Below are 576716 nucleotides of genomic sequence, written 5' to 3'. Positions count from 1 at the left end.
CAGCCTCTAGCATTTCTGCAACCATACGTTCAATTTCACTTTTTTGGACATAGGGATATCTGTACGGCCTGATGTTTGGAGGAACACTTCCTGGAATCAGATGAATAGCATGATCATGATCACGCATAGGTGGGAGACCTTTGGGAGTCTCAAATACCTTGGAATGATTGTCCAGGACTTTTTGGAGATCTGGAGAAATAGATGATTCCAATGTGGAAACATCTAGCGAACATAATTGTGCAATTACACCTCTTTGCTCCTTTTTTAGAAGCTTTGTCATGCCATTAGAGCTGATTATCTTTCCTGGTTTCCCTGCAATACCCCTTAATTCAACTTCCTTTCCTTCCGTAGAAAATTTGATGAAAAGTTCTTGAAAATTAAAAGCTATTGTACCCAAGGATTGTAGCCATTGGACTCCTAGTACAACATCAGCACCTCCCATTGGAATGGAAAGCATTGGGCTAGTCAATACATATTCTCCCATGGATAGCTTGATATTATGGCACTTTCCAGAGAAATTTATTGTTCCTCCATTTGCAATCATCACTTGACACTCTGGTGCTGGATATAGGAAGCAATTCAATTCTTTTGCTACCCTACAATGAATAAAATTGTGGGTGCTTCCTGAATCAATCAACACTATTACCTTTTTCTTCTTGATTTGTCCTTCTATCTTGATGGTTTGAGGAGTGGTAATTCCCGCCAATGCATTACAAGATATGGTCGGATTTATTTGTTCTTCATCTAGGCTTTGTTCCTGGAGTATATCCTCTTCTTTTGACCTTTCTTGCTCCTTTTCTTCTTCCTCTTCACAATCTATGTAGAATAATTTCTTCTCAGCACACTTATGACCTTTTGTGTATTTGCTATCACAACTGTAACAAAGCCCTTTTGCTCTTTTTTCTTCCAATTGTTGTGGTGTCAACCTTGTAGGTTGTGGAAGACTAGGGCAACAACACTTCCGTCTTTATAGTTGTGAGTGGTATGCTTCCTAGTTGCCATAATTTTGCTTTCCATTTTTCTTGCTAACCTGAATGCCTTCTCTAATGAATCAGGTTCCCAAAGGCGAACATCATGTTGGATATTATCCTTTAAAGACCCTATGAACACATCAATCCTATGCTCCTCTGGAATATCTTTTACCCTTATGTTCAATTTTTGGAACTCCTCAATGTGCTCCATTATTGAACCCTTTTGTTTGAGACTTATCAATTGGCTAAAAAAAGTGTTGCTTTTTGTATCCTCATAATGTGCTATCAATTCTTCCGTAAAAATTGCCCAAGTGATAAATTGTTTACGAGAACAAAGCCATTGATACCATACAAACTGATTTGGTTCCAAATATACAGTTGCCATACGTACCTTTTGTGTGTTTTGCACATTATTGAGATCGAAGAATTGCTCCATCTGTAATATCCATGTGGCGGGATCCTTGCCATCAAACTTCCTCATATCGATTTTTGGAATATGGTGATTCTTCGATCCAACATTAGATCTATGGAATCATGATTAACATTTCTTTTGTTCTCATCATGAGTTTCCTTTACTACCTTTTCACCATTAGTAAGTATTTCTTGTAGAAAAATTGTCAAATCTGTCTTCAAATCTGCCATGCCTGTCTTCAAATTTGTGTTCAAATCTATCTTCAAATCGTCCATCTTAGCTTCCATGCTATTCATCTTAGCTTCCACGCCATTTATCTTAGCTTCTGTTAACTTTTGTGAGCGTGACATTTGTTGCACTTGTTCTTGTAATTTTGATATATCATGTAGCATTTCTTCCTCTTCTTCATGAGTCATGCTAGAGCTTTCAGGTTCCTTACTAGGTGTTTGCATTTTCTTTCCTCGGGGCATCAGTTACCGATAATAATGCTCTACTATGCCCTTTGAATTCCTTCAAAATAAATTTTCAAACCAAGCTTAAGCAAAAATTTAAAAAAATCTACACACCTTTTTTCACTTTGTAGGAGCTCGATATTGCCTCTGATGTATCTCTGTACTTTCCAATCATCTAGTTCTGAATTTGTGACCTGTAGTAGCTCTCTGTGTCCTCTTTTCAATGCCACCAGTCTGATCCAAATTGGATTCTCCAAGGAAGAGTTATGCACAATCTCCCAAGATGACCTGATTATAGACTTTCAGTAGAGCGAACTTGTATGAAGTGCCACGTGTACAATTTTCAATATTTGGTTCTGAAAAAGATATACAAGAAACTACAGTCCGTCTTCTTTCTGTACCTTCTTACGAAATTTCAATCTGATTCCCAGAGAGAAAGTTATGACGATTTTCCCTAGGTCACCTGTTTTGAATGTAATTCAGGAGTCTGCAAAAAGACCAACTTCCTCAGATCATATCTCCGCAAATATCGCGCGAAAAGCTCTGAAATTTGGACCCAAGGTTCAGCGCGATTTCTTCTCAAATGGGTTTTTTTTGCGACTTCTGAAACGTCACAGAAAAAAAAGTTATAGCGAAAATGCCACGATGACCTGTTTGGAGCAGCGAAACCCTAGAATCCAAAGCTCTGATACCAAATGTTATGAAACCAGCTCAAGAAAAGATAGAAAAGATAGATCAACGCCTTAGAATTCAGCCTCTTCGAGGGGGCAACCTCCTTTACATTACATAAATGAACAATTCTGGATGATTCAAATGAAAAAACCTCCTTTCTATATATAGGAGTCTAAGGAGTCACAATATAATCCAGCCGACCTAACAATAATAATATAAAGCCACAAAAATAACAATAGAGGGATTCTATGGGGCACAGAAATAACAATATGGGGGTAATAGGGGCACAACAATATAAATAAGGGGTATAACTACAATAGTAATGGGGTAATCACTAGTATTATAGGGACCCAATAGAATATGTTTCCAGCATTAGAATATATCAAAGAAAACTTTTTTTGTCTATGGTCAACTGTGGTCAACTTTGGTCAACGGTCAAATTTCAGTCAAACTTCCCAGTCACATGGAGGAGGATTTATGCAAGCGACTGAAGGATTCCAATCGCTCCCTTGAGCATACAAGCTAGCAACTATGGTCAAATTTGTCCTGTGACGAGCCAACAACTGTAACCCAAAACCCTAAAAACATATGTAAGCCTCAGACCCTGTAATTTTAGACCTTTGCAAACTTATTTTTTCATCCTAGCCTCAGACTTGTGCGAACCAATCAATGAGGAAGAGAAGAATAATATGCTTGGTGATTTCGAAAGGTGCTTGAGGTCACTTGTATTTTTAGGCTTCCAAGGGTGACCAATTTACCATTAGGGTTTACCTATCCAAATGTGCATATGTGGGCTTTTCTTCATAAGTACACCTTCCCTTGTTCAAATTTGATGATATTTAGGTTGATTTTGGTCCTCTTGGAAAGAGGAATTCAATGCAATCATAATATCTATCAAATGAGTTGTCCAACATGGAGTTTAACCCTAGTCTCATAATTTAACACTCATAACAATGCTTTAACTTTCCAATGACTTCTTCAAGTGACTGAGGCTCATCATACTCAATCCAATCCTTAATTTCTAAGGGTAATCCACTAAAAAATCTTTGAACTTTACAATTCTCATCCTAATATGGTACATACCTCAATAAATTCGAGAAATTGGTCATATACTCCTCATATATCATCAATCCCATCTTCAACTCATAGAACTCCTTAGCTTTATTGTCATAGTACCTTGCTGACAAGTACTTCTTCCTGAAAAGTATCTTGAATTCATGCCAAATAAACTCCTCTATCCTAATGTCTCCAACCCGCTTCACATCTTCCCACCAGATTTCTACTTTCCCTTTGAGGCTAAAGGTAGCTATTTTGGCCTTCATATTCTCTATGTAATCTTGCAGCTCAAATAACTTCTTTATCCCGAGTAACCATGCCTCTACATATTCCGACTTCTTCAACTCTCCATAAAATGTGGGTGGCTTGGCTTTCTTGAACTCATATGTAAAATATCCACTGTCACTCCTCTTGTAAGGATGATAACGATGATGACCATGGTACTTGTTAGAACCAAAACTAGAATAGAACATGTGTCCATCACCTCTCCTATCCAGCATATCCAAGAACCTACCATCCTTGATCGTATCATCTCTATCCGACTTGTGACCACCATGAGACTTGTTTCCATATTCCCCATTATTTTTGTCCTCCTAATATTAAATGATCTCTGGTTGTCCATGTCTCTCCTATGACTGAATGATCTTATCATTATCTTCTTTGCAACTCCTTATCTTTGCCTTCAGACTTCTCAATGTGTCTACTATATGAGGGGAATAATCATCACCATGTTGCTCATATGATTTATAGAGAGAGTCTCAAGAACTGTAATCCACCATTATACTATTCATATTTTCCTTCTACCTCTTGCAAACATACCATGTCAGATAAACCAAGTATAAACAAAATCAACATACCTCAATATAGTTCAAGGGAGGCTATCTCATCTACAAAATCAGTCCATATTAGCATGATACATGTATAATCATAATCTCATCAACATACCAACATCATGAATGACAACACCAACTGCATACCATGACCTTATGCATGACAATCATAACCATAACACTACATGCATAATCATCCATATAGACACTGACATATATATATATATATATATATATATATATATATATATATATAACAAGAATTCATGACAAACACATTCAAATAACAACATCATCAACTTCCACATGGAAACACAGTTGTAACAATGACCACCACCATGCATAAATAAAAAGCATACATACAACCTTCATGCATGCATGATAAACACATTTCGCTCATCCAATCCAAGAGTTGAACCATGTTCTGATACCACTCTATGGTATCAGATATTACCCAAAGAGAGCGCAACCTGCTCTGATACCACTCTGTAACACCCTCCTCCCACATTTACCCAAGTTAACTGACCTCTTAGGGTAAACATGTGACGAAGAGTTACTATGATATGATTGGACCTCCTAGATCACCTTAAGGAAGTGGAATAGACAAAACCAAAACCTTATTGACCTCCCTCAAGTGCTACAGGGCACGCAAGGGCTAAACCACACTTCAAGGTGCCCAAACCCTGAGTTAAACCTTTGTTTTTGTGTCCTGGACCCCCAGACGCTGGCACAACACTGCTAGAATTTGACTGTAACCCTCTAGTCGCATGCACAAACCTGTAAGGGAGAAACTATAGTCTTTTTCACTCAGTTATATGCTTGCGACTGCAAGATTTAAGGCACATTTTCAGGGCTAGTCTCATACCATTATTTAGAACTTAATGAAACTCTTAGAAATTATAAATGACATAGGGACAAAACCTTTCATACAAAAATTAGACAAGAACTTGACCTAACCAAGCCTAACCTTGACATAAATTCCATCAAACACATGTTGAACATGAAATCTATAGGTCATAAACACACATCTAAACATATGGGTCCCGTACTTATCTGAGAATCATCGAGAAGGTATGATGCCTTCTCACCATAAATATCTAAAATATTAATATTTATTGTCAAAACATATCATCAACTTTTCAATAATATGTATGGAATATCTATTTATGTTTTAAATAATTTAAATTTGATATTTCTATTTTAATGAGTTGTTTTAAAGTGAGTTTTATAGATTAAATATTATTTATCAAGTAAGAGAATTTTTTTTTGCCACTTAAAAATAATTTAGGTGACATATAAATTCAAGTTTTTTTGTACACTTAAAATTAATGATTAAATTTAATGTGAAAACCTATCATTAACTTTTCAATAATGTGTATGGAATATCTACTTATGTTTTAAATAATTTAAATTTGATATTTTTACTTTAATGAATTGTTTTAAAGTGATATATAAGAGGTTGTTTTTGGTACACTTATTATAAGTGATATATTGTATTTTTAAGGAATATTAAACTAGAAACATGAAGAATCTCATTTACTTTAAATAATATTTTTTAAATAAAAATTTATTAATAAATTTTTCATATATATAAATATAATACTAAAAAAATAAGGTAATGAAAATAAAGATTAGTTGCTTTTTTGAGTGGAGGAATTGTAGTATGCTACGCATAGAGGAAGTCATTTTTTTTTTAACTAGAACATTTAATGTATTCTGGATCAACAGTTGGGCCTTGGCCTAATCAACCGAAATTACAAAGATTTCCATATCTATATGTCCTTCTGCTCCTAACAACCCTTTAAGGTTTTGGAACTTAATGGCGCATCACATCGACGCTTTAAGAATACAAAGAGATGCCATTTAACACAAAATGGAGCGATACACAATCCCCGAGCAATTACATCGGAGGAAAGTTGTCGGCGGTGTTAGATCATTGACTTGGGCTTTTTGCAATGTGAAGGGTCCCCAAGAGATAAGGTCCCTTTATACTCGAGCCTTTTAAAATTGCATATATATTAATCTCCCATATATATTTTCCGCCATGGGACAGTCTTTGCTGGAAACTCGATATATCACCTTTATCAGCATCAGGGATTGGCTATGCCTCTGGTCCCTTTGCAACCCTCCACCTCTGTGGCTGATATGCGATGTCAGACTTTAGATTTTTTGGGCTCTTATGTATAGTTTTTCGGGTCCGCATCCATCAGCCCTTTGTAAAGCTCTTGGGAACCGTTATGAAGAGATTTCCCGAAAAGTGTTCCTTTCCACCAGATTTATGTCTTGGCTCTTTTACCAAGGTTCTACCTTTATTTGCATCAGGGTTCAACATGTTCCTCGGTTCTATTTGCAACACTCCACCGTCGTTGCCGATATGTGATTTTAACTGGTGGACTTCAAAAATTTTGGGCTCCTGCGCATAACCATTTCGGGTCTGCGCTCGTCGGTCCTTCGTAAAGCTCTTGGCTCTGTCCAGCCCCGATCCCGATTGTTCACCTTTTGTAATAAACTTCCACCGTTGGTCTATTTTGATTTGATCTGGTGGTTCTCTCCCTTTTCGGGCTTCATGTTTTATAGGCTCGGGCTCAATACCACATCGGGTCCGCACCCATCGACCCATCGCAGAAGCTCTTGTCTCTGCCGATCTCTAAACTCCGATCTGCCGACCTGCGTGTTGGATATCCATCGTTGATCTGTTTTGGATAGATCCGACGGTTCCCATGTGATTCGGGTTAATGCCGCACCCGTGGGTTTGCTGCCCAGTAAAGCAGTTTCCCTTCCATCCGCCACTGCTACTTGTCCTCCTTTTGTTGGGTTTGGAGCCAAGCCCACAATATAATTTGCGACTACTAATGCTGCCCGAAAACTTGCTCTTTGCTAGAAACCCACCCCTCCACTGCATTAGTTTCTGTGCTCTTTCCCTAACAATGACCCTTGATTTGTTCCAATGATTGGTGCCAGAAGTTCTATTTGGTTCAGTTGTTGCTGGATCTAGACCTTTGTTTGCTAGGATCCAACAGATGCTTGAGACTTGTTTTGCTTGGCTCATTGTTGTTAAGCTATGAAATGGTAGTCCACTCAGGTTCATCTGCATTTATTTTTAGAACCCCTGAGTCATATAGCATCCCTCATTGGCTTTGATGTCTGCCTCTTTATTTGAGGTGCGGAGAATGTGAAAGAAAGAGGAAGAGGTGAAGGAACTTAGCAAGCCCCGCAGCCTCTGAAGAACATTTTTGAGAGCCGAGTTGCTTAGATGCTCATCTAAGTTTATCGTCTTTATCAAGAGCTCTAATTCTCTGAAGACTTGGACGGCTATGCGATCATGTTCTTGGGCAATCTGGCAGCCTTTAAGAAGCCCTAGGATTTCGACCTGGTTGTTGGTACTCTTTCCTAGACCCCAGCTGTATCTATCTATACAGGAGCCATCCTGGGAGTAGACCACACCACCAGCCCCAGAGATCCCTGGGTTGCCTTTAGAGGCACCATCGAAGAAAACGGTTACCTTTCCCTGTTTCCTCCACCAGGATTGGAACTCTGCATCTTGTGTTCTGATGCGCCAAGTAGGATTGTATGTGGGCCGAGCAGGAACTTCTTTGTTAACTCGGGCCAGAAGGGTGCCCAGCCAGCTTCGCTCTTCGGTTATAAGAGTGTCATCTAGCTTACTGGGGTAGTTCCCTAGAGCTTCCATCAGGGCCGCCTTTGCTTTGGCTACCACCGACAGGGGAGAGGACGATACATTGTTGAAATTCCAATTATTTTGGGCTAGCCAGAGCTTCCAACAAATGAACTTGGGAATGGAGTGCCAGATCCAATTCCACAGAGAATTTGCTCTAAGGGCCCTAGGGTACCTTTCGGTCCAAGTGGAGAAGAGTTCCACTACTGTGCACTAGATGGGGGTAGGTGCATTTAGACCTTGAAGGGCGAGGGCCCATACCAATTGTGCAAAGGCGCAGTTTACAAAGAGATGGTCTATGTTTTCGGAAGCCGATCTGCAAAGAATGCACCAGTGCAGCCCTATAATGCCTCTGTGGGCTAGATTTTCACCTGTCAGCACTTTTCGGTGAATAAGTAACCAAGTGAAGAAATTCACTTTGGGTATACCATAAGTGTCCCATGTGTGTTGCCAAATGGAGGGGTTGGGGACTTGATTTTGCGTGGGTTGCAAGGCTGCATAGCCAAGCACAGAGGTGTAGACCCCTATCTTCCCCCATCTCCAGAGATCTGGTGCGCGGAGGTTGATTGGTGCCGAGCCCTTCAACTTGTCCAAGAGGAGGTGCTTTTGTTGTAGTAAATGTGCTGGCAGATTGTGGAAGATCCAATCTTCCTAGTTCCCATGGTTGTCCCAGACAGAAATGTGAGCTAGACTGTGCAATCCTTATTGAGAGAGCCAGCCACTAAGATCAGCGAATTCCGCTGTGTGTTCAAGGGGGGGATTGTCCATGATTTTATCTTTCCACATCATGATATTTTCTCCATTTCCAAGCACCCTGTAAATCTAATTTTGGAAGGTGGCAAGCCCTTTTCTGCAGAGATTCCAAAGCGGTGTGCCTTTGGGAACTTTATCTGCATGGAGGTTTCTCAATGAGATTCCTTTAACATATTTATTTTATAGGAGTTGAGTGACTGGGTGGTGTTTATTGGAGTAGAGCTACCAAAGGATTTTGCCACCTAGAGCAATGTTTGCCATTCTAGGATCTCTAATCTGGGGACCAACTTCTAGCTTTGGCCTTTTCACTTTGTCCCAACTTACTAAGTGAAATTTCTTTTCATTTCCTTTGCCTCCCTGCTATAGGAAGTTTCTGAGAAGCTGTGATATCTAATCCATGATTGTCTTTGGTGCTAGGAGGAAAGAGGCCTGATAGATAGGGAGAGAGGAAAGGACTGACTTTATGAGGATTAACTTACCTGCGTAGTTAAGCCACTGCCCACCCCAAGTAACTATCTTGCTTTTAATCTTGCTAATGGCTTCGTTCCGTAGTGAGGCTCTGTTTGCTCCCAAAGTTAAAGGCAGTCCTAGGTATTGAATTTTCTCCCAGGAGGCATAGCTCGGAAAGTCCAGGATTCTAGCGATTTGAAGTGTGGTTTGCTCCTCTATGTTCCAGCTGTACACTGCACTTTTTCTTTTATTAATAAGCACTCCTGAAATGGTGCAGAAGCTCTGCAGGGTCCCATTGAATTCCTTTGCTATTCTAGTGGAAGCTCCTCCCAGGAGAAGAGAATCATCTGCAAACAAGGCATGGTTGATTGGTTCTAGTCCAATCGTCGGTCGGATGCCTGGGAGAGTACCTTTGTTACTTTCCGCTTTCAGTTTCCTGCTCAGAGTGTCTGCCATTATTATGTACAAAAAGGGAGATAGCGGGCATCCTTGCCTTATCCCTCTTGAAGCTTGGAAATATGAGGTAGGTCGGCCATTGACCAGCGGGGCAATCCATGGTTTGTCAGTGCAAGCCTTGATCAGATTCACAAAAGCTGGGTTGAATCTGAAGGAAAGAAGAACTTTGTAGAGGAATGTAAGTTTTACCCGATCAAAGGCGTTGGTCATATCCAACTTGATCAACATCCCTTGCTCCTTCCTCTGATGACTGGAATGCATGGATTCTTGAACAAGTATCACATTATCTAAAATATGTCTTCCTGCTACAAATCCTCCTTGATTAGGAAAAATGAGCTTAGATAGCAGAGGTTTTATTCTATTTGTAAGCAATTTAGCAAGAATTTTGTATGCGATATTACATAGAGAAATGGGTCTAAATCTGTCAAAGGTAGATAGATTCACTTCTTTAGGTATTAGGGCAAGAAAGGTGGATTTGGTACTGCCTCCGACTTTAGCCTTTTTCTGGAAGACCTTTGCCATTCTTAGTAGGTCAGATTTGATGATTATCCAGCAAGCTCTGTAAAAGTGTGTCGAGAACCCATATGGGCCTGGGGCTTTTTCAGGATCCATATCCCAAATTACATTGCTGATTTCTTCCTTAGTGAAGGGCTTCATAAGATTTGTATTATTTTCCTCATTAACCAAGGAAGGAATCTTGGAGAGAAAGTCATTGGAAATCACCACATCTTCTGTTGCATCCTCTGTGTATAACCGCTGAAAGTGAGTTTCAGCAGCTTCTTTAACTTGGGCAAAACCTTTGGCAACTGCCCCATCTACTGTAATGATTTCTAAGATATGATTCCAGGATAGTATTTCTCTAAACTGCCTGCGGAAGAATGATGTGTTTCTATCCCCTGCTTTCACCCATAGGCTTCTGGACTTAAGCCTCCAAAATTCTTCTTCTTTTCTGAAGGTGCTAAAAGTGGCCAGTTGGGCTACTTGTTCTTTCTCCAAATCCTGTGTGGTTACATCTTTGTCCTCCATATCCAACTGAAGATCTACTAATTGTTGGACAGTTTCTTTTCAATGTGTGGTGTGGGTGTTGGGAGGTGTTTTGGCCCACTCTTTTAGAGCGTCTTTGGTTGCTTTTAGTTTTTTCTCCCAAACATAACTAGGTGACCCAGTAACCATGGTAGACCAGGCCTTATCAATGATTTCCATGAACCCTTCCTGCTCTATCCACAAGGGGCTGAAGCGAAACGGTATGGGCCCCAGGTTTTCTTCCTCGTCCAGTTGTAAGAGGATGGGTTTATGGTCCGAGGTGAGCTTTGGTAGTATTCTCGTTGAGACTATTCTCTTATCCATCAAAAGAGTTCTCTGCACTAGGAATCTGTCAAGCCTGGCTGAGATGTGAGTTGCCCCTGTTCTGTTGTTGGTCCAGGTGTATCTCCCCTTTTTGGCACGTTTGAGATCTAGAAGGTCCCATTGTTGTATTATGTCATCCACAAGGGGTAGCAATGGATCTTTGCTATTGTTACCCCCTCTTTTTTCTTTTGGGACAATAACGATATTTAGGTCTCCTGCTATTACAATATTCATGGGGGAATAACATTCTACAAAATCAGTAAGAGTTTGCCAACACTCTTTTTTCTCTAGATAATGCACTGGAACATAAAGATTAAACATGGTGATAGTGAGCTTGCTTGCTTTATGTTTGAGTTTTGTGTAAATCCAGTGTTGAGTCTCGAATGAGTTCTCCAACTGGAACAGATCCTCCATCCAGACTGTGGCAAGTCCTCCTGAGGTTCCCCTTGCGCTTACTGCCATCCCAACTTTAGTCTTCCAGGTTGTTCTGCTTAACTCAAGAAGGGCTTCCCCTTCTATTTTTGTCTCTTGGAGCATGAGGATCTCTGGGGTTTCTATTTTCATGAGATCTTTAACTACTGTGGGCTTCATATGGTTCCCCAAGCCTCTACAGTTCCAAGAGACTATACACATTATTTATTTGGGGTGGTGGAGGAGAGGCCTCCCTTTGGTGGTCGTGCTTTAGTGTTTCAACTTATGGACGTTTATAGAGTGGACTGGCTTCCTTCCATTTTTTGCCTCTCTGCTTCTTCTTCTCTTGCTTCCTTGAGGGATTTCCTCCCTGCCCTCTTCGAGGGTCTTTCATTTGTCTCTTCTTCCGATGAGCCTGTTAGTTCCAGAGGCTTTTTTCTTATCATGTCTGCATATGAGGATGGCAGGTTTTCTCTTTCTGGGGAGTCATTTTGGACCGGGGAGGCCCCTGCGTTTCCTTCCTCAATTAGTGAGGGGTTTGCCTGTTGTTCTGTATCACTTTCCATGACTTGGGTTTCCTCCTGCGTGCTAAGAGCTGCGAAGGAATTTGAGGGAAGGTCTGCTCATGGGAGTGTTGTCCCTTCCGGCTGCAATTCTGTGGATGGCTCACTGTTCCCAGCTTGTGCCCCTTTCCCTCTCTATTTATTGTGCTACTTTGATGAGGTTGTTTTCTGCACCGTTGTCCATTGGTCTCTTTTTGTTTTCTCTGATTCTTCTTCAATTTTCTTTTTACAGTTTCGTGCAAAGTGCCTGTATCCATGGCAGTGCTTGCACCTGAAGGGCAGTTGTTCATAGTCCAGTTCTTGCACATGTGACCAACCTGCCACTATTAGTTTTATAGCTTCTGGAAGCCCAACTTCCAGATCTACCTCGACACAGATTCTGGCACAGGAGTATTGTCCCTTCCTGTCTGCTCTGTCAATGTACTTTCCAAGGGTGTTTCTAATGGTTTCTAGAGTCTTCGGACTCCAACAGTGCAAGGGTAAATGGGGGAGGCGCACCCAGACAGGAATAGTCGAGGGCACATCTTGGGCTGGATCAAAGTCCAGGGTCCATTTGTTCAGGTAAAGGCCCTGGGGTCCCATGAAATATGGCCCATTCCTAAAAATAAGGTTTCTGTCTTCGATGCAGTAAAAAATGGAAACGAAGTAACCCTTATCGACAAAGTGACATTTTATTCCTTCTGATACCATTGGTCTTCAGTTGCATTGCACCCACGATTCGATGGCTCTTGGTGATGGCCATAGCCCAGTGAACTGGCTGATGAGTCCTCTTTTTGCAATATTCAGGGCAGCTTGACAAGGCTCTTCAACTGGGAGTGCGACGGTCGGGATTGTTTCCATTTTCTTGACAATTTTTTGTTGGGAGGCTGAGATTGAGCGCTTGCTGCAGTTGCCCACCAACTGTTTGAAGGCTAGTAGCTCAGGGGGGAGGGAGGAAGGAGGCTCAGAGCCTCCCTCTGGAGCCATGGCTGAGAGCAGGGGTTGCAAGGGGGCGGTCACAGAGAGAGCAGTGACACGCATTCCAAATTCGAAGTCATTTTTCACAATAGGGATCGGTCACAATTAATCTCTTTATATTCTCATAATATAGTTGCATCTATGTTTTCAATTTATATGGTATCTAGTTTCTGTATCTCTTATTTTTAGTTTCTGTAAGTTTCATGGTTTTTAGACTAAATTTTTACAATATAAACACTTGTTATGTCTAACACAACTTACTTTTTTGAAAAACTCAATTTTTTGTTTGTTGGTTGAAAAACTCACTCTTTAGCCTCAATTATCACCTTTAACTTTATTTTAAAACTAAAACAAATTTAAATATTTTTTCAAAATATATATTATAAATATTTTTTAATATATATAACAAATATCATATTAAAAAAATGGATATGTAATATAATGATCCTCCCACACCTTCTTATTATCTTTGCCTTACGCATGTAGATTAATAGATATGGAATATAATGATCTTCTCATGTAGAGATAATGTAATCCATTATTTTTTTATTATTAATTTAGACTATATTTTATAAAGTTAATATTAGAAAAAATATTAATTTATTTTTTAAAATAATTTTATTTTATTTTTCATATATTTAATTATCTATTATTTGATTAAAAATAAAATAACCATTTATAAAGTTAACATTATAAAGCGAATTAATTTATTTTAAAAAATATAATTTAATTTGTTTTTACATTCTAATAATTGTGTCTGTGTCAGTTAGTTTCAATCTTATTTCACAATGATGATTCACTATGTAGTGGTCAGTTCTGCAAGATGCAATGACTTCATTGTAGGAAGGAACTGAAATGTGAGCTTGTTTAAGTAGGTCAATAGATTTAGAAAAACTAAAATCAGTTCACTACAAAATGTAATGGCTTAACTGTACGAAAGAATGAAATGCTAGCTCTTGCAGGGAGCTGATTAGATTTGGGAGAACTGAAATACTAGCTCTGAGAGCTTTCAAATTATGGAAAAACTTAAATAATATATTTGATAAAGACGCGGTTCCAATTTCAAAGTAAGAGAACTGGAATTCAATCTGCATATTCTGTCTTCGATCAATATTCATAGTCCTCGCCAATTTTCTTAGGGTGCAGCGAATAAAGCATTAAATTGACCATGAAACCAAGTAATTTCAAAGTATTTTTTATTAAAAGGAGACACACTGATCAAACAGATTGAATCTACATGTCCGTACTGTAGGGACTTCACCAGACTTTGAATTAAAATTAAATTCATTGTTCAAAGTAAATGTGTATCTATATCACAGTGACCTTGAAAAACTTTTAAATTAAATTCATTGTTCAGAATAAATGTGCGGAGGGTGAATAAATTTTCCATCACCAATTTACTATGTGGGTTGAATTTTAATTTGAATTATTATTTGCAGGTGGCCATGAAACTGTCGACTGGCAACCCCCCTCCTGGCGCTAACATCTCTTAAATTGTTGTAAGGTCATTATTTACAGGGGTATGTTCATGTGTGCTTTTCTTTAGGGTTTCAACTCTGCTAACGGTGCTGTATCTTACAAACTTCTGGGATATTTTTCGGTGAGGTTTTGGTGAGGAGGCTTTAGTCTCTCGGGCTTCTATATTTTATCTCTGTGAATTTACACTCGCAGTAGTTTTTCCTCACAGCTGATAATCTTTCTCAGATGGATTGCCATGTTTAGATATCTTTTAGATGCGGGTGCTCTATCTCCTACCAGATATATTCCTGTTTTGGGAGGGAGGGTTATGATCTTCTCCTATAGACTTCTATAAAATGTTCTCAGCCTTCCTGAACAGGATAAAATCATCTTTTTACGTATACCGTCCTTGCCAAGACGTTCGTTTCCGGGTTGGAAACTGGTGGTGCATCCTCCCCATTTACTGTTGCTGTTTTGATTGCAGCAACATTTCTCAAGAGCAATTGTAGAACCTCACATGGTCTAGCTTTCGAATCCTCCCCAGGCCCTCTGATTTTTCCGGCATTTGCCTCCCGGATTCGATTTCAAATTCCTTTTTTTCCGGTGCTCTACTAATCCATTAATGCACCCCCACAACGTTCTGATTTCTCTCTCTGCCACTGTCATTCGCTCACTCAAAGTCTCTGACCTTTCGACCTCCCGACTTTCCCTTTTTGCGGCAGGCTCCCGTCATCTCTTCTCGAGATCCCTTCCACCCTTATGGTCTCCTCCCTTCACTACTCCAGAGTGCGTCCTATCATCTGACGAAATCTTCTGAGAATGATCTAACCTGTACTTCCCCAGAAGAACTATTTATTCTCCAGGTCTTTCTCTCTGTCGGTCTTCATTTTTGGGCTTCCATTCAGGTACTTGGAAGTACCTGTCGATCTATTTAGAGATTTCTCTTTCTGGCAGCGATGGCAGATGAAAGCGACTCTCCTGCCACAAAGGCTTTATTTGCCGCTGCCATCTTGGCTGAATCATCACGTGATCCCGCCTCCCGGAATCCCAGCTGGCACGCCACGGTGTCCGACATGATTCCACAAGATTTAAGAGCCCCCCCTCTTCAAGGGAATCTTGCCTCTCATTTTATAAGGAAGGGCCCGCCTCCACAGAAGGATCATCACTCCCAAGCACGGTTCCGTCACAGGAATAAGGCCCCTGTCAAAACGGTTGCTCCTCCAAAGGCCGTTTCGGTCTCTGGATCATCATTATCAGATCGTATTTCGAGCCTTCAAAAGCATGCTCTTGTGGGCAAGTGGTATTTTCCCGAAATGAAGGAGGACATTATGAGACAATGGATCACATCCTCCTGGACCCCTCTCATTGGCTACACGCCAATCATCTCTCGACTAATGAAGGATTGGTTCTCTTTCCACTTTCAGAAGGAATCGGACCTGGAGTTGGTCCTCAACAAACCTTGGGTCTCCGGCAGAAGTTTCCTCTCTCTGTCAAAATGGTATTTGGGCTTTGATCCGCTCAAAAGCACTCCGTCCCACAGCATGATTTGGGTCAAGCTCCCCAATTTGCCTTTGGAGCTTTGGACCCCTGAGTCTCTGACCTTGATTGGAAGCGCTATTGGAAAGTTCATATATGTGGATCCATGGGTCCGCGGCGAAAAGGATAAAAGAATCGCTTGGGTTCTCATTGAAAGACCTTATAAGGGAGGCTACCCTGATCAGATTGAAATTACATGGGAGGGATCTCTGATCCGCCAACGCCTTGATTTCTGGGGCATCCCGTTTCGATGCTCCTCTTGTCATCGGACGGGTCACCTCGTCGAAAACTGCAGGTACCGTCGTCACAAGACTGTCATTCCCCCTCCTCGGATGGGCAGGCTTACAAACTCCGATTCTCATTCTGAAGATGTCAGCTTATCAAGGAATCTCTTTTTCACTAATTCATATGAGGCCCGAAGCTCACAGGTTTATTCTCAAAAGTGTCCGGAGTCTCCTAACATGGCGGATCACAAGAGCCCTCGCTCTCCCAAGGCGCATAATGTATCTGCTGCTCTCTCCCCTCCGCTCTTGAATATGTCAGACTTCTATAGTCCCCCCATCCTTGATTAGCATGAGGAGGCGCCTGTGCCATCTCCGCCAGCCTTGAACAAAGTCGATTTCGTTGTGGGATTGCACCCTATTCAGATCTCTTCATCATCCCCCTCCTCTGCAAATCCAAAAGGCAAAGAGATCCTCACGACGCCGACCCCTTACAACTCTCCATCAAATTCGCCGGTCAACAGACATGACAGTGACATAGATCTTCTCCTACAGTGCCACCCACCCATTCTTGAGCCCCTGACGATCCATAAGCCTTCTTTCCCCTCTATCAGTCCTAACTGCTAAAAATATTACTGTTAGAAAGAAGCAAAAAGGGGGCAGCCGCCACTTCAGAGGTCGAAAGACTGTCTCTGAACTGGGGATCTCAAACATGCCTTTGGTCGACGTCCCGATCCAGGAACTTCCCTCCCCACAGCCTCTTAGAGCATGCTCGGCTGGTCAACCCTCTAAATGACCTTTTTAATCTCTTACAACATCAGGGGTATTGGTGCCGCCCCCAAATTTCTGGCGCTGAGGGAGACTCTTGTCTCCGCCCACTCTCACATCATTTTCATTCAAGAAACAATGCATTCCTCCACAGCCTCCCTGGCTTTCTTCAGGAAGATGTTTCCCTCTTGGCACATGGTGGCCACAGACGCAGAGGGCTTATCAGGCGGTTTGGTGACTCTTTGGGACCCGCTAAGGGTCAAAGCAAAAGCTTTCAAGTGCTCTGCCGGCATCCTCATCTCGGCCTCCATCAGAGGACGTCCACACATCCTTAATATGCTCAATATATATGCGCCCTACCGGAACCGAGCTCTCTTCTGGGAATCTTTATTTGATTCTGGAATTCTTGATGTTGAATCTCTTTTAATTGCAGGCGATCTAAATCTCACCCTCAACACAAATGAGTGCTGGGGTCAATACAGGAAAAAGGACAGTATGGCCGACACAATGAGACAGGAACTCCTAAATAGGGACCTGGTTGATATTTCTCCCGATTTATTGTCCCCAACATGGGACAATGGCAGGCTTGGCTCGGCTTTTATCGCCAAAAGAATCGATAGATTCATTGTAAACTCCAGTATCATTGATCAGTGGGGGATTCCGACGGCATCGACGGGAAGTGTATCCACATCAGATCATAAGCCCATCTTTTTGGAATGGAGGTTTATGGCAAGCACGACAGGCTACGCCTTCAAGTTTAATAGAGCGCATCTGCTGGACATCTCTTTCAACGAGTTCATTAAATGTTTCTGGGCGAATCTTCAACAATCTCAGGAGGCAATATGGCTCACCTTTCGGGAAAAAATTCAGTCTCTTAGAAGTGCTACAAAAGATTGGCAGATAAAAAAGCACAAGCAAGATAAAAAGGATCTTCATCACATAAACAAGGAAATTGATATCCTCTCCTCCTCTGTCCAATATAGCGGTCTATCGATGGACAAAAAAACTCTCCTCTGGTCTCTGGGGAAAAAAAAACAAGCCCTTTTGCAAAAAGAGGAAGTCCTTTGGAGGCTCAAGAGCAGAGCCACCTGGTTGAAGGAGGGCGACCGTAACACGCGGTTTTTTCACAATTTTGCAAATGGGCGCAGAGCTAAAAATTCTATATGGAAGATCGAGGACGGAAATGGAGGTTTTCTTTTCTCACAGCAGGACATCTCAGCTGAGGCCACTAGGTTTTTCAAAGAACAATACACAAGACAGGGGAGTGATATCTCAGACATGATGTGGGCAGTCGACCACCTGCCGATCATGTTTGATGAAAACAAAAATGAGGAGTTCTTCAGACCTGTTACGGAAGGTGAGCTTTGGGACACCATCAAGAGCTTCAAAAAAGATAAAAGCCCAGGGCCCGATGGCTGGCCCATTGAATTTTTTTCCCATTTCTATGATCTTTTCAAAACAGGTTTGTTGGGCATGGTAGAGGCTTCCCGCTCCTCGGGTCACATTAATGGAGCCCTCTCGGCCACCTTCATCGCCCTTATCCCCAAGAAGGCCAAATCGACTTCTTTTGGGGACTACAGGCCGATTGCTCTATGCAATTCCCTCTACAAGATTACCTCCAAAATCATCGCTGAGCGCATGAAGAAAGTTCTAAACTCTTTTATCACCAAGGAGCAACATGCTTTCCTCAAGGGCAGACTTATCCTGGACGCTGTAGCCATGGCTCAAGAATGTCTTTTCTCCATCTGCTCCAAAAACACGGATGCCGCTGCTCTTAAAATTGACTTGAAAAAGGCTTTCGATTGCGTGGACTGGGGCTTCCTCAGAATTCTCCTCGCAAAAATTGGTTTACAGCCACAGGGTATTAACTGGATTATGGCTTGCGTTGAGAGTGTCAATTTCTCTGTTATCATAAATGGTTCTCCTTCAACTTTCTTCAAAGCAGAGAGGGGGCTCCGCCAGGGATGCCCCCTCTCCCCCCTTCTCTTCATTTTGGTCATGGACTGCCTCAGCACCCACATCAATTCAGCTGTCTCTGAAGGAAGATGCAAGCCTGTAAAATTGTGTAAGGACATCACTCTCTCACACAATCTCTTCGTAGATGATATCTTGATTTTCGCTTTTCTCTGCAAATCCACCTGGGCCTGCTTATTTGTAATTCTTCAGAAGTTCCATTCGGCCACGGGATTGGCCATAAATAAATCTAAGACTATTCTATTTCATAATGGAACAAACCTACAAATTGCTCATTGGATAGCTGATCGATTTGGTATAAATCTAGCGCCGCTTAGTGAGGGTTTCACCTATCTGGGCTTCCGATTAAAAGCAAAGGGGTATGGCGTTCGTGACTGGAACTGGATTATCGACCGTTTCTACAACAAAATATCAAGCTGGGAAATGCGCTTTCTCTCCCTCGCTGGTAGATTCATATTGGTTCAATCAGTGCTCTCCCAACTGGCTGTATTTTGGAGTCATCTCTTTCTTCTGCCCGCATCTGTTACAAACAAAATGAAGTCTTTGGCTGCTAACTTTATGTGGGGCGGCCGCACATATCAATCTAAATTCCACCTCGTCAAAATGGATTCCATTACGAGACCAAGGAAAACAGGTGGTTGGGGCCTCTTGCACATGAGATTTTTTGGAAAAGCGCTCCTTTGCAAATCTCTTCACCGAGGCATATATGGCAACAATCCATGGAGCTCCTTCATCAGACAGAAATATCTCAAAGGTCGGAATATATCTTACTGGCACAGGAGATCCTCTCTTGGCATCAGGCATGGTTCCACTATTTGGCTGAACTTCAGGAAGATACAATCTTTTTTCTTGCAGAATCTGAGATGGTCTATCGTTACAGGCGAGAATGTCCTCATTGCCATTGATCCCACCCAGCACAGACTTGAATCCTCCATCCCCCCAGCTCTTCTTGCCTTTTTCCACTCAAAGGGCCTTTTCACCTGGAACAAGCTCATTGAGACGTGGTCCTCACATCAGCCAATCTGGAAAAATGAATACCAACTAGCCCTACCCCCTCCCCTCTGCCCCCTTTGGCTTTCCGTCATAAACAGTTTCTCTCACAAAGGTATCTCCCAATCTGGTACAAAGGACGAGCTGGTATGGTCATTTGAGAAGCCCTCCCTCCCTCTCACTGTCAAAAACCTCTACTCTCTCCTCTTATCCACCCTCCCGCCATCTCTTCCGACCTTCCCCTCCAAGCTCTGGAAAGCTCCCTGCCCTCTAAAAGCGATCCTCTTCTCATGGCTTCTCTTCTCCAACAAGAACCTCACTTGGGAGGTCCTCCAAAAAAAAGGATGGTTCGGTCCGAGCAGGTGTCACCTATGCTCAGCACAACAAGAAACAAACTTCCACATGTTTTTCGAGTGTGCTGCCTCTTCTACAATCTGGTACGAGCTCTCTCTCACTTATGGTTTCTCTCATCGGTCTTTTCCTTCTGTACAGGATGGCTTCTTCTGGTGGAGCTCACAATGCCCAACCTGGCGTGCTCTCTTCATCCTTACTTGCTGGTTCATCTGGAAATGGAGGAACCAACGTGTCTTCCAGAACTCCTGCCAACCTCTACACTCCATTTTGATCTCTATTGCGGGCTCCTTGCCCCCATCGGATTAGTTTCGATTCACTCTACAGGCGGTTTCTCTCCTGATCTGATCCTATGTTCCTGTATTTTTGCGCCCTACAGGGCCCATCTCATATCTTTTTTTGTCAATTGCTGGACTCATATATGGTTATTTATCGGGTTATATCTACACTTTTGATAAGAACAATGATATCCCAAGATACATGTCTTTTTGCGGCCTCTGGGGCCCTTCATTACAGGTTCTCTCCGTCCTCCTCACACGGGGGCTATAACATGTCTTACAATGCTCCTCTCCATTTGCAAAATGTCTCCTCTGAGACATCTGTAATGCTGTCTGTTATATTATCTTAATATAATCTATATTGATTTTTTCCTCTGAAAAAAAAAACCTGTTTCATCCAATGGGCACTTCTCAGTTGATATTAAAAAATCGCTGAGTTTTTTTGGAATTCGTTCAAATGACTAGAATTATTTTTCACTAAATTTTAAACCAAAACGATAAAAAAAAGACAAAATAATTTAATTAATTTATATATAAATTTACTAAAACAATAAAAAAATCAAATTAATTTATATATAAATAAATTTGTGAAAAAAATTGGTTTAATTAATAGATAAATTTACTAACACAATGAAAAAAATAATAATTTAATTAATTTATGATTTAATTAATTTATATATAAATTTATTAAAACAATTAAAAAAACAAATTAATTTTATAAATAAATTTGTGAAAGAAAAATTTTGATTTAATTAATTTATATTAAATTTATTAAAACAATAAAAAACAAAATAATTCAATTAATTTAGATATAAATAAAGTTGTGAAAGAAATTTTTTATAAATCATTATTTTTTATTTTAGTCTAATACCTATATAAAAATACAAAATCCACATTAAAGAATATAAATACTAATATGTACCGTATCCACAATAACTATGTGGCCAAAAGATTCATTTAAGTCCAGAGAATAGTGTAAGGTATTTATGATCTAAAGTAATCACTGTTAATTTTGCTGCAAAATATTGTCCCACTCTTTCAAGGTATTTATGATCTAAAGTAATCACTGTTAATTTTGTTGCAAAATATTGTCCCACTCTTTCCAGTTGAAACAGTTGATAATTTCCAAAAACAATTATTAAATATACTTGTATTTGATAATTTTCGAAAACATTTATTAAATACACTTATTTTCTAACTTTTAACACATCAATTTTACTATTTTTTAGTGAGCAGTAAAGACAATTTTATTATTATTTTAGTATTCAATTTTATTATTATTTTACTATCTTTTTACTAAGTTGCAGTAGTTACTGCTTGTTATTATCCCACTTATTAAATACACTTGTATTTGGTAATTTCCAAAAACACTTACTAAATATACTTATTCTCTAACTGTGAACACATCAATTTTACTATTTTTTAGTGAGGGGTAGGGACAATTTTATTATTATTTTAGTATTTAATTTTATTATTATTTTGCCATCCTTTTACTAAGCTGTGGTAGCTACTAGTTGTTATTATCCATGTTTCAGCAATGGGTGTTTGATCGATATGATATTAATTTAGTCAAACTATGAAATATTTCTCAATAACTTTAACTCTTTAATTTTATATTTTTTACTAATTATTTTATTTAGATTTATCTGTCATACAATTGGCTGTTTATTTGGAGATCTAAATGCAAACGTTTGGTTAGATTTATCTCTCATACAATTAGTTGTTTATTTGGAAATTTTATTAGCAAATATTTGATTTGGCACACTTTTGGAGTAATGATAATATACTTATTATATATCACTACATTTTCAAACATGACATGTTATAAACTGTGAAGATGTAATATGGTGTTATAAACTGTGAAGATGTAATATACCATAGCTTCGTCCATAAATAAAAGATGTAATATACTATGACATGCTATAAACTGTGAAGATGTAATATGGTGTTATAAACTGTGAAGATGTAATATACCATAGCTTCGTCCATAAATAAAAGATGTAATATACTATAACCTATCATTTATAAATGGAGGCAGGATGCAGATCTCAAAAACAAAATTTAATGCGTCAATATACACACAGTCATCATTAAATGTTATTCTTTGTGAATTGATACTAACAACCAAACTACCATGTCACAGGCTGCGTCCAGTCCAACCCAAATCCCATAGCTGCCATATAAACTCAACCAGAGTAGAGACTGCCAACGAACTAAACCGATAAGATTTATAAAAGACAAAAAAAATATTCGTGTTGAGTGGTTTACAATGCAGAGGATGTCAAATTTATAGAAGTTGATTGCTTTTTCAATGCAACCTAAAAATCAAAGTAATTAAGTTCACTGCAAAGTTCAAGGATTATGTATACTGAAAGGAAGTCTGCATCGTGATCCAGGACTTACACGACAAGGACTGAGCACCAACTACCACTGATGTCATGGATGATATCATGTTACCTTTATGGTTAAAGCTTATTAGTTTCACCAAGTGCAAGAGTAGTACAATGGGAAAACATCCTTTAAGAACCCAAGAAAAACGTAACATGGCACATTGAATTCTACTGAAGTATGTTGTCCAAATCCATCATTCTCGTTGTCCAAGTCAAGTGCCTATCTTGAATTGTTGTCCAAGTCAATTGCCTATCTTGGACTTGATTCACCATTCGAAGAAACCATCTAAAATAGAACAAGTCAAGTGGTTATTTATTAACTCTTGGACTTGATTCGCCATGGGAAGAAACCATCTAAAATAGAACAAGTCAAGTGGCTATTTATTAAAATAGAACAAGTCAAGTGGCTATTTATTAACTCTGAACCTGAAAGTTGTGCTAATAATTTTGTACTAATAATTAAGGGCAGGTAACAAAGAAAACTTGGACTTATTTGCTATGGGAAGAAATCATCAAATAAAATTATGTATTATGCGGTTAAGCGCAGGTGACAAAGAAAACTTGGTCTTATTCACGATTGGAAGAAACCATCAAATAAAATTTTGTATTATGTGCTAATAATTAAGCGCAAGACTTAAGACTTATTCACGATGGGAAGAAACCATCCAATAAAATTATGTAAATTTTTTATTTCAGACGTTTGTGATCTATATTGTATTTTTGGGATTTGGAATAATCACATCATCAATATTAGATTGGAAGAAACCATTCAAAAGACTGTTAATTTAACATAGTTTGTAAGAAGTTGTTTAGTCATTCGATGTTTTAATTTTTTTAGTCAAAATTGACTATACAATTTTGGTAGAGATTATGATTTTTTATTGTTTCAAATACATTTATAAATACATAAATATACTCAATATCCTAAGACACTTTTGAAGCACTCTACTAGTGCAGAGGGTGCAGAGGATGCAATTAAAACTTACAATTCCAACAATTACTTATCAAATTTGAACAAATTTAATAAAAGAATATACCAAAAAAATAAAAATAAAAATCTTTAATAATTACATTATACTAATTTCCAATTTCAAATATTTTTTTCCATATATATAGTATTATACTTATAAGGTATCGAAAAGTTAGAGATACATTAGATTAAGATAATCGCATATATTTAATTAATCTAATATCATTCTTTTTGTTATAGTCAATATAAGCTCAATAATTAATGTATAAGAAATAGTAAAGTCTTAAATAAGTAGGTACTTATTGAATTTGGAATCCAATACCAACATAGATCCATTTATGTACATATCTACCATGAGGGGAGAGGGATTAAATTTGTTCAAGTGTAAACTTTTTTTAGAGTTTAAAATACAATGTGTTTTTACTTCTAATTACTTTACAACATATTCACAATTTTTTTACTTCTAATTACCTTACAACATATTCATTTTTTTTTAATTTCTTCATGTGTAAACTATTTTAGAGTGCAAAATACAATGTGCTTTAAATTCTAATTAGTTTATAACATATTCACACATTTTTTTACTTCTAATTACTTTAGAGCATATTCATACATTTTTTTACTTCTAATTACTTTAGAGCATAATCATTTTTTTTAATTATAGCCGATATTAGTTTTCTATTTAGAACATAGTTTTTAATTTTATTTGTATTTAAAATGAGCAAGACGAACGAACAAACATACACATCCCCTCATATTGGCTTTTAGGATGAGCCTCTATGCTCAATAATATAATACCTCTCTACTAGTTAGGCATGCATCTGCCGAGGCAGGTATTACACATCCTCATATTAGGCTATAGGATGAGCCTCTAGGCTCAATAATATAATACTTCTCTACTAGTTAGGCATGCATCGGCCCAAGCAGGTATTAAGCATAGGGTATCAAGTTGATTACCTATTAATTTAGTCAAACGTGCCAATTTTTTTTTTAATTTGGAAAAGCACAACTTTAAAAAATATTTTCTAATTTTTTGAATTATTTTATTTTTATTTATCTATCATCCGATTGGTGGTTCATTTTAACATATTATTGCCAAATGCCTTGGAAAACCTGTAGGTGGACTAGGAGTGTTGAACCATAACAACAGTAAATGTATGTTATATTTCATTCAACCTGGCTTCTTAAGCAAGCATGGCTCCATCTATTGTTTAACTTGCCTAAGCTCAGCTTAGGAAAGTACAAAGCCTTGCAGAATGTAGTCCACACATTTTAATGTATCACATTTGATAAGTCATATATAAAATTCATAAATATGTTTGATAATCTAATTTCAACAATTAAATAATTCAAATTTTACAAAACATTTTTTAATATAATTCTAATATTATATTTTTTATTATAAATATATTTTTAATAATCATAATGTTATAATAATTTAATAATGATCTTGAAGAAAAGACATAATAATAATTAATGTAATTATTTTTATAACTGTAATAACTTATTTTATTAATATATTTTTAATATAATATAATATTATTTATTTGATTGTGTTAAAGCTCTATTAATATAAAATTTGATATTATTAAATTCTAAATTTAATATAATTAAAAATAAAGTTTTATTGACAAAATGCTCAGCCGAGCCTTTTCTTTTAGGGAGTCTGAAAAGGATCAAAAGTGACTACTCTGGAGAACTAGGCAAAGGGTTTACCAGACAATCTGTAAAACTGCATATACACCTTGGCAATCATATGAAAACCAAGGACTTTCCGTACGGCAGTCAATCTTCCCGAATGCTGTGTTCAGTGCGTTACGACTTGTAAGGCGGCAGACACGGCTTCCTGTGGATAAAGGATGATAACCTAGTGGGGTCTCCCCATATACTCGACGGTACGTGGGAGCACAAATCCGTGCTAGAACACTATTGAGTCACAAAAGGAGGAATCACCCAACCTTAATGTGAAACAACAGTGACTAGGTTTAATGACGCCAGAACACGTCTCTAGCCTAGACCTCTAGATGTATGCATTAAGTTCCAATGCGTTTTTAGATTCATTCAGTTCATTTTACGATTGATCTTTGATTAGGTTTCAGTTTCCAGGTCCTACCGTATGTAATCTCTCACAATTTCCTAAATGCAAGCTATATGCCAAAATATATCATTTCATTCGATGAACGCTAGCTACGAGAGAGTTGAGATCTTTCAATCAAACAAAATGATCATAAAACAATCAACAATGACTCTAATGCAGCTAATGGCAATAAACGAAACTTTTCTTTAAAGTCACTAATCGCTAATAACAATGAAAAGCTCTAATTTCCATTAACTACTGCAACACAAAAGAGATTGTTCGTTTTCTTTTCGATGGCAAAATGCACTAAACAAATTTTGAGAGATAATAACAAAGAGTAAAAGAAACAAATTTCACTCAATGAAAACACAATCAAGTCCCTGAAACACCAAGACAATCTTTCAAACCAAGAAAAATCACAAAGACCTCAATGAGCTATGTGATCTAAGCCCAAAACGAAGCCAAGCGGAATCCAAGTGAAAAAGAAGCGAATCACTAGAATAATGCAATAAAAAGCTTAACAATCATTGAACAAGTGCAAGAGAGTAACCAAAAAGTTGACTGGACCAACAGAAAACCAAAACTCCTAAGGAAGACTCGATTGCACAAAGCCACTAGATGCCCTAGGGCTAAAACGTGAAATCGGTAGAAAAAAGCAAACACCCAAAGGGTAAAGGCCAAGAACCAGTCAAACAAGACTCTAACACACTCAAGTGATTGAGAGGAAGTATCCAGACACAAAAACCAAGCTTGGAAGGCTCAAAACAAGCAAACTCTAAAAGGTTCCCTGGGCTGGTGCGACTTTCAGGCTAAAAGTAGCGCCAATTGAGGATTGGCGCGGGCTGTACATTGACAAGCGGCGCCAATGGCGCGACTGTCATGCAAAAAAGAGCGCCAATTGAGTTTGCTATGCTAAAATAAAAAACAAGCAATCCAAGACTAGGCCAGCAGTACCCAGACAGACCAAGAAGCAAGAGACAACCAAAGAATCAACCCAGAAAGCTGACCAAGCAAGCAAAACAAGAAAAACCAAAGAGGCAAGACAAACTCCAAGCTGTTTAGTTCGTAAACCAAACCGGAGATTGACTGAAGTGGCATTGATCTACTTCGCTAATGCAAAGCAATAGCGTTTCGAAGGCTATCTAGCCGTACTTCAGGCTCCGTCCAAAGTTTACAAATCAAACAACAAATAGTATCCCTAGCGGAGTTGCCAAATTGTTGACGAGGTAAATCCCTTCTGCGGACAAAGGCGATCCCTACTAACCCAGAATGGGTCTAGAAACAATCAAACAATGCTAACATGCAGGTTCCTAATTACAAATTAAAGGTAAATGATGAGAGCCTACTTGGATTCCAACACTAGTGTTGTAGAAGAGTCGACACTCCCGTTCCTTTGCTCTGGCCGGTCACGATCCTCACGATCTCCGTGAATGGACACCTGCACATGCAAAGAACGACACAAATACAAGCATAAAATCCAATAAATGCAATTATATATCGATCAGAAAAGATATAAGTCAAACATCATTACAATGAACAACAAGAGTGGAACCATAATGATAGTCATCTATTATTGATAAACAACAAAGGAGAATACAACCATAGTTTTGACGTCAAATCCTCCTTTGGTTGGGTGATCAGCTACATATGCCTTGCAAAGCTTGTCGGGATTGGGAACAAGCCTCTCTCTCTTTGATTATGAATGCAAAGAAGACTCTTACAACAATCTCTTAGACTTCTGAAAGTATAATTCTCCCTATGCTCGAACTAGCTTGTCAAATGCAACAGAACAAGCTTTTATAGATGGAGGAGGAGGAGATAAGATCAATCACACCATCTATGGGATTGGGTTTATCCTCAAAAAGCCATTATGGATAGAGGAAAGGGAGATACGATGAATTAGGACATCCATGGGATTGGAATTATCCTTAAAAAGCTTCATGAGTCGAAAGGAAAAAACCTTCGCGCGTGCGTTTGTTAAAAAGCTTTTCCAAACTCGGTTGGCGCGGGTATAGTTCTGAGACAGAGCGCCAACTGGTGCACCCTCTTTGGAGGATTTCCCCCATTGGCGCGGGTAATACACTGTGGATCCGCGCTAATGGAAAAAGGGGACTTTTTAAGGATATTATGCAGGAGATGTCTTCAGGGCATATGAAGTCCATACTTAGGGGAACATAATGCAAGTGTTTTCAAGTTATGTCACTTCTCACAGGTCCCGGAATGAGTCCTCCAAAGTGCGGGAAAGGGGTAACAGGGACGGTGACAAATGGTGACAAATTACTGTGTAACAGTGATTTCCATTTTGTGTCGACCCAACGCCGCATATCAGCGTCGCTCAAATTAGCAAAATGCCACTTTCTAGCGAGAGCCCACTTTTGAAGGCTAGTAACGTGGTCGATTAGCACGTCATGGCCAAAAACCAGAGCAGGTATTGGGGATGTAATTTTGATGGATCGATGTTGCCGCTGGGATCTCCATCCATTAACCACGTGGGGATGACCATGCAAAACATGTTCCGCATGTATGCTATCTAGCAAGTGCATCGACAGTTGAGTTGAGTGCCAAGTGTCCTAGACATTTGGGCCCCACCGCTGCGCCGACCCAGGAAGAAGCCCATAATTTGACTCAACATCGAGTGTGGCACGAATGAAGGCCTCGTGTGCAGAGGTGTCATATTCTAGCAATTCCATGACCTCATAAGCAAGAATAAGGACCAATGACCTCATAAGCAAGAATAAGGACTAATGCAAGTGAGAAGATGAGGGAAGGAATGTAAATGCAGACTTAATATCCGTCAAGTGGTAGGTCAAATTTTAATAGATCACTTCAGAAGATCACTACCAAGAATATCTAGGGATCCACAGATCTCAGGTCACGATGTACTGAACCCACGAAACATATCACCCACATAACGCCAAAAGAGGTGAATCACCATCGAAAATCAATCCAAAAGGGTAAAGTACCCATACTTATGGAATAAAATAAAAGAATTTTCGATCATGACTAAGAGAGCTAGGATCCCAATCCAATATGTGAGGAGGCGTATGACAGTGAAGAATGTGTGATGCAGACCTGACTCAACTTAAAGCGAGAATACCATACCGCCCCACTCGAAAATTCAAAAACCGCCAGAAAATTGTAGAGGTTTGTCATTACACAAAAACCCGCAGGTGTTGGTAAACGTTACAACCCAGTAACTAGGATCCCTACGGTGGAAATTACGGATTCCATAGAGGTGTGGTGATTCTTCCAACACCTCCCCTCAAACGCAGCTCGGGGGAATCGAACCTGGGTCCAAGCTCTGATACCATGTGGAGGTTTGCCATTACACCAAATCCCATAGGTGTTGGTAAACGTTACAACCCATTAACTAGGATCTCCAGGGTGGAAATTACGGATTCCATAAAGGTGTGGTGATTCTTCCAACAAAAATATACAGGCCCCGATGCCGGAAAAATCAAGCCATTCTGGATAACCAGAGCAGAAGCACAGTCAAAGGAAGAACATCCAACCAGAGCCACAATGGAAGAGAGAGTGTTAAATGCCTTCACAACAGTAGCAACAACAACAACCGAGACATGTCCACCACCTATTGCAAACCCGAAATCCAAATGCCTTGCAACGCTGAGAGATGATGAAAGAATTTACCCACCGATTCGAGAGAGGAAGAAAATTATTAGTACATAGGCAAGTTCCTTCCCCCGGGAAAATTGTGGAAAAATGAGATTAAAAATCTTAGTCCAGAGAGGCATATGGGCGTCGAATGGGAGAGAAGATGCAGGTTCCAAATATACAAATAAGAAAGTATATTGCGAGCCTGAGAAGCATCAGAATATGAAAGACTTTCAAATGGAGAAAAGAGTAGAGATCATTGAAAAGCAAAAATGGCATGCTATATATATCTGTGAAGAGGATATAGCACGAGAACCCCCAAAGTCGCCACTTTCAAATGGAGAAAAGAGTGAAGATCATTGAGAAGCAAAAATGGCATGCTATATATATATATATATTTTTGTGAAGAGGATATAGCACGATAACCCCCAAAGGTGCCACAAGAACCGAGGATAAAAACACAGAGCAGGTTTACCTAGAGGAATCAACCAGGAAAATGAACCACAGACCCGACAATGAGATAGCTAGTAAAGGAGAATGAGCCAGTGACAAACGATACCACCACCTCAGGATAATGGTCAAATACTGAGAGTACGCCCCACAAATCTCAGATACTGACTAATGTGGACATTCTTAGACAATGACAGAATCAAAACAAGACAACACAGAAGTCAGAGGGAAGACGGGCAAGTTCTCATCAAACCTGACAACATATGGCTGCAAGTCTTCAAATCAGAGTTGCAGCTAATTTTCCCGTCCCATTGCAGGAATGACTAGCATACAAGAAGTTCAATGCATTGTAGGAATAACCAGCGTTGTATTAAAACAAAAACCGTTATGGGCTTGAAGTCGCCATCCTGCAATACGCCCACTTTGTTGCCTCTGCCTGTGGGACGGTGGTGCTCTCCACATTCATGGTCTCACAAGATATAAATATTTAAGAAGATAGGATTTGCACATTCAGACTCACACGGAATTCATTGAATTTTTGAGAGTCGTCCAATTCGCGGAGAAGGCGATTATTGATTGGAAGCCTCCTAGAGCTCTTTCACATGGTTGTAGGGTTGGAGTTCTTCAAGAAATTCTCAACACTGTAGGAGAATCCTGTGACGAAACTTACCAGAAACTTGATATCTGGTATGAATGTCGCAAATGCAAATGTTTTACAATTTGGACAAAAGGAATAGAGACAACGTGTAAACGAGCATTTAATTGTTAAGATAGACTACATCTTAAAATAAGAGAGACAACGTGTGAACGTGTTAATCTCTATGAAATTTAGAGAGTTGGATTAGATTATTCTGATTATTCCGGAAGCATTTCCATTTTAATATACACCACAAAATTCATATAATTGGATTCTCTTATTCCCTTGTTTCTTCTGCAAGCTTGTTACAATTATTATTATTATATAAATTTTACACAAAAAGTGAGTTGTGAGTTGTTTTTAGTAATATTTTTTTGGAAGTTTTTTTTTTGGGATTTTCTAGTTTAGTTTCTCTAAAATCCGGCAGGAATTTATTGAAATCATAAGTTTGATGGGTAATCCTATACAATCGAAGTAGCCCTTTTCAAGGTGTTGAATCCATATATACAAAAAAAAAAAAAACTAGTTTAAATAACACAAATATAGATTTCACTTCTAATTTTTCCGCTGGATTCCACCACCATAAATTCCAAAAAACCACATTAAAAACAACTCCCATAAAAAAAATAAAAACCATGTCGAATTTATTTTAATAAAAATGAAAAATATATATGATAAAGGAAAAATGTGTGTACATGTCTCATGAAAAATCCTATAATATAACTACTTATGTCATTATTTTGACTCTTCACTGTAACTTCCTCCACTGACCCACACTATCTCTTTCGTTATGGTCATCCTACAATTATGTTTGTAATTAAATTTAACATTACGGTTTAGAAATCTAAATTAGAAAAATGACAAACTACATAAAATTGTGAATGCTATCTGGAAGCTCGTCCAAAAGCTCTAGCAGGATACTACGTGGTTGGTGACGTTAGATCAAGCTTATAGTTAGAACCACCAAGTGAAAATGCTAATATCCCCTCCCATCTCAACGTGCTAATATCCCCTCCTATCTCACGTTGATCCACTCTGAAGAACCCACCAGTATCAGATCTATCTTCTGAATGATAGGGATAAGCCTCTGACCTTCCTCCCTACCTACTTTACCTAGCTAGTGAGTGTCTAAGTACAATCCAAATTATGAGAGGACAGGAACTATGAATTGGGTGTAGTTTTATTAGGTAATAATTTGGTTTAATTAATATAGTGTATTATTAAATATTTATAGAATTTTGATATTTTTTTTATTTTATATTTTAATTCGGTTATATTTAAATTAAGTGACTTGTTTATTGATGATGGTATAAAATTACTACATATTTTGAAAATTATTTCTGAAAAAAGAAAGTTATTTTAAGGATGTTGAAAAAGGAAATATAGGTTAATAATAGAGTAGAAAATTTATAGAAATCAAGGAGAAAATGATGAAATATTTTGTAAAAAATTAAAAAATTATTTCTGAAAAAAGAAAGTTATTTTAAGGATGTTGAAAAAGGAAATATAGGTTAATAATAGAGTAGAAAATTTATAGAAATCAAGGAGAAAATGATGAAATATTTTGTAAAAAATTAAAAGTATATTGTTTTTATTATCATATAATTTATATAATAAAAAAATTATATCAATCAAAAAAATGTTTATATTATTATGTTGTATTTAAATATTAGGATAACACATTTGTATAGTGTTAGATTGATTTTTGTTATGAACAAAAGTATTGAAATATAAGTTTTAATATGTAATTATAAATTTGATTTTTCAATAATAAATAAAATATTGAGTATATTATTGTGTAATAATTATAGAAAATGGATTTGATATATTATTTGTAAATTGAATTAGTATTTTCATAAAGGTAAAAGAGTTCATACACATTCATTTTGTTTAATAAGTTTAGTTAAAAATTGTATATTTAGAAAATCTTATCAACAAATATACAAGTTCATTTAATGTTTATAGTAGAAGTTGTAGAAATAGCTCGAAATTTGCAGTTGCTAATGAATTCAGACTGGAAACAATAGACACACATTTCTTCTACTCAATTTGTGGAAAGGAAAACATATAATAGAGACACATGTAATAGCATACAACCATTAAATCACAATGAACACAATATTTTTCCTCGAGAACCCAACTGGGAAAAACTCCTATGTTGTTTTGTATTAAATGAGATGAGAATATGTATCTATTACAATGACAGCTTCAATCCTTGAAGCTCCACCTACACTGCAATACTGATATCTTTCTCTCTGACCTGCTCTGACCAACACTTAGCCAAAATAGGCCTCAACCTTCCTCCTATTTCCTTGCGCAATCCTTGAGGAAATTAACTCCTAAAAAATAGGAAAATTTCATATATCTTTGCACAAATTCAACAGGAATTGATCACCTGCTCCAATACAAAACTTGTACACTCAACTAGTATACAATTGACAATTACAATGTGCCTTTTCCTCCACCTCAACTAGGAAATTCGAATTCCATGCATGAGTATGGCTATTTTTAGTAAACTAACCAGTTAACTGAGAGATCATTGAGTTAACAACAATTACTACTATTCAAATGAACTCCTATTAACTCTATTCTAGACTAGAGCTTAGATAAATGCATTTAACTAATTATAACTCCAATAGAATGTTAGATCTTAGCAATCAACTCATGCACAACTCTACTTCTTCCCCACAAACTCAAATTGACTGACTTAATTGTGTGACTTGGCCATGCCACTCCTGCTAACTACAACTCAAGTCATCTTGTTGATGTGGAAATTCGAATTTGACCATTTGACTAAGGCACAAGTCAAATGAAGTCTTTTCTTGCTACAATTTAACACTCCCTCTTAGCAAGAAAAGGGTTTTGAACCATCCCAATCCGGCTACTCCTGAGGAATGTATTGTAACACAACTAACAATCCCTCTCACTGTTGTTATTGTTACTGCAACAATTGCAACCGGGAAGCATCCAAAATACTAAATCAAATATGTCTCTGAGTTGCAACTATCTCTTGAGTCTCTGACTGCTACTAGCCTCTGCACTGTTGCTCAAGATCTGACTGCATCAACTGACATTGATCCTTATGCTACTGAATACTATGGGCCCATGTAGCAATGGTAATGATCCATGAGAAGAGTATAATGCAACTACTACTGCTCTCCTATGGACCTTGCCCAAGTCTTTGCAAACTTGAGACTAAGGCTCTACATTGCCCCACCTCACTCCTGGAGGTATAATTGCATAAATGGAAAAATCTACCTCTAGCTTGTAGAGATTTTTAACTCAAACACCATTTTTTTTTACTTGTCCAGTAGCAACATGATTCAAATAAGTTTTCCCCTTACTAAACAACACATCATATTCACGATCTTCCAGTACAGCTACATAAACTAGATTTTTCATGAGACCATGCATATACATTACATCCTTTAGGTGAAGATGGGATCCTAACTACCTATTAAAGGTGATAGTGTCAATCCCTTTGGTATTATACCTTCCATCATCTCCAAGCTCTATGTATAATTGTAGGTCCTTCTCCTATAGGTTGTTGAAGAACTCCTTATTTCTTGTTATATGATATGAAGTATCAAAGTCTAGGTACCATTCACTGCCTGTTACTGTGCTCGCCATACAAGAAATGAGGGGTAAATCCAACTCGAATTGTGATGCAAGAGCATATCCTCCTGCTCTTGTTGCAGGCTCCTTATTAGATTTATTATGTGGACACTTGGTTACATAGTGTCCATACTCATGGCAGTGAAAGCATTTAATTTTACTAAGGTATTTATTCTTGCCATGGTTTTGGCTCGATTCTGCCTCACCTCGAGCCTTCTTTCCTTTGGCACTATTTCCTTTGCCAACTAGAGCACAATCTTCTTCCTCATTAGATTTGAATGTGAACCATCTCTAGTGTCTCTTCTAATCTCCTCCTGCACCAAATCAGACCAAAGTCTCTCCCAGTTTGGAAGATTGTCTCTTCCATTAATTGAATCCTAATAATTGTGCTAGGACTTCGGAAGACCAAGGAGTGTTAAGCTCACAAGCTTAGATGGTGCCACATTTTCTCCTACTTGTCCAATTTCATCTCAAACCTCAGTGAATCTGGATAGGTATTGAACAACATCTTCATTTTTACCCATGTGAATGTTCTAAATCTTATCTCTCAATGCCAATTTCCTAGCATTAGTGTTGCTCTAGAATAGATATGTGAGAGTTTTACACATTGCAAAAGGAGTCTCCTTTCCATGCAAGTTTGAAACCGTGTGATCTCTGACTCCCTACAGAATATTCCTCCTCGCTTTTGTTGTGTCTTTCTTCCACTAAGAAAGTCGTTGTGCATTTGATGCTGTTGGTTTTGGAATATAAGTTTGTGTGTACTCCAATACTCCATTGCCATCTAGTACAAATTCCATTCTATTTTTCCAAGCTATGAAATTTGAAGTTCCCTCCAATGCATATTCAAGCCTCTATCCATAGACGGATATTGTTCCCGCACTAGAAAATTCCTGCACCATAAATTTGTTATTCGAAATTTCTTTGAGAGAAGATCATAATATGGTTTCTATACAGTCTTCAATAGCTCTGATACCATGTAGAAATAGCTCAAAATTTGTAGCTGCTAATGAATTCAGACTGAAAACAATAGACACAAATTTCTTCTACTCAATCTACGGAAAGGAAAACATACAATAGAAACACATGCAATAACATGCAACCATTAAATCACAATGAACACAATATTTTTCCTAGGGAACCCAACTAGGAAAAACCCCTCCTCTGTTTTGCATTAAATTAGATGAGAATATGGATCTATTACAATGACAACTTCAATCCTTGAAGCTACACCTGCACTGCAATATTGATCTCCTGCTCTTACCAACACTTAGCCAAAATAGGCCTCAACCTTCCTCCTATTTCCTTGCGCAATCCTTGAGGAAATTAGCTCCTAAAAAATAGGATAATTTCCTATTTTCTTGTGCAAATCCAAGAGGAATTGATCACCTGCTCCAATACAAAACCTGTACACTCAACTAGTATATAATTGACAATTTCAATGTGCCTTTTCCTCCACCTCAACTAGGTAATTTGAATTCCATGCATGACTAGGGCTATTTTTAGTAAATTGATCAATTAACTGAGAGATTAGTGAGTTAACAACATTTACTACTACTCAATCGACTCCTACTAACTCTATTCTAGACTAGAGCTCAGATAATTGAGTTTAACTAACTATAACTCCACTAGATTGCTAGATCTTAACAATCAACTCATGCACGACTCTATGTATTGCCCACAAACTTGAATTGACTAACTTAACTAGGTGACTTAGCCATGTCACTCATGCTAAGTGAAACTCAAGTCATCTTGCTAATGTGGACATTATAATTTCTCCATTTGACTAAGACATAAGTCAAATGGTCCACGGGGTCTTGGATAGACGTGACCGGGTGCCCTGTTAAGGCACTCATTGATGTGAAGTCACCAATTCAATTCCCCACCTCGACTGGGGTGATATATTAGACATGATGAAGATGTAGTCTTGCTAAGCTTAAAAAAAAGGACACAAGTCAAATGAAGCATTTTATTGCTATAATTTAACAAAAGTATTACCTGTTGTCGTGGATATTCCTGATATGACTCTCTTTAATCATATTTTTCAATAGACATAAATTTAAATGTGATTGTTTGAGATAATGAATTGTCACAGAATAGTAGAATAAGTTTTAACAATATTTATATCATTATGTGTATCTCTCAAACCATTTACATTAAACTTAATTTAGGATGTTTAAGTCAATTTACAACAACCTTTCTATTTAAGCCAATTTTCAAAATCCCCCAATCGGAGTGGCTGCCCGAGGAAATAGGCCAGATATGGTTGTCAGGCAAATACAGGATGGGTACAACCCACCGCATCCCACACGCTCATGGCGATGGGTGTGGTGGCGTCCTGCATGAGGAAGTATAAGATGGAAGGGATAAGTGGCAGCCAGTGTGAGGGTAGTGACGAAGGTCGGAAGGATAGGATAGGAGGATGGATGGGACAGAGGAGGAAGAAGGGGGAGTATGAAGGAATGAAGGGTGATGGGAAGAGTATTGTTGCGAAGGAGAGACGAGGGACTAACGAGGAAGATCAACTCATCAACCTGCAACGGCACCTTCGAAGCGGCATTGGGTATGTAATCTAGCCATATTCGTTAATTGAAATGTTGCCTGTGTGTTTACAAGGAAGGGGAATGAGAGGTCTGAACAGAAAGGAGGGAATGCAGGGAGGGAAGGGGAGTGAGGTCGTACCTATAAATGGTATCACGAGGGACCACCAGAGACTAGAATATGAGGAAGGCCAGGCTAGTAATTTAGCTAGCCAAACTTGTAAGGTGGAAGGAGAGAAGGGAGATAAGAAAATGAGAGACGAGGCAATTGCAAGGGACAAAGAAGAGCGAAAGGCACTCAGGCCAGAGGGGAGGGAGAAGGGAAAGGAATTGAGGGTAGTAATAGTAATTGTATGGTTCGAGGGACGGGAGGGTAAGGTTGTAAGCATCATGCGAATTGAGCACCAGGACTCTATCCCTGGGAACAAAGCATAGAGAGGCAATTTCCAAAAAGGCAGAGGGTATAGTGCATGGCAGGGGAGTGGCGATGTTAGCTCTGGCAGAGAGGTTATTGCATGGTAGGGTAGTGGTGTTGTTAGCTCCGACAGAGAGGCTATTGCATGGTAGGGGAGTGGCACTGTTAGCTCTGGCAGAGAGGCTATTGCATGGTAGGGGAGAGGTGTTGTTACTTCGAATAGAATTGAGGCTGCAAAGTAGTGGGCAGAGGAGCATCAGGGCAAAGACAGGGATGGTAGGAGATGCAAGGAAAGGGGCAGTGATAGAATGGTGGAAATGTTGGCAAATGTAATTTGTAAGCTAACTAGAATGTTTTGTGAACAGGTGAGCACAACAGGTGACATGGCTAGACCAGCCCGTGGTAGAGGACGTGGCAAAAGGGGAAGGGAGGAGCCTTGGGGTGCTGACCCAGGTACCTCGGAACCCATACGGGGAAGAAAGCCAGTAGAAAGACTAATCCATGAAGCAACGAAAACGTATAGAGTAGGGACGGATGCAGGCATCAGGAAGATCTTAGAAGACTGGGAGGAATAGATAAAAGAGGAGGCAGACTCAGAAGAGGAAATGGAGGCCTGGCGAGAGGTAATCCCGGACCCAAGAAATACGAGGGGAAGACTAACACAATTTAAGTAGACTCTATACCTATACTGGCTCATGAAGAGCTTGATGGGGAAGGCCATGGAGAAACTATCAATGGGGATGGAAATGACCCTCCAGGACATGCCAAACTACAAGAAGGACCTGAAGACCATACAGTTTCAGTTGTACAAGTAGGACATCTGCCTAGACTGTATCCAAAGGCATATCCCTTGTATCATCAAGCTGGAAGATGCACCAGGAGACTTCGCTGATGACCCAACCTCGGTCGACTCAGCCTCAGAGGACCAAAAGGAATAGTCAAGTTCCTGACTGTTTTCAAGTTTTTAGTAGATAACATTTACTTTTATAATGTATGTTTATGATAGACAAAAACTCAGACTCGTATTATGATATAGATGTATATATAGCTTGGGTAGATCGCCTTAAACTATATTATTTTTGGATGGCATATAATGCGGATAGGTGGTCAACAGACTTGGTTTTCCACTAGGCAAGTTGAGGCCACCTATCTCATCTATGTGGTGTAAACTTGTTTTTCATAAATAGAAAATAGAAGGTCCTACCAAGCATTACAAAAAAAAAAGTCAATTTTCAAAATCCAATCCCATTTTAATCCATTTGCAATAACCCTCTCTTATTTAATTCAATACACAACAAATCACTCTCATTTAAGTGAATTCACAACAACCCACTCCCACTAAATCAATTACAACAATCCACTTATATTTAAGTCAATTTCCAACAACCTTTTCATTTAAAAAAAAAAAAACTATTTGCATTTAAGTGATTTGCAACAACCCTTTTATTTAAGTAAATTTTCAAGAATCCACTTCCTTTTAAATCTATTTGCAATAACTCTCTCTTATTTAAGTCAATGCATAACAAGTTATTTAAGTCAATGCATAGCAACCCATTTCCATTTAAGTCAATTCACAATAAGCCAATGTCAATTATAACAAGCCAACAATGCATAACAACAAGTTATTTAAATCAATGCATAACAACCCATTTTCATTTAAGTCAATTCACAACAAGCCACTGTAAATTATAACAAGCCAACAATGCATAACAAGAAGTTATTTAAGTCAATGCATAACAACCCATTTCCATTTAAGTCAATTCAACAACCCATTTCCATTTAAGTCAATTCACAACAAGCAACTGTCAATTATAACAAGCCACTTATTTTAAATTAATTTGCAACAGCCTTTTTATTTAAGTCAATTTCCAGTTAGCCACTTATATTTATGTCAGTTTGCAACAACTTTTCTATTTAAATCAATATCCAAAAAGCCACTCCCATTTAATTCAATCACAACAAAACCACTTATAAGTAAATCAATTTAGGACATTTACATATGTCAAGGTGTATCAAGTTAGTATTTTTTTTCTTAAATTGTGTCATTCAACATGTAGGCTAAGTTGGAAGTGGCATTCTACAATGTTATCTTTTAACATGTCGAACATAATGAAACTTAGGCTAAGTTGGAAGTGGTATTCTACCATGTTCGATTCGAACATGTTTACCATAATAAAACTTAGGATTAAGTTTATCATGAAACACACATATGGTGTGTTTTCTTTAAAAATTTGTCTAACTTTTTTACATAACTTTGGAATTACAAGTTTAGATTACTAATATAGTGTTGTTGTGACAAAAATAGGGCTTATATCTCCATATTCATAGGGCTTATAACAATGGATATGGAATATAATGATCCTCCCATGTAGAGATAATATAATCGATCATTTTTTTATATGGAATATAATGATCCTCCCATGTAGAGATAAAGTAATCGATCATTTTTTTATATGGAATATAATGATCCTCTCATATAGAAATAATTTAATCAATCATTTTTATTATTATTAATTTAGATTACATTTTATAGAGTTAATATTAGGAAAAAAATATTAATTTATTTTCTTAAATAATTTTATTTTATTAAATTATTTTATTTTCATATATTTAATTATCTATTATTTGACTAAAAATAAAATAACCATTTATTATTTAACTAAAAATAAAATAACCATTTATAAAGTTAATTATAAAATGAATTAATTTATTTAAAAAAAAACATAATTTTATTTATTTTTACATTCTAATGGTGTCAGTGTTAGTTAGTTTCTATCTTACTTCAAAATGATGATGTACTATCTAGTGGTCAGTTCTGTAAGATGCAAGATGCAATGACTTCATTGTAGGAAGGAATTGAAATGTGAGCTGTTTAAGTAGGTTAATATATTTAGAAAAACTGAAATCAGTTCACTACAAAATGTAATGGCTTAACTGTACGAAAGAACAAAATGCTTATCCTTCATAAACTGTGAAGATGTAATATACCATAGCTTATCATTCATAAATAGAAGATATAATATTTTTTTTCAAAAAGGGGGGGGCTAAGTCCCCTGGAAGAAGCTTTATTATAAGGCCCGTATGTACAATATTTTACATATAATTTTACATCAATCACGTCACATCAATCATATATTGATTCGGAAATAGCTGCACTGTGAACCGCGCAGCGCCACATCAACGGGGATCGATCGCGGGTGGGGCGCGAAGGAGCCGACAGCCCCCACCGTGCGAGCCATGCACTCATGTGCAAATAGAAGATATAATATACCATAACCTATCATTTATAAATGGGGCAAGATGCACATCTCAAAAACAAAGTTTGATACGTCAATATACACAGGCAACATTAAATGTTATTCTTTGTGGATTAATGCTAACAACCAAACTACGATGCCACATGCTACAGTCCAATCCAAATCCCATAGCTGCCATATAAACTCAACCAGAGTAGAGGCTGCGAATGAACTAAGCCCATAAGATCCATAAAAGACAAAAAGGAATTCGTGTTGAGTGGTTTGCAATGCACAGGATGCCAAATTTATAGAAGTTCATCGCTTTTTCAATGCAACCTAAAAATCAAAGTAATTAAGTTCACTGCAAAGTTCAAGGATTATGTATATTGAAAATGATGATTTGAGGAACTCTGCATCATGATTGATCACTGCCAGGACTTACACGACAAGGACTGAGCATCAACGTCCATTCCAACCAGTCAGTGAAGGATCTTCATATTACCACTGATGTCATGGATGATATCATGTTGCCTTTATGGTTAAAGCTTATTAGTTTCACCAAGTGCAAGAGTAGTACAACGGGAAAACATCTTTTAAGAACGCAAGAAAAAGTTAACATGGCAAATTGAATTCTACTAAATTATGTTGTCCAAATCCATCATTCTCCTTGTCCAAGTCCAAGTGCTTATCTTGGACTTCTTGTCCAAGTCAATTGCCTATCTTGGACTTGATTCACCATTGGAAGAAACTATCCAAAATAGAAAAAGTCAAGTGGCTATTTATTAACTCTTGGATTTGATTCACCATTGGAAGAAACCATCCAAAATAGAACAAGTCAAGTGCCTATTTATTAACTCTTAACCTGAAAGTTGTGCTAATAATTAAGGGCAGGTGAGAAAGAAAACTTGGAATTATTTACCATTAGAAGAAACCATCAAATAAAATTTTGTATTATGTGCTAATAATTAAGCGCAGGTGACAAAGAAAACTTGGACTTATTCACGATGGGAAGAAACCATCCAATAAAATTATGTTAATTTTTAATTTCAGACTTTTGTGATCTATATTGTTTTTTTGGCTTTTGGAATAATCACATCATCAATATTAGATTGGAAGAAACCATCCAATAAGACTGTTAATTTAACATAATTTTTAAGAAGTTGTTTAATTATTCAATGTTTTGATTTTTTTAGTCAAAATTGGTGATACAATTTTGGTAGAGATTATGATTTTTTATTGTTTGAAATACATTTATAAATACATAAATATACTCAATACCCTAAGACACTTTTGAAGCACTCTACTAGTGTAGATGATGCAATTAAAACTTACAATTCCAACAATTATTTATCAAATTTGAACAAATTTAATAAAAAAATATACCAAAAAAAATAAAAATAAAAACCTTTAATAATTACATTATACTAATTTCAAATTTATATTTTTCCATATATATAGTATTAATACTAATAAGTAAGGTATCGAAAAGTTAGAGATACATTAGATTAAGATAATCACATATATTTAATTAATCTAATATAATTCTTTTTGTTATAGTCAATATAAGCTCAATAATTAATGTATAAGAAATAATAAAGTCTTAAATAATTAGGTACGCATTGGATTTGGAATCCAATACCAACATAGATCCATTTAAGTACAGATCTAACATGAGCGGAGAGAGATGTGTAAACTTTTTTTAGAGTTCAAAATACAATGTGTTTTTACTTCTAATTACTTTACAACATATTCACAATTTTTTGACTTCTAATTACTTTACAGCATATTCAAATTTGTTTTTTTATTTCTTCATGTGTAAACTTTTTTAGAGTGCAAAATACAATGTGTTTTTACTTCTAATTACTTAAATTAGAATGTATTCACACATTTTTTTCACTTCTAATTACTTTAGAGCATAATCAATTTTTTTTAATTATAGTCGATATTAGTTTTCTATTTAGAACATAATTTTTAATTTTATTTTATTTAAAATGAGCAACATCCCCTCATATTGGCCTGTAGGATGAGCCTCTCTGCTCAATAATATAATACTTCTCTACTAGTTAGGCATGCATCCGCCAAGGCAGGTATTACACATCCTCATATTAGGCTGTAGGATGAGCCTCAAGACTCAATAATATAATACTTCTCTACTAGTTAGGCATGCATCCACCCAAGCAGGTATTAAGCATAAGGTATCAAGTTGATTACCTATTAATTCAGTCAAAAGTGCCATTTTTTTTTTTTAATTTGGCAAAGCACAACTTTAAAAAATATTTTCTATTTTTTTTGAATTATTTTATTTTTTATTTATCTATATCATCGGATTGGTGGTTCATTTTAACATATTATTGAAAAATGCCTTGGAAAACCCGTAGGTGGACTAAAAGTGTTGAACCATAACATCAGTGCATGTATGTTATATTTCATTCAATCTGGCTTCTTAAGCAAGCATGGCTCCATTTATTGTTTAACTTGCCCAAGCTTAGCTTAGGAAAGTACAAAACCTTGTAGATTGTAGTCCCCACATCTTAATGTATCACATTTGATAAATCATATATAAAATTCATAAATATGTTTGATAATCTAGTGCAATAATTAAATAATTCAAATTTTACAAAATAATTTTTAATATAATTTTAATATTATATTTTTTTATTATAAAATATATTTTTAATAACCATAATGCTATAATAATTTAATAATGATCTTTTCATGAATAAAAAACATAATAATAGGAATTAATGTAATTATTTTTATAACTGTAATAACTTATTTTACTAATATATTTTTAATATAATATAATATTATTTATTTGATTGTGTTAAAGCTCTATTAATATAAATTTTGATATTATTAAATTTTAAATTTAATATAATTAAATTTAAAGTTTTATTAGGTTTTATTTTGCATGAAAATAAAGTTTTTTTCAAAATCCCAACATAATCAATTCTACTTCTATTGATGAGATTTATGTAGCGTATATCAAGGGTGTCATAATTATAATATAACATGGTTAACAAGTTCAATCATATTCAACCATGGTTATTCATGGTTGACATGGGAAACACAATCAACTATAGTCAACATGGTCAACCATATACATCTATAGCTACATGTTGGCAACCATGGTCAAACAAGCCCATCCATGATCATCCATGTTCATCCATAATCAACCATAGTTGACCATAATTAACCATGGTCAAATAAACTCAATCATGGGCAACAACACAACCATATTCATCCATCCTTAAACCACATTAACAATGGTTAACCATAGACACAATGCTCCTCCATGGTTATCATGGACAACCATATTCACATATAATTAAATATTTACAACCATGAATAAATGAGGGGTTTTTACATAATAAATGACTAATCTACATCTAATTTTTATAAATAGTTGACAAATTTTTAAACAACTTCTCAAAATCATTATAAAGGATATACATATTATAAGTTTATCAATATGTCACATACTCATACTCAAACTGAATCTTGTTTTTTACTTTATTGAGCCATGTTTAAATTAATTTGTTTTGAGGTGTTTCCTTCAACGGATTAAACCCGATATACCAAGAATGCAACGCCAAAAAGCTCCGCTCATTGATCGACGAGATTGCTTTGATTTTCGTAAGGTCCTCCTGGCTGAGAAAGTGAAAGTTGTACCAACCACTTCACAATCACACCACTGTAGGCATATAACCTAACAGTGATTTCCATTTTGTGTCGACCCAACGTCGCATATCAGCGTCGCTCAAATCAGCGAAATGCCACTTTCCAACAAGAGCCCGCTTTTGAAGGCTAGTAACGCGGTCCATCAACACGTCATGGCCAAAAACTAGAGCAGGTGTTGGGGATGTAATTTTGATGGATCGATGTTGTTGCTGGGATCGCCATCCATTAACCACGTGGGGATGACCATGCAAACCATGTTCCACATGTATGCCATTTGGCAAGTGCATCGACGGTTGAGTCGAGTGCCAAGTGTCCTGGACATTTGGGCCCCGCCACCGCGCCGACCTAGGAAGAAGCCCATAATTTGACTCAACATCGAGCGTGGCAAGAATGAAGGCCTCGTGTGATGAGGTGTCATATTCTAGCAAGTCCATGAACTCATAAGCAAGAATAAGGACCAATGCAAGTGAGAAGATGAGGGAAGGAATGTAATTGTAGACTTAATATCCATCAAGTGGTAGGTCAAATTTTAATAGATCACTTCAGAATATCACTACCAAGAATACTTAGGGATCCACAGGGCTCAAGGCACGACGTACTAAACCCATGGAACATATCACCCACATAACGCCAAAAGAGGTGAATCACCATCGAAAATCAATCCAAAAGGGGAAAGTACCCAGAGTGATGGAATAAAATAAAAGAATTTCTGATCATGACTGAGAGAGTGGGGATCCCAATCCAATATGTGAGGAGTTGTATGACAGTGAAAAATGTGTGATGTAGACTCAACTCACCTCAAAGCGAGAATACCATACCACCCCACTCGAAAATTCAAAAACCTCCAGAAAATATACAAGCCCCAGTGCCGGAAAAATCAAGCCATTCCGAATTAGGAACCAGAGCAGAAGCACAGTGAGAGGAAGAACATCCAACCAGAGCCACAATGGAAGAGAGAGTGTTAAAACCCTTCACAATAGTAGCAACAACAAAAACCCAGACATGTCCACCACCTATTGCAAACTCGAAATCCAAATGCCTTGCAAGGCTGAGAGATGATGGAAGAATTTACCCACTGATTCCAGAGAGGAAGAAAATTGTTAGTACATAGGCAAGTTCCTTCCTCGGGAAAACTGTAGACAAATGAGATTAAAAATCTCAGTCCAGATAGGCATATGGGCATCGAATGGGAGGGAAGATATGGGTTTGAAATATACAAATAAGAAAGTATATTTCGAGACCGAGAAGCATCAAAATATGAAAGACTTCCTAATGGAGAAAAGAGTGGATATCATTGAGAAGCAGAAATGGCATGCTATATATATCTGTGAAGAGGATATAGCACGAGAACCCCCAAAGGTGCCACAAGAACCAAGGATAAAAACACAGAGCAGGTTGACCCAGAGGAATCAACTAAGAAAATGAACCATAGACCCGACAATGAGATAGCTAGTAAAGGAGAATGAGCCAGTGACAAACAGTACCACCACCTCAGGATAGTGGTCAAATACGGAGAATACGCCCTACATATCTCAGATAGTGACTAATGTGGACATTCTTAGACAATGACAGAATCAAAGCAAGACAACACAGAAGTCAAAGGGAAGACGGGCAAGTTCTCATCAAACCCATAGTTACCAAGTTCGAATTCGAATTCGATTCGATACAAAAAAAAAATTGACTCTCTAAAATTCAATACGGAAAAAATTTGCCAATATACATCTTACACTATTTGTCAATATACATCTTACACCATTATTAATAACATTTTTTCTTAAATTTTGAATAATCTAAATTAACAATTTAATTATATTATAGAAGTTGCAAATAAAATTAGACATTGAAATTAGTAGAAACAATTATTCTTGAATGGAAGTGAATGAGATATGGAAATTAGTAGAAACAACTCCTCTTCAATGGAAGTGAATAAGATACAATGGGGGGAACAAACTCTTTAACATTAAAAAAAAGGAACCCTTAAAATTGTAAGTTGGTCAATCAAAAGATAGTAATTAATGTTGTAGTTTTTAATGATAAATATTTAGGCAATTTCTTAATTACTAAAGTAAAATATAAATTAAAAATCATCAAATTAGAACTATCAAGAATCATCAAATTAGAATTCTTGTTTTTTTCCTAATTGTTCAAATAGAAGTGAATGAGATATTGGAATTAGTAGAAACAATTCCTCTTTGTCAATCAAAATATAGTAACTAACGCTGTAATTTTTAATGATCAACATTTAGACAATTTCCTAATTACTAACTAAATAAAATATAGATAAAAAATCATTAAATTAGAACTATCAAGAATCATCAAATTAGAAATATTTTGCTATTTTCCTAATTGTACCAAAAAATAGTAACTAATGCTTTAATTTTTAATGACGAATATTTAGACAATTTCCTAATTAGAATTATCAAGAATCATCAAATTAGAACTATCTTACTTCTTTCCTAATTGTTTAAAAGATTTAGAAACCATACTATATTTTCTTTACAAATTTCTTAAAAGAAAAAAACTAAATTACAACCAATTTAAAAAACTAAATTACAACCAATTTTATTATGAATAAATAATTCCAATTACGCTACTCATTGATCAAAAAACTATAAGAAAGAGATTAAAACTTAAAAAGAAGAGAAAAAAATATTTTATTGTGAAAATAAGAAATAAAATATATATATATATATATATATATATATATATTTGTGAAAATAAAAATTTAATATAAAAACTATTTATTTAATTTTTATACATATTTTTAGAGAACTTTATTATTTTTAATATAAAAATTAAAAACAATGTAAAAATTAATAACAAGTCAAACATCAAAATAACTTTGATATAAATAGAACTCTGAATTTTTTAATCATTAATCACAAGAGTATTGCAGAACAAACAGGGAAAATTAAGTTTTTAACGGCTCAATAGTTTTAAACATCTATATAAACGGAGAATTACGTTCAACCGTTCAATATCTACAACTGCATGACGAAACTAAGGCACGGAAAATGGAAAATGGAGTAGGAACGACTTCTTGAAGAACACAAATCAAAGAAAATTTTAAAAATAAATTTGGGAGACTATGTGTCCGAACCGAATTTCAGCGTATTAATGGCCTAATCGGACCGAATTGCCGAATTTTCGAATTCTTCAGCCCGATTCGGCCGAATTTGGTAACTATGATCAAACCTGAAAACATATGGTTGCAAGTCTTCAAATTAGAGTTGCAGCGAATTTTCCCGTCCCATTGCAGGAATGATTAACATACAAGAAGTTCAATGCATTGCAGGAATAACCAACATTGTATTAAAACAAAAACCGTTATGGGCTTGTGTTGGAAGGAACTAGAACTAATTCCAACTACCCACAATTAGAATTCAACAGAAGGTTTAAATGCAATTTCTAGAAATTATTGACAATGGGGAAAGCTTCCTGAAGAAGCCACCGCCCCAATCAATCTCCAGAACTTTCTCTTTCATGTGTAAAAACCTGTTTAATCAGCGAATGAAAGCAAGGTGTGTTTTCTGTGTTCAGTCTTTGAGTCCCTGCTCTCTTTGATATGGTATCAGAGCAATATCCAATTTGGTATCAGAGCTGAGGGTGTGAGCTCAGTGAGTATTGGTGAGCCATGAGCGAGGGCGACTGAGCCGTGAGCTTGTAGTGAGGGTTGTATGAGCAGTGGTCACTGATTTCCGAGTTGTGGAGTGTAGTGAACCTGAAGTGGACTTGAGGACGCGTTGAGTCCTATGTTGCTGCGCTATTAGAGCGCTGAGGTGAGTGCCAAGAAAACGAGCGTGAGAGTTGAGAGTCGTGAGGAAGACTTTTGTGTGGAGTCTTTAATTCTGTTAGTCTTCAATTTTGTTCTCTAAAGAAAAGAGCTCCGCTCTTATCTTGGTAATGGAAAGCAAGCAGATCATTGTTTGATCTGGAAAGCCGCGGACTAGTGCAAAATGAGGTGCACTTGTAACTGATATAGAGCCTGCATACTGTAATGCAGTGAGCGGCCAACATCTATGATTGAGTTGTACGGTATTAGAGTGTGATGTTGTGGGTGTTGCTGATCTGATCATTGCTGTGATGAGTGTGTTATTGTGGCCGTGGGGACCTTGGCTAGTGAATCTATGTGCCTTTTGGAGAAGTTGTATGTTGTTGTCATGAAGTAAAGCCGAGTAGAGAGTTGATATGTCACCGGAGGGAAACTGTGTGCTATTTTTGTTGCTGTAGTGCCAGAGGGCCAATATCTGTGGGTAGAATTTTTCTTTCGAGCGCGGTGAGGAGTCTCTTGCGGCCTGGACGTTTGAACACTGGTGTGTTGCCTGCTAAGAAGCTAGCCGTGAGAAGGAGTGCGTGTAAAGACCTGGAGTCTTGCTGCGGATTGAAGGGCGTTGATGTTGAAAGAGTGTGAGCGCTGCGTGGAGATGATTCTTTGCAAAAATCGTGCAAGTGGGTCTTGTTCAAGAGAGTGTTGTTAGTGAGCACTGTTTGTGACAGCCAGCAGAAGGTCACTGGTCTGATTGGAGGAGCCTGGAGGGCCAAGGAGAGCCGAGAGAGGCAGTAGAAGAGGCGTTTTGTTTGAAGTGTGGATGTTGAAGGAGCTTAAAGGCCGAGGAGTGGAGACAGCTGCGAAAGTCTCGGGGAGTGAGATCCGATTTGTGTGTGAATAGTGGTGGACTGTGCACCACCTGGTAGTGTTATGAATTTGTTTGTTGCAGTGCGTTGCATGGAGGGTGTTGTTTGCTGTCTGATCCCTTGAAGAAATTGTTGGAGAGAGCAGTTCCAAAGGCATATTAGTGTTGGAACGTTGAGCCTAGAGAAGCATCCAAAGTAGATTGTGTGGTGTGAGAATTTGCATAAGGGAACACTGGGAAGCTACGTGGAGCTGGAGTGGCTTTAGCGGCGTGGAGTTTCGAACCCATGGCATTCTTAGGAGCTATGCTACGTAGCAGTTGTTCTACTGCTTATTGAAGATTAAGATGAGGCTTTACGTCTAATTTGTGTGGTTAATTGTTGTTGAAAGAGGCGTGAAAGCCTAGGAGTTTTCATTTGAACTGTTGTAGCGCAAAGGAGACAGTCTCGGAGAGAATTGAAACAAACGAAGAGAAAGAATGAAATGGCAATAGTTGCAGAAGAATATGAAATGCTTCAACCAAAAGTAGATTTGAATCAAATAGAAGAATTGGAAGACACTGATGCAATATTGAAACGATTAATGCCAGTTCTGCCAATTTTCTCAGGTAAAAATTTTAAACTTTGGGCAAATAAAATCGAAGGATTGCTTGGTTCAGTAGATTTATGGAAATTTGTCCAAGAAGCTTCTATAAATTTTGATGATAAGCGTAGAAATGCAATAGCATTGTTTCTCATCATATCAACTTTAGATGAAAATATTTTGTCTAGTATTTTGTATGAATTTGGTGAAATATGTGATGCAAAAATATTTTGGGATATTCTTGAAATGAAATACAGTATGGAGGGTAGTGAGAAAGCTGAAGTTGATGAAGGTGTTGTTGCTAAAAGTGATTGTGTTGAAAGCATCATAGTTGGGATTAAGGCTGAAAGTATGTCTTTAGCGGACAATAAAGTAGTATGTGATATTAAGGAAACTCCCTATGATGCAGAAATTTATGAAGTCAAATTTGATGACAATTATGTATCCCATGATGAGTGGTTAAATATGATGCATGAAAAGCATCTTATTGATGAGTTGTTGTTTGGTGAAAAGAGTTGCCTACCTTCATACACAAATCAAATGCAGGACAACATGTTTGCAACAACAGAATTCGCGAAAGAGGTTGAAGACATGAATCAACCAACTATGTCAGCAAAGAAAAATGAAGGAAGCAAAGCTCTTTCCAAAGAGCACGATGACAAAAATCAATATGGTTTTGTTTATGAATCTAACGTTGATTTTGAGTGTGCAGATATTGACAATCAGGAAGAAGCAACAAAACTGGAAGAAATTGCAAGCATTAAGGACAAGTATAAGTCCCAAGAACATGAATTAGATTAACTTGTTCGGGATCTTGCATTGCATCCCAATCCAAAAGAGGTTGTTGACGATAAGTATGTAAGCAAAGAGCAAAGGAATTTCATAAGGAAACCCAGAAATGTAAAGATGAAACTGCACCAGCAAAGGAAAAGGAACAAGCATGGACCCTTTAATAAGAAGGCAAAAATGAAATGTTTTGTTGTAAGCCTAGCTAAGACCTAGACCAGTAGGCATATCAGTTAAGAGTATGTTTGTTATATAGTTGGAATTAAGGGGGAGTGTTGGAAGGAACTAGAACTAATTCCAACTACCCGCAATTAGAATTCAACAGAAGGTTTAAATGCAGTTTCTAGAAATTATTGACAATGGGAAAAGCTTCCTGAAGAAGCCACCACCCCAATCAATTTCCAGAACTTTCTCTTTCATGTATAAAAACCTGTTTAATCAGCGAATAAAAGCAAGGTGTGTTTTCTGTGTGTTCAGTCTTTGAGTCCCTGCGCTCTCTGATATGGTATCGGAGCAATATCCAATTGCTTGAAGTCGTCGTCCTGCAATACGCCCACTTTGTTGCCTCTGCCTTCCGGGACGCTGGTGCTCTCCACATTCACAGTCTCACAAGATATAAATATTTAAGAAGATAGGATTTGCACGTTTAGACTCACACGGAATTATTGAATTTTTGACAATCGTCCAATTCACGAAAAAGGCGATTATTGATTGGAAGCCTCATAGAGCTCTTTCACATGGTTGGAGTTCTTCAGGAAATTCTCAACATTGTAGGAGAATCTTGTGACGAAACTTACCAAAAACTTGATAGCTCGTATGTATGAATGTCGCAAATGCAAATGTTTTGCAATTTGGACAAAAGGGATAGAGACAACGTGTAAACGAGCATTTAATTGTTAAGATAGAGACTACATGTTAAGATAAGAGAGACAACGTGGAAACGTGTTAATCTCTACGAAACTTAGACAGTTGGATTAGATTATTCTAATTATTCCGGAAGCATTTCCATTTTAATATGCACACAAAATTCATATAATTGGATTATATTATTCCCTTGTTTCTTCTGCAAGCTTGTTACCATTATTATTATTATATAAATTTTACATAAAAAGTGAGTTGTTTTTAGTGATATTTATTTGGAAGTTTTTTAAGTGGGATTTGCTAGTTTAATTTTTCTAAAATCTGGTAGGAATTTATTGAAATCATAAGTGTGATGAGTAACCCTGCACAATCGAAGTGCCCTTTTTTAGAGTGTTGAATCCATATATACAATAAAAAAAATAGTTTAAATAACACAAATCTAGATTTCACCTCTAATTTTTCCGCAAGATTCCGCCACCATAAATTCCAAAAAACCGTATTAGAAACAACTCCTATAAAAAATAAAAACCATGTCGAATTTATTTTAATGAAAATGGAAAATATATATGATAAAGCGAAAATGTGTGTACATGTATCATGAGAGATGAGCAATCCTATAGTATAACTACTTAGGTCATTATTTTGACTCTTCATTGTAACTTCTTCCACTTACCCACAACAAAGTAACTATCTCTTTCGTTATTGTCATCCTACAATTATGTTTGTAGTTAAATTTAACATTACGGTTTAGAAATCTAAGTTAGAAAGATGACAAACTACATAAAATTGTGAATGCTATCTCGAAGCTCGTCCAAAAGCTCTAGCAGGATACTAGCTGGTTGGTGACCTTAGATCAAGCTTGTAGATAGAACCTCCAAGTGAAAATGCTAATATCCCCTCCCATCTCACGTTGATCCACTCTGAAGAACCCACCCACCAGTATCGGATCTATCTTCTAAATGATAGGGATAAGCTTCTCACCTTCCTACCTACTTTACCTAGCTAGTGAGTGTCTAAGTACATTCCAAATTATGAGAGGATAGGAACAATGAATTGGGTGTAGTTTTATTATGTAATAATTTGGTTTAATTAATATAGTGTATTATTAAATATTCATAAATATTTATGAAATTTTGATATTTTTATTATTTTATATTTTAATTTGGATATATTTAAACTAAGTGATAAGGATTAGCTACTCTCTAGTTACTATATAGCACTTGTTTATTGACGATTATATAAAATTACTATATATTTTGAAAATTATTTCTGAAAAAAAAGAAAGTTATTTTAAGGATGTTGAAAAAGGAAATATGTGTTAATAATAGAGTAGAAAATTTATAGAAATCAAAGAGAAACTGATGAAATATTTTGTAAAAAATTAAAAGTATATTGTTTTTATTATCATATAATTTATATAATAAAAAAATTATATCAATCAAAAAAATGTTTATATTATTATGTTGTATTTAAATATTAGGATAATACATTTGGTACGGTGTTAGATTGATTTTTGTTATTAACAAAAGTATTGAAATATAAGTTTTAATATGTAATTATAAATTTGATTTTTCAATAATAAATAAAATATTGAGTATATTATTGTGCAATAATTATAGCAAATGGACTTGATATATTATATGTAAATTGAATTAGTATTTTCATAAAGGTAAAAAGTTCATACACATTCATTTTGTTTAATAAGTTTGGTTAAAAATTGTATATTTAGAAAATCTTATCAACAAATATATAAGTTCATTTAATGTTTATAGTAGAAGTTGTAGAAATAGCTCGAAATTTGCAGTTGCTAATGAATTCAAAGTGGAAACAATAGACACACATTTCTTCTACTCAATTTGTGGAAAGGAAAACATATAATAGAAACACATGTAACAGCATACAACCATTAAATCACAATGAACACAATATTTTTCCTCAGGAACCCAACTAGGAAAAAATCCTATGTTGTTTTGTATTAAATGAGATGAGAATATGTATCTATTACAATGACAGCTTCAATCCTTGAAGCTCCACTTGCACTGCAACACTGATATCTTTCTCTATGACCTGCTCTGACCAACACTTAGCCAAAATAGGCCTCAACCTTCCTCCTATTTCCTTGCGCAATCCTTGAGGAAAAAAATTAGGAAAATTCCATATTTCTTGGTGCAAATTCAACAGGAATTGATCACCTGCTCCAATACAAAACCTGTACACTCAACTAGTATACAATTGACAATTACAATGTGTCTTTTCCTCCACCTCAACTAGGAAATTCGAATTCCGTGCATGACTATGGCTATTTTTAGTAAACTAACCAGTTAACTGAGAGATCATTGAGTTAACAACAATTACTACTATTCAACTGAACTCCTATTAACTCTATTCTAGATCAGAGCTTAGATAAATGCATTTAACTAACTATAAATCCAATAGAATGTTAGATCTTAGCAATCAACTTGTGCACAACTCTACTTCTTCCCCACAAACTCAAATTGACTGACTTAATTGTGTGACTTGGCCATGCCACTCCTGCTAACTACAACTCAAGTCATCTTGCTGATGTGGAAATTCGAATTTCTCCATTTGACTAAGGCACAAGTCAAATGAAGTCTTTTCTTGCTACGATTTAACACTCCCTCGGCAGGAAAAGGGTTTTGAACCATCCCAATTTGACTACTCCTGAGGAATGTATTGTAACACAACTAACAATCCCTCTCACTGTTGTTATTGTTACTGCAACAACTGCAACTGGGAAGCATCCAAAATACTGAATCAACTGTGTCTCTGAGTTGCAACTATCTCCTGAGTCTCTGACTGCTACTAGCCTCTGCATTGTTGCTCAAGATATGACTGCATCAACTGACATTGATCCTTATGCTACTGAATACTATGGGCCCATGTAGCAATGGTAATGATCCATGAGAAGAGTATAATGCAACTGCTACTTCTCTCCTATGGACCTTGCCCAAGTCTTTGCAAACTTGAGACTAAGGCTCTACATTGCCCCACCTCACTCCTAGAGGTATAACTGCATAAATGGAAATATATACCTCTAGCTTGTAGAGATTTTTAACTTAAACACCATTTTTTTAACTTGTCATGTAGCAACATGCTTCAAATAAGCTTTCCCCCTACTAAACAACACATCATATTCATGGTCTTCCAGTATAGCTACAAAAACTAGATTTTTCATGAGACCATGCATATACATTATCCTTTAGGTGAACATGGGATCCTAGCTCCCTATTAAAGGTGATAGTGTCAATCCCTTTGGTATTATAACTTCCATCATCTCCAAACTCTATGTATAATTGTAGGTCCTTCTCCTATAGGTTGTTGAAGAACTCCTTATTTCTTGTCATATGTTATGAAGTGTCAAAGTCTAGGTACCATTCACTCCCTCTTACTGTGCTTGCCATACAAGTAATGAAGGTGAAATCCAACTCGAATTGTGATGCAAGAGCATATCCTCCTGCTCTTGTTGTAGGCTCCTTATTGGATTTCTTATGTGGACACTTGGTTACATAGTGTCCATACTCATGGTAGTAAAATCATTTAATTTTACTAAGGTATTTATTCTTGCCATGGTTTTCGTTGTATTCTGCCTCACCTTGGGCCTTCTTTCCTTTGGCATTATTTCCTTTGCCAACTAGAGCACAATCTTCTTCCTCATTAGATTTGAATGTGAACCATCTCTAGTGTCTCTTCTAATCTCCTCCTGCACCAAATCAGACCAAAGTCTCTCCCAATTTGGAAGATTGTCTCTTCCATTAATTGAATCCTAATAATTGTGCTAGGACTTCGGAAGACCAAGAAGTGTTAAGCTCACAAGCTCAGATGGTGCCACATTTTCTCCTACTCGTCCAATTTCATCTCGAACCTCAATGAATCTAGACAGGTATTGAACAACATTTTCATTTTTACCCATGTGAATGTTCCAAAGCTTGTCTCTCAATGCCAATTTCCTAGCATCAGTGTTTCCCTGAAATAGATATGTGAGAGTTTTCCACATTGCAAAAGGAGTCTCCTTTCCATGCAAGTTCGAAATCGCATAATCTCTAGCACCCTCCAGAATATTCCTCCTGGCTTTTGTTGTGTCTTTCTTCCACTAAGAAAGTGATTGTGCATTTGATGTTGCTGGTTTTGGAATATGAGATTGTGTGTACTCCAATACTCCATTGCCATCTAGTACAAATTCCATTCTATTTTTCCAAGCTATGAAATTTGAAGTTCCCTCGAATGCATATTCAAGCCTCAATCCATAGAAGGATATTGTTCCTGCACTAAAGAAAATTCCTGCGCCATAAATTTGTTATTCGAAATTTCTTTGAGAGAAGATCATAATATGGTTTCTATGCAGTCTTCAATAGCTCTGATACCATGTAGAAATAGCTCAAAATTTTTCGATGCTAATGAATTTAGACTGAAAATAATAGACACGAATTTCTTCTACTTAGTCTACGGAAAGGAAAACATACAATAGAAACACATGCAATAACATGCAACCATTAAATCACAATGAACACAATATTTTTCCTAGGGAACCCAACTAGGGAAAACCCCTCCTTTGTTTTGTATTAAATTAGATGAGAATATGGATCTATTACAATGAAAACTTCAATCCTTGAAGCTCCACCTGCACTGCAATACTGATCTCCTGCTCTTACCAACACTTAGCCAAAATAGACCTCAACCTTCCTCCTATTTCCTTGTGCAATCCCTGAGGAAATTAGCTCCTAAAAAATAGGATAATTTCCTATTTCCTTGTGCAAATCCAAGAGGAATTGATCACCTGCTCCAATACAAAACCTGTACACTCAACTAGTATATAATTGACAATTTCAATGTGCTTTTTCCTCCACCTCAACTAGGCAATTCGAATTCCATGCATGACTAGGGCTATTTTTAGTAAATTGATCAGTTAACTGAGAGATCAGTTAGTTAACAACATTTACTACTACTCAATCGACTCCCACTGACTCTATTCTAGAATAGAGCTTAGATAATTGAGTTTAACTAACTATAACTCCACTAGATTGCTAGATCTTAACAATCAACTCATGCATGACTCTACGTATTGCCCACCAACTTGAATTGACTAACTTAACTAGGTGACTTAGCCCTGTCACTCCTACTAAGTGAAACTCAAGTCATCTTTCTAATGTGGACATTATAATTTCTCCATTTGACTAAGACATAAGTCAAATGGTCCACGGAGTCTTGGATAGACGTGACTGGGTGCCCTATTAAGGCACTCATTGATGTGAAGTCACCAATTCAATTCCCCACCTCGATCGGGGTGATATATTAGACATGATGAAGATGTAGTCTTGCCAATCTTAAAAAAAAGGACACAAGTCAAATGAAGCATTTTATTGCTATAATTTAACAAAAGTATTACCTATTGTCATGGATATTCCTGATATGACTCTCTTTAATCATATTTTTCGATAGATATAAATTTAAATGTGATTGTCTGAGATAATGAATTGTCGCATAATAGTAGAATAAGTTTTAACAATATTTATATCATTGTGTGTATCTCTCAAACCATTTACATTAAACTTAATTTAGGATGTTTAAGTCAATTTATAGCAACCTTTCTATTTAAGTCAATTTTCAAAATCCCCCAATCGGGGTGGCTGCCCGAGGAAATAGGCCAAATATGGTTGTCAGGCAAATACCAGGACAGGTACAACCCACCGCATCCCACACGCTCATGGCGATGAGTGCGGTGGCGTCCTGCATGAGGAAGTATAGGTTGGAAGGGAGAAGTGGTAGCCAGTGCCAGGGTAGTGACGGAGGTGGGAAGGACAAGATAGGAGGATGGATGGGACAGAGGAGGAAGAAGGGAGAGTATGAAGGAAAGAAGGGTGATGGGAGGAGTATTGTTGCAAAGGAGAGACGAGGGACTAACGAGGAAGATCAACTCATCAACCTGCAACGACACCTTCGAAGCGGCACCGGGTATGTAATCTGGGCATATTCGTTAATTGAAATGTTGCTTGTGTGTTTACATGGAAGGGGAATGAGAGGTCTGAACAGAGAGGAGGGAATGCAGGGAGGGAAGGGGAGTGAGTTCATGCCTGTAAATGGTACCACGAGGGACCACCAAGGACCAGAATATGATGGAGGCCAGGCTAGTAATTTAGCTAGCCAAACTTGTAAGGTGGAAGGAGAGAAGGGAGAAAAGAAAATGAGAGGTGGGGCAATTGTGAGGGACAGAGAAGAGCGAAAGGCACTCAGGCTAGAGGGGAGGGAGAAGGGAAAGGAATTGAGGGTAGTAATATTAATTGTATGGTTTGAGGGACGAGAGGCTAAGTTTATAAGTGTCATGCGAATTGAGCACCAGGACTCTCTCCCCAAGAACAGAGCAAAGAGAGGCAATTTCCAAAAACGTAGAGGGTATAGTGCATGGCAAGGGAGTGGCGATGTTAGCTCTGGTAGAGAGGTTATTACATGGTAGGGGAGTGACATTGTTAGCTCTGGCAGAGAGGCTATTACATGGCAGGGGAGTGGCACTGTTAGCTTTGGCAGAGAGGCTATTGCATGGCAGGGGAGAGGTGTTGTTACTTCGAATAGAATTGAGGCTGCAAAGCAGTGGGCAGAGGGGAATTGGGGCAGAGATGGGGATGGTAGGAGATGCAAGGAGAGGGGCAACGATAGAATGGTGGAAATGCTGGCAAATGTAATTTGTAAGCTAACTGGAATGTTTTTTGAACAGGTGAGCACAACAGGTGACATGGCTAGACTAGCTCGTGGCAGAGGACGCGGAAAAAGGGGAAGGGAGGAGCCTCGGGGTGCTGACCTAAGTACCTCGAAACCCAGACGAGGAAGAAAGCCACTAGAAAGACTGATCCATGAAGCAACGAAAGCGTATAGAGTAGGGATGGATGCAGGCATCAAGAAGATCTTAGAAGACTGGGAGGAACAGATAAAAGAGGAGGCAAACTTAGAAGAGGAAATGGAGGTCTGGCGAGAGGTAATCCAGGACCCAAGAAATACGAGGGGAAGACTAACACAATTTAAGTAGACTATATACCTATACTGGCTCATGAAGAGCCTGATGGGGAAGGCCATGGAGAAACTATCAATGGGGATGGCAATGACCCTCCAAGACATATCAAACTACAAGAAGGACCAGCAGACCATACAATTTCAGTTGTTCAAGTAGGACATTCACCTAGACCGTATCCAAAGGCATATCCATTGTATCATTGAGCTGGCAGATGCACCAGGAAACTCCGCTGACGACCCAGACTCGGTCGACTTAGCCTCAGAGAACCAAAAGGAATAGTCAGGTTCTCGACTGTTTTTAAGTTTTTAGCGGATAACATTTACTTTTATAATGTATGTTTATGATAGACAAAAACTCATACTCGTATTATGATATAGATGTATATATAGCTTGGTAGATCACCTTAAACTATATGATTTTTGGATGGCATATAACGCGGATAGGTGGTCAACAGACTTGGTTTCCCACTAGGCAAGTTGAGGCCACCTATCTCATCTATGTGGTGTAAACTTGTTTTTCATAAATAGAAAATAGAAGGTCCTACCAAGCATTACAAAAAAAAAAAAATCAATTTTCAAAATTCAATCCCATTTTAATCCATTTGCAATAACCCTCTCTTATTTAATTCAATACACAACAAATCACTCTCATTTAAGTGAATTCACAACAACCCACTCCCACTAAATCAATTACAACAATCTACTTATATTTAAGTCAATTTCCAACAACCTTTTCATTTAAAAAAAAAAAAAAACTTTTTGCATTTAAGTGATTTGCAACAACCCTTTTATTTAAGTAAATTTTCAAGAATCCACTTCCTTTTAAATATATTTGCAATAACTCTCTCTTATTTAAGTCAATGCATAACAAGAAGTTATTTAAGTCAATGCATAGCAACCCATTTCCATTTAAGTCAATTCACAACAAGCCACTGTCAATTATAACAAGCCAACAATGCATAACAACAAGTTATTTAAGTCAATGCATAACAACCCATTTCCATTTAAGTCAATTCAACAACCCATTTCCATTTAGGTCAATTCACAACAAGCCACTGTCAATTATAACAAACCAACAATGCATAACAACAAGTTATTTAAGTCAATGCATAACAACCCATTTCCATTTAAGTCAATTCACAACAAGCCACTGTCAATTATAACAAGCCACTTATTTTAAATTAATTTGCAACAACCTTTTTATTTAAGTCAATTTCCAATTAGCCACTTATATTTATGTCAATTTGCAACAACTTTTCTATTTAAATCAATATCCAAAAAGCCACTCCCATTTAATTCAATCACAACAAAACCACTTATAAGTAAATCAATTTAGGACATTTACAGATGTCAAGGTGTATCAAGTTAGTATTTTTTTTTCTTAAATTGTGTCATTCAACATTTAGGCTAAGTTGGAAGTAGCATTCTACAATGTTATCTTTTAACATGTCCAACATAATGAAACTTAGGCTAGGTTGGAAGTGGTATTCTACAATGTTATTTTCAAACATATTTACCATAATAAAACTTAGGATTAAGTTTATCATGAAACACACATATGGTGTGTTTTCCTTAAAAAATTGTCTAACTTTTTTACATAACTTTGGAATTACAAGTTTAGATTACTAATATAGTGTTGTTGTGACAAAAATAGGGCTTATATCTCCATATTCATAAGGCTTATATCTCCTTGTTATCTTTGCCTTATGCATGTAGATTAATGGATACATGTAAATTAATGGATATGGAATATAATGTAGATTAATGAATATGGAATATAATGATTCTCTCATGTAGAGATACTGTAATCAATCATTTTTTATATGGAATATAATGATCCTCCCATGTCGAGATAATGTAATCGATCATTTTTTTATTATTAATTAAGATTACATTTTATGGAGTTAATATTAGAAAAAAAAATATTAAATTATTTTATTAAATAATTTTATTTTATTAAATAATTTTATTTTTCATATATTTAATTATATATTATTTGACTAAAAATAAAATAACCATTTATTATTTAACTAAAAATAAAATAACTATTTATAAAATTAATATTATAAAACGAATTAATTTATTTTCAAAAAAACATAATTTTATTTATTTTTACATTCTAATGGTGTCAGTGTCAGTTAGTTTCAATCTTATTTCACAATGATGATGTACTAGCTAGTGGTCAGTTCTGCAAGATGCAATGACTTCATTGCAGGAAGGAACTGAAATGTGAGCCGTTTTAAGTAGGTCAATAGATTTAGAAACACTGAAATCAGTTCACTACAAAATGTAATGGCTTAACTGTACGAAAGAACGAAGTGCTAGCTCTTGCAGGAACTGATTATATTTGGAGAATTGAAATACTAGCTTTGAGAGCTTTGAAATTATGGCAAAACTTAAATAATATATTTGATAAAGACGCGGTTCCAATTTCAAAGTAAGAGAACTAGAATTCAATCTGCATATTCTGTCTTCGATCAATATTCACAGTCCTCGCCAATTTTCTTACAGTGCCAGCGAATAAAGCATTAAATTGACCATGACACCAAGTAATTTCAGAATACTTTTTATTAAAAAGAGACACACTGATCAAACAGATTGAATCTGCATGTCCGTACTGTAGGGACTTCAGTACTTTGAATTAAAATTAAATTCATTGTTCAAAGTAAATGTGTATCTGTATCACAGTGACCTTGAAAAACTTTTAAATTAAATTCATTCTTCAGAATAATGTGCGGAGGGTGAATAAATTTTCCATCACCAATTTACTATGTGGGTTGAATTTTTATTTGAATTATTATCCAGAGCCAACCTGTTTCATCCAATGGGCACTTCTCAGTTGATATTAATAAATCGCTGAGTTTTTTTGGAATTAGTTCAAATGGCTAGAACTAGCAATTGTCTCAAAAGGTACAAAGAGAGGCCAATAGACTTATGAAGTTGGAATTGTTGAATTTCTATGAATGATTAAAAAGTACAAGTATTTTTCAAAAAAATATTAAAAATTGAAAATAATGAATATTGGAAACCAAATAACATCTACAGTCTAAATTATATATATATATATATATATATATATATATATAAATTAATTAAAATCTCAATTGTATTGTCAATTTGGGTATTGGTTAACTTTTACACAAACATATGCTTCCACAATTGTAACTCTTCTCCAACATTGATTCATATTCTTCGTGAAACCTGCCACATTAGTGCAGTGCAATAAGAAATATTGTAAAGAAAGGTTGAGAAATCTTTCTTTATATATAAATATATATTTTTAATATGTTTTGAATTTATTTAAAAATGAGCAGTTTGTATCAAATCTACTGTGCTTGTCCCAAGTAAGATACAATTTTGATATTTCATTTACTTAATTATTCATAAATCTTTTTAATATTTCTACTCATTATTTGTTCACAATGGACAGTGCAGACCATTGTCATTATGAAGCTTTGACAAACTGTATAATTCATACAGCTGGGCAGTACTTCTTAAGCAAATGCTGTGAACTTTGCATGGTCTTTCCATAAAATTGACTGCACCAAAAATGGGATCCATAGATTTAGAGAAGCCTACTCTTGAATAAACTCCATTTCTAATTTTTCATTTTTCAATTCTGGTAGTGACATGTAGCATATTTCCTTCAGGTTGGCATCTCCTCACATATCACCTTAAGAGGGGATTGAGAGAGTCTGAAGTTCAACAATTGTTTTTGTGGAATTCTGAATTAGGCTCTTAAATATATTAAAGTAATTTTTATAAACCACTGCCATTGTACATAATTGAATTAAATGTAAACTTTATAAACCACATACATGTTATTAGTAAGTAATCTTAAAAGTAACATGTTAAGAGTGACATGGTTCATAAAATGACTTAATGTAATGTAAAAACAAATTATTAATGTTTAAAATACTGGTGGATCCATATCCAAATTTAAATTTGAAATCTGGTAACTTATACACACACACATCAACCGGATTTAGCTCAGGTGGTTGGCATAAATGTTGTTAACTTGTTATCGCCCCCAAACAGGTTCAATCCCTGCATGTGATGTATTGAGTTCATAATGAGTATTTCTTGTAATGGCTTCTAGCCTTAATGTATGAGCAGTCCCTCAAGGACCGAAACATTTATATTCCTCATATGGAATATAAAGATATTTCTTATGGAAAAAAATATTTTCCTGTTCACTCTTCAACCAACAAACAAGCAATTCAAAATTAAGATATTTTTTTGCCACTTAAAAATAATTTAGGTGATATATAAGAGTTTTTTTGTACACTTAAAAATAATTATTATAAATGATATATTGTATTTTTAAAGAATATTAAACTAGAAACATGAAGAATCTCATTTACTTTAAATAATATTTTTTAAATAAAAACTTATTAATAAATTTTTCATATATATAAATATAATATTAAAAAAATAAGGTAATGAAAATAAAGATTACTTGCTTTTTTGAGCCGAGGAATTGCAGTATGCCAAGCATAGAGGAAGTCATTTTTCACAATAGGGATTGGTCACAATTAATTTCTTTTTATTCTCATAATATAGTTGCGTCTATGTTTTCAGTTTATATGATATCTAGTTTATGTATCTCTTGTTTTTAGTTTCTGTAATTTTCATGATTTTTAGACTAAATTTTTACAATATAAGCACTTGTTATGTCTAACACAACTTACTTTTTTGAAAAACTCATTCTTTAGCCTCAATTATCACCTTTAACCTTATTTTAAAACTAAGACAAATTTAAATATTTATTCAAAATATATACTATAAATATTTTTTAATATATATAACAAATATCACATTAAAAAAATAAATATGGAATATAATGATCTTCCCACACCCTCTTATTATCTTTGCCTTATGCATGTAGATTAATGGATATGGAATATAATGATCTTCCCCGGTAGGAATAATATAATTGATTATTTTTTTATTATTAATTTAGATTATATTTTATAGAGTTAATATTAAAAAAATATTAATTTATTTTTTTAAATAATTTTATTTTTATTTTTCATATATTTAATTATCTAGACTAAAAATAAAATAACCATTTATAAAGTTAACATCATAAAACGAATTAATTTATTAAAAGAAAAACATAATTTTATTTGTTTTTTACATTCTAATTGTGTCAGTTACAGTTAGTTTCAATCTTATTTCACAATGATGATGTACTATCTAGTGGTCAGTTCTGCAAGATGCAATGACTTCATTGTAGCCAGGAACTGAAATGTGAGCTGTTTAAAGTAGAGACACTGATCAAACACATTGAATCTATATGTCCGTACTGTAGGGACTTTACCAGACTTTGAATTAAAATTAAATTCATTGTTCAACGTAAATGTGTATCTGTATCACAGTGACCTTGAAAAACTTCTAAATTAAATTCATTGTTCATAATAAATGTGCGGAGGGTGAATAAATTTTCCATCACCAATTTACTATGTGTGTTGAATTTTTATTTGAATTATTATCCAGAGCCAACCTGTTTCATCCAATGGGCACTTCTCATTTGACATTAATAAATCGCTGAGTTTTTTTGGAATTCGTTCAAATGACTAGAATTATTTTTCACCAAATTTTAAACCAAAACGGTTCAAACTTTTTTTATATATAAATAGATTTAATTAATTTATATATAAATTTGCTAAAACAATTAAAAAACAAAAAAAATAATTAATTTATGATTTAATTAATTTATATTTAAATAATTTTAATTAATTTATATATAAATTTACTAAAACAATAAAAAAAACAAATTAATTTTGTATAAATAAATTTGTGAAAGAAAAATTTTGATTTAATTAATTTATATATAAATTTATTAAAACAAGTAAAAAACAAAATAATTCAATTAATTTATATATAAATAAAGTTGTGAATTTATTTTTATAAATCATTATGTTTTATTTTAGTCTAATACCTATATAAAAATACAAAATCCACATTAAAAAATACAAATACTAATAGTTGGAGGCTTGTTCTATATATGAGAGATGATGAAACCTTCCCTAGTGTCTTCATAAGTAACAACAATAGCATCAGTGCATTATGTACGGTATCCACGATAACTATGCGGCCAAAAGATGCATTTGGATTACTTTAGGTTAATTTTGTTGTAAAATATAATAGTGTAAGGTATTTATGATCTAACATGGAAATACTTCCGGAGAATATCACACATAACATGGAAGATTTTATCCTCCTAGGGACATAATTCTATTTTTTTTTCCTATTCTCTCCCTGTTGGTTTACTTTCTTTCGCTTAGCCACTGGGCTTGCTTTTCACAGTCTCCTCTGCGAAATGAGTTTCTCCTTTGCAGATGGTGTGTAATACAACAGGGACTTATTTTTTTTGATACTAGTATGAGGCTGTTTCTATCTATAAAGATAGAACCAGACACAAAAAAGAAACCCATTATGGGTTTATACTCTCGACCCTTTCTTATATTGTATATAGGGGGAGATGTCTTCATGATGAAACACTTTGAACATATTTTAAATGTTAATGTTGACACGTGATTGCCAGACTATTTGTGATTATTGTAAATTTTTATGATATTAATATAAAATAGCATTTTTTGGTGAAGAAGAAAAAAAAGTATTTATGATCTAAAGTAATAGCTATTAATTTAGGTTAATTTTGTTGTAAAATATTGTCTTACTCTTTCTAGTTGAAACAATTGATAATTTCCAAAAACACTTATTAAATATACTTGTATTCGGATAATTTCCGAAAACACTTATTAAATACACTTATTCTCTAATTTTAACACATCAATTTTACTATTTTTTAATAAGCGGTAAAGACAATTTTATTATTATTTTACTATCTTTTTACTAAGTTTCATTAGTTACTGTTTGTTATTATCCCACTTGTTAAATACATTTGCATTTGATAATTTCCAAAAACACTTATTAAATACACTTATTCTCTAACTTTTAAAACGTCAATTTTACTATTTTTTAGTGAGAGATAGGAACAATTTTATTATTATTTTAGTATTCAATTTTTTTATTATTTTACTATCTTTTTACTAAGCTGTCTTAGTTTTTACCAAGTTGTGGTAGCTACTACTTGTTATCGGTGTTTGTCTGATTTGATATTAATTTAGTCAAACTATGAAATATTTCTCAATAACTTTAACTCTTTAATTTTATATTTTTTACTAATTATTTTATTTAGATTTATCTGTCATACAATTGGTAGATCTTATTAGCAAATATTTAGTCAGATTTATGTGTCATACAATTGGTTGTTTATTTGGAGATTTTATTAGCAAATGTTTCGTTTGGCACACCCTTGCAGCGATGATAATATACTTGTTATATATCAATACATTTTCAAACATGACATGTTATAAATTGTAAAAATGTAATATACAATAGCTTATCATTCATAAATAAAAAAATGTGACATACCATACCCTATAATTTATAAATGGGACAAGATCATAGATTATATTAAGAGAATATAAAGTTCTGTTACATAACATGGCCGTCCCATCCTGGAGATAAGACAGATAGGTCTGATACTGCAAATTAGAGAAAAAGATCACAAGAGAAAAAAAAATCCACATAAACCGAGAAAGAAAGATAAAGGAAAAATTGACAAAAACCATGACTGGAAGTTAACCAGTAAAAATGAGACAAGATGCACATCTCAAAAACAAAGTTTGATGCGTCAATAAACACACAGACAACATTAAATGTTATTCTTTGTGAATCGATGCTAACAACCAAACTACTATGCCACAGGCTGCTTCCAGTCGAATCCAAATGCCATAGCTCCCATATAAACTCAATCAGAGTAGCGACTGCCAACGAACTAAGACGATAAGATTTATAAAAGACAAAAAAACGAATTCGTGTTGAGTGGTTTGCAATGCCCAGAATGTCAAATTTATAGAAGTTGATCGCTTTTTCAATGCAACCTAAAAATCAAAATAATTAAGTTCAAGGATTATGTATATAGAAAATGATTTCAGGAAGTCTGCATTCTGATTAATCACTGTCGGGACTTACACGACAAGGACTGAGCACCAACCTCCATTCCAACTCGTCAGTGAAGGATCTTCATATTAGCACTGATGTCATGGATGATATCATGTTGTCTTTATGGTTAAAGCGTATTAGTTTCACCAAGTGCAAGAGTAGTACAATGGGAAAATATCTTTTAAGAATTCAAGAAAAACGTAATTGTACTAATAATTAAGGGCAGGTGAGAAAGAAAACTTGGACTTATTTATGATGGGAAGCAACCATCAAATCAAATAAAATTATGTATTATGTACTAATAATTAAGTGTAGGTGACAAAGAAAACTTGGACTGATTTATGATTGGAAGAAACTATTCAATAAAATTTTGTATTATGTGTTAATAATTAAGCGCAAAATTTGGACATATTCACGATTAGAAGAAACTATCCAATAAAATTATGTTAATTTTTTATTTCAGACTTTTGTGATCTATATTGTATTTTTGGCATTTGGAATAATTACATCATCAATATTATATTGGAAGAAACCATCCAAAAGACTGTTAATTTAATATAATTTCTAAGAAGTTGTTTAATTATTCAATGTTTTGAATTTTTTAAGTCAAAACTGGCGATACAATTTTGGTAGAGATTATGCTTTTTTATTATTTGAAATACATTTATAAATACATAAATGTACTCAATACCCTAAGACACTTTTGAAGCACTCTACTAGTATAGAGAGTGCAGAGGATGCAATTAAAACTTACAATGCCAACAATTACTTATTAAATTTGAACAAATTTAATAAAAACATATACCAAAAAAATAAAAATAAAAAGCTTTGATAATTACATTATACTAATTTCAAATTTCAAATATATTTTTCCATATATATAGTATTATACTAATAAGTAAAGTATTGAAAATTTAGAGATACATTAGATTAAGATAATGGCATATATTTAATTAATTTAATATCCTTTTTTTTGTTATAGTCAATATAAGCTCACTAATTAATGTATAAAGAAATAATAAAGTCTTAAATAATTAGGTATGTATTGGATTTGGAATCCAATACCAACATAGATCCATTTAAGTACAGATCTAACATGAGCGGAGAGGGATTAAATTTCTTCAACTTTTTTTAGAGTTCAAAATACAATGTGTTTTTACTTCTAATTACTTTACAACATTTTTTCATTTTTTTTTTTTTATGTGTAAACTTTTTAGAGTGCAAAATACAACTTGTTTTTACTTCTAATTACTTTAAAACATATTCACACATTTTTTTACTTCTAATTACTTTAGAGCATAGTCATTTTTTTTAATTATAGCAGATATTAGTTTCCTATTTAGAACATAATTTTTAATTTTATTTGCAGGGATGAACGAACAAACATACACATCTCCTCATATTGGCCTATAGGACGAGCCTCTCTTCTCAATAATATAATACTTCTCTACTAGTTAGGCATGCATCCGCCCAAGCAGGTATTAAGCATAGGGTATCAAGTTGATTACCTATTAATTCAGTCAACCATGCCATTTTTTTTTTTTTTTAATTTGGCAAAGCACAACTTTAAAAAATAATTTCTAACTTTTGTGAATTATTTTATTTTTATTTATCTATCATCGGATTGGTGGTTCATTTTAACATATTATTGCCAAATGCCTTGAAAAACCCCTAGGTGGACTAGGAGTGTTGAACCATAACATCAGTAAATGTATGTTATATTTCATTCAATTTGGCTTCTTAAGCAAGCATGGCTCCATTTATTGTTTAACTTGTCCAAACACAGGTTAGGAAAGTACAAAGCCTACTAAACCTGGGAGAATGTAGTCCGCACATTTTTAATGTATCACATTGGATAAATCATATATAAAATTCATAAATATGTCTAATAATCTAGTTTCAACAATTAAATAATTCAAATTTTACAAAATAATTTTTAATATAATTCTAATATTATATATTTTTTAAAAAAATTGTTAGTACATAGGCAAGTTCCTTCCCGCGAGAAAACTGTGGAGAAATGAGATTAAAAATCTCAGTACAAAGAGGCATATGGGCATCGAATGGGAAGGAAGATATGGGTTCGAAATAAACAAATAAGAAAGTATATTGCGAGATCAAGAAGCATTCTAATATGAAAAACTTCCGAATGGAGAAAAGAGTGGAGATCATTGAGAAGCAGAAATGGCATGCTATATATATTTGTGAAAAGGATATAGCACGAGAACCACCAAAGGCGCCACAAGAACCGAGCATCAAAACATAGAGCAGGTTGACCTAGAGGAATCAACCAGGAAAATGTACCACAGACCCGACCAAGCTTTAAAATTGACGCCTGTATACCCATTTTTCCTTATTTTAGCTGTAAAATACAGTTCGTTTTAAAATAAACACGTCACAATGAACTTGCAAATAATCTTGAAAAATGTCAAAATGACGGGCGTATAAAAAAATTAGAAGTTTCAAATCTTTATACATATTTTATATATTTATTTATACCAAGCTGGCACTGGCACTGGGATATGGGATATGTCGAGTCCAATGTGATATTTTTTAAAATAAATTTTATCCAAATGCTTTCATGGGCACTTATGTTACCAGAAACGAGAAACAGGAAATGAAACGAGAAACGACAACCGGGGAGAAACGAAGTTCGGAGGTGTTGATGCCCCGAAATTCGTTGCAACAACATCGGGGAAACCACCCGGTCCGGAACTTAGTGCAGCTCCTTTTCCGTTTGGAATAGTGGCTCCGACTGGGGATAATGGAACCAGTTTCCCAAAGATTATAAGTAAACGGGATGGATGAATGATTTACGATGTAAGGTGATAATAAATAAATAACTAAACTACAAAAGAAATATAATAACTATAAGCTAATCCCGGGACTTATCGATTCATTTGAATACAGCGTTTGATAATTTAGGCTTACTGGCAGGCATATAGATGACACTAACAATAAGCATAAATGTTTAAATCATTTAAGATTGCTCTGCATAAGTAGTTATGCAGAGCGATAATAGCGAATTACTGTACTCAGTCATTTATATCATTGTTACGCGCATGATTAAAAGAGATAACAAATCACAAAACATTCAATAGTGATATGAAATGCAGACTTGCTGTTATATTGCATACATGTAATCAACAATAGCAAAAGTAATAACACAGCAATTCATATAATAGAAAAGAGAACAGATACAGATAATAGTACCATGCAAGCTGTTTGATCAATCCAATATATTAATCGCTATGTCGCGGTTCTTCCTTCAGACCAGAAAAGCATTCCAAGCAAACGACAATAGTGCACAATTTACTTAAAACAGCCTTCCAAGTAAAATTAAGAACCAGTGGTCGAGTTTCAAAAAGAATATAGACTGAAGCACAATAGTGCAAACTTCAGCCTTTAAGTCTTTTACAAAATTTTACGACCCTCTCCAAAACAATGAAAGGGTCTATAAATACTATGCTAATCTAAAATATCTAAATATCTAAAACTGAAAAAACAACTAAATCGGCATTAACAAATATCATTTTGTATTTTGGTGATTCGGCAGTCGGCGGCGATGTTTCAGTCAGAGGTCTCTTTGCCTTTACTCCTTTGCTGACATATCGCCAGCATTGGCTCTACTTCTGGTGGAGTATTGAGGCGTGAAGTCAGCTGTGCATCATATGTGGCATCTCGAATATCGGCAATCAGGTATCGGAGAGCATCTGTTAGACAATTAAGAGCCGACCTTTGAGAATGTGGTTTAATCAGGAAAAGCCAGTATGCATCGGCGGTCAAGGTATTTACTCCAGTAATTAACCGCCCTTGTTTCTCCAGATCAGGGTAATTCCTGAGCTCCAGCATATTTGCCGTTGTTATGTTTCCAGGTGTGCATTGTGAAATCATGTTTGCCAGATACAATGTATCATTGACTAGATTGATCATGTTACTGGCAATCATTTTGCATCTGGAGGCTGCTCTTTCTGCTTTCATCATCTGTGTGTTCCATTCCATGAAGAGTATGTCCTTGTATGTTACACAGATTCGGGATAAATTTGCGGCTTGCCCTTCTGGAGTGTCTTGCCATTCAATATACTCTGTTATATCGTCTTCAGCCTGATCCAACTTACTTCTGGCTTTCTCGATTTGTTCACACACTGCTGTAGATGTTTCACACAGTGATTCAGCTTCAACAAGTTGTTGGCATAAGATCCTGATTTGAGATATCAGTGTGCTGTTTATTCGAGTTGCCTCTGCTCTGAAATCATTGATACTCTTGGCGCCCTTAATACCTTCAAGCTGAGCTGATAGCTGAATTATTTGCTCGTCTTTAGCTTGTATCATCAGCTCATTCGATGCCTTCAACTGGGATAATGCCTCTGACAATTCTTTTGCTTTCTGAATGTCACTTTGGTCTATCCTCAGTTGTTCAATTTGCTGGGTTAACAAATGATTCTCTTGTTGTTGGGCCAGCAATTGTTCCTCTGCATGTGCTGCCTTATTCCTTGCCTCTATCACTTCTGCTTGTAATGCGTATATCTCATGCTCTTTAGTCTTCAAAAGAAGACTTACTTCGGATGCTTTGTCAATAGTTGCCGCTGAATAAGCTCCCGCAAATTGCGATAGCTTTGTCAGATCTTCAGAGGGATCCAATTCTCCCTTCCAGACCACATTGCCCGTGATTGTTTGCTCAGGCAAAATAGAAGGTTGATCAAGCCTTCGCCTTTTCCTCGAGCGCCTTACAACGGCTCTATGCTTTGGGCTGTAGAAAATGTCTAGAGGAGGAATTTCCTCCACCTGAAGATCAATTTGATCGGATGGGTCTTGAGTGATTACCTCTACATTCTGTACCATGGGTGAGCCGCTGGTTCCCTCTAGAACCGGAGAAGAAGTAATATTGGGAGTCTTAGAGACGTCTGAGTCTTTGGAGGCTTCCTTACCACTTATGATGGAATCGAATTGGTTCCATTCTTTAATTAATTCAGGATCAGTAGAGACTTGCTCACTTTGTTCTGTTTGAGCTTTACTTTGTTCTTTCTCCTGTTCAATCCTCTGCTGTTCCTCCAATGCCTTCCGCTGTTGCTCCTCCTGTGCTCTTTGCTGCTGTTCCTCCAATTCCCTTTTCTGCCTATCTTCCAGTTCTTTCTTTGCTTTCTCTTCTTCTTCTCTTTTCCTCTGTTCTTCTAACTCCTTTTGCTTTCTTTGCTCTTGTTCAATTTGTGCTTTTTGCTGCCTTTCCTCTTGTTGTCTATCATATTCTTTAGTTGTAACAAGAGATAGGTGTATTTGCTGCTGACCAGACTCGCTTGAGGAAGATGTTGTGGTTGTAGATAATAAATCTAGAGGCAAAATTTGCAACCTTTGCTTTCTAAGTTTATTAAATTCAGTTAACTCTACATCTTCATATCTTAGTGAAGCGAGTTGTCTGACTTGGCTTATTGAATCGGCACTCATGAACAGGTCGTCAAACTGGTCTTCTTGATGAACAACCTTTGACAGCTTGGCCTGTTCCAAGGCAATGAAAGCAGTCTTTTTTGGATCATAAAGTCTGTTTGGAATAGAAGCCAGGGATATCAATTGGAGTTTTGCTGCTTCCTTTTCTGCATGTTTATAATTCAGCAGCGTATAAACTCCAATTCTTAAAGGAAAAGAGGGCCATCCTCTCTTCTTCTCCTCCTTGAGAGTTTGTGTGACACTCTCAGACATAATCTGGTAGGAGATTTCCCGGGCTAACAGTTTATCTGGGACGTACAGGGGGAGGACATGTGGCCTAGCCTTGCTTCCAAAAACTCTAATATAGGTAAAATGCTCTTCGCTGAACCAATGGGCTACAGCTGGGAGATCAAAAGAAGCTTCATAGGAAATTCTAGGGATAGGTCTGTCAAAAATAGAATAGTGAACGGGAACCATAAAACCATTGCAAATTTGATACAGATGGTCTTTGTGGGAGGGTTTCCACAATTTTCGATGGTACAAGTGAATGGGTGTTGGGTCATGGGTTGTCCATCTCCAACCAAGGACAGGAAACTCAGAATTAAAACAAAGGGTATCCATAATGTAAGCAGAGTAATAGAAGGGTGGGATTTTTCTCTCAGTGACTCTGGTTTTGGCCCTAAACTCACGAATAGCTATGACCAATTTATCAGACAAAATAGTGGCCCAATCCATGATTATACTATTGACGGCCGCTTCCATTAAAGGAACCATATCAATATGAATATTTGCAGAGTCATGAAATCCCCACAATCTACACATCATAATCCCGGCGTAGCAATAAGGTGAAGCCAAAGAAGCATTGGAGTACTTACCCGACATATCATGCTTGTGTTTAGTTGGATTCTGCCTCCACTCTCGGAGAGGTTCGGATGGCGATTCATTCTCCTTCGCGAATTTCTCCAAAAAGGCTCTATTATAGACTAGCTCGGGTTGAGGCAAATGATACATCCGTCTCAAGTCATCAGGCTTGAAGGAACCGAAAATCCTTCCATCCTTAGTATGGAAGGTTCTATCAGTGAGAGTAATTTCTTCAATTGCCCAACGTACCACATCAGTATAAGGCAAGACTTGTTCTCTGGCTGCTATTCTGTGCAGAAAGGAGTCAGCCAAATCTTTAAGAGTTGCCTCAGACTTTCTTAGTTCATCCACACTAGCCTCCGTTACTGTCTTTTCTGGTTGTTCTGCTTCTAGCAAATTGTATGTACCTTGCCATGTAGTACCAGGAAGACCAGTGCATGTAGTATCTGAGATTAAGCCTTTCTTTGAAACCATAGCAGCTTGGCCTGAGACAGGTGTCGGAGTAGAACCTGCCACCTTTTTGAACTTCTTTCCCATCATATTCAGACTTCTCTCGGTTGAATTCTACACAAATGCAAGAGAAATCGTAACAAAGAAATAACAATGACGATCCATAACGGGATAGATATATAACTTGAAGCGTGGTGAGATTAATTCTAAAAGTGGCTACGGATCTAATGATTTGAGAGGGCACCGCAGATGCAATGATGGTGATTTTACGGCCTGCAGCTCCATAAATGACCATTACTTAAGTTATTAAACCGAATGACCCCTTAAAGCGTGCAATAGATTTCTTCAAAGGTCTAATCGTAATTGCTCGTTAATTCGAAGGGGCAAAGCTTTAAATACGCATGCATTACCTTATCCCTTTACTTAACGGCATTTTGAAATTTGTGCTTTTGTCAAATCGGATTTAAATATAACTTTAATGCTTTGTAATAATCACCCTTTTTTTAGGAGTTCTGGTCATCATTAAGCGTCATCGCATCGCATCGGGAGTGTGAGTGACATTATCATTTGGGAGAGATCTTGGCGAATGCCGATTGCGACATTGTATCATATTAGCGCGCGGACATAATCCCTAAATGCATATCAATTGATTTACCGACTACCGATAGCGATATCACATCGCATCGGGAAAAAGATCTGAACGTCTTATGAAGATGTATGGGATTCTGCCGACTACCGATAGCGATATCGCATCGGGGAAAAGATGTGTGCCTTTTTCTGTGTGTGCATTGGCTATCGCCGATGGCCGATAGCGATATCGCATCGGAAAGAACCAAGGTAGCAAATGGTCTTGCGATTGCTTTTTCGGACTTAACCAAAAATTGCTTATTATTTGTTCAAAAAGGCTTTTGTTAACAAATTCATTTGATTATCATACCTTTTTCGAACAAATTCATTAATGCCAATTAAAATTTTTAAAAGGGACCCATTTCATATGTTAATTGTTTGTGATAAAAATGTTATGAAATGGGGGGTTGTTGTAGGGCACAACAATTGGCGATTCGCTGGTAGAACCAGTTATCTCTGGACTAATAAATATACTTACACCTTTTCAAATAGAATCTTTATAAAGAAAGGAAACTTCTAATATAACTAGATGTCTATTGATTCTGAATAAAACAGGTTTCTTCATTTGACTTCCTCTTTTTATAAACACACTTTGAGTTTTGAAACACGTCCTTATTGGTTCATAAAAGTAAAATAGAAAACTTCTCCATATCAGCTTTTTAAAATAAACTCCTCTGTCACAGGTAGAGCCTCTGCTGCCAGCAAACGTTCATAGTCTCGGCAGGGTTACCTTTTAACCATGTCATTGTCCATTGTTCCATTCACTTAAGAGTGTGACTAAACAGAATGAATTCAAAAGATATTTTTGTATTTTTTGAATTTCACTTTCTTCTTTGCTTAAGATAAAAGCCATTGTCCTGGTTTGGTGGCCAGATAACGACAATGCCATTCACGGGTAGTAATCAAACTGAACAAGCTGGCTCGTGATGAGACCCCTTGTCTTGAAATTTCAAGCCATTACCCTGTTTGGTATGCAGTTTTGGTAATGTCAGTTAAATTATTTTCCTATGAACATGGTAAGCAGGCTTGTAATAAGACCTCTTATCTTTGATCTTTTATATTTTAGAATTACACTCTGAGAAATCATAAACTTTTAGTGAATGGGATGAACAACTATCTTCTTAAGAGTAAACGGATGACAGGTTTAAGAGTTAAAGATGCTGAAGATGGATTAGCCCCTCTTTTAATATAGATAACCTTTGGAGACTTATTTTGAAAACTCAAGATGACTCATAGAACTTCGTTCAGAGTGAAGTTTACAAAAGTTAGACTGTGATGTTCAGAATAAAAAGATGTCTAATTTCCTAGAAATGATCTTCCTTGGTTTAAGACGCTATTATCTAAAAGTAAATATTAATAGTGTAGTGGCGAGACAACTTTTAATTACAGCGAAAGGTCAATGTAAGATGTCCCACGTCCTTATTTCTACAAATCCTACAAACTATATAAAAACTATCAAACTACATAGAGAAGGGGTTACCTCCTCAATTAAAGAATTTCTTCAAGATCAGACCATTGACAGGGAGAGAATCCCTCACCCCTGATAGATTTTGCAGTATAAAAGTGGAATGGCCTACTTTTTCACAGATCTGAAATGGTCCGAGCCACATTTTTTGAAATTTGGAATGTTTACCTTTGTCTTCATGGGCTTTGTCCCATTTCAGGACTAGATCTCCGACTTGGAATTGTTTAGGACTAGATGAGGCCAGATCAAAAGCTGCTTTAATGACTTGCTGATGTTTAGCGTGTGTAACCTTGGCTTTTTCCCTTTCTTCTTCAAGTTTAAGAATTTGATCATATCTAAACTGGATAGAGGAAGAAGGAGTTTCGTCAATAAATTGCACTAGGGCTAGAGATGGAAAAAGAAGATTGGTTGGTACGATTGCTTCTTTTCCATAGACAAGATTAAACGGAGAGGTCCCTATGGAAGCTTTCTGTGTTATCCTATCAGCCCATAATGCAAATACCAAGGATTTATGCCAATTCTTATGATTCTCTTCGATTGTTCGCTTAATGATTTTGATTAGGTTTTTATTAGTTGATTCTGCTAGGCCATTACCCTGAGGATAGTAATTAGCAGAATACTTTAATTTAAATCCCCTTTTGATAGCGAAATCAATCATTGCATTACCTGAGAAGTAAGAAGCATTATCAAAGATGAGAGCGTTTGGAACACCAAACCTGGTAATGATGAACTGATCTATAAATTCAATGATCGCCTCAGAGTTTGTTGTTTTTAACGGAACTGCTTCTACCCACTTTGTAAAGTAATCAGTTGCTGTAAGAATATATTTGTGCTGCTTGGAAGAAGAAGGATGAATTTCTCCAATGATGTTCAATCCCCATTGTTCAAAAGGCTGTTCAATGTTGATTGGTTGCAAAGGGAAAGCTGGTTTTTGTTGTCTTCCACTGGCAGTTTGGCATTTGATGCATTTCCTTACATATTCGTGAGCGTCCTTAAACAAAGTAGGCCAATAGTATCCAGCATGAATGATTTTATGAGCTGTTGTATCAGCTCCGAAATGTCCTCCTGCTGGTCCGTCGTGTAGCTCCTGCAAAACCTTTTGAGCTTCAGGTTTCTCAAGGCATCTTAATAGGACAGAATCATAGTTTCTTCTGAAGAGCACATCGCCAATAATTGAAAAACTCTTAGCTTTCAATCTAATGGCTCTTTTGTTTTTGTAGGACAAATTGGTAGGTGCATAACCATTCTTTAAATAGAAGATCAGATCTGCATATTGAGATTCGGAATCAGGAATACTTAGCTGATTAACTTCTTGGGTTTGCTCTGTATCACTTGATTCCGGAATGTTTGATGCTCCTGCTAATATCCTGCAAAAACCTTGACCTTTAACAAACTTTGCTGGCTTTATTTCTAGATCATATTCTTGGAGAGCTGCGACCCAATTTGCCCTCTTTTCTCCCAATTCCTTTTGGATTAATAGTTGCCTAACTGCTGAGAAAGGAACTATCACTTTAGTATGGGTTTTTAAAAGAAAGGGTCGATAATGTTTGACTGCTTTAAAGACAGCAAAAGCTTGTTTCTCAATATCGGAATAGTTTAATTCGGCGCCTTGAAAGTTTGAACTGAAGAACGAGATGGGCGCTTCCAAATTGTCATCATTCAACTGGGTGAGCACTGCTACGTAAGATAAGTCGGATGCAATGGTGTATAATATAAAATGATTAGAAAGATTTGGAGTATTCAGAGCTGGGACATTAATTATTGATTGCTTAATACCATTAAAAGCTTGCTTTTCCTCTATTCCCCATCTGAAGGTTGAATTCTTTTTAATCATCGTTTGTAGTGGTAGTACAATCTGTGAAAAATCTGGAACGAATCGTTTAACGAAATTAATCTGCCCTAGAAACGACTGCATCGATTTTTTGTTGTGCGGAAAAGGAATTTCAGAAATTTCCTTAATTCGATCAGGATCTACATAAATGCCATCTTTAGATACAATAAACCCTAGAAGCTTACCCTGGTTGAGAGCAAAGAAAGACTTTTTCGGGTTGAGAGAGATACCATATGTTTTGCATCGTTGAAAAATCTGTTTTAAATCATGCAAATGGTTATATCTCTTTTTAGAATACACAGTAATATCATCGAGGTAGACGACTACTGTCCGATTAATTAACCCTCTAAAGGCTGTATCCATGGCTCTTTGGAATGTCGCTCCTGCATTTATGAGTCCAAAAGGCATCTTTTGATATGCATAAGTGTTGGCATTATGATTCAAGTGTTGTCCTTGATGGCAACTCACTCAGAGGATGGTACAGGTGCTCAGAGGTTGGTACAGGTGATGGCATCTTAATCAGAAGACAGATCTCAGTACAGCATGCCAAGGAAGCTCATACACGCCGTTTCGTTAAGCCCAAGTCGCGTGTACACGCTAGTTCGATTCATAAAAAGCGCGTGTATGTGGAAAGGTTCCTTTGGTCCATGGTGGTTAGTCCTTGGAAGTTGTGCCTATGATTTCGGACCATTGTGTCTCGACGGGCGTGTCGATCCCTAGTTTTGAAGTTGATGGTATTGTGTTACTATGGTTTTGGCTCTTGGTATTGAGCTAGGCCTAAGACTATATAAGGAGAAGAAGATCATTAGGCAAAATCATCTTTCGACAAGGCTTGAATATCTAAGAGAGAAAGAGATCTGATATGCAGGTTCTGGGTTGCTTGATCTAAGCCAAGGAGAGATCACATCAGTTGATGGAAGACTAGATCTAAGGATAGATCGGGATCTAATGGTTTGAAATGCACTATCATGATATGGTTGATTATGCGTATTTCTAGATCTGCATATTGTCGCAATGTTACGTTTTGGATCTAACTAATGTCTGGTACAGCTGCAAATTGAGAAAGGTTATTTTTAGATCTGTACGCAGGTTGGCTTCGGTAAAAGCGCGTGTATACGCGGGTTTTGCTCATTGAAGTAGCGTATATCTTTTGAAGCTTGATTTTGGGTTTACAGTGGGGTCTGACTGTTATTGCAGAGTTCTGCAGTCTGCTCTGTGTTCTGGTAACTGGTGATTGACAGGGTTCAGTGGTTCAGTGATTCAAAGTTTGGTTGTTTTATGCTTCAATGATCTGTTGTGGAAATTGAATGATTTGTGGTCTTCAGATTGTAATATCCAAGTCTGAAAATGTATGAAAAGTGATATCTGAAAGAAGGAAGATTGTAGGTCAGCACCTACGTACTAGTATCTTGGCTAGTACAAGAGCAAAGGGGGTTGGAGCTCCCTTCCAAGGAAGTTTGGAGAACGAGAGAAGGTTGTAGCCTTCTGCAGGTTGTAGCCTGCGTACTGGTATAAGGCTGCACCAGTACAAAAGATTGTAAACTGAAGTTTCATATTAAAGAAAGATAGAGACAACTTGCAGCAGGTGGTTTTCACCCACATTGGGTTTCCACCTTATATCTTGGTGTTCATGTGTGTGGCTTTTTATCTGTTCTGTTATACTGCACATGTTTACTGTTAATGTGGTGAATAATGTCCTGATGCACTTAATTGAAGAATAAGCTAACTAAATTGTGAGTTTTCTTCTTATACGCTGTTTTACTTCGTCACAGTAGCGTGTACACGCTGGTTCACTTAACTGAAGTAGCGTATATGTTTCTGAGCATTTAAAAAGTTTGATTAATCTGATAATACTGATTCACCCCCCCTCTCAGTATTATTTCCAACAATAAGTTCCCCATTTTGTCCTGAATGTAGCCTTTAGTTGGTCATCAGGATGGACCAACACTTGATTATATCCTGAGAAACTGTCGAGAAAGGACATTAATTCAGATCCTGCTACCGATTGGAGGATTTGTTCCATGGTAGGCAGTGGGAAATTATCTTTCAAGCTTGCCTTATTCAAGTTTCTGAAATCAATACAGATTCGAATGTCGCCGTTTTTCTTCCTGACTGGGACCATATTGGAGACCCAATTTGAGTGTCGGACAGGGAAGATAATCTTAGCTTTTAGGAGCTTATTAAGTTCCGACTTTATTTGGCCCTCCAAATTCGGGTGTATTTTTCTTAACTTCTGCTGGATAGGTTTTTGATCGGGAAGCATAGGAATAGTATGTTGTATGATAGATGTATCATATGTCTTGAGGTCGTCATTCTTCCAAGCAAAAACTTGCTTGTTTTTCCTTAAGAGTTTGATGAATGCTTCCTTTTCTTCTATAGAAAGTCCTAGTCCTAAGTTGATATTTTGAGGAGCTTGATCTGTTCCCAAATTGATTGATTCAAACCTAAGAGTAGAGCTTTGGAGTTTTGCATTAATTACAGGTTTGAACCTATCTTTAATGTCATAAAGGTCTTCGAGCTTTACTACAGGCTTAGGAATCGCGTTATCTTGAGATGTTTCTTTCATTTGTGAATCATGGTCATGTCATGCTCTTCAATGATTTGATTGTCATAAGACTTTTCAGAGGTTAAGAATTGCAAGATGTCCTCGTCATGGTTGAAAACCCTCCAGTTAGTGATGTTATCGGGAACTGAAGGTCTAAAAATTAATTCTATAGAAAATCTATCAAGGCTATAGTCTTCGGAAGGGAGGAGTTTGGAAGCTACGTTGGCTAGTAAATCAGCTGCCAAGTTTTGTGATCTTGGAATTGAAGAAATGTTGAATGCTGAGAAATGCAAAGTAAGATCTTGCACTAGCGATTGATAATGCTTAAGGTGGCTTGAAAGGCAATGAATTGTATTTCTTACCTGTTTAACAATGATCTCACTATCACCGAATACTTTTATATATTGGACTTTAAGGTCAATCGCCTTATATAGTCCCTGCACTAGAGCTTCGTATTCGGCCGTGTTATTGGTGCATTCAAATTCTAATCGACAGGATAGCATTGTTTTTTCGCCTTGCGGACTAACCAAGATGCAACCTGCTCCTGATCCCTCACTGGACTTAGAGCCATCAAAATACAAAGACCAAAAAAAGGAGAATCAACAAAAATATTTACATCCTTTTGATTTTCGTTGAAGCATTTGGATAAATTGGTTTGTGAAAAATTTTCTACTTGAGATGTACAATGGTTAACTAAAAAAGGGGAAGGTTGGGCAACAAAGCTGCCAAAGAATGATTCTGAGGAATAATTTCCCAAAATGTTGTTGTTGAAGGCCACAGGCTGGTTTTCTTGTTCGAAATCGGTTACTGTGTGAGTCATGTGTTTCTCACGGTCGATCCTTATTTGATTTGGCTTACCCTTATAGGGGAGCCACATATGTGACCAATCCGTGGAAATGTATCCATGCAGTTTCTCAGACCAATCTCTGCTCAAAATTAAACCATAGAATTCAGGTATGTCAGCAATCAAAATATCTATTCTCTGTACTATTCTGGGATCAGCAGACAACCTGATAGTCACGGAATTAATTTCTCCTATAACCTGCACTTTGGTTCTGTCTAACTGTACAATATGAATTGCGGACTTCTGGGGTTCTATGTTCAGTTTAGAACAAACTGAAGCTGGCATAATATTAGATGAAGCCCCTGAATCAATTAAACAGTTATGCAGATTTCGATTATAGATTTCATAGGTGAGCAAGAAAGGTGGGGTATGAGAATTGGATCTATCTCCGATCAGAACCGAATCGGTAGCTTCGACCATATCTGGAGGGGGTTGTCCTGAATCATTAGCAGCTTTTGAACTGGGAAGAGGAGAAGAGGGGACAGCGTTAAATTCTCTTAGGAGCAATTTCTGCTGATGTTTTAACTTACTTAGTTCAAACATGGTAATGTTTGCCTTAGTCTTTTTCATATCATCAACAATATTATACTCCATGGAGTCAGATACCACTAGTGTCTTGGATGTTGAAGGAGAGTTAGAAATTGGAGGCTGGTTTTGAGGGGCTGCTACCGGAGACTTCTTTGGAAGAACTTTTTCTTTTGGTGTGGCAGCACCTGCACTCCTCTTTTTTGTAGTTGTTTGAGTAGGTTCAGAAGCGATTTTACTTCTTGTAGTAACAGGAAAAGCTTCTTCTTGATTCTCGGTGTCAGAATTTGGGAGTATGAAATCCCACATGCCGTGACACTCAACTACTTCTTCTTCATCATCCGTTTGAGAGGTTGATTCCTCTTCTTCTTCTTCCTGTTCAGAGTCTGCATTAGATATAACATTGGGTGGCTTTGTTTCAGTTTTCTTGAAAGTTCTAAATGGTCTTTTGTTCGAAGTTTCGGCCACCTGTTTTTTAATTTCAACCATTTCATTAGACAATGTTTTAAGGACCTTTTGTAAACCTTCCATGTCGTATGGGTCCTTTGGGGTCTTTTTCTTAGAATCTTCTTTAAATGAAACTTTTTTGGATTTTCTATCCTCCAAGGCAGCTTTCTTCTCTAGAGCATTAATACGCTTTTCAACTGCAAGTGCTTCCTTCATGTTTTCAGCTAAGGTAGGTTTGCCAGCCCTGTCAACAAAAATAGCTATATTGGAAGGGAGGGCAGTAATGTACCATTCGCTCCTAATTTGTTCACTCGGTTTCGAAGCGGTGGGGATTTTATTTAGGAGTTTGTTGAATCGAGCATTAAACTCCTTTATTGGTTCCCTATGCTCTATTCTCAAATTGGAGAGGTCGTTTATTAAAGTCGCCAGAGACCTGTCATCTCCATATTTGGTAAGGAACTGCTCTTGGCATGTGGTCCAGCTGGTAATAGAACCAGAAGGTAAAGAGAAGTACCAGGATCCTGCCGATCCTTGCAGGGTATAAGGGAAAAGTCTGACAACAACATCTTGTTCTGTCACTCCTTTTAAGTTAACTGCTAACATGAAATTGTTAATATGCTCTTCAGCTTGTGTTCCGTTATCTGGATTAAATTTAGGCAACCATTTTTCGGGAGCATCAGGTAGATCATGTAATGGTCCGGGCATATTGACTACACCTGGCGTAGTCCATGGATCTGCCATTATGCTGGCGATAATAGTTGTTACTACTATTGGTATTCCAGATGACTGAGGAGAAGAAGTTGTTGGAGAGAGAGTAGCTTGAGATGCTGTAGTACTTATTCCCTGATGAACAACAATGTATAACGGAGGAGTGGATGGTTGACTTCGCAGAGGAGGAATTGAGATGGAAGATATGGAAGAAAGATCTTTACTATCAGATACTTCAGTAATCTTCTTAGCCTTTTTCCTTTTCGGTAAAGGGAACTCAGTAGGTTCGATACCGAGTTTTTCGCTCTGAAGTCTGGTAAGTGGATGGGATAAGTTTAACTGCGAGGTCACACTGCTTTGTGATACTTCAGATTTCTGAGGTGAAATCGAGAAGCTCTGAAGTTTATGGATAAGAGACTGAACTTCAGGGGATTCAAGACTTAAATGTTCTGAAATATGATGGGTATGAGCAGTGGTGGTTGATTCCTCTTTTTCTCGATTGTGTGCCGGAGAACCAGCATGTGATTGAGAAGGGGAAGAGGATTTGGAGGGAGAATTACTCTTAGAATGGTTTGCAGATTTGGACCTACTTGCCATTCACAGTCGATGGCCCTCCTTCTAGCGCCAAAAATGTTGATGCCCCGAAATTCGTTGCAACAACATCGGGGAAACCACCCGGTCCGGAACTTAGTGCAGCTCCTTTTCCGTTTGGAATAGTGGCTCCGACTGGGGATAATGGGACCAGTTTCCCAAAGATTATAAGTAAACGGGATGGATGAATGATTTACGATGTAAGGTGATAATAAATAAATAACTAAACTACAAAAGAAATATAATAACTATAAGCTAATCCCGGGACTTATCGATTCATTTGAATACAGCGTTTGATAATTTAGGCTTACTGGCAGGCATATAGATGACACTAACAATAAGCATAAATGTTTAAATCATTTAAGATTGTTCTGCATAAGTAGTTATGCAGAGCGATAATAGCGAATTACTGTACTCAGTCATTTATATCATTGTTACGCGCATGATTAAAAGAGATAACAAATCACAAAACATTCAATAGTGATATGAAATGCAGACTTGCTGTTATATTGAATACATGTAATCAACAATAGCAAAAGTAATAACACAGCAATTCATATAATAGAAAAGAGAACAGATACAGATAATAGTACCATGCAAGCTGTTTGATCAATCCAATATATTAATCGCTATGTCGCGGTTCTTCCTTCAGACCAGAAAAGCATTCCAAGCAAACGACAATAGTGCACAATTTACTTAAAACAGCCTTCCAAGTAAAATTAAGAACCAGTGGTCGAGTTTCAAAAAGAATATAGACTGAAGCACAATAGTGCAAACTTCAGCCTTTAAGTCTTTTACAAAATTTTACGACCCTCTCCAAAACAATGAAAGGGTCTATAAATACTATGCTAATCTAAAATATCTAAATATCTAAAACTGAAAAACAACTAAATCGGCATTAACAAATATCATTTTGTATTTTGGTGATTCGGCAGTCGGCGGCGATGTTTCAGTCAGAGGTCTCTTTGCCTTTACTCCTTTGCTGACATATCGCCAGCATTGGCTCTACTTCTGGTGGAGTATTGAGGCGTGAAGTCAGCTGTGCATCATATGTGGCATCTCGAATATCGGCAATCAGGTATCGGAGAGCATCTGTTAGACAATTAAGAGCCGACCTTTGAGAATGTGGTTTAATCAGGAAAAGCCAGTATGTATCGGCGGTCAAGGTATTTACTCCAGTAATTAACCGCCCTTGTTTCTCCAGATCAGGGTAATTCCTGAGCTCCAGCATATTTGCCGTTGTTATGTTTCCAGGTGTGCATTGTGAAATCATGTTTGCCAGATACAATGTATCATTGACTAGATTGATCATGTTACTGGCAATCATTTTTCATCTGGAGGCTGCTCTTTCTGCTTTCATCATCTGTGTGTTCCATTCCATGAAGAGTATGTCCTTGTATGTTACACAGATTCGGGAGAAATTTGCGGCTTGCCCTTCTGGAGTGTCTTGCCATTCAATATACTCTGTTATATCGTCTTCAGCCTGATCCAACTTACTTCTGGCTTTCTCGATTTGTTCACACACTGCTGTAGATGTTTCACACAGTGATTCAGCTTCAACAAGTTGTTGGCATAAGATCCTGATTTGAGATATCAGTGCGCTGTTTATTCGAGTTGCCTCTGCTCTGAAATCATTGATACTCTTGGCGCCCTTAATACCTTCAAGCTGAGCTGATAGCTGAATTATTTGCTCGTCTTTAGCTTGTATCATCAGCTCATTCGATGCCTTCAACTGGGATAATGCCTCTGACAATTCTTTTGCTTTCTGAATGTCACTTTGGTCTATCCTCAGTTGTTCAATTTGCTGGGTTAACAAATGATTCTCTTGTTGTTGGGCCAGCAATTGTTCCTCTGCCTGTGCTGCCTTATTCCTTGCCTCTATCACTTTTGCTTGTAATGCGTATATCTCATGCTCTTTAGTCTTCAAAAGAAGACTTACTTCGAATGCTTTGTCAATAGTTGCCGCTGAATAAGCTCCCACAAATTGCGATAGCTTTGTCAGATCTTCAGAGGGATCCAATTCTCCCTTCCAGACCACATTGCCCGTGATTGTTTGCTCAGGCAAAATAGAAGGTTGATCAAGCCTTCGCCTTTTCCTCGAGCGCCTTACAATGGCTCTATGCTTTGGGCTGTAGAAAATGTCTAGAGGAGGAATTTCCTCCACCTGAAGATCAATTTGATCGGATGGGTCTTGAGTGATTACCTCTACATTCTGTACCATGGGTGAGCCGCTGGTTCCCTCTAGAACCGGAGAAGAAGTAATATTGGGAGTCTTAGAGACGTCTGAGTCTTTGGAGGCTTCCTTACCACTTATGATGGAATCAAATTGGTTCCATTCTTTAATTAATTCAGGATCAGTAGAGACTTGCTCACTTTGTTCTGTTTGAGCTTTACTTTGTTCTTTCTCCCGTTCAATCCTCTGCTGTTCCTCCAATGCCTTCCGCTGTTGCTCCTCCTGTGCTCTTTGCTGTTGTTCCTCCAATTCCCTTTTCTACCTATCTTCCAGTTCTTTCTTTGCTTTCTCTTCTTCTTCTCTTTTCCTCTGTTCTTCTAACTCCTTTTGCTTTCTTTGCTCTTGTTCAATTTGTGCTTTTTGCTGCCTTTCCTCTTGTTGTCTATCATATTCTTTAGTTGTAACAGGAGATAGGTGTATTTGCTGCTGACCAGACTCGCTTGAGGAAGATGTTGGGGTTGTAGATAATAAATCTAGAGGCAAAGTTTGCAACCTTTGCTTTCTAAGTTTATTAAATTCAGTTAACTCTACATCTTCATATCTTAGTGAAGCGAGTTGTCTGACTTGGCTTATTGAATCGGCACTCATGAACAGGTCGTCAAACTGGTCTTCTTGATGAACAACCTTTGACAGCTTGGCCTGTTCCAAGGCAATGAAAGCAGTCTTTTTTGGATCATAAAGTCTGTTTGGAATAGAAGCCAGGGATATCAATTGGAGTTTTGCTGCTTCCTTTTCTGCATGTTTATAATTCAGCAGCATATAAACTCCAATTCTTAAAGGAAAAGAGGGCCATCCTCTCTTCTTCTCCTCCTTGAGAGTTTGTGTGACACTCTCAGACATAATCTGGTAGGAGATTTCCCGGGCTAACAGTTTATCTGGGACGTACAGGGGGAGGACATGTGGCCTAGCCTTGCTTCCAAAAACTCTAATATAGGTAAAATGCTCTTCGCCGAACCAATGGGCTACAGCTGGGAGATCAAAAGAAGCTTCATAGGAAATTCTAGGGATAGGTCTGTCAAAAATAGAATAGTGAACGGGAACCATAAAACCATTGCAAATTTGATACAGATGGTCTTTGTGGGAGGGTTTCCACAATTTCCGATGGTACAAGTGAATGGGTGTTGGGTCATGGGTTGTCCATCTCCAACCAAGGACAGGAAACTCAGAATTAAAACAAAGGGTATCCATAATGTAAGCAGAGTAATAGAAGGGTGGGATTTTTCTCTCAGTGACTCTGGTTTTGGCCCTAAACTCACGAATAGCTATGACCAATTTATCAGACAAAATAGTGGCCCAATCCATGATTATACTATTGACGGCCGCTTCCATTAAAGGAACCATATCAATATGAATATTTGCAGAGTCATGAAATCCCCACAATCTACACATCATAATCCCGGCGTAGCAATAAGGTGAAGCCAAAGAAGCATTGGAGTACTTACCCGACATATCATGCTTGTGTTTAGTTGGATTCTGCCTCCACTCTCGGAGAGGTTCGGATGGCGATTCATTCTCCTTCGCGAATTTCTCCAAAAAAGCTCTATTATAGACTAGCTCGGGTTGAGGCAAATGATACATCCGTCTCAAGTCATCAGGCTTGAAGGAACCGAAAATCCTTCCATCCTTAGTATGGAAGGTTCTATCAGTGAGAGTAATTTCTTCAATTGCCCAACGTACCACATCAGTATAAGGCAAGACTTGTTCTCTGGCTGCTATTCTGTGCAGAAAGGAGTCAGCCAAATCTTTAAGAGTTGCCTCAGACTTTCTTAGTTCATCCACACTAGCCTCCGTTACTGTCTTTTCTGGTTGTTCTGCTTCTAGCAAATTGTATGTACCTTGCCATGTAGTACCAGGAAGACCAGTGCATGTAGTATCTGAGATTAAGCCTTTCTTTGAAACCATAGCAGCTTGGCCTGAGACAGGTGTCGGAGTAGAACCTGCCACCTTTTTGAACTTCTTTCCCATCATATTCAGACTTCTCTCGGTTGAATTCTACACAAATGCAAGAGAAATCGTAACAAAGAAATAACAATGACGATCCATAACGGGATAGATATATAACTTGAAGCGTGGTGAGATTAATTCTAAAAGTGGCTACGGATCTAATGATTTGAGAGGGCACCGCAGATACAATGATGGTGATTTTACGGCCTGCAGCTCCATAAATGACCATTACTTAAGTTATTAAACCGAATGACCCCTTAAAGCGTGCAATAGATTTCTTCAAAGGTCTAATCGTAATTGCTCGTTAATTCGAAGGGGCAAAGCTTTAAATACGCATGCATTACCTTATCCCTTTACTTAATGGCATTTTGAAATTTGTGCTTTTGTCAAATCGGATTTAAATATAACTTTAATGCTTTGTAATAATCACCCTTTTTTTAGGAGTTCTGGTCATCATTAAGCGTCATCGCATCGCATCGGGAGTGTGAGTGACATTATCATTTGGGAGAGATCTTGGTGAATGCCGATTGCGACATTGTATCATATTAGCGCGCGGACATAATCCCTAAATGCATATCAATTGATTTACCGACTACCGATAGCGATATCACATCGCATCGGGAAAAAGATCTGAACGTCTTATGAAGATGTATGGGATTCTGCCGACTACCGATAGCGATATCGCATCGGGAAAAGATGTGTGCCTTTTTCTGTGTGTGCATTGGCTATCGCCGATGGCCGATAGCGATATCGCATCGGAAAGAACCAAGGTAGCAAATGGTCTTGCGATTGCTTTTTCGGACTTAACCAAAAATTGCTTATTATTTGTTCAAAAAGGCTTTTGTTAACAAATTCATTTGATTATCATACCTTTTTCGAACAAATTCATTAATGCCAATTAAAATTTTTAAAAGGGACCCATTTCATATGTTAATTGTTTGTGATAAAAATGTTATGAAATGGGGGGTTGTTGTAGGGCACAACAGGAGGTTTCCCATTCAAGAAACGAGGAGAGAGAAAAAAACAAGAAAAATGTGAAAAACATAAAACAAAGCATACATCATCCACATTCTCCAATAATGCGCATTCAAGAAACGAGGAGAGAGAAAAAACAAGAAAAATGTGAAAAACATAAAACAAAGCATACATCATCCACATTCTCCAATAATGTGGTTCATACGTAGTTGCTCATAGGCTTTTGTTGCTCACATAGACCATTCTCGAATATTCATAGTGAGAAACAAAGCTTGTGTTGTTTACATAGGTCATTATCAAATACCCATGTTTGATCCTCTAATAGTGAAGAAACCTTTGGTATTGAACTCAAGTTTGATTTGACCTTTCAATTTCCACTTGATTTGGACCTAGTGAGAGTGGGAACATGGTCCTCTAATAATGAAGAAACCTTTGGCATTGAACTCAAGTTTGATTTGACCTTTCAATTTCCACTTGATTTGGACCTAGTGAGAGTGGGATTTTTTTGAAGGCCATATCCCTAGAAATTTCCTAATGAGTACATGATCTCGCATATCATGTGTATATTCTCCCATATTATTTGAGCGGACCTCAAATTTGGGCTATATTGTAGTATTTGGTAAGCAATTACTAGGATGTAGTTTCCCTAGTTGGGTAATAGGATGGTGAAGATTGAATTGAGCTCCATTGGGATTGGGGAATTGAGCCAAAAGTAGAGGGTTGTTTAGAACTACTACTACCTTCAACTATTTTGCTATAGGAAGAAGTGTTGCTCTCTCCACTAACATTTTGCATAGAAAAGGCGGAAGAGTTGAAAACCAAAAATGCTACAACTAGACAAAACGTAAAAAAAAATTACCATCAAACTTTCAAAACTTTATCGTTAATCCATTATAATAGTAATTAATCTTTATAATAATAAAAATAATATATAATTTAACCCTGTGCATATATATAAAGCCCCAAGGGTTAGCCCAACTGGTCAAGTCGTGCCTCGCCAAAACGAAAGGTCACAGGGTCGATTCTACCCGAAGCCCTTGGGGTTAGGTCTGTGATGGCCGAGGGGTGTGATCCTAGAGATCAGCCCTAGTTATTTCGTGGACGTAGCCTGCACCCCCTGACCACGGGTGTACGTGAACCACCGGGGAAAAAAAAAAAAAAAACCCTGTGCATATAAATTTATAGTTTTGTATAAAAAGACAATTTTTAAATATTAAATACAATAAAACTATATAAAAATCTCTACACTAAACACACTTTTAAATAAAACCAACACAAAAATTAAGAAAAAATAATTAAAACATTAAAAAAATAACAATACGCAACACATCCCAATAATATAATTTTAACAAACAAAATTCCTAAATAGACAATGTTAAAAAAAAATTAAGCTAAGTACAGCAGACCATGAAACGTCCTCTAAAAACTATCCATAAAACCAGCCTTCATTTTTTAAAATTGGATTCAACCTTACAATGAAACCAACATTACAAACGAACTAGAGCGAGGTTTCTTGGAAAACCAACCTTTGCCTTTTTTATTCTGCTCAACGTCCAATTGGAATGAGACCAGCATTACAAATAAATCAGAACAACGTTTCTCAGAAAACCATGTCAAAAAACCGTTCGTTTATAGAAAAACCAGTTTCATGTATTGAAAAACGAAAACGACCGTACAAAACGGCGTTTTCCGTACGGTTCCGTTTTCTTTGCATTTTTTTGGGGAAATGAATGCTCCTGTACCGTTTCTGGTAACATAGATGGGCACCACCAGGGATGGAATTTGACGGGAATTTTGCCCGTCATAAGGCTTTTTGAACGTATTTGACGGCTGGAATTTGTCCATGCTCATTTTGAGTGACGTGCCCTGAAGAATAAAAAACGTATTTTTGACGTTTGGAACTTTTTCCAAAACGTTCTTACGCCTAGGTTAGAATTTTTCGCTATTATTGGCTATTCGAATGATGTCGGCGGGTAATTGCACATGCAGAGCATCAGAAACTTCAGAAACTTTTAAAAATAAAATAAAATAACGTTTATAATGATTTAAAATTTTACGACTTAATATTTAAGTCAGAAAGGTTATCGACATATGTAAATAAGTTATGTTGAAATAGACAGCTAGGCATTATAAATCACAGTGACAACCAATGGCATCGTAACAACCAATCTGAAAAGATCAGAGGAAAATTGCCTTTTCCTATGTACTCGCTAAGCACGACCAAGATGATGTTTTAACCTACCTTGTATAGACTCTCAGCTGCAGCGTGAAACTCTTGGCTGCATGAGGCAAGTAACTCATTGAATTGTGAATCTTGCCCAAATGTTGGAATCTTTCCCTGGACGATTTCGGGGATCTTGCATGCAATTTCCAAGTTCCCAAACCCAACGCATTGCGCATTGCCCATTCCTGTTTTCTTTGTACAATCGAGTTCATGATTCACACTCTCTCTCAACGCATTGCCCATTCAAACTTACACCTGTTCCCCAGGCTCCAGCTCAAGATTGGCTCCAAGGCCCATTCAAACTTACGCCCGTCGCCCAGCTCAAGATTGGCTCCAAGAAAACTGGGAGGAAATTACAAATTGGTGCTTCAGGTTAGTGATTGATTTTTTATTTTTCAAACACTGTGGGTTTACCCTCTAATTGTTGCTAGCTTTTAATTTTTTATTTCATAAATTTCACAATAGATTTGGATATGTGTAATTACTCACCGCTCTTTAAACATGGGTTTATCATTATGGAGAATATGGTTTTTTGGAGATTTAAATTCTTTTATGAAATGATTGTCGATTGTTTCATTGTCTACAAGTCTCTCCCAAAATTTACTTAATACACATTATTAATTTACTTTCTTTTTTTTTCCGAAGAAAAAGCGAACTTTTATTGAAGAAATAAAAAATTACTTTGCATATGCTTCAGCATCTCTGTTTGGACTGTAAGACTGCTTTTGCTATCCAACAAAAACGTCCTACCTTCAACAAAAAAACCAGCTGTTCTTTGAATGAACTGCTGTAGACTGTTTTTTCCTTCTAATCTGTTCAGCGATAAACCGTGACATCCCTTTCAAAAAAAGGCAACAGAACCATCATAAAAGACGGGTCCATCAAAGACATAAGCTTGGATCTGCTCCCTTGTATTGCTAAGCTTGTAAAAATAATCCATTACTTTCTGTAAAATGGCATGGTATTGCACAAATGCAATTACAGTAACAAATACATCATCCTACGACAGTAAAAGTTATTGATGCAAATATCATTTTAAGTAAAAGTAAAAGAAAGATATTAGCTTCACTCTAGACACTGAAAATGTCTTCTGTGCCTAGTACCTACGAATCACGATCTTTGCATTTTAAGGTATAGTAGTTGTTCACATCATGCAGGTAAGTTAACAATGTGATGCAGCTCCGCCTCCAAGTATTTAGTATCTTGCATGCAAGTTAAGAATGTGATATAGCTCCAAGCATTTACTATTTTAGCTGTATAATAAGCGTAATGTAAACGGGAAAAGAAAATTAACTATCACCGAGATATAAATGATTTCAGGCATGGATTGAAGAAATGGCCGGCGGCCGCTTATGTGAAATCTATTGATTCCAAGCATGTGTTGGAGATAGAAATGGCCACTTATTGCTAAGCTTGTATAAATATCGATTTCGCCTCCGTACATATTTATACGGTTGGCTGGTACGTAATTAATAACTTCTTCGATCACCAGTTTGGAAATCAAAATTTAGATGCCCAGGTTGCAATTGAAAATAATTCCTTCATAAGTGCAGCCTTTTCAAAATTTCGATTTTTTCCATGAAAATCATATAAAGACATGAAAATGGAGTTGTCTATAATGCAACTTTTTAGAGATTCCGGTGATGGAATCCGGCGGAAGAAATTGAGGTTAAATCTTGATTTGTTGCAGTTAAAATGGTTTTTTAACTGCATATTTGGATTCAGCACCTTGAAAAACCCCTGAGACGCTTTCATTGTGCAGAAACTAGCTATCAAACTTGCGATTCCAATAAATTCCTGCCGGATTTCGACCGGAAAAACCCACGGGAAAGGCTTTCAAAAAGTCGCGTTATAGACAACTGCCATGAGAATCATATAAAGCATAAGATAAAGAATAGAATCATGACAATAAATTAAATAAAGATGTAAATAATTCTAACAGCTATATTGAAACAATTACATTTGTCTAAATTTAAAATCGAATAAAAAAATATTTATATGGTAATACAATTAATCAAATAAGATATATTTAATATATTATTTTAATAAATAATTATGTTTGACTTAGAGTAAAAGATAGGAAAAAACTAATAATAAAGAATAATAATAAGATATAATAAAAATAAATATATTTAAAATATTATTCTAATATATCAATTACGTTTGACTTAGATTAAAGGGTTAATTTATTATGAGAACATCATTCTTGAAGGGCAAAATTTTTAATATAACGTTTCTTGACGGGAAACATAAGGACCCAAAACGTCAAAAAAAAAATTGTATGACGGGTAAAGAGAAATCCAAATTCCAACCCTGGGCACCACAGTCCATGTGAATGGTTGGTTCACAGTTATTGACTTTGTACGTCGTCTACATGATGACTAATTCATAGGCTATTCACTCCCACGCTAGAATACTTTTATCTGTTCTTCCTTGGGTTTGACATGTCGTTGAGTTCTACGCGACTTCCTTTTACCATTGTACCACAAAAACAATGTTATCTTCGAGCTTTTACAAGTCTAAAAGGCCCTTAGAATAAGGGGATCTAGTGCCATAGATCTGGTTTTCTTTCATCAATCCACATAGAGATCTGGGTTCATCCAGATAGATTGAGGATGAGGGCTCACAATGAAGTGCTTCGGAGGAATTTCAGAGGAATAGAGCTCTTACGCCTCTGCTAGTTTCAGTGTTTTTTGTGGGTTTTTTGTTTGTTTACTATGGATCTTTCTTCGAGCCCAGATTGCAGAGGACTTCAAGGGGCATGAAAATGGAATTGATGATGCAGCAATGGGGAGATATTCGAGGAAGCTTCAATCCAATGGAGAAAATGAGGATGAGGAACAGAACAAGGGATTTTCAATAACAAATGATGATGTGAATGATGGCAATGTATAGGATGATATCAGACTCGTCATTGTAGATTTTTTCGTAGGAGAAATCAATGAATCGATACCCAAATCATTTCCGGTAATAATTTCAAGTGCATAGGATAATACGCAAAACCTATACTCTGATAATTTCCAATGTATGGCATATATTGCATTTCATATGAATAATTTGATATATGTGGTATTATAGATTGTTCTAAGGATTTGACCTGTCTGGGTCCTCTGTTTCTTTATTTTGATATGCATAGATTGATAGATTTCTATTACATCACTGTTTGCAAAGGCTCTTTCTACATAGCCCTTGGACTTCATGTTTTGCTGGACGATTACATTTTTGTTATGGCTTTTTGAAGTGCTCACACAACAATGGCATTTTTTTCTTCTACTTTCTCATTAGCACCAAAAGTTTATGCCCAGGTTTCCTGTGGACTGGTTGTTTAATATAATCGAGCTCGTGAATTTTGGTGATATAAGGTAATATATGTACATTCTCTTCCATTATCAATAGAATGTGTTTTTCTGTTTAAAAAAAACCGGGGTTTTATAGTAAACAACCTATTTTAGATAGTTTTATGGAAATTTATTTATCGGTGGTCACTAGTAGGTGTAGGGGCTATTACAACAATATCCAATAAGCAATGGGTGCTCACGCAATAACATGTATTATGTACACATATATGTGATTATAGCAGTGTGAATTAGGCACATATGCACAATAATCCAATGGTAGCTTAGTGCAGATAATCACTACCACTCTGAAGTATGAGATCCAAATGCATAATAAGTATTCAATGCATTTCTTAGCATGAGATCCAAATGATTTCCAGACCATAGTAGTATCTAATAGACACTCTGGTGGGATTATAGTAGAATCCACTAGGTACTGGATGGGATCACAATAGTATCCAATATGCATCACCAAAGTGTGTAGTTTTACTTCACAAGCTCTAGGTTTTCTCTTTAGTTTTCTTGCTCATCAGTTTAATGGTTCTCTCCTTGATATCTAGCATTGGGATGTTTTTTTTTTATCTTATTGCAATTTTTTTTTTTAATGTTTTGGTTGTATTATGAGCCAAAAAGACTTTGGCTAATGTAATCTTGTTTGTTTTGACTAACTATCAAAATAGGTAGTTTTTTCTTATTGAAAAATAAATCGAAAAACTGAACATTGAAAATTTAATTTTGGCATTGCCTTGATCTTTTCAAAAATCAATTGCATTCACTTCACTATTTGCAGGGCACTTTTAAGACCCATTATGAATCTAATTTGAAAAAAATAGATGAAACTAGTAAAATTAAATTTTAACAGTCATATGAAGGACAGTTAAAAAATGAAATCTTCATTTAAAAAAAAATAATTGTGATGGGTAAGGGTACCCGTCAAATTTAACTCCTGGACCCGACAATGAGATAGCTAGTAAAGGAGAATGAGCCAGTGACAAACAGTACCACCACCTCAGGACAGTGGTCAAATACCAAGAATACGCCCCACAGATTCAGATAGTGACTAATGTGAACATTCTTAGACAATGACAGAATCAAAACAAGACAACACAGAAGTCAAAGGGAAGACGGGCAAGTTCTCATCAAACCTGAAAACATATGGCTGCAAGTCTTCAAATCAGAGTTGCAGCTAATTTTCCCGGCCCATTGCAGGAATGACTAGCATACAAGAAGTTCAATGCATTGCAGGAATAACCAGCATTGTATTAAAACAAAAACCGTCATGGGCTTGAAGTCGTCGTCCTGCAATACGCCCACTTTGTTGCCTCTGCCTGCGGGACGGTGGTGCTCTCCACATTCACGGTCTCACAAGATATATATATTTAAGAAGATAGGATTTGCACATTCAGACTCACACGGAATTCAGGAAATTCTCAACATTGTAGGAGAATCTTGTGACGAAACTCACCAAAAACTTGATATCTCGTTTGTATGAATGTCGCAAATGCAAATGTTTTACGAGTTGGACAAAAGGGATAGAGACAACGTGTAAACGAGCATTTAATTGTTAAGATACAGAGACTACATGTTAAGATAAGAGAGACAACGTGTGAACGTGTTAATCTCTACGAAATTTAGACAGTTGGATTAGATTATTTTAATTATTCCGGAAGCATTTCCATTTTAATATACATGACAATCTATTATTATTATTATATAATTATTATTATTATATAAACTTTACATAAAAAGTGAGTGTGAGTTGTTTTTAGTGATATTTATTTGGAAGTTTTTTATGTGGGTTTTCTAGTTTAATTTTTCTAAAATTCTGTAGGAATTTATTGAAATCACAAGCTTGATGGATAACCCTGCACAATCGAAGTACCCTTTTTCAGGGTGTTGAATCCATATATACAATAAAAAAAAACTAGTTTAAATAACACAAATCTATATTTCACTTCTAATTTTTCCACAGGATTTTGCCACCATAAATTCAAAAAACCACATTAAAAACAACTCCCATAAAAAAATAAAAACCATGTCGAATTTATTTTAATGAAAATGGAAAATATATATGATAAAGGAAAAATGTGTGTACATGTATCATGAGAAATGAGCAATCCTATAGTATAACTACTTATGTCATTATTTTGACTCTTCATTGTAACTTCTTCCACTGACCCACAACAAAGTAACTATCTCTTTCGTTATTGTCATCCTACAATTATGTTTGTGGTTAAATTTAACATTACGGTTTAGAAATCTAAATTAGAAAGATGACAAACTACATAAAATTGTGAATGCTATTTGGAAGCTCGTCCAAAAGCTCTCGCAGGATACTAGGTGGTTGGTGACCTTAGATCAAGCTTCAGTTAGAACCTCCAAGTGAAAATGCTAATATCCTCTCCCATCTCACGTTGATCCACTCTGAAGAACCCACCAGTATCGGATCTATCTTCTGAATACAGGGATAAGCTTCTGACCTTCCTACCTACTTTACCTAGCTAGTGAGTGTCTAAGTACATTCCAAATTATGAGAGGATAGGAACAATGAATTGGGTGTAGTTTTATTATGTAATAATTTGGTTTAATTAATATGGTGTATTATTAAATATTTATAAAATATTTATGAAATTTTGATATTTTTATTATTTTATTTTTTAATTTGGCTATATTTAAACTAAGTGATAAGAATTAGCTACTCTCTAGTTACTATATAGCACTTGTTTATTGATGATTATATAAAATTACTATATATTTTGAAAATTATTTCTGAGAAATGAAAGTTATTTTAAGGATGTTGAAAAAGGAAATATGTGTTAACAATAGAGTAGAAAATTTATAGAAATCAAAGAGAAAATGATGAAATATTTTGTAAAAAATTAAAAGTATATTGTTTTTGTTACCATATAATTTATATAATAAAAAATTTATATCAATCAAAAAAATGTTTATATTATTATGTTGTATTTAAGTATTAGGATAATACATTTGGTACGGTGTTAGATTGATTTTTGTTATTAACAAAAGTATTGAAATATAAGTTTTAATATGTAATTATAAATTTGATTTTTCAATAATAAATTAAATATTGAGTATATTATTGTGCAATAATTATAGAAAATGGACTTGATATATTATTTGTAAATTGAATTAGTATTTTCATAAAGGTAAAAGAGTTCATACACATTCATTTTGTTTAATAAGTTTAGTTAAAAATTGTATATTTAGAAAATCTTATCAACAAATATACAAATTCATTTAATGTTTATATTAGAAGTTGTAGAAATAGCTCGAAATTTGCACTTGCTAATGAATTCAGAGTGGAAACAATAGACACACATTTCTTCTACTCAATTTGTGGAAAGGAAAACATATAATAGAGACACATGTAATAGCATACAACCATTAAATCACAATGAACACAATATTTTTCCTCGAGAACCCAACGGGGAAAAACTCCTATGTTGTTTTGTATTAAATGAGATGAGAATATGTATCTATTACAATGACATCTTCAATCCTTGAAGCTCCACCTACACTGCAATACTGATATCTTTCTCTATGACCTGCTCTGACCATCACTTACCCAAAATAGGCCTCAACCTTCCTCCTATTTCCTTACGCAATCCTTGAGGAAATTAGCTCCTAAAAAATAGGAAAATTTCATATATCTTTGCGCAAATTCAACAGGAATTGATCACCTGCTCCAATACAAAACCTGTACACTCAACTAGTATACAATTGACAATTACAATGTGCCTTTTCCTCCACCTCAACTAGGAAATTCGAATTCCATGCATGAGTATGGCTATTTTTAGTAAACTAACCAGTTAACTGAGAGATCATTGAGTTAACAATAATTACTACTATTCAAATGAACTCCTATTAACTCTATTCTAGACTAGAGCTTAGATAAATGCATTTAACTAACTATAACTCCAATAGAATGTTAGATCTTAGCAATCAACTCATGCACAACTCTACTTCTTCCCCACAAACTCAAATTGACTGACTTAATTGTGTGACTTGGCCATGCCACTCCTGCTAACTACAACTCAAGTCATCTTGTTGATGTGGAAATTCGAATTTGACAATTTGACTAAGGCACAAGTCAAATGAAGTCTTTTCTTGCTACAATTTAACATTCCCTCTTGGCAAGAAAAGGGTTTTGAACCATCCCAATCCGGCTACTCCTGAGGAATGTATTGTAACACAACTAACAATCCCTCTCACTGTTGTTATTGTTACTGCAACAACTGCAACTGGGAAGCATCCAAAATACTGAATCAACTGTGTCTCTGAGTTGCAACTATCTCTTGAGTCTCTGACTGCTACTAGCCTCTGCACTGTTGCTCAAGATCTGACTGCATCAATTGACATTGATCCTTATGCTACTGAATACTATGGGCCCATGTAGCAATGGTAATGATCCATGAGAAGAGTATAATGCAACTGCTACTGCTCTCCTATGGACCTTGCCCAAGTCTTTGCAAACTTGGGACTAAGGCTCTACATTGCCCCACCTCACTCCTGGAGGTATAACTGCATAAATGGTAAAATCTACCTCTAGCTTGTAGAGATTTTTAACTCAAACACCATTTTTTTTTACTTGTCCAGTAGCAACATGATTCAAATAAGCTTTCCCCTTACTAAACAACACATCATATTCACGATCTTCCAGTACAGCTACATAAACTAGATTTTTCATGAGACCATGCATATACATTACATCCTTTAGGTGAAGATGGGATCCTAACTACCTATTAAAGGTGATAGTGTCATTCCCTTTGGTATTATACCTTCCATCATCTCCAAGCTCTATGTATAATTGTAGGTCCTTCTCCTATAGGTTGTTGAAGAACTCCTTATTTCTTGTTATATGATATGAAGTATCAAAGTCTAGGTACCATTCACTCCCTCTTACTGTGCTTGCCATACAAGAAATGAGGGGGAAATCCAACTCGAATTGTGATGCAAGAGCATATCCTCCTGCTCTTGTTGTAGGCTCCTTATTAGATTTATTATGTGGACACTTGATTACATAGTGTCCATACTCATGGCAGTGAAAGCATTTAATTTTACTAAGGTATTTATTCTTGCCATGGTTTTGGCTGGATTCTGCCTCACCTCGAGCCTTCTTTCCTTTGGCACTATTTCCTTTGCCAACTAGAGCACAATCTTCTTCCTCATTAGATTTGAATGTGAACCATCTCTAGTGTCTCTTCTAATCTCCTCCTGCACCAAATCAGACCAAAGTCTCTCCTAGTTTGGAAGATTGTCTCTTCCATTAACTGAATCCTAATAATTGTGCTAGGACTTCGGAAGACCAAGGAGTGTTAAGCTCACAAGCTTAGATGGTGCCACATTTTCTCCTACTTGTCCAATTTCATCTCGAACCTCAGTGAATCTGGATAGGTATTGAACAACATTTTCATTTTTACCCATGTGAATGTTCTAAATCTTGTCTCTCAATGCCAATTTCCTAGCATCAGTGTTGCTCTAGAATAGATATGTGAGAGTTTTACACATTGCAAAAGGAGTCTCCTTTCCATGCAAGTTCGAAACCGCATGATCTCTGACACCCTACAGAATATTCCTCCTGGCTTTTTTTGTGTCTTTCTTCCACTAAGAAAGTGGTTGTGCATTTGATGCCATTGGTTTTGGAATATAAGTTTGTGTGTACTCCAATACTCCATTGCCATCTAGTACAAATTCCATTCTATTTTTCCAAGCTATGAAATTTGAAGTTCCCTCCAATGCATATTCAAGCCTCTATCCATAGACGGATATTGTTCCCGCACTAAAGAAAATTCCTGTACCATAAATTTGTTATTCGAAATTTCTTTGAGAGAAGATCATAATATGGTTTCTATGTAGTCTTCAATAGCTCTGATACCATGTAGAAATAGCTCAAAAATTTGTCGATGCTAATGAATTGAGACTGAAAACAATAGACACAAATTTCTTCTACTCAATCTGCGGAAAGGAAAACATACAATAGAAACACATGCAATAACATGCAACCATTAAATCACAATGAACACAGTATTTTTCCTAGGGAACCCATCTAGGAAAAACCCCTCCTCTGTTTTGCATCAAATTAGATGAGAATATGGATCTATTACAATGACAACTTCAATCCTTGAAGCTTCACCTGCACTGCAATACTAATCTCCTGCTCTTACCAACACTTAGCCAAAATAGGCCTCAACCTTCCTCCTACTTCCTTGCGCAATCCTTGAGGAAATTAGCTCCTAAAAAATAGGATAATTTCCTATTTTCTTGTGCAAATCCAATAGAAATTGATCACCTGCTCCAATACAAAACCTCTACACTCAACTAGTATATAATTGACAATTTCAATGTGCCTTTTCCTCCACCTCAACTAGGTAATTTGAATTCCATGCATGACTAGGGCTACTTTTAGTAAATTGATCAGTTAACTGAGAGATCAGTGAGTTAACAACATTTACTACTACTCAATCGACTCCTACTGGCTCTATTCTAGACTAGAGCTCAGATAATTGAGTTTAACTAACTATAACTCCACTAGATTGCTAGATCTTAACAATCAACTCATGCACGACTCTATGTATTGCCCACAAACTTGAATTGACTAAATTAACTAGGTGACTTAGCCATGTCACTCATGCTAAGTGAAACTCAAGTCATCTTGCTAATGTGGACATTATAATTTCTCCATTTGACTAAGACATAAGTCAAATGGTCCACGGGGTCTTAGATAGACGTGACTGGGTGCCCTGTTAAGGCACTCATTGATGTGAAGTCACCAATTCAATTCCCCACCTCGACCGGGGTGATATATTAGACATGATGAAGATGTAGTCTTGCCAAGCTTAAAAAAAAAAGGACACAAGTCAAATGAAGCATTTTATTGCTATAATTTAACAAAAGTATTACCTGTTGTCATGGATATTCCTGATATGACTCTCTTTAATCATATTTTTCAATAGATATAAATTTAAATGTGATTGTTTGAGATAATGAATTGTCGCATAATAGTAGAATAAGTTTTAACAATATTTATATCATTGTGTGTATCTCTCAAACCATTTACATTAAACGTAATTTAGGATGTTTAAGTCAATTTACAACAACCTTTCTATTTAAGCCAATTTTCAAAATCCCCCAGTCAGAGTGGCTACCCAAGTAAATAGGCCAGATATGGTTGTCAGGCAAATACAGGACGGGTACAACCCACCGCATCCCACACGCTCATGGCGATGGGTGCGGTGGCATCTCGCATGAGGAAGTACAAGATGGAAGGGATAAGTGGCAGCCAGTGCGAGGGTAGTGACAGAGGTGGGAAGGATAGGATAGGAGGATGGATGGGACAGAGGAGGAAGAAGGGAGAGTATGAAGGAATGAAGGGTGATGGGAAGAGTATTGTTGCGAAGGAGAGACGGGGGACTAACGAGGAAGATCAGCTCATCAACCTGCAACGACACCTTTGAAGCGGCACTGGGTATGTAATCTGGCCATATTCGTTAATTGAAATGTTGCCTGTGTGTTTACAAGGAAGGGGAATGACAGGTCTGAACAGAAAGGAGGGAATGCAGGGAGGGAAGGGGAGTGAGGTCGTACCTGTAAATGGTATCATGAGGGACCACCAGGGACCAGAATATGAGGGAGGCCAGGCTAGTAATTTAGCTAGCCAAACCTGTAAGGTGGAAGGAGAGAAGGGAGATAAGCAAATGAGAGGCGAGGCAATTGTGAGGGACAAAGAAGAGTGAAAGGCACTCAGGCCAGAGGGGAGGGAGAAGGGAAAGGAATTGAGGGTAGTAATAGTATTTGTATGGTTCGAGGGACGGGAGGGTAAGGTTGTAAGCGTCATGCGAATTGAGCACCAGGACTCTATCCCTGGGAACAGAGCAGAGAGAGGCAATTTCCAAAAAGGCAGAGGGTATAGTGCATGGCAGGGGAGTGGCGATGTTAGCTCTGGCAGAGAGGCTATTGCATGGTAGGGGAGTGGCGTTGTTAGCTCTGGCAGAGAGGCTATTGCATGGTAGGGGAGTGGCACTGTTAGCTCTGGCAGAGAGGCTATTGCATGGCAGGGGAGAGGTGTTGTTACTTCGAATATAATTGAGGCTGCAAAGCAGTGGGCAGAGGAGCATCGGGGCAGAGATAGGGATGGTAGGAGATGCAAGGAGAGGGGCAGTGATAGAATGGTGGAAAGGCTGGAAAATGTAATTTGTAAGCTAACTGGAATGTTTTGTGAATAGGTGAGCACAACAGGTGACATGGCTAGACCAACTCGTGGCAGAGGACGTGGCAAAAGGGGAAGGGAGGAGCCTCGGGGTGCTGACCCAGGTACCTCGGAACCCAGACGGGGAAGAAAGCCAGTAGAAAGACTAATCCATGAAGCAACGACAACGTATAGAGTAGGGATGGATGCAGGCATCAGGAAGATCTTAGAAGACTGGGAGGAATAGATAAAAGAGGAGGCAGACTCAGAAGAGGAAATGGAGGCCTGGCGAGAGGTAATCCCGGACCCAGGAAATATGAGGGGAAGACTAACACAATTTAAGAAGACTCTATACCTATACTGGCTCATGAAGAGCTTGATGGGGAAGGCCATGGAGAAACTATCAATGGGGATGGCAATGACCCTCCAGGACATGCCAAACTACAAGAAGGACCTGCAGACCATACAGTTTCAGTTGTGCAAGTAGGACATCCGCCTAGACTGAATCCAAAGGCATATCCCTTGTATCATCAAGCTGGCAGATGCACCAGGAGACTCCGCTGATGACCCAACCTCGGTCGACTCAGCCTCAGAGGACCAAAAGGAATAGTCATGTTCCTGACTGTTTTTAAGTTTTTAGCAGATAACATTTACTTTTATAATGTATGCTTATGATAGACAAAAACTCAGACTCGTATTATGATATAGATGTATATATAGCTTGGGTAGATCGCCTTAAACTATATTATTTTTGGATGGCATATAATGCGGATAGGTGGTCAATAGACTTGGTTTTCCACTAGGCATGTTGAGGCCACCTATCTCATCTATGTGGTGTAAACTTGTTTTTCATAAATAGAAAATAGAAGGTCCTACCAAGCATTACAAAAAAAGGTCAATTTTCAAAATCCAATCCCATTTTAATCCATTTGCAATAACCCTCTCTTATTTAATTCAATACACAACAAATCACTCTCATTTAAGTGAATTCACAACAACCCACTCCCACTAAATCAATTACAACAATCCACTTATATTTAAGTCAATTTCCAACAACCTTTTCATTTAAAAAAAAAAACTATTTGCATTTAAGTGATTTGCAACAACCCTTTTATTTAAGTAAATTTTCAAGAATCCACTTCCTTTTAAATCTATTTGCAATAACTCTCTCTTATTTAAGTCAATGCATAACAAGTTATTTAAGTCAATGCATAGCAACCCATTTCCATTTAAGTCAATTCACAACAAGCCAATGTCAATTATAACAAGCCAACAATGCATAACAACAAGTTATTTAAATCAATGCATAACAACCCATTTCCATTTAAGTCAATTCACAACAAGCTGTCAATTATAACAAGCCACTTATTTTAAATTAATTTGCAACAACCTTTTTATTTAAGTCAATTTCCAGTTAGCCACTTATATTTATGTCAGTTTGCAACAACTTTTCTATTTAAATCAATATCCAAAAATCCACTCCCATTTAATTCAATCACAACAAAACCACTTATAAGTAAATCAATTTAGGACATTTACATATGTCAAGGTGTATCAAGTTAGTATTTTTTTTTCTTAAATTGTGTCATTCAACATGTAGGCTAAGTTGGAAGTGGTATTCTACAATGTTATATTTTAACATGTCAAACATAATGAAACTTAGGCTAAGTTGGAAGTGGTATTCTACAATATTCGATTCGAACATGTTTACCATAATAAAACTTAGGATTAAGTTTATCATGAAACACACATATGGTGTGTTTTCTTTAAAAATTTGTCTAATTTTTTTACATAACTTTGGAATTACAAGTTTAGATTACTAATATAGGGTTGTTGTGACAAAAATAGGGCTTATATCTCCATATTCATAGGGCTTATATCTCCTTGTTATCTTTGCCTTATGCATGTAGATTAATGGATACATGTAGATTAATGGATATGGAATATAATGATCCTCCCATGTAGAAATAATATAATCGATCATTTTTTTATATGGAATATAATGATCCTCCCATGTAGAGATAAAGTAATCGATCATTTTTTTATATGGAATATAATGATCCTCTCATATAGAAATAATGTAATCAATCATTTTTTATTATTATTAATTTAGATTACATTTTATAGAGTTAATATTAGAAAAAAAATATTAATTTATTTTCTTAAATAATTTTATTTTATTAAATAATTTTATTTTTCATATATTTAATTATCTATTATTTGACTAAAAATAAAATAACCATTTATAAAGTTAATATTATAAAATGAATTAATTTATTTTTAAAAAAACATAATTTTATTTATTTTTACATTCTAATGGTGTCAGTGTCAGTTAGTTTCTATCTTATTTCAAAATGATGATGTACTATCTAGTGGTCAGTTCTATAAGATGCAAGATGTACTGACTTCATTGTAGGAAGGCACTGAAATGTGAGCTGTTTAAGTAGGTCAATAGATTTAGAAAAACTGAAATCAATTCACTACAAAATGTAATGGCTTAATTGTACGAAAGAACGAAATGCTTATCATTCATAAACTGTGAATATGTAATATACCATAGCTTATCATTCATAAATAGAAGATATTTAATATACCATAACCTATCATTTATAAATGGGGCAAGATGCACATCTCAAAAACAAAGTTTGATGCGTCAATATACACAGGCAACATTAAATGTTATTCTTTGTGGATTGATGCTAACAACAACGATGCCACAGGCTACTTCCAGTCCAATCCAAATCCCATAGCTGCCATATAAACTCAACCAGAGTAGAGGTTGCGAATGAACTAAGCCCATAAGATCTATAAAAGACAAAAAGGAATTTGTGTTGAGTGGTTTGCAATGCACAGGATGCCAAATTTATAGAAGTTCATCGCTTTTTCAATGCAACCTAAAAATCAAAGTAATTAAGTTCACTGCAAAGTTCAAGGATTATGTATACTGAAAATGATGATTTGAGGAACTCTGCATCATGATTGATCACTGCGAGGACTTACACGACAAGGACTGAGCACCAACCTCCATTCCAACCAGTCAGTGAAGGATCTTCATATTACCATTGATGTCATGGATGATATCATGTTGCCTTTATGGTTAAAGCTTATTAGTTTCACCAAGTGCAAGAGTAGTACAACGGGAAAACATCTTTTAAGAACGCAAGAAAAAGGTAACATGGCAAATTGAATTCTACTAAAGTATGTTGTCCAAATCCATCATTCTCCTTGTCCAAGTCCAAGTGCTTATCTTGGACTTCTTGTCCAAGTCAATTGCCTATCTTGGACTTGATTCACCATTGGAAGAAACTATCCAAAATAGAACAAGTCAAGTGGCTATTTATTAACTCTTGGATTTGATTCACCATTGGAAGAAACCATCCAAAATAGAACAAGTCAAGTGGGTATTTATTAACTCTTAACCTGAAAGTTGTGCTAATAATTAAGGGCAGGTGAGAAAGAAAACTTGGACTTATTTACCATTAGAAGAAACCATCAAATAAAATTATGTATTATGTGCTAATAATTAAGCGCAGGTGACCAAGAAAACTGGGACTTATTCACGATGGGAAGAAACCATCCAATAAAATTATGTTAATTTTTTATTTCAGACTTTCGTGATCTATATTGTATTTTTGGCATTTGGAATAATCACATCATCAATATTAGATTGGAAGAAACCATCCAAAAGGCTGTTAATTTAATATAATTTCTAAGAAGTTGTTTAATTATTCAATGTTTTGATTTTTTAAAGTCAAAATTGGCGATACAATTTTGATAGAGATTATGATTTTTTATTATTTGAAATACATTTATAAAGACATTAATGTACTCAATACCCTAAGACACTTTTGAAGCACTCTACTAGTGCAGAGGGGGCAGAGGATGCAATTAAAACTTACAATTCCAACAATTAATTATCAAATTTGAACAAATTTAATAAAAAAAATACTAAAAAAAATAAAAATAAAAACCTTTAATAATTACATTATACTAATTTCAAATTTATATTTTTCCATATATATAGTATTATACTAATAAGTAAGATATCAAAAGTTAGAGATACATTAGATTAAGATAATCACATATTTTTAATTTATCTAATATCATTCTTTTTGTTATAGTCAATATAAGCTCAATAATTAATGTATAAGAAATAATAAAGTCTTAAATAATTAGGTACGCATTGGATTTGGAATCCAATACCAACATAGATCCATTTAAGTACAGATCTAACATGAGTTGAGAGGGATGTGTAAACTTTTTTTAGAGTTCAAAATACAATGTGTTTTTACTTCTAATTACTTTACAACATATTCACAATTTTTTTACTTCTAATTACTTTACAGCATATTCAATTTTTATTTATTTATTTTTTTTTTATTTTTTTTTCTTCATGTGTAAACTTTTTTAGAGTGCAAAATACAATGTGTTTTTACTTCTAATTACTTAAATTAAAACATATTCACACATTTTTTTTACTTCTAATTACTTTAGAGCATAATATTTTTTTTTAATTATAGCCCATATTAGTTTTCTATTTAGAACAATTTTTAATTTTAATTTTACTTTAAAATGAGTAGGGACGAATGAACAAACATACACATCCCCTCATATTGGCTTGTAGGATGAGCCTCTCTGCTCAATAATATAATACTGCTCTACTAGTTAGGCATGCATCCGCCAAGGCAGGTATTACACATCCTCATATTAGGTTGTAGGATGAGCCTCGAGACTCAATAATATAATACTTCTCTACTAGTTAGGGATGCATCCACCCAAGCAGGTATTAAGCATAAGGTATCAAGTTGATTACCTATTAATTCAGTCAAAAGTGCCAATTTTTTTTTATTTTTTATTTTTTAATTTGGCAAAGCACAACTTTAAAAAATATTTCTAATTTTTGTGAATTATTTTATTTTTTATTTATCTATATCATCGGATTGGTGGTTCATTTTAACATATTATTGCCAAATGCCCTGGAAAACCTGTAGGTGGACTAAAAGTGTTGAACCATAACATCAGTGCATGTATGTTATATTTCATTCAATCTGGCTTCTTAAGCAAGCATGGCTCCATTTATTATTTAACTTGCCCAAGCTTAGCTTAGGAAAGTACAAAACCTTGTAGATTGTAGTCCCCACATTTTACTGTATCACATTTGATAAATCATATATAAAATTCATAAATATGTTTGATAATCTAGTTTCAACAATTAAATAATTCAAATTTTACAAAATAATTTTTAATATAATTTTAATATTATATTTTTTAATTATAAAATATATTTTTAATAACCATAATGCTATAATAATTTAATAATGATCATAACAATAATAATTAATGTAATTATTTTTATAACTGTAATAGCTTATTTTATTAATATATTTTTAATATAATATAATATTATTTATTTGATTGTGTTAAAGCTATATTAATATAAAATTTGTAAATTTAAAGTTTTATTAGTTTTATTTTGCACAAAAATAAAGATTTTTTCAAAATCCCAACATAATCAATTCTACTTCTTTTGATCAGATTTATGTAGCATATATCAAGGGGGTCATAACTATAATATAACATGGTTAACAAGTTCAATCATATTCAACCATGGTTATTTATGGTTGACATGGGAAACACAATCAACATAGTCAACATGGTCAACCATATACATCTATAGCTACATGTTGGCAACCATGGTCAAACAAGCCCATCCATGATCATCCATGTTCATCCATAATCAACCATAGTTGACCATAATTAACTATGGTCAAATAAACTCAATCATGGTCAATCATGGGCAACAACACAACCATATTCATCCATCATTAAACCACATTAACAATGGTTAACCATAGACACAATGCTCCTCCATGGTTATCATGGACAACCATATCCACATATAATTAAATATTTACAACCATGAATAAATGAGGGGTTTTGACATAATAAATGACTAATTTACATCTAATTTTTATAAATAGTTGACAAATTTTTAAACAACTTCTCAAAATCATTATAAAGGATATACATATTATAAGTTTATCAATATGTCACATACTCATACTCAAACTGAATCTTGTTTTTTACTTTATTGAGCTATGTTTAAATTAATTTGTTTTGAGGTGTTTCCTTCAACGGATTAAACCCGATATACCAAGAATGCAATGCCAAAAAGCTCCACTCGTTGATCGACGAAATTGCTTTGATTTTCATAAGGTCCTCCTGGTTGAGAAAATGAAAGTTGTACCAACCACTTAACAATCGCACCATTGTAGGCATATAACCTAACAGTGATTTCCATTTTGTAGGCATATAACCTAACAGTGATTTCCATTTTGTGTCTACCTAACGCCGCATATTCAGCGTCGCTCAAATCAGCAAAATGCCACTTTCCAACAAGAGCCCGCTTCTGAAGGCTAGTAACGCGGTCCATCAGCACGTCATGGCCAAAAACCAGAGCAGGTGTTGGGGATGTAATTTTGATGGATCGATGTTGTTGCTGGGATCGCCATCCATTAACCATGTGGGGATGACCATGCAAACCATGTTCCACATGTATGCCATCTGGCAAGTGCATCGACAGTTGAGTCGAGTGCCAAGTGTCCTGGACATTTGGGCCCCGCCGCCGCGCCGACCCAGGAAGAAGCCCATAATTTGACTCAACATCGAGCGTGGCAAGAATGAAGGCCTCGTGTGCTAAGGTGTCATATTCTAGCAAGTCCATGAACTCATAAGCAAGAATAAGGACCAATGCAAGTGAGAAGATGAGGGAAGGAATGTAATTGCAGACTTAATATCCATCAAGTGGTAGGTCAAATTTTAATAGATCACTTCAGAATATCACTACCAAGAATACTTAGGGATCCACAGGGCTCAAGGCACGATGTACTAAACCCACGGAACATATCACCCACATAACGCCAAAAGAGGTGAATCACCATTGAAAATCAATCCAAAAGGGGAAAGTACCCAGAGTGATGGAATAAAATAAAAGAATTTCTGATCATGACTGAGAGAGTGGGGATCCCAATCCAATATGTGAGGAGGTGTATGACAGTGAAGAATGTGTGATGCAGAACCAACTCACCTCAAAGCGAGAATACCATACCGCCCCACTCGAAAATTCAAAAACCTCCGGAAAATATACAAGCCCCAGTGCCAGAAAAATCAAGCCATTCCAAATTAGGAACTAGAGCAGAAGCACAGTGAGAGGAAGAACATCCAACCAGAGCCACAATGGAAGAGTGTTAAACCCCTTCACAACAGTAGCAACAACAACAACCCAGACATGTCCACCACCTATTGCAAACTCGAAATTCAAATGCCTTGCAAGGCTGAGAGATGATGAAAGAATTTACCCACCGATTCCAAAGAGGAAGAAAATTGTTAGTACATAGGCAAGTTCCTTCCCCGGGAAAACTGTGGACAAATGAGATTAAAAATATCAGTCCAGAGAGGCATATGGGCGTCGAATGGGAGGGAAGATATGGGTTTGAAATATACAAATAAGAAAATATATTGCGAGACCGAGAAGCATCAGAATATGAAAGACTTCCGAGTGGAGAAAAGAGTGGATATCATTGAGAAGCAGAAATGGCATGCTATATATATCTGTGAAGAAGATATAGCACGAGAACGCCCAAAGGTGCCACAAGAACCGAGGATAAAAACATAGAGCAGGTTGACCCAGAGGAATCAACTAGGAAAATGAACCACAAACCCGACAATGAGATAGCTAGTAAAGGAGAATGAGCCAGAGACAAACAGTACCACCACCTCAGGATTGTGGTCAAATACGGAGAATACGCCCCACATATCTCAGATAGTGACTAATGTGGACATTCTTAGACAATGACAGAATCAAAACAAGACAACACAAAAGTCAAAGGGAAGACGGGCAAGTTCTCATCAAACCCATAGTTACCAAGTTCGAATTTGAATTTGAATACGAATTCTATTCGATACGAAAAAAATTCGACTCTCTAAAATTCAATATGGAAAAAATTCGCCAATATACATCTTACACTATTCGTCAATATACATCTTACACCATTATTAATAACATTTTTTCTTAATTTTTTAATAATCTAAATTAACAATTTAATTATATTATAGAAGTTGCAAATAAAATTAGACATTGAAATTAGTAGAAACTATTCTTGAATGGAAGTGAATGAGATATGGAAATTAGTAGAAACAACGCCTCTTCAATGGAAGTGAATAAGATACAATGGGGGAACAAACTCTTAAACATTAAAAAAAATGAACCTTAAAATTGTAAGTTGGTCAATCAAAAGATAGTAATTAATGTTGTAGTTTTTAATGATAAATATTTAGGCAATTTCTTAATTACTAAAGTAAAATATAAATTAAAAATCATCAAATTAGAACTATCAAGAATCATCAAATTAGAATTCTTGTTTTTTTCCTAATTGTTCAAATAGAAGTGAATGAGATATTGGAATTAGTAGAAACAATTCCTCTTTGTCAATCAAAAGATAGTAACTAATGCTGTAATTTTTAATGATCAATATTTAGACAATTTCCTAATTACTAACTAAATAAAATATAGATAAAAAATCATTAAATTAGAACTATCAAGAATCATCAAATTAGAAATATTTTGCTATTTTCCTAATTGTACCAAAAGATAGTAACTAATGCTTTAATTTTTAATAATGAATATTTAGACAATTTCCTAATTACTAACTGAATAAAATATAGATAAAAAATCATTAAATTAGAATTATCAAGAATCATCAAATTAGAACTATCTTGCTGTTTTCCTAATTGTTTAAAAGATTTAGAAACCATACTATATTTTCTTTACAAATTTCTTAAAAGAAAAAAACTAAATTACAACCAATTTAAAAAACTAAATTACAACCAATTTTATTATGAATAAATAATTCCAATTACATTACTCACTCATCAAAGAATTATAAGAAAGAGATTAAAATTAAAAAAGAAGAGAAAAAAATATTTTATTGTGAAAATAAGAAATAAATAAATATATATATATATATATATATATATATATATATAGTTTATTGTGAAAATAAAAATTTAATATCACCATTAAATGTTTTAAGAAAGATAAAAGCCCTGGCCCAGATGGATGGACCATCGAATTTTACATTGCTTTCCTTGATATTCTGGGCAATGATCTTCTCAATATTATTGAGCATTGCAGAAGAAATGGCAGAATATCATCTGCTATCAAATCCACATTCATAGCTCTTATCCCAAAAGCCAACCATCCGGTCTCATTCAATGACTTCAAACCCATATCCCTCTGCAATTGCCTATACAAAATTATTGCCAAGATAATCGCCAATCGTCTGAAGCCTATATTATCTCACCACATATACCCTGAACAATTCACTTTCCTTAATCACAGGCAGATACATGAAGCCATCGCTACCGCTCAGGAGCTCATACACTCTCTTCATATCAAAAAACAAAAGGGTATGATACTAAAGGTGGATCTTTCCAAAGCCTTCGATAGAGCCAACTGGCTTTATATCAGGTTGCTTCTAACTCACCTTGGCTTTCCTTATAGCTACATTAAATGGATAATGAGCTGCATTACAGACGTATCATACAGTGTTCTACTCAATGGTGAAGCCACATCTTTCTTTACCTCGGAAAGAGGACTCAGGCAAGGATGCCCCCTATCTCCACTTCTATTCCTACTCATTATGGAAGGCTTAAGTAGACTCATCACATCTGCCCGGGATAGGAATCAGATCACCGGCATCAATATCTCTGATAATTTTTATCTTACTCACCTATTATTTGTGGATGATATTCTCATATTTCTAAATGGATGCATAGGTGATGCCACTACTCTCCAGCATATATTTGTACTCTTCCAACAGGCCACAGGCATGATGATAAACGAAAGCAAATCTACAATCGCGGCTGTTGGTTGCACTCGTCATGAATCTACATATGCATCCCATCGATTCCCCTTCACCTCATTAAATCTAGCCGACAGCATCAAATATCTGGGATACAGACTAAAACCCCTCGGTTACAGGATTGCAGATTGGACTTAGTTAATAGCAAAGGTGGAGAAAAGATTGCAGGTGTGGTATCATAAATATCTTTCAAGAGCTGGGAGATTGATCCTCATTAAAGTTGTTATTGAAGCCACACCAGTTTACTGGATGACTTTGGCTTGGATACCTCGAGGCATCCTGTGCAGACTACAAAGTATTTGTGCTAGATTTTTATGGAAAGGTCACCACACAGGGAAGCTTTTTGCCTGGGTTAAATGGGACACCATTGCTAGACCCAAACGTTGGGGAGGTTGGGGCATTAAGAAACTTGATTTCTTTGCCAAAGCTTTGGCAGCCAAACTTGGTTGGCATCTCCTGACTACAGACAGCCTATGGTCTCATGTCGCTCACACCTTATGGATTGGTTTCGTCAACAGCATGAACCTGGACACAATATATCCAATATTTGGAAAGTTGTTCTCCACTCACTACCTCTATTGCGGGAAGGCATTACTTGGCGCATTAAGGAAGGAAATAACGTACGGATAGGGGTGGATTCATGGGTGGGGTGCGGCAATATTCACAGATTATCTGAAGGACTGATAAGGCACCTTCACAGCAGAGGTATTACGCATATTAAACAAATTGGCGATAGTGACAATTCTACCTTTCTTCAACAGGCTTGGGCAACTTCTCGTACTTTAGAGATCCCTGAACAGTGGCAGCAAGAATGGCGGGACTTTACAGATGCTCTCACACAGGCTCATATCAGACTCACTGAAGGCCCTGATGAGATTATCTGGGCCATTGCAAAACACGGTATATACTCCCCTAGATTGGGATACTTAAAGCTCATGGAACCATTCAAGCCCCCGAATATCCTCCCCATCTGGAAAGATCTCTGGAAGCTTGGAGTTGCCCCACGCACTCGCCTTTTAATGTGGAATATACTCTTAGACAAAATCCCTACTGGAACCAATCTTATGAAGCGATCATTTCATGGACCATTCAAATTCCATCTCTGTTGTATAGAAGAGGAAAGCACTGAACATCTTTTTTTAAAATGCAATGTTACTAAAGACTTTTGGCAAAATATTTCTGCTCACTATCCTTCCCTCAAAGACTGGCAGGGTCCGAATATTATGGAGGCTTGGAGCTGTTGGTGCCGAGATCATACTGGAAAATCCATCAACATGCCATTGCTTGTTTGTTGGGCAATATGGATAGCTCGGAACCAAATTATTTTTCATAACAAGGCACCTCATTGGCCTGTAATACTGAGTCACACTATTGCTGATTATGACTTACTACCTGAGGTAGTTTCTATTACCCCCTCCCCCCCCCCCCCCCCCCCCCCCCCGCACTAACAAGCCTATAAGTATTAACAAATCGAAGCCTTGGGCTTTTTTTGATGGCTCTGCTCAAGAAGCAGGCTGTGGTGGAGGAGCGATATTATACCTCAACGATGCACATTCTTATAAGATCCAGATTAAGCTTGGCAGAGGCACCAACAATTTTGCTGAATTAAGCACAGCAAAACATATCATACACTTTGCATTACAAAAACATTGCAGCCACCTACAACTATTTGGTGATTCACAAATTGTTTGCAACTGGCTGAACGATGCATCTCATTGCTATGCATTCTCTTTGAGACATATTCTTGATGAGGCAAAAAGACTGGTCACATCTTTTGAATCCTTTGTCTGTCGCCATATCTACAGGGAACAGAACACCGATGCGGACCAGCTATCCAAAGAAGCAGCGCACAGACAACGAGACGACTGGCTGATCCAGGAGGAGATTGATGGAACCTTCCATCAGCCCTACCACAGACCTTTTGATGACCTTAGTAGGAATGGGTCTCAGACCCTCATATAATCAGTTTCTGTTTTATGTGGATTTTGACATATGTATTTACATGTATATACATCATTATATATGAACCAGTTATAACAGTGCTCTCTGCGTAGAGCCGAAATGTAATGTGTTTACATCATGTTTCTTCTAAGTTTTGGACATATCTAGTTACAGTTACAAGGACTCCCTGCGTGGAGGTCAAGACATACATGGTTTTTTTGTACAAGGCAAGCCTCTGGACCACAATATGAATATGCATCAGCATCTGCAAAATGTAATTTCTCCATATTAATAGAAATTACGACTTTTTCCTTATGGGAAAAAAAAAAAATTAATATAAAAACTATTTATTTAATTTTTATACATATTTTTAGAGAACTTTATTATTTTTAATATAAAAATTAAACAAACAATGTAAAAATTAATAACAAGTCAAATTTACTAACGCATCAAAATAACTTTGATATAAATAGAACTCTAAATTTTTTAATCATTAATCACAAGAGTATTGCAGAACAAACAGGGAAAATTAAGTTTTTAACGGCTCAATAGTTTTAAACATCTATAAAAACGGAGAATTGCGTTCAACCGTTCAATATCTACAACTGCATGACGAAACTAAGGCACGGACAATGGAAAATGGAGCAAGAACGACTTCTTGAAGAACACATATCAAAGAAAATTTTAAAAATAAAATTGGGAGACTATGTGTCTAAACCGAATTTCAGCGTATTAATGGCCGAATTGGACCGAATTTCCAAATTTTTGAATTCTTCAGCCCGATTCGACCGAATTTGGTAACCATGATCAAACCTGAAAACATATGGCTGCAAGTCTTCAAATTAAAGTTGCAGCTAATTTTCCCGTCCCATTGCAGGAATGATTAACATACAAGAAGTTCAATGCATTACAGGAATAACCAGCATTGTATTAAAACAAAAACCGTTGTTGGCTTGTGTTGGAAGGAACTAGAACTAATTCCAACTACCTGCAATTAGAATTCAACAGAAGGTTTAAATGCAGTTTCTAGAAATTATTGACAACGGGGAAAGCTTCCTGAAGAAGCCACCGCCCCAATCAATCTCCAGAACTTTCTCTTTCATGTATAAAAACCTGTTTAATCAACGAATGAAAGCAAGGTGTGTTTTCTGTGTTCAGTCTTTGAGTCCCTGCTCTCTCTGATATGGTATCGGAGCAATATCCAATTTGGTATCAGAGATGAGGGTGTGAGCTCAGTGAGTATTGGTGAGCTGTGAGCGAGGGCGACTAAGCCGTGAGTTTGTAGTGAGGGTTGTATGAGCGGTGGTCACTGATTTCGAGTTGTGGAGTGTAGTGAACCTGAAGTGGACCTGAGGACGCGTTGAGTCCTATGTTGCTGGGCTGTTAGAGCGCTGAGGTGAGTGCCAAGAAAACGAGCGTGAGAGTCAAGAGTCATGAGGAAGACTTTTGTGTGGAGTCTTTAATTCTGTTCTCTAAAGAAAAGAGCTCCGCTCTTATCTTGGTAATGGAAAGCAAGCAGATTGTTGGTTGATCTGGAAAGCCACGGACTAACGCAAAATGAGGTGCACTTGTAACTAATATAGAGCCTGCATACAGTGATGCAGTGAGCGGCCAACGTCTATGATCGAGTTGTATGGTATTAGAGTGTGATGTTGTGGATGTTGTCGATCTGATCGTTGTTGTGATGAGCGTGTTATTGTAGCCGTGGGGACCTTGGCTAGTGAATCTATGTGCCTTTTGGAGAAGTTGTATGTTGCTGTCATGAAGTAAAGCTGAGTAGAGAGTTGATATGTCATCCGAGGGAAACTGTGTGCTATTTTTGTTGTTGTAGTGCCAGAGGGCCGATATCTGTGGGTAGAATTTTTCTTTCGAGCGCGGTGAGGAGTCTCTTGCGGCCGGGACGTTTGAACATTGGTGTGTTGCCTAGCCGTGAGAAGGAGTGCGTGTAAAGACGTGGAGTCTTGCTGCGGATTGAAGGGCGTTGATGTTGAAAGAGTGTGAGCGCTGCGTGGAGATGATTCTTTGCAAAAATCGTGCAAGTGAGTCATGTTCAAGAGAGTGCTGTTAGTGAGAATTGTTTGTGACAACCAGCAGAAGGTCACTGGTCTGATTGGAGGAGCTTGGAGGGCCAAGGAGAGCCGAGAGAGGTAGTAGAAGAGGCGTTTTGTTTGAAGTGTGGATGTTGAAGGAGCTTAAAGGCCGAGGAGTGGAGACAGCTGTGAAAGTCTCGGGGAGCGAGATTCGATTTGTGTGTGAATAGTGGTGGATTGTGTGCCACCTGGGAGTGTTATGAATTTGTTTGTTGCAGTGCGTTGCATGGAGGGCGTTGTTTGCTGTCTGATCCCTTGAAGAAATTGTTGGAGAGAGCAGTTCCAAAGGCATATTAGTGTTGGAACATTGAGCCTAGAGAAGCATCCAAAGTAGATTGTGTGGTGTGAGAATTTGTATAAGGGAACACTGGGAAGCTACGTGGAGCTGGAGTGGCTTTAGCGGTGTGGAGTTTCAAGCCCATGGCATTCTTAGGAGCTGTGCTGCGTAGCAGCTGTTCTACTACTTATTGAAGATTAAGATGAGGGTTTACGTCTGATTTGTGTGGTTAATTGTTGTTGAAAGAGGCGTGAAAGCCTAGGAGTTTTCATTTGAACTGTTGTAGCGCAGAGGAGGCAGTCTTGGAAAGAATTGAAACAAATGAAGAGAAAGAATGAAATGGAAATAGTTGCAGAAGAATATGAAATGCTTCAACCAAAAGTAGATCTGAATCAAATAGAAGAATTTGAAGACGCTGATGCAATACTGAAACGATTAATGCCAGTTCTGCCAATTTTCTCAGGTAAAAATTTTAAACTTTGGGCAATTAAAATCGAAGGATTGCTTGGTTCAGTAGATTTATGGAAATTTGTCCAAGAAGCTTCTATAAATTTTGATGATAAGCGTAGAAATGCAATAGCATTTTTTCTCATCATATCAGCTTTAGATGAAAATATTTTGTCTAGTATTTTGTATGAATTTGGTGAAATATGTGATGCAAAAATATTTTGGGATATTCTTGAAATGAAATACAGTATGGAGGGTAGTGAGAAAGCTGAAGTTGATGAAGGTGTTGTTGCTAAAAGTGATTGTGTTGAAAGCATCATAGCTGGGATTAAGGCTGAAAGTATGTCTTTAGCTGACAATAAAGTAGTATGTGATATTAAGGAAACTCCCTGTGATGCAGAAATTTATGAAGTCAAATTTGATGACAATTATGTATCCCATGATGAGTGGTTAAATATGATGCATGAAAAGCATATTATTGATGAGTTGTTGTTTGGTGAGAAGAGTTGCCTACCTCCATACACAAATCAAATGCAGGACAACATGTTTGCAGCAACAGAATTGGTGAAAGAGGTTGAAGACATGAATCAACCAACTATGTCAGCAAAGAAAAATGAAGGAAGCAAAGCTCTTTCCAAAGAGCACGATGAAAAAAATCAATATGGTTTTGTTTATGAATCTAATGTTGATTTTGAGTGTGCAGATATTGACAATCAGGAAGAAGCAACAAAACTGGAAGAAATTGCAAGCATTAAGGACAAGTATAAGTCCCAAGAACATGAATTAGATTACCTTGTTCGGGATCTTGCATTGCATCCCAATCCAGAAGAGGTTGTTGACGATAAGTATGTAAGCAAGGAGCAAAGGAATTTCATAAGGAAACCCAGAAAGGTGAAGATGAAACTGCACCAGCAAAGGAAAATAAACAAGCATGGACCCTTTAATAAGAAGGCAAAAATGAAATGTTTTGTTGTAAGCCTAGCTGAGACCTAGACCAGCAGGCATATCAGTTAAGAGTATGTTTGTTATATAGTTGGAATTAAGGGGGAGTGTTGGAAGGAACTAGAACTAATTCCAACTACCCGCAATTAGAATTCAACGCAGTTTCTAGAAATTATTGACAATGGGGAAAGCTTCCTGAAGAAGCCACCGCCCCAATCAATCTCCAGAACTTTCTCTTTCATGTATAAAACCCTGTTTAATCAACGAATGAAAGCAAGGTGTGTTTTCTGTGTTCAGTCTTTGAGTCCTTGCTCTCTCTGATATGGTATCGGAGAAATATCCAATTGCTTGAAGTCGTCGTCCTGCAATGCGCCCACTTTGTTGCCTCTGCCTGCGGGACGCTAGTGCTCTCCACATTCAAAGTCTCACAAGATATAAATATTTAAGAAGATAGGATTTTCACATTCAGACTCACACGGAATTCATTGAATTTTTGATAGTTGTCCAATTCACGAAAAAGGCGATTATTGATTGGAAGCCTCATAGAGCTCTTTCACATGGTTGTAGGGTTGGAGCTCTTCAGGAAATTCTCAACATTGTAGGAGAATCTTGTGACGAAACTTACCAAAAACTTGATATCTCGTATGTATGAATGTTGCAAATGCAAATGTTTTACAATTTGGACAAAAGGGATAGAGACAACGTGTAAACGAGCATTTAATTGTTAAGATAGAGAGACTACATGTTAAGATAAGAGAGACAACGTGTGAACGTGTTAATCTCTACGAAATTTAGACAGTTGGATTAGATTATTCTAATTATTCCGGAAGCATTTCCATTTTAATATGCATGACAAAATTCATATAATTGGATTCTATTATTCCCTTGTTTCTTCTGCAAGCTTGTTACAATTATTATTATTATATAAACTTTACCTAAAAAGTGAGTTGTTTTTAGTGATATTTATTTGGAAGTTTTTTTTATGTGGGATTTTCTAGTTTAATTTTTCTAAAATCCGTAGGAATTTATTGAAATCATAAGCTTGATGGGTAACCCTGTACAATCGAAGTGCCCCTTTTTAGAGTGCTGAATTCATACAATAAAAAAAACTAGTTTAAATAACACAAATCTAGATTTCACCTCTAATTTTTCCGCAAGAGTCCGCCACCATAAATTCCAAAAAACCGCATTACAAACAACTCCCATAAAAAATAAAAACCATGTCGAATTTATTTTAATGAAAATGGAAAATATATATGATAAAGGAAAAATGTGTGTACATGTATCATGAGAGATGAGCAATCCTATAGTATAACTACTTAGGTCATTATTTTGACTATTCATTGTAACTTCTTCCACTGACCCACAACAAAGTAACTATCTCTTTCGTTATTGTCATCCTACAATTATGTTTGTAATTAAATTTAACATTACAATTTAGAAATCTAAATTAGAAAGATGACAAACTACATAAAATTGTGAATGATATCTGGAAGCTCGTCCAAAAGCTCTAGCAGGATACTAGGTGGTTGGTGACCTTAGATCAAGCTTGTAGTTAGAACCTCCAAGTGAAAATGCTAATATCCCCTCCCATTTCACATTGATCCACTCTGAAGAACCCACCAGTATCGGATCTATCTTCTGAATGATAGGGATAAGCTTCTGACCTTCCTACCTACTTTACCTAGCTAGTGAGTGTCTAAGTACATTCCAAATTATGAAAGAATAGGAACAATGAATTGGGTGTAGTTTTATTATGTAATAATTTGGTTTAATTAATACAGTGTATTATTAAATATTTATAAAATATTTATGAAATTTTGATATTTTTATTATTTTATATTTTAATTTGGCTATATTTAAACTAAGTGATAAGGATTAGCTACTCTCTAGTTACTATATAGCACTTGTTTATTGAAGATTATATAAAATTACTACATATTTTGAAAATTATTTATGAAAAAAGAAAGTTATTTTAAGGATGTTGAAAAAGGAAATATGTGTTAATAATAGAGTAGAAAATTTATAGAAATAAAAAAGAAAATGATGAAATATTTGTAAAAAATTAAAAGTATATTGTTTTTATTATCATATAATTTATATAATAAAAAAATTATATGAATCAAAAAAATGTTTATATTATTATGTTGTATTTAAATATTAGGATAATACATTTGGTACGGTGTGTTGTGGCCAGCAACAACCCCCCTTTTTATTTAGAGTTATTCCTAATACTAAATAAGTGGGGACCCTTAGTTAAAAATCTAGAAAATCAAAGTAGTGCTTAAATTTCCTTTTTCAAATAAAATTACCATAATAAGCTTACGAAGCCCCTTGGAAAATCTAAAAATCTAAGTTTTATGATAAGGTAAAATGCAAATCTTTCCTTAGGAAATATCGCATCGCAAAAAGATAGCGGAATGCCTCCTTACAAGCCGAAGTTCCAATATTGCGAGATCACGATACGCGGAATATCGCATCGCATCCAGCAAATACAACTTACATGAAACACTTTAAAATTTGCCGATATGCGATGACGTCAATCGCAAGATCACATTTCGTAGAAAATATGTTAACAAAGATTGTCATACATAACATTCCTGCAATCTGCGATATTGCGATTTCGCGATACAACGATAAAGCGATAATGCGATGTCATGAGCGATCAACCTTGCGATGTTATGATTTTGCGATTTTGCGATGTTGCGAAGCAAATCAAAAAATCGCTCCATCGCAAATCTTTCGGGCGCGTTATTCAAGAAAAATATTTTCCATAAGCTGACACCTAGTTATGCACTTTAATGCTAATAAATGAGGTAGTTTCCAGTTATTAATGGAATATGGGTTCGTGCTTATTGAAAGAATCATCTCACGTAAGGTGGTATACTTGATGTGTCTGCGGCATTTAAAACTTTCCCATCACCGTTCCTTGTCATTCATTTGCACTTCACTTGTGAATTGCAGGAACGGAGAACAGAGGCCAATAAAAAGCAATACGCAGGATAAAATGGGAAAGAAAAGCAAAGCTCCGCGCTCCGAAGAGAGAGAAATGGCACCCTTGTATACAGACATGGCCTGTAACAGAGACACGGGAATAGCTACGTGGGAATGCATGTATAATCTGCTTGAAGAGGAGAATCCAAGAGTAATGGAAGTTACTGCTACCACGGGCTCAAATAGTTCTTTTGAGGCATCCATCACAGAGCTAGCTTGCTCATTCTTGCACTGGATAGCAGCAAGGCCTAAAATTCTTCCATACACGGACATGGTCAAGTGGGTATTGAACAGCGTTGATATCAGAAACAGATGGTTTAAAACTCAGGGTCAAGAGCTTACGGAAGTATTAATTTTACAAATGTTGAACTTTATATCTGCTGAAAGGAAAAAACGCATCAAGGAAACCCGGACCAAGAAACGGAGGCAGTTTTCGATGCGCGATTAGCGCCGATTAGCGCTTAGCGCTAATCGCGCATCGCTGAGAAAAATTTCTCGAAAAGGCAAGCTGCTAATTTCCCAGTCACCTGCAAGCTCCGAAAATTGCAAGAAAGTAACGATACAGACAGATTGGAAACAGAGAGCTCAAGAAAAGGCAAAAGCAATCCAAGGGTTAACCAAGTTGAACTGGGATTATTATTGGGCATACTTGGTAAAGCCACATAGCCAATGGATGACTCTTAAGTGTATCATCAATTCGACCGAAAAGATGGCGCCAACTCTTGTCGATTCTGTTTTCTCAGCTCAGCTAAAAGCGGAAGTCGGCCAGCCGACTCTTCTCAAATAGATGCTGTATGCGTGTGATTTCAAGGACCAGATACAGAAGTAGTTTAATTTTAGATTCAATTTTAGCTTTAATTTTGTTTTATTTTCTTGAAAAGAGGACGGTCATTTAAACCGCATCCTACATTTTTGTAATAATTTGTTTTTAGAATTAATTAGTAGTATTTAAACCCTTCTCATGCATTTAGAGAAAGGTCTTGAAATTTATCAAAAACTTATCCCCAGAACATGCACTTCTTTACCCTCTAAGGAGGTTTTGATGAATGAATGGAACAGGATTTATTGATGTTTGAATTTGATATCTGCTACTGATGTTGCACTTTTGTACTCTTAGTGGATATTTGATCAAGAAGAGATAAATCGTTATCACTTGAAGCTCATGAGTAGGACTAGTTATAAATGGTATTTTTATCTCTTAACTATTTCTGCCTTGTGTTAGAGTGATTTTCAGTTCAGTTATTTATATATTAATATATGAATGCCTGAGTTATCATTTGGCACTTTTGTACGGTGATAGCTATTTATTTATGCTTAGTGTATGAATAGCCCATTATGCGATATGTTTTTCACAACTGTTTCGTCTAACTTTTTATATGAAATGGTTCATCTTTATTGAATTCTTTTCTCGTAACAGTTGAATGATCTTTATTACCATTTGTTGTTTGAAATCATTTTAGATCGCATAGAAGAAAGATTACACCCCGGGTTAGTGTAGATTTACATATTTATGTTTATTAGAATATAATTTCCTTATTATTAGATTAGAATTAGAGTAGAAGTATTCCATTTAGAATCTGTTAGATCAAAAATATCAATCTTTCACACACACACACACTGAAATTAGGAAACTGGTCCCATATCCCCAATCGGACCCGCTATACCAAACGGAAAAGGAGCTGCCAACCAAGGTCCGGACCGGGCGGGCATCCCCCTTCTTGTAGACCCGATTTTCGGGGCTTCAACATATTTGGCGCTAGAAGGAGGGCTCGAACTGTGAATGGAAAGCAAATCTAAATCTAAATACCATTCTGAGAGTAAATCGCCCTCACCATCTCCTCCGACTTCTCCATTACATTTAGAATCTTTAAATCCAGAGTCAGAAGTCGCTAGATCAACAACCACTGCTACAAACCCTGATATTTCAGAAAAATCTACTATTGAACCTCCTGAAGTTGAATCTTTGATTCACAAACTCCAGCGATTTTCAATATCTCCTCAAAAATCTGATAAATCTCAAGGCAGCGTGACTTCGCAATATAATCCTACTCATCCTCTCACCAGGTTAAAGAGCGAAAATTTTGGTGTCTCAGCCAACCGAATTACCTCTACCTACTAGGAAAAGAGCAAGGAAGTCTCCTAAAGGATCCGATAGTGAGACTCTTTCATCATCATCATCCATCTCAACCTCTTCACTGCGAAGTCAACCATCCACTCCTCCACTTCAGATCATCATCCATCAGCCTATTGCAACTTCCTCAACTCCTTCTCAATCATCTGGAGTCATAATATCCTCATCTTCTCAACCACAGGGATTTCCTCTGCTAGTAGTTCAGTGATGGCCCAAACTCCATGGAATAACCCAGGGGCAGTCTTAATGCCTGCACCCTTGAGTCAGATACCGCCCCATCCTGAAAAATGGCTGCCTAAGTTTAATCCTGAGGTAGGCATGCTAGCGGAAGAACATATAAATAACTTTATGCTATCCATAAACCTCAATGGGGTCGTTAATGAAGATGTTGTTGTTCGACTTTTTCCTTATACTTTGCAAGGAACAGCCGGATCATGGTATTTTTCATTACCATCTGGATCTATTACTAGTTGGGACATCTTCCAAGAACAATTCCTGACCAAGTTTGGTGATGACAGGTCTACAGCGACACTGATCAATGACTTGTCTAACCTTAGGGCCAAGTCAAGAGAACCTATCAAAGATTTCAATTTACGTTTCAATAAAATTTTAAACAAAATTCCTACTGCTTCTCAGCCTAGTGAAGAAGTGCGAAGTGAATGGTACATTACTGCTTTACCATCAAACTTAGCAATCTTTGTTGATAGGGCTAACAAAACAACCTTAGTTGAAAATATGAAAGAAGCGATAGCAGTAGAGAAACATATTATGGCCCTAGAAAAGAAAAACGCGATGGAAGAACGAAAATCTAAGAAGGTTTCTTTCAAAGAAGATCCCAAGAAAAAACAACCGAAAGATCCATTTGATTTAGAAGGATTACAAAAAGTTTTGAAGACCATGTCTAACGAAATGGTCGACATTAAGAAACAAGTAGCAGAAACTTCTTCTAAAAATCCATACAGGCCTTTTAAAAGAAATTCTCCAATTGATTCCAAACCCCCTAACGCTATTTCAAATGCTGAATAAGAAGAAGAAGAAGAGGAAAATGCTACTGAAGAACATACTGATGAAGAAGAAGTTGTAGAGTTATAAGGTATGTGGGATTTCATCCTCCCAAATGAAGAAGATCAAGAGGCATTCCTGGTCAGTACTCGCAGCAGAAATCAGCTTGATCCTCCTCAACCTACACCTAAGCCAAAGAGCGCAAGCTCGATGACTAAGGATAAAGTCGCAGCCAAGAAAACATCACCTAATGTTGGACACCTAATCCTAAAGGGTTAGTGTGGAATTCGAATGGACAAAAGCAGTCCAAGAGACCTTGGGATCTGAATCCCAAGAGTCACCTATTGTACTATAAATGTGTATCTTATGTTAATAAAAAATATGAACTCACTGATTTATCTTTCATATGTGTCTTGCTGTCCATGTGAGTTTAACATGGTATCGGAGCAGTGATGAGTGGCCTGTGTTCCCTGAGCAACTGGTCTGAGTTGCCTTGAATAGTGCTGACTAGAGCTGGCCTAGTCTTCTGTAAAGCTCCATTAATTCTGCCATCCCTGCGCTGTACCTGCGCCCTGCTCTTCTGAAGCTGCATACCAAATGATGTCAGAGCTGAAACGGTAACGCTGCTCCACCTGCATTTAATACGTTGTCTTTGGCCTGAATAAGCTGCCTGACACACCTCTGCTCCCTGGCGCACCAGCGCTGCATACGCTCTCTGCTCTGGTATCTGTCCATATGCCAACGCATTTGCTATTATTATAATGAAGACTGCGTTTTTTATTTCTGCCAAATTCCTGTCATCCTCAGTCTTCGAGTGATTCTCGCTCCCTGGCGCGTATCAACGTCGTTCTGCGTTTTTGTTTTGGCGTGTTTGAAAACCGGTGTGGAGACTAGGTCCAGGCGTTACAAACTATTGGGGTACGAAAATTGAATGTTGAATGCTAGCATGAAGTTAAACTTTGAGATGAAAAAATGATGGCTGCGTGGAGGTTCACTGGGATTGTAAAGCTTGTGCTTTATGCGAATGCACTGGACATGTAAACAGATCTGAACTTATTTGTGGAGCAACTGTGCAAGCCGTGTTCTTCATCTCATATTTGGATGGGTATCAACGACTTGAAAGCGTTCAACCACTCTGCAACAGTTGAGAATGCAAACTAACTTATCTCGAGGAGCCTTGTATGTATTAATTTTCTGCAACTCCTTCTGTGCAAGCAGCCAGGATGTTTCATTTTGAAAGTTTGGTTGTATATCCAAATGTTCTGGTCGGATGAATCGTTGCACTAAGCTCATCTTTTCTGAAAAGTTCCTGGTCATGCTTTGCATCTTCTGGAAGTGATCCCGTAAGGCTCATTCCTCGTATGTCTTCCTCTCGGGCTATCAAGTGCCCCATTTGAATATGAACCAGAAATAGAGGGCATATAACCATATTTTGTCTGGATGCCTCTGTTATCAGTCAAAGTACCTTTTGTACAGCGGTCCTTTTCAAGGCCATAAAGCCTGGTTTACCGTTGTTTCTTTACAATTCTTCAAACGGGCGCTTGCATGGCGTTTTTGAGGCATCTTGTCACGGTGGATCACATTTGCAGTTTTTTGTATATAAGCATTTGAATCCTCGACGAAGTGGGATTTTGTTCCAGACACCAGAACGTGGAATGCATTGGTGAATTCTTGGTTAATTCGTGAGTCATAAGTTTGACCTCAGCAGAAACATTGCATGTTCTCGCTCCTGATCCTGTCGGCCTTTTTTATTTTGAGCTGACAAAGCACCAGAGTATGAGAAACATCCGAGCTGCCTCTGCACCATGAGATCCAGGTGGTAACTCTAACATTTGCGTAGAATGGGAGTACTAAAACCCTCCCTGGCCAGATAAAGCACAGGAGCTCATTCTTTTACTGCCAGGTCTGCGTATGGCTTGTTTGCATTTCAACCATATGCATTTACGAGGGCGTTTCCTTTTTTCGTGCGCGGTGCCAGGTTCACTCTAATTCTTTTCTATAATCTGCCACATGTCGATGTCAAGCAACCGGGCACGATTTACCCTATCTTATGGAACACATTTCCTTGTATAAATTGGGGCTTATGCGAATAGCCATGCGGCCCTTGAATCTGTAGGTTATGATAAGGAGAAAAAAACCCATTCATTTTACCGTTGTATAATACATATTAATTACCACGGCATTCGGTCTTGGCATATTAACTTACAATTATGTTCTTGGTACTCACGTTCCTGGAATTTGTGATTTACCTGAGTAAGCTCGCTAAAATCAAGCGAGGCTTTGATTGATAAGCAAATTACGAGCCAGTGCTGATGTTGATACCTTCTAGTGTGTGCCTGGAAAGGGATGAGTTGATTTGGGTATAGAGAATGCGCTGGTTGATGCGAGATCAACTGGAAAATACTATCACTTTGTGAGGCTTATGCGCCGATTTTTCCATTAAAAGAAGAGCAGTATTGAAGCCACCTCGAAGCAGATTTGGTGTTGTCTATGGAACAATTTGAAACAACCTCTGAGTAAAGTGATTCGTGGAGAAGTGATCAGCATTGTGAAGTGAATTTGAAGCATTTTTGGAAGTCATTTTTTTTGCAGTTTCTTGTAGAGATTTTGGAGCAGTTTCTTGTAGAGATTTTGCATGATTTCCATAGCAGCTAGATGCTCTGAAGTTTGAAGTTGAGGACAGCGCTCATCTTCACATTTATATATTCTTTTTGCATTGGTGATGTTATGCTCCAGTTCACTCTTGAAACGAACTGTGGACTGTTGATTTACCATGTGCCCAATTGTACCAATGTTTATTGTAGCTTGACGAGAAATGTTTATTGTAGTTTAACTTGGTAACATCCAGCTTACTCAGGTCCTGCTCCATCAACCATTTTCGCGACATTGTTGCCACTTGATAAGCCCTTACAATATCTTGTAGTAAGAGTACAATATTATTTTTATGTTGTTGTTGCCTCAGTTGTGTTTTTTAAGTGACATTGAAGAAAAATGGCCAGACTTGAAGATGCATTAAAGTTATTGAATATCCTAATTCATTCCACTATTGATGAGATGGTCAAAGTTAACAAAGAAACTCAATTTGACATCCAAACCTCTCTGCAAACTGCACATGAGAATATTGAGTTTTTGCAGCTTGAAACAAAGCTACAGCAGGAAGAATTACACCAGAGGAGTCATCATTCTGAACCTGTTTCTGTTCAGAACAATGAAGCAGACTCCCATAAACAGCAAGTCAATAATGTTACAGTTCATTCAGATAAAGCAGCAAAGTTACATGCAGATGCAGAGGTTCAGTCTGCACTTCCCAAGCCCATCATCAGACCTTGGGAACAGCTTGTCCACAACAAGCACAGAACTGGTCTTGGATATGACAAAGACTTGTCCTTTCATATTCCAGACTATGCCAAGCCCATTCAGTTTCAGAGTGCTGGATTCATTGATGACAGTTCACCTACTTCTCATGACAGTTCAGCTTCAGCTGTTCCAGATTCTGCCCCTCTTCCACAACAAAAACAACAGATCGTGAAATGCCAACACTGTGACCGAGTTGGCCATCTGAAAGATCACTGTTTTGATCTTCATCCATGTAAGCACTGTCATAAAACTAGCCATTCTTCACACAGATGCTTCAGAAATAAACGTCCTGCAAGAACAAAGATTCATCTTGGATGGATCGCTTCTTGGCAATGGGCATCAACAGCCAAGAAGATATTCCAAACACATGTCAGAACTTGTTCCAGAGTATTAAACAATCTTGCAGTTGAGTTTTCTCCATCTTCTCACCTTGTAAATGACAGGGGGGGAAATGATGGTCATCTACAAGCTTCAAAGTCACATCAAGCGAGCCTGAGCCACAACCTGCCACACCAGTTTCAGAGTTGTAGCCAAAGACAAGGATGCCCGTGAACACAGATTGAGAACACTTCCTCTAGCAGAAGACACCAGCTTCTTGCCAGTTTTGGAAGAGTTCCAGGAATTGCATTAAGCATTCCAGAGTTGTTGGTTATCCTTAAACCATCACAGGTTGAGACTTCCCTTTTCAGGTTGAAGTTTTACCTTTTATGCGGGGTGAGACCTCCCTTTTATGGTTGAAGGTTTCCCTCTTTAAAACAATAGGATCACTTCCTCTAGCAGAAAACTTCAGTTTCTTGCCAGTTTTGGAAGAGTTCCGGGAACTGCACTAAGCGTTCCAGTGTTGGTGGTCATCCTTAAACCACCGCCCTTTTATACCAACATTTCATAGAGCACATTCAGCCTAGTGCTGCCATGCATTTTTTGCAGATTTTGTATTACAGCTCTCTTCTTGGACTCATACATAACCCTTCGGATTAAGGGGGGGAATGTTGGACACCTAATCCTAAAGGGTTAGTGTGGAATTCGAATGGACAAAAGCAGTCCAAGAGACCTTGGGATCTGAATCCCAAGAGTCACCTATTGTACTATAAATGTGTATCTTATGTTAATAAAAAATATGAACTCACTGATTTATCTTTCATATGTGTCTTGTTGTCCATGTGAGTTTAACACCTAAAGCGACTCAAACCAGCCCAGTCCAAACATACACATCTACTCCATCTAAAACGCTAATCATTTCGGATGAAATGGAGTATAACATCGTAGAAAATATGAAAAAGACTAGGGCCAATATTACTCTTTTTGAATTGAGCAAGTTAAAACACCAACAGAAAGTACTTTTGAAAGAATTACATGATGTGCCAGTTGCACCTTTACCAGCTGCTGTAATCTCTCAAGCTTCTCATGATATGGGAAGACCTCCAACTAGTACGATGAAAAAAGTTGATCCAAACGATATCGCATTAATTGGAGGAAGATCGAGATCGCATACTCCCCCGTTTCTCCTTACTTATGAAATTTTCAATAAAAATGTGCATAATTGCTTAGTCGATTCTGAAGCTTCATCGAATATTATACCAAGATCAATTTGTGCAAAATTGAATGTTCAACCATAGAAATCCGTTGTGCGCATAGTTCAGCTTGATCGATCGCAAGTCAAAGTGATTGGCGAGTTAAATCAGGTTACCATAAGGCTGTCATCCAATCCAAAGGTATGTCAAGTTATTGACATTTTAGTTGCTGACATTCCTGAATTTTATGGCTTAATTCTTAGCAGAGATTGGTCAGAAAAACTTCATGGATACTTTGCAACTGATTGGTCGCACATGTGGCTGCCTTATAATGGTAAACCAAATCAAATAAAAGTTGAACGCGAACGACATCAGAAATACATAGTAACAGAACTCGAGGGAGAAAACGAACTAGTAGCATACAATTCTAACATCATAGGCAACTATTCAGTAGATTCTTTCTTAGGAAATTTTAATGCTCACACTTCACCTTACTTAGAACATTCTGTTTTATCTCAAGTAGAAAATTTCTCTCAAACAAATAGTTCTAAATGCATTAATTCTATAGATAGTCATGTAAATAAATCTTTGTTTTGGAAACTATTTTTGATGGTTCTAAGTCTAACGAAGGAGCAGGAGCAGGATGCGTATTAGTAAGCCCAGAGGGAGATAAAACCATGCTAACTTGCAAACTTGAATTTGATTGCACCAACAATACTGCAGAATACGAAGCTCTAGTCCAAGGGTTATACAAAGCAATCGGACTAAACGTTAAATATCTGCAAGTTTTCGGAGATTCTGAAATTGTAATCAGACAGGTACGTAATACTATACACTGTTTATCAGGTCATTTAAAGCATTACCAATCTTTAGTTCAAGATCTGACTGAATATTTTATAGCATTTAATATTTCATCAATTCCCAGACTCCAGAATGCTAGCGCAAACCTCTTAGCCAATGTAGCTTCCAAGCTCATTCCTTCAGAAGATTTTAACCCTGACCGATTTTCAATTGAGTTAATTTTTAGACCATCTATCCCTGATAACATTACCAATTGGAGGATTTTCAATGACGATCCTGATATCGTGAGTTTTCTCACATCTGAAGGATCCTACGCCAATCAAATAATTGACGAAGACCAACATGACCAACAATTGCAACAGGATAGTACTAACAATGCTATACCTAAATCAGTAGTCAAATTAGAAGACCTTTATGATTTGAAAGATCGATTCAAAGGATCTACCAATTCAAAACTCCAAAGTTCAACTTTGAATTATGAATTAGTAAATCTAGGAACTGATGCTAAACCACAGAACATCAACCTAGGCCTTAGCCTAGCCCCTAAAGAGAAATTAGCGTATATTCGTCTCTTGAAACAATATAGAAGTGTTTTTGCTTGGAATTACGATGAACTCAAAACATACGAAACCTCCATCATCCAGCATACTATCCCAATGATCGATAATGAAAAACCTGTCTAACAGAAGTTGAGAAAGATCCATCCAAATTTAGAAAATCAGATTAAAACTAAGCTCAATAAGTTATTGAAAGCCAAAATAATCTTTCCCGTTAGACATTCTAAATAGGTTTCCAATATGGTACCTGTTAGAAAGAAAAACGGAGATATCAAAATCTGCATTGACTTTCGAAACCTTAACAAGGCCTGCCAAAAGGATAATTTTCCTTTACCTCCTATGGAACAAATACTGGATGGATTCTCAGGATACAACCAAGTGCTGGTACATCCCGACGATCAATTAAAAATGACATTCAGAACTAAATGGGGCACATACGCATATCAAAAGATGCCATTTGGTTTGATTAACGCGGGTGCCACATTTCAAAGAGCCATGGACATTGCATTCAAAGGGTTAGTTAATAAGTCAGTGGTAATCTATTTGGATGGTATTACTGTTTATTCCAAGAAACGAAACAACCATCTCAGGGATTTAAAACAAATCTTCCAACGTTGTTTAAAGTATGGGATTTCGCTTAACCCAAAAAAATCTTTTTTTGCATTGAGTGAAGGAAAACTTCTAGGATTTATAGTGTCAAAATATGGAATTCACATAAATCCTGACAGAATCAAAGAAATTTCCATAGTACCCCTACCCCACAACAAGAAAGCCATGCAATCTTTCCTTGGCCAAATTAACTTTGTAAAGAGATTCGTTCCAAACTTTTCAAGAATTGTGTCTCCTTTACAAGCCATGATTAAAAAGAACACAAACTTTAAATGGGGCCAAGATGAACATGAGGCATTCAATCTGATCAAACAAGCCATTATCAATGCTCCATCGTTAGCAACTCCGAATTTTTTCGATCCTTTTATTTTGTACACATTTGCCTCAGATAGATCATATGCTGCGATACTCACTCAAGCAAATCAAGAAAAGGTGGAAGCCCCAATTGCTTTTTTTAGTTCCAATTTACAAGGTGTTGAAATGAATTATTCAAATGTGGAAAAACAAGCTTATGCTGTTTTTAAAGCAATTAAATATTTCATACCTTTTTTACTCAAAACACATACCAAGATCATAGTATCGTTTCCAGCGGTAAGAAATCTTCTAGTACAGAAGGATGTGGGTGAGAAAAGGGCCAATTGGGTGACTGCTTTACAAGAATACGACGTAGAAATCAAACCGGCAAATATTGTAAAAGGTCAAGGCTTTTGCAAAATGCTGGCAGGAGCATCGCTAATGCCCGAAAATCCATTTGAAGAGGTACAAGTATATGAGGTAAGCCTAAATGATGTTGAGTCATTATACGCTGATATTATTTATTATTTAAAGAATCGATATGCTCCTCCAAACCTCGATCATACCAAGAAAAGAGCTCTAAGGTTAAAAGCAAAACAATATCAACTCGTGAATGACGTTCCTTTTAGAATAAATTATGATTATGTTCTTCTTAGATGTCTTGAGAAATCTGAAGCTGAAAAAGTCTTGCAGGAACTCCACGATGGGCCAGCAGGTGGACACTATGCTGGAGATGCAACTGCTCATAAGATTTTACGGGAAGGCTATTACTGGCCCACATTATTCAAAGACGCACACAACTATGTAAGGAAATGCCAAGTCTGTCAAACCGCTGCTGGGAGACAGAAGAAACCATCCTTGCCTCTACAACCAGTTACCATCGAACAGCCTTTCGATCAGTGGGGATTGTACATAATAGGTGAGATCGTTCCTCACTCTTCTAAACAGCATAGATACATCCTTACAGCAACAGATTACTTTACCAAATGGGTAGAAGCAGTTCCACTCAAGACAACTAACGCTGAAAATATCATTGAATTCATAGATCAGTTCATAATCACCAGGTTTAGATTGCCTTCCACTTTAATATTTGATAATGCATCCTACTTTTCTGGAAATGTAATGACTGAATTTGCACTCAAAAGGGGTTTCAAGCTTAAATACTCGGCCAATTATTATCCACAAGGGAATGGGTTAGCTGAATCCACAAATAAGAACTTAATCAGAATCATTAAGTGAACCATTGACCAAAATCATAAGAATTGGCATAAGTCTTTAATATATGCTTTATGGGCAAATTGAATAACGCAGAAAGCCTCTATCGGCACTTCTCCCTTTAATTTAGTTTATGGGAAAGAAGTAGTTCTTCCAACACATCTGACAATTCCCTCTTTAGCCTTAGTTCAGTACATTGATGAAGTACCAACTTCCTCTTTACAACGTAGGCAGATGGAATTAATTACTAGAAGAACAACGAGAACGAGCTAAGGTAAATCACGCTCATCATCAAGCATTTGTGAAAGCCTCTTTTGATTCCAATATGGTATCCAGAAAGGATTTTCAGATGGGAGATCTAGTTTTAAAATGGGACAAGGCTCATGAGGAAAAGGGAAAACATACAAAATTTCAAAGAATCTGGCTTGGTCCTTTTCAAATTGTAGAAGTCGTAGGTCTGTCTACTTTCATGCTATAGGATTTAACAGGAAAAAATGATTCTTTACCTGTTAATGGTCAGATACTCAAGAAATACTTTCCATAGAAGATTATTCTTCTATATTTTGTAGAGTAGTTGTTTTTCTTTTCATAATAAAACCAGTTGTAAATGGTTACAATAGGAATTTACGAAAAAGACACCAATTCTCTTTCAAATTTTGATCTTTCTCTTATATAAATAGCAAATCTTTTGGAAAATTGATCTTTATTATTGAAATATATAGTTAAAAACTCTAGCCTAGATATGATACTAGTTTCAACTTCATAAAATTTGATGAAAACAACCTTTAGTGAGAAATTGTTTTATATCAGTGCAATGAAAGGTATCAATAACAAAATAAAGATTCTTTGTAGAACAGCTATTTCCAAAAACTCTACTATTGTCGTCTAGAGCTATCTTAAGGAAACAATGACTACCTCCCTACTAAGGAAATCACAACTTTCAGAGGAACAATCCAAGGATACACTTTATCTTAAAGACTGAGAGGTCTCATCACGAGCCGGCTTATCATAATCACAGATATTATAACTTGCTGACTTTGCCAATACTGCATACCACAACAGGGCAATGTCTCAAGATTGTTGCAATCAAAAGGAAAGGGGTCTCATCACGAGCCAGCTTGTTCAGCAAAGTTATAAATCAAGTGAATGACTGTGTCATAAATTGGCTATCAAACCAAGACATTGTTCTTTAAGAGTAAAAGAAAATCAAAGCAATAAGTGTGGATGTGGATTCTTCTTTGGGAATTGTAGGTTTCTTTAAGTAGGATACAGGATCATTGCTGGGTAACAGGTAACCCTGTCGAGGCTATAAATGCCTGCTGGCAGCAGAGGCTCTACCTACGACAAATGAGCATATTTAAAACTGGTTTACAGAGAAGACTTTGTTTTATCTTTACAAGCCAAGTAATGACTGATGTAAATACAAGGACTAGCTTGAGGCAACAAATAATCAAAGTTGAAAATAGTTGAAACAAAATGTCATTGACAGGTTAGAGTATAATGTACTTTATCTTTCTATAATAAAGTTTAACTTTCAGGAAAAAAATTTGTTTTGGAAGTTTTGAAAATTCAAAAAGCAGCAGAGATAATTGGTTCTTCCAAGTGAATCGCCAATTGTTGTGGCTAGCAACAACCCCCCTTTTTATTTAGTGTTATTCCTAATACTAAATAAGTGGAGACCCTTAGTTAAAAATCTAGAAAATTAAAGTAGTGCTTAAATTTCCTTTTTAAAATAAAATTACTATCATAAGCTTACGATGCCCCTTGGAAAATCTAAAAATCTAAGTTTTATGATAAGGTAAAATCCAAATCTTTCCTTAGGAAATATCGCATCGCAAAAAGATAGCGGAATGCCTCCTTACAAGCCGAAGTTCCAATATTGCAAGATCGCGTTATGCGGAATATCGCATCGCATCCAGCAAATAAAACTTACATGAAACACTTGAAAATTTGCCGATATGCGATGACGTCAATCGCAAGATCACATTTCGCAAAAAATAGGTTAACAAAGATTGTCATACATAACATTCCTACGATCTGCGATATTGCGATTTCACGATTTTGCGATACAGCGATAAAGCAATAATGCGATGTCATGAGCGATCAACCTTGCGATGTTATGATTTTGCGATTTTGCGATGTTGCGATGTTGCGAAGCTGTTAGCGCTTGAGATTTCACCTCAGGCTGAGAAAGGTAAACCTTCAAGGCAACATCAAACCATTCAGCCCCGTAGCTAGCCCTATGGGGCAGGAGAAGGCTCTCTCCGGTCAATCTCGGTAGATCTTCAAATGGAATGAGATGACCAACAAGTTAACACTGATATTAGGCTAGTAAACTGATTAGGAAGGTTGATTTGGGGTTTTTGAAGTTTTTGGTGGCAAACTGAGGAACTGCAATTTAGGGTGTGGGGATTTGACACAGTTTCTGCAGGGGGTTCTTTGGGGCGAGGTAGGAGCCTGTATTGATGCCTTTAGTTGAGATGGATGATCAAGAATGAAAGAGGATGAGCTAAAGAGAGCAAACAATGTCTTTGAATTCTCTTTAGACAGCAGAAAACATAGAAATTAAACAAATTTAAAAGCAGAGCATGGCAGGCATGAATTCTTACTTTAACACTTCATTTGTTTAATGTGCAGAAGTAAAGAAAGGAGATGGATCACATAAACACACTTACAAGTACATTAGGAAAACACACCATCAACACATGAGTCCACAAGAATCCCAAAGATGACTGCAAAACCTTGGTCTTCCTTAGCCAAAAATTGCAGAGATACAAGTGAAATGATACAATGATAGCTTCTCCCTCAAGAGTCCAACCTTCCAACCCCTGAAAATGATTAAGAAAATACATAATATAGGCAAGCCAACCTCTTCCCTTGCCTCTAGGGGTCGAGCTCATCCTTCTAGGAGCTGTTTCAACTAATTCTAAATTGAGCACTAAAATCTAGGCAGTCAAAACAACTTGCCTCTATAAGCTAGGAAACTAATCCATTCATTAAATATTTACCCTTGACATGAATGAATCTTCTAGAAGTGTTAAACAAGAGTAAAAGTGTCTTAGAGTTACAATTATTACATCAAAGATAATCATCTTCAACCCCAAAAAGTCAAACCAAGTCAAACTGTGCTTTTCCGAGCTGTACAGTGAAATCTGGCAAAGTTTGCTCAACGGGTCGCGCACCCCTGCTCAACGGGTCGCGCACATTGGGAGCTTTGTTTGAGGCACTTCCCGGTGTCAGAATCAGGTGCAGGATAGCTCGTTGGAAAGGTCTTTGAGTCTACTTTCCAACCCAACTGGAATTTTTCAATTTGGAGTTCATTTTCCCTATCAAAAATCAATTCTCCCAAGACAGCTTTCTGCAGTTCAAAAAAGTGGCAGAAAGTCAAATTTTTCATGTATTTTGACCTTCTGGAGGCCCAAAACTCCATAAAAACTCAAGTCCATCCATAGGAATATGTAACTTTGCATGAAAAATCTAGAAATGCTGAGTTTTTGCAAAAAGGAGCTGCCATGACAAAGGGTCTCACCGGGGGGTGAGACCCGTTGAGGAGCCAAAACCTGTAAATTTCCAAAAATTGCCAAAATTACCCAAAATTCTCAAAAAAATTTGGGATTTGAGCTGTGGCTAGGCTATTGAGTGCCTTGATCCTTGAGTGAAGCCTCAGCCAAGATACGGAGTGGATCGGGCCTCTTTCTCCTTTTTTTGTGCCTTGGCCAACCGCCTTGGATCCGGCGATTGTAATTTTGACATTTCTCTAAAACCATGACACCTGTGCAAAAAGTGAAGGAGGTTTTTCTTCTTTGGCATGTTGTGGACAAAAACCTCTCTCATTTTTCCAAAATTCATCTTTTATTTCTCTGGAACATCATTTGAGTGCGACTTATCCCGATGTGTGAAACAAGGAATTTTATCGAAATGGAGCGAAATGAAGGGGATAGGGGGCTTCTAAATTCTTGGGGAAATTTTTGGGAATGGGGAGGGATATTAGGAAGCAGGGGAAAGTGGAATCTCAGAGATTGAGTGAGGGGAAGGGGTCAAAAAGGGCAAAACACAGGCCAAACCTAGAAAATTGCTAGATTGTAGCTAGAAACTAGGGTTTGTGCAAAAATGAGGAATTTGGGGGATCTGAGTGTTGGGAAGTGCCTGATAAGGTACATTAAGGATAGGGGAAGGTGTATGAACATCAGGAAACAAGTTTTGCTAATGATTTGACCGCCCAAGAGAAATTACCTCCAAAACCCTAGGAGAGGGAAATGAGCTTGCCTAGGCACAACTGAAGCATGAATAAGGTGTAAAATGACTCATTCGACACTGACATGATAATGAAAATCCTCTGAATGATGATAGGCTCAGCTGAATGATGACATGGACTGACATTTGGGCAAACCCTAGGCCTAATGCCTAGTGACCAAATTTTGCTTGAAAACTCTTTGAAATGACAAAATTTGACTCGGAAACTCTGAGACCACTTTGTAAGAGCATATTTGATCACTGGAGGAAGGCTGGGAAGACTGACACTAACATTGGCTCCAATGGGGATGGTAGCTCCTTGGAGGTGCCAAGAACCTTAGACATCTGGGAGAGCAGACCAGTGCTTGCAACCATTGGGCGATGGAGTCATTATTTTGAACGGAGAACACAAAACCTTTGACACATTTATTGAATGAAAACTTGACTAAAAAGCGACTGAAACTTAACTGAAACTTGACTCAAACCGACTCGATGACAAATTGAAATGATGGAAAAACTTGACTCTAACAAACTAACTCAAGACCTGAACTTAAAATTTAAAACTTGATGGCAGTACATAACCGCCTATGTTTCTTACAAGACAACCTACCATCAAACTATATCATAATGCCAATGCAACCAATCAAGAAGATGGCTTCTTGATTGATTCTCCTGATCAGATCTCATGATCAACAATAGATACTGGTAACTGGGCATCCAAAAACATAGTTGACCGTGATCTCCTTCATCACTGAACACAACAATAATCACTTTCACTGCTGGCTGCAACAAACTTGCTAGAGGATCCTGGAAAACATGAAGACTTGACATTGCCACCTCCTGCTGAAAGATCAAGGTGTCCTTTGTTTCAAATTCTGATCTGCCTTCATCATGTGCTTCAGAAAGAGTATGTTCCTGGGCTTCAAAAAACTCTGAACAAGTAGATGAGCAAATCTCCTCTTGAAATAACATTTCAAAACATGAGACATATGAGGAAGAATCTGAAATGGAATCCTGAATGATCTGATCTTTTGTAGTTTTAATACATGGGAAGTCATCTTCATATGGTATCATAACCAAATTATCAAGTTCCTTATTACATTCTTCAATCATAAGGAAAGAAACTTCAGCTGATTCTTGAAGTGCAAAAATGACATTTCTATCATCTACCATAAATTCATCCAAAGGAACTGTTTCACTTACTTGAATGAAAATGTCATCTTGCTTTTCATGAACTGACTGAATTACCTCCTCATGCAGATCTAGTTCCGGTGAGGTGGGAGCACTTAGATTTGTAACTTCGTTTTCTTCATACCAGCTGATCTCAACAGCCGAGTTCTTCTTTATAGGATTCAACACAAGGTATTCTTGGTCACCATGATCTGAATTTTGATCTGAAATAGCTGAGTTGACTGCATTACATTCTAAAATTGAATCTTGGCTACCCTGCACGCTGTCTTCTTCTGTGGGCAGATCTGAAACAAGCTCTTCTCTTTCATCAATTACAGCCATATGGCCATCTTCAACCTGCTGATCTTGACAAGTATCCTCTAAGATTTCTATGTGCTGCTGAAACGGCTTTTCATACAGGGCTTCCATGATCTCTTCATCCATGAAATTATCATCTTCATAAAACTTCTCAAGGCTTTCAATAAAACTATAGGCATGCTTGCAACAGTCTTGAACTAAATTCAGTGATGGATAAGAGTCCTTATATCTTTCAATGAACATAGCATGAAAATCCTTTAAACAGTAAATACAAGCAGGTGGCAAACTTTCATACCATGATTGGGCTTTACCTTCCAGAGTGGCCAAGAATATCTTCATCAAGCAATCCCAGGAAAATCCACCTTCAACTTGCGAATATGCATATGAAATCTAACCAGATGTAGAGCAGCGTCCCTCTTACCATCATCATTAAATGTAGGAAAATTCCTTGACCAATCTACCTTGGGAATCTTATTCGGAAAACCTGGAATGTGATCTCGGCTCAAGGGAGCGTATCTTCTTGCAATCCGATCCATCTTGAAAAGCTCAAAGCTACTGATCTCTCTGCAGTGAAGTCACCATGAAGCATTGATCTCTGGAGTTTTCAGTGAAGGAGTCGCCAGTGAATGATTTCAGCTTTGCAAGTGTCTGATCGTTGTTCACCATCAACAATCAGATCTGAACTTGATACATGTACTGGGGTAAAATGCAGATGAAGTGGTCGTATTCACAAGCTCACGGAGATTGACTGAAGCAGCGTTTATCTACTTACGCTGATGCAAAGCAAGAGCGTTTTCGAAGGCTACCTGGCGTAACTTCAGGCTCCGTCTAAGACTTATGAAACAAACACATCAATCAACAGACAAGTTGTTCTCCCCAGTATGGTCGCCAGTATGTTAGCGCTTGAGATTTCACCTCAGGCTGAGAAAGGTAAACCTTCAAGGCAACATCAAACCATTCAGCCCCGTAGCTAGCCCTACGGGGCAGGAGAAGGCTCTCTCCGGTCAATCTCGGTAGATCTTCAAATGGAATGAGATGACCAACAAGTTAACACTGATATTAGGCTAGTAAACTGATTAGGAAGGTTGATTTGGGGTTTTTGAAGTTTTTGGTGGCAAACTGAGGAACTGCAATTTAGGGTGTGGGGATTTGACACAGTTTCTGCAGGGGGTTCTTTGGGGCGAGGTAGGAGCCTGTATTGATGCCTTTAGTTGAGATGGATGATCAAGAATGAAAGAGGATGAGCTAAAGAGAGCAAACAATGTCTTTGAATTCTCTTTAGACAGCAGAAAACATAGAAATTAAACAAATTTAAAAGCAGAGCATGGCAGGCATGAATTCTTACTTTAACACTTCATTTGTTTAATGTGCAGAAGTAAAGAAAGGAGATGGATCACATAAACACACTTACAAGTACATTAGGAAAACACACCATCAACACATGAGTCCACAAGAATCCCAAAGATGACTGCAAAACCCTGGTCTTCCTTAGCCAAAAATTGCAGAGATACAAGTGAAATGATACAATGATAGCTTCTCCCTCAAGAGTCCAACCTTCCAACCCCTGAAAATGATTAAGAAAATACATAATATAGGCAAGCCAACCTCTTCCCTTGCCTCTAGGGGTCGAGCTCATCCTTCGAGGAGCTGTTTCAACTAATTCTAAACTGAGCACTAAAATCTAGGCAGTCAAAACAACTTGCCTCTATAAGCTAGGAAACCAATCCATTCATTAAATATTTACCCTTGACATGAATGAATCTTCTAGAAGTGTTAAACAAGAGTAAAAGTGTCTTAGAGTTACAATTATTACATCAAAGATAATCATCTTCAACCCCAAAAAGTCAAACCAAGTCAAACTGTGTTTTTCCAAGCTGTACAGTGAAATCTGGCAAAGTTTGCTCAACGGGTCGCGCACCCCTGCTCAACGGGTCACGCACATTGGGAGCTCTGTTTGAGGCACTTCCCAGTGTCAGAATCAGGTACAGGATAGCTCGTTGGAAAGGTCTTTGAGTCTACTTTCCAACCCAACTAGAATTTTTCAATTTGGCGTTCATTTTCCCTATCAAAAATCAATTCTCCCAAGACAGCTTTCTGCAGTTCAAAAAAGTGGCAGAAAGTCAAATTTTTCATGTATTTTGACCTTCTGGAGGCCCAAAACTCCATAAAAAATCAAGTCCATCCATAGGAATATGTAACTTTGCATGAAAAATCTAGAAATGCTGAGTTTTTGCAAAAAGGAGCTGCCATGACAAAGGGTCTCACCGGGGGTGAGACCCGTTGAGGAGCCAAAACCTGTAAATTTCCAAAAATTGCCAAAATTACCCAAAATTCTCAAAAAAATTTGGGATTTGAGCTGTGGCTAGGCTATTGAGTGCCTTGATCCTTGAGTGAAGCCTCAGCCAAGATACGGAGTGGATCGGGCCTCTTTCTCCTTTTTTTGTGCCTTGGCCAACCGCCTTGGATCCGGCGATTGTAATTTTGACATTTCTCTAAAACCATGACACATGTGCAAAACGTGAAGGAGGTTTTTCTTCTTTGGCATGTTTTGGACAAAAACCTCTCTTAGTTTTCCAAAATTCATCTTTTATTGCTCTGGAACATCATTTGAGTGCGACTTATCCTGATGTGTGAAACAAGGAATTTTGTCGAAATGGAACGAAATGAAGGGGATAGGGGGCTTCTAAATTCTTGGGGAATTTTTTGGGAATGGGGAGGGATGTTAGGAAGCAGGGGAAAGTGGAATCTCAGAGATTGAGTGAGGGGAAGGGGTCAAAAAGGGCAAAACACAGGCCAAACCTAGAAAATTGCCAGATTGTAGCTAGAAACTAGGGTTTGTGCAAAAATGAGGAATTTGGGGGATCTGAGTGTTGGGAAGTGCCTGATAAGGTACATTAAGGATAGGGGAAGGTGTTTGAACATCAGGAAACAAGTTTTGCTAATGATTTGACCGCCCAAGAGAAATTACCTCCAAAACCCTAGGAGAGGGAAATGAGCTTGCCTAGGCACAACTGAAGCATGAATAAGGTGTAAAATGACTCATTCGACACTGACATGATAATGAAAACCCTCTGAATGATGATAGGCTCAGCTGAATGATGACATGGACTGACATTTGGGCAAACCCTAGGCCTAATGCCTAGTGACCAAATTTTGCTTGAAAACTCTTTGAAATGACAAAATTTGACTCGGAAACTCTGAGACCACTTTGTAAGAGCATATTTGATCACTGGAGGAAGGCTGGGAAGACTGACACTAATAGAAGCAAATCGCAAAATCACTCCATCGCAGATATTTCGGGCGTGTTATTCAAGAAAAATATTTTCCATAAGCTGACACCCGGTTATGCGCTTTAATGCTAATAAATGAGTTAATTGCCAGTTATTAATGGAATATGGGTTCACGCTTATTGAAAGAATCATCTCATGTAAGGTGGTATACTTGATGTGTCTACGGAATTTAAAACTTTCCCATCACCCTTCCTTGTCATTCATTTGCACTTCACTTGTGAATTGCAGGAACGGAGAACAGAGGCCAATACAAAGCAATACACAGGATAAAATGGGAAAGGAAAGCAAAGCTCCAAGCTCCGAAGAGAGAGAAATGGCGCCCTTGTATACAGACACGACCTGTAACATAGACGCGGGAATAGCTACGTGGGAAGGCATGTATAATCTGCTTGAAGAGGAGAATCCAAGAGTAATGGAAGTTACTACTACCACGGGCTCAAATAGTTCTTCTGAGGCATCCATCACAGAGCTAGCTTGCTCATTCTTGCACCGGATAGCAGCAAGACCTAAAATTCTTCCATACACGGACATGGTCAAGTGGGTATTGAACAGCGTTGATATCAGAAACAGACAGTTTAAAACTCAGGGTCAAGAGCTTACGGAAGTATTATTTTTACAAATGTTGAACTTTATATCTGCTGAAAGGAAAAAGCACAAAAGGCAAAAAACGCATCAAGGAAACCCGGACCAAGAAACGGAGGCAGTTTCCGCTGAGAAAAATTTCTCGAAAAGGCAAGCTGCTAATTGCCCAGTCACCTGCAAGCTCCAAAAATTGCAAGAAAGTAACGATACAGACAGATTGGAAACGGAGAGCTCAAGAAAAGGAAAAAGCAATCCAAGGGTTAACCAAGTTGAACTGGGATTATTATTGGGCATACTTGGTAAAGCCACATAGCCAATGGATGACTCTTAAGTGTATCATCAATTTAGCCGAAAATTTGGCACTAGCTCTTGTCGATTCTGTTTTCTCAGCTCAGCTAAAAGCGGAAGTCGGCCAGCCGACTCTTCTCAAACAGATGCTGCATGCATGCAATTTCAAGGACCAGATACAGAAGTAGTTTAATTTTAGATTCAATTTTAGCTTTAATTTTTTTTTTTTTTCCTGAAAAGAGGACGGTCATTTAAACCACATCCTACATTTTTGTAATAATTTATTTTTAGAATTAGTTAGTAGTATTTAAACCCTTCTCATGCATTTAGAGAAGGGTCCTGAAATTTATCAAAAACTTATCCCCAGAACATGCACTTCTGTACCCTCTGATGAGGTTTTGATGAATGAATGGAACATGATTTATTGATGTTTGCATTTGATATCTGCTACTGATGTTGCACTTTTGTACTCTTAGTGGATATTTGATCAAGAAGAGATAAATCGTTATCACTTGAAGCTCATGAGTAGGACTAGTTATAAATGGTATTTTTATCTCTTAACTATTTCTGCGTTGTGTTAGAGTGATTTTCAGTTCAGTTATTTATATATTAATGTATGAATGCCTGAGTTATCATTTGGCACTTTTGTACGGTGATAGCTATTTATTTATGCTTAGTGTATGAATAGCCCATTATGCAATATGTTTTTCACAATTGTTTCGTCTAACTTTTTATATGAAATGGTTCATCTTTATTGAATTCTTTTCTCGTAATAGTTGAATGATCTTTATTACCAGTTGTTGTTTGAAATCATTTTAGATCGCATAGAAGAAAGATTACACCCCGGGTTAGTGTAGATTTACATATTTCTGTTTATTAGAATATAATTTCCTTATTATTAGATTAGAATTAGAGTAGAAGTATTCCATTTAGAAACTGTTAGATCAGAAATATCAATCTTTCTCACACACACACAATGAAATTGGGAAACTGGTCCCATATCCCTAGTTGGACCCACTATACCAAACAGAAAAGGAGTTGCCAACCAAGGTCCGGACCGGGCGGGTATCCCCCTTGTTGTAGACCTGATTTTCGGGGCTTCAACATGGTGTTAGATTGATTTTTGTTATTAACAAAAGTATTGAAATATAAGTTTTAATATGTAATAATAAATTTGATTTTTCAATAATAAATAAAATATTGAGTATATTATTGTGCAATAATTATAGCAAATGGACTTGATATATTATATGTAAATTGAATTAGTATTTTCATAAAGGTAAAAAAGTTCATACACATTCATTTTGTTTAATAAGTTTGGTTAAAAATTGTATATTTAGAAAATCTTATCAACAAATATATAAGTTCATTTAATGTTTATAGTAGAAGTTGTAGAAATAGCTTTAAATTTGCAGTTGCTAATGAATTCAGACTGGAAACAATAGACACACATTTCTTCTACTCAATTTGTGGAAAGGAAAACATATAATAGAAACACATGTAATAGCATACAACCATTAAATCACAATGAACACAATATTTTTCCTCGGGAACCCAACTAGGAAAAACTCCTATGTTGTTTTGTATTAAATGAGATGAGAATATGTATCTATTACAATGACAGTTTCAATCCTTGAAGCTTCACCTGCACTGCAATACTGATATCTTTCTCTATGACCTGCTCTGACCAACACTTAGCCAAAATAGGCCTCAAGCTTCCTCCTATTTCCTTGCGCAATCCTTGAAGAAATTAACTCCTAAAAAGTAGGAAAATTCCATATTTCTTGGTGCAAATTCAACAGGAATTGATCACCTGCTCCAATACAAAACTTGTACGCTCAACTAGTATACAATTGACAATTACGATGTGTCTTTTCCTCCACCTCAACTAGGAAATTCGAATTCCATGCATGACTATGGCTATTTTTAGTAAACTAACCAGTTAACTGAGAGATCATTGAGTTAACAACAATTACTACTATTCAACTGAACTCCTATTGACTCTATTCTAGACCAGAGCTTAGATAAATGCATTTAACTAACTATAACTCCAATAGAATGTTAGATCTTAGCAATCATCTCGTGCACAACTCTACTTCTTCCCCACAAACTCAAATTGACTGACTTAATTGTGTGACTTGGCCATGCCACTCCTGCTAACTACAACTCAAGTCATCTTGCTGATGTGGAAATTCGAATTTCTCCATTTGACTAAGGCACAAGTCAAATGAAGTATTTTCTTGCTACAATTTAACACTCCCTCTTGGCAAGAAAAGGGTTTTGAACCATCCCAATTCGGCTACTTCTGAGGAATGTATTGTAACACAACTAACAATCCCTCTCACTGTTGTTATTGTTACTGCAACAACTGCAACTGGGAAGCATCCAAAATACTGAATCAACTGTGTCTCTGAGAGCAACTATCTCCTGAGTCTCTAACTGCTACTAGCCTCTGCACTGTTGCTCAAGATCTGACTGCATCAACTGACATTGATCCTTATGCTACTGAATACTATGGGCCCATGTAGCAATGGTAATGATCCATGAGAAGAGTATAATGCAACTGCTACTGCTCTCCTATGGACCTTTCCCAAGTCTTTGCAAACTTGAGACCAAGGCTTTACATTACCCCACCTCACTCCTGGAGGTATAACTACATAAATGGAAAAATATACCTCTATCTTATAGAGATTTTTAACTTAAACACCATTTTTTTTAACTTGTCCTGTAGCAACATGCTTCAGATAAGCTTTCCCCCTACTAAACAACACATCATATTCATGGTCTTCCAGTACAGCTACAAAAACTAGATTTTTCATGAGACCATGCATATACATTATCCTTTAGGTGAACATGGAATCCTAGCTCCCTATTAAAGGTGATAGTGTCAATCCCTTTGGTATTATACCTTCCATCATCTCCAAGCTCTATGTATAATTGTAGGTCCTTCTCCTATAGGTTGTTGAAGAACTCCTTATTTCTTGTCATATGATATGAAGTGTCAAAGTCTAGGTACCATTCACTCCCTCTTACTGTGCTTGCCATACAAGCAATGAGGGTGAAATCCAACTCGAATTGTGATGCAAGAGCATATCCTCCTGCTCCTGTTGCAGGCTCCTTATTGGATTTCTTATGTGGACACTTGGTTACATAGTGTCCATACTCATGGTAGTGAAATAATTTAATTTTACTAAGGTATTTATTCTTGCCATGGTTTTCGCTAGATTCTACCTCACCTCGGGCCTTCTTTCCTTTGGCATTATTTCCTTTGCCAAATAGAGCACAATCTTCTTCCTCATTAGATTTGAATGTGAACCATCTCTAGTGTCTCTTCTAATCTCCTCCTGCACCAAATTAGACCAAAGTCTCTCCCAGTTTGGAAGATTGTCTCTTCCATTAATTGAATCCTAATAATTGTGCTAGGACTTTGGAAGACCAAGAAGTGTTAATCTCACAAGCTCAGATGGTGCCACATTTTCTCCTACTCGTCCAATTTCATCTCAAACCTCAGTGAATCTGGATAGGTATTGAACAACATTTTCATTTTTACCCATGTGAATGTTCCAAAGCTTGTCTCTCAATGCCAATTTCCTAGTTTCAGTGTTTCCCTGGAATAGATATGTGAGAGTTTTCCACATTGTAAAAGGAGTCTCCTTTCCATGCAAGTTCGAAACCGCATGATCTCTGACACCCTCCAGAATATTCCTCCTGGTTTTTGTTATGTCTTTCTTCCACTAAGAAAGTGGTTGTGCATTTGATGCTGCTGGTTTTGGAATATGAGGTTGTGTGTACTCCAATACTCCATTGCCATCTAGTACAAATTCCATTCTATTTTCCAAGCTATGAAATTTGAAGTTCCCTCTAATGCATATTCAAGCCTCAATCCATAGAAGGATATTGTTCCTGCACTAAAGAAAATTCCTGCGCCATAAATTTGTTATTCGAAATTTCTTTGAGAGAAGATCATAATATGGTTTCTATGCAGTCTTCAATATCTCTGATACCATGTAGAAATAGCTCAAAAATTTTCGATGCTAATGAATTTAGACTGAAAACAATAGACACAAATTTCTTCTACTCATTCTACGGAAAGGAAAACATACAATAGAAACACATGCAACCACTAAATCACAATGAACACAGTGTTTTTCCTAGAGAACCCAACTAGGGAAAACCCCCCCTCTGTTTTGTATTAAATTAGATGAGAATATGGATCTATTACAATGACAACTTCAATCCTTGAAGCTTCACCTGCACTGCAATACTGATCTCCTGCTCTTACCAACACTTAGCCAAAATAGGCCTCAACCTTCCTCCTATTTCCTTGTGCAATCACTGAGGAAATTAGCTCCTAAAAAATAGGAGAATTTCCTATTTCCTTGTGCAAATCCAATAGGAATTGATCACCTTCTCCAATACAAAACCTCTACACTCAACTAGTATATAATTGACAGTTTCAATGTGCCTTTTCCTCCACCTCAACTAGGTAATTCAAATTCCATGCATGACTAGGGCTATTTTTAGTAAATTGATCAGTTAACTGAGAGATCAGTGAGTTAACAACATTTACTACTACTCAATCGACTCCCACTGACTCTATTCTAGACTAGAGCTCAAATAATTAAGTTTAACTAACTATAACTCCACTAGATTGCTAGATCTTAACAATCAACTCATGCACGACTCTACGTATTGCCCACAAACTTGAATTGACTAACTTAATTAGGTGACTTAGCCCTGTCACTCCTTCTAAGTGAAACTCAAGTCATCTTGCTAATGTGGACATTATAATTTCTCCATTTGACTAAGACATAAGTCAAATGGTCCATGGAGTCTTGGATAGACATGACCGGGTGCCCTATCAAGGCACTCATTGATGTGAAGTCACCAATTCAATTCCCCACCTCGACCGGGGTGATATATTAGACATGATGAAGATGTAGTCTTGCCAAGCTTTTAAAAAAAGGACACAAGTCAAATGAAGCATTTTGTTGCTATAATTTAACAAAAGTATTACCTGTTGTCATGGATATTCCTGATATGACTCTCTTTAATCATATTTTTCAATAGATATAAATTTAAATGTGATTGTTTGAGATAATGAATTGTCGCATAATAGTAGAATAAGTTTTAATAATATTTATATCATTGTGTGTATCTCTCAAACCATTTACATTAAACTTAATTTAGGATGTTTAATTCAATTTACGGCAACCTTTCTATTTAAGTCAATTTTCAAAATCCCCCAATCGAGGTGGCTGCCCGAGGAAATAGGCCAAATATGGTTGTCAGGAAAATAACAGGACAGGTACAACCCACCGCATCCCACACGCTCATGGCGATGGGTGTGGTGGCGTCCCGCATGAGGAAGTACAGGCTGAAAGGGAGAAGTGGCAGCCAGTGCCAGGGTAGTGATGGAGGTGGGAAGGACAGGATAGGAGGATGGATGGGACAGAGGAGGAAGAAGGGAGAGTATGAAGGAATGAAGGGTGATGGGAAGAGTATTGTTGCGAAGGAGAGACGGGGGACTAACGAGGAATATCAACTCATCAACCTGCAATGGCACCTTTGAAGCGACACTGGGTATGTAATCTGGGCATATTCGTTAATTGAAATGTTGCATGTGTGTTTACAAGGAAGGGGAATGATAGGTTTGAACAGAGAGGAGGGAATGCAGGGAGGGAAGGGGAGTGAGGTCGTGCCTATAAATGGTATCATGAGGGACCACCAAGGACCAGAATATGATGGAGGCCAGGCTAGTAATTTAGCTAGCCAAAGCTGTAAGGTGGAAGGAGAGAAGGGAGATAAGCAAATGAGAGGCGGGGCAATTGTGAGGGATAGAGAAGAGCGAAAGGAACTTAGGCTAGAGGGGTGGGAGAAGGGAAAGGAATTGATGGTAGTAATATTAATTGTATGGTTTGAGGGACGAGAGGCTAAGTTTGTAAGTGTCATGCGAATTGAGCACCAGGACTCTATCCCCAGGAACAGAGGAAAGAGAGGCAATTTCCAAAAAGGTAGAGGGTATAGTGCATGGCAGGGGAGTGGCGATGTTAGCTCTGGTAGAGAGGTTATTACATGGTAGGGGAGTGAAGTTGTTAGCTCTGGCAGAGAGGCTATTACATGGCAGGGGAGTGGCACTGTTAGCTTTGGCAGAGAGGCTATTGCATGACAGGGGAGAGGTGTTGTTACTTTGAATAGAATTGAGGCTGCAAAGCAGTGGGCAGAGGGGCATCGGGGCAGAGATGAGGATGGTAGGAGATGCAAGGAGAGGGGCAATGATAGAATGGTGGAAATGCTGGAAAATGTAATTTGTAAGCTAACTGGAATGTTTTTTGAACAGGTGAGCACAACAGGTGACATGGCTAGACTAGCCCATGGTAGAGGACGCGGAAAAAGGGGAAGGGAGGAGCCTCGAGGTGCTGACCCAAGTACCTCGGAACCCAGACGGGGAAGATAGCCACTAGAAAGACTGATCCATGAAGCAACGACAGTGTATAGAGTAGGGATGGATGCAGGCATCAGGAAGACCTTAGAAGACTGGGAGGAACAGATAAAAGAGGAGGCAAACTCAGAAGAGGAAATGGAGGTCTGGCGAGAGGTAATCCCGGACCCAAGAAATACAAGGGGAAGACTAACACAATTTAAGTAGACTCTATACCTATATTGGCTCATGAAGAGCCTGATGGGGAAGGCCATGGAGAAACTATCAATGGGGATGGCAATGACCCTCCAGGACATGCCAAACTACAAGAAGGACCTGCAGACCATATAGTTTCAATTGTTCAAGTAGGACATCCGCCTAGACCATATCCAAAGGCATATCCCTTGTATCATCGAGCTGGCAGATGCACCATGAGACTTCGCTGACGACCCAGCCTCGGTTGACTCAGCCTCAGAGGACCAAAAGCAATAGTCAGGTTCTCGACTGTTTTTAAGTTTTTAGCAAATAACATTTACTTTTATAATGTATGTTTATGATAGATAAAAACTCATACTCATATTATGATATAGATGTATATATAGCTTGGTATATCGCCTTAAACTATATGATTTTTGGATGGCATATAACGTAGATAGGTGGTCAACAAACTTGGTTTCCCACTAGGCAAATTGAGGCCACTTATCTCATCTATGTGGTGTAAACTTGTTTTTCATAAATAGAAAATAGAAGGTCCTACCAAGCATTACAAAAAAAAAATTCAATTTTCAAAATTCAATCCCATTTTAATCCATTTGCAATAACCCTCTCTTATTTAATTCAATACACAACAAATCACTCTCATTTAAGTGAATTCACAACAACCCACTCCCACTAAATCAATTACAACAATCTACTTATATTTAAGTCAATTTCCAACAACCTTTTCATTAAAAAAAAAAAACTTTTTGCATTTAATTGATTTGCAACAACCCTTTTATTTAAGTAAATTTTCAAGAATCAACTTCCTTTTAAATCTATTTGCAATAACTCTCTCTTATTTAAGTCAATGCATAACAAGAAGTTATTTAAGTCAATGCATAGCAACCCATTTCCATTTAAGTCAATTCACAACAAGCCACTGACAATTATAACAAGCCAACAATGCATAACAACAACTTATTTAAGTCAATGCATAACAACCCATTTCCATTTAAGTCAATTCAACAACCCATTTCCATTTAAGTCAATTCACAACAAGCCACTGTCAATTATAACAAATCAACAATGCATAACAACAAGTTATTTAAGTCAATGCATAACAACCCATTTCCATTTAAGTCAATTCACAACAAGCCACTGTCAATTATAACAAGCCACTTATTTTAAATTAATTTGCAACAACCTTTTTATTTAAGTCAATTTCCAATTAGCCACTTATATTTATGTCAATTTGCAACAATGTTTCTATTTAAATCAATATCCAAAAAGCCACTCCCATTTAATTCAATCACAACAAAACCACTTATAAGTAAATCAATTTAGGACATTTACAGATGTCAAGGTGTATCAAGTTAGTATTTTTTTTTCTTAAATTGTGTCATTCAACATGTAGGGTAAGTTGGAAGTGGCATTCTACAATGTTATCTTTTAACATGTCGAACATAATGAAACTTAGACTAGGTTGGAAGTGGTATTCTACAATGTTATTTTCGAACATGTTTACCATATTAAAACTTAGGATTAAGTTTATCATGAAACACACATATGGTGTGTTTTCCTTATTGTCTAACTTTTTTACATAACTTTGGAATTACAAGTTTAGATTACTAATATAGTGTTGTTGTGACAAAAATAGGGCTTATATCTCCATATTCATAAGGCTTATATCTCCTTGTTATCTTTTCCTTATGCATTTTCCTTATGCATGTAGATTAATGGATACATGTAAATTAATGGATATGGAATATAATGTAGATTAATGGATATGGAATATAATGATCCTCCCATGTAGAGATAATGTAATCAATCATTTTTTATATGGAATATAATGATCCTCCCATGTAGAGATAATGTAATCGGCCATTTTTTTTATTATTAATTAAGATTACATTTTATAGAGTTAATGTTAAAAAAAATATTAATTTATTTTCTTAAATAATTTTATTTTATTTTTCATATATTTAATTATCTATTATTTGACTAAAAATAAAATAACCATTTATTATTTAACTAAAAATAAAATAACCATTTATAAAGTTAATATTATAAAACGAATTAATTTATTTTTAAAAAAAAACATAATTTTATTTATTTTTACATTCTAATGGTGTCAGTGTCAGTTAGTTTCAATCTTATTTCACAATGATGATGTACTATCTAGTGGTCAATTCTGCAAGATGCAATGACTTCATTGTAGGAAGGAACTGAAATGTGAGCTGTTTAAGCAGGTCAATAGATTTAGAAAAACTGAAATCAGTTCACTACAAAATGTAATGGCTTAACTGTACGAAAGAACGAAGTGCTAGCTCTTGCAGGAACCTGATTATATTTGGAGAATTGAAATACTAGCTTTGAGAGCTTTGAAGTTATGGAAAAACTTAAATAATATATTTGATAAAGACGCAGTTCCAATTTCAAAGTAAGAGAACTGGAATTCAATCTGCATATTCTGTCTTCGATCAATATTCACAGTCCCCGCCAATTTTCTTACAGTGCCAGCGAATAAAGCATTAAATTGACCATGACACCAAGTAATTTCATAATACTTTTTATTAGAAAGAGACACACTGATCAAACAGATTGAATCTACATGTCCGTACTGTAGGGACTTCACGACTTTGAATTAAAATTAAATTCATTGTTCAAAGTAAATGTGTATCTGTATCACAGTGAATTTCATACCATGGGATAATACCAACGCTTATCAATACCATATGTCCAAAAAAACCATAACTCATTTCATATAACACTTATTCATATGATGTTTTTTTTTTTAATTAATCAATTTAATTAAAAGAGTAGAAAAGACATAACTACTTTTGATATAAATCTCAATCTTTGATATGTGACTATTATTTAGAATAATGTGGAAGTTAAATCCATATTATCCACCTAATAATTATTATGCTTATTGGTGTGTTTAAATAGGCTTCAAGAATTTTAATTTGATTATTAATAATTACTAGGTGGATGGTAGGGATTAACCTTCACCTAATATTTTAGAATATTCTTAGTAGCATTTACAAATCAAAGGTTAAAATTTATCTTAAAAGTAGTTATGCCCTTAAAAATTGCTTGAATTATAGTTTTTTAGACATGTGGTATTGACAAATTATGATATTGTAACAAAGATTAATCTTCATGGTAAAGTGGAGGATGTATATATATTTAACTCATATTTTATTTCTTTAATAATAATAACTAGCCATTGCACCACATGTTGCAGAGGAACCGCACTAAGGCAATAGGAAAAAATATTATAGAAAATGGAAATAAAAATTTATGCAATTTTGTTTATTTACTAGCATTTGTGTGAGAAAAAATTTGAAAATTTCCTTAACAAGTTTTTATACAATTTTGTTTATTTACTGGCATTTGTGTGAGAAAAAATTTGAAAAATTTCTTAACAAGTTGGTTCAATTAATGTTGTCGTAGTTTGTGTGAGTTTCTTCATGTTATAGTTAAATTTATATTATACTAGATATCATGCCAATCCCTTATTCTGCACATTAGAAACAATTTAAGTAATAATTACTTAAATCCATCCCTATTGTTAAGATCTACCTATGCAAATTGTACATTTTTCCATTGTTGCCTCCTAGGCATTTACTCCCATGGCTTTGAAATATGTCTTCTACATTAAAGATTTCATCAAAACAATAGAAAAAAATAGAGTAAAACATAAAATAATATGTTAAAAAATGATAAATATCTTTTAAACTTTATTTTTAAGAATAACTATTATATTTTTTATTACTCTCATATATATATATTATTAAATAATTTGAAAACTATAACTATTTTATATAAATTTAATAATATTTGATTAAATTAATATTTTATATGAATTAGAGGGGAGGGTTTGAAACATTAATCTAAAAATCATGTGAGATCAACCAAAACATTCCTTTCTTTAATTATTATGAATAACAAAATTCTAAATCCAAAAAAAAAAAAAAAATTAATTATATTTGCCGTATTTTAATATTATGATTGTGTTAAATGATTGAGTTGGTATCCACTGGATTAATAAGATATTATTAAGCGCATTTTTTCAACTTTCATTTATTCATGTGCATAACTAGTTCCGTCATGGGCTTCAAATGATTATAGTCATTGCAAGCAAGAATATCAATTAATACCTTTTTTTTTCAAGTATAAAAAATTATTGCACTCTTTAATTTATGATAAAGTTAATAATTTTTTTAATGTAATATTTTGTATTTTTAAATTTAAAAAAAAAAAATTAACACAATGAACTTTTTTGTTTTATAAAAAACATTATATTAATATTTTCTATTTAAATTGATAATACCAAGTAGAGTAGTTTTATTGTAAAACATTATATAATGTAATGTTGATTAATTAAAATTATTTAAAATAATAATTATTAAGATTAATTTAAGATGATTATTGATGAATTTATTAATGGTGATTTACAAGTATACATTATTATATATTTCATATATTTATCCATAGTGTTTGTTATGATAAAACTTATTTTAAAAAGATGAGAAAATCTATTATGTAATACAAAAATATTATCTTAAATATATATTATCTTTAATTAAAAAGTGCAATAAATCTTGATCTAAATTAAATCTAAACCTAACATAATCATACATTATCTCTTAATCATTGGGATGTAATAATAAGTTAACTTAATAATCATAATAATAGAGGGAATAACCATCTAAATTGCAATAATAAAACTGAAAATTTATTAATCAAGGTGTCAATATATAAAATGAACATTATAAGTAACAAAGGTGAAATATTACAAGTTAACTTAATAATCATAATAATAGAGGGAATAACCATCTAAATTGCAATAATCAAACTGAAAATCTATTAATCAGGGTATCAATATATAAGATGTACGTTATAAGCAACAAAATTAAAGGTGAATAAATTCTAGATGACACATAGTAGGTGACCCACTTAAAAATTAAATGCACATTATAAATAATGAAATTCCATCGGTTGACGCTTTGAGAATCATTTTGAACATAAAAAAATAACTAGGTAAAAACCAATTTGTCTTTAACAAAAACCAGCACAAGCACCACTATCATAGGATTTATTGTTAAAAACGAAAACTAATCTCATATATCTCCTCTGATAGTGTTCCTTGTTCACGACATTTCTTCAAATATCCCCACCTTTTGAAAAACGACCTGCGAATGTCAAGTCCTCCCGTAGGTCTGAGGATCACTTCTTTGAGCACAGGAGTTATTTGTAGAAGGTAGTGCACCAAACCAAGTTCCCTCGCATCACACCCAAGATCTCAAGAATCAACCAGATGGATTAGTTGCTTTTAAATGAATCCACCTCTTGCATGACAAGAAGAAGTAATCTGAGAAGGTATAAAAAATAGAAATAAGATGGAGACCTTGTCAAATATGGGAAACTCTGATTTAAATCGAGTGCAGGCCACTTCTGCAATATGTGCATTATCACCTGGTTCCTGTCCACCAAAATGATTGCATGGGAAAGCCAGTATTTCTAATCCTGAAAAAAAAATATGTGGGCATAACACTGATCAGTAATAGACTAAGATATTGTCAAGACAGGAACGGGAGAATGGAAACAGAACTAGAAGTTGGTTTAAAGTAATGCAAAATTTTCAACAGACTCAAATAAAAGAATTGACCTAAGGATGCTAATCCCATACCATTAAACGGACATACTTCAAATATATAATGGTTATGGATAATTTGAGGCGACTGTAACAACCACAGTATGGCTTCCTTTTCTATTTTGATAGAGGAACATTCCAGTGAACTAGAAGATAATTCAACATCTGCAATTTCTAAATGATTTGAGCCTAAATTTTCCCTTCTCACCATAAAACACAGTAAAAATTCAGGCATCGGATAGTAAGCGCCACCGAAATATATTCTTCAGAGGTATGGGTAGCAGCATGGGTCATTATAGTAACGAATTTCCAGCGAGTGTTTACGGTAACGAATTTCCAATTCATTGTTTCCCACAACTTATAATGATCCAACGGTGGAATTTTTTTTAATTGTCTAACATGTGAGATTAATGGCACAAGACTATACACATTGGCATATAGGGAGTTCTTCCCATAGTGAAATGCCTTACTACGTAATAATAATTTAAAATAAAGTCATAATTTAGTTGTTTTTTATGTTTTTTTTTAATCTTAGAAATGTGAGATGTATCATAAAGTAAATGTTTTGATCCTTGTCATGGATTGATGCCTATGGGTGTTTAAGAGCCATTTATTTTTTATGGTCAAGCTTGTTGATAATTAAATTAAATTCTAGAAGTTCTATTTCAAATTAGACATGCCTCTCATCCCATGGGGCACAGAATGGATGGTGATGGGGTTTACTGTTAAAGCACTCTATGATGTGAAGGTCACCGATTTGAAACTCTGTGGGAAAAAAACTATCCATGTTAAGGGTTGGTGTGGCCCAGGCCAGGTGCGATCCTAGGATGATTTGACAGCTTAGATGCCCCTTGGCCATGATTTCTCAAGACAAAATTTAAGTGTGGAGTCATCTCAAGACTCACACAACTTAATAAACAAACAAAAATAGACATGCCTCTCAGCGTAATTAATTCAAATTTAACACATTTATTATATTGATTTTTTTTTATTAATAAGAATATAGAACTTTTAGAAATAAATAAATAAATCACAATAATGATGATGATTAATGTTGGCTAGAGGGAGCGGAACAGAAAGTTGAGGCGCGGGAGGGTTACAAGTTGTGGTGGAAGGTTTAACAATGGAGGGGAGCAGAGGAGGGAGTTTCACTCCCTCCTACAAGGAAGCGGTAGCCAACAAGAGCAAGATACCACCAGATAGAGGCAGAGGGAAAGCGGAGGAAGGAAGGAGAAACAGGGAAGAGGAAGCAGAAGGCTCCAAATCGGAGGAGAATGAGGGCACAAAAGACAAGGAGAAAACTAACAAAAAACAAGGAACAAAAGACAAAAATCAGAAGGGACCATGTAAACCCAAGGCTGAAATCACTCCTAGAGTAGTTTTAAGTAATCTAGAGCTGCAGGCATATAGGGAGCACATGCAGACGTATGCTATCATATGAAAATTTGTGGGGTTATGGCCCACTGAAAAAGCTTTACAATCTTGGATCCGATACCACTGGAAGCCCAAAGGGAGCATTGATCTTCATCTGGGGTCCAAAGGTTTCTTCACTGTGGTGTTCACCAACATTGAGGACAAAGACAGAGCGTTTGAAGGCGGGCCCTACTTCTATACCGCGGTTGGGCTCTATATGAGGCCATGGATGATGAACTTCGTTTCGGAGAGGGAAACTTTTACCTCAGTCCTAGTTTGGGTAAGAATCTATTCTCTACCTCTTGATTATTGGCAAACAGAATTGCTAGCCGCCATAGGCAATAAGTTAGGGAGGTTTATCAAAGCGTCTGAAGCCACAAGGAGGGGAAAATATACTTCCTTTGCTAGGATCTGTGTGGAGATGGATCTATCTAGAGCTCTTCCGGATGAAGTTATCTTGGAGGTTTTTGATGAGGAATGGGTGTAGACAGTAGACTATGAACACATCCCATTCAGATGTCGTAGATGCCATGAACATGGACACCTTCTGAGAGACTACCCTCTCAGTAAAGCAGAAAACAAAAACAAAAACAACACAATGAAAGATACAGACAACTTTCATAGAGTTGTCCATAAAGGAAAAAGTGGCAAGAAAGGGCCAAAGCAACATCAAGCGGGAGGACAAAAGGACAATCAGAATCAATACCAAGTTCTCGAAGTGGATGAAGAAACAGCGGTAGAAGATCAAGTAATGAAGGAGGGTTATGAGAAGACGGAGAAGGAAGAAGATAATGATCTGACACAGGAAAACGAAAAGCAGAAAGGGAACATGATGAGTGATTCAGAACTAGAAATGGATCAGGAAATGAACCAGAGTGAGATGGAAATGGAGGACAATGAGTTACAGGAGATTCTTGACAGAGAAAACCTAGATCTAGAAGGATTCCTGAATCAGGGAACTATGGGAGGGGTAGAATCACTACCACAAGAAAAGATCAATAGAATACAGTAGCTATTCCTATGGAAAACGCAGGCAAAGGGTTTGGAGGAAGTAAATAACATTGAAAGACAGAGTAACGAAGGAGGGAAAGCAGTAAAAGTGACTCCAGGGCTAGCACCCAGAAATCTCGGAAGAAAAAGAGGCAGAAAAAAGCAGAACGAGCTACTGATGGAATGTGGAAAGCTCATGGTAGACTCAGGTAAGATGAAAGATCTAACCAGTTACTCTTTTACCAATCTTTAATTATGAAGTTCACAACTTGGAATATTAGAGGTCTAGGCAGTAGGAGAAAACAAAGAATGCTGAATAACAGAATGAAACAAGTAGCTCCGGACATAATTTTTGTCCAAGAAACAAAATGCTCTATATAAAAGTTAAAGCAAATCCATAGTAAATGGCTCAGCAAATTTGAGTTTCTAGAAGTTAAAGCTGAAAACTCAGCAGGAGGTATCCTCACGCTCTGGAATCCCCTAAAGATTGGAATAATCGATGCGAAGGCATCAAGGAACTATTTATCAGTGGTCATACAGCCTGTAGGTGACAGGAACACCTATCTAGTCATGAATGTTTATGGCCCTCAAAGGTTGGATGACAAAATCAGGTTTTTAGATTCCTTGGTAGATCTCCGGGTCAGGTATGTAGGGTTACCTTGGGTCATAGGAGGAGACTTTAACATGATAAGATCTCTCTTGGAGAAAAAAGGGGGTACAAGAGCTCTAAACAAGGATGTCGCAGACTTCCAAAACTTTTCAGAAAACATGAAGCTAGTTGACATTGAGACAAACAATGGCCTCTGCACTTGGAATAATAAAAGAGGAGGGAATTCCAAAGTAGCCTCTAAGTTAGATAGATTCATGATCTTGGAGGATCTCATGCTTTTAGACAAGGAAATAATTGCAGGAATTCTCCCTTTTAGTGGCTCAGATCACTAGCCGGTGCTAATGGATATCAAGGGCATAGGCACCCCAAGAAATAGACCTTTCAGATTTGAAAACATATGGTTATCACATCCAGATTTTATTAGCAACATTGAAAACTGGTGGGCGGAAGATCTGCAGATTCAGGGATCATCAATGTTCCTGCTACACAAAAGATTAAATCACATCAAGATGAAGCTAAAAGTTTGGAACAAGGATATTTTTGGAAATATTTTTGCAGGTAAGAAATTGGTTGAAAATAAAATTCTGGAGCTCAACCATACTCTGATCAAGGAAGGATTTGATAAGAACAAAAATGAACAGGTAGAAAAATACCATCTAGAATGGGAAAAGTTGTGTAAACAAGAGGAAATTTTCTGGAAACAAAAATCAAGAGTGCAATGGCTAAAGGAAGGAGAACACAATACCAAATTTTTCCACAGATCTACCATTGCTAATCGGACTCACAACAGGATCTCTTCGATCAAGAATGAGGACGAGTAGATCCAGCAAACCCATGAGGAAATTGAAGCAGTGTTAGTTAAACACTTCAGTGGTATAGCCTAGGAAGACATTTTAGAAAGGGATCCTTTCATCAAAGACTTCACCAATCACATCCCTAAGTTGGTAACCAGAGAGGAAAACGATAATCTCAACAGACCTGTTACTGAAAAGGAGGTAAGCGAGGTTCTCAAGGAAATGAAAAATGGCAAATCCCCTAGTCTGGATGGATTCAATGTGGATTTTTTCAAATTTTGCTGGAACATTGTCAAAAAGGATATTGTAAGGGTAGTGGAAGATTCCAGGCTGAACAGAACTATTTTGAAAGCTCTCAATGCCTCCTTCATTGCCCTTATTCCAAAACAGGATAATGCCCAAATGCCAAAGAAGTATAGACCCATCACTTTATGCAATTTTGTTTACAAGATTATTTCCAAGGTAGTGGCCAACAGACTCAAACCCTTGCTGCCTACGACAATTTTGGGTGAACAATTTGGGTATGTGGAAGGCAGAAAAATTCTTGATAACATCATTCAAGCTCACGAGGTGGTTCACTCGTTGACTAGCAAAAAAAAGCGGGTATGATAATGCAATTGGACATAGCCAAAGCTTATGATAAAGTAAACTGGACATATATCATGAAAGTGCTTTCTGCATTTGGTTTTGATCACAATTGGATTAGATGGGTGATGGCCCTAGTGACTTCCGCCAGCTTCTCAATTTTAGTTAATGGCTCTCCCTCTGATATTTTTCTTCCTTCTAGATGACTTAGGCAGGGTGATCCGCTCTCGCCTTTTCTCTTTATCCTCGTGAGGGAAGGGCTGGGGCGGTCCATTAAGCATGCTAAAGAAACAGGCAAAATTCAAGGACTCCAACTATCGGAGCATGGGCAGGCTCTGACCCACCAACAATTTGTAGATGACACAATGTTACAGGGAATTCCCACAGTCAAGGAAGCGCTTTCCTACAAAAAAATTATAAGCGACTTTGCAATGGCATCAGGTATGGCGGTCAATCTTTCCAAATCAATTTTTTTTTTCTTTAACACTCACATTGCCATCCAGAGAAATATTTCCAGAATTCTAGGCTTTCAAAGAGATTCCCTCCCCTCGAAATATTTGGGAGCTGTTAATCAGCAAGATGCAAGACAAAGTCAAAAAGTGGACAATCAGGTCTTTAAATCTGGCTAGTATACTAGTTCTTGCAAAGGCAGTGCTCCAAGCTATCCCAATCTTTATGCTATCAGCTCTTCTTGCCCCAAAAGGATTCCTACAGCAATTCAGAAATATCCAAAGAGATTTTCTTTGGGGCAAGGAGGAAACTAGGAAAAAATGGGCTTTAGTTTCTTGGGAAAAGATCTGCAACCCTAAGAACCAAGGAGGCCTAGGACTGGATGATCCAGAGATTCTCAGTAAGGCTCTGGGAGCCAAAATTTGGTGGTGGTGGGTCAAGGATCTTGAGGCTCAATGGGCAAGCATCTGGAAGGAAAAATATGCAAGCTCCTGGCACTCCTCTGAGCTAATAAGAATGATGGGAAACAGGAAGGGCTCTCCTATATGGAACAAAGCCTGGGAGAACAAAGGAGTGGTGCAAAATAACAGTTTCTGGGAAATAAGAAATGGAGATCATGCACTTTTTTGGGAGGAAAAATGGCAGCAAGAACCAAAACTTTTGACAAAGGATTTTTCAGGACTCAAGCAAGAGACAGATAACCAAGGACTAGTAAAGGTAAAGGACTTTTGGCAACATGCTCACAATACCGAAAAATGGAGAACATGGAAAATAATAGATGGTAGAGAGAACAGAACCCTCAACGGCAAAGCAGAGACCCTAAAAAAGATGTTGGATCAAAGGATGATTTTAGTCACTGAAGGGCAGGATCAACTAAGATGGGGTAACAACAAAGAGGGAAACTTTAATATTAAGGAAGCAAAAGGTATTCTCCTAGGGCTGGAACCGCAAGCTCCGGTCAGATCCTGGCAAAAGCTATGGAGGAACAGAGGCTGGATGAAAATCAAGCTCTTTATGTAGCTGGTTCACCATAGAAAAATCTTAACCTGGGACAATATTAGAAAGAGGGGTATGCTGGGACCCTCCCGTTGCTAGCTTTGTGAAGCACAAGAGGAGACAATGGAACATCTTCTCAATAGATGCATTTTCACCTCAAGGATATGGGATTTTTTTGCCTCCATCTTCAATCAATCCGATAGAGACAGAGACAGTATCACAAACACCATAAACAATTGGAGGGATAATTTTTTGAAATATGAGGTTCTTAACTCTTCCTGGGCTCTCCTGCCAAGTTTCATAATATGGAATGTATGGAAAGAAAAAAATAAAAGAATTTTCAAAGAAGAAAAGAACTCTTCTCTCCGCCTATTGGAGCAGATCTTGAAACAGCTAAAAGAGACAGTGGGCACAATAGTTAGGGATCTCCCCAAAAATCCTCCCTCAGAAACAGAGTTGAAAATACTCAGACAGTTAGACATGCAGGGGCTTACTCCTCAAGGTTTAAATAGGAAAATAATCTTAAGGGAACCGATTGAGGATTTCTGGACACCCCCCCCCCCCGCGGGAAGGCTTTTTAAAGTTTAACATTGATGGAGCTTCAAAAAATAACCCTGGAATGGCTGGTTTTGGAGGAGCTCTAAGGGATGAAACATGAAACATCATCTCCCTCTTCCACTATCATTTAGGTAAAGCTACCAACAACATGGCGGAACTAATGGCTTTGGAGCAATGCTTAGACTTTTTGAAATAGGACAACTGCCACAAGGTGATGATAGAAGTTGATTCAGAGTTAGTCATCAATGCAGCCAAGAAACTTAGTCATGGCATAGGACCGGAAAAATTAACAAAACATTGGCGGTTAATAAGGGTGCTCCAAAAAATTCAAATCCATCTTCAGGGACTTCGTGCACTTTGATTCAACCATATGCGTACAAAGGCCAACAAATTGGCAGACATCCTAGCCAACTAAGGGGTCACCTATAAGGATAACAGGAATTTGATGAGATGGTGAGAAATGCCGCAAAGCTAGCTAAAAGCTCTTTGCGACACCCAGGCGGAAGAGGACAAAATAGTGTATTAGAACAGAACGAAGGAAGCCAGGACGCAATGAGCAGATTTTTGCAGGATTCACATGGTTAGTTAGACAGATCAACGGAAGATAGCACGGCAGAGGAGGACTCTAAAGCTTTGATCATCAGTCCACTGAAAATCCCTGAAGACAGGTGTTGGGTTTTCACTGTTAGGAGAATGGTTGAAAACATTAAATGTTCTTGCGGCAACACTTCCCATTCCTCTCATGGCAGGGCTGCTAAACCACCTCTCGGGTGGTTTTGGTGCGATCGCACTGCTTTCAAGCCGAAGATGGTTTCGTCTTTTGGGCAACGATACCTTTCATCGCTCGACATGTGGATGAGGGAAGGTTCGGGAAACCACCCTCATCGCACATTAAACTTCAATCAATTTCGAGCGTGCGATATTCTGCTCCACCATCCGATTATTTCTCGTTCGATCAACGCTCAGGAATGTGCGAGGGTTCGGTGGGGTCGGAGGGTTGACTTTATGCTTCATTTTGAAGCGTTTGATTTCTCTAGCATAGGTTTATTCAAGAATTTTGGGAGGCAGGGTTTCTATAGCGGTTAGAGAGCGTGTCGGCACAGGGTTTTGGCCCGTAACTTATTTTATTCAGTACCCGAAAGTGAGTGGTGGGAACTCTTAGGGGTTAGAGAGCTTAGAGACTTTAGAATATCTTACTATTGATGGATTTATGTAAGTATTGTAAATTATGTTTGATTTAATGAAAAAGAAGGCACAACTCTTGCTTAAGCAAAAAAAAGATGATTAATGTTGGCTAAGACAGAACATGGTCTATAGGACCTTAAGAAGATAATGATCTTTTATAATTTTATTATATACTAAAAAAAAATGAATAGAAGCATTCCAACCTCACCTTAGTTTTTGTTGAGTTAAAAGGTTAAGAAAGTTAGTAGTGAGACAAATATTTTGAAATTTAGATATATTCTAAGTATAAGATAAACAATTTAAGATAGTGTTTTTCATCTTCAATTCTCTTAGTATTACAAAGGCGACAAACTCTTTCATCCCATGGTATTTTGGGAATTGACCAATGCCTAGTTTCACTATGGAGCTCATAAGAATCTATTTCTATTTTAGCAATGCTCATTTTCTTTTTTATACTAATAAATATAAAGAGATACCTTTGATTTTCAAGATTTAGATTACTCACCTTCTTATAATATCTTAGTTTCTTTTTTCCCTCTCACTCTTTATCACCCCACAATTTCTCATTAAATTATGATGTAATAATATTTTTAATATTATTCATATTTTGGATTAATGATATTTTTTTCATCTCCCAATTGTCTAGTTAAGACTAGGCATCATTATGTCATCCCAGCTTTAGCTAAAGGTGGTTTTCACTAGAGTTAGAAATTTTTTTAGGAAATCTCTTGTCTTCCATGTTCTTTAACCTCTTCTCATACATAAGATACCTAGTCATAGTCATGCTTTCAAAAGGGGAAAGGCTTTCTTTGGTGACGATGATAAGATAGGGTATATTTCCTTTAATATTGATGCTATAAGTTATAACCTTCTTTTGGATTTGTTCTATCTTCTGCCACATATCTCTGGAGATGTTGCATCCCCAGATCTCACATCTATATAAGAAAATAAGGGTTATGAGAGTCTTAAATAGTAAGTTTTTTTCCAAATTCAAAGACATATTAACTTATAATTGTTTTCAAGTCCACAATAAGCTTTCCATACTCCATTTATCCTTTTCTCAATGCTATTAATTCCACTTGAGCTTGTGATTGATATTGATTCCAAGATATTTGCATGAAGGAACTTTCTCCAAGTTGTTGTTGACATATAAGAAGGTATGGTATCTAAACTTCCTAGATTTACTTATCATGACTTTAGTTTTGTCAATATTAACAGTCATATGCATCTTGGAACAAAAAATATTAGAGGATTATTGGATGCTTGCCAAGATCATAAGGACTCCTCACCAAGAGAACAACAACTTCAGCATAAAGAAGAAGAGTGATGACTATAATAGTGAGAGTGGTGCCAACACAAACTATTTCTTCCAAACACTCTTCTAACTTACCAGTGTATATCCAAAAAGGGCAAGGGACAAGGGACACCATTGTTTGACTCCAATATTGTAGTTAATTTCTTCCAACCAACCCTTAGTAGTCCTAAATATGGAAATAACATTCTCATGCAACATTTTCACAACAACCCTCAACTCAATTGGAACTTTTATCTCTTCCAAAGATTTTCCTAGAAACAACATCAAAAGATTTCCTAAAGTCAATGAAACAACAAAAGAGGTCAGTTTTATTATTGTAGCACCCCTCTGCAATGATCCTGAAAATAACAAGGTTTTCCATAGTAGAATGATATCTCCTAAACATCACTTGGAATTTAGATCTTTTATCATGGCTTTCCAACCATAATCTAATCTTATTTTCCAAAATAATTATGCACAACTTGGCTAAAATGGGACTAATAATAATGGTCCTATAACTAGAGGAAATGCCTTTATTCCCACTTTAAGGATAGGTATAGTGAGGCTCTATGTTAATGGCTTAGGGAAGCCTTGCTTTAGTGCCAAGTTAAAGAACTTGTATATGTGAAGGATGATGATATGCCCAACTATTTTTAAAAAATTTAGCTTGGTAGCCTTCATTGTCCTTAGCTTTCCTAGTTGTGAGTTGTTTAGCCCCAAACTCCTCCATGTCTTCCAAATAAACAAATTCATCCTCTATAGGACCATTGAAATGTGTCCATGGCATTAGGGAATTCATAAATATTTTAAGGTAGAAATTTTATCTTTTTAAGGGATTCATATTATTTTCTTTAGTTCACAAATTAGAATTTTCCTTTAAAAATTCCTAGGGTTATATATAGATATGTCCAAAACCTACTCTTGCTTTCTATTTATATAATAAATTTTATTCCTTTTAATAAGGAATTCATATGTATTACCTTATCGAGCTTTAAAGATACATTAAAAGCATCCCTAATTGTTTTTATAACAATTTTACACCCATTATCATACCAAGGTTGGTTATTCTATTATTCTTTTTACATGACATCTCGATAGAGAACTTGTTAATGGAAGTAGAGAATGTTGTAGTAACGTTATGATAGAGGTCTCTAATAATTCCCTTATAATTTAAAATGTTTAAATATCTATTTAGATTTTATAAAAAATATCACCTTTACTTTTGTAGAAAAAACAACTTTCACATTAAAAAATCAAAATAATGATGATTAATATTCATAATCATGATATTCCAAAACTTCATCTTTAAATTTAAATAATCATATAAAGACTTAATAGTTGCAATAAACTACAATGAGATGATAATGCACACCTAAAAATAATACCACCATTAAGGAACAATGAAATTCACGAGTCGAGTGCCAATTTGACTGCGTGCTAGGGTTTGTGCGACCTTCGTGTTCTCCCCCAGGTGCCTCTGGCTCTAGCCCTTGGGGCCCTGCCCACCATGGTGGCTCCACTACAGCTTCCTGGTACCCACTCCTTCAAGGATATGGTCTCTGGTCGACCGCCAAACCAAGCTTCATTCTTCACCAAGTTTGCCTCTAGATCTGCCTTCTGTACGCCACCAGGAGGAAGCTCGAACAAAGAAGAAACTACCCATCCACAACAAAACAAGCTATCAAAAGGGAACAAAGACACAGTGAATAGATCAACTAAGGATAATCACGTAGGCAAGGGCAAGATCGCAAACTCGCCCTTTTTTGACAACGTCAATCCTTCACAATCTCAGGAGTAGCCGCAAGATCAGGGGAAAAAGACCAAGAACAATTGTAATCCCAAAGCCAAGAAAATCCTAGAACTGGAAATCCAGGACCCCGGGGCAGCTGAATACTGAGAATACATGCAGGAACACATGGTCATATGCAAGTTCATGGGAATATGGCCAATAGAAAGAGCACTGAACTAGTGGATCTAGAGAAAATGGACACCCAAAGGGGAGATCAGACTTCAACTGAGCTCCAAAGGATTTTTCACAGTTATCTTTGACCTCCTAGAAGACAGAGACATAATTTTTGAAGGAGGACCCTATTTCTACAACTCAGCCGGTTTATACATGAGATTCTGGAGGGAGAACTTCACACCCGAAAAAGAGGATTTCACTAGGGTTCCAGTCTAGGTACGCCTCTACTCCTTACCAACTGATTATTGGGCTCCTTCAGTCTTAAAAGGTATTGGGGACCAGCTGGGGGAGTACATCAAAATGTCTGAAGGCACCAGAATGGGTCACTATGTCTCCTACGCCCGAATCTGTGTTTACATAGACGTCTCTAGGGCTCTGCCAGAAGCAATCAAACTAATATTCAGGGATGAAGTATGGCTGCAAAGTATAGACTATGAACAAATTCCTTTTCGATGCAGGAAGTGTCACGAGCACGGGCATCCCTTTCGAGACTTTCCCATGAACAAAACCCCTCAAATGCAAGAGCAAGAAAATAAACAAAAAGATAGCGAAGGGTTCACCAAAGTAATATCCAGGAACAAGAATAATAGGAAGAAAGCTATCCCCAAGAAGAACCTATACAAAGAAGCAAGTCAGAATCAGTTCAAGGTACTAAATAGCAACCAACAACAAAGGGATCCTGACGAAATGATAGTAGATGAAGCAAAAGAGGAAGAAATGCACCCAAAATACAATGATGAAGATGGAAGCGACACAAGTAATAACAACAAAGGTAAAGAGCAATCACTAGAGGATACAGAAACGCAACCAGCAGAATCGGAGGAAACCTTAGAGGAAGATGCAACAGAAGAAGCTCTATAGTGGGTAGACCTTGCAACAATTGCATAGGAATGGAAACAAAAAGGAATAAATGCCATATCAGAACAATAGTTATAAAAAACGGAAGAAGCTTATCTCATCCACGAAGAATTGAAACTCAAAGCCCACATTCTAGCACAAGAAAGTATAACTTCAAAAGGCATTTTAGCCAACATCCCAGTAGAAGGACTCAACCTCAAAGGCTCAAGCATAAAGCGAGGAAAAAAGACCACCATTCAGCTCCTTCAGGAGTTGGGAGCCAAACTAATCAATGAAGGAAAGGTAAAGGCTCTTGCTCTATACCCATCTCCATGTCAATGAATTGCATATCTTGGAATATTAGGGGACTCAATAGTCTTGGGAAGAAACGTATCTTAAAAATCAAAGTCCTTCGTGATTATCACGACATCCTTCTCATTAAAGAAAAGAAGCTGGACTTGTCTCACCCTCCCCTCCTTCTCAATTCGTGCTTCAGGCCTTACAACTCCTTGGATAATATGGCTACAGGCACGACAGTAGGCATTATGACTTTTTGGAAAAATTTTAAATTCGACCTTTTATCTTCTATGGCCACTCACCATTCCTTAACTATGATCCTGAGAATCATAGGCACCAATGATACCATTAGTATAACCAATGTATATGCCCCGCACAAGGTGATAGACTGCATAAAAATGCTCCAAATCATTTCCAATCTCCTCGGCCCTCTACACCACCACATCAAAATCATAGCTAGCGACTTCAATATGATAACAAACTTATCTGAAAATAAAGGAGGAATCTGGAAGTTAGATAAGGATTCTGAGGCTTTCCTTGCCACCATTGAAAACCTCAACCTTATTGACATTCCCACAAGCAATGGCTTATTCACCTGGAATAACAGAAGAGGAGGAGATCGTCAAATAGCCTCCCATTTAGACCATTTCCTTCTCTCTGAGGCATCCTATCTCACCCCCTGGGAAATGGAGACGAGAATCCTTCCGCAAGCAGGCTCTGATCATTGGCTTATCTCTCTCAAGATTCAAATTTCTAGGTGTCCGAAGAATAAGCCTTTTAGGTTCGAGGCCTTCTAGTTGAACCACCTAGATTTCATGGAAAAAATGAAATAATGGTGGACATTCTCTCCCTCTATAATTGGAAACAAAATGTATTCTTTCCAACAAAAATTAAAACATATCAAAGAGGAAATAAAAAAATGGAATAGAGATACTTTTGGAAATATCATCACGGACAAAAAAATCTTGGAACAACAACTGGAACTACTTCAACAAAATATAATTGAAGAAGGGCTATCGGAGACTAGCAAACAAGAGGAAAAACTACTACAGCAAAGATGGGATGAAATAGCCATTTAGGTAGAAAAGTTGTGGCAACAAAAATCCAGAATAAATTGGCTAAAATGTGGAGATAGGAACACGACCTTCTTCCACAAAACAGTGATACAAAACAGGACGAACAACAAAATTTTGACTCTGAAGAACCAAGAGGGTCATCTCATTCACTCTCAAGAGGAGTTGGAAACGCAACTCACAAACTATTTCAGCTCTCTTCTCAAAGAGCCAAGGAATGATTAAGATTAGGATATCAAAAAGATCACCGAGAACATTCCCAAAATCCTCATGAAGGACCATAATAAAATGCTCCTAAGGAACGTCTCCCTCCAGGAAGTGGAAGATGTTGTCATGGGAATGCCAAATGGGAAAGCTCCAAGGTCAGATGGGTTCACCACTGATTTCTACAAAGCTTGCTGGCCTATCATAAAGATGGATGTTCATAACTTGGTGGAGGAATCTTGAATTTAAAAGTATATCCTTCAAGCACTTAACTCCACCTTTCTGACCTTGATACCCAAAGGAATCTCTACGAATTCCCCAGACAAATTCAGGCCCATAGCCCTCTGCAATGTCATATACAAAATTATCTCCAAAATTCTGTCCAATCGAATTAAAGTCATCCTCCCTCTCCTCATCTCCCACCAATAATCTGAATATGTGGAAGGAAGACAAATCATGGATAGCATCATCCTCTCTCATGAGCTTATTCATTCTCTCAAATCCTAAAAAGACCCTGGTATGATGATCCAACTAGATATGTCAAAAGCCTTTGACAAAATAAGCTGGAACTACATGAGACAGATCTTGGATGTATTCGGTTTCCACAAGGAAAGCATCAAGTGGATCATGGTTATGGTGTCTAGAGCTTTCTTCTCTATCCTAGTGAATGGCTCACCTTCGCAACCCTTCCTTCCTTCAAGGAGTTTCAAGCAAGGGGATCCTATCTCTCCCTTCCTCTTTGTTATTATGGCAGAAGGGTTAAGTCTCTCTATCACTGCTTCCCTGCACAAAATAAGCTCTCTGGCCTCCAAACGCATGCCTCTGCCCCTCCTACAACTCACCAGAAATTTTTGGATGATACTCTTCTCATGAGCCTCCCATCCATCAAAGAGGCTACCTCTTTCTTGTCCATCCTATCAGACTTCTCTGCTGCTATGGTCACCTCCATCACTCCCCTTAAATCCAAGTTGTTTTTCCTCAACACTCCATTGCCCATCTGCAGGAACATCACCAGAATCCTAGCCATCCCTATCAACTCTTTCCCCTCCACCTACCTTGGCATTCCCCTTACTGACAGGCCTCTCTCCAAGGTCACTTGGGAGAACCTACTAAACAAATTGGATAAAATATTGGCCCATTGGACCTTTAGATCTCTAAATTTGGTTGGTCATCTTATCCTGGTTAAATCTATCCTTCAGGCCATCCCGTTATACATGTACTTGGCTCTGGTAGCCCCAAAATTGATATCAAACAAATTTAGGAACCTCTAGAGGAACTTCTTATGGAGAGGTGCGGATGTCAAATAGAAATGGGATCTTGTAGCATGGGATAAAATCTGCAAGCCAAAAAAATATGGTGGCCTCGATCTTAGAGATATAGATCTCTTGGGCAAGGGCCTGGGAGCCAAAAACTTTTGGAGATGGATAGCCAACCCCAACTCCCCTTGGGGTACCCTCTGGAGAGTGTTAGTACCAGGATTGAACCTCAGGCTGAAGGAAGGCAATGCCAGGGTAACCACAAACCATGCTTAGCCAAGTAGCTATCCCTACTAGGCCAGGAGAGGGCTCTCTTCGTAAGGATCTCAGCCAAATTTACTGGATCTAGAAACTGATATTAGGCTAGGTACATTAACACAAGGTTTGACTTGATTTTGAAGGGTTTTGCTAGATCAGGAGGAGCCAAATAGTTAGGGCAAGGAAATTAGGTGAAAATTGTAGGGTGTTCGATGGGGCAAGGTAGGCACAAGGCTCAACACTCTAGGGTTTGATGGGTGAGGTGATTAAAGATAGGTGAGGAGCTAGAAAGAGCATGTAAGCAACATGGATTCTTCCTAAACTGAAGAAAACATAGACTATGAATATTTCCCCAAAACAGAGCATAAAAGTTATGGGTTCTGCCTATCAACTTGAAAACATCCACTTAAAAGCAATGAAATGATTGATGAAGTACAAAAAACATTCTAACATATGATCACAATAGAGAAAACTGAACTGAACATCATACCACATGGATCCCAAAGAAATAGCTGCAACTTTTCATTAATCTCTTGCTGAAACTGATACAAAATGATGTCTACTCAAAGCATAAGCATCCAACTAAGTCCAACCCCTAAAAATGACTAGGGAAATACATAATATAGGCTTCAAACCACCCATCCTAACCTCAGGGGGTCGAATCCATGAGAAGAGGGAAAGATCCAAGAAAGGCTGAACTGATAACAAGAGAATAGGGTGGTCAAAGTGACTCATCCCTAATCCAAGCAAACTAATTCATCACACCTCATGAACTTGATTTACCTAATTTATTTACCCTAGTAAGTAGTGGAAACATGATAATTACATTTAACTCATCATTTACATAGATAAATTCATGATTTTCCAAGGTGAAAGTGAAAACTATGACGTAATAGTGAAAATCTGGACAAATTGTCAAACGCACAACGCCAGTGCTAGGCACATAGTGCCAATGCCAAGCGCGTCCTTCATCTTTAGGTAGACTTTTGAGTGCCTTCCCGGTGTCCAAATTGGGCCCAAAATATCTTGTTGGAATGCTACTCAAGTCTAATTTCCAGAACATCTTGAATTTTTACATTTGGAGTTCATTTGCCGTGTCAAAAGTCAATTCTCCCAACACTGCTTAGCGCGCTACGCCCAGGCTAAATAGAGGGCAGAAAGGTCATTTTTTTAAGGGTTTTTTTCCCTTTTGGTCAACCATTTTTGCTCCAAAACCTTAGCAAATGCACAAGGTGCATGTACTCATCATTGTGAATCCAAAAATGCTGACCATTTCCTCATTGGATGCCCCAAAAAAAGTGCAGCACCCAAGGTGCTGCGTGTTTGACCTCCATGATTGTGCTAACAATTGTCTGAAAATATCAACAACTAACTTCATGCCCTAAAATGGTCAAAGTATCCAAAAAAGTGTTCTTATATCTGATCATATCTTAGAGGCATGGAGATATGCCTCGGCAAGAATATCTAACTTTCTTTTCTCCTCTTACTTAGTAAGTTTTTCAATTTCTACTTGAGCTCTTTTGAGCTTGGCTCTCGCAATTTGGTTTCTCATGGCATAATGCTTTTCCATCCTCCTCTAAATGTCATTTTCCTTCTTATTCTCGGCCAAGAGCTTCTCTAAATTCTCATTGACTCTATCAAGCCAATATTCCCGGTCTGATCATGTTTTCCTATTGTTCATCAACAGTGCGATGTTCAACATGCTCAGCTTGTCTTTTCCTTTAATGACCAATTGAATTTTCTGTTCATCCTCCATTGTTTCCAATTCTATAATTTCAAAATATTTTTCTTTCTCATGGAGGAATTTCTATTCCTGCATGTCCACCTCTACCATTGTGTAATTTAGTGTGAAAAACAAAACCCTAGGGAGGTGATGGAGGGTTATATAGATGAAGGGAGTATGTGGTAATGAGAGGGAAATTTTAGGGGATGGGAAGGATATTTGTAATGTGAAAGGAATGATAGGGAGGTAGTAGTGATAGGTTTTTTTAGGGATAGGAGATGTGAATTGAGGGTAGGGTATAGGGAGCCTAGGAAAATAAGTTCCTCAGGGTTAGGGTTTTTTAGTTTAATTTAGGAAAAATTAAACACAATGATACATCAAGTAAACAATGTATGAGAAAATAAAATAGAGATCAACCTACTTGTTTCATGTGATGAAAGCCTTTAGGTGACAAAATTCTGAACTTTGGAGGTGTTTTTCTGAGTTTTGAGTGGCCCTGGAACTCACTGGGCAAACGCACAGCACTCTAGGCACGAAACACCTTTTTGTAGGCCACATTTGGAGGCTTTCCCGGTGTGAAAATTAGGCTTGGGATAGCTCGTTGGAAATCTTTTCGAGTCCACTTTCGATATCTTCCTTTATTTTTAAATTTGGAGCTCATTTCGCCTATCAAAAACTCAATCTCCCAAAAATGGTCAAAAATGCAGAATGAGGGTGAAAAAATGTAGAGTGTTGTTGCAGGCAACTTTTGGAGGTCTTCCTCAACTCCAAATTGAGCTCATGATAGTTCATTGGAAATCTATTCCAGTCTAGTTGTCATTTGACTTATCAAGTAAGTTATTGGGACACTCCAGCTAGGAGAAAACTTGATTTTCCCAAGGTCACTCCAAAAGTGCAGCAACTCTCCCATGGCACCTGTATTTTTGACATTTCTCCAAAACCATGACACCTGTGTAAAAAATGATGGATGTTTTTCTTCCTTGTTCTAAGATGGACAAAAAATTGTCCCACTGTTTTCAAATTCATCTTTCCTTGGTCAAAAACACAGTTTGAAGAAAAACCGGCCCTTATGTATGGCGAATGACTTGTCCCTTGGAATGACTTCTTGAAAAATGATGGAGACATGATGTTGATGATATGAAATGGCCTCATATCTGCTGATGTCTCGTATGCCTCCTCTGCTCAGATATCTCTGATTCCATAGCAAACCCTATTTCAATGGGTGAGGAAATTAGGGTTTAGTGCTTGTGGAAAATGATGATTTGGATACCCTTGGGAAAAGACAACTCCCTTTGGCATGCACTTAACCCTTTGAAACTTTACCCTTTCACTTGACTATTTCCTTTGAAAAATTGATCTTTTGATGGTCTGGCATCTTTGGAACATTGAGTTAACAGCTCGGGATGGTGAAATTATTACATTTGAAAGACATAAAATTACATAATGAAATAAGCATTTCTATTTACAAATCATCTTCACATGGTGAAGGGATGTTATTTGATCACCCTTTACTTGCTGGTCTTATGCAATGGAATGGAACCTTGGCAACCTTAATGACCTAATGAAACCTTGAAAAACCCTAAAATACCTAATGAGACCTTGAAGGATCGAATTTAAAGATGACATAATGGCCTCATGACTAATACAAATGGCATGATAAAAATAACTTTATGGATGATGTACAGTCAACAAGATATGAAACTATGCCAGCAAGTAATCACATTTAGGGAAGAGTGATGTTTTTGGACTAGGACTACCATTAGTGACTAATTTTTTTGCATGAACTAATGAAATGATAAAAAAATTCTGTGTGGGACACCTAAAATGAATATGAAAAGAGCAATTTTGATCACTGATGGCAGTATGCAAATACTGACTCTAACATTGGCTCCATTGGGAATGGTAGCTCCTTGGAGGTGCCAAGAACACTGTAGACCAAGTAGCCTTATCCATTGGGCATGGAGTAAAAAAAAAAACTCAATCTGAAATACATGACTAAATAGTGATGACTCAAAGACATAAACTGACTTTTACTCAACTGAAAACTGACTCAATACTAAAACACAACTGACAAACTGAAAATATGCTCAAAATGGAGCTTATTCAATAAAACCTACTCTAACTGTTCCATTCATCACCTGATCAAGTGAAATGAAACAACCAATGCAACCAAGTAAGCATTATGGTTGTTGTTTGAATTCTCCGCAAGTGCTTGTTTATGAGCAAGAAGAGAGAACTACTGAAAGGAAACTCCCATGAAAATTTGTCAACAGATTGAATCTTGATGAAATTGCAAAGCACGAGCCCACCTACTGACCTCAAGAATGCTGCGAAAGTATCTTCATAGGAATACATATTGATTTCCAGCCCATCTAATACGTTACTACTCCACTCTAGGTAGTCTTCATACTTTCGTTTTAAAATTTTCCTAACATCTATGTTTTCTTTCTTTGATGATTGCAACAAATTGACAAAAGGATCCTGAAATTCACAAATGACTAATTTTTCTTGATGATCAACAACAAAACAAAAATCTTCTTCATTACTCTCCTGATATGACTACAAATCTTGGTATGAGCTTTGTAATGAAATTCCTGTTGAACAAAACAAAATTCGGATGTAAGATCAAGTTTATATCAATATTCTTTTTAGGCTCATAGTTAGCTAATGGAGAAGGAATTTTACTACAAATATCATCCAACATGTTAGAGTCGGTCTAGTAGCCCTCCACCAGAGATCAAAGCTCTTTGCATTTCATGATTAGGTGTCCCATCAGTGTGATCATGTTGCATTCTGTTAGGCATGCCATAATCTTGGTGGAAGGAGTTTATGTCGTTATTACCCTCTTGTTTAGCACTGCTGGTTCAGGTTTGTTCAAATAAATAAAGTCCTCAAAGGGTCATTCATCTTGCTTTAAGTTTTAGGTTTTAGGTCTAGGGTTGAGTCTAATTTTATCTTGAGAGGTCATTAAGGACCAGCAGGCCAGAGGGATGTCCTTCATTAAACATTTCTCATCATTGTACAACTAAATTTTTACCTTGTTCTCAAAAACTCTGTTTTTGAAAACAAGGTCATTATCTCATTTTTGTAAAAATTCTCAAAATTTCAAATTCTTCAAATGTCGAAGTGCAGCCTTGGTCTCCTTTGCCAAAGCATCCCAGAAGCTATCCCTGCAAAAATTTTCAGAAGAAATCATCATTTCAACCAATTTTTCAAAGAAATGAAATTAAAGGTCAGAGCCAATTAAAGCAAAAAGTGTCAACATTCAAAACATTACAAAGTGGGTTTTGGGCAAGTAAAAAATTAAAAGGAAGCTTATAAAAGCATGCCATCCCTCATTGGTAATTCATTTGCCTCTCAACACTCCAAGAGAATACTTGTCAAGACGGTTTCAAAGTTCATTGGGCGAATTGAGCAGTTGCAGCAGCGCGCTACGCATTGAGAATTGGGGCGCTACGCATCAGGGAAATTTGCCAGATTTTCACCTACAGCTCAGCAAAACGCAGATTTGACTAGTTTTGACTTTTTGGAGTGATTTTTCATCCTCCTTGATGTAATTGATGTAATTTTATGATGTCATGGCACTTATTTATCTCTTCTAGAAGATTCATTCATAAAAAGTCAAAAATTTAATAAATGAATTGGTTTCCTAGCTTATAGAGGCAAGTGGTTTTGACTGCCTAGATTTTAGTGCTCAGTTTAGAATTGGTTGAAACAGCTCCTAGGATGATGAGCTCGACCCCTAGAGGCAAGGAAAGGTTTTAGCTTGCCTATATTATGTATTTTCTTAGTCATTTTCATGGTTGGACTCTTGAGGGATAAGCTTCTATTGTATTACACTTTGTATCTCTGCAATTTTGGCAAAGGAAAGACCAGGGTTTTGCAGCACTTTTTGGGATTCCTGTGGTTATTTGTGTTGATGGTGTGCTTCTCTCATGTACTTGTAAGTGTGTTATGTGTATCATTTTCCCACTTTTCTTTTTTGCACATTAAGTAAATGAAGTGTTAAGGTAGAATTTATAATTTATATGCTCTGCCTTTAAGTTTGCTTAATATCTATGTTTTCCTCTGTCTAAAGAGAACTCTCGAAAGTTTCTTGCTCTCTTTAGCTCCTCACCAGTCATTCCTATCCATTCACTTAAATCAAAGGCATCAAGACAATCTCCTACCTTGCCCCAAAAAGACCTCTGCAAAAGCTGTCTCCCATCCCCGCACCCAAAATTGCTCTCCTCCTGTTTTCCACCAAAACCCTAAAAATCTGAAATCAAACCTTCTCAATCAGTTTACTAGCCTAAAATCAGTGTTCTTTATTGGTCATCTCTGCCCTTTGAAGACCTTTTGCCGAGATAGACCCGGAGAGAGCCCTCTCCTGCCCCGTAGGGCTAGCTACGAGGCTAAGTGGTTTGATGTTGCCTTGGATTTTGTCTTTTTCAGCCTGAGGCCATATTCAAGCGCTAACACAACACATCAACTATTGGGCCATGAAAAACTTGTAAAGATTGTTGCGACCTATTTTCCATCAGTTTTAATGAGACTGCATGACACTCTACAGGCTGCTCATCCTTTGATTTAGAGATATTATGAAATTTTTTCTTTAAAAATTGAAATGTTACAAAACATAGTGGTACAGAGTCATCTTGCATCATTTGATCATATGTTTCAGCTTCCAAGCCTTCAGCTGCAATTTGAAATTCAATGGAACTTGGTGGTTGCAAATCTAGAGCTAGGGAGGCTTCTATGTCGCAAATGTTTTCCTCGACCAATTCATGAGAAGGTTTATCCTTTATAGTGTTTACCACTCGCTTATCTGCTTGCTTATAGTTTTCTCTTATTTTTGCAAATGAGGAGAAACATAAGGGTAAGGAGCTCTGATAAAAAAATTGATTATCCTCTTGATTTTCAAGAGCAAAACTCAATGAGTGCTGATTTCTAATCACATCAAAGTTACCTCTGATGAACTGAAATGAAGTAACACAAAGAGGCAAAGATCCTTCACTTACTTCCAAATTTTATGCACTTTCCTCATCACTGTCATAGCTGATATTCTTTGGCTGATTATTGTATACGAGCTGCTGAAACTGAACTTCCTCCTCCCATAAACAAGTTGTTGATTTCTCTGCAAGATTAACTTATGTTTAGAGAACATAATAATTGTCGTACTGATAAAACTTTGGAAAATCATCAATATAAGTAATGTCACCAATCATACACATTATATTATCAGATTATTTCTCCTCGGATTGATCTACAAATCCATTTTCAAATCTATGGTAGCTAGGATTAGCAAGAAAATTTTTAGGGCTAGCAATATTTTCTTTTTCTGGGACAGGTGGGTCATGGTGATATTGAATAGAAAATTCATCTCTTGAGGTGATTCTTTGCATCATTTCTTCCATTTTACTTACCAAAATTTCGAGCTTTACCTTTGAAGATGTTAGGTGCTCTACAATGTTCTCCCTCTCTTCATCCTTCAGCTTTGCCCTTCTGATCAAAGAATTAGCCTCTACATCTACTTCACTATTTTGCATCTCTTCAAGTGTTGCAAGGTTCCTTTCCCTCAGCTGAAACTCCATTTCTAGATCAAAGGCATCTGGTTAGTGCAAGAGAGAGGATCCAGGAGGAGGCCTTACATTAGCAGGCATCGAAAAATAGACTTGGTTAAACCTGGCAAAAAACTGTTGTATTGTCTCCCCTGGCAGTCTTTTCAGCTGGTTATACTCTTCTAGAATCAAGAAAGGGTTTTGTTTGACCACCCACTTGTCAAGGAAAACTTTGAAGAACCGCTGGAAATATGAGATGCTCTCATTAGGCAGGTTTTTGAACCAACTCTTGACTTTTCCTTGCAAAGAAAGAGCGAATAGCCTGATAATGACATCCTCTTCGTTGACTTCAAAAAGGTCGAGGAAAGTCTCAAAATTCTTCATATGTCTCTCAGCAATGATATTGTCATATTCACCATCAAACCTTGGCAGGTATAGGTAATGATTTTTAGGGAAAGCATGGAGTATAGGAGGTAAGATGAGTGGTTTGTATCGATCTGGAATTTTACAAGGTGTAGGAGTATGTACAGAAGCTGTAGAATTAGTCTTGGTCTCTTTAGGCTCATCAAGTTGAAGATGGTCATGATAAGATTCATAATAAGGTTCTTGACCAAGATCAAAGGCGTACAAAGAATTTGTTTTCACAATCTTTAAATGGAAGGAATCACATGAAGGTCTAAGATATTTTCTCAAATACAATATACTTTGTAAAACCTTTTTGAGATTCTCGGGAAAAGAGAAAAAATAATTGATGACAAAGAACATAATGTCTTGGATGAAATTGCAACTTGAATACCCGATCTTTCCATATTGTCCTTTCATGTTTTTGTTGGTCGGGTTCACCCTCCAGTGGAGTCTTTGGATATGATCTTGAAACTCATTTGGAGTCACCAGATGAATTATTTCAGCTTTCCTATGTCTGATCGTTGTCCACCATCAAAAATTAGATCTAGATTTGAACTTTGATGATATTTGCCAGGGAATACGAAACCTTTCGCTTGTTCCCCAGTATGGTTGCCACTATGTTAGCACCTGGATTGAACCTCAGGCTAAAGGAAGGCAATGCCAAGGTAACCACAAACCACGCTTAGCCAAGTAGCTAGCCCTACTAGGTCAAGAGAGGGCTCTCTCTGTAAGGATCTCAGCCAAATTGTGTAGATATAGAAACTAATATTAGGCTAGGTATAGTAGCACAAGGTTTGATTTGATTTTGAAGGGTTTTGCTGGATCAAGAGGATCTAAACAGTTAGCGTGAGGAAATTAGGTGAAAACTGCAGGGTTTTCGATGGGGCAAGGTAGGTACAAGGCTCAGAACTCTAGGGTTTGATGGGTGAGGTGACTAAAGACAGGTGAGGAGCTAGAAAAAGCAGGTAAGCAACATGGATTCTTCCTAAACTAAAGAAAACATAGACTGTGAATATTTCCCCAAAACAAAGCATAAAAGTTATGTGTTCTGCTTATCAACTTGAAAACATCCACTTAAAAGCAATGAAATGATTGATGAAGTACAAAAAACATTCTAACATATGATCACAATAAAGAAAACTAAACTGAACATCATACCACATGGATACCAAAGAAATAGCTGCAACTTTTCATTATCTCCTGCTAAAACTGATACAAAATGATGTCTACTCAAAGCATAAGCATCCAACTGAGTCCAACCCCTAAAATGACTAGGGAAATACATAATATAGGCTTCAAACCACCCATCCTAACCTCAGGGGGTCGAACCCATGAGAAGAGGGAAAGATACAAGAAATGCATAACTGATAACAAGAGAATAGGGTGGTCAAAGTGACTCATCCCTAATCCAAGCAAACTAATTCATTACACCTCATGAACTTGATTTACCTAATTTATTTACCCTAATAAGTACTAGAAACATGATAATTACATTTAACTCATCATTTACATAGATAAAATCATGATTTTCCAAGGTGAAAGTTAAAACTGGGATGAAACAGTGAAAATTTGGACAAAGAGTCAAACGCGCAATGTCAGTGCTAGGCATGCAGCGCTAATGCCAGGCGCGCCCTTCATCTTCAGGTGGACTTTTGAGTGCCTTCCTGGTGTCCAAATTGGGCCCAAAATAGCTCATTCGAAAGCTCTTCAAGTTTAATTTCCAGAACATCTTGAATTTTTTTATTTGTAGTTCACCTGCCTTGTCAAAAGTCAACCCTCCCAACACTGCTCAGCGTGCAGTGCCCAGGCCAAAAAGAGGGCAGAAAGGTCATTGTTTGAGGGTTTTTGGCCATTTTGGTCAACCATATCTGCTCCAAAACCTTAGAAAATGCACAGGGTGCATGTAATAATCATTGTGAATCCAAAAATGTTGATTATTTCCTCATTGGATGCCCCAAAAAAGAGCGTAGTGCCCAAGGTGTTGCACATTTGAACTCCATGACTATGCTAAAAATTGTCTGAAAATCTTAGCAAGTAACTTCATGCCCCAAAATGGTCAAAGTATCCAAAAATATGTTTTTATAGATGATCATATGTTAGAGGCATGGAGAGATGCCTGAGCAAGAATATCTAACTTTCTTTTCTCCTCTTGCTTAGTAAGTTTTTCAATTTTTTCTTGAGCTCTTTTGAGCTTGGCTCTAGCAATTTGGTTTCTCATGGCATAATGCTTTGCCATCCTCCTCTGAATGTCATTTTCCTTCTTAGTCTTGGCCAAGAGCTTCTCTAAATGCTCATTGACTCTATCAAGCCAATTTTCCTGGTCTTGATTGATCATGTTTTCCTATTTTTCATCAACAATGAGCTGTTCAACAAGCTCAGCTTGTCTTTTCCTCTAATGACCATTTGAATTTTGTGTTCATCCTCCATTGTGTCCAATTCTATAAGTTCAAAATATGTTTCTTTCTCATGGAGGCATTTCTATTCCTGCATGTCCACCTCTACCATTGTGTAATTTAGTGTGAAAAACAAAACCCAAGGGAGGTGATGGAGGGGTATATAGATGAAGGGAGTATGTGGTAATGAGAGGGAATTTTGAGGGGATGGGAAGGATATTTGTAATGTGAAAGGAATGACAAGGAGGTAGCAATGATAAGTGTTTTTAGGGATAGGAGATGTGAATTGAGGGTAGGGTATATGGAGCCTAGGAAAATAGGTGCCTCAGGGTTAGGGTTTTTTAGTTTAATTTAGGAAAAATTAAACACAACGATACATCAAGTAAACAATGTATGAGAAAATAAAATAAAGATCAACCTACTTGTTTCATGTGATGAAATCCTTTAGGTGAAAAAATTCTGAACTTTGGAGGTGTTTTGCTGAGTTTTGAGTGGCCTTGGCCTCACTAGGCAAACATGCAACACTCTTAACAGGCACGCAACACCTTTTCACAGGCCATTTTTGGAGGCTTTCCCAGTGTCCAAATTAGACTTGGGATAGCTCATTAGAAATATTGTCAAGTATAATTTCCATATATTCCTTTAGGTTTAAATTTTAAGCTCATTTCATTTGTCAAAAACTCAATCTCCCAAAACGGGTCAAAAAATGCAGAATGAGGGTGTAAAAATGCAGAGTGGTGTTGCAGGAAACTTTTGGAGGTATTCCTAAACTCCAAATTGAGCTCATGATAGTTCATTGGAAAAATATTCTAGTCTAGTTGTCATTTGAATTATCAAGAAAGTCAGAAAACGTGATTTTTACAAGGTCACTCCAGAAGTGCAACAACTCTCCTGTGGCACCTGTATTTTTGACATTTCTCCAAAAACATGACACCTATGTAAAACATGAAGGATATTTTTATTCCTTGTTCTACGATGGACAAAAACCTCTCTCATGTTTGTCAAATTCATCTTTTCTTGGTCAGAAACACAGTTTGAAGAAAAATCAGCCCTTGTGTGGTGAATGACTTGTCCCTTGGAATGACTTCTTGAAAAATGATGGAGAGATCATGTTGATGATATGAACTGGCCTCATACCTACTGATATCCCTTATGCCTCCTCTGCTAAGATATCTCTGATCCCATAGCAAACCCTAGCTCAATGGGTGAGGAAATTAGGGTTTAGTGCTTGTGGAAAATGATGATTTGGACACCCTTGGGAAAAGACAACTCCCTTTGGCATGCACTTAATCCTTTGAAACTTTACCCTTTCACTTGACTATTTCCTTTGAAAAATTGATCTTTTGATGGCCTGGCATCTTTGGAACACTGAGTTAACAGCTTGGGATGGTGAAACTATTACATTTGAAAGACATAAAATTACATAATGAAATAAGCATTTCTCTTTACAAATCATCTTCACATGGTGAAGGGATGTTATTTGATCACCCTTTGTTATCGGGAAATCTAGTGTCCACTCGGAGCTGCTAGTTCCACTAAGACTGGTAGCTATCTTAGAAGCAAACAAACTAAAACTACTTTCGCTTTCCTTTATGAGAAGTAGATAAGAGGGGAACAAAGGACACCAACCTCAGTCTTGCGCTTAGTTCCTTGCTTGGTTACTCTCCCTTCTGACAGATCCTTGCCGCTTTGCCTTCGTCTACCCAGCTTCAAAGAGCACTTGTGGAATCAAAGCAGAATAATACTATCGAAGAGAAAATATCTACAATCATAAACAATATAGGGGCAGATATATATTTATCACACAAATGCATATATCATCAAACATACAAGAATGTGGAGGAAAACTTGAATAGCTTTATTAATATCAAGAATAGCAAAGAGGATTACAACCAATTTTTCTGACCCAGCGTCATCGTCCTATCATGAAATCCCTTCTTCACCTCATGAAAAGCTTAGATCACCCAACACTATGATATTCCACCAAGAAACTAACAGCACTTCCTTACAAGATACAAAATTCCAGCCTCCCACCTGTGGATCTCTGGGATGAGGGATCCATATATAGATATTTGCTGAGGTGTGAGTCAGCTTTGGGTTTTTGATTAGTGTCATTCCACTGATAGTTCTTGTTTCCACTTGGAGATTTCATGATCTCTTACTCATCCCTGGGCGAATTTAGAGAGACAAGTGTCCTGGGGAAGTTTTTTGGAAGATTCCAAGATCATCCACTTAGCAAACTGCCTCCGCAATTTTTCTACTCTCGTCCATTGCACCCTATAGAAGGACTTTTCAGTATGCATCACACCCCCTGTGTGTAATAGGTGAGATGCATCTCACCCTCAGCACTGAGCAGTTTGTATGGTCTAGTTTTGACCAGTTCTGAGTAGTTTTCTGTGGAGAACTTCTGGGAGATGATGTAAGACCTTGTTCCTTTAGGGTGTGAAGCAACACTTTTAGGGACTTAGGAGCCCTTGGTTTATGGACATGTATGATTGGGGATGCAGTGCCCAAAAATGTCTATAACAGTTGCCCCCTAAAGCATGAGGTCGTTAATCTTTTGATGTCGGGTGAAATGCTTTATCATGAGGATCCGAAGTTTTTTTCGAGCTGGAAGGCGACCTGTAATAAGATATGATATAATACATTATCTTCATAATATTTTTCATGATCTAGCTGAGGCGGGCATTCCCATGCTTAGCTTTATAAATTCATTTTCATGTACATAAGACAGACAACCGTCTGTGTGGCAGACTGATGATTCTGATAGAGCCATCATCCTTTGATTCGGATGATCATCTGTGCAACAATGATGTACATTTGATGTCTTTATTTTCCTGAATATATCGCAGCCCGGATGGATGAAACTAGATACGGGGTCTTCAAACTCGTCCAATCTTCACTCAGAGTACAAGTCAATCCATGTGAAAGATGTTCTAGAGTCGAACATGGAAAGACATCACCTGATTACCAGCTAATGATGCAAGTTGTTAACAGGCGCGAGAGGAATCACCGATAATGATGATGACCCTCAAGGTACTACAATACAATTCGTGTGGTGTGAAAAGGGACTTGGCATCGAACACCACGCAAAATCTTTCGGTCGAAGGCCATTGATGTAAACCTGTCGCCGGAAGTGAGAAACTTGCCATTGAGGCATGCAAGCTTCAAAGTACTAAAAGGGTTGTTCCTAAGTCGACTTCTTGGATAATGAGCTGATGTCGACAAGAAGCGACCCGTCATAGGAAGGCCTTAATGAATCCCACATCTACAACACGGAATGGAGTAAACGATTTTTGGAGGTGAAAACGATCTGATGATACAGGGTTTAGGGTGGCGGTCATGAAAGAATGGAGCATGAATGTATTGCAGCGGATGAGACACAGGTGAATTCTCTGAGCGACTTCTCTTGAACATACCGATGACACTGACATGGATTGGTAGCGTTAACCCCAAATATGGATGGTGATATGATCGGTGAACGGAATAACCCAACCCGACTCGGACGTGGAGTGAAAATGTCATGTTCAAGAGCGACTTGCTACCAATAAAGTTTCTTCAAGTTTTCTTCCCAATTTTTCCCCAGTCATTGCTAACCAGTACCTCTTTATTTTTATCAAGCTTGAGGAGGATAACATATGCTTGTTCTATAATTTTCCCTTCGGGCAAACCTGTCGCTATGTTTTAACGAGCCTAGCGACAGTGAAACTCGTTCTTGTCTATATGGACAAGTTTGTCGCTATTTGGTTTTAACGAGTTTAACGACAAAGATAACTCGGTCCTTTTCAATTTTAGAGAGTCTGAAAGGGATGTAAAGGAAACTCCAATAATCCTTTTTCATCATATAATCCCTTAAGTCTGAAAAAGTATAAAATAATATGAAAGGGATGAGTTTTCGATAGTTTTAACGAGCCGAACAAGATAAGCGCTCGATCTTTTTGTGTAATAATCCCTCAGGTCCAAAAAGATTAAAATCTAGAGGAGAGATAGCACTTCCGATGACTTTAACGAGCCGGAGAGGCCAATCGCTCGACAATCTTTTCATATTTTACGAGTCAGGTGAAAAGAGCTTAAAGGAGACTCGTTTTTTGAGGAATGAGTGATGATTTTGGGTAGCAGCTGATTCCAAGTAAGGTTTGGAATTTTCCAATCACAACAATGTCACAAGGATGACTAACAAGATCACTTGTCGCAGATGTTCCTAAAAAAGGGTAAACAATCAAATGGAGGCGTATGATCGTGTTAGGGTCCCACCCTAACCCCCTTATTTATGTCATGGGATCACGTCATAGTCAAGAGTCAATAAAGCCCATATTAATATTTGTAAGTGGTTAACCCGCAATTAATGACGGGACCACAGTTAGTTGCAAATGGGCCGTAGTATTAGGTAGATGGTATTAATAAAACCCACGGTATTGGCCCGTGGTATTGCATGTATGAGTCATATATAAAGGATAGAGACTCCCTGCGAGGAGTATCGTGTCTTATTTTGTAATCGAGCTCTGCTCTATTGGAGGTTGCCCCCTCGAAGAGGCAAGTGAACATTACTCTCTGAATAATAAAATCTTTGCTATTCTGTGTTCTGGGTATCTTTTCTTTGCATATTCTATATTGGGTATTATTTTTGCAGGTTAAGAGCATAACAAGTGGTATCAGAGCACTTTCCAGGGCCGGTGGGATCGCCAATTCTTAGCAAAAAAAAATTTGGCTAGAGACGTGTTCCGGCATCTTTAAACCACAGGATTTGTCGTTGAGCGCATAAACCTGCGGATTTGGGGAGGCATGCACGCAGGAAATACAAGAGGTGGTCACGTCTGTTGGACTCCCTTGTAACCCCTGTGGGTACCCCTTCGAGTAGTAGCGCATCAGACAGAACCGCGCACGGACTGTTTTCCACGTACCCTCTAGGTATATCGGAAGCCCCTAGGCTCCCTTGAAACCTCGCCATAGATAAACCGTCGGCCGTCTTGTGGCTACAGTACACCGAGAACAGCACTCGGAGAGATTACTCGCCCGTACGATAGGGTAGTCGGGTTGTAAGGCTAAGGGTACGGTCGATCCTCCTTAGTTAGAGCCCTGAAACATTGGGCCGAGTACTACTGCCAAACCCTTATGTATATTGCGATCTGTAGCACCTGACACTCCTCAAGACCATAGTTCCCTTTTCTCTCGGGGGATCGCACATCATCTATTCCAGATCTGCTGGTGCAAAGGGGTGCAGAAGCAGCCGACATCAGTCCCACAATCTCGAGTTCGCAGATCAGTCATTTTGATCTATTAGAGCCAGCCGATCCGCATTCAGATCTCTCAGATCCACCAGATCGGAGTTGTTGTGAAGGGTTCCTATACCGAGGTATAATTTTCGCAGGAAGTTTGGCCGCATTGACATTTTGAGGATTTGGCGACTGCAGTATTGATCAGGAAGGAGTAAAACTCCGTTAGGAGTTTTCAAAAAAAAAAAAAAAGTCTGAGATCTTCCCGGGCGCTTATTTGTGATCTAGCCCATCAGAATCAGGACGACGAGCTGAGCACGGTGGTACCATTCAATTATTAGTGAAAAATTTTTGGCGGTCCCAATTTTTCATCAGGTTGGTGTATGGTAGAAACTAGAGCTCAAGCAATGGCCAATGAAAGACTGGACAAACTTGACGAATCCATCCAATCCATCAATAGGCAGCTTACCGGACTATCTCTCCAGGTCCAGCAATTACTCCCGAAGGACAAGGAGCCAGCCCACGAGGAGGCGTATAATGACAATGTATACAATGAGGGTGAGTCTAGCCACTCTCCTCACGTCTGGCACACCCACCCACCACCCAGTCAGCGACCTCCCAAGTTGGATATGCATAAATTTGACGGTTCTCACCCATCCGCATGGATAGCACAAATGGAGCAGTATTTCAAACTGAATCATATCTTCGATGATGCAACTAAGCTTATGTTGGGGAGCATGTAATTGGACAATGAACGGTGGCAATAGTGGGAATGGCATCAACGTTGCAATGGACCTTTTAATATGTGGACCCAATTTACCAAAGCTCTTCGAGACCGCTTTGAATAGGAGGACTCTTTTTTGGGTCGTCTTACTAAGCTCCGACAGACAGGTACCGTGGATGAATATATTACAGCTTTTGAAGCCTTAGCCTTCCGCACTTGGGGTCTCTCAAATTATTTCTACACGGAATGTTTTATCAGTGGTCTTAAAGAAGCCATCAAAGCTCAAGTCTTACTGCACCACCCTCCCACTTGGACAGAGGCTTGCAAGGTAGCCCGTAACGTGGAACGTGCATTAGCATCCCAATACAGTCGCCCAAATTTCCCCACTAAAGGTCGTCTCCCACAGGCTCACAACACGACTCAAACACTTAAGGTCCAAAAGGTGTCACCGGCGGAAATGGCCAAAAGAAGGAAGCAAGGACTATGTTACTACTGTGATGAAAAATACTCCCCAGGTCATAAACGCAAGGAGCCCAAATTTTTTCAAATAGATGCCACTGACTACAGCTCAACAGAGGAAGACCCGCCACTTGAGGAACATGAGGCGCTAGAAGAAGACAACCCAAAGGAGAATGTCTCTGATGAACCAGTTATTTCGCTGCATGCGTTGGCAGGGATTTCTTCCCCTCAAACTCTCAAAATCAGGGGTTTTCTTAAACATCGCCCAGTAGTAGTCTTGATTGATAGTGGAAGTACCCATAATTTCATCCATCAAAAAATCGCAGAAGCAGTGCATTGTTTTGTAAGAGCAGTTTCTAATTTCCAAGTCAAATTGCGGATGGGGGCACAATGAAATGTGAAGGCCGCTGTGAAAATGTCAAACTTCAAATGGGGGATTATCAGTTGAAAACCCACATGTTTGCCATACAAATTGGGGGTTGCGAAATTGTCCTCGGCGTTGAATGGCTCCGCACGCTTGGGCCAATCACAATGGATTTTCAGGAGTTATATATGAGTTTTAAGCAGAACAACTACACACATACCCTCCGTGGACTCCAGGCGGGAGCCCCCTCTATCATCAGCTCGCATCGGATGGAAAAATTGTTAAAAAAGGGCAATCATGGAGTGGTAGCTCAATTTAATGCCATCCAGGTCGTCGAAACCAAGTCTCTGCCAATTCATCCTGAGATGCAACAGATTTTAAATAACCATCTGTCGGTCTTTGACAAGCCTCATGAGCTTCCACCCTCGCGAGGGGAACATGATCATAGCATCACCTTGGTTCCAGGGGCCCAACCCCCAAATGTGCGGCCATACAGATATCCGTTCACCCAAAAGAATGAAATAGAAAAAATCATCAAGGAACTTTTGGAAGCAGGTGTCATTCGTCCCAGTATTAGTCCTTATTCATCCCCAGTGGTCATGGTACTCAAGAAAGATGGGGAGTGGCGGATGTGTCCCGACTTCAGGGCCCTCAATAAGTTGACAATCAAAGATAAATTTAACATTCCGGTGGTTGACGATCTGCTGGACGAACTCAATGGGGCTCAATTCTTCAATAAGCTAGATCTTCGCTCAGGCTACCACCAAATTCGCATGAAGGAAGTCGACATTCCCAAGACTGCTTTCCAAACTCATGAAGGCCATTATGAGTTCCTGGTCATGCCATTTGGTCTTTGTAATGCCCCCTCTACTTTTCAGAGCCTTATGAATCACATTCTCAAACCATCTCTCAGGAAATTTGTCCTTGTCTTCTTCGATGACATCCTCATCTATAGTGGCACTTGGGCTGCACAGCTTCAGCAGGTAGATCTACTCTTACACCTGCTCCGCAAGCATAAATTATTTGTCAATATGTCCAAGTGTGCGTTTGGCATGGAAGAAGTTGAGTATTTGGGCCACATTGTGGGGCGTGAAGGTGTCAAGGTGGACCCCAAAAAGATCTAGGCAATGCAAGAATGGCCTCAACCTAAGACTTTGAAGAGCTTGAGAGGATTTTTGGGTCTCACAGGCTATTATCGTAAATTTGTCCGCAAATATGGCTGCATAGCGAAGCCCCTCACTCAACTCCTAAAGAAAAATTCCTTCTTCTGGAATGAGGAAGCACAAGAGGCATTTACCGCTCTCAAAAACGCCATGTGTTCCACTCCAGTCTTAGCACTACCTGACTTCACCAAATCCTTTGTCATTGAATGTGATGCTTCGGGGACCGGTATTGGGGTGGTCTTAATGTAGGAAGGGCGACCTTTGGCCTTCACAAGCCAACAACTAAGTGGGAGGAATCTGGGCCAATCTAACTACGAAAAAGAAATGATGGCCATCTTACATGCCGTCGAGACCTGGCGACCTTACTTATTGGGGCGACGTTTCCAAATCCGCACAGATCATCACAGTCTTAAATATTTTTTGGAGCAACGCCTATCCTCCCCACAACAAAATAAATGGCTCGCCAAAATGTTGGGATATGATTATGAGATCATTTACAAGAAAGGGAAAGACAATAGTGTAGCAGATGCATTATCTCGCCAATTTGAGGAAGAAAGTACTCTGCTAGCAATTTCCCTCCCTATTCCAGAATGGATTGAAGAGGCTCGCAAGGAATGGTTTTCACACCCCGGGCTATCCCAACTCATTTCTCAATTGCAGGTAGATCCAAATTCCACCAAGGGCTACTCGTGGCAGGATGATATTCTTCGCTACAAGGACAGAGTCGTAATATCCCCAACATCCACCCTCAAAGGTCACATTTTGGCAGAATTGCACTCATCACCCATTGCAGGACATTCGGGCTTTCAGAAGACGTATGCTCGCACCAGAAGATCATTTTTTTGGACAGGCATGAAAAAGGACATCCTTACTTTTGTAGCAGAATGCGATGTCTGTCAACGCCACAAAGGGGAAACAGTCAACACACCAAGCACATTACAACCATTGCCCATTCCGACATCCATTTGGACGGAAGTCTCTATGGATTTCATTACAGGTCTTCCAAAGTCCGGGAACAAGTCAGTCATCATGGTGGTTGTGGACCGACTATTGAAGTATGCTCATTTCTGCGCACTACCCCACCCATTTACACCAACTTTGGTCGCTCAATATTTCATGGATCAGATTTTCAAATTGCATGGCATGCCCACTTCTATTGTGTCCGATCGCAACCCGATCTTCACCAGTAATTTTTGGCAGGAACTCTTCAGGATACAAGGCACTCAACTAAAACTCAGTACTTCCTATCATCCGCAAACGGATGGTCAAACTGAAGCCGTCAACGAATGTCTAGAAACCTACCTTAGGTGTTTCACTTCAGAAAAGCAACACCTTTGGGTACAGTGGTTACCTCTGGCTGAATGGTGGTATAACACCAACTATCATGCCACCACCAAAATGACTCCCTATGAAGCAGTATATGGTCAACTTTCGCCTTCCCCTACTTCTTATCTCAAGGGGTGCTCCAAAGTACAAGCAGTGGATCAACTCCTACAACACCGCGCAACCATGCTCGCCCATCTTAGAGAGAATCTTCATCAAGCTCAGAACCGCATGAAGCAACAGGTAGACCAGCATCGCTCAGAGCACCAATTTCAAGAAGGGGATCAGGTATTTTTGAGGCTGCAACCATATAAGCAAACATCACTCAAAGACAAGGGTTGTCAAAAGCTATCTCCAAAATTCTACGGACCATACCAAGTACTTCAGCGCATTGGAGAAGTGGCTTACAAGTTGGCTTTGCCACCTACTGCAAAAATCCATCCAGTTTTCCATGTATCGTGCCTCAAGAAAGTGATCGGGAACAATTGTCGAGTTCAAACCAGTCTACCTGAATTAGACGAAGAAGGGTCAATCTGGCTTCAACTCAAACAGGTTCTAGACACAAGAAACAAACACCTGCGCGGCCGCATGATTAAGGAAGTCCTCGTCAAATGGAAAGACACCTCTCCGGAAGATGCAACTTGGGAACCAGCCACTATTCTTCAGCAGTTTCCGCAGCTTCAGCCTTGAGGAAAAGGCTAGTCTTAAGGGGGAGGGCATGTTAGGGTCCCACCCTAACCCCCTTATTTATGTCATGGGATCACGTCATAGTCAAGAGTCAATAAAGCCCATATTAATATTTGTAAGTGGTTAACCCGTAATTAATGACGAGACCACAGTTAGTTGCAAATGGGCCGTAGTATTAGATAGATGGTATTAATAAAACCCACGGTATTGGCCCGTGGTATTGCATGTATGAGTCATATATAAAGGATAGAGACTCCCTGCGAGGAGTATCGTGTCTTATTTTGTAATCGAGCTCTGCTCTATTGGAGGTTGCCCCCTCGAAGAGGCAAGTGAACATTACTCTCTGAATAATAAAATCATTGCTATTATGTGTTCTGGGTATCTTTTCTTCGCATATTCTGTATTGGGTATTATTTTTGTAGGTTAAGAGCATAACAGATCGGCTAAATAGAGTGGAGGTGATGGTAAGAACACGACCAAGGCTCAAAAGCTGATGATAATGCGTTCACAATGGTTATTTATCGGAGTTGGGTTCATTTTTTAATGAGCTTAAACTCTGGGGGAACACTTGCTCATTTCTTAGGTTTAATTTTTAACGAGCTTGAACTTCACATAAAAACTGCTCATGGCGGATTTATTTTTTAACGAGCTTGAACCCTGCGGTAACATTGCTCGTGATAAGTTTGCATGCCCCCAGCATAATAATGCAAATCGAGGTGCATGCCCCCCAAGCTTCATTGCATTCATCATGGTGGTTAGAATGAAGGTTTACCTTCGAGATCTTTGAAAGACCCGATTTGGATTTTACGAGATCGTAATCAAAGACTCGATTTGGAAAGGGAGTTGTTTCATTTTTTAATGAGGTTGACACAGGAAAAGAACTATCCTCAGGACTCCTTGTTTCATTTTTTAACAAGGTCGACACGAGATAAGAACTATCCTCAAAATCCACCATATTTACAGTATTTGATAGAAAATCAAAAACTGAAGGATGATTAAGGTCGTTGGAATAATCTTCATGGTAATCCGGAAGATGGGAACGATGGCGGTAATATTTCCATGGTGCCCCGTCAATCATCATTGACTGAACAATTCCTTCATCTGTAGAATGTACTTGCGACCAAGGATCTGAAGGGGTGCCATATTCCTTAGACCTATCTATCCAAACGCCTGATAAGTGTTAATTTGGGTTTGCCCCCCAGGACAAGAAAATTCATTGCTACAATATTTCTAAAATGGTGATGATCCATGCTGTCAAAATGTTCAGGAATCCTCTGAATCTAGAAGATACCATATTGCAGGTCCCCACCGTGGCCACTTCCGCTAGATTGTTTGGAGGTGGTAGGGAAAAAGTCCCCATCAATTTAGGGTCTTTTAGTAGACGTACTCCGATATTTTGAAGCGAATGAGGGCTTCCATGGATCATCGGAATGCTTCCCGTAACTTGTGAACTGTTGGGGAGAAAATTTTGCTGGTCGACGATTGTAATATCTCATTGGAAGGGAAATGCAATATTCCTGAAGTAGGTCGACACAACGGCAGCCATAGCATATATCCAGGGACTTCCCAGTAGGATGTTGTAATCGAGGTTTCCTTCGATCACTTCAACATCAATTTCTACCTTTTTGCCCCCCAATTCTACTTGCAAGTTACTTAAAATCCCATATGGGGTGTATGTTCGTCCATCAAATGCTTTTAATGTCGTCGAAGATCTCGACAAGGGTGGAGATCCTAAAGTTTTCCAACAACTCATCGAAATAATACATGTAGATTCCCCCTCATCAATAATTGTTCGATGAACAGTTTTGTTGAGGGCTTTCACTTGAATAAGGAAAGCTAGTTGAGCTGGTAACTGAGGGTCATATCCTTTGTGATTAAAGGACACAAGATTGGAATCCATTGGGTCAATCCCACCTATCGCCGATAATAAAGCCTGATTTTGGGAGGGGCAATTTTGCAGTACCTCAAGTGTCAACATAGCGGATGGCGATTGGGCCAGATCCTCCACTATATTATAATGTTGTGCTGCTCTGGCACGAGGATTAAATGTCGATTTGTGTACTACTCCCTTTAGCGGCTTTATCATTAGTTCAGGAATGATGGGTGGCACAACTTCGGTCGAAGTTGTTGTCGAACTACTAGGTTGATCATTAGCCTTGTTGTCCGAGAGTTGTGGATTCCCGTAATATTTATTCCTTGTCGATATCAAAGCATCATTGTTGGGTCCCTATAATACTAGTAATTACCCCATTACTATTGTAGTTATACCCCTTATTTATATTGTTGTGCCCCTATTACCCCCATATTGTTATTTCTGTGCCCCATAGAATCCCTCTATTATTATTTTTGTGGCTTTATATTATTATTATTAGGTCGGCTGGATTATATTGTGACTCCTTAGACTCCTATATATAGAAAGGAGGTTTTGTCATTTGTATCATCCAAGAATTGTTCATTTATGTAATGTAAAGGAGGTTGCCCCCTCGAAGAGGCTGAATTCTAAGGCGTTGATCTCTCTTTTCTATCTTTTCTTGAGCTGGTTTCATAACATTTGGTATCAGAGCTTTGGATTCTAGGGTTTCGCTGCTCCAAACAGGTCATCGTGGCATTTTCGCTATAACTTTTTTTCTGTGATGTTTCAGAAGTCGCAAAAAAACCCATTTGAGAAGAACTCGTGCTGAACCTTGGGTCCGAATTTCAGAGCTTTTCGCGCGATATTTTCGGAGATATGATCTGAGGAAGTTGGTCTTTTTGCAGACTCCTGAATTACACTCAAAACAGATGACCTGGGGAAAATCGTCATAACTTTCTTTCTGAGCATCGGATTGAAATTTCGTAAGATGGTACAGAAAGAGGACGGACTGTAGTTTTCTTATATATATTTTTCAGAGTCAAAGGTTGAAACAGTGACACGTGGAACTTCGTACAAGTTCGCTCTACTGAACTAGTCTATAATCAGGTCACTGCGGGAGATTGTGCATAACTCTTTCTTGGAGAATCCAATTTGGATCAGACTAGTGGCATTGGAAAGAGGACATAGAAGGCTACTACAGGTCACAATTTCAGAACTGGAAGATTCGAAATTACAGAGATACTTCAGATTCAATATCAGGCTTCTACAAAGTAAAAAAAAAAGGTGTGTAGTTTTTTTTTAATTTTTGCATAAGCTTGGTTTGAAGGAATTCAAAGGGCATAGTAAAGCATTATTATCGGTAACTGATGCCCCGAGGAAAGAAAATGCAAACACCTAGTAAGGAACCTGAAAGCTCTAGCATGACTCATGAAGAAGAGGAAGAAATGCTACATGATAATATCAAAATTACAAGAACAAGTGCAACAAATGTCACGCTCACAAAAGCTAACAGATGCTAAGATAAATGGCTTGGAATCTAAGATAAAGGGCATGGAAGCTCAGGTGAATGGCATGGATGCTAAAATTGATGGCATGGATGATAAGATGGAAGAATTGAAGATAAATATGAATAAGTTGCTACAAGAAATGGTCACTAAGGGTGAAAGAGTACTAAAGGAAACTCATGATGAGAACAAAAGAAATGTTAATCATGATTCCATAGACTCTAATGTTGGATCGAAGACTCACCATGTTCCAAAAATCGATATGAGGAAGTTTGATGGCAAGGATCCCGCCACATGGATATTACAGATGGAGCAATTCTTCGATCTCAATAATGTGCAAAACACACAAAAGGTACGTATGGCAACTTTATATTTGGAACCAAATCAGTTTGTATGGTATCAATGGCTTTGTTCTCGTAAACAATTTATCACTTGGGCAATTTTTACGGAAGAATTGATAGCACATTATGAGGATACAAAAAGCAACACTTTTTTTAGCCAATTGATAAGTCTCAAACAAAAGGGTTCAATAATGGAGCACATTGAGGAGTTCCAAAAATTGAACATAAGGGTAAAAGATATTCCAGAGGAGCATAGGATTGATGTGTTCATAGGGTCTTTAAAGGATAATATCCAACATGATGTGCGCCTTTGGGAACCTGATTCATTAGAGAAGGCATTCAGGTTAGCAAGAAAAATGGAAAGCAAAAATATGCCAACTAGGAAGCATACCATTCACAACTATAAAGACGGAAGTGTTGTTGCCCACAGTCTTCCACAACCTACAAGGTTGACACCACAACAATTGGAAGAAAAAAGAGCAAAAGGGCTTTGTTACAATTGTGATAGCAAATACACAAAGGGTCATAAGTGTGGTGAGAAGAGATTATTCTACATAGATTGTGAAGAGGAAGAAGAAAAAGAGCAAGAAAGGTCAAAAGAAGAGGATATATTCCAGGAACAAAGCCTAGATGAAGAACAAATAAATCTGACCATATCTTGTAATGCATTGGCGGGAATTACCACTCCTCAAACCATCAAGATAGAAGGACAAATCAAGAAGAAAAAGGTAATAGTGTTGATTGATTCAGGAAGCACCCACAATTTTATTCATTGTAGGGTAGCAAAAGAATTGAATTGCTTCCTATATCCAGCACCAGAGTGTCAAGTGATGATTGCAAATGGAGGAACAATAAATTGTTCTGGAAAGTGCCATAATATCAAGCTATCCATGGGAGAATATGTATTGACTAGCCCAATGCTTTCCATTCCAATGGGAGGTGCTGATGTTGTACTAGGAGTCCAATGGCTACAATCCTTGGGTACAATAGCTTTTAATTTTCAAGAACTTTTCATGAAATTTTTTGTGGAAGGAAAGGAAGTTGAATTAAGGGGTATTGCAGGGAAACCAGGAAAGATAATCAGCTCTAATGGCATGAAAAAGCTTCTAAAAAAGGAGCAAAGAGGTGTAATTGCACAATTATGTTCGCTAGATGTTTCCACATTGGAATCATCTATTTCTCCAGATCTCCAAAAAGTCCTGGACAATCATTCCAAGGTATTTGAGACTCCCAAAGGTCTCCCACCTATGCGTGATCATGATCATGCTATTCATCTGATTCCAGGAAGTGTTCCTCCAAACATCAGGCCGTACAGATATCCATATGTCCAAAAAAGTGAAATTGAACGTATGGTTGCAGAAATGCTAGAGGCTGGTATAATTCAACCAAGTCAAAGTTCTTTCTCAGCTCCAGTAGTATTGGTGCACAAGAAGGATGGATCATGGCGCATGTGTCCAGATTATAGGGAGCTCAACAAGCTCACTATTAAAGATAAGTTCCCCATTCCTGTCATTGATGAATTACTGGATGAATTGCATGGATCAATTTACTTCACCAAGTTGGATCTTCGTTCGGGATATCATCAAGAATGAAGATTGAAGACATTCCGAAAATGGCATTTAGAACTCATGAGGGTCATTATGAATTTTTGGTCATGCCTTTTGGCCTTACCAATGCACCTTCAACATTTCAAGGTTTGATGAATTCAATTTTCAAACCATTCCTTAGAAAATTTGTGTTAGTATTTTTTGATGATATACTAATCTACAGCAAGTCTTGGAAGGATCATGTTGAACATGTTGACAAGGTGCTACAACTATTGGAGGAGAAACAATTATATGCAAAAAGATCCAAATGTTTCTTTGGAGTCCAGGAGGTGGAATATTTGGGTCATATTGTATCTCATGAAGGAGTTAAGGTAGACCCTAGCAAAATTAAAGCCATTAAGGAATGGAAAATCCCCACATCCATAAAGCATCTGCGAGGATTTCTTGGGTTGACAGGGTATTATCGCAAGTTCGTTAAGAATTATGGGAGAATAGCAGCACCTCTAACAACATTATTGAAGAAAGATTCATTTTCATGGACTCCGGAAGCAACAAAGGCCTTTAAACATCTTAAAGAGGCAATGTGCCAAGCACCGGTCTTAGCTACACCGGACTTCACAAAAACCTTTATTGTGGAATGTGATGCTTCAGGAAATGGAATTGGTGCTGTTCTAATGCAAGATGAAAGACCCATTGCTTTTGAAAGTCGTCCAATCAAGGGAAAGTTTTTAAGCAAAGCTATTTATGAGAAGGAAATGTTGGCAATACTCCATGCACTTAAGAAATGGCGACCCTACCTAATGGGAAGACACTTCAAGGTAAAAACGGATCATGATAGCCTTAAATACTTTTTAGAACAAAGATTATCCTCTGAAGAGCAACAAAAGTGGGTCACAAAGATGTTGGGTTATGACTTTGAAATCATCTACAAAAAAGGGAAGCAAAATGTGGTGGCAGATGCACTCTCAAGAAAGGATGAGGATATGGAAGCATTGTTGTGTGCCATTTCTATTATCCAACCAGATTGGATAAACGAAGCAAAGGAGGAATGGAAGAATGACGAAGAAGTGTGGGCACTTATTCGAAAGCTACAACAAGATTCCAGTACTTCTGATACATTTAGCTGGAAAAATGATTCGTTATGGTACAAAGATCGCTTATACCTCTGTAAGAATTCCCAGCTAAAACAAAAGATTCTTATGGAATTGCACACTTCTCCCTTAGGAGGGCACTCAGGATTTTTAAAAACTTACCACAGGGTTAAGAAGGAATTTTTTTGGGATGGCCTTAAATCAGATATTCAAAAGTTTGTGGCGGAATGTTTGGTTTGCCAACAAAATAAAGTTGAAACAATTAAGACACCGGGTCTATTACAACCTTTATCCATTCCAAGCCAACGTTGGGAGGAGGTTTCAATGGATTTTATCACAGGTTTACCCAAGTCTGAGGGAAAGAGTGTCATCATGGTGGTAGTTGACAGACTTACCAAGTATGCACACTTTTGTGCATTATCACATCCATTTAAAGCCAGTACAGTTTCTACTGCATTTATGGAAACAGTTCAAAAGCTACATGGAAACCCAAAGATTATTGTAAGTGACAGAGATCCCATTTTCACTGGAAATTTTTGGACAGAATTATTTTCTTGTCTTGGTACTCAGTTAGCTCATAGCTCATCTTATCATCCTCAATCTGATGGGCAAACTGAGATAGTAAACAAATGTTTGGAAGGATATCTTCGTTGCTTTGTATCTGATAAACAGACACAATGGGTCAAATGTTTGCCTCTGGCTGAATGGTGGTATAACACTTCCTTCCATACAGCAACAAAAATGACCCCATTTATGGCACTTTATGGGTATCAACCACCATCCATCACATCATATTTAAGAGAAAATTCTAAGGTTCAGGCAGTGGAACATCACATCGAACATCAACAACAAGTCCTCCAACTCTTAAAGGATAACCTCGTGTTGGCACAAAATAGAATGAAACAACAGGCAGATCAACATCGCAGTGAAAGAAGTTTTGATGTAGGTGATTGGGTATTCCTACGGCTACAACCATATAAGCAAATGTCCCTAAAGCAAGCTAAGAAGGATAATAAATTATCACCAAAGTATTATGGTCCGTACAAGGTGTTGGAAAAGATTGGTACTATGGCATACAAATTGGAGCTTCCTGCAGCTTCTCGATTGCACCCAGTTTTCCATGTTTCATGTTTAAAGAAGGTTATAGGCGACAAGCTCCCAGTTCAAACAATATTGCCAGAACTTGACGAGGAAGGAAAAATTATATTGGAACCGGAAGCAGTCACAGAAACAAGAACTCGACAGCTACGAAATCGATCAATTTCAGAGTATCTTATCAAGTGGAAGAACTTATCCGCTGAAGATTCCACATGGGAGGATGAGAATTTTATGCAGAACTGCTCAAGCGTTGAGGACAACACTTTTTTGAAGGAGAGGGGCATGTTGGGTCCCTATAATACTAGTAATTACCCCATTACTATTGTAGTTATACCCCTTATTTATATTGTTGTGCCCCTATTACCCCCATATTGTTATTTATGTGCCCCATAGAATCCCTCTATTATTATTTTTGTGGCTTTATATTATTATTGTTAGGTCGGTTGGATTATATTGTGACTCCTTAGACTCCTATATATAGAAAGGAGGTTTTGTCATTTGTATCATCCAAGAATTGTTCATTTATGTAATGTAAAGGAGGTTGCCCCCTCGAAGAGGCTGAATTCTAAGGCGTTGATCTCTCTTTTCTATCTTTTCTTGAGCTGGTTTCATAACAATCATTTTGCTGCTTCGAAACCGACAACATTAGCACTTAGGACGGGGAAGCATTGTCACTAGCAACCAGATTTGTTCCTGGATTTGGAAACGGATCAGACAATATCACCAAGGTTTTTGAATTCTTAAAGAATTTTCTAAGCTCAGCTTTATATGGACACTTTCTTGTCCAATGATACTCATTACATATAAGGCATGGACGATTTGGTTTCCTATCTCCAAAAGGGTTTGCAGAAGATTTTTCAGGGGACGACTCCTCATGTTTCTTCTTCTTCCCTTTCTTTTTCTTCTTGCCTCCTCGTTGCTTTGTTTCTTTGCCTTTGTCAGTCGATACGGCATTTACTTCCGAGGCGAGAAGTTATTCATTTTCATTTTGACCTGAAATCGTACGGGCCTTCTTCGACTTAGCCTTTATGGTTTTCGTGCTGGTCATTCCTATCACGCCGTCCCCGGCATGAGAGTCTTTGTTTGATTTAGGAGAGGGAGGAACAGAAAATTCCGGTCTAGGAGCATCAGGTATTTTATCGTAGAGCATGCTAGACTGAGTATAGATCAAATCTAAATATTGCGCACGAGAAATGACTTGCTCTTCAATGATGACTCCTCCCTTTGCCACATCTTTCGTAATAGAAGGTAACAATGACTTAATAAACCATTCAGCCAACAGCTGATCAGGAACATATGTTTTTACCATTCTACGATGACGTTGCCACTCATGAATATGATCGGATATGTGAGTGGCCATCATTTGCTTGAAATTAGTAAGAAGCTTTGTTCCCGTTTCGTACCTTATGGGTAATTGAAAATGGGTTAAAAAGGTTGTGGCTAGGGTACTGAAGTTATCAAAAGAAGCTCTAGGCAATTCGATATACCATTTTGCTGCCAGACCAGTTAACGTTCGTTGAAAAAGTTGAAGCCTAATCGAATCATCGTTTAGAGTGTTAGATGAACACCACAGATGAAAGGTCATCACATGATTCGATGGGTCTTCACCCAGATTTCCATTAAATTTAGGAATATCTGGCGGAAGTTTATGAGGAATCGCTGGCCACCAGGGGGCATAAGCGATTGGATCGTTTGTTAGCCGATTTAGATCTGGTAACTCTAAAGTTGCCACGAAGGGCAACTATTGATTCAGGTTCAGCGAAGCATACCCAGGATAAGATGGGATTGCCTGAGCAGTGGGTCTTTGCATACCAGCATAGTGCATTTTATGCTGATAACTTTGGTAAGGTTGATGGGCATAACCATTATTAAATGGTTGATGATGACCGTTTTGAATATACGGCTGCCCATTACTTGCAAAGATTTGGTGCTTAGATTCTTGGTAAACTTGTTGGAATTGCGGTTGTTGATATTGCACCAGCCATGGTTGTGAAACCATTTGCTGTTGTCCAATACTAGCTGTTTGACCAAGATGAGGGGTAATGGTACCTGTTTGAGCCTGGGTCACTCCAGTTAAGGAGCCACTAATCAATGATTGTGGTGGCGTCGTAGAGACAAGGGGTTGTTGACTTGCGACCTGAGAGACTTGAGGTTGGCATACAACAGGCAACGCTTGTACTTGTGACACCGTCACAATAGCCGGTGTAGTGGGGATATTTGACATAGGCAGACTTTGTTGCATTGAGTATACAACTCTTGGTTGTTGAGGCAGTATTGGCACCCAACCGCTAGATGTAATTCCAGCATAACCTGAATTCTGTTGTGAACTCTCGTATGTTTGTTCTCCCGTAGGAGACAATGAAAGGGTATATTGCCCCCCATACAGCGGTAATCCAGTACTTAAAGGAATGATTTGCCTTTGAGGACCGGACTGCCCAAATTGACATTGTGAAGGATCAATTTGCTGAGACTCAACATAAGAGATTCCAGATATTATTCCAGACGAACAAACGGGAATAGACCATACTGTCGAAACAGCCCCTGGATGGATTCCATCCAGCGATTGAGAGCTAGTTGCGACAGATGGTACGCCGGCGAACATTGTCGGAGTAGCAGCAGGAAGTTCTGTCGCTGCTGTGTCAGATGACACAGTCCTAGATGTCAACTGTTGTTCCGACATATCTAGTCTTTCCAAAATATTTCCTAGCGATTCTACAGGAACTTCCGATAACGATAGACTAATTTCCGACAAGGAAGGATATAGGGTGATCCCGACCCCAAAATGCGATGGAGTACTAAATGGGGGATCCTCCACAATCTCTTCTATAGCAATCAACCCAGGTGGAAGAGGTAGACCGTCAGGTCTGTAAAATATTTCCGGTGTTGAAGAAGGTATAGACTCTGAAGCGACAGATGTTTTGGGAATAAAACCTTCCGAATCAGCTGTAGATGGAGCCGGTTCAGGTATAGAAGTGTTTACCTTCACACTAGGATCAGCCCTATTGTCCTCTAATGGCTACGGAACTTCTTCTGTAAAGGCAGAGATACCAAAAATGTTTGGAGTAACCGGAGTCTCCGAGGGTGTCGGAACACTTGTTCCAACCCGACGAGGCGACTTTGAGCTGGTTAAACGAGTTCGCTTTGTCCGAAATAGTTTTGATTCTGGAGACAAAGACGGTTGACTTGCCGCGAACGACGAGGTTTTAATTGACTTTCCTCCACGGTTGCGGATTACTCGATCAACTAAAAATAAAGGGGAAAATGTTTCTGAATTAAATGAATTTTAGACGCTTTGACACAACTTGTTTTTTCAATTTTTAAGACTCGAGAAAAAACAAAAGATGACTCTAGTCACCTTCGATTTTTAATGAGCCTGAAGTGACAAGTGCTCAGATGGACCTTTTCCTTTAAGGAGTCTGAAAAGGAACGAAAGAGACTACTCTGGAAATCTAGATAGAGGGATTACCAAACCAATCGCAAAACTGCAAAATACTTTTTACGGTACGGCAGTCAATCTTCCCGAATGTTGTGTTCAGTGCATTGCGATCGATAGGGCAGCAGACACGACTTCCTATGGATAAAGGATATAGCCTATTGTGGTCTCCCAATATATACTCGACGGTACGTGGGAGCACAAGTCCGTACTGGCACTTGTCATCTCAGAGAGGAGGAATCACCCAACCAACAGTGAAAGCGACAGTTACCAGGCTTTACGACGCCGGAATACATCTCTAGCCTAGACTTCTAGATGTTGAGCGTTAGGGTCCAAAGCGTTTTTATGTTCATTAAATTTATTTTACAGTTGATCTTTCTTAAGAAATTTTCCTTTCAGGTTTACCACGTGATGTAGATATACAATTCCTAAAATGCAATCTAAGATGATAAACAATCGTTTAATCTTCTTTTTGCAATGAAAATCCTAGCTACTAAAGAAAGAGAGACGATATTCTTTCAACATAGAGCAGAGAGCACACACTAGATGCATTGTCCTAAATCAAACCAACAAGCAGTCTAAATGCAAATGCACATGCATGTATTTGTTTTAAGCTTTCTTAATGTGTGAATGACAAGAAGAATGCTAAGCACAAATCTGAATTATCTTTTCAAAGCGACAGTACTAACAAGTTTCTCTTCAAAAACGAAAGGAAGATTATGACGACACTTTGCTATTTTGAATTGAAAACTGCTTTCGACACTTGAAAAAACTACTAATTCAAATCAAATACAAGAGTAACTGTATAATCGACCATCAAGAACAATATAATTCTTTTCTTTGACTGAAAACGACACTTGCGACACTTTCAAATCAAAAGACGACAGTTTGATTACGCTACTACTTTGTAAAAGAGAACTGAAAATGGCGCACAACACATAAAAACATTCACAGTTCCTTGTACTATGGAGGTGGAATCATGCAGAAAAAGGGAGTTTTTACAGTGGTATACTGATCACAAACAGCAAAACTCCTGAATAAAGCTGAAGAGAGTGAACACAGAAACCAAAACCTGAGAGTAGAAGAGGTCTTGTCTGATCAGTGCACCTGCAAAACAGGGAAAGTGCGATGCAGCGCACCTACTGCACATGGGAGGTTCGATGCATCCAGATTCCCAAGAGGAGAAAGTGCGATGGTCCAGGGACAAGACTTCAACTTGGTTCCGAGTCACAGTTTGCAACTTAGTTCAGGGATTTAGGTCGAGCTAATGATAGTCAGTAAGTAGAAATCACAGGGGCTGATCTAATGAGGTTACTAGAGCCACCACTACAGCAATTAGAAGGTTTGGAAATCGATTTTTCAATTTATAAACAAAACCCGGAGATAGACTGAAGCAGCATTGATCTACTTTGCACTTGCATAGAAAATGCAGTTCGAAGGCTAGCTGGCTTGACTTCCGGCTCCGTCTGTAAGTTTATAAAACAAACAAATATAGACAAGCAAACAATCTATTCGCTCCCCAGCGGAGTCGCCATTTTGTCATCGGGAAATCTAGTGTCCACTCGAAGCTGCTAGTCCCACTAAGATTGGTAGCTATCTTAGAAATAAACAAACTAAAACTACTTTCGCTTTCCTTTATGAGAAGTAGATAAGAGGGGAACAAAGGACACCAACCTCAGTCTTGCGCTTAGTTCCTTGCTTGGTTCCTCTCCCTTCTGACAAATCCTTGCCGCTTTGCCTTCGTCTACCCAACTTCAAAGAGCACCTATGGAATCAAAGCAGCATAATACTATCGAAGAACAGAGATCTACAATCATAAACAATATAGGACCAGATATATATTGACCACACAAATGCATATATCATCAAACATACAAGAATGTGGAGGAAAACTTGAATAGCTTTATTAATATCAAGAATAGCAAAGAGGATTACAACCAATTTTTCTGACCCAGCATCGTCCTCCTAGCATGAAAGCCCTTCTTCACCTCATGAAAAGCTTAGATCACCCAACACTATGATATTCCACCAAGAAACCAACAGCACTTCCTTACAAGATACAAAATTTCAGCCTCCCACCTGTGGATCTCTGGGATGAGGGATCCATATATAGATATTTGTTGAGGTGTGTTAAGATTAGGTATGTTCTATGCTAGAGCAATTTATTTAAATTTTCACAGTTAGCAATCACATCACCATTATAATAAACTGCAGATAGAACATAAATATAAAATCGCAGAAGACAAGCGAAAGCAAGAGGACACAAGATATGGCGCGAGCCAGGGACAAACCCCACAAGGTGTGGGGAAACCCTTTGATCAAATCTTCTTTTATCTTCAAAGTTCAACAGAGAAAGAGAGAGAGAGTACATTTACAATAGAAGTCAATACGTTGACTTTTGATATCGCATGAGATCAGTTGAAGACATATTGCTTCAACTGATTCTCTGAAGTGACTCCTTCACCTATCTTAGTGCAGCATCTCGTCCATTTGTTGCACCTAGCCATGTGACACCATGCTGTATTAACACAGTTTTGAACCTGATGACAGAGCTGCTCTCATCTGCTCTCATCATCATGCTGCTCATTATTTATCCTGCCCACTGTGCTACATCTTCCATCATCATGTTGTTTCATTCATCATCATTCATCACTTAATGAGAGGATGACTGTTCCGAGAGGCTGAGATGATCTTTGTACCTTCATATTAGTGTCACCAAGATCAAGTTTGCAAGATCATCTTCTATACCACCATTCACTGAGTTATATCGAAATCAAGTCATGATCCTATAACTATCATAAGACTGTAATTAATACAGAGATCATTCCTTACCATCAATATATACATTGGTCACCAAGTATAAGTAATCATATGTACATTATCCTTATAGATCTGACTGGGATATCATCGTGATCTTCTATACTAAGATCTGCTGAGAATGTGCCTCTGTTTACTCATGCGAAGATCCCATAGATCTGCCGAGAATGTGCCTCTGTTTACTCATGCGAAGATCCCATAGGTCTGCCGAGAATGTGCCTCTCTTTACTCATGCGAAGATCCCATAGATCTGCCGAGAATGTGCCTCTGTTTACTCATGCGAAGATCTCATAGATCTGCCGAGAATGTGCCTCTGTTTACTCATGCGAAGATCTCATAGATCTGCCGAGAATGTATACCGAGACTGCTACAGGAATATCATATATATATATATATATATATGTCGAGATTGTCATAGCAACTGTAAGATCATTGTTATCACTACGGTTAGCTGAGATTGTCATATCAATCTATTCATGTAATGCAGAGACTTTCATTATAAGGATTCGGTCTCTGTTGAGAATGTATATAGCTCAGACCTCACTGCAGTGTCCTTATCCGAGATCTTCATTTCCTTATCCGAGTTTTGTGCCTTTGATTCATAGGTATGCCGAGAGAAAATTTAGCCCAGTTCATAGATCAATTTTGCGTCCTCATTATACCTTCGAGTTCTGGTCATGACCCCGTTCGAGGTGCAGTCATACCCTAATGCGGGCCTGCTTCTTCATGCGAGATTTCAGAGCGAGGAAATGCGAGATCTTCTTCCTTGATTGCGAGCTTTGTTCCACCTTGATTGCGGCTCCTTATCTGCGGTTGCTTCTGAGATTGAATACCCTTCCGAGGTTGTCATGATTAGCTTGACTGCGGCCTTACGCGTGATTGCGGCCTTCCATGCTTGACTGCGGCCTGTAGCCTTTAACTTTATCACTACGAATTCCATCTACCATGGCTCCCTTCTCCTACGGCTACCATCTATGCTATTTCCGTTGCTGTGCGTATAGTTGCTCCATGCGTATAAAATGACGTGTATATAGTTTCCATAGCCAACAGATTAGGGATCACATAACTATTTCCATTGATGTGCGTATAGTTGTAGTATGGCTCCTTCCAACTGCGGCTTCACCATGAACATCATATAAGGCTTCCATAATTGTTGTGTGTAAATGACTGCGTTGGATCAGCTAGGGCATCATCTGCAGCTAGGGCTCCTTCTTAGGCCAGCGTATTCTTTTGGTTCTCTCCTTCTCCAAAAACCCAGACGTGGAGAGGAGATCACCTCAAGAATACGTGTATGCAAATGATATCAAATCCTCATCTATTTATACCAAAATGAGGATGATGAATAGACACGTCGGTTGGGCTTCTAGAGCCTACATAAGAGCTGGTCGGCTTGACTATAATTACATAAACAAAATAAATTCATATCTCCATAAATACTTATCGGAATCGGATGATCTTTGGATCAATCCTACACCTCTCGACGAGAGGGATCCAATAAAATTATCAGCTGCCATAAATACGTTGACCCACATGGAGTTTGGCCCTAGTTTCCAATTTAACAAGGTGTGAGTCAGCTCTGGGTTTTTTATTAGTGTCATTCCATTGATAGTTCTTGGTTCCACTTGGAGATTTCATAATCTCTTACTCATCCCTGGGCGAATTCAGAGAGACAAGTGTCCTGGGGAAGTTTCTGGAAGATTCCAAGATCATCCACTTAGCAAACTGCCTCCGCCATTTGTCTACTCTATTCCATCGCACCCTATAGAAGGACTTTTCAGTATGCATCGCACCCCCCGTGTGTAATAGGTGAGATGCATCTCACCCTCAGCACTGAGCAGTCTGTATGGTCCAGTTTTGACTAGTTCTGAGTAGTTTTCTGTGGAGAACTTCTGGGAGATGATGTAATCAGTTGACCTTGTTCCTTTAGGGTGTGAAGCAACACTTTTAGGGACTTAGGAGCCCTTGGTTTATGGACATGTATGATTGGGGTTGCAATGCCCAAAAATGTCTATAACACCCTTTACTTGTTGGTCTTATGAAATGGAATGGAACCTTGGCAACCCTAATGACCTAATGAAACCTTGAAAAACCCTAAAAGACCTAATGAGACCTTGAAGGATTGAATTTCAAGATGACATAATGAACTCATGACTGATACAAATGGCATGATAAAAATAACTTTATGGATGATGTATAGTCAACAAGATATGAAACTATGCTAGCATGTAATCACATTTAGGGAAGAGTGATGTTTTTGGACTCGGACTACCACCAGTGACTAATTTTTTTGCATGACCTAATCAAATGATAAAAAATTTGTGTGGGACACCTAAAATGAATATTAAAAGAGAAATTTTGATCGCTAATGGCAGTATGCAAATACTGACTCTAACAAAGAGAAAAGTACACTCCCTCCTTATTGCAAGAGAAAATCATCAGGCTCAATGGAAACATTAAAGGCTCTTTCATTTGGAATCAAGCCTCAGAGAATAGGGACATCACCCAAAGACATAGTTTCTGGGAAATAGGCAGTGGCAACAAGGCTCTTTTCTGGGAGGATTCCTAGAAACAAAGGTTGGAACTTGATCAAGATCAATATCAACATATCAAGGCTGAAATTCAAAACAAAGTAAGATCAAAGTCATCAAGTACTGGGGAAATAGTGAAGAAAATGACAGATGGAGAAATTGGATCAATTAAGAGGAATTGACTCCCCAAATGAACCCCCAAACCTAGTTGGATCTATCTTCAGAGCTATAAAAAAGAAAAATCCTCATTGACTTTGCTGAGGATAAGCTCAGATGGGGGAAAACACTGGAGGACACTTCATCTTAAGTGAATCCTACAGATACATAGCAAAGCACGACCAACTCCAACTAGATCCAAAATGGAATGTTATTTGGGACAGGAAGCACTGGCCGAAAATATCCATCTTCCTTTGCTTAGTCATGCATAAGAAAGTTATAACGTGGTTCAATCTAAGAATAAAAGGATCTATAGTCCCCTCTGCTAGCAAGATGAAGAAACCCCCAATCATCTGTTAAATTTTTTCCCTTTCACGTCTAGTCCAATGTTTGGAATTAGATGTACTTGGTCTTCAAAAGCTCTGATTGAGACCCCTCTTCCATTAAAAATACCATCACGAACTGGAGAAAGGTATTCCCCCCATCCTCTAGTTAACCGCGCTTGGAATTTAATTCCAGGTTTGATCTACTGGGCTCTGTGGAAGGAACGCAATGTGAGAATCTTTTGCGGCCTCTCCATCCAAGAGGAATTCATTATCGCAAAGATCAAAAGTGCGCTCTGCGAAACAGTAACCTCTCTACCCACTTAGACTCTCAAAGCCCCTCCCACTCTCTCCGAAGTAAGAATTTTCTCAATGCTGGATCTCCTTCATATCAAGGTTCGCAAAGTCACTCCCCTCCCCAGGCATGATAATAAAAATAACACGTGGCAACCGCTAGAATAGGGGACTTTTAAGCTCAACTATAATGGTGCAGCTAAAGGGAATCTGGGCCCAATAGGTTTTGGAGGGGTCTTCAGAAACTCTAAAGGTGAGACAATCTAGATTTATGAGGGAAATATAGGTTCTACTACCAGCAACGTCATGGAACTTCATGCCTTGGAACACAGAATCACCATAGTGCACTTCCTCAATCTCAGTCTTCTGATTGTTGAAGGAGATTCCACGCTGGCTACCCAAATTGTCAAAAAAACTTCAACAGCATATCGAGGTGGACAAGATATCAGAAAGTTGGCGCCTAAACAAAATAATACAATGAATCAAGCAAGGAATTGACATCAGGGCATGCCTTCACTTTCAAGCAATCAGAAGGAAAGGAAATAAATTCGCGGATAGACTGGAGAATGAGGGTATGGTTGGTACCCTATGCCTAAAGTCCTGAGCGTGGCAGGATTTGGAGGATGGGAATCTCCGTCAGAAATGCGCATCTATCAACGAATAAGACAACAACTCTAATGAACAATACCGGTTCGAGTACTTTTCATCATTATAACATGGATTTTCTGCTCAATGAGAAGGACAGGTGGAGGGCGATTGAGTACGATCTCTTCCTTAGCTGGTCTCTCTCCAAAGCTGGTGATGCCACCTCCCCTCTCCCTTCTGTGACCGCCATCCCTCACTCTCATCCTCCCTGCTCTGCCATTATTCCCCCTGCCCCCCTCAGATCTCTGCATGCTTTCCCTTCTTTCCCCCCTCTCCCTCATCTTGACCTCTCTCCTCCTCTTGGCATCTATAAATTCACCCCTCCCCCTTCTCCAGCTCATTCTTCTCACTACCTTCCTCCTCCTCTACTTGCCCTTGGTTCTTTGGTTCCCCCTGCTTTCTAGCCCCTTTATTTATCTCATCTATCCTAGGACTGGCTCCACCTCTGGTCCTAGCAGCCGAGGTGCGCACAGTCGCGCAACCTCCCGTTGGCAGTCCTTGGGACCTACCCCTACCACTCGTGCAGAGACTGTTTCTAGGTGCACAACCCTGTGTTACTCGGTGGCAGTTAACCCAGAGACTCGGCAACGAATTTTGAAACTTAGAGGCCCAGGCCAATACTCTCCATAGAGAGGTTACCACAGAGGAGGTCAACGCAGATTTTTCCTGGATTCCTGACCTTGCTCGCATGATAAAACCTCTATGCGTGTACAATGGAAACTTGGTGGCAAATGAAGACCATCATGGGGCTTGCTATGTAGGAACAAGAGGAGAGTTCCAAAACTCTAGAAACCAAGATTGACCGGCTCACAGAAAAGTTTGTAGTGTATGTTAAATCCATCTATCATTGCAAATTTATCACTCGGGACGCTCCAAACTACATTTCCATTAAGAAGAAGTCTATTGTGAAGGTTCATCAACCACTGAAGGAACCCCGAGCATAGAGAAAGAGGACCTTGGGGCGTCCATGAGTCGTCGGGTCATCACCGCGCCATAGGAGGGAAGCTCATAGGAGACTCCCGTTCACCTAGATGAGGATCAGGTCACCACTAACCAGGAGTGATGAAGTCAGTTTCCTTCCGGTTCATCTGCCCAAGTGAATGTTCCTCTGCCCCTATGAAAGACTATCTGTCACGAAGATTCAAAATGTTTGCAAGGTTGGCTGCCACAAGGTGTTCTACTCCCTCCTCAGCAACTAATTTCTTAATTTTGAGTTGTTGTAATGAGAGCACCTCTCAGCTCCTATTTTGTCCTTGGTTCCCTCTCTTGTCTAGTTCGCACTGTAAATGCAGCCTACGCTATGGCCAGTACTAGCTTTTTGGCAGGGTTTTGTGTCAGGTTCTTTCCCACACAACCCTTTTTTGTAATATGTTAGTCTATCAAGTAATATACTATCTTATTTACAAAAAAAAATAGTTGCAATAAACTCTTTTTTCTAATATATATATATATATATATATATAGAGAGAGAGAGAGAGAGGAGGGAGGGAGAGAGAGAGAATAATTTATTTCGTGCATATTGCATTTAAAAATTAGATATGCACGGAATAAATTATTCTCTCTCTCTCTCTCTCCCTATATATATATGTATATAGATATAACGTATCGCGAATAAAAAAATCTATATATATATATATATATATATATATATATATATATATATATATATATATATATATATATATATATATATATATATATAAATTATGATGATACCTATTCTTCTTAATACATTGGTTCATGAAAAAATTATGTATATTTATAATAATCATATAAAATCAATAAGGGGTGGTAGGAGGGGGAGGGGTCCTTTATGGCCACAAATAAATCAAAGTTTTAGAGTATTCATGGGGTTTGGGGAAGATGTCAAATAATCAAGTAGAAACCTATTGTTTATGCCAAGGCATTCTTATCGACATAGAATTTTAAGTCTCTTGTCTCATTGTGTTGGGTGACTCCTTTTTAATAATTCAGTAATAAATAGTCGAAGGATCTCCTCCAATAGACAAAGTTCTAGATAATCTCCTAAATCTTATCAAGAGTGTATCATAAGATGTCCCAAAATGAAGTTTCAAGCACATTCTAAGGGATAACAACCAGAAGCAGATCAATATGCCAACCAAGGTTGCAATTTGAAGTTTAGAAAGTTGATAGTTAATGTTCAGTTAAGACCATCATCCATCCCTTAGTGGATTAAACATGAATCCTCAAATACTAAAAATTTGGTGTGCGGTGGGGGGTTGCTACTAGTCAACATGGATCCAAGGAAATATGTTGTAATCAATTATTATATTTTGAAGTAGGCTATATGTACTACAAGTTTTGTTTAATTTTTGGGCTCTATTGGAAGATATTCACCTCCAAAAACCCATATATGCTTAATATTGGTTGTACCCTTCTTTAGAGGATAATTTTGGTTCAATATTTTATAGATGATACGCAAGATGGAATAAAATCATAATGTAACTCCCGATGTATTGTTGTGGTCTAGGCCCAGATTTTTCCATTAATACAAATAAATACTCTCTCTCTCTCTCTCTCTCTATATATATATATATATATATATATATATATATAAGAAAATTTCTATATATAGAGAGATGCATCCACCTTATGTTCTTTGGTTAACAAAAGTCCTTGGCAGAGAACATATATCTCTACTTGATTATATGACCAAGACCCCATGAGTACCTAAACTATTTGTCATCCTCGGGGGCATAGAGTACCTATCCCCCTCCCGTCACTCCTATTATTACATGTTGAATATAAAAAATAAATATGATATCAGTTAGGTTTATCTCAGGTGGATCGTTATCTTCTCAACCCATATTAAATTATAGCAAGTGACATGATAAGTTGTGAAATCAACATATTAGATAAAAAACGATCTCAACCAACTTCATTAATAAATCACTTTATAAACTCTCTTAGTACATAATTTAACGAAGATATTGAATAATTAGTATTAATTTAATGTAAGGATTAAATAGAAAATACTCTCCCTTTTAAAGAATCATTACATTGGAGAGAGAGCTCATATATATAGAGTGAGCCTCTTTTCTAATATAATAAAATATTATTTCCTTTTAACAAACTCCATGATGAGTCTAAAGTATTATAATGATGGAGTAGTTAAATCTCTCTTAAATCCATAGTTCACCATGTTACAAAATGTGGAAGGTAGCCTTCCTAAGACAATTCACCTCCATCCAAGAATAGAAATATTATGCAACAAATAATGCTCATGAGAGGGACATATCAACAAAAATAGGTGTTAAATCAAGTCAAATGCCAAGTGTCCACATGGAATGCACCCTCCAATAATGTGAATGCATGCCACCACTCCTCGTGTGTGAATACTAGGGTAACCAATTCCATGGATGAATGTGCAAGATACCAAATGGATGGAGTGCTCCTAAAAAAAAATGTAGCCAAAAACACAAAATAGGAAGTGGGCCACCTTCACAAAGAAAATATAAGGAGAGAAGGGTGGATAAGGGTTTTGACCATGCCAAAACTCCTTGAAGTAATAAAATATTTGTCTCCAAGAATAGAAAGAAATGTCTCCACAAGTGCATTCTCCCAGAATATCCAAGAATAGCAAGAAGAAGCCTTTAACATGTGTTCCATACAAGAATAATCTCAAAAGTAGTCACATGTGTGATCCTCTTGATATGGCATACCACCTGCATAACCACCCAAATATATTAATATATACTTTCCAAGTCAAAGAGGTCAGGGCACTCACCAATTATGGTCAAAATATCCCAAGTGTAGCTAAAATATACGCAATGCCAATAAGAGAGCACCTATTAGAGGTGTTCCCGAGCAAAATATCCCATGTAACTACCTCAGCTACCCAACAAATCATAAAATATTCTCCATTTGAAGTGCACCCCGGGAGAATGTGTAAGGGTTGTTAGAACCCATAAATAAAATACTCTTCCATATGCCATATCATAAAAGTGACCAACCAACCCAAGAGAGTGTGCCCTAGAAAATTGTGCAAACCTTTTTAAGATACCAATAAAATATTACATGCCTTGAAAGTTGTACACAATAAGGGGATGCACCACTAGAAAGCTCCAACGAAGCTTAAACAATCACTCCAAGTGTGAAGATAGACGTATAAAACAAGGTATTCAAGTTATTAACCTTAATTTGGATAAATTGGATTAATTTTCCATTAAATAGCTAGATAAGCCTCAACATCTATGCAAAAATTTTAATGCTCGCATTGTTGGGCTCTCGTTTTGTCACATTTTTTAACACCTACTTTGACCATCTATCCCTCATGTCATACACTTACAACTTTGTATTTCCCATATATTACACATCCCAAACCCTTTGACATGCATATTAAGGTAAAAGTTGTTTACTTGCATTAATTCCTAAGTCTCTAATGAATTAACTCAGTTATAACTCGATTTTGTTAATGTTAAATTTTCATATTGTTTTATGTTATATCAATTACTTTAACCCAAATCAATACTTAAATTAGAAATCTTTCCAATTACAATTAGTATTTCCATTCATAAATAGTAATTGAAGATAGAACAATAAATGAAATGACAAAGAAGACAATCAACACATCAATAAGAGACACTAGGTTTGGTCAAAGACGAGGGAAAAACCCCACAAGGGGTAAAACCCTTTAAAATTCCTCTTCTACTAGATTGTCATAAAATGTTCAACAAAGAGTACAATGAGACTAATACAATATCATAAAAAAACAACCCAATAACATTAAGAAATAAGTTTCCAACATCGGAATATATCAGAGACAACTTTTCCCTTCTGTGGTCAACTTAAGTCAACTGTCAATTTCAGTCAAACTTCTTGGTCGCATGCATGAGGAATTTTGAAAGTGACTAGAGGCTTCCAATTGCATAATTGATGCTTCAAGCTAGTAATTTTGGTCAAATTTTTCTTGTGATGTGCCTTCGACTGTACTCCAAAAACCCTAAAACAAATGCGAGCCTCAGACCCTGTAATTTTAGACTTTTACAAACTTTTGTTGGCATCCCTACCTGAGACCTGTGCGAGAAAAGAAGAGAAGAAGAATATGCTCGGCGATGTCCAAATGAGATTGAGATCACTTGTATTTATAGGCTTTCATGGGTGTCCAATTTTCTTAAGGGCCGACTTGTCCAAATGTGCATATGTGAGCTTTTCTTCATAAGTACACTTTCCCTTGTCCAAATTTGATGATATTTAGGTCAATTTTGGTCCTATCAAAAAGAGGAATTAAATGAAATCATCAAATGAGTTGTCCAAAGTTGAATTTGACCATAGTTGCATATTTTAAAATTTAATGACAATTTTTTTAGCCTAGTTAATGTACCAACAGTTCAGTTCTGGTACCCAATCAAGGTTAGCACATTTTTACCCTTCTAAAAGAAATTATATCGTGTGGGTTTTAAAGGCAGAGGTATTAAAATAATTGTATGTTATCATATAAACCCAGGTCATATGTGTGAATCTCTAGCTACAAAACAATGTTACAAATCAAAGTTTCCAGATAGTCAACTTCAGGCACAATTTTTGAGATAATGTGGAGAATTTGAAAATTTCAGAAAATGGGTTTTGTTTCGAGTATGGAAAATTGATTAAAACACAAGTTGTTTTTAAAAATATTGAATTGTTTGAGATATATTCGTGGTTATTTAATTTCAATCTGCCCAAAATGCACAAATTCACCCCTATTTGCACATAATGCCTAGATTTGAGGAAAATCTTGATCAACCACCTGAACAACAAAAGGAATGAATGTTACCTATTTGAAAAGTATGGAAATATTTTGTTGAGATGTATTTGTATTTTGGAAAACAAGATATCTAATTTGTCTTGTGTGTTATCTTAATTTGATGTCGAAATTAGGCAAATCTAAGATTGGGGGATTGGGTTTGATCCACCCAATTTCCGCTCATGTATACATATTTATATGTAGAATAGATTTGTTGATTTTTATCATTAATTCTATAATAGACTTGGGATGGTAGCTTATAATACTTTCATTAGTGGCAGAAAACCTGTGTGTTGCCTTTTTTGTAATAAGAGTTTATTTATCATCAATGGATGTTGCTTGTTCCTAATCTTTGGTGTATCATCTCAGTCTGATTTGAGTGTTCATGGAAACATTAGTCAGGTTGAAAACAATCCATCAATCATGGGTCATGACCTACCTTTTATCTGATTAGCTTAGTTTATGATAAATTATATTGTCTTTATTGCTTCCACATTGCTTTATGTTTTCATGTCTTTCCTTTAATTTTGGTGTTTGATTTCAAAAAACTAAAAACGAGAACTAGAATCCTTTTATCTATGAACCCAACCTACTATTAAGTGCATGAACACTGTCTGATAGAAGTGAAAGGTTGCATTTTGCGGTTGTACCAGGGGGGTTGAGACAAGGACTAGCGAGACAAATTTTATTTTCAATGTGTGTGTTTATTAGCCTTTAGTTTCCTTTCATGAACATGCTATTTAGTTATTAATTTCTAGCACTAGTTCTTGGCATTAGATTAGGTAAAATAGATCTTTAATCTAACATTTATTGTGCTTGCATATCCAAGTTTACGAATATGGTTCAATAGTTAAATGTTGGAAATATAATACATATATTTTTCCCAACATTTTTGGCGTTGTTGTCGAGGAGGTGCTAAAAAAAGGATTAGAGCATTGGTAACTTAGTAATTTTCTTGTTTTTACTCATGAATTGGGGGAGGAGAAACGGTAAGATGCAAAGACACCCATGTTTCAGAATATTTGAAAAGAGTTCTAGCCTGGAGCATCCACTTTGGTAGGGGTTTCTCCAAAGCCTCATCGTGTTGTCTTAATGTGTTTTTATCCAAGTGTGGTTTCTTTTTAGTTTGATTCATTGAGGGGAAATTCTAAATCATGATGAACATGTAACTAGTGACAAAAAGTCTTATTAGAGTGAGAGCATCCAAGTACATGACAAGTTTTGCTTTGAAATTGTTTCCTTTCAATATATTTCATTTATTTCATTAAGAGGTTTTTATTTGGGTTTTGTAAGTCCCCCCCAACCCCCTCACACACACACACTAACCCACGTACTAGATAGAAAATTATCAACCAACAAAGGAACTCACAGTTGATCAAGAGATCAAAGAATGATCCTCTAGGAAATCTCTCAAATCCTAGCAATGGTTGGGAAACTCTCTACATATCAGGAAGGGAAATTCTTGGCACCAATCAAGAACATACATGCACTCTAAGAATCAATAGAAGAATAAAATATCGATGAGAAACCCCTACAAGAAGATCCAGAAGCCTTGTTTGTTCATCCTTGTCAAACTGCTGAGGAGACCAAAGAATCATGGATTGAATCTGGTGGAGAGCATCCATTAGAACCTAAGATTGTGTATTTCTTGGCATGCCTATCATCATATACATCATGCACTCAAGATATCAACCATTCAATAACAGAAGACCTGCATGGCATGGTAGAGGAGGATATACAAAGTGGACTAGATGAGAAAGAGAGGTAGGAATATCATGATTATATTGAGTGTTGGTTCTAGATGACCATTAGATCCAAGAACCACTCTCTTCTTCAACAACTCTTTTGATCATATCATCTAAAGAACCTGGCTTCTCATGCTCTGGTATATATTGAAGCCTACTTTTCAAACCTAAGTATGAGTATATTTGTTATCTTGTTGTGCACATAGCTTGAATGGAAGTACTCTTATACTTCAAGGAGAATATTCTTTCACAAATTAGGGTAGGATAGTACAATAAATAAATGAAAAAATACTAAAGATAAAAATAATTCTAGTTATGGAAACCATGCAACTGGCACAACTAGACATGGAAATTATTGGAAAACCAAGTTTCTTGGCAAGCAATATTCATAATAAATTATATAAACTCATGTTGGTTCTAATGGTTCTTCAAAATATTTCTGGTTTTATGCTCAAGTTAACTTGATGTGGGATTCCTTAATGCCCACCTTCCAACATATATTGTCCCATTGACTTTAGCACCTTATATGGGACCAAGATTAGGAATCTTCTTTTGAGTGCATTAGAGTTTGCATACACCAAGGGCAAACTTCCTCACTGAAAAGAAAGGAATACCTCAATGTCTCTTGATTTCCAGATCTTATAGATGACTCAACTTCAACACATATGTTTGTACTTGTCGAAATGCACTCGTGCACCTTGACACTCATTGATATCAATGGTTAGTTGTCTCACACTGCTTAATGACATCCATCAATGGTCAATAATCTAGTAATTTCTTTCTATGTTAAACTTCAGCGAAATTAATTCACATGAATAGAATTGTGCTAGATATGGGTTTATGGTTCGTGATTCCAACATCAGTTGTAGCAGCATGGCCAAAAAAAAGGGCGATACAATCTCCAACATCACCTTACAGTCTTCTAGTTTTAGTTTAGTTTCAAAAATATTTCCTTTAAGTATGTATACAACCTCAACTTTAATTTAGGACAACTACAACAAATGTCTATTAGCATGAGTATTTATTCCATCAGCTCTAATCACAACCTAGGTTCCAAATATTTCTACCTTGTACAATTCAACTTTTATCCTCAACAAGCTTAGATTCTGTAGGTTTTAACTCCGTACAAAAATTACCTGCATACGAATTCTAAAACACAGAAAATAAACAATGCGAGAGCATAACACATAAAACACAAATATACAGATATTTTCCCCTAGATCCCAAAACCGGGACTACCAACTTGATTTTTCATTATGTTCCTTTGAATGTTACAATACATATTTATACATGCTGAAGCATCCAATACCATGGACCGAAAACCATCGCGTCCAAAACCATGGACCGAAAACCATCGCGTCTAAAACCATGGATCGAAAACCATTGCGTCCAAAACCATGTGTGAAAACCATGCACAAAACCATAGGTAGGTCTTGGACCCTGTAAAGCGGGGCTACCCGCCACTTCATGACCCCCCCATTGCGCAATCGGCGCAACGAAGGGGGTGATCTACCCCCCCTCTAACCCCTCGGTTAACTACGTGTGCTAGTTCTGGAAAGAATATAACACAACCCAACATTCTCCGACTTGTTGTTTTCTTTCCACACACAGCCATAGGAGAGCTTAGTCATTTATCCAACCCTGCAATGCCCATTGTTTCTCTACACCAAGAGAACTTCTCATAGCTCACAGATTTTGTCAATGCATCTACAGTATTCTTCAAAGTGTCCACCTTTACCAGCAACACCTTTTTGTCTTCTATCATATCCCTCACAAAGTGATACTAAGCATCAATGTGCTTTGTCTTTGAACGATAAGCAGGGTTCTTTGCCAAGAAAATTGCACTTTGGTTGTCATAGTCTATCCTAATAGCTCCCTGTACTAACCCCATACTTGAACACAATCTCTGCAACCAAATTGCTTCCTTGCTTGCATGAGTGGCTGCCATGTATTCTTCCTTTGTAGTTGATAGTACCACTACAGATTTTTTCTTACTCATCCAACTGACTGCACCTCCAAATAGGTAAAACACATACCCACTTGTAGATCTTCTCTGATCCAGATCTCCAGCCTAGTCTGCATCAACAAAGCCATGAATATCCAACACTTTGTCTAATCTTGGTCTTCCTTGGTAGCACAAGCCATAATCACTAGTGCCACGCAAATACCTAAAAACCTGCTTCACTATTGTCCAGTGCTCCTTCCCTCGTTTTGACATAAACCTTCTCAATACTCCCACTGCCTGTGCAATGTCTAGTCTAGTACAGACCATTGCATACATCAAGCTATTGACTGCACTTTCATATGGAACACGGGTCATGTCCTCTTCCTCTTCTTGTGTCTTAGGACACTGTTCAACAGATAACTTTACACCTACAGGAATAGGAACCTTCACTGGTTTACTATCCTTCATTTTAAACCTCTGCAATATTGTCTTGACATACTTCCTTTGGTTTAACCAGATCATCCTCTTTGCCTGATCTCTTTAATTTCCATGCCCAAAATATAGTTTGTAGCACCAAGATATTTCATGTCAAATTTGGAGGACAATTGGGTCTTCAAATCCTGGATAATTTCTTTGTCATTTCCAACCAGCAACATGTCATCCACATACAAGACCAGATAAATAACATGGTCACCAATTAATTTAAAATACACACAGTGATCTGCTTTGCTTCTAGTGAAGTCAAGTCCCCATATAAATGTATCAAATTTCTGATACCACATCCTTGGTGACTGTTTTAACCCATACAGAGACTTATTTAACTTGCATACCAGTTCTTTCTTACCCTTCACCACAAATCCTTCAGGTTTCTTCATGTAGATCTCCTCTTCTAGATCCCCGTGAAGAAATGTTATCTTCACATCCATTTGTTCTACCTCAAAATCAAAATCAGCAACAACAGATAAAAGTAATCTAATAGAAGCTACCTTGGAAATAGGAGAAAAAATATCACCAAAATCAATTCTCGACACCTGGGAATAACCTTTTGCTACCAACCGAGATTTGTATTTCTCCACCTTTCCTTCTGCATTTGTCTTCTTCTTGAACACCCATTTGTTGCCAATGGGTTTCCTTCCAGTTGGCAACTCCACCAGATCCCAAGCTTCATTTTTATGCAAAGATGCCATTTCATAAACCATGGCCTCTTTCCATAGTTTGCTATCCTCTGAATCTACTGCTTCCTTCATAGTTTTGGGATCATCATCAGTAATAGATAAAGCAAAATTTGAACAAAAAGCAGTTGGACTATACCTTTCTGGCTGCCTTCTTTCTCGAAATGATCTTCTTACACCCGGAGTTTGTGGCTCTTCATCTTCTAATTCCTCCTCTATTGTAGAGTCTGATTCTTCCTCCTTGAGCTCAAACTCTATCTTATCAGGTTCCTTTGGTTGGACTTCATGTTAATAACATCTTTCACCTCTCTGAACACCACATCTTGGTTGTACACAACCTTCCTTGTTACTGGGTTCCAAATCTTATAACCCTTTAAACCATCCTTATACCCAATAAATATGCACTTTTCATATTTATTATCCAACTTGGTTCGTTTCTCCTTTGGAACATGTACATATGCATCACATCCAAATACCCTCAGATGTGAAAGAGAGGGTTACTTACCAGTCCATACCTTTTGTGGAGTCTTATCCTCCAACGCTAATGAAGGTGATCTGTTGACCAGGTAACACGCTCTCTCCATCGTCTCTGCCCAGAATTCCTGCCCTAACCCAGCACCATTGAGCATGCTTCTTTCCCTTTCCATCAACGTCTTGTTCATTCTTTCTGCAACTCCATTTTGCTCAGGTGTGTATGAAGTAGTCTTCTGTCGTGCTATACCACACTTCTTACAAAATTCTTCAAATTCCTTGCTGCAAAACTCTCCACCGTTATCTGACCTCAACACCTTTATCTTCTTATCTATCTGGTTTTCCACCAGAGCCTTAAATTCTTTAAACCTATCAAAGACTTCATATTTCTTCTTAAGGAAATATATCTATGTATTCCTTGAGAAGTCATCTATAAATGATACATAGTACACATAATTACCCAGTGATGGAACCTTCACAGGTCCAAACACATCACTGTGCACAAGCTCTAATATCTATTTCGCCCTCTTACCACTAGAGGGGAAACTCACCCGATTTTGCTTCCCATATACACAATTTTCACAGAAATCAAAATCCAGAGAGCTATTACTCATACCTTCTGCCATACCTTTACCGTGAAGTATTCGAAGGCCCTTCTCTCCAATATGTCCAAGCCTTTGATGCCACAACATGGTCTTCTCTCCAGAGACCACTAGATTTTCTGCTCCACTTTCAAGAACCACAGAACTGTTGCACCCATCAACAATAGTGCTACCTTGCAGCTTGTACAGAGTTCCAATCCGAACTCCCTGCATCAATACCAGTGCTCCCCAAACCATCTTGCAGGTATCCTTCTCGAACACTATTTTTACACCTGCATCATCCAGCTTGCTTATAGAAATAAGATTTCTGGCCTGTCAGTCTTTCCAGCCTTCCTCCAGTGATCAAATATGCTCTTACAAAGTGATTTAGAAGTGTTAAGGTCAAATTTTGTCATTTCAGTGAGTCTTCAAGCAAAATTTGGTCACTAGGCATTAGGTCTAGGGTTTGCTTTCACTCCTTCTAAAAGTTACCCAAATGCCAATCCATGTCATCATTCAGCTGAGTCTATCATCATTCATAGGGTTTTCATTATCATCTCAGTGTCTAATGAGTCATTTTACATCTTGTTCATGCTTCGGTTGCGCCTAGGCAAGGTCATTTCCCTTTCCTAGGGTTTTGAAGGCAATTTCTCTTGGACGGTCAAATCAGCGGCAAAACTTGTATCCAGATGCTCATACACCTTCCCCTATCCTTCATGTACCTTATTAAACACTTCCCATCACTGAGATCCCCCAAAATCCTCATTTTTGCACAAACCCTAGTTTCTAGCTACAACTTGGCAATTTTCTAGGTTTGGCCTGTGTTTTGCCCTTTTGGACCCCTTCCCCTCGCTCAATCTCTGAGATTCCACTTTCCCCTGCTTCCTAACATCCCTCCCCACTCCCAAAAATTTCCCCAAGAATTTAGAAGCCCCCTATCCCCTTCATTTCGCTCCATTTCGACAAAATTCCTTGTTTTACACATCGGAACAAGTCGCACTCAAATGATGTTCCAGAGCAATAAAAGATGAATTTTGGAAAACTGAAAGAGGTTTTTGTCCATAACATGCCAAAGAAGAAAAACCTCCTTCCCTTTTTGCACAGGTGTCATGGTTTTAGAGAAATGTCAACATTACAATCGTCGGATCCAAGGAGGTTGGCCAAGGCACTAAAACGACAGAAAAGGCCCGATCCACTCCAAATTTTGGTCAAAGCCTCTTTCAATGAGCATGGTACTTTATTGGGGACTCCCAGCCCAAATTTCAAGAAATTTGGAGAAAATTTTGTCATTTGTGAATTTTTTGTGCCATAAACAGGTTTTTCCGCTTGACGGGTCTCACCCCCCGCGCGACCCTTTCATTTGGCTACTCCGTTCCGGGAAAACTCAGCATTTCTGGATTTGTCATGAAAAGTTACACATGCTCACCCATTTCCAAGAGATTTTATGAAGTTTTGGACCTCCAGAAAGTCAAAAAACAAGCAAAAAATGACTTTCTGCCACATTTTTGACACACAGAAAGCAGTCTTGGGAGATTGCAATTTTGGAGGGGTAAATGACCACCCAATTCAGAAATTCCACTTGGGTTGGAAAGTAGACTCACAGACCTTTCCAACAAGCCTACTCTTGCCTCATTTGGACACCTAGAAGTGCCCCAAAAGTGCTCTCAAAGGCGCGCGACCCATCAGGGAATTTTCACAATTTTTCACTTACAGCTCATGGATTCGCCCAACTTTTACTAGTTTTGACTTTTGATGGGATTTTTCACCCTATTTGATGTAATTTATGTATTTTCATGTTGATATGACACTTATTTACCTTCTCTAGAAGATTCATTCATGAAATAGCATGCATTTAATGAATGAATTGGTTTCCTAGCTTATAGAGGCAAGTTGTTTTGATTGCCTAGTTTTCAGTGCTTAGTTTAGAATTGGTTGAAACAACTCCTAGAAGGATGAGCTCGACCCCTAGAGGCAGGGAAAGATGTTAGATGGCCTATATTATGTACTTTCTTGCTCATTTTCAAGGTTGGACTCTTGAGGGAGAAGCTCTTATTGTATTATTCACTGTATCTCTGCAATTTTGGGTAAAGGAAGACCAGGGTTTTGCAGTCCTTTTTGGGATTCTTGTGGTCACATGTATTGATGGTGTGTTTCTCTTTGTACTTGTAAGTGTGTTATGTGAATCATTTCCTTACTTTTCCTTCTGCAAATTAGGCAAATGAAGTGTTAAAGTAGAATTCATGACTGTCATGCTCTGCTTTTAAGTTTGCTTAATATCAATGTTTTCAACTGTTTAAGGGGAATTCAAGGTTATTGCTTGCTCTCCTTAACTCCTCACCAGTCATTCTCATCCATCCATCTCTATCAAAGGCATCAATACTGTTTCCTACCTCGCCCCAAAGAACTCCCTGCGAAAACTGTGTCCAATCCCCGCACCTGAAATTGTCATTCCCCAAATTTCCACCAAAACATTAAAAATCCCAAATTAAACCTCTTGATCAGTTTACTAGCCTAAAATCAGTGTTTCCCTATTGGTCATCTCGCCCATTGAAGATCTTTACTGAGATAGACCGGAGAGAGCCCTCTCCTGCCCCGTAGGGCTAGCTACGAGGCTAAGTGGTTTGATGTTGCCTTGGAGTTTACCTTTTTCAGCCTGAGGTGAAATTCCAAGCGCTAACATGGCCAATGCAGGAATATGCAGAACACCCAGAAGTGTTCTAACCATTCCACCTTGCAACTTCAACTTTACTTTTCCGCAACCAACGATTCTAGCCTTCCTGTCATCCCCTAAGAAGACATCACCACCATCGTATTTCTCATACTCACAGAACCACTCTCTATGGGGAGTGAAGTGAAAGGATGCACCTGAGTTAATCAACCATGCCTCATGACCTACATGTGTACTTGAAGAAGCCAAGTACACATCCCCACCTTCATCTGAGGTTCTTTTCGCCTCTGCAGAAGGAGAATCATCAGATCCCTTTCCTTTGTCAGGAGCTTTAGATTTACAGTCCCTTTTGTAATGCCCTTCCTTTCCACATTTCCAGCAAACTAACTTTACAGGTTTTCCTGGAGATTTAGATCTCCCACTCGATGACTTATTTTTGTTTCTGTTCTGGGAACATCCTTGTACAGACAAGGCATCACCATTTTGGCTCTCCATATTTTTCCATCTCATCTCCTCCGTAAGCAAGGATGAGACTATTTCATCAAATTGCAAGGTAATTGCATTGCTACCTATTGCAATAACCATACTATCCCACGAATATGGTAGAGAACACAACAAATTGATGCACTTATCTTCATCTGAAATTTTAATATCAATAGATGCTGACTGACTTACCACAGTATTAAATGCATTTAGATGCTCTGTCATCGAGTCTCCATCTTTCATCCTCAGGTTATACAGCTTTTTTTGTAGGAATATTTTATTCACCAGAGACTTAGATTGGCACAAAGTCCCTAACTTGTCCCACAAAGCCTTAGCCATAGCTTCCCCTGATACATTTAGCGATACTGAATCTGAGACACACAATCTTATTGTGCTCTTTTCCTTCTGATCCAACTTCTTCCATTCTTCATCGGACACTCCCGTTGGTTTAGTACCCGAATCTACCACAATCCACTTATCTCTATCCACCAATAGATCCCCCATCTTGAGTTTCCATAACTCAAAACTCTGACCATTAAATTTCTCGATCTCTATCTTTCCACTGCTCACCATCTTCTTTCACCACCAGAATCGATCCCGCAAATCTCCCACTAAATAGGGTCTATCATAGGCCCGAGTGAAACCCCTCAGCAACAAAGGTGTCCCCTTGAAGCCAAAACAACTCTGATACCAAATGTAGGTTTTAACCCCGTAAAAAAATTACCTGCATAGGAATTATAAAACATAGAAAATAAAAAATGCGAGAGCATAACACATAAAACACATATACACAGATATTTTCGCCTCGATTCCAAAACTGGGACTACCAGCGTGATTTTTCATTATGTTCCTTTTATGTTAGAATACATATTTATACATGCCGAAGCATCCAATACCATCGACCGAAAACCATCGCGTCTAAAACCATGGACCGAAAACCATCGTGTCCAAAACCATGTACAAAACCATAGGCAGGTTCGCCCAACCTAATATAGGGTCTAAAAAAAAATTCCTCGGGGCGCTGCCCCAGATCCCATAGAGGGGGGCTACCTGCACCCCTCAAACCCCATAGATAGGGGGGCTGCTACCACCCCCGCTGGACAATCAGTGCAATAAAGGGGGGCTCCAGCCCCCCTCTAACCCCCTGGTTAACTATGTGGGCTAATCGTGGAAAGAATATAACACAACCCAATAGATTCAACAATCATCTCAGTGTGTTTTGGCAGTTAAACAATCTTGAGGTAAAAATACTTTTAATTCTTTTGGTTTATTAGGGATGAAGGAAATCTATTTGCAACTTCCCATATGCATGTTATATCTCATACCTACTTTCATTCATCATTGTTGTACCATGCTTATAATCAATTATCTAATTTTTCCCTTGCATGTTCTAGTAAAAATGCCATATTGTTTATCAATTTCCTTAAGTTTTTAGGGTTCCTTCTAACTATTATTCCTAGGTAGCTACTTTTTACACATTCACAAAATGGTTATATGATGATGGATATAGATTTTTATCAGCATTATAGTACATTGAACAGAAAAAAAAAAAAAAAATCACTGTTAATGTTGGAGGAAAATCTTCTCTCAAACAGAATTAACTTGGATGTTTAACACAGTGCTATGTGACTACATATTGGTTGGCTATGTTACAAAAAGACATAGTGAGGAGAAGATTTCCATGTGTTTTAGAGAAAAGCTTCCATTCAAATATAGAGCATATTTCTCAAGGTCTAGGCATTGAAGTCAATTGCAAAACTTTCCAAGAATAGTATGAAGATAAAAGTGAGCTAGGCAATTTAATTTGTAGCCCCAATTACCAAGAGGCCTCCATAAGCCAATAGTTGCTTTGGAAAAACAAGTGTCTAATTTGTAATCTTTTTGTCATTTCACAATTGGAAAATTTTGGTCTGTTGCATTTTTCTCTAAAACAAATCAACTTCTAGTTTCTATTCATTTTAGAATTATGGCTTACCTATTTGTTAAGTGGGAGAGAATGGAAATTTCAAATCTAGATTTCAATGTTGATTTCATTATTCACCTCAAGTTGTGTTTAATCTCTTCACCGTATGAGAAGATTGCCACTCTTTCAAAAAATGAAGCCTTCACGCCTCTCAAAGACAATGATGGGGCTTCATCGGGGAGATCAACATGTTTTTTATGGAATAAGTGAAAATGTTATGGGGCCATTGCGGGGATGGTTCTTATGCTAATGAATGTGATACTCATATAATCCAGGTGCACATGCAAGGAGAGTAGTGTGGACATCACGATGATCATAATTCTAGTCATGTTACAAATAACTCATGAAGTGCATGGGTGATTTAATGTTGTCAAACAAATAACTATGGTAGCCAAAGCTGATATATTACATGGCAAAAATTGTTGGCCACAAGGGTCAATTGGAGCCTCAAAAGTGAAGTCCAAGGATCAATTCTACCTACCAAAATGATCTTCTAGTTGTCCTCATCTAGGTTTAGAGATAGCCTTATAATCCCAAGCATCAGTGTTCATGTGCAAATGGATATTATGATTCCTTATGTACAAAGCATTTGACTACAAATTTGTTTATTCCACTATCAATAGAACAACATCCCTAAGAATATTGACAAGGATTTCTTGCATCTATGGTTTTGTAACAATTGTGACCCCAATATTTTTCCAAATGCTCCACATGAACTGTTTTGAGCTTGCTTGGCGCTATATTTTCATTTATGAACCAATAACATGTGCAAAGTTTGATCTACCATATTTGAACGAGTCAAAACATTAGCGTATCACAAGAAATATTTTAAAAGCAATGGTGCATCTTTAATATGTTTTTTAGTCCTTGCCATAAGCAGCAGGGACAATTGTAATCAATTTGTGTTGAAATCTGATCCATTACAATGGTTTTAACCAAAATTTCATTAATGTGCCTTTTGATCAATCCATTGAATGTTGAAATCGTTCATTGTTAACCAATCAAAAAATCAGAGGTCTTATTTGGCATTTTTTCGAGGCTAAGAGGTGCATAAGTTAGATTTAAAAAGGCATATGAATAAGAATTCCTGTGATGCTTGAATAATGTTGTAGCATTAGTTAGCGATTTAACTAAAATTAAGTGCTTGACTTGGTGATTATGCCTCCAAATTCATCCATCTTCCATAGCCTTGTTACTAGTTACTACCACCTGTACTAGCATGCAAACATTGGTTCCACCTACACTGTAACCTTCCCTCTTTTTAGGCAACCTTCCCTCTTTTCCTTCATCCATGCTCTGCTCCTTCTCCTGCAAACCCCATTATCTTGGCTCTTGGCTTTGTTCTTGGCTCCTTGACGAAGAGGAGATATATGCCAAAGATCAAGAGCACGATCTGTCATCTCATGTACAAAAGAAATCAGGTAGGGCTACAAAGAACAATGCAACTAACATCTCTTCTACGAAAGAAATCAGACAATACTGCAAAGAATTTCAATTGTACCTTTGACGTAATCAACCACCTCATATCAAAAGCTTGGTGGGGTACTGTGGAAAAGACTGGAGATCCATCTTGGCGGGATACTGTGGAAAAGACTGGAGGTCCAGAAGGTCGGGAGGAAAGGACAAACACTGAGCATAGCAGGTCCATACCAATTGACTTGACCGACATATCGAGGTTGAAGAACCTTCAGGTTGTAGATCGGGGTCCTTGACTGGTCCGTGCTTGGCTACTTCTTGGTGTCATTTCTCTTGGACAGATTCTGTTCGAGTGGCCTATCTTGAAACCCAAACCCATGTGTACAAGATAATATTTTTCCATAGGTAATTCTGAGTACGGGAGCACGATGCACAAATTGGTTAATAGGTACCTAGCTTTCTCGTGCCTCCTCAACTGGTTCAGAAATTGGTGATTCATAAAGGCTAATTCATAAATAGAAAATTAAATAACTTCGGTAGTTCACCTCGTTGACCCATCGCCTGTAAATGATCCTGTGCAGAGACAAAAGCCAAGGTGGAGCTAGAGCCTATCCCTCTTCTGGATGCAAATGTGAAATAATTTGTTCAAGCAACATGAGTAGCACATAGGTTGCACCAGTAGCAGCTAAGATAACAATTCCATCAAGGTAAGGAATATATATTCCTCAAAGAACTACTAACTTTCGTGCCAGGAGGGAGGGGTCTAGATTAGGCTCAGTTATGGAACTTGGATGAGAGGGAGCTTCCATGAGCAGGTTCATGCTTTGCATAGGCCGTTGAAACTCATTTTAGTCTAACTGAATAGTTTTGTGGAAGATTCTCAAAGGGGACAAGTGGGTTGCATGCAAGCTTAGGTGTCTGTACAATTTTTTTCATTTTTTTTTGTTTTTATATCGACTAGTGTATATCAAATTGTTTCTTATGTAAAGATCCCAAACTAAATTTCCTTGGGTGATTTCATATACATATGTGCCAAAGTCCACAAGTGTGTGCCTTTAATGAATGGATCTAAAATTTTAAAATATCATGCAGTGTCCTAAATGCTAGAGGTGATCATCATATATTTTTGTGCAAAAGAAATGCATTTTTTCTTATTGCATATTACAATATGGGAGTTGGTACCAGCCAAGGAAACATTCTCTTGGGATATAGATTATGATGTTTGTGATTTACTCCTTTTCTCAATTTCTAGATAGTAAAAAAGAGTTTTAGTATGGGGGTAAAGTATATAATATCTAGGGAATATCATCTACAGTCTCTAGAATATACCTAAAGTACAATTTCTTTCAAGAAAAATTCCCATACGAGCATTTAGGTCAAAATCTGATCCATTACAATGGTTTTAACCAAAATTTCATTAATGTATGCCTTGCCAAACAACATCTCTCTATCAAAGAGGTATTCACCATCCAAACAAATATGTAAGTGGTAAAGAAAGTTATCTATTAATGGGGGATTTAAAAGCATGAAGGGCACAATTCATATCTTTCATAGATGATAGTTTGCAAGACACACTATCTTGGTTTATGCAAAAAAGCAACTACACAAAGTTTTGAAGATGGAAGTCACACATTGGAGGTCATTGGTGTGAAATTTTTAAATACTATTACGGTTAACTGGATATTATTCTCCTATCAAATTTGATTATTTGTCTTATGCAATTTGTATGTGAAAAAGACTGAATAAAATACTACTGCAACTTAACAAAAAATAAAGAAACCACGGGAACTGAGAAAATATTGTATACACACATAAATAATGAACATAGATGTTTTTGAACAAATTTCCTTGCAAAAACCATGAAGGTAAAAAAAGCGCAGTAGATGAGTATTTTTATTATTATTTTTCAACAAAATATGTGATTGAAAATCACAACTACTTCCCGTGAACTAGGAAAGCTCTGGCAATTATTTTTCTCCAACTACCAGCACATAAAAACACATGGAAGGAACTCAACCTCCCTTTGTAATAAAAATGAACCTTTCTAAAATAAATTGGCCTCCCTCTGCAAGTGTGTACGACCTCAATGTGCATCCTTAGTTGAAGGAAATTCGACTTCATGACCTCTAACAAACTCGGCCTTCTCCGGCAACTATCTCGACCTATCCTGGAAGAAATCAACCTCAGAAACTGCCTCTTTCTCCCACACATGTGAATACAAACTCGGCCTCCTGAACAAATTGTCCTCCTGTAAACAAATTTAAATCACTAATTTTCTCCCTTTGGATCTCAGAAACTAGAAGAAATTGATGAAAAAATTATCTCCAGAAATCTTCTACTCAATCATTGTTGATTCCTCATTGCTTGGTGTCCTCCGCATTATCATTGTGCCCTTACTCTCACTGCAAATATTTGCCTCTAATATGTTCTCCAAATTCCTATTGATTTTCTCTTATAATCTCTTAGTGAGCAATCGATGGCCATGATCTAATCTCAATCGATGTTTAAGATCAACTTGACCCCTTCAAATGACTTTTCTAGAAGTCACTAAAGGAAAATTAATTTACCTCAATTATTCTTGATTAATTAAGTCATTCCTATAAGTTAGACTTAGGAAAAAATAATAAATTGGCTAATTAATTCTAAGTAAGGAACTTTTCCTTAGAAACATTTTCTAGGTATTAGATAAAATCAATTCACTATGTTCCTTACCCCCATGGACACCATCTAAGGCTAGAACACTAGTTCGAGCTACATAAATTAACACTCCCTCTTAACAAGGAAGGTGTTCTGCATAGCATCTATATTGTCTCTAAAGAAGATGAATCTCAGCTTCCCCAAAGCCTTCGTCTATATATCTTCTACCTACTCATTTGTGGGTATATATTGTAGCTTAACAATCCTACATTGCACACAATCCTTGATGAAGTGGTACATGATGTCTATATGCTTGGACCTGTCGTGAAACACAGGATTCTAAAACAACCTAATGTAACTCTGACTGTCTCAGTGTATCATTGTTGTCTCTACCCTCTGACTAAGAAGGCTACTCACAGCTTCTAAAGTCATATGGCCTCGCATGTACCATGCTCATTTATATGTACTCTGCCCCTGTAGAACTTAGTGCCATGGACTTCTGCTTCCTTTTGTACCAAGAAACAAATTTTGATCCCATGCTAAAATACCACCCTAAAGTGTTTTTTAGATCCATTGTATTACCTACCCAGTCTGCATCATTATAGCCCACCAACCTAACACCATCACCTTGAGCATACCTAATCACATACTCAATAATGTCATGCAAATACCTTAGCACATGTTTAGTTGTTGTCCAATGCACTCTCTTTGATTCCACTGTGAATTGACTAGGGGATTTTACTGCATAGTATATATCTGACCTTGTGTTAATCAATTACATAAGAGAGCTTATCAATTGTCATTATAAAGTGGGAAATACATCCTTCTCCCTAGATGCATCTACTATCCTCCAATTTGTGATCGTGGGTGTAAACATGGCTCTGCAATCCTCCATCTAAAATTCCTCCAGATCTCGATGCAGTATTTTCCTTGCCCAAGGAAAATCTATCCATTTGTCTACCACACCTCCATACCTAAAAAGTAATGCATAAGCCCCAAATCCTTCATCTCAAACTTAGCTGCAAGATCCCTCTTGCACTTCTATATGAGTCCCAGTGAACCTATAAGAAACAAATCTTCCATGTATAAGACAAGAATGAGAACCTCACCCCCAACCACCAAGTAGTATAGGTTAACATCTACCTCACTCTTGAAGCCCATACCCCATAAGTATATGTTGATGTGCTCACACCATGCCTTGTGAGCCTGCTTGAGCCTATACAAATCTCTCTTCAATCTACACAAATGGGTCTCTCTGTTGTTTGCTACAAATCCCCTCAGTTGTTTAATGTACACTTCCTCCTCCAACTCACCATTGAGGAACATTGTCTTGACATCCATCTGATGTATTTTCCATCCCATCTATGTTGCTAATGAGATCATGACCCTGATAGAAGCATACCTGGCCACAGGAGTGAATGTCTCCTCATATTTTATCCCCTCCTTCTGAAACAACCCCTTATACATGAACCTTGTCATGTATTTTTCGATGTTTCCATTTGCACTATGCTTGATCCTAAACATCTAGTGATCCAACCACCACATTGGTTGTTAGTCTAAGCACAAACTCCTACACATTCTTTTGCATGATTGAGGTTGAATCCTCAACCATTGCATCTTTCCACACCTACTATTATACAACCTTCTAATAGTTGGAAGGCTCGCTATCAACTACTCTACCTCTCTAGTTGTCTCTACGCTCTTCTATCTATCCTAGGAGTCCCCAAAAACTCTTGGGTGTCCCTAAGTGCATGTTGAACTTCACAAGTCTTCCTGCTAACTGTAGATTAAGGAATATCCACCTCTATATCCCCCTGATGCATCTTGTTAAATTGTTGCATATGCTACTCAATTCTCTGCAAAGTCTTAGGAAAACCTACACCTAAGCTAGTGCTCATACTGGTCATTGTACCCATGCTTTACTGCCCCTGATCTTGCTGCTCAACTCTAGGAGTTTCTTTTGGTTTCTCACTCTGATCATCAAATACTCAAAAATATTTGGATCTCCTATATGCCTTCTCCTCTATGAACTTGACATTTATCCTAACTATAATCCTCCTGACCCCTAGAATGAAAATTTGATATGCCTTAGAGGTTTCATTGTACACAATGAAGTACCCTCTCTCTGTAGTCTAATCTAACTTCAATCGTATGTCTCCTAGAATGTGACAATATGCTAGGTTGCCAAAATCTTAAAGTGACTGACATCTTGCCTCTTCCTTATGAATGCCTCGTTTGGTGTCATCTTTCCCAAAACTCTATGTGGGAACATAATATAGTTGTAAACTATCGTACTACATGCCTTTGCCCATAAGTAACGTTGGATATCCTTGTCATACAAAATCACTCTCGTTGCCTTTGAAATAGAATGATTCTTCCTATCAACAACCTAGTTTGTTGCGAGTTGTAAGGAATCATCCATTCTCTCTTGATTCATACTTTGATTGAGAACTCTTGAAATTCATTTATTGTATATTCACCTCCATTGTCTAACCAAAGAACCCTAATATTCCTTGTTGTCACATTTTCCACCAGATATTTAAACTCATGAAAGCGACTAAAGACCGCATCCTTGGTCTTCAAGAAGTATACCCAAGTCTTCTTGTAGAAACCATCGATAAAAATTGTGAAGTACTCAAATCCCCTGAGAGACTTCGTAGATTTTATAATACCCTTCAACTTGTTGTCACTCCTTATAAAATTTGCTTTCGCTAAATTCCCCAACACACATCCTTGTTGAGTCCCAAACTTGCATCTTCCCTATACACCTTTCTAGCCTTTTTCCATTTACCTGGACCTCCTAAGCTGACAAATCATTGCATATTAGTTTAAAAAGAGCATATAAAATGGTTTCCTAACTATGTCTTGTGTCTGTTGTTTGATCTAGATTTTTGCTCATTCAGCTGTGGAATCTTGTCGCTTTCCGCAGCCAGTTCAACTTTCCATAGCCTTTTTGTTGAAGTCTATGTTACAGGTGTCTTCAGGCGAATCCGGCCACATGGGCAAGTTGCAATTGATGTGGACATGGACCATGTCCTATTGGTTCAGCCGAATCCCTCACAGAAGGTCGTGGTCAAAGACAGTCAAGCGGTGGTCAACCTAAGAGTCTTGCGGTGGCAGAACTCTGTTTTTCACCATGTGAAGACTTGCATGGTCGTTCCTAAATCTCAGGAGACGTGTTAACACCTGTGGACTGCTCCATGAACCGAATCTAACAGCCACCCTCCTTGGATTTAATTTTCACGGCTACCATAATGCTAGATTTCTAGACGTGGTTATTCACGTGTCTTTTTATCAGCGCAGATTTTAGGAAATTAGTTGTGTCATCCTCTGTTATAAATAAAGCATTCTCATACGCATATTAGCTAGCTTTTTGAATGTAATTTTGACTGTTTACGAGCCCACTGTGTCGTGACTTTATCTTTATGTTATGACTGCATTTTAATACCTGAGAAGACACTATTTATAAGCTCAATTCGTGGTTGATTGCTGATTGGCCAAGGTTGTGCAGAGGGCCCCTGTACACACCAAGGTTTTGTTAACTGCTGTATAGTTTCATGCTTTATTTCTTTACGTTCCTGATGCCATAATTGTTTACTTGTATATATTGCACTACTTATGGTATTCATGTTGATTGTTGTCCATAGTTTTTATGCTTTCTAATGCTATTAACTGATCAGTGTCTTTATTTCAAGTTCTAATAGGTAGCCCGGGCATTTGCACATAGATTTATAATGACTAATGACATGGAATTATCTTGTCCTTCTGCTGATTTCTTTTCTTAGTTCTAATTCCAGCACTATTTATTTCTTTCAGTTTTGTTCATTTACTTTTCTGCAAGATAGATATTAGATTACTCATGTCATTTTCAGTTACCTCCTAAAGCCAGAGCGAGTCAAATGGTGAGGGATTGAAGTATGAATGCGTAGTTTGATATTAGTTTATTTTTCTGCAAGTTAGTTATTGAATTGCTCATGTCATTTTCAGTTACCTCCTAAAGCCAGAGCGAGACAAATGGTGAGGGATTGGAGTATGAGTGTGTAGTTTAATATTAGTTTCATTTTATGCAAATTAGATATCAGATTGCTCAATTTGTTTATGATTACCTCCTAAAGCCAGAGCGAGTCGAATGGTGAGGGGTCAGAATATGAGTTGATGTAATATGATTTAGTTTACTTTGCTTGCAGTTTTTGAATTTCTTTGAGTTCAGTTTCTTTTTATACAGCAGCAAGGATACTGGGTTTCATAGTCACTAGCTCACTGTTTGGTTTAATTAGAATATTGGTACATTTTTATTTTCTCTTAGGAATCGATTTCATCATTGCAAGTTTTAAAACCTTTTTGAAAATTTTGAAGTTTGGAAATCATTTTAAAGGTCACCATTGCCTTGAACACTTATATCCATACTTGACTTTTAGAATTGCCATCTCACATTAGGGAATCAACAAAAGATAAACCCAAAAACAAACCAAAAATCAAAAACGACAAAAAGTAAGAAATCGGTTATCTTGCATATATAGTGCACCTCACTTCAGCAGTTTACGACTCCCGGATTGACAATTAATATAGCAATTTAGAACACTCTAAACTGACCAAACAATCCTATGAAAATGTCATCATGCTCTATGTTGATTTATGGAAATCCCATTACAGTCTCCCTAAGCAAGTGCTTCATGGTGTATGTGGCCCATTCTCCTATGCTATAATTCTCCCATATCTCTGCTACTTTTTCAGCTAATCAATGCCTTTGGATCATCTAATTTCAACTTGTAAAACTTTTTGCTTCTAACCCCAATATGTTTCACCGTCTTCCAATCCCAATGTTTAATATACACCTTCTACCCTCAAAAGCGAACATCGTATCCCTTGTCCTAAAGTGCAGAAACTGAAATGAAGTTCATCCCTAAACCTGGTACGTGAAGCACATATGTAACACTAAGACTCTTACTTGACTCCCTCTGAATGTTGATAGTCCCTCTCCCAATTGGAGTACACTTGGAATTGTTCCCGATTTGAATATAGATGCCCATCTCCTCTTCTTGGTATCTGGAAAAGAATTTTCTAACTCAAATAATGTGGCATGACACTCCACTACCAATATACAAGACACCTATAGATGTAGATCTATAGAGGAAATCTATGAGAGTGAACTCATCCTATAGTCTTGAAGATAATTCCTTAATGTTCATTGAAGTTGTTGCTTGTTGCTTCCCCTTCTTCTTCTCTCCATTCTTCTTATTTTGATATTGACTTACATAGTGATCTTGTTGATCACAACCAAAGAACTTGATTTTACTCAAGTCATTTTTCTTCCTCTCTCCCTTGGACCCTTTATTCAAGCCCTTCTTGTCCTTTCCCTTTCCTGATAGGGACACATTCTCGTCATATGCACGCTTTTGAGTTTTACCACTATTTCTATCACTGACAAGGCTAAATCTAAGCTCCTCTTTAGTGAAATTGCTCTGTAGGCGGTCCCAATTTGGTATTGTGTCTTGTCCATTAATAGCTTGAACGAACACATCCCATTGCTTTGAGAATCTATTTAATGTAATCCTCACAACATCATCATCATCCAATTTATCACCAACAGTTGTTAACTCATCCTTCACTGATCTCACTCTGGTGGGATAACTTACAATGCTTTACCCTTTGTTCATATTTGTGTTTCTCAGCTTCTCTTTAAGGATCAATTTCCTATTTGTGGTAACATCCTAGAACAATTTCATTATTTCATTCCACATTTTTTGTGTATCAAGCTTAGGAATATGCAGAACAACATGGTCCTTGACTCCATCAAGGATAATCCTCCTAGCTTTGGAATGTTCCTTCTTGTATATTGCGAGTTATGTTGGATATGTTAGTTTGACTATCACACTGGTCAAATACTTCTTGAAACCATTCTTTTCCAAAAACAAGATAATTTTTTCATTCCAAACCATGCATATAACCAACATATAACTAAAATAGAAACTATGACAAATCAGCCATAAGATCACCATAATAACTAGTACAAGTGCTCATAGATCACAATAGGAAAATATATCATATTAACATGTGAAAATTCCAACCAAGTCAGGGACTTCCTCATACCACCCAACCATATATTGGTTGAACTAAATATCTATTTTAGGTAATCACTCCCGCGCCATATTCTAAGCATGAATGTGGGATCATATGGGATTAAACCAAAACATAACCAACCAGGGATTCCAGAGGCTAAACCACCTCAACCCTCAACCATGGTTATTTAACCTAAACCAATCTAGAAATCAGCAAAACCAAACAAGCTTGGATGTCTCTAATTCTTCACCATACCCAGAGGAATTTTCTTGTCTCCACCCATCTGTCAAGAGTTCCAGGAGAATTCCCATCTCCACCCTCAACCATTGGGAATTTTCCCGAGACCACCTCACCAATATTCGAAATCTACTATCCATCTAAAGCTTAAACAAAAAAATGAACCCATAACACAATGGTTATACAGGAAATGGAAAGAAAAGGCTGAAACCGCTATCAATCTAGAAAAATTCCATGCCAATGACAACAAACATAAACAAATAACCAATGCATGCACCATGAATTGGAATCCCAACATGGTAAATCTTACATGCACACTATTGCCTGCAATCCATAGCTAATTTTTGTCCTTACTTGTAATTTTCCAAGATTCCTCTTGCAATCCCTTGCTTTCCATTACTTGCTTGTCCAATTGCTTGTTCTCTCTCTTTAGCTACACCTAATTAAAAGCTGAGAAAAAGTTATCAATTGTTTCTCAGGTGCCTTTTTATCATCGATGTCTAGTCTCTTATTTTCCTTTTTACTTTTCTTTCATCCTCCTTCATTTTCTCTCTAATTTCCCTTGCATGCATATTTGTGTCTCTTCATCTTCCTTTTCTCGTATTTTCCTTTATTTTATTAATTAAATTCCATTTATTGCCTCTTTTCCTTTGCCAATTTTTGTAGCCATTAATAAAACGCAAGTGCTACCCACTATAATGTTTACCCACCATTCAGCTTGGAATACATGTCCATGACCTTGGGCTTATTTTATTTACACAGAAAATCAAACAGGGGCTATTATAAACCCCTCCCCCTTGGGGGAACACTATGCTTAGTGTTCTATGACGCTTATAACCAGCAAAACATGCTACACATGGAGATTTGTAACCACAACTTGATACAATATTTACTATGACGAGCTCCTGAAAACATGACAACCTATTGCTTATGGAGATTTATAAACCCATCTCAATGCAGTATTGACAATGACAACACATATATACTTATACACATTTGCTTCAACCAGAAAATAAACATACTTTTTATGCAGCATTACAAACACAACTCAATACAATATTTACAATAATATACAGATATATCCATATACACATTTGCTTCAACTAGAAAATAAAACAATACAATACTTGCATCAGAAATAAGGGAATTCAAAGGTTCACACTTCCACCCTCAAAGAAGTACCAAGATTCACCTACTTCTTAGGAAGTCTAGAGTCCACTACTAAGATCAAAGTCTGGCTGCAATGTCCAGCACCACAATCCTTCTGCTACTTGTTCTCTCAGTGAATAGTTATCATCTCATTGTTCCAGGGCACATTCCCAATGTGATTTTGATTCCATATGGCAATGTTAACGACCAAAAAAAAATTATTCATAAACCTTCCCTTCTCAACTTCCTTTTCCCTCGAGAAATCCGGTCACCCCCTTCTATGCAGTCACTCACCTTCCAAGTTTCCTGGCATCCCCTCCTCCATTCATCCCTTAGCAATATTTCCTCGCATCTAAAGGTCCAAAAACCAAGGCATATCACTGCTTCAAAACCATCATAATGATCATAGCATGCTCATGGAAATCAATGGACACTATTGGGTACCAGTTTCCCACAATGGCCCAGATCCTGAAGTGATTTACCAGCATATCATTGCATGTTCCAATTCCTTTTACTATAGTTTCTAACACTATGGCAACCAATTCCAACCAGCCAAACTGGTCATTTTCCTTGTTTTCCTGTACCAAGTACATAATTCCATTAGACTCAAAATAAATTGAAATAATTCAAATCATACATCATTGATAACTCATCAATAAGGTACACTTACAATTATGTTTACTTCTTATCAAAACTAGCCAAATTAGCTCTTTGATCAAATCATCAAGTATAAACATGTCACATCCTGTTAGCTCAAAACTCAACCATCATAACTCAGAATCATAGACTATGTTCATAATTTTGAAATTAAAACTAAAATGAAATATTGATACTTATCTTCAAGTTGTTATTTGCTTCTGCCTTTGTTCTTTGTTCTTTTCTTCTACCTTTATTCTTTTTCCTTTCCATACACACACTAAATTGGTTTCCAAACCTAGCAAGCACCTAATTCCTTCTCTTCTCTTGACCATGTGCACACACTGGATCGATTACCAACCTGGCAAGAACCCAGTGCCTTCTCTTATCTTCTTGTCCAAAGCAATAAGGGAATCTGGATACTATACTACCTCCTCCCTCAATATCAACAACTTAATATTGGTCTCATCCCAAGTTGTCCAGGGCTCTTGGGACTACTATCTCAACCCACAACCTCCAGAGAATCCCAAGTTTTTACAGGGCTCCACCCACAGCCTCCAGGGGACCCAAGTTGTTAAGGGCTCCAACCCATCGCCTCCAAGGCATCGAAGTTGTTATAGGGCTTAAACCAACAGCTTTTATGGAACCCAAGTTGTTACAGGGCTCTAACCCACAACCTCTAGGGATCCAAAGAACCAATCCCCAACATGTACACATACACACATTGTACATAACAACACATACACCCACATGCAGTGTATAAAACAACACATACACCTACATATAATGTATAACACAATAAATGTATGTACACATAGTACAACACAACGAATACACATGTCACGATAGCACGACTACACAATACACATGAAATGGTACCACACGTACTCAACACAACATGTACACAACACAACATGTACACAAAAATTGTATTGCCAATCCAAAGACTACACCATATCTATCAGGAAATGTTGCCTCTAGTGTCTTTCCCACACCTTACTGCATACATCGACAACCCAAATCTCGGTTTTGTGGCTCTTTCCACTATCCATTCTTGTCCTAGCATGTCGCAGATCGCATTGCTTTCATTTCGTTGATGTATCCTTCATCATTGCATGTTCATAACATAAACATAGCCATAGTTATCAAAATCATATCCACGTGATACTAACCTCATAGATCTTCTAGGGCTACTCTAATCACTTGATTCGTCATAAACAAGGAATATTTTCATGTCATTCACATGCATAAAACAATCATTCTTCCACAAGAATGATCCCTGACGACCTTGTCACATAATGGCACACACACACACACACACATATATATATGATCACAACATAATTACCAATGCTCATAAGGTAAAGGTTAAGGGAAGTCCTTTTATCCATATAATTCATGCACAACATTAAGAAAAATTAATCCCAACATAGCTAAGGCATCAGCTGCCTCAAATCCATTTACTTTACCTTCCATGATTGTCCTGCCACTATCCATTTACCAGAATGGACCCAACCAGCCCAACTAGCTATCATATTCTTGCCTTCATCGTCCCTTTATTCATGCATTGGTCTTCATTTGGCTCTTACATTACCTATTGATTTTCATTCAACTCTCCATGAGCTCCATTAGATTTCCTCTCTCCTGATCCAATTCCCAAGGCCCTCAAACCATAAAAGGCAAGAGAAATAAGGAAATATAAAGAAAACAAGGAAAAACAAACAACAATACAACACCACAAACAAGGCAGCATGGCCATGCACCAATTGGCGAACCATGGTATTGTACTAAGAATGTTGCAACTCCTAAAGGATCCTCAACTCAAATTATCAACTCGGGGTTTGTACAAACTTAGAGGTGACAGTGCTATATGCACAGTAGGTTAGATTCTACTCATGCCACCCTCAGTCATGACATTAGATCAAGGTGTTCAGAGACCATTCCTCCTACTGAACTATAGTGAAATCTTGTTGATGAAAGCACAATTGAAAACTGGTTCTAGCTATGAAAGTGAAAATGCCATTTACTCAACTTGTATATGCTAATTAATCATTTCATGAAAGGAAAAGGGATAATATACTTGTAGAAGGAAAGATACTTTATTTTTCATAATTCATCAAACCATCATGTATCATCTACCTATTTCACACTTGCTTGAAAATCAGAAATCTAACTTGCATCATGCTTGTGATTGAAAAGCACTAATTCTACTTTGTTTTGCAATGAGGAAAAGGAATGGTTGGAGTGTTCTAGGAGCTTCTCTTGATCTTCAAATCACAACTTGGGTCATTATTCACCTTGATTGAGATAAGGTTGAAGTGGGGAGAAAAGTAGGTGAAGAAAAGTGGTGCTACAGGCCTGGTACTCCTATAGGAGGTCTTGTAATGCTACGGGAGGACCTAAATGCTACAGGAGGAGTTCTGAGATCCCTTTCATAGTGGAGATTATGTCTTGAGGGAATGAAGAGGTGGATGGAGGTTAAAGAGAGTGAAGGGAGGTTGGGTTAAGCCTCCTATCCAAGCACAAGACCTCTCATAGATAAGTCTCGCACCAGGATGAATGCTCACAATGTCCTAAATTTACTAGGCAAAGTGATTGTGGAAATAGAGTTGTTGGACAGCATTGAGGGATGGAAAGAGAAGATGGAGGAGTCCAAGATGGAGGTGAAAGATTTTTCCTCCCTTGCATATCAATTCAGTCCTACAACCAACCACATGCATGCATCCATTGATCATTAACACAATGATATAAGCTATGATGGAAAAAATGAATTGAATTTGAATAACATCTATTTTATGCCATAACACTTCTTTGATCACTGAGCTGACTACTAAGCTACAAAACGCAAATGTGAAGAAGAACAACTATCATTCATCTATTTTTGCGAAATCATAAACACAATATTTTTTGGATTGAGATTGTGAATCCTTCCAACCATTCTCCCACAAGAGAGGTGATGTAGAAGCTTGCAATCACAGGTTTTGATAGCTTAATCTCTATTGAAATAAAAATAAGTTATGAAATGCTTGGAACCAAGAACAAAACACAAGTGCAAAAGAGGGACCAAAGCCTTTGGGTTGGGCCCAAACCCAAGGGTCTCAATCTTCTAAAGCTAACTTAGATGCAACTTAATGACAAACTTCTCATTATCAGAAAGTAAAAGTCTCATACATCACGTAAAAGTTTAAAATGACAATGTCAAGCTCTAATCTCAATAGATACACCTAGATGAATCAAGCCTTCGAATCCTAATGAGATTTTAATCTTATTTATTTATACAAAAGGGTAGCTGATAATAGATCCCTTGAAAATAGGAGTGATTCCCTCGATCTCAGAAATGATGGATCTAGTCCCTCTTAAGCTTCACTTGTACTAGGAGTTGTTTGGATGTCAATGAATTCAAAATGGTGAGAGAGAATGTTGTGATCCCAAATTGAGTTATGGGATTAAGGAGGTGGACAAACCCCCTAGATTCTCTCATGGTTGTCTCCATCAATCCCCTGCATAGTAAATACCTAAGAAATTCTTATTTTTCCTTCAAGTAAACAACATTATGTGACATACTATGACAAACACCTTTTACTCTTCTTACTAAGCATATTATAACAAAAAATGTGAATTAATGTGAGAAAAGGATAGTTTTAAGGCTGGAGGATGGCATCATGATCTTCATCATATACCTATTGATGGGACTCATCATCACCCCCATATTAAATGTGTTGCTCATCCTCTGAGAAACTTAGTCATCCATGTGAAGCTCTTTCATGGCCTTGGTGGCCTCGTTGACATCCCAAGGCACCTCAGATGGTGTTCCTTCTTGTGGGTAAAAAGCTACATTTGTTTCTATCTTATTCCACTCCTTCTATTCTTATTTTTCGTCTCTTCGTTCTTGTAATCCTAAAAGCAAGTGTGAAATGAGTTTGAGTCTTTTCCATCTAATCTTCATCCTCTGCATGATTCTCTTGTACAATGGTGTTCTCTCCAAGGAATTCCTTAGCCTTTCAGGAGAGTGATATTCTCTTACTTATAGACTGTGGGGTAAGGCATGCCATCTTCTTTGGAAAGCTTGCAGACTCTCTGTTCCCAACATTCTAAAGGTGTCTTCAAAGTGTAGAATGACTTGCTCCTAGGTTGCAATGTATTTGGATGCTAAAGTAGCATTAGCGGAGATGAGGTTATGATCGTTGATGATAGACTTAGGGCTTACTAGCTCTGCTATGATATACAAGGGCTCCTTCTCCTCTTTTGTCATTACCTTTTTCACCTCCTCAGCCCTTGTCTCCTCATGAGTCAACCAAGATGCTAAAGCCATTAGCTTCATGTCTCCCAATCTTGAATTGGGATCCTAGAAATTCAAATCTGTCAAAATGAAATTGTGCATGTAGAATTCAGCTAACTTTGCCCTGTCTTCCATACTAGTTTGTTTGTAAAACTAAATAAACTACATGTAGTCCTAAAAAGGCAGAGACCGATATTGTGCTAGAATTTTTATTTGGAACTGTAGCCATTATTCTTTGAGGAAGAGAGCATAAGATTTTGATGGTTTCCTACAGGGCATCCATAGAGAGACTTTCCATGGTGGCAAGTTGTGCTTCTTTCTCATGCAGTCTCTCTCTCAACCTTGTGTTTTATGCATGTAATTGTTCCTTCATAATAGACTCCCTTAGTGTCAAATCACTCAATTCCTTACCCAATTCAATGAATTTCTCCTCCATGAGGCCCACATCTTCCACATTCTTGGATTTGACAATTTGTATCCACTTGTGGGTTTTTCCTCTCTCTATCTCCATCTCATAGAGGTGTGACTACAAAAGTTTTAGGGATAATCCTTCCTCCTTCAATAAATTTTTAGTAGGACCCCAAGCTAGGGTGTGGATCAGGATCTTGGAGCTCTTGGAGGTCATTTCCAACTGACTTTGAGGTGGTTGTTTCTTCATGTAGCTCTCTTTTCTTCTCTTGTAGCTTCCCATGTTCCTCCTATAGCAAACATTGCCTCTCCTGTAGCAAACCTTGTCTCTCCTATAGATTCTCTTCTTTTGCTTGCTCAAATCTAGCTTGTGTCTCGGGTTTTTTTAAGGTTAATGACCTAGTGGTGGGCCTATCCACAGATACTATAGGCGACTTAGTTTTGGTTTCAGGAGAAATGACCTCCTCAATCTTTCCCTCATTAGGTCCTACTTCTTCCTTTGTACTTGGTGATTCATCAATAATGATAGGGACATTTGTTGGAGTTTTTGGTTTCCCCTGTCTAATTCTAGTGCTCTTCCTGGTCTTGACATATATGGGACTGTGTCATGGTTTCTTCCTTTTGGGCTTGATGGGTGTGCCCAATGTAGCCAATGTTGCAGCTACTTCTTATTTAGTATTCCCTAGAGATATAATTTTTTAACGTGGTTTTTTCTCTACTTCTTGGGGTTTAGAAGTCTTATTAGGGCTTACTATTTCTTTGACTTGCTTCTCCCCCTCTTCTCCTTTAATTTATGCTTCTCCTTCCTCTATCTATGCTGCCTATTTTTCCTCTATTTTTCTCTTCTCTTCTTATGTTTTTGCTACCTCTTCCTCCTATTTTTTTGCTCCTTCTTCTTCTTATGTTTTGCCTTCTTTACCTCCAATGCTTGAGGTTGGTATTTCTCTGGATGCGATGACTTGTACTTCTACGAAAGTCTCCCTATCCATGTCCACAAATTTATTCCATAAGATTGGGATCCTTAAGTGGCTCACAACATCCATCATTATTAACTTGATGAGGCCATGGTGAGCTAAGTGTTGGTGTTATCCTTCCCTCACCTTCTGACTCATCTCCATGATTGACTATAGGAGGAAATGGGGAACACTAAGTTTTGGGTGATTTAATTGTGAGTTAAATCCTTGTCATTAATTTTCAACCCAGGGTTCGTAGAACTGACGAGGTATACCTGCACTATATGTATTAGGTGGTTATTTATTAGAATAGATTAATCTAATTCAATTAAAACTAATTACAAACAAGTTAAATCAATCAAACCGAACATAAAGAAATTAAAATCACACTTGCATAAAGGAAATCAAACTTGTTTGAAATTGAGATCACACTTGCAGAATTGAAATCACACCACACTTTCATAAATGAAATCACACCACACTTTCATAATTGAAATCACACTTGTTGAGTTGAAATCACAGTTGCTGAATTGAAATCGCACTCACACATGATGAAATGAAATCACACTTGTTGAAAGTAAAAGAACACTTGCATGAAAATAAAAGCACACTTGCATGAAAATAAATGAAATAACAAAACTATACTATGTTACCAATATGTACAAAGATGTGCAAACTGTCGTTGATTGGCCCTCCATTCCTCAACAAGCACATTGAATCAACTATCACATCTTTGAGATCAAAGTGGCAGTATGTATTTCATGAGTTACAAAATATTACAACAATTCTCTCTCCTCACTTTACAAATCATATATTGAATGGAACTTGGAACCTCAAACTAACAACTAGAAAATAGCTACTAATGACTAATTAGTTAATTGGCATCTAACCATTAAAAACCTATAATTGACAACCCTTTGTATGAAGGGTGCACTCCTATTTATACAAAAATTGAGGATAACTATACAATAAATATAGATCCTTAGATCTCTCCTAAATCCACATTTATCTCTTTGTGGTTACAACCAATCACCTAAAAATGTGAGATACAAATCCTCTTATCCAAGATTCTTCTCCTTTGAATGTACATAGTTAATGATCCATATCTTCTATAATTACTCCACAAATCTTCATGAGTTGGAATTTGAAATTCGAATTTGTGGTTGGGTGGCCAAGTAGGACCCTTCTGGAATCTCCAAATAGGCCTAAAATATCACAAAAATCATAACACTTTTAGATATATATGAAAACATGTTAATTTCCCTAATATTTAATCACAAAATCACTTAAAATACTTAAAATCAACGACTTGGAAAATAATAATAATAAACCCATATGATTATGAAAATGGTTACTAAATGTAGGGTTATGGAGTTATAGTGTTACGGAATGAGGGTAAAATGATGGAAATGAAAGTGGATGACATTTTGGAGACCCAACATACCCCCAACTAAAGATATTACATGTCCTCATGCAACTTGTTTAGTCAATTTGGTGTTGTCTAAATTGCTATCATAAATTGTCAACCAGGGGCTCGTAGGCTGATGAAGTGAAGGTGTACTATATGTACTTAAGCAACCTCTTAGATCTTTTTGTCGTTTGGGGGGGTGTTGTTTGTGGTCAATTTATCTTCCTAAGATGGAATGGAGGTTTTATAAACAGATGAGTGATAGTGTGTGTAAGGTGATTTCTAAATGAGTGAGTGAGTGTGCTGCTGGTGGTTTCTAACTACCTTCTAAACTTTGCAAAGAAAGAGCTTGAAATAAATAACTTGAAATGAACTGAAAGCAAAGAACCACTTTCTAATGGCACTAGTCACTACTCATGCTGTTGCAAATAAAAAGGTAAGAAAACCACTTTAAAGACCAATGTTAATGTTCATCACTTCTTAACACTCTGCTTCCAACATATAGTACTATGTAAAACACGATTAAGAAGTAGTTAGAGATAAGTCTAAAAAGTGATAAAGCTCTAAATGACAAATTATAACACCACTGTGCCTTTCTCCAGCATTCTGCTTCCAACATACATTGTTATGTGTAACAAGTGAAGAAAGAGTTAGTGATATAAGCCAAAAGCTACTCAAAGCAAGCTGTAATTTATTAGTATTCTGATCTCTTTAAAGATGAACAACTTATGATAAGGAGACCATCAATGTGTTAGCATACAGCTTGAGAAACTAAGCTAGAAGTTAAGCTAGAAAAACAGAGTAAAGGCAGCAACTATGAATATGACAACTGAAAATACCATCAGAGATAAAGCAAATACACAAGACACACAATCCCGAGCTAAAACCTGCAGAAAACAATCCTGATCAGTTTAAAATAAATGTTGGAAATGTAAAGGCATGAAATCAAACTGTACACTATTATACATGATGAAAGAAATAAAAATTGCTGGAATTCAAACTACACATTATTGTACATGTGAAAATGAAAACAAAGAAAGGCAGGAAAATGAAATCAAACACTATGTACACAGGCTGTCATAGATGGGGGCCCTCCATCCACGCAACCAGCTAAAGATCAGCTACGAAAAGATGAACAGAAACAGTCTTCTTTTATAAAACCAGCATGTCAAAATACAGTGAAAAAGTGTTGTAGAAACAGCCTTCTAAAACAGAGTTTTGATAACAAAATAAGCACAGCACTTACAATATTCAAAAAGCTAATCTATAAGCGTTGGCACACGCTTTATTTATAGGCACAGGGACAAACTACCCTCTGCGTGAACTAAGCAACTACAGCCTAACTAATTAACTACGCAGCAACACGCAGTCTTAACTAATTAACTTATGCAGCAACACGCAGGCAACTCCGTGCACGTTTGGAGGAAACGGTCATCATGGGAAGTAAATCTATGTTTGGATCCTATCTTTTGTTGTCTTCGTGGCGTGGAGGAAGTGCCAGCTATGGTTCCGTGTCTCAGCTGCTCACGGCTCCCGTGCCACCGTCTGGAACTTGACTGTTTGACCGAGGGAACACCTGCGTTGACCAAGGGCATACGTGACTGGTTTGGCTCAACCAATAGCATACGATCCATGTGTACATCCATCCCAACGTGCCCATGTGGCCCGTTCCTTGAGAAGACACGTGGAGTATATCAAACAACAAAAAGGCTGCGGAATCTCTGAATAGCTGCGGAATTGCTGAACAGCTGCGGAATTGCTGTATATGTTCCAAAATTCTAATCGAACAGTCAAACAGTAGCATAGTTAACAAACCATGATAAAAAGACATGTAATGCAATAATTTGAACAAGTTAATGGAGGAAAAGATGGAAAAAGGAGGAAGTGAATGGGAAAAAGCTGTTGGGAAGATAGCTAAGTGAGTGCAAGGTTGAGGCTCAACATACCCCCACTCTGAGGGTGTTGCATGTCCTCATGCAACCAAAACTTGGCATAATCTTTTAGTTCATATGCTCGGATGCCTCTGCCAAGACATCCAACCTTCTTCTCTTCCTCTTTGTTGCCAAACTTGTTCTCGGTTTCTTCACCAAGCACCTGAATTTTAAGTTGATCAATGCCCGGCTCAACTTCTTGCATTTTCTCTTCAACTTTCTGTTCTTTCTTTGCCAAAGGCCCAAACGAAGCATGGTATTGTCGTGGATCATCTTGTCCACGTTACCTTTTTGTTTCAATGCTTCATTTTCATTTTTGATGTGGCGATTTAGGACTTCAAGCTCAAATATTTCTTGCTTCAGAGATTGAACCTGCTGTTCAAGGGGCAAGACTGTGCTAGGACCAGCAACAGATTGTTCCAATGTTTCTAAATAGTCATATGCTTCTTGCTGAACAGGGTCAATATCTGGAGTTTTCCTTGGCCTGAATTCAAACCCTTGAAAGCTGCTCTCTCTTTCTTGTTGAAAAGGGCTTTCCTCTCTTGGAGGACTTGAGTCAATGTCTAGCTAAATTTGCCTCTTCTCAGGTGTGCTCAAGTCAACAAAATGGGATTGTTTTCCTTTTATTACACTTTTCCTTTCTATGAGCCTTCTACTTCTTCTTACCTGTATGCTAGTGCTTTTCTTCTTGGAGATGGCAGTTTCCTGAAGCTGAGCAAGCCTATGAGCTAATGTTTGGGTATCTTCTTTGGTTGAAGGCTCAGGTGAAGGGGATGGTGTTTGCAAAATAGCTTTTCCCTTATCCCTTTTCTGTCTTTTTGTTTTGCTGCCCTTTTCCTTCTCTTTTTGACCAGTTTCCAGGACGGTTTCTTGGGCAATTTCTTGAAGAGTTTCTGCAATGATTTCTTGGACAGTTTCTTCTACCTCAGTATCTTGGGCAGCAGTTTCTTTTTCTTTTCTTCTACTTCTCCGGGGCACTTTAGGAGAGCTAATGGAGGCTGGTACTTTAGGAGAGCTAACAGAGGTTTCAGCCGCCTCCTGAAAATGGTTCCTAATAAGGAATTTCTCCCATGTGTCCTTCCTGATTTTTAACTGCTCTTCAATTAATATTTTGATGAGGCCATGGTGGTATAGGTGTGGCTCAATGTTACCCACATGTTTTTGCACAGTAGCACTCATTTTCTTTAAACTAGACAACAGGAAATAAGGGAGATTGATGGTATGTTCACCCATAAAATGCATCATTATCTTTGTGTGATAAACATACATTGTACCAAATCTGCCTTCACATGTCAAAAATTTCTACACTAGCAAAAGTAAGGCAGTCCATTCCTTTTTAATGTTACTTACAGGTATTCCTTTGGTGAAGATAGTAGTATCCATACCTGGATTTTTCAATATGTTCTTCCACTCTTGGCTTTCAACAGTTCGATTCTTGAACCATCGCTCTCCAGTACGAGGCAAAGCAGTTGCTTGAGCCAAGCTGCTTTCTGTGACAGTGAATTGCAGGTCCCCAATCTCCACAGTGTTTGTTTTCCCATCAAACGACCGAGCAAAGGCCTTGGTAACCTCTTTGTGGTATCCTTTGAATTTCTGAATAAATTTTAACCACTTGGCCTTCTGCAGGGCATTCCTTTTTTGTGGGTAACCGTCTAGAAATTTAGAACCTTCCGGCTCTGCTCTTAATAGCTTGCCCATTTCGGTTACCAACTTCTCTTGCTGCTCTGACAATACTGTTTGGACGCTAGAGGAAAGAGACTTCACGGGAAAATAGTGCTCCTCAGCGTAAATTACGGCTGGAACAGAGAACTGCATGGCTACAGTAGAATGGCCGTAATGGAAATTGGAAAAACAGTGTTCAGTAGTGGGTATTACGGCTACAGTAGAATGGTCGTGATGCAATTGCGAGCCTGTTGGTCAGGGTTTTAAGCGGAGAGATGAGGAGAATGGAGCAGCGTAGGTTTACGGTGAGACAGAGTAGTGAATGAACCGAGAGTGAAATCGATGAAATCGAGGGAGTGAACAGCGATAGGAATGAAGTTATGCATGCGTAGAAAGGTATTAAAGGATAAAACGGCCGAATCCCATCGACGTCGGGTGACTGTATACACCTGGCTGCGGAATGATCAGTTGAAGAGCCGTGGTATAACAGGACACGTCATTCTGGTACGAAGAATTAATGCAAGGGAGCGGGCCGTATCAAGTTTGAATCACAGCGATTATGGGACCGTTAAAACGGAGGTGAGGTGGACTACGCAGCATAATGGACGAGGAGTGAACGGAGATCTTGTTCAATCATTACACTAGGTGCCTAATACCATAATCTGAAAACCATACATAATGATATAACTGTTAGTTAGAGGTTTAGAACATACCTTTGTGTATTTTGATTCCTTTGCTAATCATGATGCTAACCTTTGATTTATTGCTGCCTTTGTATATGCTGTGTGTCTTCACCCTTTAATGATGCTGGTACTTCTGACTGCAGACTTTTTTCCTTTTTGAAACAGAGTTTATTTTTGTTGCAGGGACAGAGTGTATTAGCTGCGGAATTCGGATATCAGCTGCGGAATTGGCTCCTAGCTGTAGAATTTGCAGCAACATTTTTCTTCCTGCACCAAGAGAATTAAAACAACTTGACTAAATGAAATAGTCCTGATAGGGACTTTATTGATGAGAATGAGATGGAGTGAATGGACTGAAAAAATGGAATGGAATTAAGATGATGAGATGGATGAGATGGAAGAAGAGGGATTTTTTATTTTTTTTTTGGAAAATATAAAGTGTCAGGTGACCCTGATTTTCACCTTACATTTTCTGCATAAGACTGCCAATCCAAGATTGGTTTTCAGGCTTATACAAGAGATTTTTTTTTTTTTTTTTTTGAAAGAAACAGAGATTAGGCTGATGGAGGAGAAGAATTCTTCTCCACCAGCCTCATTGCAGAATCTTCTTTGAACAACTTGACAAATTCCTCTTTTGAGAGTGGCTTCTGGTAGATTTTCAGGCGATGGCCATTCACAATAAGAGGAGTATGAAATTCATCAATAGTTTTCACTCGAACTGCTCCATTACTAAAGACTTCATCAATCTCATATGGCCCAAGCCAATGAGTTTGAAATTTCCCTTTGAAGTCTTTAAACTTTGAATCAAACAATAGAGCCCAATCTCCTTTCTGAAACTTTCTTTCTTTGATATGACGATCATGCCATTTAGATCTTTGGTGCTGAACTAGATCGGTCCTTAGAATTGCATCTTGTCTTATCTCATCTAGCTCATTTAGCTGGTCCATTCTGTGTTTTTGGGCTTCTGAGAGGCTCATTCCCAATTGGACTGCCACCTTGAAGGTCTTGATTTGGAACTCAATGGGGAGCAGGACTTCCTTCCCATAAACAAGTTCATAGGGAGAATGTCCTGTTGTGTTCCTCCATGTAGTTCTATAGGCCCATAAGGCTTCAGGAAGCCTTTCTGCCCAATCTCTTCTATGAAGATGAACAGTCTTGGTGATAATGCCTTCAAGAACTTTATTGGTAGATTCCACTTGGCCATTTGATTGCGGATGGTATGGATTAGATGTTCTGTGCTTGATCTTATATTCCTCCATCAGCTTCTCCATCAATTTAGATGTAAATTGGTTGCCCTGATCTGTCACAATTTCCCTTGGGACACCAAAACGAGTGAAAATATCCTCAAAAAGAAATTGAACAACTGAATTTTCAGTGGCAGAAGGCAATGCCTTGGCTTCTACCCACTTAGTAACATAATCAGTACAAACCAGTATATACTTCTTTTGCTTTGATGGTGGATTAATTGGTCCAACGAAATCTAGAGCCCATTTCTCAAAGGGTTCGATGCATACCTGAGGCTGTAGTGGCATTTCATTTGAAGGAGTTGGTCTCCCAACTCTTTGGCAGCTGTCACACCTTCTAACATACTGCTTTTCATCTTTAAAGAGAGAAGGCCAATAATATCCTAGAGAAAGGATTTTATAGGCTGTCCTCTTGTCAGCAAAGTGTCCGCCGCATGGTTCATCATGACATGCCTTAAGGATGTCAGGCATTTCATCTTCCCGAACACATCTTCTGATTATACAATCTGGCCCTGTTTTGAACAATTCATTAGAAATCCAAGAATAATGTGAACTCTCCTGAATGATTTTCCTTTTCTCATTAGGAAATAAGTGTAGAGGTAGCTTCCCTGTAACTAGATAATTAGCCATATCTGCATACCAAGGAGTCTTGGTAGTTACTGCAAACAAGTATTCATCTGGAAACTTATCTTCTACTGGGGAATCTTCATTAGTGTTTTGGATTCTAGACAATAAATCAGCTACTGTGTTTTGTTTTCCAGGTCTATCTAACACAGTAATGTTGAATTCTTGTAAAAGTAAAAGCCATCTTGTAACTCTGCCATTAGTAACAGGTTTGTTCATTAAATATTGGAGTTCTTCTTTCACGATTTCCCTAAGGTTTGGATTCATCCTTCTTTGTGGTTGCCTAATAGGTCTGCTGTTTTCTTCAATATAGATGTGATGAATACAGGTCTTAGGATCGATTCCTTTCATGTCAGTGTATTCCCATGCAAATGCAGTGGAATGTTTTTGCAAAAGTTTGGTTAATTCTTCTTGTTGTGGTCTTTCCAAGTTTCTATTAATGTTCAATGTTTTTCCTGGAAGGATTTCAACTGTAGAACTACCAAACTCTTCCATTGAGAAGAGAGACATCTGTCTAGAGGAGAGATATTCAATGTCTGCATCTAACTGAAACTGTGTAGAGTCATATTCTAAAGGTATTTCAAAATTTTCCAATGTATTTAGAATTTGATTGTCTTCACTGATCTCAGAGATGGTTAGAACAGGTTGTATAGTATCCTCATCATCGACCCACTCATCTTCTCCTATTTCTGTTATTGCCTTTGCTGGAGGATACAAGTTGAATTTCTTGGTGGAATTACCATCTGATATATACATGTCTCCAGACCTACAACTGATAAAAGCATCAGCTGTTGCTAGCCAAGGTCTTCCTAAGATAAGAGGATGTCCTCCTAGATTGTTCTTGGGAGTTAAAATCATAAAATCAACTGGATATTCCCAAGAGTCTAGGGAGACTGGAATGTCTTCCAATACACCATCAGGCTTAATGATTGATCTATCTGCAAGTTGCAGTAAAGTAGGTGTAAAGAGAAGGTTAGGAAGCTTTAACTGATCCATGGTTTGTCTACTCATGATGTTGATAGCGGCTCCTAAGTCAATCAAAGTATTTGGGATTTCAACCCCATTAATATGAGTTTTGACAATAGGGCTACCGGGATCTACATATTTCTGCATGGTAATCTTACCCATCATAATGTCTGCAATTTTTCCAACTAGATGTATCCTTTTGGTATCTCTGGTTCTTTTTACTGTTTTCTTCAAACTCAACTCCTTTATTGTCTTTGCTAGAATAGGAATTTCCTTAATGGCTTGTAACAAGGGGATCTTGATACAGACATTCTTCAATTCATCTAGAAAGCTATAGTCAGGCACCCAAATTTGCTTTTCCACTCCTTTGTCAATTTGTAATCTTTCAGGAAAAGGAGGTGTAGCTAAAGATGTAGGTTGCTCAACTATGGGAGTTGTAGAGGTTGATTCTTTTTCTTTTTCTTTTTGGATATTTTGGTTTTGAAGTGATACTTTAGAACCCTTATTGACTTTGAGAGATTCTTCCTCAGAAATGCTTGGTTGTTGAACACTTGTAGAAGGTTGATCTAGGATTCTACCTGATCTGAGTTGTACTTCATTGAGAGGAACAACCATATAGGTAGGGAATGGTTGACCTTCCATCATGTAAGCATTTTGAGGGTTCCTATTATTGGGATTTGGTAATGGCTGAGAGGGAAGTTGATTTGACTTCTGTTGGGACTGAAGCGAGAGTTGAGAATTTTGATTTTGTGGAGGAGGTTGTTGTTGTTGAGGGTATGGCAATGATAGTTGTTGACCTTGATTTGGAAGTTGTGGAGCTTGCTGATTCTGAAAAGATGGAGGATATTGATAGAATTGGGCAAATCTCCCATAAGGATTTTGCATGCTTTGCATCCATGCTTGAAAAGCATTTTGAGGTTGAGGCCAAGGTTGTTGCCAAGGATTCCAATTTGGTTGGGATTGAAAATTCATAAAGTTGTTAAACCCTTGATTCTGTTGCCCTTGCCAAGGTCTCCTTGCAACAAAACAGAGAGATTCAAGTGTATTTGGATCCTCTTGAAAGACTGCTTTGAGGCTAGGTATTGAAGGACAATCCTTAGTCTCATGAGTTTCTGAGCAAATTACACATGTTTCTACAACGTGTGCATCCAAGGGACATTCCCTTAAAGCATGTTTCTTTCTACATTTCGGGCAAAAAATGGCCAAAGCCTCAGCTTCTGCTTTTTGTTTATTGTGAATCTTAAGGGTATCTAGTTGTTCACTAAGACTCCCTAAGATGTCAGTTTTGAATTCATCAAGCATATTGCCGATTTCAGCCCTACTTACTGATCCTGTTGCATATTTATTTGCTCTAAGGAGAGAAGGATCTCTAGGCCCTTTTTGAGTTTTTGATTTGCCCCTTGAGAGATGGATACAGAGTTCTGCTATATCATTGAGTGAAAGTTGAGAAATATCCCCTTTCCCCATCATGTTTAAGATATCTATCCATTCATCCCTAATGGCTTTTAATAAGAGGGCTTTTAAGGTCTCTTCATCCAAGCTACTCATTTTTGCTCTTTTCAAGTTATATTGAAATCTTTCAAGTAAATCTTCTAAGCTCTCATCTTCTCTTTGTATCATTTTAAATACCTCGTCCTTGTGATTAGTAGGCATACAATAGTCCAAATACCTATCCAAAAATGTCTGTTTCATTTCATCCCAAGACCTAATGGATTGAGTGAGTAACCCCATGAACCATTTCAAAGCTTGATCTTTCAGTGTGGAAGGGAACAATTTGAGTTTCTGAGAGTCATCCAGATAGTCATAAGTTCGACACACAACTTCAAACTCAAATAAAAATGTTTCAGGGTCCTCAGTTCTTAACCCATGGAAATTTGGGAGGACAGATGGCGATATGTTTTTCATAGTGGCTCGGGAATCCTCATTAATAATGGGAAACCCAAATGAATTATCCCCATCTCTATTTCCTCCTCCAAGGGGACCTCTACCTCCTCCATTATTGTTGTTGTTTCCTCCTCCTCCTCTACCTCTACCTCTACCACCTCCTTCTTCCTCTGCCATGATGGTTACCCTAGGGATTTCAAAATCTTCTGGTTCCTCTACAAAGGGTGAATGAGAAGAGATTTCTCCTTCTTCTTCAGGTGATTCTACTTCCTCAATTACAATTGGTCTTTCTGTAGGAGAAAGAGAAGAGTCTCTTCCTGGTTCAAATTCAATAGAAGGTGTGGGAGAGTCAACTCTTGGCTCTTGAATTCCAGGAATTCTAGGACTAGGAGTGTCGGTTGGAGATAAGGGAGGTGTCTCTTGTCTATCCCTTGAAGCAGATGGACTTGTAAAAATTGAACTTCGAGCTCTAGCTAAAAACCTTCCCCTAGAATCTCTAGCTCTATGCATGTCATTTTTATTATTATTTTTCTTCAAGTCAAGTTAATAGTTCTTTTTCTGATCTTCCAGGTCACTCTAGGTGCAAGAAGAGAGCATACTCAAGAAACTACTAAATCAATAACTTTCTCTTTTCTGATCCTCCAGATCACTTCGAAGTGCAAGAGGAGAGCATACTTTGATAGGTTATCAACTTCTTTCCTTGAAATTTTATGTTTTTTTTTTTTTTTTTTTTTAAGAATATGGCTACTTAATTTCCCCGGCAACGGCGCCAAAATGTTTAGTCAATTTAGTGTTGTCTAAATTGCTATCATAAATTTTCAACCAGGGGCTCGTAAGCTGATGAAGTGAAGGTGTACTATATGTACTTAAGCAACCTCTTAGATCTTTTTGTCGTTTGGGGGGGTGTTGTTTGTGGTCAATTTATCTTCCTAAGATGGAATGGAGGTTTTATAAACAGATGAGTGATAGTGTGTGTAAGGTGATTTCTAAATGAGTGAGTGAGTGTGTTGTTGGTGGTTTCTAACTACCTTCTAAACTTTGCAAAGAAAGAGCTTGAAATAAATAACTTGAAATGAACTGAAAGCAAAGAACCACTTTCTAATGGCACTAGTCACTACTCATGCTGCTGCAAATAAAAAGGTAAGAAAACCACTTTAAAGACCAATGTTAATGTTCATCTCTTCTTAACACTCTGCTTCCAACATATAGTACTATGTAAAACACGATTAAGAAGTAGTTAGAGATAAGTCTAAAAAGTGATAAAGCTCTAAATGACAAATTATAACACCACTGTGCCTTTCTCCAGCATTCTGCTTCCAACATACATTGTTATGTGTAACAAGTGAAGAAAGAGTTAGTGATATAAGCCAAAAGCTACTCAAAGCAAGTTGTAATTTATTAGTATTCTGATCTCTTTAAAGATGAACAACTTATGATAAGGAGACCATCAATGTGTTAGCATACAGCTTGAGAAACTAAGCTAGAAGTTAAGCTAGAAAAACAGAGTAAAGGCAGCAACTATGAATATGACAACTGAAAATACCATCAGAGATAAAGCAAATACACAAGACACACAATCCCGGGCTAAAACCTGCAGAAAACAATCCTGATCAGTTTAAAATAAATGCTGGAAATGTAAAGGCATGAAATCAAACTGTACACTATTATACATGATGAAAGAAATAAAAATTGTTGGAATTCAAACTACACATTATTGTACATGTGAAAATGAAAACAAAGAAAGGCAGGAAAATGAAATCAAACACTATGTACACAGGCTGTCATAGATGGGGGCCCTCCATCCACGCAACCAGCTAAAGATCAGCTACGAAAAGATGAACAGAAACAGTCTTCTTTTATAAAACCAGCATGTCAAAATACAGTGAAAAAGTGCTGTAGAAACAGCCTTCTAAAACAGAGTTTTGATAACAAAATAATCACAGCACTTACAATATTCAAAAAGCTAATCTATAAGCGTTGGCACATGCTTTATTTATAGGCACAGGGACAAACTACCCTCTGCGTGAACTAAGCAACTACAGCCTAACTAATTAACTACGCAGCAACACGCAGTCTTAACTAATTAACTTATGCAGCAACACGCAGGCAACTCCGTGCACGTTTGGAGGAAACGGTCATCATGGGAAGTAAATCTATGTTTGGATCCTGTCTTTTGCTGTCTTCGTGGCGTGGAGGAAGTGCCAGCTATGGTTCCGTGTCTCAGCTGCTCACGGCTCCCGTGCCACCGTCTGGAACTTGACTGTTTGACCGAGGGAACACCTGCGTTGACCAAGGGCATACGTCACTGGTTTGGCTCAACCAATAGCATACGATCCATGTGTACATCCATCCCAACGTGCCCATGTGGCCCGTTCCTTGAGAAGACACGTGGAGTATATCAAACAACAAAAAGGCTACGGAATCTCTGAATAGCTGCGGAATTGCTGAACAGCTGCGGAATTGCTGTATATGTTCCAAAATTCTAATCGAACAGTCAAACATTAGCATAGTTAACAAACCATGATAAAAAGACATGTAATGCAATAATTTGAACAAGTTAATGGAGGAAAAGATGGAAAAAGGAGGAAGTGAATGGGAAAAAGCTGTTGGGAAGATAGCTAAGTGAGTGCAAGGTTGAGGCTCAACACAACTATTGCATTGATTCACTTAATCATAAGTTTATCTTCTTGAAAAGTTTTTCTTCTATACGAGCTTTGGCTTTGTATTGATTCTCTTTTAACTTTTCATATTCATATCATTTGACAATTTTATTCTTTTTGCAAAGTGTACTTTGAAATACATTTGATTGCAACATATATTTTTTATGGTTGGTTCTTGTGTGACAACCAAAATTTTATTAGTATTGGTTCTTGTGTAACAACACTTTTATTATTTTTGTTGCGTCAAAATACTTGAAAACATTAAGAATTCCCTTTTAAGCCCCATAGTGGCTATTAGCCATTTAATGTTCCCATAAATTGATCATTGAAAAACATATAAACTTTTTGAATCAAAATGCAAATAATAGTTGATTTGGGAAAAATATGTTGGTTAGGATGAAATGAAATGTGACATGTGGCATGAAATATGAATATCCATTTCCACCAACTAAAGGTGTTTTCAGTTTTTGGCAAATGAGAAAAGGAATATAAGTGAAGTGAGTTATTTTCCAAAATCACAATTTTAGCATTTAAGGAATTACATGATTAAAAATTAGAAAATTATATAACCTTCACTTACCTAAAAAGTGGAAAAGTTATGTACATTGAAGAGTGTGGCTACTGCTGTTGGATCATGGAATATGAAGTGAAAGAATCTAATATGCTTTTTTTTTCTCTTGGTTGTATGAATTGCGGATGAGATTGGAATCCTTGTTGCTACTACTATTGAATTGAGTCCTATTGCAAACTGCTGAAATCACATAATCTTCACTCGTTCCATCTTGATGGAATAATTGTTATCTATGTGAATAGATGTGTCAATGTCGAATACAGAAAAGAAATTGTTGGATTACTGGAAATTAACGAATTCCATTAACCAACACGAGACTACTCACCATTGATGTCAATGAGAGTCAAGACGTCTACGTACATCTTACTAGGTACGAATAGATGTGTTGAAGTCGAGCCACCTAGAAGATCCCACAAATAGGGGACATTGATGTATTCTCATTGTTTATTAGCGAGAGAACTTTCCATTAAGGCATGAAAGCCTCAAGGTACTCGAAAGATCTCTAGTTTTGGTCCCAAATGATGTGTCAGAGTTGATAGGTCAAAACTTGTTAGAAGGGAGGCCTTAATGAATCCTCCATCATCTAACGCGAGTATGAAATAATAATTTGAAGGACTGTAGATGAAATATTTGCATTGAAGCAAGGTTTATTTGATAGAAAGGAAAACAAAAATGGGATGACTTAACTTTGTAAGGGAGTTAAATGACTTTATTTTTCAGTTAAGGGTGAGTGAAAATGAGGCAGGAAAATATGAAGATTGCAAAGGGAAATGAGTTTTTGGTAGTAGGGAGATGGAAAATTATGAATCAATTGCAGGCGTAAAATGCGTAGAAATGCTAAAATTGGTATGCGTTTAGTAGCAATGGTGTAGTGGATCTGATTTTACATTGAATGATCATGCTCTTCTGAAAGAAACTTGGTCTTTGAAAAGGTATTTCTACATATAGTTTCATCTTCCTTCATCATCCTAGAACCTACAAAAACTTATCCATTTTTCAGCAATAAAATGTAAGACTATCAAAAGAGAGAGGTGATTATTCCCTCTTCATTTATATATACACAAAAGACTCAGAAGTAATACTAATAAAACAAATTCAAGAACGAAAAATTAAATGCACTTTTACTTGATCAGTACCATGGATCACCTGTTATTGTTTGTTGGTGACTTCTTCATTGTGTTTCTAACCAATTTTGAGCTTGAGACCTCTTATCCACACACTTAATGCTTCATTAATAGACCATAAACTAAATTTGCATAAGCTATTGAATTGTGTCGATTCTGCAACTACCAAAAATCTAGATTATTATATTGTCGTGCCGCTTTTTCAACTTGCATTTAGACTCGGATGGTGATTTGTCAATTATTGAAGTTAGATTTTTAATGTTTTTTCAGGTTTTTATGAAATTCTAAGTTTGTAACTACATTTTTCATTTTTTCTCTAGCGCTCCACCATTGCCCATGATCTACGAAAATGCTCAAAATTCAAAATACTTGGATTAGCTTGAAACTAGCGTCAAGGTGTATATCTTCTTGCTTTGAATCCAATGCACTTCATTTCACTAAAATCCGACTTTGAATGCTCCCAGAATCGCATTCTGATCATTTTATGAAACAACTAAAATAAATGTATTTTGGGTTGCAGGAATGCCCAGTCAGCAGTCTATACGTTGACTAGGTCATGACACTTGGCAAGTTTTTATTGGACCTTCATTGGCCAATGGGTGTTTGACACTTGGCACTGTTTTACTGGTGGACACATGGATAATTTTAATTGGTCAATCATTTTGCTGCAGTGGGCCAATGAGGAAGTGCCATGTGGACCAACCATTAATTTCCACGTGGCATCCTCATGGTGGAACAAAATATTTGTGAGGTAGAACAACCTCTCCTTAACTCAAACCTATGACCTCTTCTTTACCAACAAGCACCTTTACCAACCCAGCTACCATCTTTATTTTTTAATATATATCCCAAACATCTATTTACGTTTTAATGGGCACGCTTTTTGGGAAGGGATTGGGGATAAGCCCTAGCCCATAGTCCTATGTAGCGTAATATGACCACGAGCACGGAGGACCAGGGGGACGGTTTTAACCATCCTACAATTTCGACCATGGGTCAGGAAGGCCAGATTTTCACACCGTTCCCTTTTTTGGACGCACAAGCCGGGTTTGGACCCAGATAGTTTTAAAAAATGTGCCTCTTGGCACGTCTCAGCCCCTTTACAACTTATGCATAGTGATTTATGTGGTCCACTTCTAGTTGTTTCATTCTTTGGCTACAAGTATTTCTTAACTTTCATTGATTATTTCTCCAGACGCACTTGGGTATACTTCTTAAAAATTAAGAGTGAAGTCTTTAACATGTTCTTGGCCTTTAAGGCGTTTTTTGAGAACCAATCTGGACATCAAATTCTTAAGCTAAGATTTGATAATGGCGAAGAATATGTTAACAACACATTCATCAAATTTTGCATTGAGCATGTAATTCAATTGCAACATATTGTTCCATATACTCCACAACAAAATGGTGTAGCTAAAAGGAAGAATCACACCTTAAAGGAAATGGCTAATTGTATGCTTCAATATAAAGGACTTAGTCTTAATTTTTGGACACAAGCAATTAACTGTGCAAATTACATAGTAAATCGCACTCATACTAAGGTTTTAAAGAATATCACTCTAGAAGAAGCTTGGAGCTCAATTAAACCAGATGTAAGTCACTTTCATGTTTTTGGAAGTGAAGCATAAGCCCATATTCCAGATGAGAAATATAAAACCTTAGAACCTAAGAGTGAAAAATGTATTTTTGTTGGTTACTCTGAAAATGTCAAAGGATATAGACTTCTTCGACCTAAAGTCAAAAATGTTATCATTAGAAGAGATGTAAAGTTTGTTGAAAATATATCGGCCTACGAGCCTAGTTCGGTGAACGTTCCACCTCTCTCTATCGCTTCTACTTTTGAAAAATATTCCTTCTTCTGATGATGACAGTGAGGATGACAATCCCCCCCCCCACCTTCTCAGGATCCTCCTTCAGCTCCTTAACTTCCAAAATGGGTTTGCGCTACTTGGGATGCAGCAGGTGCTCTTGCAGGTGATACTACAGATCATCATCGTACACGTTCTCAATTCGATAGAGCCTCTTCTTTACTGGCTCAAGCTTCAACGAATTATGATCCCGACACCTTTGCAGAAGCTTCAGGTCATCTAGATTGGGACGCAACTATGAATGAAGAATATTGTTCACTACTGGAAAATGATACATGGCACCTTGTTCCTCTTCCAAAGGGACGAAAACTTGTTAGATGTAAATGGGTTTACAGAACCAAGTTTGGACCATATGGAAAAGTTGATAAACATAAAGCTCGTCTTGTTGCTAAGGGTTTTTCACAAGTTGAAGGCATTGACTATATTGAAACTTTCTCCCCTATTGCCAAAATGAACTCTATCCACCTTGTTTTTTCCCTTGTTGCCTCTTTCAAATGGGAAGTCAACCAGATGGATGTTAAATCTGCCATCTTTCATGGTGACTTGCACAAAGCAATCTATATGGAACAACCTCTTGGCTTTATACAAACAAACTCCAGCCTTGTAAGTAGGCTTAAGAAATCTCTTTATGGTCTCAAGCAAGCGCCTTGGGCTTGGTATGCCAAAATGGATAACTTTCTTTTAGATACTAGATTTTCTAGTTGTCATTCTGACAATACTATCTACACCAAAAAAGTGGGTATCTTATCATTCTTGTTCTTTATGTTGATGATCTTATTCTTACTGGTAGTGATCCCAACCTTATAAACAATGTGAAGTCCAACCTTAAAAAGTAGTTTGAAATGACAGACTTAGGACACTTGCATTATTTTCTTGGTCTTCAAGTCTTGCAATCCAAAGAAGGTATTTCCCTTTCCCAGACCAAGTATGCATGTGATCTTCTATGCCACTTTCACATGGAAGACTGTAATCCAACCCCTTCTCCCATTCAGTATGGAGCCAAACTTTCAGTCACTTGTACTTCCCCTGAAGTTAATGCTACCTTATACCATCAGCTTGTTGGAAAACTTTTGTATCTAACCCATACTCGTCCTGACCTTTCCTTTGTTGTTGGCCTTGTTGATCAGTTTATGCAAAACCCACATGAAAGTAATTGGAAAGCACCTAAAAGAATACTTCATTATGTTCGAGGTACAATTCAGTTTGGGATTCATTACAGTGCAGAAGCCTCTCCCCTATTGGTTGGTTTCATTGTTTCTGATTGGCTAGTGACCCTGGTGATCAGAAGTCTACTGCAGGTTATGTCTTCACTCTTGGTTATGGACCTATTACATGGGCTTGCAAGAAACAAAGTGCCATTTCTCTTTCTTCAGCATAAGCAGAGTATCATGGCATCGTTGAAGCTAGTAAGGAAGCCATGTGGCTTCCTCAGATCCTGTCAGAGTTTGGTATTTAACAACATCATCCGACTACACTTTGGTGTGATAATCAAAGTGTCATTCAACTATGCAAAGATCCAATCCAACATCAACGCAACAAACACATTGAACTACACATGCACTTCATCAGAAAGCTCATTCATGACCATATTCTTGAAGTGCAATATTGTTTAACCGATGATCAAGTTGCAAACATCTTTACAAAGGCTCTCACAAAGGCGAAGTTTACTAAATTTCGATTTATGGTTGGAGTTCAGGAAATTGTCACTAAGGGGGGATAGGCTCTAATGCCTCCTGTCTTCTCCTATTGTGTCATCTTTGTACATCCTTAAATCCTATCCCAAGTTGTTCTTAAGGGAGGATGTTAGGATATTCAGACACATAGGAAATAATTAAGTATAACTTGGTCTAGTGTATAGTTAGGTAAAATGTGTTTCTTTAGTATGTACTTTTTGTAACTTACAATTTGATGGTCATGACATGAAGTGATCTGACGGTTCATTCTCTCCTCGGTATTATCGACACTTAATCTGTGGCTTAACACTCGATTGGTCCATGATCTCTATCTAAAGATCATGGAGGGTCATTTGCTAGGTGACCGTTCATGAGAGAGGCTTATGTAAATTTTATTTCTTTTACATTAATAAATTGTCTAAAGTGGTCACGTTGGCTCAAGCCATGGACTGTTTCCCTCTTTGAGGGTTTTAACCATGTCAAGAATATTGGTGTACTGAGCTGTGACCTATTTATGAGAGGCGTCCTTTGGTGTTCTATCTAAGGAACTTACCCTGTAAATTCCTACATAGATTCCATTGATGCCAAGTGTTTAACAGAATGTTAGTCTCGGTTGGGGATGGTTAGGCCTAGTCTTGGATTTAGTTTTTGTTTTGCAATTCTTGTGGTCATGTAGTTTATGGATTTTGAAAGCTATAGGGGTTTCTGCGCAGCGACTTGGATTTTGGGCTTGAAAAGTGGCAAATCCTGAAGTCGTAGACATAGGTATGAGGAGAAAAGTCCCAAGACGCATGCATACCCGTGTTGTGCGTGCATCCAAAGGTCTTCAAACGCACCCTTGTCCATATCAAGGGAGTGTACGAGGCTTTAGTGGTGTCAAAGTTTACTGGGACCCAAATTCTAGTCAAGGGAATGATTGGGATGCATTACGGGAGTCCTGTAGCAGGTACAAAAGGTATGTGTTGTGGGTTTTCGTCGATTCCACTTCCTTAATTGTAAGAGCCCTATCCTAGGGTCTGCTAATAGATCTAATTTCTTCTGAAATTAAATGCGATAAAAGGCGATAACTTACCTACTTACACGGATTTTAAACAAACAATTTTTTTTTTCATTTACATTATAATCAACATAAATTAAGGTGAATATTTCATTATAATAAACTTTACAAGAGTAGTCTATGGAGGAATACCTGTACCGGTGGCTGATGGAGATACATTTGTCCTGCTGCTCCTGCTGAACGCTCCTCTTAACGGACCCAACTGGATTTACCTCCCAGCCAACTAGGAAATAATCCCTAGCCCAGGAAACCTCCACAGGTCCCCTAGCCCTCCGAGCCCAAGTCCAACCAGATGTAGTGTATGTGTCCAAGATGAAAGATCCAGGCCAAGCTAACAATACTTCCCTCCTCTCAACAACCCAAGAAACCTGCACAAGTTCCTAAGGTCTCCAAAAACACAACAAGTCCAAATAAACACAACCAACCCCACAATCATAAGTAAGACCCAACATCCCCCTTTCTCCCTTCCCCCTTCCATTTTTATACCCTCTTTCCCTTCTCCATCTCAACCACCTCTCATTAATGTCATTAACTTCTCATACATCCTTACAATTGACTTCTCTTCTCCCAAGTAAAGCTGGGAGTGCATTTGGAAATGTGACATTAATATCAAATTGGGAATTTAATGGGAAAAGACCATGTCTTCTCCCAAATAAACCTGAAAAGTACATTTGGGAATGTGAAATGAATATATATATTGATAATGAGTTGGAGAGGACCATGTATTCTCCCAAGTAAATGTGAGGGTACATTGGGAAATGTAAAATGAATATATATATTGATAATGCGTTGGAGAGAACCATGTTTTCTCCCAAGTAAATGTGAGGGTACATTGGAGAATGTGAGATGAATACATATATTATTTGAAATAAGGGAAGGAGACCATATCCTACCTAATATTCAATTTGAGAAGGTAAGTGGGGAATTTGAATAATGGAAATCATGAATTTTATATTAGACCAATATTTCTCAATATTTTCAGATAATGTAAAGATTAACAAACTTTGTAGGATAAGATTTAAGTGGGGCATTACATACACCCCTCCTTTAGAGAACTTCGTCCCAAAGTTAGAATTAAAAGATGCAAGGAGTTTGAAAGCATAGCAAACCAGAGAGAGTTATAGCAATAAAATTTGGTAAGTCAGACAATGACATTACTTCCCATCAAGAGTCTCCAACTGATCTATATCCTCCTATCCATCCCGACCTACTTCCGTTCCCACCCTATCCGTCCTTTGCTGCTTTATCAGTGGCAACGACCATACTAACCACTGATAAAACTGACATGGTGGAAGCGTCGAATACACCAACCTAACTTCCCCAACAGGCAACTATCAATTGTCATCACATGTCTAGGGGAGCGTGTCCACCACTGCCCTCCCACGATTCCATGTTTCGAAGGATACACGGTGGGAAATGCCTCCACCCCTCCTGCAGAACTAGGGTCAATACCCTAATACGGACCACACTACAGAGCTGGTTGGACTTGTCATCAAATAATCCAGTCAGGTCATCTTGCCACCTGTCATTTGCATTTTACTCGTGTCATAAGAGTGCATATCAAGTAGATACCAAATGTAGTAAAATAATGTACATTATACCTTCCTCATGAGATGTCTCGTCCTTCCCTCTTGGCTATCATATAGTTCTTTTTCCCCTGCGGGTTAGCTCTCATTCATGCATTTATATAACAACAAGACATATAATCATCACATTATTAAGTCTAGTATCCATGTGTCAATCTGGGAATTCTCACTAAGTCATTCATTTAAATAAATCATATCCACTTGAGCTATATATGAACCAAAATAATTCTTATAAGTTATGCACTAGATAATCAATCACTAAGTGAGTCATACATGTAGTCCATATATCAACCATTTCTATCATCAATATCAAATTTATCAACAGAGTCATATGAGTAGTTTTATGTGTCAAACCAAATGCATCAATATTACATAATGTTCATAAATAAATAACATGGAAATAGAATCTTAACATAGGTAGCTATCTAAGTCAAAATAGGCATCACAAATGCTCAAAAAGTGAGGGGTAGTCACAACACATAGTCTCTGCATCCTCCCAGGTAGCAGATCCTGGGCTATACTTGTCCCACTGGACCTTAACTTGGTCCACTGTGCGACGTCTGAGCTGTCGAACCCTACGGTCCAATATGCGTAATGGTTCTACCATTACGGTTCCCATGTCCGAGACCTGCAAGTCCTGCCAATCCAGTTTGTGAGATTCATCAGAAACATAATGTCATAAAACAGATACATGAAAAACATCATGACTTTTATGCAAATGGGGCGGTAGTACAAGACGATAGGCAACTAGTCCAATCTTCTCTTTGATCCTAAAAGGTCCTACGAACCGAGGTGACAATTTCGTCCCCTTCCCAAACCGGATGGTGCTTTTGTTGGGCCAAATACAAATAAAAACTTGGTCCCCTATGTCATAACTGCGATCAATCCTATGTGAATCAGCATAGCTTTTCTGTCTATCATGTGCTTCTCTTAACCTTTGTCAAACCTACTTTACCTGTTCCTCCATTTCTTGAACTAATTCCGGGCCAACTATCACTCGGTCCTCCAACTTTTCCCAACTCAATGGCGTCCTGCAAGGCCTTCCATGTAGAGCTTGATAAGGAGGCATCCCGATCGAACTGTGATAATTGTTATTATAGGCAAACTCTACCAATGGTAAGTACCTTTCCCACTGAGTTTGATTATCCATGACGTACATCCTAAGCATGTCCTCCGGAACCTGATTTACTCTTTCAATCTGCCCATCTGTTTCTGGATGATATGAAGTGCTCAGGTTTAACTAAGTTCCTAAAGCTGACTACAAACTTGTCCAAAACCTAGATTTAAATCGGGAGTCTCTATTAGAAATGATCTTTGTGGGCAATCCGTGCAGTTGGATAACTTCATTGACAAACACTCGCGCCACATCCATAACATCGTAAGTGTCCCTTACTGGGATGAAATGGGCACTTTTGGTCAATTTATCAACTATAGCCAATATACCATTGTGCCTCTGGGAAGTGAGTGGCAAACCCACCACAAAATACATGGAAATTACTTCCCATTTAGATGTAGGGATGTCATGAGGTTGTAGGAGTCCTCCTGGATGGCGATGACCAGCCTTCACTCGCTGACATTCAAGACATTTGGCGACAAACTGGACTATGTTATGCTTCATGCCTGCCCAAAGAAGAGTTTCCTTGTGTCTGCATACATCTTCTTTACCCCAGGATGTGCACAATAGATTGCTCTATGAGACTCTCCGAGAATGGTCTCTCTTATACCCCCTTCCTTAGGTACATACGTTCTCCCTTGGAATCTTAATAATCCATCTGGTTCAAGGACATATCCTTCAAACTTTGGTTCTATCTGTTTCCCATTCTGGATAGCTGAGATGACTTTTAGATACCAACTATCTTAAAAGAGTTTCTCCAATATCCGCTCACTTAAATTTACCTTTAAGGCTACTAGGGAGAAGGTTCGTGGCCTCCTGCTTAGTGCATCCGCCACTACATTCTCCTTTCCCTTGATGTATGAGATTTCAAAATCATACTCACTCATGAATTCGCTCCATCTCCTTTGTCTAGCGTTCAAATCCCTTTGAGTGAAGAGATGCTTCAAGCTTTGATGATCCGTTCTTAACTCAAATCTTCTCCCAATGAGGTAGTGTCTCCATAGATTCAAGGCTAACATTACTACTACCAATTCTAAGTCGTGGGTAGCATATAACTCTTCATGCTTCTTTAATTTTCTAGAAGCGTAAGCTATTACTCTGCCTTCTTGCATCAATACTCCACCCAATCCCTGCGCCGAAGCATTGGTGCAGACAGTGAAGTCTTTTCTCATGTCTGATACTTGAAGGATCGATGGACTAGTTAATAACCTCTTTAGCTCTGTGAATGCAGTGTCACATTCATTTGTCCATTCATACCTAAACCCCTTTCGCTGTAATGTGGTGATGGGTTTTGCAATCCTTGAAAACCCTTCCACAAACTTGCGATAATACCCAGCTAGCCCCATAAAACTATGTACCTCATGGGCATTTTTTGGTACTAGCCAATCCATTATTGCCTTGACCTTTTCCAGCTCAACTGAAATCCCTTCTCCTGAAATGATGTGCCCGAGGTAATGGACTTTCTTCTAAAAGAAGGAACACTTTGACAATTTCCCATACAATTGATTTTCCCTTAAACAAGTCAATACTACCCTTAGGTGCTTTTCATGCTCCTTTTCATTCTTGGAATATATAAGAATGTCATCAAGGAAGACTTGCACGAATTGGTCCAAATGCTTCCTGAACACACCATTCATGAGGGTCATGAATATTGTTGGTGCATTGGTTAAACTGAATGGAACAACTATGCACTCATAGTGCCCAAACCGAGTTCGAAATGTAGTTTTTGAGATGTCTTCCTCCTTTATCCTCAATTGGTGGTACCCGGATCATAGATCGATTTTTTAGAAGACCGCTGCCCCCTTCATTTGATCAAATAAGTCATCTATTCGAGGTATGGGTACCTATTCTTTATCGTGGCTCTGTTTAAGTCTCTATAATCTATGCATAGCCGCAAGGAACCATCCTTCTTCTTGACAAAAATTAATGGTGCACCCCAAGGGGAAATACTAGGTCTGATCAATCCCAAGTCTAAGAGCTCCTTTAATTGCATCTGCAACTCACAAAGCTATGGATTTGTCATCCTATAGGGTGTCTGAGATATTGGTTCTGCACCTGGTTTTAGATCAATGGTGAAATCAATCTCTCTTATAGGAGGTAATCCAGGAAATTCCTCTGGAAAAACATCCTTGAATTCTGCCAAAATTGGATGTTGATCAAGGGAGGGTCCCTTCTGGTCACTTACAGTCTTGACCAAATACAGTTTGCAACCTTATCTGAGACAACGTTTTACCTTCATCATGGATATGAATCGTAGGGACACTCCCCTCTTGATTACACAAATCTTAATTTGCCTACCTTCATCATCTAAATAGATCACCTTCTTCTTGAAACAATCTACCAAAGCTCGATGAGCTTCTAGCCAGTCCATTCCAATAATTACATCATACGTTCCCAATGCTGTGACGTATGCCTTCAACTTAGTCATACACACCCCGAGGTTTACTTGACATTGGTCAACACTAGGCCCTACTGCTTGTTTTATTCCAGAAGCCATCTCAACTTGTTTAAAGTCATCATGCTCATAGGCTGCCAACCCACATTTTTCTAATGCAACTGGTGAAATGAAACTATCTGTAGCACCAGAGTCAAAAATTTTTTAACTTTTACTTTGTTTATCATACCTGAGGTTTCTACCACGGCAAACTGGTGTTCAACTTGCTGATTTTCAACTACGGCATAGATTCAGTGGTGGCTACCTGCTCTCCCCATTGGTTCTTTTCCCTCTCTTCTGTTGTTACTGGTTCAAAACTCAGGGCAATCCCGCTAGTAATGAGGTCCTCCGCATCCCCAACAAGTGATGCATGGTGGACCTTGAACCGAATGTTATGGAGTTCTTTGGAAAGAGTTTCTTCCCCTGGAACCCCTGCCCCCACTTGCTATTCCTCGCCTATGACTTTGATTTGTACGCACCCTTGAAGATGTGGGTGAAGCTGCACTAGAAACCATTGAAATTCCTACTGTCGGTGTTCTAGGTATAACCCTGTTTCCATATGGTGGTGGCCTCTGACTTCCCCCCGTTGGGAAGGTACGAGGGGCCTTCCCCATAAACCCTATTTGACGTGGAAAGATGGCTCTGCCTTCACCCTTTAAGTCTAGGTGTTCTTCGACATAACGAGCTTGTTCTACAGCTTCTGCAACTAAGGATGGTTTCCACATCGCACCATTGCCCTAATCTTAGGTCTCAATCCATACATAAAACGATCCGCTTGGCGCTGGTCAGTATCCATGTAGGAGACATACTTGACCAATTCCATAAATGGAATTTCATATTCTTCTACAGTACGACCTCCCTGTATCAAGGCATGGAAGGCTCCTACTTGTTTTTCTTCATAATACGCTGGCAGGTACTTCTTCCTGAACATCTCCTCAAACAATTCCAAGTAACTGCGTCTGGAGTGAGGTGTAGTTGATGCTCCAAGTTACCCCACCAATTTAGAGCACTATCTCTAAGTTGGAATATTGATATTTTGGCTTTGGAATTGGAATTGTAAACCCTTAGTGCAAAACACCTTTCCATCCCCTCTAACCAGGCTTCTACACGCTCACTGGCATGACTTCCTGCAAATTCTGGGAGTTTAATCTTCTGGAACTCCCTAGTAATGTCCTCAATTGGAGGTCCTCTATCATAATCTCTAGATCCCTCGAGGTTTCCTAACCCTGATGAAGGGTGTTCCCCTTCCATTTCATTTGTTTGGCGCCCTCTTAAGGTTTCATTAATTGCTTCCAGGGAATGCAGGATGAGAGTCAATTCTGGTGAAGGTAATGGGTTATTTGAAGGATGTCCTTGTGAAGACTCTCCGGGCCCTTGGTTCCTTCGCGTCCTCACCATTTTGATTTGTTGAAAATCTGCATGATATCTAAGACTTATTAGCACTATTCCTAGCATTTTCTTCCACACTCTAGACAGTCCATAGAGAACCCTAAGCAATAGATCAATTCAAGTTATGCCAAGTGTTTGAAAGATTTCCTGAACAAAATATCGTGTCATGGAATCCCATTATTATTGGTTATTTATAGAATGGCACAGAATCCCAATGTTTTGTGGTTGAAACATTACCCACACAACCCATATTATTTCATGCTTCATGAGAATTTTATGTCAACTCATATTGTTTAATAATATTGAAAAATATGTCCTCATTCAAGGTGAAGAGTTGGTGCATTGCAATAGGTTGAATATATAGTTCATGGTCCACTTGCCCTTAATTCATATACGATTATTCTCCTGCCAATCCATAAACTTAAGACTCTGTATAGGCATAACTTTTCTATAGCCAATCCATAAATTTAAGTCATTGTACATGCAGGGCATTTTTAATTTTACTCCATCCTTGGTTTTTAGTTTTATGCGTGGAAAGATTTCAAGCCCTTAAAGGAAAGGAGTCCTAATTATGGAGCCCATCTAGCAATCTCTCACCTATGTTTGTGTTTCATAGTTGTGTCATGATGCTAACCATTATGAATGTTCACAATATATTAGAACCTAAGTAATGGCATGGATAGTTTAAGTTATAATATAACAAGACTCCTTACAACCCTCTTTGTACTTCTGTAACCCTGCAAAAGTACAAGACTGCTAAAGAGAAATTTTTAAATTTATGCACCTCAAAGTGTACGATCCACAGGCACATAGCGTTTTAAGCTTTATCCTTTGTCTTTAGGTATAGCCCCTTTTAAAATTTATCCTTTGTCTTTAGGCTTATGTACAAAGTTTTCCAAATGTTAATGGTAAAGGAGTCGAACTTTCTTCAATGTATTTCCTATTCTTTTAATGGTAAAGGAGTTGGAATTTCTTCAATGTATTTTCTAGTGTTTTAGGTAGATGCCACACTAGGTAGACGGTGGCATGGTTTGAAGGCATCTTTCTGGTCCATCAATGGAAATGTCTTTAACACATAAAAAAAATGTTTGTAAGCATCATTGCAGAAGTTTTTTGCAGATTAAAAGTATAGAACCATAGATCACTACAGCTCTAGCATTGTCACTTCCCAAAATTTTATACAGGCCCCAAATCATAACCCCAAGTCATAGTAATCATTATAATAATTAACTATAAATTAAGTGTGAACAATTCCAAATGAATAATACCATGTATTTAGAAATAAAATTACGCAGTATTCTAACTACATACCATGTACTCTAACAACAGAGAGTAATTATGGATAGTATATTATGAAGCTGGCGATTCATTTTGCATTTTATACAATCTCTAATCACGCTGATCTAGAAACGTTATATAACTATTCTACCTATCACATACTTGATAGATGGGAGACCATAGAAGCTCAACAACACTGGTAGAAAAATGTGTTCATAGCAACACAAGGGCGAGGTACATTCGAAAGTAGTGGACCTCGAATATTGTTGACCGTGCAAAGCACTGTACAAGCACAACAAAATATTTTATAAGTAGCACTCAATCCATTGAAGAGAGAAGTCACCATGGATGTAATTTTTTTTTTTTTTTAGAATGGTGCCTTGTTGCCTTCACTCACAGAGAATGTATGCAATATGGGGTGATGTGGACACACAACTTGACTGCTAGAGAAACGACATTAGAGTTTCACATTTAATTGAATACCTAGCAGGGCCATTGAATCCATGATATTCAGTACAATCATTGCTTAGTATAAGCAAAATTGTTATTGGTTAAATCCATAAACTCCAAGTAATGACAACGCGAACAATAAACATGGCACCGAGCCCAACTGTACAAGTATTGCTCAAAGAATATATAGAACACAGAATATGAGAAATCTGAAACCTTTAAAGAGTCTCAAGTTCCCGAGCCAACTCCATTGCAGCTTTCATTGTGTTTAGGGAAATATTAAAATCTCTGTTTGTTTAAGGGTGTGTCTCGTATGTACTTAGTTGTGGTGAGGTCAACACTCTTGGTGTGTAATCACCATGACCCACTTTTCAACAAACTGTAGATTACACAATGCATTAAGAAACCATGGTAGTTCCTCTCTGAGTGTATGTAGATAGACACTCCAAATCAGATCTAAATGTGGATGACACATTATACTGGCCATTTCTCTAGATGGTCTCACTGATTTTTTTTTTTGGATTCTTTTAAGTTGAAAGGTGCTCATAAGTTGGATTTTTATGCAATGGGACTGTGGCCTTGAATGGCAACCTATAGTTGAGGAAATTGCATAATTGCATGCTTCCCAGAACAATATAGAAGAGGACCCTCATCCTCCTAAAGACAATGAGGCCATGATTGAAGAAAATATCTGTAGTCTTATGATGGAAGATGAAGAAAATAGCCCAGAATTGAAAGGTGTGCAAAGTCGTGAGTCTGAAAATGATCAAGAAGCCATTATAAATCAAGAAATTGGCACATCCAGCCCCCTGGAAATTGTGGAAGTAGCCATGGATAATACCAATTTTTGAAGATGTGTCAAAGCTTAGATTTGAAGGTAATAAATTAGCTATTGAATATGGAAAAAAAACCAACAACCCAAAAGAGACAGTTTCCAGCACTCATATGGAGATTTGTAGGCTCAAGTTTGAAGATGAAGCAGTAACTTTTATGAGGAGTGCCCGGATTTGGAAAAGGGTGAACTTTCACCTGCAATCACCATCATGGACACAGGCAAGGCATATTCAAGCAACCTGTAACAATTTCCAGTGTGCCAACAGCTATCATCTCAGCCCAAAAGACATCAGGTGGCCCAAATTTATTGTCTAGATCACAGTTGAATATAGATGAGACATCTTTTGTTGCTTCCCCTGAATCTAAAGGTCACAAAGAAGCAGTAAGCCAAGAAAATATTGTTTCCAGCACACTCTCTGGGGATGATGAAATCAATATGTGAAAAGATATTCCTTGCCCTGTATTTAAAGGCAATGAAGCAACTTTAAATGCAAACATTTCCAGCCTTCCATTCGAAAGTGATGGAACCAGCATTGGAAAGGAAGTTTGCAGTCTTCCCGTTGAGAAAGATCACCAAGTTCTCGAAAAGGGACTGTTTGCAATTTAGGTTGGCATTATGGATATAACTGGGAATTTTTTTTTTTTGCACAACTAGTTACTGTTTCTAACCCTCGTACAAACCAAATCAAATCTGGTAGCAGTGGTAATCAAGCTATTATTGAAGAAGGTGGTCAATTGGGTGATAAATCCATAGTCATTCCCAACTATTTCTCTCTGAAAATCACAGAGAAAACATGAGAAATGGTCACCCTATTAAAGTACATCTTGATCAATTACTCGATGTGAGCTTGCCGTCAAATTTTGTAAGGAGGAATAGTAAAACCTATCGTGTACTTTGAATTCTCTCCTGTTTATGACACTGGAAACGAGTTAACCCATCACTCCAATGCTTGCGACTCGGAAAACAGTGAGCTCAATGCCCCTGTGGGTTCATTACGATGAGAAATTCGTCGTGTGGCATGACTGATCGACAGATCGAAAATGGGGATACCCATGAGCATTTCCTGGCCCAATCTGCCTTAAATGAGGTTACAGGAGGATGCAGTCTTTATCCAAAGCTTGTCGAAAGAGCCATCAACGAATTGCAAGCGATTTGTGGCATGTTGTGAACCCTTTATTGGTGTTCATCCATTTTTTAGCAATGATGCGGGCCAGGATCCTAGGTATGACAAAAATCAAGCTGTGATTCAAGTCACTAGTCATGTGCACCCTCGATCAAAGCAGCACCTGGAAATAAATCCATGGGATATCTGTGATTATTAGCAGATCATTCTGTATATATATGTCTGGGATTCACCCTCTGAGTTATTGGGTCGGAATTGTGAAGAAATTTTCCCCCAATCTGAACCATATGTTGACACCCGATAGAACCTTGTGTCTGTTACAAATTTGGGTAAAGTATGTTTTCAACAACATTATAATCGGATTCAAGACTTACCACCTCAAGGTAATGAGAAAAGTATGTTTTATGTCTTAGATGGGATCCTTCTAGAATATGCAGCAAACTATATTCATAAAATTTCGCCAAAGTTGTATTTATTAACAAAGAACCATGTTACGATTTCCCTTGACTAGAGAAACAAGGTGTCTGATGAATAGAACTTTCATTTCATTTGCCGAGAATAGAAAATTTTCTTGTTGCAACATAAACTAAAATGTTATTCTAGCCTAGATAGAAGCTTCTATGGGATTGCAAGGAAAATTTTAAAGTGCAATTTATAGGTTAGTAATGTCTTGGTCTTTAAAGATTCAACTAGATTTGAAAAATCTCTGGTAGGTAGGCTTCAAGGTCCAGATTTTGAACCAAAGCTTTGATGCCATGTGTAAGAGCCCTATCCTAGGGTCTGCTAACAAATCTAATTTCTTCTGAAATTAAATGCGATAAGAGGCGATAACTTACCTACTTACACGGCTTTTAAACAAATAAAATTTTATCATTTACATTATAATCAACATAAATTAAGGTGAATATTTCATTCTAATAAATTTTACAAGAGTAGTCTATGGAGGAATACCTGTACTGGTGGCTGATGGAGATACCTTTGTCTTGCTGCTCCTGCTGAACGCTCCTCTTGACGGACCCAACCGGATTTACCTCCCAACCAATAAAGAAATAATCCCTAGCCCAGGAAACCTCCATAAGTTCCCTAGCCCTCCGAGCCCAAGTCCAACCAGATGTAGTGTGTGTGTCCAAGATGAAAGATCCAGACCAAGATAACAATACTTCCCTTCTCTCAACAACCCAAGAAACCTCCATGGGTTCCTAAGGTCTCCAAAAACACAACAAGTCCAAATAATCACAACCAACCCCACAATCATAAGCAAGACCCAACATCCCCCTTTCTCCCTTCCCCCTTCCCTTTTTATACCCTCTTTCCCTTCTCCATCTCAACCACCTCTCATTAATGTCATTAACTTCTCATCCATCCTTACAGTTGACTTCTCTTCTCCCAAGTAAAGTTGGGAGTACATTTGGAATGTAACATTAATATCAAATTGGGAATTTAATGGAAAAGGACCATGTCTTCTCCCAAGTAAACCTGAAAAGTACATTTGGGAATGTGAAATGAATATATATATTGATAATGAGTCGGAGAGGACCATGTCTTCTCCCAAGTAAATGTGAGGGTACATTGGGGAATGTGAGATGTAATTACATGGAGAGGACCATCTTCACCCTAGTAGATGTGAGGGTACATTGGGGAATGTGAAATGAATATATATATTGATAATGAGTTGGAGAGGACCATGTCTTCTCCCAAGTAAATGTGAGGGTACATTGGGGAATGTGATATGTAATTATATGGAGAGGACCATGTCTTCACCCTAGTAAATGTGAGGGTACATTGGGGAATGTGAAATGAATATATATATTGATAATGAGTTGGAGAGGACCATGTTTTCTCCCAAGTAAATGTGAGGCTACATTGGAGAATGTGAGATGAATACATATATTATTTGAAATAAGGGAAGGAGACCATATCCTACCTAATATTCAATTTGAGAAGGTAAGTGGGGAATTTGAATAATGGAAATCATGAATTTTATATTAGACCAATATTTCTCAATATTTTCAGAAAATGTAAACATTAACAAAATTTGCAGGATAAGATTTAAGTGGGGCATTACATTAACTGACACAGGGAGTTGAATCATATCATAGTAACTTCTCATCACATGTTTACCTTGGTTGGCCGGTTACTTGGGTAGATGTGGGAGGAGGGCGTTACAAGTTCACGACAAATCCAATCCTTTTAATATAGGTTTAACACATTGTGAACATTCCTTCCTATAATCTAGATGCGTAAGGAACATTGATAAAGAAGTTTGTAACAAATCTCTAGTTCTTAATACCCATATAAAGTATGAACATAGAGAGATAAGTGTGAATGGAGGAGAAACTTGAACCAGTTTTTATCTTGGGTGGCATAAGAAACAACACCAAAACTCTTTATCATATGTCGTAATTGTCTTGTATTTCTGCCCTGTAAATGCCATGGATCCTCCTCTCTCATACTCATTTAGAGCTTCTTTCCTGTAACCACAAAGTTTGCAAGCGAATATAAAATTACTAAAATGCTAAATATAAATAATTTTTTGGTAATGTAATTGAGATTGAGATAATTCGCTGTCATTGGAGCACCCATGGGAGACAATGGTTAGAGAAAGAAATAAAAAGAGCAATGAGTATGTCAAATGAATCATTATTAATGAAGCATTGTCAATGATGGTTTAATGATCACTTTGTGCTTCATATTCTCGCCACGGGCAACATGTTGTTGCTATTCATGTGTTTATATACTGAATGGAGGCACATGATTTGCGTGTGCTTTGAGTATAAAAGGAAACATGACAATACACAACAACAGAGGAGCAATTATGTGTGCTTTGAGTATATGAGGCCCTAGTTTGCTTGTTTTTATTTATGGCATAACTTGTAAATTAGCCTTAATTATTTGAAGACGAGTTGAGTACCCAACCACACACCACTTTCAATGATAACAGATCACAAAGTGCAGTGTGCAGAGGCAAAAACACCTCCACACTTCACACATGGGCTTTTGCACTCCGCACACACAAATATTATATTAAATTACAAAGCTCCCGCACAAATTTTATTATGGAACTCCTGCACAATTTAAATTAAGAAACTCTCACACAATTTAAATTTTAGAACTCCCGCACAATTTAAATCACAAAACTCTCACACAAATTGAATCTTGGAACTCCCACACAATTTAAATTATAGAACTCCCAGACAAATTAAATTATGGAATTCCCACACAAATTCAATCATGGAACTCCCAAATAAATTAAATTACGGAACTCCCGCACAAAGAATTGGAATGCATTAATGAGGCACTTTCCCTTTTAGATGAGAAGCTCTAGCTTTTCGTTTTGTCAATGGCTTTATGCTATGTAATGTATACCGATTGCTCTTGGCCTAACGTTCAAGAAAAGTATAAAATGAAAATCACTCATTTACATGCATGGTTGTAACTGAAATTTGTAAAGTCGTTGAAAGTGATAAACAATGTTTGATTTCTTACTTTCTCCTTGAGAAAACAAAAAGACATTTTAAAATGGGAATTGCACTTTTAGTTTTTTGGTGCTAAGTGAATAAAACACAATTTTAAAAATCAAAGTTAAATAGACAACTATACAACGAAACAATTACATAAGATAAATATGTTATATTTGATATACACAAGGGGGAAACTGGCATTGTTGCCTGTTATATGCTACACTAATCACTTTGAAATATCTTTGCATATGCGTAAAACCTCAGCGAGATTGAGAAGAAAAAAGGACTATACATCGAATCAATGAATAGATGTAAGAGGCATTTCAAATGTTTACAATATTCAACATGCATCAATGATGATTTTTTATGCAACGTTGCCCTAAATTGGGATTTTATAGTAGAAAATTCTGCAGAATTTTGCAATTGCGAAGACAAGATTTTCAACTATTTAAATACACACAAATGCTCAACCTACCACAGGAATAGCCACAAGAAAATGCATATCGAAGGAACTAATGTAGAAGTGTTGAGCTTCAATTGAGTGCAGAGAAGTTGATTATGCGGGAGTGTGGAGAACACAATTGCGTGGGAGTGCGGAGAACACATATTTCTCCGCACTCCCACACAATCAACTTCTTCGCACTGAAATGAAGCTCCGCACTCTCGCATTAGTTCCTTATGTCACACCCATAACTCAACTACATAAAATATACGTAATGAAATAAAATATTTTCAAATAAATTGCAACCAACTTGCCTTTTTTTTTTGTAAATGTGATATATTTTTTTTGGGCACATAATATATCAATGTTCTCCTCCCTCCCCTCTCTACCCCCCCACTCGCGCACATAAGGGACATGCAACATTGGGCAGAGCAGTAGTAGTGTAGGTGTTAGAACAGTCACCGACATAATGGCCACTTAGGAAATTAGTTTTTTCTTTTTCAGGCACTCGAAAATATCGAAAATAAAACACCCTCCACCAGGGGAATTATGTCCCATTAGAGGTTGCTCATTTAATTGAAAATTAGAAATAAGATTTGCAAAAAATCAGAAAATTATTTTTGATTTTATGGAAAATAGAAATATTCAACATTTTCATTAAACTTTGGTTAAAATTGCAAACACACAACAAAACAATACAAAGTCAATGCACTTTGACTGCGAGGCGAATGTTATAGTCCCTAGCAAGGCCATGACTAATAAAGACAAGAAGAAGAAAATGAATATTAATGTTTTGAATAAATCCAACCTAAAAATATATTAGTGTAACAAGATAACCTGTAACATTATATATATATATATATATGGAAAATGGAAATATTCAACATTTTCATGAAACTTTGGTTAAAATTGCAAACACACAACAAAAAAATACAAAGTCAATGTACTTTGACTGTGAGGCGAATGCTATAATCTTTGGCGGAGCCAGGACTAATAAAGAAAAGAAGAAGAAAATGAATATTAATGTTTTGAATAAAATACAACCTAAAAATATACTACTGTAACAAGATAACCTGTAACAGACACACACACACATATATATATGAGGTATGACCTTAAAATCATTGTTTGAATTAGCAAAACTTTTAGTGTAATATGTCATAAACGATCTCAATATCAAGATTATTATGCATATGAACTTATTTTAATGAAGATGTTCACACACAAATTAGAATATATCTTTATAGTATAATAGTTTATAACAATACATAAATAGCAACCACAAAATTAAAAATTAGTCACAACCACAAATTGAAAAGGGCCCACAAAACATGCTACCAACCTTACACTTAAACTTTAGATCTCTTAAAAAAATAAGCCTAATAATGTTAATATAATTTTAAGGTAATGATCTAACTGAAACCAATTTATACATCCAATAGCTATCCTTGCAAGCTACCTCACCTAACCTATCTTTACTTATTTTTGTTAGTGAACCAAGCAATCTCACTTGCCAACCTAGACTTATTCTACTAAATGAACCATCCAAGCTATCTATCGATCGCCAAAACCATTTCACCATTGCTAGCTAACTGCCACATATGCTATTTATCCTTCCCATTGCCATAGCCATCGAGCCCTACACTGCTACTGCAACTACCTATCCAACCAACTTATCCTTCCTATCCAACATATATATCCACTACTACTATAAAAAATACGCCTAATAATGATAATATAATTTGAAGGTAATGACCTAACTAAAACCAATTTATACAATAAACTCTTTATTTGTAGAACAATTCAACCCTTTATCAAATGTTTACAATATTCAACATGCATCAATGATGAATTTTTATGCAACGTTGCCCTAAATTGGGATTTTATAGTAGAAAATTCTGCAGAATTTTGCAATTGCGAAGACAAGATTTTCAACTATTTAAATACACACAAATGCTCAACCTACCACAGGAATAGCCACAAGAAAATGCATATCGAAGGAACTAATGTAGAAGTGTGGAGCTTCAATTTAGTGCAGAGAAGTTGATTATGCGGGAGTGTGGAGAACACAATTGTGTGGGAGTGCGGAGAACACATATTTCTCCGCACTCCCACACAATCAACTTCTTCGCACTGAAACGAAGCTCCGCACTCTCGCATTAGTTCCTTATGTCACACCCATAACTCAACTACATAAAATATACGTAATGAAATAAAATATTTTCAAATAAATTGCAAACAACTTGCCTTTTTTCTGTAAATGCGATATATTTTTTTGGGCACACAATATATCAATGTTCTCCCCCCCCCCCCCCCCCCCCTCTCTACCCCCCCACTCGCCCACGTAAGGGACATGCAACATTGGGCAGAGCAGTAGTAGTGTAGGTGTTAGAACAGTCACCGACATAATGGCCACTTAGATAATTAGTTTTTTCTTTTTCAGGCACTCGAAAATATCGAAAATAAAACACCCTCCACCAGGGGAATTATGTCCCATTAGAGGTTGCTCATCTAATTGAAAATTAGAAATAAGATTTGCAGAAAATCAGAAAATTATTGTTGAATTTATGGAAAATAGAAATATTCAACATTTTCATTAAACTTTGGTTAAAATTGCAAACACACAACAAAACAATACAAAGTCAATGCACTTTGACTGCGAGGCGAATGTTATAGTCCCTAGCAAGGCCATGACTAATAAAGACAAGAAGAAGAAAATGAATATTAATGTTTTGAATAAATCCAACCTAAAAATATATTAGTGTAACAAGATAACCTATAACATTATATATATATATATATATATATATATATATATATATAGAAAATGGAAATATTCAACATTTTCATGAAACTTTGGTTAAAATTGCAAACACACAACAAAATGTTACAAAGTCAATGTACTTTGACTGCGAGGCGAATGCTATAATCTCTGGCGAAGCCAGGACTAATAAAGAAAAGAAGAAGAAAATGAATATTAATGTTTTGAATAAAATACAACCTAAAAATATACCACTGTAACAAGATAACCTGTAACACACACACACACACACATATGAGGTATGACCTTAAAATCACAGTTTGAATTAGCAAAACTTTTAGTGTAATATGTCATAAACTATCTCAATGTCAAGATTATTATGTATATGAACTTATTTTAATGAAGATGTTCACACACAAATTAGAATATATCTTTATAGTATAATAGTTTATAACAATACATAAATAGCAACCACAAAATTAAAAATTAGTCACAACCACAAATTGAAAAGGGTCCACAAAACATGCTACCAACATTACACTTAAACTTTAGATCTCTTAAAAAAATAAGCATAATAATGTTAATATAATTTTAAGGTAATGATCTAACTAAAACCAGTTTATACATCCAATAGCTATCCTTGCAAGCTACCTCACCTAACCTATCTTTACTTATTTTTGTTAGTGAACCAAACAATCTCACCTACCAACCTAGACTGATTCTACTAAATGAACCATCCAAGCAATCTAGCCATCCAAGCTATCTATCGATCACCAAAACCATTTCACCATTGCTAGCTAACTGTCACATATGCTATCTATCCTTCCCATTTCCATAGCCATCGAGCCCTACACTGCTACTGCAACTACCTATCTAACCAACTTATCCTTCCTATCCAACATATATATCCACTACTACTATAAAAAATAAGCCTAATAATGATAATATAATTTGAAGGTAATGACCTAACTATAACCAATCTATACAATAAACTCTTTATTTGTAGAACAATTTAACCCTTTATCAATTTATGTAAGAAATCCTAAAACAATTACACTTTTTAATTTATAAAAATATACATGTTGAAATATGACAATTTAAATAGTTTGGAGGTAAGTTTCACACTATTCTCATTAAAATTCAATCTTTAATAAAGCATAATCTAAATGTTGAAAGATCTTTCGGTAAAAATCACATAAGTTTCTTTATGCGATTTTTACCAAAAGATCTCTCAACATTCATAATATGGATCACAAAAGCGTGAATTTATAAAAAACATCACAAAAGCCTGAATTAAAAAAAAAAAACATAATTTATTATATTAAAAATAAAAACGTTTTTCAAAATAAAATCCTTATAACTTTCTAAAACATTTTAATAATTATTAATTTTAGAATTTCTTGTAGATTCACAAGCTTGTGCAATTTACTAAAGCACAGGACAATCTACTTCTACTTTCAACTAGTGGGAGCCAATAGATTGATGAAAACAATATGAACAAGAAGAAGACAAATCAATGACTCATAACACAATAAGTTTTCATGGGGAAAGCCACAACTCCAAAACCCCATCTATCTGTATTGCATTAATAATAAATATGACTGAAGATACAAATCTTGTTCTCACTAGAACAATTCCGCACAAGTATGCTCAACTCTCTTAGCTCACAAGCTAGCTCTTGGCCAACACTTAACCAATTCTACAGCTCTCCAAGCCCCTAATATCTTGCGTCATTCATAGGATGAATAACATGTATTTAAAGGAAATTCATGCTTCTAAAACCTTGCAATCCAAACATAGGATCAATCTCTGATGCATGCATGATATTACACTCCAGTAAATAATATAACTGATAGTACACTGTCTTTGCACTCTAGTCTCAACTGGGTCTTTCTCAGAATCAACAATGCACGAGTTTTTGATGAGGGAATCTTTAGTTAACTAGAGTGATAGTTGTGGATGCACTAGTGCACCAACTGACTGTTAACTCTCTACTAGTTCCACAAACATTTTGGAACTAATTTAACGAAACTTAACTCAGTAAACTAAGTGATCTAATTTCCAACTCAATTTAAACTCATACTGGACCCCTAAAACTTAGGGAGAACATATACATGACTACATAAATACTTCCAACTCGGAATTCCTAAGCTAATTAAGTTAATTAAACTTAATTAACTATATACAAGTTGCTATGAGAATAGAATTCGATTTTAATTCAAAAACAAATTAAATTGGAATTTCTTGTTGCCATTTCTCAACACTCGCTCTCAACAAGAAAGGGATTATCAACTACCATGGTCCTGTCTTTGTGAAATTCGAATTTACATCTTGAAAATGCCTTTGTAAAAATGTTTGCATCTTGCTCCTCTGTGGGAATGTACTCTAACAACATGATTCACCTCAATACACAATCCTTGAGATGATGATATCAAATATCAATGTGCTTGGACCTATCATGAAAAACTAGATTTTCAAAGAGTTTGATACAACTCTGATTATCACAGTTGGATCCATCTGCTGACTAAACAAACCAATCAGGATCTTCCTCATCCAGATGGGCTCACATGTTGCCTGACTCGCAGCCATGTAATCTGCCTCTGCCAAACTGAGTGCAACTGATTTCTGTTTCCCTGCTGTACCAAGAAACTGTCAATGACCCAATACTATAGATCCCTCTTAATATGTTCTTCTTATCGGATGGATGCCCTGCCCAATTTGCATCAGTGAAGCCTTGAAACTTCACTCCCTCTGTTCGTCTGTACCATAATCCATACTGAGAAGTGCCCTTGAGGTATCTCAACACATTCTTTGCCACCTTCTTATACAACTTGGTAGGCCTCACCATCGCTTGACTAAGCTGGTTAATTACATAGCACATATCTGGTCATGTGTTCACCAAGTACATGAGTGAACCCACACGCTGCCTGTAAACAGTAGCTTCCACTACTTCTACATTAGCTTCCACTACTTCCCCTGAAGTAACATCCTCCTTCCCTTAGTTACCTACTAAAGGAGTCTCCATGGGTTTGCTGCTCTCCATGTAGAATCTCTTGAGTATCTCATTTGCATACTTGCCTTGAGACACAAACCACTCCCCATCTCTCTGCCATACCTCCATGCCAAGGAAGTAATGCATGAGACCCATGTGAAAATTCCTCAACATGAACCCCTACTACATCAATTGATGATATTACTCCTATTTGTTAATTACCTTTAAACAAATTACTTGCAGTTTTCTACGGCAAATATCGTAATACATACACTACAACCTTTACTTAATTCAATATTATGCGGAAACAAGAGACTGAGCTAGAAAGATAATACAACACAATAGACACTGTTATTTTTGGACAAATGTCCCTGAAAAAACCCAATGTGGGAAAACCGGTGCAACAATTATGAGGGTTTATTATTAAGCAATAACAAATTCTAAATAGATCTCTAAATACTTCTCAGGTAATTTAGTTACAGAGAGAGAAATGTTGGCTTGAGATTACCTCACACAATCATTGAGAAAATCCTTGCTGATCCGGATACTGAATGAAGTGCCTCTAGCTGGGTCTACGCTGCTCTGCGCAGTCCTCATGCAGTCTCGGTGTCACCTAGTCTCTTGATTGATTTGTTGTACGAAGTCTCTTCTCTCAGCCTCTCAGTGTCACACCCCAACTCCTGGCCTTTGAAACTGACTCTCCTCAACAAAATCTCATACTCTCTCTCACCCTCTGCGTTGTCTCTGCGTGGCCCTGTGTCAGCCTCTGCGTCTGGGCTACTGGATCACTCTCTGCCCCTCTCTGCTAATGATTCTCTGGCTGAGAAAATCTCTCTCTCTCTGGATGTTATCCCTGCTCCTCAACTGTGAGAAATCTACTCGATCAGAATTTCCTCCTGAGAACTTCTCACTTCAGAAATTTGATCTCTTGATCTCTTGGTGTGTTTTCCAAATGACCCTCAAGCCCCTTCTTATATCTTTCGGTTGGACAACCAACGACCTATATTAACTCCTAATCAAAGGCTCAGATCGTTTTGGCTTGATCTTCGTGAAAATTCCTTAATAGGATCCCCTACTGCAACAACTGATGATATTACTCCTATTTGTTAAATTCATTTTTAAAAATTACTTGCAGTTTTCTATGGAAAATATCGTAATACATACACTACATCCTTTACTTAATTAAATATTATGCATAAACAAGAGACTTAGCAATAAGGAAAATACAACACAATAGACACCGTTATTTTTGGACAAATGTCCCCAGAAAAACCCAATGTGGGAAAATCAGTGCAACAGTTCTAAGGGTTTATTATTATTAAGCAGTAGCAAATTCTGATTACATCTCTGAATACCTCTCAAGTAATTCAGTTACAAAGAGAGAAATACTGGCAAAAAGATTTGTGAGATTACCTCACACAATCATTGAGAAAATCCTTGCTGATCCGGACACTAAATGAAGTGCCTCTGGCAGGCCCTACACTGCTCTATGTAGTCCTTACGCAGTCTCTGCGTCAACCTCTCTAGGTTCTACGTCACCCAGTCTGTTGATCGATTTGCTGCCCGAAGTCTCTATTCTTAGCCTCCCAGTCTCACACCTCGGCTCCCGACTTTTGAAACTGACTCTCCTCAACAAAATCTCGGACTCTCTCTCACCCTCTGCGTGGCCCTGCATCAACCTCTACATCTGGGCTATTGGATCACTCTTTGCCTCTCTCTGCTGACGATTCTCCGGTTGAGAAAATCTCTTTCTCTCCGGATGCCATCCCTGCCCCTCGACTGCAAGAAATCTACTCGATCAAAATTTCCTCCTGAGAACTTCTCCTTTAGAAATTCGATCTCTTGATCTCTCGGTGTGTTTTCCAAATGACCCTCAAGCCCATTATTATATCTTTATGTTGGACAACCAACGACCTAGATTAACTCCTAATCAAAGGCTCAAATTGTTTTGGCTTGATCTCCGTCTTCTTTTAGAAGTTCCATCCACAATTAGATTAATACCCATTAATATTTCTAATTTCTTAAGTTTAGACTTAGGGTCCCATTAAAAATATTAATTATTTTAATAAAATTGTCTCTTGGTGGAATTTCCCAAAATGCTTTTTGGATTCTTTGGAAAATATGTGCCCAAGCCTCCCTGCAAAATTTGAGGCCTAGAGCACATTCGATGCTATCCCAAATACACACCCCATGTCCTTCATCTCAAACTCTCTTGCAAGGTCCTCCTTGCAAGATTTGATCAGTTGATCATCACCTGTCAGTATGAGATCATCAACATAAAGTACAATGATCAACAATTTACCTCCCACCACTATGTGGTATAGGTTCGCATCCGCTTCACTCTTCGTGAAGCCTGACCCGGTGAAGTAGCTATTTATCCTAGTGTACCAAGCACAAGGTGCTTGCTTCAACCCATACAATGCTTTCTTGAGCCGGCACACATGCGACTCACGGTCACAGGTGTCAAAACCTTTAGGTTTCTCTATGTACACCTCTTCCTCAATCATGCCATTAAGGAAGATTGTCTTTACATCCATCTAATGTATCTTCCAACCCATTTGTGCTGATAGTGCAAATATAGATCTGATTGACGAGTACCTTGCAACAGGAGTAAGGGTCTCATCATAGTCAATCCCCTCTACCTGTGAAAAGCCACAGGCCACAAATCTAGACTTACGCTTCTCCACACTACCATCTATAGCTTGCTTTACCTTGTAAAGCAATCGGGAGCTCACCACAGACTTATCCTCTGTTCTCGGGACCACATCCCAAACAATGTTATGAACTATAGAGTCATCTTCCTCCACCATGGAATCAACCCAAACCGACTATTGCACTGCTTCCTTAAAGGAAGATGGCTTTGTCATAACACACTCGCCCATAAGAGCCATGTATCCAGTGTACCTCTTAGGTGACCTCCTCTACTTGTGTTAAGAAGTGGGTGCTCCCACATTCTCCTGTGCATCATCCAACAATATGTCAACCTCTCTGGTGCGCTTTCTTCCCTCTCTGGAAGACTCTGCCTGAGTGGATGTCTCCACTCCCAGATCCTTTGCATGTGGCTGCTCCACATAAATCTGAGGCTCCTCAACCTCAGGAGCTAAAAGCTGTTCATCTGCATGTAGCTCAAGCTCCCTCTCAAGGGAAGCTCACATGACCTTCTCCTCATCGAATCTGACATCCCTGTGAACCATTGTCATCCTGTTGCTCAACAAGTACACCTGATAGTTGTGAAGTGTATCAGTGTACCCCACAAAATCCCCAACCTCGTTGTAGGCTCAAGCTTCTTCTGTGCATATTTGGTCACATGACAATATATCGATGACCTAAAAATCCTTAAGTGACGAACATCTGACCTCTTACTGGAATAAGCCTCATCTAATGTCTTCATCTCAAGTATTCTATGTGGGCTAAGGTTCTGAACATAAACCACTGTGTTACATGCCTCAACCCACAAGTGTAGTGGTATGCCCTGATCATGCAACATCGCCCTTGCTGCCCCTACTATGCTTCTATTCTTCCTCTCGGCCACCCCATTCTGCTGAGGGTTATGGGGTGTTTTCAACTCCCATTTAATCCCTTTTGCTGCATGGAAGTTCTTAAACTCGTTTGAGACATATTCACCACCATTATCACTCCATAGAGCTTTAACCTTCTTGCTCGACTCTTTCTCCACCAATGCTTTAAACTCACAAAACTTTGTGAAAGTTTGATCCTTTTTCTGCATGAAAAATATCCAGCATTTACGAGAATAGTCATCAACAAATATAACATAATACATGTGTTTGGCCGTGGATGCTGTCGAGAATGGTCCACACACATCTGAATGGACTCATTCTAGAATAACCTCTGCTTGATTGTCTCTGTCGTGAAAGGAAGACTTGGTGTATTTTCCCAAAGTACACCCCTTGCATGTATCAACTTGCTCAAGCATACCTTTGGGAAGACCGGTAGAGATCTGTTACAATATCTTCAAAGCCCCATGATGCAAGTGGCCCAATCACTTGTGCCACAACTCGCCAACGTCTCGGCTCTACACCCTTTCTGCTTTTGTGCTCAAAGCAACACACTCCTCTACCTCCAGCTTATAGAGATTCTTCACTCGAATCCCTATCTTCTTTACTTGACCCATGGCTATGTGTCGAAAGAATGCATTTCCTTTCGAGAATATCACATCATAATCTCTTTCCTCAAACATGGCAATGGATACCAAGTTCTTCTTCAGCTCGGGCACATACATAACATTCTTCAAGCTGAGTGGAGCTCCATGCTCCCTCTGAAAACTAGTTGGGCCCAATCTAGTAACACTACACTTCCCATCGTCACCCATCTCGATATGCATCTGGAGATCTTTCTCCTCCAGGTCACTGAATAACTCCTTGTCGCCAGTCATGTGGAATGAAGCTCCACTGTCTAAGTACCATACACTTCCCATCATGCAATGAGGCAAAATTCCAATTCGAATTAAGAGGCCAAAGCCTCACCTGCCGCTCCTCCTGAGGACTTCTTCTTGGACTTCTTGAATGGACAATTTGTAGCAAAATGGCCTAGGTCATGATAATGAAAGCACTTAACTTTCATCATGCCTTTTTTCTTACCTCCATGTTCAGAATCCGATTTGGAATGAGAAGCTTTCCCTTTCCCCTTCCTTGCCTTAATCGCTAAGGTGCAGTTCTCTTCATCATCAGTCTTTAATGAAGAGCCATCCCTGGAGTTCCTCCTGATCTCCTCTTGCATCAAATCCGACCATAGTCGTTCCCAATCTGGCAGCTTCTTCCGACCATTGACAAAGTCCTAATAACTATGCCAACTCTTTGGGAGTCCTAGAAGAGCAGGACCCACCATATCATCCTCGACAACTGTGATTCCAACACTTTCAAGTTCATCACGACACTGAGTGAACTTGGTCGAGTATTTTGGAATCGTCTCGCCTTTCTCCATTTTTATTTTTCGAAGTTTTTCCTTCAGTGCTAATTTACTTTGGTCACCGCTGTTCTGATACAAGTCCGTCAATGTTTTCCACATAGCATACGGAGTTTCCTTGCCATATTATCCGCTTCGCCTTCGCCGCACACTTCTTCCATTCGGCCAAATTCTGTGCATCCAATGTTGTTGGCTTAGGAATTTCTTGATCAACAAATTCCTTCAAGCCATTTATCTTTAGCACAGCCTCCATTCTGTCCCTCCAGAAATTCAAGTTGCTTTCCAAGGCATACTCGAGTCACAAACCATAGAATGACATATGCCAATCTTGAAGTATGCATTTCAAATTGGAATTTCACTTGTAATCCAAAACTCAAAACTTCAAAATCTCCTCTAGTACACTGTTCTCAGCTCCGATACCATGTAGAATTTCCAATAGATTCACAAGCTCATGCAATTTACTAAAGCACAAGACAAGAATCTACTTCTATAGAATTTTTCTACAAATCGGCTAGCTCTGATACCATGTAGAAATTCCCACCTGTAGATCACCTGATAATGCAATATACTAAAGAAAAATACTTGATCTACTTCTACAACCAATTTAGCAGAAGCTTAATCAAACATGAGCAACATCAATAAGAACACATATAACTGATATGGAGAAATCAACCACACATAACACATAAGAATTTACCCAGGGAAAGCCTCAGCCTAAAACCCCACTCTCTGTATTATCATACATAGGATTTATACAAATCCTTAGCTCTCACACAGCTAGCCAGCTCTCAGTACAATCCTCACAGATGAAGGTGGAAATATATAAGGATTACACAAAGCCTTAGCTCTCACAACTAGCCAGCTCTCAGTGCAATCCTCCTGGATGCTCACAGGAAATCAAGACTTCTCCTAAGCCTTCTCCTCTACCCTCCAAGCATCCTATTTCCTTGCACAGTTTTTCCTGGGTGATCCTCTTGTTACCAAGTGTAACACTGATCTCTCACACTGATCTCACACCCTGTAAAACTGCACAATCCTCAAGGAACCTTGATTCTTCCGCTTGGATGATTTTCCTTTATAGGAAAAATCCATCCAACTGATAGTACATTGTTCCTCCTCTGATCTCAATTGGGTCTTTCTCTGAACTGGCATGCATGAGGTATTTATGAAAGAATCTTCAGTTATCTGAAGTGCAACAGCTATATGCAAGCATGCATTAACTAACTGAACTTACTTAATTTAAACAAATTGTTTAAATCAAATATAACTGGACTTGACTCAGTTAACTGAGCCAACTAATTACTACTCAAATTAGAACTCATCCTTATCTCTTTAACTGATGGATAAATTCCTCAATTAATAGATAAACTGTTGCATGTCCTCACATAGACTTCATGTTTGATTTTTCACAACTAATTAACTCATGGTGAATTAATTAATTTATTTTCAAACCGCTGTTAATTTCAAATTCGATTTTTACTTCCTATTTTAGTCCAGGGACTGACTAAAAATAGGAATCCATCCTGAATTGCTAAAAATAAAATGCTATTTTTAGCACTTCCATTTTTCATTCCCTGTTGCCCAATCCAGCATTAGTACCCAAACTACTATTTATAGCAGTGCTATTTTTAGCACTTATATTTTTAGCAATTTCTTGTTGCCAATTTTTAACACTCCCTCTCAATAAGAAAGGCTGCATCTCGAACCCGATCCTGTACCTTTGGAATGTTCTGCATGCAACACATCTACCAAATGTGGTTGCTCCAACAACTCTCAGAACAAAAAAACTCCCAACTGACCTCTCTGTTGGGCTAGAAACATACTTTGATGTTGAAGCTCTACCTGCTGCTAACAAGTGCTCCCTCTCTGACCTTTGCGTTACTGCAACATCTCCATGCATCTCACATTGTTGCACCCTTCTCTGTGCTACCCTGCACTGTGCAACACACTTGTGCCTCTCGCATTGCTGCAACCTGCATGCTCTGCGCTGTCTTGGGATTCCCTACACTGTAACTCTCTCTGCTGCTCCATCCGCATCTGTCTCTACCCAATCAGTCAGTTCCTGCTACTCCACATCGGGGCTCCCGTAGCAAGGTCTCATCTAAGAGGTTGGGTACCTCAAGGATCCTGCCCCTCCTCCTTGGGACAATCACTCTACATCGCTCCACCTCCTACCTGGAGGTATGGATGCATGTGATCCCTCTGCCCACCTGGCTCGAAATTTCCCCCTACTGGAGGTCTCTGCATGAGTAGATGTCTCTACTTGATCTCCTCTCAGCTTCTCTAGTTGTGGCTGCTCCATAACCTCCCGAAGCTGCTTCACCAATCGTGGCTCCTCCAAAATCGTCTGAGACTTCTCCTGGCGCTGCATGTTGAGAGGTAATTTAATCTCCCTCTCAACCACCGAGTATCTAACCTTTTCCTTGCTCCTCAAGGCTTTGCATGCATCTTGTACCTCAAGTGCATACAGGTTCTTGGCTAGCACACCAATCTGTTTCATCTTTCCCGCCGTCACGAAATTTCCTAGAAAAAAGAGCTGATTTTAAATTAGCGATATCTCCCTCATCCGAACTCCGATTCAACCGATTTTTTTTTTGAATTTGGGTATTTTTCCATAAGGAATCTAAATCTACTATTTGTTTCTGAAATTTTTTTACATAAATTTTTAGATCTGCTCTGCAAACTCTCAGGCCAAAACTCAAAACTTTGAAATCTCCTCTTAGTATACTGTTCTTCCTTGATCACCTGTGCTCTGATACCATGTAAATTTTTTCTAAAAATCAGCTAGCTCTGATACCATGTAGAAATTCCCACCTGTAGATCACCTGATAATGCAATATACTAAAGCAAAATACTTGATTTGCTTTTACAACCAATTTAGCGGAAGCTTAATTGAACATGAGCAACATCAATAAGAACACATATAATTGATATGGAGAAATCAATCACACACAACACAGAAGAATTTACCCGGGGAAAGCCTCAGCCTAAAACTCCACTCTCTGTATTATCATACATAGCATTTATACAAAGCCTTAGCTCTTATGCAACTATCCAGCTCTTAGTACAATCCTCACAAATGAAGGTGGAAATACATAAGGATTACACAAAGCCTCAGCTCTCACAGCTAACTAGCTCTCAGTGCAATCCTCCTGGATGCTCACAAGTAGTAAAGACTTCTCCTGAGCCTTCTCCTCTACCCTCCAAGCATCCTATTTCGTTGCACAGTTTTTCCTAGGTGATCCTCCTGTTACCAAGTGTAACACTGATCTCACACCCTGTAAAATTGCACAATCCTCAAGGAACCTTGATCATTCTGCTTGGATGATTTTCCTTTATAGGAAAAATCCATCCAACTGATAGTACATTGTCCCTCCTCTGATCTCAACTGGGTCTTTCTCTGAACTGGCATGCATGAGGTATTTATGAGAGAATCTTCAGTGCTCTGAAGTGCAACAGTTATATGCAAGCATGCATTAACTAACTGAACTTACTTAATTTAAACAAACTGTTCAAATCAAATATAACTGGACTTGACTCAGTTAACTGAGTCAACTAATCACTACTCAAATTAGAATTCATCCTTATCTCTTTAATTGATGGATAAATTCATCAATTAATAGATAAACTGTTACATGTCCTCACATAGACTTCATGTTTGATTTTTCATAACTAATTAACTCATGGTGAATTAATTTATTTATTTTCAAACAGTTGTTAAGTTCAAATTCGAATTTTATTTCCTATTTTAGTCTAGGGACTGACTAAAAATAGGAATCCATCCTGAACCGCTAAAAACAAAATGCTATTTTTAGCACTTCCATTTTTCATTCCCTGTTGCCCAATCCAACACTGGTATCCAAACCGCTATTTATAGTAGTGCTATTTTTAGCACTTCTATTTTTAGTAATTTCTTGTTGCCAATTTTCAACAACTTCTACTTTCAACCAACGTAAGCGATTGATGAAAACAATATGAACAAGAAAAAGACAAATTAATGGCTCATAACATAATAAGTTTTCCTGGAGAAACCCACGTCTCCAAAACCCTACCTATCTGTATTGCACCAAATCAAAAATATGAGTGAAGATACAAAACATGTTCTCACTAGAACAATTCCGCACAAGTATGCTCAACTTTCTCAGTGCACAAGCTAGCTCTTGGCCAACACTTAACCAATTCTGCAACTCTCCAAGCCCTTCACCTCTTGCGTCATTCGTAGGATGAATAACCCATATTTAAAGGGAATTCATGCTTCCAAAATTGTGCAATCCAAACATATGATCAATATCTGATGCATGCATGATATTTACACTCCAATAAATAATATAACTAAGAGTACACTGTCCCTGCACTCTAATCTCAACTGGGACTTTCTCAGAATCAACATATATGAGTTTCTGATGAGGAAATCTTCAGTTAACTAGAGTGACACTTGTGGATGCACTAGTGCACTAATTAACTGTTAACTCTCTATTAGTTCCACAAACAGTTTGGAACTAATTTAATTGAACTTAACTCAATAGACTGAGTGATGTAATTTCCAACTCATACTGGACCTCTAAAACTTAGGGAGAACATATAAATGACTACAGAAAGACTTCCAACTTGAAATTCCTAAGTTAATTAAATTAATTAAACTATTTACATGTTACTATGAGAAAAAAATTCAATTTTAATTGACAATTTAATCCAAAGACAAATCAAATTGGAATTTCTTGTTGCCATTTCTCAACATTAATTATACCTTTCCTATTAAATTTTTAATTAAAAATTATTAATAATATATTACAATTTATATTCATTATAAACATACACCAAATTGGTGTATGAGATCCCCTTGTTTGTCAGACAAGAAACCCATCTCCAAGTCTACGAAAACATACATACTCTACCCTTATGATTTTGAATTTGTAACCTCTTAAAAAAACACATGCTCTTATACAGTGATGTGTGGTTTGACGGTAAGTCACTTGGGCGAAGCTTGGGAGACCGAAGTTCAAATCTCATTGAGTACACTGACCTGCTATGGTGGAAGCTAAAGGGGCGGATTCCCCAATCTCGTCTTGGTGGCACGTGAGTTTGCTCTTCCTAAAATCATAGGATCTTAGTATACTCGACTTACAGGTGGTTGGATGTACTCCTGGTGTTATAGAGGCAGCTCGACAGCTACGACTTGCAGGTGGATGTACTCCTGGTGTCTGCTCTTCCTAAAATCATAGGATCTTAGTATACTCGACTTACAAGTGGTTGGATGTACTCCTGGTGTTATCGAGGCAGCTACGGCAGCTACGACTTGTAGGTGGATGTACTCCTGGTGTTATAGAGACAGCTAGACAATTACCGATTCACCATATGGTTAAAAAAAATAAAATAAACAAAACAACACATACTCTTAATCATTATGCTCAATCACTTTGAAATTCAATTCATAATGAAACATAATCTATTGCTATAAAATTTAAACTTTTAATACTTACTCGATATATATTTCTTACTAAACTCTTAATTGATATTTCCTACTACACTCTTAATTGAACGTTATTGACAATACCTTCCCATTTATATAATAATAAACAATAAAATTGAGCATAACTTACCTAAATAATTCACCAGATTTGACCATAACCTTCCCGACCATTGACCAATGCCTATTTTTTAAAAAATTTAGAAAACTCTACACCCCTAGCATGCTAAAAGGAAATCACCTGCCACCATTTTTGATCACCATTGCCGATCGGCTGCAGTTCCTCCCTAGGCACCATTTTTTCTTCACTATTGCCGACCGACTGCACCCCGCCAAAGTCGAGAAAGTTTATGGATTTCCGCTCCTGGCCCCCGCGAACCAAAAAGAAAAGTGACTGTTCTTTCACCGCAGTAATTTTCCGTTAAAAACTCAAATTAAGAAGATCGGGTGGCTCCGAGCCAGCGCAAAAACAGGAAGGTCCAAGTTTCGATTCTTCGGACGCTCATGGTATTCCGCTGAGAGAGGGAGGGGGATCTCGGAATCCGGAAAATTTTGGAAGTGCTGAGTTCGATTCCCGGGGGTATAAATAAGTGCTGCGAATGCGTGGTTCTGTTGCTTCTGAGGTTGTGTCAACATCGCTCTTTCGGACAGCTGGCAGGCATTTCGTATATGATACTGTCACGCTGTACGGCCGCATACTGTTAAAGGTAAACACCGCGACAACCTTTAAACCCCGCTCCGCCTCGCCCCGCTTGACCGAAGCGCGCTGTGAATAGGAGAGGGCCAGGAAACTAATAAGCCTTTAGGCTTTACCAGGGTCAAAGCCGTAGAGTAGATCTGGTGGAGTTAACTTGTCGAGGTTACGGTTGTGAATTACAGAGTTACCCAGAATAAAACAATAATAGGAATAATATATATTCGGAATCGCCTTGGCGGTTTATTTTACAAAGATGCAGTGTTTAATTAGATAAATATTTCCCTACAATAAAAGGAAACTGGCAAATACATTTTCGCTTTAATGTTCTCTATTGTTGCAGGGTTTGGTGCCGCTGAATGCTCGGGGGTGGAGAGGTTGACTCGAGCAGATTTACTTTCAGCGCTGTCTATTGAGGTATTTCGTCAAAAAATTTGATTTATCTGCTTTACGGCCGTTGTTCTGATCTGATTTGTGTCGAATTTCATGCCTCATTGAATGAATTCTATGAAATACGACGCTTCGGGTCGGGAATGCTCTTTTCTTCTTCGTCTTTGTCTGTGTTTCAGCTGTCGTTTTGATGTAATTCCTACAAAACTTAAGCCCGAACTCGGAGAACCGTATATATTTAGGGGAAGGAATAAGGCTTCTCAACTTCGCTTCCTTCGCCCTTCGATTTGATTTGATTTCCGATGAAATTTTTGCCTGCAACAAAGAATTCGCGAAAACCTAATGCATTAAGGTTGGAAAGCTCCGTCAGGAATGAAAACCTATGCAGGATGGCAGGAGAGTATTTGCTCGTTTGGCCGTTCTTTTCTTATATTTTATGCAATGAAACCCTTACGTGCAAACCCTTGTAATATTTCCGGTCTCCTGTCAGTTATGAACGATCTATGGTTACCTCGTCTTGTCTGTGAAGAATTTATCATTTTACTTTTTTATGTGTGTATGGTTTTGAAAGTGCTTCATTTGAACTCTAGAAGCATTGCAATTTGCCCGAATATGTCAGGCGCCGTATGAGACCCGTTTTCACAGGTGGGACGGCCCTTGGAGGGCGAACCTTTACCTAGAAGCACTTCTATTCAGCTATGTTGCCGTGTCAGGGGGTGCACTGCTCCGCTAAAATAACCCAGGACATACAGCTGGCTATAACTGCTTATTCGTGTTTCCGGGGAATTCTTCAATAATTTACATGCAGTCTCAAATAAGACTGATAAAAATTCGAAGCATGGAATGAAATAATTTTTTGTGTGTTAAGTATAGTTGAAGTTGAATATTTTATTTAATTCCTGGCAACCTTGTTGAATAAATGAGTAACACAGAGCAGACGAGGCAAAATTGTGGCAACATCCGGCAGAAGCTTGGGGATATAAAACATTCAATACAGGTCCAGCTCTAGAAGTTCCACAGTAAAGTTCTTGCACATTTTTCCCAGGCATTGACGGAGCAGTCGGAATAGAAATGAAGGGCAGGCATTTTGTTACAGTCTCTAGGCCCCTTGAACATGGATATCCTAGAGATGGACAATTTAAATATGTCGTTCGTTGAAATCTTTGAAGGTCTGCCAAGTATCTATCCAAAATGTGGAAGACTGAGAGGTTTTCTGGCAGAGGTTGGAAGATGACATTATTCATTTTTCCGCAGTACTATTTATATATTGTAAAGGCCCAATATTACATATTTCTAGGTTTCTGGCTGTTTATTGATCAGACAAAACAACATAGCTTAAATTCACTGTTACAAATGAAGTTTGTGTCCAAACGATATACACTTATTACTGAAGCCCGCTTTTTCCAAAAAATTCAAAATTTCAAGCAGTAAATACATTCAACTTTTGGACAAACCTAATAATACAGTCAACGTACGACTTTGTTGGTCATTGCTCACATCCTTCAGGCATATCTGGGCATCCCCCAATGACTTCTATCTCTGCTAATTTCAGCCACGCCTTCTGTTCATGTGAACACTGGTCTGATATCTGAGATTCTGAATCCGCTGCTTAGCTCCCAAGCTTTATATCACCCAATCTACAATCCTGCCTTGCCATCTCTCTGATGTCCACACTGAGTGGTGCAAAATATAATCGAGACATTGGTGAATAAACCTTTTTATGGATGTTGTTTTTTGCCGTTGTGTTTGGAGGAATCCACTGTTGCTTTATATAGTTTGTAAATTCTAATGGAATTTTGACTAGAATTTTACAAGCTTTCCCAGGTGTTTCTTTTGACCACACAAAAGTTTTCTTTCCTGTTCTTGAATGATCAAGGTCCAGCCATTCATTCTCTTTGTTGACAGTTTGCGATCTTTTACTATCTTCGACTTTATGTTCCCATTGTTCTGCTCTCTAATATGTTAGTGCATTATGTCCTCTCCTCGACTTCATTTTGCTTTTTTTCCCACAAAGAAAAACACAACTCCTCTTGTGTTGGTTTGTTTCCTTAAAAGTTCAGTGCCTCAAAAAGGAGACCCTCATAGAGCTGATCAAGAATGCACAATGCTAAATGCTGAAGATTAAAAGAGAGAAGGACAAAACTGAAAGATTAAAGGTCAATGCCGAAAGCATAAAGATGAAAGGTTAAAAACTTGAAAGCTAAAACAAAGCGTAAGCCTAAAAGCTAAAAGCTGTTATAAACCAAACTTGGGATCTGTTTTTTCCAAAAATTTTGAAAACTGATGGGTGCTAACCTCAGCAAATAGCAAAAAAGCAACAGCAATAATTGTAAAACCAGCAACAGCAGATTCAGTACTGATAATAGAATATACCGTTGTCTATTTGCTATATGTTTTGAAGGTTTTTCAGGTGTATTTTCTGGTCTAATTTGCCCAGATTGTGGTGGGGATTTCTTGGAATCACAAGTTTGTGTTGTGAACTCTCTGCAATCTGAGTGCACCAGAGTTTTTCCTTTCGCTAAAAAAAGTTTCGCCGGATTCTGACCAAAATCTCGAAAACATATAATGGTTAAACAATGCCATTGAAATTTTGAATTCCGGCTATTTTCCAACAGTAGATTTGATGGTAGATTCTATAGCACAAATAGCATAAGAAAAAATGAGAGCAGTTGTTGGTAGCAAGGCCTCAATGCTCAAAATCTTCTGCACATGAAGTCTTAAACTTCTCTTGAAGGTATAGATGTGAACTCAGTTCAAATCCATGGTATATAGATGCTCTTCTTGGCCCAAATATTCTCTTCTAGACTACCTGCAATAGCACTTCACAAAACCCCCTACTTTAATGCCTAAGAGCCATTTTATAGCCAGTGATCTGACTTTTTAAAGAAAAGAGGATTCACAATTCTTGAAGAGTGGCACTTATGCTGGGCTGACTAAACAAAATATTTATGGATTTATGAATAATCTCATGATTAAGAGGGATATACGTGCGAGCATGCACAAATGTAGACTTTATGAGATGTATTTGTAACTCTTTATTACTAACAGAGGTTGTTATTGCTAAACATCATAACTGTGCACTCTTCATGAATCGCCTTGTCTAAAAGCAATCACAGTGTTGGATGTTGCAGTACTTCAAATCATTCTCATTTAATGTTCTTTTAGAACTGATTCTTTGATTGAATGAGATACTTGCACTATATATTGGTTCACAATTTCTTATCTTGTATTGTCATTTAAAATTTTCATGGCAAATTTTTTTTCATGGTAACCATTGTTAACATCTTGGGAGTGATGCATGCATCACGGTTTTCTTGCTTTCTATTATTTAGAAATCTGTGTTTCTTCAACTCTTTTACCACAGGTTTCTTAACAGTAGGAGCAGCACATTGCATTTCTATTCAGTTATTATTTCCATATTCATTGTGCAACCATTCTGGTGGGTCTCTTAAATTTTATGGTTTGGTATTATCCTGGAGACACTACTACAGTATGCTGCTGACCACCCCTTTCCTGCAATTGTAATTTGTTTTAATCTGCGCTAAAATAATTATAGTTGTTCACATGACCTGGGTGTTGCAATTGTAGCTATGGTTGGTCTTCATAAAATGATTTATTTTCATTGTATTTGAGAAAAAACAAAATTATTATTTTTTATTTCAAGTGGCTCTGCAAGTGCTAGGCTGGTTCTTCTAGATGATCAGGTCAACTTACTTAGAAACTCACATGATGGCCAGTTGGCTTGCCTTGAAACTTTCTCATTCGAATCACATGATGGCTAGTTGGCTTACTTTGAGACTCTCTCATTCAGATCACATTATGGCTAGTTGGCTTGCCTTGAAAGTCTCTAATTTGAATCACATGATGGTAAAGTCGGCTTGCCCCATAGACACACCCATTCGGATCATCTTGATGAATATAATTAGACCTCACTCGTCCTCCTTTGAGAGTAATTTGATCACTCACTCAGATCTGATTGGATCTCCCATGCGAAGGACTACAAGGAAGAATGTAAGAGTATATCAAGGCAAGAAGTCTTTGTTTTATCTCTCTCCAAGATCTAATCCAGTCCGAGTTGCATTATAAAGTTTTGTAGCTTCTGTTGGAAGGTTCGAAGTCCAAGTTCTGTGATCACTACTGTTACACTACTTGTCCGAGAGAATTGTCATCCGAGTTCAAGGCTGAGTTCTAGAAGGGTGTATCAAAGTACTTTCTGAGGTTTGAAATCTGCCCTAGTTTGAGATCTTTGGCTGCTAAAGGTTGGTCTCTAGGCCAAGTCCTAGAGAGGCATCATATATATGTATTGTTTCGAGATTTGTAACATTAGTCCTGGATTTGGAAGGAGGTCCAAATCTGCCCTAGTTTGAGATCATTGATTGTTGGCCTCTAGGCTGAGCCCTAGAGAAGTATTGTTTGTGTGATGTTTTGTGATCCGAGCTTATGTTTAGTTCGAGCTTGAGGCTTCCTTAGATCTACAACCAGGATGAATCGTGAGACAAGATACGAGGTATTTAAAGACTGTAATTGGCTTGAGTTTGGTGTTTCCTTAGGACTGTACTCTATCGGAAAGCCGAGCTTTAGAGTTAAAGTGTTATACAAGCTTGGGTACCATCTTACGAAGAGAAGATCAATCTCTTGAAGTTGATTTTTTTGTTCAAATCGTGTTGGACTACTTGTTGATATTGTATTGGAGACATTTTGCATTGGTGACCTAGCACATGTGGAAGCCTTATTGTGGTTAGAATAGTCCATGTTTGTATGTATTGTTGAAGGATATCTCTAAGGAAAGAATTTGTTGGGTTTTCTCCTTAGTGGGGTTTTTGCTCTTGTCTTTGACCTAAACATTGGTGTCTCTTGTTATTGTGCTCTGTGATCTCTTCTTTCTCCTTAGTATTTTATTTGATGAAGAGAAAGTAATTACAAAGGAAACCTAACATATTCACAGATAAACATCGAAAGTTCATAAATCTCTCTTGTACACATTGTACTTGGATTTTCAACACTTGGTCTGTTGTTAAAGTATTTGATTCTTAGATTCCAAGTTTGACAAATTGTCTTGAGCTTTTGTAAATAATCTTGAAGTTCATTTATCTTAGACTTTTTGGTCTTCTAATATCTTGAGCCTTTATTCACTCTCTCTAAGTGCTTGAAAATAATTTCTCCCAACCTGATGAGTTATTTTTTTGCGACTCAAATAAAATGTTTCCATGTGTGAGCTTCTCAACCTTAGAAGGATAGTATTTAAAATTGGAATTAGTGATCGATCTGGTCCACCTATCAAATCGGTTTTTGGATCGGAACTGGGAAAACATGATTAGTTAGATCTCAATGAATCGATCTTTAAAAAAATACATGAAATGATTAATTTTTAATGAAAAATTTGTTTTTGATTTTTAAAACCATGGTTCCAAACGAATAAAAAGACAAAATATGCAAAGTTTGCTCATCTATATACCATGAAAAGGTGAATATATTTGTTAGGTCCCTATAATACTAGTGTATCTCCACTATTGTTATTGGTGTGCCCTTACATTATTATTGTTATGTAGGCCCTAATTATATTTTGACCCTTTAGACTCCTATATATATTTTTTTAATTTTTGATTTTTTCTCGAAGAAAAAACGTAATTTTATTAATATAACAAAATCACATTTTGCTTGTACATTACACACTCAGAGAGTTCACCCATTGGTGGCCTTGCCATGCTCCATTGCTGAAAATGGGCATAAAAATGATTCAGAGCATGTGATTCTTAATAGTCAAAATTTTCATCATAACTTGCCCATATAATGTTGTTCAAAATAGTTCCAGATATAAAGATGATATAGCTTGAGAGAGCTAGTGGTACCAAAAGAAAATGATCATCTGCTAAATGCTAATGATGAAGGGGTGATGATAATATTATGTTGTAACACCATTTATTTGCTTGTTGTTCTTCCATGTGCCTAGAGATAGAGTAGAGCTAGCCTTTGTGCGTTGATCTGCCGCATGGTTCCTTTCCCTGTAGATATGTTTGCGGAAAATCATGTTAAAATGTTGCTTAAGGCGAAGAACCTCTTCAAGAATGGGACATAAAGTGTGAATATGACAACATTGCACATTGTTGAACCAGTGTATCATAAGCGCAAAGTTACCAAAGATTTGAAGGGAGAGAACCCCCTTTTTTAATAGCAAACAGAAGAAGAAGTTTTAAACTGAGGAGCTACGCATAGTAATTAGAACCTCTACCAAGGCCACTTGGAATCCTTAAAACATGATTTTCATCCATGTGAAGGATAGCTCCGCCTCCACATGAGCCATCAACTGTAGTGGCATTGTCGAAATAAGCCCAAGGGATAGAGTTGTCATACTGTTCAACCACCACAATACAGGGGGGATGAGAGGATTTGTTCGAAGGGAGGAGATTCGAATCCTCATCTCTAATTCATACATGGGTGATATTGAAGGCCACAATGTAGTTGTCCCACAAATGTTTAAAAACGGGGGGTAAATTTAGTACGTGTGTTGAAATTCAACCTTGAAACCAAATAGTGCTTATTGTATGATTTGCAACTTGGTTAAGAGTGAATATTCCTTGAGCATTGAGAAAATGTACCATATCTTCAGGGAGAAGGAAGCCTTCCCCACACCCAACACACGAATCTCTGCCGATCTTGACTTTGCACCCATTCCAACCTTCCATGCGAGGCTATTCTCGATCATAGGGAAATAGGAGAGCACCACTTTCCATATAATAAACATTTTTACCCTTTTCTTGTTGGGAGATCTGATCCAGCCATTAATCGATTGAGGGAAAATGTATTTTCGAATGGCAACAGTAGTCCATAAGATACATGTAGTGAGGATCCTCCAACCAACCTTGACAGCAAGGGCTTTTGCAAAAGAAGGGAGATTTTTTAGGCCCCAACCACCCCAAAGTTTGGGAAGGGAGATTTTTGTCCCACATGATCCATGCAAATACTCTGACTTCCTTACTACCCAACCACAGGAATTGACAACACAACCTACGAATGTAGTTGAGAACCCTAATAGGTATCTAGGCCAAGGACATCTAGAAGATGGGGATGGCTTCTAGAACAAATTTGATAAGAACCAACCTTCCTACCCTCGAAAACCAGTGGAAGCACCATGAGTTTATTCTTTTTCAATTCTAGCACTAAGCCACTACTGGTCTGCCCTCCTGTAGTCGTTTGGTGTTAAGTGAAAGCCAAGGTATTTTAGTCAAGATTCCAGCTCAAGAAAATGGTAGGGGAAAAGCAATTGAGCCTGCGCACCTTCGTCCCTTGGGAGACTATGAAAGGAAAGGGATGATTTCTGATCATTGATTACCATGCTAATGGCTTGTTGAAAGAGTTCGATTTGAAGCTAGGAAGCAAGAAGAAGAAAAGCGAAGGTTTTGGGAGGGAAAAAGGACGAAGAATCTCTGTTTTGGGATCTTTCTCTCTCACACTTGCGAAGTTCTAGGGTTTTCGATGCTACAGAAGGAAGCCAAAGTTGTAGGTCCGAGTTGCAGTAGGACGAGGTGCAAAATCTTGTAGTTGGGAAGGAAAAAACCCTATATTAACCTCATTGACATTGGGAGAGCTGTCTTGCTCTAGGAAGGTTTTAGGAGGACACTGGATTAGGGTTTCCAAAGAAGCTGCAAGGTTGAAATTGCAGGTTCGAAGTTGTAGGACGAGTTGCAGTATGGGAGCTGGCAGGTTGAAGTAAGTGTGTAGTAGTTTGGTGCATAATCTGGAAGGACTTGAGGAAGGGATGACTTGGTACTAGGAGAAGGACTTGGTCTAGGGTTTGGGTTTTTGTATCTCATTTGAACCAGATTTTAAAAAGAGAAGAGTTTCCAGGTTTTCCTGTTGTAGGGGTTTTTCCCAGGATGAGAGCCTAATATATGTGCCCTCTATTGTTGCAGTTTATGTTCTTGATTTTTCTTTGATGAAGGATCTAACTAAAAGAACACAAGAATGCTAATAAGTTCACAAGTAAATATCAAGTTTAAGGAAAATAAGTATAATAGCTGCCACTATTGAATTTTCAACATACCCCAATACAATTTTGGATAAAATTTGATAGCCCATGTGCTGTGTATAGATGACTAAGGATTGACTCATAAAAATGCATGATGGCTGACAAAAAGGTCTTTGAGGTGCCAATGTCTTTGTGTCTTTGCAATAAAGCCTCCCCAAGGATAGAGTTATTTTCAAGTTTACAAAACAACAATAAACTCTCGAAGAGCAATGTTGGCTTCCTCAGTTATGGCTTTGAGTGTAAAGATGTGACTAATAGTTTGGTGTTCATGTTGTAATCCAACCTATCCTCTAGCTTGAAGTTGCCTCCGCTCAAGCTCCATAGGGTGTTGCAGGTGGAGGGATGTAGCATAGAGGGCTTCAAGAATGTGTGGCACAACATGATTGTCCTATAATTGTTGGGATATGAGCTTGGGTCTGATTTGTATATAGGGTGAACAATATGCTATGACCAAGTTGGTGGGAAACCGATATAGAGCACATGGTTGAAGAGATCAACTAAATACAGAACCAAAGTATGAAGACCAAATTCAAGAAGGAGAGCGGTTTATAATCTCTGTGAAATGAGGAAGATAGTAGACTACTGTAGGAAACAAAATTAAACATTGGTGGGCAAATCCACTTTCCCGTCTCTAGGAATCCCTTCTAACTTGCACAATAACCCTTAGTTGGTACCTAAATGGTAGAAACGGACTCTCCAACCAGCTTTCTCTACTGGTTTGTTACCTGGGCCTATTTGACCAGTTGGGATAGGGACACGAATATATGAGTGTCGGTGATCTCGGAAACAAGACAGCAAGGACATGTTATATATATATATATATAGCAAATTAGTGAATTATTACACATACAAAACTGAAATGTAGACAAAGATTGAAATCTCATACAATTTTACATGTTGATGATACAAATTCAATCATATTACTAGTATTACATCAATGACAATAAAATGATAAACATGCAAGAAATTAGAACCATAAGCTGCAATTTTCTCATTAAGTATTCCAAATCAAAATGTATTACATAGATACTGAGTCATTGCTACTATAGGTAGAAACGTTGATGGCAAATGCAAAACAGGGTAGCTACTAGATACTAGAACCATAGATGATAGGGTCCATGATCTTATTGGTAAACATCTACCTTCTCACACCAATCATCATTTAAAACTGTCTCCTTGACCTTTTTGGAAGAAGCTTGATCTATGTTTCTCTAAAAAGACCAAAACTCCTCCCTTTCCTTTGACCTTTACCAATTGCCCTTGATGATTGAGCTATAATCTGTGTGAAATGAGGAAGATAGTGGACTACAGTAGGAAACAAAATTAAACATTGGTGGGCAAATCCACTTTCCCATCTCTTGGAATCCCCTTCTAACTTGCACAATAACCCTTAGTTGCACTCCAAATTTCTTCATAGCTCCAACTTGCTGTGTTGAAATGACAGAAAAAGAACAGAAAATGTGATTTAAAGTCGTTCACATGGGGAACACGTGTCAAATTTTCAAGACATGTTGAGGGAAATTGTTTGACACATGTTTGGCATGTGTCCCGTGAACAGGACATGTGTCCTAACATCTTGGTGTCCAACATGCGAAATATAGGACAACCCCTATTTGTATGTGTTTGGTTACTTAGGTGGTCGTGGTGAAAACATATAATATAGTGCTGCTGAAAGACATGTGAGAGTTATTGTGTGGATAACCAACTAGAGAACACGGTCAACCATACCTGGAAAGAAGTGTTAGGGTTTATAAATATCTTCTCAGCATTGGGTTGACCCTAGGCACAAAATCCTCCTTGAAGATAGATAAGTGGCCAAGAAGAGAAGGCATTCAATCATACCTTACCACCTTTTTGTTGAATGCATGCTATCTAAAAATAGAACCTCCCCAGAAAACCATGACAACAATGTCAACATAGTTTGTGGATTTTGGCTGAACTGTGAATGAAAGGGCCACTGGAGTATGCTGGTCACCTGAAGGAACATGAGGAAGCACAATTTGTTGAGGAAATGAATTTGCCACTCAAAAGTACATCCAAGAGAAACTGAGATTACAATGGGGAAAAATAAAGTCCATGTGGAGCATTGAATGATCCTGTATATAATATGCTCAATAAGGACAATTAACAGTGTGGAAGAAAAAAATCCACACAACAAAGCTTGAACCATTGAAGGAAGATGCAAAACATTCGTAGTGTCATCAATAAAATAGAGAGAAATAGATCTTGTGGAAATGTGAGTGGAAACTATATCAAAAGTTTTGAGAAGGGTCTCCTTTCCCAAACAAGCAGCCATAGGCTTGTTAGAGTCACCTTAGATTGGTGATCACTTTTTCTCAACACTGTATTCAGAGATAGTGTTGTTTCTTATTTCTCTATCCAGCACTGTTTTAGGGCTGTTTCAGGTCTGAAACTAGGATTTTTCAGCACTCTTTAGAACAGCTCTAGATTTCTAGGTTTTTTAACCCTTTCCTTCATGCCCTTTTAAGGCAGCACCCTCATCATTTCACCTCTTTCAGACAAAATACTGAAGTTTAAACTTTATACTTTATAGGGCTATATCAGGTTTGAAACCAAGGCTTTTTTAGTCCTGTTCCAGAGCAGCAGTGTTATTTTAGTGCTTTTTGAACATTCTTCCCCATGAGCACCCTCTTCATTTTCATCTTTTTTGGTTTTTACAGTGAATTTGATTGATTACTTTTTCAGATCGGTGTTCTTGTAAGGCATGACACCCTATCATTCTCTTTTTTTTCCTGCCAGAATTTAGATCGGTGTTGTTGTAAGGCATGACACCCTATCCTTCACTTTGTTTCTGCCAGAATTTGGAACAGCACTTGTATTGCGTGGTCTTTTTTCTGTTTTTCAAGGTTTTTTTTATCTTGGGCTTTTGTTGGTGGGATTGTCATTGTGGAACAAGGGTTTGGAGTTATTCTTGTAAAAGATATCGAGAAGGCTACAGAATAGAACCATTGCCCTAAAGGGTTGTGGATCTGGGGCTTGTCAGATTTCTTCCTTAGTACTTCTAAGGAGATCCGCTTCTCATATTTGATTTGGAGGATCACTTGGTGAAGGAATTTGGTGGGTTATACAGTTGATATGTAAGACTATTATCTAGTGGCATTTGCCCCAAGGGTTGCAGAACCAGGCTTTGGGTTTCGAACCCATCTTAGCCCCTTTTATTGTTTTCTAGTCTTCACAAAGACTTCCCTCTGTTGGGCTAGATAGACTATTTCTTTGGCTATGGTGTGTACTTTACAAATAAAGCTATTCCAAATTCAAAAGATAATATCTTGATTTTGTCTGCACTTTATTTGGAGACACTCAAATAATAGAATATTGAGTTGGGTCCCTCATCACCATAATATTTCTTATCCTCAAAGTCAAACAGATCTCTAAGTGTTTATGAATGACTAAGAGTTCTGTTGTTGAAAACATTCTGCGATTTTTGCACAAGTTCTTCGCTTGTTACTCTCGTGGTTATGTTTGTTTTGCTAGACGGGTGAAAAGGTATGAACCTGTGAGGGAGTCATTATAAATTGCTGTGGGAGATGGTTGATGTAGTTCACAATTACCATTTAAGGCTAGGATCTCTGTGTAATATGACATGTGTTTTACTTTTGAAGTTTTTTTACATGGTTGGTATTTGGAAAGAAACAATAAAAATAACACTTCAAGTGATATTGTAAAGGAGCATTTAGAGAATATTTGTAAGTCTGTCACTGCTTGATAACATAATAATCTAAATATGTAAAGCTGGGTGAGCCAGTGAATATTGGTCAGCTAGACTCTAGTGTGGCTGAGAATGCCTACTGTCCATTAGTGATCTTGCTGATATTGCCTAGTGACCACTCATTGATATTATTTAGTGTCCTGAAAGCATATGCACTATAATGGGTAGATGCGGTATACCTTTTTATTGCCTGCATTAGGTATTCTCAAGGTGCATAATCTTTTATGATTCAAGGCTGCTACTGATGAAACCTTGTCCAGTGAATGTTTTTAGTGCACACATGTACTGCACTTGTATTTTATACTCGCATTTATCTTTGACCTTTTTACTTTTTTTTTTTTTTTTTTTTAAATTTAAATTTAAATTTTTATTTATTTTTAATTTTTTTATTCTTTCTCATTTTTAAATAATCCATAGGTGACTTGGTCAAAGATGATCACCTAAATATGTATATCTTAGTGGTAACCTCAGGAGAATTTGTCGCAGGTGATTACTCCACCAATTTTGTATTTTGATAAATACATAATACAATACAAAGTTTACAACTTTATGGGTATGTGTACAGTTCTTACAATCTCGTCTTTTGCTGACATACTTGTTCTGCTATTTGTTTGTTGTTATATTCGAGTATCTCCACATTTTGATATGACTGTTCCCATATTTGGATACTCTTATTGAGCAAGGGTATACTCCCTAAACCATAATGCATTGTGACTAGTTCAGTGTGCACTGTGTATATATCTGTGTGTGAGTGTCTATATATATTCTGTTTGTTTTTTGTTTTTCAATATAATGAACAAAGAAAATCTTAGAGATGCCTGTATATTAAGCACAATTTTGGCTTTCTGATACATTTTGAAGTAAATCTCTCGTTGTTGCCTGTTAGATGCAAATTTTGAAAGATTCGAGTCATGTATATAGACCTTTCTGCCCATCAGTCTAAATGACCTTGTGGATTTCTTAATAAAATTCTATCTATCTATCTATCGATATTTTTAATTGCACATGTAGTATTGATTGTTTTCTCAATAAATGGAGTTGCCCAAAATATTAAGTTTTTCTTCTACATTGGCATGGAACTAATGAATCTCATCTTCAATGACTTTTGCAGGAAATTAAATTTGGAACTTCGATCCTCAAGTTGCAGTGTTATAAAATTTCATTGTTCAGAACACTCAAACATTCCTTTTGGGCATGGCTTCAAAGGAGAGAGTTGAAAATCTGTGTGTAGAATTTAAATGAAAGGAATGATAAAAAGGCTCATGGAATATCTTCTGAGTTGGACTGATATGGTAATTGTGTTATAATGTCAGTACCAACCATGAGGAGATCAAAAAGAGAGCATGTGGCCAGGAACCGTTCTCCTGGTATTACATATGCAGGGAATGGGAAGACAGGGATCTCTGAAAGACAATGCAAGGTTCCTCCAATAGAAGAAGTTGAAAAAGTACATATTACTAAGACGACAGACCCTGTTGTGGATGGTGACCAAAATAATTTCTCTGCATCAAAAAGATTAGATGCACGTAGGTACAGACAATCTATGTCAGCAAAGTTTAAGGTTATCATAAAGGAACCACAAGGTATTGTCTTCTTGACACTATAGGCATTTCATGGAATCCTTCCATACTATTCTCAAGACACACCTGAAACATACTTATCCTGTGTTTATTTTTCAAGTTTATTTTTCTTTTGCTTGCTTGCATTCGCTAAAATTGACATGTACATTATCTGTTCCCCAAAACAGAAGGAGAAAGCACAAAGAATCAGGTAAGTGATGCTTCCACTCCCATTGATGGAAGTGCAATAAGCAATAAGAATAGGCAAATGGGGGAACATGTGACACTGCAGCTAGTGTCGCTGGATAATGATGGAAGATTGCAAGATTTGGAACCAAACACAGAAAGTGGGTTAGGTGTTTCAGGACAAGATGGTGCAGATAATAGTTTGACTGTGTTTGAGAAAAGTAGCGAACAGAGGGAATTCACTCGAATAAATAGAAAGCGAAAGCATCAAGCTGAACTGCAGCAGGATTACGTGGCTACTACAACAGCTGTCAAATCCCCAGCTAAAGCTGTTGGTGCTCACGATCAAACTTCAGGTGATGTGTGTTATGAACAAAGTTCATAAACACAGCAGAATACTCAAAATATCTGTATAAGTATTCATTATAGGACAAATATATTTATATAATAAATGTACACAAGATATGAGATGATGATGAGAATGTTGCAAATGAGGGCCCGCTTATATACTTAGGCGGGTGCCCCTTCATGAATGGTCATGTCCTCATGAGACCTGCCTCTTCATTAACTAATCACTGTTAGCTATTTATTATTATAATTGTTATTATTATTTATATTTACATTATTTATGTATTTATTATATTCATAACAAAGTGCCATTTACTTCCTTGTGAACAACATAGATGAGAAAACATCAAAAACTTTTAGGGATATTGAAAGATGGTTATGTATATCAAAAACAATTATAACAGCAAGAAGATACTTATATAGGCTAAGCATGTCATCATCTGAGTCTGGTATGTAAGAATGGAAAGTAAGTGACAGATATACATTTTTCTTATTTTTCAGGGCATAACATCACCGAATTAGAAGGTTTGGAGGACCGAGATGAGGTTGAGAATGGTCAACATAAAAAAGAGCAAGTTCGCAGAAGCAGTAGGATTCATAACAAGAAAGATATACAGCAAGATTTAGTTAAAGAGAGTTACTCAGCGTCTGAGAGAAGATCTGGGAAAATGTACAAGTTTAAAGTTATGGAGGACACAAATGGCACTAGTACAGATGATGATGTTCAAACTGGAGGTTTTACAGATGCTGTTAAAGACCATGAAATAAATTTGACAGGTCTAAAGGTTTCAAGAAAAGGCCAACATGATGTTGTACATAATCAGGTTAAAGGATGTATCCAATATATAACTAGCAGTCAAGAAGGTGGTTCACGTGAATTTCATGAAGAAACATCTGGAGAAAGGAGTTATAAAAAGAAGAGAAAAAGGAGCATATGCAAGAAAGGCGATGTTGACAGAGACACGAAAGAGGGCAACCTACTTGATGATTCTGGCATGGATCTTGTTGTTTCTGTTCCTATTGGGGACAAAGGTGAAATGCAGCAGCATGGGATGAGTGAGGATCAGCATACCAGGGACTGGGCGCAATGTATCAACTGCAAAAAATGGAAGAGGTAAAGGGCATTGTTTTTCTTGTTCAGGTGTTAATACAATATTGTATTCCACTGATAGACGATTATAATTTTGGGAGTTCAAAGGCTGCTATGATAGGCAATGACTGGCTCGTGTCTTGAATTGTTTGACTGTGTACCTAAAATATATTATATGGACTTGGCTTGTCAAACCCGTTGAGGAGATTTCACTTTTGTGTTGTTGATGTCTTATCATTCAGGTGGTCTTGTGAGCCCCCCCATGGGGAATTTTCTCCATCTTTTTGCATGTAAATATTACCAGCTGTATTTTGTATATTAGCTTTTTTTCCCTTCTGTTTCTCCTTTTTTGTTGGTTGAGGTTGACATAGAAGGTGCACCAGAGGAGTTGTTTTCTAATAAGAATTTTTGATTTCTAAATCATCTTAATCTGCACAAATTTACTAGGTTATTTTATTATCATATTAACTCTTCCCTATTTTTATCTGTCTAATTTCCGACAGCAGGCACAGGTTCTTTCTGTTGTTTCCGCTTGACATTTTTACTGAACCCCCATTGTTATTATTATCGTTATTTTTTTAGTCCGATGTGGTTCACGGTCCCTGGAGATTGGTGACCGCTACATCCACTGAATATTTGTATCAGGCAGATCTACTGAAAAGGATCACTTCCTGCCGGCTCAACCACTGAGCCTGACCCCGAGAGTGTCGAGAGAATTGAACCTGTGACCTCTCAATACTATAGCAGATGTGCTTTAACAACATGGACTCGACCAACTAAGCTAACCCTCGGGCTGTTATTACTAGTTGTTTCACATATATAAGATATGTTGCATCTTTAAACTCTACATTGATAGATTATGTTCAGATAGATCATATTCAACATGACATATGATTGATTAGCGTGCTGCAAATTGTTCATATTTTCTTCTTCTTCATCTGCAAATGGGGTATTTAGCACTGTTTTTGAAACTATCTAGAATGTTTGCTGTCTGAATTGTGTCCATTATTGTCACTTTGCATGATATCCTTTTATGTATCTTTGGTTGGCTGTTTGTCATTGTTATAGCCATCCTTTTTTGGGTGAAAGGATAATTCATCCAGTTAAAATAATTACGTATAGTACAGTAAAAAAGGAACTGTAGTAGCCCACTAAATGCTTTGATGGAATACTACCTAGGGCTACTTTTATGCATCTTTGCTTGGCTGTTTGTCACTGTTATAAACATCCTTTTTTGGGTGAAAGGATAATTCATTCAGTTAAAATAAGTAAGTATATTACAGTAAAAGAGGAACTGTAGTAGCCCACTATATGCTTTGATGGAATACTACCTAGGGCTATGTAAACAGAAGAGGGCTTAAAGTCGGTGTTTGATCCAAAGAAGAAAGTCGGTTATGATATATTATGCTTTTGTATTTAGGATAATATTTTGTAACATTGATCAAAGGAAGAAATAAATTTTTGTTGCTTGCTTCTGAAGCTTGATACATGTTATCTTGCATTTTTCCTACAGGATAGAGAATATTCAAGTACGTAGGGAGTCTTGGTGTTGTGATGACAGTGCATGTCATGCTTTGAATGCTACCTGTGCTGCTTCACAGGTATGTTCCTTATTGTGATGGTTACTCTTCTCATTCTCATTTGAAAATTCTTTCTATGTTTGCATAGGAAAACCTTATCTCAATCCTTCTTGAAAATGATCTGCATATATAGTACCAATATTCAAAGCTTATTCATTCCTGTTGTGATTCCTGAAGGCGAGGTATTATAGTTGACAGTGCAATCCACTCAATTGTACAAGTTTTGGAATGACATTGAGACAGACATAGTCAATAAAAAACATAATATTTGTGCACCAGACAGAAAAATAAGAGAGGAAACATAAGATAAGCTCCTCCTATTAAGGTTCAATGGATTACAAAAATGGTATATTAATAGGACTTGAATTTGAACCTGTGCAAGTACGTAAAGGGATGCAAAAACAACTCACATTATTTATCTACAAAGAAGCAAATTTGTTAAAGAACTAAACAATCTTAACCAGAAATAATATAGATAAACTCTATGCCAAACATTCTGAGCTATCAGGATTTGGATCTGGATACAGATCTACTGTTTTCTTTTTTTAAGACAAGATCTGGATATGGCGGGGAAATGGCAAGTACAAACAAAAAATATATATATATATATATATATATATAATTTTTAAAAATAAAATTTATATAAAAATGATAAATTTTATAATATAAAACTTATATATGTGTTATCACAATTTTAGTTTAGGGTTAAGACATTTCAAATTTTTTTATGGAAATTTGGGTGCGCTGACATTTATTTTGTCAGTGCTATTTCAAAAAGTTGTAATACAGGTGCTGACAAATCAGATGTCAGCAAAAGCAAGGGATTGCTAACAAGCGAGCACTCACAAAATAGTAGTGTATGGCCATTTGTGTACTGACAACTGGTGCTGACAAAACCAACGTCAGTGATATCCAATAGAAATTGATTTTTAGTAAAAACATTGTCTATTCATCATTATTTCCTTACAGTTGATTGACAAAGTAATAATCATGATGTAACCTAAATCTTGTCACTGACTAACCTGCGGATTAGTTTTCATCACGCTGAACAAGTTCATTGCATCCAGTTTGTTTCAAAGATCAGTCCCATGGTTTGGTTTCAGTATCGGTTGCAGTTTTTGTGGACAGTTGTTGAGAACGATGGGGAACAACGGTCGCATGCAGAGAGGAGAACCGGAAGGCCCTGAATTTTGTGAGGCCATCCCAAAACTCCAGGAACAGTTTCGACAGGCTGATTTCTTACTGTCAGCTATCATAACTTTCATGTTGGAAATGTTGAGCCTTTTCACCGTAGTTGAGTCCAAAAAGTTGTGGGTGCTACCAGTATCGATTATAACCATTACGTTGCATTTTTGATATGACCTTTTAACTTTAATGTCTGGGGTTACCATATACCTATCATGGCCGATAATGACACTTGCGGAATATTCTCGTTACTTGGTTCTGGAGAAAATTGTGGAGAATCTTCAATCTCGTTTGAATCATTAGTTGCTTCACACTTATATAGGTTCTTGTTTTCTTTTCCCCTAGCACATTTATGTTTAGGGTCCCATTTTTCGCCACAACGTTTGCACTTGCCTTCTTTCATTCTTTGCATTTCCAAGTTAGTTTTTTCTCCTTCACGAAGATGTGGTGGAACATATTTTGTATTATCCGTGTTCACAGTTTGGGGAAATCTTCATCTCAAATATAATCTTTCAACTTTTGGCCACCGCATCTTTTCGTGCTTCTTTTCAGCGACTTTTGCCATCTATCTTGCTAGTTCTATAGATTTGTTGTCATGAAGCTCAAGCTCAACCTGGAGATGGGGTTTAAGTCCCGTGATATATGACTGAATGAGACGAGTTTATGATAATCTAGGTACTTGTGTAGCTAAAGCTTCCCAATCTCGAGTGTATTCATCCACATCTCCTTTTTGTTGCAGTCCAGTGAGCGCTGAGAAGAACTCTTCTTCCTTGACAATTTGGAACCTCTTAAAGAATGCATTTTTGAATTTCTTCCAACTAATAGCAAGTGTCGTCTTTTTCCACCACATATACCAATTATATGCTTCACCTTCCATTTTCATGGACACATGCCTGATCTTTTCATCATCATTGTCAATATTGTAAATCTCAAAATATTCTTTTGCTTTATTGAACCATGCAACACTGCACTTCTCGTTACCGCAAATTTGGAGAGCTCAAGTTTTGCTCTTCGTTGATATGTAGCGATTGGTGGCGTGAAGAAGGGGAATTGATTTGCGAGCTGCATATTTGAGTATTGATTCCAGAGTTGCATATTTTGAAAATTCATGTTACTATTTTGTTGATGGGGCATGGACGATGCTTTTGGAGACTTAGGTTTCTCATGTGAGTCTGACGAGTTTGATGTATCCAGAGAATTGAGATGTTGAGTAGCTTCATTATTCTGGGGTATTTGATCGAATGCAATGTTCAACTTGTCACAAATACAGGTTAACATCACCATTGCTTGATCATGATGTCGATCCACCTTATCTGAAAGGATTGCACGATCCTTTTTAAACTCGTTATGGTTCTGCGCGAGTTGACTCTCTATTCTCTTTGTTGTATCTTGCAGCTTCTCGATTTTTTCAGCATGTCTGGTCACCTTAGTTTCAAGATCTATCAATCTTTTATTAAAATCGGCCATCGACATTGCCGAATTCATTGCTCGGGTATGTGGTGGTGTATATTTATCCAGCTTAACCCTTTTTCTTAACCTGACCCTATTTTTTTAATTTTTTATATAATAACTATAATTTAATAGCTAATTAATTAATTAATTATATAATAATTAATTAATATATAATTAATTAATATAATTTTTAATTAAATGCTATAACAAATATATATATATATATATATATATATATATAAAAAATAGTAGGTTAAATAATTTAAAGGTCTGCCGTATCTTATATAGTTCAAATAGGGATATATGGAATGTAATGGTTGACCGATGGATGAGATAGACACGGCGGTTGAGAAGGAAGAGACCGACAGCAATAGGGACATGAATGACAGGACCAAGCAACAATTGGGAAGATGAACGGAACACAAGTCACTGTAACGGAGGCAGGTACAACGTAGAACAAGGTCTATGATGCAGTGGGTGGGCAGCAAGCTGCAGGTCGACATTGGGGCAGGCAGCAAGCTGCAGGTCGACATTGGGGCAGGCAGCGATGAACAAGGAACATGAAAGAGTGGAAGAACAATCAGATTGTTGGATGAGAAAACTGGGGACATAGGCAATGCGGGGAGGGAAATTCACAATGAACGGACTGGACAAATGCACGTTGATGATGAAGAACCATGAACAAAATTGCAATGGCGACTGGCTCTGATACCAAATGGAGCGTAAAGCTCAGTTTTTTACAGAAAACACATGTTTATATATTTTATTAATTCTTGAATATGATGATTTTACAATGAAGGTCCCTGATATATATATCGCCATGAGTACCTTTTCAGGAGAAGATCGTGCCCTTTCGTTAAATTATACTAATTAATTTATTACATAACATAAGATCTTAGTTCTAGGAATCTCTGCTTTCTATAGAGGATTAAAGTAGTAAGGGAACCATTTGAGTCCCAGTAAAACCAATGGAATCTCCCTTTGATCTCATAGTAAATGGGAATCTGGAAAATGAGGTGTTCCTTTGACTCAATTCCATGGTGGCAATATTCAACGTTGAGATATTTCTCTAGTGATCATTACAGAATTTTTTTATGTAAATGATTTTTTTGTATGCATTACGTACATAAGCTTTTGATATAAACAGGGAATGTGCATGTTGAGTTACTTGAGTATCTAATATGAAAAAAGTGTTCTGCGAATGGAACAACCACCATATCTAGCAAAAATCATAATCAAGCTGGTTTAACAACCAAAGACGTCCATTAGCCTAAACGACATTCTTTGGGGAAAGTGTAGGAAACCACCTAAGCAAATCATGGCTTTCAAAGATTTGAGGTATTCATTTGATTAGAGGTTCCATTTCTTCACGTTGACAAGTCAATCATCACAGTAGGTTCCATGCTTAGTATATGCGTAACATATTGCATAAGATCTCCTAGGAAGAAATTGCAATTGATTTAGATATTGAAAAAGTTAAATCATTGAGAGTTTTCTTATTAAACATGTAGAAAACATATTGTAAGTTTCTTCTCAATCTTTTGAAATGAAATGAAATGCCATTATATTATTGTCTCCCCATGACCAAAGAGTATGGCCCGTTCTAATAGCAAAGCACAGAATGCCTAATGGATCGCTTAAGAATTAACAATCTAGGTTAACAACAATGGAGAAATATAATTAGGGAGAAATGAAATGGTTCATCCAATGAAGGAAACCATGTACAATGTACATGTTTCTCTAAATCTTAATTGAAAATTTGATTTGATGGTCATTTTTCAATAAGTGGGCACTATTTAGGCTGTTTTCATCTTTTACTTTTCTTATTTTAGTTCGGCTACATGAGTCTTCCTTTAATGATGGTTTAGCATGTGAACACTTTGTCCCATAGGCAAGTTGGCCTTGTGGACAGTTAATTAAAGTACTTATATAATTATATTCTATACCCTCATTTGGTCCTCCTGGAATGTTTATTCTGTTGGAAAATGGATTAGGGCAGTTTATTTAACTTGGCATTTACTTGTGATGTTAGGTTCTTCTTTAATTTGATTATGCTTATGTTCTTATCATCAAAATCACATGAATGCAAGATATTGGCTCCATGCCAGGGCAAAACCCCACAACTTGGGGAAAACCCAAACAATCCACTTTTTATAGAATCAGATCAAAGTGAGACCCAAACAATTTTAAGTCAAACCACCTCCAAGCATTGAGTCATCCTTTTAATATCTGAGTCAACATAAGTTTTACCACTACACTTTCAGGGTCTCGGCCTTCTGAGAAACAGCCTGCAATTCTTGGTCACTCTCAGGGTTTCGGTCCTCTGAGATACATCCTGCAATCTCGGTTTCTTTCATGGTCTCCGCCCTCTGAAAGAACAGACTTCTTTTGTTAAGATTCTCTTTAGCTTCTTTAAGTCTTCTTGTCCTTCTATGCTTCAGATCGCATCAAAGTTGAACTTCAGCTCATCCTTAAATGCAACGACCAGCTCTTTATAAATACCCTTCTGCATAACCTCATATTCAAGGCCGACACGACATAGGTGAGGTCGACTTTAGACAGAACCGACTTAAACTTTGGAGGGGTATGAATTAATAAATTTAGACACCAATACATGATACAATTCTTCCAAATGGATCATTTACTCTTTGACCTAGAAGCATTAAATGCTTGACCTAATAAGGCATGAAACCCATGCCATTTTTTTTAACTTTTGTCTTTCGTTTGATCAATTCATAAGAATTATGACATGAGACAAATAATAATTATGAAGACCGATACTGGTTACATTTTCCAACATAATCTTTATATTTTATTTAGGTTTTAGTTATGCTTCATGATAATTTCCCATCACTTGGGCTATTTTATTTCTTTAGCTTGAAAGTTGATTTTATTCTAGAAATAGAAGCTGCTATTCAACACAGTGGCATACAAGCCTCATTTGGACCTCAATGGTAAGACCAATTTTCAAGGACTGCCAGACTATGTGAAAGCAGTGATAATTAGTAGTGGTCACCAAGTAGAGTGTCAGGCTTTTGGTTTATGAGCTCTTTCATTCTGTAGTTTGAATTGGTATATCTTTGGTTTATGAGGTCTTTCACTCTCATGTTCTTGAAAACTTCTTTTCATGTATATTCCTTGACTATTACACTGAATTTTATTTTATTTCTACTTGCCATATTTTTGTCCAATTTTAACAAATTTTGGTGAATACAAATGAAACGTTTTTAATATCTTCCATTCTTGGTGTTTGCAATATACTGCAGGAGGAAACTAAACAGGGTCTTTCTGATTCTTGCATGCACATTGAACCGAATACAAATGCAGATGACCATGTGGAATCACTTGCTTGTTTTCAAAGAAATGAATCTTCTGCTAATATATATGGAAATGTAGGAGTGGGGCAAGAATCTGCTAATGGAGATTCTGAGTCGGATGAGAATAACATAGGCAATGATTCTGAATCAAAGACGATTGTATGGGCTGAGGTATGGTTTGGTTTACAGAATTTATTTTTGTTTAATTTCTCAAAGTTGATCATAAACTGTTCTATTACAGGTTGCATACAATAAAGTGAATTGGTTTCCAGTAGGTATTGCTGAAATCACACATCTTGCTTTTCTGTTAAGCAGAATCCTTGCTTAACAGATGCAGAGATATTTTTTTCCAAGTGTGTCGTACCTTTACATTGATACTATGATATCAATGAAGTGCTCTATGTTTTAGTAAAATCAGTCTGTGCTTGACAAAACTCATACTGGTCTTGACATGTTTAAGGTAGTTTTGGCAAAAGGTAGCAGGTTTGCCTTATGTTATTAGAACGGATCATAGATTATGCCTGTTGTCGCTCAAATTGTACACGTTAATGCGACAACGCTCAGGCCAGTGCCCTCTCCGTTTATGCTGTCTCCCTACAACAGGCTAAGGGGGGTAGTCCGTATGGATGAAACAATGCATTCGGGAGGCACAACTGAATGGCCTAGCAACTTGGTTGAAGATAATTGGCAAGTTAAGATTATTTAGCACGATTAGATTTAAGAATTTCTTAAGTATGAGACCAGTGCCTTAGCAGTCAAATTACTTGCAAATTACCGGATGAATAGTTGCTGCTAGGATGAGAACTATCCTATATGAGATACGATGCCTAGAACTAAGTGAAATGCAAACTCTTGGTTAATTTTAGATTAAATGCCTATTCTAAGTGAATCCTTTCTCTCAACTGTTTTGGAGTTAGTCTCAAATGTAGGTTGTGGAGAGAAACCCAGGGGAAGAATACTATGGCTTTATTAATGATACCTCCCATGGAGCCTGACCACGTAAATGCATCCGGCGCTGCAGGGACTGTGGCCCTGACGACTGCAAGGTCACCGTGTTAACCACAAGTGAGGGTCTAAACTTCACAAGTTGGGTGAGAAAGGTGGTCCTATCTTATTTCAACCAAGCTTATGTTTCGTGGTAAATTGATTAATGCACAACCAATCCTAGGATGAAGTGCAAGTTATGAGTGATCACCTTAAATGAGATTGTTAAATGGCCTCTTAAGTACTTCAATTTAAATTACTTATGATTAGATGCTTATGATGTTCAATACAAAGTACTTAGAGAGCAATATTAGGATGAAGTGCAAAGTTATGAGTGATCTCCTTAAATGAGATTATGAAATGGCCTCTTAAGTACTTCAATTTAAATTACTTAGGATTAGAAGCTTATGATGCTCAATACAAAGTAATTAGAGAGCAATATTAGGAACAATCCCAATTAAAACAATGTTCTAATGAAACAAGATTAGTAGAGTGCCAAATAGAAATGACTTCAAGATCTATCCAATGAGTAGCAATCTCAAAAAATAACAAATGCTCCAAATAGACAACCAATGAGAGACACAGAGCACCAAATTAATAAATCCCTTACACTTGATATGCAAATTAGGAACGAAGGGAAATAATGCCAATGAAATAAGACTAGCAATAAGATTATCAAATTGATATTACAATATTACTCAAAGAAGATGATATCAAAAGATTATCTTTAGATCACAATGTTGTTAAACTATGAAACATGATAATGCTCTTATCCAATTAGCAACCAATTCCTTATGTCACTTATCAATCAGAAGCAATACGTTACACACGTATTCTAATTACATTACAAGAGCATTAGCAAACAAGTGACACCAATATCACTAGCAATTTTACAATAAACCAATACAATGCCAATGTTAAGTTAATAAGAGTACAATCTTCTTTGAGATGAGATTATTAATGATGACTTCTAGAAGTGAAATGCAATGATGCAACAAATGCAAGATGAATAATGATCTTTTATGTTTATCAATCAGCCCAACACAAGACACCAAAGATCTATAAGAGCAACCCACTTATCATTTGCAAATGAGGACAAAATGAAAGACAGGAATACCTTAAGCTATGAAAATGAATTCTTATGACCTTGGAACACTTATTAAGGTATTTCCTTACTGCTGTAGCATGTATGTCAGACTCAAAAAAATTATATATCAGACCTCCATAAAACTATAGAAATCAATAACCTAATAGCACAAAAATCGATTTATCAATTTAGATTAAATATGCAATAATTATGAGCTTATATGAATGTGCTTTTAGGGCTGTGTAGAGTGTCACTTCAGAAATTATGCCACTGTCAAGAACATACTCCAGATCTGATTTAGGAAACAGTGAGGAAGAGACAAGGTTAGAGAGCAAACCCTTAGGCTTAAAGGCCTAGTTTGATGACTAGTTGACCTTCCAATGGACTATAACTTCTTCAAACTCCTGCAAGTTAAATGGATTAACCCCCTTATGACTGAAACAAGGGCCTTTATTGCTGGTTGATGGCTTGTTGAGATACTTCAGGCCTTGAAACCCTTGTCTAAGAGGCTAGTAAGTCTGCAAAACGAATAGTTAGCATGGAAAACCCAAGATTTATGATTTAGAATGTTAGAAAGCAATTTCAAACAATTGCCACACTTACCCTAGGTCTGCAACCACAAAGATTAGTGTCAAAACCCCACAAATACACCAAAAATGCCAAATACAGGCAACGACTAAGGGAAAGCCCCCTCTAAGGGCTGCGATTGCCCTAAATGAGGCTGTCTGTGCCTGCGGCAAGCCAAGGAAAGGCCCTAAGGGCTTGCGGCTAAGCCCTAGAGGGTTGCTGCTTGGGGAAAGAGCCCACAAAGGGCTGTTGCTAGGCCTAGATAGGATTCCGATAGGTCTAGATAGGCTTTCGTTAGGCCAACAAGGCTCATAAAGCCTGCGGCTAAGGGAGAAAATCCCTAAAGGGAGAAATGGCTTGAGGCTACCTAAAAGGGACTCAGACCCCTGCAAAATAGAGACAAACCCTCAAAAAATTGATGAAACCCACCTTCAAGGGTTGCGACCTCCTCTTCTAGCTTTGACATTGAGTTGCTAGGAGCTGGAAAGGCCATATCTTACCCTCTAGGGCTAGATCAACCTTTCTCTCCTTTTTCCAAAAGAAAAATCGTAATTTTATTCATATTGAGCAAAATTATATGTTGTAAATGCTACATTAGCATATGCTGTATAAACTTGTCTTGATGCACAGGATCTAAATAAGACAATCAACCTTCCTCTCTTGAATGAATAGCCCATAAATTAGTTGTTGCTTCAAACCGTTGAGCTATCACCTGCATAAATGAAAAAATGGAGAGCCCAATACCCAATATATACAAAAATTTAAAACCCCAAACCGCAAATGCTATCAAAATTAAGAGATGGGTTAGAATTTAAATACAAGGGTTAGAAAAAATTATTTACAAATATTTACAAAATAAAATTTGCTCTTGTTAGTAAATAAATTTCATTATAGCACAAGATAATTTTTTTTTGTTGAGAGATTTTAAATGAATGATGTATGCAAATGGATCACCAACCAAAACCCTTCTGCAAAGTACCCTGCAAAACGAATGCTCAAAATCAAAACACGGTCGATCTTTCCCCACAGTCTGTGAACTTGGAGACCAAGGGCTGGTGTACCTGTAGATCTCTGTTCAAACTTAAAAGATGAATTCTTAGATCATAAGAGATTTAGATCTGCAGATCTCAACCCAACATCTAAGGCAAGATATCTGTACTAGTAGATGTTCCGTCATGCAACAAATGAAATAACAACTATAAAGCACATATAATACAAAGCATGGAAAATTACTAGCACATACCACAAATCAATAGATAGAAGAACACCATGAATTTGAAATCCCAAAGTCTTTCTATTATGAGAATTACAATTCGAGCACAGCAAGGCTCAGTACATGCATTGAAGAATTACACCAGCAAAATTACAAATGACAGAGCAAAATATTCAACTATAATGCAAACATGCTCATAATTTTTCATTATCAATAGCATATATTTATACATGTGGATACCTCAATCATTTCCTATAATCTCTCAAAAATCACTCCATAAATATCTTTAGAAATCTCTCATCAATCGTTCATAAATATCTGCACAAATCTCTCATAAATCACTCATAAATCTCTCCACAAATCTCTCACAAAAAATTAACAATTTCAATAATTTCAAATGTATCATTATTCCAACATTTCTCCCCCATAATGATCATTTGGAAATATTCCAAGATCATCTCTAGTCTTTTGAATGTCTTGAATTGTCTGTCTTCAATATTTTGGATTCTGCTCCATCTTCAATCTTCTTCATCTTCATCCCTATCTTTAGTTATCATTGTCTTCATGCGTTGCATCATTTGGATCTTGAGTCAATATTCTGAATCATCTTTATATTAAGGATTTTTTTCTCTCACCCCTGACCTTCTCATGGGTTTTTTTTGTGGCTTACCCTCAACCATTACAAATTCCAAGTGATTTCAGCTTATCACTAACCATCAAGTGGTTTTGGCTTACGGTGAACCTACCTCTGACATTACAAAGTGGTTTTCAGATTACCACGAACCATTACAAGAACTTTTCATGCTTCATTTGACTCAAGAAACAACTCTTTCCTTAATAACAATAAACTTTTGGGGAACCAACTGGCTCATGAACTTTATGTGAGAGATATTGTTGTACAATTGAAGATTTGACTTTGTAGAAACCTCGCAACATAGAATAAAACCTTTGCCATTCATTTACATCAATCCAACCACGTTGCATTTTTATGAGGGTTTGATATATCCTTATTCCAATACTTATGATGATCATGACTTGCTTGACCACAAATACTGCAGGGATTTAGATTCCAACATTTAGCTTGGAGATGTCCTTGCATTCCACAATGTTTGCAATGTTGTTTTTGCGTCTTCATTTGATTTGTTGTACTGCCAGATGATTCACCTGTTATTAGTATTTCTCCTTTGACAAATTTGTTAGCTGCATCACTTGTGTGTCCTTCATAACCAAGGCCTTCATACTTTGTTCTTACACTTATTTGTATAGGCTTTTGAATTCCTTGATCTTCTTTACCTAAACTTTCCTACATCATAACCCATTTTGTTAAGAAGTTTAGAACCAATTGCCTTTATATGCTTTTCAAAATTTCCAATTTCACCATCTTCAGTTTGAGATTCATCACCTTCAACATGCAATTCACTATCATCCTCAACTTCATAACATACAAGAGATACACGGACATTTTCATTCTTAGGATCACAATCATTATCAATTATGAGGTCATTTGTATCACAGGCTACATCACATTTTGCTTTTTGTTGACTTAATTGTTTTACTTCTCTTTCAAGTGTTGACAATACATTTTCTTTTGCCATTAATTCTTTTTGCAAAGCTTCTATCAATTGATCTTTCTTATCATTAAGTTTTAGAAGATCACTTATCTGTTCATCCAATGAGAACAACCTTTCTTCTTGCTTATTTACATGATCTCTGGTGGAATCAACACATTCTTTAAAAAACTTGTTTCTTATGGAATTGTCCTGCTTATGTTATTTATTTAGTTTGTCAATTTGGTGAAGTGCATCATCGAGATCCTGTTGTAGAGTTTCTATTTCATAATTTGCATTTTGTAGCCTTTTTCCTCCTTTTCCCATTTTGCCGGTGCTAATTGTTTCACATTCGCTTGATCGTGCTTGCTTGTTGAAGAACAGGATGCTGGGTTCAACCGATAATGAAACTGTATAAAAAGACAATAATATTTAGGTGTCGGGTACTACCGAAAATGCAACTTAAGGGTCCAACTTTACTCAACTCAACTAGACTCTCTACATTAAAAATACTCTCAACTTCAACTCAACTTGACTTAATCATGGACATTGACTGCTTAAATATATTAAAAAAAGGAGAATTCTTACTCCACTTTTTCACTTCACTCCAACTTTTGCACTTCACTTTTTCACTCTTTAAAATCAGGAGGCATAATTATTCAAATAAAACATAATAATTTCACCTGGACTCCACTATTCATGTTCAATGAAATGCACAAACTTTTCATATTTTTAAACTTCAAACTTCGTGCCCGTTAATTTTTAAATTTCATGCCCACCCTGAAAAGGGTCCATAATGAAAGCAACCTTTAATATTTAAAATTTCATACTATTCATTTTTCAATGCAGATTTCTCCAACACTTATGATTTGGATTTTAAATGCAGGTCTCATTGATGGGCTGGACTGACTTCAGCACTTCAAAAGCTTTCTCAAATTTTCACACGCTTCATGCTTGTTGCATGCTGGCTGGACACAGATTTTTTTTGTTTGGAATAGGGAATATATGTTCTGCTTTCTTGATTTAAAAACTTGAAGAACACACAATTTCAGCAAACATAGATCTGCAGACAGTTTCACACAACCCACAAGTCTCCACAATGTCTGGAATATGGCTGAAATTGATCTGCAATAAATACATAGGATTTTTTTGTTTGAAATCATAACACTGAAAAATAAGTAAATTGTAGTGGGTGACATATATAAAATTGCAAATCAACAATTAATTTTTTGGAGGAATGCCTCACTGCTTCTTCGACACCATAGCTGGCTCCATGCAGATTTGTTCTTTACGCACATCAATTTTGCAACACAACAACACAAACATTGCTCTAAATACCAAATAAAGAATTACACCAACAAAATTACAAGTGACAGCAAAATATTTCACTATAATGCAAACACGCTCATAATTTTTCATTATCAATAGCGTATATTTATACATGTGGATATCTCAATCATTTTGTATAATCTCTCAGAAATCACTCCATAAATCTCTCCACAAATCTTTCACTAAAAATTAACAACTTTAATAATTTCGAATGTATCATTATTCCAACATGCATTACAAATTACATCATCCAAAGATGAGATGAGGCGCTTGATAGCTTCTTTATATAGAAAATAAGAGAAGAAAACCCCTCCAAGTGGAAATAATGATTAGTTGGCTTGATTCTTGTCAAAATAATCTTATTAGTTGATTTCCACTGTTGATTTTTTATTTTTGAGGAATAATCGAATTTTTTTGAAAACTCTTTGTTTTATTAATCCAAAAATTAATATTTTGGACTAATATCCTTAGAAAATCCACTTTGACTTAACTACCAAGGTTCAAGAGGTCAAAATTTATTGAAAAATCCATTTTTCCCTTGGTGGATGACTTCCAAAAATTAATTCTTTTTTGACACACGAATTTTTGATTATTTTCCACTAGGAGAGAATTAAATTTTTCTCAAAATTATTTTTTTGACTCAAAATTAATTAACTTTTTGGCTTAGGATTTTAATTTAATTTTGTCAGAAAAAGTAATTAAATGACTAGATGGGATTACTTATTTTTTCCACACTCAAATATTTTAGTCACGATTTCTAACCATGAGTAACTTTGCACTAAGATATTTTTTTACATCAAGATATTACAAATTAATTCAACTCTTAAAAGGGGAAATACACATTTAGACATAGATCCCTCAAGGCACTACCCAATTCTGCGACACAATATGATATAGTATGAAACCAAGTGTGTCTATAATAAACTAATTTAGACATGGTGTCTAACTATGAGTAACCATGCACTGAAATATTCTTAAACACATTTTTACATAGACTTGATAAACACTAGTCTCTCTTAAGACCTTGTCAACGAATTCCACTTTAGCTTTGGAGTTATAACTAGGAGAAAAACTTCGTCGATTATTTGTGTCTACAAACATACATAATTCGGGGAGGTTAAAAAACTTCTTAGGATGAAACCTTTTGACAAAAATCATAGGCTTACCTAGGTGTTTTTACTTGGCTAAATGGTCATACTAGCATCATCATAACTTTTGCAGAAATTGGGTTTACAATGATAAAACTGGAAGTTCAATGATGACATTGATTTGGAAAATTTTTATTCGTCGCTTTGTACTCTACTTCTTGGATTGTTGAGAAAGTGTGGTCAACAGTGCCACAATTGATTTGACAAATGTCAGGCAGGTTTTAATTGTTTCATATTCTGGGGTTTACTTCAACCTTTTTCATCAATGTAGCTATACTGTCAAGACTCAAAGCTCCTGGAGGATGTTTTGCCATAGAATTTGTTTTTTGTTTGATATGTTATGCTTCAAATTTATATAGTGTAAATATTATGGTACAAATCATATTACAGAAAAGGGTGACAAAGGCCATGCCATTGAGTAGCTACAAAATCTATAGGCAATTAATGTCTAGTCACACTTTGGGAGAAAGATCAGAAAAGAAAAATTGGCTGGGTATTATAGTGTCCAACAAAAACATAAAGATAGTTTATAAGCCTCATAAATGGAGCATGCTCAATTCAATAACCCACTAATTACATTAAAACATAAAATGAATAATCTCATCCTTGTGAAAATGCAGCAATAGAACATTGTGTCAAAAGTATAAAAACTACGAAGGGATGCTATAGCAGGAGGATTGATCTCTCTTAATATCCTTCACCACCTCATCCCCTTAAAGGATGAAATTAATGATATGATTAGGAGGGACATTTGTGGGAGCTTCACTTGAGTTTATATGATTGGACTGTTTTTGTAACAATGCTAGAGTTTGAGGCTGATGCACGCCCAAGAGATGTGATATAGCAAGTCATCCCCCCCTAGTTGAGATGATGCTTAGGGCGCTTGGTCCACTTAGTAGATGAGTTCAGGGCGCCATGTCGAGTTGCGAAGGGTGGGTTGCATGACACGGGCATGACCAAGACATCAACCAGTTCCTAATACGAGAGTGCATGGGGTTGGAATGCCCAAATTTGGGGTTTCCACTATTGTACGGGTGTGGGCATAGACATGCGATGAGTGGCACAATTGAAACGATGTTTGATGACTGGTCAGCTCGACAACATGCATCGACGTTCGGTCAGTACAAGGGTAGGCACGACACGACGAGTATGTCATCCCAAACAACATGAGATGAGTGTGGGGACAAGTTGCAACATTGGCGTGTTGGCTAGAATGATTGCAAGGTTATTTGCATGTTGGCTGGCAAGTGAAACAATGTTGTAGGTGAGAGTTCCCACCTCCCAAGTGTCATGTTGATTGGGGAGGCCGCGTGTGCCCTGTAATATGTATATATACATGAGAGAGCTCAATGGAGGAAGCAAGTCGAAGTGGAGAAGCCATACGATGATGAGTCTATGGTGAGATGAGCTGAGAGAGGTGAGCCGTATGCAGAGTTAGGTGGGACAAGCCAACACAAGACTGGTGGTTGCCACGCCCTGCCCAACGAGGCAAGCGTGTGAAGACCTGCTTTTCTTAGGAACAGAAAACTGCAGGTGCCAAGTGCTGTATGCATCAAAGGTGTCAAGTGCTGCACAAATCACAAGCTGAATTTTGGGGACAGAATTTGGGGATGTATTTTGGATTTCTACAGACCAAAAAATTGTGGATTAAATTTGGAGTGCAATTTATGTGATGTTAACAACATTGGAAAGGCAATGCTTACAGTTTAAATTTTAGGATATCTGGTTAAAGATTTATATCTTTCACACTCTAGTGGCATCTTCTCGTCTTTATGGGTATGAGGTATGGAGTCGAAACCCGAGGCAAACAGGCTAGAACCTTATTGGGAGGGACTCACTACTATGTTTTCAAAACATTTTGATGCCATGAAAATAGTTCTTCACTCCCATCTTAGCCAAGTTTGATTCTGGCCATCTCTTCAGCTCAATGAGGATGTAAATTCGTTGAGAGGGTACTCATTACTATATTTGGAGAACATTTCATGCCAATAAAATAATTCTTCCCTCTCATCTTTTGCCAAGTTTGATGCTGGTCCTCACTTGAGCTCAATGATTTTCCTTGTTGTGACCATATTGCACAGATTTTTTTGGATGGTTGACTCCCACTCTAGCTGTAGTAGATATCCTTTCTTATCTCTCCAGTACTCTACTGAGTTGGGTAGTCAAGCTGTTGAAAATACACGTGGATAGCTTTTTCTACCTGAGTTGCAAGACTATTTCATATTTACATGCCCCATCTGTTATGAGATCAATGTTATTTATGATTGTTCCCTCTAAGATTCTCATGGCTACTTGATGGTTTTTGCAGACTACAAGTACCAAATATCTATTGTCTTGTTTTTTTGTGAGATGCTTCACCACCCAACAGAATAATCTCACGCCATGCCCTGCTCTGGGATGACCATGCTGATTACGTCATACTTCCCTATTGAACTGTCATATCAGAGCAACAAACTACAGGCAGAGTTTCAGAGTACACCAACCAGCAGGATGGTGACTTAGCCTTTTCCCTTTGGGAATCCACCTGATCTCATCACGACCAGTTTGTAAGTGTTAGTCTGTACATCAGGTCACATGTTCTCAGGGCATTAGAGAGATCAGGGAATCCATCCGATGTCATCAGGACCATTTTGGAATTGTCATTCTGTAGATCAGGCCACACGTTCTCAGAGCACCAGAGAGATAAACTCTAGACAACTCAGAAGTAGAGCACCTGACGCCCAGGATCATATAGCTGAGCTTTCTGAAGGTTCTAAGGGGTTTCAACACCGAGTCAATGCCCACATCAATCGCCACACCCTTAGCCATCAGACTCAGGAGACCCACTTAGTGTTTTGTGTCACTGTTCGTTTGTCATAGTTTATACTTATGTTCTGACACACTTCTTATGCAGGCCTATTTGTTTGAATTATTTGCAGCATTTTCTAGCAGATCCACTGGCACTCACTCTTTGTATTCGTACTAGTTGTACTCTTCAGTCCCATTGTCCAACTGTTGTGGTCACTTGTTGGACATTAATAAAATTGTCCTATATTATCTCAGAGACAAGTATTCCCATATTGTTAGTTTCAGACAAATAACCTCTTAAAAACTAGTTGGTTTTGGCCAGAGAGGGCTCATGGCCGAATATCTAGTACAAGGTCATAGGCAGTGAAGTGTCTAGAGCACCTAATCATTGGTGGGCAGGAATATCATTGTCAATTTCCTGTTGTTGGAAGTTAGGAGATTTGTTGGGTGATAACATTTTTGGTTTAAGGCTTCTTCCTTGGTGCCCTTTGGCTTCCTGTTTTATTTTTATGTGGCTTTGTATTTGCTTGATTATATCTCTTAAAGCCTTTTGGCTGTCGGTGTTGTCCCACTTTTACATAAAGTTGCTTAAGGCACTCTTGGTGTACACATTTAAATTTGTTTTTTGCAGTTAGCCTGATAAACTTATTTATATTCCTGAGTGATTGTTTTAGTACTCCCAATGTTCACTTATACCTGCAAAGTTTCCCGTTCCAGTGAGCAATTAATATTTAAATTAAATTACATTAGGTTTGAAGTATGAATTAATTGATAGGAAGAATTGTAAGGACAATGAAATATTTTTATGCATGCCCTCGTAAGTTTTTTGTGTTGTCAAAACTTTCATATCCTCTCCTGATTTGCAGCCTTACAACATTGTAATTGTATATTTGTTGTTTGTGTCAAAAACTATGCTACTTGACACTTACAGTTCATATATATTAATCACAAATGCATATACCCTATCCTAGAGATGTCAGATAGAATATTCATAACAGTGCCTGATCATTTACACGAATTTCATCCGTTTATACCTGGACCTATTAGCTCAAAGTTATATTGGTGGAATTCTTAGTCTTGAGAAAAATTATATCCATCAGTGGCCTTTAGGTTTATACATGGTTAGGGAGCAATTTTCTGGTTACAACATGGGACAGTGTTAATTTTAGTTAACAATGGTATGTTTTATGCTTAGCACAATTGCTTCAATGTTCCTTTATAGCAGCCTAATGACAATTTCCAATAGAAACCACATTAACCATAAATTACATTGACAGTAGCTGTAGATAGAACATGAATAACAAAATGCCAGAAGACAAGCCAAGACAAGAGAAATGCCAGATTTGACAGATGTTAGGGAAAACCCCAAGATGGGGAAAACGCTTTAATCAACTCTTTTTATTATTATATCAAATGTTCAGCAGAGAGAGAGTACAAAAAGTCAAAGCTGACTTGCCAAATCAAAGTCAAAACAGCCCGTCAAATCTGCAGTCCACTGCAATCAAATTCAGCCCTAACCAGAAAGTCAAAGATGGTCAACACAGCAGCAAAACATCCCCTTTGAAGCTCGGTCAAAGGCAGTCAAACCCGGCCTTCTTAACTGGTCAAACAAAAGTCAAAATAGTCATCCAAACATTAGTCGGACTGGTCAACTGAAGTAAACTTGTGCGGTCAAACAGGCCTGTGGCCAATGCAGGTCAAAGTGCCCAGAAATTCTCGGTTTCTATGCCAAATAGTACGGCCTGCCATAAACAAAAATTTCCCACAAAAATCGCAGTCAAAGGATGAGCCAAATTTCCTGGTCAACGCTGGTCAAACCCTGCAACAGCTCTGCAAATTTGGCCCTACAATCTGCCTAGAAAATTCGTTCTCCTTGCCACACGTGTGAGAGAAAAGATATGCCCAATGTTGAGAAATATTAGGAGATTTCTCTTCTTGATAATTGCTTGTGATATACTTTTACTTCTTGAATTATGATCTTCTCTTCGTTATGTTATTATTGTGTTCTTTTCATCAAGACAATTACCAAATAAACAATAGAAGACAAGAGATATAGTATGTAGGCTAGTCAGCCAGGGCTAAAACCTCGCACTCTTTGAGAGGAAAACCCAATTAGATATTCTTCTTATAGATCTTCAATTGACGAATACCAAGACTATGACAATGACCCTTGACTCTAGTGTCCTCCCAAGACCAAGTCACTACCCTCTTCTTGAACGATGCTTTTTCTCTTCTTGTTCTCGACTTTCTTTCTCTTCTCGATCTCGACTCCTTCCCTTCTTGATCTTGGCTTCCTTTTATTCTCGGTCTATTCTTGTAGGCTTGCCACCCTACCACAGAAACCCTATATTATCTTTGCTTCCTTTACAATCTCTACAAGACAGAGACTTCTTGTACCTTGAATCGGCTTGTCCTAGCGAGGCTCTATACCCAAACAAAACGCCTTAAATTGACAACTGCTCCTTCGGCTTCTTATGGATACCTTCGGTTCTGCTATCTTCGCACATGGGAGGACAAAGTAACCCAAAACCAATGCTTCATTATCTTCACTATCCTTCCTTTTTGCTGCGCTGATATGGAGGCTTCTTCTTGTGTATACTTCACACTTCTCTATCGACTTGCTTCAATGAATTCGTTATCCCCAAATGAGGGCGAATAAGGGTTTATATATAGGTTTGTTCATGACCTCTAGGCTGACATCATCTCTTGGAGGGAAGCCGACTTCATCTTCTAGATACATCTCTTTGTTGTAGGCCGACATTATGAGGGATAGTGACAAGGTCTTGGAGGATGACTTTACGTAGACAAGTGTGACTATTTACAATGTGTAACATGACTTCATGACATGACAATGACTCTTTTATTCTTTCATGACTAGATGACAAAATTCCTAAAGGCTCTCAATGGGAGCCTTACTCAAAATTAAAATCTCTTGCTCATGAAGCTTATGATGCAAGGATTGCAATAATTTTATTTTTCTTTTTTTCATCTCTTTACATAAAAATAAAATTACATGTCATTATGAAGACCAAACCTTGTTACACTTTTCAACACCCCCTCTTAACTAGGGAGGTATTCATAATAGTACTTGGTCATTCTCAATCTGAAGAATATCTCATAAGAAGAATCGGATTGGTAACCCATTCTTTTATCATCATGTCAACCAGCACTGTCACATAGCAATGCCTTGACTAACAACTCTAGATCTCCACAAGATCTGAGCTCAATGCTGGCAAGACCAATGATTTATAAACACTCTCACCATTATCTCTCTCGGAACATACCCCACCCAGGTTCTCAGGGTGTGTTCCATTAGGACTATTCTTATCCTGGATTCCCAATCTTCAAAGAATATCGATCCTCCACGACTACTCTTATCTTGGATGCCTCATCTCATTCTCAAAGAGTATCAGATGCCAAATGATTACCCAATCCTCTCATTCTATTTTCCCAAGTGAAGACTAAAATGATGTGTCTATTTCTCCCTTTCAATTAGGGAGGGCATATTTATTCCAATAAAGGAATTTACTCATTCCTACACAAGGAATGTACCTAAGCTCCCTCTTGGCTTAGGAATATTGATCCTCCACGACTACTCTTATCTTGGATGCCCTATCTCATCCTCAAAAAGTATCAGATGCCAAATGATTACCCAATCCTCTCATTCTATTTTCCCAAGTGAAGACTAAAATGATGTGTCTATTTCTCCCTCTCAATTAGGGAGGGCATATCTTTTCCAATAAAGGAATTTACTCATTCCTACACAAGGAATGTACATAAGCTCCCTCTTGGCTTATGAATTTACAAGTTTCTTCCAAGTAAGAAACTTTCCAGGCTCCCTCTAAAAATAGCTTCTTGGGTGGAGATGATGGGACAACTAGTTGCTTGAAGAACTCCTTCCTTCGATATCATGAATTTCTTTGTCACTCAGTCTTCTTATTTTGGGACTTCTTCATAGGACACAGACCATCCATCACTTTCATCCACGAGTCAGTCATATTATCATTCCTTTCATTAGAAAGTGATTCATCAATCTACATTTGGCCTTGCTTCAAGTTATGATGCCTTCATCATGCTTTCTTCTTCGGTAGATCTTACATCCTTCTACATGGTTCTCTTGGAAGACATCCATATTTCTTCCCTTCGGCAGCGCTTCATAAGCCCATCTTGATACTAGTTCATAAATAAGACATGAACACTTAAATCATAATTACCTTTGTGATGGTTTTTCATCATGACATTTTCCTGTAGGCATCAACATCCAATGTACATGTTGTCTCATCTCCTAAAGATATGTTTTGTCAAGGGTCTCCATCTTTTCAGACTTCCATCAGAGTCTTCACATCCTTCTGGGAGATATCATAGCCAAATCTTCTTGGTCTTTCGGATGTTGACTGCCTTTACCATTGTTGCATATGATTTCTTCCTTCCGTTCTTCACACATTTCATTCCCAGGAGTTTCAAAGTTCCTCAGTTGTAGTCAACCACCTTATATTCCATATGAGGACATATTATGTTGATTTCATCTAATAAATATGTGACCCATGCATTCTTGCATCTCTTTTGAGGGAGGAAATCCTTTCTTTGATCACACTTCTTAAGATAGAGCACCGATCCATGTTGTCTGCAACCATATAACATGACTTTCCTGATATTGAATGTGAGCATACATACCTCATCTTTCCTTTTGGGTCATCCAGACTTCCTGCAACAACTTTCTTTGAGTGAAGGAATTTTACCCTTGACCTGCTTCACTGTTATGTTATCATACCATCATCCTATGAATTCCACAAGATTGGAATTCCTGAAGAAACACTTGCTATTCCTCTTGATTGGTGAATCTTACAATGAAGATTCCATCAAAGAATCTTGAGGATGTTGCATATCCTATCCTGCAGATGTTACTTTTTGACAAATGTATGATAACCCTTTTCCTAGATGACTTCTTTTTCATAAGTACCACTTGAACTTTTAATGGGGTTTTCCAAGAGCTATAGTTGACTACCATAGGTTTTGTTCCAAACATTCATCATATTACTTATGTCACGAGCTCTTACTTCTAATGCTTCTACCATGATGCCATTCTCTAATATGATGCATCCTATCTTATTTTCAATGCTTCCTATTTATAATTTACACAACAGAAGAGTACCTTTTCGTGAAGGAGATTCTCTTAGTCATAGTAGAGACCTTTCACATCCTTCTTCTCAGGCTTCTTTGTCTCAGGCTCTTCTAGTTCTTCGGTAATACGGGCTTCTTCTTTCTCTTGTTATTGTCCCTTTTAAGCTTAGGACAATCTCTTCGATAGTGCCCATGTTCTTGACATCCATAGCATTGCACTTTAGCCATTTTCTTCTTCTTCTTTTGAGAACCATATTTTCCAAACTTTCCTTTTCTTCTTAACATGGCAACATACACTTGATTCTGCTGATTTGTTCCTACATCTGATTTCTCCTTTAGTCTAGTTTCTTTGATCTTACACAATGGCCATAAATCTTGAAAAGGAGTGGCTTCTTTCTTCCCATAGATACATAAAGTGAAGTTGCCCCATTCTTTCAGTAGTTCATTTAGTACTACAATGGTCATTTCTTTGTCAGACATTATTTCACTGAGATCTTGAAGTTGATCTCTTATTTCAGAAATCCTCATAAAATATGAGGCTATTCCTTTTTCCCTTGAGATCTTCAATTTGTAGAGTTCTTGCCTTACTTCTCCAACAATACTTACGGAAAATAACTCTACCAATTTGTCATATATAATTTTTGCAGTGTCTAATTTTGATACATATGGGATGTGAGAGTCTTTGATGGATTCTGTGAGAATCCTCTGAGTTCTTGCCCCTAGTTGCCAATTTTAACACTCCCTCCCGACTAGGGAGAATTCCACCTGCCAATCCATCCATCATCATTGATCATCATGCCATCCTGTCGTCATGAACCATCTATGTATCTCGTCTCAACTCTGTTGAACATTGATATAGATAATGAAGAAGGATCAATCGAGAGTGAGTCACAATGCGCTTTTCACAACTCATTGGCTAGATGAGAAGTAATTTACATGAGTTTTGGACTACATGTGTAGGATGTATTTTGGGGCATTTGTAGGAGAAGGTGAACCCCTCATCCTGCTCATATGCCATAGAAGTTGAACCACTCATCTTATGCATATAACATCAATCATAGTGGAAGGTGAACCATCACCCTACACACATGTGTCATCAATCGTAGGGGAAGGTGAACCACTCACCCTACACACATGTCAACCATCATGGGGTATCACAGGGGAAGGTGAGCCACTCACCCTGTACACAACACACCTATTGGGGAAGGTGAACCACTCACCGTATGGTTGCTCATAGCTCCAAGAAGTACCCCAAGCCCCCAGGAGCTCCTGGAGCTCAATGTTCAACTCAAGCGAGACCCTCATGGGAGGGTCCTTCCATGACTTCCCCAAGGGCTTTGTGAGGATGTCAGCAACTTGCTCATCGATCCTAATGTGTTGGAGCCTTAATGCTCCCCGTTGTACCATATCCCGGATATAAGTGTTACCTGATATCAATGTGCTTGGAGCAGCTGTGGAACATATGGTGCTCTGAAAGGCGAATCCCACTTTGGTTGTCACAATAGATCACAGTGCTATTCAACACGTGCTCAAATAGCTCACTAAAGAGCTTCCTCAACCAAACAACTTCACATTAGGCCATACTAGCTGTAATGTATTCGGCCTCGACAGTGCTTATATCAACCGATTTTTGCTTCCTACTTATCCAAGAAATCGAAGTAGACCCCAATGAGAAGCAACATCTTGACGTGCTCTTTCGATCCACCACATTGCCAACCCAATCAACACCAATATACCCATGTAGCCTCAAATTCTCGACAGCGTATCTCAACCCATAATTGATTGTGCCACTGAGATATCTCAAGAGATTCTTAGCAGCAATCCAATGTATGTGATGAGGCTTAACCATAAATTGACTCAACATATTCACATCGAAGCATGCGTCGGGACAGGTGTTTACCGAGAACATCAGGGCCCCCACAAGTTGTCAATACTCAGAAGGGTTTGCCAATTTGGGCCCAACAACACTTCCACATAGTATCTTGAAGTTGAGTTCCATCGTAGTAGACACACATTTGCAATCCACCGTCCCACATTTCTCGAGCAACTTCACAATGTATTTTCCTTGAGAAAGGAAAATATCACCTGGCTTTTGCCAGACCTCCAGGCCTAGGAAGTAGTGCATCAATCCTAGGTTCTTCATCTCGAACTTAGAAGTCAACTCCCTCTTGCAATTATAAATGAAAGGGTCCGCACCAGTAAGAAAGAGATCATTTACATAAAGGACCAAAATGAGAGGCATGTTTTTTTCAACATTGTAGTACAGGTTTGGATCAACATAAGATAACTATCAATCCTCTCATACCAAGCCCTAGGGGCTTCTTTCAACCCATAGAGGGATTTCTTCAACCTGCATACATGTGTCCTTCGATGTTGTACTTCAAACCCCTAAGGTTGTTCCAAGTAGACTTCCTCTTTAAGTGAGGCATACAAGAAAGTAGTTTAATGTCCATTTGATGTATTATGCTCCATCCTTGAGTGGCAGCGAGAGCAATAATAGATCAGATAGTGGTATGTCGAGCAACTAGTGTAATTATCTCATCATAGTGCACTCCATCCTTTTGAGAGAAGCCTTGAGCAAAGAACCCAACCTTATATTTTTCAGCACTGCCATCAACTCAATGTTTGATTTTGTAAAGCCATTTTGAGGTGACTATGGATGTGTCCTTGGGTCTAGGCATCACGTCCCATACATCATTCGTCATGATTGATTTGTATTCCTCATTTAGTGCATCCTTCCATACTTGGTGCTTTACGACTTCTTCAAACGTGCATGGTTCAACTTGAACAATAGTACTCATAACAACGAAATATCTTTGGTACCTGTTCGGCTTCTTACTTTCACGAAATGTCCCTCTTGGAGCAGTATGTCTTTCAACATCTTCGAGAGAATCTTTGAGCCACAGAGGTCGTTTCCTTTAGGTAGAGGGATCACTCGGAGGTGGATCAATAGGATCCATCAGACCATCAACATTAGGCATAGGCTCATCTGTCAGAGGTTCATCTTGGTTTTTCGCAACATCATCATTGTTGTCCTTCCTTGGGATAGGGAGGTCTCTGGATTTTGCAAAGGCAGTCTCTTCATTAAAGGTGACGTCACGTTTTACTTCCACACCTCTTTGACCAGGGGCATAGATTCTATATGCCTTTGAATTTTCACTGTAGCCAACAAATGTACCCTTCCTCCCAGATGCTTCCAACTTGTTTCTTTTCTCTTTAGGCACATGAAAATACATGGGACAACCAAATATTCTAAACTGAGAAACATCAGGATTGTTACCAATGACGATGTCCTTGGGTGTCTTGAAATCCAATGCTTGATGTGGGCTCCTATTTTGAATATACACGACCGTGTTGGTAGCTTCTCCCCATAAGAAATTCGGTAGGCTTTGATCATGGAGCATGGCACAGGTGGCTTCTATGATTGTTCGATTCTTCCTTTCAGCAACTCCATTTTGCTCAGGAGTGTATGGAACGATTGTCTCCCTCTTAATGCCAACCTCTCTGCAAAAGTCATTGAATTCATTTGATTCATATTTGGTTCTATTGTCGGTCCTTAATATTTTGATCTTCTTCCCTGTTTGATTTTCCACGAAAGTTTTGAAAGAATGGAACCATTTGAAGACTTCATCCTTCTTCTTTAAGAAATAGATCCATGTTTTGCGAGAGTAGTCATCTACAAAGATTGCATAATATGAGTCCTCCTAGCGATGTTACGAGCAACATACCAGATAGGTCAGAATGAACCAATTGAAGAATATCAGAAATCTTGATTTCACTAGAGGGGGATGGTCCCTTTGTAAGTTTCCCAATTGCAAAACCATGACAAACATCTTCATGGTTCATGTTAAATTTGGGCATACTTGTGACCATCTTTCTTACCCTAGGTAAGGCTTTGTAATGCAAATGGGCGAACCTCTGGTGCCGTAGCTCAGGTTGAGGAGAAGTATCACTAGCCAAATCTTCCAAAGGACTTCCTCTGACTTGATAGAGACCATCAACCCTAAATCCAAGAGTAAATGCATCTCTAGGGTTTTTTTTGGCCAAATACGTACCCTTCTGTCAATGAACGATACCTTGAAGCCTTTATCTTCCATCATAGAAATAGACACCAAGTTCTTCAAATCGGGTACATGCAACACTTCTTGTAGATAAATGGTTTGACCTTGATCAAAGTGAAGAGTGACAATACCTATCCCTTTCACGGGCTAGGTGGCATTATCTCCAAGTATGATCTTCTAATTAGTCTTCTTTTCAACCAAATGTGAGAGGGCCTCCTTGTACCCAGTGAAGTGCCTTGAGGCTCCACTATTAGTAAATCAATGATCGAAAGTATTCGGAGGAGAGGCAGTAGGATAGTATTCATCATGTTTTTCTACAACATTATTTTCATCATACTTGGTATTTCTCGTCCTTTTGGGAGGTCGACCATTTCCATTTCGAGTAGCGAGAGCGCTCCTCTTTCCATTGTTGATGAACTTATTGTTCGTTTGATTGCAATTGCCATTGAAATTGTTATTGTTGTTATTGTCGTCATCCCTTGGAGAATTCTTCTTGTGAGGACACCTTAGCATAGTGGCCGAACCTGTTGCAATTGTAACACATTCCTTCTTTGAATCCCTTCTTGAATCCTTGACCCTATCTTCTTGGACCAACATTATGCTTACTCTTTGAATGAGTGTAGAAAGCAGTAGGTTCATTTCCATTTGAGGGCTCGTCTCTCTGCACCTATTGAGTGCTTCTAGCCAGTAACTCATTGAAACCAAGTATCCTGTCATTGTTGAGAATGGCAGTGATAAGGAAGACCTCCAAGAGCAATGAGTGAGATCTCCTTGTCAAAAATAATTTCTCCAATAGATAGCAAGTCATTCTTGATTTGCGTTATTCTCATGAAGTAGGATTAAATAGACAACTCTTTATCCATCTTGATATCCTTCAACTTGTTTTTGAGAAAGAGTATTTGATTTGCATTGTTCACTTTGAACCAAGGTTACCTAGGAGTGGGAGCGAAAGTAGGGGCGGGAGCGGGGATCGACATTTTCAAAAGCTCCTAGTTTAGGAGCGAATCGGGAGTGATTTTTTTATTATATAATATATAGCTTTATATATTTTGAAGCATATATGTTAACACAAGCATGTAGAATGATGAATTAGGCATAAAAAGCATAAAAACATAGATTGAACCATATAACATCAATCATCTAGAAGTTATAATCTTCGTGAACCACATCCACAAGATAGTAACAAACAACATATAGAGTCTCATGATTCATCAATATTAAAGTTTCAATCTTTCAAAATTCAATACATAACATTTATCATCATTGATCACCAATGAGTTATAATTGCCAACTTGAAAATTCAAACTTAAATTTTCATATATTGTTTATAAAAAATATCATAATAAATATGAAAGAGTCAACATGTATAAAAACTACTAGAAACTAGAAAAGACAAGTAAATCAATTATCTATTGCTAATGCTTGGGCCTCTTGCTGCCTCGAGAAATGTCTAATTTCTGAGTCTTGTTGCAAAATCAAGATCTTTGTCATTAATATCACCCTCTAAGCATTCATATCCAAAGGTATCTTTGTCATTACTTCCGAATCTGTATAGGGATTTTTGTCATTAATATCACCCTTTAAGCATTAACATAAGATAGAAAAAACTTAGCATGTCAAGTCAAGATTTTGTTTGAGTGGTGGGTACATTTTTAGTAGGGTCATGATAGAGGAGTTCGACAAGTAATGTCACTAAAATCAAGGTACATAGAGGGATTGGTGCTCTTGATTAAATACGAAATCAAGGTACATAGAGGGATTGGTGCTCTTGATTAAATACGAGTTCCATACCCTAGTACATGACAAAATCCAATGGAAACATTGTAATCCTCCCCAATCTTGAAATCTTGAAAAACTGATAAGTTTGATGGATTTTGAATGAGATCTAAAATTCTACTTCCTGCAAATGAAATCCCATGAGGTCGAAACTGTTGAAAAATGTAACTAGGTTCGGTATTCATAAAATGTATTTGTCAAAAGAATTTTTATTATTGTTACAATGACTTAGAATGAGTTTCTTGCTTGGGTCATCATTTTATTAGTCAAAGTCCCCATTGTGGACTCCTAGCATTAAGAAAGAGTCATTAGAGTCATTGTATATTTTATGAGACCCTTCTTGGGCTTTCGAACGATGTAAAAATAATTATTTCTGGGTAAAAAAATGAATTATGTAACCTCCACACTAAGTCGACCTCAAGAATATCAAGTCGGCCTCAAGGGAGGCAATTCGACCTCATTGGAAGGATATATATACAAGAGAGTTCGACTTCATTTGGAACATATCACTTTCTCAAGCATAGTTCGATATTTGAAGCTGCAAGCTGGGAAAAGTTCAAAGTTGAAGGAAGGGGCTAAAGGGGTGTGAGTTTGGTCAAGGAGGAAGGGAAGAAGAAAATCAAAGTTTTGATGTCTCTCTATCTCTCTCTCTCTCGTGTGGGCTGGTTTAGTAGATCGAAGTCTCCTTGTCAAGGTCGAAGCTCTTGCTGATGCCGGAAGCTGCCAAGTCAAAGTTGCTAGGGTCGAATTGCTGCTGCCGCTAGGTCGAAGGTTGGATCGAAGAAGGGGAGGCTAGCTTGGTGTGGAGAAGGTCTTTGTCTAAGTTGAAGTGTCTCAAGGAAAACTATTGAAGGAAGAGATTTTGATTGGGTTTTCCCCTAGATAGGGGTTTTACACTGGCAGAGTGCCTACATCTTGTGTCTTGTGTTTTTGTGATCTTCATGCACACATAATTTGGTAATGTTAAAAATTTAAGTAAAAAGAAGAAAATGAAGTTTAAGGAGAATGTTACTTTTACTTTAAGAGTTTAACATTACTATGAATCGCATATCAATACTAGGACCATAGGCTTGATCATTAGGTTGCCCCACTAAAAAATTATTGTTTTTTTGTTTATTATTTTTATAATTCTTATCTGAAAATAATTGCGTTTGGAATGTTTTTGCAGCTTTTTTGTTTTAGCAAAAAAGTCTAGGAAGTGAAATGTTTTTTAGGGAGCGGGCTCTCGAAATTTGCTCCCCGCAGGACTGATTTCAAGAGCGGGTTCGGGAGGGGGGGGGGGAGTCGCTCCCCCGTAACCCTCCTTTGAACATCCCAACCAACTTATCATATATCTCCTTAGAAGTTCCCAAATCAGAAATATAGGCAACCAAATGCTTTTGAATAGAGTCAATCAAAATTTTCTTTGCTTTGACCTCACCTTTTCTATATTGCGTCTTAGTAGTAGCTGGTGCATTTGAAGGAGGCTCCGCCACTTTTTCCTGCACATAGTCCAATACCTCATGCTCCTCCAAAGTCATCTTCCATTCATGATAGTCAGATTTGTCATTGAGCTTGTCCTCAATCTTGAAGTAAGATGTAGAAGCCATTGAAACTTGTCCAATAAATCTCTCTTGGTGATTGTTTTTCTCTCTCTTGCTTGGGTTTGTCTTCACCTGGCCTCTGATACCATGTTAATTTTAGTTAACAATGTTATGTTCTATGCTTAGCACAATTACTTCAATGTTCCTTTAGCAGCTCAATGACAATTTCCAATTTAGATTTCCAATAACAGTCACATTAACCATAAATCACATTGACAGTAACTCTAGAAAGAACATGAAGAACAAAATGCAGAAAACAAAGCTCTAATACAAGAGAACACCAGATTTGGCAGATGCTAGGGAAAATACCCAAGATGGGGAAATCCCTTTGAACAATTCTTCTTATTATTATATCAAGTGTTCAGCAGAGAGAGAGAGAGAGAGTACAAACTGTCAAAGTTGACTTGTCAAATCAAAGTCAAAACAGACCTGACAAATCTGCAGTCAACTGCAGTCAAATTCAGCGCTCACTAGAAAGTCAAAGATGGTCAACGCAGCAGCAAAACATCCTCTTTGAAGCTCGGTCAAAGGAAGTCAAACTTGGCCTCCTTAACTGGTTAAACAGCAGCCAAAACAGTCATCCAAACAGCAGTCAAACTCAGTCAACTGAAGTCAACTTCTTAGACAAACAGGCCTGTGGTCAATGCAGGTCAAAGTGCCCCAGATATTCTCGGTTTCTGTGCCAAACAATACGGCCTGCCAAAAATCAAACTTTCCCACAAAAATTGCAGTCAAAGGATGAGTCAAAGTGCCTGGTCAGTGCTGGTCAAACCCTGCAACAGCTCTGAAATTTTGGCCCTCCAATCTGCTCGAAAAATTCTTCCGCCTTGCCACACGTGTGAGAGAAAAGACATGCCCAATAGGTGTATAAACCAATGAGAGAAGGAGAGAGAAGAATGTGCGAGTGAGTGAGGTGCCAAATGAGGTTGGGGGTCACCTATATTTATACAAGTCGTTGAGACTGAAGTGACATGTCTCTTGGGCTTCATGGGTCTACATGATGATGTGGCCGACTTTGACAATTTTCACATGTGTGGGCATAAATTCAAAAACACATTTCCGCTCGTCCAAATTTGATGATCTTGAGGTCAATTTTGGTCCTTTTGAAAAGAGGAATTCAATGCAATCATCATTTCCATCAAATGCGCAGTCCAAAGTGGAATTTGGCCCTAGTTGCCAATTTTAACATACAGCGATCAGGTCATAACAGGTATTTGCTTTCGGACTCCTGTCAAGTTGTCAACCTAACCCTATTCATACTCCAAAGGAATCAGATATCGCAGACCCCTAGAAGTAGTGGAGGTGTGAACACTTAAATTCACATTTGCTTGTAGTTTCTTTTAATGAAGATGATTGCAACATATTTAGATTTAGCTAGGCTTTGCTCTTTCTCTCTCTCTCTCTATATATATAGCGTGTGTGTGTGTGTGTGTTTGGATAAGTTATGTTTATGCTCATCCTTTGGAAAATCTCCATGCTAAAGATTTATTTTGGAAATTAACTATATTATTTTAAAAAAGTAACGACTCTATTGACATGTCCTGAATTCACCTGAAATGAATTAGAAATTAGTTTGACATGGATGAATCTTATGTCTTGACAGTTACTTAAACTCATACATTTTTTTGTTCTTCTACAGATAGAAAAGGGCAGATGGTGGCCTGCTTTCACTGTGCTAAAGTCTGATAGTATGCAGAAAAAAAAATTGTCTACACATGATGGGTTGGCATTAATTCAGCTCATTTACTCCGTGGAATCAAGGGAGGAACCTGAATTTATTGAGGCAAGGTATAGGGCTTGTTTTATGAGTTGAAGCCTGCGTATTTTCTATTTTTAGGTTTATAGCTGTAACTTATACTTGAAAGATTTAGAATATTTATGTTAAGAGAGAAATGTTGGGCTGAAAAGTTTAAACCATTGGGAAAATATTTTACCTTATATGTTTTTTATTCATTGAAACATTATAAGAAAATTATTGGATGTAGTAAATGCTTGAATCTTCTGGAGCATATTTCTAGACAATAAGTTTTCAAGTTTATCCTAGAGGTTTTCTGCACATTATGTTAGTCGATAGGCAGCAATTTGTGAAATGATTCTCGATTTTTTACCATTTTGCCAGTTGTAGATTCAAATGGAACTTGTGTTGTGAGTTGTAATATGATCATGCTTGTTCTTAAAGTTATCTTTGTAAATGGAAAATATTTACTTGAGCTGTATTATCATACAGGGCATCTGCCGAGCCTTTCCTTCACAATAGTTAACTGTCAGAGTTCCTTGATCTTGAAGGTCATTATCCCTAATCAACGGATCTAGATAATATTAGCTACCAGAGTGGCAAATAAAGATGCCCTACAGAGTTTGTGTTGAGGCTTTCTTTTGCTGTAGTGAACTATGAGAGCTGACTGTATTGTGAGAGCTTTGTAATCTGAGAGATAACTTTGCTTTTTTATCTGTGGGGAAATTTCTTGGAATTCAAAATTCAATGCAAAAGAGAAATTTTACCTTCAACCAAAAAGGTTTGTCGGATTTTATTCCTTTGAATATTCAGCCTTGGGGCTGCTGTAAAACAAGGCACAAAACGACAGTGGAAATAGTACAATGTCTCTTCCAAACAGCTCAAATTTCCCAGCATTTAGAGGAGAAAGATACCAAAGCGATTAGGCTGGCGCAAAACCTCCTAGCTCTCCAAAGCCTAGCTAGGGAAAATCAACAATACCCTCGCAACCAAGAAGATCTGGCATACAAGAATCACGTAGATACATCTCTAAGGCAAGATGTCCTCTACTCCACTTCTTCATTGTTCCACCCTAGGTTTTTATCACAAAACACTAATCTCCAATGTCCAAGGGATAAACCTTAAGACTAAACTTCCAAGATTCTCGATGATAATCAAGAAGAACAAGAAACCCTAGTGATGAGAGAGAGAGAGAGAGAGAGGGAGGGGCTAGTGTGCACTCTTCTCTATCATGATCCGTATTGGCTTTCCATTGGCATGGTCACAACACATCTTTCGTCTAGTATATAAATCATAACCCAATTTTGATTTCAATAACTATAGGACAATAATGGTGGACCACACGTTCTCTAAGCTCCATGCTAAAGTTGTCCACTGGAAGCTCTCTAGGAGCTTGAGTGACGACATCTTAGAGCTAGAGGACAGACCAATTTTCAATCTAAGCACCACTATTGATCACATCCTTACACTCGGGGCCATCATTGAGAAAGCCCTTCATCTCTCTTCAAAAGTTTACTATTGTTTTGTGGACTTTTGGAAAGATTTTGATTGTCCCTTGGGAAGCTTTATTCTAAAGACTCAAAAACATTGACATCTCAAAGGCCCTATTGTTTGCGAACATGTGCTTATATGAGTTAGTCCTTGGTTTCCTGTGCAAGTCACATGGCCTATTACATTTCATCTGTGGTACCTTTGGGGTTAAATAGGTTTGTCCCCTATCCCTTGCATTATTTGGCATTTACATCAATGACCCAAAGTCCTCCTTTACTAAACACGTCATGGATGCTGATGGTTGCCTTCTACACCATGTCTTGATTTTTATCCTTTTATTTGCTTATAATGTTGTCCTTCTAGCCTCATCCTTAGGTAGACTGCAACAACAGTTGGATACCGTTGCCCTTTTCCTTGATATTCGTCAGTTGATAGAAAACCAAGGTCATGGTCTTCGACATATCAAAGAAGTTTCTGCCTAATTTTCACATTTTTTTCAAAGGTGAGAAGATTGCAATCACCACCACTTATACTTATTAGGGGATACTATTCACAGGTCCTCACATTAGTTTGTGGCATGCACTTCCACCCCAAATTGACAAGGGCTATGGGTCCATGACCCTTTTAGAGGGACAATGTTTTCAACATCACTTTTAGAGGGACAATGTTTTCAACATCCTCTTACTCGGTCTTAATTTTGGTACATTAGAGTCTTAGATCCCCTTACTTCAGTTGGTACTATGTTGGATGGGCATCCTCAACTTAGATATTCCTTATCTGCACCCGACCACCTTTTACTCACTAAACAGGGGATGCATACAATCATTCACAGTGATATCTACAAGCAACATATACATGTCACTTGGATAAACCCTCAGGGTGGATTACATTCGAAGATGGCCTTCTATGTTAAGCCCTTCATGATGATGAGGGATGGAATCATTGTTTATCCCCATAACACACTTCGCCGTTAGATGCATGCCCTTTGGATTCCCTTAGGATAGTTCAAATTTGGCTCTTGTCGATTGTGGATTGGGATAGACCACTAGATAGACTATTTATATAGGAATTGCCAGTTATGTCCTCTCTAAGAGATAGAGTTGTAGATGCACTTCATATTCCATTGCCCCATTTATTATGTGAGATCTGTGGGAGATTTCATTACCTATTTAGGGGGGATCGAGATCTTTTCCTGTTTCTTCTAGTACTCAGACCAAAGATGTCTATCCCTTTACATGTAGGAGGCCCTCAAACTTTGTACCCACACTACCTTATTACCTCCTTTACGATGCTATCACCAGCTGGGGGCACTAAGATACATGCTGGTGACAACTTTGCTTCTAGCTCCATATCAGTGTGGATTAGAGAGACCATTCACCCCCCTAGAGACCAATGTTATTAAAATCGGACTGATCGACCCAAAAATAGAGAACTAGACCAAACCAGAAAAAAAGTTTGACGAAAAAATACATAAATGTACAATTGTTGAAGATAAAAACATTTATGTTCTTGTGTATCCATATGAATCCAAATCATTATACAAAAATGTGCAAAGTTTCTCATATATTTAGCAAGGGTGCCTATAACCAAAATAGCACTAAGTGCAATACATCTTTGAACCAAAATTACATCAACAAAGAGGCTCTATATGGCCTCTAATGTCTAAATAAATCATTACTTTTAGGGCATGTCGTCCAAGATGTTTCTTATCTTCACTCTTGTCTAACCCACAAATGTATATGGATTTGAAGTTTCAGGGCTTGGTTTAGTAGACTTTGACTAGTCCTCATTAGAGAGAGTGCATACCATCCTCCTTCGTTGCTTCACTGGATGCAACTAGACAATTCCTCAACCCATCATGTTTAGTCTTGTCTCACCTCTACACCGTGTTCAAAGTTTTGTTGATACAACATAGTGGATGACAAATATCCATACTTGGCCTATCATCCATCAGAGTTCATTGCAACAACTTGCCCTCTTACTCGGTCTTAATTTTGGTACATTAGAGTCTTAGATCCCCTTACTTCAGTTGGTACTATGTTGGGTGGGCGTCCTCGACTTAGATATTCCTTATGTGCACCCGACCACCTTTTACTCACTAAACAGGGGATGCATACAATCATTCACGGTGATATCTACAAGCAATATATACATGTCACTTGGATAAACCCTCAGGGTGGATTACGTTCGAAGATGGCCTTCTATGTTAAGCCCTTCATGATGATGAGGGATGGAATCATTGTTTATCCCCATAACACACTTCACCGTTAGATGCATGCCCTTTGGATTCCCTTAGGATAGTTCAAATTTGGCTCTTGTCGATTGTGGATTGGGATAGACCACTAGATAGACTATTTATATAGGAATTGCCAGTTATGTGCTCTCTAAGAGATAGAGTCGTAGATGCACTTCATATTCTATTGCCCCATTTATTATGTGAGATCTGTGGGAGATTTCATTACCTATTTAGGGGGGATCGAGATCTTTTCCTGTTTCTTCTAGTACTCAGACCAAAGATGTCTATCCCTTTACATGTAGGAGGCCCTCAAACTTTGTACCCACACTACCTTACTACCTCCTTTACGATGCTATCACCAGTTGGGGGCACTAAGATACATGCTGGTGACAACATTGATTCTAGCTCCATATCAGTGTGGACTAGAGAGACCATTCACCCCCCTAGAGACCAATGTTATTAAATTCGGACTGATCGACCCAAAAATAGAGAACCAGACCAAACCAGAAAGAAGTTCGACGAAAAAATACATAAATGTACAATTGTTGAAGATAAAAACATTTATGTTCCTGTGTATCCATATGAATCCAAATCATTATACAAAAATGTGCAAAGTTTCTCATATATTTAGCAAGGGTGCCTATAACCAAAATAGCACTAAGTGCAATACATCTTTGAACCAAAATTACATCAACAAAGAGGCTCTAGATGGCCTCTAATGTCTAAATGAATCATCACTTTTAGGGCATGTCGTCCAAGATGTTTCTTATCTTCACTCTTGTCTAGCCCACAAATGTATATGGATCTGAAGTTTCAGGGCTTGGTTTAGTAGACTTTGACTAGTCCTCATTAGAGAGAGTGCATACCGCCCTCCTTCGTTGCTTCACTGGATGCAACTAGACAATTCCTCAACCCATCATGTTTAGTCTTGTCTCACCTCTACACTTCGTTCAAAGTTTTGTTGATACAACATAGTGGATGACAAATATCCATACTTGGCCTATCGTCCATCAGAGTTCATTGCAACAACTTGTCCTCTTACTCGGTCTTAATTTTGGTATATTAGAGTCTTATATCCCCTTACTTCAGTTGGTACTACGTTGGATGGGCATCCTCGACTTAGATATTCCTTATGTGCTCCCGACCACCTTTTACTCACTAAACAGGGGATGCATACAATCATTCATGGTGATATCTACAAGCAATATATACATGTCACTTGGATAAACCCTTAGGGTGGATTACGTTCGAAGATGGCCTTCTATGTTAAGCCCTTCATGATGATGAGGGATGGAATCATTGTTTATCCCCATAACGCACTTCACCGTTAGATGAATGCCCTTTGGATTCCCTTAGGATAGTTCAAATTTGGCTCTTGTCGATTGTGGATCGGGATAGACCACTAGATAGACTATTTATATAGGAATTGCCAGCTATGTCCTCTCTAAGAGATAGAGTTGTAGATGCACCTCATATTCCATTGCCCCATTCATTATGTGAGATCTGTGGGAGATTTCATTACCTAACCTATTTACGGGGGATCGAGATCTTTTCCTGTTTCTTCTAGTACTCAGACCAAAGATGTCTATCCCTTTACATGTAGGAGGCCCTCAAACTTTGTATCCACACTACCTTACTACCTCCTTTACAATGCTATCACCAGCTGGGGGCACTAAGATACATGTTGGTGACAATATTGCTTCTAGCTCCATATCAGTGTGGACTAGAGAGACCATTCACCCCCCTAGAGACCAATGTTATTAAAATCGGACTGATCGACCCAAAAATAGAGAACCAGACCAAACCAGAAAAAAGGTCGCCGAAAAAATACATAAATGTACAATTGTTGAAGATAAAAACATTTATGTTCCTATGTATCCATATGAATCCAAATCATTATACAAAAATGTGCAAAGTTTCTCATATATTTAGCAAGGGTGCCTATAACCAAAATAGCACTAAGTGAAATTGTTAAATTGGCAACTAGGGCCAAACTCCATGTGGGTCAGCTTATTTATGGCAGCTGATATTTTTATTGGATCCCTCTCGTCGAAAGGTGTAGGAGTGATCCAAAGATCATCCGATTCCGATAAGTATTTATGGAGATATGAATTTATTTTGTTTATGTAATTATTATCAAGCCGACCAGCACTTATGTAGGCTCTAGAAGCCCAACCGACGTGTCTATTCAACCCCTACAAGTTAGTATAAATAAAAGAGGATTTGATGTCATTTGTGACATACATTATTGTGGTGATCTCTTCCTCTCCACGTCTTGGGTTTTTGGAGCAGGAGAGAGACACCATGAAAATGTACGCTGGCCTATGATGCCCTAGCCACAGTAAATCTATCAGCGGCATCTAAGGGTGCCCTAGCCATAGCATTAGAGGGTACTCTTGACAGCAATAAATGATAATCTAATGCAGCAAAGGGAGGCACTTATACGCAGTCTAGAAGAGACTTAATTCCACTAAGAAAGGAGGTTCTAAACGCAACCAGAAGATGCCCTAAGTCACAGCAAAGGGAGGCTCAATATGCAGTCCATGAAGGCACAGTAATTAGATTCTTATACGCTGTTCTATATGCAGCAAGAAGAGGGACTTCGCTGTCCCTATAGACACAGTCCTAGGAGACCCTTTAACGCAGGTAAGAAGATGCCCTAGGTGCAGTTCAGTGGGTGCCCAATCCGCAGTCATAATGTGCCCTAGCCGCAGGCTTATGAAGAATCCTATACGCTACATAAAGGAGGTCTAAACACTGGCAAGGGAGACCTAATCTTATGCTGTCCTTAAATGCCCTAAACGCTGTCCTGAAGGAATCATCTAGCCGCAGTCAAGGAGGATGTATATACACAGCTAGGACAGACCTATATATGCTGTTCTAAGCCACAGTAAGAAGGACTAGAAGACTCAGACTTGAAGGTGCTCTTATCTGCTGTCACAACTACAGCTATCTAAGTGAGCTTCTGTACGTTGCCAAGGAAGTTGAGCCGCAGCATAAAGAAGACACATATCAGCGTAAAAGAGCAACATGGAATACTGCTATTCTAAGGCATGAATAAGGTACGTTTGGGAGCAGCAGTCACTAGATTAGAAGACAAAGGGCAACGCTGCTATTTGGGATCTTGTTTAGGCTTGCTGCAGAAGTCTACAGCTACAGCTGGCTGCAAGCCATAGTAAGCAGCTAAGGCTGTTCCAAGGCAGTACTACAGTTTACCTTGAGTTCGGATGACAGCATGGATTAGGAGAAACTCTCCTAGGAGGACTTGAAGTTATGAGATCATGTGCATGGGCAGCACAACGATTCATTAGCATGGGCAGCACTATGAGATCATGTGCATGGGCAGCACAATGATACATTAGCAGGGGCAGCAGCATGATGATGATGCACATTAGTTTAAGCAAGATCATGGACATGGACAGCCGCATGATGTAGTATGCAGTGGTGCAACTAGAGAACCAGATGCAACATGATGATCTCATCGTTATAGGAGATGATCTATGCTTAGATCTAGATAAAGTCAAAGTGTTGACTTTTGTTGCAAATGTACTCTCTCTCTCTCTGCTGAATTTTGAAGATAAAAGAAGATTTGATCAAAGGGTTTCCCCACACATTGTGGGGTTTGTCCCTGGCTCGCGCCATATCTTGTGTCCTCTTGTCTTGGCTTGTCTTCTGCGATTTTATATTTATGTTCTATCTGCAGTTTATTGTAATGTTGATGTGATTGCTAACTATGAAAATTTAAATAAATTGCTCTAGCATAGAACATACCTAAACTTAACAGAAATACATCTTTGAACCAAAATTACATCAACAAAGAGGCTCTAGATGGCCTCTAATGTCTAAATAAATCATGCTACAACAAATACCTACGTATCATCAAAATAATTGGGATCCTCATCATGAATATCACACCTTGAGGATTGGAATAAGATAGGAATGTTGGAAGTAATGCTTCCATGTATATTATGTGTCATGTGATTTATAGGTTGTCATTGTGAGTCGCTAGGTGTTAATCTAGAAGTTGTTGTTTCTTAAGTGTATCAATTGTAGTTGTGTAATGTCCCACTCATAGATCCACTTTCTTGGGATCTAGATTTGTTGAAGTCAGTGATTTATATCCTATATATGTAATTGTTTCGATGTTATGAATATAATTCATATAAAAATAATAAATATTAATATAAATATAAATATAATAATAATAGATAATAATTAGTTAACTAATGGATAGTTCATTAATAATGAAGAGGCATGTCTTAGAGACATGACCATTCATGAAAGGGCACCTGCTTAGGTATATAAGCAGGCCCTCATTCTCAATTGTAATAATATTACATCAATTCAATATACAATGTTCAATATATAGTTACATGTCTTACAATGGACATGAAACATGGCAGTATGACTTGAAACGCGTTTCTGCATTTCCGTTTCATTTCAGCCCAGAAACGCCCTTAGGGCTAGCGTTTCCTGCAACATAGGGTTAGCCCCATTTAGAACTTGGAGACATTGGCACTGCCAAAGTCCATTATGGAAGGGCAAGCCATTATGAAGTCCCCACTTGTAGTCCATGGTTTGTAAGCTCGTTTACTCGATTTCCTTGAGGACTTGTTGTACTGGAAGTTTAGGGGACACATTGGATCTTATGCAGGATTACATGTCGTTTCCATCTTGGGATTGGTCTCCCTATATGGGGTCCTAACCCTCCAGAGGGCTACATTGGCACATGTAGGGTGTGTGTTGAGAGCCATGGGCCTCCACAACAGTAGACAACACTGTGTCAAACGTATTGCTGTAGCAAAAATAAGAAAATATGGATGGGAAATCCACTTAACAACACTTCGAATCTCCTCTAACACTCATTACTCTCCCTTGAACTCCAAATCCTTCCATGTCTCCAAAAAGTCAAACAAATGAGTGGAATAAAAAGGCGGAAACATGTTTTAAATGTGTGGGGGTCACTTCTGTGGACATGTGTCCAAAAATCATGACATCTCTGTGACTGGTGTTCAAAACAAGTTTGGCTTGTGTCTTGTGAATAGGAAACGAGCCAAACTTGTGTGTTGGACATGTGTCATGCTAGTGTTGTGTTCAACATGAAGAATACATGACACAAAGGGGGTGTCATGTTATGTAACTTGGATTATATAGCCTTAGTAGAGCCTAGGGTGGAATATTAGGTTGTTGCACTCATAAATTATTGTTTTCATTTCGAGGGTCCTTAGTCGCATTGAGTGGAACAACAAGTTCCATATGAAAATGATCAGTTGGGTAGTGAACTAGTGTGTTCAATATGAAAATTCACTGGTTTGGAATTGAACCTTTCTGGTTCTATGCCACTAGTCAGACCAGTGAGTGCATGAAAATAATTGGACTGACTGGTTTTGATAACATTGTCGAAGACCTTAGAGATTTTTCCAGACCACATCCCTAATCGATAGGTAGATTAGACCACCTAGACATTAATAGAGAGGTATAGTGAATAAACAATAGTGCAGTAGAGTGTCCAAATCTACCCCTTTGTCTTCTTTAGGCATTACTCTATAGTGAGTTTTCTTCATCTGACCTCAGATGTTAGAAAAGGTAGATCCAGTGGATCATGACCCAACCCCTAGATCCTTACCCTCTGCACGTATTCTACCCATTCTGGCTTTTGTTACTTGAATTTGAGGGTTTCTCATGTTTTTCACATATGACCTTCACCTTTTTTTTAATAGGAAAATTTTTAGTACTCCTACCTGTTTTTAACATCATTGTACTAAGAAAGAAGTCCCCTAGATCCTTACCCTTTGCACTTATCCTACCCATTCTGGCTTCTGTTACTTGGATTCGAGGGTTTCTCATGTTTTTTGCATATGAACTTCACCTTGTTTTTTATATAGGAAATTTTTTAGTACTCCTACTTGGTATTGACATCATTGTACTAAGAAGTCCCATTGACCTACTTTTGTGGTCAATTTGTTGAACATTAATATAATTATCTTATCTAGGTCACCTTTCATCACAAGTTTGAATACATGTGAGTGAACGTACATATATGAATGGAAAGACACTTTCCTTTCTTTATTTATATGGGAGGTAAGGGAGTTGAACAATATAATGTGGGCCTTAGCGCTTACAAATTACCTACAATGAACACTTGTAAGCCAACACAAGTGAGACTCCACACTCTAGAGTACATGTGTCATACTCCAAGGTGATGTTGTGCACGGTAATGGCTCCACGCTATGCAAGGCAAGATGACCTTCCATCAAAAGCATCCACATACCACAACAATACTCCTAGGTACTATAATTTATTAGGCTAGTTTCCCTTGTAGGAATATTGTCGAAGTCCCAAGCATCCCCTAGCCATCTCCAATGCTTCGAACAAGAATCCAACTTACCACTTGCATATAAAGGATTGACGTTCAGTGTTCTTGATCCCATGTAGGGCACTCTCCAGGTGATTGGATCCTTCATGGAGTTGGAATGAAGGGCAACCACCAAATGGTCAAGAGAATTGCAATGACCAAGGGAGGAAAGCTAAGGCAACAAACATTAGATGTCAAACCTCTAGTGGGCAACCTATCCGAAGTGTGCAAATCCCAAAATTTTTCTACTTGCTGTGATTTTTGAATCAACTGCTACCATCCCTAAATAACCGGTCACCCATGCTATCATAACACCTTTATCTACCAATGAATGATGATCACCCGTGAATATGAAGTTATATCTCTTTGGAAGAAAAACATGTGAATCTCCATTTTCCTCCATGCAAACAGCACTGGCCAAAATCAACATACACCACAATATGAGTTGTTTAGGACATCCTGTACAAGAGATTACATCTCCATACAAGATGAAGACTATTGTATCACACCTATTAGAATCACAGAGATAGAGATCCATAGAAGTCAACTCATTGATCCTTGAATACAATGCTCATCGTATAGGCAACAATCTATTCAAATTCATTATCATCTCGTGAACATGAGAGTCCCTCATGCACATCTCAAATCCTGTGGCAATCTCCGCATTCTCCCTGATCACTAAAGTAGAATCCCTTGTACTGAAAGATAACCCATCCTCATCATTGGCTTCATCGTCTAATCTCCCTCTCTATCTCTTGATAGATTCTTGAGTTGTCCATCTCACAAAGTGTTTTGTACCACTGTACCTTTGTCACAATTTTATACATTTATTATGTAGGTTTCTTTCTTTATATTATTTTTGGCATTTCTAGGAGTTGCGCTTACACTCCTACATTGTATTCATATTGGTTGTACTCTTCAGTCCCATTGACGTACTTCTATGGTCATTTGTTAGACATAATTTAATTTTGTTATCAATAACATAGGATGATATTAGAGCATCTACAATTGGTGTTAAACCTAACTCTATGACCACTTGCCATGCATGTACCTCGTCAGACATGATTTAATTATGTTATCGTTAACACAAGATGATATTAGAGCATCTACAATTGGTGTTAAACCTAACTCTATGACCTCTTGCCATGCATGTACTTCCTTGAAACTAGAAGACTCTTCCAACCCCCATTGGAATTCACAAGTGTCACCTGATCAACAAGTAACCTATGAAGGTGATCCTCTCTCACCTCATTGGTAAAGTCCTTGGACTAGCTATGCTACAATCATTAATGGTGTATTGATGTCTTTCAATGGCAACTCTCTAATGTATATTTGTCATACAAGAAGCTGAAAGGAGGTTTTTCTTCAAACCAAAAGCCAATAAAATGTGATCTAGCTCTAGAACATCACATGAACATGTCCAAAATGAAATGGAGCCAAGTCCTCTCATGAGATAAGTTGCATCATCTCTAAGATCTATAGTCAGGTCTCTCTTTTGCTGCAGAGTCCTGTAGAATATACACTTGTCATATGTCATGTGTCTCTAAGCTTCACTATGCATATGCCAATTAACTTTGGACATGGTGTTAGAAGATAAACAAGAATTCAAGATAGTGACAAACTAAGAGCTCATTTCCTCTATGCTTGTAATAATCTCAGCTGCGACCTCTCTCATGCCCTTTCCCCACTCCTTCAAGAATCAGTAGAAAGTAGCTTGCATAATGTTCTGTTTTGTGTTTTGAGTTTGGGGTTTTAGACAAATGAGACAAGTGAGACACTACACTCTACCGTACATGTATGATGCATTATGCTCCAAATTGATGCCTTGCACATTAATGGCCTTAAGGTTATGTAGCTACGCAAGGCAAGTTTGCATCCTTCCATCACAAGCATCCATGGTACACATCAGTCCTCCCAAGCATTGTAATCTATTAGGTCAGTTACGCTTGAAGAATATTGTCGAAGCCACAAGCATCCCCAAGCCATCTCCATTCCTTCGAACAAGAATCCATGTTGCCACATCCAAGTAGGGCCTGATGCCCTCCTCCAAGCCACATGATTTTCGTCATACTGTGTAGGGTGGTCTCCAAGCAAGTGAATCCTTCATGGGGCCCCAGTGAAGGGTGTCCACCAAACTATCATGAGAACTGCAACACCCAAGGGAAAAACATCAAGCCAACAACCATTTGATGACAAACATCAACCGAGCAAGCTGTATTGACTGTGCATATCCATCATGGACATGTGCCAATCCATCTTTGACCATCCAGGGGCTGAACATATACCATGTACCCCAAATCTCCTAGAGCACCCCAGGTATGGTGTAAACACTTTTGGAGTAACCCCAAAGATAACAGTTTGCTACTATGGTAGCTAATAGTATCTAGAGTTATTAGAGAGTTCAAAGCTTCAGTTGCGTGCTTTGTAACAAGCAAATAATTTCGATCTTTACAAACTTATCTTCTATTGTCACGTTGAACTTGTGACTTCTTCTCTGAGGGTGTCCTGAGAGACTTTCTGAGTGTCTTATTTTCGTTGTCACAATCAAACCAATTTTTAACATGTTTTAGTGTCCAATAGTTCTTCTATAGTCTAAGCGATACAATGGAAGCTTTTTGTCATTCTTTTAGCAACCAATCTATGTCTTGGGTTTCATTCACCCACGGACCCCATGGTTGGGAACATAGTTTTAAAAACTAGAACTGGTGACTGGATCGGTCCGCCTATCAAAACGGGTTTCAAATCGGAACTGGTCAAATAGGGACTGGTCAGATCCCAATGAACTGGTCTTTAAAAAAATACATGAAATAATTAGTTTTTAATGAAAAAACTATTTTTAAGATTTAAAACGAGTGTTGCAAAAATCGCGATATTATCGCGATAATATCGGAGAATCGCGATTTTTTGAGTATGGCGATATTATCACCCAATTTTTACGCTAATAATTTTTTTGTTTGTTTGTTTGTTTTTGTAACATTTGGTTGTTGTTCTTGCAAAAAATCTCGATAACTTGAAAAAACCGCGATTTTTACGAAAAAATCTTGAAAAAAAATTTATTTATTTATTTATTTTTTTTCGATTTTTTGATGAGGAGGAGGTGAAACAACCTACCCAGGCTACCCCTGTCACCAGTAGAGGACGTAGTCTACCTCCTGTAGCTCCTAGTTCTTCATCTTCTTGAGCACAGCAAAGTCCATTGCCAACTCCACTAACATTTACATCTAGAGGGAAAGGGAAAGCTATTGCATTTTCTCTCAAGAGGGGCAGAGGAAATCAGTAGTATTAGACTTTAGTTATTTGGTTCATTTCATTGTATATGACATTATGACTCATGATATGAGATACATTATTATATTTTTTGTTGATATTTTGATGCTGAGTTGGGACTCAAGAGTCAGGACTTACTATTCAGGACATGATTCACTGTTATGTGTGATGTAGCACTAGAAATGATATTACACATCTTATATATTAGTTCTTTTATCATATTTATGTGTCAATGTATTTATTTTATGTTGTAGATGCTTTACATATTAAAAAAATTGGAAAAAAATGAATATTTTTGTATTTTATGATTTTTTCCTGATTATTTCCCGATTTTTACGATTTTTTCCTGCTTTTTTCCCTTGCCGATAATATCCCAATAACAATAACTGCAACATTGTTTAAAACCATGATTCCAAACCAATAGAGATAAAATATGCAAAGTTTGCTCATCTATATACCAGGTAAAGGTGAATATATCAAATTGGCACCGAGTGCAATATATATCAGCAACAGAATAGATAATCAATGAGACTCTGAATGGCCTCTGGGGTCACTGGCCTACTACAAGTCTACATATCAATGATCAACATGATCACTCTTCATCATGATCAAACTCTTCACCACTACTAGACAAGGGATCATCAACTTGAGCTACATAAATAATCTGGCTGAGTGTTTGAGGACTCCTAAAACTTCTCTGCAACTTTAGCAGCAGTGGTAGTAGTTGCAGCAGAAATAGACATCAAAACTACAAATCTCTGATCAACACAATCGCTGATGAAACTCATCGTTGATTCAGCGCTACTAAAAATGGGATCATCAGCAAGAGATACATAAACATCATCTCGCTCAAAGTCTTCAAACTTGGATTGCTCAACCTTATAATATCATAGAAATTGAAATTTATCAACATGCCTAACTAGTGATTTTGGTTGGAGTGAAGGGTTCATCTCCTAAGGCTTATAATGTGTGGTAGAAAAAGCTTAGCATCCCTAATTAATTATTTTCCGTTGAGTGAAGGGTACATTTTTGTTAAGACCATGGTAGAGGAGTTCAAGAATCAATACCACCAACATCAACAGAGTTCGAAAATCAATGGCACCAACATCAAGGTTCTTAAAGGGCTTCATGCTCTTGATCAAATGCCAATCTCATACACTCATGCATGATAGAATCAAATGGAAACATTGCAAACCCCCAAACCATGAAATCCTGAAGACCATTAAGTCTTTTGAATTTTGAGTGGATCTTAAAATTCTAGTTTAACCACTCTGAAACATCCTGAGTCATTTCATGGTAATGTTAAAAATCTAAGTAAAAATGCCCTTTTACTTCAAGAATTTAACATTACCATTGATTGCTAGTGTTGCTAGGGTTTATATGTGCGAGGCAAATGAGAGGGGGGATATGCTTTTTTTTGAGGGGTTGTTTTTGGAGTGAAACAACCCCAAATTTCCCTCAAAACGGCATCAAAACTCACAAAATTGCATTCTGTGAGGTTTGTAGCTGGCCTGGCAATAAACCGGCCGGTTTATGAAGGAACTAACCGGTTTATGGGAAAATAGGCCGGTTCCTTTGTAAACCGGCCGGTTTAAGGCCGGTCAGACCAAAAAACCTGTGCGCCACGCAGAAAACTGGGTTTTTCAACCTGTTTGATGGCCAGGGCTAATGAACTGGCCGGTTTTGAAAACTATGGTTGGGAAATGATGATCGATTTGATCTCCAAAAATTACGGGTTTTCCCATGATGAACAAATCATATCTAGTCTGGTTTCAACTTTTCCTGTCATCTTAGATGCGATCTTGAGATATTGGATCTTGTCGTTTCAATTGTATATTTCCTTCACTTGTGCTAATTTATCATTCGATGAATGAATAAAGAATAGGTAGATTGTTTTCTCTGATTTCACAATACTCTTCATTCTCTAGTTTGTGATTTATGGGCTAGTTTTTATATGTTTTATGCCAAGTAGTTTTTTCAGTATCATGGTGCAATTCATGGAACTATTCAAGGGTTGGAGCAATCTGGTAGCTGTATTTCTATAAACAGAAATGTACAAGGGGTGCTAGATTTATCAGTGTATACATGATAGCTGTTCATGTTCGTTTCGCTTTTCTACCGCTCTTCTATTTTTAAAACAATGCTATCTCTAGAAAAATGGACACCATTTAACTGGTTTTCACCTTGTTGGAAACTCTAGATTTTCTAATTCATGGAAGGGGACATTTTTCATGATGGTTTCCACTTTATAAAAAACATTATGTTGGCCGCCATAGTTCTGTGTAGGATATTGTTTTGGAATAGTCCAGAAATTTGTCAGTTGTTAGCATTATGTACCAGTATGTTAGATATTCCATATATGGAGGCTTAGCTAGAATACTGGAGCTTGAATATTTATGTCGATAAATGTTAAAGTGTAAAGTTTGCTTCTTGAGTGAACATGCTCATACGGTGACTGTTGCAGGTCTTTTCGTCCGTTCTGGGAGAATTATGAAGAGTTTAAAAATATGTGTAAAGATAAGAAATTTTTAGATGCTGTTACCAAAGCTCATCAGTTGTATCATAATTGTTTGCCAAAGGTGAGCTATTTTAAGATGGCTACAAGTTGCAATGATTTTTAGAGAACTAATACATATAATTATCTAATCCAATATCTTATGTTTGCTGTGCTGAGTCCTTTTTTTCTCAGGACCCACGTATTCGTTCAGTTGGCTTGCAAAGAAGCTACTTGGAGTCATCAGGACAAGTTGAGGAACCATTTAGTTCTTTACAGGAGGACAAAGCTATTGTCAACTCAGATAAAGATGGAGGAGATGACTCTGCTGTAACTCAAAAGTCTGAATGCTTCCTGTATACATTCTGTGTTAGGCCTCTTTGGATATATTTTATTGTGTTTACCTTTGTTTTCCCTTCTCTAAAATCCTTTCAAATTTGAGAGGGACTTGCTATGCACTGCATTTATTGTTCTTATCAAAGGGCACTCTTATATAAGTCTGCCTGAATGATATTATTTATCAAATGTCAAGTGCTGTCCAGTTCAAAGTTCTGTTTTAGTGTGACCCTTCCTATTCCCAAGACACTGCTCTTTAATGTAATGATTTGCATGCATAGAAATGAAAGTTCTGATCCAAATACTTGACAGATAAATTGACACTGTAAATAACCCAAGTCTGTTAAATTGATGTTATATTCAGGGGGGCAAAAAGGTTGAGTAAGAATGCTCCAGGGTTTGACAGTCGTCAAATCTGTTTAGAGGAATGTGAAGATGAGGTAGTTTTCTATAGCTCTGATTTGAGATGCCTATGTGATCATACTGATTAGTAAGAAGCAGACATGTTTGGCAATTCAAATGGGTGTTTTGTTTCAGAGGTTATGCATCTTCATGTGAAGCTTTCTCTTGAGGACTCTATTTATGCCTGCTGATATGGTTTGAACACAGGACACTTTGGACCTTAAGAGCATCGTTGGTGGAACAGAGATAAGCAGAGAAGATGCTAACATTGAGGAACCATCTGCTGTGCATATAAGTGGTTCTGTCGTGAAGTCTTCTACAGATTGTTATAATAATGTGTGCCAAGTGTGTAAAGAAGGCGGGGAGCTGTTGTGAGTACCTTCTGTCGCTTAGTTAAATGTTTTTTACTTGATAAATTTGTAGTTGGCAGAATTATTGTCATAATCTTTTCAGGTTTTCTTGTTGGTTCTGACTCATTTAGGTGATTGCAAGTGTAGATCCATGTTCAGCTATCTGCTTGATTTATCTATATATCTGTGAACTATGCCATATTGATTGTGTTGGTCAAGCCTGTACTGTTTTATCATTTATGTATAAATAACAAGGAGGCGATTGTCTTTCTCAAGGGAGTTTGAGTGAGTTCAAGTGTTCACTTCAAGCACCTGGATTGCTTTGATTTTTGCACGGTGGTACATCCAGCTTCTTTATAGTTCTGTTAAAGTGAGATGCAAGTGTATTCTTTAGAGACTAAGCAGAACTGTGGAGTTTGAGTAATTAATAACTATGATTGTAAATCCATCATTGCGTCTTTAATTGATGATGGCTCTACAGAAACTGAACGTACTGAAATGCAATCATCAAGGCATTCCTGGTGGGAGAAGGTGATCGCTTGACCTCTCAATCAAGGTTGCTTGTTCCCCAGTCATGCAGAGTAATAGTTAGTGATTATTCGTTCAACTCAAAGGAAGGAAGAAAAACCTTGTTGGCTTAAACAACTAAGCTTGGTAAAACTTGAGAAACATCATATATTTATTGTAACTTTTGTATTACATAGCACAGTATAAATGCTGCACTTCATAGATATGGAAATTCTGAACATGGATAAATATAGCGAGTTGTTTGAGCCACCATCATTGAAAGGCAGAATGAATTGTTTTTCATGGCATGTGCATTATTGTGTTATCCTGATTTAGATGTTGTGTACAGCTGGCATTCAAGCAACACTTTTAAAGTAGATAATTTTTTTCATAGATAGGATGTTTATTATACAGATTTTTACAGCATAACTAGATATTCTGGGATGCTTTACAATTCACTACTTCCTTCTTGTGATCTCCTGTATCAGGTGTTGTGATGGAAAAGACTGCCTCGTAACTTACCATATAGGTTGCCTTGACCCACCCTTGGCTCAAGTTCCTCCTGGTGACTGGTACTGCCCAACTTGTACTTACAAGAGAATATCATGTGGTGTACGCTCTGTCTGCAAAGGAGTTGAATCGATATGGGACGTCAAACATGTTGAACCTGAACAGTTTGCTGAATTGGATGTCTTTATGGAAAAAGAAGAGAAAGTGAACAACATTTTTGAGAGCGAATATGGTGTTCATCCTGTTATAGGTTGTTCAATGTCGGTTTCAACTGAGAGAGATCATGATGGGCTAAAAGAAAAAACATTGCTTAAATCTAATAATGCTGGAGATCTTGAAATTACTGTGAATACGGCATACCAAGTGAAATCAGATAAAGTAGTAGGACGACTCAAGAAAAAACAAAGGATATATTTTGTTAAGTATAAAGGACTCTCTCATCTTCATAATTGCTGGGTCAGTGAAATTCTGCTTGTCAAGGAAGCTCCCAAGCAGCTGGCTAATTTCAAGAAAAAACTGCAGCAAGGAAAGGTTGTCTTGAGTGTTGACACAAAACACAGTTGTTATTGCTTATTAATTGTAATGAAATATGGAAATTCTTTTGAAACTCTTTTTAGGGTTTATATTTGATTTGTATGTTAGTTACGGAAAGCAGTACTCCGTATTGCATATTATTTTAAGTTTTTACTTGTGTACGTGTATCAACTGCCTTTCAGTTTTTGAAATTTTCATTAACATAAGTGATATTTTGCAGGCTCTTAAATGGAACTCTGAGTGGGCTGAACCACAACGGCTTATTCAGAAGAGAGCACTGATCTTTCCTAAGCATCCTGATAAAGAGTGCAGGGATGCAGTCAGTGAATTGGTCTGTCAAGAATGGTTCGTCAAATGGAAAGGGTTAGGCTACGACCAATGTACATGGGAGCTAGAAGATACAAGTTTTCGTAACCTAACTTCAACTAAGGAACTAATGAAAGCATACAAACTTCGCTATGATGAGGCACACCAGCGAGCTAGTCCTACTCAAGCAGTTAAGGTTGTAGTTAACAGCTTACAAAGTATTTGCACTTGTTAGGCATACTTTCTTTTATTGGTAGTTTTTATTCAATTGGAACATAAATGAACCTGGGATTTCAGTATAATTTACTTTATTCTGTGGTATATCTGGATGATGAAAATTGATATTTATGAATTGGTTTCAAAACATGATCAAGTTGTCTTTCCTTTCTGAGCATGACTGTTTTGAGTTTATCATAGTTTGGCCACTTGGAACCTTGAGAGGCAGCGTTAATGGCTATCACAATATCTTGCCAATATGGGGACCGAACAAAATTAATGGGTGTCCCACAAACAAAGATGGCCCTTGCCACTCTTGTCTCAACTTCTTCTCTACCTTGATTATCAAGCATTTTCAACAATCTACTATCCTTAGTAGATTTTCAACAATCTACTATCCTCTTTCTTGCTTCATGAACAATCATTGGTTTATTGCTAGCACCCAAGCAAAGAGTGCGAATGCCATTATTATGCAACCTAAGTTTGGTTCTTTGATCCTTCAACCTTGGAGCATTATCTTGCTCTCTCTTATTTGCAGCCTCACCTTAGGATTTAAAGTTTGTGGACAAACTTCAACACCCTTTATGACCTCATGCAAAATGTAAGCCTTGAATCTTGTGTAGGAGCCCTTGAATGTTGTTTCATTCTTGCACAAATTGCACCTCCATTCCCATATACCCTCAGAACCAATTTGCCTTGTCGCTGCTTGGTTGCTTGAGCAGCTTTCGGACACTGGAAACACTACTTTCTGAAGTCATGACTGCTGCAAAAACAAAAAAACCCTGGCTCTTGTAAAAAACAGCAAATAAAATTAATAATCTAGTCAGAGAAAAAAAACCCAGCACTTCGAAAACCATCACTGCTGCAAAACCAAAAAATATCCACTCAGAAAAAAAACCAGCACTTTTAAAAGCCATGCAAGTTAAAAGAAATAACACACAAAAAAACTCTGCTGCCCACAGTCTTTTTCTTGCTGCCCACAACTGTCCTCTTGCTGAAAATGACACCAAAGCTTGATCCCAATGCTCCAAGAAAAAAATAAAATACTCACTGCCACTATATGAAGCTCATGTAGCCGTAAAATGCGTGAGAAATGAATTCAAAGTAATGTGAATTCAAAGTGTTCATAAATTTACAACTATGAAGCAAGTTCTGTCTACTTTCTGCAGTTGTAACAATTGTTTGAGTTCCTCCCACCTTATTCTATGCTTGCTTATGTCAATGCATATAATACTTTTTCTTCATTATCATATTGTTTGCAAGTGTCTTCTGCTTGGAAATTACTTAAAATTTAGATCATACTGGTTACTTGAAAGTTGGGATATTTAAAATGATAGTTGCTTCCTAATCGTATTTCCCTCTTTTAGTGATTCCAGTGAAGACCTCAGTAAGAAACTTGAGGGAAGTTATAGTTATTTGTTTTCCATGCTTTATCTCCTTTCTTAGTGAGCTTCACTCAGCTAGTTTTTTCGGGATCTTTGGCCTACAGAAAAAGGTTGGGATTTAAAATATGTTGACAACTTGGTACATTGTTTCATATTCTTTATTTCTTAGAGCTTTAGATTGTATTCCAAAAAGGATCTTGCTGAATTAACGTTGCATTGTATTAAGAATTGATATTTACATGTTTACTTATGATAAACATATTCTCGTTATGAATTCACAGGCAAAAAACCTGCGGAACAGTCCTTTTTCAAGGTTGAAAAGACCTCCAGACTGGATGAAAGGGCTACTGGATTCTTCTCTTCTTAGATCTGTCAATAAACTGCGAGAGTTCTGGCAAAACCACAGGAATGCTCTTGTCATTGATGAAGTTAATCAGGTGTGTGATGAATTCCAAATTGTTTGAATAGATTGGTATAAAAGTAATTATTTTGAAAGGCATGGGATGCTACATTATTGTTCTCACACATTATTATGTTTGTTTGTTTGTTTGCTATGAAATTTGGGTTGTTTATAAACATTTTTTGGTTCTTGGTTTGATATTGCTGTTATTTTTTTTTTGAATGTACTTGTACGATAATAAGAAACTGAGATGATTACCTTCCAGAAATAGTAGTGGCCAAACTGTTGTCTCCTTGAAGTGAAAGATGCACCTTGGTCACTTGTTACTCAGATTGAAGTGTTTTTGACCTTCTCGACCTCTGGAAGCTTGCGGCACACCTTAGCCTCAACCTCAAGCAAATATTGTCCCTCTTCTTGTGTGCTCCACCTGCAAAATTTGTGCTCACTCAATCTCCCAGCTGCACATTTTTTTGATTTCTTCAGCCTCTTCACAAACCTGCAATTAGCTCATGCAAATTTGCTGGAATCTATCCAAAAACATAGTGTCTTCATCCTCTCTCTTAGGCCTCTTTAATAATTTAAATTGAGCAAAATCCCTAACCCTCAATCCCCAAAGTGATAGACGGCTCGAATTAAATCCTAATCCACTTAGGTTGGTGTTTGAGATTAGATCTAAGTCACTTAAATAATCAATTAAATTAATTAGCCAACATTAAGTAATTAAATTAATTAATGTGATTTTCTTGAGTTAAGCTTAGGATGGAAATCATATTAGTTACTCATCTCGAACAAACCACCTAAAGAGGGTTTAATTTCCTGCATGCTAGACACAAGCCTATGCAAAATACGTTTTAAAGTTACAAATACAACAAACTATATATTGAATAAATGTATGAGAAAATTGATATGCAATTACAAATGAGGGCCGCATATATATATATATATATATATATATATATATATATATATATATAGGAAAGCGTACCCTTTCATTAAGAGGCACATCTTTTAGTTGGGAGATGTTATTTAATATGCCCCTTCATTATTTATAAGTTATTCTTTAATAATGAGTTATTATTATTTATATTATTTATTTTTTTATCTTCATAACACACAAGATATGATTTGTAGCATGGTAACGATGATGTTTTTGATGGATTGGGATTACACATCTTCCTTATTTGCTTGGGACTCTCGCTTTTCTTGGGGTGAATTTGTGTTTTGGGTTGGAGGAGTTACACTGCGCCTTGTTTGATGATCATGCTAGTTACCTCATGTTTTTATGGCTTCCCTAATATTGCATGCCTTTGGTTGATGGATCACCTTCTTGGTATACTTTTAATGGTTATGGAGCATGCTGCCTCATCTTGATGGTTGGACATGGTTATTATGTTGATATTATTCTAGCACTTTGGAGGTATACTCTACATGAGCATTGCACACTTTCTTTGAGTGTGCGTAGCACATATACCCCCTTTTTCACATTTATCCAGTTTGATTTATTGGTCTAATTGATATGCTATTGATGTGGAGAGTGCCTAGCACATCTTCCTTATTTGCTTGGGACTCTTGCTTTTCTTGGGGTGAATTTGTGTTTTGGGTTGGAGGAGTTACACTGCTCCTTGTTTGATCATCATGCTAGTTACCTCATGTTTTTATGGCTTCCCTAATATTGCATGCCTTTGGTTGATGGACCACCTTCTTGGTATACTTTTAATGGTTATGGAGCATGCTGCCTCATCTTGATGGTTGGACATGGTTATTATGTTGATATTATTCTAGCACTTTGGAGGTATACTCTACATGAGCATTGCACACTTTCTTTGAGTGTGCGTAGCACATATACCCCCTTTTTCACATTTATCCAGTTTGATTTATTGGTCTAATTGATATGCTATTGATGTGGAGAGTGCCTAGCACGTAGATCCTGTTGCACATATTTTGTCACATGTCCAAGGAAGCAGTTGTACAATTTTTTTCGAAGTTATGAATCATCATCCCCACCCAGTTCTTATGTCATTGTAAACTCAATTTCTGCAAATTATAATATAAATGATGCTAGTATGACCGTTTAATTATGTAACAACTTAGGTAAGTCTATGATTTTGGTGACGAATTTCATCCTAAGAGGATTTTCGTTTCACCGCATTATGTGTGTTTCTAAACACGAATAATTGGCAAAGCTTTTCCCTCTAGCCTAAACCCCAAAGTTAGGGTGGAATTTATTATCGAAGTCTTAGGTGAGTCCTAGTGTTCTTAGTCGAGTTTATTGTAAAAGTGATTTGAGAATAATTTAAACTATTTGGCTAAATTATTTTATTACAAATCATTTGGTTTTACTAGATCCTATTGTGTTGTAGAATTGGGTAAATATTATGATGGTCTATAACGAATGGGAATCCCCCCTTTCAGGGTTGAAATTGTAATTATTTGATGTAAAAAATATTTTAGTGCATGGTTACTTGCAATCAAACACCATGGTTAAAGTATTTGAGGTGGAAAAATAATTATTCTTGTCTTTTGTCAATTAACTAATTTGTTCTGGCAAAAATAAAATTAAGTTCTAATCCGGAGGATTAATTGATTTAGAGTCAAAAAATTAAAATTAGAGATTAATTTCGCCGTGGAAAATGATAAAAAAGACTCTGATTTTTGGAGGTCCCCTACCAAGGCAAAAATGGATATTTTAAGAAAAATTGAGCCCTTGGACCTTGGTGATTAAGTCGAAGTTCGATTTTTGAGAAAATTAATCCAAAATATTTATTTTTGGATTAATAAAAAATGGTTTTTAAGAGAAATTTGAAAATTCCTCAAAAGTAAATATTTTCAACAACAAAGATTTAAAGTGATTAAATATTTATCAATGGTCGAATTTATTTTGACGCAAATCAATCCAATTAGCCATTATTTTCCACTTGGAGGGATTTATTTATAAATGAAAAGCCATTTTGCTTCTCAAGATCATGATGAGAACTTTGACTGATGTAATTTTATAAACGTTGGTGTGAAGCCACTGTTCTGCTAGGAACGTTTGAAATTCATAATAAAAGATTTTGGGGTAAAGTTCATGGTGTCTTTGTTACATCGATCTATGGTATGTGCTTTCCTACATTGTTCTGAATTTTTTTATCAGCTTGCTTATTCATTAGATGGTGATAAGAACATTCTATTGGTGGATTTTGGGTCTATCTTAGATGATCTGATTCACCATATGTCTAACAAGTTTTCTTGAAGAAAATATATAGAGTTTACAGGTTCCTCGTCAGTTGGGCTCCAAGTTCACAGACTATGGGCATAGACTGACCTTGTTTGGTCTTGGGGAAATTTATGTGATTTTCTTACTTTGCTAAAATTGTTGTTAAATATCTATCTTTTGAAATACATCTAGCCGTTGTCATTATTATCAAAATTATTCTTCCAAAAGTCTTTCAAGCGTTGTATATTTGTATATAACTTGTAATTACTTTTGTGGAATAAATTTTGTAAGTAATTTTTTTTAACCCTTGTTTTGTAGTATCTATGGTTTGGGGTTTTATTTTAAATTTTAAATTCCTTCCTCCCCGTGTCTCCTTTTCCCTTCGCTCCAGGCCTAATTGGCTTGCCTTTGGCCTCATCAACCCTTTTTCCCTAGGCCTCAATCCCTGTGCGGCCTACGACATCCCTAAGGAGCCTTGTTTCCCTAGACAACATGCCTACTAGCCGTGGTCTTTCTTGGCCTTGCATTTTCTCCTTGCCCTCATCATTTCCTAATCGGGCCTCTCTTTGCCTCATTTGACCTTTGATCTATTTTTTGAGCTAATATTCTGTGTATTACAAAGATTTGGAGTTGGAATTTGTGATTATAGGTGACCTTGGCTTTGGAGAAGTTTTGTGCAGTTTCACTAGTCATCTCCAAGGGCTCACTGGTTTGCACTCTCCAACCTTTGGTTTCCTCACTATTTTGTTATAGAAGTCTAATATCTTCTTAAAAATGGTGAAAAACATATCTAAGTGGCATATAATAAATTGGCAAACTATCTCACATATTGATAAGTCACTTGAGCATATTTGGCATTTATGGTCTGGGCAATTTTCATATACTTTTAATGACTATCATTTCTGTTTGAAAGGCTCACTAAGGTTTGACATAACAATGACATTTGCATCATAAAAAAGCTAACTTAATTAGAATCTTATGTTTGGCAAAGCAATTTGACATTTGGGCTTCCATTACTCACACTTTCCTTTTAAGTGCTCTTAAAGAATTGAATAATTTACGTTTATTTGATACATTTGGCATTGAATAATTCGTTGATTAGCTCTCTGCTGTCATAAAGGTTCATTTATTGCTCATTAGATAACATTGTAACATAAGTAACAAAGGAATTTCATGCTATAGTAATAATAATTGCTCATTGTGGAAAGTGGTGTTTACATTAAGTTTCTTTTGGAGAATTATCTAACGTTCCCTTGTTTTGTGAGTTTCATAATCCTAATTGTGCACTATTAGGATCACTCTTTAAAATCACTTTAAATCTCAAACGGTATCTTGTTGAAAGGTTTAAGTAGCGTCACTTGTCTTTTGGGATCTAATTGGCATAAGAACCTTGGTGAATGGTGTCTTCATTATTGCCATTCTTGTTTCATTGCTAACATCTATCTGTGAATGATATCTTTACATTGGCACTTAAGATCTAAGAATTCTTAACTTCAAGACTTCCTATTTCAATTAAATATCCAGTATTGAGGAATCTAATTATCATTGGCTTGGAAAATTTCTAATTAACTAAAAGAGCATTGATGACCCTATTGTCTCTATCTTGAAGAATTGTCATTGGATAATAAATTTGAATAACATTGTAGATAAGCGCTGTTGTTCTCTTTCTTGCCATTATTGGTTTATGGTCATTGTGAATCCTTGGGATATTGGTGATTTTTCTTTAAGAGCCTATATCCTGTGGTTACTAAGCAATTGTATTGTGGCCATCTCTTGTATCTTGTTGGCACTTGTTTCATTGATCACTTTGTCTTGTTTAAAATTGTCTCTCAATTCATTGTTAAGTACTCTTGTTATAAGATAATCAACATCAAGTACTTAAAGAGCATTGAAAAATTTTAACTCAAGAAGCATTCATTCACTTTGCAGCTCATTCTAGAGCTAGTCTTGCACTAATAATTTACCTCCAAGCATAAGCTTGGTTGATAGAGATAATAAGACCACCTTTCTAATCTAGCGTGAGGAGCCTAACACCTCTTTAGTGGTTAACACAATGACCTTGCAGTAGTCAGAGTCATAGTCTCTGCAACGTCGGAGGCATTAGGTGGTTAGTACCTGAGGGGAGGTATCGTTAATCAAACCTCTGCTTGCTTCCCCTTGGCCTCTTTCTCACAACCTACTCTAGAGACTAGCTTCAAAATAGTTAAGAAGAAGGATACACCTAGAATAGGCATCTAATTAAAAGCAATCAAGATTCTTACATCACACTTAAGTCATAGGATTTGCATAGCATATAGGTTAGTAAATCATTCAAGCAACGATTGTTCATCTAGTCACCTGGTCCTTAATTTATCTAAAGCAAGTAAGTTGACTCCATAAGGCACCGGTCTCATAAGTAATTTAGTCTCATCGCTAAAAAGCTTGCTAAATCAACCAAGTGGATAGGCCATTCAATCGTGTCTCCCATATTCATTGGTTGTCAACTTGTCTTTCATTTCCATTTTCCATAGGGACTACCCCCCATAGCCTGTTGTTGGGAGACATCTAGAACATAGAGGTCGGGGATCAGAGTGACAACCCCTGACCTGAGTCGTTGTCGTAGTGCCTGTACAATTTGAGCAACAATAGATCACATTTTTACATCGGTCTATTGTGATTTATTGGTCTACATGGTATGGCATTCATGTGGTTGAAGTTTGCTTATGTGAATGTTCTAACTTGGGTTTTCATTACACACATTGCACTTTATTATGGAACGTGCTATTATCCTTCTTGAAGTACTCACCCTAGGTACACATTTAGAGGATGATTGTTGCATTTAATAATGCTTTTGGTTCTTGTTTGACGAAAGGAAGGCCCATCTCTTGAGTGCCCTAGGTCATCTTAGTATTATGCACACTAGAAGTGGTTTCTGATGATGGTTCTATGTGTAATGCTAACCTTGTTAGTGCACATGTGGAGGCATGATTATATTTTTTTCATTATTATATTATTAGGTGATGGGGTGGTACCCTCTATTTAGAGATAGTTGAGCTTTGATTGCCTTGGTATGTGGCTCATTGCATAATTATATGGATTGTTGACTCGTCATCACCTTGGACACCACATGGTGGAGTATTTAATGGTTATTTTGATGGGATGGCTTTCTCTTTGAGCCACGTGCCATATGGAGCATGCATTCCACAATTTTCGTGGTATTTGATGAGATGACTTAGCCTTGCAAAGCATATGTGTGGTTTGAGTTGGTCACATTGCTCATTTATGTAGATATTCTTATGGAGTGACCTCTCGTGGAGTGGTTTGAGGAGGCATGTGTGAGAGGGTACTTTGGGTATTATATGCTTGCTTATCTCAGTTAATATCATTAGACATAGTGCTTTGATTGTTGCTAGATCAATTCCTTTAGAGTGACTATGGAATTTTTTGTAAAGTGGTTGAAATAAAAATTCTGATAAATACGAAGGGCTTACAACAATTTCAGATCCGTGATTTAAAAATCCTGGCTATATTTACCCCACATGTACCACATGGAGAAGCACGCCCTTGTTATTTATGTTTTTGCTTTGTTGGTTGGCGCTCATATGGATCTTATATTATGGTCAACCAACAACCCGGTCATCTAGAGGATGTGTCTCACCTTCTTATGCTACTCTTGGAGGGTGTTGCATAGCCAACTCCATTATTTTGTTATTGTTGATTTGTTTCATGAAGTTGGTAACATGAGAGCATTGTTGTATTGTTTTCTTTGGATATTTTATTGTTTCTTCTTGGAGAAGAATACAGATCTCAACAATCCATTGCTACATTTAGTAAGGAGGTTGTTGAGAAGAATATTTTATGATTATTCATTGGAGAACAAATGCATATAGAAGCACAAATGCTTCTTTATTGTTGAGGAGATAGAGTTGAAACCCATATAAGTGTTTTGTCTCTCCATTTGATGTATGGATTGATATGGGGAGCTGTGCCCTTTGGAGTTCTCTTGGGAGGTGTTGCACTCAAATTGTCGTAGTTGCAAGGAAGCGGAAGTACCAACTTTTTCAACAAGGATCAAATCACATATCAGCAAGTTATATATTGTAAATGATCTTAGTAAAACCTTGAGTCTACGTAACAACCTAGGTAAGCGTATAATTTGATGACGAATTCCATTTTAGGAGGTTTTTCAACTCTATTGATTACCTGTGTTTTTCGACGCGGCTAATCAGAAGAGTTTTTTCTCTCTAGCTTAAACCCCCAAAGCTAGGGTGAAATTTATTGTTGGATTATTAGGTGAGTCCTAGTATTTTAATCGAGTGTGATGTAAAAGTGGATTGAGAATAATTTAAGCTCATTGACTTAATTATTTTATTACAAATCACTTGGTTTACTAGATCATATTGAGTTGTAGATGGATTGTGTGTCTTCAGGGTCTAAGACAAATGTGTTTTTCCTTTTTGAGTCTTGTAAATGAAAAATCATTGGTACTAGAGGGTTGGAAAAATAATTAAATCCCATCATGTGTAAATTAATTAATTTTTCTAGCAAAATAAAATTAAATCTTAAACCTGAAAATTAATTAATTAGAGTCAAATTTTAAAGGTCCTCCACCTAGTGAATGTTATATTTTTCAAGAAAATTTGGACATTTGGACTTTGGTGGTTAAGTCAAAGTCAATTTTTTGAGGAAATTAGCTCTAAATAATTTAATTTTGAGCTAATTAAAATGGAATTAAATGATAAATTCGAAAATTCTTCAAAAATAAAAAATCAAGGGACCAAGATTAAAAGATCTTGAAGTATTTATCAACGACCAAGATTATTTTGGCAATCATCAAAGAAATTAGCTGTTATTTTTCCATTTGGAGGATTTATCTATAAATTAGAGAGTTAGTTGGGTCTAATCATCTTGATCTCTGGCTAGAATCGCTGCTAAAGCATTTTGAAATTATTGTCCTGTTGGGAACTATTTTTTCTACTATAATAAAAGACTTTGGGGTGCAACTTGAGGTGTTCTTGTTGTTGATTGTGGTATGTATTGACTACGAGCTTCCTATGTGGTGCTTTATATTGTTATTTTGAGATAATACATAGTGTGTGCAGGTACTCAATCCTTGGTCTCCATGTTCTTAGACTGTGGGCAAGGGTTACTTTGCTTGGATCTCTAGTTTTTATACGGTGGATTGAATCTTCGTTTGGGCTATAGTGAGCATTAATTTTTTCGTAAGTGTTTTAGCCAGTCTTTCAAGGAAAAAATATCATAAAAATTATTTTCTCAAAATCCATTGAAAACCCATGTATATTTGGTAAATACTTTTTCTAATTTGGGTTTGGGTTTTTAGTTTATTTTTTGTATATATTTGGGTTTGGGTGTTTCTATTTTCATTTTTGCAGGTTAGATCGAGAAACCAAGTGGGAGAAGAGCTAGATCTAGGCCCTTGAGGGTAAGATCTAGCCCCTTGAATTTTTTTTGCAGGTTTCCCATGAAAATTTCTTTGGAAAAATCAAAGGAGTTGAAGCATAAATTTTTTTCCGCAAGGGTTTCAACCTTTTCAGGACTTCCAGGCCCGGATTTGCCCTCATCGTCAGCCTTCTTCCCTTCAACGTCTTGGTTTAGGGCCTTGTTTAGGCCTTGTTGTGGGGTTCTGAGGCCTCGACCTCCTCTCTCTCCTCCTCCTCGACCATCCATCTCCTCGGTCTTCCTCTGTCAAGCATCCCTTGACCTCTGTGCCCCTCCATCCTCCTCCTCTCCCCCTCATCGGTCTTTCGTCCCCTCTCGACCCCTCCTTCCATCCTCCGCTCCCTTTCCTCGACCCTCTCCTTCCCCTCGACTTCCCTTCCTCCTCCTCTCTCCCTCGGCCTCCCTCCTCGACCCTCATCCCTCTCCTTCCTTAAGCTGCAGCACTCTAAGGGCTTGCGACCTTTCTTTTGTGGCCTTTAGGCCCTAGGACATAGGCTTTATGTCTTGTTATAAGCCCCTAAAGCCTCTCTTTCCCAAACGCTAGCCTCATTAGGCATAACGTTGGCCCTTTGAGGCCCTTAGCCCTTTTATCCCCGCAAATTTGCTTCCCTTAGCCTTGTTCTCTAATTATTGGCCTCTTTTGCCCCGAAATTGACGTGAAACCCTAAGTTGAAGTTTTAAATCTAAATACTTGGCGGTTTTGTAGGATTAAGGTCTAAAAATTCTTATTTTTCAAGCGGCAAAGTGATCCCAAAATTTCAACGATTTTCAACTGTAGGATCTTCAAAGCCTTGGGCTTAGGGTTTGACCTCTAAACCAATGTGGAAAAAGTCGAAGTCGGGATTAAATTGACAAGGGTCCAAAAGATGAAAAACTCGTTAAGTTCGCGAGTTTTTTTGAAAAGGTCAGCAAAATTAAAAAAAAACACAAATATTTTTATTTTTATCTTTATTTGTTTTAGCATCTAGAGTATCCACAACATCAAAGTCTAGTGGCTCCATCACATATCAAAATAGTGAATCAACTCCTGAATCTTGATTCTTGTCTGAGTCTCAACTCTCAAGAGTCAAAATATCAACAAAAAATATAATAAATGTATATCATGAGTCATCTACATGTCACAAAGTAATAAGTCACTGAGATCCTCTGCTCCCTTTAAGGGAAATAGGGAATGGCTTTGCCTTTTCCTCTAGAGGAAGAAGGCCCAGCCCCTGGAAATACAAATGGAGTCAGTCGTCCTCTAAAAACCGATGAAAGAGGTGGCCTGTGTCCTATGCTGCTGCCGACCATCCTAGATGGTGTCACCTCCTCATCATCCTCATCCAGCTCTGCCTCCTGACCTTGATGCTGCTCCTACTCCTCTACCTCTGGCTCTCCCTCCCCTGCAACTTCTACCTCCTCTGGATCAACATCTAACCAATCCGGGATCGAGTCCATGGTCGACCTCTCAGTGTCGACCCTGACACCCTCCATGCAACAATAGTATCAATATTGTCCAATGAGATGGCTTCCACATCAGGAGGTTTTTGAAGTTGTCTCACCCACAATTAAAGATTGTAGTGGACGTAGACCATGTCGTTGAGGCGTTGGTACTCCAATCTGTATTAGGGTCATAGATTCTAAATTAGTACTTAGAAAATTTAAATATTAAAAATAATCAAATGGATTTAAAAAATTTAATTTGATTTTTTTTACTTGTTGCGCTTTTGCTGTGTATTTTGTCAAATACACTCCAGTTGCGCTCCCACCCAAAGGAATTGCATGTTTGGTTGAGCACTCAAATGGCAAGCTTTTGGAGATGGGGTACTCTGCCACCCCATCTCCAAGCAAACACAAATGCAATTGTTGATTTAGATTTTAAGTGCCTCTTCTCACTCAATTGAACACACTCAGATTCAATAAACAAGGGTTTGAATTTTTGTCATTTGATTTTTGAAAGTTGAAGTTTTGCTTCAATCTAGATTCTAAACAATGTTTTGATTCAAAATTCTAGGCAAAAATAAGATATAAACAAACTGATAGAATTATAGAAAGATTTAAGAAGCTATTTATGTAACAAAGACTAAGAGAGAAATTAAAATACATATCTGGCAGCAACAATTCGGCACTTTGAATCTCTCACGTTGAGCAGTGGACAAATCTCCAAATCCCCACCCCAAAACTAGCAAATCTCCTCTTGGGTAATGGCAAACAACTACTCTCTCCACAGGGACGAATGGGAGCAAAAACAACAAGCAAACATGTTTTTTTTGCCCTTTTCGGCCTCTTATCCGTGGCCTGGGAAAGATGGCCGAATTTTTCGGTCGACTCCCGATAAAATCGGGATTAATTCGATTCAATTGCGATTTTTCCGGCATGAAAAAGTCTATAAAAAGTCGGCCAATTTAATCATTTTGATTAAAAAATTGGATTTTTGGGATTTAATCTAGAATTTTTGCCGACTTTTTCCACACTGCTCTAAACCCTTGTTTTTTGCAGTTTTATTACAAGCAAATTACTAATAATTAGGTCTTAAAATCACAAACTAAATGGTCAAAGTCATTTAAAATTGCAAAATCTTCATTTTTACAAATTTTGGCTTCTTGGGTATTTGAGTTTTGGCCTAGATCTAACATTTAAGCTTGCTGGATTTTTCTGCATAACTGAAATTTTCTGCAGTTCTGAAATTTTTGAATCAAATACTTAATAAGGGCCAAAAACTGAAATTTTCAATTTCCGGAAATTTTTTCTATTTTTGGAAATATTGGGCATCATCTTAATCTTGATTAGTTTGTTGATCTGTGGTTAACTCACTGCTGTTATAAACATATAAGTTCTGAAAATTGTTGAGTCAAACTCTCCAAAAGCCCTAAAATTGAAATTGTCAAGTTTTAGTGCATTTTTGCTATTTTTGGGTATATAAGCCATCTATTTTTGGCAGTTTTATCTTGTTGTTCTGTCTTTAATTACTGCTGTAAATCAAAAAATAAGAACTGAAATTTTACTGAATACATCATCTTAAAATGATTTAAACGAGCTAAATTACATTTGTTGGTCATTAGAATTTCAGTGTTTTATGTGTTGGGCAAGTTTCATCATTTGAAGTGGTTTATGCACTGCTGTTACAACATTGATAAGATCTGAATTTTCTGAAGTAGTATTGCTGGTATAAACTGTCATAAATCTTTGATTAGCATCTTGATTGACTATTTTAAGCATTTGGCATCTTGGGTTATTTAGTATCTTGTGGAATATTGTTGAGATTTACACTGGTATCTCTAAGCATTTTATCTTGACCAAGATTGCAATTCATTATTGTTAAGTATTCTTAACTCAAGATAAATTTCACTCATAATCTCTTGCATAAATATACTATATTTAGATTTACACTAAAAATTTACCTCCTAGCATAAGCTGGGTTGATAGAGACGTAGGACAAGCATTCTTATCTAGCTCTAGGGGCTTGGGCAACACTGTAAATAACAAAGTAAATACAACTGCAGCCTTGACTAATTAAATTATATGCGGAAACAAGAACTGAGCAAGAAGAAATAACACACACACAAGTGACACTGTTGTTTTTGGACAAATGTCCCCGAAAAAACCCAATGCGGGTAAACTAGTCCAACAACTGAGGGTTTGTATTATTATGTAGTAGTTTTGAAAACAATCTTTGGATGCCTTACTGGCTATCCAATACAGAGAATCTAACTGGCAGAGAAATTAGTGAGAAATACCTCACTACCACTAGAGATTCAATACTGATCCAGGCTCTGGATGGTAAGTCACGCGGCTTCTGCGTCAGCCTACATAGTTTAGTGTCACAGCTACTAGGCTCTGCGTCACCCTTCTTGCTGGTCAATTTGCCTATGGAACCATGACTCTCTGCTCTTCTGGTCTCACACCCCAGCTTTTGGCTCTAGAACTCGACTCTCCAGCAAATTTCAAATCTCCTCTCAGGTTCTGCATTGCCTCAACGTGGCTTTGCGCTGCCTCTTCTTGATCTCTCTTTGCCTCCTCTGCGATGTATCCTTGGATCAAGAACTGTCCAATCGAAAAACTATCCCTGCCCCTCATTGCAAGAAATCTCCTCGATGACCTCTCCAACAACTGCAGCGCTGCTCTCTTGAGAAAATCGATCTCTGATCTCTCATTCGATGTGTCTTCCAAATGGCCATCGAAGTCCTTATAATCTTCTCGTTGAGTAATCAAGGACCCAGATTAGATTCTATTCAATCACACAGATCATTTCGACTTGATCCTCTCTTCTTCTTGAAGTTTCACCCCTAATTCAATTAATACCCTTTAATTATATTAATTTCCTAAGTTTAGACTTAGGCATCCATTAAAAATAATTAATTGTTTTAATAAAACCGTCTCCCGGTGGAATTTCCCAAAACGATTTCTGAGTATTCTGGAATACATGTGTCCTAGCCTCCCTGCAAATTTTGAGGCTTAGAACATATCCGATATTACCAGAATTCAACAATTAACACGGTGACCTTGCAGTCATCAGAGCCACAGTCTCTGCAGGGCTAGAGGGATCGGGTGATAGAAGCCTAATGGAAGGTATCATTAATCAGGCCCTAGCTTGCTTCTTGTTAGCATCCTTCACACAAGCTACCTTGGAGCCCAACTTCAAAATAGATGAAGGAAGGTTACACTTAGACTAGGCATTTAACTAACATTTACTAAGATCACTGCATCTCACTTAGGTTCTAGGATTTGCTTATCATATAGGTTAGTCAATCATTCAAGCAACAGGTGTCGATCCGGTCATTTGGTGTCAATTCATAAGAAGGAAGAATTCGTGACTCCATTAAGGCACTGGTCTCATAATAGAAAATCTAATTTAATCAATAATCTTGCTTAATTTCAACCAAGTGGCCAGACCACTCATCCGTGTCTCCCAAGTAAGTTGATTCTCAACTTGCTTTCCTTGACTTCATTCCATAGGGACTACCCCACCCATAGCTTACTGTTGGGAGACAACTAGTAACAAAATGGGAGGGTGGGGGGAATCAGAGTGACAACCCCTGTCCTGAGCATTGTTGTGGTGCCTGTACAGTTAGGGCGACAACAAGAGGTATACCGTATCTTTTGTACTTAATTTGCTAAATCATAGTGCCGAAGTCTTCTGAATCAAATGTGTCAATGAATAGCTAGAACATCATTAAGAAGATTGTGCCTTTGCTAAGAAGGAATTTAATTATGATGTAGTCTCTGTTTAAATCCTTAGTGTATAATGCTATAAAATGTCATTATATATCTTCTTTTTTGAGTGAGATTTGGTCTATCTTCCATTTTCCATTAGTGGACACATCCTCGTATACATTTATATGTTTTTATTCATTTGGATTCCAGCAAAAGTTTTTTGTTTTGGTGGACAAGAAGACAAGATTATAGTAGGTTCTTGATTTGGGCTACACAATCACATAAGAGGGAAACCTCCTTTTGTGGTCATTTGACTCCACTTGTTCAATGGACTTGACACTAGTGTTGATCCTCCAATAACTTTTTTAAACCTATTCTATAACACTTGTTTTGCTGAAGCCATTCTTCATTTCACCTTGAGCTCTTTCTAGGTTTTAGCAATCCTACCTTAGGGAAAAGGCCTGCTTGAGTTGGAGAAGAGCCAACTTGAAGTGTGATGAGGGTTGGTTAGGTGAGATTGATCATTGGCCTACTCCTCAGTTTCACATAGGTTAGTACCAATCTTTTGTACTTTAATCTAAAGGTGCTAGTTTGTGAGGTAACACTAGGGAAGTGTGCCATCCTTGAAATTGAAAGTTTCTCTACCTTATGCGTTTAAGCTAACTTTCGAACAAAAGCTAGTTGAAGATAAAAGAAACAATCTACGTCTAAATCTGAAAATCAAACTCCAAAAGAAGAGAAATTTCTATTCTAAACTTGGGACAATAGCAATAAAAGATTTAGAAAATCAAATTCCAAAAGAAGAGAAACATCTATTCCAAATAGATAGTTCTGTTATTCTCTCACCTAGATAGTTCTAGTGCAATACCCTAGACAACCTAGTGTGTTCCCTCATTCTCCTGAAATGTGCCGTCATCATGGTTGCATAGGTAGCATGCATAAAAATTCTAACTATTGTTGATGTTGTGGTGTCTCTGCTGCTAAAATATATTACTGTGCCACAGTGGGAGCGGATAGTGACAGATACAATAGGTAAAAACTAACAAATAAGTGCACTATTAATCTGACAGAGAAAGTATATGTCTTGAATACAAGTACTTTTTCGAAGAGCACAATATGTGAGTACACGAAGAGTCAAGTAAAATGAGTATTGAGCTAAGTTAAAAGGCATATCATATTGACTTTATTCTAACCTGTACTTCATAAATTAAGTGACTCAAGCATTATATTAGTTATGGCCATTGCACATTGTTTATCATCCTTTTAATGGTCATGCTAGAAATTGCAGCAAACTTCTCTCTAGAGTACATAAAACTTATTTGGACCGAGAGATGGGATAAATATATTTGCTTGTTCCTGAGTTGTACAATTTTGCAGCTTAACATATTGATTGTCCTCTTGTAGGAGGGTCAAACTTCATTGCATTGTTTTCATTTTACCAGTATGTATGGAAAGTTTGGTGTTATGAACCAAATTGCCAAAATAATAATGGAAGTACTGAATATACAAAGTATAGACAGGGAGCTCCCATTTGTAAGAATGATGGCTAGTTTCATAGCAAGTCGTGGATATAAAATTGTGTGAAATTTTAAAAACTATAATATAGTCGTGGATAAACTAATTTCAATGTTTATTTTCTTATATAAATGATCCCATAGATTGGCTCGAGGGTCATAAGGCATTGTTGCATTTACTGTAATAATATTGACCATATTATAATATGTCACAAGATTTTCGACGTAGCGATAATCACTTGAGTATATCAAAGTGTATTCAGAAATGATATTTTGTCAATGCTTGTTGATATTTTGCAATTTCTTATTGAAATTTTGACGAACTTTTCTGGTATTTCATCATCGAATATATATTAGTTTTTTATAAGTTTGCTTATAGTTTTTGATATTTTCTCCTATATTGTTGATAAGTTATATTCTAGTCCCTCAATGATATATTCACCAACACAGTAACTGTATTGGTCATGACAATAACTGTATTGGTCATGACAATACCCTTGCACGGGAAGTTGCTTTGTGTTGAAGCATAAGTTGAACCATAAGAATAAGTAATAATATTTTCCTATATTTGTGTACTTTATGCATTGCATGGCCTAATATCTCCTTTTGTATTAATAAGTTGCCTCAGGTGGCCCTGTTGGCTGGGATTGTGGGTTTTTTTTACCTGTTAGAGCATTTTTAACCATGTAAAAATGCCAGTATTCAGACCTTTGATTTGGTTTAGTAGTTATTTAAGGTGTTTGTAATGTGTGGAATGCATTGTTTTTCAGAACATAATATCAAAACTTGTGAAAAGAGATGCTTCTATTGTTGATTGAGATCTTGAATATGTGTTGTCACACTTCTAAGTTCTGCTATTTTTGTGCATTTTTGGACTAAGCGGATTGTTCCATTGTATTCAAGTTATTGCTTTTAGTTGGAGCCACTTCTCGTTTCATTCAAAAAGTTTTTCATTTACACAAGACATGACCTCTTTTGTCAGATTTGGAGGTATATAGCCTGGATATGCTCTTTTTAATTTTGTTTTAGAGAGGTAATGTTTCAATTTCCTATTTTGTTGCTGGTTTCCATATGCTTTTTGCAGTGTGCTCTATGTGATCTTGATTCTTAACAAATCAGAAATAGAGCAGAAAGTGTTTTCTTTACAACATAAGCTCTTTGCTGTGTGATTTTGGCAAATCAGAAATAGAGAGAAAACTTGCTGTTTTGGGGTAAGCTTTAGCTAATCGAGGTCTAACCGCATGATAGTTGAGATTCAGATTTTTTTTTTTTTGTTATTTTTCTTTCGTTTTGCTTTTATTTTTGAAATTTTGCTTGTCTTTGTATGTAGTTTTGGAGTTTTTTTGCAGCCAAAAACAAGGTTTTTAGTGGAAGCATCGACTTAGAGGAAAAGCCCTCATCCTTCATTGAAATTGCTATATGTTGAGTGTTAACTCTCTTATTTATTAGAGGTCTTGAAAATCAGATAATATTTTCAAGTCCCAATGATTTCCCTGACGTTGAATATTATTATGTAAGTTCAAAATGCTTAGGTTTTTACTTAAAAGATTGGCAAGTGTCTGAAAAACCAAAAAATCATAAAAATTGGGAAAGTATCATTAAAAGTTGGAAAACATGGAAAAAGTTGGAAAAAATAAAAGATAAAAAAGTAAAAAGAATTCACTTAAATCACGATTTTTTCATGCAATTTATGATAAAATCACGATTTTTGGGCAACACTGTCACTTTCAGAGCAGTGTTTTAGACTGGCACCCCTAGATAGCCAAGGATAATTTTTTGCAAGAGTTCTCAGCGTGTTAAGATTGATTTGTGGCATGATGACAGCCGTCATTGCCTTACAACTTCATGCATTTTCCCTATCAGCTCCTAATTTCCTTGACTCCATTTTTCCCAGGATTTGAATAGGCACTGGTATTGGGGTTTTCCATCATCTTTTGTTTTCACACCATTCATTCTTCCACCTTGCCTACAACAATTTGTTTTGCTTGGGATTACTTTTCGATAAATCACTGCATGCCTCCACTCTATAGTCTTAGCCATCCTATCCTTAGGGAAATCACCCTTGTGCTGGAGAAGAGCCGACCAAAAGTGAGAGGAAGAGCTACTGTGGTGATCGTGGGTAGCTTTGTTGGGTTGCATAAGCCTAGCTCCTTGATGCTTGGGCTTTACATCATATGGGATGCTAGATTTTGTGGAAACTGCAAACATGGTTTCCCAGTGGAAAAATGATGATTAGTTGCATAGCAACTCAAAAGAAATAGGATAATATCTCCGAAAAATCCATGAAAGGTAACAATTCAAATAATAATGGACAAGTGTGTGAATGGCTATAACATTCCCTTAGATACACTAATTCTTCACTCATTGTTCATGCAGGCCAAGTTCCAGGTAGAGGGTCATAACATCTAATCTTGACCAATCTGTAACGTTTTCATATCTGTGAAATTGCAATTGTCTTGTAGAATGCCTTATGGTGTTAGAGATTTTACTGTACTATATTTATATGTACAACTTGCAAGTATTTGCATTAAGAACATGTATGTTAAAATAGGTTATTTGTAAGGTTAGTGTGTGACTTCTGACAAAGGATTAAATGCAACAACAGTATTATTGTTAACTATTGCCTGTAGGAAATTCTTATAGCTTGAAATAAATTTATCTAGAATGTATTATTCAGAATTCTCTTTTAACATATCATATAACACATATCTTATATCTTTATCCTCATCTCCATGACATATAAGAAGGCTCTGAGAGTGGGGAAGAACATATGAATCCTTAGCAGATTCAACCATAATAGATAATGACTACAAAAATTCAATATCCAGGTTATTTAAGACATGGATAATGGTTTTATCTCCTTAATGATTTTGGTTATTCTACTAATATGTTGTTTATTCACCCAGCTTGTAGATCAGAGCTTGCATTTGATTTTAAAGGAAAATACTAAGCCTTCCCGATCAAATTTCTTGAGGTTGCAAGAATCTCAAGTATACATGATGGCAATCATAACATAGTTAGTGAACTTGCAAGAATATATGATGTAGATAGACCTCATTAAATTGTTGTTTCATCATAGAAATAAGTTTTGTTTGAGGAAGGAGGTGTGCTCCTGTAGATTACGATCACGTTGACGGCAATGGAATTTTATTTTTCTATTTGTATCTGGGTAACACAACTACTGTGCCAATGTGCTCCCAATAGATGAGTTACATCTTGAATATGAAATTTTGGAGGGAAAATTATTTAAATGCAAGTGACATTGTCTTAAGGGTTTGCTTTTGAGGGAAAAGGAGAGAGCCTTTTGATCTTCTCAAGGTTCATCTTCAGGGGTAGACAATATTAAATTGTAGCACTGCTTGGAGTTTTCTTTCTGGGTTGAAAGTGAATCTAATTGTACATGTCATGTCTTTAAAATTTCACTGTCCATACAATTTTTAAAATATTCTAGTGGAGATCTGATAGAATTGCAACATGCAGGAACGCATTGCAATAATGATTGCCTTTACCCTATCCTTAATCAAGGATTTTCACATAAACAGACCTATTCTCATTATCACATCAACTGCTGGAATATATTGCTGGGAGTCGGAATTTTTGAGGTGGGCTTCTTCTATAAATATGGTGACTTATTGTGGTAATAGAGAGTCAAGAGACATTATCCGGAAGCTTGAATTTTCAGAAGAAAGTGGATGTGTGCTGGTTCAGATTGTCTTATCAACCTCTGATGTTGTCACCGCGGTAATGTTCCCCTTGCATTTTTGCTAATTCCTTTGATTTTTAGCCAATTTGTATTCCTATTACATTTATTGCTTGAAATTAGTTTTCTCGCTACCTGTTTTGCAATAATTCTTACACGTGATAGTAATTGCGTTGGACTTTCTAAAGATTATAGTACTTGTAATAAAATTGTGAGTAGAATCATCACACTAGGTACATTTGATCTTTTATCCACTTTTCACCATTCACTGTATTAAAGATGTGAGGCAAACAACTGGGAGAAATTATGTTGTTGCTTCGTTTCTTTGAAATGTAGATTTTCTCATATATATATATATATGTTTAATGTTCTGGATTATTGAAAAGATATTTGAAAACTAAAATAGATCCTTCCATTGCATACAATGCAGGATCTGGACTCTTTGATATGCCTTGATTGGGAAGCAGTGATTGTAGATGAAGGGCAACGCCTTAAACTTTCAAAAGTTTTCCAGCATCTGGAGCAACTATCTGCTGATTTTCGACTTGTGCTTTTCCATGAGCAGTTGAAGGTCTGTAATTTTTTTGGTTCACAAGCTTGGATATTCCTAAATTTGGTTTTGGCATGTATCTTCTTCTCTTTCTCAGATGGGATATTGTTTGTTGCTGTTTGTGGTTATACAGGATAATGCTCCCGACGTTTCCCATCTTCTTGCCTTCCTTGACTCTGAAAAAGAGAGTGAACATGTTGATGAGTTTGAAGAGCAACAACATGACAGTAGTGAACATCTTGGTTTATTGAAGAGCAAGTTGTCAGAGTACATTGTATATGAGCGAAAATCAGACCCTTTGACGAGTGCCAATTTCAAAGAGTATTGGGTTCCTGTAGACCTGGCAAATGTACAGGTCGAGCAGTACTGCAACATTGTTATGACAAATATAGATTCTTTGTGTTCAGTGGCAAAGAAAAATGATTCTGGAGCCCTCAGGGACATCCTTCTTTCATTAAGGAAGGTCTGTAAGGATACTTTTATTTAGTTCATTTGTTAATATGTAGTTGAATGTGCAAGCTATATATTTGACTATTTGCTTACGTAGAAACTCCAGTTTCGATATAATTTGTGATTTGATACACATACGAAGAACTGAGGTGCTTGGGGAAGACGTGCCACGAGGTTGACTTCTCTACATTGTTCACATGCATTTTTTAGGTCATACACCACAGAACTAATCCAAAAGGCTGAACTAGATTACCTTGTTTCCTTTACCAAATAAGTTTGGCCTTTTTGGGTGCTGCAGTAAGGTTCTTTAGGGGAGTTCAAAGGACATGTTTGGCGACAGGAAGCACAGAAGTTAGTGAGGCACTGTTGAAATACTCTATCCTTTCTTCTTCTAGTTGTTGGCTTTTAAGTTCCTAAATTTCATGTTCCACTATAGTTTGGGCAATTCCTTAGGCAGGGTACTTGCCTGAGTTGTACAATTCAGAGTAACATGAAGAAAATCTGGAAGGAAATAGGAGAAAAATATCTGTACATGTATTTATGCAGGTTTGGAGGCAACTATAAGAAGAAGAAAATGAAGTATATTTCACTATCAGATCATGGATACATATACAGAATCACTTTTTCTTGCACTTGTGAAAGGGACACAATACCCATGATAAAGATTGACTAGGAATCACTTTTTCTTGCACTCGTGAAAGGGACACAATACCCATGATAAAGATTGACTAGGAATGACCACCCTTGGGTTTTGCATCTGCTGGATGTCTCTTATGCTCATACAACGTTTGCAAGTTGTGGATATGGTGTGAATTAGAGTCATATTAGTAGAGAACTTCTTTCACACCAATGACTAACTCAACTAAGGGATATATTTTTCTGAAGGAAAATTTGGTAACTTTCACTATCTAGAAGATCCCAAAAATCACACATACAGTATACACATGTGCACCTCTCAACAAAAAGAGACCATCAAACCATAGTTCTGAGAACAGTCCATGGCTATCCTACTAAAATAAAAAGGATGAACTTCAAAGTTCATGGTGTTCAGAACCAATCGTTTATCATCTTACAAAAATGAAAGGACTAGGCTTCTATACAATAACATCAAAAAAGAGAATCATTGATCAGCTTCTGCGTAATCTTCCCCCAGATTTCCACAAAAGCAGCAATAAACAACACTGCTTTCAAATCATTGACAACCATCATAGCACAGAAATTCCGTAACTGCAGAGTTGGGAATGAGGTAAAACAGAGAGATTGCTGGTCATTGGGAGGATCCTCCACTCTCACCCTCCCATACTCCTCAACCTACAACATTTTTTGAGACCTCTGGACAACTTGTTTGGAGAGGTTATTGGCATATGAATTAAAAACCATGTAAACTTGAGAAAACTGTATACCTGTAAACTGACCAACAATATATAGTATGTGCTTTGGAAGCGTCATGAGAGTTATATTTTGCATACTGTGGGCTCGTTTTGCCCATACAGTTACCAGGTTATAGTTCCCAAACACTTGCATCTTGGATATCCATTTCTCAGTTACCTCTGCCTTGAATATTCCTTTTTCAGTAGCAAATTTGTGCAGGTTTATCTCTGCCGATAGATACGTACCTCTGCCTATCCCCAACTTGAAAGAAAAATTTAAAACTTCTCCAGCGCTGCATGGCCAGGGTTTCCCTGGCTTCCACCATCTAAGAACCCCCCAGTTCTTTCATTTGTCTATTTCAGAAGGTTTTGGGGCCAATTGACCCTTTTGTTTTGAAGGTAGTTTTAAGTCATACCTCCAAGGGTGACAAAGATAATTCCTGAAATGAAGTAACATGTTTAGCTATCTAAATTCCCCAAAACACTATAGAAGGCAACACTTTGTGTCACTCTGTATTGGGTCTTCCATTAACTCTTTCAAACAGTCAACCAGAGAGGTTCCTGCCCATTTGCCAACTCCAACTCGAGCCATCTTTTAAAAGATCATCTCTGTCTTCTCCAGTATTCCTACACATCATTCATAAACCTGGACCCTTCTCTTTCACTCTTTGGAGGACTTTCTAAGTTAACACTTTTATGGTTTAGAGCCAACCAAAGAAACAGCCTGAACTTCAAGGGGCATGTGATCTTCCATGGTGCCTTCTACCACCAACAACTTCTTGTTCCTCATTCAAGGGCATTTCTTTAAAACATCCACAATTACTATTGAGATATTTTTAACCAGCACTTCACAAAAATGGCAGTGCCAATGATTTTATGCTAATTATTAATGTAATGACATATCACATACAATTTAAAATGAAACCGTTGTTTGTGTTGACATCTTGATGTTCTATGCTGTAACAATCACTTATTACAGAACTTCTTTAAGCGACAATATTATATAAGCAATTGTAGATAGAACATAAATCAAATGCACAATAGAAGACGACCAAGAACAAAAAGAGACACAGAGAATTTATGTCAAATGACCAGGGCAAAATCCACAAGGGGAAAACCCAACCAGATTCTTCTTCTATTTGAAATCAATTGTTCAACATAGTTACAAGTACAATGAGAGATCAAGAGAATGAATAAGTTCACCCAAATCTGAACAAACTGTAGCATGAAGATCATAGATGCACACACTAAATCAACCTTCCCTTCAACTGAATCAACACTGAAACACTGAAGCACTGAATCAACCTTGGCTCACCAAGTTCTGCTTTTACTCTCCAAGTCTCTCTCTCACAATCTTCATCAACTCTCTCCAACTCTCTCTCAAGTTCGAAGTCTTCTTTCACAATGCACAAGTAGTGAGAGGAGAAAAAATGAGGCACATATATATATAGGAGGAGCAACAAATCCATTCCATAAAAGAGGAGTAACTCGCATGCCAAGAGGAATGTAACTCATGCCCATTTAGGAAATATAACTCATGCCATTAAGGAGGTACACATGCCTTTGTAACTTATGCTTTTAAGAGAGAGTGTAACATATGCATTAAAGAGTTCGTATGAGGAATCCTTTATGACATGCTTTTATTGAGTGTAAGAGAGTGTAAGAGCATTAATGAGAGTGTAAGATTTATATGCCATGCATATAATGAGAGTAAAAGAGAACATTATTGGGAGCCATGATTGAGTGACTTGAATTTCTTTTCAATAATAATATATTAGTATCATAAGAATAATAATAATAATATTAATGATAATATTGATGATGAAGTCGAAATTGAACTATTAGGATTGATTGATGATTAGAAGGGAACTTATGCTTTTAAGAGAGTGTAACATATGCATTAAGGAGTGCGTAAGAAGAATCTTTTATGACATGCTTTTATTGAGTGTAAGAGAGTATAAGAGGAACATGCCATGCAAATAATGAGAGTGTAAGAGCACATTATTGAGAGCCATGATTGAGTGACTTGAATTTCTTTTTAATAATAATAATAATATTGACGATGAAGTTGAAATTGAACTATCAGGATTGGTTGATGATCAGAAGGGGTTTCCATCAACAATACTTGATTACCAATTGATGCAAGGTGATTTACTATCTTGATACTTTCTATTTTTAGAAACTCTAATTTTTAGAAATTTTATTTTTAGACTTCTGTTTTTAGAAATTCTATTTTTTAGACTTTCTATTTTTTAGAAATTCATCCCTCAGCTACCAAATTTTCAACATTCTCTCTCAGCTAGGGAGGAATTTCTTTCTGCAACAAAAAATCGTTGTTTTCTCTGCTCATCTTTGTTCATCTCTGCTTTTTATCATCTAAAGCAATGATGTCTCACTCTAATGAAGAAAAATCATCATAGCGGAGCTCCGGTCACCACCCTATATTCACAGACAATAGGGGAGATTAATCTATCACCTTATATTCACTTGGGGGAATTGCCACTTGCCAACATATGACAAGGATCTCACACAACCAAGTCTCATCTCTGCTTGTGGGGATAATCACTTGACAAGGATCTTGCACAACCATGTCGAATCTTTGCTTGGGGGGATAACCAACTTGTCAAAGATCTCGCGCAACCAAGTGACATCTCTGCTTGGGGGGATAACCCACTTGTCAAGGATCTCACACAACCAAGTCACATCTCTGCTTGGGGGGATAACCCACTTGACCAGGATCTCACACAACCAAGTCACATCTCTCCTTGGCAGGATCCACTTGTCAACGCATGACAAGGATCTCGCACAACCAAGTCTCATCACTGCTTGGGGGGATCCACTTCTCAACACATGACAAGGATCTTGCACAACCAAGGCTCATTATCCATGACTACCCTCTCTAAGAAGGTTCACATCCGTCAGTCCAAGCTGCTCTCCGAAAACCAATAACTTCCCTTTCGACAAAGGCTTGGTAAGTATGTCAACTATCTGATCATCAATCACAATATGATGGATCCTCGTTGCTCCTCTCTGCACAATATCCCGTATATAGTGATATTAGATCTCAATCTGCTTGGACTTGTTATGGAACACGAATTATTTTGCAGGTTGAATCCCACTCTTATTGTGACAGCATATCATTGTCGTATATAGTGCATGGTTAAACAACTCTCCAAAGAACTTCCTAAGCCATATCGCCTCACAACTAACCATGCTAGCAACAATGTACTCGGCTTCAACTGTGTTAAGGGCTACAAACTTTTGTTTTCTGCTCATCCAAGATATCATGGCAGGTCTTAAGCTAAAGCAACATCCAAATGTGCTTTTTCTATCAGCAAAGTTACCAACATAATTAACATCAAAGTACCCATGTAGTTTTACATGTCTGGCAGTGTATTTCAATCCAAGATTGATGGTCCCATGTAGGTATCTCAACACATGCTTTGCAACAATCCAATGTGCATTAGATGGTCTAATCAAATATTGGCTTAGAGTATTGACCACAAAACATATGTCTGGTCTAGTGTTCATTAAGAACATCAGTGCCCTAATCAGTTGTTGATACTCAAAAGGATTTGCCAAATCAGGGCCTGTAGCTTCACCACACAACTTCTTGAAGTTCATCTCAATTGGAGTATTTATGGATTTACATTCTGTCATACCTAATCTTTCTAGGAGCTTCACAACATATTTTCCTTGAGAGAGGAAAATCTCACCAAGTTTCTACCCAGAAAGTAGTACACCAAATGAAGATCTTTCATTTCAAATTCAGAAGCTAACTCCCTCTTACACTGGAGGATAAGAAGTCAACCATCGGTCAGAAATAAATCATCAACATATAATACCAAAATCAAAGGCATACCTTGGACTATCTTGAAGTAAATATTTGGATCAACATTACTTCTAGTAAAACCAAGCTTCATCAAGAATCTATCAATGCGGTCATACCAAGCTCTTGGATCTTGCTTCAAACCATAGAGGGATTTCTTCAGTCTACACACGAGTTTTTCGGTCATGTACTTCAAAGCCTTGTGGTTGTTCCACAAATACTTCTTCCTTGAGGAAGCCTTGCAGAAAAACAACCTTCACATCTGTTTGGTGAAGGGACCATCCTTGGCTAGTAGCTAGAGCCACAATAAATCAAATGGTTGTTACTTGTATAACAGGCAACAGGTGCAAAGATTTCATCATAGACTATTCCTTCTTTCTGAGAGAACCCTTTGGCCACAAACCTACCTTTATATTTTTCAATATTGCCATCAACACTATGTTTAATTTTATACAACTATTTAGAAGACACAACAGATTTACCTTGGGGCCTTGGAACCACTTCCCATATATCATTATGAATAATAAACTCATGTTCTTTAGCCATTACATCTTTCCACACTTGAACCTTTAGAACTTCTTCAAAAGCGCATGGTTTAGCTTGAATAATGTTGCTCATGGCTACAACATATCTTTGGAACTGACATGGTTTCTTGCTTTCTTTGAAGGTTCTGTTACCCATCTCCTATGGGTGGCACCCATAGGAGAAAATTTTCACCTAGATTGTCTTCAACCGACAGCCCCTTGCAGCCCTCAAATAGCTCGATGTGCCACCGTCTCTGCCACCTGAGCCAACCATTATGCATCCTCGCCCATCTGTCATGATTTAATGTTTGAAGGTGGGTCTTCCAACCTCGAATGTATGGTTTTCATTATGTAGTTGGGTATTTTTCCTTACTTATCATGGACACTTTTGCACATGGATTAGGGGGGGGATTCAATAGAAAGAATGGGCTTGGTTTGTACTTTTATCCCCTTGTACAACTTGGTGGTTAACCTTGTATCCTAGTCTTGTGGGATCTCCTCTATTAGCTATTAGCATTAGGAGTGGCACTACATGAGAAACCCCCAGTTTGGTTGTGTGGTCCCATGTCTCGACATCACATACATTACTCCCCTACGTTCATTATAACCACTTTCAACATATTTCCCATCTGGTTCCACATTTGTCCATTGTTTCCACAAGGAGTTAGCCTCCCCCTCCCCTTGTCCACACTTTGGGTCGGGCCTGGAACGATGCCCTAGAGGTTGATGCAACTAAAAAAGAAAGTAAAATGCATAATTTGGCCATTCTCAACGGGGAATGTACCATAAAATGCAAAAGATGGCCGAGACATACAAATTTAGCATGTGGGGAAAAACCAACATGAGCTCTACCTCTATAATCATGGCCATCACCTTGGTTCCTAGGGCCCATCATATTAAACCCATGATTGTCCCAACCCCTGGTAGGCAATGAAATGCCCAACCTTAAGGGGGTAATCATTGCTATATCTTACACATCATGCTTTCATTCCATGGAGCTTCGAGCAGTGATAAAAGAAAAATCAATAAAAGACAAAAGACATAACAAAAAGGGGTCGAAAATCAAAGGCGAGGGTAACTCATGTACCGTGATTTCTCCCTCCTACATCTATGCACCCAAGTGTGGGCTTCCCTCATCATAGATACCCTTGTACCATGGCATGTAGCTTGGAGCCTTCCCCAATATCCCACTTCGTTCCATCATTATATCACATGACACTTGCCATATGACAAATGTGCCATGGACTTGTCACTCCCTTAAAGGTTGAATCCACTTAAAAGGGTCCTTGATTAACCTCCTTTTTGAACTTGGAGACCCCTGTACACTCTAAAGCCCATTATGGATGGGCATGCTGCTATGAAATGCCCACTTGGATCCTTGACTCATAAGCTCATCTGCTCAATTACACTAATGATTTGTTGTACTGAAAGGTGAGGAGACACATTGGATCTTATGCAGGATTGCAGGTGGATTTTCATCTTGGGGTTTGATCTCCTTATACGAGGTTGAAACCCTCCAGAGTGTCATATTGGCATTTATAGGGTGTGCGTTGAGAGCCATGGGCCCCCACTATAGTAGAGAGCATATACCCTTGCCATGGGATCCTTCAACATCATTCATTTCTCGCTCATGTCCCACTTATTTGATGATGATAATGCACCTGGAGCACCTTGCCAAACCAGCTACACTCTTGCATCTCACCATGGGAGTCAAAGGGAGGGCTTGCATCATTGTTCCAACCCTTGCGGATGGGATGCATGCTTGTTCGATTCAGTGGGAGATCCATGAGGATGATTTTGTGCCCCCACAACCACATAGGGGCACCATAGGTCATTTGCTTGGAGATCAAGGGGCCATCCCCTTCATCAATGTTTTTGGAGCCCTTCTATACATCTTTGGCACATGTTGGACTTCATTTGGCCTTCCAACGACCCTCTTAGCTACTTATCTATCATTTCAGTCCTCTTGGGAGGCTAATTATTCTTATCGTGGAGCTATTTGGTGGGCTTGTCACCAAACAGATGTTATTTTGCACATTATTTTTATTGGAGGGGCATTATTAGGCTAAAATAGGCTATTTGAATCCCTTAGAGGATTGTATAAATAGAAGAGAGGCGTTGTCTCTTATTGATTATCACTTGGATTGGTTCTCTTAAAAAGATTTCAGCCTCGCTATTGTGGATGAATTGATCTACCTTGTAAGTGCTGTATTGATGATATGCATTCTCTTTTCACATGAATAATGTATTAAATTTCTTTCATTAATCTGAAATATGCCCTAAATGTAATGCAGATTTATGAAAATTTGGGGTTTTGAAGTATTGCATATGTTACATGCCATGGTATTGCAAATGAATGTTCCTAAGGGTGGAATTTCTTCATCATCATCTTGAAAAGTCATCAAATTGTGCAAAGAAGTATAAATTCGTTTGTGACCTAGTCACTGCCTCTTAGGGCTATCGAAAGTTGCATTAGGACTCCTTGATCGAGCTAGAATTTCAAGAATTCAAAATCATTTTGACTCGATTTGTCCCAATAGGTTAGGCACTGATCCTAACCCTTGATGGTCACCCAAAAACCTTATTTTTTTTTCCTTTTTATTTGAAACCCTACCCTATTCCTAGTAGGTCTCCCAGGGCATCAAGGGAATTGCTTTGTAGCCATCTAATTTTGGAGCGAGTTGGCAAGGAGTTGTGTTGATGTGTCCTCTAGAGGTCCTCCAAATTTGAGGTTATTCGCACGGTTGGGTTAAGAGGAATATCAAGCCCTAGCCATAAGACCATACTCGTCTAGTTTCCTCCTAGGTTAGGGTAGGATATCAAGGGTCTCATCATTAAGAAAACTCAAAGGAAGTTTACCATTCCTGAGACCCTCATCATTCTCCTTGTTTGGCCTTGTATGATCATTGAAAGCAAGACAAAAAAATCATAAACCCTAGGTCTAGCACCTTAAGTTTTTGCTACATGGAACTGCCACGTCTGCTAGATAGGTTATGTTGTGATCTCTAATATTTTCTCGGATTTTTTCATTTCGCTTTAAAAGCTTCGTCATTAACCTCTCAAAGGTCCAGACTCCATACATACTGTTTTGTGACCAAAAGAGATAATAGATCTATGTTGATTTCTTTAACAAACTGTAACACAACAAATGAATTGTAGAAATGTAATAACACTTCACATAGATCACCAGAAAATGTTCGCATAACATGAATTTATTGAGATATTTTATTGATAAGCAAGAGAGAGGCACCACATGTAGAGCAAAATAGTTTAGGTGGCCTTAGGCAAAGGAATGAATTAATCTACTTGAATGAGATAATTTTACAAATTAGTTATGTGGTATATTTATACCACTCTAGTAGGGTTAAGGTGCTAGACCCAAGGAGACTATGTTGACCTTACCCTAAAACAAAATAAAATAAATTAAGTGGGTCTTCTGTTTAACTAGTCAAATGTTGGTCCATTAAGGGGGTTAACTACCCACATAGTGGGTTGGTATGTGGCCACAAATGAAGATTACACACTCAACAACCCCCCTTAACCTAAATAGATATCCATGTGAGAAAATACTATGGTACATCACATTCCCTCCTTAATGGTGGAAAGTTCACATGCACTAATAGTTTTTCATAGACAAGTGAAGGTGGGCTTGAGAAGACATTTAGTGAAGATATCTGCAAGTTGGTTGGTGGAAGGAACAAAGAGTGGCACAAGTCTGCCTTGAGTATGGAGGTGTCAAATGCCATGCATCTAGATTGCAACGTGGTTGGAATTTTTGTGATTCACTAAAGTACAAATAAGCTCAGTATTACACTTTGATGGTCAGAAAATAAGATGGAAAGGCGATGTTGAGGGAGATACAAGTCACTAAGTAGCATCTGCATCTAGGAAAGATGCTTCTTGGCATGACTTGCATTTGCATATAAAACCTCGGTGAAGGAGAGTGCCAGTCCATTTTGCTTCTTGGAACATTAACATACCTCCCTAGAACCAACGGAGAATACACGCTCTGAGGTGGAGCACTATTCATCAAGATCATACCCCTAGTTATGTAGTTGACTATTTCTTAGCCATCTAGGACCTCCTGCCCCAGATCTAACATTTCTCAGTCTCCCCTTCTCCCTCGTCGCCCCTCCCACCCCTTTATCCACCTGTACCACCTTCTTTCTTGATAGAGACTATCTAGCCGCATACAATACCTTCCTCACGACATTGCTCCCACCCATCTCTTACTTTAGAGCCTTAGACACAACCACAACTAAAATAAGACACTTTCCATCGCCCTCATGGATGCAACCTTTGACTCCTATCCCCATTCCACTCGCAAGTCTTGCCTTAACAGCTACCCATGGTACCTGTCCCATGAACCGTTGGTTTGATTATGAGTGAAAATGCTTCCATAAGCGACTATGCCTCACTCTTATGCATGAACCATATTCCTCCCTTGCCCTCCGCAAAGCTTATTGTCGACTACTTTGCTGCGAAAATGAACATTCGTCTCCAAAAAGGAGATGGGAACTTTGTGATGCTCTTTGCCACTCGTTCAAAGCTTTTTAGCGGGCCCTCTTTCCTAGACATCATGCCATATTTCCTAGCCTTGACCCCCATACCATTTTCTCCCACACCACCTCCCTTTATGACATCCCCTCCCCTCCGACCTATGCCACCTCTTCTCTAAACTGGTGATCAGGAGAGCAACCCGGGGTTTAACTACCAAGAAGCTGATGAGGATGAGTTTTAGGCAAAATTCCTCAAGCCTGACATCCAGTTGTTTGAGTCATATATTACAAATCTTTTTAACTATGTGATTTGTTCAGGCTTTGCCCCCTCTTGGACATGATACATCATCCATTTGAACAACAAATCTAAGAGCAGTGTTGATTCGAATAACTATAGGACCATCATGGTGGGACACACATTCTTCAAGCTTTATGCCACAGTTCTGCGCTAATGGCTTTTGAGGAACTACAAATTCGACATCTCGGAGCTAGAGGACAAGCAAGCTTTTGCGCAGAGTACCAGATGATTGATCACATCTTCACCCATGGAGCCATCATTGAGGAGACCCGTCATTGTTCTTCGTGAGTGTACAATTACTTTTTTGATTACCTGAAAGCTTTTGACACAGTTCCAAGGGAGGCATTATTTTAGAGACTTCGTGACATTGGTTCACTAAAGATCCTTTTAATTGCTATCATGAGACTCAATGAGTTAGTGCTAGGGTGTCTCAAAATGGCCCACGCTCTTTCAAACTTCATTCAGAGTACCACTGGGGTGAAGCAAGGGTATCCCCTCTCTCTGACTCTCTTCAGGATTTATATTGATTAGCTTAAGTCTTTCCTCCGTGAACACATACTGGAGGGTGATGACTACCTATTGCACCATGTTATGATCTCGTTACTCCTCTTCGTAGATGACTTGGTCTTGTTGGCCTCTGCACTTGAGGGATTATAGAGACAGATTCACGCTTTTGCTAGTTCTTGTGACCTTCCACAACTAAAGGTCAACGTGCGTGTAAGCACCATTTTGATCTTGCATGCCTTGAAGAACTCTATTGTAGACCTACACTTATATCGCAACGGGGCAAAGATTGATATTACCAAATATTACACCTTCTTGGGGTACAGTTCATAGGGCCCATGTTTGGTATGCGACAACCACTCCAAACTCAGGTTAGTAAAGGCTGTGGCTCCCTAGCCTTCATCGAGCGACAATGCTTCCAGGCATAGTTTCAACGCATCTCGTCCAAGCTCCATGTCACGGAGGCCATTATTGGACCCATGGTCCTCTATGGTTCCAAGAATTGGGGACCCGATTTACGACAATTAGACTGGGCGGCGACAGAGTCAGTTCAAACCTTACTTCTCCAATGTATCATTTGTTGGAAATGCTTAGTTTTGCATGCCATTATTTAGGCAGAGTTAAGGGTCCACCCATTTTTCCTCGAGGTCCTTTTTCGCTCGGTCTTTTTCCTCCATAGAATCAGGGATTACAAAGACTTTGCTGTAGGGGGAGAGATATATGCTTATCTTCTACTTTGCTCTTTGGAGGCAATTGCTTCGGATAGCCCCTCAGGTCAGGTCGTGTTTGTGGATGGTTCATAAAGGGATTCAGGCTCCTTCTGTTGATGACCATCTCCCTAGATTGCTTTCCTTCATTAAGTTTCTCCGTTGATGGATTGACACATCTCTTATTGTCTTGGCAGAAGTTGAATCAGGCCATCAAAGATGATATCTACAAATGAGACATTCAAGTCACTTGGACATCCGCCTTGGTGATCTTGGCCCAAAGATGTCCTACCAAGAGCATTTTTTGGAGCTGTAGGATGGCATCATCATCCACCCCCCTATTCTCATAGACACCAGATGCAATCATTCAGTATCCTAGTGGGGCAAATTCGAGTAGGGTTCTCTCAGCTCTGGGTAGACACAAATCACCATATACAACAATTTTTTAGGGTCTATAATTATGTGACCTACAGGGGTTGAAGATCGAGAGACACCTCATTTTTGGTGCCCCGTATACTATGAGATCAAATAACAATATCATTGCCTATATAGAGAGCTCGAAAGATCCCTCTCTACCTTCCTCTAGTATCTTGACTAGAGATGTGTAACCCTCTTCATCATGGAGATATTAGAGACAAATCTTAGATCCTAGATACTCCGCCTCACTTTGGTACTGTTGTTGCAAAATTTAGCAGGCCTTGGAAAGGGGTACCCTACAAGGCTATCACTAGACCAAGTGACAACAATGGGGTCATTGCCCATTGTCGCCACAGCCAAAACCCCCTGCTCTTTATGGATTTTCACCAATAGGAGGAGTCCTGGTATAAGCTCACTTATGAAAAATACTTCTAGGTTCAAAGGTATAAGATGACCATTAAGCTTCTAAGAGAAAGTATTAGGTTAAGTACAAGGCTCCAAGCCTCGAATCAATGAGTGAAGGTAATTCACTTTCCTTAGAGAGGTTGAATTTGTGTGACACAAGACCTAGGGCTTGATTGATGGGTTGAGAGTTGTGGTGGCCAAATGTTAAGGTATGGAGAAAGGGTGTCCCACAATGTATTTTAGCCAGGATTGTAACTTTCCAAATACCAACCCAGATTTATTTTGTCACAACAATTTATTTATTTAGCAAAATAAATTCTGGATTACTGAAAAATAAAATCACTGGTATCTTAACATCTAGAAATGCATATGCAACTAAATTTAAATCAAAGTAATCAATCACACATTGTAAACATAATTCACCCACAACAATTCTCCATCATTAATTAATTTGGAAAATCTGGGTTTCCAACCCACATAGATACAAGGAAAAATACAATAACTACAACTCATAATTCAACCCCTACAGGGTGAATTCAATCACGTGGAAATCGGCCTTTGAAGGAAATTGACCTGGAGAAATTCAACCCAAACAATTTGTTTGAAAATTGACCCTACGTCTTCCCATGAGATGCTACTACGCCTTAGGAAACTTGGCCTCAAGCAAATCAGTGACTCGAATAAATTGACCTCCCTTTCTTCAACAATTTAGCCCTATAATCTCCACAACTTAACCTCCTGGATTCCCCCTCAAATTATCTCGTACTTCTACTCCTCTGTGCTTCATTATATTGAGCCACTCACACTAGAGAAAATCACTCTCTTGTTGTGACTTGCTCTCTTGAATCCTTGTGTGTACTCTTTGCTTTTATAATCTTCATTAAGCCCAAATCCATAACCCTAATCTCCCTTCTAGAAAGAAGACAAAATCATTTACTGTAACAAGCAAGCACCTAAAGTGACAATATATCATCTTCCACATGTTATGCCACCAAGCCTATGCCGAAGACATTTCGATGCTACCATGAGCTTCAACACTTCTTCCTAGCAAGGAAGGGATTCTCTGTCACCCCAAACTTATCTCGGTACTTCACAAACTTCCCTTTCACTGGAGGCTTAGTCAGAATATATATTGCCTCCTCCTCTGTAGAAATGTAATCTAGTCTCACAACACCTCTGCGGACCCTGTCTTGGATGAAGTGATATCTGATCTCGATGTGCTTGGATTGATCATGAAACATGGGATTCTTAGAGTGCTTGATGCAACTTTGATTATCGCAGGGAATCACTGTTGGCCCCATCTGCAGATCAAATTGTCCCGCAAACATCTTGCGAAGCCATACTGCCTCACAACTTGTCATACTTGCTGCCATGTACTCTGCTATGCTTAACTAAATGCCATTGGTTGCTGCTTCCCACTATACCACGAGATCATTGTTGATCCTAAGCTAAAGCAACATCCCAACGTGGATTTTCTGTCCACAACACTCCCTGCCCAATCAAAATCTATGCACCCCTACAACTCCACTCTACATATCTCAGTGCAAAGTCTACCGTACCTCGCAGGTACCTTAGCACATGCTGTGCTGCCACCTAATGAATCTGTCTCAACTTCACCATGAACTAGCTGAGCATGTTCACAACAAAACATGTATCCGACCTAGTGTTGAATAGATACATCAAGGAACTTATAAGCCGTCCTTATAGTGTGGTAACCACCAACTTGCCTTCAGAACAAATTAGCTTCTTCAAGTTAGTGATTATTCGTGTAGAGATAGGCCCGCAATCCTCCATCCTAAACCTCCTCAAGATCTCAGCTGAATAGATGCCTTGTCCAAGGAAAAGCATATCTTCCCTAGTTGAGAGGGAGAGATAGACACATTATTCTTGTCTTCATATTGTGAAGAAAGAATGGAGGATTGGGTAAGCATTTGAGATTTATTCGGATGCTCTTTGAGGACATGGTAGGGCATCCAAGATGTAAGCGTAGTCGAAGAGGAATTTCGTTGAGGATATGTTATTCCAAGATAGGAATTGTCTTAAAAGGACATACCTTGTGAACACCCAAGTGGGGTATGTGCCTTGAGAGACAATGATGATGGTGTCTATCAGTCATTGGTCTCGCCAACATTGTGCTTTGATCTTGTGGAGAGATAGCTCTGTTAGTTAAGGCTTTGCTATGTGATAATGCTGGTTGGTATGATGAGATGCTCTGGCATAAGCTAAGGAAGTAGCTTATGAGATGGCTGGTATGATGAGATGCTCTGGCATAAGCTAAGGAAGTAGCTTATCAGATGGCTTACCAATCCGACTCTTCTTATGAGAATTCTTCAGTTTGAGAATGTCCAAGTATCTTGTATGGATTATGAATACCTCCCTAATTAAGAGGGAGTGTTGAAATATGTAACTTGGTTCGGTCTTCATAATGACACATGTAATCATGATTTTATGTATTCGTTGTAAAGAGAAAAGTAAATTTATTATTGTCATTCTCGAAGCATGGTTTTCATGTTCAAGGGAAATTTAGTTTAAGGTCAAGCACCCGTTGAGTGCTTCTAGGGCTTGTCATTTAATCTACAAGTCAGTTGAGCCATTGTCATGTATGAAAGGCCCATTTGGGCATGATACATATTGTAAAGAAAATTTATTTGAGTCTAAATTAGGTTCAAAGACCCTCCAAGACCTTGTCTAGATGCAAGCAACAAGTCAGCCTATCAAACAATGACAAGTTGGCGTAAGAATAGTGACAAGTCGACTTGCGAGCAATAACTGGAAGCCAATATATAAAGGAGATCGACCTCTCTAAGGGCATCTATTCAACATCCAAAAGCGTGCAAGAAGTGCGAATAAAGAAGAATAAGAAGCCTCTTAGATAACGAAGAAAAGGAGAAGGAAGAATCAAAGTTTGGGATCTATTTTGGGCTAAAATATCTCATGCGTGTGAGGATAATTAGGGCATCCATTTGCTGCAAGAAGATTGAATTGCAGAACAATTAAGAAGCCACTTTTGGTCCCAAGAAGACTCTCTTTACAAGCCCATTTCCCAAGGAGGAAGATCCTATCCAAGCGAAGAAGAGAAGACTCTCAAATTGCCCACCCGTGTGAAACCGCATAAATTTCAGGCAGGCCAAGAATTAGACCTGTGGAAGAAGCCGAGACCTTGAAGAGAAGATGAAATCTCAAGTGTTGCAACAAGTTTGATCAACGTTGACTTTGTGGAAGTAGAGTTGATCAAAGGAGTGATTTGACTTGGTCTTGAAAGGATTTTTGGTCAAGGGTCATAGGTCTTGGAATTCGTCATTTGAAGTTCTATAAGAGGAGATCTTGTGGGTTTTCCTCTCACGAGGAGAGGTTTTGGCCCTAGTTGATTGCTTATACCTTGTGTCCTCTTGTTTCATTGTTCTTTATTATTTTGATAGCTGTGTGATGATAAGAACACTAATTATAATAAAGTAAACAAAGAAGCTAATCAAGTTAAGTGAAATACATCACAAGTGGTTATCAAAGATAAGAGAAATCACCTAAACTAGTTGCCCCTAGATTTCTCAACAGGAATGTGGACATAAATTGGACTACCAAAGATGCGCAAATGGCTCACATTCGATTTCATTCCTCTAATCAACTCCTTAAGAGTCACGTCCTCCAATATTTGGTGAGGACTCTTGTTCTACACGTACACATTTGTATTGCAGGCCTCTGCCACAAAACATAGGTAATACTTGATCATAAATCATTGCTCTCTCTACCTCCATTATGGTCCTATTCTTCCTCTTGACAACCCCATTCTATCGAGGGTTGTAAGGTACCGTGAGCTCCTTCTTAGTCCTTGCTTACCTGCAAAAATCTTGGAGCTCATTGGAGATATACTCGCCACCATTATGGCCGAAATTGAAAGGATATTTTTCTCCAAATCTGATACATACAATAATTCGTTCACCTCCCTGATACCACCTGAGTCCATCTGAAACTCTCTACTGCTAGTGCCTTTTATTGCGTACCTGGCCTTATTACAAAGCTCCACATGTACATCCCTAGGCCCCTGGTCATGTTGGTTTGGTGAAAATGTCTCGATATTTCGTCATATGATGGGATGCATCTCTTTCCACAAACCAGACACCTCTTGTGATGGTTCTAGAAAGGCAAGACACCAAGGCAATGCTTTTCTCAAACTTTTCAACCATCTCTTTCATTTGTGTAGTGGTTGTCGCAATTGACTTTCCCTTGTCCTTGTTTGGACATCGACTGGAAAAATGCCCAAACTTGTGACAAGCAAAGCACTTGACTTTGGTCATGTCCTTTTCTTTCTATTTGGTGAAGGTCCTCCTGTACTCTAGTTCTGCTTGGCCTTCACTTTGCCCTTTTTCTCTTGTGCAACAAGAGCAAGCTCATCTTTCATCTCAGTGCCCTTTTGCTGACCTTCGGTCAATGAGTTCTCCTAGATCTCCTTGTGGATGAAATCATTGCACAACCAACTCCAATCAAGAAGTTATTTCCTAGCAAGGATCCCATCTACAATGGTGGTTCAATGCTTAACACAACCTTTCAGAGAAACTTTCACTAGCTTTGAATCAATCACAGTTTCCCGAACGACTACACATTCATCACAACCCTGCTGGATCCTTGTGAGGGACGATGTCATGGTCTCAAATTTTCTCATCCTAATGTTGTTTAATTTTTATTTTCCTATTTTCATTCGTACTCTGATAAAGATCGGTTAGAGCTACCCACATTTGACATCCGATGCCCTTCTCTAGTATGTGAGAAGTTATGTTATCCCTCACACCATCCAAAATTATACACCTTACTTTCATATCTTTAAGATTATTCTTTGCTACAAAGATTGGATCTGAAGGAACTTGAACGTCCGTGTTCACAAAATCCCACAAACCATTCATCTTCAAAATCATGGGAATTCGTTCCTTCTAGGGACTTAAGTTAACAACCCTGGCCAACTTGTCTTCATATTGCAAACTACTTAGTGATGCTTGTTGTTGCAAAATCTAGTAGGCCTTGGGGAGGGAAACCCTACAAGGTATAAACTAGACCAAGAAGCAACAATGGGGTAGTGGCCCATGGTCATCCACAAAACCGCTTAGGAAAAACATCACTTATGATAGGTATTCTAGGGTTAAAGTATGAAATGATCTCACTAGGAAGTCATCAAGAAAGACACAATTTTGGTTCAATGCTTCACAAGAAAGCAATTTTCTTTCTACCTGGAAACAAGGGCTGAAGACCTCGGTTTTGATCGATTTGACGAGTGTTGGAGCAACACAAGTTCAAGGCAAGGAGAAAAGGTTTGTTACAATGTATGTTAGCTAAGCCAAGGCTCATGAAACCTTCAATGAAGTCCTTAAGTTGCGGGAAGAAAAAACTAGGGTTTCCTCTTAGGGAAAATACCTTGGGCAAGAGAACTTATGGATGAAATTAGAGTGGATGCCTACGAAATTAATAGGTTTTATGGTAAACCATATCCTCTTGATGTTTAGGCCAATGTTGCAATAATTGTTATCGGGATAATTTCGGCGTGGGGAAAAATCGGAAAAAATCGGGAAAAAATCGGTAATAATCGGGAAAAAATCGTAACATACAAAAATATTAATTTTTTTTCAATTTTTTTAATATCTAAACCATCTACAACATAAAATAAAAACATTGACACATAAATATGATAATAGAACTAATATATAAGATGTTTAATATCATTTCTAGTGCGACATCGCACGTAACAATGAATCATGCCCTGAATAGTAACTCCTGACTCCTGAGTCCCAACTCAGCCTTAAAATATCAACAAAAAATATAATAATGTATCTCATATCATGAGTCATCATGTCATATACAATGAAATGAACCAAATAACTAAAGTCTAATACTACTGATTTCCTTTGCCCCTCTAGATGTAGATGTCGGTGGAGTTGGCAGTAGACTCTGCTGTGCTCTAGAAGTTGAAGAACTAGGAGCTATAGGAGGTAGACCATGTCCTTTACTGGTGACAGGGGTAGCTTGGGTCACCTCCTCCCCATATATATATATATATATATTTTTTTTTTTTTTTTGATTTTTGTTTTTTTAATTTGCTTATATACCACGATTTTTTGGATAAAAATCGTGATTTTTTTGAAAAAATCGGCTATAAAAAAACCACGATTTTATCTTTGTTTTGAAAAAATCATGATGAAACGATATTATCGCGATTATTTGGCGATTAGTGCAACACTGGTTTAGGCTCTCCAATCACCAAAGTCCTCGCCTAGAAAAAATCAAATCAAGCCCTAACTTTCTAGCCTAACCTTGAAAAGACTGAAATTAGAGAGAAAAGATGGATAAAAGTGAGATTGATCGCCAACAAGCTGGACTAGTGCCTTGTTCCTCGGGACAATGGAGTCTAGGATGATTTAGGTTAACTTGTTTTCAACGAGGCTGAAATTTGATGCCTTGGAAAGCAAATTTCAAACATTTACCCAATCAATGGAAAATGGATTTTCATGGGAGAACTACATTGACTTCACCACTAGGACTATTGATCACATGTTATACATGAGTAATGTATCCACTATTCATCTAGATAGTAAATAAATTATCTTCAACAAATTAGGGCACAATTTTACAATGATAATAAAGTGTACTTACATGACATCATCTAACAATTCCTTCCATTATCCAAAGAATATCTCCAAGAAATATCCAAGAATAAGCTCCAAATGTTGAAATGCATCCAATAGATCCAAAAAGAGAACATGTGTGATTCCTTTGGAGAGGCTGAATTCATTAATGAGACTGGATTTCCAAGAGTGATGATGATGAGAGATCAAATGAAATGATCTCTAATATATACATGTGCTACTAATGTCTATTTTAGCTTAGAAGCCCTTCAAATAATAAAATAATGGGCAATCACTAATCAAGGTCACAAGCTGACCTTGTAACCAATGTAAAAACAAGATAAATATCTAATAAGAGGGCCGAAATGCTAATGTCATGCTGTCGTAGGCCCTTTTGGGGCATGCATTGAGCTCCTTTAGTGTCATGACATGTGTAGAGGGATCCTAAATTTAGGGTCTAGGGTTTGGCCCCTAAATCTCTCTTCAAATAATCCTGTAGCCGGTTTGGTGCAAAGAATTGGGTGTCATGGTTCTCCAAGTAATGAAATAGACTGAAACTTGAAACTGCTCCAACATTGCGGGAATTGAAGATGGTGCTAGCCCTCCCATGTCTCAAGGCATGGGACAAACCTTATCGGGGTCTTGAATCAATTGCTAGACCATGTAATTATTGCTAAGATGGTTGGGGGCACGCTGGTACAAGTGCATCATCCCATGAATAATAAAGCAAATTCATGAACATTATGGGTGCTGAAGATGCCCATGGCTATGAATGATGCTTTATGAGTGTCCGGAGTCCCATGCATCTCAATGCATAACCTGCAGGTGTCAATGTGTCCCTGTAGAGGACTTGGACCCTAGTTAGGTTGCCCAGACCTATAGATGGAACCACCTACAAATTACACACAATATCCAGTGTAACTTTCATCATCAGGTACATTATTCATTATTGCATTTAATTGAACCAACTTTGAAAGAAATGGGCCTCAGTCACATAATGGTGTTACCTCCCTAGGTAGGAGTGGCTAATAGACAATCCGGTTAGGTATTCCCAACCCCCAAACGGAACTGGCATGTCCTTGATGTTGAGAAATAAATGCTTATAGGAATTAGGTTTTGATTCCTCTTTCTTGATAATTACTTGTGAATTATGTTGGCTTCTCTTACTTCTTTATCAATTTATCTTTCATCAAACATTTACCAATTATATGTATATGAAGATCACAAGAACAAGAGACACAAGTTGTAGGCACTTAGCCAAGGCAAAACCCCTTTAAGGGGAAAACCAATCCAAATCTTCCATTAGTAAATTCAAATCAAGATGAGACAATCCAAGACCCTTTAGACCTAGACAAAGACCTCCTTCAATCACCAAGTCAACCCTTCCTTCCAATAGATTATCGTTGTCAAAGTCTCCAAGTGACAACATCCTAGTAACAACTACAATCCATAATTTCGGCTCTCAACAATAGATTTTCAACCCATAGCTACAAATTTCGGACTTGTAGTAGGCTCAAAATTTTCGGCCCCAACAACTGCCCAGAAACTTGGAACGTGTGAGAGATAGATAGCCCAAAAACTCAAATTAGGTCTTCCCAGCTTCTTTTGTTCTTCTCTATCTACTTGGCTCTCTTTTATGCTTCTCTTCCTTGAAGATCGAACTTGTTGAGTGAGTGATCCAAATAGGTTGAATTGCTTCTCTATATATAGCCTTTCTGCTGGGTCGAATTGCCCTAATGTAGGTCGACTTCATGGGGATAGGGTCAACTTGATGTGGAAGTGACAAATAACCTTTTTGACTCAAAAACAATTCTTTTTACATGATACAAAAGTCCAAGAAGGGTCTAACAAAAATGACAATGACTCTAATGACTCATTACAAAACCTAGAAGCCTTCAATGGAGATTTTGACCTAGAAAACATTGACCCAAGCATGAAATCCATGCTTTAACAAGCCATTTTCTTTAATAATAATATTTCTTTTGATAATTACAATCATGAAGATCGATACTAGTTACATTCTAAAACCCTCCCTCTTAAATAGGGAGGTATTCATAACTACATACATATTAGGGTACATGGAAGATCTCAAAATGAAATGAACTATGAAGAGTTCTAGCACACTTAGTGCTACTGATTAGATACCTGACTAGGGTATTCTAATTGGGTGGGACTAAGGTGGATTGACGCTTTATCCACTCTAAGTACCATCAGGCTTTTAAGCTCTACCACCAACTCAGAGATCTAGGTGCGTATCCAAGATCGGAGGTGCATGACCAAAGCCACCCTCCCTACTTTGGGATCTAGACATCAACACATAAGCCGACCATATGTCCCCCCAAATTTCTTGCCATAATATGCTTCATCTCTTCCTATCAACTAAATCTATAACATCAACTAATCCAACATGCTTCTAAAATATTCAAACTTCTAGTTCGGAAGAGATTTCGTGAATACATTGGCCACCTATTCATTTGTCGGGATATATTGTAGCTTTATGACCCCATCTTGTACCAAACTCTTAATGTAGTGGTACTTGTTGTTGATATGCTTCGTTCTTGCAGGGTCGTCAGACATCTTGCTGCTTTGATTATCACAATTTATCACTGTAGGATCCAGAGGCTTTGCAAACAAATCTGACAAGATTTTTCTTAACTAAACAACTTCTTATCCTACTTCACATGCAACAACATATTCCCCTTCGACACTACTTAACGCACCAGGATCTTGTTTTCTACTAATCCACGAAATCATTGCAGATCCCAAACTAAAACATCCATCGATAGTGCTTCTTCCATCAGTCTCACTGCCACCCCAATCGAAATCAGTAAAACCTGTTAACTTGACTTCCTTTTGATCATATTTTAGACAATGATGTACTGTGCCACATAGATATCTCAAGATATGCTTGGCAACTATCCAATGGTCATGACGAGGCTCCAACTAAAATTGACTTGACACAAATATATTTCACGGAGTTTCTGTCGGACTTCCAAGCCAAGTAATAGTGCATAAATCACAAATCTTTCATTTCAAATTTTGTTGCCAACATTTTCTTTCATTCTATTATTCTACGCTCCACACTTGTAATAAATAAATCTTCCACATATAGTAGTATAATGACTGCTTCATTCTTCACCAGCTTGACGTAGAGGTTTGCATTGACAAAACTTTTAACGAACCCAATTCTTAAGATATATGCATCCATCCTTGCATACCATGCCCTAGGAGCCTGCTTCGAGCCATATATGTCTTTCTTGAGTATGCAAACATGTGTATCTCTGCTATTTATTTCAAAGCCTTCCGGTAGCTCAATGTATCCTTCTTCATCAATGGTTCTAGTTAAAAATGTTGCTTTAACATCCATTTGATGGATATTCCATCCCATAGTAGCAACTAGTGAAACCAAAGATATAATAGTAGTATACCTAGTAGTGGGAACAAAGGTTTTTTCATAGTCTATTCCTTCCTTTTTTGAGAAACCCCTTACGATGAATCTAGCTTTGTATTTGTCTATGCTTCCATCAACAACATGTTTGATTTTGTAAATCCATTTGGAGGTGACAACTTATTTGCCACTTGGTCTAGGAACTATTTCCCAAATCCCATTCTTCATAATGGATAATCCCATTCTTCATAATGGATTGATATTCTTCTTGCATCGCCTTCTTCCATTCTTCTTGATGAGCAACTTCTTCAAAGGTAGTTGGATCTGCTTCTATTAATTTTATCATGTATGTATGTTGCATACCCTGAATATCTCTTTGGTCTTTTGCCTTCTCTAAAAGTTCCTTTAGTTGCTCCATGTCCTCCGACATATTCAAGTGAAGCTTTTAACCAATTTGGCCTCTTCTTTGTTTCGGGAATGATTGTAGGTTTAATAAGCTCACTTGGTCCTTCTTCTTCTTCTTGGTTTGTAGTTGTCTTGTCATGATGCTCTTCTTCTTCAAATAACGGTACTTCTTTTTCATCAGATTCGATTGGTATATCCTTGGATCTTTTGTGGGCATGATTTTCATCAAATATAACATCCTTGCTAATTTCAATTTCTCTTCCTTCCTTGATGTAGATTGTATAAGCCTTTGAGGAAAGACTATAACCAACGAAGATCCATTTTATGCTTATAGAATCCAATTTCTTTCGCTTGTCTTTTGGAACATGAATGTATGCGGGAGACCCAAAGATTCAAAGATGGTTAACACATGGCCTCTTCCTTGTGAATGCTTCTTCCAATGTCATATTATCAAAGATTCTATGAGGACTTCTATTTTGTATATACACTACTGTCATTGCTGCTTCTCCCCATAGACATTTTGGTAGATCTTGATCAAATATCATAGTTTTTGTATGCATTCTTTAATGGTTCTATTTTTCCATTTTGCAACTCCATTCTGCTCGGGGTTGTAGGGAACAATGAGCTCCCTCTTGAAACCTGCTTCTTTACAATATGCATTTAATTCTTTTGAAGTGTATTCCCCTCCATCTCAGATCTTAAAATCTTTTAACTTTCTTTGGTTAAGGTGTCTACTTTGGATCTAAATTCCTTGAATTTTTCAAATACTTCGTCCTTTGTCTTGAGAAGATAGTGTCATTTTTATTTAGAAGATAGAGCCATGTTTTCTAGAGTGATCATCAATGATGGTCACATAGTAAATATGGCCTCCAAGAGATTTATTAAACATTGGCCCACACACATTGGAATGAATGAGGTCTAGTATCTCTTTAGACTTTGTATCACTGCTTGTAAAACGTTTCCTAGTATTCTTTCCCAAAGCACATCCCTTACATACTCCTTCATGATCTTCCTTGATGTGTCGGATGCCTTTTATCATTTGACTAAGATAGGGTATCTTTGCTCCACATTCCAGCTTCAATGATGTAGATCCAAGGTCCTTGACTGCATAAGTCTTGTTGTCTCCTAGCTCCACTATGTGTGATGATGGTTCCCTTGATAGAGTATGACGTTGACCATTTTCTCCCGTCATATGTCTCGAGGCTCCACTATCAATGATCCATGCATTGTCATCATCAAGAGTTCCTGTAAGTGCAACCAAGAATCCTTCACTTCTGACTCTCCTAGATAAATTGTAGATGATTCTTCTAATCTAACTTCCCGCAATTCCTACGATATTAAGTCCCATATTCAAGTAACTTGCCATAGAGGGAGTAACCTTTTCTTCCAAGACTGCTTTTCCTTTCTTCGAGTGATAGCCAACAAAGTGATCTTCAACCTTCTTTTACCTTAGCTCTGATACCATGTTGAGAAATCAATGCTTATAGGAATTAGGGTTTGATTCCAATTTCTTGATAATTACTTGTGAATTATGTTTGCCTCTTTTACTTTTTTATCAATTTATCTTTCATCAAGCATTTACCAAATTATATGTATTTGAAGATCACAAGAACCAGAGACATAAGGTGTAGGCACTTAGCTAGGGAAAAACCCCTTCAAGGGGAGAACCTAGTCCAACTCTTCCACTAGAGAAAGACCTCCTCCAATCACCAAGTCAACCTTCCTTTCAAGAGACGATCCTTGTCAAAGTCTCCAAGTGACAACTTCCTAGTAGCAACTACAATCCATAATTTCAGCCCCCAACAATAGATTTTTGGCCCCAACTACAAAATTTTGGCCCTGTAGCAGACTCAAAATTTTTGGCCTCAACAACTATCCAAGAAATTCGCACGTGTGAGAGATAAATAGCCCAAAAACTCGAATTAGGTCTTCCCAAATTCTTTTGTCCTTATCTAGCTACTTCGCTCTCTTTTCTGCTTCTCTTCCTTGAAGATCAAACTTGTTGAATGAGTGCTCCAAATAGGTTGAATTGCCTCTCTATATATAGCCTTTATGCTAGGTCGAATTTCCCTAATGTAGGCCGACTTCACGGGGAGAAGGTCGGCATGGTGTGGAGGTGAAAAATAACATTTTTGACTCAAAACTAATTCTTTTTACATGACACAAAAGCCCAAGAAGGGTCTAATAAAAATGAAAATGACTCTAGTGACTCAATACAAAACCTGGAAGCCTTCAATGGAGATTTTGATCTAGAAAACATTGAGCCAAACATGAAACCCATGGTCTAATAAGTCATTTTCTTTAATAATAATTTTCTTTTGATAAGTACAATTATGAGGATTGATACTAGCTAAATTTTTCAACTCTTGGTTCACCCTTCAATCATCAGGGGCCATGTGAATACTGATGGAACGAAGGGGAAAGAACTCCATGGCCAAGTGCCATGGTCAAGGGATCGACTATGATGGAATACCTCGTTCAGGGTTGATAGATATGAGGAGGGAGAAATTGTGGATGCATGAGTTACTTTGGCCTCTGTTTTTCCACCTGTCTATATTGACTTTTATTTTTTCTTGATTTTTCCTTGTATTATTGCTTGTATCTCGAGGAATGAGAGCTTGGTTTGTATGCTATATAGCAATTATTACCCCCTGTAGGATGGGGCAGTTCACCACCCATCAACGGATGGGACATGCAAGGGTACTTTGTTTTGTTGCACAAAATCAAAAAGTTGAAGAACAAAGAGAAGTCACTAAAAGAAAAATTAAACTTACCAACATGGAAGCATTTAGTAGTAAAGAAACAATGATCGAAGCTATGAAACTAAAGAACTTGTCAAGTGTAAAGATCCATGTCATCACAATGCAAATCCGGTGGTAGTAGGGATATATTTAGAGGTTGAAGTCCAAACGATGGAAATCCCAAGTATCTCTAGTAATAAACTTTTAAGGATCAACAAAATGACACAAGTGTCCCATGGAAACATACTACCAAAGTAAAACATGAAAGCACTACAAATATCGTTACTGAAATTCATGTTCGAAGGATGACTTATCAACAATTTAATTAGAGGAGTTGATAACGAGGCGATGTATCAACATTGTTTGTAACAAGGATATTAATTCTAGTGCAATTTGGTTTCAAAGTATAACACATACTGACAATTGTTACCATAAAATCTAGCGTGCCTAATGCAGAGCCTCACTAGGCAACATAGGTCTTATGGAAACAATGAGATTAGTCACCATTGTCACCTTAGTGGCCTTTCTCCTACTATTTAGTGGTGGATGTTATCCCCACAAGAGAGGCTCCCCTAATAAGGCTTGGAGGGTATTTACCTAAGGGATATCTAAAAATCTTGTAAATAATATCACACAACAAGCTATTCAATAAAGAAGGGTTCATGAGTGTCAAAGGTCTAGTGGTTATGGAGGAAATTACCAACAAGGCTTTGATTGCCATGAAAAGAATTGCAAATGTTCAAGTATGCATTCAACTAATCCCATGAAATTTAAAGATCGATTGCTACATGTTGTTGAATTTGTAAATATGGTCGTTCTTCATAATGTACATTTGGTCACTTGATGTAATTGTATTTATCATTGTAAATCATATTTATAGATGCTTGAGTCAAAGGAAAATTTATTTTGAATCAAAGTCCCATGGGGACTTTGTAAAGATGAAAATTTGAATTTTTGAAATGAAAAATTTGGCTCCAAAAGTGACAAGTCAGCTTCCCTAGTCAAGTCGGCCTTGGCCAAAAGACATGTCCATTCACCCAAGACAAACTATTATATAAAGGCAACTCGATCTTCTCCATTTCGGTATTTCACATTCTCTCACACAAGACAGTTTAGGGGCAAGCAAGAGAAGGACAGGAAGGATGAAGTAGGATGAAGAAGGTCGAGGTTCCTCTTCCCTCTCTCTATAGCAACTCGCACGTGTGGAATGATCTCTCTCTCTCTCTCTAGCAACTCGCACGTGTGGATTGATCTCTCCCTCTCTCTCTCTCTAGCAACTCGCACGTTTGGATTGATCTCTCCCTCTCTCTATCTCTCTCTCTGTGGTTCACATTTTTTTGGGGCAACTGTTGTAGGGGGTCGAAATTTCTGGGTAATTAGGGCAACTATTGTAGGGCTGAAATTCTGGGGCAATTCACTATTGCAGGAAGGCCGAAATTTTGGGTCAGGCAGACATAATGAAGTGCAGGACCGGTTTGGGTGACTTGGCTTGGATGAGTGATCCGAATTGGATCCTAGAAACTCTCTAAGTTTTCATGACTGTTTCAAATTATGCTAAAAGATTCAAGTCCTAGAAAAGATCGAAGCTATCATAAGGAATACTCATAACAATTGCAGTTGTGGCCAGAATGGAGCAACGAGGACCCTCGGTCAAGTGCGCAGACCGTTGGCCCATAGTAAAGCGCAATGGCACAAAACTGGCAAAACCAGAGGCTAATTCGGGAAACAGAGGTGGATTTTGATACGCGATTAGCGCTAATTGCGTATCACAGGGCATCCCCCTCAGTGAAGGAAAGCCCCGAAGCGCCCGGATCCAAAATCGCTATAAAATTTGGAAAAGCAACCGTTTCGGGTCTGTAGCGCGGGATTCCCCAAACCGGCAGGATATCGGAAGGCTTTGAGGCGGTAAGCAGTTTTGACTGAGTCCCACCCAATACCACACATCTAGTGACACACGTCCATCGGATGAGAGAGAAAATCGCCCGCATCGGATGGGTAAACACCGTGCGACTTGTTCGCCTGATATGAAGGACGACCGTAGGATCTGGGGGGCCTAGATCGATGACGGAGATACGTCCCGATGGCTGACTAGATTTGACAGGTTAAAAAGCAAGATGACAGGGGATTTGAAGTCCGACGTGGATGATGAGTTGGCAAATGATTCGTGTTCATGGGAGATCTTGAAGCAAACAGATTTAACGACCATTCAAATATGATTCAGGGAATCTGACACCCAGTTCGTTAGCAAACAGGTGGCCACCTCCTTGCAAGGCGTTACCCAGTGATGATGACGTAGAGCAGAGGAATTCGAACGGACAGAGGAAAGGAAACCAGAAGGCCGGGAAGCGGAAATGAACAGTAAAAAGAACAGACTGGCTTTAAAGCCATAAACTGACAGAAGCAGAGAGACCAGCATACAGAGAGGCAAACAACGAAGAGATGCAGAAAGCTAGTAGCAGAGAATAGAGAGAAGAAGCCGAGCTGACCTGAAGGCAACATCGAGCCAGACAGAGCCAAAGAGAGTCTGTGTACTCCATTGAAGGCTTGAGAGGTTCTACAAACTCCTCGGCATAGGCCTGTCATACTACTGTGACCCTCAGAGGTTGAGTTTCGGTAAGGAGAGTCTGTGCACTCCATTCCTACTGACTCCATTCTGTTTAGTGAGTCTTGAATCAAGCTCACTGTTGTAAAAACTCTGCTTGAAAACATATAGAGAGGCCACCACTGAAAGACTGGACCAGGAGATGTAGCCTAGGAGCATTGGGTGAACTCCTTATTAAACTTGTTTTGTTTACATGTTTGACTATTATGTTTTCTCTGTTTGCCTCAGTGTCTATGTATTCTAGCAATCTTATCGATCCGTTGCATAAGTAACATAGGCACATCCATGCACATGAGTCTGTAATACCTTTAATTGTTTGTCTTGGATAAATTCCAGATCAAGGATAAGACTAGGTTTGACCATAGGTCTAGGTTTTTCATTGAACAAGAAGAATTTCTCTATTGAAAAAGGTTGCTGGGTTTTTCCACTTTGCGGGTTTTCCCAAGGTAAATCTTGTCTTCTTTTGTGTGTTGTGATCTCTACTGTTTTACTATTCTTTATGGTTGAATTTCTGAAGTATAATTGTTGAATGATATATTGGAATAAGTTAAAAGAAGATCTACATCAAAAGTAATTATCAATTTTTTTAGAAATATTGTGCTAGCCCTAATTGCACTAAGAAAATCAACACATGTTAGGGTTTTCAAGATATTTAATTGTATGGCACGCAAATTCATGTAACAACCAAGAAACAGGCTTTAAATAATAAGGTCAACAAAGGGTTGAAGGGATAAGGAAAATTTAGGTTTTTTATGGTTTCAAATGCATAAAACAACAATAAATGTATGTACGTTAGCCCTATTTTTAAGGGTAAAAATGCACTTAATGCTAGATTTTGCCTTTGAAAATGTATTAAATGCAATTCCTACCAATATGACAATAACATATAGATGCAAAATTGCCATAACATGCAATTTTAGATGAAGCCCTAATTGTAGTTACTGAAAAAAGAAAAGTGAAAAATTTAAAATGCTCACTGTTACTAGATTAGTGCCTTTATTTTGTTGGGAAATGTAGTCAATTAGGGCAACACCAATGATAGAGGGCCTTATATTGAGAGGTTGGAGGACCAAAATGGTTCTCGTAATCACCCTAGCAATTTCTTTATGTCGGGGTTTATGGTCAAAGGATGCATGCACCAAGTCCCTTTGATGGATGAAGAATCAAGATTTCAAGAAAGATATTGTACTTTTTAATTGGGAACCATAGAAATTTTGTTCCAAATTTAAGAAAACAATGGAATAATATGGAAGAGAAATTTTGTATAATGATGAAGAATCAAGATTTCAAGAAAGATATAACACTTTTTAATATGGAGCAATATAAACCCTAATTTCAAAACAATAACATGCATAATAGATGAGAATGACAATAAACTTACATTATTCCACCAAGAATCACTACACCAATCCCATGAAAGTATCCATGGAAAAATCTCCCTCCCAATTCAATTCACGCCACAAAATATTGATTGCGTCCAAGAGAAAAGACGAGAACTAATGCAGACTCCGTTTAGAGAGAAGTTAGTGACTGTGATGATGAATGAATGAAAGTGACTTGCCTCTTTTTATATGACGACAAGCAAGTCATTTTTCACAAATTTACAACAAAAGCACTAAAATTTTGCTTGGAGTGTGTAACTAGGCCTAAAGGTCACAAGCTGACCTTATGGTAGCTTTACAAAATGATAGAACATAAAAAATACATCAGAAGTCCTCCTCTACATGTGTGGGAGGAAAGGCTCTCCAACATGACGCTATCCTCCAAAAATGGACATCTCCATCAAGTAAGTGACAAAGTTGGTTCGAGAGTGATCCTCACTCTAAGGGACATCACCAAAGTGCATGAGTACATCTCTAGGTAGTATGTCCTCCACTATGACATCATCATCGAAGCTCACGTCACCCTTCTAGGGCATGCATGGGTGATGTGGCAACCCAAGGATCAAGCATTGGCATCTAGGACCTGGCATGGTGTGCTAGTTGTCCCAAACCATTTGAATCGTATTAATCATCATCTAGGCTTTGGAACAAGGCAACATCCATCAAATAGGGTCAAGGCTAGCTTAGTGCCATGTTGGATCCATTTGGGCACAACAGCAATCAAGGCAATGCTTTGGCTTCTTGGCTCAAAGTTTAGCATTTGGAGGTGTAACAAGGGGCATACAACCATGTGGAGGCTCCTCAATGACTAATGCTCATGTTAGGAAGGCAACGTTGGGGCTGCAAAGTCTTGTGTGCTCTCAAAATTGGGCTGGACATCCTTTGAGCGGTGTCAAAGGTGTCAAGCCATCCCTCAAGGGATCTTTATTGCATGTGTAATGAACCCCCTGAAACATACCTTCAAGAGCAAGGGAGATCAACATCCTTAGGGACTAAAGCTATTAATGTATCATAGTGGACCATATTCAATGTTACAAGCACAAAAATAGTTCACACAAAACTTGCCTTTAATGTATTTCTAGCTTAGGGTTTGTAAGTAGGTTACAACACTTGTGTTTAGGGATGATTATGCAATTAACCCCATTAGATGGTTTCAACCCCTAAGGGAAGGGTATTTCACATGTAATCCCAACAATCTATAGATGTATATGATAAATGTGGTCAAGGAATGGGAAAGACTTCAAGGAAGATGGCCAGAGCCATGGTACCAGCCGAAGGAGGTTCAACATCTCTAAGTATAATGATGAGAAGAGGGAGAAATTGTGGAGGCATGAGTTAGCCATGGACTGTTTTTTCCATCCTCTTCTAGCGTGCCTTTTACCTTAATGATTTGTCTTATTTTCTTGCATAACTTGGGAGGCCCAACTTGCTCTATGCTTTTCCAAAACCCCTTAAGGATTTAGCAATTTATCATTCATCAGGGTTGGGACATTGATAAGTTCCTTTGCCTTAGATAGATCATGGAATCCTTAGGAACTGGGTGATGGCTAGTGAGTGGGGTAGAGTTCATGCTATGCTTTTGCCCACATGCTTCTTATGTCCAACCATGTTTTCAATTTTCATTTTCTTTATTTGTGGTTTATATGCTTTTATCCTTCTTTTAGTTGCATCAACCTCTTAGGGAAAATTTTAGGGCCGTAATTCAGAGATGAGGATATAGGGTGCCAGTCCCAGTGACCATTGACAATCAACCCAAAGAATTGAGGTAGATAATAAGGGAAACATGAAAGGTGGCAAGTGTAGATTACCTTGGGCCCTAGGGGAGGTCACATTGGACTAGGGTCAAAGGATAATCTCCCAGGTGAAGCATGGGAACAAGGGTACAATCACCAACGGTCAATCCTCCAGTTTGGTCTGTGATCCACATTAGCAAGCCCCAAACATTAAATGAAAGCACTTGATTACAGAAATGGTTTATGTACCTTTTGATAGATGTACTACCTTCCTTCAAGAAGTGTGCTAGATGGGAGAGAGCATTGACTGGAGCATAGGTGGAGAGCTCTGAAGTAAAGCTATTTGTAGATCATCATAGCACTGCTGGTTGGCTGGCTGACCAATGGGGAGAAATGTTTTACCCTAAGGGTTACCCACTTTTGGTGGATAACACGAATCACAGTACATGATCTTTCTAGGAACCCTATAAATGCATAATTCCTTAGAAGAGTAAATTAGAGTGGTTAGACCTTTTTTTCACAATTTGACATTTCTAGCCAACACTTGGAAGGTCATATTGTCTTGTATTGTGAACTACCTCATCTTCAAAGAACAGAGAATCATGAGAAGGTGTTACAAGTTAGAACAAGAGTTAAAGTTTTTCCATTAATATGCTTTGAGGATAAAGCATTTCTAAAGGGGAAGGCAATGTGTTTTATCTGTTAATATTGAAGTGTGTAACATGACATAGACGTACATATGTTGAGATGCTTCTGGGATGATGCATGACTTTAAGGAAATGATTGAAAGTAAAAGCAGGAATCTGTTCATTCTGCCTGAGAGTGTGGTTCCTTTATTATGGTCTGTAGGTTGCAATGTGGACAGTCGGTAATGGAGATGTGATAAAGCGATGTTTAATATTCAATGTTTGAATTATGTGATATCCTCTTGCCAAAAATAATTCAGATGTGAGGGAAAATGGCGCTAGTGACTCATAAGGAGGATGCGTCGGGTTTTAGATAGGGACACTGCTGTAGGTAAACAAAAATAATTGAACACACAGATGGGTTATCTAAGATCATACATGTCTAGAACTAGGCTATACAACAGTCTAAGCGATAATGACATGATATAATATGGAAAGATAAGATGAATGGCATCCTAGACTTCAATTAGAATGTGGCTTTGAAAACAAATAGTAAAACATGTACATCATCATGAAAGTGCACGTTTCTAAGCAATCCAGTTTGAATATTTACAATTTTTTAGTAATATTTTCCGTCTAATATGAGCTAATGGTTTTTTGAAATTCCTTATAATCCAATTTCACTCAAGATTCCTTAGGCTTTTAATATTGATAATTGTTGAAAATGTTGTTTGGACATAAGGATGCCTGTGAGCGATAAGGTGTCATTCCTTATTTTGAACCACTGGTTTTGCTTACCATAGATTGCTTTATTAGAAGCTTCATCATCAGTGTATTGTATTTGCTCTGAATGCTAGGGGAGTCACCACCTTGAATGCATTTTGCGGCACAGGATTATATGTAGACATGGGCCATGGCATTATTACACTCCATGCATTTAATTATTTGCCACACTGTTTGTATTTTTACCTTTCCGTTAATGAATTCATAAAGGATAGGCTTGAAACTGATTGCCTTTCTCTATTTTGACACTAGTGTCTGTCATAGTTGGATAGTTTACAACCTACCCTTCACTATTCGTATCTCATTGTACCCAAAAGTCAGTTAGAAAGCTTTTGGTTATCTGTTGCCATCTTTGTCGTTAACTTGTTTCTTTTTCCAATTTGGGCACAAGGACTTGCATCCTCCCAGTTTGGGCACGAGGATTCTAGGGAATGATGGCTGATCCAGTTCGCTCATGTAAGCATTTCAAAACACTTGCTCAACCTTCTCTTTGTCAGAGTTGCACACACCAATGTAGTCCAGACTTTGGCTACGGCATTTCGCACTTGATGTAGTACAATTGGGGGAAAGGTCAACAATTCTTTACAACAGGAAAGAAAGCCCTCGTCAATAAGGTCATGATAGGTGGACATGGATGAAATATATGGAAGATGAAAATGTAAATTGGCCAATAATGTATGGATAAATAAGATTTATCAGGAACCTAAGCAAGAACCCCAACTTCGGGTGTGATGTGTGTAGGAAAATCTAAGAGGCATCATAGACCAGTTAAGTTTAGGTAAGTGAAACACTAGGGGACCAAAGGCTATCCAGAAAGCATTCAAGTGCACCGATATGAGGCCACTGTCTATCTATTATGAAATATTACTCCCGAAGTAGTAGTGATTATGTCAATAAGTGAGACTGTACTTTATGTGATATATTGTTAACTACTGCATGATGTGTTTGCTGACATGCAAAATTGTTTGTATCAGTGTTGCAATCATCCTTATCTTGTGGATGGTTCATTGCAAAGTTTGCAACGAAAGGGCCTTTCAGAAGTTGAATTCCTTGATGCTGATATAAATGCAAGCAGCAAGTTGCAGCTGTTGGACAATATACTATCAGAGCTAAGGCTAGAAGGCCAAAGGGTGTTGATTCTTTTCCAGGTGAGTCATGTGCAAGTGATATTCATTATTGATCGCTTTTGGCTTTTGGTAAGTGTGCAATGTGCATGCATTTTTTTTACTGCTATTTGAAAATGGATATTAAAGACTGGCGTAGCTGTTGTAGTCTTATGCCGCTACTGTCTTTAGACACTTTACTTTCAAAGCTTTTATGTAAATTTTTTTGCATTTTTTGTTTTCTTAATTGGGGCCCCTAATGCTGCTGGCTAGCCTATACCATTTTTTGGGAACATGTTTATATGCATTCCATGCCTCTGTTGATTCGTTAATTCTTAGGATGCCTGGAAGCTCATCTCCATAAAATGCTAGGATACTGGATGTTGGGGCTATAGAATAACCTGGTGCAATCTTGCAGCATGACATCTGTGGAAATGAGAGTGTAGTCTGATTTATTATTTTTTCAGTGAAATACAAAAGTATGCTGTCTGTGCATCTTATTGCAGTTATATCGTTGCTGCTTCAAACTGTTAATTTAGCTTAAGGAACATTCTGGTATCCTGCAACATGGCAGCGGTCTTCATCTTCTATTATATGGATACAGAAGACAGAGATGACCATGCTATTCTTAATTTCTTTTTTAACTATTTCTTGTATGTTCATATGTACATTATGGTATTTTCTATTGCCTGTTTTTCAGGAGACAAATGCGATGAAAATTATAAATAATTTTCTTAGACTTCCAGGTTATTGTGTTTGAATTCTTTTAAAAATTTATTATAATGATTATCTCAGAAAAGACAACTTAATTTTAAATAATATTTCTTTCAAAGTAGTTATTAAATATTTAGGGTTCTGTTATAATTTATGAGTAAATATATAAATTTGCAATATATGAAAAATGAAGAAAGCTTTGGTTTTATTAAGAAAGGTTAAATGCTAATATTTTGAAAATTGGTTTACACAACTAAATGTGATTGTTCAGTTCTGTATAAAGATGTATGAAGATTTTGTTGTGTTTCATCTCAATGCCAACGTGAGATATGATGTTCACCAATGAACATAGCGACATGATATCTGAAAATATCCTAAGGTTTCCAATCCCAGTCTATTTTGGTCACCAATAGTTAAAAATGCCCTGTTTCATCTGAAATGGGGCTGAGTTGCTGACACCAATGTTGCATTTATTGTTATTGGGAATTTATTGCCAGTGGCCTGAAATATAAATTATTGGAAATATTAGAGAATATCGGTAAATCTTAGAAAAATACATACATAATCATGTTTTTCAAAATTTTAAGCTTCCAAACCAATATTCACATCAAACAAACACATTGCTACATAAATATGAAAATAAAACTGATAAATAGGATGTCAAATGGTACATCAGGTTTCAATACTGAAATATAATATCTCTCGTGTCATAAATTTTGAGAAGACGATACAAAATCACATCAAAAGTTCCAAACAAAAATAAATGATACAAAATCACATCAAAATAAAAATAAATATATGTCATGAGATGGATCATGGCAATGAAAAAAACAGATTTACCTTTGTTTACTTGATGGAAAATAGTCACAGCATCCTCAACAATGTTATTGGAACAAGACTGGGCGACCCCAAAAGCTTGATCCTGGCTGGAAACGGGAGAAACCAGACCTAAAGACCAATCGGCCAAAAGAATATATAAAATATTCAAATTTTGGAAAAAAACATGTATATTCATGTGCATCCATATGAATCCAAGCCATTATCCATAACTATGCAAAGATTTTCATATATATAGCAAATAAGGTTGAATATAACCAAAATTGCATTAAGTGCAATCCATCTATGAACCAAAATACATCAAGAGGCTTTAAATGGCCTTCAGAGTTCAAAAAAAAATTGTGCTACAACAAATAGCTAGATATAGCTGGATAACATCAAAATCATTGCCTATATTTGGATCAATATCACCCTCTGGGCCTCTTAAGCATTACAATAAAATAGAAATTTTTTAACATGGCTAATCAGTGATTTTGCTTGAGTCAAGGGTACATTTTTACTAGGCTCATGACAGTAGTTCAATAATCCATGCCATTAACATCGAGCTACATAGAGGGCTTGTTGCTCTTGATTAAATGTCCATTCCATGCTCTCATGCATGGCAGATTCTGTGGAAACTTAGCAATCCTGTCAACCCAAAAAGCTTGAAATTGTCAAGTCTACTGAATTTTGAATGCGATATAAAATTCTGCTTTATTCATATGAGATCCAATGAGGTTGGAACCACTCTCAAACATCCTGAAACAATTAATGGTAATGTTCAAAGTCTAAGTAAAATAATGAAAATATAAAGTAAAGGAGAATGTCAAAATGAAAGATAAAGGAGAATGCCAAAATGAAAGATAAAGAAGAATGTCAGATAAAGGAGAATCTCAAAATGAAAGATAAAGAAGAATGCTACATTTACTCCAAGAAGTTAATATTACCGTTAACTGTGAGGGTATGGATCTCATGAGGTGAAACACGGGAAATGAAAAAAAATAGACTTCCTATTGTTTGCTTGATGTTAAATAGTCCCAGTTTTTTCAGAGCTCAATCCCCTAACTCACTTTAAAAAAATAAGGGTTAAATGACCAAGAATTTGGTTGAGGTAATATTGATAATTTGATAGAGACAGAACAATAATTTCCAAATTATCACGATAATTACCCAAATTATTGTGTTAATGTAAAAAGCAGAAATTATCGCGATATATACTGCTGATATTATCGCCAAGGTTGGTTTTGGTGATATTGTCACAATAATTCTGATCATTATTTGATAAGCGATACACTGGTTGACATCATACTTTATTTTGTAAAATTTAGAGGAATGAGAAGTACTCTAATTGTGCATTCCAAAACTATCATCTATATGTTACTTGCGCAGAGTAATACCTGGCATTAATATTCTTCTGTTCTACATCTATGGATCCTATAATTTTGGGTAGATGGAATAAGTAGCTTTGTTCCTTTCCGATTATAGCTTTGTCAACTTTATGATTCTTACCACTAGGATTAACCTTTTTAGGCATTGGCAAGGTGCAATTCTTCCCGATACATTGATTTTAGCACACCATGGTGAACCATATATGAATTTGGATTCAGATTCTGAGTTGGTATTATTTGGAAAAAATTGACACTGCAAAACCCAAGTTGAAAATATATGTAAGTACCCAGATTAGCAATACGAAAAATCATGCAAAAGGAGAACACAAAATCTAACTAATCAATGGAGCATTCTTCCATAAATTAAATGATTGAACTTTCAACATGCTACTTCTTTTAATACCCTTATGTGCAAATTGAATGGCTAGTAGAAGAAGATATGTTGATGTTTTGGATAGCATAGAGGGTATTCTGATGTGTGGGGCTAGTGGGCTAAGTGATGGGGATTTGCACCTTATTACTCATGGTGTTCTAATGACCCATGGTATTACGCCCTTTGGAGAAGTATAAGTACAAAGGTGAGTGATTCATTCTTGTTGTCTTGTGGCTTGGCAAGAGAGTTGAGAGACACTGTGAAGGGCTGAGAGGGCTTAGTGAGCAAGAAGGGGTAGAGGATCAGGAGCAAAAGACTCCTAAGATCGAGTATGGACCAATGTTATTAGAACCGGGCTAGTCATCGAAACGGTAGACCCCTTGGACTGGGACCGGTAAAAAAACCGGACCAAAAAATCAGTCAATAAAGAGCTCAAAATATTCAAATTTTAAAGAAAACCACATATTCATGCGCATCCATATGAATCCAAAACCATTTATACAAAAATAAGCAAAAGTTCTAATTTATGGAGCATGTAAGGGTGTACATAACCAAAATAACAACAAGTGCAATCCATACTTGAACCAAAAATATATCAAAAAACAAGACCTAGATGGCCTCTAACATCCAAAAGAAATCACGTTACAAGAGATACCTACATATCATCAAAATATTTGCCTATACTGGGATCTTCGTCATCCATGTCACCGACAAAGCATTAAAAAAGGATAAAAAATGCTTAGCATGTCAACTCAAGATTTTGTTTGAGTGATGGGCACATTTTTAGTAGGTTCATAATAGAGGAGTTCAATGATCAATGCCACTAACATCAAGGAACATAGAGCGATTGGTGCTCTTGATTAAATGCTAGTTCGATACCCTCATACATGACAAAATCCAGTGGAAACATTGCAATCTCGTAATTTTGAAATCTTGAAAAATTGTTAAGTCTGCTGGATTTTGAGTGAGATCTAAAATTTTTCTTTCGCCATACGAAATCCAATGAGATCGGAAGCACTCTCAAACATCATGAGTAAAAGGATGAATTACTTTGAGAATTTAACATTACCATGAATTGCATCTCAATAGTAGGGCCATAGGCTTGAATATTAGGCACCTATTGTGGGCTAGTGCCTAGCTAAGACAAAAAATACAAGAAAAAAAGCAAAATAGGTCCCACTTGCGGTGTTCTACGTGGCTTTACCAACGGGTACTGAATTGACAGATTTTGTGAAAATGGTTGGTCCAGTACCAAACGAGCCAAAAATAGTGCAAGTCACTGGTCCAAATCGGGTTTTGCCTCAAAACGGTCGGACCGGTCCTAATAACATTGATATGGACCAACAACAGGGATACAACTTGTAGATGTGAAGGAGGAGCGCGATGTTCCTTTGATTTGTACCAAGAGCATGCCAAGTAGGCCTCAGATCCCTGGAGGAGTGAGAGGGCTTGTGCAGCGTGGCTTGGAAAGAGAGCTAAGAGGGCTGAGTAGGGCCAAGAGGGCCTAAAGGGCAGAACAAAGTTGGGAGGGAAGGCCTGTGAAGGGCTAGAAGGGTTGAGAGCACTGAGTGAGCTAGTTGGTTAGAGGATCATGGGCAAGTGGCCTAAGGTTGAGTATGAACCTGCAGTTCCAACAGAGGGAAACGAGTTCTAGATTTGGAGGAGGAGCAAGATGTTCCTTCAAGTTCTACCACGAGAAGGCCCAGTAAGCGTTAGACCCTTTGAGGGTTCAAGTTGAAATCTCTAAGTATTACCTTTTAGAAATATATATATATATATATATATATATATATATATATATATATTATTTATTTGTTTCTCTATATTCTTTAGTTTATTCACCTACTTGTTTAATTACAATCAAGTTATTTAACCATATAAACACTGAAGTAAACACAGTACATTCTTAACCATCTACAGAACAACAGCTGAAAGAAATGAACAAACACACAAAGGACACCGTTAGTTTTGGACAATCGTCCCCGAAAAAACCCTAACTTGGGAAAACCAGTGCAACAGTTCTGAGGGTTTTATTATTAAGCAAGTTTTCTTTAGTACAAAGGGTGCCAAATTGGTTCACCCGATAGAGAAAATAATCTGGCAGTAATACCTCTATTCGAAAGCAGATATTCTGAAAGTCAGCGCCACGAAACCCTCTCCAGTCCATTTTTACTAGGCTCATGACAGTAGTTCAACAATCAATGCCATTAACATCGAGCTACATAGAGGGCTTGTTGCTCTTGATTAAATGTCCATTCCATGCTCTCATGCATGGCAGATTCTGCGGAAACTTAGCAATCCTGTCAATCCAAAAAGCTTGAAAATTGTCAAGTCTACTGAATTTTGAATGCGATATAAAATTCTGCTTTATTCATATGAGATCCAATGAGTTTGGAACCACTCTCAAACATCCTGAAACAATTAATGGTAATGTTAAAAGTCTAAGTAAAATAATGAAAATATAAAGTGAAGGAGAATGTCAAAATGAAAGATAAAGGAGAATGCCAAAATGAAAGATAAAGAAGAATGTCAGATAAAGGAGAATCTCAAAATGAAAGATAAAGAAGAATGCTACTTTTACTCCAAGAAGTTAATATTACCATTAACTGTGAGGGTATGGATCTCATGAGGTGAAACACGGGAAATGAAAAAAAATAGACTTCCTATTGTTTGCTTGATGTTAAATAGTCCCAGTTTTTTCAGAGCTCAATCCCCTAACTCACTTTAAAAAAATAAGGGTTAAATGATCAAGAATTTGGTTGAGGTAATATTGATAATTTGATAGAGACAGAACAATAATTTCCAAATTATCACAATAATTACCCAAATTATTGTGTTAATGTAAAAAGCAGAAATTATCGCGATATATACTGCTGATATTATCGCCAAGGTTGGTTTTGGTGATATTGTCACAATAATTCTGATCATTATTTGATAAGCGATACACTGGTTGACATCATACTTTATTTTGTAAAATTTAGAGGAATGAGAAGTACTCTAATTGTGCATTCCAAAACTATCATCTATATGTTACTTGCACAGAGTAATAGCTGGCGTTAATATTATTCTGTTCTACATCTATGGATCCTATAATTTTGGGTAGATCCTTTCCGATTATAGCTTTGTCAACTTTATGATTCTTACCTATAGGATTAACCTTTTTAGGCATTGGCAAGGTGCAATTCTTCGCGATACATTGATTTTAGCACACTACGGTGAACCATAGTTACAATATGAATTTGGATTCAGATTCAGATTTGGTATTATTTGGAAAAAATTGACACTGCAAAACCCAAGATGAAAAAGTATGTGAGTACCCAGATTAGCAATGCGAAAAATCATGCAAAAGGAGAACACTAAATCTAACTAATCAATGGTGCTTTCTTCCATAAATTAAATGATTGAACTTTCAACATGCTACTTCTTTTAATACCCTTATGTGCAAATTGAATGGCTAGTAGAAGAAGATATGTTGATGTTTTGGGTAGCATAGAGAGTATTCTGATATGTGGGGCTAATGGGCTAAGTGATGGGGATTTGCACCTTATTACTCATGGTGTTCTAATGACCCATGGTATTACGCCCTTTGGAGAAGTATAAGTACAAAGGCGAGTGATTCATTCTTGTTGTCTTGTGGCTTGGCAAGAGAGTTGAGAGACCCTGTGAAGGGCCGAGAGGGCTTAGTGAGCAAGAAGGGGTAGAGGATCAGGAGCAAAAGACTCCTAAGATCGAGTATGGACCAGTGTTATTAGAACTGTGCCAGTCATCGAAACGGTAGACCCCCAGGATTGGGAAACAATAAGAATTAGACTAGGATGGGTAAAAAAACCGGACCAAAAAATCGGTCAATAAAGAGCTCAAAATATTCAAATTTTAAAGAAAACCACATATTCATGCGCATTCATATGAATCCAAAACCATTTATACAAAAATAAGCAAAAGTTCTCATTTATGGAGCATGTAAGCGTGTACATAACCAAAATAACACCAAGTGCAATCCATACTTGAACCAAAAATATATCAAAAAACAAGACCTAGATGGCCTCTAACATCCAAAAGAAATCACGCTACAACAAATACCTACATATCATCAAAATATTTGCCTATATTGGGATCTTCGTCATCCATATCACCCACAAAGCATTAAAATAAGATAAAAAATGCTTAGCATGTCAACTCAAGATTTTGTTTGAGTGATGGCACATTTTTAGTAGGTTCATGATAGAGGAGTTCAATGATCAATGCCACTAACATCAAGGAACATAGAGCGATTGGTGCTCTTGATTAAATGCTAGTTCGATACCCTCATACATGACAAAATCCAGTGGAAACATTGCAATCCCGTAATTTTGAAATCCTGAAAAATTGTTAAGTTCGCTGGATTTTGAGTAAGATCTAAAATTTTTCTTTCGCCATATGAAATCCAATTAGATCGGAAGCACTCTGAAACATCATGAGTCATTTCAAACATCATGAGTAGAAGGATGAATTACTTTGAGAATTTAACATTACCATGAATTGCATCTCAATAGTAGGGCCATAGGCTTGAATATTAGGCACCTATTGTGGGCTAGTGCCTAGCTAAGACAAAAAATACAAGAAAAAAAAGCAAAATAGGCCCCACTTGCTGCGTTCTACGTGGATTTACCAACGGGTACTGAATTGACAGATTTTGTGAAAATGGTTGGTCCAGTACCAAACCAACCAAAAACAATTCAAGTCACCGGTCCAAACCGGGTTTTGCCTCAAAACGGTTGGACCAGTCCTAATAACACTGATATGGACCAACAACAAGGATGTAACTTGTAGATATGAAGGAGGAGTGTGATGTTCCTTTGATTTGTACCAAGAGCAGGCCAAGTAGGCCTCAGTTCCCTTGAGGAGTGAGAGGGCTTGTGCAACGTGGCTTGGAAAGAGAGCTAAGAGGGCTGAGTAGGGCCAAGAGGGCCTAAAGGGTAGAACAAAGTTGGGAGGGAAGGCCTGTGAAGGGCCAGAAGGGTTGAGAGCACCGAGTGAGCTAGTAGGTTAGAGGATCATGAGCAAGTGGCCTAAGGTTGAGTATGAACCTGCAACTCCAACAACAGGAAACGAGTTGTAGATTTGGAGGAGGAGCAAGATGTTTCTTCAAGTTCTACCAAGAGAAGGCCCAGTAAGCGTTAGATCCCTTGAGGGTTCAAGTTGAAATTTCTAAGTATTACCCTTTAGAAATTTTTTTTTTTTTTTTTGTTGTTTCTTTATTTCTGTATTCTTTAGTTTATTCACCTACTTGTTTAATTACTATCAAGTTATTTAACCATATAAACACTGAAGTAAACACAATACAGTCTCAACCATCTACAGAACAACAACTAAAAGAAATGAACAAGCACACAAAGGACATCGTTAGTTTTGGACAATCGTCCCTGAAAAAACCCAACTAGGGAAAACCAATGCAATAGTTCTGCGGGTTTTATTATTAAGCAACTTTTCTTTAGTACACTGGGTGCCAAATTGGCTCACCCGATAGAGAAGATATTCTAGCAGTAATACCTCTCTTCGAAAGCAGATATTTTGAAAGTCAGCTCCATGAAACCCTCTCCAGTCCACTCTGAAGCATTGCGTCAGCCCTCTTGGCCTCTGCGTCAACCCTCTAAGGCTATGCGCATCGTCTCTGGCCTTCTGTGTTGCTTCTGCAGCCTCTGTGTCAAGCACGCAAGCCCTTCTGGCCTCTGCGCAGTCACTGTTGGCCTCTGTGTGGCTCTCTCTGGCTCTGTGTCTGCCTCTCTGCCTCTGCGCTGGTCTTTCGACACTATCTCTGCCTCTCTGCATTGTACTCACTGCCCCTCGCTGCAACTCTGATCTCTGGTTCAATTTCTCTTAGCAAACCCCGCAATAGAAAATCGAACTGACTAATCACTTTGGTGTATCTCCAACTGACCCTCAAGCCGCCTCTTGTACTTTTCTATTGAGCCTTCAATGGACAAAATTACATGCCTAATCAATGGCTAAGATTAGATTTGGCTTGATCCATGTCATTTAGAACCTTCTAATCCAATTTTATATTAATACCCATTAATATTTTTATTTTCCTAAATTTAGACTTAGGAACCCATTAAAAATATTAATTATTTAAATATTTCTTTCACCGGGCAGAATTTCTCCAAACCATTTTTGGGTCTTGGAGATCTCATGTGCTTTAGCCTCTCCACCAATTTTCATGGCTAGGGCACATCCGATGCTACCCCAAATCAACAGTTGAGAGGGCTTATGGAAGGTGGTGTGAAAGAGAGCTTCTTGTGGAGGAAAAGGTCGAGTAGGCCTGAAACCTTTGAGGGACAAGAGGGCCTGTGGAAGGTGGTCAACAAGAGAGCATCTTGTGGAAGCCAAGCAGGGCCGAGAGGGCTGAGCAGATGAATCGAGCTGAGAGGGTCGAGCAGATCACAGAGTTGTGCAGGGCCACAAGACATTGAGAGAGATTCTCTCAAGTAAGCAAGAGATCTGCATGAGTAATATTGTAGGTTTGCTGTGAGTGAGATACTTAGTTGTTCCAGGGGCTAGGAAAAAACATGGAACAACAAAGGAGATCCATATCAGCCAAATTGAGGACGGATCTAGGGCTTGATCTGCTGGATAAAATCTAGGGTAAATTGTTGTATATGTAATTTCCTCGAGGGCCATTATTGTAGTAAGGGAGCTCATGTAGGTTTTGAGAAGAATTTAATGAAGAACTGTTGATTGGGAAAAATGTGTGTAATTCGTTTGTTGTGCATGATCTAATTGCTAGTGTTATAAGTTCCGCTGTGCATAATTTGTTTCTGGTTAGGGCCGAGGCACATCAATGTCTTTTAGTTAATTAGCTGGGTTAAAGTTAATTTGAGACTGTTACCAGATCTGGTGTGTGCACGTGCTGAGTCTAATGCCCAGAATCCTAACATGATATAACATCAAGTTTGGTTCTTAAATTGTTAAGGCTTAAACAATATCTTTTTCAAGAGATGTCTAGAGATTTAGGTAGGGCATCAGTAAATTTTGATTTTTGTCTAGTTGTTCTAAATTCTATTTGAAGTGAATAGTTGTTCATAAGATATAGTGCACTGTGCACATGGGACTGGCTAGAATCGTACAACACTGTCATTCAGAAAGCAGATTCCTTGACTTGGTATGCAGAGAAGAAAATTTACTGATTTCATGATTAAAAGAAAAAGAAATAAATTAACTATAACAGAGGCTTGATCTGCTTTAATTAGAAATTGAACCAAGAAAAATAATCAAAGATTTGTAGTGCACTGTGAGTTGCTGGTAGAGGGTAACACCTTACTTAACAGTTACAGAGAGTGGTAGCTACCAGTAGTACCAAACGTCACATAAAAGCTGAAGGACCACAATGGAGACAAAATTCAAATACAGTGAGAGTGCATTCTATAAGGCTGCGATGCTAGTAGTAATAAATTATAAAAAATGAAAGCCCTGAACTCAAAGTTAACAGAACTTCGAGTTAGAAGTTACAGAAGACTTTTAGGCTGAAAATATTAAAGAATGCAAGCAAATATAAGTTAATTAAAACCAAAGTAATCTTGTTATAGAACCTGAACCCAAGCAAATAAAAGGTTAAAGCTAAAACCAAAGTAAACTTGTTATAGACCCTTCCCTCCTTGCTTCAAAATTATTTCAAACAGTATAAGCACTGGCATGCAACTTTCTTACACCTCTCTCAATTCCTCACATATGGTGCAAAAGCAGGCGACTGGATTCAATGTGTTTTGGGTCATGGGCATAGCCTTTATAAATACCAAGATATGGTGATCTTTTTGGGGGGAAAATATACTTTTTTAGCACACTAGTGTTAATCTGCAAATCCAAATAACAGATTGAAGTGCGATTGATGTGGATGTGGATTTGGATTGAGATTCAGATTTGGTGAACAAAACATTGACCAAACCAAATCGGAATTTGGATGGAAATTCAGCTGGATTGTTTCATGTCCTAATTTCAATATAGGAAGGTCTGATCCGTCAAATCCTGGGATGATCAATTCTCAACCCAACAGTGGACTAATTTATGACATCAGCTTCCTTGAACCTTCATCGTGTTTTGTAGCCCTAGGCAATGTTATACTTAATTTTTCTTTTCATTTAGTTTATATATTGAGATGCTTGCCAGCTTTCCTTGTACTTACTATCATATGCGTCTTTATTAGTGACTGTTTTTTGTTATTGGCAGATATTGTAAATATATGATTTCATTTGTTGCATATTGCTTTCCCTCATCAAATCATGCTACTCTAGACTCATACAAATTGAACACAAACCACTTCCGCTCCTGTACATTAAAAAAATGTAACTGATTGCAAGAATTTTCGAGTCCCTGATGTGGAGGTCAAATTAGAACTATCCTCATTCTTACTCTTAAATCGTTTATGTCTAAAGAATTGGTCTTACATTTTTTGCCAGATAAAGTTCTCATTTCTGACATGTTCCCCCACCATGTCAGTTATTTGCTGTTACTTTTTGTAACTTGGAGAAGTGTTCTTGTCTTAGGGGGTGTCAATGAGGCTAAGAGCACAAAAGAATTAAATATCTACATCCCAGTTTGTATTTTTAAGGTAAAATGTCTTAATTAGATTATTAACCAGTTTTTAGTTATTTTCCTAAGTTTTAAAATAGGGAAAAATGTTAATTAATCAACATTAATTGAGACATTTCTCTCCAGTGACTCTAGAAAAGGTACTTGATAGAGTTAAGATGATCTTTGCCATCGATCGATATTAGATCTTCGCTGTTGATTTCTCAACGAGAGATTATAAGAGGAAGTCAATGGGCATCTTGGAGACACATAATGAATGAGCAATGGTGCAATGATAATGTGGGATTTGACACCAGTAGAGGGTTTCAATAGTGATTGAGGAAAGATTTCTTCACAATAATTTCTAGTTTTTGAGAGACAAAACGACTAGGAGGTCAAATTATTTCTGCAGAGGGAGGCCGAGTTTACCGGTGTGAGTTGCTAGAGGTTTAGATTGTGCTGCTAATTGCCAAAGCGATTTGCTGGAGGTAGTATGAGTGGCCCGTGTGAATCATTGGAGGCATAATAGCTTGCCAGAACGAATTTCTGGAGGCAATGCGAGTTGCCGGAAAGGATAGTGCACATTTCTAGTTGGCCAGTGGGCATGCAAGGAGGAAGTGTGAATTTCCAGTTGGAGGCCAGGTTTAGTTGTAGACGTTTGATTTGGTCAGCAAAAGTGAAGAAAAATATTTGCAGGAGCTTTGCCGGTTTACAACAAACTGTTTTAATAATTGTCAATTACATATTTGTTGAAAAATAATAAAACCCTCTGTTGTCGCACAAAGTGTCTAGGCATTGCGATAATGCTTAGAGTAAGGGCTGTCACTCTAATCCTTACTCACTCTGCTTAGAATCTCTCTTAGAATAGTCAAGAGGGGTAGTCCCTAAGGTGAATGGATGAGGATAGTTTGTGGAACACAGGCTCTAGGAGATTTTAAAGATGAACAATTTGATGAACTTAGAACAAGTCTTGGTCAATTGAGATAGATAGATTAAAATAAGACACAACCATAAGATAAAATTGATTATAGACCAGTGTTTTTAATTTGAATTAACCGTAGACTAAATAAAAAACAAGTTACCTAGAGCAAATTTATAAATGTGGAAAAACAACGATCATTATAAATTAAATGTAAAATGCTCAAAATTTTAGCATACAGGATAATCTAACAAAATTTATTTTTCTCCAATAATCAATATAATTTTTTAAAACATTTATCGCACCTTGACAATAGAGAAATCACAAAAATTAAGATTTTGCACTTAACAACAAAGACGACGAGTAACTTTAAATTAGAATTTTAATTATTCCTTAGGCAATTGCTTCAATGTGATAAATGAAAAAGTAAAACAAATCAAAGGGTTAATAAATTAATTTTTTTATTACATTAATTTTTTTTAATGGAAAGCACAAATCCTCCTTTAATTTATTTCATTGTCAATTCTAAAGTCACCAAATTTTTTTAGACATTTTAATTTTTAAAATTTTAGAAATTTTTATGTTTTTTCTAAATATTTTTTAAATGAAAATTAAAAAATCAAAATCATAAGTTGAAATAAAAAAATGATAAAATGTAAAAACTAAAATAAAATAAAATAAAAAAAGAAATCGAAAAACATCAACCCAAAACAAAAAAAAATTGAATTTTAAACTAGAATGAATTTAACCAAACCAAAGTTAGAATGAAATCGGTTTTTTAATTTAAAAAAAGACTAACTAAAACCCTAAAAGTGAAGATAAAATAAAAAATAAAAATAAATCGAAGTGCTTTTGAAATGTTCGTAAAATCGAAGTGCTTTTGAAATGTTTGTGTATGCAGGTGTGGAGTGGCCAACGACGACGGAAAGAGCTTCGAGCTCGAGCTAGAGAAGAGATGACGCAGGTTTGTGGAAGAAAACTACAGGTCGAGGGTTTAGTGCAGGAATGGAGCAACAATAAAGGAGGAAACTCGATGACAGAGTTGGGGAGTACGACTACAACAACAAGGAGCATGAGGAGGGAGACTGCAGGTCTACTCGACGGTGCAAAAAGAACTCATGTAGCGTGGATGCAGGGATGAGCAATGGACGTGGGAGCATTCGCAACTCGATGGAGGAGAGAGGATTACATAGGTTTGTGAGCAACGAGGGTTTAATGCAGTGGCAGATGGAGAAGAGGGCTGCAGATAGGCAACATTTGAGGGAGCTGAGAGAGGAAGAGCAGGGAAGAAGGTAGAAGGTGGTAGCGCTTGAGATGAGGCAACAATGGAGGAGAGAACTGGAAATTCCCAGACAATAATGGAGAGAATGCAACAAAGACAAGGAGCTGCAGAAGGATTCTCTCACAAAAAATTTCAAAATTTTTTACACCAAGAAGAAAAAACAGACAGCAGTTCCAGGCAACCAATGGTAGTTTTAAAAAACCCAAAATAAACCCATAAAAAATGAATATTACATCAATACATTTTTATGCATCAGATTTGGCAGTGAAACCTTTGTAAAATTTGTAGATGAAAATTTTAAAACCCTTGGACTACAAAAAGCTGGATAATATCCCTGCAAAAAAATGATTTTAAGGCCAGATCTTACCCTCCAGGTCTAGATTTAGCTTCAAATCAAACATTTCTTTCAAATCTGCAACTATACCTGAAAACAAAAACACCCAGAACCCAGATATACAAAAAAATGAATAAAACCCTAGAAACCCAAAGTCAGAAAACCAATTATTTATTTATTTATATTTTTTTATTTTTATACAGATTTATGCACAAGAATGGTATATCTATCAAATCTGAGGAGTATGAATCCAACTCCTCTCCCAGATCTGATAATCTAAGGCTCTCAACAACCAGATCTATCAATTTCCCACAAAAAATATTTTTTTAAATTTTAATGGAGGTGCTTAACTTAAAACCCTTCTTATATCACCACTAAAATCTTATGATAAGCCCGAAGTTAATTTAACTGGGTTCTTCAGAAAACATAGATCGAGAGTTGGCTAGTCCAACTGAAAACTTCACCTAATGCCCAAGGATCTAAAAATCAAGATTTTCCAGCAAAACTCAATCCAACCATTAAAATAGAGTAAGAAAATAATAAAATTCAAACAAATAGAGATACCTGCTATTACACTCAAAATTTAAATTATCAGTTAAACCTCAGTGACTTAGCAAGATACCTATACTCAAATCACTCTTCGGAAGCTATCATGAATGGCTTAAAACAAAAATTATGCATGAAGACAATTCTTACAGTATTCCCATGAAGAGTAACACGAGCGAAATTTAACCTCGAAGTCTTTCTTTATTATCTAGAAAAATATTACACAAGAGCTTTTTGCTTAGCACACGACTCAGAGATCGGATGGATCGACTGACAATTGACTTCCTATTTAAAGATAAATCCTCCAATGATTAGTTTGAGTAATCTTCATCAAAACAATCTCGATCGTTGATGAAGATTAAAATTTGTTTTAATCTCATTTGTTGAAATATTTAGTTCTTGAGGAAATTCAAAATTTTCAATCAAATGTATTTTAATTAACTCAAAAATTAAATTTTTGAGTTAATTTCTCCAAAATTTTGACTCATTTAACTCCAGGGATTAAAGGTTTAAAATTTATCAAAATAATTAATTTACCTTAGTCCTTGGACCTCTTAAAATTTAATTTTCAAGGATTGACGAATTTTGCCTTTAGAGAATTTAAATTTACCTAGGACCTAGAATTAATTAAATTTATGGCTTAGAATTTTAATTAATTTTTGGCCAAAAAATTTAATTAATTAACCTATGAGGGGATAAATTATTTTTCCAACCCTCAAGGCACTTTACATCATGATTTTCATATTTTACATCATAAGGGGGAAAACGCATTTGTAATAGACCCTCACAAACTACCCATTTTTGTGACGCAAATATAATTCAATAGACCAAGCAATTTGTAATAAAATAACCTAACCAAATAGTTAGGATTATTCCCAAACCACTTTTACATAGACTCGATCAAGAACACTAGGACTTGCTTAAGATCCCAGTGACAAAATCCATTTCGGCTTTGGGGTAAGACTGAAGGAAAACTTTGTCAACCATCCGAGAATGGATCGGTGAGACAAAAAACCTCCCAGAATGTAGATCGTCATCAGAAAAGTAGGTTTATCTAGGCCATTACCTACATGACACAGATCTATTGAGATTATTTATATCATATACATGCAGAATGGGTTTACAATATAACATCTTGGAAATCAAGCTGATGACGATAGTTGAACGACACAGACACATCGATCAGGTGCTATCCCTTTAACGAAAAAAGGGGGTTTACTACTATGGGTCATTGACACTAGTGGTCCACATCTGGCACTACTTGGGAACATGTTGTTACACCGGGGGAATGTGAGAATCCAAAATTTGCATCCACGCAACACACAAGATAACATAAGTAGCATCGATTCAGAAATCATCTTATAACATTAAGCACATGAAAGATATGAGCTCTTCATTTATTAACTATCCTAATAACATGAAAAACATGAATTTGACATAACTACAAAAAGAAATGTTGAAATGAGAGGGTGTAGGGTTAGGAACACAATATAAAGGGTTCCTAGTGGCATCAAATGTCTTCTCTGAAGTACAATTTGAGCATTTGGCCATTCGCGGGTAAATCCAGTGGTTTGCCTTCCAACGTGCTCAAATGGAATGAGTTGGGTCTAGCAATGCCTCGAATGATGTATGGTCCTAGTCACAAACTGTCAAATTTGTTATGCTTTCCTGGTTTTTCATTCTTTTGATCCCACAATAAGACCATATCTCCAATTTGCAAAGATCTAGGACGATATTTTTGTCAAAGTTTTTCTTGATGTTAGATTGATTCTTATACATATTATCAAAAGCCTTCCTACGAGTTTCATCCAACTCTACAAGATGATCAATTCTATTATGGACAACAATTTTATCGTTAGTAAAGTGCTGAAGGAGTTGGTAAGCTGACAATTTAAGGTGCACTGGCCAAGTTGCATTCAAAGCAGTGTTGCGGGGGAGCGCCCCCCCCCAATTTGCGCTCCATGCCTATTTCCAGAGTGAAGCAGGGAGTGTTGCTCCCATCGCTTCAGGAGCGATTTTTATAACTCGGGAGCAATCCTATTTCTGGAGCAAAGCAGCTCCCGTCGCTTCGGGAGCGATTTTTATAACCTGGGAGCGGTCAGGAAGCAATCGCTCCCAGAGCGACAAAAATGACCGTCGGGAGCAGACCGCGTGGAAAAAAATTTTGGGCGGAAAAAAATTTGGTTTTTTTGGAAATAAAAGGAGGGAGGGAGGGAGGGAGGATTTCATTTCATCATTGTGAGAGTGAGAGTGAGATTGATATTGAGAGAGGGAGATTGAGAGAGGGTGAGAGTGAGGAGCAAGGAGAGAGCAAGAGAGAGCTAGAGAAAGCAAGGAGCAAGGGGAGATTGAAGAGCTTGCAAAGATTGGACGCCAAAGAGGTAGGCTGTACAATATTGAATAGAGTGTCTAGCAAATTTTTTTAATGTTTATTAAATTATTCCTAAATAAATAAATAATTTTTTCTCTATTTCCCATTCCCATTCCCATTCCATTTTTAAAATTTTTACAGATTCAAAACTTCAAATTTCAAACATCATGGTTATATTTCTTGGCATTTTCTTCTTCTTGCTTCCTTTTTTGATTATTATGGTGCTGGAGAGTAGAAAAAAGAGGGTTGAAATTGAAAATGAAGAAGGGGATGAAGAAGGGGACATAGTGGATTTGATGAAAACCCTGGTGAGGAGGAGCTGGAGGAGAGTGGATATGAGTTAGCTCAAAAAAATAAACAAGACCAAACCCCATTGTGGAAATATGTTAACAGGCCTGAAGCAGGGAAAGGGGGTGGAACCACTAAATTTCATTTCCCCCATTGCAACAATAATTACACAGGTTCATACACCCGTCCCAGAAAGCACCTTTGCGGGAAAATTCTATGGGATGGAGATAAACAAATAGGAATCAAAACTTGTACAGGTGTGTCAACAGCAGATAGAGCCAAATACATAAGGGAAGAGGAGGAAGCCCAATACAAATCTAAAAAATCAAAGGGTTTCTTTGAACCAAGCTCACAATCACATGCACAAAGAACTCCTTCAGGATCCTCCCAAGGCAGTGGATATGGAGGCACATGGTCTCCAGGTTTAAGGCGTAGAACCATGTCATATTTCCTTGATGAAGGGTGTAGGAATGATGTGGATTCAAAAGTTTACAGGTTTCTCTATGCATGTGGGATACCATTCAATGTTCTTCGCTCACCTTATTGGCACGAAATGGTTTCTGCCATAAATGATGCCCCTAAAGGATACAAGAGCCATGGGTATGACAAGGCAAGAACCGTTGGACTTGATCATGAAAAAGCAAAAATATCACATTCTTTGAATAGAACGACAAGTTCTTGGACTGACCATGGGATGTCCATTGTATCTGATGGATGGGCAAATTTAAAGGCAAGCCATTGATAAATGTTCTTTCTACGTCTGTTAGTGGTGCCATCTTTCTTTCAGCATATGATTACTCAGACAAGTTCAAGATCGCCATCAACATTGCAGAACCATTACTTGAAACAATTGACCATATTGGGCCATACAATGTCATCCAAGTCATCAATGATAATGCTCCTAATTGTAAGGCAGCGAGTGCAATTATTGAGGATAAATACCCCAACATATTTTGGTCTGGGTGTTTGGTTCACACAATGAACCTTTTGATGCATGATATTGTTAAGAACAAAAACAAACAATGCAAATGGATTGGTGATTTGTACAAGAAAGGCAAACAAATGATAAAATTTATTATAAATCATAGCAATACCCATGACCTTTTCTGCAGTCACTCAAGTTGGAGTTGTTGAAGATTGCGAGGACTAGGTTTGGTAGCTATTACCTCACCTTCAGGCACCTTTTGAAGGTAAGAGAGTCATTGGCTAGCATGGTATCAAGTCCACACTGGCAGGTATTAAAGGAAAGGGCTACAAATGCAGCTGACAGGCAAGGTTTTGAACAGGTGGAGGAGGCTGCTCTTGATGGTATGTTTTGGGCACGTGTGAGGCAAGTATTGGATTTCACCAAGCCCATTTATCACATGATTCGATTTGCTGATATAGATAAACCAGTGATTGGTGAGGTGTATGAGTAGATGGATACCATGTTGGGGCAAATAGAAGATATTTTTCATAACAATGATCCCAACCTGTACAAACTGATTCACGATTGTGTGTGTATACGGTGGGATAAACTTAATGTTCCACTACATTGCTTGGCGTATATCCTTACGCCAAAATACTACTCTACATCTTGGTTGGGCCAACCTGCTCCAAAGGGTGGGGTTAGGGCCAAACCCCATATAGATGAAGAGGTATCTACAGGATATTTGGAAGCATTAGAAAAGTTGATACTTGACAGGGAGGAATGTGCTAGTGTGCGTCTTGAAATAGGCAGATACTTTAGTTGCACTTGTTTGTTTGGTACCTTTCATGCAATGGAAGATAGAGACAAATTTGATGCTCTCACATGGTGGGAATCATATGGCGGCCATGGACTTTTGCCAAAATCGGCAAAAAAAAGTTCTCTCACAGGTTGTAAATACTTCTTCTGCAGAGAGGTGTTGGAGCACCTACAGCTTCATACATAATGTGAAAAGAAACATACTCGATGAAAACTGGGTAGAAAGCTTGGTTTATGTGCCACTACAACTTGAGGTTGTTGAGTCATTACTGTGATTGGGCTTATGAGGATCCAGCATATAAAATTTGGGACAACCACCCAGAGGGTGATAATTTGGAGGATGGCACTATACATCTTGAAGAACTGGAAGCAGAACTTATAAGAGAGGAAGATGAAGCAACAACCATGCCACCTCCACCATCCATTAACAGTGCTCGAGTTCTGAGTCTTGTTCCTTTGCTGTCGCCGCCTCCATCTACACCCTCACGTGGAGGGCATGTGCCTTCTGGGTCTGGTCATTGGTCTGTGCGGGAGACTCTTAGAAGACCGCCATGACCTACTCATACATTAGACACTTCTCGTGGCAAGGGCCACATTGTTTACAGTTTACTTGTCTTTTCTAGTTTCTATTAGTTTTCATAACTGTTGAGTCTTGACTCTTTCATATCATAATGATATTTTTTGTAAACAATATATGACTGTGACAGTTTAATTTTGAAGTTTGAAGTTGGCAATTATAACTCATTGGTAATGATTCTGAATTATGAATATGATGCTTCGTGAAAGTTGTTTCATTTCATTTCATAATTCATTTTATAACATTTCATTTCATGTTAGATATTATTTTTTATAATGGTTAAACTTAGCTTACAAGTACAACTTTGGTGATCAATGATGATAAATGTTATATATTGAATTTTCAATTTTGAAAGCTTGAAGTTGAAACTTTAAGATTGATGAATCATGGTTCACGACTATGCGGCTCAATATGTAGTCTCAATATGTTGTATGTTACTAACTTGTGGACGTGGTTGATAAAGAATCAAGATTATAACTTCTAGATGATTGATGTTATATTTGATGGTTCAATGATCAATCTATGTTTTTTATATCTAATTCATCATTCTACATGTTTTTGTTGACATATATGTAGCAAAATATAAAAAATATAAAAAATATATATATTATATAAAAATCGCTCCGGGATTCGCTCCCAAACCAGGAGCTTTTGAAAATGTCGCTTTCGCTTCCGTTTTCGCTCCTGCTCCCAAGTAACACTGATTCAAAGGGACTTTTACCAATAACTTTCTTTTTTGTTATCCTATTTGCCCACAAAGCATACTTGATTTTACTGTCCCAAGATCGATTGTTATCTCCCACTATTTTCTTGATAATGGTTATAAGATTTTTATTACTTGATTCAGCCAGGCCATTACCCTGAGGATAATAGTTAGATGAATGAGATAACACAATGTCGTACTTAAAACAAAATGATGAAAGTTCCGTAGAACTAAAAGCCTTAGCATTATCAGTAGTGATCTTGGCAAGGACACCAAATCTAGTAATTATTTGATTTTCAAGGAAGTTCATATAACCTTTTCAATGGCATTCTTAGTTGGAATGGCTTCTACCCATTTTGTAAAATAATCAGTAGCAGTCAAAATCCATGAGTAGTCATTGCTAGAATTTTCATAAAATTTCCCTATGAAATCCATACCCCAATGTTGAAAAGGAGCCTCAACAACCACGGGTTGAAGGGGCAGGGCAACTAGGTTCTATTTCCCAATGAATAGTTGACAGGATTGGCAACATTTGACAAATTTTGCACATCAGTAAAAATTGAAGGCCAGTAATATCCAACTCTAAGGATTCTGTGGGCATTAGTTCTAGCAGCATAATGCCCTCCACAAAATCGAGAGTGAAACTCACAAATCAACCTTTTAGACTCAATTTCATCAACACATCTAAGCATAATGCCCTCTAGATTTTGCACCCTAGGTCATCCTTCATGAGGCAATACTTAGAAGCCTTTAATCTAAGAGCCCTTCTTTTATGAGCTACTAAATGGCTAGGACATGTAAGATTCAATAGGTAATATATAATATCCTTGTAACATTCATGCTCTCCTAACCTTTGCAGCTCAAGTGAAGATGAATCGTTAAGACAAATCAAACCAAGAGCTTTCTTGTTATTTTCAGTTAGCATCTCGGCTAAACCTTGACCCTTGACCAAGTTTGTGGATTTAATTTCTAAATCATATTCTTGAATTTTCGTTACCCACCTAGCACGGGTCCCTAAGCAATCAATTTGAGTTGATATATCTTTGATAGCATAATGTAGGACGTAAGCTATGACTTTGGAATATCCCACATATGTCCTGAAATGCTTAAGATATTTAACTAAGGCATAAGCTTGCTTTTCCATGGTAGTGTAATTGAACTTAAAATTCTGAAGCGCTCTACTCATGAAAGCAATAGGTTGTTCTTGCCCATCCTTATTTTTCTGAAGTAAGACACCAACAATGGTATCCTCAGAAGCAAAAGAGAAAATCATGAAATCCTTGGAATAATTGGGACTGATTAAAACAGGAGCCTTGGCTATAGCATTCTTTATCTCTTAAAAGGCCTTTCTACTGTCTTCTTTCCACATAAATTTTGTGTCTTTTTCAGAAGGCCTTGAATAGGCTTTGTTAATTTTGCGTAATTTGGAATAAATCTTCTAAGGAAATTTATTTTTCCTATGAAGGACTGGAGGGATTTTAGATTATGGGGCAGAGGAATATTTTTGAATTGCCTCAACCCTTTCAGGATCAATCTTGATCCCACCTTTGAAATTATGTGACCAAGTAACTTCCCTTCAGTTACCCCAAAAATAGATTTAGCAGGATTTAAGGAAATGCCAAACTCCCTACATTTGGCAAAAGCTTGCATAAGATGACTTATATGATCAATAGAATTCTTAGAAAAAAAAGTAAGGTCATCTTGATATATTTCAATGAATTTTCCAATTAAACCTTTAAAAGCGTAGTCCATGGCCATTTGGAAAGTAGCCCCAGCGTTCGTTAAACCAAAAGGAATTCTTATGTATTCAAATGTTCCCCATGGTGTGGTGAAAGTCGTTTTATGTTGATCCTCCTTTTTTACCCAAACTTGATTATATCTGGAAAAACCATTTAACAATGACATCATCCTGGATCTCGTCACTCTTTGCAACATGGCCTCCATATTAGGCAAAAGGTAATTATCCTTTTTACAAGCTAAATTGAGGTTTCTGAATCCCGCCACTCTTTGCAACATGGCCTCCATATTAGGCAAAGGGTAATTATCTAAGTCACATGACACGAGGACAGAAGACACGGAGGACACGTAAATACGAGTATTCAACATGAGACACAACAACCTCGGAAGCAGGACACGAGGGACACATTATATATATATATATATATATATATATATATATATATAAAAAAAACACTGAAATATAATGCTTGATCCATATAGATATGAATTATGATGATATCCATTTAATATTTAGCATACACTATTTAGTATTTAGTAATTTACTAGTTAGTTTATTAATTTACTACATCAATGCTGTTCACAATTCAATGTTCATTGTTCATGTTATAATTTTCGTTATTAACTTCAAACAAGTATGATCATGTTCAAACTTCACATAAGGTAGTTTATGAACTATAAATTTATGTGTTCAAACTTCATTGTTGACCATTGACTAGAGCGTTAATCGAGCTTTACCTCCTTTTAGACCTCGAAGGTGTAGTGAGCAATGAGCACATGACGGGGAGCTGGGATTTTAATTTCAACACACGATCTATACATGATCACTGGTGTATAATTAAGTTAAGTTCCGTAGGCTATAACACAACTTACAAGAAATTTAAGTGCTCCAAACTCTCAACAAAGCATGCGAACGCTCGCCTCCTACATCTCCACGTCCAGGTCGATGTGAAGTTGTGAGCATTGTGCTCGAATCTGATGGAATTCCTCACATTGCACAACAAATTGGATTCCAGCGACAAGCAAACTCAACTTCGGTGGCGAACAATAACAAAAAAAAAACAAAAAAAAAACCATGTTGCAGGTTTTAAATGTCACTTTTCATGGGACACATGTCCTAAGAACCAAAAACGTTAGGGCATGATTTCAACACGTCCAAAACACGTGTTTCGATTGGAGGAAATGAAGAAAAACGTTTTCGACACATTTTAGGGCAGTTTTTGTGTCCAACACGTGAAATACAGGACACAAGAACCTGAGGGACGTGTCTAGTGACTTAGGTAATTATCCTTTTTACAAGCTAAATTGAGGTTTCTGAAATCGACACACAATCTAATTGTACTGTTCTTTTCCCTAATGATGCCCAAATTTGAGCAGCATGTAGAATGCCTAGTTTGAGCAATAATGCCAACATCAAGCATTTTTATGAGGTCCTTTTGGACTAAGGGGGCCAATTTAGGATTTATTTGTCTAAGTTTCTGATGAAATGGCTTAGCATTTTCATCCTTTAAGGGAATAGTGTGCTCCATAACATCTTCCTTATAACCTTTTAATTCATCATAAGAAAAAGCTAAAATATCCCTATACTCGTGAAGTAAGTTTATTAATTTCTTTCTTTCATCTTCATTAGTACCCTTACTAGTTTTAATAATTCTAGGATCTTTAGATGTGCCAATGTTTACTTCAACAAACTCTCCAGGATCAATTTCCTCTTTCTTCTTAACAATATCATGCTGATCAAATTGTTGTTCAAAAGCAACAACATTCCGAGGAGTACGATTTAAAATATCTTCATTGATATCAGGTCCATCCTCCTTATAATTCACTTGAAAACCTTGAAACTCATCCAAATTCTAAGAAGCGAAAATCTGTCTTTAATCATCATAGCCCTGCCAATGCTTAGAATTATCTGGGATAGAAGGTCTAAAAACAATTTCCATCTTAATTTTATCTTCAATTAAATTATCGAATAATTGCATGGTGGAAGCAGCAACAACTAACTCATCGGCCAAACTATTTTACTCCCTTGGATAGCTTCAAGGTTAATGGCATCAAAATACTCCATGGTATCCCACACAACATTCCTATAATTTTTTAATCTTTGATTTTTACATGTGAATTTTTTTTTTTTTTTTGTATTTATTTATTTTTTTAATTTTAATTTTAATTTTTGTTATTTATTTATTTATTTAATTTGCATGATAACTAAATCTGAATCACCCTTGATACTTATCAATTTAACTTTTAAAGATTTTGCCAATTCAATATCCAACAACAAGGCTTCATATTCAGCCACATTGTTGGTCGCTTTAAATTCTAACCAATAGGCAAATTTGAAAATATGATCGAGGGGAGATTTTAAGACAATCCCCGCACCTTTACCATGCCTAGATGCTACACCCTCAACATATAAATACCAATGTTGCACGACTCGTACTATTATAAGACTTGGCGAGGGATCGACTCGTCTACTCATACAAGACTCATCAAAATACAAAAAAAAAACTTAAAATGTGGTAAATTTTAAGCACAAAAATGGAACTAATGACAATTCCAATCCTTATAAGTTATAAAAACCACAATACATGCAATAATTCATAACATCATCTCATATCTATAAAATTACAACATAATATATTCAATTTTTGTAAGCAAAACATTTACATACTGAATAAGAAAAGGACTCATGATTCCATAATTAAAATAAAAAATGTGAGCAAGTTCAAAATTCAAATACATGTCATAAATGATAAATGATTATCTCATAACAATCTTGAGTCTCATCACTCCTGGACGACCACGCCTAAAATAAGCCCTCGTGGTGCTAGTGGTAACATCAGAAGACTGAAGCAACTGTGAGGTAGGGGTATTTGGAGTCTCCATTTGAGATGGCAAACTAGAGAGATTCTCTGTCTCTTCATCAAGCCAACTCAAATCAGGGGCCTCCTCCTCCACAACCCAATCAGACTCTAGATCAATAGTATCCAATAAAATTGGATCCTTTGGTGCACTTGTTTTGTGAGCATCCGTAGGTTGTATTAGACGAAAACCAACTTCTCCAACCTCTCATGGTCGAACTTGTTTCTCTTTTTGCTGTGGATGTGCTCAAACATTGACCAATTGCGCTCACAAGAAGCACTACAGGGTTGACTAAGAACTCTGATGGCGAATTCTTGTAATTATGGTGCTTTTGTGCCACAATCTATCCGCCAATGAGTTGTCAAAAAGTAACAAATATTATCAATTTGCAATGCCAAACATATAAAAGTGAACTGGCAAAATTACAAGCTAAGTTCTAACAATTTGCACTTACAAGGCATTTTCTTGTCCTTGAGACATTGCCTTGAGCTGAATCCAAACATGCCAGATGCTTCCTTGTACATATATCGTTGTAAGTTGATTTTGTCCTAAATTTCTACATCCGAGAACATCTTCTCAATGCATATCATGACACCTCTCATCACCTCGGGATCTCTTTGAATGCTAGATCCCTCATTATAGAATAAGCTTGGATTGAGATATGCTCCCACTGCATGCAATGGTGAATGTAGTTGTCTGTCCCACTTGGAATTAATAATTTGCCATATAGGGATATATTTAGATTCATTTCCCTTATAAAAAATCTTGATGGCCTCTTTGGCCCTGTCCATGCCCTCATAAATATATCCCATTGCAGGTTTCTCTCCATCCATCAATCTCAGGACTTTTACAAGGGGCTCAGTGAAGCTGACAATCTCAGTCACTTTGTCCCACAAACTATCAGCAAAGACAAATATTTTCACAGACATTGCTTCCGGTTTTGTGCTATCTTTCCAGAATACCCATTGCTGGCTACAAATCATTCTTCTCAAAGCTTGGTACTCATATAAATGGCTTTGGAGGAAAGAAAGTTTGTAGCAAACCGTGTGACAACTGGGCAACTAAGCTCACCTTATGTGAATCCTCTCATAAGGTTCAACACCCAAGCATGATTATAAATATACTTGGTAATATGCTTGCATTCTTGCACAATGTCTTGCACCCACTCCAACTTCCCGATGTCCTCTAGCATCAAGTCTATGCAATGGGTAGTGCATGGAGTCCAAAATATGGCATGATATTTGGCACACAACAACCTTCCAGCTGCCACATAATTTGCTGCATTGTCCGTGATTATGTGGACAACATTTGCAACTCCAACTTCCTCCACGACATCAGCCAACAAACAAAAAAATCAAATGTGCATATTTTACATTTGCATATGCGTCAATGGATTTTAGGAACATGGTTCCTTTAGGGCAAACTACACCAAAATTTATTATTGTTCTACCTCTCTGATCTGTCCACCCATCAGACATAAGTGTACAACTTGTAAATTTCAATGAGCTTTTAATGCTCTCCAATTGTTCCTTGACACACTCAAGCTCCTCATCTAGCTCTTTCCCCCTAAGTGCATTGTAAGTTGGGGCTTTGTCTCTAGGGCTAGCACATGCAATTCTCCTCACTGCCATATCTGCCTTTGAGAATTAACCGAATTATCATTTTGATTTCTCCTTTGATAAGTTAACCCCTTGTCCTTAGCGATTTCAAGGACTCGCTCAGACAGAGGTTTCTCACCAAAGAGCTTAACTAAGACATCAATTTCATGACCAAAATTATTGATACTATATGAAGATGTAAAAGGTCTGACGGATTGACTATTTCCCTTGACCTCTCCCCAATTTTCCCGCGACAAACGATATTCTTTACCAACCAAATTTATCTGGTTGCTTGTCCCCAGCATCTCATGATGCATGATTCTCTTGATAATAGGACAAGTGGCTTCTTCATGAAGCTCATCACATGCTCTATAATAAGGTGGGGGGTCCTCCACAAGATTATTCATTCAAGAGGGTGATGAGGCCTCTGCGCACTAGATTGGCCTTTCTTTTGCCAATTATTTCGATTATTATTATTATTATTATTCTTCTTCTTCTGGCCCCTAGGTTGATGCATTTGAGCTCCTTCCATTTGAATCAACTTATAATGTAATGTAGTTATCTCCTTAGCATGATCAACAATCATCCTAGCTTGATTTAACTCCATATTTTCTAATTTCTTAAGCAATTTTTGCATAGGTTCTTCTTCAGATTCCTTTTCTTTTCCTATAGGTTCTTTTAATTTAACAACAGATCTATCAAACCCGGGAATTTCAGCTTTTCCAGAAGCCTTCTTATCTTTTTCCAACTCTTCAGCTATGATTTGACAAGCCTTGTAGTCACCATTCTTGGGCTTTCTTAGTTCATAAGAAGTGTCAGGATTGAAAGCACCGAGATAATATTCTAGAAGCATTTTCTCATTTGGTTTGTAATCAATAGATATTTCTTTAAGCATACCATTAAACCTTCTATTAAATTCTTCACGTCTCATTTTCTTTCGTTTTAATGATGCTAATGGCTTTTGCTAGAAATTGAGCTTCTTTCTTATTACCAAATTTCTGTCTAAAAGCCTTAAGGAGGGAATCATATGAATCAATGCTATGATTAGGCCTATCCCTAAACCAATCCATAACATCCTGCTCAAGGGTCAAGACGAAGCATTTTATTTGCACATTCTCGTAATTTTTAATGTGAGCGAATCTAGCCCACCAAGTCTGAAAAGTATATAAATGATTTTTAATAGTGATTGCATTATTTCCTTGGAAAGCGGGTAGCTTGTCTAGACCATTATTAGTAAGGTTATGGGGATAACCTTGGATGTTAGCAAAGTTAAGAGGCCCATAGATATCCATGATGTCTGGAACGGGAAGATTCAAGAAGAGTGAATGGATGTCACAAAGAGCTTCCTGGCCGAGATTGACAAGGAGTGTATGAGAAGAGAGCTTGTGTAATCTAGCTCTGAGAGACCTTTTAGGATTCAGAGCAGGATTAGCCAAGCTACTTGGGTTCCTCCTAGTACTCGCCCTTGTAGAAGATGATGGAAGTGGAGTCGCCACCCAGACATAAATCTAACCTAGACACAGAAGATGATATGATGAAAATGAGATGAAGATGGAAAGGATCAAATGATGAGAAGAGATTAAGAGGACCAATGCCAGAAAACTCTGTCCCTGACAACGACGCCATAAAATGTTGTCGCACAATGTGTTTAGGCACCGCGACAATGCTCGGAGTAAGGGTTGTCACTCTAATCCTTACTCACTCTGTTTAGACTCTCTCCTAGACAAGTCAAGGGGGGTAGTCCCTAAGGTGAATGGATGAGGATAGTCTGTGGAACACAGGCTCTAGGAGATTTTAAGGATGAACAACTTGATGAACTTAGAACAAGTCTTGGTCAATTGAGATAGATAGATTAAAATAAGACACAACCATAAGATAAAATTGATTATAGACCAATGCCTTTAATTTGAATTAATCATAGACTAAATGAAAAACAAGTTATCTAAAGCAAATTTATAAATGTGGCAAAGTGACGATCATGAAAAATTGAATGTAAAATGCTCAAAACTTTAGTATGCAGGATAATCTATCAAAATTTATCTTTCTCCAACAGTCAATATAATTTTTTAAAACATTTATCGCACCTTGACAATAGAGAAATCAAAAAAATTAAGATTTTGCACTTAACAACAATGACACCAAGGAACTTTAAATTAGAATTTAAATTATTCCTTATTCAATTGCTTCAGTGATCCGAAATGGATACTAAATCAAGACGAAAAGGTATTATATACTCATGTGCAGGAATGCCTATATTATTTAGTGCAATGGATCGAAAAGATTGCAATTAATATACAGAATTAGCAGTCAGAAAACATAACAGACACACACATCAACACAACAAATAATCAAGGAGTTCACCAGACTTCCTGACTAAGTCTCCTGGTCCAGCATTCAGTGTCGACCTCTATATTATGTCTTCAAGAGCAGAGTTTATTGGTGTGTGCTCAATCAGAGCCATAACACAATAAACAGTGATATTACACAGGGATTTCACTCGAAAACCTTGAGTCTAAAGAGTGCACAGACTCTCCCTCTTAGTGCCTCTGATCAACTGTTCGTAGCTATGTGTTTTCTTTGACTCTCTGTCTCCCCTCTATCTCTGACCTCCTCTCTGTGTTGCCATTGAATGGCTTTTAAGCCTATCGGCTCTGTTGGTTCAATCCCCTTCTTGGGCTCTCTGGCTCCTGGCGCTGTCCCTTCATCTCCCTGCTTAGCTTTTAAACAATCATTGCAAAAACGCTAAAGGCACTGAGGACACCTGTTTACAAATGGAAGGACCGGGCGTGGGTGAAAATCCCTGAGAACACGCGTGGGTGAAAATCCCTGAGAACACACTTTTCCGTTTACATAGGGAATACACGGGAATACACTGAAACAGTGGAAAATCTGACCAAAACGCCAACGCCGGAAAATCCCTGAGAACACACTTTTCCGTTTACATAGGGAATACACTGGAATACACTGAAACAGTGGAAAATCTGACCAAAACGCCAACGCCGGACTTCAAATGATATAAAGTCCGCCCTATAATCCTCTTGGGTTCGCCTTGATCGTAATCGCAAGTCACATTGGCTACAGGTCATAATCCCTTTGTATTCCACATTGTTGATCTATCTTCAATCTGGTGGTTCGCATCCAACCCGATCATCCAACCAGCGCATGCCTTCTTCACCGTTTGATCCGTGATTGCTAATCCAACGGCTGACGGCCATTTGGGGTAGCCCACTTGCACGGGGAAAACCCACCCGAAATGAGTGGTCTTCTCTCTCCTGCACCATGCTACGTGTCGGCCAGTGTATGGAATCAGGTGAAGCCCTTCCAATACCACTTACAGCCTGTAGCCTGCCCGAATTACCGTTTATCACGGAACTCAAATCCTTTGCCGTTTAATTCATAACTCCTTTGGGTCCGCTGAAAGCCTTTCACCTGTGTTAAGTCCTCCCTTTGAGAATCTACGATGCGATATCTGTAATCTCCGCTGTTGATCTGCGCTCTCGATCAACGGTCCACGTTAAGTCGCTGATCGCAGTTGCATTTCCCTTAGGGCCGCCTCTGATATACTCCGTTGGCCTCTCCTGATGCGACATCCCGATTTAATCTGGGTCGTTGATCTGTTCAATCCGACGACTCCTGTGCAATGAGACTTTACGCTCCGCTTCACTCTGTTTTCCGCCATTCCTTAGTGTTTTCCTTTGCGATCTTTGTTTTCTGATAGTTTAATATATATGAAGACTTACATTTTTAGAGGGTTTAAGATCCATTTTGGATCACGCCTTCCCATTGAAAAGCTTTTGGACCACCAAAAGTTGGTTAAAACATTTGAGCAAGTGAGGATACTGCTCCTTCACCTGTCTAACTTCTATCCATTGTGCTTTGCTTGGATTTGAACCTGAGTCCCAGTCTCAGGTACTTGACATCCCCTTGATGCGTAGTTCTTACCTTCATGTCTAGAACTGTGTCCTCCTGTAACTCATTGAGATACTCAGGCAACAAATCCCCAATAGAAGGCAACTGACTTTGCTCTTCAGGATCTTCAATCAATGAAGGTTCATACAATCTCAAGTTTTCTGCATTCACGACAAAATAGATCTTCATATAAGCTGGCAAATCAAGGCGAAAAATATTTTCACCAATTTTATCAAGTATCTTCAAAGGTCCATACCTTATTGGTTTTAGCTTCTTACTTTCACCTTGCATTTTGTCTTTGCTGATGTACAACCAGACTTGATCACCAACTTGAAAACTATGTTCAACTCGATGATTGTCATGTCTTGCCTTGTACTTGACTTGACTTCCTTCCAGCTGTTCCTGTACTGCCTGGTGAATTTCCTGGATTTGTTCAATGAACTTGGTTGCTTTGTCCACATCACTGTGTCCATCAACTGCTATGTCTTTACCAAAGACAAAATCCAAGGGAGACTTTGGTAGAAAACCAAAACAAGTCTCAAAAGGAGATCTCTAAGGAGCAGAAGAGTGCCTGGCACGATTGTAAGCATGCTGCACATAACACAAATGCTCATCCCAAAACTTGGGATGCTTGCTGCAATAGCCTTTGAGCAATTGGATCACTGTCTTGTTGACCACTTCTGTCTGACCATTTGTTTGTGGATGAAATGCTGTGCTCTTCTTCAACCTGGTGTCCATAAACTCCCATGAACTTGACCAAAACTTCCCAACAAATCGAGAATCTCGATTAGATACAAAAGAAGTGGGCAACCCAACATGAACCCATACATTCTGAAAGAACAACTTTGTTGTTTGTTCAGCTGTAACTTGCTTGTTACATGGTATCAAAATACACATTTTACTGAACCTATCCTCAACAGCATACAAATAATCGTGACCTCTCCTAGAATTTGGCCATCCCCCAACAAAATCCATGGAAACACTTTCCCAAGGACGAGAAGGAATTGGAAGTGAAGTGTAGAAGCCTAATTTCCGATTATTGGGCTTGCTTGTAGCACACATAGTACACCCTTTGATATATCTAGAAATTGTCTCATGCATTCTTGGCCAATAACAGAACCTTTGCAATTGTGCAATTGTTTTACTTACACCACAATGACGTGATATGAGAGAAGTATGTGCTTCTCGGATTATGTTAACTCTTTCAGTTTGTGGAATGCGTAACTTTCCCAAATGATATAAGAGTTGGTCCTTTACATAATAATCCAATTCTTCTACTTGCTTGCCATGACTTAAAGTTGCATATACATCTTTAAAATCTACATCTTGAGCATATTGTTCAATGTAACTCTCATGCATTACGGAGTTATGCTTAAGTATAGTAGATGCATTTATGATTGGTCTTGATAACATGTCTGCAACCTTATTGTGTATGCCCTTCTTATATCTGATGACAAGATGAAATTGTTGTAGAAAACCCATCCACCTATAATGTCTTGATTGCTGCAATTTAGTTTGTGAGTGAAAATATTGAAGTGGTTGATGATCTGTATGTATGATTGTTTCTTTACCCATTAGGTGGTGTTTCCACTTTTTCACAGTTTGTACTAATGCATGCAATTATTTATCATATGTGGGATAATTAACTATTGCAGAAGTAAATGTCTCAGAATGATAACATATGGGTTTTTCGTGTTGCATCAACACTGCTCCCATGGCATAGTCATTGGCATCTGTCTCAATCTCAAATGGATGTTGAAGATCTTCCAGCGTTAGTACTGGTGCTGTACTAATTTTCTCTTTTAAGGTGTCAAAGGCTTTCTGCTATTTGCCTCCCCACTTAAACACTTGTTTCAATCCTGTTAAAGCATGTAATGGAGCTGCAATCAAAGAAAAGTTAGCAATAAACTTTCTCCAGTATTGTGCTGCCCTTAGGAAACTCCTAACCTCTGTAGCAGATTTGGGTTTAGGCTAGTTCACAATGACTTCAACCTTAGAGGGATCTATCTTCAATTCACCACCCCCTACAATATAACCCAAATAATTTAAAGATGTTCTGCCAAATTCACATTTTGACAATTTTACATAGAGATTTTCTCTTTTTAAAACATCTAAAGTCTGCTTTACATGCTTTACATGGTCTTCCCATGTCTTACTAAAAACAAGAATGTCATCTAAATAAACAATTACAAAGTCATCAATAAATGGTGTCAGTACATCATTCATAACTCTCATAAATGTAGCAGGAGCATTAGTTAAGTCAAAAGGCATAACCAACTATTCATAAAGTCCTTGCTTTGTCTTGAAAGTAGTCTTCCATGCATTTTGTTCTGCAACTCTGACCTTATGATAACCACTTTGCAAGTCTAACTTAAAAAAGTAAACTGCTTCTTTCCATTGATCTAATAAATCATCAATACGAGGAAGAGGATAACGATAGTCGATCATTATTTTATTTAGTGCTCTATAATCAATGCACATTCTCCACGAACCATCTTTCTTTCTCACCAGCACGATTGGAAATCCACATGGTGATGTGCTTAGTCGTATAAACCCTTTATCGAGCAACTCCTGTACCTGCTTCTTTATCTCTGCATTCTCTAAAGCTGATAATCTGTACATTCCAATGTTAGGTAATGGAGCATCTTGCTGTAAATAAATATCATGTACTATTTCTCGCTTGGGTGGCAGAGCTTTAGGTTGTTGAAATAGAACATCATACTCTGAAACAACTTTAACTAAATTAGCTTTCTGTTTAGAATCACAACCTTCAAATGCATTGGATTTTTCAGGATCCTTAGTAAAAATTGTTTACTTGAATTCACAATTCTTTTCATCTGCCCTGAGTTTATGAGAGAATAGTTATCTTTGAGTTTATGAGCTCTTACAATGTATTCTATTCCATATTTAGTGAGTTGATACTTATTCTCAGCTCTATAGAAAATAGCTTTCTTATCATACAAGTATGGACTTCCCAAAACAATACCACATATATCCAATGGAACTATATCTAACTCAACCTCATCTACAAATGTTGATCCAATAGCAAACCTAAGTTTACATTGTCTCGTTACTTGTAGCTTTGTTTTATCACACACCCAACCTAATGGATATGGCTTGTCATGAGGTTTTGTTTGTAATCCCAACTTCTTTACAATTGTTTCAGAAATCAAATTTACTTGTGATCCACTATTAAATAAAGTATCAATCTTATTGTGCCTGGAAATTACTCTATGACAAAAAAGCTCATTTCTTTCCCTCTCATTATTTTCATTATCAACAGATTGTGAAGAATTACTTGTGGATGCTTCAGAATCTTTACCTTTAATACCTGTGGCTATAGCTGTTGTTTCATCGCCTAAATCTGATCCCAAGTCCTGCTGAATAGCAACAACATTCTTTTTCTTCTTTCCACCGAACTTCGTAGGTTTCCATTCTGGATGCAAAGACCAGCAGTGTGCTTCATCGTGTCGTCCTTTCTTGCAATGAGTGCATGAAGGTTTATCCTTCTTTACAGTGTTTGCTTTCCTCTCCTTCCATTTCAGTTTCTTCTTTTTCTTATCCTTTCTTACAGAATATTTAGATGATCCCCCAACCTCTTGGTTTACATTCTTACCTCTAGCTTCTAGATGTGTGGCTTGAACTGATACATCATCTAAGCTAGTGGGATTAAACATGAGAATAGTATTCTTTAAATAGCTGTGAAGACCACCTATATACTTCAATAAAGTCTCAGGTGAATCTAATGATATACCTAGAGTTAGAGCTCTTTTCCTAAATTCCCGAGTATAACTCTATACACTTTGACTCTTCAATTGACGAAGAACTTGCCAACTCATCATTGCTTGCTGCATGTAAGCTAAATGATAGAATTGCTTTTTGATGGCAGAAACAAATTCATTCCAGGTAGAAATAATTTTACCATGTTTTTGCAGATTAGCTCGTGTCTTGCCTTCCCACCATACTAGTGCAGTTCCTCCAAGTCGAAGGCTAGCCAGCTGAATCTTCTTCCTTTCTGAATCAACGTTTTGTACCCTGCAATATACATGAATTTGTCTTATCCAATTATCTAGCTTTCCTGCATTGAATTCTCCATCATAAGCTGGCAAATCAAACTTCACATCTAATTTGATTAAGGAAGTTTTCTTCTTCTTCTTAGAAGAGCTAGTGTTATGCGAAGTAGATGATGAGGATGACGAAGTTGATGGTGGAGGAGGCATTTCCCCTTTCCTTTTGCCTTCTGGAGGGGCAACTAGAAAAGGTTCCTCTGCTCCTTTGTCTGGTTTGGGTGTTGCAGTGCTTTCACCTTGGCCCTTCTTAAACTCCAGATACATCTCTTCCACCATGGCTTGCAATGTCTTAAAACTTTCTATAAATTGAGATTCTGATCCCATTGGAGTTTCTTCTGCCATTCTCCTCTGAGAAAAGACTCTTCCAATCTCTGGATTAGCCTCAACAAGTTCTCCTCCTAGTCTGAGCTTCAATCTAGTTAGCATTCAAAATCCAGCACAAGCTTGTCTAACTTTAACAAACCAAAACCGAAAGCTTTGATACCACTTGATCCAAAATGGATACTAAATCAAGAAGAAAAGGTATTACAGACTTATGTGCAGAAATACCTATATTATTTAGTGCAATGGATCGAAAAGATTGCAATTAATATAGACAATTAACAGTTAGAAAACATAGTAGACACACACATCAACACAACAAATAATCAAGGAGTTCACCAAACTTCTTGGCTACGTCTCCTGGTCCAGCTTTCAGTGTCAACCTCTATATTATGTCTTCAAGAACAGAGTTTACAGTTGTGAGCTCAATCAGAGCCATAACACAACAAACAATGATATTACACAGGGATTTCACTGGAAAACCTCGAGTCTAACGAGTGCACAAACTCTCCCTCTTAGTGCCTCTGATCCACTGTTCATAGCTATGTGTTTTCTCAGATTCTCTGTCTCCCCTCTGTCTCTGACCTCCTTCTCTTTGTGCTGCCATTGAATGGATTTTAAGCTTATCGACATTGTCGGTTCAATCCCCTTCTTGGGCTTTTTGGCTCCTGGCGTCGTCCCTTCATCTCCCTGCTGAGCATTTAAACAATCATTGCAAAAACGCTTAAGGCATTGAGGCCAACTGTTTACAAACGGAAGGACTGGGCGCAGGTGAAAATCCCTGAGAACACACTTTTCCGATTACACAGGGAATACATGGAAATACACTGTGGAAAATCCGACCAAAACGCCAAAGCCAGACTTCAAACGATATAAAGTCTGCCCTATAATCCTCTTGGGTCCGCCTTGATCGTAATCGCAGGTTGCATTGGCTACGGATCATAATCCCTTTGTATTCCACACCGTTGATTTGTCTTCAATCCGACGGTTCGCATCCAACTAGCTCATGCCTTCTTCACCGTTTGATCCGTGATCGCTAATCCAATGTTTGATGGCAATTTCGGGCGGCCCACTGGCACGGGGAAAACCCACCCAAAATGAGTGGTTTTCACTCTCCTACGCCATGCTACGTGTCGGCCAATGTATGGAATCGGGTGAAGCCCTTCCAATACCACTTACCGCCTGTAGCCTGCTTGAATTACCATTTACCACAGAACTCAAATCCTTCGCTGTTTAATTCATAACTCCTTCGGGTCCGCTGAAAGCCTTCCGCTTGTGTTAAGTCCTCCCTTTAGGAATCTGCGATGTGATATCTGTAATCTCCACCGTTGATCTGCACGCTCGATCAATGGTCCACGTTAAGTCGCCGATCGTGGTCGCAATTTCCTTAGGGCCGCCTCCGATATCCTCCGTTGGCCTTTCCCGATGCGATATCCCGATTTAATCTGGGTCGTTGATTTGTCCGAACTGACGACTCCTGTGCAACGAGACTTTACGCTCCGCTTCACTCTGTTTTCCGCCATTCCTTAGTGTTTTCCTTTCCGATCTCCGTTTTCTGATAGTTTGATATATATCAAGACTTACATTTTTAGAGGGTTTAAGATCCATTTTGGATCATTCATCTTCGTAAATGAAGAATTAAAACAATTCAAAGGTTAATAAATTAAGTTTTTATTAATCAACCATAGGCCACATTAAATATTTTTAATTGAAGGGGCAAATCCTCCCTTAATTTATTTCATTCTCAATTCTAAAGTCACCAATTTTTTGTTAGACTTTTAAATTTTTAAAATTTTAGAGTTTATTATGTTTTTCTATTTTTAAATGAAAATTAAAAAAAATCAAAATCATAAGTTGAAATAAAAAAATGATAAAATGTAAAAACTAAAATAAAATAAAGTAAAAAATAAAATTTAAAAAAAGAAATCAAAAAACAATCACACAAAACAAAAAAAATCGAACTTAAAATTAGAATGAATTTAACCAAACCAGAGTTAGAATGAAATCAGATTTTTTATTTAAAAAAAGACCAACTAAAACCCTAAAAGTGAAGATAAAACAAAAAATAAAAAGAAATCGAAATGCTTTTGAAATGTTTGTGTATGCAAGTGTGGAGAGGGCAACGATGGTGGAAAGAGCTTCGAGCTTGAGCTAGAGAAGATATGATGCAGGTTTGTGGAAGAAAACTGCAGGTCGAGGGTTAGTGCAGGGATGGAGCAGCGACAAAGGAGGAAACTCGACGACTTAGTTGGGGAGTACGACGACAACAACAAGGAGTATGAGGAGGGAGCCTGCAGGTCTACTCGATGGCGCAAGAAGAACTCACGCAGTGTGGTAGCAGGGATGACGAATGGACGCGAGAGCTTTTGCAGCTCGATGGAGGAGACGGGATTACACAGGTTTGTGAGCAGCGAGGGTTTAATGAAGTGGCAGATGGAGAAGTGGGATGCTGACAGGCAACGTTTGAAGGAGCTGAGAGAGGAAGAGCAAGGAAGAAGGTAGAAGGTGGCATCGTTTGAGATGAGGCAGCAGTGGAGGAGAGAAGTGGAAAATCCCAAGCAATAATGGAGAGAATGCAAAAAAGACAAGGAGTTGCAAAAAGATTCTCACACAAAAAATTTTGAAATTTTTTACAGCAAGAATGAACAGACAGCAGTTCCAGGCAGCCAATGGTAGTTTTAAAAAACCCAAAATAAACCCAGAAAAAAATGAATATTACATCAATACATTTTTTATACTTTAGATTTGGCAGTGAAACCCTTGTAAAATTTCCATATTAAAATTTTAAAACCCTTGGACTACAAAATTTTTGGATAATATCCTTGCAAAAAAAATGATTTTGAGGCTAGATCTTACCCTCACGGGCCTAGATCTGGCTTCAAATCAAACTTCTCTTTCAAATCTACAATTGTACCTGAAAACGAAACACCCAAAACCCAGATATACAAAAAAATTGAATAAAACTCCTAAACCTAAGTCATAATTTTTTTTTATAGATCTATGCACAAGAATGGTAGATCTATCAGATCTGAGGAGTATGAGTCCAACTCCGCTCCCAGATATGATAATCTAAGGCTATCAATAACCAGATCTATCAATTTCCCACACAAAAATTAGTTTTTTAAATTTTAAAAGAGATGCTTAACTCAAAACCCTTCATATATCACCACTAAAATCTTGTGATAAACCGGGAGCTATTTCGCTGGGCTCTTCAGAAAACACAGATCGAGAGTTAGTTGGTCCAACTGAAAACTTCCCCTAACGTCGAGGATCTAAAGATCAAGATTTTCTTATAAAACTCAATCCAACCATTAATATAGAGCGAGAAAATGATAATAAAATTCAGACAAATAGAGATATCTGCTATTACATTCAAAATTTAAATTATCATTTAAACCCCAGCGACTGAGCAAGATACTTGTACTCAAATTACTCTTCAAAAGCTATCATCAATGGCTTAAAACAAATTACGCTTGAAAACAACACATCTTACAATATTCCCATGTAGAGTAACACCAACGAAATTTAACCCCAAATTCTTTCTTTATTATCCAGAAATATATTACACAAGAGCTTTTTGCTTAGCACACGACTTAGAGATCGGATGGATCAACTGAAAAATGACTTCCTATTTAAAGATAAATCCTCCAACGGCTAGTTCAAGTGATCCTCGTCAAAGCAATATCGACTGTTGATGAAGATTAAAATTTCTTTTAATCTTCATTCGTCGAAATATTTAATTCTTGAGGAAATTCGAATTTTTCAATTAAATGTATTTTAATTAACTCAAAAATTAAATTTTTGAGTTGATTTCCCCAAAATTTTGACTTTGAGTTAACGCTAGGGATCAAAGGTTTAAAATTTATCGAAATAATTAATTTAACTTAGTCCTTGGACCTTTTAAAATTTAATTTTTAAGGACTGACGAATTTTGCCTTTGGAGAATTCAAATTTACCTAGGACCTAGAATCGGCTTATGATTTTAATTAATTTTTGGCTAGAAAATTTAATTAATTATGAGGTGATAAATTAATTTTCCAACCTTCAAGACACTACATCATCATTTTCATATTTTTTTACAGCATAAAGGGGAAAACCCATTTGTAATAGACCCCGTACAGACTACTTGTAGACCAATCAATTTGTAATAAAATAACTTAACCAAATAGTTAGGATTATTCCCAGACCACTTTTACATAGACTTGATCTAGAACACTAGGACTCGCCTAAGATCCCAGCGACAAAATCCATTTCGGCTTTGGGGTAAGAATGAAGGAAAACTATGCCATGGATTGATAAGACGGAAAAACTCCTAGAATGTAGATCGTCACCAGAAAAGTAGGTTTACCTAGGCCATTAAATATATGACATGGATAGATTATTTACATCATATACATGCAGAATGGGTTTACATTATAACACCTTGGAAATCAGGTTGATGATGATAGCTGAACGACACGGACACATCGATGAAGGGCTATCCCTTTTGCGAAAAAAGGGGTTGTACTGATATGGGTCATTGACACGCAGTGGTCCACACCCTCATTTGCTGAACTGAGATTTTCCACATTGAGGTTTTTTGAGGGACATTTGTCGAAAAATCTCGGTGTCTATTTTCATGTGTGTGGTCAATTCTTGTAAATTTTAGTTAGTGAATATTTCAGTAATGTTTTTATTTAGTATTTACAATAAATTAATTTGCCGAGACATATAATTTTTAAAAGATAGGAGAATAATTACTAGATAACTGTAATAATTTTCACATGGTGTCAGAGCAGATTTGAAACACAAAAGTTTATTTGAGTAGGTCAGTGCAGGGTACATGAGAGAAAGCCGAGGGTTTATAAAAACCAGAATGACTTGTTCCAAATTTACTTGGAGTTCGCTTATATTATTTTGAGGGTTTCAGAGAAATGGCTTCAGTTGGTTTATGAGATCAAGGACAGATTAGAGGGAGCATCTAACTTTGGTGTATGGAAGTCCATAATCCTGTTAATCTTGGAGGAGAATGGTGTAAAGGAGTGCACGACTAGTGTTGTAGCCATATTGATAGATGCAACAAAAATAAGATGTTAAAACTTGGCACATTATTCTGGATGGGGTCAATGATCACATCGTACCTCATATAGCATATGAAGATTTGGGGAAGAAGATGTGGGATGCAATTTGTAAACTCTATCAAGATTCCAATCTAAACGTGAAGTTAATCTCGAGGGAGAAATTTCAAAGCACAAAACAAAACAAGGTAGAAACCGTTGGGTCTTACCTTACCAAGGTGAAACGTGTTAAGGAGGAATTGGATGGTATAGATGATGAGCTCATTAGAACAACCCTTAATGGGTTACTAAGGAGTGGGATGTCTTCGTACAAGTTATTACAATTTACAGGAAGAATGGATCTTCAGATTTGGAAAGACTTTTGTCATATTTTACTTAGGAAGAACTTAGGAGTCGTCTCGTTAGCGATACTAGCAACAATTGCCAAAAGTGTGAGGGAGAACAGGACAACGTAGTTCTTGCAGGAAAGAACAAAGCAAAGAAGGGATCCAGCAAAGAGTCTAACTTCAAGGGGGGACAAGAAAGACCTATCAAAGGTCCAGTGCTATGGCTGTCACGAATTTAGCCACTATGTCAGCAATTGCCCACAGAGAAGGAAAGGTGACAAGAACGGAAAGTAACAAACGACAACTCCAGTGAATGTGGATGAGCTTTCTAGTTGGATCGAACAAGAGTTCACACTCATAGCTTGCCTAACTAGATGAGCCTCCTAGGGTGTTTGGTACATAGATAGTGTAGAGTCATTTTGAAAAGAGTTAGAGAGTACTTCTCCCCCTACAAGGAGGAGGAAATAATGTTCTAGATCAAGATGGGGAATAAGTCCAAGTGTTCTCCAATAGGGAGGGGGACAATCCTATTTCAGAGGGAGGGAGTCTAGAAATCCTATCCCAATTCAGAATGTGTTGCATGTGCTAGGAATGGGGATGAATTTGATATTTGTTTCTATTCGTCAGGATAGCGGGTACAATGTACTCTTTAGAGGGTGAAAAATATTGATTAAGCGCCAAGAGTGGAAGTCACCCATAGTAATTGGAGTCAGGAGCGACAAACTTTCTTTGACATAGGAGGATGGGCCATATCAATCATGGAGCACTTAAGTTTCTTCAGGAGACAATGACAGGTGTTCCAGAGGTGAGCACAAAGCACAATGATGTGTGAAAGGGATTTGTATTTGGGAAGTTTGCTAAGACAACTTTTATAAGGAGTGATACCAAGTCCAAAGGTGTTCTTGATTTAGTTCATTCTGATATATGTGGTTTGATGTCGACCTAGTCTCTCATAGGGTATGAACCTTTAGTGATGATTTCTCCAGGAAGACCTGTATTTACTTCTTGAAGAACAAGGATGAAGTCTTTAGTCACTTCCAAGAGTTCAAAGCTCTTGTGGAGAATTTGATAGGTAGCAAGATAAGGGTTCTTTGATTAGAGAATGGAGGTGAGTACATAGTAAAATATTTCCAGGAGTTCTGTTCTAGGGAGGGCTTCAAGAGGGGGTGGACTATCCCTTATAAACCATAGCAAAATGGGGTTGTTCAGAGAAATAACAGTGCCATATCAGAGGCAGTGAGGGCCATGCTGCATGACTAGGATAAGCCAAGATACTTATGGGCAGAGGCCAACAATACTACAATATATATTTAGAACAGGGTCCCACAAAAGGCGTCGGGAAAGAGGACACTAGAGAAAGTGTTTACAAGGAAGAAGCAAGTTGTTAGCCACTTCAAGAAATTTGGCAGCTTGTGTTGTTGTCACATTCCAGGGGAAACACGTTCCAAATTAGATCAGACTACAAAGAAGGGGTACTTTGTCAGGTATTATAAGACTTCAAAGGCATATTGGATATTTATTCCAGGGATCAGGAGGATAATTATCAGGAGAGATGTCCAATTCATGGAGGACAAGGCATATCGGAGGTCTAGAGATTTGCCAGCAACGGTTGATCATAATGAGTAGCTAACAAAAGCTCCAAGTGTAGAATAACAGAATTAAGGAGAGGATAGTACGAGTAATGTTACTAGTAATAAACACAGGCTCAAGTACAGTGTTCCAGAGAGTTCACATAACATTACCAACAAATACGTGAGATGCATTAGGAGGATGTGGATGTCCAAATTCCACCATCTACAGTTGGCAAGAGGAACCGTGAGGTTCAATAGACACTTGGGAATGCTTCGGAGTTTGTGGGGACTCTTAGGATAGGTAGGAGAGAGAAGAGACAACTAGACAGACATGTTGGCAACACGACATTGGTGAGTCAAATTGTAGATAGCTAGGCTTCCAGCTATCAGGATGCCGCACGACAATAGGTGAGGCAGGATGCCATGGTTGAGGAGTACACCTCAATCATGCAGAATGATGTTTGGGAAGTGGTGCGTAGACTGATAGACATGGCGGTGGTTGTATCACGCTGGATCTATAAGATCAAGCACAGTGCAGACGGTAGCATCAAGAAATACAATACGAGGTTTGTGGCGAAGGTGTTCACTCAGAAGAAGGGAATAGATTACGAGGATAAAATTGCTCTCGTGGCCAACTATGCTTCCATTAGGGCCGTTATCTCACATGTAGCATAGATGGAATGGCATATCCGTTAGATGGATGTCAAGATGACGTTCCTTAATGGTGAATTGGAAGAGGAAGTGTACATTGAACAACCAGAAAAATTTGTAGCACAAAACAGTGAGACCCAAATGTGCAGATTGAAGAGAACGTTGTACGAGCTCAAGCAGGCTCCCAAGGCGTGGTATGAGCGCATCGATAGATACTTGCAGGGGATGGGCTTCGTGAAGAGTGAGGCAAATGCAAATCTCTACTATTTGATGGTTGGGGGTGAACTACTCATGCTTGTCCTATATGTGGATGACTTGTTCTTAACAGGTTCATTGGAGCTCATAGATTTCGAGATGAGAGACTTGGGGTTAATGCACTGCATTCTAGGCATGGAGGTGTGGCAGACAGATGGGGAGATTTTCCTTGGACAAGGGAAACACTTCATGGAGATCTTGAGGAGATTTAGGATGGAAGATTGCAGAGCCATGTGTCTAAGGAGAAGGATGTGGACCCCAATTATACATGCATTTGATTGCCTCTTTTATGTATCTGGTCAACACTAGGCCAAATATATCCTTTGCGGTAAACTCTCTAAGTCAGTTCATGGTTGAGCCGAAGAGAGAGTAGTGGACAACAACGAAGCATGTGTTTCGTTATTTGCGAGGTACAATTGAGTATGGGATCAGATATAGTCGAGGTGATGGTGTCAGGTTGATGGGATATATTGATGTAGACTGGGCAGGCATTACAATGAACAAAAATAGCACTTTAGGATTTTGCTTCGACATGGGATCAGGGGTTGTCTCTTGGTACCGCAAGATGTAGAAGTCCGTGGCATTGAGCTCTGCGGAAGTGGAGTATATAGCAGCTAGCATGGTGACATGTGGGCCCATTTGGCTTTGGAAGCTATTAGTAGCCTTCTTTGGTTAGAAGGTTGGGATGACAGTGATACACTATTACAATTAGAGTTGCATCAGGCTATATGAGAATCCCATGTTTCATGACAGGTTGAAGCATGTAGTCATCAAATATTATTTCATCAGGGTTTGTGTATAGCGCGGGACAATCCAACTATAGTATGAACCTACATATCAACATGTAGTAGACATCCTAACGAAGGCCTTGAGGAAGGCGAGATTCATCTTCTTCAGAGATAAGTTGGGTGTTATGTAGAACACCTTCCTCACTAAGAGGTAGTGTTAGTTTTTGTAGCTTGGATAGGTGTTATAGTCTAAGGAGGTATCAATGAGGCTAAGAGCACAAGAAAATTAAATATTCCAAGCCCAATTTATTTTTCTAAGGGAAAATGTCTTAATTAGATTTTTAACCAATTTTAATTATTTTCCTAAGTTTAACTTAGGGAAAAAGGTTAATTAATTAACATTAATTGAGACAAGTCATTTCTCTCTTGTGGCTTCTAGAAAAGGTACTCAATAGAGTTAAGATGTTCTTTGCCATCGATTGGGATTAGATCTTGGCCATTGATTTCTCAACGAGAGATTATAAGAAGAAATCGATGGGCATAATGGAGACACACATAGCGAATGAGCAAGGGTGAAGTGATAGCGTGGGATTTGACACCAACAGAGGGTTTCAATAGTGATTGAGGAGAAATTTTCTGAAGAGATTTCCTTACAATGATTTCCAGTTTCTGAGACAGAAGGATGCCGAGTTTGCTAGAGCGGGTTGCCCGTTTACCAGTGCGAGTAGCCAGAGGTTCAGATCGTGTTGTCAATTGCCAGAGCGATTTGCTGGAGGTAGTGCAAGTGGCCTGTGCGAGTTGCTAGAGGCAGAATAACTTGCCAGAACGAATTTCCGGAGGCAGTGCGAGTTGCCAGAAAGGACAGTGCACATTTCAATTTTCCAGTTGGCCAGTGCAAATTGAGGAAGGAAATGTGAATTGCTAGTTGGAGGCTGAGTTTATTTTCGTAGGTTTGATTTGGTCAATGAGGGTGAAGAAAAATATTTGCCAGAGCTTTGCCAGTTTACGAGAAGCAGTCGTAATAATTTTCAATTACAGATTTGCTGAAGAATTATAAAACCCTCATCTATAGAACTTGTTTTCCCCACATTGGGGTTTTTCCAGGGACATTTGTCCAAAAATATTGGTGTCTATTTTCATGTGTGCGGTTTTCTTAGTTCCTGTGAATTTTAATTGTTGAATATTGCTGTTGTGTTTTTATTCAGTATTTGCAGTAAATTAATTTGCTGGGACAAAAAATCATTAAAAAGATGGGAGAATAATTACCAGTTAACTGCAATAATTATTTATTGCATATTTGTTTAAATCCATCTGACAGGAGTTTCACGGTGTTGCTTTGCCAATGTCTTTGCAGTCATATTTTTCTGTAAGTTCCTTTACAATTTAACATGCATAGTTCTGTTGCTTTGAGTGTAAAAAGTCAAATGAAGATCCTTGAGTTCGTTTTCTCGCTGTATTTCAAGTTGTGTGCTAAACAATAATGCATTCTTTTGCAAATATTGCATATTATGACTACTTCAAGGTTTCAAGAAACACTTTAGTGTCTTGGGGAAGGTGAGTTTTCTATGTTTTTTCCTCCCTGGACTCTCATTTCTCTCCCACTTTGTAATTTTATGTTATCCATTTCCTCCTGAACACGAGTTGCCAGGGATGATCTATCTATTATAAATAGTCCCAATATTCTTTTGCAAGGATTTTTCAGGGTAATAAAATCAATGTTGAGTCATTGATGTAGTCTTTGGGGTATTGCAGTGCTTGTTGGAAACCTCCTTTACACTGCTGTTTATTTTTCTCAGTATGCTAGGTATTGAAGAGTGTGTTTTGATTGAAGAGGCCTATGGCTGCCCTTCTCGGGAAGTGTAAGCTTAGGTACATTAATAAGATATGGGAATGCTATTTATTCTTTTCATGATGTATTGGCTTTTTACTGTCTGGAATATGGATGCGCTTTTTGGTTGAGGGTCATCTGACTGAACCCTGTATCCTTCACAGAAAACTTGTCAAATGCCCTTTCCTCTTTTTATTGATAATGAAGGGATTTCAGATTTGCAATTTGTCACCTTTTACTGTTAGTTTTTTCTTGTGTTGAAACATTGTTTCACTTATATTTTTCTCTACTATATTCTTTGTTTAACAGATGATTGGACGATCTGGGCGAACTTCCATTGGTGATATTCTGGATGATCATATCAGGCAACGTTTCGGGGTTGACTCCTATGAGCGTATTGATGGTGGCTTACCTGCTACCAAGAAACAGGCAGCCTTGCAGAAGTTTAATAGTAAGGATTCTGGGCGGTTTGTGTTTTTACTCGAAAAACGTGCTTGTGGAACAAGCATAAAGCTTTTTTCGATTGACACTGTAATAATATTTGACAGTGACTGGAACCCAATCAGTGACATACGGGCCCTACAGAAGATACATATCGATAACCAAGTTGAGTACTTGAAAGTTTTTCGGTTCTATTGCCCATACACAGTAGAAGAGAGAGTCCTGATTTATGCCAAGCAAGACTATTTACTAGATAACAGTTTGGAAAATTTCAGTGCAACAGTTTGCCATTTGCTGCTCAGGTGGGGTGTTGCACATCTTTTTGAGAAGTATGAGAAGCTTCATGATGTGAATGATCTTGATTTCAAATTGACATCTGTTTCTAGAAATGAAAACTTGAAGTCTTTATCTCAAGACATGTTAACCCGTGCACGTGACATAGCTGAGATTGATAATACACCAGCGAATGGTATTATTGCAAAAGTGCCATGGGAAGGCAGGTATGGAAAAGGTGTCCCACTGCTTGGTGAGTCAGACAGCCAATTGACAGCAGAGAAGATACCTACCAATATTTTCTGGACCAAGTTACTAAAAGGAAGGTGTATAAAAAAACATGGTACTACTGGACAAATGCAGAGGCCAAGAAGAAAGGTGCAGTACTATGAAGGATCGCCCACTAAATCTGTGTCTGATTCTGAAGATGTAGAAGCAAAGAAGAAGCGAAGACGTGTATGTGGAACACTTGATCCAATCTCAATATCCTCCTGGCTTAAGGATGCAAAAAAGTCATTGGCTAGTGAAAAGGAAATAACTGAAAACAACATTCACTTGAATGCAGATGGTGCCAAACAAACATCTAATGAATCTGTAAAAGATGATTGTGGAAAGTTTTCCCATCCTATGTGTAAGAAATCAATCACAGACATGCTCTATGGGAAACATCCTAGTCCGTGCTCTGGTTCCTGTGATGCTGATACTGAAGTTGCAGGGTCTGACTGTGAGACCATCAATGGTAAATCATACAGGGAAACACCCGATGGAGGATATAAACGTTCATTATCAGCAGCAGAAGATGCTCTCATAATCAAGGAACATGGTCATTCTTTACCTCATGGTTTCTTATCAGCTTCCACCTCACATGGTCAAGAGTTGAGTGGTTCTGGTGCTGCCTATGACAGTGCAAATCCTGAAGGTTTTGTTAGCGGAAACACAGAAACTGAGGATGGAAATGCTTTACATGTGGCAGAACAAAGTCTTCATAACAGAATAAAGCCAGATTTAGTAAAACTTTGCAAAATGTTGCAACTACCGGTAATATTTTTTTAAGAGTTAATTTTTTTTTAAGTATTCCATTAACACTACCAATAATGTATAATATGTACTTTTATATCATGTTAATTCTTAAGATCAAGTACATAGATTAGCACTTGCCTCCTCGAAATTGTTCAGAAAACATGGTAGTCTTGAGTGGCAAGTTCGGTTGCTGAGTGCCAAATTTTATACTTTTAATCCTAATATTCATTTTTAGTTGACATCTGACATTATGCTTTTTCATGTTAATGTTGTGGGCATGAATCGTGGTACACTTCCAGTTTAACAATTTTTGACATTATGCCTGGTGTTCGTAAGGATAAATTTCTGTCTCTAAGCTGTTTTTAAACCACATTCTCAATTGTTTTTATGTTATGTAAAAATTAGTTAGGGTTATGTAAAATTAGATTAGCTGTAGTATTTAGGCAAAAGGGCATGACCAAAGATCATGCCCTTTCACCAAGAGGCACCTAAGGCCTCTCTCTAAAAATGTAATCATCAATTTAGTATTCATTTATTAATAAGATATATATATATATATATTTTTTTTTTTATTTTTTTTTTTTTTTTTTTTTTTTTTTTTATTTTTATTTTATTTTTTTTCTGTTTGTCAAGAAGTTTTCACTTCATCTGGTATCAGAGCCAACACGAACTGGTGACACCCACAAGTTCTGCTAGCCATCAGGCCCTACGGGCTTTTTCAGAAAATAGCAGTGCGTGTGGATTATTCGTGTCTGCCTGGAGTGTGTTGTTACAGGCTTGAGACAACGGCGGAAGACTGCTGCCGTCATTAAGATCGAACCCTCTACAGTAACCTGCGGCAAGTTCTGCGTAGCCTACGGTAAGATGCTGAACCCTGCGGTAGTTTGAACTTCTGCGTAACTTGCGGTGAGCTCGACGGTGTATCTGCTCGAAGGTCGACAGTCAAACGTGACGGTTCATAACTGTCCATGTGTGTTAATTAAATAAACTACTATGCATCGTTAAAAAGATTTTGTTCTCCCACCATCAAATGTTGTGTCCATTGGTCAAACGGTGTGACATCAATACGTGGGTCTATATATAATTGTTGGTCGATATAGTGGCTCAAATTAATATACGTATAATTGTTGGTCAATTATACATGGTCAATATATAATTGTTGGTTTGATATATATACCATAAATCAAACTAAATTAATATAATCTAATTAATTAAAATTATTTAAAAAATAAATTTTAAAATTTTAAGCTAGTAGATAAATACACGCCCCCACAAACTCGCTCAATGTCGACAATGACAATGGCGGATTTCCAAAAAAATTGTTGGACGCAGAGCATAGGATAAATAACAACCACGATGAGGTCAATAAAAGATTAGATGGTTTCGAGATCAAGCTTAAGGGGTAGGTTGACAATATAAAAAACCTTCAAGATACGACAAATCGAATAGAAATAAAGATGGAAAATAACCGTGTCCAAACAGAAGTAGATCTCAGAGAGTCCTTAACATTGTTGAAACTTCTGTGTAAAAAGTTGAATTGTATACCCGCACAACTACTACAAGAAAATGAAGAGAATCAAGAGCACAACTCATCAGATTCAACAAAGTCAATAGACTCTCATGAAAACACTGAATCCCCAGAAAAATCAGTGACACCCCACCAAGAAGTGAGTAACGCAACTCTTACAAACAAGCAACTCTGGGATACCTTTACCAATCAACACCCCTTTTTCGCTCAACCATTAGCAACATACCAACGAAGGGCAAAAGTCGAGATGCCTAAATTCGATAGAAATGAAAGAAACAATGTTGCATGGATAAATAAAGCAGAAGAATACTTTGAGATATATGACATCAATGATGATGACAAAAAGCTCAGACATGCATCCATGAAAATGGAAAGGGAAGCATATAATTGGTATATGTGGTGGAAAAAGACAACTCACCTCATTAGCTAGAGAAAATTTAAGGATGCATTCTTTAAAAGATTCCAAGGTGTAAAGGAAGAAGAGTTCTTTTCAAAACTCATCAAATTACGACAAAAAGGAATACACTCAAGAATGGGAGACCTTAGTAACACGAGTACCTGGGTTATCAGAATCTCGTCTAATTCAATCATACGTCCCAAGGCTCAAAACCCATTTACAAGTAGAACTTGAGATGCATGACATTACATCAATTGAAGTAGCAAGACGAAAAGCAAAAACAACCGAAAAGAAATTCGAACAAATATTTTGGTCAAAATCCGAAAAACCATATTCAAGACAAAGAATACCCCAGTATGCAGACGCAAACAATACAAGATATGTTCCACCACATCGTCGTGAAGATGAAAAATCTAATGTGGAAACACAAAGGATAAAAGAGGGTACATGCAAACACTATGGTGAGAAGTGGGATCCCAAACATAGATGTGCTAAAGGAAAAGAACCAAAGAACGTATATAATTGTGAAGCAACCAATGATTCAAACAGTGAAGATTCTGACATAGAAGAAACAGAAGACGCCCCAGAATTAGATGACGGAAGTATTCCGCAAGTGTCATTATCAGCGATGACAGGTATATCACAACCTCAGACCTTAAAGTTAAAAGGACACATAAAGAAGAACAACGTAGTGGTTCTCATTGACTCTAGGAGCACACACAATTTTTTAGATGCAACCGTGGCAAAGAGACTCAATATCTTTTCATTTCCCTTACCAAACATGAAAGTGATGGTAGTTGATGGTAAGAAGATTGTAAAGGTGGGGAAATGCCATAAGGTTAAATTGCAAATTCAAGACTTCAGTTTAGAGTCCCCGTTCTTCACGGTACTGTTAGGAGGAGTAGATGTAGTCTTAGGTATCCAATGGCTATGAACTTTAGGTACTTATGCTGCCAACCACCAAGTACAATTTATAAAATTCAAATGGGGAGGTCAGAAGTACAAATTACACGGATTCCAAGCACCAGAGAATCAAATTGTATCATCATCTCAGATGATGAAGATGATTCGAAAAGGAGCACCCGCTTATGTAGTACAATGTCACCAATTAGAGATGTTATCTGCAAATATGACTAGTGAAGAGTCACCAGAGATACAATATCTAATTCGGAAGCATGAAAAATTATTTCAAGACCTACCTATGAAGATGCCGCCTAATAGGGAAATTGAGCATACAATAGAAGTCAAGGCAAGATCAGACCCTGTCAACATCAAGCCATACCGATATCCACATCACCAAAAAACGGAAATTGAGAGATTAATCCAAGACCTTTTAAAATGTGGGATCATCTCGAAAAGTAAAAGTCCTTACGCTGCTCCAGAGGTATTGGTAAGGAAGAAAGATAGTTCATTCAGGCTATGCATTGATTATAGAGGATTAAACAAAATAACAATCAAAAACAAGTTCCCAATCCCCTTTATCAATGAAACGTTGGATGAGCTACATGGCGCAAAGAATTTCTCAAAATTGGACTTAAGATCAGGCTACTATCAAATTAGAATCAGATTAGAGGACATACCAAAACGACATTCCGAACACACGAAGGTCACTATGAATTTAAAGTAATTCTGTTTGGATTAACCAATGCACCAACAACGTTTCAAGCAACCACAAACGAATTATTTCGTCCACATCTTAGGAAGTTTGTATTAGTATTCTTTGACGATATTCTAATTTACAGTAAAACTTGGAAGGAACACTTGCAACATTTGGACAAAGTTCTTACACTACTTAAAGAACACCAATTTTACACAAAAAAATCAAAATGCATCTTCGGAAAGGAAGAAGTAGAATACCATGGACACATTATATCCCATGAAGGCGTAAAGGTGGACCCTATTAAAATCAAAGCTATAAAAGAATGGACCAAACCTGTCAATATATCCAAGCTAAGAGGGTTCTTAGGTTTGACTGGATATTACTGAAGATTTATTAAAAAATATGCACATATAATTACACCTCTGACAAATCTTTTAAAGAAGAATTTGTTTCTATGGGATGACGAAGTAGGAAGGTGTTTTGAAAAATTAAAGGAAATTATGTCTAATGCTCCCATATTATCAACACCAGATTTTTCTAAACCATTTATCATTGAGTGTGATGCTTCCGGATTCGGTATAGGTGCAATATTAATGCAACAAGGACATCCAATAGCTTTTGAAAGTAGGAAGCTCAACAAAAGAGAACGCCTCAAATCCACATACAACAAAGAAATGCTCACTATCATGCACACACTAGCTAAGTGGAGGCAATATCTTTTGGGAAGTAAGTTTTCCATTCGAACAGACCACAACAGTGTCCAACATCTCCTTCAACAAAAAACACTTTCTGAAGAACAACAAAAATGGATTGAAAAAATTTGCTGTTTTTGACTTGGAAATACTACATAAAAGAGGTAAAGAAAATGCAGTAGCAGATGCCTTATCCAGGAAAGATGAAGAACCAACACTACTTGCAATTTCGGTTGTTGTTCCTGAGCGGCTTAATGAAATTCGAAGTGAGTATGCCAAGGATCCAGAAATAACGACAATAATCAATAACCTTCCCAACAACTCAAAATTTGAGTGGAAGAATGATATACTATGGTACAAGGGAAGAATCTATCTAAATACAAAATCTAAGTTTAAGTTTCAGATACTCAAGGAATCACATGACTCACCGTTAGCTGGACATGTAGGATTCTTTATGACTTACTACAATGCACGTCAATCCTTCTTTTGGAAGGGAATGAATCGCGATATTCAGAAGTATGTAGTAGAATGTGACACATGTCAAAGGAATAAAAGCGAAAATATTATGACACCGGGATTACTTCACCCTTTAAACATTCCAAATCAGAAATGGGAAGAAATATCGATGGACTTTATTGAAGGATTACCAGTATCTGAAGGCAAGGACAAGATTTTCGTAGTAGTTGACAGACTCACCAAATATGCTCACTTTATGGCAATAAAGAAATCATACTCAGGAAAAGAAATCACTGAAATATTTTGCAAAAATATATATAAGTTACATGGTTTTCCGAAAGTCATTGTGAGTGATAGAGATGCCAAGTTCAAGGGTAATTTCTGGAAGGAATTGTTCAGCCATATAGGAACCTACCTAAATATGAGTTCTGCTTATCACCCTCAAACAAATGGCCAAACATAGGTTGTCAATAAATGTTTGGAGGCCTACCTACGTCGCTACGCTACAGAAAAACAAAATAAGTGGGCTCAATGGTTACATCTTGCTGAGTGGTGGTATAATTCCACTTATCATACATCAATGAACCCTCGAAATGGAAGGATATAGCTATTGTCCAGACAAATCTACCTGCTGTTAAAGATCAACTAGAAGAAACCAAAAAAATCATCCAAATATTAAAAGAAAACTTGAATAAAGCAAGGAATCGTATGAAGCAACAAACAGACCGTAACAGAACCGAAAGAGACTTTGAAGTCGGAGAATGGGTGTTTGTCAAGCTCCAACCATACAAACAATTATCCTTAAAACAGTAAGGAAAAAACAAATTGGCACCAAAGTTCTATGGACCTTATCAGATCAACAAAAGGATTAGCCAAGTTGCGTATGGTTTAAGCCTTCCATAGATAAGTTGTGTTCACAACGTCTTCCACGTATCTTGCCTTAAAATGGCACTGGGCAACAATCAATCAGTGCAAACAACGCTTCATCCCTAGATGATGAGGGAAGAGTCATTCTAGAACCAGAAGGTATTCTGTTTACTAGAGAAAGAAAGCTTCGACATCGTACTATCAAGGAATATCTGATCATGTGGAAGGACTTACCGAAGAAGAAGCTTCTTGGGAGAATGAATCATTTTGTCAACAAAATCCGTCATTACGTATGCTTTGAGGGCAAATCATGTTTTCGAGAGGAAGGCAATGTTATGTAAAAATTAGTTAGGGTTATGTAAAATTAGATTAGCTGTAGTATTTAGGCAAAAGGGCATGACCAAAGATCATGCTCTTTCACCAAGAGGCACCAAAGGTTATATATAACCAGGCTTCTCTCTAAAAATTTAATCATCAATTCAGTATTCATTTATTAATAAGATATATATATATATATATATATATATTTTCTGTTTATCAAGAAGTTTTCACTTCATTTTATCTGTCAAAAGAATATATGATCAATAGGACATGTTGAAGCTGCACAAGGAATACTGTTAAAGTGCCCAATTAAATAAATCTGACAGTTTGAAGGGATGCCCAACTTTTGGGCTATGGTGAAGAAATGCAAGAAATACACTAATAAAACTGAAATGGATGGAAGTGGGCAAAAGGTTCTGCTTAAACACAACACATTTGTGCAATTATATGTTCTTTAACTAAAAACTAGTAATCTTTGTTTTAGATATCAATTTGGTTGTTATTTTATTGTGATAATTCTATTGATTGCTTTGTACCGAGTTTGGTTGCTATGTGAGAAACTGCTGGGAATAAACTGCATAAAGCTGGGATAGATCTGAATCACTGGCGATTGTTTTCTGGCCACAAAACACATTGTTTTGCCAAATTATGTTTTCTTGAATTTTGATCCTTCACTGCTTTTCAAACAAATTCTAATGAAGAGTTATTAAAATAGGAAATATTGAATTGTTTCTCACACATGATATGCTTCAATGTTACTAAATGCACAATTAGTGAATAATGTTCGACCTCCCAAATCAATAGACCTCATAAAATACCAAACACATATGCTTACATATATTTGAGATGTTTGAAAAATAATATAATCCCTTTAAACATAACAATTCATTCTTCATGTAACCATAACAAACGATCTCCTAAACCTTCACAATTTTGAGTAAGCTATACACATGAGAAAAAAGAACAACTCACTGATGGGTGATGCTTGACTTTCTCTGTATTTTGGTGGCTCCAAACTGCCCTACTAACTCCCAATTCTCATCACGGGCATGCTTCATGCTGGGCTTGGTTCACACTTCTGCTGTGCACACTGAGTACATAATATCTTTTCCATGCATGGGGTTGAGCATTTACTTCATGCTCGGATGACTTATTAGATTAAATCACCTGTTGTCTCCTCACCTTTTTCTCCATGGCGGTTCCTCCCCCATATGACATGATTACCCTTCCTGTGAATTACAGCTACAGCAGGGTGGTTGCTAGCTTAGCACAATGGCTCCTTACCGGCAGCTTGTGGATACATTCTTCTCATGGTCAGCAGCAGCCTCTTATCTCAAAATGACAGGCTGCTCTTCTCCTTATCCCTTTTGGCAGCTCACTTGTGTAGACTCATTGGATCTGTTCCCTTCGCTGGTTTCTTCCAAATTGACATGACTTCTCCAGCATTTATCAAATCCCAAACAAACTCATGTCAAGGCTGACTGCATTATGGAATTGCAGTGTAATAACCTGCTCTGTGCTCACAGCTCCCTTTCATCGCATTCCCGGGTGACATTCTGCAATGGGGCCACCATTAAACAATTTTTGGGCTCTAGATTAGTGCTCACATTCACGCACTGTCTTCTTAACAGAGTTATAGTGCAAGCATCTTGTGACAGCCCCAACCCGGGTTTCCTCACAAAAATGCAACATATATTTTATAAAACAAATTAGAAAGGTCTGAGTCAAAACGGACATGGACTCCAGAGCTGAGGAGGTGGCTTGCTTGGGATGTATGAGACTTCCTTGTGAAGGAATCCTGGACTGTTTGGGACAGCCATTAAAGGCTGTTTGGTGTATGTTTTAAAAGGACTGGTTCTTGAATTAAAATACAGGACTGGTTCTTGAATTAAAATACAGGACTGGTTCTTGAATTAAAATGGGCTGCAAAGAGAAGTACACAGGCCCATGTGCTTGAGAACCTCAGCAAGGCAAAAGGACAGGAAAAAATTTATGAAGACTGGAGATCTGTGCAGTGCAAGGATGAGGAAGTAAATCCCTGCACAGAAAGGGAAGCAGCAGAGGAAAATAGGGTTTTGACCTCAGAGAGATGATCATTCGCTCATTTACTGATTGAAGGCAGAGCATCCATTGGAGCAGGTTTCAGCAGGGAGCAGCGCAGAAGAGAAGAGAAGCAAAGAGGATTGGGTCTCAGGTTCCTTGAAGACTGTGGGTCGAGATACTAGTCCCTGGAGGCTGTGGGTTGAGATAAAATCCCTGGAGCCCTGTAATAGCTTGGGTTTCTTGGAGGTTTTGGGTTGAGATAGAAATCTCTAGAGCCCAATAACAGCTTGGGTTTTCTGGAGACTGTGGGCTGGGATAGAATCTCTAGAGCCTTGTAACAACTTGGGTTCCTTGGAGGCTATGGGCTTAGATAATAGTCTCTGGAGCCTTGGACAACTTGGGAAGAGACCTATAATAGTCTCTGGAGCCTTGGACAACTTGGGAAGAGACCGATAATAGTCTCTGGAGCCTTGGACAACTTGGGAAGAGATCAGTCTTTGAGTTAATATCTGTGGATGACTATCTCTGTGGAAGTCGTCCTTGAAGATCTCCCCATTTATGTCCTTGGTTTTAGCAGTGGATTCTAGACTTCTTGGGAAGTAGGTGGTAGACCTCTGGATTCTCTGTATTGAGGAGAGTTGTAGCGGGCAATTGGCGGGATTGAGGAAAGAGGTCCTCTGGAATCCCTGTTCAGCTGGTAGATGGTGATCAATCCATTGAGCAAGCCCCTCAGTCTCTGGAATCTAGCTCAGGGGTGACAATTGCAAGTAAGCTTGATTGCGGCTGTCTATGGTTGGGTGGAGAGTCCTTGTCCCAAAATTAGTTGCCTTGAAAACTACAAGATAAGTGTTCTTATGTATCTGCAATGCCCATGAATATATGGTTGCATTTCTGGATTGAAATGGTATTTGTAAATGAATTGAATATCTATTACATTTCTGATTTTAACCTGGTATTGCAGAGAATCCATTAGGACTACATTAAGTCTGTCATTTTGAATGGTATAACGTGCTTTGTCTATCCTTAACAAGCAATATTATGTTACATTTTTGGGTTGAAATGCTGTGCTTATGAAATTCATGAATGTGCTTTTGCATGACTGGATAAATAACATATACCATGAAGCCGAGAAGGCGTTACAAAGATCTATAAGAACCTGTACAGATACATGACAAAGACTGGCATAAGAGTCCCTCTTATTAGTGAATAATGATTACATTGAGGATGCCTTTGTTAACAGGGTTTGTGCATACAGATATAGATGCATAAATATATATCAATACTGGTTATAAGCTCGTGCTTCAAATGATGAGGCATTATGCTAATGTGGAGGAATCACTCCTTTTTTAAATATAATGACCCGTGACTTTGAATCAAGGGCTTCCCCAACCTTGAATTTTAAGCAACACGTACTCTTGCTTCGTCGACGCTGTTGGTGACCCACCTCATATTGGACACCATTGTCTGTGCCATGCCTTGGGGCCGAATGCCCTAGAGGTCTTTGACAAGCACCACAGTGTAGCTAGTGAAGGTGCTGCAAGCTATTGGATCGCCAGGAACCATTGGAGGTTCCTTGGCGTGTGGCAGGAGAGGTGGAAGTGTGAAAATTTGGATGCCCCAATTTCAACTACAACAACTAATTACGTTTCTTCTATTTGTTAATTACTGAACAAAATTATTTACTGTTTCTACAGTAAACACCAAAACTAATACAATGCAGCGTTCACCATTTAAATAAAATGCGGAAACAAGAATCTGAACAAGAAAGAAATGCACAACACGTATACACATTTATTTTTGGATAAATGTCCCCGAAAAAACCCAATGCAGGAAAACCGGTGCAACAAATCTGAGGGTTTTATTGTTATTCAATAGTAATTTTTGAATACAATTTCTGGATGCCTTCCCGAAAATCCAGTTACAGAGAATATCACTGACAGAGAGATAAGTGAGGTTACATCACACTATCACTGGAAATCTTGGTTGATCTAGCCACTGAATGAACTGCCCTTGGTTGCCTCTGCGCAGTCACTGCATCAACCCAATGTCACAACCTCTGGGGATAGTGTCACCCCTTCAGTTGATCGATTTGTTGCCCAAGAACTTCGATCTTCACTTTCTGGTCTCACACCTCGGCTTTCGACTTCTAATATCGATTCCTCGGTGTTGACCACTACGTGTCAACGACCCATAGCAGTACACCTCTTTTTTTTCGCAAAAGGGATAGCACTTGATCGATGTGTCCATGCCCTCCAGCTATCATCACCAGCTTGATTTCCAAGATGTTATGTAAACTCTTTCTGCATGTGTATAATGTAAATAATCTCAACAAATCCGCGTCATGTATGTAACGACTTAGGTAAACCTAATTTTCTAGTGACGATCTCCATTTTGGGAGGTTTTTTGTGTCACCGATCCATTCTCGGATGGTCGACAAAGTTTTCCTCTAGTCTTATCCCAAATCTAGAATGGATTTTGTTGCTAGGATCTGAGACGAGTCCTAGTGTTCTAGATTGAGTTTACGTATAAGTGATTTGGGAATAATCCTAACTATTTGGTTAGGTATTTTATTACAAATTGCTTGGCTGCTGGATTATATTTGTGCTGCGGAAAAGGTTGGTATGTGAGGGTTTTTTACAAATGGGTTTTCCCTCTTATAATGTAAAAAATATGAAAACCATGATGTAAAGTGTCTTGAGGGTTGGAAAAATAATTTATACCCTCGTAGGTTAATTAATTAAATTTTCTGGCCAAAAATTAATTAAATTCCTAAACCAGAAATTTAATTAATTCTAGGTCCTAGGTAAATTTAAATTCTCCAAAGGAAAATTCGTCGATCCTTAAAAATTAAACTTTAAAAGGTCTTGGGACTAAGGTAAATTAATTATTTTGCTAAATTGTAAACCTTTGATTCGTGGATGTCAAACTTTTGGGGAAATTAACTCAAAATCTTTATTTTTGAGTAAATTAAAATGCATTTAATTACAAATTTCCAATTTCCCAAAAAATTTAAATATTTCGAGCGATGAGATTAAAAGAAATTTTAACTTTCATCAATGTTCGAGATTGCTTTGACGAGGATTACTCGAAAGTAGTTGGAGGATTTATCTTTAAATAGGAGGTCATTTGTCAGTGACACATTCTACCTTTGAGTTGTGTGCTTAGCAAGAAGCTCTTGTGTGATCTTTTTCTGGATAATAAAGAAAGACTTTGGGGTTAAGTTCTGCTGGTGTTACGCTTCATGGAAATATTGTAAGATGTGTTGTTTTGATGCATAGTTTTTTCTAAAGCCATTGATGATAGCTTCTAAAGTGTGATTTGAGTACAAGTATCTTTCTCAGGTGCTGGGGTTGGAATAATAATCTAAATCTTGAACGTAATAGCAGGTATCTCTATTTGTCTGAGTTTTATTATTATTTTCTCGCTCTATTATTAATGGCTAGATCACATTTTACAGGGAAATCTTGATTTTAGATCCGCGGGCGTTAGGGGAAGTTTTTAGTTGGACTAGCCAACTCCCGATTCTTGTTTTCTGAAGAGCCCATTAAAATTAATCCCGGGCTTATGATACAATTTTTTTTTATTGTTGCATGAGGGTTTCGAGTTAGCACCTTTAAAATTTAAAAATCTTTTAATTTAGGTGCGGCATAATGGTAGATCTCGCTGATTAGAGCCTGCAGTTTGTAAATTCTGTAATTATTTTTCTAACATGTATTTTTCTAGGTTTTAGTTTTTATCACTGTATATATGGTTTGGGTGTTTTCTGGTTATTGTGCAACTATAGATCAAAGGAAGAAATTTGTGTAGAGTCCAGATCTAGGCCATGGAGAGTAAGATTTGGATCTCTAGGATTTATCAACATAATTTTGCAGGGATATTATTCATATTTTTTGCAGTCCCAGGGTTGTAAAATTCTTAGATCTGGAAATTTTCATGAGGGTTTCAGGGATAACTCTGAAGCAAAAGGATTCAACGTTTTAATCATAATTTCTAAAAAATTTTCGAAGGGTTTTTTTTGACTAACTTTTATTTGTTGATTAGGTTTTCGATTTGCTGCAAAATTTCGAATTATTTTATTATTATAGAAAAAACCCTTTCCTTTTCTTCGCTCCTCTTGCTGCCTGCGTTTTTCATTTTCCTCTGCGTTTTCTGCTCCATTCCAAGCCCTAGCCGTCTTCTGTTTCCTTGTGTTTTTGCTGCTTCGAGTTCCTTAATGTTGTCCTCTCCTCCATTGACTTGCAAAATCGTTGTTCCTCCTCCCTTCACCTTTGTCCTCCTTTCTCCTATCTTTTTTTAGCTGCCCGCAGGCATCTCCTCCTTATCCCTTCTCGCTGCTAGCATATGCTCTTCACTGTGTTTGCCTCTCATCTCCCTCGTTGCCATCTCTCTCAGCCCATCTCCTTTCCTTCCTTGTGGATCCTCCCATCGCTACCTTCAATCCCTGTGTGTTCCTCTGCGTATCCTCTGCTCCTATCTCCACTTGCCTTACCCTCGCTCTCCTCTACCACCTGTTACAACTCTTACTCCAACATTCCAACAATCTTCCACAAATGTCTTTCATAGTCGCTGCTCCTATCGAAGTTTCTGCCACTGTCTCCCTCTTCCAGGTGCCTTCATCTTTGCCGCCGCCAACCTCAACCTGCACACACAACAAAACAAAACAATCGACCCCCTTATTGCTTTATGTTTGGGTATTCGTAGGGTTTCTTTTGATTTCGTTTTAATTTGATTCTTTTTATTCATTTTTTTATTTTATTTTAAATTAGATTTGTATTATTTTCGTTAGTTAGATTTTATTTTATGACTATTTCGATTGTTTTACTTTTTTTTTATGCCTTTGTGTTTTGATTTTTTGGATTTTGGATTTTTGATTATTTTGATTTCATAAAAAAGAAAAACATTTAAAAACATTAAAAAATCTAGAAAATTTAAAAATTTGTTTGGAATTGGTAATGAAATAAATCAAATGGTGTACTTAAGCTTTCACATCAAAAATTTTAATGTGGCCTATGGCCCTTTAAAATTTCAATTAACCCTTTTGATTTGTTTACTTTTGTCACATTAAAAATTTATTCCCATCATTTTACCACATTAAATTAATTTCCTAAGGGATAATTAAAATTAAAATTTAAAGTTCCTTGGTGTCATTGGTGTTAAATGTAAAATTTTAATTTTTGTCGTATTGATTTCTCTATTGGCAAGTGTGATTAATGTTTTAAAAATTATATTGCCTATAGGAGAATGATAAATTATTCTAGATCTGGGCTATTAGTGAAAATCATTTTAAATATGGAATCATTGCTTAGCATTTAAATTTCATAATTCCTCGTATCATTTAATTGCCAGAATCTCTTGCATGATAAAGTTTTGGGCATTGACATTTAATTGTTCATGATCGTCGTTTTCATCACATTAATAAATTGCTCTCGACAACTTGTTTTTATTTAGTCTATTGTTAATTGAATATAAGGGCATTGGTCTATAATCATTTCTATCTTGTGGTTGTGTCTCAGTCATATTAGTGTTTGATCTATTCATCTCAGTTAACTAGGACTCATTTACATTCGTCAAGTTGTTCATATTTAAGTCTCCTAGAGCCTGTGTGTCACAGGTTATTCTAATTCATTCACCCTAGCGCCTAACCCCCTTGACTTGTCTAGGAGAGTGTCTAAGTGGAGTAAGGATTAGAGTGATAGCCCTTACTTTGAGCATTGTCGCGGTGCCTATACACTTTGTGCAACAACACCCAACAAATTTTTAGACTTCCTTAAGGCTTTGCGCTGCCTCTACGTGGCCTTGCGTCAGCCTTTTTTGGCTTTGCGCTGCCTTTCTCGGATCTCTCTCTGCCTTCTCTGCTAAGTATTCTCTAACCGGGAAAGATTTCCCTTCAGATACTATCCCTGCTCCTCACTACGAAAGATCACTATCGAAAATCTCATCGACAACTGCTTTGCGTCAGAAAATTGAACTGTTGATCTCCACTCTGTGTGTTCTCCAAGTGCTCATTGATGTCCTTCTTATAATCCTCCCGTTGAGAACCAACGGCCCATTTTAGATTCTAATCAATGGCTCAGATCATTTGGGCTCGATCTCCGTCTTATTCTAGAAGTTTCACCCACAGTTTAGATTAATACCCATTAATTATTTTAATTTCCTAAGTTTAGACTTAGGGTCCCATTAAAAATAATTAATTATTTTAATAAAATCGTCGTCAGGTGGAATTTCCCAAAACGATTTCTGGGTATTGGAGAATGCATGTGTCTAAGCCTCTTTGCAAGTTTTGAGGCTTAGAGCACATCTGATGCTACCAAAAATCAACAAGAAGGCCTTCAGTAGTTCGTTACCTGTCCACAACAGAGGGCGACCGAAAGATTTCCAGTGTCGGCATGCGTGGAATCACCTGTCCCTAAACGGGGAATATCCGAAGGCCATGAACTCTTTGGAGTGGCTTCAACCCAAGCTTAGGAGGGGTAGCGCCAACAAATGCTTCAATAAGCCACTATTGTCATTATCGAACGTTGGAGTAGATCTTGATGTCTACAAAACCATTGTTATGAATAAAATATATATATAAAAAAATAATAGAAATAATAATAATAATAAAGAATAATGATTAATTAACTAATAATTAGTATTGAAGAGGCATGTCCCTAAGGACATGACCATTTGTGAAAGGGCATAAGCCTAGGTATATATGTTGGCCCTCATTTGTAACATTCTCATTATATCATATTCTTATTCAATACATTTTATATATCTTTGTATCCTCAATGGATATCTTCATATTCCAAGTCTTTTGGAGTGTTTAACCTACTATTATGAACTTTGTTCGTAACATTGGTATTAGAGCATTTACAAACTGTGTTTGTAACAACCATCGTGGTTGAGCCATGGTCTAACAGACCAGGGAAAGGCTATAGGCACAGAGAGGAGGCAGGCTTTGTTGATAACCATTAAGACTAAGATCAAGCAAGTTGCTCACGGTCTGAAGAGCTCTATCTACTCTGGCCATGGCAGAGACCGAATGGGAGAAGCGTTGCGACAGAGTTAGACAAAGGTTTAAACTTATCAATGAATCAGATAACCCTTAGCCTTCAATTTGAGGAAGAACCCTAGTTGTAGAGGCTTGATATTGGCACACCCAGACTCCCCCTTATCACTATTGGTCGATCAGAAGGTGACATGGCCTGGAGTCTCTATCCCAGAAGTTTAATTTGCATAGCAAAAAGGGATTGGCAGGGATGGCGTCAACCAGGATACGTTGGCAGACATGCCAACCCGATAAGCACGCCATTGGCTGAGAGGTGGACCACTTTACAAGTTGGCTCGGGAGAATCGTTCTCGATCATTCATGAAGATGCATGAGAAAAATGCACAAGTATGATAGGGCACGGGGCCATCTCGACTCACAACTCGGGGGCAGAAGGCATTTCCATTGGCTAGAGCGGAGCCCACCATTCAGCTCATCGCACAAACCAAAAGATCCTGTAAATTTTAAAAAGGGAACTGTAGTGGGGCATGGGATGATGTGAGGCCGGGCCAAGTCGGCCTGCAAGCAATCTACGATGCGTTGTGATTGATGCAAAGAGGACCCAATTGCCAAGTCTGCCCAATGGTTTTAACCTCGGAGCAATTATCAGCACACACGAGAAAGGGAGCTGGGTGAGTCAGCATGGGGTACTGTGGAAGTGAGATGATTATGCACCAATCGGGAGCATGAGACATGAGGAGGAATGGCCCACTGGCCACGTGGCTCGAAGGCCATACTGCAAAAGTATTAGTTAACAATATAAAGGAGCGATAAGGCTAACAGGGCGTCAGGCCAGCTGGGCCTACAGTCGGAGGCGGAGGATGATCCCATTGGTTGGGAATGGAGCCCACGAAGCATCTCATCTTGCTGGCCATTACTGGGATTTCAAAAGAGGAGGTTACGTAAAGCGTCGAGGTGGTAGCATCAGGATGATGTATCTTGGAGGGACCCACACTAGTTGAATAAAAGAAGCAACACGAAGGAGAGTGTCGAGATGATGAGCATCAAGATGACGCGGTGTAATAGCCATGTGGGCCAATTGGAAGAGGGGCATGTGAAAGGGAATGGCCCACATTTTCTACGTGGCCCAGAGGTTCCATCCCGGAGGTGCGCGCATGGGCAACAAAGTGAGCGCTGTGATAATGCATATGGGATGACGTAAGTTAGTTGTGTTGGTGGAGCATGTACTTGGATTGGTGGAAGGGTGGCCCCATCTGACAGGGCATCCCGACGAATGGCCCGAAAAGTATTAAGAGGTGCAACAAAGAAGGTTGTTGGGGCAAGGGAGTCGAGGTGACTTGGCTCAGGCTATAGTGGCAAATGAGAATTGGAACGACAGACCAATGGGAAGGAGGTTGCATGAACCCACTATACACGCAAGCTTGTTATTAAGTACCTGACGGTTAACAATGGAGCGCTTAGAAATTGCCAGGATGGGTAAAATGGAGTAACATGTCTCAAAGGGACAACTTGGAGGCCTAAGGAGGGCTATAGTGGAAACGTTGGAACGACGGGGTTAATCATAGCCGTTAGGTTTGGTTGGGCGCAGCAGCGCGATATGTTTATATACATGTATTTAAATGCTGAACTAGGGGCTTGAACAAAAAAACAACAAAAAATTATTACCCCATTCCTCTAACCTTACTTGAGGAGTTGGGTAAGCGGGTAGACACCCCACGGGTAAGCAAGTGGGCTGGCATTTGTTACACATCTGATCCTGTGATCTATCCACAAAACAATACGAGGCTTTAATTGGAACTTCAATGGGACAATTTACCAGAATTTTAAATCTCTGTTGATGAAGGAAACAATGAATGCCAGATCTGTCTAAAAAACCTGAATCATTCAACAGCCAAAGGATGCCAGCCACACATGGCTGAGCTTGGGTTGTTGTGCCAGAGATCAGTCCATGCTCCAGAAGTTTAATGGTCTCAATCAACATTGCTTCTAGTTTCTATACGTCACTCTTGCATACTAGTGAGTGCCGATATGACAATAAGGTGGCCCGCACCAATTTGGATTGTGATCTGAAAAACAAGTCGAGCTAGGGCACTTGATACTAGCTGTAGATGGAGAAATTCCACTGTAAAATCCAAACAACCAATGTGACCCAAAGCAATCTAGCAATGGCTGCTAAACAGATCTGCACTCTCCTGGTGTCACTCATGCTAATTTTCCACAATCTTGTTACTGCCTATGCCAGCAAACAGACACTGCTTCAATCTGCAAAATGTTCTTGTAGTGCTGTTGTAGCTTGCATGACAGACTGACATACTAAATTCTCACTGTCAAAAAACTCACAGAACTTGCCTTACATCCATCAAACTTTTCTGCTCTACAACCTCATACCACCTTCAGCAGAGGACAGGCTGTTATATCAGTGTTGTTAAAATCGTGATATTATCGTTTTTTCGTGTTTTTTTCAGCAAAAAGATAAAATCGCGCTTAGCACTCGGAATTTTTTTTTGCGATTTTTCCATAAAAAATCACGATTTTTCCATAAAAAATCGCGATTTTTTGGGGAAAAATCGTGGGAAAAAAAATAAATAAATAAATTTGAGGGGGAGGAGGTGACCCAAGCTACCCCTATCACAAGTAGAGGATGTGGTCTACCTCCTGTAGCTCCTAGTTCTTCAGCTTCTAGAGCACAACAGACTCCATAGTCTATTGCGGCCTGCCAACTCCACCGACATCTACATCTAGAGGGGCAAAGGAAATCAGTAGTATTAGACTTTAGTTATTTGGTTCATTTCATTGTATATGACATTATGACTCATGATATGAGATACATTATTATATTTTTTGTTGATATTTTGAGGTTGAGTTGGGACTCGGGAGTCAGGACTTACTATTCAGGACATGATTCACTGTTATGTGTGATTTTAGCACTAGAAATGATATTAAACATCTTATATATTAGTTCTTTTATCATATTTATGTGTCAATGTATTTATTTTATGTTGTAGATGGTTTAGATATTAAAAAAATTGAAAAAAAATGAATATTTTTGTACCAAACGATTTTTTCCCGATTATTACAATTTTTTCCGAATTTTTCCTCGCGCCGATATTATCCCGATAACAATTAATGCAACATTGTGTTATACCAATGAACAAGGCAAAATTAAGTTGCAGGGTACATAGTTTGACTGCTCTTGAGATGCATCTCTGATAGCATATTATGATTCTCAAAGATGGATGGTGGGCCTTCCCTTATGATTGGCTTTCTTCGGGGGCCCTTCTGGCTCAAGATGCACAGTTAGGTTTTATGGTAGCCAGATCTTGGAACTTGGGTTTAGTGAAGTCAGTGGTGAAACTTCCTTGTGCCCTGAGATTGTCAAATGAGCCAATGGTAACTGAGCAGAACATTGGTGTTTAGAATCGCCCTTAAACGTTGAAACTCGCCTTCATAAGAAGATCCCAAAGAGCACAAAGTACTGCATGTGTGCAATGTGCGTTTTGTGCATGTCTAGAATGAGGTTAGAGCCTCACCAATATATGATCTTAGGGTTGACCTTTCATACCCGAAAGTGTGGCAATAACCACAGTAATTGCTAAAGTGGTTAACTGTAAATGGGTTGGTCGCAAGGGTCCCACAAAGCTCCTCAAGTTGGGTTTACATTAAATATTCCCACAGTCTGTGTTTTTCACAGAGTGAGTGTTAAGTGTACATTGTTGACTGATCAAGATTTTGTATTCCTTTGTCATGGTGACTAAGAATCTTTGGATGGTCTTGGGATATTCAGTCCTTATTTGATTTGATTATTGCAGCTATACTTTGAAGAGAGGATGTGTTTTCTATCTTATGGTTTTGTGGTATGAAGGCTTTCATCATTTCTAAGTTAGTGTCAGTTTACCTGTTTGAGTATTTATTACTTTCAGTATTTGTTGTGCTTTGACACTTGATCTTAGCCCTATTTAATGTCTTTAAGATCACTGAAGAGGGAATTAGAATGTATTTTAAGCTCTTTAGCTTTTACATTATGCATTGCACTTTCTTTTCAGAAAAATTAGCACTTAGACATTTTTAATTGATTCCAGTCTTTTAAGCTGGCATACCTAAGAACATAACTAAAAATTGGACTTCTTCCTTGTAATCTTGTTGTTCATTTTGACAAGGGTCCATGATTTTTATTGATTGTGCATGAAACCCATGATGTTATTCTACTAATGAAATGGGTGAAACTAGGGATGACAGGTTTCAAATCCATAGTTGTGTAATTCATTGAAACGCATGATGTATGCCAAGGTAATTATGAAATCAACTTTAATATGTTGCTATGTAACTAGGTGAATTTTCTTAATCCAAAATACATACGCTGCACTGTCAGAGTATTAACCGGAGTGCTTTAGCCCTTTTATGGGAAAGCTGTACATGGGATGCCAGTTCTCTTGTTAATTATGAAATATCTAAACACCTGGACCAAGTTCAACTTTACTAGTCAATAGTTTTTTATATTTTGAAAGGCTTATGGTCTTTGTTAATGTGTAGCATCTATATTTCAAGTGTCCTGTAGGTGTGGCTAAAATTTCTATTTTTTCCAATTGATACTTATGTACTACGTGTCTTGTTTCTAATGTTATCTCAATTTCTATTTGTTCAGGAGGCAGTCAAAAGGATGGCAGAGGAATTTCTTTCCTATGTAACAAATGATTATTTCCTTCCAAAGGAAACAACAAGCTTCGTACAAGCTGTTGAAATATCACTGGTACAGTTTCTTGCTTACAAATGGGTGGTTGGTTAATTGTTTGTACAAGATGGTGTGTCAGATCCTTGATAACTTGCAGACTATGGATTTATTTTTGTAATTTGTTGATTAAGATCTTAGAAGTAATTGGTTTTTTATAATTTATTTTTTGATTGGTTGTTATAATTTGAAGTGTAGCAAGGATTAATGTCAACCAGTAGGTCTATTATCTATATTTCTCATGCAAACGTGCTGAAAGTGTGACATGTAATATTCCTTCTTCACAGGAAAAACTGGCATACATGCTGTAAAAGAGAAAGTTGTCAATCTTCTTTTGTATTTGTGCGTGTAAACACATTTCTGCAATAATTTATAGCATATCTTATATTGTTACTTTAATTTGCACTTAAAATGTTAATATTATGTTCATGAGTGAAATATTTTCTTTTAATATTGCTCCAATGTAATATTGTTCTTGCATGTTATTATTTTGACAACAGCCTTATGTAACAATGAAATTCATGTTTTGTGGTATCCAGGCAATGGTAGGTGACCCATTTTGAAATGTTAGCATGGATCGCAGAGGCACTAACATGCATCCATTTAATTTGTGCATGTGAGAATGAGAGTAATAGTTACATAGACAGACAGACCCTTGGGGGTAACAGGGTTTGCTACAAGGGGTGCAATTGGTTTAGGGAGGTGTGTGTGGATGAATACTATTTTCATTGGGTGGTGGGTAGAAATGATTACAGCAGCGGTTGTTTTGGGGTGTGTTGTCAATTGGTTAGATTTAGGGGATGGTTGGTTTGGTGGGTTTTATAGTTGGGTGGGGTGGGGGACGGGATGATCTAGTTTATTCTTTAGATATATTCATATGCAAAATTCCCTTGATGAAAAACTCAGCAGACCTAAGAGAAAGAGTGTCTCAGATTCTTCAAGAACTCAGCTAATCTTCCGAACAGAACGAGTTTTTTTTTTTCAAGTTTGGGTTCTATAGACTTGTAAAGAGGCCCATTGAATTTCTCATCAGTTTGGCAATTCCAATGCATCAATCCATAAAAGTCTCGGTGACTATTCATGGGTCAAAGTTAGACTTGTGTTCAGCTTGTTTCCTATGCTGACCCACCTTTGACTTCGGATTACGTGGCAACTCGACCATGTTTTGTAACAAGGATTATGATAGAGTACATCAGTGCATACATCCTCTGAGTGTTAGATAGTTCAACTCCAAAGATGTCCAGAGCAGGGTGCAGCTGAAGATCTATCCTAAGTTTCTTTCTTTCAACCTTGGATGCTGGTAGCATCCCTGCTCCTACTTTCCCCCGAGGTTCATACAGCTGGACCCCCTGATGGTTCTAGAGGATTCTGATGGTGAGCTAGTGCCCAGTTGACCCCACTTGCCCTCGGCCTTCAGACCAAGGAGGCCCTGGCATGATTGGTGTCATTGACATATCTCTCTCTTTCCTGACAGGCTCTCGGGTTGTCCACTTTTCTAGTCTTGGACAAACTCGCTTAGTATTTTGTATCACTGTACCTTTGTCATGGTTATAAACTTATAGGTATGTGCTTTGAGGCTGTAATACTGTAGGTTTCTTTCTTTATGTTATTTTTGGCATTCTGTAGGAGCTGCGCTTGCACTCCCACATTGTATTCATACTGGGTGTATTCTTCAGTGCCATGATCTATTTGTGTGGTCTTTCGTTGGATGTTAATAAAATTATCTTTTTTTTTTCCTAGTCTCTTAGTGTCTGTGTGTTGACATTTGATTGCTCTAGAGGGTTACTTTTTTATTATTTGTATAAGATATTCTTATGCCTATCTTTCACTTCTAGTTGATAAAGCTGCCTACCAAAAATATAATATAATACACAACACTAGGTAAAATAACAAATTATTAAATAAATAAATGATGAATGGTGCCAAAATTATAAATATAGTTAGGTTTGTGGTACATTAGAACAGTAAATTCATGTATATATTAGTATACTTGAGAATTGTTGTTGCCGTGACAAATACCCTCCAAAATTTTGCCTACACTTGAATTTTGGAGCCTCCTTGCTATCCTATGATCTGTCATCTCCACCGGTTCATGTTCATTTTGTGATGGTGATGCCTTTTTAAGTCCTTTAGGTTTCTTCTGAGATCCTAACGGTTGAAGTCACTTGCTTACACATGCTTAGCTTTTGATGCATCCCAAAGCGCACCCTTTCCTAGTAAGCTTAGCAGTCCATGTCTATCCTTTCAAGATAGGGATTGCAATTTTGGAAGACAGTGCCTCTGCAATCCTTGGTAAAAATGATTGCATAGTCTTTAGTGGCAGACATTACGCAACTCTAAAAAATTGCATAGTCCCTGATGACTGCGCTTGCGTAGTTGACAAGGACAGTGACTGTGCAATCCATGTGGATAGTCAATGCACAATTCCGGTTGAGTCTCTCTCACTCTCAATTGCCAGTGTAACGTCATCCCGATGAGTTTTCTCAATTGCCTCTTTTGCATGCTTTCGCTTTCATAAGTGTCACTTCTACTTTCGCGACTGTTTTTGCCTGCTTTCACTTTCGCATGTGTCGCTCTTGCTTTCTTGAGCTTTCACATGTGTCACTTTCACTTTCTTTAGCTTTTGCAAGTGTCGTTTTCACTTTCTTTAGCTTTTGCGAGTGTCATTTTCACTTATTGTTACTGTCGCAAGTGTCACTTTTGATTGTTTTCACTCTTGTATGTGTTGCTTTCGCTTATCTTCACTTATTTTGTTAAGGCACTTTCAGGTACCACTAGAGGTAGCTCTAGCGCATTCTTCTGCATTAGATGATCTTGTATATCATAAGAATATGTGCTAGACACTCTCCCACAACTTAGGCAGTCGACATTTGTGGCATAGCTTGTACTCAAAGTGTCACAAAGGTATGTTTCAACTGTCGCAGTTAGAAATAAGTGTCGATTTGTTGTCGTTTCAAGGTATGCATGTGGATATTGAGTATTGTGCATTCTCTTGGCTTGTGTTTGATGGTATACATGTGTGTGATTATGTTTTGGAACTTGTTTATATCATGTGTTCTCTCTTGTTCCATTGATCCAACACTCCGCGATTTTTGGGCTTTCCCTTGTCTTCACATTTTCCATATCTAAACTCTCAGCTACTGGATGAGTCCATTGCACATTCTTAGCCAGCAAAGATGCATCCCATACCTCTTACAATTGCACACTATGGTATTCTAAGGGCAAGCTCTTCCACAAACACATTGCGCAACCTGAAGCATTGTCTCTCAAGTCTTACTGCTCACACTTGCTCACTGTGCCCTGAGTTGACTTCTGCTTGCCTCCTTTGCGCATTGCGCAGTTCTAGTGGACAGTGGAGCCTCCTCCTGATCACTGCTGAAGAGAACTGCGCAATTCATTACCTGTCCCTCAATCACTGCACATTCCGCAGTTGCAATTGCTAGTCTTGCCACTCTTGTTGACTGAAACCCCTCATTGCGAAATTCCTTGCATCCTATTGCGCATTGTACAGTTCCAATTGACAGTGGGGTCATCCCTTAGTCCTTGTGAAGCTCGACTGCACAATCCCTGCCTCCTCTTCCTTGAGCACTACACATTGTGCAATCACAATCAATAGTCACTCCACCCTTGTCTCCTAGACAATATGGTCACCCTTTGGTCACTGCTGAGCCCAACTACGCAATTCCTGGTCTCTCTCTCCTAAAAACCTTGCCCACTGTCCCATCACAATCAACACGTTCCATGAGTAGACACAGGTAGAATATATGATTTCCAGACTAATGTTGGCCTGTCATGAGTGGACTTCATTTGTAGGTGTTATCATCTCAACATGGTAGAGTGATGCTCGAGGGAGGTTATCAAGGAGAGGTTACAAGAGAGAACTTGTGAAGAAGGAACAAACGGAAGAATCATCATGAAGGACATGAAGGAATCTTGGACCATGACAAAGAGATGGAAACTCATGCTGACTTGTAAGGTTCCAACACTTATCTAGACCCTTTGTCGGGTGAAAATGAAATACAAGCAAAGATCCATCATGATGAAGTCAAAGACACAACAACAAAGAGAAGATCTTGGCTTTTATGCACTATGAAGTCTTATGTTACTGTCGCCAAGTCATGGCTTCTCAAACTGTCACCACAAAAGTCATGTGTCAATATATTTTGCCACATCACTTGTGGAATGTAATTATGTAATTTCCAAAAAAAATGAGAAAATCTAAAATGTGTGGAAGCCCAAGGGTCCCACATGGAATGTGAAAGGTCATGAAGGAATCTTGGACCATGACAAAGAGATGGCAACTCATGTTGACTTGGAAGGTTCCAACACTTATCTAGGCCCTTTGGAGGGTGAAGGGTCCCACAAGCAAAAATCCATCATGAGGAAGTCAAAGACACAACAATAAATAGAAGATCTTGGCCTTTATGCACTATGAAGTCTTATGTTACTGTCGCCAAGTCACGGCTTCTCAAAGTGTCACCACAAAAGTCATATGTGTCAATATATTTTGCCACATCGCTTGTGGAATGTAATTATGTAATTTCCAAAAAATGAGAAAATGTAAAATGTGTGGAAGCCCAAGGGTCCCACATGGAATGTGAAAGGTCACATAGGAATTTGAAAAGACATAGTAGGAGCTCTAGAGTCATGAGGGAAGTCAAGATTCATATGCAAGGTGGAGAGTCACCTCATTTGTTATAAATACACTCTCATAGCCCAACAAAGGGGACTTTTGGACTTTTAGGCTTTTCACTTTGGCTTCTCTAGCGTGGCATAAGAGAGAAGATCATTCTTTGGAGGAGCAAGTGGTGACTTAATGTTCCACTATTAGGGCTAGTGTGGCAGCATTGTAATTGTGTATCTTGGGACTTTCACTTAATATATGCAGCTCTTAGAGCCATCACACTTTCATGCATATGTTGTGAATTATTATAAGACTATTCTTTCATTGTTGTCAGTGCATGTTTATGTTTACACATAGTAATGAAAATGAACTATTTCGTTGGCTTTAGTACGTATCTTGTTGAATGCGCATTGTTCCTTGCTTTTATGATCATTGTTATCTTGTGAACTACTTTGCAAGTTAATTAACGATTCTTTCCATGCTCTTGTGTGTCTCTTTTAGAATAGTTACCGCTCAAATTAATAGGGGTTCCTAGAGAGATATTACTAGGTCAAGCGGCAACAATGGAGCAATAACTTGCTGCCACCTTAGTTAAAGCTCCTTGCTTTTTATGGACTTTCACCAATGGGAGGAGTCCCGATATTAGGGAAGTCACTAGGGGAAATATATCAATGGTGTAAAGGTAGTGATTCCAAGAGCCTATTCAAAGGAGAGACTCTAATGATAGGGCTTGCTTGATTTTGAAGCAAGATGAATGGCTCTCCAAGAAAGGCTTGAATGAGACCTAGACCTAGGGTTGAGGAGTACCTCTTGGTAAGAAGTGCCCTAGACATAAGTGTCCTAGAAGAATAGGGGTTTTAAGTGTTCCTTGTGAAATTGAAGTGACAAGGTTGCGAGACCATAAAGAAGTCCTAGTAGACCCAAACGAGGTCAAGGGTTGGGGATGGAACTTCAAACAAATGGACTTGACCAAGTGAGGGAGGAGAAAAGGATCAAAGGGATAGGGTTTGTCTTGGATTTTCAATGCAATGAACCCTTAATGAAGGCACTAACCAAAGGAAGCTTAGGGAGAAGTGGTTCTTGAGCTAGGTTTCTGGATAACTTGAGTTTCCTCCATCGGATTGGCTTACAAATTGGAGGGCTTCTCAAGGACGCACCAACACAGTTCTTGACCAAGTTTCATCAAGTTTGGATGGCTACAAAATATTTTGTGTGATGCCTTAGGAAGCCTACTAGGGTTAAGGCATAGAAAGAGAAAACAAATTGAGAAAGATGTTCGTTTTGGTGACCACCTCGGATTAGATTAGTGCCTTGGCTATTGGGAGAATGGAGTCAACTAGATTCAATGTTTAGATATGCTTATGCCCAATCAAGGAGTTCCTCAACAACTTCATATGGCCCTAGAAGCATCAACTTGGTTACTAGGGAAATTTATACTTCTTTGATGCTGCAATTGATGACTTATCAAGGAAATTATGAACAATCATATACCCCTAGGACAATCATTCACTATACTTCGCATGAACATATGAAAAAGCCCTCACAAAGACAAGGTAAACAAATTCACATTTCATTTAAGGCAGCTACATTGACTTCTTGAGTGAAAATTTTCCATACATTATACAAGTGCAAGACATGAGAAATAAACCATGAAAAGACACTTACAAGAATAGTGAAATCTTCCAATCATCAATAGAGACAAAAATCGAAGCTCCAAGGTTAAAGACAAGCTCTTCCAAACATTGAAATGCATCAGGATTCCAATTCGTCCATCAATAAGGTTAGCGAAATTCTTAAGAAGAGATACAAGTTCAAATCCAAGTGATGATCAAATGAAATGATCATCACATCCATATATATCCTCCCTAAGGGGTTCGATTTGCCTAATAAGGCCTAAATATGCCCCAACTAATAAACTAATATGTAAAAAATAAGCCTCCTAAGAGGGCAAAATAATAGATACAATAGATCGAAGGGCCATTGAAGAGGCCTAATGGAGTCCAATGTGTGCCAAGATGAAAGAATGAGCTCCAAACATAGTGATAAGGGGGCGGCCCCTTGATATTTAAGCAAATGACCTGTGGTGCCCCCAAGTGGCTATGGGGGCACAAAACATCCTTAGGGGTCTCCAAATGGATCGAAGAAGCCTATACCCCATCTGTAAGGGCTAGAAGAATAATGCAAGCCCTCCCAATGTCTCTCATGGCGAGACACATCCTCATTTGGGCCCTGGTCAACTGCCAAGTATGTGGTGCAAGAGTGGAGCTGGCTGGGCAAGGTGGTCCAAGTGCATTATCCTCGTCCAATAGGTGGAACACGAGAAAGGAATAAGTGGAACTGAAGGATCACATGAAGTGGCAATTTGCTCTTTGGTATGGTGGAGACCTGTGGTTTTCAATGCTCACGTTACAAATGCCAGTATGACCCTATGAGGGCTTGGAGCCCATATAGGGAGACCAAACCCCAAAGGAAGACCCACTTGCAATCCTGTATAAGATCCAATGTGTCCCCTCACCTTCCAATACAACCAAACATTAGTGCAAGTGAGTGAATGAGCTTACAAATCGTGGAACCAAGTGGATACTTCATAGTGGCAGGCCCTTCCATAATGGCCTCCAAACAAGTGTCTCACTCTTCAAAAAGAAGGTTAACCAAGGACCTTATTCGGTGGGTTTGGCCTCTAAGGGGGTGACATGTCCATGGTAGATCCATCAAATGGCTGGTGGTCTGTGAAATAATGATGGAATGGAGTGGGGTATTAGGGGAAGGCTCCAAGCCACATGCCATAGTACAAGGGTAACTAAAATAAGGGGAGCTTACACTTGGGTATATGAATTTAGGAGAGAGCAACTGTGGTAAATGAGTTACCCCGACCATTGTTTTTCCACCCTTCTTCATATGTCGTTTTCCTTTTATAGATTTTTCTTTTGTAACTGCTCGAGGCTCTAGGGGATGAGAGCATGATATGTAAGATATAGCAATGAGTGCCCCCTTAAGGTGGGGCAGTTCTTGCCCACAAGGGTTTGGGACAGTCATGGGTTCCTTAATGATTTAAGGGGCCAATATGAGGGCCCCTCGGAACTAGGGTGATGGCATGGTGATAGGGGTAGAGCTCATGTATGGCTTTTGCCCACATGCTAAATTTGTATGTCCCGACCATCTTTTGCATTTTATGGTACATTTCTTGTTGAGAGTGGCCAAATTATGTTTTTTTCTTTTTTTTTTTTCTTTTAGTTGCATCAACCTCCGGGGCATCGTTCCAGGCCTGACCCAAAGTGTGGGCAAGGAGAATGGGAGGCTAACTCCTTGTGGACCCAATGGACAAATTGGGACCCAGATGGGAAATATGGTGAATGGGTTATAATGAGTGGAGGGTAGTGATGTATATGGTGTCGGGAAGCGGGCCCACACAACCAAAGTCGGGGCTTCCCATGTAGTGCCACCCTTAAAGCTAGTAGCCAATGAAGGAGATCCCCTAGGACTAGGATACAAGGTTAACCATCAAATTGGATGGAGGAGATAAGAGTACAAACCAAGCCTACCCTTTTCTGCCGAATCCCCCCACTAATCCATGCCCAAAAGTGTCCATGATCATTGATAAGTAAACAAAAACACTCAACTACACAATGAAAAGCCATACCTTTGGGGTTGGAAGGCTCACCTTCAAACATACAACCATATTAGATGGGCAAGGGAGCATACAACTAGCTTAGGTGGTGGGGATAGTTGCACATCGAGCTATCTAGTGGCTGGAAGGGGCTGCTGGCTACTGGCTGAGGACCATCTAGGAGAAAAATTTTCTCCTATGGAAACTACACATGGGTGGTGGGTAACAAGTACTGTTACTTTGTTCTAGAGGCTCACTCTCTCTTACCCTTTCGTGAGAGTACCTTATATGCATTGCAATTGTATGCCTCACAGTGTCAACATGCTTGTTTCAAAGATGGTTTGCATAATCTCTTATGTTGATAATTGCAGCCAAGGCAAATCTCTGAGAATTATGGCAACCGGCCTTATTTTTTGGTTGGGGCTCCTACTCCAAACGGTGTGAGATCTAAGTGGGACTTCATACCGGGGAGACCCCCTTTGTTGGAGGATTTCCACACCGTCAACAAAAAGTAATCTCCCTTAACTAGTTTATGCTAGACAGATGACCCCACTGCTTCTATCTGTATGAGTATGATGCTTCCATGATTATGTTATGGAGCTTTTTCTTTTGGTATTAGAATAAGAAAGAGATCCCTTATAGTATAGACATAGATGGTTTCACAATTATAATATGGGAGTGAGGAGTATTGCAGTGGAAATTATTTGCCAGGCTTATGTGCAGTGGGGTTTGTTGTCACTTTTATCTATGCTGATTGTTTTAATAGTCTGTGATTGGCACAAAAATGTATCAGTAATAATGTTTGTTGATATCTTGTTAATGCTTTTGGCTATTATTGCCTGGAGCCTAAATCTCTCTTCCCTGCATTTAAATAATATGTCAATTTTTCTTTAGTTCTTGAAGGCCATTAGGATTTAAAAAGTTATATCCAATCCTTGCAAATATTCTTTAACAGTTTGCGATCTAACAAGTCCTTTTCTCTCAAGTTTCACCTTCTTCAATTTTATTTTTCTTGGATAGATTTGTTTGTTTATCATAAGATAATTGTTCTCTTTCCTGCAAAGCTCTATGCGAGAGATAATCAACAATTATAATACGGGAGTCAGGAGTATTGCAGTGGGAATTATTTGCCAGACTTATGTGCAGTAGGGTTTATTGTCTCTTTTATCTATGTTGATTGTTTTAATAGTCTCTGTGATTGGCACAACAATGTATCAGTAATAATGTTTGTTGATATCTTATTAATGCTTTTCACTATTATTTCTTGGAGCCTAAATCTCTCTCCCCTGCTTTTAAAGAATATTTCAATCTTTCTTTAGTTCTTGAAGATCATTAGGATTTAAAAAGGTATATCCAATCCTTGCAAAAATTCTTTAACTGTTTGCGATTTAACAAGTCCTTTTCTCTCATGTTTCAGCTTTTCAATCTTATTTTTCTTGGATAGATTTGTTTGTTGATCTTAAGAAAATTGTTCTCTTTCCTGCAAAAGACTCTGTGAAAGATAATCATGTCTTTTATTTGCTTTTCAGTGCTGGGCAGCAGCTGAATCTCTGAAATACAACATTGATCTGGAAAAATCTCTTGAACTTGCCAATGTACATCTGAATTTTGAGTGCAAGAGGGTGGAGGTTGATTCAGTGTACTTAAAATTAAGAGAACAGTGCTTGAAGTTAAGCAGAGATATTCCACACAGTACAGAACAGTCTGGTAGTGGAATTAACATAATGCCTGGATACTCAGCCAGCCAGCAGCATGATGATGAGATGTTTTTACAAGATGACAGGGTTTCTACATCAAGAAGTAATGATAATATCAAAAGCTCAATGCAAACCACATCAATCCAGGAACCAATCAGCACACATAATTCATCTCGATTAGATGATGACCAACAAGTGAGATTGGATACTACTCAGAACACAGAAAGGCGAGAGATGGACAGTCAATATCAAGCTGGATTGGTTATATCTGAACAGGAAAATTCAGAGGCAATTGGAACTGGCAATACACAGGATGTGGAAAAGAATCTGAACCCTCACCCAAAACAATATCTTGTAGATCAGGCTACAAACCAGGCCAATGTAATTCTTCTTGATGAAGTTGGTGTTTCTAATTCACCATCTGGTCCTGGAGTTGACATACTGTCTGAATGTCAACGGGAAACTTTGTCTCCTGGAAAGGTCAAATGGTTGAAAGAGAAAATCCAGGTACGAAAGCATGCCCGACTCAGGCAACAACAGGCTGAAGTGGCAGAATTTTTCACGCATCGTGACAATGAGAGAAAACGGCTCCAGGCAAGTCAATCCATGGAGTGCAATGGTATTAAGAATACTTACAGTGATCCAGAAATCAGAAATGCAAAACTCAGGGAGAAAAATTTACTTCATGTACAAGTTGCTGCACAGCTTGAGGAGCGCTTGAAGAAAGAGTTGGAGGACCTTAAGAAGAAACAGGCTGCCATAAGAGAGAAGGAAAATCGAATATTTTCTATGTGTTTGGAGCACATAAATTCTGGAAAAATATCCAGATATCACTCTGATATAATTGAATCTGGATCAATCCCTGAAGATTTGGAATCTGTGCTTCAAAGCAGTACAGGTGAAGCTTGTGATCCTGTTGGAATCATATTGCCTTCTCCTACAGAAACTGAAAGATTAATTTTAGCATCAACTTCCGAACAGCAAGCTAACGCTTCTCCATCAGAATCACTTATTATATGCCCGGAAAATCAAGTATCTTCAGAGCTGCTAGGAGATCAGCAAAATCAGCAGGTTGATGAACAGACAGCTTGTCATATGAGTAATTTGCCGCAGACTGAAATGGATAATTTTCATAGTACTAGCAGATCAAGACCATCATTGGAGAGAAGCCGAAGCCGTTTACGCATGCTCAGTCCGTATCAGTCAGATCAAGTAAGGCCCTCACCTGATTCTCAACAGCTGCATCCCAACCAACATTCTTTTCTACAGCCGGACATATCACCCCTTTCGGTAGGAACAGGGGAGCAGTACAACCAGGATTGTGATGATCAGCATGTCATCCAAACTCAAGAACTCAATGGGACTCAAAGATCCCAACAAGAACGTTTAGATAATACATCAGTTTGCAGTCCATCCTCTGCGCCTATGATGCCAATTGAATCATCTCAGCCTCCTCAGGTGATAGATATGTCTGAGAGATTGAGTGCCACCACTGAGACATCCATGTTTTTGAATGGCTTAACTAGAGGGAATGAACCATTTCAGGTTTCACAATTTGTAGCATCTAATAATGCACAAATTCACATATCTGCACCGTCAAGGTCTGTGCAAACAAATGTTCCTGACCCTCTGTACCATGAGATGCTGAGGATACGGAAGGAACAAGAGCGAATTAGAAAGCTTCATGAAGAAGAGGTACTTCCAGAATATTTCCATATAACTTCTCTATTCTAAATTTGCTAAATTTGTTGTGCAAGATTTGGTAAGTTTGCTTTCTGCTATTGCTAGATTTGTTCAGCCAATATTTATTAGTTTACCTAGATCCTGATGTTAGCTTATTGGAAGCTGCCTAAGTATGTATATGAACTTGGAGCATCATTTTAAGCTCACTACATACATTTCTTTCTATTTATGACAGAATACACGAATCAGAGTTCAGTTTGAGAAGGAATTGGAAGAGCTGAAGAGAAGATACACTACATTACTTCAGGAAGAGGATTACACATTTGCACAAAAAAAACGGATTCTTGAAACAAACTTTATCAAAGTCGATATGAATCGACGCCTTGCTGAAGCATTTAAGATAAAGGTGCATGATAACAATTTCACAGTACCATTAGTGCACTCAGGTATTCAAAATTTTTACCTTAACTATTTGCAGATTTTATATGTCATATTTTTTTGTTGACTTGTATTATCTGCATTCTCAGTTAGCATTTGATTTCAATTTTATGTTGATTGCAAATTTGCAAACCATGTCTCAAAACTTCATCTCACATCATTCTCTCCCTGGGAGGAGAGCTTGGTGAAATCCTAATCATATATTTGCCATTCCAAGCATAGTTTTCAAAACTGGCCGGTCTGAACCGGAAACCAGTCAAATCGGCTGGTTCATTAGCCCTAGCCATCAAACCAGTTGGAAACCCAGTTTTCTAAGCGGCGCACCGGTTTTTTGGTCTGACTGGCCACAAACCGGCCGGTTTATGAATGAACTGGCCGATTTTCCCTTAAACCGACCGGTTCTTTCATTAAGCGGCCGGTTTATTGCCAGGCCAGCTACAAACCCCACATAATGCAGTTTTGTGAGTTTTGATGCCGTTTTGAGGGAAATTTGGGGCTGTTTCACTCCAAAAACAACCCCTCTAAGAAAAGCATGTCTCCCCTCTCATTTGCCTCACACATATCAACCTAGCAACATTAGCAATCGGTAATGTTAAATTCCTAAAGTAAAAGGATGAAAATGAAAAATAAAGGAGATGTCCATGAAATGACTCGGGATGTTTGAGAGTGGTTTCAACCTTATTGGATTTCATATCGAGAAACTAGAATTTTAGAGTTCACTAAAAATTCAACAGACTTAATGGTTTTCAGGATTTCATGGTTTAGGGGTTTGTAATGTTTCCATTTGATTCGATATCATGCATGAGGGTATGAGATTGGCATTTGATCAAGAGCATGAAGCCCTTTAAGAAACTTGATGTTGGTGGCATTGATTTTTGAACTTTGTTCATGTTGGTGGTATTGATTGTTGAACTCCTCTACCATGGCCTTAACAAAAATGTACCCTTCACTCAAAGGAAAATAATTGGTTAGGGATGCTAAGCTTTTTCTACCACATTATAAGGCCGAGGAGATGAACCCTTTACTCAAACCAAAATCACTAGTTAGGCATGTTATTTATTTTTTTAATTTCTATCATATTATAAGGTTGAGCAATCCAAGTTTGAAGGCTTTGAGCGAGATGATGTTTATGTATCTCTTGCTGATGATCCCATTTTTAGTAGTGCTGAATCAATGATGAGTTTCATGAGTGATCATGTTGATCAATGATTTGTAGTTTTGATGTCTATTTCTGCTGCTACTACTACCACTACTGCTAAGGTTGCAGAGGAGTTTTAGGAGTCCTCAAACACTCAGTCAGATTATTTATGTAGCTCATGTTGATGATCCCTTGTCTAGTAGTGGTGATGAATTTGATCATGATGAGGAGTGATCATATTGATCATTGATATGTAAACTTGTAGTAGGCCAGTGTCCCCATAGCTTATAACATTGCTTTTGGACTCTAGAGGCAATTTAGAGCCAAATTGATTATGTATCCTTTGCTGATATGTATTGCACATAGTGCCAATTTGATATATTGACCTTTACCTGGTATATAGATGAGCAAAATTGCATATTTTATCTCTATTGGTTTGGAATCATGGTTTTAAATCTTAAACATAGTCTTTTTCATTAAGACCGGTTCATTGGGATCTGACCAGTCCCGGTTTGAAACCCAGTTTGATAGGTGGACCGGTCTGGTCACCGGTTCCGGTTTTTAAAACTATGATTCCAGGTGATTAATTGTGGGAAATTACCTAGAAGAAGAAAGATACAAATACAATTGGGATTTGTTAATGGCGGATCCTAGAGATGCCTATGCTAGTGTATTTGGTGTGAATTTTATGAATTAGTAAACCCTCTTCTTTTTTTGAAATGGATATTCATAATTTTAATGGTTTTTTGTTTTGTTTTCGGTTTTTCTTTTTTGTTGTTACTCACAGATCTGGCCACTAGTAGAAAATAATTTCAATTTTAATCAGAAGTTTTCTTTCAGGTTATGTTCTAGAAATTGAAAATAATTTTTTATGTGGCATGATCAGCAGTGGTACTCTGTAACAAGACACCATGAGAAGGTGTCTAACCATTCACGGAGATATCTATTGTTCATGCATACTATTAAACCTCAAGACATGTATTGAAAAATTATCTTATGCATTTACACGTACAAAGTTTGAGGTTCCTGTTTTGAAGTCCTCCTTTCAGATCTGCCTGCACCTCTTGTTAAGCCCTAAACTGAACTTGCTTCTATCCAACCTTGCACGACCTATAATGGTTCTTTCGTGTTGATTTTTCATTATCTTCTAGACTGATAATTACTTTCCAATGATTTCTTAATTAATCTATCTTATGTTACATTTATCATTAAGCAATTATACATAGAAAATCTCACCAGAAATGCAATAATGACAATAGGATCATAAAGCGACAGCAAAACACAAGAGACACGAATTTTACCTCGGGAAAACCCCAAATATTAAATCCCAGCAACTTTTTCTTAGGAGAAATTATCCAATTCAACAAGAGATACAATCTGATTTTTCCCAGTCAGTCAATCTGACCAGCAGACTAACACAGGTCAAACCTGGTCAAACTGACCACAAAGAGCCCTAGTCAACCTGCAGTCGAACTGCTAGAGACAGGCCAAATTTCGGCCTCCTGCTCCTGCCCAGAAAGACTCGGTCTGCTGCCCAGAATGATTTGGTCTGCTGCCCAGAAGATTCAGTGGTCATTGCAGGTCAAGCTTCATCCTTTTTTCTCTCTCTCCTCCACATGTGTGAACAGAAGCAGATGATTTTTGGATGATCCGAATTGCTCCAAATGGGTGAGGATGAATGGCAATATATAGTTGTTGAAGGAGCCGAGTAGGTGTGTTTTTTTAGCTGGGCTGACTTGTGCTTTTGGAGGTAATTTAAAAAATTCAAAATTTAAATTTTCCCTCATTTATTTTGAAGCCAACTTGAATCCATATTTGAATTTTTGCTTCTTTTAATTTTGTGGGCTAATGTAATTTTAAGAATATTGATTGCAACTACCAAAATTCAACACTCCCTCCTAGCTAGGGAGGTATTCGCTTTGACGACTTCACATGTTCACATTGTTGAAAATCTCTCCTTATCAAGAAAAGATTGAATGAGCTTGGTATGTTGATGTATCTATCTACTTCAAGTGCAAAGCATCTTGCATCAGCGTCATGGAAATGGATTTGGTTGCCTACCAATCAACTCTCCTTTGCGAATGGATCTAGTCACCCATTGGCCAAAGGCCTTCTAGGGTCCCACTAGCGAAAGGCCTTTTGGGGTCATACTGGCCAAATATCGTTTTAGCCTAATGGGGTCAAGACTAGTCGTGGGTCACCAATTATGCAAGTCATCACTTGGAACTTGGTCAACACTTGTGACCTATGGTTAACCCGGGGCAGTTACCATTCCTGCGTGCCAATTGAATGGTAATACACTTGCTTGATGCTAGAGGCACTCACTCTACCCACTAGCCAAGTACCTCTTGGCAATTTGGGGGAGCACTATGGGCGTTGATGCTCTCTGGGCCATTCTCTCTAGGCACATTACATGGCCCCTCGTCAATACCTTTAACTTGTCAATATCCTGACCTAGGGAGAATGTCTGCCCCATGATGATACAACATCAACACACCCTCGAAGGGAAGCATTCTCAACTAATCTAAGCTTGTCCCTGAAGTATACAAACTTCACACTGGGATAGAGGCTTTGTGAGAATGTTAGCATCCTTGTTGATTGTAGAAATGCATTGGAGCCTCATTGCACCCTTCTATATACCATGTCTCGAATTTAGTGTTACTCAATGTTCTTCCACCTGTTATCATAGTGGTCTCTTGCAATTGAACAAACAATTATTTGAGTAGCTTTCGAAGCTACACTGCTTCACAACTCACCAAACTAGCTGCAATATACTTGGCCTTTGCAATGCTGAGTGTGATAGATGTCTGTTAGTTTATGGTAGCATCAGACAAGTGTTCTAGTCTCTAAGGTGTCAAAGAGGCTAAGGAACATAAGATATCCAAAACCTAGAAAAGGTTTCGAGAGAAAACACTTAGAAACCTCTCAATTAAATTAATTGATCAATAATTAAAAAGTTCTCAAGTCTAACTCAGGAAAATTGATTTATTAATGGGTATTAATTGAGGAAATCAACTTTTTCCCTAGAGACTTCCAAAAGTGACTTGACAAAGTCTAAGATGATCTAAGCCATCGCTCACGATTAGATCTTAGGAGTTGATGCAATAGCAAGAGATTATAAGAGCAAGTCGATGGGATAGAGATAGACACAATTTTGAATCAAGGGAGCAAGGCAATGCGAATTACCCAATGCGCAATATTCAACGAGGGAAGAATTAGAGCCAGGCAAAGAGAGTGGCAGTGGTTTGCAGCAGGGAGAATTTCTAGAGAAATTCTTAAGTGGTTTTTTAGTTTCCAGAGTCAGGGAAGGAAGGTCGAATTATCCAGGAAGGAGGTCAAATTCTGCAGTATGTGTTGCGTAGTTTGCTAGTGTGAGTTGCCGAGGGAGGGACCAATTTTGTTGCTAGCGCTTGGATCAAGTTCCAAGAGGCCTAGCGAATTGTTTCTAGGGGCAGAGACAAGCAGGATGACTCATCTAGAGGAGTTCCAAAGGTAGATCAAACTGTTCAGAGCAGGGAATGCGCATTTCCAGTCCAACTGTGCGAATTAGCTGGAAAGTGTGAGTTTGCTGAGGAGAGGCCAGGAGAGTTGTTGTGAGGGAAAGAATTTTCCCATATTATTTTCCAATTGAGGAAAATTGTTGGAGATGTGCCAGGAAGGCTTAGCAATTGTAATTCTCCATATTTGCTGCATAATAAAATAAAACCTCATCTGTCGCACCGGTTTTCCCTTCGGGGTTTTTTCGGGGACATTTAGTTCAAAAATTTTGGTATCATTTTTATTGTTTGTGTGCATCCATTTCTCAGTTCTAGATTTATACTTCCACAACGTATCTTTATTGTGAAGAATGCATCAGTGATTTATTCGTTATTTATCATAAACAAATACACTGCAAATTAGTTAGAAGAATAAACTCCAGTTGGTGCATTTAAGAAAATTTCACATGGTATCAGAGCATTGTTGATTAGATCAGAGGCTCAGAGGCAAAAGGGGGAGACATCGTGTAGTTTTAGAGGGAGACTTGAAGCACTTTCTCTAGATTTGTGCAGGGCAACCAAAGCAGTGCGAATTATTGGGCCAAAAAATCGATTTCCATAACCAGAGAGGAGGAAAAGTTCGATTTGCTCACTAGCAGTTCTAACAAGCAGTGGGTTTGTCAGTGAGAGGGTTTTGGTGAGTAGATTCATTGATTTGTAGAGTAGATCCGGGAGCAAAGATTTGCAACAAGTGTTGCAGTTGCAAATCTGCGCAAGGAAGGAAGAGAAAAGCACACAAAAATTATATCCAGGACTTCTCCAGTAAAATTCTTAGATTTGTTTAGTATGGTCATAGAGAGATTCAACATTCAGGAGGCTCTGGATTTGTCTTCCATATTGGAAGATGAATTCGCTTAGATAGCTTGCCTCTCTACTCCAACTTCACAAGGAGTCTGGTATATGAACAATTGAGCCTTTGTTCCCATCATAGGAGTTAGAGACTATTTCTCCAACTACAAGGAGGAGGAGATGGACTTCTAGATCCAGATGGGAAGCAAGGGTAAATGTACTCTAGTTGGGATAGGTACTATCGAGATTCAAAGGGAGTCAGGGATGAGCATCAGTTTATAGATGTGCTGCATGTGCCTGACTTTGGTATGAACCTAATTTCAGTATCAGAACTACAAGATAAGGGATATGATGTCTACTTTGTAGGGAAGAAGGTATTCATCAAACACTAGAATTGGAAGAAGGTGAAGCAGATTGGAGTTCGTAGCAATAGGCTGTACAAGTTGTGGCTCGACTCTCCAAAGGCACTAGTTAGCAACAACAACAATGATAGCAATAGCAATGGGAGAGATTTGAATGAATTACGACATAGGATAATGGCAATAGCAATGGGAGAGATTTGAATGAATTACGACATAGGATAATGGCACATTTACACCATGGAGCACTCGTGATGCTCAGGGAGACAATGACAGGTGTTCCAGAGTAAAGCACGAAACACAATGATGTGTGCAGGGGGTGCGTACTGGGGAAATATGCTAAGGTAGCATTCCTAAGAAGTGACAATAGATCAAATGGTGTGTTGCAACTTATACACTCAGATATTTGTGGCCCTATGCCCACTACATTTCTTAGAGGGTACGAGTACTACATTACCTTCATTAATGACTATTCCAAGAAAATCTGGATCTATTTCTTGAAGACCAAAGATGAGGCCTTCAGTCACTTCTAAGAGCTCAAGGCTCTAGTGGAGAATGTGACAAGGAAGGAGATCAAGGTGCTTCGTATGGATAACGAAGGAGAGTACATAGACAGTGAATTCATGGGCTTCTATGCAAAGGAGGGCATCAGGAGGGAATGGACAACTCCATACAATCCACAATAGAATGGAGTAGTGGAGCAAAATAACGGGTCTATAGTTGAGGCGACAAAAGCTATGTTGTATGCAGTGTTTTTAAAACCGGAACCGGTGACTGGACCGGTCCACCTAATGAACCGGTTTACCGACCGAAACCGGTCTAACCGGGACTGGTTTGGTCTAAATGAACCGGTTTTTAAAAAATACATTAAATAATTAATTTTTAATGAAACAAAACTATTTTTAAGATGTAAAACCATGATTCCAAGCCAATAGAGACAAAATATGCAAAGTTTGCTCATTTATATACCATGCAAAGGTGAATATATCAAAATGGCACCGAGTGCAATACATATCATCGACAAAATAGCAAAATACATAAGAAATGAGGCTCTAAATGGCCTATAAAGTCCAAAAACAATGCTGCAAGCTATGAGGCCATTGGCCTACTACAAGTCTACAGTGTACACATGATCAAGTCATCAAGTCCATCACCACTACTAGACACAGGATCATCATCAGGAGCTACATAGACATCATCTGGTTCAGAGTCTGAGGATGCCTCTGCCTCATCTGCAACATCAGTATCAATGCCACCAATGACAATAGAAGTGGATCTAATGGAAGCACGAGTTTTTCGACCTGCACGACTAGTGCCTTCCATTGGTTCCTTGCCTTTCCTTGATGCCGCTACTGATCCTGGTTCTGATGCCGCCACATAATCTGCCTCATCCTCCGCTAAAGCCATGTCGATATCAAAATCAGCCTCAAACACAGGATCTTCAGTCTCCTCCACCCATTCTGATGTTGGATCAATATCGTCCAACACAATGGGATCTAGATCAAGTGATTTGCTCATCATTTGGTTCCTCCTCAGTCGAAGGTTGTATTGCACAAAAACAAGATCATTTAACCGTTTTTGTTCCAAACGGTTTCTCTTCTTCGTGTGTATGCGCTCAAAAACAGACCAATTGCGCTCACAACCTGAAGCACTGCAAGTTTGACTGAGGACTCTAATTGCAAACCTTTGCAATTGAGGACACTGGCCACCAAATGACTCCCACCAATGTGCTGCAAAGAAAAAGACAATAATTAGTAACTTAGTTTATAATTTGAATTGTAAAGAACGTAAACAATTTTAACTTGAAATGAAAAACAAAATGGAAATTGGAATTGCTTACTTGGTTGGTCCACATCTCTTGCCATCTTTGCCAAAAGTACCACTTGCTTGATTGAAAATAGTAAGCTGTCTATGTATGTCCAACTGGTCTACATGGTTAGGGACCATGCGCTCCAAGCAATCAATCAATCCAGCTCTGACCTCCCCATCATGCTGATCTCCTAGCCGATTTTTATAGTGATACCTTGGGTTCAAAAAATACCCGGCTGCATGTATAGGACGATGGAGTTGATTGTTCCATCTGTTATCAATGATCTCCCATATACGGCCATATTTAGCTAACCTGTCATTGTAAGCTGCCCGTATCTGCTCCTTTGCCTGATCCATAGCTTCATAAATGTAGCCCATGGCCAATCTTTCCCCATCCACCAACCTTAGCACCTTAACAAGGGGCTCGGTAATTTTCACAAGCTCTACAGACCTTTTCCAAAAATAAGTGTCTAACACTTTCTTTTTGGTGTCTTTTCCATCTGGTCTACGAGCCCACCGAGATTCAGACCATTCTTCAGAGGAAAACATTTTCTGCAAGTTTCTATGTTGACCATTGAGACATTGCAACGTGAGGAAGTGAGTTGCAAATCTCGTAATTGCAGGCCTAACAAGCTCTTTGCCTCCAGTGTGTTTCCTCATTAGGCTCAATACCCATGAGTGGTTGTAAAATGTATTTTGTAATGCACTTGGCATGCTCTACAGTGTTTTTTACCCACTCCACTTTGCCTATATCCTCAAGCATGAGGTCTATGCAATGTGCAGCACATGGAGTCCAAAATATGGTCTTATATTTGGCCTCAAGCATCTTTCCAGCAAGAACATAGTTTGAGGCATTATCAGTGATGACCTGCACAACATGCTGCTCCCCAACTTCCTGAATAATGTTATCCAAAAGCTCAAATAGAAGGCTTGCATCCTTTACCCTATCAGATGCATCAACTGATTTCAAAAACATGGTTCCTTGAGGGCAAGAAACAAGGAAATTAATGATAGTGCGGTTCTTTCCATCGGTCCATCCATCTGACATAATGGAACAACCTGTTTTGAGCCATGACTCTTTAAACTCAACCAAATACTCATCAATGGAAGATATCTCTTTTTGCAAAAGAGCTCCCCTCAAGTCATGCATACTAGGGCCTTTGAAGCCCTTTCCTGCAGCGATAACAGAGTCCCACATAGCTTGGTAATAAGGTGAGCGAGCAGCATTAAATGGGATATCTGAATCATACCACCATCTAGCAATGTATTAGTGAGAAGTTTCTTTGCATTGTTTTTTCCAATGTTGATCCAAAGTGGGTTGAGAACTTGGCTGGGAGGAAGTGGGATTAGATTTAGAAGAGGCAATGTTGGCAGAAGATGAGAAATAACTTTGGATGTTTGGTCTCTTTGTTCCTTTTGATGGTTGGCCAACTCCAACAGAAGGATGAACATAGTGAAAGGGGTCATTGGTGGAAGGGATAGAAGTGGAGTCTTGAATCTCATAATCATCATACCCACTTTCTTTCATAAGATTCATGGCTTCCATTAATTCCCTCTTCCTTGCAATTTCATCTTGGATGGCCTTCTCCCTAGCCTTATCCTCATAAAATTTTTCAAGCTTGGCAATGTATTCTGCCCTAATAGGACCTAACAGTTCTTTTGGTGCATCACATGGCTTTACTTGGCCTCTTACCCCAGCCAAGTGTTGTTTCAACCTAAGAATACCCCCACCTCCAATAGATTTATGGCATAATTTGCATATCATTTTTCCCTCAATTACATCACAATGAACCCATGCACTGTCCTTTCCTTTTGGAGCCATGTTTGCTTGAAATAATAACAATTTGCAAAGAAATCTGCCATTTAAAAAAAAATTGCAGCTAAGCAAAATGGAAAACCAAAGATAAATGTAGGAAAACAAATGCACATGCAAGGCTCAAGCTACAAAATTTGATAGCATAGAGCTAGAGAGTTTATAGCATACATGATAGATCATAGAAGTGAGAAGTTTATAAGTATAACACATTAAAAAAAAATTCATGGACAACAGACTCAAATGAGGAATTATCAAGTGCAAATCCTTACCTGGAAATGCAAACTAGCTCCCTTAGCCTCCTCTTGAAGATGGCAACTCCACTGACAGCTACACACTATCTCCAAAATAGCTCCAACTCCAACTCCAAGATGACTACTTCAGCAAAAACTCCACACTCTCCAAGCTCACAAACAAACTCACAAACACTCACAAACACTCCAAATCAGTTGTGTGAGACAAATGAGAGTGAGAGGGGTGTCTTATAGCAAGTGTGAGGGTGTTTTTGGAGGGAAAATACCTTTCCCTGCCCCCCAAAACCCCTAAACCACCCCTAAAACCAAAAACCGCTGCGCTTTTTGTTTTAACCGGCGGGCTGTCCATAAACCGGCCGGTTTAGGACGGAACCGGCCGGTTTGCTATAAACCGGCTGGTTCCGCCCTAAACCGGCCGATTTTTACCGGTTAGGGCCGTTTTTTGGGCACAGAAGGGTCTAAACCGGGTTAGATAGGCCGGTTCAGACCGGCCAGGCCTCCAACCGGCCGGTTAGATCGGTTACCGGTTTTTGCCGCCGGTTTTTAAAACTATGGTTGTATGACCAGGGCATGCCCAAGTTTCTATGGGCGGAGGCATGTAACAAAACTGTGTATATACAAAACAAGGTTCTTCATAGGGCGTTGGGGAAGATAACACCAGAAGAAGTCTTCTTAGGGAAGAAGCTAGAAGTTAGTCACTTCAGGATCTTTGGTAGTGTAGCTTACTACCATATACTAGTTGAGAAACACACTAAGTTAGATTAGACTGTAGAGAAGGGGTTCTTTGTTGGGTATATTGAAACCTCAAAGACATACAAGATATATTTTCCTATCAGTAGGAAGATTATCATGAGATGAGACGTGAAGTTCATGGAGGATAGAGCCTTGAAAAGATCTCCTGAGATGCTAATAGGTGATCAGAGTGAGCCAGCAGAAGCTCCATTGGTCCAACAAAAGCGCCATTGCTCCAATAGAAGCTCCATTGCTCTAGAAACAGGGGCATCCACATGGATAACATTAAGGAAAATCAGAAGGATCTAGTACGATTACCAATACTAGCACGAACTCAGGTGCATGAGATCCTGTGAGTTCGCAACAGATGAAGCAGCAGAGGCAGGATGAGGAGTTGGTCGATCTTCCCACCAGTGGTGGTCGAACCAATAGAGTAGTTCGTTAGATGCCGAGGGATGCAGAGGAGGTCATCAGATCTCTTAGGACGAGCAAGAGAGAATGCAAGCAACAACACAAGTATTTACCATTAGTGGTTTAGGTTGTTGAACCTTCCAGCTATCAGGAGGTTGTACAACATTAGGTGTGGCTCGATGCCATGGTTCAGAAGTATAGCTCTATCAGGATGAACGATGTTTGGGAAATAGTGCCAAGACCTGTGGATAGCTTAGTTGTGGGCTCTTAGTAGATCTATAAGATCAAGTATGCTATAGATGACAGCGTGGAGAAGTGCAAGGCTAGGTTCGTGGCAAAGGGGTATGCACAGAAGGAAGGCATAGATTATTATGAGACCTTCGCCTCAATAGCCAAATATATTTCCTTTTGGTCTGTTATATATTTAGCAACACAGATGGGATCGCAGATTCACCAGATGGATATCAAGACAACTTTCTTGAATGTGGTGATAGAGGAGGAAGTATACATCGAACAATCAGAAGTCTACGAGACACATGAGAGGGGCACACGTGTGCAAACTGAAGAGAGCATTATACGAACTCAATCAAGCTCCCAGGGCGTGGTATGGGCAGATTGACAACTACTTGCGGCAAATGGGACTTGTCAAGAGTGACACAAATCCCAACTTTCCTATCTGATTGTATAGGGTGAGCCACTCATCCTAGTGTTGTATGTGGATGACCTATTTTTGATTGGGTCATCAAGGCTCAAAGAGGACTACAAGAGGACCCTGACACCAAAGTTTGACATGAAGGATCTAGGACTCATGCCTTACTTCCCAAGCCATAGAAGTATGGTAGAGGGACAGGGAAATCTTCCTTGGTTAAGGGAGATACACTACAAAGATTCTGAAGAGGGTTAGGATGTAGGACTCTATGCCTATGTCTACAAATATGATTATGGACTAGAGGAAGATCGATGCATCAGAGGATGAAGACGTTGACCCAACCTTGTATAGACAACTCATCGGTTTCCTCCCTCATGTATCTGGTCAACATTACTCTAGATATTTGCTTCGCGGTCAACACACTCAGTCAGTTTATGGAGGGACCTAAGAGAGTGCACTAGAGAACAATGAGGCATATATTGAGGTATTCACGTGGCACAATCGAGTATGGGTTAAGGTATAGTCGAGGTGATGGTGTCAGGTTATGTGGTTTCACAGATGTAGATTGGGTAGGTAGTTCAGTGGATTGAAAGAGCACATCAAGGTGTTGCTTCAGTGTTGGATTAGGTGTTGTGTCTTCGTGTCGCAAGAATTAGAATTCTGTAGCATTGAGCTCTGTATAAATAGATTACATGGCAACTAGCATGACCACATGCGAGGCTATCTAGCTTCAGAAGTTGCTAGCGAGTTTGTTCAGTCAAAAGATGGAGGTGACCAATATCTACTGTGATAATCAGAGTTGCATCAGGCTCTCTGAGAATCCAGTCTTCTAAGGTAGGTTGAAACATATAGACATATGATATCATTTCATCAGACATTGTGTGTAGTGTGGATGTTAAATTATGGCATGTTCTATGCTTAGAGCAGTTTACTTATCTTTCTTTTTATTATCCACAGATTTGCAATCACATGTACATTAAGTAAAGTGCAGATAGAACATTTAAACGATCAACAAAAAACAAGCCAAGACAAGAGACACAAGATGTGGCGGCTAGCCAGGGACAAACCCCAATATGGGGAAACCCTTTGATCAAATCTTCTTTTATCTTCAATAATTCAGTAGAGAGAAATAGTACGAAAGTTTGATTTATATCAGCAGCGTCAGCCCTAAACTAGGGTAGTCAATATCTGTCAAACCGGAGGTCGGATCACTTTGATTCCTGTGCCAAAAAATGCGACCTTCCAAGGAGAGTCAGCGTCAACTACTACGCAGTCAGAGAGAGAGAATGCTAGTCAACACTGGTCAAAGTTTCAATTTGCAGCTGTAAACCCTAGAAAACTGTATCCTTCCTTCCCACGTGTGAGAGAGAGACCTTTCTGCGCAAGAGAGAGAAGAGACTCTTTTTCTGCACAGGAGAGAGAGATGTGTGATGACAAGTTAAGCGTGCAAATGAGGAGAATGCTCCTTGTATTTATATGCAAAACGTTGATGATGAATAGATGCGTCTGTTGGGCTTCTGAGCCTACATAAGTTGCTGGCCGACTTTGACAATTAGTCCATAATCTAAATAAATTCATATCTCCATAAATACTTATCAGAATCGGATGATCTTTAGATCAATCCTACACCTCTTGACGAGAGGAATCCAAGAAAAATATAATCAGCCATGAATAAGGTGACCCACATGAAGTTTGGCCCTAGTTGCCAATTTTAACACTCCCTCTCAACTAGGGAGAACTTCATCTGCAATCTGTCGGATTGTCACTGCTATCCATCCATCAAATGCACTGTGCGGTATGGCTTGACCCTCCTTGCTCTGCTCTGCTTTGCTCGAATTATGAAGAAGAAATGATCGAGGATGTATCATACCATCCTCCACTGACCCGAAGTCAGTCTCAGAGTGTGTACCACTCTCACTGGTCCCAAACCAGTATCATTGATCCCAGATCAATGAAGGTCATCCTAGCATAGGGAGTACGGTAGATACAACGATGCGTCCATCGGTACTACTATGCTCCCTATCCTCATTTCCCTGCTCATTGATCAGATGAGAGTTACTTCCCATGAGTCCCAGACTGCATGGGTAGGATGCCTTGACAGGAGAACTAATCATCCTCTCCACAGGAGAGTGTATCATCCTGTCCAGTGGATGCCATGGAGAACTAATCATCCTAGCCTACAGGAGAACGAATCATCCTGTTCACAATCGCCATGGAGAGCACATCATCCAAGCCCACAGGAGAACTAATCATCTTGTTCCATAGTTGCCACAGGGTGTCACAGGGGAAGGTTGAACCTTTTACCCTGTACAAAGTGCACCAACAGGGGATGGTGAGTCACCCTGTGGTCATATGTTGCTCCAAGAAGTACCTCGCGCCCCTCCTGGAGCTCCCAGAGCTCAATACATCATACTTGACCCTCATCAGAGGGTCTTTGAACGACACCAAGTCATTCTCGGAAAGTCAGGAATTTGATCTTTCCTAGGGGCTTTGTAAGAATGTCGGTGACCTGTTCATCTGTATCGATATGTTGGAGCCTTATTGCTCCTCTCTGCACCATATCTCGAATATAGTGGTACATGATATTGATATACTTGGAGTGATCATGAAATATGGGATTTTTTGATAAACGGATCTCGCTCTGGTTGTCACATAGAATCATGAGGGTATCCAATGTAAATCCAAACAGCTTACTGAAGAGATTTCGCAACTAGACTGCCTCACAGGAGGCCATGCTAGCAGCAATGTATTCTGCCTCGGCGGTGCTCAGAGCCACCAACTTTTGCTTCCTGCTCATCCTAGATATCGAGGCAGATCCCAAAGAGAAACAACACCCGAATGTGCTCTTCCTATCCTCCACATTGCCTGCCTAATCAGCATCAGTATACCCAAGTAGTCTCACATTTCCGACAGTGTATCTTAATCCATGAGTGATTGTGCCACGAAGATATCTCATCAGATTCTTGGGACCAATCCAATGTGAGTGACGAGGCTCAACCATATGTTGGCTCAAAGTGTTGACTGCAAAGCATATATCCAGACGAGAGTTCACCAAGAACATCAATGCTCCGATGAGCTGTCGATACTCGGTAGCATTTCGTAAAACGGGTCTGGCAGCGCTACCGCTTAACTTCTTAAAGTTAAGCTCGATCGGGGTAGTTACGGTCTTGCAATCCACCATGCCGAATCTTTCCATTATCTTCACCACATACTTCCTTGAGATAGGAAAATCTACCTTGGTTTTTGCTAGACTTTGAGTCCTAGGAAATAGTGCATGAGTCCTAGATCTTTCATCTTGAATTCAGAAGCCAACTCCCTCTTACATTTGTGAATGAGAGGGTTTGCACCTGTTAGGAAGAGGTCATCAACATAAAGCACCAGTATGAGAGGCTTGTCATCTATAAACTTAAAGTAAAGGTTAGGGTCGACTTCATTCCTAGTGAATCCCAGCTTCATCAAGTAGCTATCAATCCTCTCATACCATGCTCGGGGTGCTTTCTTTAGCCCATAGAGGGCCTTCTTCAACCTGCACACATGAGATTCTTGATCATAAATTTCAAATCCTTTGTGTTGCTCCACATAGACCTCCTCTTCGAACGAACCATGTAAGAATGCAGTATTGACATACATCTGATGTAGGTTCCATCCTTGCGAAGCAGCAAAGGCTATGATCGAGCGGATAGTGGTATATCGGGCAACAGGTGCAAATATCTCGTCATAATCTATACCTTCCTTTTGGGAGAAGCCTCGAGCGACAAAACGAGCCTTATACTTTTCCGTACTTCCATCCGCTGCATGCTTTATCTTATAAAGCCATTTAAAAGTGACAACTGTCTTGTCTTGGGGTCTGGGGACCACATCCCAGACACGTTCTTCATAATAAACTCATATTCTTTGGTCATAGCATCCTTCCATACTTGATGCTTAACGACATCTGTGAATGATGAAGGTTCATTTTGGATGATCGTGCTCATGATAGTAAGGTATCCCTGATACCTGTTCGGCTTCTTACTTGTTCGACTTCTTACTTTCACGAAAGGTTCCATGGGGAGCTGTGTGTCCTTTAGCATCATCAAGTGTCGCCCTAAGCCATGAAGGCCTCTTCCTTGAAGAGGAAGGCTCAGGTGGTGGAGGATCAATAGGATCCATAGGTTCTTCCACATCGGGCATTGTCTCATCTTCCTTTTCCTTTGGTTCCCTGGTGTCAGCTTGTTTAGATCCCCTTAAAGTAGGAAGATTGTCTACTTTGCTAAGAGCCATATCTTCGTCAAAGGTGACATCATGACTAATCTCGACTTCCTTTTGACCAACTACATAGATTCTATAGCCCTTAGTATTTTTGCTATAGCCCACGAAGATTCCATTCTTTCTAGATGCACCCAATTTATTCCTTTTCTCTTTCGTCACATGAAAATATACAGGGCTTCCAAAAATTCTAAAATGAGATACGTCAGGTTTCTTACTGGTGAAAATTTCTTCAAGAGTTTTGGAATCCAATGCTTGATGAGGGCATCGGTTTTGTACATATACGGTGGTGTTTGCAGCTTCGGCCCATAGAAACTTTGGAAGTCTTTGATCATGGAGCATAGCACAGACAACTTCCATAATCGTACGATTCTTCCTTTCCGCCACACCATTTTGCTTAGGAGTATACAGTGTAGTGGTCTCCTTCTTAATGCCAGCCTCTTTGCAAAAGTCATGAAACTCATTGGATTCATATTCAGTCCCATTGTCAGTCCTTAGGATCTTGATCTTCTTTCCAGTTTGATTCTCGATCAAGGCTTTGAAGTGTCGAAACTAGGAGAACACTTCATCCTTCTTTTTCAAGAAATATATCCAAGTCTTGCGACAATAATCATCTGTAAAAGTGAGGTAATATAAATATCCTCCCAAGGAGTTCACAGGCATTATACCCTATATGTCTGAGTGAACTAACTGCAATATATCAGAGGTCTTGCTTTGGCTTGAGGGGAATGGTCCCCTTTTCAGCTTTTCTTCGGCACATCCTGTACATACACCTTCTTGCTCTAATCTGAACTCAGGCATCCTAGTCACCATTTTTCTTACATCAGGTAGAGCTTTATAATGAAGGTGAGCAAACCTCTGATTCCATAGTTCGGACTGAAGAGATGTGTCACAAGTCATGACACCTAGTGGACTTCCTCCGACCTGATATAATGAATCAACTTGAAACCCAAGAGTAAAAGCATCTTTATAGTCCTTTTTCCATGCACGTACCTTGCCATCGTTGAAAGCCACCTTGTAGCCTTTGTCTTCCATTGCTGAAATGGACACTAGGTTCTTTTTGAGATCAGGTACATATAATACATCTAGTAAGTGGATGGTATTACCTTGATTCAATTGAAGAGTGACATTTCCTATGCCTTTCACGGGATATTTTGAATTGTCTCCAAGAATAATTTCCAGGTTGGTTTCTTTCTCTACCAGATTATAGAGAGCTTCTTTGTAACCAGTGAAGTGCCTCGAGGCACCACTATCAATAAGCCAATTTCCCAGCGAGTCCAGGGGAGCGGTGGTAGATAGAGCAGCTGGTAGATAATACTCATCTTGCTTATTATCAATAGTGTTGGATTCATACCTGGAATTTCTTGCCTTCTTGAATGGTTGTCCTCTTCCTTGATTTCCAACACTCCTTGTACCTCGGCCATTTGACCTGCCATTTCTTTGATTGCCTTGAGAGGGATTTTGATCATCATCCCTATGTGAGTTCCTTTTATCAGGACACTCCCTTGCATAATGACTTGGTTTATTGCAATGGTAACATCGTCCTTTTCCACGCTTTGGTCCAACTTTCCTTTTGGATTTAGCCTCGGAATTGTTTCTTCTTTTAGCATGAGAAGAAAAGGCAGCGGGATGACCCTTAAGTGTGGGCATTTTCTGTTCTTTCCTGTTCTTCCATTCTTTCTTCTACTTGAATGCATCTAGCCATTAATTCCTAAAATCCAGGAATTACATTATTGTTGAGGAGAGTAGTCCTGAATATATACCATTCAGATGGTAGTCCTCCAAGAGTTGTGAGTGCCATTTCCCTGTCAGGAATTACTTCCCCAATAGATAGGAGATCGTTTTTGATCTCGGTGATCCTTAAGAAATATGCTTGCATATTTTCATCTTTTCCCTTCTTAATTTCCTTCAGCTTATTTGTAAGAAACAAAACTTGATTTGCATCATTAACTTTAAATAAACTCACCAGTCTATCATAGATTTCATTGACTTCTCCCTTGGTCCATTTGTTCCTGGTAGCAGCGGATGCATTTGATGGAGGCTCGACAACTTCGCCTCTCACATGGTCCAGCACTTCTTGTTCTTCTAATGTTAGATCAAGCGACATCTTCCATCCGCGGTAGTCAGACTTCTCACAGAGTTTGTCTTCAACAAGGAAGTGTGTTGAGGTCCCCATAATTCTTTTTAGATAGCCTTGTCTTCGGTGATTGCTCTTGCTCTTGCTTGGGCTTTGTCTTCACCTTAGCTCTAATACCATGTTAAATTATGGTATGTTTTATGCTTATAGCAGTTTACTTATCTTTCTTCTTATTATCCACAGATTTGCAATCACATGTACATTAAGTAAAGTGCAGATAGAACATTTAAATGATCAACAAAAAACAAGCCAAGACAAGAGACACAAGATGTGGCGGCTAGCCAGGGACAAACCCCAATATGGGGAAACCCTTTGATCAAATCTTCTTTTATCTTCAATAATTTAGCAGAGAGAAATAGTACAAAAGTCTGATTTATATCAGCAGCATCAGCGACATCAGCCCTAAACTAGGGCAGTCAATATCTGTCAAACCAGAGGTCGGATCACCTTGATTCCTGTGCCAAAAAATGCGGCCTTCCAAGGAGAGTCAGCTTCACCTACTGCGCAGTCAGAGAGAGAGAATGCTGGTCAACGCTGGTCAAAGTTTCAATCTGCAGCTTGTAAACCCTAGAAAACCGCGTCCTTCCTTCTTACATGTGAGAAAGAGACCTTTCTACGCAGGAGAGGGAGATGTGTGATGAGAAGTGAAGTGTGCAAATGAGGAGAATGCTCCTTGTATTTATATGCAAAACGTTGATGATGAATAGATGCATCTGTTGGGCTTCTGAGCCTACATAAGTTGCTGGCCGACTTAGATAATTAGTCCATAATCTAATTAAATTCATATCTCCATAAATACTTATCGGAATCCGAGGATCTTTAGATCAATCCTACACCTCTCGACGAGAGGAATCCAAGAAAAATATAATCAGCCATGAATAAGGTGACCCACATGAAGTTTGGCCCTAGTTGCCAATTTTAACAGTGGAGCAGTCCAACTACAACATGTTCCCACAGAACAATAGGTTGCAAATATACTCACGAAAGCTCTAGGGAGAGCTAAGTTCATATATATCAGAGAACAAATGGGTGTAGTGGAGAACACCTTCCTCGCTAAGAGGGAGTGTTAGTTTATGGTAGTATCGAACAAGTGTTCTAGTCTCTAAGGTGCTAGAGACGCTAAGGAACATGAGATCTCCAAAACCCCGACAAGGTTTCAAGAGAAAACACTTAGAAGCCTCTTAATTAAATTAAATGATCAATAATTAAAAAGTTCGTCAGTCTAAGATGATCTGAGCCATCGATCACGATTAGATCTTGGCCGTTGAATGTCTAGTGAGAGATTATAAGATCAAGTCGATTGGATGGAGATAGACAGAATTGTGAAGCAAGGGAGCAAGGGAGAATTCGAGCTAGGCAAAGAGAGTAGCAAGGGTTTACAACAAGGAGAATTTCCAGAGAAATTCTCAGGTGGTTTTCTAGTTTCCAGGGTCAAGGATGGAAGGCCGAATAATTCTAGTAGGGATGCTGAATTCTGTAGTGTGAGTTGCCCAGTTTGGCAGTGCGAATTGCTGAGAGAGGCATCAATTTAGTTGCTAATGCTCGAATCAAGTTCTGGGTGGCCTGGCGAAAGTGAATTGTTTCCAGAGGCAAAGACAGGTAGGATGACTCATCTGGAGGAGTTTGGGAGGCAGATTGAACTGTTCAGAGCAGATAATGTGCACTTCCAGTCTAGTTGTGCGAATTCGCTAGGAAGTGTTAGTTTTTGTACCATTGGTTGTGTTCTAGCCACGAAATTTGGTGGTGAGGCTAGAATAAATGAGATCTCCAAAACTCGGAAATTGTTTCTAAAAATTTCACCTAGAGATGACTTAATTAGATTATTAACCCATTTTTTAATGTTTCTTAAGTCTAAACTTAGGAAAACTAGTTAATTAATCATAATTAATTAAGTCAAGGTGAGAATGGTCTAGAAACTCACACATATCGATCCAGAAACGATATGAGTCATCGATTAAGATTAATTTTGGTCGTTGGAGTCCCAATAGGAAGATATAAGAAGGGATTGATGTGGTGATGGAGAATACACTTGAGAAGTTCAATTTCCTTGGTAGATCGATTTCCAAAGAGCAACAACAGTTGCCAGAGAGCCAGAGATTGAAGCAGAGATAGTGAGGGGCAAAGAGAGTGATCAAAAGGAAGTTTTCTAGATTCGAAGAGGCAACATCAAGGAGGCCGAGTTATTCCCAGTGAGGTAGCACAGAGGACTATGCAGTTGCTTTAGAAAAGTAATTCGATTTGGTTGGAGGAAAAATCGATTCAGTTTCCAGAGGCCGGAAAAGTCTTCTAGAGGGTCGGAGACGCAGTTTCCTTAGCAGAGATTGGCAGAACGACTTCATCAAAGGTAGTTCCTGGCATAAACGTCCAAGGGTCCAGGAGGACGAATTTTTTGAAGGGAAGTTGTGTCGGGGTTGTTTGTGGAAGAAGGGAAAATTTCTTAAAAAAATTTGGCCAGATTTTCGTGTTGTTTGGATTGATAGTTGGGCATCCATAGATTGTACTCAGATTTTACTGTTGTTTAATAATAGAATCCTTATTTGCTGCACCGGATTTCCCAAATTGGGTTCTTCCGGGGACAATTGTCCAAAATAATGGTGTTATTTTTATTTTGTGTGTGTGCTAGTATTTTCTAAGTTTCCATCGTTTTTTTCTTCTGCAATTTATTGTAAAAATCACAGTGTGAATTATTTGGTATTTGTTGTTACAAGCTACAAATAAATTGTTAAATAAATTAACAATTCAGAAAATAATTTCTTGTTGGTGTGATAGATGAAATTTTTGCGTGGTATCAGAGCGTGATTGATTAGACAAGGAAGCTCAGAAACGAAAGTAGAAATTCGTTGTTCAGAGGGAGCAACAGGACAAATTCTTGGCGGTTGCGGAAAGCTTAAGCTAGGCAAATCAAATTGTTGGGCAGATCGACTTTTCAGTGCAGGTTGGCAGAAAAATTCAGCTTGCCAGATTCAATGATTCCAGTAGGCAGAGGGAGCAACAACTCAGATTTTCGCTGAGCACATTTCTTGTCTAGGCACAAAGGGTTTTGCAGCAGTTTGCTAGAGCAAAAATCCGTGCCAGGGCGAAGAGAGCACACACAAAGGGAAATTTTTTCTCAGGAAATGTCAAGTTTTAGAGATCTAATTTTTCAAATTGCAGATTGGCGGTAGTTGTGAGTAGATCTTCTCACTCTAGAAGGGAGTGCGAGTAGCAGATCCAACAACGAAGCAGAGGGAAAGAGGGAGCTTTCAACTAAAATCGAGATGATCACAACTGGCCTCAGAGATTAGAATAGGTTGGAGGGAGTCTCCAACTATGTCATCTGGAAGGCTAGAATGTCCTTCCTTCTAGATAAATATGGCTTGAAGACCTATGTAGAAAATGTGGTGGCGGTACCATCAGATAGTAGGGCACCAGATCTAGGAGGAGGAGTATGAGACTCGAATGTGTCGGATGGGCAAGATCCAGTGCATAAGCAACAAGGAGATCAACTAGACCAGTCTAGTTGTTGTAGCAGGATCATCACCTTCACTACATGGGCCCACAGTATCATAGTGGCAGGTTTAGTGTCAGCAAACACAACTAGTCATTCAAATGACAATTGTATAGCTAGTTGCAGTTAGTACCCAAGAGACAACTGCATAACTAGTTACAGTGACATAGCCAATGTGAATTGCCCATTTGCAGTATGCAGATGCAATTCCAACTAGGAGATTCCTAACGTAGAGCTACGTAGTCCAGTTTCCAGTGTAGGACGACAATGAGTTGCTAGGAGGGAGCAGAGAGATATCCCCCAGGGAGATCGAGACTCAGAGGAAGTCTAGTTTCAAAGGGAGCATCCCTATGGAAACTAGTACTTCAAGATATGGGGAGATCAGACTCATTATTGAAGTAGTTGCAGTGCAGATGCAGTGTTGTGTTGGCAGCGGTATGGCAGTGTCGACAGCAACACAAATGCAACATCAGAGTTGCATAGTAGTTGGTGGGCAGTAGCAGCCAAACATCAACAACTTAACAGGAGGTGATACAAAGACAAGGTGTTGTGGCAGGATTTGCAACACTAGAGAGAACACAATCCTTGTTAAGAGGGAGTGTTAGTTTTTGTAGCATCAGATGAGTTCTAGCCACAAAATTTGGTGAAGATGCTAGAATATATGAGATATCCAAAACCTAGAAATCATTTCTGGAAATTCCACCTAGAGATGACTTAATTAGATTATTAACCCATTTTTAATGTTTCCTAAGTCTAAACTTAGGAAAATTGGTTTATTAATCAGAATTAATTAAATCAGGGCAAGAATAGTCTAGAAACTCACATAGATCGATCCAAAAATGATCTGAGCCATCGATTAAGATTTAATCTTGGCCATTTGAGTCCCAATAGGAAGATATAAGAAGGAATCAATGTCGTGATGGATAATACCCTTGAGAAGTTTGATTTCCTTAGCAGATTGATTTCTAGAGAGCAACAACAATTGCCAGAGAGCCAGATATCGAAGCAGAGACAGTGATCCGGAGGAAGTTTTCCAGATCCAGAGAGGAAGTAGCAAGGAGGCTGAGTTATTTCCAATGTGGCAGTGCAATTACTTCAGAAAAGCAATTTGATTTGGCTGGAGGAAAAATCGATTCAATTTCCAGAGGCCGGGAAAGTCTTCTAGAGCGCAGGGGAATCAGTTTCCTTAGCAAACACCGTCATAACGACTTCATCAGAGGTAGTTCCGGGGTTAGACGTCCAAGGATTTGCGCAAGCACTACGTAGAGGGTCTAGAAGGATGGATTTTCTGAAGGGAAGTTGTGCTGGGGTTGCTTGTGGAAGAAGGGACGTTGCCTTAAATAATTTTGGCCAGATTTTCTTCTTGTTTGGATTGCCAATTGGGCATCCATAGATTGTACTCAGATTTCACTGTTGCTTAATAATAAAAGCCTCATCTGGTGCACCAGTTTTCCCAAGTTGGGGTTTTTCTAGGGACATTTGTCCAAAATAATGGTGTCATTTTTATTGTGTGCGCTAGTATTTTCTCAGTTTCCATCTCTCTTTTTCCTTTGCAGTTTATTTGTGAAAATCACAATGTAAATTATTTGGTATTTGCTATGGCAAACGAAAAATAAATTGTTAAATAAATTAATAATTAGGAAAATAATTTCCAGTTGCTGTGATAGATGAAATTTTCACAGGATGTGCGAGCTTGCTGAGGAGAGGCTAGGGGAGTTATTGTGAGGGAAATATTTTTCCCAGTATATTTTCCAGTTGAGGGAAATTGTTGGAGCTTAAGCCAGGAAGGCCAACAATTGTAATTCTCCATATTTGCTGCATAATAAAAAAACTATCATATGTTGCACTGGTTTTCCCTTTGGGGTTTTTACAGGGACATTTAGTCCAAAAATATTGGTGTCATTTTTATTATGTGTGTGGATCTATTTCTTAGTTCTTGATTTTTAATTTCACAATGTACTTTTATTGTGAAGAATGCCTCAATAATTTATTTGTTATTTGTCGTAAACAAATAAACTGCTAATTAGTTAGCAGAATAAACTCTAGTTGGTGCATTTAGGGAAATTTGGTAATGTCTGCTTCCTGCTTTTCTTGAAACAACAACATCCTGATGTGCTCTTCTTGTCTTCCACACTCTCTGCCCGATCTATATATCCCTATAGCTGTACTTCATCAATTTAGACACATCAATCCATAATTTACTGTGCCATGCAGATATCTCAATACATGCTTGAGCCACATGCCTTGGCTCAATCATAAATTTGACCGACTTCCTTCACTGGATTCATTACCATAGTTGCTGTCCAGTCACCTCGATTGGGTGCTTCCTTTGAAACAGATCTTGTTGGGGCAATCTTGGCTGCTCCCTTAGTCATGTGAGTCCTTCTACGCCTGTTAGAACAAATCATATAATAATTAGATCAACCAAGACCCATCTGATATCCATGCTCGAGGTCTGTATGAAGCTTTCTTCAGTCTATAGACATGAGACTTCTTCTCATGTACCTCAAAGCCCTAAGGTAGTTCTATGTACAATTCTTCCCCAATTACTTCATCGAGGAAAGCGGTCTTTACATCCATTTGATGTAATCTCCAATCCATAACAAAAGTAATAGAAATAATAATTCTAATAGAAGTGTACTTGGCAACTAGAGCAAGTGTCTCCTCATAGTCCTCTCCCTCATTTTGGGAGAATCTTCACGAATCTTGCTTTGTACTTCTCTATGTTTCCATTTACTGCATACTTGATCTGGTAGATCTACTTGGAAGGCACCACTGACTTCTCTTTCGCACAATTTTCTCTGTCATGGCATCCTTCGAAAAACTATGTGACTGTCTGCTCCCTTTGAACTAGGAGTTGGCATGGTTGTAGGTGTTTGTATACTTTATCATTTTTTAACTCAATCTTGGGAGAATCCTCTTGTTGCAAACTTCGCCTCGTTCTTCTCGATGTTTTTGTCCGCTGCTAAATCCTTAGCAACCTTCACGATGTACTTGCAAACCTTATTAGGAGACGATGGAAGAAATTATTAAAACCAAGTAAAAGAAACAAAGATAAGAGGCCAAATGAATAAAATAATAATAATAATCAAAGATATAAAGTACTTATCTTTTGAGGATTGTAGGGAATTTGTTAACTCCCTATTGATCCTTGCCTTCTTGCAGAAATCGTTGAGGTTCATCTGCAATCTCATCAGGCTAGAAATGCTCATCCTTGTCATCATTATCAACCTGTTGCTTTCCTTTCCTTTCTGGCATGAGCTAGGGTTTCTTCTTTTAGCGGAAACATCGATCTAGGTCTAGCTCTAGGGTTTTATCCACAAACCCTAGGGCTTTCTTATGCAAGACTTCTATTCTTCTAGGGTTTACAAACCCTAAGATTTCCAAATTTCATCTACACCTTTTGTAAGTCCAACAAACTTTGTCATGAGCAAATTTTCTTGCTGTAGCCAATATAGATGGGATAATTCATCAATTTCATGTCCAAATGTCCAAAACCATAAGTGGAAAAGAATGTGCCATAGAGTCCTCATGCCTCTGCATATGTGATGAAATCCATCATGTCATCAATCAATCAATGATGTTCCATCTTGGTATCATTCCAAGCAAATGTATCAAGATTAATGATCCATTATAACTTTTGTAGGGCTTGTATTCTGCCTCTTTATTAACTAGCATTGTAAAGAAACAACACCCTCCAACTATCATCAACAAGGACAAAATATTGCAGGTCGAGCCATAGCTACAAATCTTCAAAGAATACTTCATGAAAGTAAGGTGTCTTCAAAGAAGGGAATAGGACTATGGCATTCCAATGTCCTTTATAGCATCTTACAAGAGAACTTGCTCCATCAACCAACCCTTAATAAATGAGCAAGTAACAATCTTCAAGTGGCACGAGCATGGTCCAAACTTTTGTCATTAACAAATTTTGTCCACAGGTTTTGTTCACAGATTGGAGGTTTCGACACTCTTCTAGGGCACAAACAAAAATACTTGGTAGATATTTTAGATGATTGCTCTTGCCCCTTCCAAGCCCAGTAGCTCAACCTCCTAAAAAACATTGTAGCAATAGTATTAATTTGTCCTTTAGTTTTGAAAATGCCTCAACCTTTACAAGAGGCGTTTGGTCTCCAAAATTGATGAGGAACTCAACCTCTTCCTCATTGTAAACTTAGATTGTACTTGTTTACTTGTTCAATCCTCCAAGATTCACTTCTTCAAACAATGGCGAGTGTAAATTTGAGAATTAGGAACTAAAGATTAGCTCCCTCTAGTTTTTTGAATCAAACAACCTTCCAATTTTTGGCAAGTAATGGCACCTTAGTGGTATAGTTTGTTTTCAAGGTATTAGTTAAATTGTATCCTTGACTTACAAGGGAGGCTCCATTTAGTGACCTGTATACAGTGTAGTCTTATCCACAATTTTAAGGTCTATAAGTAGGAATTACAAATCTAGGAGTCATTAAACCATGCTTCTCAACCTCTTTATTTAGATCTTAGCAGACTTTCTATATAGAAAAACAACTTTGTTAGCCTCTTCACAGGCTCCTCGACATCCTTTGATCACCCACTGAAGCCTCTTGGCCTTCTTGATCTCGGACTGAGGCACTTCGATACTCCTGGGACAGACCAACTGACCAGTCAAACAAAGTCAAACTGACCAACAATCTAACTTAGGTCAAACTTGGTCAAATTGCCCATAAATAGCCTTATTCAACATGTGGTCAAACTGCTAGAGATACGCTGAAATTCAGCCTCTTGATCCTACCTAGAAATACTCAGTCTACTGCCCAGAAAGTTTTAGTCTGCTGTCTAGAAGATTCAGTCGTCAACTCAGGTCAAACTTCGTCCTTTTTGCTCATTTTCTCCTTCACACGTGTGAACAGAAACATATGATTTTTCGATGATCCGAATTGCTCCAAATGGGTGAGGATGAATGGCAATATATAGTTGTTGAAGGCGCCGAATTGGTGTGTCTTTTTGGTTGGGCCGACTTGAGCAATATGCAACCGACTTGTAATTTTGGAGGTAATCTGAAAAATTTAGAATTTAAATGTTCCTTTATTTGGTGTTGAAATTTGGCGGCGCAGGGAGAAATTCCCTCCATTAGACAACCTTTCTCTGGAATTCCCTCCATTAGACAAGCTTCCTCATTCAGAGAAGCCCCTCCCAACCCTTGGAATAATTTAATTTGTTCAAGGAAAAATATTATTTTTAAGGTGAAACCGACATGTGCACAAAAGTTAAAGTATGTCTGGGCAAGCTAATTCAACCCCTTGTGGCACATATAAATACACATCATGTCACATCACTTTGGAGCATCAACAACACATCACATCTTCTCTCTCTTGATTGGTTTGGTTCGTATAGGTTTGAAACAAGGAAGTATGAGCTCACACATGCGAAGGAAAGGAGGCGTTTTCTATTTTCGGCGTTGACTTTCTAATTGGGATAGTTTGACTAGCCTTTGACCGATGCTGACTTGGCATGTTTTGACTTGGTTTAACTGAATTTGGATTTTTTCTTGGAGGCTGAGATGACTGCTTTGATCGAATTGTTTTGGGAAATTGATTCGTGTTGGCCGCAGGTTGGCACCTAGGGTTTCTACAGGTCAAAAGTTGACTTTGACCAAATTTGTGTGGGCTAAGTTTGACTGTTTTGACTTCCTTTGACCGATCTTAGAAGGCCGAATTTAATGCTACTTTGACCGAGTTATATGGAGGATTGTTGACCGTTAACCATTGATTGATTGGAGTTGTTGCTACTGTTGTTGACTTTGACTAGAATTGCAAACTTTGGCTTTGGATCAAGTTTGATTTTTGAGGCTCATCTTTGACTGGATTGCTTAGTTAATTCTTGGGTTGTCGAAGGTTTGACTTTGACTCATTATTGATGAATTAGAACATTGTATCTCTTTGTTGAACATTTGATGACAATCTAATAGAAGAAGAATTTTGAAATGGTTTTCCTCTTGTGGGGTTTTTCCATGGTCTTTGACCAAATACTGTGTCTCTCTTTCTTTGGTTGTCTTATATTGTGCATTGGATTAATTGTCCTATCCACAATTGCTTTTTGTTACTGTGAGATTGAATTTATATTGGATAAATTGATTGCTGATTGAAGAAGAGTTGAAATAAGTGATTGTGCTAACCATAGAATAGTGGAAAATTGACATGGTTTCAAAGCTTAGGTGAAGACAAGCCCAAGGAGACAAGAGACAAAAGCAATCACCTTTGAAGGAATCTAATTGGAAGAAGCTACTTGGTCAATATGCCTATCTCAAACTTTAATGGATGCAGAGAAGCTGAATGACTCATCAAATTTTGCTGCTTGGAAGATTAGGGTTGAAGTGACATTGGATGAAAATGATGTTTTGGAATATGTGGAAGGAAAGGTACTTGAGCTTCTGGAATATGCTCTTGTTGTTGCTAAGGCTAAGTATAAGAAATATGAGATCAAAGCCAGGAAAATAATTATTGATTCTTTGAGAGATCATTTCCTTACTTACATTGCAAAGTTGAAGAAGTCCAAGGATATCTATGACACGCTGGTTGAGATGTATGAGGTCAACAGTTTGAACCACATTCTTTCCTTGAAGATCCAAGTCAAGGACATCAAAATGAACAAGGGGGAGATTGTGCAGTGATATTTCATGAGGGTATCCCAACTAAAGGATCAATTGCTAATTGTCGGGGAATCTATATCTGATATGGAGCTGGTACTCGCCGCACTTCAAGGTCTTCCTCCAATTTGGGAGACATTTATTACTGCTATTAGCGACAATGACAAGTTCCCAACATTTGATGAGTTGGTTGGTAAATGCTTTCAAGAGGAAACCATGATGATTTCCAGAGAGAGAATTCAAAAGCATGAAGAAGGAGAGCCCTCTGCCTTTGCTGCTCAAGACAAGAAATTGCAAATAAAGTGGAAACAAACAAGGAGGACAAGATCTGGGATTGATTCCAGGGGTTTTCTCTCCCAGTCTTCAGTTGGAGGAGCAACATCACCACGTAGCAAAACCCTCAAACACCAGCACACATCTCAACAAATGAGATCTTACTTTTTCTTTTGAAACTATTCACCATGTCTTTAATAATCAATTCTACTTGCATTGCATATATAAAATATGGAACCTAAATAAACATCGAATTTCAATACAATTCAATAAACACAAAGCACTCATGAGCATAGAAGAGTTTCAACCTGCACAGAAGTGATGAGCATGTAGTAGGAGTTAAAGATATAGGTTATGACCAAAACATAACGCAAGGGTTGAGTGTGGACTTAGGCGACACTGCGACATGAATCGAGTGGTGTATAAAGAATGAGCCTTGAGGTGCCTGTACAACTTTAAGGTTCCAATTTTTACTTTTTCTTTTAATTATAAATGACGAAAACAACCCGAACCTACAAAATTGCCAAAACAACCCGAACCCAAACCTGAATTTAGTTCAATGAAGGGTGAATTTTTAAATTTTGTTCGAGTTCAAGATCGTGTTCTAATTTGAATTTGGTTGAAATTCGAGTTCGCCATTATGTTCGACGAATAAAATCGAACAAATTCAAATTGGGTTTAAGTTCGGCAAAAACCCTCAAAGGTTTTTGTTCGCCGAACACAGTGACTTAGCTTCCAACACCTTCCCTTAATGGTTACATGGGAAATTACAATACTAAAACACACATACAAATATTTTGTCATATTTGTTTGATATGGTCTTCATCAACTCTTACATCTACTCTAGAATCTCACAGACAATGCTCTTTCTTCACCAACACAACTTCGAGCTACCACTTGACCTGCATTTAAGATATAATTGCTTCTAACCATCGTTGATGAACTTGCAAAATTGACGCTTGTTGACCTCTCGAAGGACAATCTCGATACTGATTCATTTTATGGAACTTCACCATCTGTTGAATATATGGTCTTCCACTATATTCACCCGTTATCTAGGATAACAGTCTAGATACTAAATGTCTTCAACAGTTAACCATACAACTCGACCTTATAAAAATTAACTTGCACTAATGCTCTCGGAGCATGACGAGCCACATCAACTTGACCTTATTAAGAAAAACCTGTAACTAATGCTCCTGGAGCATGACGAGTCACATTAGTTTGTACAATTATTAGCCTGTTCTTTGTGGTTCTTTATATAATTTTTACATACCAATTTAACTAAAGAATAGAAGAGAAACAAAGAACCCAACAGACTCATGATGACAACAAAACCAACCTTCTGCACATGACGATAAAAACAATATTTTGCTACCAAAAATCATATTGCAATCATGGCATCCCTACGACTCTAATGTATTTGACACTGTGGATAGTGAGGGATGTCCATACAGATGCCAAGTTGGCTCTTGCCACAACATCAACAACTCCTTTATGAAAGCAAATTGAAACTCCAAGACAATCTGACTGTCAATTGGTCATGTCAAAAACATTTCATATGATAGCCTCACCAAGGTACTCGGCTACTATGGGAGCTCCTCTCTTTATTGCATGTTTAAGACTGTCCATAACTAGCACACCAAAACCTTCATCCACTTCCACGATGAGAACAACCGTTAGCTAATGAAGTCCATAACATGTCATGAAATCATATGATAGCCTCACCAAGGTACTCGGCTACTATGGGAGCTCCTCTCTTTATTGCATGTTTAAGACTGTCCATAACTAGCACACCAAAACCTTCATCCACTTCCACGATGAGAACAACCGTCAGCTAATGAAGTCCATAACATGTCATGAAAGTGCCACCCATCTTGTGATATTTTCCCTGCACATTCTGCTTTGTTGCTCTGTGGATTCCTCACACATAATTTTACATGCATAGATTTGATGTCTACACGAGGTATGCGTGGCAGTTTTTTAAAGGTACGCAATCATTCTATTTATTCTTCCATGCGCAGACTATTCTTTGTAGCTTGAACTTGAAGCCAAAATTCAAATCTTGGCTGCAAAGCTTACTAATGAGGCTCCTCGTCAGTGTTGTCCTTGATGGATAAATCGATGGAACCTCAATCGACCCCCTACAAAACATTGATCCACTTAGCATGGAAGAAGGATCACGTTATTGAAACCCTCAACACCACGGAACTCACACAAGCACACAAAATTTCAGACACTAAACTAATCTATGTATAGGGAATCAATCCTCAAGGCTTTCTCATTTTCCTGGCTATGATACCATATTAGAGAACGAGATATCAAGCATTGTTACACACAAATCACAGTATATATCTTTATTGATCATAATGGTTACATATATAGGAATAAATCACCGACTTCCAGAAGATAAGATCCGAAGAAGGTGGATCTATGACTCGGACAAGACACAACTACAACAAATACACATAGGAAATGATGACTTCTAGAATAACACCTTAGAACTCAAAATCACAACCTCTAATACACATGGAAGCATTACTTTACCCAAGGGAATGAAACTAGCATTTAATTGAGAGGACCCAACCCTTTATGTTCCTTGATGTTCGTGGCATAGATTTTTTGAAGTCCTAGTAAAAATGTTCTCATCACTCAAACATAATCTCGATTTGACATGTTAAGCTTTTTCTATCTTATTTTTAATGCTTAGGGGGTGATATTGTTGATGAGGATCCCAATATAAGCAACGATTTTGATGATGTGGTACTAGTTATTTGTTGTAGCATGATTTTTTTGTACTCTATAAGCCATTTAGGTCCTCTTTGTTGATGTATTTTTGGTTCAGAGATGGATTGTACTCGATGCTACTTTAGCTATATGCATTAGTTGTATGATTGAATTTGTACTATCATCATGTAAATGTTTTATATATTTAATGTTTTATCTATAATTCACTAATTTGTTCTATGTTTTAATATATATATATATATATATATATATATATATATATATATATATATAACGAGTCCTCTGTGTCATGTTCTGGGGTCATTGTGTCATTTGTCAGATACTCATATTTTCGTGTCTTTCGTTTCCAATGTCCTTGTGTCATGTGACATAGCTCATAAATAATGTTCATTTTTATATACATAAGATACTTTCAACTCAAATTGTGTACTAGACTTTGGATTCAGATTGTGTACTAGGCTTGGGATTCTATCCTTCACGTTTTGTCATATATTTATGACACAATATTCCTTCTTCAAAAATATGCTTTCGAAGGATATGTTAAATTGTAGCAAGAAAAAGGCTTTAGTTGACTTATGCCTTAGTGAAATGAAGAAATTCGAATTTCCACTTCAGCAGGATGAGTCGTCAGGCAGTTAGTAGGAGTGACATGGCCAAATTACTTAGTTAAGTCAGTGAATTCGAGTTTGTGGGCTAGAAGTTGAGTTGTGTGCATGTCGGTAGCTAAGATCTAGCTATCTAGATGTGTTGTCTTTAGTGAAAGTCAGTTATCTGAGCTCTAGTCTAGAATAGAGTCAGTATGAGTTGAGTTGATTAGGTGTAACTATTGTAAGCTCAACTAACTCTCAATTGACTAGTCAATTTACTAAAAATAGCCCTAGTCATGCATGCAATTCAAATAACCTAGTGAAGCTGGATAGAAAAGCTACATTGTATTTATCATTGTATGCTAGTGAGTGTATAGTGTTTGCATGTAGCATGTGAGCTACTTTCCTCAAGGATTGCGCAAGGAAATATGAGCCTCCTTATTCTTTAGGAGCAGGAATTGCGTAAGGAAATAGGAGGAAGCAAGAGGCCTATTTTGCCTAAGTATTGGCCATAGAAAACCCAGGAGGAGATCAATATGCAGTGTAGATTGAGCTTTAAGCATTGAGGTAGTCATTGTAATAGATCATTGTTCCCGTTCGATATAATACAAATATAAGAGTTTTTCCCAGTTGGGTTCCCCAGTGAAAACTGTGTTCATTGTGATTGAATGATTGCATGCTTTTTTATTGTCAGTTTTCCTTCCATAGAATTTGGTTGAAGAAATTTGTGTATTGATTTCAGTCTGATTTCATTAGCAACTGCAAATTTCAAGTTATTTCTACATGGTATAAGAGCTATTGAAAACTACATAGAAACCATGTTCTTGATCATCTCTCAAAGAAATTTTGAATAACAGATTTGTGGTGTAGGTATATCTACACTGCCGGAACAATGTCTTTCAATGGATTAAGGCTTGAGTATGCATTGGATGGAACTTTGAATTTATGTGCTTGGAAAGACAAAATGGAAGTTGTGCTTGATGACAATGGAGTATTAGAGTACACAAAAAAAGGAATTCCAAAATCAACAACATCATGGCATAATAGCTAGCTTAGTGGAAGAAAGATACTGCAAAAGCCTAGAGGATTATCCTAGAGGGAGTCAAAGACCACGTGGTTTTGAATTTGCATGGAAAGGAGATTGCTTTTGTGATGTGGAAAACTCTCATATATCTGTTCGAAAGCCGCAATGATGCCAAGAAATTGGCATTGAAATATAGGCTCATAAACATTCAAATGATTAAAAATGAATCTATTCTTTGTTTCCTATCTAGATTCACGCATGTGAGAGGTGGACTTGGAGGAGTTGGAGAGACTGTGCTACCATCTAAACTTGTGAGTTTAACACTCCTTGGTCTTCCAATGTCCCGACACAACTATTAGGATTCAGTTAATGGAAGAGACAAGCTCCTAGATTGGGAGAGACTTTGGTCTGACTTAATGTAGGAAGAGATTAGAAGAAACACTAGAGATGAAGTCACATCCGGAACTGACGAGGAAGAAAACTTTTCTTTGGTAGACAAAGGATAGAAAGCCAAAGGCTAGAAGGCCCAAGGCAAGGCAAAATCCTATGAGAACTGTGGAAAGAAGAAAGACCTCAGTAAAATTAAATGTTTTCACTGCCATGAGTATGGACACTATGCAACCAATTGTCCACACAAGAAATCCAATGAGAAGCCTGTAGCAGGAGCAGGAGGAGATGCTCTCACATCACAATTCGAGTTGGATTTTACCCTCATTGCTTGCATGGAAAGTACTGTACGAGGTGGTTTATGGTACTTAGACTTTGGTGCTTCATTTCATATAGCAGGAAATAAAGAGTTCTTCAATAGCTTAGAGGATAAGGACCTACAATTACAGATAGAGCTTGGAGATGATGGAAGGTATATTTCCAAAGGGATTGACACTATCACCTTTAAGAGGGAGTTAGGCTCCCATCTTTATCGAAAGAATGTAATATATGTGCTTGGTCTGAAGAAAAATCTAGTTTCGATAGCTGTACTTGAAGACAAAGGATATGATGTGCTATTCAGTAGAGGGAAGGCTTATCTGAAGCATGTTGCTACTGGACAAGTAAAACAAATTGGTGTTAGAGTTAAAAATCTACAAGCTAGAGGTGGATGCATGTGTTGCATTGAGTAGCAAGGTAGAACATGTTCAGGGCCGAGATGTTAGAGAGCTCTGGCACAGGCACATGGGACACCTACACCATGGAGCTTTCAAAATAATGCAACAAATCACCACTGGACTTCCAAAGGGCACCCTTGTCAACATGATGTCTGCAAGGGATGCACTCTTGGAAAATATTTTAAATCCTCCTTCCAGGGTCGAGATAGAAGAGCTGGAGCCCTTTTGGAGCGAGCTCACTTAGATGTGTGTGGACCATTTTCCACAGTCTTAACTGCAAAGCACATGTATTATGTGATCTCCATATATGATTTTTCCCGCAAATGTTGGATCTATTTCATGAAGAAGAAAGATGAGGTTTATTCAAATTTTGTTGAATTTAAAGCCTTAGTTGAAAATGAGACTGGAAAGGAAATTAAATCCCTAAGAAGTGATAATGGAGGAGTGTACATGTCTAAGGCCTTCAAAAAATTATGTGCCAAAAAGAAGGTATTAGAAGGGAGTTGATTGCACCCCACAACCCACAACAAAATGGAGTTGCAGAGAGGAAAAATAGAAGTATTGGAGGAGCCACTAGAGCAATGTTGCGTGACCAGGGATTGCCACTATCCTTGTGTGCAGAAGTTTGCAATACAACTGTTTACTTGCAGAACAGGAGCCCTCACAAAATTCTTAGAATGATTACACTTGAAGAGGTTTTCACAAGGAGGAAGCCAAATGTCTCCCACTTTCGCATTTTTGGATCCATAGTCTATTGTCATGTCTCCAAAGATAGCAAGAAAAAGTTGGAGCCTACTGTAGAGAGGGGGATCTTTGTAGGCTATTCCTAAGACACCCCATGTTCACCAGGTGTACATGCTCTCACTTAGGATGACTATTATGAGGGATGTGAGATTTGATGAGGAGAAAGCCATGAGTTCACTAGAGCCAGCGCTGAGCATACCACCAGAGGAGGAGCTTCTAGCTCCAAAGGAGGAGCCTCGGTTGGATCCTCAAAGTCAGATCTTTCTCGAGGGAAAGAGGACATTCTAGGAGGATGATGTGGAGCAACAACATGTGGAGGAGCAGAGAGTAGATCGAGTGGAGGCACCCACTCACACAGAGCCTTCCAAAGAAGGGAGGAAGAGGACCAAGATGGTTGATAGGTTGGTGTAGGAAGCTTGGGAGCATGTTGGAGCTCCTAGCTCCTTGCACAGACTGAGGAGATCACTAGAGAGATATATAAGATATATGGCACTCATGACAGAATTGATAGATTTAGAGCCATCTTCCTTTGAAGAGGTTGTTTTCCAGCAGGTGTGGGTAGATGCTATGGTGGAGTATAACTCCATTGTGAAGAACAAATTTTGGGAGGTGGTGCCCAGACCTGAGAATAAGTCAGTTGTTGGTTCCAGGTGTTTGTATAAGGTGAAACATCCAGTTGCTTGCGGTGTTGAGAAGTACATGGCCAAATTTGCAGCCAAAGGCTTCTCACAGGTGGAGGGGATTGATTATGAGGAGACATTTTCCCCTGTGGCAAGATACTCATCTATTAGGACCATACTTGCATTGGCAACACAGTTGGGGTGGAGGATCCACCAAATGGATGTTAAAACTACCTTCCTCAATGGAGTGGTTGAGGAAGAGATCTACATTGAGAAGCCTAAGGGGTTCGAGACCATTAGCAGGGAGACACGTGTGTAGGCTCAAGAGAGCTCTCTATGGTCTCAGGCAGACACCTCGTGTTTGGTACACTCATATAGATTCTTATCTTAGTGGATTGGGCTTCACTAAGAGTGAAGCAGATGCCAATCTCTACTACATTATGGTAGATGGAAGTCTGCTCATCTTAGTTCTCTATGTGGATGATTTGATACTAATAGGAGATGACAGGTTGATCCAGTCTTGCAAGGAGGACCTTGCAAGAGAGTTTGAGATGAAGGATATGGGTTTGATGCACTACTTCCTTGGCTTGGAGGTGTGGCAGGGAGATGGAGAGATATTTGTTGGACAAGGGAAGTACACCTCTGAAATCCTTCAGAGATTCCACATGCAGGATTGCAAACCCATGGATACTCCTCTAGGTACTAACTGGAGGAAAGAGGATGCTTCTACAGGAGAGGCAGTAGATGGCACTATCTACAGACAGTTGGTGGGGTCCTTGATGTACTTGGTGAACACAAGGCTCGATATTTGTTTTGTAGTGAACCAACTTAGTCAGTTCATGGTGGAGCCTTCCAAGCTTCACTAGAAAGCAGCAAAACATGTTCTAAGATACCTCAGAGGCACACCAAACTTTGGTTTATGATATAGGCAGATTGATGGAGTGAAGCTCCAAGGCTTCACAAATGCAAATTAGTAGGGAGTCCCTCAGATAGGTAGAGGACATCGGGAATATTCTTCAGTGTTGGGTCAGCAACAGTTTCTTGGTACAATAGGAAACAAAGATCTGTAGCATTCGGCTCAATAGAGGCTGAGTATATGGCTGCTAGTCAAGAAACATGTGAGGCTATTTGGATGAGGAAAATCTTGGTTGGTCTCTTTAGTCAGGGGATGGATTCTACATTTGTCCATTGTGATAATCAAAGTTGTATAAAACTCTTTGAATAAAAAGTGTCTTATGATAGGTCCAAGCATATAGACATCAGGTACCATCACCTAAGAGATTTTGTGCAGACGAGGATTCTTATGTTAGAGTACATTTATACAGAGAAGCAAGATGCAGACATCTAGACCAAGACTTTGTCAAGAGGCAACTTTGAGTTCCACAGGAGCAAGGTTGGGGTTGTTCAAAAGCCTTTTCTTGCTAAGATGGAGTGTTAAATTGTAGCAAGAAAAACACTTCATTTGACTTGTGCCTTAGTCAAATGAATCAATTCAAATTTCTGCTTCAGGAAGATGAATTGTCAGGGAGGTATGAGGAGTGACATGGCCAAATCACTCAGTTAAGTTAGTCAATTCGAGTTTGTGGGCTAGAAGTAGAGTTGTGTGCAAGTTGGTGGCTAATATCTAGCTATCTAGAGGTGTTATCTTTAGTGAAAGTCAGTTATCTGAGCTCTAGTCTAGAATAGAGTCAATATGAGTTCAGTTGAGTAGTTGTAACTATTGTAAACTCAACTAACTCTCAGTTAACTAGTCAATTTACTAAAAATAGCCCTAGTCATGCATGCAATTCGAATTGCCTAGTGAAGTTGGAGAGAAAAGGCACATTGTAATTATCATTGTATACTAGTGAGTGTATAGTGTTTGCATGTAGCAGGTGAGCTAATTTCCTCGGGAATTGCGCAAGGAAATATGAGCTTCCCTATTTTTTAGGAGCAGGAATTGCACAAGGAAATAGGAGGAAGCAAGAGACCTATTTTGGCTAAGTATTGGCTAGAGCAGACTCGGCAGGAGATCAGTATTGCAGTCCAGATTGAGCTTAAAGCATTGAAACAATCATTGTAATAGATCATTGTTCCCATCTGATATAATACATAGGATGGGTTTTTCCCAATTGGGTTCCTTGGTAAAAACTGTGTTCATTGTGATTGAATGATTGCATGTGTTTCTATTGTCAGTTTTCCTTCCACATAATTTAGTAGAAGAAATTTGTTTATTGATTTCAGTCTGATTTCATTAGCAATTGCAAATTCTGAATTATATCTACAGGATATGCTTCTCAAAGTCTAGTTCACACAACATACTGTAGTTGTACATCTATATTATTGTCACTTCCATTGTTGATCATGGTAGAGAGTTTTGTTATACTTCACATTCTCCATAAGAGATCACTACCATTCTCCGAGATTTCCACTCTCAGACTTTGCTATACATATCATCAGCGATTAGGCTTCATAATCATGATACATTGTGCCTTCAACACCTCTGTCATACATTGCACTCCTTTATCGAGCTCTAGTTAATATCAAAACAAGATACCCTTGGTAGCATATTTGTGATTGACTACGTCATGTCTCAAGACTAATCTTTTCCACGATCAATATTCACTATTCTAGAACCTTTGTATAGGTGTGTGCAAGTCTCTATATACATAGTGTATGCGCGTCATTGGCATGCCACAAGATATATTATCGAGCCAATGTCTGTTGACAAGCCCTCCTTGTCATCTCTGTCAAGGTTGACTTCAATGTTGCTGCCCAATAGTTATTCATTGTGTAGTTAGGGTCACCATCTTATAAAGGTTTGTCACTGTCATATGAGACCATATAGTGAGATCAGGTTACTGTGATATATATCATAGCGAAACTGTTTCAAAGGTCTGTTGACAAGCCCTCCTTGTCATCTCTGTCAAGGTTGACTTCAATGTTGCTGCCCAATAGTTATTCATTGTGTAGTTAGGGTCACCATCTTAGTAAAGGTTTGTCACTGTCATATGAGACCATATAGTGAGATCAGGTTACTGTGATATATATCATAGCGAAACTGTTTCAAAGGTATATGGAGCGAGACCAATATATATGTATTGCAAGACCATACCACAAGATCGAGAGTGGGATTATGCTTTATACGTATAGCGAGCCAAGAAGAGAACACGATTGCCACACAGCCATAACAAAATCATGAACAAGTCAGAGTCATGGTTGATGCAAACCCTTGTCAGATGAAGATCTGAGTCACTATAAGAGGATCCTAGCCATGAGCGCAAGCCATTTTAGAGCGATGCCACATATATCAAGGGTTACTGACATTGAGAGAAGGTCATCACTGCCATCATCAAAAAGTGTTGTCTCTGTCTAACTGTCAAGCCAAAGATGACTGTCATTCATATATATATATATATATATATATATATATATATATATGCAAGTCACTATCATGACTATATGTGAATTACAGGGTTGGCCACAGAGCGAGCCAGAGAGTTATAAAGCAAGTAATCAACGAGCCACCTTTGTAAGTGTATACGAGTTACAGGACTGTAATACAATTATACAAGTCATCGAGCCATATATAACCGATGTCACAGATTGATATAAAGCCTCAACGATGTAGTAGCCATTGTAGAGAACAAAACCATAGAAGAAAAACGAGCCAAAGTCGAGCCAATACAATACACTAATAATGCCACTAGTATCACAGAATGTGGGTCATTTCACAGGAGTCATCACGAGTCTTTAGAACCATATTTGAGCACTCAGTGGATATGTGATCAGTAAAGAATGATGAACAGGAGCCATTGTAAATTAATGTGAATCATCACAGAGTGCAATCCACGGTAGAATAGTGAGCCTTGGATGTAATTTACAGGCCACAGGGTAGAACGAGCCTCTGATATTTTAATGCGAGCCAAATGTGAATCACTGTGGGATGCATATACTGTGAGTGAGAGCTGAGCGAGTCTTCTTTTGTTACAGAGATTAGTTTAGTATTCTCAGCAATACTAGCCACAGGAATATAGCGAGCTGTCATAGTCATGCCAAACCATGGTAAGAGGAATGCAATCCAGAACCAGAGAGTAGTCATGCGAGCTGCCACAAAGTAGTCTTCAGAAAAATGAAAACCATGCGAGCTGGTGATCTTCAGGCCTCCATTTTTCCCAACCTAAGCTCTGATTCCATGTTAAGAAATCGAGAGGCTTGCAATTTAAATTAGATTTCTCTTTTTTGATAATTGCTTGTGAAGTTTGTTGGCCTTTTATTAATCTTGATTCTTTATTATGTTCTTCCATCAAACAATTACCAAAACGTAAACTTGAATATTGCAAGAAAACAATGAACACAAGATATAGGCTCTCAGCTAGGGCAAAACCCCTCTTAGGGGAAAGCCCAAAAAAATTCTCTTCTTATAGAATCAGATCAAAGTGAGATATCCAAGACCCAAGACCACAGAAATACTCCGACCTAGATGCCAAGTCAAACCCTTCTTCTGCATAGCAAATCCATCAACAGCAAGAGACCAACAACAAATCTTTAACAAGAGATATGATGAGGCAGAACTTCCACAAACCCTTCTTCAATTTCAGACTCTGACCCTCTTACTTCTGCAAAATTTCAGAACCTATGCGGCGAATTGTGTGTCCAAATAAAGTACTCAAATCATCCTCTATTTATACTGTCCAGAGGGGTGCAAATAGACATGTCTTCTGGGGCAGGGCCGACTTGACATCATAAGGGGTTTTTGACCCAAAATACATATTTAAAAATTCTTTTTCCTTTTTCTTTACAATAAGTTGAAAGTTGAAACAGGGCTTTGACTCTCATCAAATCCTAGAAAAATGAGGAACATGTTTAACTATGAAATAACAATTTTTTGAGCATGAAACCCATGCTTGAAAAATAATTTTTTCTTTTTCTTCTTTTTGTTTTTTTACATGAAATATACAGTGAGATTGAGAGTTTCTTCTAAGAGGCAAATCCAATTAGGAGTAGAGATTTGACCATTCAGTTTTTCTACACTGGTGTAACCAATGCTTTTTCTTGCCAAGTGTAACACGATTTTAGAGTTTTGCGTTGAAATGAAATGCTGAAGGATGTAAATCATGTGACCAATAATAATTAATTCACGTGCTCTTAGGATTGTTGTCTTCAACTATAATTTTTCTGTCTGTAACAATTTTATGTTCAACCCTTTAGCAACTGGTTGTCCATAGTTAACACACTTTTATAGGTTTTGTGTTGAAATGAAATGCTGAAGGATGTAAATCACGTGATCAATAATAATTAATTCATGTGTTCGTAAAGTGTTGTCTTCAACTATAATTTTTCTCTGTAACAATCTAACATTCAAACCTTTAGCAATTGGTGGTCCATAGTTACTCTATGGATTTGTAATGGGAAATGGATTAGCTAATCATGAATAGTCAAAGTGTGTTCGATCTTATGAATTTGTTTCCTGTTGTATTCATAGATTTTAATAGTGAATCAGATAAATTGATCATTCGATGTGATATGTAATTTACTAGGCATTTACGGCTGATTATGTATTTTTATTGTCTCAAGAATTTTGATTTCTTGTTGAGGCAGTTATGGCTTTGTATTTACTTCTTTTTGTCATGTCATTTTCGTCCATTCAATGTCATCTCTTCGTTACTACCAAACAGTAGAAGCGTTCTATGTAATTTTTCCATTGCAAAAATTGACTTGTTAATATTGCTAATTTGAATTGCTGGCAGGGTCTGCAACCCAACTGCAGCAACCACGACAGCAGGCATTACCAGCTTCCAGTGTGAGGCTGTCTCAGTTAGCAACACCACTTGTCCACACCGTGCCGGCTATGATTCCTCCAGAAATCTCTACTTCATGCAGTCTTCCTCCAGTTAGTGGAGAACAAACTGGTGGAATGCTTTCCTTGCACAGCAACACACAAAGTGATGCTCGGTCTCTGGGTTTAGCTCGAAGGTTTAATCATTGCATGACGTTACAAAATACTCAACTTGGACAAGCAGCACAAGGCATCTCCTCGCCTCACAATCTTGCCGTCCCTGACATATCGAGTAGAAACATTCAGCCTTCGGGATGTCCAGGGTCGATTGCTCTAGGTGGAGTTGCGGCTGAAACGAGAATGCAAGCTCAAGGAAATACTGGAGAAATAATATCAAATGCACACTTGCCTGATATGTATTCTGTTACCTCTCAAAGATTGCAGCAGCATGAAATTGGTCATTTTCTTAGTTCGCCTAACAGAAGCTCTAGTTCTGGGTCATTGATTTCGAGCTGTAATCCATTGAACCAAAGCCAGGGAAATCACCTTCTGCACAATACATTTTCTTTGGTAAATGCTCAGCGTGCAAACTTACCTACAGTTAGTGCCTGTGGTGTCGTGGAAGTAGGCACACAAGCCATTGCTGATATAGCAGTGGGAAATTTACAGTCTCCATTTCCATTAGCATTGGGGGCATGCCTAGGAGAAACACCAGGCATGCCCCAACTTTCATCTTCAAATTTGCAACAGACGAATAGTAGCAGTATTGTAGAAAATTTCATCAGCACTGAGGTGCAACAGGCCACACAGGAAGGTGTTTTGTTGGAAAATAATGGTGAGGTTGGAGCATCATTTGTTTATGGCAATAATGCATCTAATCCTCCTGTTATCACGACGGAAACAGCTTCTGTTGCTCCGGAATTGGAAGTGTCACATTCACCCCTTCTGGTTCCAGCACAGTCAAATTGTAATACTATGACTCATTGTAGTAGCACTCCAAGTGTCATTTACTTATCTGATGATGACTAGAGCTATTGTAAAATATTTGCTGTTGATTCCTTTTGCAGTTAATGCTGGAAAGCCTGCAAATATTTTATGTAAATGTACATTTTCTGTGATTGCTTGCTAGCAAATCTTATTTGTCAGATTAAGAAAGTGAATAGGGATGTTGGAATTCTAAATTGCTACCAATTTCTATGTGAGGTAGCTGCCAAACTTCTCTATTCAGGTTGTATAGTGTTTTTGCGGAAACAAAGGCAATTTTGACGCGAGTTGATGCTACAGCCTACAGCACCATAGTTGAGAGGCTTCCCACGTGAGTCTGTTGATTGAGTACCTGTTCACTAATAAGTTTTGCAATGAATAATGAAGATGCCACGTACCTGTTAATAATGTGCTAAACTGTCAATACAAGATTAAAATGTTTCTAATCTAACACGATGGTTTAATTCATCCTTTAAAGGTTGGGTATAAACTGGGAGGGTGAAGGTTGGGCATACCTGCAGCCTTGGGAGGGCAGGCAGCAGGGGATTGGGGTACATATGCATGCTTCCTCGTTTTGGACAGTGGGGGATACAGAGTAAAGGAGGTTGGCATTTGTGTTGTGATTTGGGTACAAATGTACATTTCCACTTTATGAGGAGTGGATGGTGGGAGGGGAAATATAAGTGTGAAAGATATATATTTGTATATGTAACATTTCAGTCGGTGATAGAGAGGAAAGGTTGGCATTTGTGTTGTGATTTGGGTACAAATGTATGAGTGGATGGTGGGAGGGTAAAATATAAGGATAAAGATGTATATTTGTATATTTAATATTTCTGTGGGCGACACAGAGAATAGGTTGCGTTTGTGTTAGTGATTTGGGTAGAAAGGTACATTTCCACTTTACGAGGAGTGGATGGTGGGAGGGGAAAATACGAGGGTGAAGATATATATTTGTATATTTAACATTTCTGAATTTAAAGAAAACATTTTTAATTATATTTAAATTGTTTTACAAAATTATCATAAATTAATTTATAAAAAATACAAAAAGGTTAAGAATTTAAGAAACAAGAAATAAATCCACAAAATGGTGGGATGAGGGTTCTTTTATTGCATTGAGAAACACCATGGGGATTCTTTTATTGAATTGAAAAAAAAACACGATGTGTTATTGGGAAATTTCAGACAAACACCATATAGTTTGATGATGGGAAATTCTACGCTTATGTTAAAATGAAAGGAAATTTATTTATTATTTTATATGCACTATGTTATAAAATGAAAGGAAATTTATTTATTATTTTATATGCACTATGTTATAAGGTTAAATGAGGTTTAGTTACTAGAAATGAGATACAATTTTGTTGTGTTTAATGCAGTGAAAATGAAAAAGTTGTTTATCGACATTGTTAATAGATTTATAGATTTATTGTTGAAATCCATTCATGTAGAAAATTTTGTTCATATTTTATTTTTAAAATTTCAAAAATTTATTTCTACATATTTTTTTTTAAAATCTCAAAAATTTATTAATTAAAAGGGAATTTATGTTAAAATTTTAAATTTTATTATCGTATTACTTACAATATTAAGAGATTTGTTGTTATATTAATAATAATTTTTTTTTTCTTTATCAAAAATGTTAAAAGCATGTCTAAATAACTTATACTCTACAAGCCCTTGGCAGTGTATACAATGATCTTAAAATAATTTAATAGAAAAAGTATTATAAAATCATCTTAAAAACTCTACAAGCCCTTGGCAGTGTATACAATGATCTTAAAATAATTTAATGGAAAAAGTATTATAAAATCATCTTAAAATAATTCAATGGAAAAGTATTATAAACTGTCTTATATAACGTAATTTATTTTAAAAAATTGATAGAATTTAAAAGTAGATTTACATATTCATTATATATATATATATATATATATATATATAGATATTAGAATTTTGAGTAGATTTACAAATTCATTTGGAATATAGACTATTGTGTTCTTTTAAGAAAATTATTTTTATTGAGACGTGTGCTATATAAATAAAATCTGCAATATTATATATATACTATTATTATATTGAAAAATGCAAATAAGATTTTATTTTAAAATGTGCTAAAATGTGTTATTAAACATCAAAACAAGTTGTTATGGTTGAAATTATATGATTTTTTCATTAGTTAGAGAAAAATTCAATGTAGCTTGGCTTAGGTTGGCTTTTCAAAGCTTATAAATTGCCCTTTATTATAAAGGGATTACAAATTTTGGTTTATCAACAAAAAATGCAAGTAAATCTACTAATCAACAACGAACTATCAGAGATCGACGATAATTACACTAAGAAGATATTTATTCTTTGAAGTTTTAAGATGAAAACTTTAGCGCTTTTTGGACTGAGGAGAAAATGCCTTCAAAATTGGCATGAGTTGCTATGAGTTGACTAACTTAACTCAATTTTCTTGGATCAAGCCCTAAATGCTTATGTCCCTTTTTTTCTCTCCTCCATGACCCACTTGGGGGATCTTTGAAAGGTTGCATTTGAACTCCTAAATGGGGATTTGAAGAACTCAAATTAGTTTGAGCATTCTCTATTTGACTCTTGATATGATGGTTTCACATGGATTGTAGATCTTTATTGAGGTAAGATTTTGCTAGAGGAGCCAACAGGTGTAGATAATTCAGGTCTGTCTTGTGGGAGGTCTTGAGTCTCATTGTTTTCTATTACTGAGCTAGATGGCTCCATTCACAAAGAATTTTTTGTTTACCTTTTGGATTCTATTTCTCAGGGTTTGTTGGGGGCGGAAAAGATTTGGCAATACTTCCAATAATTGGATGAGGCACTGATTTATTATCTTCTTGTGTTGGGGTCTCAACGAAAGAGGAGAGAAACACAAACATGTTTCAAGATTTGGGGCTCTAACTAGCAATTGTGGCCCCTTGAGGTCTCATATTTCTTTTCCTTGGGGGAAAATTATCAAAAGGGTCTTGATCTTTATGAGTTGATTGATTTGTTGGTAAATTCTTTGTAACCAAGAAGCCTCGAAAAAGATGTCCATATTCATGGCAACACTTGCATTTTAATGGGTCATTTTCACAATCTAGTATATGTTTCCAAATATTTTCCTAACAATAAATGTCTATTGAACTTGGAAGAGGTTGTGAAATATTTATATAGACATCCTTGCATAGGATGTATATCTCCCTATCTCCCTCTCTTAGTTGCCTCAGAAATCTTGACAAAGCTACCAGTGACATTGCCAATGCATCCAAGGATTTCTTCCTCCCAATATTCCTTTAGAATAGAAAAGAGTCGAACCCATACTAGGGCAACATGGAAGTCTTCCTTCTTAATTTTGTAGTACTCTTTCCAAAATCACATGAAGAGTCCAACATTATGAAAAATGTAAGGACCTCCTTCAAAAGCCCTCATTCTATCTTCCGAGCTAGAAAAAATTATTGTGAAGAACCTTTTTTCTCCTAGGTTCAAATCTATTTTGTTGAAATACATAGTGACACTGACGGGAGAGGGACGAGGGTGGAGGTCTGAATCAATATCACTTAGATTGAACAAAATCTCATCACATAATCAATCATCAACACGAAGAAAAAACACTAAGATTAAAGTGAAAAATTCAAACTTGAAGAAGAAACACTTGAATGATTTTCAAATAGTCAAGGGAATGAGGACACCAATCCTCAGTAAGAACCAACTTGCAATGAATATTAGACTTATAAATTGTTCAAAAGAAAGTTTGCACTTATAGCAACTTGCACACAAATGAGATTAGATCTCATCCTCCAAACTGAGCTAAGCCTCCAACCAAAACATAACTTGGCCTTCCATAGAACTCGACCTCCTTAGCATAATTAAGGCTCGGTAGAAGTAGGGATCAACCTCCAACATGGTTGAACTTGGCCTCCTCTATAACATGATTTGACCTCCTTCACACTAGAACTCAACCTCCTTCAAACTTGAAGCAAAACATACACAAAACCTTTAAAATGTGTGCCAAAACCATTCTATAGCTTAACAAATGCTTACAATGATTTCTCCAACTCGGCTTTACTTCGCTTAATAGTTTATAAAGTATGAACTTGAAATCTGCTCCTCTTGCTTGCTAAAACATAATCAAATTCACTTGAATCATAGATAAAAGCTCAAATTTTCACGCCTATATATGGTGCTTTTGGTGTCTATGGGAGCGCTGACTTGTTTAACTAGCAAAATGTATAATGAGTATTCAAAAAATCATTTCTCGTCAACGATGAGGAGTTAGAATACATGCCATCTATCGTTGAAAATATCAAGAAATATACTATTTGACTATGTATCTCTCTTCCATATGGACAACTTTTGACACCAATAACAACTATTTTAAATAATCTCCCTCTTTGTTGTTGATGGAAATACTTTGATATCTACTTCTTTTGACAATTACTCCCCTTATCTGTATTCTCTCCATACGTTTTGTTTGTTGCCCCCCTTTTTGTGTTCTCTCCAACTTTGACATCAGGGTGAATGCATGAAGACGGGTTACACTTTTGGGACAAATGTGATGATGAAATTTCAAAATGTCACTCTTTTATCAAATTGAAGCCCTCAACATTTATATAAGTGTTGTGAATTTTGATTCAGAGTAAAAAGACAATTTGTAAAGAATTATATTGTCCCACTGGTATTTTTTTGCAAAAAATTAGTGTCATATAATCTGTCAATTTTTCATTAAATGAAATGCTCATCCTTGCAAATTTGTGAACATCTTAAGACGTATACATGTTTTCGCGTAGCATGATCTATACGGAGAGAAATAAGATTTTCGTATTAAAAAAATAATTTTTTATGCAAAATTATATTTTTTTATTATTTTTCGAAGTTGGCGAAGTAATATTTCAATGGCATTTCGCAGATACATGTTCGTGTAAGTTTTTTTCAACTATTTAATAAATTGAAAAACCATGAGTGCCCTTTTGAAGAGGACTCATAAACTAAGACCCTGTTATTTTTTGAAATTGTTCATCGTGTATAGTTATGTTATTGATTTCTTATTTAGCACCTTTGAAATTGGCCAAAAAATTTTTAGGCACTATGTTTAAAATAAATTAAAAGAAAAATATCATGTGGATTCAAAAATGTCAAACTCATATGTCATTGGATAGAAGATTCTTTCACGAATCCAACATGATCAACTACACCACTTAAGGACAAATTCGGCCCCAAGTCTGTGTAGAAAATCTTGTAGATTCACAAGCTCATGTAATGTACTAAAGCACATGACAAGAATTTGCCCCTACTATCAACCAACGAAAGCCAATAGATCAATGAAAACAATATGAACAAGAAGAAGATAAATCAATGGCACATAACACAAGATGTATCTAGGGAAAGCCACTGCTCAAAACCCAGCTATCTGTATTGCATATATAAGAAATATGAGTGAAGATACAAAGCTTGTTCTCACTAGAACAATTCCGCACAAGTATGCTCAACTCTCTCAGTGCACAAGCAAGCTCTTGGCCAACACTTGGCCAATTCTACAGCTTTCCAAGCTCCTATTTCCTTGCGTAATTCCTAGGATGAATAGCTGGTATTTAAAGGGAATCCATGATTCCAAAACTGCGCAATCCAAACATAGGTCCTTCCCTGATTGCATGCATGATCTATACAACTCAGTTAATCATAAAAGTGATAGTACACTATCCCTACACTCTAGTTTCAATTGGTTCTTTTTCAGAATTGACATACATGAGTTTCTGATGACGGAATCTTTAGTTAACTAGAGTGACACTTGTGGATGCACTAGTGCACCAACTGACTGTTAACTCTCTATTAGTTCCACAAACAATTTGGAACTAATTTAACTGAACATAACTCAGTAAATTAATTTATCTAATTACAACTCGCAATGAAACTCATCCCGGATCCATAAAACTTAGGAAGAACATATACATTACTTCAGAATGACTTTCAATTCGAAATTCCTAAGCTAATTAAGTTAATTAAACCTAATTAATTAACTATTTACAAGTTGCTATGAGAATAGAATTCGATTTTAATTCACAATTTAAATTCAAAGACAAATTTAAACTAGAATTTCTTGTGTCTATTTGTCAACACTCCCTCTCAACAAGAAAGAGATTATCAGCAACCCCAATCATGTCTCATCTGGAACTCGAATTTACATCTTAACAATGCCGTTGTCAAAATGTCAACATCTTTCTCCACCATGGGAATGTACTCTAACAACATAATCAACCTCAATACACAATCTATGAGATGATGATATCGGATATCAATATGCTTGGACCAATCATGAAAAACTGGATTTTCAGAGAGTTTGATACAACTCTAATTATTGTAGTAAATCACAGTTGGATCCATCTACTAACCAAACAAACCAACTAGGATCTTCCTCATCCTGATGGCTTCACATGGTGCCTGACTCACAACCATGTACTCTGCCTCTGTTGAGTGCAACCGATCTCTGTTTCTTGTTGTAACGAGAAACTGCCACTAACCCAATACTGAAGATCCCTCCTGATGTGTTCTTCCGGTCGGATGGACTCCCTGCTCAATCTGTATTAGTGAAGCCTTGAAGCTTCACTCCCTCCATTCGTCTGTACCATAATCCATACTGAGAAGTGCCCCTGAGGTATCTCACTACATGCTTTTCCGCATTCCAATATGGCTTGGTAGGCCTAAACATCACTTGACTAAGCTGGTTAACTGCATAGCACATAACTAGTCATGTGTTGACCAAGTACATTAGTGAACCCACAAGCTTTCTGTAAACAATAGCTTCCACTACTTCCTTGAAGTAGCATCTTCCTTCCTCCGGTTACCTGGTAAAAGGAGTCTCCATGGGTTTGCTGCTCTCCATGCGGAATCCCCTGAGTATCTCGTTGGCATACTTGCCCTCAGACACAAACAACTCCCCATCACCCTGCCATACCTCCATGCTAAGAAAGTAATGCATGAGCCCCATTTCCATCATCATAAACTCTCTTCCAAGGTCTTCCTTGCAAGAATTGATCAACTGATTATCACTTATTAGTATGAGATCATCAACATAAAGTATAATGATCAACAATTTACCTTCCACCACGATGTGGTACAGGTTCGCATCCGCTTCACTCTTTGTGAAGCCCAACCTTGTGAAGTAGCTATCTATCCTTGTGTACCAAGCACAGAGTGTTTTCTTCAACCCATACAACACTCTCTTAAGCCGACACACATGCGACTCACGGTGAAAGGTATCAAAACCTTCAGGCTGCTCTATGTACGCTTCTTCCTCAATCATGCCATTAAGGAAGGCCGTCTTTATATCCATATGATGTATCTTCCAACCCATCTGTGCTGATAGTGCCAATATAGATCTGATCAACGAGTACCTTGCAACAGGGGCAAAGGTCTCATCATAGTCAATCCCCTCTACCCGTGAGAAGCCATGGGCCACAAATCTAGCCTTATGCTTCTCCACACTACCATTTGTATCTTTCTTTACCTTGTAAAGCCAACGTGAGTTCACCACTAACTTGTCATCCGGTCTCGAGACCACATCCCAAACACTGTTACGAACTATGGAGTCATACTCCACCATGGTATAAACCCAAACTGACTGTTGCACTGCTTACTTGAAGGAAGATGGCTCTGTCACAACACATTCAACCATAAGATCCATGTATCTAGTGTACCTCTCAGGTGACCTTCTCTACTTGCACTGAGAAGTGGGTGCTCCCACATTCTCCCGTGCATCATCCAACAATTTTTTAGCCTCTTTGGTGCGCTTTCTTCCCTCTCTGGAAGACTCTGCCTGAGTGGATGTTGCTACTCCCATATCCTCTGCGTGTGGCTGCTCCACATCAATTTGAGGCTCCTCAACCTTAGGATCTAAAGGCTCCCCATCCGCATGTAGCTTAAGCTCCCTCTCAAGGGAAACTCACATGCCCTTTTCCTCATCGAATCTGACATCCCTCTGAACCAATGTTATCTTGTTGGTCGGCAAGTACACTTGGTAGTTGTGAAGTGTACCAGTGTACCCCACAAATATCCCCAACTCTATTGTCAGCTCAAGCCTCTCTCGTGCATCTTTGGTCACATGGCAATATACCGATGACCCAAAAATCTTGAAGTGACCAACATCTGGCCTCTTACTGGAATAAGCCACCTCTGGTGTCTTCATCTCAAGTATCCAATGTGGGCTACGGTTTTGAACATAAACCGCTGTGTTGCATGCATCAACCCATAAGTGTAGTGGTAGGCGCTGATCATGTAACATCTCCCTTGCTGCCCCTACTATACTTTTGTTTTTCCTCTCAGCCATGCCATTCTGCTGAGGGTTATTGGGTGACTTCAACTCCCGTTTAATCCATTTCACTACACATAAGTTCTTAAACTCGTTTGAGACATACTCACCACTGTTATCACTCCACATAGCTTTAACCTTCTTGCTCGACTCTTTCTCCACCAATGCTTTAAACTCACAAAACTTTGTGAATGTTTGATCCTTTTACTGCATGAAAAATATCCGACATTTTCGTGAAAAGTCATCAATGAATATAACATAATACATGCATTTGGCCATGGACGTTATTGAGAATGGTCCACACACATCTGAATGGACTCTCTCTAGAATAGCCTCTACTCGACTAACTCTGTTGTGAAGGGAAAACCTGGTGTATTTTCCTAATGTACACCCCTTTCATGTATCAATTTGCTCAATCGTACCTTTGGGAAGACGAGTAGAGCTCTGCTTTAATATCTTCAAAGCCCCATGATGCAAGTGGCCCAATCACCTATGCCACAACTCACCAATGTCTTGGCTCTACACCCTTTCTTCTTTTTTGCTCAAAGCAACACAATCATCTACCTCCAACTTATAGAGATTCTTCACCCGAATCCCTATCTTCTTTACTTGACCCGTGGCTGTGTGTTGATGGAACACCTTTCCTTTCGAGAAGATCACATCATAGCCTCTATCCTCAAGCATGGCAATAGATACCAATTTCTTTTTTAGCCCGGGCACATACATAAGATTCTTCAAGGTGAGTGGAGCCCCATGCTCCCTCTGAAAATTAATCGTGCCCAATCCAATAATACTATACTTCCTGTCATCACCCATCTCGATATGCATATGGAGATCTTTCTCCCACAGGTCACTGAATAACTCTTTGTCATCAGTTATGTGGAATGAAGCTTCACTGTATAAATACCATACACTTCCCATCATTGATGACAACATGCATGCAATGAGGGAAAAGTCCAATTCGAATTGAGAGGCCAAAGCCTCACCCGCTGCTCCCCCTAAGGACTTATTCTTGGACTTCTTGAGTGGACAATTTGTAGAAAAATGGACTAGCTCATGACAGTGAAAGCACTTAAATTTCGTCATCTCTTTCTTCTTAACTCTATGATAAAAATCCGATTTGGAATTGGAAGCTTTCCATTTCCCCCTTTTTTCCTTAATCGCTAAGGCATAATTCTCTTCATGATCAGTCTTTGATGAAGAGCCATCCCTAATGTTCCTCCTGATCTCCTCCTGCATCCAATCCGACCAGAGTTGTTCCCAATCTGGAAGCTTCTCCTGACCATTGGTAGAGTCCTGATAACTACGCTAACTCTTTGAGAGTCTTAGAAGAGCAAGAGACACCATATAATCCTCAACAACCGTGATTCCAACACTTCCAAGTTCATCACGACACTGAGTGAGCTTCGTCAAGTATTTTGGAATCGTCTCGACTTTTTCCATTTTGATTTTTTTGAAGTTTGTCCTTAAGTGCCAATTTCCTTTGGTCACTGCTATTCTGATACAAGTCCATCAATGTTTTCCACATAACATGCGAAGTTTCCTTGCCAGTAGGTTTGAGACAATGTGGTCTCGAACTCCCTTAAGGATTATCCACCTCGCCTTTTCCACACACTTTTTCCATTCTGCCAAATTCTGTGCATTTGATGCTGCTACCTTAGGAATTTTTTGATCAACAAATTCCTTCAAGCCATTGTCCTCTAGCACAACCTCCATTCTGTCCCTCCAGGTTAAAAAAATTGAGTTGCATTACAAGGCATATTCGAGCCGCAAACCATAGAACGCCATTTGCCGATCCTGAAGTATGCATTGCAAATTCGAATTTCACCTATAACCAAAAACTCAAAACTTCCTATAGCATATTGTTCTCAACTCTAATACCACGTAGAAAATCTTATAGATTCACAAGCTCATGCAATGTACTAAAGCACAGGACAAGAATCTACTTCTACTTTCAACCAGCAAAAGCCAATAGATCGATAAAAACAATATGAAGAAGAAGAAGATAAATCAATGGCACAAAACACAAGATGTATCCGGGGAAAACCACCGCTCAAAACCCCGCTATCTATAATGCATATATTAGAAATATGAGTGAATATACAAAGCTTGTGCTAACTAGAACAATTCTGCACAAGTATGCTCAACTCTCTCAGCTCACAAGCAAGCTCTTGGCGAACACTTGGTGAATTGTTCAACTCTCCAAGCCCCTATTTCCTTGTGTAATTCCTAGGATGAATAACCCTTATTTGAAGGGAATTCATGCTTCCAAAACTACACAATCCAAATATAGGTCCTTCCCGAATTGCATGCATGATCTATACAACTCAGTAAATCATACAACTGATAGTACACTGTCCTTGCACTCTAGTCTCAATTGGGTCTTTATCAGAATCGAAATGCATGAGTTTCTGATAGAAATATTTAGTTAACTAGAGTGACCCTTGTGGATGCACTAGTGCACCAACTGACTATTAACTCTCTATTAGTTCCACAAACAGTTTGGAACTAATTTAATTGAACATAACTCAATAAACTAAGTTATCTAACTAAAACTCACAATTAAACTCATACTGGACCCATAAAACTTAGGGAGAACATACACATGACTTCAAAAAGACTTCCAACTTGAAATTCCTAAGCTAATTAAGTTAAATAAACTTAATTAACTATTGACAAGTTGCTATGAGAATATAATTCAATTTTAATTCACAGTTTAAATTCAAGAAAAAATATAAACTGGAATTTCTTGTTGCCATTTCTCAACACTCGCTCTCAACAAGAAAGGGATTATCAACTACCCCGATCTTGTCTCTGTGAAACTCAAATTTACATCTTGATAATGCCTTTGTCAAAATCTCAACATCTTTCTCCTCCTTGGGAATGTACTCTAACAACATAATCTCCCTCAATACACAATCTCTGAGATGATGATATCAGATATCAATATGCTAGGACTGATCATGAAAAACTGGATTTTCAGAGAGTTTGATACAACTCTGATTATCATAGTAAATCATAGTTGGATCTATCTGCTGATCAAACAAACCAACCGTGATCTTCCTCATCCAGATGGCATCACATGTTGCCTGATTCAAAGCGATGTACTCTGCCTCTGCCGCACTGAGTGCAACCGATCTCTGTTTCGAGTTGTACCAAAAAATTGTCGTTGACCTAATACCGAAGATCCCTCCTAATGTCCTCTTCCAGTCGGATGGAATCCTTGCCCAATATGCATCAGTGAAGCCTTGAAGCTTCACTCCCTCTGTCTGTCTGTACCAATATCCATACTGAGAAGTTCCCTTGAGGTATCACAACACATGCTTTGCCACCTTCCGATACAACTTGGTAGGCCTAACCATCACTTGACTAAGCTATTTAACTACATAACACATATCTGGTTGTGTGTTCACCAAGTACATGAGTGAACCTACAAGTTGCCTGTAAACAATAGCTTCCACTACTTTTGCTGAAGTAGCATCCTCCTTCCTCTAGTTACCTGCTAAAGGAGTCTCCATGGGTTTGCAGCTCTCCATGCGAAATAACCCGAGTATCTCGTTGGCATACTTGCCCCGAGACACAAACAAATCCCCATCACCTTTCCATACCTCCATGCAAATAAAGTAATGCACAAGCCCCATGTCCCTCATCTGAAACTCTCCCTTGCAAGGCTTGATTCGCTGATCATCACTTGTCAGTATGAGATCATCAACATAAAGTACAATGATCAACAATTTAACTTCCACCACTATGTGGTACAGGTTTGCATTTGCTTCACTCTTCGTGAAGCCCAACCCGGTGAAGTAGCTATCTATCCTGGTGTACCAAGCACGGGGTGCTTGCTTCAGCCCATACAACACTCTCTTGAGTCGACACACATGCGATTCACTGTCAAAGGTCTCAAAACCTTCAGGCTGCTCTATGTACACTTTTTACTTAATCATATCATTAAGGAAGGTTGTCTTTACATCCATCTGATGTATCTTCCAACCCATCTGTGCTGATAGTGCCAATAAAGATCTGATCAATGAGTACCTTCCAATAGGAGCAAAGGTCTCATCATAGTCAATCCCCTCTACCTGTGAAAAACCACGGGCCACAAATCTAGCATTATGCTTCTCCACACTACCATCTGCAGATTGCTTTACCTTGTAAAGCCAATGGCAGCTCACCACTGACTTGTACTCTAGTCTCGGGACCACATCCCAAACACTGTTATGAACTATGGAGTCATACTAGTCCACCATGGCATCAACCCAAACCGGCTGCTGCACTTCTTCCTTAAAGGAAGATGGCTCTGTCACAAGACATTTGCCCATAAGAGCCATGTATCCAGTGCACCTATTAGGTGACCTCCTCTGCCTGCACTGAGAAATGGGTGCTCCCACATTCTCCCATGCATCATCCAACAATTTATCAGCCTCTCTGGTGTGCTTTCTTGTCTCTCTGGAAGACTCTACCCGAGTGGATGTCTCCACTCCCGGATCCTATGAATGTGGTTACTCCACATCAATTTGAGGCTCCTCAACCTTAGGAGACAAAAGCTCCTTATCCACATGTAGCTCAAGCTCCCTCTCAAGGGAAAATCGCATGGCCTTCTCCTCATCGAATCTGACATCCCTGTGAACCACTGTCATCCTGCTAGTCGGAAAGTACACCCAATAGTTATGAGGTGTATTAGTGTACCCCACAAATATCCACAATTTTGTTGTCGGCTCAAGCTTATTTCGTGCATCTTGGTCACATGGAAATATACCTATGATCCAAAAAGCTTGAAGTAACAAACATCTTGCCTCTTACCAAAATAAACCTCCTTTGGTGTCTTCATGTCAAGTATCCGATGTGGGCTACGGTTCTGAACATAAACTATTGTGTTGCATACCTCAACCCACAAGTGTAGTTGTAGGTTCTGATCATGCAACATCAACCTCACTGCCCCTACTATACTTCTGTTCTTCCTCTCGGCCACCCCATTTTGCTAAGGGTTACAAGGTGTCATCAAATCTCGTTTAATCCCTTCCACTACATAGAAGTTCTAAAGATCATTTAGGACATACTCACCGCCGTTATCACTCTGTAGAGATTTAAACTTCTTGTGCAACTCTTTCTCCACCAATGCTTTAAACTCAGAAAACTTGTGAAAGTTTGATCCTTTTTCGGCATGAAAAATATCCAACATTTTCGAGAAAAGTCATCAACAGATATAACATAATAACTGTGTTTGGCCGTGGATGCTGTCGAGAATGGTCCATACACATCTGAATGGAATCACTCTAGAATAACCTCTGCTCCATTGTCTCTGTCGTGAAAGGAATACTTGGTGTATTTTCCCAAATTACACCCCTTGCATGTATCAACTTGCTTAAGCGTAACTTTGGGAAGATTGGTAGAGATCTACTGCAATATCTTCAAAGCCCCATGATGTAAGTGGCCCAATCGCCTGCGCCACATCTCGTCAATGTCTCGGCTCTACACCCTTTCTACTTTTGTGCTTAAAGAAACACACTCCTCTATCTCCATCTTATAGAGATTCTTCACCTGAATCCTTATCTTCTTTACTTGAGCCGTGGATATGTGTGTGTTGGCTAGTTGAATTGTTTATTGATTAAACAATCAAGTACCACATTAATTGTCAACCTGGGAAAGTCTTTTTATTCCAAAGGCTACTGCGTACTGTATGTACTTAATCCTAAAAGCATTAAAAAGCTGTAGTATACGTAATCCTTACGTTAAGTTATCACAGTACTGATAAAATGAAAGTAATTAATTAAGATTATAAATCTGAAAAGCGAAATGATGGATGCTCTGTTGGCAGAGGATCAGGACCCTATCCTCCAGGTGAGGACGTTCAGCACCTGCCTCTGTAACCAGATTGCTAACACACACTGCACTCTAATTCACCGATGAAATATCCTTGCACAACTTCAAGCAATGAATGAAACATAGTACTAGCAAAGCGGGAATACCAGAGGTAATGCTACAGAATCCAAACAGAGTGCCAGCGGAAAGAAACTATCACACACTTACACACTTTGACAGAAAATTAGATGGGTGAATCTTGTGAGGAAGGTGGGCCCAGTCCCTCTCACAAGATTCCACAGAACACAAAGGCTAGATTAAGTGCTCAGAACAATCTTCTATTCATCTGCCAAAAGATTCAAGTACAATAAAGTTCAGACTTGTTGAAGTCTCTCAAAATCTCCCTTACAGATTACACATTAACCTCTTTCTAATGTAGATGTCTCCTCTTTATAGAGGAGACATCTATTACAATAGATTATTACAGTTCATTCAGTTAACCCATTCTATCAAAAATAAGAATTACAGACCGCTGTTACAACAGTATAACAACATATTCTTTCTTAGGTTCTGGCTGTTACACAGCTGGTAACTGTCTTCGACCATCTTCTTGGGATCTTCGCATTCCTTTGCCGTTTCCCCATGCTGTTCCTGATTTAGGCAATGGTAACTGTGTTCTACCCACTTTAGATAGCTGCAGATCGTGCCGCGTCAGCATTCTTCAGATAGTTGCCGGTTGTTATTCCCAACTATTGCAAAATAGCCTGCTTTAGATGGTTACTGTTGCTGACTGTAGCAACTGCGTAGTTGCTGTTTCTGGTGTTGCGGCAACTGCGTAGTTGCTGTTTCTGGTGTTACAGCAACTATAAACTATAATTCGTGCAGGCTTAAGACAATTACTTGGCAACTTAGTCAGCTTTTCAAAGATAAATATAAAGATACTCACGAATATGCAATGAACAATTAAACATATAGATATGCGGGAAGTTACTTCGTACCTTGGGGTGATTAAGTCATTATGTAATCAAAGCTTACAACTTATGACTCAAAAAGATAATATTATGGCAAAAGTATAAGGTCAAAATAGGTCAATTCTGAGTCCTAACATCCCCCCCAACTGAAGAGATTGCATGTCCCTATGCAATGCCTACTCTGAGTCTGAGTCGGAGTACTGGGATGAACAATGTAGATTACTGAGACAATAGTTATAGGAAGTGGCATCAAACTTCTTCCTGAATCCACAGGCAGTCTGTATTTGCCTCCATGCTGCTGCTTCTTCTTTGCTGGACAATCCAAACTGTCCTTTATATTGCTCACTAGACAACCATAAAAGTGGAAATCTAAATCTGTAACCCATCCAATTTTCAGCACAGTGCTGCATGCAATTAACATAATGAGGTACCCTTGAGAGTGCCACCTGCAAATTAGGTGGATTATAAGGGTGATATTCCTGCCTCTCCTTGGGGCAGTTTTCCCAAAACAGTTTGTTTGCCTTGACAGCCAAGGATGCCTTAGTCTTTACATAATGCTGACAGTCTTTCAGGACCATTGCTTGTAGTTGCTTAACATGGTCCTTCATTTCAGGATCACTTACCATTCTCAGGTGTTGTGCAATAAAGGTGGCTGCGTTCTGCGGTTCAGCTCTAATCCATAGAAGACAATTCTGTTCATTATGCTGAGCTGAAGCAAAGGCATTCTGCCATGTAAGTTGATTAGCTAAAAAGGAGATAAAGGCTCTCAGCTGTATGTCGCCGACTACATGTATCATATTCATATTTCTTTCTTCGGACATGGCTTCATTATGGAGATAGAGCTCGCATAACAAATGTTGATCATTTTTAGGTGCCTCTGCAAAGGTTTGCATAAACTGCTCTGACGTAACTACCTGATGAGGTCTACCTTCTTTGATAGCCTTTATCTGCAAAAATGTGAGTCTTTCCCTCAAAAATGTTGCATAATTAAAAGAGGGTTTCCTTGTAGCAAGTAGTCTTTGGAACAATTCAAACATCTGGGTCAATCTGGCTTTGAGTTCCTTGATTTCTTTATACTGGGCTCTGCACTGCTCAAGTGCTTCCCAGTTCTTGTATGCATGACTAAACCAGATCCCTTTTTGCTGTTGGAATTCCTTGCCTTGCGACTGCTCATATTCCCTCCACCACTGTCCCTTTAATTCTTGAAAGCTATCTGTTTCTGTGCATACATCAGTAACGGAGGGAAGCTCTGTCTGTGTAAAGGCATCCACAAGGATAACCTGCTCTGTAGGAATAGTCTGGGATGATCCAACATCTTTTTCTTCATTTCTGGCTAGTGTCTCTTCTTCCTGTTGTACTGATTCATTTTGTTCCATGGTGATTTGGGTGGGCCGGGGTGAGTCTGTGCCTTTTTCCTCATTTCCTTCTTCTTCTTCTTTTTCCTGATTTTCTTCTTCTTCTTCTTTTTCCTGATTTTCTTCTTCTTCTTCCGCTTCCTTGGCAATTTGAATGGAGCTGGGTGAGTCCAATTTTTCTTCATTTCCTCCTGAAACTATTTCTTTTTCCTCCATAACAGTTTGGGTAGGCCGGGGTGAGTCTATACCTTTTTCTTGATTTTCTTCTATTTCTTCCTCTCATTCCATGACACTTTGAGTGGGCCGTGATGAGTCTGTGTTTTCTTCTGCATTTCCTGATTCTTGTGTAACTACTTCTTCCATAGTACTTTGGGTAGGCCGGGGTGAATCTGTATTCTCCTCTTTCTCATTCCTTGTTTCTTCTTGCATAGTTTCTGGGGAACTTGCTGGTTCTTGTGTGTCAGCAAGCCCTTCTGCTTGTTCTTGCGCAATCTCTGGAGAACTTACTGGTTCTTGTGTGTCAGTAAGCTCTTCTGTTCGGACCTGTGCAGTTTCTAGGGAACTTACTGGTTCTTGTGTGTCAGCAAGTTCTTCAGTTTGGTCTTGTGCAGTTTCTGGGGAACTTACTGGTTCTTGTGTGTCAGTAAGTTCTTCAGTTTGGTCCTGCATCTTCTCTGGAGAGCCTGTTGGTTCTTGTGTGACAACAAGTTCTTCTGTCTGCACTTTTTCTGGAGAGCCTGTTGGTTCTTGTGTGACAACAGGTTCTTCTGTCTGCACTTTTTCTGGAGAGCCTGTTGGTTCTTGTGTGACAACAGGTTCTTTTATTTCAGCAGAGGATTCCGGCATTTCCGTCTGTGTAACAGCAGGCTCTTTTGTTTCATTTACAACATCGGATGCTTCCTTCATTGGCTCTGCCACTACCTTATAGCCTGCCTGAGTATATATTTCACCACAATTGGTACACACATATTCATTATCCTTACTTTTCTCTGCTGCAGACGCTACTCGTGCTAAAACATGCAGGCTGAATTCATTCTGATATGCTTCCTTAACCCTTATTATTTCCTCATGATAGTCCTGAATCTGAGATTTTAGGAATTCAATTTCTTCCTGTAGGGCAGGTATGGTAGGCTGGTCCTGAGGAGCAGTAGATTCCAATGGAGGCAGAGGTTGTGTTTCATCATTTTGATCAGTATTTTCCACAGGTGGTTCTTGTGTGTCACCTGGGATAGTGGCTGTTTCTTGTGTTGCAGCCACTTGGTCACTATTACCTTGGGTGTCGGCAGCTGGTTCTTGTGTGTCAGCTGCCTTAAAGTATGATGTCACGAAGCTATGAACGCTCTGCATCTCAGCTTCCGAGGGTGAGGGAGAGGAGTTTTGAGGACTGGTGGGAGTGTGGATCCTTATAGTGATGGGCGATGAACTGGGGGAATTGGGAGATTTAGCTGCTACTGATGACCGAGTTCTTCTCTTTGGTAGAGAAGCAGGGAATTCAGGCGTTTTTCTCTTTAGGCTAGCTTTCTTTAGGATGGGGACAGTAGCCGGAGTAGCAGGTGCCTTAGCTGAAACCCTAGTTCTTCTTCTTTTCGATGGGGTTTTCTTTTCCTGCTGCTTTTTTCGTTTAAGCAGGGTAATAGGGATATTGTCATCGGAGTCATCAGTAGAAATACCAAGTATGGGAATGGAAGGATTGGTTCTTTTGGGAGATGGGGTTGTTCTCGTGGCATTCTTAGCAACTTGCGGGGGTGTTTGCTGGAGTTGTTCAGGAATGTGCTCTGCTTGCTGAGGGTTTTCCAGAGGGATTTGTTCAGGCATATCCTCCGTTTGCTGAGGAAGTTCTTCATCTTGCTGAGGTGTGTCCTCAGCTTGGTGAAGAATTTCCTCTTCTTGGTGAGGAATTTCATGTTCCGGCTGTGGAATTTCTGCCTCCTGCTGGGGATTAATGGGGGGTGGAGGGTTATTTAGAGCGAGGGCTCTATTAATCAGCAATTGGGCTAAGCGGTGGTGTTTTAAGGAAACTAGTGGATGCTTCGCTTTCATAGCATAACGTGACATATTTTGGAGACAACCCAATAGATAATATGGCATGTTTATTAACTGACCATTTCTCAAATGATTTAACAGGACGAAATCGTGCTGGTAAATTACCTGGTAGCGGCCTTCGCACGTCAGATATTGCTTAACAAATTCAGCGACTTTCGGCCACGGTTGAGGTAACGACCGAAGTGCTACGCCTCTGCCTTTGGGCTCTACCTGCTCGCCTGGTCGGAGAAAATCCTGCTGCGCATTAAGAATCAGGTGCTTTCTGCTGAACCACCGTGTGCCATTAGCTGGTAGCCCGGTAACTTCGGCTATGATTTCTTCTGTGACTGGAACTTGAACTCCCTGGACGACAGAGAATCCTTCTGTTAAATTGCATGCAAATTCAAGGACTTGCTGCTTGTCAAAGTCCGGAAGTCTCCTGAAGTACTCTATCCATCCCGCTTGCAAGAAAATTTGATAAATCTCCAGAAAGAGTTCCAGGACTGCTGTCGTGCCAGGCTCATGTGTAATGAGGGTTCCTCCCATAGCTGTTGTTTCAGTAAATTTCAGAGTTCAGAGCCGAGCTTCCAATTTCAGTTCAGAGTAGAATGTCGCAAATGGTAACATGCCGTGATAGGGTGACTTTTACATATTACCGAGAGAGTTAAGGGTGGCGGTGGTTGGCGTAGTATGTCATTATGAGAATTGCTTTGGTAATCCCCCCCTCCTACGTGTCAATGATATGATTGGAAGTACAATGATTTGATAGTCCTATCAACTTCTCCGCATTATCTATTATTTAATGTCCATACATAATCATGCGTACCTTCGTATTTTACCTTTTTGATTGCTGCGTCAAAAAGTCTTGTCTTGTCTTGTGCTGGATTATAATGATTACCGCAGATCTAAAAGCATGGGAATACCAGTGATTTGTAATGATAATGACGGGAAGTGATAGTAGGGTGCTGTAATCATCACAAGAAGTGGTATATTTTATCAAAATTTGTTCCTTGGGGCTGAAGTGGTAAGACTGGCGTTTTCGTACATGAAGGAATTTGCTGGGAAAGATATTCCGTGATCGGGAAGTGATGTTGTAGCACTGGGATTGGTGTTGCAGCAACGGAAAATTGCTGATGTGGCAACAGGGAATGATGTGAGACGTTTGTAAAAACGGGAATTGTGCTGGAGCAATAGGAATGGTGTTGCAGCAACAGGAGTGGTGTTGCAGCAATGGGGAATGGTGTTGCAGCAACAGGGAATGGTGTTGCAGCAACAGGAAAATGGTGTTGCAGTAACAGGAGTTCTGAGTCCGCAAAGTAATTCCTTTGAAACTTTTGTTCTCAGCTACTTCCCAGGCTAAAATCTGCAAAATACTGAAATGTAATATCGCAATCCTTGGCAGGATTTATTAGTTTCTTAAGAAAAAAAAAAAATATCTAACCTAAAAAAAATTATATAAATAATAGAAACTCAAGTGCTTTGAGGGACAACAAGTTCCCCTGGAAAAGAATACTATTTTATTGCCGTGCAAGTGGCTTTAAAATCCTCTTTGGAAACCGGCCGCTGATATAACCGAAGTCGGTAGCCATTCACTAAAAGTGGTGTTCTGCTTCCATCAATTGTTAAAAGTCTGACTGTTCCATTTGGAAAAACAACATCCACTTCATACGACCCTAACCACCTTGTTCTTAGCTTCCCTTGGAAATTCTCGAAACGGGAATCATAAAGTAGAGCCCAGTTACCTTTCTGGAACTGCTTTTGCTTGATGGTTCTGTCATGCCATCTGCTTCTTTGTTGCTGTATCATAGTTGTTTGATGGACGGCATCCAGTCTTTTCTCATCCAATTCCTGCAGCTGCTGCAACCTGGCTGTCTGTGCATCAGTTAAATCAAGGTTAACAGCTAAGGCAGTTCTTAAGGTTTTAATCTCAAACTCTACAGGGAAAATAACATTCTTTCCAAAAACTAATTCATAGGGTGAAAAGCCTGTTGTATTCCTCCAAGTGGTTCTATAGGCCCATAGAGCCTCGGGCAACCTCTGAAACCAGTCCCTTCTATTCTCCTTTATCGTCTTTGTTAAGATGGCTTCTATGACTTTGTTGGTACTTTCCACCTGCCCATTTGCTTGGGGGTGGTATGGTGTAGTCATTTTGTGCTTGATATGATATTTTTGGAGCGTATTTTTGAAGCCATGAGAATTAAAAGGAGGTCCTCCATTAGTGACTAATTCTCTGGGTAATCCAAATCTAACAAAGATTTCTTCAAATAAGAATGTTAGTACCGCTTCTTCATTAGCTTTAATGAGTGCTTTAGCCTCTACCCATTTAGTCATGTAATATATAGACTCTTTGATTAGATGGAGGATTAATGGGACCTATAAAATCTAATGCCCATTTCTCAAAAGGTTCAAGAGTTACCTGGGGATTAAGTGGCATTTCATCCCTATGGTTAGGCTGGCCCATTCTTTGACAGCTGTCACAAGCCTTCACATATTTTCTAGCATCTTTAAAAAGTGATGGCCAATAATAACCCATTCCAAGTACCTTGTGTGCTGTTCTTTTGTCTGCAAAATGTCCTCCACAAGGGCCATCGTGACAAGCTTTTAGTATATCGTAAATCTCGTCTTCCCTAATGCATCTTCGGATTTCTTGATCTATTCCTGTGTGGAACAGACACCCGCTTATCCAGCTGTACCTAGCACTTTGCTGGATGATCTTTCTTCTTTCCCTGTGTGATAGGTGTGATGGTAATTTTCCCGCAACTAGATAATTGGCAATGTCTGCATACCAAGGTGAGTGAGAAGATACTGCAAATAAATACTCATCAGGAAAAGAATCATCTACTGGAGCATTTTCATCAGTTTTTAAACGAGAAAGGAAATCAGCAACTACGTTTTCTTTTCCTGGCCTATCTACAATTGTGATATCAAATTCTTGTAACAGTAATAACCATCTGGTGACTCGGGCATTTGTAACTGATTTATTCATTAAATACTTAATGGTCGAGTGATCAGTATGCACAAAGGTAGTGTAGCCAGTAATATAATGTCTAAATTTGTTGATAGCATAAATAACTGCTAGAAATTCTTTCTCAGTAACTGTGTAATTTAGCTCAGCTGGTGTCATGTTCTTGCTAATAAAATAGATGGCATAGGGGAGACTGTTTTCTTCCTGACCCAAGACAGCTCCAATTGCCGTGTCTGAGGCATCAGAGGAGATATGAAAGGGTAATGCCCAATCAGGTCCTCTCAAAATGGGAGCTGCGGACAACTGATGTTTAAGTTTATTGAATGCATTTTCACAATCATCAGTCCACTTAAATTCAGCATTTTTCATTAACAACACAAATAGAGGAGAAGCTATTTTGGAAAAATCCTTAATGAATCTTCTATAGTATCCGGCATGTCCTAAAAAGCTTCTTACATCAGTTTGTGTTTTGGGGATAGGAAGGTTCTGAATTACCTGTATTTTAGCTGGATCGACTTGAATTCCTAAAAATGAAACAAAGTGACCCAATACAATACCTTGATTCATCATCATATGGCACTTTTCAGTGCTTAAAGCAAGGTGTGCTTCTATACACCGCTTAAGTACTTTTTCAAGATTTTGCAGTGCATCCTCAAAGGTCACTCCATAGGGAGTAAAGTCATCCATAAATATTTCCAATGAATCATTTAACATATCAGAAAAGATCCCTATCACCGCTCTTTGAAATGTTGCTGGAGCGTTACACAGCCCAAATGGAAGTACTCTGTAAGAAAAGGTCCCCCATGGGCTAGTAAATGTGGTCTTGTCCTGGTCCTGGGGTGCAATCTTAATCTGATTATATCCACTAAACCCATCCAAGAATGAAAAGAATTTCTTACCTGCTAAATTATCCAATACCTGATCAATAAATGGTAAAGGGAAATGGTCTTTTTGGGTGGCCTTATTCAATGCTCTGTAATCCACACATACTCTCCATTTCCCATTTTTCTTGGGTACAATTACAATTGGGGAAACCCACTCACTATCAGATATCGGGTATATAAATCCTGCATTCAAGAGTTTTTGAAGTTCCTCCTTTACAATTTCTCTAAGGTTGAGGTTCATTCTTCGCTGGGGTTGACAGACTGGTCGGGATCCCTCCTTAATATAGATACAGTGAGTGCATAGTTCAGGGGAGATCCCTTTCATGTCTGTGTAGTCCCATGCAAATGCCTCTTTATTTTCTTGGAGTAACTTTATTAATTTCTGCTTTTCATTATCAGTCAAGTCAGGATTTATATTTAATGTTTTGCCAGGCTCAATTTCAATTGTTGTACTTTTGGAAGGGCTGCCTACTGCTGTCTGAAATAAGTTTTCATCTTTCATGTTCTGCTGGGATTCAGATTCTAAGATTACAGTGAAGTGATTATATGTTTCAGGGCTGACCGAAGAGGGTTCAGAAATAAAGCTGCTGATTAATTCATCTTCGGTGGAGTCCTTAAAAGTCAAGGCTTGTCCAATAGTTAATATAGGTTGGGTCTCTTCATCCTCATAGTCTACCCATACAGAATTGTCATTATTAATCATGGGTGTAGCATGAGGATAGAGGGTAAGCTGTTTGGTTTCCTGTCCATTAGAGATGGTCATTGATCCAGATCTACAGCTGATGAAAGCATCTGCTGTAGCCAACCAAGGTCTCCCTAGAATCAACGGATGACCCCCCAACTTTGTTTTAGTTTGTAACACCACAAAGTCAACCGGGTAATTCCAGGATTCTACAGAGATTATAAGATCTTCAATGACCCCTTCAGGTTTAATCGTAGAACGGTCAGCCAACTCCAAGATAGTTGGAGTTTCCCTGATAAAATTTTTTAACTAGAGCAATTGTGCTGTTTCGAGTGTCATAATATTTATTGCAGCTCCTAAATCTACTAGGACTTTAGAGATAAAGGTTTTTCCAACCTGGACTGTTACTGTAGGGTGACCAGGGTCACCATACTTCACAGGATAATCTTTTTCAGTCATTAAATCAGTTAATTCTCCCATCACATGAACTGTGAGGGGATCCTTAGCCTTCCTTCCGGGCTTTTTTATACAAATGTCTCTAATAGTTCTAGCATAAATAGGAACATCCATTAATGCTTGCAATAATGGGATTTTAACATACAAATTTTGTAGCTCTCCTAAGAGGTTAAAGGTAGGTTGCTCAGGTGTTTTAGTGAGAGCCAGACGTTCAGGGAATGGCGGATCTATTGTTTGATCATTATTATTAGGTGATGATTCTGCTGTTTCAGCATTATTGTTAGCTGGTTTCTCTTTTCTAACTTCTTCTTTGTCAGAGTCAGTAATATCATCTATAATGGGTTCAACAATTCTCCCTGAGCGAAGATGAATATCATTACATTGCAGGGGAGAGACAAGCTGATTTTGAATGTCAATAACTTGCAGGGCTTTATTATTATTTGGATTGGGGTTAGGTTGCACAGGTAGTTGCGGTCTCATTGCCTGGTTATTTGGAGGAGTATTGGATGGTAAGGAAAGAGACTGTTGTTGTTGAGGAAATGGTATCTGTTGGGCTGCCCAGTTTGGATTCCATTGATTAAAATACGGTTGCTGGGGAGCCCAAGGATTCCATATAGTAGGATCAGGAAAAGGAAGATTTGGTTGCTGCATAAGTGGGAAATTCATTGTATTAAAGGGTGGGTACTGCATTTGGTTCATGGGTGGGTAGTTTGTTTGAAAAGGAGAATTATTATTCCAACGACTGAATGCTGTGTTAGAGCTCATACCTTGTCTTTGTGGCCATTGCTTCCTCTGTGTCATCAGGTACACTGCTTCAGCCTCTTCTTCGGTTGACTGCGGTGCTGCTTTGATTCCAGGCAGAGAGGGGCATTGCTGTGTTTCATGGTCCTTCTCGCAGATTGTGCAGATAGGTATCTTATCCAGTGGGCATTCTCTGAGTGGGTGTTTTTCTCTGCATTTTGAACAGAAAATAGCTAGAGCAGCTTCTGCTTCCGCCTGTTTCTTCTTAACCTGCAGAGCATCAATTTGTGAAGCAAAAGAGCTTAACATCTCAGTTTTAAATTCTTCCAATAAGTTACCTATTTCAGCTCTTGTTGCTCCTCCACTGGCTGACTTCTGAACTCTTGAATACACATTATCCCTGCTCTTTGACCTGTTCCCTGCTCCTCTTGAGCATCTCATGCAGAGATTGATGATTTCATCGAATGATTCCTTGGAAATGTCCCCTTTTCCCAGCATGTTCAACATGTCCAGGCAGTCATCTCTTACCCCTTTCAGCAATATGGTTTTCAGAATATCTTTACTCATATTGGGGTGGTCAGACCTCTGCAGATTATGCTGCAGTCTTTCCACAAAATCTTCTAATCTCTCATCTTCCTTCTGAACCATTTTAAACAATTCTTCCTTCCTTTCTCTTGTTCGGCAGTAGTCTTGATATTTGGCAAGAAATCCCTCTTTCATCTGGTCCCAGGTGGTGATTGCCTGAGCTCCTAAGCTCATAAACCACCTTAACGCATTCCCTTTCAGTGTTGCTGGAAATAGTTTTAGTTTCTGATTAGGACTTATATAATCATAACTTCTACATAGTATGTCAAATTCAAAGAGGAATTCATCTGGATCTTCAGAGGATAACCCATGGAAGTTGGGTAATTCCGAGAGTGGAATATTCTTCATAGGGGTCGTTCCCCTCGGGAGATCCCCAATTGGGAACTCCAGGGTAGAAAGTGAGTTCTCCCCCCTTCCTTCTGTTCTGTTATCCTCCATTGGTCTTTTTCCTGAATCGCTTACTTTATCTTCTGTGTCTTCTGTTTCTTCAGGTTCTTCTACCGGTTCCTCAGTGTATTCTGGTACTTCCAGCTTCCTTTCAGGTCCCAGTACTTCCTCCGTCTGTCGATCCGTTTGTGAGGAGTATTGGATCTGAGGTCTCCGGGAACTCGTCCTCTGTGATGTTTCGGCCTTTGAGATGATTTCGTCGATATAAGTCTTTCTTCCTCCCTTGCCGCCTGTGAAATTAGGTTTCTTGCGTCCTCTCATGCACCTGTTATTTTCACAAAGAAATCATTAATGCTTTCAGAAATCTTTAGTTGCCTTCCCCGGCAACGGCGCCAAAATGTTGGCTAGTTGAATTGTTTATTGATTAAACAATCAAGTACCACATTAATTGTCAACCTGGGAAAGTCTTTTTATTCCAAAGGCTACCGCGTACTGTATGTACTTAATCCTAAAAGCATTAAAAAGCTGTAGTATACATAATCCTTACATTAAGTTATCACAGTACTGATAAAATGAAAGTAATTAATTAAGATTACAAATCTGAAAAGCGAAATGATGGATGCTCTGTTGGCAGAGGATCAGGACCCTATCCTCCAGGTGAGGACGTTCAACACCTGCCTCTGTAACCAGATTGCTAACACACACTGCACTCTAATTCACCGGTGAAATATCCTTGCACAACTTCAAGCAATGAATGAAACAAAGTAATGGCAAAGCGGGAATACCAGAGGTAATGCTACAGAATCCAAACAGAGTACCAGCGGAAAGAAACTATCACACACTTACACACTTTGACAGAAAAGTAAATGGGTGAATCTTGTGAGGAAGGTGGGTCCAGTCCCTCTCACAAGATTCCCCATAACACAAAGGCTAGATTAAGTGCTCAGAACAATCTTCTATTCATCTGCCAAAAGATTCAAGTACAATAAAGTTCAGACTTGCTGATGTCTCTCAAAATCTCCCTTACAGATTACACATTAACCCCTTTCTAATGTAGATTTATCCTCTTTATAGAGGAGACATCTATTACAATAGATTATTACAGTTCATTCAGTTAACCCATTCTATCAAAAATAAGAATTACAGACCGCTGTTACAACAGTATAACAACATATTCTTTCTTAGGTTCTGGCTGTTACACAGCTGGTAACTGTCTTCGACCGTCTTCTTGGGATCTTCGCATTCCTTTGCCGTTTCCCCATGCTGTTCCTGATTTAAGCAATGGTAACTGTGTTCTACCCACTTTAGATAGCTGCAGATCGTGCCGCGTCAGCGTTCTTCAGATAGTTGCCGGTTGTTATTCCCAGCTGTTGCAAAATAGCCTGCTTTAGATGGTTGCTGTTGCTGACTGTAGCAACTGCGTAGTTGCTGCTTCTGGTGTTGCAGCAACTGCGTAGTTGCTGTTTCTGGTGTTGCGGCAACTGCGTAGTTGCTGTTTCTGGTGTTATAGCAACTATAAATTATAATTCGTGCAGGCTTAAGACAATTACTTGGCAACTTAGTCAGCTTTTCAAAGATAAATATAAAGATACTCACGAATATGCAATGAACAATTAAACATATAGATATGTGGGAAGTTACTTCATACCTTGGGGTGATTAAGTCATTATGTAATCAAAGCTTACAACTTATGACTCAAAAAGATAATATTATGGCAAAAGTATAAGGTCAAAATAGGTCAATTCTGAGTCCTAACAGTGTGGAAGGAACACCTTTCCTTTCGAGAAGATCACATCATAGCATCTATCCTCAAGCATGGAAATAAATACCAAGTTCTTCTTTAACCAGAGCATATACATAACATTCTTCAAGGTGAGTGGAGCCCCATGTTCCCTTTGAAAAGTAATTGTGCCAAATCTAGTAACACTATGCTTCCCGTCATCACCCATCTCAATATGCATATGGAGATCTTTCTCCTCCAGGTCACTGAATAACTCTTTGTCACCAGTAACGTGGAATGAAGCTTTAGTAAGTACCATACACTTCCCATCATTGATGAAACCATGCATGCAATGAGGGAAAAGTCCAATTCGAATTGAGAGGCCAAAGCCTCAGCCGCCGCTCCCCTTGAGGGCTTCTTCTTGGACTTCTTGAGTGGACAATTTGTAGCAAAACGGTCCAGCTCATGACAATGAAAGCACTTAACTTTTGTCACGTCTTTCTTCTTACATCCATGATAAGAATCCATTTTGGAATGGCAATATTTCCCTTTCCCCTTCTTCGCCTTAATCACTAAGGCACAATTCTCTTCATCATCAATGTTTGATGAGGAGCTATCTGTGGTTTTCTTACTAATCTCCTCTTGCATCAAATCCGACCACAATCGTTCCTAATCTGGCAGCTTCTCCCGACCATTGATAGAGTCTTGATAACTATACCAACTCTTTGGGAGTCCTAGAAGAGGAAGACTCACCATATCATCCTCGAAAACCGTGATTTCAACACTTCCAAGTTCATTACGACATTGCATGAATTGGGTGAAGTATTTTGGAATCGTCTTGCCTTTTTCCATTTTGATTTTTCAAAGTTTGTCCTTTAGTGCCAATTTCCTTTGGTCACTGCTATTATGATACAAGTTCATCAATGTTTTCAACACAGAATATGAATTTTCCTTTCCATGGAGACTCGAGACAATGTGGTCTCGAACTCCCTTAGGGATTATCCACCTCGCCTTCGCCACACACTTCTTCCATTCAGCCAAATTCTGTGCATTCGATGCTGTTGGCTTGGGAATTTCTTGATCAATGAATTCCTGCAAGCTATTATCGTCTAGCATAGCCTCCATTCTGTCCCTCTAGCCTATAAAATTTGAGCTACCTTCCAAGGCATATTCGAGTTGCAAACCGTAGAACGCCATCTGCCGATCCTGAAGTATGTATTGCAAATTCGAATTTCCCCTGTAACCAATAACTCAAAACTTTGAAATCTCCTCTATTATATTATTGTCAGCTCCGATACCATGTAGAAAATCTTGTATATTCACAAGTGCATGCAATGTACTAAATCATAGGAGAAGAATCTACTACTTTAAACCAATGGAAGCCAATAGATCAGTGAAAACAATATGAAGGAGAAGAAGATAAATTAATGGCACATAACACAAGATGTATCTGGGGAAATCCACTACTCAAAACCTCGCTATCTGTATTGCATATATCAGAAATATAAGTGAATTTGCAAAGCTTGTTCTCACTAGAACAATTCCCATGAGTATTCTCAACTCTATCAGCTTACAAGCAAGCTCTTGGCTAACACTTGGCCAATTCTACATCTCTCCAAGCCCCTATTTCCTTGCATAATTCCTAGGATGAATAGCCTGTATATAAAAAGAATTCATGCTTCCAAAACTACACAATCCAAACATAGGTCCTTCCCTGATTGCATGCATGGTCTATGCAACTTAGTAAAGCATACAACTGATATCACACTGTCCCTGCACTCTAGCCTCAACTGGGTCTTTCTCATAATCGACATGCATGAGTTTCTGATGAGGGAATCTTTAGTTACCTAGAGTGACACTTGTGGATGCGCTAATGCACCAGTTGATTGTTAACTCTCTATTAGTTCCACAAACAATTTGGAACTAATTTAACTTAACATAACTCAATAAACTTAGTTATCTAATTACAACTCACAATTAAACTCATACTTGACCCCTAAAACTTAGGGAGAACATATACATGACTTCAGAAAGACTTCCAACTCAAAATTCCTAATATAATTAAGTTAATCAAACTTAATTAATTATTTACAAGTTGCTATGAGAATAGAGTTCAATTTTAATTCACAGTTTAAATTCAAAGACAAATTTAAATTGGAATTTCTTGTTGTCATTTCTCAACATTCTGCCAAGGTACAAAATGGTGTTGTAGAGAAATATGCAGAAGGGGTGCTAAAACTGTGATTTTTAGGACCTCAAGAGCTCGATCGAGCGCTTAAAATGCTCGATCGAGCACTTGAGTTATAAAATTCAAATAGCTCTATTGAAGGTTTAAGAAACCCTCAATTGAGCCCTTAACGTGGTTAAATAGAGGCTCAATCTAATTTTAAGGCTTGATCTAATGTCACGCATAAGATGTATTGGCGAGAAATTTCAAAAACATGGCTTGATCGATACTATTGCTTGATCGAGCTCCTAGATAACCTTGGTTTACAGAGGAGCACGACCGAGGGTTTGTTTTAATGCTCAATCGAGATATCTTAGGCCCTCAAACAACTCGATCGAGGGTCTAAAGATTGCTTGATCGAACGCTTAAAATGGCTCGATCGAGTTGTTGTTTTTCACCCAAAACGTGCACTTGCTTGCCAAAAAGTGTAACCCAACTTCAAGCATAGACCCATCAATAGTGAAGGGTGCTTTCCTTGAGTTTGTGATATTTTTATTTAGATAAAGGAGAGATCACTCCTAACTTATGCTTGAGATATTCAACGGTTTCTCTAGGCATAGGTTTGGTAAAGATGTGAACAATTTGTTCTTTAGTGACAATATATCCCATCTTGACATTCTGTACAATGACTTGTTCCCTGAGGAAATGATATTTGATTGGAATGTGCTTTGTTTTTTGAGTACCTGATAGGATTTCTTGAGATATTTCCTGCACTAGTATAGTTGCAGAAAATGGCAATTGGTTGATCATATTCCACTTTGGTGTCCTATAGAGTTTGTTTCATCTAGAGATCTTGGGCACAACAATCTCCCAAAAAATGCACACCCACTAGTGCTTTTTTGTCATCAATATTATCTACGAAATCAACATACCTGTACGTTGTTAATGTGAAATCTTTACTCTTGGATTACCAAAGCCCAAACTTTACTGTGTCCTTTAATTATCGAAGTATTCTCTTAAATACTTATATATCTGATTCCTTTGGTGTTGATTGAAATCTTGCAACCATCCCTACTACTTGCATAATATTTGGTCTTGAAGTTGTTTAGTAGAATCCCAATCATAGACTTATAAAGAGTTGAATTGACTTCAAGGGATTCCTTATTCTTACTTAACTTGCATTCATAATCATAGGGGTAGTAACTGATGCAAATTCTTCCATTCCAAACCCCTTGAGAATCTCCTTGAGTTATTTCGTTTGGGAAATGAATATTCCTTCGTCAGTTTGAGAAACCTATAGTCCAAGGAAGAAAGATAATTCTCCAATCATTGACATTTCCTAAGCAAATCGATGACTCATATCATCATTATTTCTTCCAAAAGGGAGATCATCCACATATACAAGTGTGCTTAATAAGTTGTCCTTTTCCATCTTGATGTAGATATTGTTGTTAACAAATCCTCTTTTGAACCCTTGTTGAAGATAATGGTCCAACCTAGCATACACATCTCTTAGAGCTTGTTTGTTAGGGTCCTACCCTAATCACTAATTAGTTAGTTGATTTCTTTAATAAATAAAGCCCTAAGTGTTTGACATCATGTTGTAGTAGCTACAACCACCCTCCAATATTTTTCCTTAGCCTGTTTTGGAACCTCCCTACCAACCTTTCACAACACTTTGTCTTGCTGTGTCAAGTACTCAAGCTTTAGTGTTTTCCACACACAAACACAGCCTGTCGATCACAGTCGATCCATTCCCATCACAGGCTACTCACTCGGACTTGGTTTAGCTGCAAACTGAGTAGCTTCCCTTGAAAATTGCGCATTTATGGAGGGAAGCCAACCTTTCCTCCAGAAATTGTGCAATACTCTCTGGAAGCCTCCTGGGCTCCAGGATTGCGCAATCCTGCCAACCAGCATTCCCAACAGGATTTGCCAAATTTCCCCAGTAGGGCTACTCAACCCAAGATTTGCGCAAATCTGGGTAGAAGTCAGCGGGTCTACCCAAAAATTATGCAATCCTCCTGGGCAGTCACCCCAACTCCCAGCCAGGAATGAACATTTTTCCCAAGAAATTGAGAAACTACATGCATGAACACTCCGGTTGACCAATTCCACCTGGGACGGAGGAAACTTGACTTGCATGCATGCATGATTTTCTCTTCCCGGAATAGCAAGAGACAACATGCAAAAGGCATCCCATGAATCAGGGAGCTATTTTTAGTAGGCGGGGGTTACATGCATAATTGTTTTAAAAGTTCCCCTCCAAGTGTCATTTTTTCCTATATTTGTGGCATGCGCGTCATGAGACCAAAATTTTTTATTCGATGCATCATAGCTCATTCATTCACATCAATCTTGGAGCTCTGACATCCCACAGCACATCCAGGACTCTTCAACACATCCAGAGCTATTCACGGGTAAGTGGCCTCAACTTGTCTTTTGGAACATTTTTGTCGCTTTTTCTGTATTCAATTGTGTGAGTGATGTTTGATTGATTTCTTTGAATGCTTGTTGTTGTTTACATGTATTCTAGCTTGTCCTAGCTCTGTTTTAGTTTTCGTTGCTATCTCACTGCTGTCACATGCATGAAATTGTTTTCCACAGACGTTCGCCCAACCGACGAACTGCCTCAGCCATATTCATGTTGATCTATTTGCTGAATCTTTCATTCATGTTTTGCATGCACTTCCAATCACTTCTGCTATCACTTAGTGTCGCCATGCATTTACTGGCTTAGTTGCTTTCAGTTGCCCGTCGGCGAATCGGGCCAACCTTGGCCCGGGCTTTGCCTTCACCATCGTTGCATTTTGCAATATGGGGAAGGAAGGCTCACCTTCCTCCCCATAAATGAGCATTCCTGCCCAACACTGGCCTCCATGACTGTTTTATGCATTTCTACAGGACAGTGGCTACTTGGCCCAAGAAATTGCACAAATCTATCCCTGCGTCAGCAGTCCTTCCCAACTGGAATTGCACATTGCACAATCCTAGCAGCCAACTACCTGACTGGATTGCATAGTTCACAGATCCAGCAGCCAGTCCTGCCTCCTAGACTGCCCAGACTACCTTTTGCGCAGTTTTGGCAGCCAGTCACACAACCTCCCAGTAAAATTTGTGCAATCTTGCTCATTGGTTTCCCAGGTATGTGTTGTGTCCTTCCCCGGATTTGCTTTGTTTCCACCAACATGTTTCTTGCCATGCATGTTGCTTGTTTCCAGAGCTTTCAGGTGTTCATATGTCTGAATGGATTTCAAGAGAACAGGATCACAGGACACTGATGGAGTTGCAGCTGAAGCAACAGTTGAGTAGGTGTCCTCTAGCCTGCCGATCTATGAAGATACGAAGCTGTATCTAGACAAGGAAATCAGATTGAAGTGGCAAGAGGTTAATGAAACATTCGTAGACACTTTTGCGGAATACCTCAAAGACCGTCAGGTTCACGTGAACATTCGCAAGTCTGGCTTGTACCGAATTGCATGCAGATACCCCGCTTTCCCATGCGTGGACATGATTCATTGGATCGTCTCTCACACTAACCCCGAGATGATGACCTTGAGCAGTGTTAGTGGGATGAAGCTTACAACCTTCTGGGCATGAGATTATGATGAGATGTATTAGATGTCAGAGCCTACGACTATCATGAGTCCTCTATTCAGCTTGCCCAATAACAGAGGTAACTCCATAGACATTTTGAAGGATTGGGTAAAGGAGCCAGCTCGTTTCAGGATGGCACCCAACCGGATCTACAAGATCAAGATATTGAGGAAGGCGTACCAATACTTGGTCATATTCGCATGTCGACTGAGAAGCCAAGTAAGCACTGAAACCTTTCCTCAAATTTGGGTGATCGCATTGGACCAACTGGATAAAGAAGGAAAACCTTGCAACTGGTTCAACATACTGGCCCACGAGATGAAGGAACAAGTCACGAAGGCTTGACAGTCGCCTGAGGATATGCATGTAGAGATTTACATGTCTGCCTACATCCTAGATACAGTTTGTGCCCGACATGAGTTCTCGGGCTTGGATTGGGCATGGTCACCAGTGGAGATAGTTGTGAACAAATATTTCAAGTTGTTGTCCGAATGCAGCTTCAGAGGAGTAATCATACAGTTGTCCGACCATTTTGTCACCCTAGTGTACAAAATTATATTCAAACAGGATCCACCTTGCATGTCAAAGGAAGCAATGGAGGTGTTGTTAGGCATTTCAGATTGGTATGCCTCACCGTTTGGTACTTTCATCTGAATGTTCAGTACGGAGAAGCCTCCGCATGTTCTGCCAAAGTTTTCCTTGGACGTACTTGTCATACATGAAGTAGCGTATCACATCTAAGCAAGATTGACAACTAGACTACAACGGAAGAAGAAGGCACCTTGGTCCACTCTTCCGTTGCGGATTGGGTTATATGAGATCCGGAGTATCAAGCAAGCAGATGTCGAAGCAGAACATATGAAGAAGTACCCGTTCGACCTATAAAACTTCAACCCGTATGACCCACATTGCATTGTGAAGGATCACTACATGATAGTTCAGTTCAATTGGATCCATGGGGCATTTCATTGGGCCGAGGAAGACTCATGGAGGTATTGCTACAATTCTTTTAGACCCAATGAATAGGTCATCTTCGCCATAGAGTGGTTAGCAAAGCAACATGAAGCAACATCACGGAGAGCACTAGTAGTAGCAGCAACAGAGGCAACAAAGCCAAGCATACCTGTGCATGAAAAAGGCAAGAGGAAGATTTTCAACCGCATGGAGGAGGAGCAAAGATGCAAGTTTCAAGCAGATCCACTTGTAGAACAAGAAGCTATGGCTATTCAGGCAAAGAGGTAGCAACACGACAAGCGAATTGCGCGAAGGCAGAGGGATAAGAAGAGAATGGAAGAAGCAGGGAAGGAGTTGTATGAGATGAGGAGCAACTCCGCAAAGAACAAGAGCTGCACCAGCAGGAGAAGGAAGCACATCAATAGCAGATACAACAGGGGGTGTATCACGTGCAGACATACGAAGCAACGCCTGTACAAGTAGTTGATTCATCTGAACAACTGGCATCAGGAGAACAGGGTGAACCATCATAGGGGCAACACTTTGCTCATGAGATAGAACAGGCGCTTGAACAATTGGATGTAGACATGGAGCAGTAGGAGTTGGAATAGGATAGCTTAGGTCCAACCAATTGAGTTCCTTTATGAAAGGAAATAGACCCAGGTTTGTCAAGACTTCATGGAGGAGTTGTAATCCCAAGGAAACCACTTCATGGGTCCAAGGGTGTCAGAAACAAACACCCGATGATCAGAATGACCTCATGCCTCACCACAAAGAGGTCGACTCACCTGCTTCAATGCATCTAGATGATGAGAAAGTCTCAAATGACCAAGGAGGCACTGAGATCCTTAGTGGTAAGCCAGAGGCAGAGATGCACAACATATCCTTTAATGAATCTCATCACAGAGTTGTGCAGTCTCACAAAGTACCGACTCTGGAGGACCAAACATATCCTGCGCAAGTTGAAGAAAAAGTGATTGTGATTGACATGCACAAGCATCTAGCTGCTTTGGCCGATGCAACTAGAGTATACGCCAAAGCCACTAGCTCAAGTGTTCGTTTCCTCATAGCTAAGAATGAGCGAATGGCAAAGGAACTACAGGTGGCCAAGCTGTAGAAATTCCCACTATAGATCAACAGATTATGCAATATACTAAAACACAATACAAGATCTACTTCTACAACACTTTTCGGAAGCTTAATGAAGAAAAATCACATCGGAGGAGGTCAAAGGCGGACTTAAGTGAAAAGGGGAAGCACCCTCGATTGCTGATCCCTAACATATCAAGTCGGAGGCGGGCTTGTGTGTATATAACCTAAAGCGAGACTCGGGCCAATGCGATATCGCGATTGCCGATATCAGTGGATTGCAATCGGTGACGACATAAGGCAAAGGACGGACCCCCGGGCCGAGTGACGTTGCGATTGTCGAAATCGGCAGATTAGCATTGGCGATGACATGGGACTTAAGGTGGGACCCTGGGCTGTGCAATTTGCGATAAAGCCGGACCCGACGGGTCTTATAGGCACGAATATATATATTTTGAGATTCGAAAAAGGGGTTTTTCCTATGTAAATTAGCTTTTTTGTTAAATAAATGAAACACAAAGGAGCACACCCAATGCGATATATAATGGACTCGAAAGGTTTTATACATGCAAATATATATAATTTGAGTTCCGTAAAGGCGGGTTTTGGGCGGGCCTCAAGCGAAAAATGGTTTTGGGCTAGCTCCGTCCGATCCCACACACTGGTTGACACATGGCAGGCGGAGGAGAGAGGAAAACCACCTTTTCAAGTGGGTAACCTCCATGCTCCTAAGACGCCAGAAATTGAATGAGGACCGTTGGGTTGGAGATCACATAGATCGACGTTGGAGCTGTGAAAGCGGCCCAAGGCAGACCCGATCTATTTATGGGGTGGATGCCATAATATTTGAAGTCTGATAAAAAGGATTTTAATGGGTTTTTCATCATCCCATGTATTTGGGTTTTCATCCAATACACTAATGCGATGTGATATAAAGCCTAGTGGCAGACCTGAGAGGGATTTTAGGGGTGATTGAATGGAATTTCACATCTTGATTTCACGTTTGATAGTGTGTTTTCCAGAAATCTCTGTGTAATGAAATTTTCTCCAGTTTTTGGGTTTTTTTCCTATGAAACAACCCCGATTCCTTATAACGACTCCTTATCATCATTCCACACTAAAAATAAGCATTTTTGGCAGACGATGAGGCGTTTGAACGCCACAGAGCCGCAGAGCTAGATGGCCAATTGAACAGACAGTGCAGAGAAGTCACAGAGGCACAAAGAAATGATTGAATGCAGGGAAATGGTTGTGAAGTCGAAAATCTGGGAAAATGCCTCAAAGGAGCCTAGAGAGCTCAATTGAGAGGCAGTTGCAAGCTAAAGGCAGAGAGCAGAGAGAGAGCGAGAAGCTACTGCGTAGAGCAGCCGAGAGAGCCTTTGGGGTCACTTGAAGATCAAGTGAAAAGAAAGAGAGCTGAAGGTTGCAGAAAGCCAAAGCCAGATCCAAAGAATCCAGAGCCAAAGAGCCAGAGCAAGAGCCAGAGCCAGAGCCAGAGCCAAGAGCCAGAGCCACGAGCCAGAACCGAGAGCTAGAGCCAGAGTCAGAGCTAGAGCCAGAGCCGAGAGCCAGAGTGAGAGGCAGAGTGAGAGCTAAAGCCAAAAATCCGAGAGCTTCAGAGCTAGGGATAAAATGGTGTCTAAACCCATCGTTTCTATGTAAGACAGTGGAGTTGAGCCAAGAGCTTGTAAAAAGAACTTAGACCATAATCCCAGAGAACCTAGTTGAGTTGACTAGAGCTCAAGGAGATGTAGCCCAAGAGTTTTGGGTGAACTCAATATCAGATTGCCATCTTATGTGTTTTCTTATTACTGCATTTGTCCACTGTCATATGTATTTACATATCAACACAGAAAACAAAATTTTAAAGGCACATAAATAGTTTAAAACAAACATAAGCATACACCTATATTTGCAAGCATATTATCTTTTTTTTTGCTGAAGCAAGAGTCATACCTTCTATATCATTAATAAGGAAAATGAATTACATAAAATACAAGAGCTCACAAGGAACTGTGGGCTACAGGTATCAAGCTGCATGCCGAAACCTCAAACCCTACCAACTAAACCTCAGAACTTTTCAAAAGACAGAAAATAATAAGATCGATCGATCATCCCACCAAAGTCCATCAGATGCGAATAAAATCGAGCTGGCACCAAGCACCCTCATTACATTTAAAATCGGGCCCGAAGAAAAAAGGAAACCAATTCTGAAAGGATATCGGGTCCACCTGTTAAACGTGCTCATTCCATCAATTCCTGCCAAGAAACGAAACAAGTACGGGAACTATTCCTCGTCCAGACTTGCATCTTTAATCTTAACCATCCAATCTCCTCTCCCGATCCAATGGCAGTGGAAGATATCGTGGTACCTAGTAGCATGATGCTTAACCCCTGGACCCACCTACATGCCCGATCATCCCTGACCGTAGATCCACCTTGTTTAATACGACGATCAAGGCTCATATCGCATGGGTCAATTGCGCCGAACATTAGCATGCGATGAGGGCGGTATTCGGTCCCTCCCCTTGGCCATGTGTAAGTTGATGAATGGAATCGCTCCCAAATCTTCAAAACCGCTTCCCACTTAGAATGCTTGCGATATACCATATATCGCCCCGAGAGCGGTAAAGTGTCCATTGAAAGAGAACCCGAGGTATTATGACCGCCGAAAAAGCCCGGATTCCGCCCCCTTGCACTAATCCTACTATGCCATCCCTCTAGCCAACACTCCGCTAACACGATTCCTCCGAGCAGTTTCTCTCTGGAGCATCTGTCACTATAATTATCTAGGATGCGGAGACCGACACTGGTCTACCGTCCACAAAGACCAGCCTGTGAAACAAAATGAAACCTAGTCATCTGGACCTTGCCTCCATGGCTTTGATTTAAAACACCATCTGATCTTCATCAGCTTGGTCGTGACAATACACCTTTAATATATCCTGAGGCATCTCTTTCCACTCCATTTGACCTTGCACTCAGTGCAGATCACTCCTTGATTGGACAGAATATCCGCCAATTTATTGGCTGATCTTCACACATGATTAAAACTAACTGTGTGTAGGCTCTGGAGGTGAAGCTGAATCCATTAAAAGACCTGGATCAACCTCCAATGTTTAGAGACTTTTTCCGGCATTGTGCCACAACTGATTTTCTTGACCGAGTTAATAATTATCTCAGAATCAGCTTCAACAATCACAATTTGGTGGTTATCCTGCTTCATAAGCTCTAGACACTGTTCCATAACCATTAGCTCCGCCATATTGTTAGTGGCTCTGCCTAAATGGAAATGAAATATGAAAAGAATGCTTCCATTTTCATCCCTTAACACCCCTCCAAAGCCAGCAGTTCCCAAGTTACCTTTTGAAGCCCCGTCAATATTGAATTTCAGAAAACCTTGAGGGGGAGGGTGCCAGAAATCCTGTTTAGTGTCCATCTTCATTACCTTCCTATCCATGTCTTGAGGGATGAGTCCTTGCATACCCAGCTGATGAAGAATCCTCAATTCTGCATTAGAAGTAGGGTTCTTAGGGGGGTTCTGCACTGTGGAGCCAACCGTTTCCTTAATTTGGTTTAAGATTTGCTCAGAAAGGCAATGGGAGGGACTTTTTCATTCTTGAAGATTCTTTTGTTCCTTTTTTTCTAGACATTCCATATAATGAAGCCTGGCGTAAGAGCCCAAGAAATGCCTAAAAATTCATAATCTGAAAAGTTACTTCTCCACTTGGTTAGGGTATTGATAATACACCCTTGTTCCCGATCGGTCTGCTGGAATGTAGAAACAAAAGTATCCCACAACTAGGAGGTGAAACTACAATTATTAAGAAGATGCTCCATTGTTTCCTCTTGGGCTTCACAAAGCTGGCATCTGGAAGGCCCTAGAACACCCCTCTTCCTGATGATATCCCAAGTCAAAATTTTCTTATGAAAAACCAGCCACATGAAAAGTTTAAATCCAGCCTTGATGCCTCCATAGGTTCAACCAAATTCTATCCGGAACAAGGGAGTCCAGATCAAGGAGTAAGCGTTTTTCCTCCTTAATATTGAAGGAACCCTCATTGTTGTTGCCCCATCTAAGTTGGTCATGCCCTTTTGTCACTAATATCTTTCTTTGTTCCACCAAATTCCTAAGCTCATTTTCTTTTTCCTTCAAAGGGCTGCCATCCTTGTAATCCATGTTCCTCCAGGTTCTCCATTTTCCTGCACTATTGTTTTGATCCCAAAAATATTTTACCTTAATTAGCCCTTTAGATCCTGTCTCATTCTTGAGATCCAAAAAGTCCTCTGTTAATAGTATAGGTTCTTGTTTCCATTTATCCTCCCAAAATAAGGCCAGATTTCCTTCTCTGATTTCCCAGAAGCTGTTTTTTTGAACTAATCCTCTGTTCTCCTAGGCTTTGTTCCAGATGTGTGATCCTTTTATACTTCCAGACATTCTTATGTGATCAGTACTTTGCCAAGTGCTTGCATATTTTTCTTTCCAGATACTAGCCCACTGTGCCTTTGGATCTTTGACCCAACGCCACCATAATTTTTCCCCTAAGACCTTGCTAAGAATCTCTGGATCATCCAATCCAAGTCCCCCATGGTTTTTAGGTTTACAAATTTTGTCCGAGGCGACCAAAGCCCATTTCTTTCTTTCCTCCCCTTTACCCCAAAGAAAGTATCTTTGAATGGATCTAATTTGTTGCAAGACTCCTTTTGGTGCTGGGATTGTTGATAGCATGAAAACTGGGATTGCTTGAAGAACGACCTTTGTGAGAACCAACCTTCCAGCCAAGTTTAAAGATCTAATAGTCCATTTCTTGATTTTGTCCTGCATCTTATTAATCACTGGCTCCCAAATGCTCTTATGCAAAGGTTTAGTAGTTAGAGGAACTCACAAATATTTTGAAGGGAGGATATCCCTTTGAAAAACCAGAATTCTGGAGATATTCCTCTAAATGGAAATATTAGTATTAAAGAAAAAAATCTTAGATTTGGAAATATTAACTTCCATACATAAAGCCATGGCAAAGTCACATAGGATTTGCTTATACGCAAGAGCTTCTTTGACTGTGGGGATACCCTGCAGCATGGTGTCATCCACAAATTGTTGATGAGTTAATGCCTGTCCATTATCACAAAGATGGAGACCTTTAATCTTACCCACTTCTTTTGCATGCTTGATAGACCTACCTAGTCCTTCCATCATGAGGATGAAGAGAAAGGGAGAGAGTGGGTCTCCCTGCCTAAGGCCTCTTGAAGGAATAAAAGTCTCCGAGCGAGAGCCATTGACCAAAATTGAAAAGCTGGAAGAAGTAACCAGTGCCATGATCCATCTAACCCAGTTGTGATCAAACCCAAAAGCAATAAGAAATTTCCTGATATAGGTCCAATTCAGCTTACCATAAGCTTTTGCTATGTCCAATTGCATGATTATTCCAGCCTTCCTATTGTTGGTCAAAGAGTGCACCACTTCATGTGCTTGAATGATATTATTGAGAATTTTTCTACCTTCTACATATCTAGATTGTTCCACAGAAACTAGATTAGGAAGAAGAGGTTTGAGTCTATTGGCCACAACCTTGGAAATTATCTTGTAAACCACATTGCTCAAAGCTATGGGTCTAAACCTGTCAGGAGTTTGAGCCAAGTCCTATTTCAGGATTAGGGAGATGAAGGAGGTATTGAGCGCCTTCAAAATAGTTCTATTCCTTCTGGAATCTTCTACTACATTTAGAATATCCTGTTTGACTATATTCCAGCAGGCTTTGAAGAAATCCACATTGAAACCATCAGGGCCTGGCACCTTACCATTCTGCATTTCTTTAAGGACCTCACTAACCTCCTCTTTAGTCACTGGCCTATTAAGGTTGAAATTGTCCTCTCTAGACATGAGCTTGTGTATATGTCTTATTAGGTCCTTGATGTAATGTTCTCTATCTGGAATGGTTTCCTTTGTTATATCTCAAAAGTGCTGAACTAGCACAACTTCTATTTCTTCATGAGAATGGAGAAGATTACCACCCTTGTCCTTGATCAAAGAAATCCTATTATGAGCTCTATTCACAATTGTGGATCTATGGAAAAATATAGTATTTCGCTCACCTTCTTTTAGCCATTGAACTCTAGACTTTTGTCTCCAAAATATTTCCTCTTATTTACATAAATTCTCCTAGTCTTGATGGTATTTGGAAACCTGATCACTTTTTTCTTTATCAAAGCCATTTGTGATAAGGGCTTGGTTGAGTTCCTGCATTTTACCTTCAATAGATTTTTTAGCTTCAAAAATATTGCCATATTCGTTCCTGTTCCAATCTTTGAGCTTGAGATTGATGTGTTTTAGTTTTTTTGAAGAAGGAACATTCTTGAGCCCTGAATATTCAAATCTTTTGACCACCAGGTGGCAATGTTGCTAATGAAATCCGGGTGGGAGAGTGAGATATTCTCAAATCTAAAAGGTCTATTCCTGGGGGTACCCATGCCCTAAACCTCTAGTTGAACCGGCCAGTGATCTGAGCCTCCGAAGGGGAGAGCTCTTGCTATCATTTCACTCTTGCTATCATTTCCTTGTCAATGAGCATAAGGTCCTATGAGATTATGAATATGTCTAATTTTGAGGCCACCTGAGACTCTCCTCCTCTTTTGTTGTTCCAAGTAAAGAGACAATTACTTGTTACAATGTCCACTAACTTCATATTATCTATGAAAGTTTGAAATGCTAAAGAGTCTTTACTTGGAGTTCTGGTTCCCCCTTTTTTTTTTTCCGAAAGTGATTTGATCATGTTGAAATCATCCCCCAAGATCCATGGTAATCCTGCACGTCTGTCTCCAAGATCCTCCAGAGAGTTTAGAAACCTGAGTTTATCATCCATTCTTTGAGGGCCATACACATTCGTTACTAGGTAGGTTTCCTTATCTCCCACATGCTGAATGATCACTGATAAATAATCCCTTGATGCCTCAGCATCTATTATGCCAATTTTTGGGGGGTTCCAAAGAGTGAGTATACCTCCTGTTGTATTCTCTGCTTTGACCTCTAGAAACTCAAATCGATTGAGCCATCTACTATATATTTATTTTATTTTTTGAATGGAACATTTGGTTTCTTGGATGAAGATCACATCCGGAGCTACTTGTTTCATTCTATTACTCAATAATCTTTGTTTTCTTTTACTACCTAGACCCTTGATATTCCAGGAAGTAAACTTCATAATTAAAGATTTGTAAAGGAGTAGCTGGTTAGGTCTTTCATCTTACCTGAATCTATGATTAGCTTTTCACATTCCATCAATAGCTCATTTTTCTTTTTTCTTCCTCTTTGTCTTCCTGGGTTTCTGGGTGCTAATCCAGGTGTGGTTTTCATCGTTTTCACACCTTCGCTGCCTTGCTTTTCATTGTTTATTTGCCTTTCCAGCCCTTTGGTCTGGGTTTTCCATATAAACAACTGTTGAACTCTATTGAACTCCTCTAGAGGTAACGAATATACCCCTTCCCTGGTTCCGTGATTCAAGAAACCTTCCAGATCTAGGTTCTCTTTCTCAAGAATCTCCTGAAGTTCATGGTCCTCCATTTCCATCTCACTCTGGGTCATTTCATGGTCCATCTCCAGTTCTACATCACTCATCATATTTTCTTTTTGTTTATTATTATCTTGTGTTTGTTCACTATCTTCTTCTTTCCCCTCCTCCACTCGACTTCCTCCCTTTGCCTAATCTTATTTTGTTATCCCTTCTTTCTCTTCGAGAACTTGGAACTTGTTCTGACTGGCTTCTTGCCCTTCTGATTTTTGTGGTTTTGGCCCCCTTTTTCTTCCTTTTCCTTTATGTGCCACTTTGTGAAAGCTTTGAGTATCTTTCATTGTGTTGGCTTTACTCTTGTTCTCTATTTTACTGAGAGGGAAGTCTCTGAATAGGTGCCCATGCTCATGGCATTTGTGACATCTGAATGGAATATGTTCATAATTTACTGTTTGCACCCATTCTTCATCAAATACTTCTAAGATCACCTCATCCGGTAGAGC

General features: G+C 38.0%; 1 protein-coding gene across 3 annotated transcripts; it reads left to right on the top strand.

Annotated features, from left to right (window-relative positions):
* Nucleotides 1-290666: 290666 nt before the first annotated feature.
* On the top strand, nucleotides 290667-534346 carry LOC149225501 (uncharacterized). Of its 3 annotated transcripts, none has more exons than XM_089377104.1 (24): nucleotides 290667-290832; nucleotides 291163-291236; nucleotides 304077-304548; nucleotides 304713-305066; nucleotides 305560-306172; nucleotides 307662-307749; nucleotides 313632-313853; nucleotides 338525-338673; nucleotides 354434-354548; nucleotides 354659-354819; nucleotides 355164-355239; nucleotides 355409-355572; nucleotides 356547-357099; nucleotides 357323-357604; nucleotides 359291-359446; nucleotides 378172-378432; nucleotides 378822-378962; nucleotides 379075-379404; nucleotides 413184-413357; nucleotides 459110-460552; nucleotides 480072-480176; nucleotides 489916-491778; nucleotides 492002-492212; nucleotides 533017-534346. In XM_089377104.1, exons 3-24 carry the CDS (start codon nucleotides 304272-304274, stop codon nucleotides 534072-534074), a joined length of 8796 nt encoding a protein of 2931 aa, XP_089233230.1. In that variant the 5' UTR covers nucleotides 290667-290832; nucleotides 291163-291236; nucleotides 304077-304271; the 3' UTR covers nucleotides 534075-534346. The 3 variants fall into 3 exon arrangements, with proteins under 3 accessions (XP_089233230.1, XP_089233229.1, XP_089233231.1); XM_089377103.1 differs by lacking the exon at nucleotides 290667-290832 and adding an exon at nucleotides 290845-290984; XM_089377105.1 differs by lacking the exon at nucleotides 290667-290832 and having other exon boundaries at nucleotides 291064-291236; nucleotides 354659-354804.
* Nucleotides 534347-576716: the final 42370 nt, after the last annotated feature.

Source organism: Pinus tabuliformis, chromosome J (genome assembly GCF_031772625.1).
Source record: "Pinus tabuliformis cultivar Carrire ecotype Pingquan chromosome J, CPIR1, whole genome shotgun sequence".
NCBI lineage: Eukaryota > Viridiplantae > Streptophyta > Pinopsida > Pinales > Pinaceae > Pinus > Pinus tabuliformis.
The sequence above is the reverse complement of the archived record's forward strand: the minus strand, read 5'-3'. Positions and strand labels throughout refer to the sequence as shown.

Excerpts from the sequence above, each read along its gene's own strand:
- LOC149225501 (XM_089377104.1), top strand. The coding sequence starts at position 304,272 with ATGTCAGTACCAACCATGAGGAGATCAAAAAGAGAGCATGTGGCCAGG. Across the intron at positions 306,173-307,661 it reads AACTGCAAAAAATGGAAGAG|GATAGAGAATATTCAAGTAC; the intron begins GTAAAGGGCATT and ends TTTTTCCTACAG. Across the intron at positions 354,820-355,163 it reads CAAAAGTCTGAATGCTTCCT|GGGGGCAAAAAGGTTGAGTA; the intron begins GTATACATTCTG and ends TGTTATATTCAG.